We start from the raw sequence: 576,716 nt of genomic DNA, 5'->3' as shown, positions 1-576,716 counted from the left end.
ATATATTCATACAAAATGCTTCAGCACTATTAAATGTTACATAACTATTTCGATTTAACTGAATACTCATTACGTTTCAGATAAAAAAGTAAAGCGTGTACTTTCAAGTAAGATAAGAATCTTATAATAATACGTATAATTCGTCCAGTCGAAGTAGCTTTAAAATTAAATGGCAAATTTGATACATATTATATGCACTGCGCTTGCGCAAGCGGAAATCGACACGAGTTTTTACATGGAAATCTAAATAACTCGCTACTAATATGTGTTACAATAATTTTAATAGTATGTGTATCAAGTTTTAAATTGCTGTTATGACATTTATTTATTTTATTCGTTTTAGAAAAGTGGCTTAACAAGAAGATTTATTTAATTATTTAAAGTTATATGATTGCTTTTAATTAAATATATTATATAATAAAATGTTAATTGGATAATAAACAGATAAAATAATTAGCACCTTTATAAAAGTCAATAACATGACAGCGCTTAATATAACTTAAACTCTCTACATAGAGACTTGAAATTCGATAGAGAGGTGAAACCAAAAAGACGTAAGAAACGACTCAAAGATCAAGAAAGATAGAATGACTTAAAATTATTAAAGGATTGAATTCTATTTCAAGTTACCACCGGTTGTACTGAGAAGAAAACTCAGTAGTCAACATTTTTAAGCATCACGTTACATATCTAATAAAATACATATACATATACATATACATATGTATATAATGCAGATTAAAAAGAATAATTTAATTATTTTTAATCTGCATTATATCCGAAGTAATGCGTTAAGCTGAAAACTAGAGCGATTTCGACTCAACGATTCCGCATATGCCATGTGAAATTCGAATTGTTGTGATTTGTTGAGATCAGTATTCGAAATTCGAATTGTTGTGATTTGTAGCAATATTTTTTTTTAACATTTATTTGATATGTAGTATTTTTATAGTGTAGCAGCTTTCCCTTCGTCCAAAGTAAAATATTATCGCGTATCTAATATATGTGAGCAGACATAGCTATTAAGCGTTAATTTACTAATGGTGTTAGGCATTAAACGTTACACCGTTAGAGGTTTTTCGACACATCAAAGGGTTTTAACCGTTAAATTACGCACTCACAATAAACCTCGTTGGACGAAAGCCACATTAACGTGATCTCAGCCTGGACGCTGACGATACAGCGGCGACACATTTGAATAATCAACGATATTATTTTAAATCTTTATTTAGTTTTTCTTTCTAAAAACAAAAACAACAACCTGTAAATTTCCCACTGCTGGGCTAAGGCCTTTTTCCCATTGTGGAGAAGACGGTGGAACTTATTCCATCACGCTGTTTCAATGCGGGTTGGTAGAATTTCTATGAAATTAGACACATGCAGGTTTTCTCACGATGTTTTCCTTCACCGCCCAGCACGAGATGAATTATAAACACAAATTAAGTACAAGAATATTCAGTGGTACTTGCCGGGGTTTGAAAACGCGATCATCGGTTTAGAGGCACGCCTTCTAACCACTTCGCCATCTCGGTTCATTTCAAATACACAATAACATAATTAAAAACGTACGTATTACGTATCTTCAATATGTAAGCAGTTAAACCATAACTAAATGTAGAAATGCATTTTTTCTTAACGTCGGATTACGTTAATGTAACCACAGGCTTAAGTCATACATTTTGTTCAATAATTATGGCGCGGTTGGATTACAATAACGTCGACGCAGATGGATCACTATAAAAAGCATTATAAAAAAACTGCTGAAGTTATTCAGTTATTCGTTTTAGTATTACGTGTCGGATTATGTTAGTTTGTATACCAGGTATATACCAGGTATTTGCGATTAATATTCGCGAAAGATATATGTATGTAAACTTATGTATGTAAATTAATAAAAAAAAGCTCAGAAAATCCCTGAAATTTGACAGGTGGGTTCCTTATAGTCATCCGTAAAACGAGGGTTGGAAGTTTGTGCTTTTTAAATTTCCCGCAGGTGAAGCCGTAATCAAATCAAATCAAATCAAAATAAACTTTATTCAAGTAGGCTTTTACAAGCACTTTTGAATGGTCATTTTACAATTAAGTGAAGCTACCACCGGTTCGGAAAGTAGATTCTACCGAGAAGAACCGGCAAGGAACTCAGTAGTTACTCTTTTTTGACATTTTAAGTAAGTTCAACTAGTCCACAATAGACAAGAACAAAGGTCTACAGCATAGGTGTGCACTGTAATATTATCTCTTACGCAGGGAGCCGGTCTCGGTTAAGAATTTCCGCCGGAGTAAAATCTGAGAAGTTAAGGAATACTTTTTTTGAAGGGATCGTCTATAACGTCAGTTCGAAAAGGTGAAAGGAAAGAAACATTAAACAGAAGAAAATTGTAACCTCTTTGGTTTCAATTCTTGTGAAATTACCTTTATCTATAATGTTGTGTGAATACGTATTTAGATAAATATACATCTCGTAACGAAAGTTCTTTATTAAAATCATTAAATACGTTATTGTATTAAGGAAAACATTCCTACAAAGTTGCATATCTTACGAGATAACGAACGCATATACAGATAACAGCCGACGAAAGACATCTCTTGCTTTGTTGCATACTTATGTGTTATAAATGTGTGAGCCAGTGTGTGTGTCTCATCTTCTTTAACAAAGACTTATTTATTTATTTTTTAAAAAAAAGAATAACGCCACTGTCCGTTAAAGTAAGGCAAAGCAATATTGATGTTCTTATTTTTGGCTAAGATATTTGGTGGTCGCGAAAAACGACTTTGAAACTCTTTGTATCTTAATTATAAATTAATATTATAATTTATATATTTAAACTCAAATTCCGAATTTTTAGGGAATTAGTGAATTACAGTAAATATTTACTGACCTAAACTATTTGATTCCAGGACTATAAGGTAAATTATGAATGTAATATGAATACAAATTATGCACACGAAAAGTTGCGATACTTGCCCGGCATAAAACCTGCGGTCTAACGATACGGATCCACCTGCTACATGCTCAAGTTATTTACCATTCTTGTCACTTTCTTCGGATAAAACAACTTAACAAATTCTTCGCATTTAAAACATGTGAGGTGACGTCAACTCAGAGATGAAAGTTCGTTTCTCTCCTGACGACCCGCTTCTAAAATATACATAAACAGACAGACAGGATACGTTGGGCTGCTTGATTTGTATGCTATGGTCAAGGTCGAGATGTACGTGACTTGGGTGCTAGATGGACCGGACCAAATAATTGGGGTTAGGCGAAATATTTCCTGTCACTTGCAAATTTAATTATATCGGTTTTCGACCTGCAGTTGAAGTCAAAATCTTTATTTAAATAAGAACTGTTTCACTTGTATGTTAATTGTGAAGAATTATCTGTGTGAAAAGTATATATATCATACCTAACCAGAATCTAAAGATTTTGCTCAGTAAAAAGTCATTTTCTTTTTGGATACATAAAGCAATTTTTGGTTTGATGGTTTGGGCAATGCGCGTGTTGCCTTAATAGAACAAAGGCTCTGAACTGTTTTACCCACCATTCTACTCTATTGTGGGATACTTGTGTAAAATACTTGCTAGTAGCGCATTTGATTGATTGATGAAAAATTATAGTTAGAATTTAATCAACCTAACCGATTCAAGACTATTGGAACAGTTGATATTATAATTGGCAAAACAATTGCCATGGCATTTTGTGTTGTATGTACGTGTATGTTGCATATCATTTTTGCAAGTTCATAAATAAGCTGGCATTTTAAATTGTCATATAATACAACAGATTTATTATACGGGCTAATCGATACTTCTTTCTGTATCGCATTAAAATCATTTTCACGTGATTTAGATCACGTAGTTTAAATCACGGGCCGCAGACTCACTTGACTAACTCAGCAACCGGTGTAGCCTATTGATTTCTAAAGACGCGTTTCGGGCACTAAAATCCGCCTTTGTTTGTGTTTGCCATATCCGGGAGCAACGTCTGAACGAAAGCGTCAGTCTTTGTGGTGACACTAACAGTCATTTCTTGACAAATTGCTACATTTCTGAACATAAGAAGAATATGAACCGTCTGTTTTCCGTTATATGCGATCAATACCAAAACTAGTGGAATTTTTGGTACAGTAAACAATTAATTAATGATTTACATTATTGTACTATTACATAATACTTACATTGTAATGACCTAATAGGGTACTTATGGAATTTATGGGGGGTTTTTTAGTTTTTCGGTTGAATCTTAAACCAACTGGTAAGTTTAAATTAATTTTAATCGTTTAGAATTATTTAACTCACTTTTGGTGTCTATAGATAGCCAGGCTGGTAATTGAGCTACTGGTACTACTGTAACTGGTCACCACTGCCCATTGATATTGTATGCAATTTAAGAAAGTGGCACTGGCAATGTCCAGATTGCCTCTGCCCGGTTACACCCGAATGTCCACTAAAAAACCAGCTGTATCCTCTCCGTCTTTTCGGGGGTCGCCACAGGATCGCTTTCGCATGTTACTATATGTAGTTCTGGTTCTACGTAAAGTCATTTTACCACCCATAGCAAAATTATTACTATCATACTAATTTTGGTTCCACTTACATTATTTATTACATCGTTAATTTAGACGATCCGTTTTATTACGATAGGAACAAGTCTTGAACCATATCGGGCACTGCTCGGTATATAAACTCAATTAAACCGTATTAGGTAACCTCATAAATAATACTTTGTATCATTTTTTAAGCGACTTCTAAAAACGAAGGTTATCAGCTCGATATGTTTGCATATAAAATTGTTGGAAATTAATAATGTTTGAGTATGATGATCCATTTAGGCTTCCAAGCACGTGCGCCAAACTTCATAAGTGAATGTTTGTATGTTTGTCCACGAATTTCTCGAAAACTAAAAGTCACATTGATTTTTTTTAATATAAGTTATGTACATTTGGACTTACGGAACAGTGTAAGCTTCATTAAGATGTGATAAGAAGAAGTTTTATTTTTAGTTCACTAGCTGTTTCTGATTTTGAAGTCGGTTTAATTTATTTAACTATATTTCTTAAACGGAAGGCGTACTGACCCTGCTGATGGTAAATAGTCACCACCGTCCATAGCCATTAAATATTAATCATACCTTACATCTGCGATGCGCTACCACGCTTGTGTGTGCTTGTGGGATACAAGTGCCTTTCCAGATTCATTCTTCCCTCTTTTTCTATATCTAATTAGTAGGTGGTACTGACCAAGCCCCACCTCCAAGTAGCACTATTAAAATATAAGAGAGTAATATTGGAGTTGTGAATTAGTTTCGTAAAAATATTTTGATCAGCAATTATAAGTGTATCATAATTGTATCGCATATCAGTGTTGCATTGCGTTGCATTACGTTGTATCGGAGACATGACCATAACCTACCTCCCAGCTCTCGGAGGTCGTGTCGTCCACTTTCCCTCGATCGACAGCTTGATAATCCACATCTTCATTGATAACCCGCGCACGTCAAAGAATAACTACGCGAGATGTAAACATATGTACGTAACTTTGCTTGACAATGAAAATGACATTTAACAGAAAGTCTTATGATTATTAATTATTCGTATAATTTTAGCTATTACTCCATTAGTATTTTTAATTTTTTATAATTCAAAATTAAATATTTTATGTGCTGTCCATTAAGCCTAAGTATACAACAGTGAAATACATAAACTAATTTTATTGCGGTTTCGTTTAAAATAATAATTATACCAACATTTTTTTGGTTAAAGATTTTTATTTACATTGTATTATTACATAACAGACTAGCAGTTGCAGATATATTTTTTTGAATGAACGTACAAAAATCTATAAAAGTTTACAAATTAATTACGTTTTATTCATTAATACAGTAACATTTTTAATAAATACTGGTTTATTGAAATTTTATTCAGACAAATGTCATCAAAATGATTAGTGACCTACCAGTTCTGTATTAAACTAATCTCTGCAGCGTGTCCGCTTTCCACGCTGCGCCCGCGCCGGCCGCGACATAACGGGCCGGTGTGTTGACGCGTGCGCACGTTTAACGAGCGCTAGTGTTGTGATCACGTTGTAGTGTTGTGAATCGTGTTGCATATCCAGGATATATTCAGGTGATTTACGTGTTTAATCAATTATTATTAGGTTAGTTTTATTGTAATATATTTATTAGTTTTATTAAGGTTATTTGGGATAGTTTATGGGATTAGTTTCGTTTATTTGTAATGGAGGTAAAAGTTTTACCGTTTCGTTAATTTGCTTGATGGTAGTCTTTTTCGTTTTGTGTTATTTCTTCGTCAAAAAATAGACAATGGGATTAAAGAAATTATTAGAAAAAAAATTAAGGCTTAGTCTTAGGAAATCGGTAATTATTTTTTACAAAAAATAATTGTTTAGATGCGTCAGTATATAAATTAACGGGTGGCTTATTAATTATAAAAATTCCCTCTGCACGTTTGGTTTAGCTAAATTCAAGTTTGTAAACAATCCTTTAATTCTAGACACTTTAAACGGTTTCTTTATATTAGAGTTTTAATAGTCTTTGCAAATTGCTTAAAAAAGTTTGTTTACGATTTAATACCAATTACCCTCGTTCGATTAATGTAGGGTTCAACGACCGCTACCGACAAAGTGGCGCAGGCGCAGATTTAGAGTAACGAAGTTTTCTTGCTTTTACCTGAAACGTTTCTAATTACAATTAATACGATACACTCCATTGTTAATTTACGACGCTATAATAAAACTCAAGGTATCGATTACAGGTAATTCTGTTCTGATAAATACCTCTTTTGATGTAATTCTAATTTATAAGGATTATTTCGTGTGTACAAATTATTGTCAATTGTCAGCTGTTCACACACAGTAGCTATGTGGGCTGTTATCACACATCTGTGACTCACACACTAACGACATTATTTTAACTCAAATTAAAGAGGTAGTAAGTTCAATAAATATGTATAAAATTTGGTTGCACACAGTCATCTTAGCATATTTATCTTAACTAATCTGCTAGTAATTGGTCAGGACGCATGCACGCATAATGTATTAATAGTTTAGCTATAGCGTTTTTAAGATATTTTGAATACATCGTAACCATAAATAATTAATATACTTAACAAGTTAAAACTATGTAAAGTTCATTGTAAGTGTTTTTTAATTGGATTTTTCAAAATTGCTGAAATAAATTTCGAAATCAATTAATATTATGAGGTTTTATAAAAATAATAAAAATAATATTAAAAAAATTAAAAACTAAAATTCAGATACCAAATAATATGGATTATACTATGGAACGAGTGTTGAATTATTACTTTAATTTCATAAAGCAAGATTATCAAATTGTATGTTATATTTTCTGTATACACAGTTGTTATGCTAATTAAATAATAAAACTATTGTAATTGAATCTCAATTATATTAAATTTAAGGTTACGTGGGTTCGGTTATGTTTTATTAAATACGTATACATTAATCTTTATAAATATTCGCATCACAATGCGTTTAAGAGCTCTAAAACTTAATAGCTGTCTTAAGTAGCCTTTCAATATTTAAACTTTAAAGTTTTAATACTTCCTTTAGTAAATCATTATTGTATATTATGGTGATTATGTGGCTAAGAAACACTAGGAAGCACGTGTATTTACTATTTAAGTAGAGATCGCAGTCTCAAATCCATGCAAACATTTTATAACAGAGTTTGCACGGACGTTGTAAATTGTATATATAATTCTTGTCAAAATATATGCATGCTTTGAAATTTACGCATGTAAACAAGATGTTAATCCACTGACATACTGTTTGGTAGAATGTAGGTTCGCAATTTGTTCTCAGAAGAAGTTGAGGTCTTTGTCCAGACCAGATTATTGAATATTCTCTGTTCACATACGATGTGTTTTTATGCAGTTAAAGATACGTTTTACTATTTTAAAATAATTTAAATAACACAAGAGTAATTTAAATAGAGATATTCGTTTAAACAAACGCAATTACGTTTATAAGCAAGTTTCTATAATCTTGGTTCATATATGTACCTACTTCCCAATGTTAAAGACTAAGAACTAACTACAATTTATTTTATATGTTAAAAACTACGAGAAACTTATTTTCACAATTTGATACAAGACCTCCCGTATCTTAGGACGCTATTTTATTAAAAATCACTGTTTTTTTAACACATATCTTTTTCAGTATTTTTTTCTCCGAATCGATAATGTTTAATTTGTCTGTCAATAAATAAGTGTAATAAATATAATTTAATTTAGACGTTTAATTAAATCGTATATCATAGTAAAACCAAATCTAAATCAAGTCTTAAAAATATAACGATAATATTTTTGGAGAACATATAAAATATATTTCATATAATCATTCGACCAAATAAAATACACTTATCTCACTTAGTTAATCAAACTTAAGTCAGATTCAATCAATTATATTACAAAAAAATCTTATTTCTCTTTAAAGTTAATTATTTTATAATTTAAATTGTGATTGAAAATATTAAATAACAGACAAAAATGATTGTGGTAACTTCCTTTAATTATTATAAATGGAATAAAAAACTAAAATTAGTATCAAATACATTGAGAGTTTTTTAAATATTGAAACGTTTGTTCTTAAATCTGGAATAAGAAATAGTTACTTTGAAAATTAAAAAAATAGGGATCAAATATGTATCACAGAGTTAAATGGCCCTAACCGGTCCAGAAATACTGATACCGATATTGTCAACTAATGGCAATACTGATACTGCCAGCGAATGGCAGTTAAGAATAAAAACATACACAAATGATTTGCACAATCATTGAAAATTATTTAGTCACGTACGATTGCGTCGATAATTGTGTATCTTTTAATCTGCCATTTAACTTTATGGGCAATTAAGAGTCATTTTTTAAAGTCATTTATATAATCGATTAATATAATTATTATAGAACGATATACGAATAAACGAATATTGTCACTTTGCCTACTGACGATATCGTTAAACAAAAGCGGTGTTAGAAATCCTTTCGATAAATATTGAACGCGTTTTGCCGAAGCCCGCCGTATCTCCATAATCAGAGACCACGCGAACTCAGTTGCGGGCCGTTTGTAATACAAGCGTAGGCTACATTCAGATAATTCTATCGGTTACACAAGTAAATACGAAAATACTTGTAATACCACTAAGGGCTATTACGTGAAACGATCTGGTTACAAACTCGGATGCAATGCAATGGTTTGCGGCGCGTTCGCACCACTACTGACGCGAAACTGTCAATGATACCGGGGCACGTAACACAGATGTTGTTATGAAATTGATAATTTACGTAATATGTTTATGAGTAGGGTAATTATTGGAGTTCCGTTTTAAAACTAGAAAACTCAACTGGAGGTCGTTGAACCTCTGTTTGAGTTATACTTTTAGCACTCACTTATGTGTAATTAAGCTAGATGATTAGAACATCTAATATCAACAAATATCGCTCTGTTTGTATGTTCGTATATGTGTTATTTGTAACATTTATATATAAAAAAATCGAAGTTCGAACAAGTATAATTTTTATACAATATCTTTTCGTCATTATATTATATGCGAAAACTTTTCAATGGTTTATAGTGGAATTTTGTTATTATTTTACTTTATTCCTCAATATAACGTTTTTCATTATTATCTTAACGACGGGAATAAACTTAAAGTAAACCAACGAGAAAATCTGTAGTTACTTTTTTCCTGACAATTATTTAATTAAGTGAGTAAATATAATCAATTATTTATCCGGCATGAAAATCAACGATTTCTACAATCGATGATATATCGATTCCGATTTATAAAATAAATCGTTGCAGGAAGCGAATGGATTCAAGCATATAGCAATATAGTATATTCTGTAATATAATTGTTTTAATGATGAACAGAGGAAACAAATCATTGTTCCTTAAATGGTCTACGGAATGAAATATTGACCCTTTAAGGTATGTGCGTTTTCTTTAAATTAATCATTTCGGTACTAATCGTGGTGACTGGTGTATAGGTCAGCGAACTTATGTCGTAAGTCTAATTATTATAGAAGATCATTATTATTATTATTGTTTATACTTTATATGGGTATAAGGTAGAGAGTAGGCTTGTAATGTAATAATTATATTTATAAAAAGTAATATATTAATAGCAATTAATGTATAATTTCAAAAATTTATTAGTAGTATCAAATAATCGAAATAAGTATAATATTTGTAAGCAGAATTAATTTAATTCTTAGCTCGTTTTCAGTTACGAAAAAAAACATTTTTGACAGTTGAAATGTCATTGTCTCATAATGGCGCCATCAACGTCTAGTATAAAAACGGATGTAATTATACATGTTTGAGATTAATAAACTTCGACAACTTTTGACCAATTAACAGGAAATTGTGGTGGGCTATCCACTTTTTTAATTCGTAAATAGATTGCGCTGTAGCACGTCAAGTACCGTCTATGCTATTCAATCGCTTACAATGAAAAATATTCATATACACTTGAACACAGATAATATAAATCAAATCTAAAACAGATTAAAAATAAAGTAAAAAGGAGAAATTATAAGCACATTAGCTAATTTATTTCGAAGTAATATCAATATAGATGACTAGTAATCGCCCGCGGCTTCGCTCGCGTTTTAGGGCGATGTTTCTCGTGTGTTGGGCCTTTAGCCTATGTTTTTTCTTATAGTTCAAGTTTGCTTCATACCAAATTTTGACGGAATAAAATTTTTTTCACAGAGAAGTTTCCGACCGTAAAATCAATTAGGTTTTACTAGTTGTTACTCGCGGCTTCGCTCGCGTTTAGAAGCAAAAAGGAAATATCATCGAATTCGGTTTAGCGGTTTTTTCGTGAAAGAACGACAGACAGACAGACCGACATTCAAATTTACAGATATGTCGATTTTGGTCTTGATCAATTTTATATTCGAAAATATGTCTTATATAAAAAAGTTAAAGTTTCACTTTTATTGTTAATTGCTTAAAGTTGTCATCGCAATAGCCTGCTAGAGCGCGTTGCGCAAACATGCGAACTATAGCTAATCGTTGAGACAGACCGTGTGACGGAGCTCTGTGTACACTGGCACTGGTGCGCTACACACTCGGCTTACTAGAACGAGAGTTATCTCAACGATTAATCATTAACTTATTTACATATTTTATGTTAAAAATATAATAAAATTGTTCTAACTCAAATCTGATCTACGAATTGTCTAGTTTTGTATTTTTGTATTATATATGTTTAAACAATTACATTAATAACAAAATCGCAAGAAACGTTGATGTGAATTTGATTAGACTGTTTAATATACTTTTTATTCTTTTGTTCCAACTTTGTACTGAAGAATCCAACCACAAAGGGGGACCTATTTGGGTCCATGGATGGTTTAGATAGGGTTCATAAAACCTTATTTCACCCGGACGAATTGGTAGCCCAAGTAACGAACTAGTCAGTTTACATAAAAAACGTCTATATCCTTGATTTGTATATAAGTAGCAGAATAGAGAAGTTGATCTTTTTTATTCAATTAAAAAAGCCGCATCAACCACGAAGACCGCAGCAATACAAATGGTTACTTATTATGAACCTAAACAATGTCTGGTAAATCACAATTGAGCGAAACCGGGGTCGCTTATAACGAAATAAAAAAAAGATTAACTACGATCCGGTCGAGTGGGTAACAGTCCGTGTGAACGTGGAATCTCTTCGCCTGATACATGATCCGTCTTCCTCCTTAGATGCCTATCTCGATGCTCACAGATAAAGCAAAGTCGGAAATATAGAGTTCCAGCCTCGTCAACTTTGTATAAATATTTTTATTTTCTTGTCAAATGACATCCAAGGAGATATAGCTATTCTTTTCTCAACTACGAAAAAGCTATAGGGTTATTATTTGTTACCGTTAATTATCACCGCCTACATATGACTTCAAAGTATCACTTGTAAATTTCCCAATGGTTGGATAAGGATTCATCCCCCATTTCAGGTGAATTCCACCACGCTGCTCCAATGCGGGTTGATCGATGCGCGGGAGAATTTCATTGAAATAAGACACATGCAGGTTCCGATTGCAATCATTGGTTAAGATGTAATTGCGTTCTAAAAAATGTGCCCTTTCGGCACAATTTATTACAAAAAAATCATATTGGTTCGAACTACTTACTAGTCCAGCGATATTGCTTATAAAAAGTTTAACCACCGACTTCTTAGTAAATACTCAAAAAAATAAAATACATTATGATTGACATTGAGGTGATACATCTTTATAGGTATAAAAACAAATAGTTATTTAAAATGTCTGTTACAAGTTGTGTATAATCCTGACGGGTGGGTATAAAATTAAAAATGGATATGCACGATAAATGCTTCATGCAAATAAATACATATGTTAGTTCATATATCAAACAATTATTAGAATTAACATTTGATATGAATATTATATAATCTGCATTATACTATGCAAGACTAAGTTCATAGGTTTAACTCTTTATCAAACTAAAATTGTGCAATGTAACACGAACAGTTCGCGCGTGTTTCACTAAAGCTGAAGTAACAGTTGCAACAAATCTATATAAATTAACGTTTGTATGTCTGTTCTCTATGCGTTTCTAAACTCTTGATCCGATCCGATTATTTGGTGAGTCTTTCTATACGAATACACCGTGTCATATCAAGTAATGGTCTAAGAGCTAAGAAAATTTAGTATATATAAGATAAATTTGTCTGTTTTTCCATTACTTTAATGGATCCTTAGTGCTCTTGTGCCAAGAACCAGATTAATTATAATCATAAATTAATGAAAACTTGTTATTTAACTACGAATTTAAACCCACAATTATCCTTTAATATATCTGTCACTTGATCATATCGTCTCCAAACGCCAGTATTTTTTTAAAATGATATGACATGGAGTCGAGATGGCCCAATGGTTAGAACGCGTGCATCTTCACCGATGATTGCGGGTTCAAACCCAGGCAAGCACCGCTGATTCGTGTGCTTAATTTGTCTTTATAATTCATCGCGTGCTCAGCGGTGAATGAAAACATCGTGAGGAAACCTGCATGTGACAAATATCATAGAAATTCTGCCACATGTGTATTCCACCAACCCGCATTGGAACAGCGTGGTGTTGTTGATATGACATGCTTAATATTTACTAAAGTATAAAATTCTGTGCGTGCGCCAATATACATACAAATGTTAGTTTATTTTTATATAATGTTTGAATAAAACATAATTTAATTGGTCAATTTTGGTAACGATTTACTTAATCATGTTTGCGATTTGTGATATCTTATCACATGGGAAAAATGTATCGAACTTTTATGATTAGCTGTTGCCTGCAACTTCGCTCGCCTACTAGTTGTTGGTCCTCAGCTGTTAGGTATAAAAAGCCTATGTCCTTCCAAAAGGTTCAAGGCTGTTTCATACTAAATTGCATTAAATTCGGCTCAGTGGTATCTTTGTCAAAGAGCAACAGACAAACAGAATTACTTTCGAATATATAATATTATTATATACGGATATTTTCCTTCAAAATAATAATTAAAAAAAAAAAAAACAAATAAAAAATCACTGACCGAATTCGAACCCAATATCGTCTGGTAACATTCGTCATGTGTCATCTCGGTGAATTATATTGTAGTCTGTTGTAACATGGGTAATTCATGTTTACAAAAACATATGAGTGTCACGTTCGATGTCGACACCGTGCTATCACCGTGTCAATTAGTTTTATGCGTGTCGTAATTAGGCTCACTGTATGTTATTCTAAAACATTTGATTTTCGATGAATATAAAGAGATGGCAACATTTTAACTCAATTATGTTGATGTTAGATTGTTCCTTTTGTTAATAAAGTAAAAGATTAATTTATGTTAGCAGGTAGGTCGAGAAACAGGATAAAATTGATATCGTGGGATTGTACATCTACCGAGTACAACAAACAACAACAACAACAGCCTGTAAATTTCCTAACTAAGGCTAAGACCTAAGGCCTCCTCTCCCTATCAGGAGAAGGTTTTGAACATATTCCACCAAGTTGTTCCAATGCGGGTTGGTAGAATACACATGTCGTAGAATTTCTATGAAATTAGACACATGCAGGTTTAATTACGATGTTTTTCTTCACCGCCGAGCACGAGATGAATTATAAACATAAATATTTAGCGGTGCTTGCCTGGGTTTGAACCCGCAATCATCGGTTAAGATGCAATCGTTCTAACCACTGGGCCGTCTCGGCTATCTATCTACCAAGAACGGAGACAAGAAACTGAGCAATACTACTAACTACAATACATACATCTTATAAGTTATTTATTATTTACACATTGTATAATGGGCGCGATTGCTTAGTAGTTAAGTGATGTGTTCACCTGTTTTAACTACTAAGCAACTATGGTGTACTTGGGAGTTCAAACCCGGTCAAACAAATCGTATTCTCGTGAAAGAAGCATTGACAGGAAACTTAAATATCTGATTAAAATTTGCCACATCCATAACCACTTATCCACATTTGAGTAGCTTTATGGAATTGGCTACAAACCTCTTCAAGTATCCTGCCTTAGCCCAGCAGTGGGACATTGACAAGTGACCAAAATGTAATCACATTCATAACGATTACATAATGAGTGTTGTCACGCAAGGAGCCTAGTTCACACGTCGCTAAGCGATCTGTCAAATAACATCTTACGATTGCGCAGACAAGGTCTTCTTCGGATTACGATGCTGTCATTATATCAATTTAATTTATTATATTAATACATGTCTTAAATTGCTCATTGCTCTACTTTTGATTTGAAGTCATTTGATTGCCTCGTTTGTCTAATGGCTGGCTAATAGAGCTCCATATTTCTAGATACCGGGTTCATATTTCGAGTTAGAAAAACAAACAAAACTGTGACCCAAGTTTTACTCTCTTTTCCAATAGAAGCTGCGTCAAAATAAGGCTAGCATTCGTCCCGTTAAATAGCCTTCGAACGAGCCATCGATTTTTTAAAATGTATAAGACTGAGCTATAACAACCTTGAATTGATATGCTTATGTGTCTAATAGATCAGCGGTAATCGAGCGAACACTAATGTATTTACCTACCTCCTCAACTATTACAATAATAACAAAAATATATATATAAATAAATAAATTGTGTAAAAATAGTATAGTACGACACAACAAATGCTTTCTCGGGTTGAACTGACGTGAGAATCTATAGCGACGTATAGCGTCGAATGGCACGATAGGGAGCTATTTCTATTGATTGTGTAAATCGGCAGTAATCTTGTCGACGCTATAACTAAATTGTGTCGTACTAGACCTTTTACTTTTATAGTAAACGGACAGTTTTCTTTAAAATGTATCTTTTTTCATTTAAAAAAATTGTATTAATTGATTCTAAAATTAAAAAGACTGCTGTTATTTAAGAATATAACGCTATAAAAATCGCTTATGAAATAATAAATGTGAAGTTTCAATCACTTGTCAGTTTGGTAGACGAAGATACGAGGCCAGGTGTGTGAACTCTTAACAATGTAACATATACACACATAACATTATTTTTCTAACAATACATAATACATGAATTAAACTAACGCATTTTTTTGATTATGAACAAGTACTTATTATTTAATAAATCGTTTTATATAAATAAAAAAAAAAAAACTAGTAATATATTAGTGTTTATTTTCAATGTTGAAGAAAAAATGTTCTATTTCCCTTTATATATTACATTAAAGTTTGTAATGTTTTACATAAATTAAAGTAAAAAGTAAAGTAAAGTAACAGCCTGCACATTTCCTACTGCTGAGATAAGGCCTCTTCTTCCATTAAGGAGAGGGTTTGGAACATATTCCACCACGCTGTTCCAATGCGGGTTAAAATATTGCATGTATTGTTTTCGAATTTTTTTTTATTTTACTGTGCATAAATTTTATTTTTTCTATAATATTGGCTGCACTTGCGGCTTCACCCGCGCGAAACTTATAAAAAACAATCGAGAAACGCCCGTTTTACTCAACGGGTAGAATTATGTAAAATCCGATCTTAGCTGATGTCTATACAGGACATATCTACTAATTTGAACAAATTTCAGTGTTGATAGATGTTAAAGTTTCTGAGGTTTCGTGATTAATCATTGAGGGGTGTTTATCTTTTATATATGATCTATACATTATGCACATATATTATACCGTCAATGTAGCCTAGATTATATTTTTACCAAACCCAAAAATAAGCGTGCAATTTCAGTCTACCAACTAGGAGGACTGTTTTATTATTAAAGTAAATTGCGAGATTTCATCCACATATGGTAATTGTTAGCGGGTTTAACCGAAAAATGTGCATACAAAAATACAAATATCTACTACCTCAAATATGCCTCTCAAAGTGTTTAAACCTTACTAAACGGAAATTTTCTTTATAAAGTATGCTTTATGTTCCAACAGTCTTCAATCTAGTAGGTGTTTTTGCGTAGGAATTTATCAAAATAAATTGTGTTAGATAAACGAATGCTTTATCATCTCTAAACATATTAGTCAATTAACTTAACGATTTCAGTTCATAACAAGTGTTTTGTTCAATAAACGTTTTGATGGAATATAAGATTACCGTTAAAACGGTTACAACAGTTAAAAACAATAACTGCGTGAATGACAATGGGTTAAAATATCGCACCGAGTGTTATTCCGATACGGTTATAAAATAAGAAATTTCAATAGCATTTTCGTTTTTGTATCCGAGGTATAATGGTATCGCGTGCGCGGGCGCAACTTGCGTAAGGTGCAGGCTTCAACGTGTGGTACAAGTTACGAGCGATTTGATATTAAGAAAAATTATATATTTCAAAACGATTGCGTTTTATATTGATCTTATTTTAATTATATAATATATTTTGCTGTATGATATTGTTACATATGTTTTTTTTTTAAATTTCCACGTAAATGTGACCCAATGTCTGATTGAAATTCTTTTTAATTTTTATTTATCTTCTTCGCTGTTCTTATTACTATGGATTAAATTGTTTACAATATGTACTTATTAAAATAATAAGATGATATAAAAAAGAGGATTGTTAAAAAAATAAATGCAATCAGCTGATTAATGTAAGTAAAAACTGGCCAAATAATAATTCGACCGTATATACACAGAACATTTTTGATTACATTCAAAATTGTCATAATTTATTCTTGCAACGTGGGTCATCGACACTTTGTTTAATTAAGTATCACACGGTATAAAAATACCTAGAAATCTCTGACACATTATGCAATACTGGTATGTATGTAGGAAGCGATCATATGGTTTGGTCATATGTGTTTACATAGAAAACAAACGAAAGCATTTCGCTTGTAACTCGCGCGACCGTCGAAGCAAATATTCTCCCACGAATATAAAATGACCACGTCACCTTGGCCGGTTGCGATCGCCTTCTTCAATTAACAAAGTTTTGAAACCCCGATACAATGGTGATTGACTTCAAGGTACCGGCTGTAACATGTTTTATAACCTTGACTTAGCGCTAAAACAAAGAGTTTTAGGTAAACATTAAGTATTCACATCAGTAGGCGGTTTAGTTAAATTGCACTTGTGAAAAATTAAGGCAGAAATATGTATTTCTTTCATACTAGTACTTTGGTAGGGCTTATGCAAGCCTGTCTGTGTTGAAATGATTAAATATAGACCGAATAATGGTAAGGTTACCCTCTCATCATATATTCTATCACCAAGCAGGTTTGAAGGATTGGCCAGTGAGTGTATATGCCCAAGGGATCTTAGATTCCATGTTTATTGGCGTATTGTGATCTAAGGCATGGCTAAAAGTTCTTACAGCACTCCTGTCTGTGGGTAGTTGGACTTCCCTTTACTTGATGACGTAAACCAAATTTATAATATTTATTTGATGGAAAATAATTACTACTGGATTTTCTTGTTAAGTTTTGTTATTTGCAGAAAGTGTCATATATTGAATTTATCCTTTAAAATTATATTTTAGGAGTGCTTCAAAGAATATTAAGTATATTACAAAAGACAAATCTGATGGGACCGCAAATCCTTTAGGAATAGGTATTATCCTCTCGGGTTCGTACCCGAGACCTCGAGATCTTTGACCTTACGAAATATATAACGAGCATTACAATTAGACGTTAGCTGTCAGTGCACGCATCATTAAAGCGAATTCTTTACAGTTGATATTTAACTTATAGAATTATTAATAATATAGATTCCCATATAAACGTCTGACATATCAATGTCACGGCAATTACTTATGGAAAAATATATCAAAATGATATATTCCGAAACCCATTAATACCGTTCGTTATCTGCTTACAATTAATTCCCTACATCGTGCATTCGTTCGGGAGATCATTAGAGCTCCCCAGACCGAGTTCCTCATTACTAGAGCTGCTATTTGTCAATGACGTACAGTCAGCAACAGCACATTTTAACATTTTCTTATAACCTTTTTTTGCGCTTAGTATTGTTATCCAATTAATGTTACAGTGTTAAAACAATTTTCTTTATATTGTTTATATATTATTTTTTTAAATGTATTTTTAGGGTTTTTTTTTTAATAAAAAATGTCATTTATGTAATGACTGTATGCGTTCCATTCACACTGACTGTTGGAAAATTCGCATGCTATTTTATATACATACTAGTTGTCGCCCGCAGCTTCGGTAGCGTTTTAGGGCATAGATTGCCATGTGTTAGGCAAAAAAGTAGCCTGTGTGTTTCCTTGTAGTTCAAGTTTTCTTCATACCAAAGTTAATCAAATTCATTTCATTGGTTTGGTCGTGAAATAGCGATAGGCCAACAGACAGATAGAGTTACTTTCACATTATAATATTAGTATAAATAATTAATAGATATAGATTTCATAACCTCCACAGAAAAAAGTTACAAATTTATTCAAAATACCCGAACAAGTCGATAAAATACTCCGGATTTTCACGTAAATACTATTTTGAATGACCATAGTGACCTATTTCTATAAACCAGAAACTGAAAAACCTTTAAAGGTAAAATTAATTTGATTTTATGAATGAATACAAATCCCCATCACCATGGGCCGTGGGCCATGAGCAAGGACAATGTCTCCAATTACCTCAAGTTTCGTCACGGCCCACGCTCGTCCCGACTCATCCGATAAAGTGCTATCTGATAACAGGACATTAGCTTCGCAGACAGATTGTGCCGGAAAATGTTGCTTTACGGTTCAAGATTTAAGCTAGGACTTACCATTCATTACTTTATCTTCAAAATCTAGAATCTTATTAGAAACTAGTTGAAGAAATGTTTACTATTCAATTCAATTTAATACTGATAGTTTTATTGACAATAATTTAATTCGTAATACTTTTATGCTTAAAACGTATGAGATTTTTTGTCTATTAGGTAACAGGTGATTAACCGGATTATCCGGATATTAAAAGTCAATTGACCGATTCGTGCTAATGCATAGACAAGTTTACAATTTTTATTTGTTACATAAATTGAATGGGTCGACTTTTTTGGATAATAACTGTTCTTACAATATATTTGTCGTGAATACAAATATTTTGCAGTTTATTTCAACGAGAGGATAAAAACACAATAAACAATATTTGATAAAGAGAATTTGAATAATCAATGATATGATTTATGGATTAAAAAAAATATAAGTTTCGTGGGACAGTGTGATCTCATAAATATGATTTAATAATCAAGAATTTTTTAGTAGCTGGACCAATTTTGACGGCACTTGCTCTGGCAGAAAGATGATGTAGTAAGGAGTAACTTAGGCAACAACCAGTGGCGTAGCTATCGTAGGGCCAGGTCAGGCCACTGCACCAGGGCCCGGAGTTCAGGGGGCCCTCTAAACTAAACCTTATCTATAACTTTAAAGGGTAATTATTAGTTAAAGATGGCGTGAGGGCCCGATTCTTTTTCTATGCATCGGAGCCCTTCATCACCTAGCTACGCCATTGGCAACAACAACTTTTTTGTTCAATTCAATTGCGCACGAATTCGCCGGCAAAGCTAGTGAAGGATATGAATAAATAAAGGTGCTGCATTTATAAAATTTGCGTGAGCTTGTGTAAATCTTTTTCGGAACAAGATAAATAGAAACGATGACGTATATGCGAAGCGATAGCTGTCTGTCCGTCAACATTGTCAATAATAGAAACCTGTTTAATTATCGTGTTCACTTTCACTGGAGAAAGGTCGTTCGGCCCGCGTGTATTGGACACTCGTTGCGTAACCAGGGTCCGGCGAAGCCTGCGAATTGACCTTAGATTGTTAACAGATAACTTCGTTGATTTTTTTAAACTGTTCACGATTATTTTTTTCGATTATTGTTGAGAGTTTTTCTGCGTAAGTTCATTTTTTTATTTCTGAACCATTATATTAAACGGATGGGCCGTTTTATTAAAAATCAGTTTTATTGATATGAAGTATCGATACAGAAATATGCAAATTGTGTCTCTCATAAATCGTAAGCATCAAAAATGGATGTTAATACGTACAATATACTTGTGGGTTGTTCTGATTCCTAAAATACAAAAATAAAAAAAAGAAGTAGGTTTAAATAAAAAAAAGTAAATAGAAATATCTAGTTAAATTTAGTTAAAGAGTCGAATCACATTCAGTAATCTGTAATTTTATTTCTTACAAATATATATATTTTTGAGTTTTTTAAATATTTATATAGATATTTTATTTATACGTAATAAAGCGAATAGCAAGCTTTATAACAAGTGAAAGCATAATGCTTCAAAAAACAGAAGTACACTGTCATCATCGATCTTTATATCTCGTTACATAATAAAAGTATTCACACACAGCGGACACTATATTGATTGAAAGGCATTGTGTACAACAATATTCCGTGGCTTTTGTTGGCGTTGATGACTTCGGTGACGTGGGTATGATTACATCTATAAACATTTGTAAATAAGGAGCATTGTTGTTGAAAGTGTAATAAAAATATACTCAAAAAATCAAGATACAAAATTCGACAAGCAAAGTAATTAACTGTAAAAATGGTCCTGGCTTTCTTCCCTCTAGAAGGTATGGAGCTTATTGTTATCTACCGCTACGTAAAGGTAAAAATCATGCAAAGAGAACTGAATAGGTAGTTCTCCATTAATCTCTCTTTAAGGTAAAACTCTCAAAAATCCTTTCTTAAACGAAAGGAGTAACTATATTAAATTTTAAATCCACCGGACCATTACGGTTGCTTCGCGATATATTTCCTTACCGCCGCTCGTGAGATGAATGATTGGTACAAATTAAGCACATGAAATCATTGCTTTAATTGAACCAACACCTGTTTTACCCTTTTTGCCATTTTGGTTTCTGTAAAAAGTTCTAATAAGGAATATTTATATATAAACAATGTCTGTATCTATATCTACAGCAGGCTTTATCCATGAAGGGAGGGTGGCAGATGTTAGGTAATCTAACTCTTTTTCTAAACTTATGACATGTAAGAAAAATTATGCATAACAAATCCCTCAAGTTGTCAATATGAAAAATATCACATATCTTCCGACATGAAAAATAAAAATATACCTACCTAGTATAGGTAGGTATATTTTTATGCCGTGCATTTTTCCAGACTAAAAAGTAATCTATATACTGTTCTAGTGCAAAATTTCATTCAGATCGTTCAGCCGTTCTGGCGCGATTGAGTAACATCGATACATCCAAACTTTCGCATACATAATATTAGTAAGAAAAATCGAAAAAAAAAACACTCATTACTTCATTGTTTTGTTAACTTCACATTCCCAAGCATTTTTATTAATCACGATTGTTACACGCTAAAATGCTTTCTTATGTTGTAACGCTAACGATTAAAGCGTTTTGGTGTGAAGGGTTTCCTTAAGTGGTATTGATGTTATTAAAGAACGTTCTATCGAATGCTAGCCGCTGGTGAGCGGCGTAACAGTTAAATAATGTGCGAGTATATTTTATGTGGTCTTTTTGTTAGATATGCTAAATATACTACAGAGAGGTACGACTAGGCGAATGTTACTGCCATCGTTTTTGTACTTGAAGTATTGTTTACATTATGATAATGATTTAAAATACATACCGATTTTATATTTATTGGAAAAATCTTTGTCGCATTGGTAAATTTGGAAGGTGAAGGTTGTAAAGTTGTGGATTCAGCTCGTGATCCCGCTTCTCTCATATTGCCGAAGTGCGACTAAAGATTTAAGATTCTACTCATGGTCTGAAACACTGCAGTAATTATATAAAGAACAAAATACGTGAAGACTACAGTGAATGAACGCTGTAACCATTCCTTGTTGAATACAAATTCTGATTTCATTGCAAACTGAGTGTAAAATAAAAAAAAATTAATCTAATGAGCATTTGTATCAAAACAGATTATGTAAAATTATTTAAAAATATATTCGATCATTTATATACCCAGTATTGAAACAAAAGATTAGAATTGATAATGGTTAATATAAGATAAATGAAATTAGGCTGTTCATAGCTGGATCAGGTTGTAAATCAAGATAATCGTAGTTGTAGTTGACAGAACCGTGTTGTACGGCTCGGATCCCGCAATAAAACTGTGTCCGACGATGTAACATCGCTCTAATGGTCCTGGAATGTTGTCCCATTTCCGATGGATTCGCGTTTTGTGATTACACGCGTTGCGTTTGTAATCGGACGTGAATACATTCTAGTTTACGTTTTAAATGCTTTCTTGAACCTTATTTACCAAGCCTAGGAGTTCCAGTGGTGACATTGGGTGAATTAGGTAGATCGTAGGTTCAAATTCTCCCATTTTGGTGTGAAGAGTATCCTTAAGTAGTATTGATGTTATTTTAAACTAGCGACCCGCCCCGGCTTCGCACGGGTGCAATGCTGTTACTAAATATACTACAGAATTTGTTTATTGAAAATATCACATTAGAAACATCCAAAATTATCAGTGTTTCTTTACTAAGCTGTCCATGTATTATATACAAAATTATCGTCTCGAATCATTCTATCTATTAAAAAAAATCGCATCAAATCCATTGAGTGTTTCAAAGATCTACATAGGGACAGACATTGGTAGATTAGCTGAATAAGGTTCAACAGGGCTCTTGGCTCTAGCCCATTTTGTTGTGAAGAGTTTCCTTAAGCGGTATTGATAGTATTATACTTAATTTCTGATCGTTGTTTTGAAATGCTATCCGCTTGTGAACGGCGTAACACTTAAACGTTAGGTTTCTATGATAAATTTTCATGTGTATGTCATATTCTCCGAACCTTTTCTCAAAAACTATAGCAGGCATAATTACACAATTTAAAATAGATATTTGTGTTACATTATAATATTTAAAATAATTTTTAACCTCTACACAGCTTTTGAATCGCTAGACAAACTTAACAGATAAATTTTAATTACATCCGAATGGAAACTGACGAATGGCACAAAATGACGTAATGGGTACCAATGAGCGTTCAGTGTTGTCAGATTATTCAATTTGAATTTAAACAGAAACCCTTCTGAAACTTGAGGTAATATTTCGTGTTGGCCTGTTGAAATTGAGTATAAGAATAATCTAGTATACCTACCGATTTCCTGTTTAATTTTAAAAATCGAACCTGAAATATTAATAAAATAAATAGGATAATTGTTGAAGCTATACGTTGTCCATCAGTCAGTCACACAGTCAGCTGACGTTGAATCTTACATTATTTATGTTTGTGTCTGTCGTGAATCGTGTCGTGATTGAGATTTGTACTACAGTCGGGGTAAGAAAAGGTTCGTCACCTTAAGATCTGTTTTCGTGTGCTTAGTATGAGCGACAATCTGCTTTACTAATCGAGAATATATGACACTGATATATTTTGACAATTCAGTAGAAGATATCATGTCTTATTTAAATTTGGAATTACTAATTACGCCATTTAAAAGATTTCATGTTGATATGAAACTAGATGTAGTCCAGAGATGTTACACTATTTTGAACCAAGTTATCATACTATGTAAGCTTAATTTTATATGCAGTTGTCAGTTTTGTGCTTTAGTTTCAAAATGTACTAAGAGCTTACGACTTCATAAAGGAATTAACTTGGAAACTAGCGAAGGTTTTCTTACTCTGACTTTACATTTGTTGTTAATTCGTGAAGATTGACATAGTACCGTCAAATACATATTGCGCACGCGTCGCGCGTCGCTTCGGATAATTTAATTTTAATTATATTTATCTTTTGATTGCAGGTGCAATATAGCTGGTGGAAAGTGATTGGAATTTCTTGTAAGTGCTATAAATATATTTATCGAAATAGTTATATTATAGCTGTTATTTTATCTTATTCTTTCCTGTATTTATATAATTTTCTATTTATGTGATTTAGGTTTTTTGTTCTCTTTAACTTGAAGTAGCTCTTTGGTGCGAAAGCCATCACGCTTATTCACTCCAGGGGGGCAATTTTGGCAAAAAATGTCATTTTATCGCATTCGAATGGAAACTTTGTCTTTTAGCCGCTTTCCATACTGATTATCAGCGATTTTTTGGTTCAATTAAAGTAAGATCAGAATAGAATCAGAAATATATAATAAACATAAAGTAGTAGGTTGATTCTATTCAGCGGAGAATTATTTTTGCGAAGAATACTCGATGTTAAATCTGAATAGCACTGGAACAGTATTGGTTAAGCAGAGAGTATTCGTTAATTTGATGAACTGGAAAATGAGTTGAACAGTGTACTTAAACGAATCATTTTTTAATACTTCATTAAAAGAGTTATATATAATATAGACCCTTATGATATACAACAACAACAACAACAGCCTGTATATTCCCACTGCTGGGCTAAAGGCCTTCTCTCCCTTTGAGGAGAAAGTTTGGAACATATTCCACCACGCTGTTACAATGCGGGTTGGTGGAATACACATGTGGCAGAATTTCTATGAAATTTGTCACATGCAGGTTTCCTCACGATGTTTTCCTTCACCGCAGAGCACGAGATGAATTATAAAGACAAATTAAGTACATGAAACAGCGGTGCTTGCCTGGGTTTGAACCCGCAATCATCGGTTAAGATGCACGTGTTCTAACCAGTGGGCCATCTCGACTCTTCCTTATGATATATATAAAGTGAATTGCTCTAAAAAATGGAAGTCAACCACGCTGTTCCAATGAGTTTTAATGGACAATCATGGAGCATATGGATGATATTCATCTAGCACATACAGATCCAAGCGTTCAATCATCTTGGTATAATACACTATAAATATAATGCGTGTGTGAAACTATGTCAATGATTATACAGATCATCGCCTGATTGATGGATGCTGTGATCGCTTTTTACTCGTCTCTGGTCCAGATAGCTGGCACACTGGCATAAAATATATTATAAGTGTAAACTTGCCTCGTATACATATCTTTATTTTAAATTGCAGGCAATCGCATCTGTTATTCACATTCCGTTAATATTAAGTGATATTTGATAGTGATCGTGACAACAAGTGAAGTAATTCATAGTAGTTGTGTTTTAAATTTCACTGCGTAGTATAAAACAAAGTCGCTTTTTCTGTCCCTATATCCTTATGTATGCTCAAATCTTTAAAACTACGCAATGTATTTGGATGCGGTTTTATTTAATAGATAGAGTAATTCGAGAGGAAGGTTTTTGTATACATGGACAATATATTAAACACTGATTATTTTTAGAAGTTTCTAATGCGATGTCGTAAATAAACAAATTCCGTAGTAGATTTAGTATCAGTATTGCACCCGTGCGAAGACGGGACGGGTCGCTAGTGTATTATAAAAAATATGTTTGTTTTACAATTTTATCGAAGCAGTCGTACTACGTAACTAGTTATCATATACATCTAAATCATAGCCATTATGAACTTTGCAATATCTGACTCGTGAATACAAAGTGCATTTAAATAATAATAATAGCATTTAAAGTTTTACCGTTAACGAGATATTTTCTCTTAGCGAGTATCCGAGAGATTTATCATCGGAACGTTTAGATGCATCTATCGAAAACGAGTACTGCTCATTATCAGTTCTACAATGTTGTACTTTATTTTGAATCGATCGGTAGTTAGTATGAAAAGGCAGCTTACACGCGAAGCAATTACGGGATGAGGGAAATTTATTTTACAACTTTTTAAAATAAGGTAAGGTAAGATTACCTACAAAATACAACAACAAAACTCTTTAGAAGATGTCCTAATATTGGTAAGGATTCATACGCATAGCTTCACTGCCTTTTTGTGTTATCCGTGAAGTAAAGGTAAATATTTATACACACAGGTTTTTTATGTTGCCTTCACTGAATGTGAATACGTAGATTTGAAACTGCGATGTACATGTTAAAATCTATGTTTTCTATTTACTGATTTATAAATTACTTTATATTTAAGCCAATATTAAGAAAATTTAAAATAATATTGTCATTAATGGTAAAAAAAACATTGCCACAACATTTTTCACAAATCACAATTTATCATTAAAAAATTCACTTGTCGATAACAATTTGGATATAACAGAGAACTGTTTCGATCGATCTTACCAGTTTGAACTTCATCGTAACTTGTATCGAAATTGACGACCTCCGACTTCATGGGTATGCCACTCCGAGGTCTCGGGTTCGATTCCCGGCCAAGTCAATGTAGATTACCATTAGTTTTCCATGTTGTCTTGGGTCTGGGTGTTTGTGGTACCGTCGTTACTTCTGATTTCCATAACACAAGTGCTTCAGCTACTTACATTGGGATCAGAGTAATGTATGTGATGTTGTCTCATATTTATATTTATTTATATTTATCGAAATGTAGTTCGAGCAGGAGTTTTCCTAACGATACAATATGTTTGTGGGCGTCCTTAGTTCGTACAGATGATAGTAATTCGCCGACGACGGAATCGTCGCACGTACCTATTCCGGTCTCGAGTCTCGATACCAGATATAGGCTGATGTTCCCACGAAACCCTGGCATTGGTTATTTAACGTCACTAAATGCTTCTGCGTGATTCTATTTCAAACGCGGCTCATTTCAAATACATAACTCGAATAGTCGCTAATACTTTGTTTTTTCTGGTATTTTTTATTACCATCTCGGTTTATAGATCCCATCTATGTGCAGAAATAGATTTAATATCATAAGACAGGTGTGTCGTGTTAACCGATACGTAGTGATTATGGATCATAGTTTGTATATTTACACATTTATGGAAGGGATAAAGATAGCAGTTTGAACTCTTTGTAATTCATCTCATTTTCAATTCAAGTCAAGGTGAAATAAGTAATTCCAGGCACGAGAGACAATACATCTTAGTTCGCTTGTAAATTAAATGTCAATTTAAAGAATGATTATTTTTTCTCGAAGTACGAATTTCAACAGATTGTGCTATTAATATGTGACACGTTTAAACGCCTATCAATATATATGTTATATTCGACCATTCATTATAACATTTAAAATAAATATGGATCGACATAGAATAACTAAGTTTCAGTTATATTCCCATAAAATATTATGAAATTCTTCAAGAATGCAGTTGAATTTGCAATTGGAAAAACAAATAGGAATGCACACAGTATTGCTAGTTTTGTGTTTTTAGTTGTATGGATACCCTTGTTAAAAATCTTATACCTACTTATAGCTACGTCATTTAGCGTATACAGTTAAGCAGGTGCAATATATTTGCTAGATATTATACCGATTATAAATAATTTCCATTTTGTTTCGTTCTTCAGGATGAGTCAGTTAGGTAAAAGTGAGTGAGATGAATTATTACAGACCAGCAAACAACTTACCATAAGATGATTCCGTTACTTACCTTCTAATTTCGTTTTTTTTCTTCTATTTATAGATACGTACTTTTATACTTTTTTTATTAAACACCCAGTTCGCCCGCGTTTAAGGAGCTTTAAGACGTACAGTGTTGGTGATAAAATGTAATCTATATGCTTTTCCAGACTGTGATCTATATCTGTGCCACATTTCATTCAGATCCGTTCAGTCGTTGTGGTATAATTGACGAATGGCGTGATTGAGTAACATCAGTCCATCAAATCTATCGTATTTGTAATATCAGTAATATAACCTATCTAATTTTCAGTCAGTTAGAAACTGTTCCTCAGTAAATTTCTGCCCGGGACCCGATTAACGGTGTGCGATGTTTTATCAATATATGGGCTATGTAACATAAAAGTGTTTTCAAGCCTGTTTTAAAATTGATCCAAGATAAGCACTTTCGAACAAACAAATTGTATTATAAAATAACTAAGTTATTAGTAAAAGTACAATTTCTTTTTACCTTTATTATAATTTTCCATTACAGTTTTCAATTTGAAAGGTACAAACTATTATGTTTTTATTCTCAACGTGCAAATCTGCTGGAAACGCTGATACGGGAAATGAGATGACAAAGTGCTTGTCGGTCGAATATCACGCAGCTTCACATCCATGTTTAGCCTTTCCGTTGATATTAATCAGCAGATAGGGAACTCGCTGCATTAGACGTGACGGCTATTGGCCATAAATACGAGAGAACATTTTAATCCTTTACGATTTTAGATTAGAATTTGCATATCGTATCGTCGTATACTTTTCATAAATATCATACACCTGCATTGGGGAGGCGTGGTGGAATTAGCTCCAAACCTTCTCCGTAAACGGAGTGGAGACTATGGTCTAACATTTGGGCACTTAATGGCTGAAATAATACACCTTCCGTATTTTTAAGGAGGTTAAATACGTACCACATGTTAAATATAATCTTAAGCTTTTAAATACAATAAGCTCTTTCAATATTTTCCTCAATGGTTTAAACAGTTGACATTTTTCCTGTATCGTATTGCCAGTCTCGTCGTTGTATTGTTGTATTATCAATGGATTTTTTTGACAAGCTTCTAATTGTCCTTAACGGTGCCTAAAACAATTAATTTAATTACTAAATAAAGGAAGCAATTCAGTGTAATATTTGACAGAATTGAAACCTTATCGCACTACAAACGTCACACATAAAACGCTTCACTATTCGACCTTGGAATTTCACTCATCGCGTCCAAGAAGTTTCACTTTAACGAATTAGTATTATAATAATTTGAAGTCGGAAATTTTCGTAACCAATGTTCATGGCACATGCCATTTCCAGTAGCCAGTCGTCGGTTGGTGCCAACAGCACGCGTTGAGAGCTCACAGACGCCAGACGCAGCGAGCCGCAACAGATGCTGAGTCTTGCTCTATTTCCCCGCTCTCCGTTGCAAAACTATAACAATGTGAACAAGTAGCTCAGAGCTGTCCGCTAATTAATATGCAACACGTCTTGAGGATGTTGAGAACGCTGATTCCGAGCTGAGATTTGTGCCTGTTTGCTACTATGATATCTATGCGATTATATCAAGAACATTATACTTATCTTATTGGAGCCGTGTAGTTTCAGGGACAGTACAATAGTCACTGTCAAAGTCTCGATTTTAGCCGTAATTTTTTTTTTGAAAAACCCCTATTTGTATTTTCAACACTTAGTGCCTTAATAATTCTCATCAGGATTGATTGTGAAGGCCTAACACCAGGAAGTCGACTGGCCGTTAAAATCTGTCATTTTCTTCTACACTGTGCCTGTACTAAATTAAGAAGCTTTGATTAGAAATAAGGGGAGTGATTATGTGAATTGTCTCAAAACTGAAAGTTTCATATTATTTTGGATTTTTTGTACCGGCGCAAGAGACACAACATCTTTGCAACCGAGGTTGGTGTTGATAACAATGTGTGACAATGAGAAGTGCTTAAAATTATACTTTGGCAATATTCATAAGCAACTGTGAATCCGTCGTTCATCAGACCTTTGTAACTAAGTTTACTTTTACGTGTACTGAGTCTTTATATTTTTTATTTTAGTTTATGGTTTGGTTTGGAAAAAGAAAATACCCTGACCTGAAAAGAACCCACTAGAGAAAAAATTCAAAGTAATGAACCATGTTGAGAATTATTTATTAATTCGAATAGAAACATGTTTTAGATTAACGAGTAATATTTACAGAAAGCTGACGTCTCGTTTAAATTATAAGGATCTATTTGATAATGTATTCCGAGACTATTTTCTAATCATAAATATTCAAGTTCACGGCTAAGATTTGTTAAATTGGTATTTAACTTTCCTTTCTTCTAGAATACCTGTTTAGACCGACGTGCCACAATGCCGGAAGAAAGTAAAAGGTAACCGTTAATCAATCCCATAGTTGGGTTTTTGGAGCTGGAGCTTATTCTGCGTCATCTCATAATGGGATATTTTTCTTCACTTGAATTATAAACAAAAGTACTTTTCGCAAAAATTAGGAGGTAAACCTTTTCGGGTTTGTAATCGAATTTAGGATAAAGATTCACGTAGTCCAGTTAATCGATTATTTTGAAAAAAAACTTTTATCCCGATATTTTCTCATTAAACAATTTTAATATATGTATATCAATTTTGAAGGTAGATTATCATGTTAAACAAAGAATTGCCGTACCAATTTACGGACGAGTATCATGGTATCATAATTATTATGTACATACATATCAGTTCCTTTTTGAATGTTTTTATCTACTATTCGTAATAACTAAGTACTGAGAAGTAAATTAAAATAAAACATTTTTATGAATAAACATCAGGTACATATTAAATTATTACAAAAAATTATCTACGCCAAACTTTTCCGCTTAACGGCCAGACGCGCTCGTATTACAATCAAATATATGTATAACTATAGTCGAGATAGCCCAGAGGTTAGAACGCGTGCATCATAACCGATGATTGCGGGTTCAAACTCAGGCAGGCACCGCTGATTCATGTGCTTAATTTGTCTTTATAATTCATCTCGTGCTCAGCGGTGAAGGAAAACATCGTGAGGAAACCTGCATGTGACAAATTTCATAGAAATTCTGCCACATGTGTATTCCACCAACCCGCATTGGAACAGCGTGGTGGAATATGTTCCGAACCTTCTCCTCAAAGGGAGAGGAGGCCCTTATCTGGGAATTTACAGGCTGTTGTTGTTTGTTGTATATGTATAACTATATGTATATTTTATTGTATATATATGTATATACTTTAAGCAATATAGTTGAAATTAACTTGTTTTTCATCAAGTTCCATAAGGGAACTCGGGGAATGCTTTGACCGAGGACGACATGTTTTCTTTGAGAAACAAATCCAAATTTAGTATATATACAATTTCACACAGACAAAAAACACGTCTTGAAGTCTATTCCATATAATACAATCGACTTCTTTATTACATTCTTTATAATCTATTAAATTCGAAGAATTTGATTGAGCATTCAGTATTCCTCATATTTTATAAACAGTACGTGTTTATGGGCATTAAAATAAATCTAAGGCCTTTACCTCATTTTATTCCATGACAAATTTTACTTGGCGCAAGAGCTTTTTTCAAGTGTACGCCTGGTGTTGATCACTTACTTCCTTTGCTTATTAACTCGGTCCCATACTATACTAAAATAAATCAACGAAAGGTAGCCGAAGAATGAATTGCACTGGGACCATAACTCCCCACACTTGCGTGTTTGTACCCGGGTAAGTGTGTCTTAGTTTCCACGTGCTAAATGTCTGATGATAATTCATCTCATGCTCGATGATAAAGGTTAACATAGTGAGGAAAATGAAAAGATTCTACCACATGTGTATGAAGAGATTATTTCATATCAAACATTTCTCAAAGGAAAAGTATGGTGAAATGATTTCCAAATATCCTCTCTTGAAGCAAAGATCTGCTGGGAGACGGTTTTGGGTCATTTAACGGCTGTTCATTATTATTATACAAATGGTGCTCCGACCGCAACGAGAATTAAATCGCGATAGTTTAATTGCTAAGAAGTTCAATGCCACCGCTAGACTGTTCTGCTAGATTAGGCATTAATTTTTTAACATCAATCAATATTACCTTCACTAACCACGGTTTCGTGCATTTGTTCAGTATAACAATTTTTTTATGCCAAGTGTTTATTAGTTCAAATTTTTTACACTGTTGTTGGGGAGCACAGGAGCAAATCGGTTATCAGGTGGAAAATACACCATTGCTGATAACACTGGGTCCGTCAGATATAAACCATACATTACATAACATTACATTACAAAATTTTAAAATTGGAACATAATAATACAAATAATTGATGTTTTTTAAAAATGATAACACGACTACGTGCTTAGATAAAATGGTATAATTAAGGGAAGAAAGTAAACCTACCTTTCATATTGACTTAAGAGTAAGCGTATGTTGACGAATATTTAAGTGGTTTATGTTTGTTTCTGTATGTGTTAAAAACACTTAAGTCACCATTAGAACCGTAATAATATTAGTCATAAATGTAGTATGTATCCACTAAGACACAAATCCCAACCATAATCTAAACATCTGACTAGACAATAAAATTGATGAACGAAATTCAATTGACTAGCGACCAGCCTTAAAAGCCTTTAGTGATCCACGTCTGTTACGAATGTATATAATTATACAAAAATTTACGATAACCATTATAAGATTAATTGCTAAATATTTCTTAAGGAATTTCCGCGTTTGATTAAATTCTGCAGTCAATAAATGTTATAGACTTTAAAATGGTGAATTCCTGTAGCGAGGTCATATTTATAGCTTCCTCAATTAGAACACAACGTGGAAGCGTTAAGCCTTAGGAAGTTAAACTTATTTCAACGCACTTTAATTTTAAAATGATAACATGTTTCATAAAAAAATACTAAGTATGATTTGAGTGGTGAGAACACGTGCATCTTAATCGATGACTTCGGGTTCAAACCCAGCCAAGCACCACTATATATATATGTACTTAATTTGTGTTTATAATTCATCTCGTGCTCGGCGGTGAGGAAAACATCGTGAGGAAACCTGCATGAGGCTAATTTCATCGAACAACGTGGTGGAATATGTTCCAAATTCTTTCCTTATTGGGAAAGGAGGCCTTAGCCCAGCAGTGGGAAATTTACAGGCTGTTACTGTACTGTACTGGTATTATTTTATCTGTAAATACACCGGTTCAATGCAACACAGTGATATAATATTTTGATATCTGTCCGGTACAAGTGAGTGGGTGGTTACGAGTTTGAAAGCCCTACGGCCTACCAGCTGTAAAGTGGCGATAAACTCAAATTGATTTATAAATTAGTATTATAAACAGCGGTTTAAACAGTAGTTTAACTAGACCAGTGTTCCAGTGCAGTGGGACAACCTCAGCGGCTATTAGAGGCGGAAAGATTTTGATTATGCGCTCTGTTATTTTACCGAGTAGTACCCACCGTAATACCCGTTAATGTCACATTTGACTCGCCTCGCCGCTCCACTGAGAATACTGCTATTTTAAAAAGCCACTTCGTATTTCTTTAATTTTAATAATCGAATTACGGCGATATGCTTTATTCTTTAATTGTCATAACTTAATACTTCCTCCGTGAGATGGTCGAGTGGTTAGAATATGTACATCATAAATAATGATTGCGGGTTTAAACCCAGGCAAACACCACTAAATTTTTATGTGCTTACTTTGTTTATAATGCATCTTGTACTCGACGGTGAAGGAAAACATCGTGAGGAAACCTGCATGTTTCTAATTTAAAAGAAATTCTGTCACACGTGAATCTACCAACCCGTATTAGAGTAGCGTGGTGAAATATACTTTAAACCATCTTAAACGGAGAGGAGGCCTAAGCCAAGCAGTTGGAAATTGAAAGGCTGTTGTTGTTGTTATGGAAGTATAACCTCAAGGTCGACTATGAGCGAAACGTATTTTGCCGCGAAAATGATATGTATACGTGTTTCAATCTTTACTAATATTCCAAAGAGATAAATCTTTTTTCATGTATATGGTTGGCGAACTGAGCCACCTGATGTTAAGTGGTACCCACCTCACATAGACTATGGTGCTGTTAGAAATTTTAACCTCTTTCTTATATCTCCAATGCACTGTCTTAGGAACTAAGATGTTATGTCCCTTGTGTCGATAGTTACACTTTTTCACTCATCCTTCAAACCGGAATACAACATCGCTAAGTTTTACTGATAGGCGGTAGAAAACCCGATGAGTGGATTGTACCTACCCAGACAGTTTGCACAAAGACCTACCAAGAAAACCAGTGGTTCAGATTAAGACATATGGTATCAAACCAAACAACCTATCTGCCCCTCTGCCCTCACACGAACTGGTGTAAATGTTATGTAAACAAAATAATAAACTTTAACCTAAAATAGAGTAAGTACATAAGGAAAAAACGTTACATAGAAAGCGGAAACAATATTTGAAAGTGTTTCGTTTAATCAACTTATCAAAATCGAATATGTGGTACATTAACGGTAATTTAATTATTTGAACTAGAAAAGTTTGATTGATTTTTGACTTAATTTTCTAAGTAGTAAGATCTATTTTGCCAATTATCTTGATAGTGATAGTGAAAATATCGGGGCGCGGCTGTATCTGGTTTGATGAGATAATCATTATGTAGTTTTTGTAATAAGACTAATAAGTAACATACATATTAAGGCTCGGTTACACGCTAGAGTATCGCTTTGAGCACACTTGTACAGTCAGCCGCAGAAACTTTTTTAAATAAATAGTAATAATATTAACATTAAAAAAAATATTTTTATATAATGTTATCTGATAAATATAGTCTACTAACTGTACTTATTATGAGTGTTTGAATAGTATCAATAATCAATAATGTTTGCAGAATTTCTCTGCTTCTCTTGTCATCAGTCCAGTCAATATGACAAGCGAATATTTGACACGATTTCGGTTATTACTCAGAGGCGAATATTTGCCTTACACGTTCGCCTAGGCTCATATCCGAGAAACAATGTTACGAGCTGGTGCCGCTGCTGGGAAACCTGAAACAAAAAAGATCTAAATATTTATTTTATACCAAATTACTTTTTCACATTTTTTGTCAAAACGCGAAGTGTTTGGAATAGTGGTGCAAAAAGTTTAATCAAAAGTATAACAACTTGCCTTATTACCTCCACTGGTGGCAGGAGGGCTGGTTCGTTTTTAACTCAGAGCTGCTAGTATTCTTGCCAACATTCCACGCGTTCCAGATTTATACAGTAACTATTTTTAATTCATATTTGTATATATGTAATCACTTAATAGTATTCATTCTTATGTCCATTAAACGTCTCAGTTACTGTACAGAAAAGAAGCAGTTAAGTATTAGCGTGTACATGAACCAACGGTAGTTCGCGCAAACCGAACGTAATGCATGTTATTTGCTTATTAATTAATATACAACAAGTCGTAACATGTATCGATGTCACAGAATTCTTGGCATCCTGAAGCATCCAAGTTCTTAAAATAATTCTTCAATACTTTACTTTAGTTAAGTATCGGTACTTAACTAAGGGTCTACTGTATTTACCCAAATTTTATTATATTAGTTAGACGGATTGGCACGTAACTAAGACGTCATGTGTTGCTAGTAAATTTATTTTCTTAGACAACACAATCAACTTCTTATCTTCAGGTAAAAACTACAGTCTCAATAAAGAACCATGATCTAAGAACTGAAAAGAAATTCATGCGTTGTTTTTGTCTCGACTTCTTTTAATGGCCTAAGCCTGAGTGGAAGTTATCAAAAAGGTGATGAGTTATCCAGATGATTATAGATTTAGGATATGGGACGTGGATAGCTTAAGTGACCCAAAAGTTAAAATAAGTGAATCTTAATCGTTGATTACAGTTTCGAACTCGGGCCAGTAAAAATGTTCTACTTGCGTTACTATCACATTGGACACGTGCAACTTAGCCCAGCAGAGTTATTAACAGGCTTCACAAATAATCATTCGTACTTTACATTATAAGTTCTGCGAAATATGGCATTACAGTTGGCCTCACGTACGTAATTACACTGATTCCATACCATGATATATTTAGCGTACCAATTCAATAGTTGAAAAACTTGTGTTTTTTTCCGTACCTTAGGCGGCCGGTATTACACCACAATCCCAAACAAATTTGTGTCTAAACATACAAATATGGCTTTGTAGGTCAAAGCCTGAATCTCGTTTAATCTCAAGAATTTACGGTCAATTTGACCATTCTAGTGTAATTTGGTATTCAATTAATGAATTATTCTGTTCATTTTAAAAGTAATTAGTCAACAATTTAAATAACTTGGATTGATATACTTAGTTATGTTACAAGTTTTGTCCGTATTTATTACGTTCCTACTAATAGATACGTTAAAAGTAATTTATGGACTTGATATTTTCTGTGGATCATCTGACTGTCGATACTTTGTTAATGATCACACTGGAAAGATACCAACTCACCCTTATATACGAGTGAACTGGCGCACGACGCACCACAAATTCGTATGGCGAGCGTGCGTATAGTCTTACATTCTTACTAGGAACTTCGAAATTTTGGAGATTATTTTAGACAGATGAAGGAGACGTTTGCAGTTTAAGCGAAAGTATGGGTCAAACACACCACAAAATACACACTGAAGTTATAACTTCACCGCAATTGTTTTCATAATTCTTACAAAAACCAGCTTACCTCGTAATGTGAAAATTTCTCTCGACAATTTCGCGCTTTTAAATCTTGAATGACTTAAAGATTTTCACGGCTGCACATAACTTGCGTTCATTTACAATCGTACAAATCGTTTTCTAAACAGAATTACTATTTTCTTTGTATAAAGTTATTTTATAGATCGTTAAATAATAATGCAAATATAGTTATTAAAATTCTCATTTGATATTTATCTGTCATTCTGTACGTGTTAGATGATTTGAAAGAACACATTTATCGTGTAACGTTAATATATTTTGTGTAGTTTACGATGTGAAATGATTGTATTTTGTTTAGGCTTTCACTCTTGCAGTTTGTGCTAAGATTTCTCTTAGTGATATCGAGTGGAAATAATAATTAAATTACTCGTTAATAAGATAATTTTCTATTAAAGTACACACGTGATTGTAATCTAAATTTAGAATATACTTCATTATAAATAAATAAAATCTTCGTAACAGTATTTGTATAATTAGAATACCTAACAACGTTTGCAGTCGTTGTTAGCCAAATTAAAGTAAGACAAACTTCCTCATGTTAAGTAAAGTAGTACTTTACTTTTACTTTTTGTTTATATAGTCGCTGCATATATTTTTAGTGAATGTTTTGGTGGTAATATTTTGTACGAAACATTGTGTTCAAATAAGACAGTCCTACTTAGGAAAATATAGTTTCACCCTCAGTGGTGGAATATTTACTTAAAATAACACGTTTAGTGATGATAGATTACAATATACGTATGTATTTCAAATTTTCAAATAGATTGAATAACACAGTAAGGGACGAATCCTTTTATTTTCTATCAAACCTGATTTATTTATCAAACCTTATTTCCTTCAAAAGGTTGAAGTAAATAACCAATAGAGCATAAATTAAACTACTAACTTTTGACTGTGTCATTTACATTTAGAATAATTATAATTTCACGTAAAGAACAGAGTCTAAAGAGTTAGACTCATGAGTCATATTTTTTGATAGTATTAATACACACATATATCAAAGCTTAGTAAAGTCAGTACCCTCTTCAACGATGCTGGAATCGTGTATAATACATGATATAAATTAGCATAGCTTAATCGATCCCACGAGACCGGCTAAAAACTGTAGTTGTGTAGAAAGTAAGAGAGCACGCATCTTCCGCAAAGACAAATATTTCATTCATTCATTAACTTTCGCTGGCTGAGCTATCAGAAGTTTTTGTTTTAAGAAAGGGCCATTAAGGAATTTGCATCGCTCGATTGTTTTGTCACGAGTTCAATTGTTGATGGTATTTATATAATGACTGTTTGTTTTGTTACACTTGACTGTGCAAAATACGAAAAAAAATAATGTTAAAATATTTCAATTATCCAAATTAACAAGATACATTTTTGGATTAGGCTCCGGTTATTTATTGAGCTATAAGCTAGCGGTAAATATATAAGCTAGAGGTAGGCTGCTTAAAAAGCGGCTCGTCGTTCTTGATAAATAAGGATATGTCAAAGAGCTTAAACAGTGTGTTAAAAAAACGTGTCTGCGTAGTTTTGCTAGGATAAACGGGTGAAACAGTAGGCTTGATATCAGTAAACGATAAGACATAAATTGTTTTATTATATTTTAACAATATGTCTTTTATATACCAAATAGCAAAATTTCAAACGATATTCTAGTCTTTAATGTAACAAGCATACCGATCGTAACATTTTGAAATGATTTATTGCTTTACGTACTTCCGTTGTCCGTAAATGTGAAGGTCCGCACTTTACACGACTGAGCTCAAGTCACCACGCCCGGCCCAGCGCTATAACTGATATCCTAATATATACAAGTAAATTCCTTCGTGGATTAATGATATTAATTATTGCTTAATGTCAAACATTTGAAATTACAATCGTGTTCTAATTTTATTGCAAGAATATTTAAACGTTGATCATATTAATCAAAGATTTGGTGATTGAATCTCTAACGAAACACTTTGCTGAATCTCGCAAGCTTTTATAATTGGTCATAGCTGTTAAAATACAGTTTATTTTGTTATTATTTGAAAAGATGAGACGCGAACTTCTTATTAACAGTGTGATGAAGACATTTGGACGGAATCCGCATTAAACTAACTACAACCTAAGTATGTGCAGTTACGATTATTATCAATAAAAATATTGTCATAATATTTCAACGTTTCAGCGCTGCAATGCTTTCGGTTTTACTAGAAGCAAAGAGACATGGAAAATGTTTGACTGATCAGACATGAAACCGAAAAGTATATATTGATGAGAATTATATGTCCTGTGTAAATAGTTGTGTCCGGATAATTAATGCAAATAAGTACACGCTACGCCGAGCGATGTGACGCCGTTATGTGTTTTCGACATGAGTTTTCATGTCACTTGTCAATATAAATACAGTGATTTTACTGAGTTAGCTGTAAATTTTATTTATTAAGTGTCCCAACTCAGACTACTTGGCCCCTTAACTTATAAAGCTGACTATCTCGAAAAGGAGATCCTGGGTTCGAATCCCTGTAAGGCAAATCTATGTTAAAACCAGATTTTTCTTTGTATTTTTTCCTTCAAAATAAAAATTTGGTAAAGTCGGGGTAGTTTGTATACGTCTTAGTCATTTTGCAACCGGTGCTCGTCCAAACCACTAAATCCATCGTTATGACATTCGACATTGAAGTAGACTGGAACTTGGATGTGGGATACGGTTTTGTTGCGGGTAACAGTCACAACTATGAGGAAATAGGCCATATATTTTTGTGCCATCTCTAAGCTGTGCTCGTGCTCGTGCTCGCGGACTTATTAGCTACAACCAATTCGACAATTTCGTATATGTCAACAACAACAACAACAACAGCCTGTAAATTCCCACTGCTGGGCTAAAGGCCTCCTCTCCCTTTGAGGAGAAGGTTTGGAACATATTCCACGCTGTTCCAATGCGGGTTGGTGTAATACACATGTGGCAGAATTTCTATGAAATTTGACACATGCAGGTTACCTCACGATGTTTTCCTTCACCGCTGAGGACGAGATGAATTATAAAGACAAATTAAGCACATGAATCAGCGGTGCTTGCCTGGGTTTGAACCCGCAATCATCGGTTAAGATGCACGCGTTCTAATCACTGGGCCATCTCGACTCGTATATGTCAATATTTTTAATTTTAAATGTGCATTTGAATACATTTTAACTCCAATTGATATGGATCTTGTTATCGCTGTTTACTTATGAGAGTTATCTTCACAGTTCGTTCGTTCGTTGTTTGGTTAAGTTATCGATCGATGATAAAAGTTTTTAAATATTTGAACATTGATTTATTGAATGCGGTATGTTCTTTTCCTGTAAGTAATAAATATATATTATAACAAATGTGTTTGTTATTGCTCAAATTTATTTTGGTCACTGTAAACATTTTTTTTTTTGTTTGTGTTTTTTCTTTTCTACGAGACAAGTAATACTTTATAATTCAAACGTACACACGTTTGAATTATTAAGTATTGATGGAATCTGGTGCTGGTGGCTTTTTTAATGCTATCAATTTATCTTTCTAATTACTGATTTTTTACTACGGCTACCATTTTCAAGGATTAGCGAAATGTGTAAAATATATTAAAGTGTGTATGCAGGCAAACACATAAGTAGCTTCTATTCTCTCACTTTAAACATAAACAGAAATGCCTGGCAAGAGTTCATATCCAGGTGGAAAAACTGATAAATTTCTAGATTTTGTTATATTTTGCCAGTAAAGCTCAGTATTCAGGGGATAGCCCTCATACGGTAATTCCCCACTAGAGCAACCAAAAGAAGCGGCGTAGTTCTATCCTAAATATTTAATTATTACATTGCAACACCGTTTTCGTTTGCAATATATCAAATTTATGTGCGTAAAGTTTCGCACGTACTTAAGTGGCGTGAAAGTATACCTGTCCCTCTGTACTCCGCACCTCCACGTCTCCGAACCTTCGAAAGTAATTCCTAACTAGTTTTAATGAATCCGAACGTACATGGCTGACTCGTTTGCCCATTCATATGATTATAGTTAATAAAGTGACGAGATAGCTCAGAGGTTACACGTATATCTATCGTAGCCGTAAGACACTCCTTCGATTCCAAGTAAGTCGTGCCTTTTCCTTTTTTATGTAGAAGAAAAACCTTCTGAAAAGTAACCTAGCCTTTAAGGGTAAAAGTGACTGTAAATAATTTGAGAAATAATAGAAACTACTGAGTTTCTTGCCGGTTCTTCTCGGTAGAATCTACTTTCCGAACCGGTGGCAGCTTCACTTAATTGTAAAATGACGATTCAAAAGTGCTTATAAAAGCCTACTTGAATAAAGTTTATTTTGATTTTTTTTTTAAAGTAATCGCTTCAGTCGTTTTTTCTTGGTCTCTGAAACGAAGTCAACAACCACTAATTTCCCAAACAGTACAAAGTTTCAGGTTAATTGGATGATTGATATAAGAATGCGTTATGTACGATCTAAAATAAGCATTAACTTCTGTACATAAGGTTGTAATTTAGATGCGATTTATTGTTAATATCGACTGTTAGTTTATGACGTCATACAGTTATAATACGCTATTGGCTGCTTCGGGTTCATGTTTTTGTATGAATACGATATATTAGAAAATATATAGCAGAAAGAAACATATTCCACCAACCCGCATTGGAACAGCGTGGTGGAATATGTTCCAAAGCCTCTCCTTAATGAAAGAGGAGGCCTTATCGCAGTGGGAAATTTACAGGCTGTTACTTTACTTTTATAGCAGAAAGTAAGAGAATTAATACTGGAATTGATTTCGGATGTCATTTTCATTATATTTTATTCTAAGATCGTGAGAAGTGAATTATTTAGAGGCAATGATGCTTGACCCTGATCAAGGATGTGACCTTAGCGAGTTTGAACGGTTTAATCTAAAAAGGTGATATAATGGTCACGCCATTTCGTCACGCACATTGTATTACGAGTACAAGATCACTTTATTTATCACGAAGTATCTTGCTTAAAGTGCGATTTTTTCGATCGCTTTTCTTATATTATATAACTTTTGTTTCTTTAACTTTAACTTGATGACTGAGAACTAATAAACGCCACGTGATGTTGCTATTGGCATTGGTGTTTCATTACATAGTATAAAACAAAGTCCCGATGTCTGTCCCTATGTATGCTTAGATCTTTAAAATTACGCAACGGATTTTGATGCGGTTTTTTAATACATAGAGAGGAAGGTTTTGGTATTTAATACATGGACAATATATTTAGTAAAGGAACACTGATAATTTTAAAAGATTCTAAAGTGATGTCGTAAATAAATTCTGTAGTATATTTAGTATTACATCCGTGCGAAGCCGGGGTTGATCGATAGTTCGTATATAAGATCAAGCGTTGTACCAGCGGTTCGGAATATAATTCTACCGAGAAGAACCGGTCAGAAACTTAGTAGTTATCTGTTTCCAGCATTTGAAAAACAAAGTTATGTCAGATAATTACAAATAAATTCATGTAAGGCCATTGCAAATAATATATATTTATAGTCATTTTTGTACCGTGTGCTAAATTTTTGAATGAGAATTAGTCGACGGCTTACGACGCTTGGGAGCGCAGCAATAAGACACGGCTGGCGTATTTTATACTTGCTCGTCTAACTTTCTTGCTAACAACAACAAAAAATTCTATATTTTTTTCTAAATAAAAAAGACTAGAATTTATAATATATGAATTATTACTCATTTACTTTCGTATATCGTCTTGACTTTCACCGAATTATGAAACGTTTACAAATTAATTCAAAAATTAGAAATGTATCAATTTGTTTTTAACAATCCCACATATTTCACGTTTGTAATAATTTAATTATGAAAATAAAGTCAAAATAACACATCTGATAGGGCACAGTGCACTCACCATTGAATATAACAAAACAACAAAAACAGCCTATAAATTTCTAATGCTGGGCGGTTTGGTGAAATATACATGTGGCTATTATTTTATGAAAATAGAAAGACCATTTGGAATCAATTAAAAAATAAGTAATAATGTGTAGATGTCCTATTGTTTGACTAAGTACTGCAATACTTTCGTGGAGAATATTTGGCGCTTATTCACCATTCTGCTTTAAGGTTGCTTCAGGTTGGTAACACACATGTCGCATACTTTATTCAGAGTTTATAATTTATATTTTTCTTGTATGAATTTGATACAATGATTACCATCATATAAAGTACAAGTTGAGGTCTGCTATGTCCGTAATAAAACCCACTATCTTCGTTTAAGAACCACCAGTAACCTAGTGGAGGTTACATTGCTCTCGATTTACTAACAAATAACCGTGTTCCATTACGTAAACTTTAAAGTCAAAACCAACTAACGAAATAGTATTTGTTATTTCAAACGGCTGTCAATTCAACGTTTTAACACATAAAATAATACTAATTTGGTGTTTACATTTTAGCGAACAGTAGTATTTACATATTGTTGCATATCTTATGTTTAATATTCAATTACTTTTATTATTTTAATTTATTTTGTATTTAAATTATATTCAATTCAACAACAGGATGTTTTAAATATGTGTTTATAAACGCGTTTGTGTTTTCGTGTAATTGTTTTTATCAAAACATATTTTTTATTTCTCTGTAATATAAGTATGTAATTTGATATCGAGTCTTGAATATACATTACATAAATGCGTTCAGATCTTGAATACTTAAAGGTTGAGAAACGCTCATCCGCGTTAAGTAACTTCGTTCTTTAAAGTGTAGACTTTGGTATAATTTTGTAAATGGTACTCTACCATGGTTCCATTCATAACGGAGCCTTTCAAATGTTAACATATTTTGTATCTCGTTATTCACGGGCTTGGGTAATGCTTGGCTTAGTTTTAAGCTGACCGTTTATTTGTTTATGAGTACGCAATCGCTAGCATTGGTGATTTAACAGGATATCAAACATTTGTTTTAAAACCATAATCAATTTATATTTTCATTTACTTTTATAACCCACTTGTGACGTCAATTATTTGTTGTATTTTTTGTTTTTATCCAAAGTCCAAATAATAATTACTTTTAATTTATTCTATTTGTACATTCAAGGAACTATAGCTTAAAAAAATAATTACAGTACAATATTTTTTTTTGTAATAGATTATGTAATAAGTTACTTCGTATCTAACTCGTGTAACATTGACATCAATCATACGCCATTTTTATACGAGTATCGTATAAAGGAGAGCCAGGGGAAGCACTAAAATGTTGGAAAAGATTGGATAAGGTACACAGGTAAGGAAACCTCAACAAGTAAGGAAACTACTACCTACTGGAGGAGGCCTGTACTCAAGGGCCTTAACAAAAAAAATGGTAAATGTGTTGTTATGGTTTTATTTTATTAATTTCTATCGGTGTTAGGACATAAAAATCATTTCACGCAACTTTTCCGCGGTGAGTCTCTACTTTTTATTTATAGAAAACCTCTAGAAGTTGACTTAATTAAGTTAGGCAATGACATTCCATACACATGTGTATGAAATGTCATTGAAGTTAGGTAACTAATTTTCTGTACACCAACAAGAAAGTTTGTAATGTTTTACTCCGATTTGAATAGTGACTCAGCCTATTACAAGGGACAACTTCTTGGCTTCAAATGTTGATAGGGCTTGCTGTTATAAGATATAGTTAATTTTTTTTTTTTTTTTTTTTTTTTTTTTTTTTTTTTTTTTTTTTTTTATGGTATAGGTTGGCGGACGAGCATATGGGCCACCTGATGGTAAGTGGTCACCATCACCCATAGACAATGACGCTGTGAGAAATATTAACTATTCCTTACATCGTCACTGCGCCACTAACCTTGGGAACTAAGATGTTATGTCCCTTGTGCCTGTAGTTACACTGGCTCACTCACCCTTCAAACCGGAACACAACAATACTGACTACTGTTATTTGCCGGTAGAATAACTGATGAGTGGGTGGTACCTACCCAGACGGGCTCGCACAAAGCCCTACCACCACTTATATTAATGCTTCTTATATCGTCAGAGTCTAATAGCGAAGGTACCAAGTGACCCTTTTGCTCGTCTGCCTTTATAAAATAAATTAAATAAAACAGAACTTTCACATTACTCACGGTAGTTTATGTTTAATTCTTATAACTACACAGACGTACTCCCAAACACCAACGTAAAAAAAAAAACAGTCTGAATAGTGTTATCATGTGTGTGTGTTTATATCACGATCAATAAATACAAAATATAAAAAATAACTACAAAATTAAAATGATTAAAAAAATGAAATACTTCTTTAATTTGTTAAACGGTTGTTTAAAAGATTATAAGATTGAAGTTCAAAATTGTATATTTTGTATCGCAATATCGGATACATGAGCAAATTGGATTATCGATTTTATGTCGTTTATCGAAAAATAAAATTAATATAACGAGCTCTTATTTGCTTATAGATAATTTAACGACGGTATATACGAACATCAAGGTCTTATGTTACACATCTGTTTGTATAAGATTTTAATGCAAGGAAAATAAATAAAAAGGAGCGCCCAACGTGGGGCTCGAACCCACGACCCTGAGATTAAGAGTCTCATGCTCTACCGACTGAGCTAGCCGGGCTGATGGTTGACGTCCGAAAATGTAGTATGTATTATTCCAACCTCAAGAATTGTCATCACTTACTAATTCCAAACACCATTTGATGCCGTATTTACACGATATTATTGGTCGAGACCTTGAACAGCCTATATAGTAATAAGGAATGTGGCGATTTGAGTGTGAAGTAAAATAAATGTGAATAAATGTAATTAAGCGGATTAGTGTTGCATGGCTTTTTAAGATTTATTAATCAAGAAATGATTTTATGGTATTATATAGCGGAGTCATTTGCAAATATGTAAATGTAAGGTATGATTATTATTCTGCGATTGGAAGGGTTATAGGTCTATGAAAACGATAAAGAAATTATTATATTTAAGATTATACAAATAAAGTTTCCACTCGCGATTTTCACACATACTTATAATATCTAGCTATCTAGGCATCAGTAATACATGTGAACTGCACCACGCACGCGATGATTAGCGCCAATATATGTGTATATTTATATTGGTGCTTTATCATTTTTATTTAATATAATCATTTAGTGCAAGTCTCCATAGACCCGATCAAACCTATCGACATTTATAGATCGTAAAAAATTTTTTTAGTCGATAAAACATCCGCGAAATTTGTGTAATCTAGATATTTCGATAAAAAAAAACAGCCTGTAAATTTCCCACTGCTGGGCTAAGGCCTTCTCTCCCCCTTAAGGTTTGGAACACATTCCACCACGCTGCTCCAATGCGGGTTGGTGGAATTCACATGTGACAGAATTTCGATGAAATTAGACACATGCAGGTTTCCTCACGATGTTTTCCTTCAACGCCGAGCACGAGATGAATTATAAACACATATATTAAGCACATATATTATATAGTGGTACTTGCCTGGGTTTGAACCCGAAGTATTTCGGTTAAGATGCACGAGTTATTATCACTGGGCTATCTGAGCTCTTTCGATAATTTCGTGCGGTATAATAACAAAGGGCACGGTAGAGTCGCAACCAAGTTATATGTTGTACGAAAAGTAAATGATAAAACGTATTTTACGTTTATGTTTGTTTTTTTTTTTAAACTTTTCATCTTATGTGTATGTACCTACTTAATTTCCACAGGCTGTCGCGATGCGTAGTTATATCATATTTTTTACATTGGAAAGTTTTTTTGGTATACGTTTTTATACCGAGTGAAGTCGATTCTGGTAGCCAGTTATAAAATAACGGTATCATATTTTCAAATGCTTAGTTTTACTTAACAAACGCCTGCGGCGATCCCATTGAGTGGCTTTCCAAAGCTACGGATCTCGTAACTAAACAATTACAAATATTGTAATATTTGTCTAATCTGCTTGTTACTTTCTAAAATAATTTTATTATATAATAATTACGTTTATTTATACAACGGTGTGTGGGCTTTCGACTTCTATGAATACTGCGCACATAAGACAAAAGTTATAGTGCCCTTATAATGTAACATTAACAGCTTGTAAATTACCCACTGCTGGGATAAGGCTACTTCTCCCTTTGAGCAAAAGGCTAGAACCATATTCCACCATGCTGCTCCAAAGCAGGTTGGTGGATATACATGTGGCAGAATTTCGTTAAAAAGAGACACATGCAGTTATCCTCACAGTTTTCCTTCATCGCCGAACAAGAGATGAATTATAAACACAAATTAAGCATATGAAAATTCAGTGGTACTTGCCTGGGTTTGAACATGCAATCATCGGTCAAGAGGTACGCTCGCGTTCTAACCACTGCACCGCCTTGGATAGCTTGTAAATTACGTGAATATTAGTGCTGCCCAAGGTACATTTCATATTTCAACATAAGAAACTGCGTACTAAGTACTGCTGGGCGGTAGAATATATCATGATTGATGATCTTTTTCTATCAAGTGGCCTATTTATCCGTTAGCCTAACAATTTTATTAAAAAAATGTAATACTGGCCCATAATTGGAAAAGTCCTCTCTACTTAAATTTAGGTTAATGGATACACTTAGGGCAGAATTTCATTTTACACGTATCTCCACGTACTTCACAATATTTTACTTCACCGCGACGCTACAAGTTTCAGATAATTATCTCTTCGTGTCTGTCTTTTAGCTATTTGCAAAGATATTTTCCGCCGGACATGATGATTTCTCAATGGGATTGTGTGGAAAACGTCGTAAAATTAATTGATTTTCCGCCGGACATGATGATTTCTCAATGGGATTGTGTGGAAAACGTCGTAAAATTAATTTCTATCCGTTTGGCGATAAGAGCGGACCGGCCACTTGAAACACGTTCAAATCCGGCCATTTGAGTATCAAGTTCATTAAATTTCAATTCAAGAAGGTGAAAGTGGAGAATGCCCGTTCAGAAGATAAACTGGAATTCTTATCCATTATGAAGAAAAGCAGTATCAATGTCTATGAGGAGTGGTGACTTTCAATCAGATGATATTTATTTGGTGTCGTTTGATCCCGTTAATTCGATTTAGAATAAATTACAGGAATGTGATGTGAATTGTGATGAAATGTGTGATGAATTCATCATAATATAAATATGCAAAAAACTAACATCACAAGGTTTTGTTAGTGAATATATACCAAAATTTATCAATTTTTTTATTGTATCTTAGTTGTGAAAACTATTCGTGGATTAGAAAGGACATAAGGGAGTTTGAGCGTTACAATTGAAATTATAGGCTTAATTGAATTTTGAAAGGGTAATAATAGTAATTACAGAAATAAATAATTCGACAAATATAAATAAATGTCTTTATAGCACACTTGAACAATTACAAAACAAAATAAATATTTTTATACATTTGACAGTAATAATTTCAAAACATCAATTAAATCACCTCTACCCGTACCGTAATTATTCAGCCACGATAATAAACGGTTATTCTGAATTCAAGAATTATCACTTGAAATTTGAGAACTGTATGTCATATGCAAATTGCTTTCCACGAACGCAAATTGCCCAAGCCCACACTTCAGACGTCAGATGTTTAACTTTTGGCAATAATTTTGACGATTCAAAGCAATTGTTACCGATTCGACGAATTCCACGTGATTGGCAGTTAACTGTTTATATTTATGTAAGGTTCATACGAATTTAAGGTAGTAAGGTTTTATTATAAAGTTTCCTGTAACTAATATCTGATTATAAATTTACTTATACGGTTAGCTTATAAATACATAGTTAAAACAAAGTCGCTTAACGCTGTCCGTCCCTATGTATGCTTAGATCTTTAAAATTACACATTTTAATCCGTTTTTTTTTAATAGATAAAGTGCTTCGAGAGGATAGTTTATATATATAATACACATACAGTATAATAGAGAAACACTGATAATTTTAGAGGTTTCTGAAGTGTTGTAATAAGTAAACATTTTTTTGGGCCTAGGTACATTGCAATATATTTACTATCAACATTGCACCCGTGCGAAGGCGGGGCATGTCGCTAGTAACATATAAACAAATCTTATGTATTTTTGTCCTTTTCCGTACCATAAATATATGCATGATAATCGATGGAGTAGTTAAAACTTGAAGTGTGTGAGCTTTTTTATGCAGACGAAAGAGCAAATGGGCCATCTTATGACATGTGATCATCATCGCCCATAGACAATGGAGGTGTAAGAAGTATTAACCACACCTTACATCGGTAATACACCAACCTTGTGAACTAAGATGTTATTTCCCTTTGGCTGTAGTTACCACTGGCTCACTTATCCTTTGAACCGGAAAACAACAATATAGGGTATTGCTGTTTGGCGGCAGTATATCTGACAATGGGGAGATATTATAGAAGTTAATATTGACAAAATTTGACCGATCCCAATTAGGTATATGATCTTTTCGTCACGAAAAATCTTTAATAATATCCTGATATATGTGATAACATAGCAGAGATGGCTCAGGGGTCATAACGCGTGCCTCTTAAACAATTATTTCGGGTTTAAACACAAGCAAGTACCACTATATTTTTGTGTTTAATTTGAATTTAAAATTCGTCTCGTGGCCACCGGTGAAGGAAAACTTCGTAAGGAAACCTGCATGTGTCTAATTTCATCGAAATTCTGCCACATGTGCATTCCACCAACCTGCATTGGACAGCGTGGTGGAATACGTTCCAAAACCTCTCTTCTTAATGGATGAGGAGGCCTAACCCCAGCAGTGAGAAAATAACAGGCTGTTACTGTACTGTACTGTATACAACAACATAGGTAGAAAAATCTTTATGGTAGTTTTCTAAAAGGGGCTTTGTGTTTAGTATGTATAAGCACAGATACAAATAACTTTAAATACAATATCGTATACGATTCTCAAAACGCTTAACGGTTTTGAAGATAATTTTACAACAAACATTAAGATTATGTTTTAAATAACAAAAAACCTCTTTGTATCGAACAAAACGTATTAAAGAAAACTATGAATTGAACTCGTTTAACAATAAAATATTTTTCAACAGCAATAATTACTGTGAAGTTTATTTTGCTGCAAATAAATAACAATAGCATAAGTTCGATTTTAGCACTTAATAGCAGGAAGTAGGGATTATAATGGTGTGACGGGTGCAGAGAAAGAATAATAAACAAATCAATGAACGGTCTCACGAAGATCTAGAGTTGTTTGAAAGTTCTGACATGACCTTGATTGAATCTTGAATCTTCAGAAGTCAATTAAGATGGTAAGATATACGTGTGAAGAAAGATTTTTAATTCCCAATTATTTATTTATCGTGTGATACATTATGAGGCTTTGGCTGCGACTTGTGTTGTCTTGACCGTGAATTACGACTCAATTTTTTTTATAGATTGATTTTTTTTTATAAATTTCGAACAATAGCGATTTTTTAAATTATGAATGTTCTTTTTTTAAATTAATACAATCGATAAAGCCGGCTTGTGATTGATTTAGTGAGGATTGTATATCATGAGTATAATAAGATAAACTGAATTTCCAACAATAACTACAATATAAACTTTTAATTAAACGGATATCAGTAAAGCAACTGTCTGATAATGATCCACTGTTTGTCTAAGGCTTCTCTTTTTGTTATAAAATAGTAATTCCACCACGCACTTCCTGCACGGCATTGCTCCAAAGTGGGTTGGTGAATCATCGCGGTGGATTTTCACTGTTTTCTTTCAGTACAGGATGAGATAAATTATGAGTATAATTTTTGGTTGATATTTATGTCTTCCATTCACTGGGCCAAAGGGTTTCTCAAAGTAAAAGGAAGGACTAAAACGAAGGCATATTAATTAAAATTAAACGGAAGTAAAAAGTATTACGACAACGCGAAATAAATCTATATAAAACATAAAATGTAGCATTATTTTATTATGGGATTAGAAACTAAATTAAATATAAAAAAGATATAAGTAAACCAGAAACGATAGTATTGTTATATATGGTTATAATATATACATTACATTTTTGTATTTGAGAAATTTTAAGTAGGTTAGTTTATTTTGAATACCTACATTTTGCAAATGTGAAATTCTTTTATTAACATAAATAAATTAGCTCAAATATTTGCATTATATTAGAAAATAATAATTCCGAAGAGATATTCCATTATAAATACAATATGTAAACATATTGTTAATATTTAAATTATATGTCGTATTAATTCGTCTTTATTATAAATGATCACATTAGCAGTGACCTCAGTTTTCTACATGTATTATCACGCGGGTCATTGGCCGATCTATTACGTGCGGTTTCACTTTCGGTGCGCAGGCGCATCACGATGGTATGCCCGCTAATTAGGTTTCATTCAATATTTGCTTTCCAATATCGATGAAAGTTTCAATTATTTTGATTAAAATCTTCTTAATTTTTAAAGTCATTTATCAAATGATGTATGAAAAAAAAACTATATTATTAATGCGTCACTTGTTGTTTTGCTACCGGAGCTTGAAAATAAAATAAATTACCATCCCACTGCTGGGCTTAGCCCTTGTCCCTTTCATGAAGAAGGGTTAAAGCGTTTGTGTCTTCGTATATTAATTACTTACATACGACATCAGAAAAATTTGTCGCAATCTTTCATTCGATTGTCATCCTAATGAATTCGAGCAGGCGAGGCAGATTAAGCACGTGAAAATGCAGTAACTTGATCGATTTGAACTCAAAATCAATATCTTTAACTTTTAACATGTTTCACTTCTTAAATCACCTTTTTCTAATATATATATATATATATATATATATATATATATATATATATATATATATATATATATATATATATATATATATATATATATATATATATATATATATGTATCGAATATAAAACCTTCTTCTTTTTTTCAAGCCAGTGACGCATACACTAACTACCTAATTCGATAATAATAGCCGTCATCTTTGTCATCTCGCAACCAACCGTTTCATTTATATTATCAACTCCAATTTAACTGGCTCACTGATTATTAACAGTGGAAAATACTTCACGATTACACGTATATTTTATTTATTTATGCACGCATTAAATACATTACAAGCGAACATTAATGAACGCCTCGCTGTCCTAATTTTAAACTTAATCTTATATAATAACATACTCGTGTAACAAGTGCAATGAAAGTCGGCAGACAGACTGACTCCGACCGGTAATGACGGTTGTTATGTCAGGAAACGACGCGACCTTCTTATCCGACTGTGTCACTAAGAAGGGTTATGCTTTTGCAGATGTTTAAAGATTAGTCGCATATAGGAATTAATTATCATATATTTAATACTGGTAATCGCTTGTGGCTTTTCTCGTGTTTTAGGGTGTTGGTTGTCAAAAAAGGTATCTTTTCTTGGAATTCAAGTTTGCTGCATCCCAAGTTTTACCAAATTCGGTTCAGTGGTTTGGTTGTGAAAGTCAGACAGACAGACACACAGAGTTACTTTCAAATTTATAATATTAATCAACTAATATATCCTAATTTCATTATTCATTAATAATATTTACATAAATATATTTTTATATATTTTAATTTTAATTGATTTTTTATTCATTGAATGATTTCATTTATGATTCTAATAAATTAGAAAATCAACTAATGATCTAATTTAAATATGATTGCTTGTTCACAGGTATCAAATCATCTTTCACAAACGACAGTTACGAGGCATCTGAAATAATTTATCCAAGGTGATTTTGAATTAATAATCAATTGAAATAATGTAAATGTATAATTATTATCATAAATGAGAGTGTGGATGAGTAGAAAACGATGATCGTGAAATGTCATAAAGTCATTCTAAAAATTGACTATTAAGATACTAATACAATAATATATCATATATAATTCAGTTTTCACACTAGTGAAATACGTAATGAGCTCTTACAGAATAGTACCGCCGTGCGGTAATGTGCTTGTAAATTGCGCCTATTAATCATTTTAAGTGGTTGTATTGAATAAATATTTACTACATATAAGTTTTAGAGAGAAACCTATTTGTTTGCAAATATAGTTATAGTTACGTTTGTGTAACTAAGTTATCATATATGTGAACTTTCTATAGCTACAATGTTTTTGTCAGAAAATATATATTATAGTTACTAGGTCATTTTAAATTAGCCGCGGTCTAAGAAGCTACTTGGAAGTCAATATATTGACTAGGTACCTATCTAGGTATCTAGGTAGCTATCTAGGCACAGTTTAATGCTAAACTATATGATATAGAGATTTAAAGGTTGTATAAATCACGTTCTTTGTTCAGTAATAGTGTCACATACGAAATTTGGTGTTACTCTTTAACTCCGGAAAATTAAAATTTGGAACATATTTAGATTTGTGGAAATTTCATCCTTGAAATGAAGGTACTCAGGAACTTTCTATGAGAATTTCTGTTCTTTGAAGATCGCAATATAAAGATTTGAGTTCATAAATTTAGAGTACCAGTACTATATTATAGGTCTTAGATACATCCGTAACAGATATAAGAACAAATAGCTCGAAAATATGGTATGCTTCAGTGAAAAGTAGTGAATCATTTTGGTAATTATTTTAAAATGACTGTAAGACAACACTCTTAGAAACATGAGATTTCTTTTCCAACATTTCTATTACATGTGACCAAAAATTACTAATTTCGTCAAAGTAAAGGGTTTTAACTACCGCTATAAATTAAGAAAAGTTGATTATTAATATTATATGTGAAATTAATATTTACAATCTTATTAATTCTCAATAATTCATATTCTTGTCAGTGTCATATCAATATAAGATTTACGTCAATGATTAAATGGTTTAAAGGTTTTGCATCTAATATTGCTCAGAATCGTGAGAGTAACAGTTCACCATACATTCTAAATTATCAATAATATATTTAAAGAAATATAGCTCTTAATGAAATGGCGATTAAGTGTAAATTACGATCACATTCCTAAGCGTATTCCAGGTAATGGGAAAAAGTATTGTAACATTGTTGTATGCGTATTGCGTCGAACAAAATACGTAATATCTGTGGGAATTATGTTTCATAACGCACCAATTAAAACTAAGATAAAAATTGAAGAAAACAATACTCGTATTATTCTGTTTGAAGTTTAAACACACTTGCAAGTAAGTGAAATGAATACAACGCAGAATTATCCTATAAAGCTTTAGTAACGTATCAAGCTATTACTATCCTATTGTTGTTATTATAAAGTATAGTAATAGAAGGGCGACAGTAGTGTGTAGTTATTAGTTGTTTATGCCCTTTCGTGTCTGTGTAACTAGACCTTTATAGACGATTCTGTATTGGTTTACGTAACTTACATCACAATAAACGATTCCCGTGAAGCAATTGAATAAAGATTTTGCTTGTCGGATTTGAACTTGTAATCTTAATTATTAAATTATGCCGAGTCAAATATTAATCGCATTTGTACTTTATGATGAAACCTTGAAAATTTACCTGTATGTATTGGAATACAAATGTAACACACATTGCTCCAATAATTCGTATAATTATTTCACTGACATTTAAAATTATCGTATATTGTGAATGAAGACACGCCCTCACATTGAAAATGCCGAAATGAAAATTTATCTTGCACTTGAGATACGACTTTCACTCGCGTTAATTTTAATGGTAAAGGCGTTCCAAAAATATAATTATACCCACCTGTTATTAAAAAGGCATACGTGCCTTTATTTATGATCAAAATTACACTAAGACTTAATGTTTTAAAACTTTAAGTAATAAGGATATATAAGAAAGCTACAGGTCACAAAGGAACCGATTCCTTTGTTAAGTAACTGAAGTTTATTATCTTTTTTAATTATTACACCATTCTAGTAATATTAGGTTATATCGCTTTAAATGATTTAGTCGAGTCATTTTTCGTACAGAAAGCTTAATTTTCTGAAATAAAAACAATCTTACAAATTCGTGCATATACATAATATGTGACCATACTAAAGACACTTTTGGATTTTAGTGGTCCTGAATAGTAACTAGCGTTGGTGTTGTTTAATGAATGGTTTACGAGGCGCAAAGTGTTTTAATTCATCGTTGGTAATGCGTTTACACTAAATAGGAACCATTACTTTCATTAGTCATCTTGGTAGTTAGCTTCTAAGATAAGTAATTAGTTTCTATGATTGAAATAATTAAGAATTATTAGGTTTTTAAGTCTGAAAATAATTGTTCAGTAGCCGTCCAGGGTTTCAAATACAATCTCATCAGACTATGAGAGTAAGAATATTAAGAGTCCAATCGCATAAAAAATTACGCAAAAAATACTGTATATATTATAATTTCTTATCAACTATACAAACATCAGTAACAGGAATACTTAAAAGCATCGCAAATAGAGCAATCGAGTATTCGAGCTACATAAAAGTGACTGTCAGGCGAGAGATACGCTTCAAGTAAAATACTTATCCTAGATCATTAAACAGATACTAGACTCGCGTTTGAAGTCGATGGCACTAAGTTTTGATTTATTTTTTAATGTTAGCTTACCGCGAATCCAGAGTTTATCTGTAGATCTCTACCTCTCACTTACTCGTTCTCGTGAATATTAATAATGTTACGGATATACGGGCTAAGAGGTAGCGGAAATATAGCTAAAGATCATTTGTATGTCGAAAGAATAAAAGTGGACCTAAAATTCATCCTTGTGGAACTGTAATCCTTACTAATATTTCTATAGGTGAATTCATTCATTAAAGGTTGTGGAGTTGGCTTATGTGATTGATGGCCTCAAATCATTTCATTTTAATGTGCTTAAAATGTGTTCATAATTCATTTCGCAGTCATCGTTGAAGAAATATCGTGTAAAGAACTTTTATGCGTCAGATAAAAAATTGAAGCCCGTGTAAATATACAATGCATAATAGCAGCGCACTGGAAGAAGTACCAAGCCCTCTCAAAACACTGCTGCTTGTTCCTTAGTTAAACAGTGGAACATTAAAAAACAATAGATATAAATTATTGTACAGTTATTTATTGTACGTTAATGGCTACGCCGGAAACATTAATGTAAGATGCGACAATAACTGTACATTCGGATGGCCGTTGCGTAATTACTTATAATACAAGCGAAATAAGTATTTTGTTAAATATTTTATTAGGTAGACATGATTCTTTATAATATATTCGTTGATAATTTTACGAAACTGTTGACTTCGAAATTAAGTGGTTTTCACCATTTTAATGTCAGAGTATGTCTACTTACATTTGCAGACAAATACTTATTTGAGTTTCTTGCCGGTTCTTCTCTATAGAATCTACTATTCAAATGTGCTTTTATGAGCCTATTTGAATAAAGATAATTTGATTTTGATTTTTAGTTTGATAATTCAAACGAGACAAAGTTTGTTTCAGTGATGTTAAGGATTTTAATCGTTAATATAAGCACATAGAAATATATATAATTTACATTGCAATCTATTGAATGAATTTTAATCGATTTCGGTTAAGGGGGCTACCCTCAAGAGAGACTATCCAACTACGCAAGACTGATAAAATTATTTTGCGCAAATACAGGCACTGTCAAATCCGATGGGACAGTAAATATGACTCTACTGGAAAGAGTTTAGGACCAGAACCAACGGCCTTACGTGCTTTTCAAGCTTTACACGTATACACTAGTATACAATTCTAGACTTCGAGCCATTACTGAGTATGATTCATCGAAATACCTAGTGACATGTTCGCACGACCTGGGATTTGAACCCAGGATCTGCGGCTTAAATTTAGCCACTAGACGACCGAGGTTGATCAACTATCTTATTATAAAGAATTCTTAGATGCAAATTATATATCTTATTGTATACACAAATTTAAATCAAGATAAATTTAGATTAAATGCTTATGAATGTTGGTGGTTTTTTCAAAAAGCATATGAAAATCGCGATCGCCTCGCTCCGCTTATGTCTTGAGGCGTTTAAACCGTTGAGGTCTGCGCACGCGCGGCGTAATCTCCAACATCGATCCTTGTTAATTGATCGCGGGCGCACCTGTCCCGCCGGACGCATCTGGCCGCGTTCCACTCTCCCATCTCTCCCATCTCTATCCGCAAAGAGTTTTATAATGTATGCAATATCTATTCATTGTGTGATCATTATCATTTTACTAGAAAGTATTTTTTTAAGCATACTAGCATTCATTGAATATTATACGTTGCGATTTCATCTCCGATTCGAGTGGGAGCACGTTAATGTTAATAAACTTGCAACTATGTATAATGTATTTAGGGTTGCTACGTTCAGGGCGACAGATCAATGGGATGGTAAAAAAAGCTTTTCAATGACTTTTTTGTCGAACTGCTCACATACGAATGCAATGTGCCAGTATTAATTTCGTTGGCCAATATTGCTCAATACATTATGAACAAAAATCGATTGCTATGAAATCAGAACGCTTGACAACCCTAAAATCTAGGAATACCTGAGTCTAGTTAAAATGATTTATGCAAATAATTGTATACTCCCGAGAGAAAATTGAAATTCTATGGATATTTCAAATCATATATGAGTTATTTATACGTACACGTATATCACTATTAAGTTAATGGGTCCATTTTGTCCACTTTTACGAACAGATCGAGAGTGTAAAACTTTCTTATTCTATTTTAAATATGTATATTGTAAATATATGTCTGTCATAATTTAGTCACAAACGCTCTTCGTTCGTTTTGATGATATCAACTTTCGGCTATAAAGAGTAGAGTTGATTAAAATAATGATGAAATTTACTAAAACCACATAACTACTTGGTGGTAGGGCTTTATACACGTCTGGGTTGGTACCATCCATTAATCATATATTAATAATTTTGCACTAATTATATCTGTTTTTTATTATCTTTACAAAATAATCTAGTTTCATCAGCAAATAGTATTTTTGTTGGTCACTTTTGACAAATAAAAAAGATCATTTCTGTATAGAAATAATAAAAGAAGTCCTAAAATTCAACCATGTGGAACCATAATCCATAAGAAAAAAATTGTAGCATTCATTAATTGAAAGTTGTAGAATTGTTTCTCTCAATATGCACCGAAAAAAAAAAAATTACAGCATGTTTCGTAATGCTAATATTATGTAAGTGTGCTCTACACAACCAAAAGCTTTTGATAAATCACAGAATGCCTTTTACAGCATTATAGAATCATTTGTCGACCAACTCTATAATATATCTAAACTCTATAATATATACAAAAGACTCGTCTATAAAATATAACTGGGATATGCTTATGCTGAACCGATACTAAATATACTACAGGATGTCTTACAAAGTTCACAGTTTTTCATTCACTACACAAAACAAACCGCTTTGTCTTACAACATTACTTTAGAAACTAAAATTATATGTTTTTCTCTACTATATTGTGCATGTATTATACATAACATAAATCTTCCTCTTGAATCAATTAATATATTTTAAAAAACCGCATCAAAATCCGTTATGTAATTTTGAAGATCTAAGCATATATAGGGACAGACAGCGGTAAGCAGTGATGATATCAAGGTATTATTTAAAGAAACCCTTTCTTTAAATAATACCTTGATAGATATAGATATAGATATATCTATATATAGATATAGATAGATAGAGCCCATAATATCTCCAAATAAGTTAGAAATAGTACAAGGGAAAAATGACTTGCTTTTTACAGCAAACTGCCAGTCACTGGCAGAACAATGCTGCTCAACACGACTGCTGTTTGTTATTTAACTATTTAATTCTGATGAATTCAATCATTGGCAAAATAAACTAGCCTTAACCTTTTATTTTAATAAACTAGAAAATAAAAGGTTAATATTTTTCGTGCCTGTTTCGTAAAAGCTTTCCATTGAAATTACTTATGATTTTGTTTAAATTTATTTTTTATTTTGTCTTCGAAGAGAGATGACATTTCAATCCTATGATAGCGTATTGACTGTAATTTATACCATCTCTATGGCAAACATTACGACGCAGTATTGGCTAGCCCCGTCTTTTTCGAAGATAAAATTTATATAAATAAAGACCAATTTTTTATTTCAAAAGTATATAAAATTTCAACTTATTCAAATATTTACAAAATCGTAATGTTTACGATTATATTTATGGCAGTGTGCTGCAAAATTTGGAATGGTAGTAGTTACCGCAATACCGATGCCCATAACATCGCAGGCCGGCTATTACCCTCGAAGGCGAAATTGTTGAATGGCGTTATTATTTTCGCAATGTATCGGTATCGATTCTGTACAATTTTATAAAACACTCAAAATATAATACAGCGCTATTCAACGATCACAAAATAAGAAGATTATACTTTACCGTTATTAATTATCGAATAGAGCACCTCCATCGTGTTATAGTTTTTTTTGTGGACTTATGTGGATAACTTGATCACAATGTTTGACAGTATGAGTGATCACGGGAATGATACTGTAATAACGTATGTGTCTATCTGTACATTTTGTATCTTTATAATATAAATATTACTTGCTTGGTGAGCTCGTTTTGTGCCAGTTTCTCTCGATAGAATATTTATTCCGCAGTGGAGGAAGAGCAGCACTTGAAAATGAATTATAAAGTTCTTGTAAGTTACTCACAGATTACCTATTGTGTTTATCAATTGACTTACCTCATTGCAAATAACTTATCAATTTGACGATTTGTAATAAATGCCAAGATAGAAGATATTGACTAATTAAAAATATTTTTGCAGTTCTTCAAATTGCAGATATTTATATATACCAAAAACAGTAATATAAAAATGACGAATGATGATTGTCATAATTAGTAGGCGTCATAATTATTTGACATTTCACAAATGATTGTGAAATCCGTCGATATTCGAATTATTTGCAACGGAATAACCACAATTTCCGCACCCTTTACAAGCCAAAAAGTAACACATCGCTTAGGATAGATCTTCACATAATGCCCTAGAGTTACACCTCATAACAACATTGTAAAACAGATACACATCACGATTTATTATGTATATAGTTCGGGAAATGGTTGCATAATACAAATCAACTTGAATGCACCATTAGAAGTGGCGAAAATATTAACAATAGAAGTCTCATTGTGAGAGCAGGGATCGAACAATGAGCGGGCGACGCCGCGGGCTGAGATAGGTATACACTAGGCATTACGTTCATACAATAATGATCTTTGCTGCGATTGTATTGTGGCCGCTTGTTAAGTGGCGTTTTCGAGATAATTATGTTGTTCACAGTTCGCTAGGGTTAAAATCTTGTTGATTGTGTTACCTGTGCGTATGCGAAGAAAAATTAAATGCCGTTTGAAAGATAGTTCGTTACTTTTCTTCTAACGATTGAATGTTAATAATCCTCTCGCTTTAATCGTCGTTGAGTTTATTATGCACTTGGATAGTTAGCAGTTTATATATATATTTTTATTGTTCTAATCTCTTCGAAAGAGTATTTCCGATACACTGTTAAATAAATTGTGAATTGTGTTATATTGTCGAAATAAATAGATTTTCATGTCTTATTATATTGATTACTGATATCTGATTTTATGTTGAACATAAACCGTAATTCATAAATAAATAAATAAAATAAAAAGCCTTTCATTTCTTGTTACAAAAACAGATCTAAGTTAAATATAGGTTTACAAATTAAAAGAAATAGAAAATAATATATATACATAGAAAGAGTTGGCATGCATTAATTAATTATGTGCTTTATTATTTTAGTCGTTTTATATTTTATGGGTACAACCATAATTCATATTCAAATAAAATAAAAAATATTTATTACAAATCATAATACAATGTAACGTTTGTGAGTATTCTAGCACCATTTTCTTTCGACTTAAATTTACGATTGTTGCTAATTTTTTTCGAACATATTTATAAAAGTTATTCTGAACATAAATGGAGCGACATCTTATTTGGTAACTTGATTAAATTATTACCTTGACTATGCTTATGTGATCTTGAATGAATGTCATCTTAGGTGTAAGATTCATACTAAATAGAACTACAGAATAATCAGGTACATTTATTAATATGTATTATTTAACAGACTACTATTTTTAATATGGGCGGAGTATTATATTATATATAAACTATTTTTGTTATATTACTGGTTGGTCACTAAGTACGAAGTATTAATAGACTTTACTACACGTTTTATTCAAAATTAAAATCAAAATATTATTTATTTAATAAGACTCATAAAAACGCTCTTTAAAGTTGAATTAAACGTAAATCAGTTCGGAAGTAGAATCTATCGAGAAAAACCGCCAAAAAAGGTGAAATTTGTGACTACTGAGAATGTCAGTAAAGTCCTACAAATAATAATTAGAAATTCCACGCATTTTCATCTCCATAATTATCTTATATCAGCTTTTCATTCTCAATAGAACAAGTTATAAACAAGTAATAATATACATTAAACATCTTATTCCAAAACATGTATTTATTTATTACTATGCACCAGGCTTAATGCTAAAACCATTCTCTGCCGACAATCATTAGAAAGTTCACTTTCCTTCAGGAAAAACGTTTGTATATGTGCATAAAAAATATACGAGAATACAAATGAGATACGCAAACATAATATATATTTAATAATATTTCGTTACGTTCCTTCGGGTATCGTTTATGAAATAAAAATACGTAATTAGTTCCAAACCTGCCACCTCAACACAATCCAAGGCGAATCAGAACGACGACGAAGTGATTATACTCTCAACGCTTGATTTAGTTACTTTTCGTTGTATAATTTCGTGTCGAGTGGAGCGTGGTGCGGACCCCGCGTCCACGTAGACAATAGCCTAGATGTTAGATTACTCCTATTGTTCCTGGACCACACTCGATAGCCCGACATCACCCCTGGACATGAGTGTGTGTGGCTAAGCCGTTTATTGTTCCTGCCCATTGATTCGCCCACTGATTTTAAAATCGACGTCAAATTTGGCAAAAAATATATTGTTTTAAATACTATATTAATGCCGATGATATAACGACTACGTTACCATATATACACATATTGTTATCACAAGTCTCTGGAATTGCTTTCATTTTCCGAGGTTCTTGGTTTTACTAAGTCAGATTCAAGAACTTTACACGTGGCACATGCGCAGTGAACATCAGATTTTATTAATGTTTTTTATAGATGCAGTAACTCTCATAGATATTGAGGTGGTTACAATTTACATTAAAACTATATTTAGTAATGGCTTATAAAAAAAATTGTCGTAATGTATTAAATTGCTCAAACTTTAATTCTATGCTTTAATTAAGATATATAGTGTTAGCAGCATAATAAGGGGCCATCCATAAATTACGTCACACTAATTTCATTATTTTTGACCCCCCCCCTCGTCCTTGTCACAGCTAGTCACGTTTGTGAGACCCCCCCCACCTAGTGTGACGTCACATATTTTATACTTATTTTTAAATCTAGAAATAATTATTTAATTAAAACAGCAGTTCTGTATTTTTTTTTATTTAAATTATTTTTTAAAAATTAAGATCAAATCAAACATTTTAACGAATTAACAAAATAAATACGATTAATTATATTAATTAAAGAACAAACTTAATCATCTTGAGTCCATGGACACTTCTTTAAATTATTTATAACTGGCACAGCAGCCAATACATTCTCGTTAGGGTTGTTCTCGTCAGGAAGATTCGATGTGTCAACATCTTTTTTATCAAACCATACCGCATTATCGTCATTATCCATACAAAGAATTTCTCTGGCACATCTAGCAGCAATTCGTTGAGGACGAATCTTCGCGATGGGAAACATTTATTGTTGTTTCTTATGTAATTCCTTGCGTTGATTAGTGGCCCTAAACTACCCTACTGCAAAATATAGACCACAGGTGCCACATGATCGCTTAAACAAGTATGCCTCGACACTGAGGCAATACCTATCATACGGAACTTGCTTCAAACGTGATGATGCTCGAAGATCCAAAGCTAGCTGAAGTAACAGTGGAGCGAATTTACCCTCGGGGTTATCTTTTTCTATAGTTACATAACCGCTTGACGTCTGATTAATTAAAACAGGTGGTGATAAAAAGCCCTCTTGTAACAGTTATCAAAGGATAGATCGTCATACACCACAACACGAGACAACCTCGCATTTTACTATTTGTAATAAATATTGTGATTCACGTACATGATTTGCATATCATGTCGCATCATTCTTCAATTCCTTAGCCTGTATATTATTCAGTCCAGTATCTGTTGGCCCAATGTATTCGGCAACCACAGGAAAATCATCAATGACCAATTGGCTCCAAATATTAGCCAGCACAATGCCTGCACTCTCAAAGTTTCGTTTTTCTAACTCCAAATCAGTTGTTCTATTACTGGAATCGAGATGGGACCCAAAATGTCATATTTTAAAACAACACCAGTAAGTTCGCGACTAAGAGGCGCCATTCGTCGTTGCACTCTGTTGAAAGCACTTCTTCCTGGAGCATTTGTGGCAATGTAAATAGCATCCAAGTCAAAATCTTTATAATGTTTTATAGCTGAAACTTTAACACGCTCGTATTGTGGATTTTCGTCGGGACAACCATCACAAATAAAAATAAATACGGGTTTTATAAAACCTACGCGAGTTTTCATAAACTTTTCTAAAGCAGGCATTTCAGAAAGTTTATGAATGTCTGTGGCATGAGTCTCTGCATTAGAAGAAGAATGCTTTCCACTACGAATTGCCACGTATGTAGGCCCGGAGTGTGTCACAGCTTCAGGTTTCCCTTCACCGTCCTTCTTTATTACAATGTCTGCATAGACAGAGGGAATAAGTTTATGTTTTTCCGCGACCACAAAATCATGATCTGGTAATTTTACACGATAATCAAGGTGCATTAATATTAGTGCTTGAACGTTTCCTGCTGTAATACCCAATGGCACGCGTGCTTTGTCATCCATTGATAAAAAGAAAACTTAATCAGGACCTAAAATTGAAGCTAACGATTCAAGTTTTCTTATAGTAGCAGTACAGAATGTGCCATCTTTATGTTTCAAATGTAGCGTAGAATCTGGTTTACACAGTTTTACAGGAATAGTTACGACGTGTCTTTTTTCTTCCTCTGTATTGACTCGTCTGGGAAGAAGTCTCATGTATAACCCTGATCGCTTAGATTATAAAGAGTTTTAAAATGTGACGTCACCAAATTTAGGAGCCCTCCCTCCCCCTTGTCACACAATGTCACACTACGTCGACCCCCTCCCTCCCCCTTAACTTGTGACGTAATTTATGGATGGCCCCTAAAGGCATTTATTAATAGAGACAATTTAGTCTTCACTCGACACGACTGTCTTTTAATCGTGTGTCTAAGTACTTACAATGATCGTGTACACTTAATTGGTGAGCATGAATCAACCCCTCTATAATTTTTATAAGCCGTCCTCGCTTAGTCACGATTATTAAGTAGTTTTAGAATAATCAACCTTATTGCTAAGAAATATGGTTCAATTCTTTTTTAATTGTGTTCGTTTTGTTTTAATCCAGGATGAAATGACGATCCAAAGATGAGTAATCGTTTTCAAGTCTTTTGTATCTGAAATTGCAGGTCGATTTTAATTAACTTCATATCTCTCGAATAACGTAAATCTATATACATACCAATATTACAGAGAGGAACGATTTGTTTGTTTGTAATCGATTAATTCTTGACACCACTGAATCGATATTAATAATAATTTTAACATTACAAAGCAAAGTAATAAAGGCTACATTTCATTTTAAAAATAAGATTTGAATCTTTAATAAAGTCAAACGAAGAAGCGTATGTTTGTAAGAAAACTTAACTTATCACAGTTAGTGTAATATAAAACATTGTGATTTTCATTTGTTTCTATGTACTGTCTGATTTTAAGCGGTGACATATTTATATTTACCAGTTACATAATTTTTTTAATAATCAAATTGACCATTTCAGGCAGTGGACGTTTCGAAGAAGTTTCTAGTTTCTTTTTTTATGGTATATAGGTTGGCACCTGATGGTAAGTGGTCACTATCACCCATGGACAATGCCGCTGTAAGAAATATTAACTAATTATAACTATTCCTTACATCGTCAATGTGCCACCAGACTTGGGAACTAAGATGTTATGTCCCTTGTGCCTGTAGTTACACTGGCTCACTCACCCTTCAAACCGGAACATATATATAATATAGTATATGTTTATTATTATTGTATAAGAAGCTAAGATTCGAATTTCATCCGCTTTAAATTGAGTCTATAAATATGAGTAGTATGTATGTCACCTTACTGTAATTATATGGCAAATTACGAGCAATTTATCAACTTCGAAGTTAGAATTTCTTCCTTAATCACGTGAGCGCTTGAGAGAAAAAAAGTTCACCTTTTGTCAGCAAATTGTTCACATTTTCACAATGGCTATACGCAATGGATTCACACGAAATCTGCGATTACGAGTACGAGAGTATAATCGCTGTCTGTCCGTATGTAAACAGAGATAATAACGTCGTTTAAAGTTTTATAATCTCAATATTTTACCGTTTTTATATTCACTACTTTTCCTAATTATTTATGAAAGCAGATAAGCAATGTAGTCTACTTTTTAAACCCTCAATGAGCCATCTAATATGGTCCCTGTGTTTGGAAATTATTTTTTCTTACAGACATTTCGTGTAATTTCGCACTGGGATAATTTTAATATAAGAACATAATAATATAGCTTTATTTATTCCATAGTTGCTTGCATACATTACAAATAATAATAATAACAGAAATTAACAAATAGATCTTTAGTGGTAAAATCAACTATAAATACATTATAATATTAATTAAAGTGCATACAATAGACATTTGATTTGACCATCTATTATTAAAATAAAAAATAATAATTGATTGATAAACATTATAAAATATGAATTAATAAGCATTAAAATCATTATCAAATATTGAAATTCAATTATTGAACATTAAATTCAACGATTGATCACTAAAAATAAATTATTAAATATTAAAAAAATAAATATCCATTTCTCATGCGTTTGTAAGTATTATTAATGTCAATTAATATATATATAGTTGACGTATAAGAACATAACGTAAATATATTAACCAGTTTATTTGATGTTTTAATTATCAATAATACATAGGAGAGTTTCTTTTTGTGTTTGGATCTAAACTTATTGGTTTATGAAAGACGAAGAAACGTCAAATATAACTTTATAGAGCGTGTTTGTTTTATATCGAACACATTTAAATTTCGCTTAGGCTAATCGGTTATCTAAAAAATGAACAAGACGTCGTACACTTTATGTATTACTGTACCACTATTAATACGTCAAACTAGGTGTCCGGCCCACGCCGTGAATGCACTTTTAAGAACCCAACACACTGTATTAAGGACCTATTCACATCGTAGCAACGACTGTCTTAAGACATCTATTCAACTTACATGCAGGTTTATGTAAATCATTAATCAATGCATATAAAACAGTGATTACAGTGTTTCTTAATGAATACTTACATTTAAGTAACTTACTTATAAAATAGATACTCCAAAATCTTCTTGTATAAACTGTGCTTGCTTTTATATAATTTTTTTCAAAATCATCTTGAAAGTATACATCTATTAGTGAAATATTACAGCTACTAGTACCTAAAACAACTAACATTTATGAACCAAACTCTTTACACGATGTAGATATATTATTGATTGACAAATTCGTTCGGAAAGATAAATATCAAACCTAAGCCGACAAAATGAACTGAGCGAACTTAGGCTATAACAGACGAATAGACATTTCTGTCTTGATATTGTCACGTACTGGATCGTTGCATGTAAATTCCAATAGTTGTCTGCTATTTGCTTATCAGCGAGGAGCAAGGCGATCGCACGCTTCAAACATTGGGTGTAATCAGCTCTTTAATGCAACATCGCACCGGCCATACACTAGTGTGAAAATATTTGAAGGGAGAGCGATATGATCGAAGTTTTACGTCAATATATTTGATACTCTACTTATGTTTATTTATTTATTTAAAATTAAAAAACACAGCCTTAAGTACGTTGCATGTCTCTGTAAGTATGTTTGAAAAGTCCATTCATGCTAGTCAAATAAAGATCGAAGCTTAAGAATGCTGTAGACTTCTTTTAATTTATATTTTATTTGAGCGTTCGATTTGAAAAATATACTTTTGAATTTGGTAGCTCAATGCTTGAGGATATGTGCAATTTTAATTTTAATATTACGTTAAAAACCCTGAAATCATGAGTTCGTTTAATGAGGGCAAACTATACAACAAAAATATTAAGCGATTTTTATTTAGTTGATCTAAATTATATTAATTTTTTTAAAATTATTATAAAACCGGAATGATACAATTATTTACGCCTGGCTCTTAGTCGTAGCGTTTTGAACGTCGACGAAACTGTTATAAGAATTTTGGAAGGAAAATTAAAGTTAAAATTGTATAGATAGTTGTATAATGAATAGAGAGATATGAATCAAAAATACAGTTTATCAGTAGTGCACAATATAGCTGAATTATTTGCAAGTCTCATGAAATACGTAAATGGTTTGTTTACTTTCATTGGAATATATGTATTTATATTGAACAAAGGTCTCTGAGGTGCTTTGGCGCCGACGTCATTGTTACTACTATAATACAATAATATTAAGATATTTGCTCTTAGCATAAATCTATAGATTGATTTAAACACTGTTTTCTCTACCGGAAGCCACGGTTTTTTCGCAAACCATACAGCAGCGGGTTTTTAAATATATTTTTAATGAGAAATTAAGCATACCGTCTTATATGCAGATGGAATTCATCTCGACGAACGGTATATCGGCGCTATGAATATTATTTCGGAACACAATCGTTCGTTATTACTGGTGCAGTGACAGCGGTCATGGAGGCTTTGATTACAATTATTTGGACGCGCCGAAATTGCTCTACTGAGTGCCCAAATCACAGCGAGCACTCTTAAGGCGAAGCAATGTTTATTTAGGTAAAAATATATGATCAATCCACTCAGGTTTACATTTTAGTAGGTACGTATTGTTATATATATTTATAATAATAACGATTATCTACACATAAATCAAATCAAATCAATTTTATTCAAGTAAACTTCACAATGAAGCGTTTTTGAATCGTAAACAATTAAATACTACCACCGTTCCGGAAAGCAGCTTCTAGCGAGGAGAAGCGGCAATAAACTCGCATAGTTGCTCTTTTCAAATAAACAGATTGACAATGCTGCTATTTACAGTAATTAGTGTCCTATGATGGAACCCGAGCCTAACTCTAGGCGTTTCTTTCTAAAAAGTACTCTTTTAATGAATAATATGATTTATTTATAAATTTAGTCTTAAAATATATCATAGTATAATAATGTAGTATAATGAATGTATGTAATACAAAATACATACTTTTCCAAATATAGGGTACTAGGATATTTTTGAGTATATATTTTTATTATGCGTCAGATCATAACTCACACACTAAACCAGACCACAATAATATTAAGTTTTGCTGTTTGGCGGTAGAATATCTGTTGAGGGGATGATACCTGCCCAGATAGGTATTAAAACAACCCTAAAAAAATAATAATTATACATAATAATAATAGTCATCTGCTTTCGGTAACGGTAGCTATGATATGTTAATTATTTCTAAAATTTTTAAAAAAATTACGAATAACTAACAAGTTGCGTGTGTAAATTAATCATCGTTGACCCTATAAATCTTAATTGAATTTCAGATATATATTTTTAGATGCATTTGGCGACGAAATTAAAACTCCGAAGAGGAATCTCTAAATAAAAATATTCGGCTTAATTACCTAATACAGGGCATAAAATATTCAACATTAAAATAAAAGTGAAGACATTTAAAAATAAAACATATCATTACCGCACCTAACGTAAATAATTTAATATGATAATAAATAATTTGTTTCAACACCTTTAATATTAAGTTAGGAGTCTTAAGTGCGTTCCCTTAACATGCCTAGTTCTCAATTCCCACGCGCACATCAAAAGGCTGCGCGCGCGCCGGGCTGTGATCTGCGCTGACGCACAACGCCTAATTACGCTGTGGGAAGCTATCGGTAGCGTACCGGACATTGATTACAAATCAAAATTTGAAATACTTCTTTGAATTACTGCTGGTGATAGTTGTACTTTAATTTAAGTTTTATAAGATTAAATGAAATGTATTGAAATCGTAATGTAGACATAATTAAGAAGAGCCGGAAAACACCTAGTATTTCATTTGGACACTAGTATCAACCCGCAGCTTCCTTCGCGTTTGAGGGAAAAGGATATATTAGCTGTCCCTTTTTTGCTCTGTATCTGTGACAACGTATTATGCACGTGCTGACCAGTTAAGTAGTTAATATTTGAATGCTTAGCTAACAAAGTCATTTTCACATTTATATTATTAATAAGGGTTGATAATTTTAACATTGTCAATCATAAAAGTTCTAACAACTTTCAAGGTAATAAAATAGTTATTACCTTGAAAGTTGTTTTCAACGATCCCATTTTAATTCTGATTATTTAAAATAATAGTAATTTTGCAGTAACGTCAAAAATAAATTTAACGGAATCGATCGCAAACAAATGACTGCCTGGAATCCTGAAAACTATGTAATCCAAAACAATCTTACCAAATAAATTAGATTACGAAATAAATATATATTTTAAAGAGATGATTATATTATTAATATGTTAATTAGGTTAGTAAACTTTTAATTGATATATCATATGTTGTAACTCAATAAAATATATATATATTAATATAAATGTCTCATCCATATGGCGATGTTGATCGCCTTGACCAAATTAAAAGCACAAGGTGTGTTCTGATGTAAAAACGCTTAGTGCATTTCGTTGAGATATTTCACTGTAACCACAGTTTATGAATGAGCGGAATGAGCACTCAATTAATCTTAACCGAAGATTACAGGTTCAAGTCCGAACCTTTGACACGTGACAGGAAAACTGCATAATTTGTAGTTATAATTTTTTTACTCTGTGGTCAAAATATCGTAAGGTTGCAAATGAAGTAAGACTCAATTAGAATGCAATAATTTATATTAAATATGAATTATTGTTATCTGTATCAATTTGTCTAATGAACATTATATTTTTAATCTGTTATAATGAACATTGACAGATACTAGTAATGGCGCGAAAATTGATTCTGGTATATATAATTTTAGCTGCGTATCGAGTAAAACGTTATTCAAAATTCTTATCAAGTTATATAAGAAAATTTAGTATTGTCTTTTCTGAGTTGGGATAAGTTCTTAACATGTTGAATCAAAATCTCACATGGAACCTTGTCAAAGAGAACTCTTAGGACAACAGTCAGACATTCAGAGATTGTTGCCTTACTTTTCACTTTTCACGAACATAAAGCACATCTCGGAAGTGGTCACTTTCGCCAATTAATACTGACAACACAAGAATACATGAATTCCTAGCACCGTATGTCCTATTATGTCCCCTGTGCCTCAATGACACTGATGAATTAATGATCATCTTATTCATAATCAAATATCACGCCACCCTGACGACAATGACGCATAAAGGCGTGTCACACCTGCGGAGAAAGTTATCGCGTAACGCATTTCGGGGTTACTTTCCTACATTATTCAAGAAACCGGTGTCGTCTGAATCTGGGTTATGTCATCGTACCTCCGCATGATTTATTACTGCTTATTGAAAAAATATTACCTGTTTATAAAATTTCGTGTTTTGCGTTGATTTATGTAATTCTAGCTTTTACCAGCGCCGTAATAATACGCTTATTGCTTGAGTATGATGTATAATGTTATCAGTCGCGCGGTTGAGAGCGCTGGCATTAAAACGACTCCTAATGCTTCTCGATCAATGTCAAAATATCAATCATTAATATTAAGCTAGATCTTTTTTACTACCAAAGAAAAATACCTTCTAAAACATCAACTTAAAACTATTATAAATGTTAACGATTCCTTACATCGCCAATGCGCTACCAGCCTAGGACATAGATGTTATGTTCATTGTACGTACTACACTTGACTGTAGTTAAATAATCCAATATATGTTGACCTTTAACGGTAATACTAAAAAGATACTCCATCTATATGTACGATCCTGTCAAGAGTATCTTTACACGAAATTATGTTATCAATAATATTATAAACGAAAATGATATGTATTACACGACTGCCGATTTGGTGCGCGTGGTGTGGCCTTACCTTTCATGTGACTCTTGAAATTTCGTAATTAAAATACTTCGATGATCTTACAGTTTCGTAATATAATTAACATTTACCGAGTGTTCTTTATAAGTGAAAATAATTATATTTCTTGCTCTTACGTAATGTACATCTTACGCTAATTAATGATATTTTACATCGCTTTGCATTTTGTTACGTTTAAATATTTAATTGTTTGTATGAATTTCGATCCTCATTTAATTTTTGGTATTCGATTTCTTATATTCATTTTAACTTTTAAAGTACTTAATATTTCGATTTAAAAACATTTGTTATAACTATATATAAATTAAAACGAAACATTATACTAATCTAAAATTATATTATCAGGCAGTTATCGTCCCTGACATAAAATTCTTATATTCGGCTATTTTTTTTTCTTATTTTTCAAAATCTATCAATAGCTCTTAAATTTAAATATTAAATCTGTCTACGATAAATTATTAAGTAGATAAGGTAGCAGCAGGGTTTATGATAAAAAAAATACAGTCAATTCAAACAAAAACTATTAATCGTTAGAGATGAAACACAAAAACGTATACAAATTAGAAATAACTTGAATATCTAATGTCTTATGATTACCGGAAGTAAGATGGAAATCGCTTCGAATCGAATCGAATGCATTTGTCCAAGCTCGCTGAGATATGTATGTTCAATCGCACCGTCATCAAATACATTGTTTTGTATTCACAATGTGCTTTACACACAATTTCGTCTTTATGATAGAATATTTCAACCAGAGCTTCTGCATTTGAATTAAACGCTTATAAGCTAGTGTTATAAAAACGATCTTCATTCAAAGTATCAATCCATTCAATAAAGCTAAACCAATTTACATAATACATTAACAGATGAGAACAGATTCTTTCTCACAAGTGACCAAAAAGCTTTTATTCCGCGAAAACTTCTTAATTCCTGAACAGAATTATAAACGGCATTCACTTAGAATCCTTACATCTCGTGAGACGCCGGCTATATTTTTATCTCTTGTGTTACTTTTAATCTTTTTTGGCATAAAGATAATTGTTTCATTTTTGGAGCATTTATATTTCGTTTACAGATAAGGCACTATTTTATTATATGTATAGATTCCATATACATGCGACGCACCTATTTCTTGCTGTACCGTCGTTATAAAACACTCCACACAAGTCTATAATTATTTTTTCTGAGTCCCCTGAATACGTCTATCGTCAGTAAAATAAATCTGCAATTTATCTAACATTAGTAGGTTTTCTTGAGGTCTGCGATGTTTTGCGAGTAATAGCCGTAAACATTCGTGATTTCATCCGTCATCTTGATGTGGACTTGAATTTCGATTTGCTTCTTTAAAATAATATGAGAACTCTTAATCGAAACCCGCTCGCTCCTTTTGACGGTTATCTATGTACTCTTAGGTTTTCTATGCAAGGTGCAAGGAGTGTGAAAAGGCCCTTTTTCATTTAAATTTAGAATGCATGTGTATGCATGTGACCAAATGTCTACAAAAATGTTTCTAGCAAAAAGTTTAATCCTCCTAAAGCTCCTGATTCACTTTCGATAGTTTTGTATTTATTATTTTTGGTATATCATATTGCTATTCAATAAATTGCTTGACCAGTTATAGACTCACATGCATGCAATGTTGTTACATTCCTTCTAATGGTATAAGTAAAGTGGTAACTCTGTTTGCGTTTTATATGAAACCGTTTTATATGAATATTTGTATATAAATAGTTTGAGAACTCGGAAAGTAGTTGCGGGATTAAGGTAGATAATCAAAAAAATTAAAGTCATTTATTTATCTATATAGCGAGAATAAACTTAAGGAGTAAAGAATTGTGAAAAGGTCACTTGTAAAACCACCCTCGATATGTCCACCGGAATAATTTCGTTACGGAGAAAAAGATTTCCATCAACACTTTTATGAACTTGTTCCTAGGACTGGTCCACTAACCTTAGGTTTATACGTGAAATCTACAAATTTCGATCTAAGATCTTGTCATTTTAACAATAAAGTGTTCTGATTCAATGTGCTTGAGTTGCTCAGTGACTTTTCTCCTTGTCATTGAATAAATTATTAACTTAATTATAAAAACTGTGTCGACAATTATATGTTGATTTCAGGCTACCTAATCAAGTGACTTTTGCCACATACCTTACTACTTATACTTCTGCCTGCATAGACAGATAGATAGATAGACAATGTATTTTTAAGATTGTTAAATAAGATAAACCGAAGTAAATTCACTGGACAGTAAAGTAATGCTCGCGAAAGTGAATCGCGCAGTGACCACTTGATAATAAATAAAACCCGGTCTCGCTAATATTTTCCAAGCGCAGAAGAACAAAAGTCGAGTGAACAGGCTCGCGTAACAAAGCTCATTTCATAGATGACAACAAAAGATAATATGATAAATATTAGTAAGTATTTGTACAATGTCCATAGCCTGTAAATGACATTGGCATCGCGCGTGACATTTCTTTGATTCGCCGCTCGCTGCGCCCGCGCATGTCTCGTAACTGCAGAACATTATACCCGTCATTATACGGGACGCTTTTTTGTATATTAAAACGCGTTATCTTGTCCGTCTATCCGCCCATAATTTATCTTTGAGTGTTCATGCTTTTTACTCGTTGGAATATAGAATACTTTTCCTTCTTTATTTGTTAATATGTTTTTATTGTTGGTCTAGATTGCTGTTTCATTAAATATTTTATATTATACATTTAATTTACGTGCGTATAATAAATATAAAAACAAGGCTCCAGGGTTTTTTATTAAAAAAAATGTTAATGACACTATCAACCGATTTTTTGAAGGGATTAGTCCAAGGCATTATAATCATTCATAAACATTACAATAAGCTCTTTATTATGTGTTTTAGCTATCAGAAGTTATAGTAGATCCTTAACGTCTGAAAAGACTTAAGGCACAGGCTCAACGACTTTACAATGCATTAGTAAACATTACTGGCTTCCTTATTCCAGTCTACGATTGAGACTTTTATAAAATTAATTTCTTGCCCGGAAATTGAATTTAGGACCTCGGGATCTGCAGCCTAATAAGCTACCTAGTATGAACAAGACCTAAACAATTCCACGAACATTACTAAATATGTCGTAAATTTTTACAATCGGTACACTCCTGGGAACTTTGAGAAATTCATATCACAGAGTGCGAGGAAAATCCAGTCGTTTGGAATGCGTGATTCAGCGCGTTCCCAGGCGATGAAGATAGCGTTAACGCAGTTACGATGGCCAGCGAGAGACATGCGCGCACCAGATGCAAATAGCAGACGTCGAGGTATAATTGATCGTGTCCGAAGGCCGCGACCTCTGTCGAACTGCCCAGGTGCCGGTGCATTGTTTTGGTCTAGTTTGGAATGCTGGAATAGCTAAAGCGTCGGCATGATTAGAATTTTTACCGAAGTTAAGGGAATTCATTGGTATGCAATTGATTGTCTTCGATCCTAAATTGTTTTGTCTAACTTCTATTGGCTTTTAAAAAGAACCATATAAAGAATTAACTGCTTTTTATTTTCTCATAGTGTATGGCGGTAGCGTTCTTTGGATTTCAAATTATTTCTAAAGTTTAGAAGAACTAACTTTAAACCATCAACGTATCGCTATAATACTTGCTTTAAAAACTCTTACATACAATCTTTAAAAAATATATTGTTATTACCACTAATTGATCTAACTAGACCACTGTTCTATTCTAGCGTCATTAGTTTCGAAACACCGAGACCGGCGCAAGCGCAAGCGACACTTGGATCAATTTCTGCAAACTTCCAGTTACTACTGGGCGCGGCCTCTTTTGGCCCTTTCTGGTTTATTACAAAACTTGCTTCAAACTGGGCAAAGAATTCGAAAGGTTTTTATATAAAATATATAAATTAAAAGCTACTAAACTACACTACATATCGTAGAAAATAAATTGATATGCGCATTTCAAATATATACTGTTGTGACTTTAGGCGAAACGGTTTACGATTATTATAATTAAATTAATTGCATCAATTATATTTATTTAATTATAATTATTTATTTCCTATAAAAATAAGAACTGTTAACACTTAATACTTAATTAAGTAACGAATCCAAAACAATGGCGCCCCCTGAAATATGTATAATGAAAAAGTGAAAAGGAAGGAATTATACATATTCCACTGTTGAACTGAGGCCTCCTCCCTTATGTTATGATAATGTTTGGAGCTTACCACGCTCCTTTAATATTGGTGCAAACAAGTGGTAAAGTTTCGTTAGCCACATGCAGGTTCACAGTGATTTTATCCACCATCTTGTCCGAGATGAATTATAAACAAATTCAGTACATAAAAATTCAGTTATGATTGTCTGGATTTGAACTCGAAATAATTGGTTAAGATCCACGGCTTCTAACTACTGAGCTATAACGGTTATCTATTAATATAAACGCTAGTTTCTTTGAAGTCACAATTATGATTTAATATTTAAATCATAATTGTGACTTCACATAATTATTTTTAATAGATAAAATTTAAAATTATTTGTCTTTGTAATTTATATCTACAAGGATATGTAGCCTCAGGGATATTACTTAGTTATGTATTAGACTGTGGGAAAATTAACCAGTATCAAAACAAGTGCGCGTGAGTCTATTGTCCTTGCCGGCCTTCGAGTACCCTACCATGATTTCAAATTTTTGATAATTCTTAAACAATTTAATAAAATTTTCTTAACTTAATTATTATGATTTTTTTATTATATTATTAAATGAACTAACATTGGTGTTCCGCAAGGGTTTATTTAGCGACCACTTTGTTTCTCATCTATGTGTTTGCTGTAACCTTTATTAAGTGTTTTATTGTATCCCGTAATATCTAAAATTTTTTATTCATAACAATAACTACATTGTGAATTAAAAATTCAAATGCTTTCTTGGTACAGCAGTAAGATTTCTCGTGATATCGATAAGTTGTATAATTGCATACAATTAGTTAAATTCGTAAAGGTCAAGGATATGTATTAATAATGATTATCGTTGTTTCAGGTGGGTGTGGATCAGATAAGCACCATACAGCAAGTTAGTGAGAAGTAATTACTATAGACACAATCTCTAACAAACAAAAACTTTTCGAGGTCATAAAGTTGTATTGTTCCGCTTATGATTTCGCTAGCAGGCCTACTTTATTTACATTCGTCCATTGTAGTCGTTTCCTTATCAAGAATAAGCAGATTATGAGATACAATCACTTGGCGAATTCATATGATTTTAAGAAGGGCAGTGGGTTACTTAGTACTTAAAGGTACTGTTATCTTATTACAAACACTTACATTGATTTATTTATTTACACAACGAACACACACTTTAATATTGTTCACGCTTTACTTAAATCTGTTCTACTTCTGGTCAAAAACAATAGTTTGTTAACTCGGTTATCGCTCGGTGAATATTTATCGCCTTAGAATAAATGACTTAGGTTATTTGAGAACAGAAATTACAAATAATTGCTGTTATTGACCTCGTGGAATAGGCTAGTAGTGTGTAATTAAATAACCAAATCCTGACGAGGTCGATTAAATAATCGCAGTTCCAATTTTCTGTGCGAAAACTGAAAAAGCCCTCCTGTCACCAATATCGGCAATAAAATGGCTACAAAATCTTGATAATATAATTAAATAAAATAAAAAAAATCATCAATCACCGGAACATTAAGTTTCATGTCAGGTTTTAAGTTTGATGCTCTCCAAATAACCCTGAGGACTTGTTATTATAGTCACGTTTTATTCAGCTGTAACATCTAGTATAAATTAAACATAAATATAGAAGTATTTTTACTTTATTATTATAATAACTTCACCTTGAACTTAGTTCAAATCTTACAAAACAAATTATCCATCATTGATTTTAATTATGTAATGGGGGCGGCACACGCCACAGGGGTCATGACAGACGGACATTCTTTCCCAAACATGCTACTAATTTCGAGACATCACGCAAAGACTTCTAAATTACTGTGATCAGGCCCGAGGCGTACCTCCGACGTATGCGATGGTCAATCTGACATGATAATTTTTAAATTGACCAAGAATTATTCAATCACTATACAAACGTCTGTTTTTAATTCCTTAAATTCTGAAGTTTTTTTTTATCATATTAGTAGGTAGAAGAACCAATAAGCTTGATGGTAGGCGATTGCCACCTCCAATGGGGCTGTAAGAGATATTAACCATTCCTAACAACACCATTGCGCTACCAATCGTGGGAACTAAGATGTTATGCCCCTTGTGCCTGTAGTTACACCAGCTCACTCATCCTTGAAACAGGAGTACAACAATACTGTGTACAATTTTTTGGCGGTAGAATATCTGGTGAGTGGGTGGTGGTCGTGGTGGTACTCTGCTTGGAAGACGAATCCAAGACGAATGGAAAATAATTCAAGAGGAAGTACTTTAATTACATTCCCGATTCCGATTTTGCCAATCAGTGGATTGTCCCTACAAATATGAGGCGAATAAACCAACTCAACTAAGCTATTTCTAGCTTTATTTAAAATAACTATTATTTCAAACATCAAAGATTTGTTACACAAGTAATTATTAACAAAGAAACGATTAATCAAACAACGCTGATTGCTCTTTGTTTTGCTATACATTAATAAAGACAATGCCACGTAGGACAACTCCAATTTGCACAATATCTGAAACAAGAAAATAAATGTATTTATTTTTGAATAGTTTTCGCCCGCTACTTCGCTCGCGTTTGAGAATTTGGTCGTAAATCGTTTAAAAGTTTATCTATCTATAAGTAACTATCTAAGTCTATGTTCTACCTTGCAGTTCAAACTTGCGTCAAACCAAATTATATCAAATTAAAAAAAAGGGAAACAGATAGACAGGCAGTCCTTAATCCATAGCTACTTACTTGTATTTGCAAATTTTTATCGTTTTAATTTGGCATTCGTATTAACAGTAGTAAAGTAAAGTAAAGTAACAGCCTAGACATTTCCCAATGTTGAGATAAGGCCTCCTCTTCCCTTAAGTAGAGGGTTTGGAACATATTCCACCACGCTGTTCCAATGCGGGTTGGTGGAATGCACATTTAACAGAATTTCCATGAAATTGGAAACATGCAGGTTTCCTCACGATGTTTTCGTTCACCGCCGAGCACGAGATGAATTATAAACACAAATTAAGCACATATATATAGTGGTGCTCGCCTGGCTTTGAACCCGCAATCATTGGTAAAGATGCACTCGTTCTAACCACTGGGCCGCCTCAACAGTAGTGTCGTTTGTTAACATGACCTCTTGAAACAACAAAATTCAACAAGATCGTTAGTACAGAGTTATGATCATCAGATGGTTCATATGGCAGTCTGCTTACATATTTTAAAAATATATATAACTTATTACAGTATTAATCAATCTCCTATTTTTGTATTATATCGGGTTTGTAAGTATATTTATATCAGTCCAAGAGTAATGTAGTTTCAAGGTTGAGGTCCAGTACCCCGACCTTTGCCCGGTAGCGCTGTAAAGGCTAGTAGTTCCGACAGCATTTGCTCAACCAGAGGAAAGAGGGAAGCCAGTCGTTATTACACCGCTATCTAGTATAAGACATAGTCGCTTCACACCTTCTGTATGCTCAGAACTTTTAAACTACGCAACGATTTGTAATATTATTAGATTCAAAGGTGCTTGTAAAAGCCTACTTGAATAAAGTTTATTTTGATTTTGAATGCGGTTTTTATCAATGAACAGAGAGATTCAAGGAGAAAGTTTATGTATATATTACGTGAATAGTTGAGGAAGACTGAGAAATTAATTATTCCTGAAACAGAGATTTTTATTATATAAATATAATTTCAAAATCATAACAGGGTACCATAATAACTAAAATTATTTTTTTGTGGTTTTAGACTATATATACCCAGCAACTAAAAATTGCCTGCGCGATTTAGTAACTTGAATTTAAACAGTGCTATCTGTTACTACCAGTACCTACTAACATAGAGTTGTAACATACGAAACAAATCAAATAGACACTCATACATTGGTAACATAATTAACTGGTACAGATTTGTTTCTAAAAATATAATTAGCAATTTAAAGCCGGATAAATGATTTAAACTGCTTTTGTCATAGTCGAGAAAAAAATACGTGCATTCGATATTTAATTAGACTTCCAGTAAAGAAAATAGGATGTGAAATGCATCTTTGCACTTTCGTTCGAGTCTTATATGGCGTCGGGTATGTTATTCAATAAAACAGGAAATAGAGTCTTCGTAGAATCGTATTAAATGGGAAATTTATAATGATCTTCCGATGACAGTTCGCCTAAAGATGGTGATAAATGTAAAAAGCATTAGAAAACAGTGACTTCGATTATGGAAATTTATTCATTTGATTAACCTTTGAAAAAAACATTTTATCATCCAAAGCCAGGCAGAAACTTTGACTTATTCTAATAAAAAATAAAATATGAGACAAAATCACATACATAACTCTGATCCCAATATAAGTACCTAAAGCACTTGTGTTATGGAAAATAAGAAGTACCGACGGTACCAGAAACACTCAGACCCAAGACAACATAGAAAACTAAATGATAATCTATGCTGACTCGGCCGGGAATCGAACCCGGGACCTCGGAGTGGCGTACCCATGAAAACCGGTGTACACACCACTCGACCAGGGAGGTCGTCAAATCTGAATCGCGACAGTCTTAGAACTTGAGTTCAAAAAACTGATTCCTGAAGCTTTAAGTACCAAACAAAGGCACGTAGATCGTTTTAAAAAAGATAAACATTTTCATTAAAGTTCGCTGACACTAAAATTTACATTTTTACAAGATCTTAACGTAAATATGCGTTTAATAATAAAATCAACCGGTCAGTTTGTATGTCACAGGGCCGGGCGCAGTGCTAATGGGACCGGTCTTCTTTCCCTTGAAGTTTACTAAACGGTTTAGCGTTAAGTCTACAATAACAGATTTATGTGTTGACTAGTGATGTACCTTTGACTTTTTGTTATTCAGTATTTAGATAGCTAGTTTCTTTAAATATTTCACTCATTGAATTGGATTGATATGATCCGAAAATGAAAAATGTTATCGATTCATTTAAGAAATGTTCCTCCCGAGTAAGGGCAACCTCTACCGTTAAAATGATGACTCGGATTTCTTCACGCTTCCCAACTGCTAGTTGGTGGATAAATCTCTGTCTGACACATTTACTTCAAGCCATATTTCTTCCTCGTTCGTCGTAAAATAAGTTACAACTGTTGCTTTTCTATCCTCATTTAAATCCATTCTTTCCTGTATACTGTCTTCGCTTTTGAGTATAATAAAAAGAGCTTTCGAGTGACTTACCACGCATGGAATTTGTTATGTCTAATAAAAATGCAAATCCCTCTGTCCGTGCGCTTAAAGATGATCGGTTGAAAGATTGTGAGAAAGTTATATATTAACAAGAGTCACTTTCACAAATTTAATATTAGTATTGTTGAAAGTGTGTATTTGTTACCCGGTGACGTCATATCGACCTATTAACATACGGTATACAGTTAATAAATCGTAGATTTAGTTGCTGTGGATTTTCATCCAATCAATATATCTGTATATTAAATATACATTTCATTGTCAGGTTAGACATAAAAAAGTCCTTCCATGAAATTTAAGGTTGGTTCATGTTCAAATTCAATCCAAAATCCATCAACCCGCATTGGAACAGCGTGGTGCAATATGTTCTAAACCCTCTCCTTAATGGAAGAGGAGGCCTTATCCCAGCAGTGAGAAATTCACAGGCTGTTACTTTACTTTTTTTATTTTATATATCAAATTTTCTCAAATTCGTTTCAGAATTTTCCCGTGAGCAACAGTTAAACAGAGTTACTTTCACGTTTGTAATATTAGTATAAATTTCATCTAGTAAATTAACACAGACAAAGACGTAATCAAACGTATTAAAAAAGTCAATGAAAATGATCACAGATAAAAGTTTTGTTCACTGAACAAATAGCTGCCAATATAGCAACGCAGTACGCGATAGATTCTTAAGTCAGAAATTGTCGGGCCAGGTGTAAGAGATCTTACCTTTTCCAAATGTGCCCAATACAAACACGCCTCACTATTGACACTAATCGATGATATGTGATACGAGAACCAATATTTGACGATACATAGAGAACTTGAAGAAGAGCAAACACAGGAAAAGTGATCATTGTGTCGTGTCAGTGTGTCACGCGGATAATAAGTAATGTTACATTAAGACAAGGAATTAAGAAGGGCAACATACGGAGAATATGTTAGTTGTTGGTTACTGGTTTCTTGTGCTGTCTACGTTAAACTTAAAATTAGGTAATTGACTTTTTAATTAATGAGTCGAGATGGCCCAGTGATTAGAACGCGTGCATCTTAACCGATGATTGCGGGTTCAAACCCAGGCAAGCACCGCTGTTTCATGTGCTTAATTTGTCTTTATAATTCATCTCGTGCTCAGCGCTGAAGGAAAACATCGTGAGGAAACCTGCATGTGACAAATTTCATCGAAATTCTGCCACTTGTGCATTCCACCAACCTGCATTTGAAAAGCGTGGTGGAATGTGTTCCAAAACCTTCTCCTCAATGGGAGAGGAGCCCTTTAGCCCAGCAGTGGGAATTTACAGGCTGTTGTTGTTTGTGACTTTTTAATTATACTAGTAGTCGCCCGCGGCTATGCTCGCGTTTAAGGGTGTTGGTTGTCATTTGTCTGTGCATTTAAATGACAAATATCAAAGTGAATTGCCAAAACCAAATGTAACCAACACTCGGGTTTCCTAACGATGCTCGTTCGATGCTCGAAGGGCAGGAATATTTAAATGCCCCAATGCTCATGTCATAAAAATAACATAAACATATGTCCTTAAGTATGAGCTCTGCAGTACCAATAACCTTATCTTATATTTGTTTCGATAATACTTATCGGCCATCAAAGTAAACACGGAGCAGGATCCAATGATGTTCCTCAAACCGCAGGCTCGTGTGAGATTTCACAAGTTTCCGATGTTTGCTTCGGACCTTCAACTCGAGTCTCATGTTTATATTTGGAAATCCTTATATTTTTTTTTTATATATCTTTTGTTACATGACTTGAAATTACATGTATACAAATTTAAACTGGTGGTAGGACTTTGTGTAATCCTGTTTGGGTAGGTTATCCACATATCAGATATTCTACCCCCAAACAATAGTACTTAGAATTGTTGTGTTCCGATTTGAAGGATGAGTTAGCCTGTGTAATTAAAGGTAAAAGGGACATAACATCTAAATTCCCAATGTTGGTAGCGAATTGGCGATGTTAAGAACGATTAATGTTGCTTACAGCGCCATTGTCTATGGGCGGTGGTGACCACTTACCATCAGGTGGCCAATATGCTCGTTCGCCAACTCATAGCATAAAAATCTGCGTGTTTCCTGAATTTGAGCCATCACAGAAAGATATTTAAAGAATCGGTATTCAAACCTGGGACGTTTCTATTTAAATTGTAAATTCTAGCTATTATATATAAATCCTATCAAGAAATGACAGACGTTTTCATAGACCGGAATACTAAAGTTTTTTAATGTCCGTGTATTGTGAGACTCATATACGAGTATAATGGTGTTAGTATACGCTCTGATTGTCGATGACCGGTATAATATGCTAATGTATGAATAGCTGGATCAATAGTTTGCGTTGTAACAGATATGCAGACGAGCGTTTGACGTAATGGGAGCTCTCGCTGAAGATGGTCTTGCGTTTTACGTCCGCATGGATTTGTATATGATTAATATTTATTGGAATCAGCTGTTAACAATTATGGATAACGAATAACAACAACAACAGCCTGTAAATTTCCCACAGCTGGGCTAAGGCCTCCTCTCCCATTGAGGAGAAGATTTGGGACATATTCCACCACGCTATTCCATTGCGGGTAAGCATTCCACATATGTGGTAGAATTTTGATAAAATTAGACACATGCAAGTTTTTTCAACACCGCTGAGTACGAGATGAATTATAAACACAAATTGAGCACATGAATACTCAGTGGTGCTTGCTTGTGTTTGAACCCGCAACCATCGGTTTGGTTCGCGTTCTCACCACTGGTCGCCATTTGGTCGCCTTTTTTTTCGGTTTACCATTTCTTAAATTTGAAATGATTTATACTACGCTTATTTGGAACTGTAAACGACCACACAGCCGTCGATTTAACTAACGAATAATATTAATACATAGTTGGTCTCCAGCTACAAGAAAATATATACATTTCCTAATAAAAATGGTACTAATATTCTATTAAAAACTACTAAAACTACAATCGGCAATCATTCTTTACGTAAATAGCCCTATTCTTCTATAAATAACATAGGAAGCAATCGAAACATTTAAAATACCTAAGAAATATGTATACTACACAAATTGATACACAAATAACAGTACGGCGATATAAATTATACACATTCATAAACAATGTGAGTAATAATTAAAGGAAACTTCAAGGGAAGCATTCCATTGGGAACAGGTTGCCGATACAGACTCAGACGCTGCGGCGACTCTCGAACATTTCTCAGCTCATCGACTGCACAGAGTATTCACTAAACAGAGTCTGCAATTACAGCTTCATTTTTTTTCTCTTTCGCCCCGGTTCTTCTCAGGTCTGAGGTATTAAATTCCGAAACGGTGCACGGTGGTAGATTTTTGACTATCTATCTGTTTTTTTTTACTTTGAGTTATATTATAAATACTTACCTGCGGGTTTGCGGATATTAAAATAGATACTGTTAAACTAATATTACTGGAATTTATACAATTATTAAACACTTTAATCGTGATACAAAATCAGATTATTTTAAACACACCATTATGAAATATTTGTCCAAATAAGATCAAATATATATTTCTATGTGAAAGTATCTCTGTCTGTCTGTCTGTCGACCTTTAACGACTAAACCGCTGAACCGAATTTTATGAAATTTGGTATGTAGCAAATTCAACTTCAAGGATAGACAAAGGTTACTTTTTTGCCTAACACGTGACAACCAATACCCTTAAACGAAGCCACCGCGAAAGCAACTATTATACATTACTAGAACGTAAGACTGTTTATTTTAAACCAATGTTTGTTTCACCATATTACATGGAAAGTGAAAACTAGATTAACTGTTATGGTACTTAGAATACCCAAGTTTTATATTCTGTGGCAAATAATATTATATATCTTATTTTACTTTAAAAACCTGCACAAATTATTCCGCAGAGACTAAATATTTCAGTGCCTAAATAATAAAAATATTTACATATTTCAAATTTAACTTTTATATTGCCAAAATAAGGTCAATGACCTCAAAAGATATTTCTGAATATGCAAGTGTAATAAAGAAATGAATTTCATTTATATAATAAGTATGAGTGCCATGTGCACCTTTAATAACATGTATTATTTATGGTGATACATTTTTTGATTAATAATATAAGAAATGTCATAAATAAAAAGCGCTTTGTGATATTAAACGGAAATATAAATGTCTCTTAATATAACTTTATGTTTAAAAAGCGACATCGTTATTTATTGGTTTCATTTTCTCGTTAACTACTCAGCTGATTATCGTGAATTTTTGCATACGGAATGATATGGAAAGCGACAGAACACCTGCTGCAACAAAAGCAACCCACACGTGGACTAAGTAGCTGGCAGAAACCAGTAATTTATTATATTGGCAATCAAAATCAAAATCAAAACATACTTTATCCAAGTGGGCTTTTACGGCCACTTTTGAATCGTCATTTTCCAAATAAGTGAAGCTTCCATGGTTATTACTTTGCTCTTTTGGTAGGTACCACACATCCATCGTGTATTGTAACGCCAAGCAGGTCCCATGGTACCAAGTTAGGTGGCACGTTGGTGATGTATGATGATTACCACTTGCCATCAAGTGGCTCATTCGTCCGAATACCTATTTCATATAATAAATAAATTTCCAAGATTTTACACAAAGTCATTATTAACTAATAAAACTGACTTTCTCGATAAAAGTTTTCCTGTAAGCGCACATTAACCACAGATATTGTCTAAGTTCAAACCATTCTGATACTGTCAATGAGTCGCCAACTATGGTATCTGTGACGCGGGTAATGTCTATTTAACTATAATTACGCTAACTAAACCTTTAAAACGGAGCGGCACAAAGTACTGTTTGTCGGTAAGGTAGTTATTGAACTGTAATTGTCGTTGATCTTTTGAATGAAGCATTTGCGTTGTCTGCGTTTCAGTAGTCTGTTTAGGCGACTAACCGACTTTGAACTATTTATCCAGCTATTCAGCCGGAATCACATCTGCGATCCGTCGATGCGATGCCGGAAACCGGCGGGGAATGGTAATGAATGTGTATTTCATTCGTATGAAAATTATCCACACGGATAACGTTATGCTTGTGTTGTTTTGAATTAATATTATGGTTCAAATCGTTCAGTGAATGAAACTACATCTCAATCGCTAGGCTACTTTAACTTTTGCGAATGCTGTGTTTTGATTAGATATTATAATTCATATGATAAAATGCACGTACCTCAATATATTCTGATATACTCGTATAATCTATATTATATTGAAATGAATTATTCGTTTGCTAAAAAGGCCATATTTAATTATTGTGACGTAAGAGGTAATGTTCAACCGTTGATATTAAAGATATAGTCACTTACTTGGTAGTAGGGCTTTGTGCAAGCCCGTCTGGGCAGGTAACACCCACTCATCAGTTATTATACCGCCAAATAACAGTACTCAGTATTGTTGTGTTCCGGTCTGAAGGGTGAGTGAGCCGGTGTAACTACAGGCACAAGGGACATAACATCTTAGTTCCCAAGGTTGGTGGCACATTGACGATGTAAGAAATAGTTAATATTTCTTACAGCGTCATTGTCTATGGGCGATGGTGATGGTAAGTGACCATCAGGTGGCCTATATGCTCGTCCGCCAATCTATACCATAAAAAAAATAGTCAACATTTAGTAACACTGGGTCACTTTTTAGGCCGACGTTAAGAATGACTCTATCACCTTTGCAGATGATTTAAACAGAACCCGTGCGCAATCACAGATTGTTAGCTTTGACGTCTAAATTATTCACGAGAGCATATCGTTCACAGCACGTGTTCTTAATTTTATGTGTTTATTAAAATGTAATAAAGTTCAACGATACTACTGAAAAAGTGTACCAAGTCTCATAATATCACAGATTAAAAATATCTTGTTTTTTTTAATTCTTTTTCAGAACAACTAAATAAAATAATCTTTCGGCGACCCTATGAGGTTATATTTTTGTTGAGGCTATTTTTTGAGTTTGTTCTAGCTTTTGGAACTAATAACCATGTTTCGATTATTAGTTACGGTAGGGTAAGAGCAAGTCTTCTAAACCTACTGTGGTGGTTCTGATCATACGTTTTACGTTATACAAACAGTATAAAATAATTAACAGCTGAAGCATCTTGCTCCTAAATCAGTGTATGTTGGAGTTACAGTTACACGATGATCATCAGTTAGATGGTATTGTTACCATCTTGTAGGCATTTAGAACACGCATGATGGCAGCCATGGGACTTTCCCACCCTTTTTATGTTAGATTGAAATCGAAACTTTATGCAAATGATAGTTTAAATCTAGGTCACACGAGGCCAGTATGATTGTAAAACAAATTAGTAGAAATGACGATTCAAAAGTGCTTGTAAAAGCCTACTTGAATAAAGTTTATTTGAATTTTGATTTTTGATTTTGACAATCCATATATTTTTCGTTCACTATTATACTATGTAAATATGTATACTACTTGTTCCCGTGACTACTAAAATTGTATTGTTGTAGCCTAAGTTACTCCTTATTAAATCAGCTACATCTACCAGTGAAAGTCTTGTCAAAATCGTTATCCAGGTTTTCCAAAGATAAGCCGAACAAACAGACTGACAAAATTTAAAAAAAAAATTGGTTTATATACCATGTCTTATGACATATGGATTTAATAAAAAGTGGTTATGTTAGAATTACAAAGAGACACTCCAATTTTATTAAATGTACTATAGATAACGGAGCGGCATTGAATTAGTCATTTTATTCTTCAATTTGTTATGACGTTTTAAAATCGGTAATTGTCTAAGCAGCGGTGTCATTGACCTTTTGACAGTGTCACCAATTCGTGCGTATAAGGTCAAGTTAGTGTGCGTGAAGCGACTAAGAGCAAAGACGGCAAAAAATACAAATTAGATTATATTTGTTAAGGTTACTTTACAAAAACGCCGATAGTTTGACGGAGTTCGTGACTGAATATACATATAAACGACTAGTTCTCGCCCGTGGCTGCGCTCGCGTTTTACGGGTTGGTTTAAATGTGTTAGGGAAAAAAAGGAACCTATGTCTTTATTGGCGTTCAAGTATAGTACCAAATTTCATCAAATTCGGTTCACTTGGTTTCACAAACTTCACAAACTATATAACATTTTATATATCATAGATTCATTCTAAATTTGTTTAAATTAAATAGTTTCAGTCACAAAAATTATATATGTACATATTCATTTTTGCAACTTTATAAATGTCAAAGCTCAGCGTTTTCGCACAAATCGTCCAAGAATCAATCAATGGTTATTACCTGTCTTCTCGTGCAGCACTTAGCGCTTTAAGCTGATTGATTCTTGACATTTACTCAACAGATTTAGCGCTGAAGCGATGACTTTAAACATTATTGTGTTATATCAAGAAAATGAGATATGCCGTGCGTTGTCACGAATGAAGTTATATACGTTTTCATGATGTCGATTCTTAGGTGAGCTTGAAGTCCTGTTATTAACAATATTAACACTTTCCATATAAATTAAAACAAATTCATTCTCAGAATGTACAGTCGAAGTAAAAAAAACCTTCGTCATTTTTCAAATTAATTCTTTATCAAGTCTTAAACTCTTAGTACCTTTTGAATCTAAACATCAAATCATTGCAACCCAATATGTCATTCTCGATCGGTAAAGCAGATTATTACTCATACTGAGCACACGAAAATAGATTTTAAGGTGACGAACCTTTTCCTACCCCGACTATACATATATAATAAAAAGGTCATCATACTACACGTTCTAATATTCTCATTCACCCCGAACCAAGAAGCCGTGACGTTTGCAAAAACATTGACCAATATGCCAATACGATCGCAAGATGGCGCGCGGAAGCTCCGAGAGAATAATTTTCCGCGTCCGTGCGCCGGCGCATAACTGTTAACATCTTAATGACGCCCGCCGGCGATGCAGGAGCGAATTCATTTATTTGTAACGAACTGACTGTTGTTCCGCTAATGCCTCGGAAATTGTGTTACGCTCAATAATACAGCATCGGGTCAAGTAATAACTTCGCATTGGAACTTGCGCCGCGCAGCGTGTCATTTGATCGATGCATATTAATGTTATTGGTCACTCATTTAATGAAATTGGTTTATAAGTATGTAGGAAGTGTGTGTGGAGTTTATACAGTTAACCGACTACGCCGAGATAATTTATAACCATGTTTAAGACCACTGTGCGCAGCTAGATCAATCCACTTATATTGGTTGAAAATGTTTTGTCTCACAACTTGAGATATCAGAAATACATACGTTGAATGGTCCTTAAGTACGAGCTGCTAATCCTAGGGATTTAGGGGACACGGAATTTGGTAATGAAGAGGCTCTTCCTTCTGAGCCGTTAAAATAAGTTATAACCGATATTTGCTTAGGCATATTTTTCTAAAAAAAATCTTCTTGAAGTAAAAGTATTGTATATATTTATTTCAGATGTCATCCATTAAGGAACGGTATCAAATAAACAATTATAACGATATATATTGCTATTATTATAATAAATAAATATTGGACAACATAACATACATTACTCTGATCCCAATGTAAGTAGCTAAAGCACTTGTGTTATGAAAAATCAGAAGTACCACAAACACCCAAACACAAGACAACATAGAAACTAATAAAATTCTTCTACATCTACTCGGTGAAAATCGAACCGGTGTACCTTTGAAAACAGGAGTACACACTACAACCAGGGAGGTCTTCAAATGCTCAGTATTATTATTACTGAGCATTTTATCCATTGCATTGTAAATATTCCTACTTCTAACGATTGTGTCATAAATCCTTAAAAATAGTAGTCGTGACTAAAAGTGAAAGCGCTCATCTGCCTTCCTCCTTGACCCAGGGTCGGGATGTTTCATTCGCGATAACGATCAGCTATAGCAATAAAAGGTTGTCATTCAAATTGATATGAGTACTACAATGAAATTCGTGGAAAGTGAAATTTTACGCTTTTTAATTATGCGCAGCCTACTGACACTCAACGGAATCCAAACCATGATACAAAGTATCACTAAACATGATAATTGTAAAATTAGTAAAACAATATTGCAAAATATAAAAATAAATATTTAGATTATGTTAGTAGTAAATTTCGGAGTAATTTTCGGAGTAGGTTATCGAGCAAGCCCGTCTCGGTAGGTACTACCCACTCATCACATAATTTGCCAAAACGAAGGTTACTGAGCCAGTGAAGGCTTGAAGGAGAATCATTTACAGCTCTACTGTCTATGAGTGTAAGTGGTCAGTCACTCTTAGTTCGTCCAAATGTTTACAAAATGGAGTCCAAATGTCAAAAAAATAGTAACTACTGTATATAAAATGCAAAGGACTCCTCAACTAGTTGAGGAACGTTGGTGTGCAGAGAAGGAGTTACATTATCCAGTTTAATTGCAGGTGTAAGAAGTTATTAGTCAAGTGCCATATTCGCAAAACGAAGCTCACTTGAAATTGTAACATTAAAAGTGAATAAAAAAACCTGCTAATCATTCTGATCTGTTAAATTTCACAGAATAAAATCTTCTTCGTGACAAACAACCTCAAACCTGTTCTCCTTTTTAAAGTGAAACACTATAAATATTTAAATTAATCTCATCTTGAGTCGCGTGAAAAATGCCGAGCTATTTATAGTTAGTATTTTGTTTAAGCAGACGGCAATACATCAGCGACCCACAGGAGTCGCATAAACAGAAATTAAGATCACCAGACTGACTCGTTTCATTCTTACTGAGCGGGGCGACTTCGTCTATTCCAAAGAGAAGTTTTCTAGTGAATTTATTTTATATTTTGATCCTTATTCCTCTATCTTTCTGACTGTTGATCTTTCAAGACCAAACTACGAGACCGAATTTAATACAATTAGGTATAAATCAAACTTGAATTCCAAATTATAGGATACTTTCTATGACTAACAAATTACACCCAAACCCATTAAACGCGAACGAATGCGCGGGCGATAAGTTGTATTTTATTTCTTCGCAGACTTTGTGCTTTTTGTATTATAAATTGACCTTAAATGTTATAAACAAATATGCCTACCATTCAATTCAATAACAATTTAAAACCTCCTTGTAGTTCTACAGTACAATTTCCGTTCCGTTGGCGATGCTCACACAAAGAGTCATGGATTATAATAATATCATGATATTTGCGGATCACTTACATTTTAAAGTAAATGCGATAAATATAAATATTAAATAATATTTATAAAATCTCTTTTTTAATAAGTAACAAACAAAACAATATTAAGTTTAATTATGTATTTAGCTTTATTTATGTGAACTAATTTAAATATGTACATCTAAATAGGACAAGAACCGGTGACTTTGAGTACAGTCAGGCGAACGCGACCGTAACATATTGACCTATTGTAATAAAATCATATTGTAGTCATTTGTAGAACATCTTTTTTATCTTTAAATCTTACTAATCTTATAAATAATAAAGATTGAATGGATGTTTGTTATTCAATTACTCTAGAACGTCGGAATAGATCTGAATGAAATCTACACAATAGATAACTTTTATTAAATCAAATCAATTTAATAGTTATTATTCAAGTAAACTTCACAATGAAGCCTTTTTGAAACGTCGATATATTCAGGGAAGATGTACCTTTTCGACCATATAAAATCATATAAATCAAAAATTACGAGACATTGATAGTCGGAATACAACCACGTACGTATTGATATTAATTCTTAACAAGCTTTGTGTTTGACTGTACCTCTGTATGCCTCTTTTTATTGCCCACGCGTTATGATAATTGTTTGACGTTGTAGGTACTTTGCGCTGTGCTACTTGACTTGGGAACTATGTCTCGTATAGCAAATATTATTTTATAGCTATGTTGTGCCGAGTCCGTTCAGTGGACAGTTGATCTTATCCCAATTTAGTTTTCTATTAGGGAATATTCACAGCATTCTTAAAAAATATTAATCTCTAAATGAATAAAAAACCTTATCCGTATTCTGCATCTCTTTCCTTCAAATAGTTCCCAATTTTGACATTTACAATGACAGTTGCAGAGGTATCTTTAAAGCAAATAAATATTCAAAATATACTTTGTATATGCAGTTTTTAATCATCACTTTACAAGATAAGACGCTTTTAATGCTATCACGGGATCGTCAGCTTTCAAGATTTCATAAGTAAGATAAAATGTCAGTTTTAACAGAATAACACTGTCTTTGTATGGTCAAACATTAACACAATCTTTTAAATCTCTGTCACTCTCAGACATATAAACGAACAAACAAAAATAACCCTTAAATACATAAAAGCCACTAGTAATATGTATCAGTTACCCGCGACCGATTATTTATGGTACTAACGATCCTAGTGACAAATATGACTAAAGCACTAAGCAATAAAATCGCTTATCAAATTTTTTTTACAATTGGATGTTCAGATAAATGATTGGATATGACGATTTAAGAGTGCTTTTATGAGCTTGTTTGAATAAAGAACATATGATTTTGATTTTTTACATACAAAAAAAATACAGACGAATTCATAACCTCCTCCTATTTTAAGTCGGTTGATAAGCAATATCTTCCACTTTTTAATATTTGAATGCATATATGGAATATACATTAAAATAGATAAGAAATAGTTTCAGCCCAGGGTCTAAATCAAATTTCACTAGATAACTGCAGTGACTTAGTCTTTTGATAAGGAAACAGATAGTTACTTTCACATTTATAATATCAGTGACTGACTGCCAGTTTCGGAAACGTTGATCAAAGTCCGATTAACTGGCGCGACACTCATTTATCGCGTATTTCGTCATCATTGTCATCCAGTATTAATTGACAGAAAATTCTAATAGCTCAGCTGACTCAGCTGACTCAGCTGACCATCCACGTATCAGAATCTTGGGATGTTTTATTTTTATTTCATATAGGTTATATTTGTTGTCCGTGGGTATTAGGGGTCGTTATAAACTTGAAAGACTTAGTTTGGAGTTAGATGATCCAGATTATCATGTCTCAAGTCCAGTTTTCTGGTGAAGGAATACGTACAGAGTGCCTTAGTCATTTGTTTGACCAAGCTCTTTAAATAAGGAAAAAAATGGGGCATCTGTCTGTAAATGATCACCAAAGCGCCCCGAAACTTGGAAGTTAAGATGTTATACCACTGGCTCACTCACCCTTCAAACCGGAAAACAATAATACTAATTGTTATTGTTTGGTGATAGAATACTTAATGTGTGGATGGTACATTCTTGGGCTTGCACAAACCCACCTAGTGTTTAATAACATGTTGTAAGCCATTAATTCACATATTTGTACAAAACTTGTATCAGCTGTTATTAACTGACTTGTTTTAATTGTTAATTGACTAGTATTTATAGCTAATATAATTAGCCGCCAGTACGAATCCCAGTTACGGTAATGTTACGAAAGGCTTTCATAACATGCCGTGACCCGTAATTAATAGTGGTTATCAAATATTATATTCGTTATTGTTTAAAAGACTTACGTTAATCCGTCACGATCGTTTTGTTGTTAAATACGAACGCTTTCACAAATATGATTAACAGTGTTATCGCAAATAACTCAATTTATTGCAACTTGTTACCAAATTCTTCATTTTTTTTTATGGTATAGCTTAGCGGACGAGCATATGGGCCACCTGATGGTAAGTGGTCACCATTACCCATAGACAATGACGTTGTAAGAAATATTAACTATTCCTTAAATCGTCAATGCGCCACTAACCTTGGGAACTAAGATATTAGGTCCCTTGTGCCTGTAGTTACACTGGCTCACTCACCCTTCAAACCGGAACACAACAATACTAAGTACTGTTGTTTGCCGGTAGAATAAATGATGAGTGGGTGGTACCTACCCAGACGGGCTTGCACAAAACCCTACACCAAGTAAATTCATATATGGGGCTTCGTGTGAGATTACAGGAAAACTATTCTATGTGTTTTTCGATACTGTAAACTGTATCTATCAAATTTTCATTCAGATAAGTTCAGCTAAAATTTTGCATTTATAACTGACGTTACCATGATGGGCCAGTAATCAGAAGACTTGAATCTCAATCGATGACTCCACGTTCAAACCCGGGCAAACAACATTCATTTTTCAAGTGTTTGGTTTATAATTCATCTCGTGCTTGGAGGGGAAATTTAGTAACTACTTTTATTTTAAATAAGTAAGACATGGGACTACACTCGTATGGTGTGACGCTGTATTTCATGCTCTCAGCTCGCGTCATTTCCTGGTGTTAACACAAAGGAACAAAGGTACTCAACCAGTCCTACCCAGCTGATGCAATTTGAGACGACGTAGAATTTAGAATAATATTTATAATGATTCTAAATTTAATCTTACAATTTTCATTATAGATAAATTAGTAAAATCCGTCGCTCTCTAGTTATACCTAATAAATTTCTTAAAACTATGTTACTCGAAATCAACTCAAGTCAAGGCTTTTACAAGCACTTATGGTTTGTAAATTTACAGAATTATACTAAACGTAGTGCAACCGCCGGTTCCGGATGTAGATGTAGACCGAAAGGAATTGGAAAGAAACTCTTTACTCTTTTCCAACATTTGACAAAACTCCATCTATCCTATATTTTTAAATTAATTATCTGAAAACGACGAGTCTAGATGGCCCAGTGGTTAGAACGCGTGCATCTTAACCGATGATTGCGGGTTCAAACCCAGGCAAGCACCGCTGATTCATGTGCTTAATTTGTCTTTATAATTCATCTCGTGCTCAGCGGTGAAGGAAAACATCGTGAGTAAACCTGCATGTGACAAATTTCATAGAAATTCTGTCACATGTGTATTCCACCAACCCGCATTGGAACAGCGTGGTGGAATATGTTCCAAAACCTTCCCCTCAAAGGGAGAGGAGGCTTTTAGCCCAGCAGTGGGAAATTACAGGCTGTCGTTGTTGTTGTCGTTGTTGTATCTGAAAAAAAAATCAAACCCGTCACAAAAAAGCAATGTATTATATAATATATATAAAGCACATTTATTTTCAGTGAATATATTGCCATCGAACCTTGTTATTAAGACACGCATTATCACTGCGTTTAAATGCATATAAGGAAAGTGTCTCGCTTCGTGCGCGGGCGCAACGCGAAGACATTTCTCTGTGAATAGAGAAAATGCTCCATTGCTATGCACTTTTGCCTTCATTAGTTAGGGTTGCCTCACGATCATAACAAATTACAATAAAAACACATAGGGAAATCTTTCAAAGATCTTAAGGACTATCTCTTATCACGAGACCAAAAGGTACTAGAAAATGTTAATATTAAATGAAACCTTCATTCAGGTTGCAGGTTCAAATCCGAGAAAACACAATTGAATTTGAAGCAAAGGGTCGTAAAGAAACTTGCATGTGTTGGATGATAATCACCTTTGTTTCCACCAACGTATATTGGAACAGGGTGGAAGAATAAGCGGAAACAAACGTTCCTCAAGACCTTAGCCTGACCACAATAAATACTCAAATATGTTCCCAATACATACACAATAAATGAAAAATTAAGATGTTACTTCGTACTTTTATCCACCTATATATACATACTGTTATTTAGCCTGATTGTACTCATATTATGTGTCATGTGGCAACTAGTTAATATTGAACCCAACAATTCGGTACCTTATATATTCCATACACAAAGTCTGTATGAATAGTAAAATAATTAATTCGAATCCAAAAATAAGTATTCAAACAAAGAGAAGATTTTACAGAAAATCATAAAATCGTTGCGCGTATCAAATAAAATTAAATAAACGTCGTATGTCCAAGGCATCGTCATTCCATTGGAATTATACTACAGTATGACTACAGGCACAAGGGACGTAACACCTTACTTCCCAAGGTACACAGGTACAACTAAGTAGATACATATATGTACCTGTGTTTTATACTTACTATATATGCTTAGATCTTTAAAATTACGCAACGAATTTCGCTGCGTTTTTTTTAAATCGGTATAGTGATTCGAAGGGAAGGTTTTTGTAAATAATACATGAAAAATATACTAAAGAAACAAAAAATCTGTCGTATACTTAGCATTACATCCGTGCGAAGCCGGGGCGGGTCGCTAGTTAGGAATGATGATGATATATGATATTTGTAACTCTAACAATTCTGTGGGCAGTGGTGACAGTCAGGTAGGCTTCATTATGACGTTAAAATTAATTTAGTATATAAATATATAGACTTTTTGCAACTAGTATGGATGGTTGCTTTTTTAAATAATTAAGAATGGCATGAAGTCTCAAATGGAGGGACAGCGAATACATACAAATGTACGTCAAACATCGCTGGGCCGTCCCGATGAGTCTTTGTTAGTGATAGCAGATTAATATCTAGCATTCCTTTCACTGCAAATGGGTCACTCGCTATTTCTGAGACGTCATATCCGTTCTCTTCATGAATTTTGCTCAAAAGGTCTTCAAACCATAGAGCAATATAAAATAATGCTATTCGGAATACCTGATAGGTGCGCGGTAGCTACCTCTTATTCTCTATGGATGATAAATGTAAAATCTGTATAATAATATATATAATAATACTATATTCGATTACAGTATATTACAACAATGTTCATGGTATCAATAATTATTTTATTACAAAATTGTTATTAAATACGGGATATTTACCATTTATTTTATTTTTAATTGGTTGAGTTCGATATTTCATATACATATATATGAATTCGATATACATTATCTATGAATGTCTTGTTAACGAGGCAATACACGAGTAATAAAAATAACCATGTTAATTTAAAATCTTATATGGAATTCACAATATTTTTCACATACGTAACATTCAAAAGTATTTTCGTTTCTTTCGCACATTTCAGCAACCCTATTGACCACTGTAAGTCCGGGTATTTAAACTTTTACTCCATATGCTTTTCTCGCTTGCGCCGCTCGCCATTACCACTAATAATGACACTCGTCACTGTACGACACTTTGAGAGCCGTTCGAGCGATAGAATTTCACCGATTTCAATATTTCTATTCAATATGTTCAATAACTGAGCTGTGATGGCCCAGTGGTTAGAACGCGTGCATGTGTCTAATTTCATCAAAATTCTGCCACATGTGCATTCCACCAACCCGCATTGGAACAGAGTGGTCGGATATGTTCCAAACCCTGTCCTTAATGGCAGAGGAGGCCTTAGCCCAGCAGTGGGAAATTTACGGTCTGTTACTTGTTACTTTACGTTCCATCATAATGATATACCGGAATTAAAATTGGATGAAGTATATTCTCGTACATAATTTGAGACTTAAACCTTCACGTGTTTTAAATTGTAACTGTACTTCTTTTAATAGTTTTTCATTAAATCTTACCTAGTTAACAGTATTCTCCAGTAGCTTATGAGCAGCGTCGAGTAACCTAATATGTACAGTCGGGGTAACAAAAGCTTCGTCACCTTAAGATCTATTTTCGTGTGCCCTATATGAGCGATAATCTGCTTTACCGATCGAGAATGACATATTGCGTCGCTATGATTTGATGTTTAGATTCAAAAGGTACTAAGAGTTTAAGACTTGATAAAGGAATGAATTTGAAAACTGACGAAGGTTTTCTTACTTTGTACATTTTTCTTGAAGAATGTATTAGGTTACTCGACTAATGCATTTGTTTATAGTCAGTAAACTGGATTACTAACTTTGTTGTTCTGTGGTTACTTTTAAATATTCTCACCACGCAATTTAAATTTAAACCAATAATATATTACATTATAGACATAATCTATGCATATAAAAACAAAAAAAAATGGCATAGAATGGCGGTTGAAAATTCTGTCTTATAAATTTAGCGCTGGTAAAGCCGTAGGATCAACTATTATATGTATGGTATTTGTTTAGATGCTTACACACATGAATGATTATATGATAATACTTACATAACTAATAATCTATATCTCGGTAAATACATTTCCAATGTACAACAATACACCCATAGTTGTCAAAACAAGACCGCCATCATCTCATACATTATATTTAGCAATATTTTTTTCAAACGAACGTTACATTATTACGAATACATACAAACAATTGCGATACAGTGATTATCGCGTCAATCAGCTGTCGGCGCTGTTAATGGCTCTGTATGAAAGCACACGTCCCACTTAAACAACAATAATTAAAATAAAAAACAAAGCGTGTTTCACAATTAAAAATGAGTATAGTAACGTACTGTCTACGGGTATTCATTTGATAGTTTAATTTACATAGTTTATTAGTAGGCATATATGAACCGTCACTATAATAACTATAAATATGAAAGTAATATAAGAAACATAAAGACCAAAGTGAACCAAACATAGGTTTTTTATGCCTTAAACATCACTCAACCGCTTGAAAACAAAGCTGAGGGCTGCAATGAGTTTTTTTTATTAAGTTTAACAATTCATATAACATATAGATACATAGAAGGCAAGTAATAATTACTCTTAAACTACATAATAAATAGACCTAAATAGCTAAGAAACAAATATCAATAAATAACTTAGAATCGTCAGACCTTGAAATATATATAAAAATAACGTAATGATTAACTACCAGTTAGTAGTTATCCAATAAACAACATAACTGTGTCGCATATAAATGTTGATTTGTTTACAAACGATGCACTGCGCACCGGCGCGGGCGCACGTGACCTTGACACTACAACCTGCGCATTGCTAAGTTAGGTCACGCCGGGTGCGCGTACACGTTGTCATACGACACGATTAAATTACCTTAACTACTACTAATATATCTTAAGCTTTACAAATCAAATTGTCTATCATAATATGAAGAAGTATGAAGTCTCTTATTAATTACTAATCTCTGCCAATCTTAAGGCAGGAAATATTATGACGTCCTTCTGACTGATTTCTGTCAAACTATTCTTATTGGTGAAAAATCGAAACCGCCATCGATATTACTTAAATCTGAACCTTATAAAATAGCCTTTTAAAGCAGGAGTTTTCAAATTGCCTTATATCAATTAACTACATATACATACAAGTTAAAGTAATAATTTAATATTATATAATATCCTACAAGTTTCTAATACATTTAAATGTTACCTCATTAGCGCCTTGTGAACCCTTTCACTCATAAATCTGAGATTATTAAAATAATTATATCTTTATTAAGCCTCACATAACGTTTGACATAGTTGGGATGGATAATAAAATAAGTCGTTACTTTTTATTGGTTTTAGTTAGTTAGGATAGAATCATGGGTGGCCTTCGTCATACCAAATATTTTAGATCCTATTAAAAAAAAAAAGATTTTAAAATAAGAATGTTTGTGAGAGTACCTAATTCAGTATTTTGTTTTTTTTTTTTTATTTGCTATGTCTAAAGCATTGTAGTCATTAGTAATAGATTTATATTTTATGTAATTTACTATTTTTCATTATCTGACAAATTTCGGTACTTACTTATGAATATGTCCACAAAAATAATGACTTAATCGGCGCGTGATAACGTTTTATGAATACGATTATTTTTAAATATAACTTAATCCATAAAAGTCGATTTTTGATAGTTTTGTAACTTCGATACAACTCATCCGAAGAGAAAGTTAAGAATCAATTAATTATGATTTCTTAGATTTATTCCATAAATTATGACTCTCCGAAGGGACAGTAATCTTTAATGATAACCTCTTATCATGAATACTATCAAAGTTGAATTTTACTACCACCGTCCGACCGGCTTATTTTATAGTAATCCTATTTATTTAATTAAATATTTAAATTGAATAGTGCTAAGATGACGTAATGATTTGAAGATCTGAATCTTAAACAGACATTGAAGATTCTAAACCGGACAGTTACCAGTGAGATTTCATGTGCTTAATTTGCCTTTCAGATGAAGCCGTAGAAGGAAGCATAGTATGGGCCAGGCAGGCAGCCAGCCGGGCGCGGAGCAGCGCGCTCGACGAGCCCACACCCTGCCTCATGAGCCACTGCGACACGCGCCGAAGGTACCGTGTTTATATTCCTATTAAAATATCAGATGACCAGACCAGACCAGACCAGATGTGTGGGAGATTATTAAACTTATAATAATTTCGATAATTTTTTTAGTAACCAATACCCTCAACATTTTATGCACAGCAATAGATAAGCTTCATGCTTGACTATTTTCACACACACTAATGTAATACAGATGTGGCAGAATCTCATTTTTTCACCACCGAGCACAAGATGAATTATAGACATAAATTAAGCATTTTAATATTCAGCGGTGCTTGTCTGGGTTTGAACCCGCAATCATCGGTTAAGATGCATGCGTTCTAACCACTGGGCTATCTCGACTCTTTGACAATGCACACGGCTTGTAATTATTCTTATGTAAAATGTATAAATAAATATTCCAGGTATTACCGGTACTTACGGAGTCACCACGATTGCGGAGCACGGACAATGGAGCTATTTTACAGTCGGGTGGTACCATCAGTGGACGTAGACCTGGGTCACTGCTGCAAGAGACCTCCAGATTGCCTCACGGTCATGTGGTAAGTTAAACTACTTAATTTAAAACTAGCAATCCGCGATTGCCTGACAGATTAATAATTTTTAGGAGCTTAAACTAATTATGAAGGCATGAACTTCTATTTAATTGCGTGATTAGCACCGAATAATATTTAAAAAAAAAACAAGGGTTAGAATATTTTTTGATCACATTTTGTAATATCTTTAAGATTTTGAATGCCATAATACAATTGTGGCTTAATCAAAAATATTAAACAATCAAAAAGAAGCCCTTTTACTAAGCTTTTAAAATATTATTTACCAAATAGTATTTACATGCTCTTTGACTTCACTTTGAATCAATTGACTGTTTACTTCTGTAATGTCGGCATTACAATTGGCTAAGTGTGTTTGTGTAGCGATTTACGATCAAATATTTTCCAGCAAATATTACAAACACGTCATGCAAACATGGGATTTAACCTTTACATGACTAAAACATGCCAAAATATTTGTTGAACGCTATGATCACAAAAACTGAACGAAACACGAGGCCGACGCGAATATTTGCGAAGTTTAAGTCTTTAATGTAACAAAACAGTTTTGGCTATATTTGTACAAATTATAGTTTATTTTTATCTCAATAGTTCTGTAATAGAATCAAAATTTATTTTATTTGAGTAGGTAGATTTTATAATTGTAAATCGTCATTTAACAACTATATCAAGTGAAGCTACCACCGAAACGGAAAGTAGATTTTACCGATTTTAACCAGCATGAAACTCAATTGTTATAATTTTTCAATATTTAAAAATACAGTCATGTTAGTTAAATACAATTATATATGTATGTTATATATCCTACCTGGAAAACAACGAGTATTAATGAATTAACTAATCATTTCAACAAAATATAGCAAAAGTTCGCAACAGTAAAAAATAATTACGAAGCTTTTAAAGTAACTGATGTTTCGAGACGCACTTTATAACTCGCAAAGCTCCTTAGACAATAAGCTCGTAAACCCTTCAACGGTCGTTCTCAGCCCTTTCCGCTATGAAATGCTTTTAGTTAAAAGGATTTCATTTACCGTGACAGTGCTGTACAACTATTCTCTAGACAAACTTACTCACCGCAAAACACGATCGTGAAATGTCAGTAAGTGATTTGTGACATTGTCTATAATAAATAATTATAACATTTAAAGGATTCCTGAATCGAAATAGAGTATCGTAGTTCGGTTTTCAATATTTTATGAATGTGTTACGAGTACGAAGTGAATTAGTACAGAGTATGTTGATGTTAACGGTTGTACAGTCAGGTAGAAATATGTTAATTGAAAATATTTTACATGACAACGAATGTTAAGCACTGACAGTCTAACTTGTAATTTTTTTAATTTTAGTTAAAAGAGATCTTCATTCACGCGTTACTGTCACACTTGTTCAGATAGCTGCAATATAAATTTTCATACCAATATTTATTTAGAAATTAAAGTTAAATTATTGAACGCTTAAGTATATTATAGATACAAAATTTAGAAAGCATTTTTTCTTGTGGCTTATATCTCTTTTACATCTCCTTTTCGCTATTAAAGGAAAACATCGCAATGCAGGTTGCAACATGCGTATCCGTATTGGAACAGTGTGATCAAATATGCCTCAAATTTGCTTCTTGAGGAGAGAGAATACCTTGGCTCATCTTCTCAGATTTACCCTTAGTTTTTTGACAGTGACGCTGGTTATAAAATTTTAAATAATAAAATTAACGTTGAAACTACAAACTTGATATTTGCGAGTTAGCGAGAACAATTAGATATTTATTGTGTGATTTTTTTCATAGTTCCATTTTTATATACAAATATACACTGATATAGTTTTAAAAATATAAATAATCCTAGCTGTTTCACTAATATTTATGTATTTTACTGTTTACAGCATTCGAACGTGTACAGATCAAGGTCCGCTGGAGGTTCCGGTGAGAGTGACATCAGATCAAGAGAAAGAGATCCTCTTCATCGATCTCATACGAATCTCGACCTTAGGCATAATGAACGTAAGCTTCAATTCTTTTTCAAATTTGTTTAATCATGTCAATCAATGTATCAAAATATTTCAATATTATGTTTGTTTTAGCGAATAATTTAAATAAACGATTCGGATCTGAGCCAGACCTTAGGATAGAAGAAGAGCAACAGAAACCTAGGTGTAATAATAATAAAAACTTTCGTAAGAAATATCGAGCACCCCCACCACCGAGCAACGATGTAAGTATGGCTGTTTTGTAAGATTGTTTATTTAGAATCAATTATAAATATTATTTAAAAACAAAAAAAAAAATTCTTTTTATAGTATCGAGAAGGTTCTTCGCCAGATTCCAGCGCAGGGAACGCGAAAATCGAACCACAAAGAAAACTAAGGTTATTCAGAACTAGAAACGAGACCAAAAAACTTAATGGCCACATTGATTCAAAGATCCCGGTGTATAAAAACACGTATACTGACTTCAAATCTTTAGACTTTAACGACCACTTTGAAAGAAGGTATAAATCGCCTTTTAAAGACAAAGAGCCGTGTTTCAGTTACGTAGATAATAAGGACATGGTCCAAAGCACAACTTCACTTAAAAAAGAGGAACGATTACTTCAAACGAAACAGGACTATAGAAAAACAAGGACAGACAGAATAAGTGGATGTAGAGCAAAAACTTCGAAGACTAGTGAACAAAGTGAAGCGTGGAAAACACCTCTTTTGAACAGAAACTTCAGACATTCCGAGAGATTCAAGAAGGATAACAATGAACAACCTTTGTTAAGAAGAGAGAAGACTTTCGACGAAACTCTTACAATTAGTGAAAGAGAAAATGAGTCACCTAGAGCTTTACACGAAAAAAAAATTAAAGCTATAGGCGAAGAATTAAGTAACAAACTAAGCCCGTTGGGCCAAAGAAACATGCCTTTGAGGAAATCTCTTCCTTCATTACTAAGTAAAGGTAACGAAGAAAAAGATGAGTTTCAAGAAGAACTAAAGAAGGCGACCAGTAGGATAAGAAAAGAGTTAGGAAGTAAATTAACTGTAAGCGAAAATAAACCTAGTCAAAACGATAAAACGAGTACGCAGAAACCAAACCCAACGAAATCGGTAGCACAGAGCAAAGTCACAGAATCTAGTCTTAAAGCGTCAAGTAATAAACAAGATTCTAAACCCGCCATTAATAATGTCAATAGAAGGCCATTAAGTCGAATAAATGAAGCTAAACCTAAAGCGAGCCCACAAAATAAAATTAACAAGGTCAACGAAGTCAGTAAATATAAATTTGAAAGTAAAGAAAACATGAGTACAATGCCGGATAGGGGGCAAGCGTCTGGGAAGGAATCGACCCCTGAACATTCGCCCACAAGAAAGAGAGAGAACACAAATGTTGTCGTTCAAGAAAAGTACGTTTTAAACACTTATTGCTTTATTAGACACTTACGCCTTATTAACATTTTTATCGGAACTGTGAAATGGTCAGATTCTATATTTTCTTGAATCCAAGTCAAATCAAATTATTATACAAATTTTTTTTTTTGTATTAACATCATCGAAATTGTATCACTATTTATTTTGTTAACTTTTCAGACAAAGGCCAGCACCGTCCAAGCAATTTTACTTTGGCATGATTGAGAGTAAAAAAATGGAACCGCAAGACCACTTGAGAGACTTCCCTGGTCTTGGAAGCCCTATTATTGAAGAGCTAAGTAATTTCCATCTAATAGAGAAGAAGCTTTTAGGATACCACGAAGAAGATGAGATGGAGAAATTCAACGAAAAACTTAAAGAAGATTGTAAAAGAAATTGTAAGTGATATTTCAGTTTAACCGAAATAAATAATTACCATCATTAATAATTACTCATATAACAAATATATTGCACAGTATCATCAGAATCAGCTCTATCATCCGACGGGTCAGAAGCAGAGGGTTCAGACGGCTCTCTGGGCATTGCATTAAGGTTACGACCGACCTTGCCTAAGAAGCTACCCAACACATCGCGTTTTTCTCCAGCGGCTGCTTGGAGACAGCTCGCCAGCCTGGATGCACATCTTGCCGGTAAGATCCAAAGATCAATTCATAGATAAGCTTTTTAAAAATAAATACGAAATTGGCAAGTGAATTAGATAAGTTCCTTTTTTTAAATTATAACTTTTTTAACTTCCTTCATTTGATTTTTTTCCCTTATACCAATTCTATAATGACCATTTGTTTCGTATTGCACATATGCGTTTTTATTTCTGCATGAAATATACATTTCTTATTTATATAAAACTGAATTCTTATCGTTAATTGTTTCAGAAAGCCAACCATTAGCCGTAGAAACAAAGATGTCAGCCGACGTATCAGCAGAGTCATCACCTAGATCAGAGCAATCAGCCGACAAATCTGGTGACTCGGGAATATCTGGAGACCACGGTCACAGCGATCATAGGATAGACTCGCCTAGACATGTCAGTTTGGATATATTACATATTATAAGATAACCAATCAATAAAACTCATACTTTATTCAAATAGGCCTTTACCAATACTTTTGAATCGTAATTTCACACAACTGGACTAAACTTTAAGTTACCACCGGTTAGGAATTTAGAAGAATAGGCAAGTAACCCAATAATTAAAAGCACTAATTAAAATATGATTTTATTATACTTATAAATACATATGACTTTAAATGATAGTGTCAGGTTATAATGAATTAAACATACGTACTAATCCTACTCCGAGACTAATTAAATTTATTAAATGAATATATAGGCAGTTGATCAAGCAGCGACCTGGACGCCCCAGCAGGACTTGGGCGACAGCAGTTCGGACGGCGCGGGACATGAGCTGCCCGCCGTCCCGTTCAGCGCCGCGCAGACCTTCAGCCTCAGCCTGCCGCGGGACCAGGACAAAGTGAGCAGGGCGGGGGGTGTTGTACTCGGGATGTTAGGGATGTCTGAGATGATCATGGTGATGTTGTATCCTATCCTATCTTGACTATTATATGTAATAATAGGGATGTAATGTCGTTGAAACATAAACATCGCAGATACTTTAAAAAAATATAATTTGATATTATCAGTCCTATGTTCATTCTAATTGATGATTTAATCATACATCTTAAAATCAAGGATTTTTATTCGTCACTGTAACTGAATATTCATGAATTAGTTTTTAGCCAACAAATAATGCAAGTAAGCATTATTTGAACATAAAAGTAGAACACTAAAATTAAATTGGCAGATTCAAAATTTTATAGAATAATTGATTTTATTGATTTTATTTTGTTAACAGCAGTATAAAGCTTTACTATTATTTATAAAAAAAATCTTAAAAGAAATCTGTGTCTGGATGTTTGTCACTAATATTTAAAAAAAAAAATTAAATTTCTGCTTTAAACGTTAATATTTAAACTTCGTACATAGAGTCATTACGTTTTTTATACAGTACGTACAAGCAGTATTTACATTTGCGTTAAAGTGGGAGGCAGTTTAAAGCAATTTTCCCATAAATATAAGTTCGCTATCATCTTAGACATCAACAAACATTATACAATTGTACATCGTAGTGTCAATTCACTAGCAGTAGTTGTAACTAACAAACTAATCACCTAGCCTCCCGTGTACACCTCTGAGGAGGAATAATGATAAAATTGCACGCTTCTACTGTAATACAAATTACTAATATTCATATTCACATTTCATATTAGTATCACTTATTAATATTAATAATAACTTCATCATTTATCATCTCATTATTATATTCGTTTACTAAGTTTCTTTTCCAATGTTCTAATAACCTTTCAAATGAATTTATTTCGAAACCATACAATCTCTATTTTTAACTAGCTGTGCCCGCGACCTTTTACGCCTTATCGCCTTATGTTATCTGCCAGTGAAAGTGCCGTCAAAATTGGTCCAGCCGTTCCAGAGATTAGCTGGAACTAACAGACAGACCGACAAAAATTGTGAAAAAAATATATTTTAGTATATGTACCTTGTATAAATACAAATGCATTGACTAAAAAAGGGCTATTTGAATATTACAAACAGACACTCAAATTTTATTATATGTATAGATAAATATATGATTTCTCTATTACGATTGGTTGTAAAGTTTTGTTGGTTGGTCTAAGTTGGCCGATGGTATAACACGATCATCGAAAATTCTACAGCTAAACAGCAATGGTTGTTGTATTCCCGTTTGAAGTGAGTGTCACAGTGTCACTACAGCGACAGGAGACATAATATCTTGTTCCCAAGGTTGGTGACGCATTGGCGATGTGAAGATAAGTTAATATTTCTCACAATGCCAATGTTTTGGGCGGCGGGCGGACAACTTACCATCACGTGGCCCATTTGTCTCCTATCGATTTCATAAAATTGTGATTTCTGGTTTAGGAATGGTTTATCTGCTTTCTTACCTTTTATTTATTTAAATTTTATTTTATATCTATATGTATTTTGTATTTGTTTGCTTTTCTATTAACCGCACCGCATTCTAAGTGTTTTTATTGCATTGTACTTTTGTAGATTAGTACTGTTTCCCGTCCTCTTTTTCAAACCCTTACTTTACAAATGACTTACTCTTCTAGAAATCCCTTCTTAAGAAACATAGTATGGAGTACTAAATATCTATCTGCAGTAATTGTCTTTTTTATCCTTATTCCTCGTCAGTTAAACTCTTAGGAACTGCACAAATCCCTCATAGTTTAAAGGAGTTTCGTGCTTCTACGAATGCTTCCAGGGCAAACCGCTGCAGCAAGGCTTCAACAGTCTCCAGAAACTTCGGAAATCTGTGTCCGGTGCACTAGGCGCCGCGTTGGGATCCAGAAGATTCGATCTGGAACACGAGCCTATGCTAGAAGAACCAGAACAAAATTGGTTCCTTACAAAGTCCGCCCCGAATTCTTTAAGCAACCCGTTGCTATATCACCAACCGTTAAGAACTAAAATCGCTGAGGATAACGGAAAAGATGAGCCTGCTTTGTCTTCTGAAAAGGTAAAGTTTTGAAAGTTAAAAAAAATCACTAAAATATACATATATGAGCAAGATTATATGGCAAATGCCGAGCTGACACGGTGCTTAGAACACGTGGTCTTAATCAAAGATTGCGGATCGAAGCAAGCAAAGTATGACAGGAACATATCGTGTAACTTGCATTTGTCCCATAATAAGACAAATCCATCAATGATGTCTTAGCCAAGCATCTTTTACAGTCTAGGACACTTTTACATTTTCCTTATCATCGAATAAAACTAAAATAACCTTATAGTAACAGTATAATACGATTTAGCTATAAGGTAAATATGTACGCGTAACCTTCCCAGAGTAGTTTACCCCTAACAGTTTTGATGTGTATTCTCAGGGTCAAGAAGACGGAAACAGATGGCGAAACAGTTCCTACATGAATTGGGGCGGACATGTTATGTATCTGCCACCGGCACCTGGGCTCGACCAGCCACTGTCGTTACCGAACACGGAGAGGCCTATTAGGTAAAGCAGTATACACAAAAAATACAATACTAACCAATTCTCGAGCCGAGATGGCCCAGTGGTTAGAACGCGTGCGTCTTATCAGATGATTGCGGTTTCCAGGCTAGCACCATATTAATGTGCTTCATTTATGTTTATAATTCATCTCGTGCTCGGCGGTGAAGGAACATCGTAAGGAAACCTGCATGTGTCTAATTACATAGAAATTCTGCCATATGTGTATTCCACCAACCCGTATTGGAACAAGGTGGTGGAATATGTGCCAAAACTTCTCCTCAAAGGGAGAGAAGGCCTTAGCCCAGCATTGGGAAATTCACAGGCTGTTTTTGTTGTTGTAACCAATTCCCCTAAAGTTCCCGATCTTCAGATTCTGATGCTTCAAAGTTTACCTATCTGGTGGGCAATTTAAAATGATTGTATATTGAAACAGGAGTAAGTCGAGCGGCTGCCTCGAGGCGTCAGCGCGGGCGGCGCGCGCGGCGCTGGCGGGCGAGATGCGCGAGCGAGAGCGCTCCGCCTCACCCGACGTCGCGCGCGCCCTGCCCGCCCGCGTGGAGCCGGCGGTCGCGGTAAGTCTATACTTTAACTAGACTTTAGGAGTCATCTGCTATATGATATCAAGTGGACGGGCTCGAACTGTCTGTCTTGATCTTTAAGCCTGGAAGAGCCCACTGTCCATGATATAAATTCGGAAGTAGCTCTGCCTGATACCTCTTCACGCTTATCCGTTTTATATGAACTTTTGCATTACATGCGGTTAAAGCCGCAGCTTCAGCTTTTTAATTAAAATTTTTTTTTAATTATTTTAAAAAAAAATTATCTCCCAATTAACTACATAATTTTCTCAAAAGCCAAAGTAGAAGTACTGTACACGAATTATAAATTTAAGGTTGTCAATGAATTCCTTAGATACAACCTTATATATAGTATAAGGAACCAACCAACTTGACATTTATAAAGTGCCCTATTCTAAGATAAACATTACGCAAACGATTCGTCGCGCTGTTTTTGAAGTACAATATAGTATACAAGTGTTCATTTGCGTATTTTCAATGCCACGTCGTTACAACAAATTATTAAATACAGTCCAATGAATCGTTGTAAGCTAAGATCAGTAAATAGTTTAGAAATGTCACATGTATTTAACAACTTTAAAATTTAGATAAATATTACGATATATAGGAATTGTCGCATTGAACCTTTTCTGAAATATCTAAAATTTACCTTTTAATCTGCAAATTAATAACATTATATATTGTCAGTAATTTAATATATGATATAAGGAAATTTCTTCGGTACCATAATTCATATTCGAATAAAAGAAGGTAATCTTCTGCCACGGTAGAATCTACATTCTTTAGCAGCTTTAAAGTTAAATGATTCAATTCAATAAAAACCTACTTTAGTAAAAATATTTATTATTTATGATAAATTACTGCTCAAAATATATATATTTGCGTCATGAAATTTATAAACAAAATCGATTGAAACTGATATATTGTGCCAAATTTTGTACAGTCACTCATACCTCTTGTGTCGTACTCTATTCTGAGGTGACAACGATGTCACACTAATGTGTACGACACGTTCCGCGCTAAATCCGCGATAACACCACCAATGACATAAGTCACACTGTATAGATAAATTGCAACTATGAATAGTCTATATTCAATGACTGTCATTGTTGTATTCATAGTAAGGTCGTCACTACAATGATTGAGCTGCAAGCGTAATTAATCATTAACAAAGCGTTCTGCTGTCGTTCTAGTGAGGTTTTTTTTTTTATAAATTGTCATTTCATATTTCACTTCTTTTAAACTCGATGTCACAATATCACTTTTTTAAACTTTACCTACTCTGCGGTGAGATTCGGTTTTTGTAACAGAATAGTTCTACTGTATTGCTCAAATATAAACATGAAATGAACGCGTACTCTAACGTTCAGTCTCATCTCTTTTTAAAGAGAAAATGGAGTTCCCATAACGTTCCAATAATATTAATAAACTTTATTGGACTCTTACAGGTTTCCTTACGATATTCTTCACTGACCAGCACGATATAATTCCGATGCTTAATCATACACTCGAATCACAAAGGAATTAAATACTAATTTATTTAATATTCATGCCCGTCTGGTTCGGTACACCCACACATAAGCCTTCATCTTATTGGGAATTTAAAAATGTTACTAATTGTTGAATTATTTCAATATTAGTCACATGCACGTTTCCTCATGTTTTCCTTCACAAAACATTAATTAAAAGTTATGACCATAAATTAATTACATGAATATTTAGTTGTGTGCCTGGTTTTGTACCCGCAATCATTAAGATACATACTAATAATTGGACTATCTTCTCTTTTGGCAAATTTCTTGTCCCATCAAAATATATCCCATATAAATATACTGCTTAGCTATGCTATAAGATACTTAAGATAACTTTTATCTCGCCACAGTTTCACAATTTCATAACTTAACGGCGCCATTGTTGAGGCATATCTTGTAATGCTACTCCACATAACAAAAACATATAATATGACACAACGCGTACCTACCATACAAAATTATCTTAATTTTCTCACCTTCATAACACGGTTCCCACGCATCCGCCGTCTCAATTAACACAGTTTCCGGTATTTTTTGTTTAATTTTTGTATTGTAAACGTTATATTGATAGCTGAGATGGCACAGTGGATGGAAGAATACATAAATATAACACGTTCATCTTAACTGGAAACCGCCGTTTCAATTCCGTGGGTGAAAACAGGTCTTTCCGAACCGATACGACTTGGAAAACCTTCAGATAGGAGTGTACGCATTCCTTAAAGGCCGGCAACGCATATACAAGCCTCCCCGGGTGTTGCAGAGGTCCATGGGCGGTGGTAAGCACTATCCATCACGTGAGCCTCGTGCTCGTTTTTCGACTATAACATAAAAATAAAGGAATATTGACAGCTGCGTCATCCACCAATCCGTATTAAGCGAGTGTTGGAATACGCTTCAAATTGAAATACCGAGTAGAGGAGACCAGTTTTCTACGCGACATTTACAAAATATACATCTTTGTTATTTTACTTTCAAACCTTTTACTGGCATTAATATTAACATTAATATACTTCTTTATCTGAAATCTGGGAATGTGGGACTTGCTGGTGCCTAAACCACTATCTAGAATAGAAATAGAATACATATCTCGTAGGGGGGGCAACTCGGGATCCCTTGCTCATGGTACTGTGACGCCCTAACAACGGCTACCAACCAAACTTTTCTTTAAAATAATTCTCTTTCACTCAATTCAAATTATTGTCAATTTTGAGTAACGTTAAACAATTTAACTTTGTAACAATGAGTCTAACATATTTTGGTAATAATTTCCTTATATTTTGCCAAAATTGTGGTAATTGTATTATTTTATTAAGCGCTGTTTATTGCTGAGCGTGAGACCCTATTAAGTCACACCGCATAATATTACTCGAATTATATAAGAATTCGTTAATACTCACTTTATTGTGTTGTTTTTGTGGCCAAATAAAAGCATTTTCTTCATATTTTTTGTCGAACGGAGTGTTATACAATGATTATTTTTAAATTCTTAAATGTTATTTATTATCTTAATCAATGATTTCCTTGTTCCTGATGTCAAAATGGCGGAGTTTCATATAAACTTTTATCCCTAATCTTACTGTTGGGGTTTTGGTACCAGCCCATCTACGTAGCTACTCTGCACTTCTCACATATGCTACCGCGAAAAAGAAAAAAACTCGTACTGCAGTGTTTTGTCTCAAATATCCTGTATCTCTTGTGCCTGTTGATACACTGGCTTACTCACTCTTTAAATCGGAACACAACAGTACTAAGTATTGCTGATTAGTATTAGAATATGATGACTGGCTATACCTACCCATAAAAAGGAATATTGGAAGGGTGGTGTTACAACGCCAATGCACTTTTCACATAGGCAACGTCTTTGGGCGGTGTAAGAAGTAACTACTTATAGTGGTAACAGGCATATGGGCACCCTCGTAAGTTCGTCCGTCCAGAAAATTCGCGCTAACCAGTCGAACAGATATTGTAAATCAAAATAGAACGAGCGTAACCATCTGTCTGAATGGATTTTAATTAAGTTTTCAAAGAACGCATTTTCCCACGAAATAGTTTAATAATAGACATTATAATACAATGAAAAGATAAATTGATAGGAATAAATTTGTCAAGTTTGTGTCGACTTGCATGTGAAATGGTTCCGTATTTATGTGAAAGTTTATTTATGAAAACACATTAAGCAGATTACTTTAATGTATATTAGTTATGTCAAAAAAGTACAGATGGTAATGCGTTTTGTACATACACGGATAAAGTATAACAAATCTTCTACGTTTAAAAAGGTCATACCAAAATTAATTTGATTCGAGCTACTTTTTGACAGTAACATGATATATTGATTATGCCGCTCTTAAATAATATATTTTTATTTTTATGTTTAACTTTTTTAGTGATATGGTATATTCTCGTATTTTTATTTAATCGTTTTTATGACCTTATGCCCGGATTACTCTACTTAAGAAACGACTTGTTTTGCAAAACAAGTATGTACCTATTTAAAAAAAACCTTAGGGTACCTATAAAATATAGTGTTTTCTCAAATGAATAACCGGGAAGGTTTAATTATCAAAAGTAAAAAAAGACTATTTATCTAGAAATAATTAATCATCAAACAAGATAACGGTACCTGTAGCATAATTTTACTTAAAAATTAACATTTGCATGACCCGTGTCATGTGTCACGCCTGGCTTAAGTCATAATTAATTACTAGAATTCCAAGACAGATAATGTAAATTACTAGTTCTGCATATTAATACATTGATTAAGAGTACAATGATAAACGTCGTGTTTATTAATGTTAAAGTTTGAACTTCGATTTTAATGAAGGGTTTTGGAGATTTTTCAAACACGCTGCTAATTGCGAGTGCCCGTCATGTCATGTGACAAAAGCAGGTTTCGCGATATAATTTTTCGCCAATTATTATAACACTGAGCCAAACTGCTTTAGTTTAGCTGAGCTTTATACGTAGTAAAAATATCGAGTAAGAAAATATATGTTAGGTAGTCTTCTATTTCGTAACTTTGTTGAATTGTTGGAATTACGTAACTGTAATAGCCAAAACCTAACTTTAAATATCCCACTGTGGACTAAGCCCCAATTTCCCTTTGAAGGGTACATTCTACCATTCTGCAATGCAGTTGGCAAAAAATTATTGAAAAGGATACAAGTAAGTTACCTCACGATGTCATCCCTTTGAAAGATCGCAATTAATTTTAAACATAAGGATATAAAAGTTTAGTAGCACTAACTTGGGTTTGAACTCGCAGTTATCGATTAAGATGAGCATTTTATCGACTGGATTTAATCGATTATCAATTTATATACAATAATATGGAACCTCAGTAATTAATATTCAGCTGACAGAGTGCCTTGTCACTAATGTTTTGTTGGGTTCCATACCCGACGTGACGACGACCCCAAATCAATGTTTGACATAATCGTGACACTAAAACGTAGTTTAAAGTCTAGATCGATACACAGCGTGAATATTAATGCACCCATCCTTATTACTACTACGCGGTCAGAAAGGTCGCTGCATTTATGATAATATTCTCGTATATGTTTCGTAGTAAAAAAAATATACCTACATAATGTTTTTAATTGATTTTGTTGACGTCAGCGAACGATATGGATATTGAAATATTGAATATATAACCTTTCATAATTTACATAATATAACTATTAGTCCGCGGTTTCGCTCGTGTGTTGGTTGTCATGTGTTAGGCAAAGAAGTAACCTATGTCCGTTCTTGGAGTAAAAGTTTGCTTCTTACTTGTTAATAATATTAAGACGCGAATATAAAACTTTGTACTCATTATAAGATTTTAAATTAACATGGTTATTTTTATTATTAAAGTTATTGATTTCGGGATTTTTACCTGACTATGACCAGTCTCGTGAACAAGACATTCGTAGATAATGTCGAAATATCGAGCTCCACTGAACAAAAATAAAAAACATGGTAAATATCCGGAAATCAATAACTTTGTACTCCTTTTTACGAAAATAATGCAGACGGAGAAGTACGACTGGTCTGGACTGAAGTCCCTACTAATTTTCCGGGGAATATATAAGTACTGCGTACGTCCATTGGAAAGGAAATAAAAGCCTACCAAATTTCCGACGCCGATTTGGAAACTGAACATGTCTTTGAACTATACTGTCAGAACTATAATTTGTTTACTCTTGGTAGTTGGGCCTTGTGCAAGCCCAGTGCTGTTTAGATAGGTACCACTCATACTTTAGATATTCTACCTCCAAACAACTCATATCATACTCAAATTTGTTTCTGTTCCGAGTTGAGTTCCGGTTTGAAGAATAAGTGATCCAGTGTAAATACAGACACAAGGAACATACCATAACATCTTAGTTCCCAATGTTGGTAGCGTATTGGTGATATAAGGAATGGTTAATATTTCTTACTTAACGATTATATCTATAGGTGGTGACCACTTACCATAAGGTGGCCTATTTTCGTCCGCCTACCGATATCATAAAAAGTAATATATACGTATTTAATTATGAATTAATTTAACGTTAATGTTTTAGAATATATCATGAATTGTCATTTCTATGAGAACAATTAAATTATTCTCTAAACAATTAATAAAATTTTACCAACGTTTTGTTAAGTATTCATCAATTATTGGAAAGTTTTATTTATGAAATTTATTCTAGACTATTTCTTTCCACAAAAAAATGTGTAAATATGGCGCCGGAATTAAACCACAACGCTCGTAACATTAATTTTTAATCTTATTAGTATGCAAGTCAGTTACGCTATGAGGAATTTCCTCATGCCTCCTGGAAACGGGTCACATCGTTGGAATGTCTAATTTTGTTTCAAAAAACTTAATAATTTTATTTATTACAAATGACTATAATTTGTCTCTATCTATAAGCTATTTATTATCTGTTAAATAATAAAATGAAAAGAAGTTTCGAGAATAATGATTATAATATCACAATGATACTCGTAAAACTTGTTATAAAAGGCTAAGTCAATATGCACGGGATGATTTAATGATGAGCATAATGACGTCACTTCTCTGAATATAAAAACCGCTCAGATTAAAGACAAAAGAGAGATGGAGCGCGCGAAGCATTAAAGTGAAGCAAAGAAAGCGACTACAAAATCAAAAGCGAATGACAGTAAATATCATTACATCGTATAAAACAAAGTCACTTTCTCTGTCCCTACATCCATACGTATGCTTAAATCTTTAAAACTACGCAACGGATTTTGCAGCGGTTCTTTTGTTAAATAGACTGATTCAAGAAGAAGGTTTTTGTATATAATGCAAAGACAATATAATAAAGAAACACTGTTAATTTTAGAAGTTTCTAATAAGATGTCATATCATTGCACCCGTGCGAAGCCGGGGCAGGTCGCTAGTCGCAATCGAATTCATATTTGTTGAATTTTCAGACACCAAATATACATAAATGGAATTGTACTCAATTAACATATTTACGTTATTTAATTGGTAGAAAGGGTAGCTAGAGTTTCTCGTAGATTTTCTCGATATAATCTGCATCTATAATCTACATTGCAAACCGACGGTAGCTTTAAATTAAATAGGGTCTTGCTTATAACGATTCAATTGTTTCTAGAGACTACTTGAATAATGTAGTTTGCTTGATATCATAATCACCTCAGTACATGATGAACAAATAAGAAATACTGAGTATATAATGTATGTCGTAATTAACTATTACTATTTTGAGTTTCATCCAAATGGTTTGCATTAAGATAGACCTCAAAATGCTCAAAGTGTGGATAACATTTGTTCATCAGTTATTCAATCCTAACATCAATAATTCTAATTATAATAATTAACATTTGTATTTAAGCTGTTAAATGCCATTAATACAACCTAATAATCACTTTAAGTTATACTATATTTTTCATTAATTAATAATAAAAACAATACAATAAATTAATATAAGCATTTTAATTTAGCCGTATGTTACAACATACAACAAGGTACACCAAAATATATAATAATATAGAATTGTTAAAATTTTATTCTAAATATTTGAATAAAAACTCGGACATAGTTGCAAATCGGAGCTTGTTATGAAATCGTTGGTAAACAAACGTGGTTGCGCCGCGTGGTCTGCGCATCACTCGGGCTCGTCTGCGCGTGCGCACCTGTCCTCTTCGCGCGGTGCGATTCGAATTTCGTTTCATATTTATTTAAGTGTGTGTGTTTGTCTGAGGTATGTCTTATTTTTACATAGTTTTTTAAACGTCATACGAATTATGTTATAATTAAGTCTTTTCTTTATAATAGTTCCTGTTATTACGTGAATTAAACATTTTTTTTTATAATTTTTCCTCAAAAAAAAAACAAGAAAATAAGATTGTTTTTCTTATAATAAGTTTCATTTTCGACAGTAAACAAAATGAAGAGTCTGAGTATTTCAGTTTCTTAATTGTTAAGGTAGATTACTGTCATAAATATATTTAAAAAATTAAATAGTGTATGTATATCAATCACATCTACAGGTTATTTCAAATCTAATTGATAAGTGATATATTTTAATATAAAATAAAAGTGCTAACCAAATGTATGTAAAATTAATTTCATAAATTTACTGAACATCATAGATTCATATACGATAATCTACAATAATATATCGTTTCCTTAAAACCCATAACCCCTATTTACTACTTTGTAATCGAGTAAAATGCGTATTTCGCTTCCTTCTCGTTATGTAAGCAGAATAGCGTTACGGACAATAAAGATTGATCTATCATAATTACAAAAGTAATTGCTAATTTTAATAATTGCTCAGCATACTTTTCCACGCTGCTTCGCTTGGTCGCGGAAGGCTGTGTTTCCGTCTGATAAACGTACCCTAACTAATTCTTTATATGTACTTCTACATCTAAACTCTTATATAAAACTATATAAGACGTGTACAGTTGTAACAAGTGCATATATATTTTGTGCTTTTATATATATACTAAAGTTTAACAATATTTAATTTAAATTGACACTTCTGGTAATTTATAAACCTATACTTTTTACAATCATTGAATTACTTTTGTTTTGATGTGTTGCCAAAACTGAAAATGTTTCATTTTACGTATTATTTTACGCAGTCAAGGGAACTGTCCCTAATCGTTAAGTTTGGAAAAAGCGTTATGACCAGGTGATCTTATAATTTTCCTGTTTCTCTGTCTCTTTGTTTACTCGTTTATTTTTAATTTACATAAGATTTAATTTGAAAGATTGATGAAATGAATTTGATATTAAATTGTACTCAAATACTGTTCATTGATTTCATTGTGTCACAATATAAAGCGAAAGGAACTTCCCTCCAACCAAGTGCTCTACGCTTATTCTCGTTTTGAAATATGACTTATTCTAGAATATGTTACTCGAATAATTATCATTTATACTAATTACCAATAACGTATAACATTATGCGACACTTAAAAATATATTTATAATAAGTATAAAACAAAAAATACAGATTCGCAATTTGTTTTTTCAGTTTTAATACGATTTCTTCCAATTACAAGCGACGTGTTTCATCCACTGCACCATTTTAATTAACGAATTTAAATAAAAACATATGAAACGTTTTAATAATAGTATTAGTTACAAAATACGGATTATTTGATGATATAATATCTGCATAATTACAAAGCATCATGTTTTATTTCAAAAAAGTTACATAATTTTAACAATTAAAAGAATGTTGATTTTAGAGAATACTGAATATGTAAGTAATATACCTACATATTTTATTACATGTATGTATTTAACAAAAGATAAAAGAAAAACAGTAGATAAAAATAACATTTGCATTTACAAAGTGTACAAATTAAAGATCAAAGTTTTTCTTAAGAATAAAAATTATTAATTAAAAAACACGCGTGATTTTTTAACAACAGACATGTACATAATTCGCCTAATAATAAATAGTAATGAAATACATTAAGAATAGTACAATAAAAATAATGGAGGTACGAAGTCAGGATTGTCAGCTAGTTATAAATATAAAACATCAATATATGTCCTCAAACCGGCACTTATAATAGTTTTTATAGTGATACAAACAATTGCGACATCATGACCTTCGGACATGATGTCATGACAATGGTGTTACAGCTCGCTGATGATCGAGTGATCTGTAATAATTTAACTAATTCCAACTCAATTAATTTTATTTGTAATCGTAATTAGTTAACGCTTCAGACTGTGAGATGAACAGATTTTTTGTATTTGTAATTTAATTACCGATGAAATAAATGGGATACCGGGTATTCAGGCGTTACCACTGATCAAAGCCATAAAGAAACATTAACTAGCTACTAACTGCTCCGCGCGGTTTGACTCGTACAAGGCAAATTTAGCTGCTTTTTTATGTTTTGTTGTTTACCCCGATGGTTTTAGTTCTGGTAACTTGCAAATAATCGTTAATTAAAAAGATAGATACCTTAATTCTATGGATTTTTATAAATCATACCATCTCTACCTTCAACCTTCAAAATAAAACAGTAATATATAACCTCGTTTGGTGGCTGAATAGTTTTCGTTGTATTCCTTTCATAAATTACAGTATTAAAGGTGGAAATGGTATAGAGTAAAATAAAAAGAAGATCAGGTAACTAAAACAAAGATGATTTGCAAGCATAGATTAAGATCCATTTCGCGCTGTATCATGAAGAAAATTCCAAAACTAAAGTTACAAACTATGCATTTAATGAATATAAGTCTTTTAGAACAGATGAAGTTTAAATAAAATCCATATGTGATGCAAATGGTATATAAAGGTATATTACTTAATGTTTTCTCTGCAAGTTATGTTCTTAGTAAAACAAATACTCGTAGTCAACGAAACTTGTACAAATGTTTGCATCGAATGTATGTCACCGGCTCAGTTGTAGGCTGTCTAGTGGTTACACAAAGGCGCAATATCCTGGGTTCGAATCGCGAGTTTATTTGATCACAATCTTGAGCTCATTCAACATTCTGCTCAAATCCGTGACAGAAATCAGTAAAAGGGGAAATCATCATTAGCGAAAACAATTTTATGTACTGTCAGGGCAGAAAAGGTTCGTCACCTTAAGATCTAATTTCGTGTGCTCGGTATGAGCAATAATCTGCTTTACCGATCGAGAATGACATGTTGCGTCGCAATGATTTGATGTGTAGATTCAAAAGGTCCGAAGAACTTAAGACTTGATAAAGAAATGAATTCCAAAACTGACGAAGGTTTTCCTACTCTGACTGTACAACCAAACAAGAATTTAACGTGTGTCAGTATTTTTCCATTACATTTTGTTTTCAGTAATGTTCATGATCGTAATATTGGGTTATTTAGGATTTTCGAAAACATATCCACAGACTATAATACTGGTGGAAAATAAAGCCAGTCGGTAATCTGATGAGATATCCTTGCCAGACGTTTCCTGACACATAAATTATTCTATAATTAAACTACAACTTAATACACTGGACAGATAATGACGATGTTAATTAATGTTCGTCTGTTTGTTTGCAAATCAATTCAAATACATGTATTTTTATACAAAGGTTAAGTGTTAGAGTTAATAGTTCTTTGTCGGGTCAGACTTCCGCGACAATAAGGTAATAAGGCAGGATTTGTTTTCCGGCGTAAAAAAGCCAAAGAACAGCGCAATTTGTAAAACACAAATCAGTTAAGTGAGCGAACAATGCTTGCAATTATAATCTTGCAATTCGCAAAAAAATTAACTTAGAAAATTTGAAGAAGGAAACAGTATCTGCACAATAAAAGACTTGTTTTGTGATATTGTCGTGTTTCGGGTTTGCTCAGCTTGACCGGCCTTGTGCAGGTCACCATTACTGATGTCACAACTTAAAATAATCGATACCTGGTGCGAGAAATACGCCCAATCGATAATATTTAATCTCTAGAGATTCTTACATAAATATATTTATAAATGATGATAAGATCGATTTTCAAATGTGATACTAACTTGCGACAAAAAGACTAAATACGAAAAGTCATTCTTACTTAAAATTAATAAAATGCCGTAACAACCAATTTCGGTACCAACTGACGTTGGTAAGCAAGAACAATATGATATCCTCATTGACAATGAGTTGGTACCATTTTACGGCTAACTCTAGCACTGCGCGGTTTGGTCATTTCTCATAGCGCGTGTGCCCCAACCTTCCCTTTACCTACACCCTTTTAGCGAAATCATTCCTGCAGATTGTAGAAAATGAATACAGACTTTAATAACCATTATCCATCAAAATACTTGTCAATTTATGGCGAACAATGGTTATTTTTATATATTTATAACCATTTATATTTTATGATTTATATGTACACACGTGACAATGTTTATAAAGGTAAACAATACGATCACGATCAGTGTGAAGAGACACAAGGCTTCGGCTTTGTTATTTAAATCATTTGTTTCTGTTTCACGGCTATTCAATATTTTCTGTAACTAGGTTAGTGCATGAAATATTTCAATATTAAAATAGTCATAGAGACAATGAAATGAATATCGAAATAAGAAATACTCTTTCGTAACGCAAATTTTGAAATGAATTTCGTAAAAATTAAAAAATATAAATGTCATAAAGTAACCGCACCTTACTCTTTGCTAACTCCAATGCATTAGCCGAGACGTCAAATAAATTATATGTTTATCGATCGCTAGTTTCTTGTTTAATTTACATACGAATTTTTCAATCGATTACATTTCATTTTTAAGTTAAATGGGTTAATGTATGAAATTCGTTTTTATTACCAGAAATAATTTATTACGCTTCATTTGTGCAATATTTTCGTTAATATTGTTTATATTTTGAATAACATCGAATGAAATCATTTGAAATAATTTATAGTGATAAAATAAATATGAAAGTAACTCTGTCTGTCTGTCGTCTGTCAAGAACAAACTGCAAAAAATTTGCTACTTTTTTGTCTAATTCATGACCAACCAAATCAACATCATAAAACGTCAGCGAAGCCGCGGGCGACTGCTAGTTATCAATATAAAAGCAAGAGAAAATGTATATTTTTTTTTATTTATAATTTAAAAAGGTACATTTACAACACAAATATTTTACATAGACATTGGCGCTGCCAGAAATATTAAATATAATTTCGCCACTTCGCAACTAACTTAGGAGGCAGGAGCTGAAATGTTATTTCCTTTGCTACAATTACTCACAAACCCTTCAAATCAGAATACAATGTCACACAATATCTGAGGATTGAGGACAGACGGGATTCCACAAATCCATACAACCCAAAAAAACAATCACTTTCTAAAAAGTTTAATTGGAATAATGTTTAATCTAACTTTACATACCTACACTCACGAAATGCCACCTACTTCCAAATTCAAAATATTTTTAATCTTTGCAGATTAAAAAAAGTTTTATAATTCCATCACGTATTGAATTCCATATTTTCCATATAGTTATTCCAGCAGTTAGGCCCTAGTTACTTTACGTCTCTCCGTTATGTGAACTGTTGGATGCTATCTCGAATCTCACTTAACAGTCTGTCGATTATCGCGCTTACCGCCTATTTCTTAATTGCCACTAATTCGGTACTGTTATCATGTAAACGACGTTTACGAGACCGTATAGAATCAAAAATCAAAACATTCTTTGGTCATTTATATTTTATGCGCTTTTGAAACGTCATCACAAATAATTGTAGATTCTACTGAGAAGAACCGGCAAGAAAATTAGTACTCTATCTAATGCAATAACATCATCAATAGGATGTTAAATTAATATTTAATAACATTAATAAGGGGATGGACAAATTAGAGACTTCGTCGTAAGTGATCACCTTTACCCATAGATATAGGTGCTGTAAAATATATAAACTATTTCTAACATCATCAAAGCGCCACCAACATTGGTAGCTAAGACGTTATGACCTGCCTGTAGTTACACTGGCTCACTTATTTGCAATGACTGAAGACATCAATACTAATCATTGCGGCTTGACGAAATATTTGTGGAGAGTACCTACCCAGGTATTTGATACAATTAAAGAAACATAAATATTTTAATTAATCAAAGTATAAGTTATATATGGATTATAGCTAAATGTCTGTTTACTATATACTATGAGATCATAGGCTACCTATATATTATTAAATATTGGTCCTGGAAATTCGTAATTGAAATAATTACGATGGAAGTATTTTGGATTGATTGAAGATATAAATTATCTGTAAAATCATCTATTCACACTTCAGTACGGTCTCGTAGAACGCGTTATGTTGACAAGAGCGCCTCTTCGACCCACCTGTGCAAGCGTTGCTGTTTGTCCGCTGCTCCAAATATCGCTGACGCCTCCAACTTCATATGTTTGGTTAACGACTAACGGAATGTACACAGACTTGGCGTGTATTGATTGGCTTATATGCTTTGAGTCGCTTCGAGTAATTGAGCATATACTCATAAAATGGGAGGCCGATTTGTCTATTACTTCGCTTTCAATTAATTACCTGATGAAATACTTGTGTTGTGTGGATCACATCGCTATACAGATATTGGCAAATGGGAACTCTATGGTTAATTAACACCCCTGTAGAAATTGGCCCTGTAAAGCCAATGCTTCACCAACATTGGGAATCAACTGGCTATGTCTTTTGTTAATAATTTGGCTCAGTCACTTTTGAAATCGGAATAAAACAATACTCAGTAAATAATACGTTGGCCCAGTCACTTTTCAAATAGGAACACAGCAATACTAAATACTATTGCTGTTTGGTTGAAGAAAATATTATAAGATCTGACCTGCCGAGACAGGCTTCACAGGCACACCTTACTTAGAAAAGCTTTTAAAGTTATATAACACATTATTACATATAGTTGAGGCGCTTAATTGCTTGATTGTATTAGCAACTCTTGGCAAAACTCGTCTAGTACTTTCAAGTAATCTGTTTAAAATAAAGGATAATAATCTGCTGATTTAACGCTGATTATCGTCTTAATGTCTTCAAATTAAAATAAAACTATAGAGACTTGACCTGTATCAATTCAAAAACACTGAATAATAATGAGGCGTGCAGTTCAACAATTGAAATACCAATCTCTATATGGATCGGCCAATTGTTTTGAATACGCGTGGAATTATAATTGTTTATATTGCGCTATAATTTTACTCGTCTTTTCTTAAGGAAAATGTTATTGTAGCGCAGGTAAATAAAGATGGTAACATATGGACAATCTTATGATGATTATTCATGAAATTTACATTGGTACAATTATCAACTATGTCAATTGTGTATTATTTTATAATTCTTATGACAGTGCACATCTTATTATATCCAAGGCATATTACTCGATAAACGTTGCTAAAAATGATGGCGTCGGGTGGGGTTTTGAAGTCATTAAAATTCATGCAATATTAATAAGAAAAACAGTGTTTAATTATTACACCTAAATAAATTGCTCATGAGGAGTACTGGGCTTCTTACCTCTTATTTTCGTTGCAATACACATTCGGAACCGTTGATTTAGTAAAGTAACAGCCTGTTATTATCCTACTGTTGTGCTTAGGTTTACTTTTCCTTGAAATAGGTTTAGATTTTATTTCACACGTCGATCCAATACAAGTTGCTGAAAACATGTGGCAGATTTTCATTGAAATTAAATACATACAAGTTACGTTACGATGTTTTCCTTCACCGCAGACCACGAGATGAATCATAAAAATAAAGCACACGAAAATTCAGAGATGCTTATGGATCGAAACTACACTTGCCCGGGTTTACATCCGCAATCATAAGCGTGTTAAGATGCACTCATTCTATCGTACATCGTTCACTCGTTGGTTACGGTATGGTAGCTTTCAAATTTAAAACTGTAACTTTACAATTTAAAGGTACTAATAGTCGTTAAAGAATTATAGTTAGATTTTATGAAATATAATCTATAAATCTTAATTATTGAGCAACTAGCAACCCGCCCCGGCTTGACATCACTGTGGAAACTTCTAAAGTTATCACTGTTTCTTTGCTTAATTCTCCACTAATAAAAAAGCGCACCAAAATCCGTTGCGTAGTTTTAAAGATTTAAGCATACACAGGGATATTGGGACTTTGTTTTATACTACGTATTGATGAAGATGAAACTCAGATATGAAGTGTATTTAAAGCAGCTCGAAAACAAATAACAGAACCCAAGGCGATGTTTGTCAATATTTGTGTATTTTAATGCAGCGAGTTTGCTGTTAGGAAATGATTTCAAATGTTCAAACAACGGAGAATGTATCGAATTACAATTTGGTTATTTTATGATATGAATTTTTATTATTAGTTTTTTGTCCGCTAATCTTTTGTTATTTCTATAATTGAACTTGAAAGATCATCATAGCAACACACGTGTATTTAAATTATTTAAATATGAGTCAAAATTTAATATTATATGCAACTTTTTTTTGTATTAAATATGATTATTTTCATAATATATGTAGTTTTTATTGCGAATAAAAAATATGAAAGCTAAAACTACCATAACGCCGGTGCCTCATCCGTTTATAATGTATCTTAAAAGTAAAAATAATGACGGATTATACGAAAAAAACTTATTTTATATTCGTTGTAAACCACTCGGTTTTTGGACGAATCAGTGAATCGTCATTTTATAGAATAAAACGTAACGAAATAATCTGCTACTGCATTTTATTTGAAATTAGTAGTAGTATTGACTATCATTAAGATTAAAAAATATAATTTAAAATTATAATTAATCAATTAATTTATGGTAAATGATTGTGACTTGAATTACATTGGTATATTTCCATTTTTTTAAATTGATTTTAGTATATAGTATTGAAAATACTTGTTATTTTATTTCTCATCGAAGGTCTTTGTTTTTTTTTATAAATCAGTAATTATAAATATATAAATTAACTAGCAAAGTATCAATTACTGGTATAAAGTATGAGAAAATCTTTAGGACCAAACTGAATTAATGAGTAATAATTTCATATAATAAGATTTCTTATTTAATACATTATATGTTTATACATAAAATGATAAAAAATACTATATTTTGTAAATATGAAAATAACTGTCCGTTTGTTGGTTACGCTTTCACGGCTAAAATCTGAATCGAATTTGATGAAATTGACAAAAAGATTTCGCTACGATAATGGAGATAGGTATATAGGTATTTTATACCTAAAACCGTTACAAGTAGGCGAAACCAGGGGCGAAAAGTAGTTCAATATAATAGGTCGATCCACCAATCAGGTTATAACCGCTCGTATATTTGGTACATTTCAATGTGAGTTGAATTTAAAATGGCTGACAGAAAGCCGGCGCCGTGCCGTTTATGACACCTCGTTGTATGTCAATACGATTAAGGATCACACCTTTAAGGAATTCGATTTCAATTCATGTTTGTATGTCCTTCGTACTGTTTGCAAACATGAAAGTAAACACAAAATGTTTGAAGGCCTATATGAACTTACTTAAAATAGGTATGACTGCTTAAAATAATTTAAATAAACGTTTTTTTTTAATTTTATAGGATGTTATGTTGTGAGGAGAATAATTAATTATAAATATTTCAAATAGACTATAAAAAATATATATATTCAAATTCAATATTTGACGACCTCCGTGGTCGAGTAGTATGTACACCGGTTTTCATGGGTACGCTACTAATAGGTCCCGGTTTCGATTCCCGGCCGAGTCGATGTAGATTTCCATTAGTTTTCTATGTTGTCTTGGATCTGGGTATTTGTGGTACCGTCGTTACTTCTGATTTTCCATAATAGAAGTACTTTAGCTACTTAAATTGGGATCAGAGTAATGCATGTGTTGTTTTCTCATTTTTATTTATTTATTATTCAAAGCCCATGGGGCAGGACTTCTAACATCGATATCAATAAATTTGAGAGTTAACCTCTTTCGTAGGGTTGTCGAATAATAATGACCTTTACCCTGTTATTAAAAAAAGTAATGATAAGTAGGTACACGATTCTGTGACTATTCCTCGAGTTCTCATTGCGGCGACATTCGGCACGCAGCGCCATCACGCTATGGCCGATGGAGCATGACTTGCGCGTGACTGCTGTTATGCTGCTATCTGATGCACAGAACAGGATTCATTCAAAAGTGGTATCTTAGTATGAGACATTCAGTTGTAGTCATATGAACCAAACTCATACTCTTTATTCAATAGCAATACACTTACTTATTGATGGACAAATTATATACTACCACCAAAAATAGACACCATGACCTTAAAAGAACCGGTGAAAGAAACTCTTTATTTTTGTCAAATTAATTAATGAACAGAAACAATTTTCTGTTTTAACCGAATTGGGTAAAGAAAGGATGTTCTGATATCGATTATATTATTTTGTTTGTTACCTTAAAATTCTGACATATATGCAACGATTTGGAAAATTATTTCTTTTTTGTTTGCATTTAAATTTTAAGAAACAATAAATTTCACACAGGGTGCTCAACTTTTTACCATACATAATTTACTTTCTCAGAGATTTTTTACTTAAACCCTTATTTTTTTCGATGTGACTTAACAACACGCATTGGGCAATGAAAATGGCAATTTAAAATGAAGTTCAAACGTTAATAAAAAAAAAATATGAAAAAAATTAGACTCTTTCAATAGAGGCCTGTTAGCTGAATATTTTTGATACAACTTCCAGAATACTCTTCGATCCGTGCTCTCGACGCACGTGACTGTAATTGACGTGTAATCATGTACCAGAGATTATGATCTGTCGGTTAAGGTTTTATTGGTGTTAGTTGTTGCTCGCGACTCTACCCTTTTGCCCTTATTACTTTATTTACTTAAACACGAATTAGAAAATAAATATATAAGCTACATCTAACTAGTTCAATTAAGCTTTTAAATAGCCTGTATTTTCATGAAAGTACAGCAATTATTAAGCCTATTTTATGTATAGAAAATGTATGCATTGAAAACATTCAAATGCCTGAATAACAATTCAGGCAGGTTAGTAATAAGGGTAGGCTGTTAATTGCATGCCTAATTAATATAGTTAAATTAAACTCTTTGGTTGGTCTGGATAGTAAGTTTTTTAAAAAAATATTTTATAATTATGTAAATCTTTTCGTCGTGATGTTACGAGTACGACAGAGAAGAAAGATTAATCCCATTTTAAGCAGTAAGTTCTTAAGGGTGAAGTTAAGATTATACGTTAGACCTACCACTAAGAGCACTGGAAAAAAAACAACTGATGATACATTAATACGAATGCGAAAATATAATAATTATTCAATCAAATAATAATTGATTTCGGAAGTAATTAAATATATGTATTTTATAGAAATTCGATTACATTACATTATAATAGTTGTATTAACCAATCCAAAAAATATAATAACTATGCTACAATTATAACAAGTGAGGCCGTTTTGCGTAAAAAGGATGTTTAAGATAAAGATCTAAAATGAGCCTCGGCAATAAACAGTACGTGTTTACAGTATTAATTTTAAACAAGTATTAGACCGCGACCCGAAGCGACTATTTTGTAAGGCAAGTGATTTTACCTTCATGCTTCTTTTTATTTTTAACTAGCGACCGGCCCCGGCTTCGCATGGATGCAATGTTATGACATCACAGTGGAAACTTTTAAAATTATTAGTGTTTCTTTACTACATAGCCCACGTGTTATATATAAAAACCTTCTAGTTTAATCACTCTATCTCTTAAATAAAACCGCATTAAAATCCATTGCGTAGTTTTAAAGATTTAAGCATACATAGAAATAAAGGGTCAAAGTAAGCGACTTTGTTTTATACTATGTACCCTAAGACAGGGGGCGGGTCGGCCATATTTTATTTGATTAGATTTAATACCACAATAAACTTATAAGAAACTAAATAAATGAATAGAATAAATAAAATAATTTAAAAAAAAAAAGATTTATTCTGTCTTATTGGAAAACAGGTTGATTATATTTAAGAGTTCTCGAGTTATATCTAAAACTTACTTGCTGTCATTCAATTGTCTTGAGGCCTTTACGTAGAAAAAGTTCGACCAATCAGCGTCTCAAATAAATCCTCAATCAGAACTTTTATTAATAAAGATATTTTTTTTAATTTAAATATGGCACAAGGATGTGGATGATCTGAAGGGTGCCACTGTTCCCAGACTTTGGCATTACTTCTATTATTGCTTTAAGCATTTAAAAACCTATTCTGTTAAAAAAAAATTCATAACTTTCATTCATTCCATTCATGAATTATCATGGATAAGTTTTATGGAAAAAGATGTACTTAAATAAACCTTCATTGTGATGGTATCTAGTTAATTTTTCCTTGTATTATATATTGCTCATAATTATGTGTTATTAATAGAATCTCAATCTTAAATGTCTGATCAATCAGTTCATGGCTACATTATTAATAATTAATAGTCGCTATTGGCTCGAGACTGAGGCATGATTGCTAATGTCATACTGGATTTATGAAAAGCTGTTCCAATTTAATAAAAATCTGAAAGTTACTTTCGACAATACACAAACATAATAATGTGGTTTTTATATTGTGATAAATAATAATAATTACAGTAATGATGATTATTAATTGAAGTTCCGTGGTGGAATAAAAGGTGGTTTAAATACTGTCGACTTCTAATTTATACGATATTCTGCCAACCGCAATGGAACAGTGACCTTTATAGATTTACCTTCCTTTTTTTATTTATACTTTATGTTACATACAATAATGCAATATGTAAAATCACGCGATGTAAATAGCGTTGTTAGATCTTAGTTCTATTACTCTATAATAATTATTCATAAAATGCAGTTTTAATTCATTTAATCGTTGAAGGTTGAAGGAAAATATTGATATGAAATTATTGAGGATAAATAAACAACTACGTCATATGTTCTGTTATTGGTTTTAACTACACATATACATATATATTGAGTTAACCTTTTTCAATGAATAGAATCTTGGAATGCAGTTTCTGGGAAGATCCGTCAAAAACACATCAGTTGCTTTATTAGCTAGGTTGTTTTGTGTAAATTTCCGAGTAGGGACGACCCACTCATCAGCTAAACTGGCCGGCATATAGGCCAACTGATGCCATGTCATCTTCACGCCAATGCGCCATCAACCTTGCGAACTAAGATGTTAAATCCCTTGTGCCTGAACTTACACTGGCTCACTCACTCTTCAAATCGGAACAAAACAATACTAAACATTACCGTTTGGGTATATTACATGATGAGTGTGTTGTACCTAATCAGAAGGGCCTAAACAAAGTCCTACCACCAAGGCAAAGCCCTAATACCAAACATAAAACTTGTGGCATAGATATAATTACTTTACAGTGCAATATTTTGTATCTGTCACGATTAAGGGCAACGATTCTAACTGTTAATATATATTTAACTGCGTTCGTATTCGGATCTGATGCACAAGCGTTTTTAAATTATTTTCGAATTCAAGACGCCATAATTACCAACGCAGTATCCCGATTCGCACGCTCTGAAAACTACCGAACCAAATGTGCGGTTTCTGACAAAGAACCAGCTTTTACTTTCGCTACAATAACAACTAGGTCTGTAATTACCATTTACTGTACTATTGTGGTAAAACTTTTGTTATTCGACAAACTTCCATACAATATTGTACGGTTTCTTTAAGAGTCTCGCAGACTGGCGACTTTCTTTCGTCAATGTTCAATCAAAATACCTAAACGGTATTAGCCATAAACGATTCCAATGTTGCTTTTGTTTTTATGACGTCATTACGTGTTCCTTTTTTTCGAATATTATGAGTAAAATTTGAATATCGAATGACATGTCGCGTGAGAGGAGAGGTACGAGATGAATTATAAAAATTGATAAAGAAATCATTATGAATAATATTTTATTTGATGGTGTTAGTTTGATCTTGTCCAATGGTAAATCAATGCATATTAATGTCTAAACCTTATCTTTAGTTTATAACATTTGGTCTTTAGGATACCTTGTTTTGAATCGTTTTCTCAATTGCATTACATATATACGACAACATAAAACAATGAAAGCATAAACCTAATTAGCCTCGCCGTGCTTATATTGGAATAATCACATTGACATTTCTAGTTTTGTCTAGTAGACTAAAAACTGCACAGTTTACGACCTCTTTACTACAATGCAGTTGCATGCTTCAACGATCTAGGATTCTAGGTCAACCTTGTAATGGTCTCTTGTTATTTAGGTTTCATATGAATATTATTTTGGTTCATCCATCGTATGTCATGATTTCCAAAAACGAATACAGATTAGACAGAGTTCATAGAAATTATGTATCCAATTTGTATAATGTACCTAAACATTGTGAACATTGATCATTTCAATGATCACTACCTATCTATCTTGTGTACCTATGTATATTGTTAAAAAATAACCCAATTTAAATAAAAATTGCAGAAACTTACGACAGGAGTCGCTGAATTTTTTATTTTTGATTATACACATACAATTAAAGTTTCTTGTAGTCGTCGTTTTACAATAACCCTAGAATGCTCTCAACAAGACGTTACTAAGAATTAATATCGTATCAATTTAAATTTTACATTTACCCAAACGAGTAACCATATTCGAAAAATGCTAACGAAATATTTGAAAAATATGTTTTTTTATTCTTTACAGCGTAACGCAAACGCTAGCCGAGGCAAGCGGTTCACATTCCAGTCGACTGTCAGACAACTGGAGAGGCGACGTCTGGCTGAGAAGCTGTCTCGCGAGGCAGACCTCAAGGAGCAACAGAGGCGAACAGAGCTGGAGGCCATGAGGAGGTAGGAATTATAAACAAAATCGTTAAGGAAAATCATCAAACAAAATATCACATTTACAACATCAGTTAAGTATTTATTTAAAAAAAGAAGAATATTCTATTTTCTAATTAAGAAAAAATAATTAAGGGTGATATCGAATTTATGACAAAACTTAAAATCTTTAGGGCAATATAAATATACCTTTAATTGAAAATTAATCGCCGTATTAATAATGTTTTCAGAGTGGAAGAAGAGTTCCAGCGAAAGAGGGCGAGGGAAAAGGCGAATATTCGTCAGCAACTGCGATTAGTCAGCAGTGGAGCTAACAGCCTACCAGTAGCCACCAATCAAAATAAGGTATAGCTTTGAGTTTCGTCTTGCAAGAGACACACATCTCCTTCATATTACGCACGATGATATATCAAATCATTTGGACATAAAAGGTTTTTCTCAACAGCTGTGCTAGAAAATGTCAATTGTATCTTTTTGACTGTCAACTATTTTTTTGTAATAAAACGTCACATAACGTTTTAAGAAATTTCTTTATTGTTTTGTTTAAAAGTATATCTATGAAATTACGGATAAATATCTGTCATTGCGTTTTCTCTATCAGCGTTTCTGCATGCATAAAACATTCTGAATAATAGACATGACTCTTTTTTTGATTAATAAAACGAGTTTAATTGTGTTTAAGACGAGAGATGAGCCAGATGGCTCGTGTCGCGAATCACCGGCTCCCGAGCGAGCGCGCGATGGGAAACAGAGACACAGCAACGCGTCCTCTGAAGGCAGCGGGAGGAGCAAAAGTTCAACACCGGTGATTAATTACTATTTATTACTGTAAAAATATCAACAGAACATAAACTCTTAACAATTTTTGTGCGCAATACTCTGCAAAGAATACATGTTAAAGAGTAACCGCGAAAACTTTAAAACAATACGTGAGTTTGTTTTCTAAGTAAACATCGTGAGGAAACCTGCATGTGTCTAACTTCATAGAATTACTGCCATGTGTATATTCCACTAACTCACATTGCAACAGCGCGGTGGAATATATTCCAAACCTTCTCCTCAAAGGGAGAGCCAAGAAATGGAAAATTTACAGGCTTTTGTAGTGTTTTCTAAGCGATTCACTGTTATTTAAAGTAATGACTAAATATACTAATAATTATTATAATCTGTGGTATCTAGATTCGTTGCGTGGAGTTGTCGGAGTGGCGCACAGAGAACGGCACGCGCGTGTACCGCGACTGGGCCGTGCAGGCTGCGCTTGCGCACGCACACCCGCCCGCCTGCGCGCGCATGCCCTCCGCACACCACTACACCGGTACGTAGCTTACCACTTCCCGAATATTAACTACATATATACCTGTTACGCTTTCGTCGCGTTCGCTTAAGATTCTAATAAATTTCTAGAAATTTTTGAGGGTCGCTTATTCGCCAGAGCAAGTGTACATGCAAAGCTCAATTGTAAAGAGCCTTCCGCTGCAAAATTTTTATACAACTGAAAATAATATAAAATGTACATTTTGTTTCATTATCATCTTCCGAATTTATTTAAACATAATTACAAATTATGCCTATATTTTCCTGTGATTTGTAAATTGGTGATACACATTGTTATTATTAGTTCGATTTAGAAGCATTGCATCAAAAAAAAACAAATTACAAATGTATTAAGAAAATTAAAATTTCCTAGCAAATACCAATAGTTCTATTAAGTGCAATCTATTATTGAAAAATTTAACAAATTCTCGTTGATCTCTAAAACATGGAATACTAGTTACCGACCCTAAAGCAGCCGGGTCAAGTTACACAAGCTAAATGCTAACGATTCTCACCGGATGCACGTTACCACCGCGCCCACTCCGCGTCCTTGCCACCGTGACACACTTTGTGTACGATGATTTTTATAGATAGTGCTTTCAAAAGGTCACATGTACAAGTGAAATCAAAACATGTTCGACTTTTCTCGACCGTAAAGTAATGATAGTATATTGATCGGTAGAAATAATATGAGTGTTATGAAACTTGAACATTCGAGTATACTTTGTTGTTGATAAACATGTCAAGACAAGAGTTCTTTAAGCATCTAAAATTACAAATTAACTTCTTAACTTACAATGTATCGTATGTATGTATGTATGTAATCTATAATGTGTGATGATTAATCTTTTGTTGATAATATTTAACGAACATTTACTTATAAAACAGCAGTAGCAGACAGTATTATAGATAGGTTTTTGTTGTAGCCCAGTATACTTTTAAAAAAATATATATCGTTAATACTTAATCTTGCACGCCTGTAACTATACTTATAGGGCACGTAAAAACTATGTACGTGCGTAATATACGCCTATGGGCAATGGAATCCTTCAAATGATAAGTGACAGCCGTTTCTAGACTCTGTAAAATATGTACAAGTCAACCCTCCGCTACGCCGTCAACCAAGGGAAATCCTTTGCGCCTGTGACTGCATTGGGTCTTCGCTTCCTCCGCGTGTACATAATAATGAGCTTCCGGGGGCAGGCGGCGAGGGCGAGGCGTTCAGCGGCAGCCCGCGCTCCGACAACTACCGGCTGGAGTTCGCGCGCGGGCGCTCGCCGCGCACGCCGCGCGCGCCGCGCCTGCTGGCCGCGCGCTCGCCCGCCTCCTCCTCGTCCGGCTCCGACCTGTCGCTGCGGCAGCCCATCAAGATCAGGTACCCGGCGCCGCTGCTTGCCCATCCCGTACCTTTGATACACAACTACTAGATAAACTATGCAGAGAAATCGTACTTCCTGACAGTTGTCTCTGGGTTGCCTACTAAAAAAATATTATGAGGAATTAGTTTTTTGTTTGTCTTTCATATGGCAATATAATAAGAATGTGATTACTATATGACATCGTTTTGGGGCGTTGTCAGATAAGTCAAAGATTGAGCACATAAATACTATATTTATGTGCAAAATCTACTCGGATAAACCATATAAATGAAATATAAAATTGTAATCCAACTAGTTTCGCAAGTATTGACGTGTTTCTAAGTTATGATTCACGTCAGTAATTACTAAGAAATAAACCTTTGCTATTTATGATTGCGCTTAATTTAGTTGATAAGTGTATACTTAAAAAAATGACATATAACTATTTCTAATATTACCGCTACTTAATTATAATTAGATAATATCTAGACTAATTGCACGATATAGAACGCTTGCACTAATTTAAGTTATAATTATTTAAAATACAGAAAAACACAATAAATCTTATTTCAATATTTTCTAATATGATAACTGAAATAAAGCCTATAATACATAGAAGTACAGTTTTGTACATACAGTTACATATTTACAATACGTAACTATGAGATAAAATTTGTTGTGAGAAATGTAGTACTTAGTTTAACAGTTGATTTTTTCCCAAGGTGGTGATACCAGTAGCATGTATTAACTAGCCTTGCGCCATGAGAACGGTGAGTGCTTACTAAAGCTTATGTGTAAATAGATTAGATTAAAAAAAAGCTAATTTAAAAAAAAAGAATATTTTAAACATTAATCTAAAAAAAATTAAGTAATAAAAAATTAACCAAAATATATTTAGTCAGTATATTTTTGTCTTGAATAAATTTATATGATATATCTATTGAATGAAAAATAAATAGCTATACTATATACATGCTATTTCCGGTAGCTAGTAAATTGTATGAAAAGGTTATACTTAGTATTAATTCATCAACTTTAATAAATAAAACTTTCTTATATAAAACTAGTACAATATAATTTACTTTTGTACTTTATTAGAGTAGTTACCAATTTTGTTTACTTTTTTAGAGTGCATATGTTTTTTTTTTATTTATTTCCGCCTTGCATGACCGCTGAAAGAGAAAATTAATACCAAATAATTTAAATTTGCATGAAATGAAAAGGAAATTATTTTTATCAATCGACTAGGTGTAAAACTAGAATGCTTTTAACGTTGGTTTTGATTGAAATAGCTTATTGAAACTAACACAATCGAAACGTTCAATTGTGATTACTTAACGCAAATACAATGTTTGTATATTGTATGAAAAGTGAAAATGCTTCCTTACATAAATATAGCAACAGATTTTTATAACTTAAGTGTAATTTACAAATGACAATCGAAATTCAATAACAATTTTCAACTGAAATAACTTCAACTTCAAATGTATGAATGTAATTTTTTTTTTACTAATAATTAATATTTAAATTTTGGGTACGGTTAACAGAGAACCCACTAAAGAAGAAGATGCAGAGGAGCCAGCCATTGTTCCCACTCTCCGGCCTTCGGGCCCCTCACGCTCCGCCGTCGCCATTCGCTAACCAACAGCCGAGCAGAGCGGACGTGTCTCTCATATGAACAAAATATATCAAACTGTTTAAAAATTGGACAAAAATGACATTTCACCTTGGACCTCTCAGATCACAATACTTAGTGGTTTCTAAATTATGTCACCATTTAGTTTATCACTCGATTATAATGTAAATGTATCGTAAATCTTAGACTTCTAGGTTATGATCGTCAATGCAATAACCGTCTTCCGTTTATAAGCGAAATATTGAAGCTTTAATCTAGACTTAACTGTATTCTTACTAACTTCTAGAAATAAGGAAGGTGCTAAGTAAATTTAAATTATACGCTAAGTACTGTATATTTTCTGTCATGTTATGCAATATATTGAAGTATAGAGAATATTCAAATATAACTTTGCCCAATAAAGAAGATACAAGTCATCGTGAACACAAAGACCTGGGCGCAGTATAAAGTGGGTTAACAGCACTGAGCTACGCCTAATGATCGGTCACATCGATTTCCACTTTTGTATGTGAACACACCTTTAAATTGATACGAACGGAACCTGTCAAACATACATAAATAATGAAATACAGAGGAATTAGGCCTACGTTTAATGAAATATTGGAACTATTAGAAACGTTACAACCACTTCATACTGTGTGTCATGTCAAAAATATTTGAAAAAATAATTTAAAAAAATGGCCAAATCACATAACATGATCCAGATATGTAGTTGCATTATTTCTAGCATAAATAATTATTTGGTGCAATATTTGTACAATAAAAGCAATATTTTGTCAATATTTAATCCGTTTACAACACTTAAACTGGCCATATCATTCAGTGCTGCCTGTTAAAAATAATATTAAAAATGAAATATTTTATTGTGTAATGCTCAATTTAAATTTAATTATTTCTGTAATGAATTTTATATATATATAAATAATACAAAATTAATATATTATATACATATGATTTTAACAAGTGACGAGCATAAGCATTAGATAGACTTTAATTACAAAAAATAAGAACAAGAATTAAATATATTGGGATCTTTTAAGCAATAATGATAAATTTGACGTGTGATCAATGCCAGTTACACGAATTAAGATAAACTGTATAATTATATTTATTTGTGTCAAAGCACAGATAAAATAAAACAGCCTCATCTAATGTGGGTGCTCGTATTAACAGATAATATAATATTGAATAAGTATTATTTTAATATATTAATCATTAGGTACTAAAATTAATGGAACGCTATATTCATTAATATTAAGTTTTGTAAATAAACACGAATGGTGCATGTAAATTTGTGAAGATGTTGATTATTAAAATTGTAATAAACATTGGTATTTTAAAATGCTTTTTTTTTAATAACTATCTTAATTTTGAAATTAGAATAGTTTTTATAATAATTATTTCTGTCTCTTATTCACTATTTGACATAAAATTATCCTCATTAAAATATGTTCTAATATTAAAAAAAAATGATAAACGAAATAGTCTCTGAATATAGCCGTTCTTATTTTACACGATATATGTAAGTTATAATTATAACACAAGCAAATAATTTATTCACTTGAAGTAAATACATAGCGGCACTAAATTACTTTTTAATGCAAGGAATGGAAAAAATACTCACATGAACAAAGAAAAAGGGGGCAACGATCTAAAATTGCTTTGCACTATGAAATTATAAAAACAATCAAATAAAACAATTCTCTATCCAGAAACGTATAGATGGCTGCATATTTTTCGAATAAATTTTCTTTTACGTATACATTGACGTTTATTTTAGAAACGTATTCAAAATTCAAATCAAATCCCGCAATGTATTATGTTTTAGTAGTTTTTCGTAAGTTGTTAGTTAGAAGCATGCGCAAAGGAATCGGTTAAAGCCTAAGGGGTTTTACAGGCGCTCCACTCAGTACTTTCGTGAGCTCGCACTGTATAGCGCTTTACTAAGAGCCGGCGCAAAGTTACGAAGTTCAATTTTCGATAAAAAAAAATCATCCAGTAATTATAAATAAGGAAATACAAATAAAAACGATTCTTTAATCTTTTACTAATCAATAATAAAAAAAAAAACAATGTGAAAAAAGTTTACGTTTTAACATAAATCCTTCTTAGATACATTTAAAACTATTCGTATATAAAAGCTATCAAGCTGTTGGCCGAAATACCGGAACCGAACTCGGCTCCGCCGGTTCTGACACCGGTATCCTTTGCGGACAAGCACCGGGTCAGAGTGACCCCGCCAAGGATGAAGCCGGATAGCGGAGTCCGGGAAACGTTGGAAGATCGTGACCCCAACAAGCTGAACCAACATGTACAAGTAATTAAATACATTATCTTAATATTAATCAATAGAAGCAAATAATATTGAAGTATCTGTCTGTATTATTAAAAACCAAAATCAAAATAAATTTTATTCAAGTATGATCTTACAAACACTTTTGAATCGTCAATTATCAACTATTTTAAGTGAAGCTACTACCGGTTCGGAAAAAAGATTCTACCGAGAAGAATCAAGAAACTCAGTAGTTACCCTTTTCCTACACTTAAAAATACAGTCATTTTAGTATAATATCTTTTTCTATAGACGCAAATAAAATTGAAGTGTCTGTCTGTAATATCAAAATAACTGCCCCTAAATTCCAGCTATTTACGAACAACCGAAAGTAAAACAACCCTTTTGTATGTTTTATTGTTCGGGTTTTCAGTTCAAAACATAGCAAATGTAACCAATATTAAAAAGTATTACAAAATGAGACAAAGTCTAGGTATATTTCTGCCTGAATTCCTGGCAATTAATAATAATGTCAAATATATAAATAATTCTATACTTCTTTTTATTATTTTTATTCTTGAGTAAAGTTCATAATCTCACTAGGATAGGTTACTCAAACCTGTGAACAATATCAGCACCTAATTAGCCGTAACTTAGGCGTAACTTTTGTAAATTTCATTATGCTTTGGTAAAGTACATAAGAAACCCTTTCTTATTAGTCATTAATGACATAAATATTTAGAAGGATAGCTAGTTAGGTTTAAGTACAGTCAAACCTTTTTAATATTAGTATACATTACAGTTAGTATTACATTATGCTAACAGGAGGAATAATATACGATAACAACACTCAACTCATCAACAATTTCGATGTGGACAACATATATTCTTTATATATGTATATGTAGAATTTGATAAGTGAATAAATCAAACCATTACTTGAAAGGCCGTTTGTTTATTATCACTCGTATCGATTTTTAACGACAGCGACAGTTCGTTGATTTTGATAATGAATCTAATCATCGTTTATCAATAGGCGCCAACACCCTGATATTGTGGAATGGTAGCTGTGTGAAAGTTTATCAGTTCGTGTGTGCGTGCTGGTCTGCTGCATCTGAATTTCACTTAGCCAATATAGATATAAAAATAATGAATATTACTATAAAAACTCAAAAATGAACCAACTTTGGTTGGTAAGTAGGCAGCAGAAGAATAAGTTATGCGTGGTGTGTAGGTACCGTGAGTAGATATTTAAAACGAGAAGTCGTGTGAGAAAGAGAAGAAAAAGTAAGAGATATTCACACAAGCTTGCACATACAAAGAATATGTGTAACTGTTTTTCTTTCACTAAAAGCTCTATAATCGAGTCGCTCAACAAAGAGACCTATTTTGACATTTCTGCATTTTATCACATCACTGGTTAAACTGTATTGAAAATAAATATAATTATCTTTGCTTTCACCAAACTTCAACAAAAAAAAACCAACAATTTAAGACACACGTCTAATAAACACAACCAGTAACAATACACGTAAGTATGAAATACTTTCATAAAATTTATATCTAAGTGATAGAAATTTATTTATTTCAACAATTTATTTCAATCGTCCGAAGTAGCGTCAGCATGATAATGAAGTATTTACATTTCTTTAATGTGTACAGTAATAATAGTAAGTTATATAACTCAACCTTGACCAGCTATCCACTAACGATAGAATATTTACACTACAACGCGAGTGACTTAACTATAATAATAACTACACAGAAGGTCATGGGTATGGTGTGGATGTACAAGTAACACCTTGTATATAGCAAAATGTAATTTTTTTTTTTATATAATAGGTCGGCAGACGAGCGTATGGGCCACTGGATGGTAAGTGGTCACCATCACCAATGACAATGACGCTCTAAGATATATTGACTATTCCTTACATCTTCAATGGACCACCAACCTTGGGAACTAAGATCCCTTGCGCCTGAAGTTACACTGGCTCACTCACCCTTCAAACCGGAACACAACAATACTGCGTACTGATATTTAGCGGTAGAATATCTGATGAGTGGGTGATGGTACCCATGGGTGGGTGGATGGGTGGCTACCCAGGCGGGCTAGCACAAAGCCCTACCACCAAGTATATAGTTATGATAACGCCTTCATTTCACTCGAAAAAAAAGAGATTTGATGTTTATTTTATGTTATTATGTTATGCATTATGTTCCACCAATGCAGTTTAATCATTTCTATCTGAAAAATTCCACAAATATTTTTAACTTTGCCTATTCGTAAATTTAAATGGATTTATACAAAAACATGAATAAATATATCATACCACTAATTTTATATTGATTGTATAATATAATATAAAAATGGCTTTCAATAAGCATTTTATTCACTATAGTCAGAAATGGCTTATAATAATCAGATATATACATATTTTTGATACATACGTTTGACATTGATATTAAAATCTCAAAATCGATCGGAATAAAGTGACGCTATTTCTATACTTCATATAGGCAAGTTTGGTATAATATTAAAGCAATCAAAGTTATTTCCCTCACAAATCTTTGTTTAGTATGAACAGCTTTGTAAACGTTCCGCGTAAACAATAGCACTGTCAAGCGTAAATCGACATTTATATAATGGTTCCGTAGCTACAAAAAATGTTATTGTATTTGCTTTTATCCATATACTGATTATTATTTGAGTGTGAAATTTTAGACATTATATGATATGATATAACTCATGTAGATATCCAATACGTCTGAATTAATCTATACTAATATTATAAATGTGCACGTAAATCTGTCTGTCTGTCGCTTTTTCACAACTAAAGTACTGAACTGAATTTGATGAATTTTGTTATGAAACAAACTTAAACTCCAAGACAGGACATAGGCTACTTTTTTCTTCATGCAGGCGACGATTCGTTTTTAAGAAATGGTGATGCCTTTAACAAGTTATTTATATGCGATATAGATTAAATTATCGATATTCTCCGCGATCAAAAAAGTTACATATTAGAAAAGGTTATTTCTATTAAATATATGACTATTTCTATTTCTGAGTCGAGATGGCCCAGTTGTTAGAACGCGTTCATCTTAACCGATGATATCGGGTTTAAACCCAGGCAAGCACCGCTGATTCATGTGCTTAATTTGTCTTTATAATTCATCTCGTGCTTAGCGGAGAAGGAAAACATCCTGAGGACAACCTGCATGTGACAAATTACATAGAAATTCTGCCACATGTGTATTCCACAAACCCGCATTGGAACAGCGTGGTGGAATATGTTCCAAAAAACCTTCCCCTCGAAGGGAGAGGAGGCCTTTAGCCCAGCAGTGGGAATTCACAGGCTGTCGTTGTCGATATGGCTATTATTGATTGCTTAAAATAATCAATAAAATACGTTAAAGGATTTTATATTTTACCACAGTACCCGAATATGTAAAAGCATATAACGTAGAAAAGAAAATTAAATGAAATGTCATCGCGTGACCACTGGCCGGCGCCGGCGGGCTCTAGTTATTACGGCAGTCTTCGACGACGGGTGTGGCGGTAAATGAGCGAAATTGTTTTAGACGAATTTTATCAGATTTCCCTTCGTGTAAATGTCCTAAATACGAATTTATGAATACGAAATTATGTAAAATATTTACATGAAATTATGTTCTGGCAACACTAGGAAGTTATTTTTTAAACAAATTGTTAGGCACAAAATATCTACAGAAATAAAAAAAAACTAAGTATTTATGTCGTTCTTTCAAATATAAAACTCGAAATCAAAATGTACTTCATTCAACCAGGCTTTTACAAGCACTTTTGAAACGTTATATAACAAAAAAAATTATATTAAGTGAAGCTACCACCGCTTCGAAGCTTTACTTTCATAAATATTTTATAAAAAAAATATATATATTTTATCACAACAGATAGTATGGGACGACATAGTAGGAGAACCAGAGGGCGCCAGAAGTCCAGAATGTGCGTGGCGTCTTAGCAACATCTGTTTCAAGCATGCCAGGAACTGGTGCTACACTTTGCTAGCAGTTATTGCGGCTCCGCCATGCGCCTTACTGCTCGGCTGTGGCTTTGCTTGTCTTGCGTTTGAGGTATATTAAATTATAAAATAAACAACTCGTCATAAAATAAACATTACAGTCAAGATATAATTTGTCCAAAATTAATTATCCTACAAAACTAGGACAATATTCCCAAAATATATTGAAAAACACACTCAAATTATTAATCTATTTTTCTTTTTAAGCAAATCTGGTGCTCCACTCCATGTCTGAGATGTTTAAAGATCTACTGGGCATCTATACGGACGTTAGTACAGTCTTGCATGGCGGCAACTGTCGCGCCCGCTATGGAAGCAGTCGGCCATCTTTGCCGCCAAATTCGTATCAACGTACGACGAGACGCACCTGAGGATCGTGATTTGTTAATCATTTAGTGTGGATGTTGTTTAATAATATTCAAAATAAGTTTATAATATTATTAAATTCGTGTTATCACATAAATTAATTAGTTAATTAAAATATCATTATATTTTAATTACGTACGATACTAATATTCTATAAAAAAATATAATTGTTATAATACCTAAACTAAAATAAAAAAAACCGTAAGTGCCTTTGTGAGAATTTCGTAAAAATTAAATAATTTACCTTTTATTCCACGATATGTTTTATTTAATCATTAAAATGAACGCGTGTTTATTTTTTTTTACTTTACAATTTTAGGTTAAGTAAATTTGCTGTTAAAGTTCAACATTTCAATAATACATATTTAAAATTTAAATCATTGATTTTTTTTTTTTTAATATATTGATATTCTTATATCTAATTTACAAACTACAATTATTAAAAAAATAATCACACTTTTGATAATAAGTAATTATTTTTATTAATAAACTATAAATAATAAACTTTGCGATTGTTTTTACAGATAAAAATCTAATATTAGTATTAATTAAATGTTGTAAATTTTAGGTTATTTGTTACACAATACCGGCTGTAAAACTGTGATCTTTGTCTACGCTGTTTTTAAAAAGTCATGTAATCATTTTTGGCGGGAAACACTTCTTATAAATTTAGGAAGACAGCGTTGTTCAAATTAACTACTACTATTGTTAATCTCTATACTCTAAATACTAGTTATAATTAATAAAATGAGTGAAAACGGAGGAACATCTACATCGAATTTGAATACAGACGAGGGTACGTCCACGAGAACAAACGAAAATCATTTTGTTATTTCTAAATGCAAAAGGTATGTTTCAACAATATTTCTATTAACTAAAGTTACTTATTATAAAACTACAAAAATATTTACACCTTTGGGGTTTTAAATATTATAATATACTTAAATATAAATAATTAACTAGTATTAACACATTAACGATCTGTTACAATATCCTTATTTAAGTTCTTTGTAACAATTACAAAGGCACGTAAATTTAGTCACGATTTGTCCCTTGGTAATAATATCGGTCAGTTATAGAATATTTCTGAAGCGAGCGTGTTGAACACTTTTATTGTACCAAAGTCAAAACACGCAATATCGTACTTAATACTACATAGTACATTTTATTTTTATTTTCTAATATAATTAGGTTGTTAAATATTTTGTATATTCCTTCGTTATAGCTGCCTGTGTAACTTTTAAGTCGATATTTATATAGCTGTTAAGGCTACAGAAACAAAAGTTTTAGGTTCAAATCTCAAATCATACTATTAAAAAGTAATCGGGATTATACTTCGCGTTTATGAATACACCAGTAGAATAAATATTTTTTTATTATTTGTTTTATTTATGAAAATCTTCAATAGGCTATTTGACAATGCGAAAAATAAATTGTGAATTACTGTAATCAGTGTATATTATGAGTTTAAAAATGGTTATTTACTAACGAAACTTGAAAATAATACTTTATTTATTAAAAAATCAATAAATAAAAATGCATTTTTTCAAATGTTTTTCACGTGACACAAAACGCTCCTGATTGGCCGGGATTATGATGAAGTCACTTTCTTGTAAACCTTGCTTTTCTAATATATGTACCACAGATTAAAATACAGCAAAGTGACGTCACCGACCCCATTGCAGCGCCATATTGTCCAAGTATCGTTTTCGCGCGTTATTTAAATATGGAATTTTTAATATGATATTTTTCGGCAAATATGTACTAGAAATAAAAAAAACAACTTTTACTGGGTCCCTTAACCTCTACTAAATAATATAAAATGGACTTTACTTGCTTTACAATGGCCTTTTGTTATACATTAATTATTATTGTTAATTTTTCACCTGATACTTAAAAACGGATTAGATAATATGTTATTCTTAAAAATTAGTCCCATTTATCAATGGATACAGTAATAACAAACAATCAAAATAATTATTTTTAATTAATTGTATGACATATGTGTTCGTCGCACGGATCACGGTGAAGGTTGTTCCGTATTAATTAATTATTACCTACCGTATGATATATAAATCGAATTATAATTAGTGTGTGGGACTGGCAATGCTTTTTTTTATTTTCTATTTTTATTTATTATAAAAATTGACTTAAATATTACTTCTAGAAATCCGGTAGTCACTCCTTTAATAAATGGTAACGACAATGAAGATGAATTGGAAGACGAAGAGGTAATTAAGATTGAATGATTATTCATATATAATAAATTACATTAATTTTATTATTCTTTAACTCCATTTATTGTTTTGCTGTAAAACTATTTTATTATCATAACAAAACCGTTTGCGTAAAAACTATTAATTCTGTTCCTATGAATAAGTAGTTTATAACTAGAGATAGGCCGAATGCGAAGTTCTGCCGATCATTCGATACAATAAAAAAATCGGCCGAACTTCATTTCAATTTGGCCGCGATTACTCGAGAGCGACATGTAATACAATAGAATACAAGTGAGCCTTAACTTACAATAAAAAATAAATTATATTAAATCTCTCTTCTCCATGTAAACTCTAAAAGCTGATCTGTTATATTCTATGGACAAGTATAATTTTTTTTTTGAGATCACATTGTAAATTAATGTTTGTGTTTCTACTAAAATAAATGACCATAAGTAAGTATATAAAGGCCTTGGATGTATTTTACAATTACGATATTTAGAATGATTGATTTAGGTATTTCATTTTACTTTTTTCTTTTACCGAATATCAAAGTTCGGTTAAACTAAATTTAAAACGAATTTCGGCCCATCCCTATTAATGAACCTTTTGTTTCTATTCCTTGTGGCATTGTACGAAATGTTATTGCGGTCACGTGATCAATTATGTAGGTATGATTTCAGTGCTTTCTTTGTTAAATTGTAATGCCATTCATTCATATGGATTATTTAACTTATCAAGCTGTTTTATCAAATGAACCGTATATAAAGTCACGCACTTATAAACGTGACAGCTTTTAATTATTCGGTAATATTTTCGTAGTTTAGTTTAATTATAAGCTCGTAAGGCTTTATTAAAACTTCTGGTACCATTCAATCATCAGTAATTCTGTTGTCAATTGTTTTCCGATATCAAAAAAACTATTTTGCCGTCATAGAAAACAATGCAATCATCAATGTTCATTATAAATAATAATAGTATTTTATATATAGCGCGCATGCAAACAGACTGACGAAATATCTTCTGTGTTTTCAATAATGTATTTTTTTAATTACAATCGATAATTTACACAGAAATAAAATTACAAAAGTCGAAAGATAGAAATATTTTTGTCATACGAATAGCTTTACTATCAATAAAAACAACATAAGAATATTTGTGTATAGCGTCTTCTAACAGTCTGCTGCAGATCAGGAAGGCTTGGAGCAGCTTGTTACACGCTACAAACGGGCGAGGTAAGTGGTATACATAAAAACATGGACCGCCAAAATATTAAAGTTTAGCCGAATTATCTTATTTATCATTTATTACCCACCCTACCCGGCTTCACATGAATACAATAAATCTCTATTTAAGTATACTATATTACTCTGAGATAGACAAACATAAAAAGAAAATTCCTTTTTTTGCTAGGTTAGTTGAAATTGTGGCTTTTCTCTACTATAATATTATGCATATGTAAACGTATAAACCTTCCTATTAGTCAATCCGTTTAATGATAAAAACTAAAAATTAATAATATTTATAAAATTTTGACAGTTCATAAATAGCAGAAAATGCACTAAGAGTAATTAACCCAATTTCAAATAAGCTTTATTTACTTAATATTTAAAGATCTTTATATTGTTAATAAAAATAACCGCTATTATTCTGTTTGTAAAGAGGTACTTTAATTAATATAGTATGTGTTTTCATAGTTATTAATCTTGGAAGAAATAATAGACAGATCTCCGGAACACCAGATCTTTTTATCTCTGTTCAATCAAATCGAGCCCGTAAAGATTATAATGGATGGAAAATCTCAGGGTACCCTCATAAATGCTGTGAAGAAAATCGTCTTGACTGACACTAACGACGGGAAGTGTAAACTCATATTTGTATCCGCTAAAGACTATAGTATGTGCCTATATTTCTTGTTATAATAATAATTAAATTAAGAAAACATAAAATAAAAGTGCAAAATGAATCGTAACACTTTAATAATGAATTAGATAATAACCGAATTCATAAATAAAGCGTCACGAGTTATATAGTTCCACTCATTAATAGACGATGAGGGAAAATATCGTTAGGTAAACTGCATATCTGATAAGAATTTTCTATTCTAGTGAAATATCCGATCTTTCTCAAAACCAGAGTTACCCACTAATTATTTATTTTGAAAATGTTTTAATTCAATTTATAATACATATTTTATTCACATATGGCGTCGTCCTACTTTAACTAACGGTGGTCACTACCATATGTTTCATCTTATTTGACTGCAAATGACATGAAATGCATGTATTATTTAATAACTGCCCCTGCAGCCTTAACCTCGCGTTATTAATAAATTTAACTTAACCCCCTTCGAGTAGGAAACTCAATATATCTTCACAATAAATTTCTCCTATGTATATCGGTAAAACGGTTTAAGCATGAACCTTTCGTCTATTACCTCAATAGACCAAAGATACTTTTGCATTTGTAATATTTAGTAAGTATAACGAGATGAGAAATGGTTAAATACACCCAATATCATAATTATACAAATATTAATCTCACGCTATATCTTATTCTTGATGTGTATCAACGGATGATAAAAATAAATCGTAGCTCTATTTTAGAGTTATAAAATATTAAAAAAATACATGTACCCCAAGCTTTAACTATTTCGCCTTCAAGATTTCGAAGCATGTAAGCGTCGTATATACTCCCTGTGTCTGCCCAACGAACCCCCCCACTGCTCGGACGAGGAGCGCCTCGTGTTCCTCCGTACGGTCGTGGACTTCGCCCAGACGCAAACCGTGCACGCTCTGGGCGCCATGCTCAGATACCTAGACCTCAACTGGTCTAATCTCAGCTTGAATCTGCACGGAAAACCTGAGTTTTTAAGCTTAAAGAGAATATCCCTGTAAGTGTAATACAATAAAATCATTATTCGCTTTATATTGACGCCCTCCGTGGTCGACTAGTGTGTATAACGGTTTTCCTGGGTACGCCACTTCGAGGTCTTGGGTTCGATGCACAGCCGAGTCAATGCAGAAAAAAATCATTTGTTTTTCTATGTCGACTTGGATCTGGGTGATAGTAGTACCATCGTTACTTCTGATTTTCTATAACACAAGTGCTTTAGCCACTTAAATTGGAATCAGAGTAATGTATGTGATGTTGTCCAATATTTATTTATTTATATTCAAATATTAGGTGCCCACTCAATTGGAATAGTAACTATGATATGTGTTCCTTTATTCCTTAAATCATATCAACATCAACATGTTGATATGATTTAAAAATACTTTCATATAGTCGAAGTAAACAATGTACTATAGTATTATTCTTAAATCAAGTATTAACTAAGTCAGTGCTTGCCTTCAGCCATGACATAGTATCAATAGATGAGGACACGTACCGTGGCCTACAAATCTTCAGCTCCATGTCGCACCCGAGCGGGTTTAAGAAGGGCGTGCAAGGCAGCAACAAGGAGGGCCTGAGTCTCTTCCAGCTCTTTAGCAAATGCTCTTCGAAAGTCGGGCATAGGCGTATGAGGTAGCGTGATTTATTGTTCGATATTATAAATTAAACCAATACTGTTTATTATATTTATTTAATTCCTTAAAGATACTGGGTATGTGTGGTGATTTCTGAGGTGTATTATTATAGAACATTTTTGAAGTAAATCTACATATTAGGTAAGATAATGTCAATTTTATAACAATAGCATGTGACTTTCAGACCTGATAGCATTAAGTTCTGCCACTAATCCAAATCCAACTTTCTAAACAAAAAACACCAATTATATTTAGAAATGTAGCCTAATACTTTTTTAATAATTTAATATATTGTAAGAGTTAAAATATATTGTAAAGGATAATATATTTTAACTGAAATTGAAGCTGTAATTTAGGCAATTACTCCGACACCCAACGAACGACATCGAAACACTCAAACGAAGACAAGACGTCATAGCTTACTTCGTCCGACCGCAGAGCGACACCATCATGAGAAACATTTGCGCTTCTCTTAGATTTATAAAAAACGTTAATGTAAGTAAAATGATTCGGCAATTGAAATGATTTGAAAAGCTTTGAATAAAAATTGACACTCAGGTTTTGAGTTGAATAGAATAGAATAGAACGAACCTTCTCAACTCATGGATCAGGACTATAAAAGCTGACTTAAATAAATGTATAAACGACATTCAATGATCATGTAAATGCCTCAAATGCTCACAAGTGTGGTGGCCAATACGCCAACATAAACATAGCCAAGATTGGGAAAGGAAAGCAAACATTTTGCAAGAAACAACTCTTTCAAGTCCGTTTCATACTTTTTGGGCCATGACAATGAAGCAAAAATGTATTGTTAATAATTGAATATATATCTTATATATACATACTTGCCTTTTACCAACATATGTTCTTTTCACACGCAGGGTATACTTGCGAAGATCAAGGCTCTATCAGCAAAGGCTTATCAATGGAAATCACTTTACAATGTTAGTTTTGTCTAAAATAATATACAACTTATTATTTATTGAATAACTTCGTAATTATTTCTGGACATTGTTCGCAAGCTACAAAGTTGTCTAATATAACCCCACTGCAGGCTCTCTACAACGTCGTCCTCATTTGCGAAATGTGTGAATCTGTCGGACAAGATTGTGAATATTTGGAACAACTAGCTAATTACGACACTAACAAACTCTACGAGGTTGGGTCTAGATTTTTTATGCTCTTTGTACTTTTCATGTCATATAGCTATAATAATCGTACAGACAATTGTGCTATTTGATCGATAGATATATACCTACTATACTATCCCAAAAGTATCGCTAACTATGGGTGTGAAGATATGTACCCTGTCTTACTCTTCAAATCGGAACTCAAAAACATCTATATAAGTATTGTCATTCATTATGCAAATGCGCTTTCCGGAATATGATATTGTATTTTCACGTTGAAAAATTTAAAGGTTAATTTCGGTTGGTCACCTAAATGTTTTATAAGCATCATCTTTTTTAAATTTTTTTTATGAAATTAAAAAAAACCTTAGGTCTGCTGGTCAGCGTCAATAAATTTTACAACCCAAACACTAGATAAGAAAATAGTTAAATTTTTCTAAGTATGTACTCAAAGATAGCGATGTAATAAATAAGTAAACAGCAAGTATATACACACGTTAAATTGATTCATCTTTAGTTAATTAAATTAACAACAACTAGAATCAAATATGTACCTACTGTACTGTACTGTACAATACTGACCATACTCTTAGTCGCCTCACACACACTAAGAAATGTGTAAATACGAGCGTCGTAATGCACACCGATACTAATTTAACGTTGTGGGGGCGGACAATCATTCATAAATGACTAAAATTATACGCGGTACCTACAGGTAGTTTAATATATTTGATTTTATATTATGTACTGATGACACGTGTAACTTAAATAATGTTCGTAATAGATGGCACTCTACATGAACCGAATTATAGACTTCGATTTATCCAAATCCGAAGGGAAGTTCACCGTGAAAGCGGGAGTGGACCCCGACCTAGATATTAGTGAGTGATTCTAGTTTAATACTAGTATTTACATCAAAAAATGAAAATCAAAATATACTATATTCAAGTAGGCTTTTACAAGCACTTTTGAATCGTCATTTAACAACTATTTTAAGTGAGGCTACCACCGAGGGAAAATAAAAATAATTGAATTATTGGGCAAATTACAATATGAATGACCCAATGTAAGGGAACTCATTTATCAAGTCCCATTACACTTAAGTAGCCGAAAACAATTTGTAGAGAAACAAACGATGGCCAGCCTCCACGGGCTGATGTCTGAAACGGCCAAGGTCGAGCTGGAGCGTTTACCGACTTTCATAGAGGAGTGTACGATGTTGTACATGCCGCACTTAGGCTATCTACTGGGAGTCAAGGCCTGGAAAGACAAGTTAACGATGGAAGAGAAGGAACTGCCCGATATGAAGTTTATGGTAAGGATTTGTAAATCATAGTTTTTTTACTTTAAATATGTATGCCTTTACTATTATACATATACAATAAATCTACAATTTGAGCATATTTGACGTCATAAATTTAACAAATTACACATAGTAATGTCAAAAATGCCCGATAAATAAAGTTATGTGTACAAAATTATTACGTGAATTTATTGTTTTGCTAACTTTACTATGACGATTGATGATGAACCGACATTTTAGATTATGCTATCTAGTGACTCAAGCATATTTTTATTGTTAGTAATATAATAGAACCTACCATATTAGCTAATGAAATTTGAATATGAAATATTTATATGAAACAGTATACTAGATGGCAATGTTAAAGTAGGGCTGAAACAGGAGACTCACAGGGGGGTTATAGTGTAAAGAGTATCTAAAAAGTCTAAGAACTCAATAGTGATGATAAAGTAAAGTACTATTTACATATATGTGCTGTCAAAAAACCCGGTCATAGGATTCGACATTCTTAAATATTTTTTTTTAAAAAGCGGGGAAGACCCGCAAGTAATGAATAAAATATTTAAAAAAAATGTTAAAATATAGCTTACATTTTTTTAGTTTCAAAACAACGACTATATTCACTACAAGAGCAAAGGATGCGAAGGTAAGTAAATAATTAAGTAGTTAATTTTTAAAAAAGGGACTGAAAGAATTACGTTAATAAACTTAAAATTTTTAGAATTAGACGTGATGATAGGCGACACTTATCCGGAGATAGTGGCTCATGAGACGCGGATCATGATGCGGCTTACTTCTATCCTACTGGAAAATCTACATACACTTGCCACCGTCATAGATAAGTGTGCGGAGTTAGATTGGTAAGACGATTGGACAATATTCTATGAAATATCGACATTATTTTCATAATTATGACCTATTTATTTTAAAGTAAATCTTAATATAAGTGAGTGGAATGAGGTTAATATGGGATGATAATTGATTAATAAGGGTAACGTAATCTAAAATGCAGTTAAATCGAAGTAGGAATAAAGATAAATTAACCTTAATTTACGTATTTCATCCGCTTTGCTAATAAAACTCAGCTATATAGTGCACTACTAAGAATTTGTAATTAATATACCCACATTACATAGTACATATTTTATAATACAACACTCTATTTAACTAATTATATCCGCTTTGATTTTACTTCCTGTTAAAGCCTCACATTTTATGTAAATATTCATAAAATAATAAATAAGTTTAAAATAAAATATAATATAAAATAAGATAAAATGTATGAAATAAAATAGTATGTCACTAAACCAAGTCACCAGTCATCCTGAATCGCGCTAGCGAAGTTTTGAACTGAATCTTCATATAATATGTCATAGGCGGTAAGCAACGGCAGCTCTTTTCTGAATCGCGCAGGCATTGTGTTCGCGGGAAGGTATATAAGGGTCGCCTTGTTTACTTACGGTGCTTTTTCTTTCAAGTGTGAATAAAGTCAGTTCACCTTGCAACGGTTGTTTTACTGAGTGTAATCCCGTAGTTTAGGTGGCTTTTATTGGATGCGTGTCGGACATATTGGTCCTTCGAGCCGGATTGGGAAGACAGCATAACAGAGGTGCCCTCTGGTTGTTATATGGGCACCTCTCCAGGCGTATGGTTCTTGACACAGTGTTGGAAGACGCGGTGAGGCAGCAAATATATCACAAGAATCATCATCAATTCATCAGTACGGGAAAGCCAAGCGGATGAAAAGTCACAATAAAAGCAGCGAGCGGCTAAGCAGTAAAGGAACCCAAACATCAAAGGGAAGTGAGTAGTGAGTGAGCTCTTGGAAAATCGTGAGTACTATTGTTTCATTAATAACTTCGAGAAATAGTGCAGTGAGATTACCAATAAAGTGCAAATAGTAGTAAAGTTAACTCCGGACTTGTAAAATATTTCAAGATAGTTTAAGTAGTTTAGGACTTAGAATAATTCGTTAAAAAGTGATACTACGGGGAACCTATGCCGGATTTCCACTAGACATTACATGTAAAAACACTTAGAAAAATTTTGAAAAAAAAATTGGAGTTAGAAAAATTTTGTCACATTATATAAGGACTTTAAGTATTTCAATTGTTAAGTGTTAGTATAAGATTACATTAAGTTAAAAATACCTGATTTCATTGTAAAAATATATATTGATTTGGTTAAAATGGAAACATTAAGCAGAATTCAAAAAGACATTGCTTCTGCAATATCTAGAGGTAAAATTAATTTCAAGAAGTCGCCGAAAGAGCGTCTTACAGTATCTTATGTTGAAACTCGTCTTGAGAATTTAGAGACACAATGGATTTTATTTAAAGATAGTCACTTTAAAATGCTATCTGATTTTGATCAAGAAATTTTAGAGTCTTCGGATTATTTTCAGGAAGATACATTTGATATAACTGAGGAGGCTTATATGGAATATAAATCTATATTGAAAGATGTACTTAAAGACTTGCACATAAAAGATAAACGTAATATTGATCTACAAATAAATAACGGAATAAGTCAAAGTAATACCGTAAGTGTGCGATTGCCTAAGATTGTAATCCCTACTTTTTCTGGGAATTATACCGAATGGACTTCTTTCCGTGATTTATTTGTTTCCTTAATACATAGTAACGCTTCCTTAGATGATGTACAAAAGTTGCATTATTTAAAGTCACATTTGTCTGGAGAAGCAGAACAACTGCTTCGTCATATACCTATAACTAGTTCAAATTATAATTTATGTTGGAATCAGTTAGAGAATCGTTACAATAATAAAAGATATATAGTCAACTGCATTTTAAAGAGGTTTATGAGTCAGAAAAACATTGTGTCAGAATCTTCTCAGGCGTTAAGGGAATTATTAGATAATACTAACGAATGTATGAATGCTTTGAAAAAATTAGGGATAAACATAGATAACTGGGATATTTTAATTATATATATCTTATGTTTAAAATTAGATATAGAGTCTAGGAAGCAATGGGAAGCAAAGGTATGTAATTATACACAAGAATTGCCAAATATAGAGATGTTTAAAGAATTTTTAGAACAGAGATTCAGATCTTTAGAGTTTTGTGATAATAAAGTTTCTAAATTAGCTTATAATAAACAAGCCACTGTAAAGTCACGCCATGTTTCATCAATTGTTTGCCCTTTCTGTAATGAAAATCATAAGTTATGTTTTTGTAAAAAGTTTTCTAAGGAAGATACAGACACGCGACGTAATTTTGTCCAGTCCAAGGGTTTGTGTTTTAACTGCCTAGGATCCAATCATTCTGTTGTTTCCTGTCGCCAATTCACTCGCTGCAAGGTATGTAGAAAACGGCATCATTCTCTTTTACACCCTAAAAACGTCCAATATAATGTTGCAAACGAGAACTCGGATGCCAATGATGTTGCACCTGCGACTTCTTTACAAGGTGACTCAAACGTTGTTGCCTGTTTTGCGAATAGTCAAAGCCAAGTACTATTGGCCACTGCCTTAGTCAAGGTCGAGAGTAGAACAGGAGCAACTATGACACTAAGATCCTTGCTCGGTCAAGGGTCTCAGGCGTCATTCATTACCGAAGCTGCGGTTCAACTGTATGGGCTTACGAAAATCCCACATAAAGGTGTGATTTCAGGATTGGGAAGTGATCATAATGGATTGATAGAATGCAAGTATGTTGTTTATTTAACCATTAAGTCACTTCATTCCAATTTTATTTTGCGCGTTAAGGCTCACGTCATGCGTAATCTTACATCTTTCTTACCTGAAAGAAAGGTTTTTATCGAAATAGTAAAAGAACTGTCTAAGGCAGACTTAGCCGATCCCACATTCAATGTACCCAATAAAATCGATTTATTATTGGGTGCCGAGGTATATGCCCAGATATTGGAAGATGGTTTAATCAAAGGTCCACCTGGTTCTCCTATAGCTCAAAAAACCAAACTAGGTTGGATCTTATCTGGACATGTTTATTCAGGATGTGTGGATAATAGTGGTAATGGTCATCGTTCTAATGTTATTAACCTACATACTCAGCTTGATGATAATGAATTGCTTCGCAAATTTTGGGAGCTGGAATCAGAAGATGACATGAATAAGAAAATACTTACTGAAGAAGAAGTAAGATGTGAAGAGATCTTTGCTGCCACGACTAAACGAGATTCAACTGGCAGGTATGTTGTGAAACTCCCTTTCCGAGATTCAGATCCTACTTGCAAGTACTGAAATTCAAAGGATATCGCTACTAAACGATTTTTATTGTTAGAAAAAAGATTATTAAAAAATTCAAACCTAAAATCACAATATGTAAGTGTAATTAAGGAGTATCTGGATCTCGGACACATGGAGCGTGTGCCAAATGATGAAATTGACAAAAAAGATGCCGTTTATCTTCCTCACCATGCTGTAATTAGAGAGGACAAAACCACAACCAAGGTGAGGGTAGTGTTCGATGCGTCTTGTCCGGGCACTAATGGAAAATCACTGAACAGTGACTTGTTGGTTGGTCCCAATCTTCAATCGGACTTGAGACATATTATTATGTGTTGGAGAACTCATCCCATATGTATCGTAGCGGACATTATTAAAATGTATCGCCAAGTTAAGGTTTATCCAGAAAATACAGACTTCCAAAGAATTATATGGCGTAACCCAGATGATCCTGAAAGCAACTTAGAAAATTTAAGATTATTAACTGTAACATTCGGCACGGCTTCCGCGCCTTATTTAGCTGTAAAGGCATTACAACAAGTTGCTCTTGACGATGGTTGTAATATGCCGTATGTTTCACAAAGAGTCTTACAGGATTTCTACATGGATGATCTAATGACTGGATGCCAGAATGTTGCGGAAGGAAGAAAAATATGCAAAGAAATGAAGATTTTACTAAAGGGAGCGGGTTTTGAAATGCAGAAATGGTGTATTAATAATGATGAATTATTAAAACATTTACAAAATGAAAATGTACAAACAAACTGTAATGAGGAATTTTTAAAATTAAAATCAGATGAAATAAGAAAAATACTAGGACTTACCTGGAACCGAAGATCAGACGATTTTGAGTACTCCGTGCAGCTGCCACCGTTGAATCACCCTGTAACTAAAAGAAAAGTAGTGTCAGATATTGCTCGTTTATTCGATCCGTTGGGTTGGATCATACCAACTATAATTGTTGCTAAAATATTCATCCAAAAATTGTGGATATCTGGAATAAATTGGGATGAACCACTTCCACCACAATTATTGGATGAATGGATTTCATATAGAAATAATTTAAATTTACTTACCGGATTTCAAATTCCTAGATGGATACATACCAGAGATAATGATTCCTTGCTTGAACTTCACGGCTTCAGCGATGCTTCGAATGATGCATATGCGGCAGTTGTATACGCTCGAGTTATTAGTAAGTCAGGTGAAGTAATCGTGTTTCTCATTACGTCAAAAACGCGGGTAGCTCCAGTGAAAAAGGTCACTATTCCGCGTCTGGAGTTGTGCGGTGCTGTCCTGTTAACAAAATTGCTTCGAGAAGTAGCGGAAATTTACAATGTTTCAAAACATAATGTTCATGCGTGGACTGACTCTACGGTTGTGCTGGCTTGGATAAATAGCCATCCAAGTAGGTGGAAATGTTTCATTGCGAATCGAACATCAGAGATTCTTAGCTATATGAATGGAACACAATGGGCATATGTAAAGTCTGCAGATAACCCAGCAGATTGTGCATCTAGAGGTGTACAAGGTTTAAATTACCCTGAGAATAATTTATGGAAGGTAGGTCCAAAATGGCTGAAAGATAAAGAAATAATTTATAAAAAGGGAGACTATTTACTAGAAACAAATTTAGAAGAAAAGATCAAGACACATCATTAAGTTACTCAGGATACATTTCATTTGTGGGAAAGATTTTCGTCGATAAATAAACTTTTGAAAATAATAGCTATTTGTAGAAGATTTTTTAAGAACTGTTTACATAATAAACCTAGATTATCTTATGGCAAAACATTTGCTTCTGAAGAACTAACCGAAGCATTAAACATATGTATTCGTCAATGTCAAGGACAACATTTTTATTCTGAATTAGAGAGCTTAGAGAAATCAGGAACTGTAAATAATAAAAGCAAACTCACCTCACTGAATCCATTTCTGGATAAAGTTGGAATTCTACGTGTTGGTGGGCGGTTGCAGTTATCTGATATCGCGGATAATATGAAACATCCGGTTATTATTCCTCGAAAATCACCGTTAACTACTCTGTTAATAGCCGATGCCCACGAAAGAACTATGCACGGCGGTCCACAAATAATGATAACTTTTTTAAGAACTAAATATTGGATTATCGATTGTAAAAATCTAACCAAATATTATGTCCGTAAATGTGTAATATGTCTTCGCAACAATGCTCGTACGTCTCATCAATTAATGGGTCAACTACCAGCAGCTAGACTTAGTGCTTGTCGACCTTTCATTCAGAGCGGTGTTGATTACGCAGGGCCTATCTCGCTACTTACTACAAAAGGTAGAGGTCATCGCTCATATAAAGGCTATATATGTTTGTTTATATGTATGGCTACCCGTGCAATTCATATAGAAGTTGTGAGTGACATGACATCTCATGGTTTTCTTTCAGCCTTTAAACGATTCGTAGCAAGACGTGGTCATTACACTGACCTCTGGAGTGACAATGGTACAAACTTTGTCGGTGCATCTCGAGAGTTAAAAACTCTCTTCACTGATGAAAAGTCCGGTATAGCAGACGAAATAGCTAATTGTCTGGCAACAAATAATACTCGTTGGCACTTTATTCCTCCACACGCTCCTAATTTCGGAGGACTTTGGGAGGCAGGGATAAAGTCAGCCAAGTACCACATGAAAAGAGTAATTGGTGATTCGACACTTACCTTTGAAGAAATTACTACCGTTTTATCTCAAATCGAAGCTTGTCTTAACTCTAGGCCATTATCCAAAGTCAGTTCTAATGCTGAGGATCCCTTTCCACTTACACCTGGACATTTTTTGATAGGCGAACCTTTAGTGCTTGTGCCAGACTCGAATTACGAAAGTAGCAACATAAGTAATCTTCGACGATGGCAATTAACTCAGCGTATGGTGCAGCATTTTTGGCGCCGATGGCAACAAGAGTATTTAACTCAATTTTTCCATAGATACAAATGGGCACATCAGATTTCAGAGCCTAAAGTTGGGGATGTAGTACTAGTAAAGGAGAATGATTTACCTCCAGCTAAGTGGTTATTTGGTTTAGTCGTGGATAAGCATCCTGGGGTGGATAATATTACTCGCGTAGTTAGTTTGCGTTGTAAAGGTTATATAATTAAAAGACCAACGTCAAGGCTGTGTATTCTGCCAATAACAGAATAAAGAGTTATGTTAGAATAAATTTAGTCATTTAAGTGTTTTCATTGTTTAATTTAGTGCTTTGATCTTGTTTATTGTTTTCATTACTCATGTTTAATGGACATTCTGTCCATGGTGGGCGGAATGTTAAAGCCTCACATTTTATGTAAATATTCATAAAATAATAAATAAGTTTAAAATAAAATATAATATAAAATAAGATAAAATGTATGAAATAAAATAGTATGTCACTAAACCAAGTCACCAGTCATCCTGAATCGCGCTAGCGAAGTTTTGAACTGAATCTTCATATATGTCATAGGCGGTAAGCAACGGCAGCTCTTTTCTGAATCGCGCAGGCATTGTGTTCGCGGGAAGGTATATAAGGGTCGCCTTGTTTACATACGGTGCTTTTTCTTTCAAGTGTGAATAAAGTCAGTTCACCTTGCAACGGTTGTTTTACTGAGTGTAATCCCGTAGTTTAGGTGGCTTTTATTGGATGCGTGTCGAACACTTCCAAAGTTCAGATAATAGTTTTGTCTACGTTCGAAACGCCATTTTTTCGCAAATCCGTAGTGAATATCATAGCCGAATCTCAACCAATGATGTGACGTCAATTTGCTGGCAAATTTTGATTATTTGGATTTTTCACTGTTTTTGTTAGAAGAGTATAAGAAGGTGTGCCCACCTACGTTAAATTATAGGCGTTTGTCTGAAGATGTCTTAATATGTGTGAGTTAACTAATAAAAAGAAATTATGTTATACTATTGGCAATACATGTCCATACTTAAATGTGGTGGTGTGAGGAGTGTGACTGCGTTCATGAAAAAAACTTTGCGTCTCTCAAATCAATGATGAAAAAAAGAAAATTTTGTGCAATCAATGTTAGGAATTATTTAATCAAGAAAAATGTTATGCAATAAATTACAGCCTCATAACAATATCCAAAGTATGCAAAGAGTACAACTACATCCGCCCGACGCTCACCGCGGACAAAGTCATAGACATCAAGCAGGGCAAGCACCCGCTGTACCTCGCCAGCTGCGACAACTTCGTGCCCAACGACGTCACCTGCAGCCGGGAGGAGGGCTACGCCAAGGTCCTAACCGGACCCAACTCCAGCGGGAAGTCCGTGTACATGAAGCAGATTGGTTTGATATCGATTGGTTTTATATATATACTTTTAAATATAAGACTAAACGGATAGAAGCAACCGGACCACCACAAGGTTCCTTCTTCCCCATAGACATTCTGCAATTGCCTATTATCGAATACTTAGCATAATGTGTTCCTATTTCAAAGTACACTGGTGTAATAATAGATACGATATAAGTATAGTCATAGTCTGTACGGGCGCGGCGCAGGGCTGATCGCGTTCCTGGCGCACGTGGGCAGCTGGGTGCCGGCGGCGGCGGCGCGGCTGGGCGCGCTGCGCCGCCTGCACTCGCGCCTGCGCTGCGCCGAGCCCGTGGCCGCGCACATGTCCGCCTTCCTCGTCGACCTGCGCCAGGTGAGCCGCCCTGCGCGAGCCCGTGGCCGCGCACATGTCCGCCTTCCTCGTCGACCTGCGCCAGGTGAGCCGCCCTGCGCGAGCCCGTGGCCGCGCACATGTCCGCCTTCCTCGTCGACCTGCGCCAGGTGAGCCGCCCTGCGCGAGCCCGTGGCCGCGCACATGTCCGCCTTCCTCGTCGACCTGCGCCAGGTGAGCCGCCCTGCGCGAGCCCGTGGCCGCGCACATGTCCGCCTTCCTCGTCGACCTGCGCCAGGTGAGCCGCCCTGCGCGAGCCCGTGGCCGCGCACATGTCCGCCTTCCTCGTCGACCTGCGCCAGGTGAGCCGCCCTGCGCGAGCCCGTGGCCGCGCACATGTCCGCCTTCCTCGTCGACCTGCGCCAGGTGAGCCGCCCTGCGCGAGCCCGTGGCCGCGCACATGTCCGCCTTCCTCGTCGACCTGCGCCAGGTGAGCCGCCCTGCGCGAGCCCGTGGCCGCGCACATGTCCGCCTTCCTCGTCGACCTGCGCCAGGTGAGCCGCCCTGCGCGAGCCCGTGGCCGCGCACATGTCCGCCTTCCTCGTCGACCTGCGCCAGGTGAGCGCCGCACTCACTCCCCTGATATCTAACGCGACCGCCACTGTCATCGTCACCTAACTTCAGCTATATTTCGGTGGTGAAGATAAATATCGAATTTATGTTCCAAACAAAAAAATTCAAAATCACATACATTACTCTGATCCCAATGTAAGTAGCTAAAGCACTTGTGTTATGGAAAATCAGAAGTAACGACGGCACCACAAATGCCCAGACCCAAGGTGACGTAGAAAACCAACTTTCCTACATCGGCTCGGCCGGAATTCCAGCCCGGGACCTCCGAGCATTCCAATGAATACCGGTGTAAACACTGCTCGACCACAAAGGTTGTCACTATATATGGAACATAACATCTTAGTTCCCAATGTCGAAGACGCATTGGCGATCTAAGGACTGGTTTATATTACTTAAAGCACCAATGTATATGGACAGTGGTGATCACGAACCATCAGTTGGCTTATATATTAATCCGCCAGCTCGTACAATACAAAGACCTCTCAGTAAAAATAAATTTGTAAGCAACCAATCTTATAAATTCAAGATGTCTCTCGCTCTGCAAGAGTCCACCTCCGACTCTCTGATCATCATCGACGAATTCGGCAAGGGCACGTCGGAGACGGACGGGCTCGCCCTGCTCGCAGCCTGCCTGAACACTTACCTGTTCCGGGAGGAAAATTGCCCGCACTTACTGCTTTCGACACACTTCTTAAATCTCAAGGAATTCATCGTGGACTCGCCCATCGTCAAGTTTCTGGTACGTTCAGTTACCAAAATTGTTCCTCTGATATCGTTTTTAAATTCTCAAATAAATTAGACAATTTTAATAAAAGGGTCGTCAGCGACGTTGACTGAGAGATACTACTCGGGTTTTGTATCGACAGCAACAGTACTCACATTTAATTTTACATACTATTGCAAAGTTTAATTCGGTTCGATAACCCAACGGGTCGTCAAACGTGACACGAAACGTTCCAATAGAAGAGCCGTCGGCAACACGTCTTCCCTGAGGCTCCGGGCCGCTACTGAGAATTTTCGACTGAAAATTTAATCAGTTCATATCAGACTGACGCGGAGTTGAACCCGTGGGGGCACTCAAGCCGAATGTCGTGCGCGCAGAGGTTCGAGCCCGTGTGGCACGCGGGCGAGCCCGTGTTTGTGTTCCGCGCCGCGCCCGGCGTCGCGCGCACCAGCCTCGCGCTGCGCGTGGCCGCACACAGCGGCATCGATAGCCACGTGGTCGGCCGCGCCGCGCACGTGCTGGACGCCATGAAGGTAGCCTAACCGATTCGATGGTAACACACGACAGGAATGGAAAACTATTATCAAATGTCGTACTAAGTATTCTTCGCCAATTCTTCTATGGGCTTAGGTGTGTTCAAAAAGTATCGCGAATTTTGAATTTTCGCGGGTTAAGTATATTCGAATTTCGATCTTTTTGTGGCTTTATGTTGGTACTCATGTCTCACGCTTATTTTGCGGTCATTTTGAATGTTCACTTAATTGTTGACAGCTGCTTTGCTTGCACGTGTTATGGATCGTCTTAAATTTTTACCCATTAAAAGAATGGATCAAAGAACCTGTATCAAATTTTATGTGAAAAACGAAATTAAGTGCGCGGATGCATTCCAAATGTTGACCGTGGCAAACGGAAAAACTACCTTGGACTGAAGCAACGTTTATCGACAGAATAACATGTTCTCAGAAGGCCGAGATGATCCGAACGACGAAGAGTGTGCCGAACGCCCGAGCTCTTCAACAACAGACAAAAAAATAATGAATTGAAAAAGTTAGAGAAGTTGCTCCAGAGGGTCATAACTGGTGACGAGTCGTGAGTTTATGGTTATGACGTGGAAACCAAAGCTCAATCATCTCAATGGAAGCTGCCGCACGAACCAAGACCGAAAAAAGCGCGCCAAGTTCGGCCAAATGTGAAAGTTTTGCTGACAGTTTTTTTCGATTGCAGGGGCATGGTGCATCATGAGTTCTTGCCACAAAGTAGAACGGTCAATAGGGAATATTACCTACAAGTTATGCGAAATTTGCGCGAAGCAATCCGCCAGAAACGACCGGATTTGTGGAAGAACAAAAATTGGCTTTTTCACCACGATAACGCCCCTGCTTACAGATCGCGACTTTTTGGCCAAAAACAACACACTAATGATGCCCCAGCCACCGTATTTCCAAGATCTGGCCCCGTGTGACTTATGTTGTTGTTGTTGTCTAAGCTGAATAGACCCATGAAAGGACGACGTTACTCTACGCTTGACGAGATAAAGACGGCATCGAAGGAGCTGAAAAAGAAAAAAAAAAATATTTTTGAAGTGCTTCGAAGATTGGAAAAACCGTTGGCATAAGTGTATAATATTTCATAGTGATTACTTTGAAGGGGACAAAATAGGTATTCATGAAACGAATAATTTTTAAAAAAACACAAAATTCGTGATACTTTTTGAACACACCTCGTCTAACTAGGATCGAATAAAGTAAAAATTAGTCTCTGATTGACCGTTGACGTTAATATATAGACTTTATATCTGTTTGCTGTAGGCAACAAACTATTTGTATTACAATTTAGCAAAAGCATCAGAAAAGAATATTTTTATGGCGTATACTTTCTTTATCTTTGGCGACGCTGCCATAATTATAAACCGCGAATCAAGAAACTTAATTAAACAGTGTTTTTGGAAGCTCGCCAATAGTTATCTAGAAACCTACCAAACACAGATGCGTTTGGCAGGTTTCTAGCAGGAGGAAAATTCCTCAAATAAACGTCATAATAGTTAAACAAACACCATTGTAACTGTTAGTTACTGGTAGCTTATACAGAATGACTAAACTTTATTTTATTTATTTACCAAATTTCAAACAGCATCATAAATCAGATACTCTTTCAGACAAACACTTTGCCACCCGCGAATGAGAAGATCAAAGAAAAACTAAAAACTATGATAGAAATGATGAAGACCGAAATGCTCGCTGAAGACATTTAATTATATTATAAAAATCATTTAATATTAAACAAAATGATATCCATTCGCTTAGCGCTAGCAACAATACAATAAATACGTTATAAAATTTAAAACATGTAAAAATATAATTAAATCTTACGAACTATCGCTCAGGTGAAACTTTTAAACAATAAATTTCATCGGAATGTTCTTTGTCATGAATTTATACAATTATCATTAAAATATGCGTTGTGACGTTTTAATCTTAAACTAAGATCGACGCTCCGTTTGGGTTCCATCTAGGCTAGTAACCTCACGTCACTAAATGCACATATCATTAATATGTTTATATTCGAAAAATGTAACAGAACATAGTAAGAAAACATCGGTTTCGAAAAGCCCATATTTTGTGACACATATTTTACGAAAAACAGTCTCCCTCTTTAGTCACTAAATGAATTTACAATACATACAAAAAATACAATTCACTAATAAATAATATGTTCTTATAAATACTTAGCATTTGATTATCGTATTATTTTTTTTCCAATTTTGTTAACAATTTTGACTCATAAATAAATATTAGCACCATCGCCAAAATACAAAATGCATCATTTAAAATACACAATGTATTTTATAAAAAAAATTTTCAATGTAATTTATAACAACAAAATAAATAAAATAAGAAGTGTTTTTTTTTTAATTTCCTTTATAACCAATATAAAATTTTAAACGCGTCCGTTTCTTACTAAATTAATTTGCTTTTATGGTAACCCAACCCTTGAGAAGTTAAGGTGAAGCCTTAGCTAAATTCCAAATCATCTTTTGAAAATTATAAAGATTACTCAAAGTTTTACTGCCATAGTACATTTTCAGCAAGCTCGTGACGTCATCAGATACGCTTATGTAGTTTATATTGGAATATTAAGCTTTCAGAGGACAGCAAAAAATATATTCATCACATCCTAAACTTAAGCAACAGACTTCTTGAACAATTCAATAATTCAATAATATGTTGCTGTAAAATAAATATAAAATGTAAATGGGCGATATGTACTAAATAATGAATTTTATATACTGTACATATTTATATAAATCTTTCAAACTAGACTTTCAGACATACACCGATGAAGCACGCGAGTTTAGCTAAATCGGATTTACAGATTAATTTAATTTGGCTATATATTTAAATTATTATATATTTATTTAAGGTTACCCCACATTTAAGGTTAACTGATAAATTTGAACATTAAATATAAAATTACAACATCGCTGACAACATTACTGAATTCGATATATATATTTGAATCACATCGGCGTAGCCAGGGGCCATGAGGTCGCATCATTCTCCCCCTTAAAAACCATTTCAATGAAAAATTTATTGATAATTTTATCATAATTAAAATTACACACACTCATTATTTATAATTGAAAAAACAATTACTTTTGTTTTATAAGTATTGCACGTGATATGTCCCTCAAACTCACAATAGTAGAATAATTCCTGGCTACGCAGATGTCTATGGTCTGCCATAAAGCAAAACACTAACTCCTACGGCGATATGGCTATCCCTCTATACAAGCACACCGAGCGTTCACATAGACTTCATCTGCTGCATCAGCTCTTCCAGGGACAGCTCGGAGGCGGCCACGGCTCCCCCAGAGCTGGTCTCCGGCGTGCTGTTGTCCACAGGTATGCTGTAAGCTACCTGCAAAATAAAAAGCAAAATACTAATTTCAAATTGTTCTTAATGGCATACTCTGCTCTTTTAGTGATGAAAGTTTTCTTTCCTATAATAGGCTATTTGACTGGTTTTTAAAATCCATTTTAAATTATTTAGTAGAGGTTAAGGAACCCAGTAAAAGTTGTTTTTTTTATTTCTAGTAAATATTTGCCGAAAAATATCCTATTAAAAATTCCATATTTAAATAACGCGCGAAAACGCTACTTGGACAATATGGCGCTGCAATGGTCGGTGACGTCACTTTGCTGTATTTTAATCTGTGGTACGTATAGTAGAAAAGCAAGGTTTACAACAAAATGATTTCATCATAGGCCCGGCCAATCAGGAGCTTTTCGTGTCACGTGACAAACGTTTGAAAAAATGCATTTTTATTTATTGATTTTTGAATAAATTCAGTATTATTTTCAAGTTTCATTAGTAAATAACCAGTCTTAAACTCATAATATACACTGATTACAATAATTCACAATTTATTTTTCGCATTATCAAATAGCCTATTGGATTTTTTTTTTTATCATTTAGAATGCCGCCTTAAGAAATATTACTTATTCCTTAAAAGCGCCACCGTTAGAAATATTTTTAACGACATTTTGTGAAGACTATTTTTATCAAATATATTTACGTAGACACTGTTATTTTTCACAAACAAGTACAAACCTGAACACCATCGACGAGCTTTAAATTAGACGTTTCTTCTTCAGGAGTGTTCTCATCGACCAGGCTTATACCTGGAATAAATACAATACAGTAAGTCCTAGCGTCTCTAGTCAACGAAACTACATATATATTTTTGTCATATAGGTAGACAGGCACACTTGATTATAAGTACTCAATACTTACCCACTGACATATATATAGTAAATAATAAAGTACCACCAAACTTGAGAACTAAGCTGTTATGTCCCTGTTGTCTGCAGTAACACTGACTTACTCAAAACAACAATATATGATTAATAGGTACCTAAGCAGAAAGCTCTACTACCAAGTATATTATATTAGCAAATTGCTTGGATTATGTAAAAATAAGCTTTGTTTAGTTTTATTTCGTTTTCGATTCGATTTCGAATAGGCTATAAGAACTTAATTATGAAAACTTTAAATGTAAAAATAATAATCATACCCCACTCGTTCTCTGCGTGGATCGGAGTAGAGTCCTCTTTAACTTCGGTGGCCAGCTCTACTACGGGCTTAGCTTTAAACTCAGACTGACGCTGGCGACAGAAGGAGTCGTCACACTGCGGGTTTGGCTGAAAAGTTACAAATAACGATTAATATATAATACCTAAAGTTCTTTACTATTAGTTTCTTATATATTATATGTTAGCACAATCCAATTTAATTCATAATTATTATGTTTTTACCTTATTGAAACTAAGACCACATTTAAATAAGAGAAATATTTGTTTTAACAATTTCACTAGAAATAAATTTCAAAACCTTAATTTCCCATAGTTTTGATTTTTCTAAGATTATACAAGGCCTTTTGGTATTTGCCTAGATGGAAAGTACGGCAACTATACAAATAAAAATCGGGTAAAATATATTTAATTCATTCTTTATATATTAATTTGATGTTAAAACTGTCTACCACAAAATACAAGAACTAACACAAAAATATTATTTACATATGTATTTTTTTATACAATTCAATTGGAAAGAACGAAACATTTTCTCCAAAGATTTAAATCATTAGATGCGCCCCTGCCATAGTATAACCGCTATAAAATGTGTCATACTCAAATGAGTCAGCTCACTCATTCGCAATCAGTGTTCATTTATACGTAGTGACAGTCAGACGTCATCCATTGTAATTAATGCGCTAATTATAACCCAAAAAAAAGTCGCAAAATGCCGTCATGTGCCTTTCGAAAGTGCAATCACAACTCAAGAAATACTAATAAAGCCCAGGGTGTAACATTTCACTCGTAATTATTTATATTTATTTCAATATTGAATTTATTTTATTCCGATGTCCGACAAGACCACGAAATGAAAGAAATTGTGCGACAGAGAAAGTAGTATGGCATAATTTATGTAATTAACAGAGATGAAACTATTGTCTCAGTACTATTCTATTAACTAATATAACTAGATACACGGAAGTACTACGGAAGCGGCTTGGAAAAGGATCATCTATAAATGGACATTAACAGCGGCAATCCTGTGGTAGCGTCGGCATTTTATGTTTTATAAATATTATATTACAAAAAATGTTTTAAATTGCACCGTAATATATTTTGTAATATTAACCCGTCAAAATATATTTTTGCTCTTTGAAATCTAGTAGCTTCGTAAATTATGGATGTTTTATTAAAAATGGTTCAGTTGTTCAATCAAGAGTAACTTATTTGGTGCTGGAATAAAATTTAAATAATTGAAAATACCTTTCTCAAATTACGTTTTTATTATTTAGATTTCCGCAAGACACACGAACGTTACCTACGAAATTTAGTCAAGTTTGTTCTGGCTAGAACAACCAGCAACTTGGAACCATAAAATACAATTAATAATGTCTAATTAAATGCTACGCTGATGTACGCCTTCATCATATTCATAAAAATGTTAAGAGAACAAACAGTCAAAAGTATAATAAATTGATTTTATTTCATGGAGAATAAATATTATGCAATAACAATAAAATTTTAATACATTTTTTTATAGTACAATAAAATTATATTTTTTTTTGTTAAAATGAAAAGTGTTTCTTAATAACGTCTAAAAATTGCAAAAAATACACTTTTGTATTTTTTACAAATTATTTCCTTTAACAACCTAATTTCTTACATTTTACAATTTGATGAATTTGTTGACCGTACTTCGCACGCATTCGTGTGAGTGCGTAAGGCATCGTAAGCGACTTGTCAACACACGCATTGTAAAAATTATTCCACAGTTTTTTAAGGTGAGGGCGTATCTAACGATTTAAATCTTTGATTTTCTCACCTTTAAAGCCATTGTAGGGAAGAAATCAGTCAGTGCTGAGTATCCCAAATAATGACTGACATTTCCAAAATTTAACAAGTACTTCAATGTATTTTGAACTGAAAAGGAAAAAAACGTCAAATATCAACAATAATTTTGCACTCTTTGTCATAAAAATTGCCTAATTGCTGTATAATTACTATCAAAGTCTTTAAATTTATTTTAATTAATAATTAGTTTATACTTTACATTAATTAAAAATTTATTACCTAGAAAGCCTGCCACAATACCCATTGTGGTTGGCAAGCTCGCTGCACAGACACCTTCCCTCTTCAGTGTCTTTTCATCAATCTTAGAAGCTACCACAAGTGGTGGAGCACACTGGAACAAGTAGGTGAATAAAATGAAAAGCACTTTCAATTATAATATATATCTTATATCACTTGGATAAAATAAATAGAATAAAAGACACAATAACTTATGTAACATTGATATGACTTGATTATAATCCATTGTAATGGAAAATATTATAGAACATAACAAGTATCATATTTTTATTTAAAATAATAATTAATGTTTATTTTAATTATATACTATGAGTTTATTCAGTTACTTACAGCAAAGCATGCAGTTTCTCCAGGTATGATGAACTGTATGTGACCTGAGACAGCATTTTCACTAACACCAGATTCAAACCAGCGCTGATTTAATTCATTGCATGCTGTGTTGATGGCCATACGAGCCTCAAAGTTGTCAACACAGCTCAGAACCAAGTCTACAGGGCCTCCGGTTAAGCTGCCTGTACTATACAACAACAAAAAAGTTTTAATTAATTAATGGACAACATTTTTTTAAATGTAAGATTTATAGGAAAGCCATTAAAGTAATTACAAATTTAAAAGTGATAATATTGAAAACTAAACCGATAATGTTTCCAGATTGCCTTCTTTCATATTACCCACTACATAATTTACAATATTTTAATAATTCCTACTTAAATTTTATGGTTATTTAAAAAATAACAATGCTTTTTCTATATTATTTATACTATGAAAATGAAATGACTAATGGACCATCTGGAATTGAACATATAGTCTACAGTCTCCTGGATTTACATGAAGGAATACCTTTTTGGTAAATTAATTAGACACATAAGAATGACCATAAAATTCTAACCAACATGAACATTTCAATAAAGCAGGATGCTATATAATATACATAATAAATGTAGGGCTTTGTGCAAGCCCGTCTAGGTAGGTACCACCTACTCATCAGCTATTCTACCACCAAATAACAGTAGTCAGTATTGTTGTGTTCCAGTTTGAAGGGTGAGTGAGCCAGTGTAACTACAGGCACAGGGGACATAACATCTTAGTTCCCTAGTTTGGTGACACATTGACGATGTAAGGAATAGTTAATATTTCTTACAGCGTCATTGTACATGGGTGATGGTGACCACTTACCATCAGGTGGCCCATATGCACGACCGCCAACCTAAACCATAAAAAAAAATACTACATGTTTACAAAATAAATAATAATCAAATAAACTTACCTGATAGTGTCACAGAACTTTTGGAAGTTGTCGACTGTTGTTATGTTATAGTTATATGCATCAATGGCTACATCTGGATTGATTGATTGAAGAGTTCCAGCAGCAGCATCTACTTTGCTGAGCCCAGCTTGGTGGGGCTGGAAAAACAGGCGGTTCATATTCGCCAGTTCTACTTTGTCATAGTCAAACAGTATTAACTGAAAGAAATGTAGACTTGTTATTAAAACAAATTAAATTGATATCAACATATAAGTAGGTTTTGTATCACTTTCTACAAATTTTTTATATTTTAAATCCAGTATACAACATACAGTTTTTTTTATGTAATACAGCTTGTTATTTGAAAATATAATAATCCATCTTATAACTGATATTCTTACTACTATATTTCATTAAAGGATAGAATAAATCAAATTAAAAAAATCATTATATCAGGATAAATGAAAAGTAATAAGTTTTATGTAATTTTCATACCTTGCCAATACCACACCTAGTTAACATCTCTGCTGTGACACTGCCAACACCTCCCACACCGACCACCGCTACTGATAGCTCCCTGATCTTTTCATAGTTATCAACTATACCCATTCGCTTGAGGGCCATAAGACGACTAAAAAAATATATTTAACATATTAAATTTCAAAATTATAATAATGTAATTAATATGTACTCAAAGACAATACATGACGGCAATAAAGATGAGACTAACAATAACAATGTCTATAAATAGGTTTAACTACTACTGATCAAAGTTACTAATAATAAATTTATACTATTAAACACAAACTCTTATAATTTTATTATTGGTCACGGATTAGCATTGAATTTAAGATAGATTCTTCTTCAGTTTAAATATATCTTTTATTTTTTTACATAGGAATCATTAACATTAATTCTCAAAAATATACAAATATGAATTAAAAATAGTAACTGTACAAATCTTGACTACTGTATATATTCTTATAATACATATTCTGCAGTTTTATTTAATACTTTCAAATCTGCATTCATACTTAATTACTTAATTCTAGGTAATTAACATTTAAATCGTATTTTTGAGCTCTTAAGACGAAGTCTTTTTCGCATTTTGTAAAAAACCTTTATTTATAATGAAACGTGGTTTGTAAAGTAGACAAAAATAAATCAATTTAATACACATTACGAATTTCATATTAATATCATACACAGAATTTTAATAACATATGTTACGATATAAACAATACCTGTAAGGATTAGAGTCGACCACTTCCGATGACATTACTTCGATTTTCTCTCGGACTGGTCCTACATTTCCTTGAGCTACCTTCAATTTTGCCTCCAATTCAATGATTTTCTTCTTCAATTCTTCTATATTTGCCATTTTTAATACAATATGTTCAATTATCCACCTATTCGAGAAAGTGGTCAATTTTCTGACTACTGTAACTGGCGACGAATGTCGAGTATTGACTTTATATGTCATCCAACGTCACGTCACCATGACATTTGGAACTCGTTTGCAAAATACTAAAAAGTCACTTTACCAAGAAACGTTCATTTTATTATAAAATAGGGGTGAACTATCGAGTGTTATTTTCTAAACGATTTACACAGTGAAGTCGCAATTAAGATTTAAAATGATTATTTAAATGATTGAAGTCAACATTTATACAAATTAATAACAGAATTATTACTTTAAAATATTTTAAATTATAGTAGTGTCGCTTATTAATATTGTTAGCTAATAATCAAGGTTTATATTTTTTACAAAATCCTGCATTTAATGTAGTATCTTTTTTATTCATACATATATATCACAATATATATCACAATATATATCACAAATCAGAATATACTACATTCAAGTAACAAGGCAACAAGCACGATTAAATCGTTATGTCACAAGATTAAAATGAATTTAAAACTAAAACCGGCTTGAATTATAAATTCTACTAAAGATAACTAGCAATAAAATTAATAGCAATCTTTTTTTCACAAATGAAAAAAATAAATACATCATAAAATTTATAAGTATATTATCCTCTATTGGCGACTATTATAAAGTGTTGAGAATTACTGACCTAAGTAAAAGAAAGGAAAAAGATATGATGAATTAATTAATAAGATTTACTCGAAGCATACAAAGGATACATATACTTGGTGGTAGGGCTTTGTGCAAGCCCGTTTGGGTAGGTACCACCCATTAATCAGTTCTTCTCAAATAACAGTACTCAGTACTGTTATGTTCCGGTTTGAAGGGTGAGTGAGCCAGTGTAACTACGGGCAAAAAGGACATAACATCTTAGTTCCCAAGGTTGGTGGCACATTGACAATGTAAGGAATACTTAATATTTCTTACAGCGTCATTGTCTATGGGTGATGGTGACCACTTACCATCAGGTGGCCCATATGCTCGTCCACCAACCTATACCATAAAAAAATACAATTAAAACAAAGCACCTGTATTAATCACCAAACCTTCGTATAACCATGATCAGCTATAATATATTTTTTTACAAAAAAAAATGAATTGAATTATCATATACAAAACGAGATGTCTGTTTTTATAAGTACTATACTTAACTAGGGATATATATAAGGACTCGAAGATAAAAAATGACTTCATAGTGGTTCACCTGGAGAATTTTATTTTGTTACCACTACATAAAATACTATAAATGCGATTTGTGAGTGTCAAATAAAGTTAAGAAATCTTTATTATGTTTAATTGTATGTTCTACATACCATTGTGATTATTGATACGAAATTAAAAGATGACAATGATCTTGTACTTTTTTATTTATAAAAAAAGCTGATATTAATACTTTATTTATTTAAACTATATCTTTTGACCTATATAATTTTATTAATATCTATAACTCTGTTTGGAGTATGTGTTTTTTTGTTATTGAATAACATAGAGTAAAGTGAAACAAGATTTCCGTTTTCATTAGGAAATAAGTTAAAATTATCGTTTAGGAACTCCTCTGAAATATTATACTTAAAGTTCAATCAATAAATTAAACTTATAGGCCTGGGTGGAAAATTATGAAAATGTAGATACAATTTTATTAAAGACATTGAAAATTTAAAGTAGTTTGTATTAATATATTTTTTAAATTATAGGTTCAATCGTTTCAAAACCAGACTTTGCTTATTGCTATATTGCTTCACCGGAATATTAATGAGTACTTAGGTTCTGTTATAGTTTGATATATTCTAAAAAATAGGTTGTGACCATCCAACAGACAGCCACAAGAGTGATCTTATAGGGTTATCGTTTTCATCGTATGAACAAAACACTGGTTTCCAAGTAAATGGGATAAAATGTAAGCGAATAATGATGGTATGAATGGTATCGCTATCGTGGTAGTAGTGTGACTCGCCTGTGACAGAGTAGTCGTCGTGAGCGCGCGGCACCAAGCACAGCTTTGTGTTAAAACTTATAAACAACGTGAAGTGGGTTCATTGTATTATGATATAATTTTTTGAGGCTTTTTATAGAGACAAGGTAAGTTTAATGACTTTTTAATTTTTTTTATAATTAAAAAAAATAGCAATATTATTTATCTCAAATATTTAAGATTTATTAAATCATTAATGACTATATATGTCAATAAATGCAAACATACTAATTAGATTGTGAAATTTTTATTAATAAATTATTCAAAAGAAAGTTATTTGAATTTCGCAAAAATACAATTTTGAAATATGTATCAGAAAAAACTCCCTTTTTTAATTTGATGTTCTATTACCACATTGTTAGACACGTCTGTCCTAACTAGAACGACTTCGAGAGCATACCGGATTGCTTATATCAAAAAAAGATTCAGTTGAGTACAAATAAAAATATCAACATTTTGTTGCTATGCCGAATAAAATATTGAACAAAAATTTAAAAAGTATTTTGAACCGAAAAACTAACAAAATGCATTCAATGTTGTAAAATAATCAAGATCAGGGTAATATAAAGCTTTGCGCTTTTCTCGCCGGCTTTGTAGCTGACAAACTTTTGCAGCCGATTGCGATGTTTTAAAATATCATTTTTACTCGTCGCTCTGTCCTTTTTTATATTTGAATCCAAAGAGTAATAAAAAAAAAAATATTAATATATTAAATACTTACTATACTTAATGTTAATATTCTTCATTGGAATGATCGTATCCAAATTGTAGCTCTATATTGCGAAAAAAATAAATAATTACGTACGTTTCCTTTATAAAATCTACGATATTATTATTTTTTAATATATTTTTCTCTTGCATACCTGTTTGCCATGCCATGCCTTTGGTGTGTTTTATCTTTTACTTTTAGAGTGGTTGCTATTTTTTACATATTACGTAATAAATATATACCTTTATTAAAAGGGCTTAAGTACATATTGTTTTTAACACAAAATTACGATTACATCAAATCAAGTCAAATTACCCTTTATTGTACATCAATAAATAAATAATTTAAACACGATTGAGAAGAATGCACAAGAGGCGGCCTTATCGCTAAAATAGCGATCTCTTCCAGGCAACCTTAAGGTAGAGAAGAGAAACAAATATATAAAGAGGAAGGGGTGTACAAAACCGATATACCTAATCATAATTAATGAATACAGTGAAATATTGATATATTTAAAAATAAAATAAAATAATGTAAAGTACCTGATATCGAAAATGCATACATATATGTATGAACTTATCTTATTAGATAAAAATTATATATATATAAAAAAAAAATCTAAATTAATGTCTCGCGAACAACAAAAATGTAATTAATTACAAGCAGTATTAGATGTTATTTTTATATTAATTGTAAGAATATCTAAATATATATAAATATAGAGATACCCGAGTGAACCTAGAACCAGTATAATTGTTTTTGAGTAAAACTGAAACCTTATAATTGTATAAACAATACTTTGATTTCCTTGTTTATAAATATGTGATAAAGCATTACGTAAGTACGTTATTAATACACCTATCAGATTTTAAATGTATTCACAAAATACGTATAAATTACAGATTACTCTATGAATGTGGTGATGTACCTACTTGTCATTTAACTTTATTGCGTAATGTTATGTATGTACGCAAAAACAAATGATTTTTCCAAAAATTGTGACGTACATTCCATTAATACTAGGCACAAGATTAAACTTGTTACGGCTAGTACCCGATTACACAGGGTTAGTTACTCTTTTTTGGGGCAATGTATACGTTTTTACAACAGAATCCCAGATATCGTTCAAGAATATTCAATTATAAAATTCAAAAGAATTGCTAAAGAGGGTTTGTGTGCCAAAGGATATTACAGCACTAATGACTTTCTAGTTGACTGAATACCTTGGTAATGAGATGATCGCCTCTAGGCTGTTTCAAATAACAAAAATATGTTTATTATTGTATATTGTTAATTGATAATATATAAAAAAAGATTCCGCTGAGTTTCTTTCGCCGGTTCTTCTCAGGTCTGAGCTATTATCCGAACCGGTGGTAGATTTTCGAATATCAATAAGAAAGTGTAAAAGACTTCCATTTTGAGTAAAGGTTTTTGACTTTGACGTTGACTTTAAATATTGGACATTAATTTATAGTAAGGTATCAATTCATTTAATTCAAAAAGGCTTAGCTTGTTATAGGAAATTTTATGGAAGCTTCGAGGGAGCAACAGAAGCAATCAGCAGCATTCATCTAATGTCTAAACTATTACGAATTAACTACATAAATAAATTAACAGTACCGAATTTTATAATTATAAATAATATTATTCTATACATGATTATAAAAAGCTTGCTATTCGTTGATTTGAGACCACCAAAAAAAGTTGAACTAAATTAAATTTAAAAATAGGTATGTCTAACTGGTTAAAGCTAGTAATTTAAACAATCAAATTTATTCTAATGGAATAAGTTTGAAAGCTAACCAGTTCTAAAATTAAAATAAAAGGCACAAAAAGGCGGATTTTTAAAAAACTTCTTACGTAATTCCTATTTATTTATAAACTGGTCAAAAATAATATTACCATAATTACTTTCAAAATAATTCTATTCATAGATTAAAAAAAAAACTAATTAGTTTTTCGAACGCAATGTTAAAGTAGAGCTAAAACGATGGAGTAGGAAGCTAGTAATGAAATCGTAAGGATTCAGTCAATGGTACCGAAGCGGATAGACCTCAATTTACGCCGACTTGAACCAATTAATGCGTTCATAGAAACCTTAAGCCATTACTAATCAACATATCGATTCGTAAAACTTATTATGAGAAGGTTTTAAAATTATCTTTTGCGCATTCACTCAAGAACTCTTGCAAAATTAAAATGCAAATCTTTATTCTGTAACCTACTACAGGTTCGCAATAACGCGATTGAAGAAATACTAAAGAAGTTCTTAAGTCGGTCTCTGAATTCACTAATAGTGAAACAAAATATTAATTTGCAAACAGACGTTGCTATACAAACGATTTTTTAATTAGGCAACATTTGCAGTTTGAACTAGTTTGAATACGTGAACCGAAAAACCGGCTAATGACAGAAAGATACAGAGACAAATACATATATATTTATATGATATAAATAATATTAGTAATGATATATTATCGGATTACAAACTTCAAGTTCGATGAACTAAAGCTATGAACCGGTTATATACTTTAACTTACATAAAGTATTTTTTAGACTAACTAAACCCTGACAGGGCTTAAGGTGCCTTCTACATCATGTAGTGTAATACCCATCTGCCGGCTAAATAATACTGGAAGTTTGTCGGACAAAAATCATATGTGAATAATATTGAAGCGATCATATACGCTGCGTTAAACGGGATTCTTGTTTAACCTTGCAAAAGGAATGTCCACTGACGTCCTTTAGCCGTAGCTATCCCTATTATACATCTTCTTTTAGCTGAAACTGATAAATCAATTAATAACTGGACAATTTATTTAGCAATATTATATAACATTACTAAATAAAATCTTTAGCCTGTCTGTGAATTTTGAAAAATGACAGTTTTAATCTTCCCAATTCGTCTCGCGTTTGAACTCTACGGTCACGTGACCCGGCTACAATCTGCTACTAAGAGTGAGAGTATTACTGAATTAACTGCAGGTCTTGTGGGCACACTTGAGCCTTAAAATATATCATGCGGAGTTGGCTGTACTACGTTGTTATAAGCCCTGATGACCGGTTTCGGTCGTGACGACACAAGCACCATCTACATATCTAACAGGACATTAATTGTCCTGTTCTTGAGCGAAACGCAAACTTTATTTAGTTTTAGCTGACCACTACGTGCCCCTAATGCGATGACACTGGGATTTTGAACACGTTGTTCGATTTTTCGTTCTATTTTTAGCAACATTAAAAATTCCCCACGGAAACGACATCTGCAATTTTAAGACAAGCGTTTGTATTTGCAATAAAGAAGTTATTATTTTTTCACGACACATGTATAGTTATTAATTAATGTATTGAATAAAACGCGATAAGTACATAGATGCTGTTTGTTAGTGACCTCCTACGTTATGTATATTGATGAGACTTCTTTGTTTCATTATTTATGGAGGTAAAGGAATAGGTAACTATCATAATATGTTATGCTGCAATGGCACTGGATTCAAAATATTTGTGACACCATGAAAGTATTGCTATTTTACTATGTAATATCTTTAAATACTTACTTTAGGTAAGTCAAAATCGGTTTTGAGTTTTAAAAATATTAAACAATTATAACGTTATATTTTAAGGTTATGTTCAATCACAATTTCTAGTAATCTAGATTTATTTATACAAGAACTATTTAATCTTAAGGAAAAGCTCCACGCATTTTTTTTAATTAAGCGCAGAGAGTACTTAAATTATATTTCGTACATTTCAACTGACCTTAATTAAAGTATATTAAGTATAAATAAGTAATTGATTAATATGATCTGCTGACATTATGGAGGACACATAAGTCATGGAATTTAATATTCTCGTCTAATCACAGACGTTTATTAATTATAGACGATGATTGTCTGTTTAAGTCATTTCAATATACATAAAATAGATAAAACATCATAGCTTTTAGTTAAATATTTATATTCAGTCTTGATGTTGCTGAAAAAGGATGCTCGAACTTTCACTGATATGAGTTCCATTTAATAAAAAGCTCATATCTTTCATTAAACTTTAAGGTCTGTCATTATCAAAATACGAACAATATTAGCATGCGCCATAAAAACCTATCATCAGGAAATCAACGATTTAAAGTCAGCGCATTTGGAACATTTAGACCAACCTTTACTTTGCTAAAATAATTTCCGAAGCAGTCTAGATACTTTTCAATTGCATAATAATAAATCTATGTCATTAAGTCACTATTTATTGATCATAAACAATATTTCAGATCAATACCTTCTTTTTTTTTTGTTTTGTTGACTTGTATTCCATTATTACATTACAATAAAGCCAAAAGCTATCTTTTGTCCATTTACTTATCTTAATCAAGATACGTTATATATTTTATCACTCGTAAATGTGTGTTTTTATATTGCATTTTATTTGTTAATCTCTTGCAATATCCCTTTTAAGGTAAATGAACTTAGTAAAATAAAATAAATGCCATAAAGACAAATACTTACAGTATCTAAACTGTGAATATTAATTTGATTTGTAGTAGATTTAATTATTACAATTTATTTTTAATTTTTTTATTATTATTTTTCCATTTTGTGACAGAATCAGTCATTGAGAAATTGGCATTCTTTTCTAAATTCCCTTTCAATAAATAAATGCTAACAGTTGTATCTTTATAATTCACATTTATTAAATAGAAGGGAATCTCCTCTTCTCTTAGGGAAGGGAATCTTATTAATAACAAAATAATATTCCGTTCTATTGCTGTGGGTTCTTGCTGTGGGTTTCAGGTATTTTGTCTCCAGAAACGAGAAACTCACCACAATACAAGTGTGAAATGTCCGAATGCGATATGCGATATTGATTATAATAATTATGTAATGTATTATTATATAAATTTAATGTCAAATACGTGATACGCCAATTTGATACATGGCGTATCATCGCAAATCTTTTATCAAAATTTCACGGGTGACACACGAGGTGAATTACAGACTCGCTATGCTGTCCGAATTTAGGTTATAATGGCGGCCAATTTCAAGGACTCAATAGCTGTGCGAATTTTAAAATTGTATCTATACTTGGTATATTATTTTCAATTTCACTATATTTAGTATATACGCAGTAGTGACACTTTGGTAACTGTATGAGCTGAAGTTGCTCCAACACTTATCCGATTTATATGATGAGATTATCAAAAGATTTATCCTTTCACTTGTATCGATATACTAAATTCTTTATTTCTGCGATGCTAATAATTTTGAGATTTCAAATTTAATAAATGATATTATCACATATAAAAAGTGATAAGTAAAAGTAACAGCCTGTAAATTACCCACTGCTTGGATAAGGCTTCCTCTTCCATTAAGGAGAGAGTTTGGAACATATTCCACCACGCTGTTCCAATGCGGGTTGCTGGAATGCACATGTGGTAGAATTTCGATGAAATTAGACACATGCAGGTTTCCTCACGATATTTTCCTTCACCGCCGAGCACGAGATGAATTAGAAACACAAATTAAGCACATATAGTGGTGCGTGGGTTTTAACCCGCAATCATCGGTTAGGATGCACGCGCTCTAACCTCAGGGCCATCTCAGCTCGATTACATATAAGTACACTTATTTAAGTTAGAATTTTAGTATATCCTTGTATACATAAACATATATAGTAAAATAGTACAACAAAACTGTTAAATAAGTGTTCTCGTTCTTAAAAGAGCCAGTGTCGTAGAATAGCGTGATAGACGTCTGTTTTTTGTTATCAAAGGATTAAAGAGAGAAGCCAGAGTACACTAAAACTGTTGTAACGACGTTCAAATACACGTTTTACGAAATACGTATGTGACGGGAGATAAGCGGACAAACCGAACTCCATTAGCTGTGATATTCTGGTAAAAAATCACATCGAATCTCACTCTTGAAATGTTGATAACTGACTAATAGTGATAAGCCATTTTGATACGTATATCTTATAAGTTTTAAAATCAATTTCACATTTAGTATTCTTATATTTTAAGCTCATGTTCTGTGATGGAATTCGAGATTCTTGTTACAGAATACCCCTAAAGAACAGCAACGATCAGCGACTAGTGTTGTGTAGATAATACTCTATTTATTTAGACGATTGAAAATGTATCATTATTCATTGTATAAGTATATCTCGACAACTTGTTTCGAAAAATATCTAAGAACTCGTTCTCAATCGTAGCCGGGCCCGGAACCAGTCAAGGTCGAGGATAATTTGAATTTTTCGAGACGTTAATACGAGATATCGATTTGCAGTTTTCGAAAATCGATAACCGTTATATCGTCTCGTAGAAATCTTAATATGAATATGTTAAGGATGAGAGGTTTCCTTTTCGTATCGGAATATTGTTTTCGACCAGCTATGTGACATACATACAGAATATTCTAATCAGACGACTCAAAGCTTTGAGATTCACACAAAAAAATCTTAAAATCGGCAAATTTTTTTACAAACCAGTTAAAAGAGATAAAAATAAAATATATCTGAATAATAAACCAATTTTATTTATACCTATATATTTTTTGAACTTAATTTAGAAATGACCCAACTGCAAATGTATGATTCTTTTTCTTTTTAGGTAAATCAAGATGCAGAGACCTCAGACCAGCTCGGAGAGAACTCCGCTGGTGCCTCCCACTTATATGTTCGAATCCAGCATATCGAGGACCTATCAGAAAAGGCTTCGGAGTTTTCAATGTGCCATCTGCGTGTTACTAATGTACGTATGTTCAACGTTTATTTGTAATAAAAACGTACAAAATTCTTAATATGTTTAGCAAAAAATCTATTTAAATTTTCTTAAAAAATATTACTGACGACAACAGACAGACTCTACCCCATAACAGCTGTATTATGTATCATTTGAATGGAACTATTTTCTTCCAACTTGTATGACTATTGAATTACCCCTATAAAACCCCGAATTTAATTACTATAAAACTATTTTTTTAACACCAAATTCTGCAAGGATCATGATCTCATAAATATTTTATTTAGTTTCTAATAGTCATAATATTCTTTCGATCTATAATATATACGTATATATTTAAATGTCGAACACGTTTCATACTAAAATATATTCGAAAACTGCCATCAAAATTGCAAATTTAAGTAAAAATTTATCTTTATTGGATATTTTATTATAGCCTTTTTTTAAACCCAAAACGCCCCAGAAGGCGTCACGTGACTCGTAGTCAAAGATCGCGTGCAAATTCAATCAACTGAGTTTTTTGGATTAAATTTTGAACAGTTTGATGGACAATGGACGCGAGAGTAGAGTAGCCACTTTTCCTATTAAATTTTATAAGTGTTTTATATGTGTCTTCTCATTCTAAAATGAGAACAAAGTAAATGATTTGATTACACCATATTAACAATACTATTTAATTATAATAATATATACAAGAATTACCATAATAAAGTAATATTCAATTCCTAAATATATTATACATAAAAGCGAACGTGACAATCTTGTGTTATTTTTAGCATACAGCGTGTGCTAAAAGACAGAATCTCGATACTCTGATTATTGTCACAATTTACACTATTATTGGTAAAAAAATCTGATAACGCGTTCACTTAGAATCGAGAATACATAAATATAATGTAACGTCATTTGTGTGTTTGAAATTTGCTAAATTTTTTGCACATATTTATTTCTAAGTGATCCACATAGTGTATCGGTAATGCTTGAAACTAAATGAAAAAGTATGATATTTCATTTCAAATAAATCGATTAATATTATGTAATAACCAAAATAATTTAATAATGTAAATCACTTTTGCCTTGGTTCTATTGAAATTTTAGAACGTATACAATATATATTAAATTTAATCTCATCAAATCACATATAAATAAGGAATACTGTAATCATACTCTAGTCCTCGTAGTATATACATAATGTAGTTTTAATTAATAATGTGACTGCTTCAATGTATGTATAAAAAACAAAGATTAATTATTATATGTTTGTCCGCTATAAAATGACATTTCAACACAACTATTCCATTCATCGTAGCGCATAAATTCAAAAAACAAATATTGATGTATTCCATTATCAAAGTCAAATGAATCGAGATTTATACCGCCGAAAAACATCAATGATATTCGAATACATTTTCCATTAGAGGATTGCCTCGTTAGTAAAGCGTACTACAGCGTCCCTAACTTAGGAGGACAGGTTTTTGGGATGCGATTTTGGATTCGTTACTTTTTTGTTTGAGTCTGCACACTAAAGTCGCTTAAAATTCAAAGTTTTAAAGTTGGTTGATAAAGAAAGTTGTGTTTTTCGAAGATCTGTTTTATTATTCGGAGTTAGATTTATTTTTAAAATCAATGTTACTTAAAGATTAAAGTTTTTTTATATATATTATATTATCTAAATAATTTCAAAACAGAAATCAACTCTTGCAACACAGACTTACACAATTATATATACGTATATGTTTCATATTAATTTACTATTAAAGATTACTCTCGATTTCAATTTCAAAATCTATCAAAAATTCTTGTTATTTTGGATTTATTTATTTTTTTCCTTCATTAACGACCACTCGAGAATTTCAATACATTTTCGCAATATCCAATTAATACTAATTAGCCGTTCGTAAAGTATAATAAAGAGCTTATAGTTGCAAAAACTCTCTTCAGCAACAAATTGCATAACTATAAAACCTTTAAAATCGAAATTTTTATATTATACTGCATTAAAACTAAATCATCTAAATTTATGAAATACCTTAAGTAAATATCTTAATGCCACTTTAATATAGTAGTGTCCTACTTACGATCTCGCTGTTGGTGACCATATCGTACAACCTCGGCCTGGGCACGGACGACAGCAAACCTGAGACAGTCAACCTGACGATGAGCTACACCCTGAATGACGACCTGAAGCCGTTGCTAAACAAGACCTGGCCCTTGAAAGGTAAGACACAAGTTATCTTAAAGATAGTAGACATTTTCTTCGTTTAATTCTAGAATTTGTAATTTAAAATGCTTATTGCAAGGAACTAGTATAAACTTATAACCTGTGTTACGTTATAAAATAGGCCAAAATTTTCTCTTATTTATAAAGTAATAATAAGTAATTTATAGTTAGTTATTGAATTGACACAATGACCCACCTTAATTTGAAAAACGCTGGAGCGACAGTTATTTTCGAAAGTTTTCTCATGTCTTTTTGAAATCGAAATCAAAATGAGCCAGTCTGTGCTCTTTCAGCCGAAACCACTAAACCTAATAGATGAAATTCCTTACGAAGCTTGAACCCCAAGGATATAAGCTACCTTTTATACCTAATACCTGACGAATCACTAAAACCAGTGCAAAGCCGGGAAGACTAGCCTATACATATAATAAGATGGATTGTTTGTTTGTAATATTAAAATAACCACTTTTTTTTAAATGCATGCAAAAATAATATGTTTGTACTGTACGTATAAAAATCATTTTTTACCATTTTTGTGTGTGTGTTTGCCTGTTTGTTCTGGCTAATCTCTAGAACAACTGGACTGATTTTGACGGACTGACTTTGAATACTAACAAAATCCTCTCGTTAAGACATATACTTTATTTCATATATATTTAAAGTATTCTAATCAATTAACATCAGTCGTATTCAAAATCATTTATCCGTCTATGCTGCAGACTTGAGATTGCCTTACGCAACGTAAATGAGAATTTTACCACATTTTCATATATCGACGATTATAATAAACCATTTTAATTAGGAAGATGACATTTCAGATTAAAAAAAAAAAGAAAAATATCTAAAACATTTTTAATCACGCGATTAGTGTCAGGTTTTTGACATACGTATCCTATTCATAAAAACCTATATGATCCGTATTTAAAAAGACATATATTTTAAATTAATATTTATTACATATATTTTATATTAATTGCATTAATGTTACAACATAATTTTCTAAATTAATTATTCACAAATATTGCAATAAATACTCACAACTACGGGATTAATTAAATACTTCTTATATAATAAGACCTTTGTGTGTTGCAACTATTTTCAGAAAATTATTAGATCTTTCATTTGTGAGCGGGTCATTTACCTCCTTGTTTTTAGAGACAAACATATCATACAGTATGGATGAGGCCTTGAATTCGCTTGAATCAATTATTATATTCTGAACTATTATATTTTTCGATGCGCATGTGTTGCTAGTCGACAAAATCTTTTTCGATTTAAAAAATAAATAAACTAACATCTTTATAATGATACAATCTGTGCATTGATACAAAATCTGTGATAATACATTCGGTAGTTTTTGAATGTGCCGCACTGAAATAATCAGACGGACAGGTGATGGGGGACTATGTTTTATAACACATAATTATATTGAAATTATGGACTAAACTCTTACTAGTCATAAACGAAAATTTAAGGATTAAATGTTCATGTATGTCAATCCATCATAATATTTAATATATTTTTATACGTATGTAAGATAGAAATACTACTATATGATGATTCGTTTTACTATAAGCAAAGAGAAACAAAGTTGTTTAACCATCTCATTCTTACGTTATCTATACTAATACTATAGAGGTAAAGTTTGTTTGTTTGTATGTAGGATGTAATCTCCGAAGCTAATGATACAATCCTAAAAAATATAGAAAACGACTTTATTCTATGTGATATAGAGTATAAATTTGATTGCGTACACACAAGCCAATCCGGGTTGAGCCGCTTGTTAATAAATACATGAAGAATATGTGTATATTTTTGTTCTGTAATTTGATAATTTAAGCCTATATTGGATTAATTATAAATTCTATTTCCATAAATGTAGTTAAGATTAAATGGAAAGAGCTTTTAACAAAATTTTTATTTTGTTTATATTTGAATGTAAAAAATATAAATTATGATCTAGAAATGAAGAGATATCTTGTAATACTAGCCATAAATTAAATAAGGCTATCTATGATGTGTATGATAAATACCCTGCCAACCTTAATTTTACTATGATCTTCTTATATAGAATTCCAAGATCTTTTTTACTGACATCGAACGTTTTTTGCTGATATCAAATAAATTATTTTAATATATAAGAAGTTTCCGTCGTATGATTCTCAACACGCAGACTCTACCGAGTAGAAATAATTTTTTTTAATATTTTAATGATGATAATTCCGGTTCTAGATGGATGTAAATATTTGATTGAAAATATTATTGAAATACGCATTGATTGTGAAAGATCAGCATAAATATTTGAAGATCTAGATTAATATCGATTTATAAAATGTTAATTCAATTTAAATAAATCAGATAATCTGAGGTATTAAATTTCCTCAGGATTTCTGTTTTTTTTTTATTGTTGACTAAGAGCTAGATTAGATTAGTCACATCTGAATGAGATTTAAAAGAAATAAACATTTATTTAATATCTTAAGCTTAATTTGTTTTTTATATATACATATATATTCTATTAGCATCAATATAAATCTTATCAGAACAACTTTTATGTGTTAGGAAGTACTTTTGTTAATCTCCTCACGATTCGCGCGTGCCTTTAAATACCGGTTAACCTTCTGTATAGAACCGATTCATTAATATATTTGTGTGTTATTGAAAGATGATAATAAGGCTCTATGAAATAGTTTACGTGTATAATATGACGACCTCCTCCGTCGAGTGGTGTGTGCACCGGTTTTCATGGGTACGCCACTCCGAGGTCCCGGGTTGAATTCCCGGCCGAGTCAATGTAGATTATCATTACTTTTCTATGTTGTCTTGGGTCTGGGGGTTTGTGGTACCGTCGTTACTTCTGATTTTCCATAACACAAATGCTTTAGCTACTAAAATTGGGATCAGAGTAATGTATGTGATGTTGTCTCATATTTTTTTTTATATAATATACTGATTATTACTGCACAACCCCCTACAGGTATTAACCCTTCTGTATGCTATATATCATTCAGATATCAGTGAAAATAATTCTATGTACAAAACATTTGGCACATTATTGTTTTTTCTTGTGTTCATTATTCCGAAAGAAAAATAAATGATTTATAATACAGTGGCAGGTTTTGCGTTATAATTCGAAAATACCTAACAAGTTTCATTTTGGAATAGATTTAGACTCTAAAAACTGTCAATTTATTTTCTGCGGGATGAGACTTGATACTCATGATTAAATTATAACTATACATTTATATGTATAGTTATAATTTACACATATAAGCTACTATGTTAGCGAATATTTTTTAAGTTATTTATATGTAATTTTTATTCTGATGTATTTAAATTTTTGGTGCTTTAAATAATTAGTAGCTGATAACACAAAATCAAATTTGGAAGTTACCTGTTTGTACCTCAGGTAGGCAGACGATATTTGAAAAACGTTATAAGTAAAAGAACGTATACCTATAACCGTATACCTATATATTTTATTTGAAAGTCCTTTTTGAATTATTAAATGAACGATTATAGTGGTTTTAGGCTAAAGAGGCGACGGAAAGGAAATCTTTCGTGCATATATTTATATCTTATTAGTTGTCGCCCGCGGCTTTGCTTGGGGTTGGTTGTCAAGTTTTAGTCAAAAAAGGAGTCTATGTCCTTTCTTAGAGTTCAAGTTTGCAAAGTAAAGTAAAGTAAAGTAACAGTCTGCACATTTCCTACTGCTGAGATAAGGCCTCCTCTTCCATTAAGGAGAGGGTTTGGAACATATTCCACCACGCTGTTCCAATGCGGGTTGGTGGAATGCACGTGTGGCAGAATTTCTATGCAATTAGACACATGTAGGTTACCTCACGATGTTTTCCTTCACTACCGAGCACGAGATGAATTATAAACACAAATTAAGCACATATATATAGTGGTGCTTGCCTGGGTTTGAACCCGCAATCATCGGTTAAGATGCATGCGTTCTAACCACTGGGTCATCTCAGCCCATGAGGAGTAACTTAGGCTATCACATTTTTTTTATTAATATAAATAGCCCTCGCAATATGCAAAAAATCACGAAAATTTCAATTACAAGAATGTGTTATTAACGTATTTACGACACACATACGAAGACATTATTTTTTATTGATTAAGAATATTTTAAGAGGTCGGTATATTAAAATCCATTACGTCATCAAAACATAGAAAAACTTTATGCCTTAATTATACATAATATAGACTCAGATTTCTTAGAAGTACATTTCACACTAGTTGTTTCTTTTGGCTACGCTGTCATTTTTAGAGGATTTTCGTATTTTAAAATTTCTTAAAGAAAATAGTCCATCCTTGGGTTTCACGCTTTAACGATATTTGGAGCACATACGAAGTTTAATCAAATTCGATACATTAATATGTCCTTGGAGTAGCAACAGATAGACAGAAAGAGTTTCTTTCGCATTCATATAATTATTTTCCGCTTAGTTTTTTGTAGTATTGAGTAGGTATGCATGTTCTGATGCGAGGAACATATTAATATTATCTATGACGCGTGTCAGTTTTTTGACATGTCCTGCGGGGAGTTAGAGTTTGTTACAGAACAGCTTTATCAGTGATTCCGCATGAACCCTCCTCTTTTAATTGAGGCGTCCTCAATGTCTAAAACCTAAAAATTTAATGTAACACACATATTTGTGGCTAATTGAATGATACGTAATAAGGATTCGCTTTAAAAGAAATTCAGTCATCATAAATTTCATAAGCTAATGTTTTATAGCTTTTTTTATGGGATAGGTTGGTGGACTAGCAGATGGGCCACCTGACGGTAAGTGGTCACTATCACCCATAGACAATGACGCTGTAAGAAATATTAACTATCCTTACATCGTCAATGTGCCATCAACCTTGGGAACTAAGTTGTTATGTCCCTTGTGCCTGCAGTTACACTGGCTCACTCACCCTTCAAACCGGAACACAACAATACTGACTACTGTTATTTGGCAGTAAAATAACTGATGAGTGGGTGGTACCTACCCAGACGGGCTTGCACAAAGCCCTACCAACAAGTAAATATTGTAATACCAAGAATAGTACTTTAATTTTGCTATGTTTACACATATACTACATTAAATGGATTGAAGCCTTAAATATAGTGGCTCGAATTTCCTTCCCCTGAACCTTAATACCTACCTGATATAAAATATTTAATTACGACAATAATATTTATCTTTTACTAGATCACCCGCCCAGAGCATGGGTAGGGAGTACGCTGACAAAGGAAAAATTAGAAACTGCGGTTCTAACAGGACAAGATGCCTTACAAAAACGGAAGTCGATAGAAAAAACTCTGAAGCCCCTTGACAATGATTCTCCAGCACTGAGGGCACAGCGAGCGGCAGCCACTGCGTCCAGAGTGAAGCCGCTAGCTGAGTCGGCTTTCGCAGCTGAAGAGGCAACAAGGACACTAGTCAATGAGTAAGTTAATACAGATAATATTCGTTTGTTTATTGTAATTTTTTATGTTGTCAAACATTAGGCAACGGAGCAACTCATTCAGATTATTAAACAAGGATCCACAGATTAAAAAAAAAAACAAATAATGATTTGTGAATTTCTATTGAATGCTGTTACACTAGCAAATACCCCATTGCGTAATATAATTTCCAAAACAAAAAACAATTACTTAGAAATTATATAACCAATGGGTAAATATGTTTGATTTCTTTTTCACGAATTATTATTAAAGGAAGACAATTTCAAATCAATAGCTAAGTCCAAAACAAAAATTCACTCTGAGAGAATTAGGATTTCTACGTTTTAATACTACTCGTAGTACTAAAGCCAATAAATTTATAGCAGCCTTTTGAAACGAGTATTTAGGGTACGTACTGTAGACTGTATCGGGGAATACGCGTCACCGAACGTGGTTAGACCACTTCGGACCGATGACCCGCGCACGTGACCATCGCAAAAAGAACTCTACTAAATGCAATAATTGTCTTATCAATAACTAGCGACATAGTACACCGGTCGGATATACTACAGATTTTGTTAATTTACGACATCACATTAGAAAACAGTATTCATTACTATATTGTCCATGTATTATATACAAAAACCTTCCTCTCGAATCAGATTTGTTAAAAAAAAGTAATTTTAAAGATCTAAGCATACATTAAGACAGATTAAGCGACTTTGTTTTTTACTATGTAGTGATGACTACATATGATCCTTAGCAGGACAAATCCAAATGAAAATTGGCGTAAAAGATTTTATCTCAAAACATTAATATATTTTTTGCAGATATACACACAGATATTAACCAAATTAATGTCCATATTTTAGCGAAAAAAATAAAAATGCAGATTATCATGTTTTTTTTCTGATTCGATTAGCGATTAACGCCAAGATTTGGATTAGTATTATTATTATCTTAATTTCGAAAACAAGTTTTCCATGTGAAAACGACGCAAATAAAGCATTAAAACAAGAATTTTAAAAATCACATTTTAATGTATTGACATTTTGAATACGTAGAAAATCGTTAATCCAGTCTAATCTCGTGAATTTTAATTACTTTTTTTTGCGTCTAGGAATTAAAATTTTAACGTTAATGCGAAATTATCTAAGCATTCTTTTATTTTATTATCTATGAATAAGACAATAGAGCCTCTGACTGTCAGATTCTTGGATGCTTGTTTCCTTTCTCTAATTTGTTATGATTTTAAACCAAATCATTTATTGGTAAACAGCATAGGTCTGTCTGCATGTTCTCGAATACCTTTGAAAGGCTACACGTCAGATATATTATTCAATATATCATATACTTAACAGCCTCTTTGCTCTAATCTAGCCTAATTAGGGTCGCATGCCTTAAGGTCCAAGTTTAGTTTTTCCGTTTAGAAATTCTTAATAGCAGTCCAACACATAGACGGTACAGTATTTGTTGGCTTAATCTGAAATAAAATAAAAAATATTTTCGCTTTTATTTTGGATATTTTTAACCTACGTTATGTAAGTACCCATATAATGAAGTTTAAAAATAATCGAATTGATACACATTTAATTTGTACAAAGATTAAAGCATGTAAAAAGGCTTAAAACCAGATTAAATTTCTCACTCAATATTACTTTATAATTAAATGGTTATAACAGTACCCAGTGGTTATAAAATGCGATCAACTCGTTTATCGAGACATATTAAACAATACACGTACTGAATATTGGACCAATTGCCTTTCATTAAAGATAATCTCCTAAATATGACATTTAACTAGTCGACGTCGTCAACATCTAACTGGGTAACTGTCTAGGATAATGTACATAATCGTTATAACTTTATGCAAATATAAAACTTACATAATAAAGAACTAAATATACTTTATTATGTTGTAATGCAGAATTAAATTAAATTTAAATCTAACACCGGTTTTTGAATATACATTCGAACAAGAATAGACTATCGCACGTGACATTGGCGAAATAATCTGTGCGCTCTGGGCACAAATATGGCCCATATTATAAAAAAAATAATAAATTAAAAAAATAAAATCAAAGATGCTTTCAATATGCATAAGGTAAACGATGTGAATGTATTAGCTGAGTGGATGAAGCTTGAGGGCAATATTACATGAATAAAAAAAATAGCATAATTAAAAGATTAAAAAATAAGGACAAAAGTTTAACATTATTCATCCAAAGCTAATAAGTGTTCTCTGAACAAATTCTTCTTCCTAAAAATTGAAACAAAAAATCGACACAGTAATCAATCATGCACGATTTTAATCAGTAATTATTTAATTTTTTATCTATATAAATTCAATATAAATTTTTGAGAAATATAATTATACCAGGTGTTTCTCTATTCAATCTCCTCAGTGAACAAAAAAAAATACTGTGATCCATGCGAATTTCACACAGTCATAATCTGTGTTTTGTTATTTAAATCATTTTCGTATTAAAAAAAATTAAAAATAAACCGTTACAGCCAAAAGGATGTAACAAAAAAATCACTTAAATACGTTAATCGATAAAAATGTTAATTTAATTATCTAAACGCCTCACCTCATTTTGCGAAATAAGATAACACTAACAGGTAAGACGTGACGCAAGTTTCAAGAACAGCCATAACCACACAAAAACAAACATGTTATGCCTAGGTCGCATTCGCGATCGTTTTCGTATGAGAAAATTTCGCATGGTTCAAAGTGTGTCACATTACATCTTCGTGTACTTAATTTATCTGAATGCTGCGAGTATTATCAATACATATAATAAAATTAGAGACTGTTTGTAATATTATTTGGGCTTCCTCAAAACCTTTGTATTATTTTATAACTAAATGCATTTGTATGTATATACGGTACATACATCAAAATAACGTTTTTTACAATTTTTTATCTGGATCAGCAGGATCCATTTTGACAGGACCTTCACTGGCAGATAGCTGATGTAATAAGAAGTAACTTAGGCCACTTTTATTTTAGTATGATATGTCAAATAATAATAAAGTAATGCTGAAATTTTCAAAATCATACCTTTCAGTATTATTAGCAAAGCCGAGTATACCACCACTCAAACTAAATTCAAAGGCGCGCGAAGTCACGGGCACAGTTAGTTGCTAATACAATCGTTGACTTGGATAACGATAGATCATAGTTATAGTTTATATGTAATAGAAATGTGGCCGGCCAAGCGAAGGCAACGAATCACGACCATTTGATGAGAACTTAAAGTACGGAAGCCTTCGCTAAAGTTTAGCTCCACGCATCGCGATACCGTAAATATTCGTATGGTAATAAGTCGCCATACTGTTTTAGTGACCACGAAACCAGTTTTAGGTGTTTGTCACGCCATGACTATCTGTTGTTATTCAAAAATAAAATTTCTACAAAAAAATATTAATCGAACATGCCTATGAATTAAACAAAAAAGAACCATATTATTTTTTGGTCGTATCATTTATAAACATTATGCGTAAAAAGCCTGTTTGTACATCGTTACACAAAACTATTATTATTACAATATAAACGCGTGCCACACTGACCGAAACTAAATGTGACCCTAATAGTTTCTCAAACTTTAGTTTATTTTTAAATACAAGCAAGTTTTCTATGAATATTTTGAATCATATTAACACATGGGGAGTTTTCACGACGACATTGATAACGGTATTTTAGTCACTAATTATTTTTTCTCGATAGGCAAAAGCACATCCTACTTGTCCTACTAATCCTATCCCACTAATATTATAAATGCGAAAGATTGTAAGGATGGATGTATGTATGATTGTAACTCTTTCGCGAAAAAACAGCAAAACCGATTTGGATGAAATTCTACAGTTATATAAGTTATACGTCAGAATAACACATAGACTACAATTTATAAGAAGTGTATGTAATTTAGTCATAATATAACGATACATATCAAGTACACATGTGTAGCCAGGTCGCTAGTTGATTATATATGTCTAGACAGATTGACAAAGATGTTCACACACACGAGTAAAGTACAGTAACCGTAACGTCACGCACACCAAGGTAATAAAGTTGAGTCGTTTTTTGTAGCAAAAGCCCTGTTACAGAAGATGACAGATACAATGCTTAATCCAAAAACAACCTTCAGCACCTTTTTCTATTATTTTTATCAATCAGTTTTATTTCGGAAGGTGTCATTTGAGCGTTATCAATAAAAAAAAAAGAGTAACCAAATTCGAAATAAGCAAACTATTATAATATGTAGACACCTAACATATAAAGTTCATTATTTAATTTTAACACGCGCATTTTATAAAGATTTTAGGTTGTTTGAATTTTATGGGAACTTTTTACTCTAATCTTAAGATTCGTAGAATGGATCAACATGACTAAATGATATTTTTTTACACTTTATGTTAACATAGATCGAATATACTTAAAACACACTAATACATATGTCCCCATAACTATTACAACCCCTATTTTTATGCAATTTAAAAGTGGTACCTTTTAGACCAGAGTGTATGGTACCATCACCTCTGGTCTTTGCTGGAACGCAAAACTTGACGATGGGATATTTCATATGAATATATGTATAATTATAACATATATTTAATGTCATCTTATGGTTTCCTGTACACTTTTTGTTGGCTTGACTTCGGTTTTCTGCCATAGATTAAATTATTTATGTAAATAATTAAAAGGACCTTGGTGTTTTGTTATAAATTACATAATTAACTTAAATATACAACATAATATTAAGATATTATATTAAATAATGTATATAATATTTAAATACAAGTTGCCACGCGCCGTCTTTGCTATATATTTGTTAATTGTAATAATGACTTTTTAAAGAAAAGTTGTCACTAAAAATCGACTTCTATGTTGAGTCGTACTCGAATCATTCAAGCCAATCATTGCACCAAATTGTCCGAAGCATTTTTTCCAATATTTGATGTTCTTTTGGTTTTTTTTTCATTAGCCAATTCGTTCCAAATACACAAAACGCTGTAACGGTCGCACCTACATAGCTTATCGCTTGACTTTTCTTATAGTCAATTGCTAGTATTCTTTACTGCGTGTAGTGACTTGAGTGTTATTCAAAATTTTTCTCTTTATATCTGACTTTTTGTCACCAAAATCAAAACATACTTGATTCAAATAGGCTTTTACAAGCACTTTTGAATCGTCATTTAACTAACTATGTTAAATCGTGGCTCCACTCGCGTTAAAGGGGATTGTCTCCATTAGCCATGTAAAAAAGGCGGTGTTTTTCCTTATAATTCAAACTTGCTTCTTGCCACATTTCATCAAATTCGGTTCAGCCGTTTTCCCGTGAAAGACTCCATGGATTGTCTCCATTAGCCATGTAAAAAAGGCTGTGTTTTTCCTTATAATTCAAACTTGCTTCTTGCCACATTTCATCAAATTCGGTTCAGCCGTTTTCCCGTGAAAGACTCCATGGATTGTCTCCATTAGCCATGTAAAAAAGGCTGTGTTTTTCCTTATAATTCAAACTTGCTTCTTGCCACATTTCATCAAATTCGGTTCAGCCGTTTTCCCGTGAAAGACTCCATGGATTGTCTCCATTAGCCATGTAAAAAAGGCTGTGTTTTTCCTTATAATTCAAACTTGCTTCTTGCCACATTTCATCAAATTCGGTTCAGCCGTTTTCCCGTGAAAGACCATCACATAGACATAAAGAGTTACTTTCAAATTTGTAATACAAGTTTGTAATATTGCGTTACAAAGTATGGTACGACACAACTTTGATGTAGCATCGGCAAATATCGTAAAACATCCGAATTAAGAACGCTATCCGAAATTATCAATATTTATTTCTTATGTGAATATGATCTTTACACACACATAATAACTTTTACCTAATATATTCGTCAAGTCAATTTGACACGTCGATTTAAATGCACTTGCTTTCTCGGGTTGAACTGACGCGAGAATCTATACGACGAATAGCGTCGAATGGCGCTTTTTCTATTGACTGTATAAATCGGCAGTAATCGGTTTCATTGAATTTGCCGATGCTACATCTATGTTGTGTCGTACTATACTTACTTATATAGTGCGTATCTCGTGTTGAGCAAGGACTTGATCTGCAAATAAGCGTTAGTCGTTTGCAAGCTTTCCAAAATTCATTCTTTGTAGCCAATATTCTCGTTTCTAAATTATTCGTCGTCAAAACAAGTCCGTAAACTTGATTTCACCCGCGTCAGTGGGAGATTGAAGATGTTAGCGAACAGAGAAAAATAATCATAATTTTTGAGACAAAAAATCTAACTCATAATTAAATATGTTTCAATAATTTACGTATTATATAATAACCAGTCTTATAAAAATGTAGTAAAAATAATAAGTAGCTCATGAATTTAACAAAAGTCTTAACCAATTCACAAATATATTTTTCTATCACATTTGTGGGTTGTCTCTGGGTAATTAGTGTAAACGTTGCAACTACATTTTGCATTAAGAACTAGCGCGCACTGGTAACTTTTGTCACGGTGACTGTCTCGTTACTCTTGTTGAGTCCGTGATATGTAAGAAGGTGCGCGCACGTTACGACGTGACAATTGGGTGAAATTTGTGTCTGCATCTGTACATATTCACGGATTTGACAAGAGTGACAAAACAGTCACCGTGACAAAAGTTACCAGTGCGCGCTAGTTCTTAATCGATTGCAGTACAACCGGGTTCGTCTACGTCGCCATTTTATATCCCGTCCACAATACCGGTGCAACCTGATTTGCTGTTTAATATTTAACTATAATCTACCTTTATTTTTTTATTAGCAAAAGTCTTACGAAAATTTCCATTTTTTTTTATATGATATTTAGGTGGTCATGCAAAAGGGCTTGGCAAATAAGATTATACGCCAAACAGCAATATTAGTATAAGTATTATATGTCCCTTTAAAGAAGACTGAAGATTTTTTTTATGCTTTTTATGCCTTTACTTTCTTTCTAGTATTTTTATACTTAACTACAACACTTTTAGCAAAATTATTAATTTAAGTAACATAATATATTGTAAAATTTTATCACGTAGTTTTCGAACAACAGTTATTTAAGGTGTAAAAGGTGTTTCGTCTCTAAAAAAAGTTATTCATGTTGACTTTTACAAGCCCTTTTGAATTGTCATTTAACAAAATATATTAAGTCAAGCTGTCTTGATACTAGAATAGATAGATACTAGAATTCAACTACATATATTGTGATGTTGACAACTTGCAACATCTTAATGTTAATGATGCAATCACCGCTTCATTATCATTACATTGTATAAAATAAAGTCTCTTACGACTGTCTGTCCCTAAGTATGCTTAGATCTTTAAAAATAAACAACGGATTTTGATGCGGTTCTTTTCAATTGATAGATTGATTCAAGAGGAAGGTTTATATGTAAAATACATGCATATATAATTATATAGTATATCTCTGATACTAATATCAGCACTGCACCCATGTGTAGCCGCTATAGGTAGCTAGTTTAGATTAAAAATTAATACGTATTTTATTCTATTCTAGTGCGATGCCATTTTATAAATAGGCCCTTTTATTATGTATGATTTGCTCCTCCCAGTTCCAAACGCTTCCATCATAGTTTAGTCTCTGCCGAATATAGTTTTACTATAGTGTAATGACCTCATACAATCGTAGGCTTAATTTATTTTAAAATCAAGTCATAAGTATATTTGATTAGTGGATCGATTACTCATTGCGGTAACGCTCGCTTATACGCAATATACAAAACGTATCGAATACCTTGATCTAAGTTATACACAAAAGGTGTTTTCACACAAAACCAATCACAGCGATTACTAAATATATTCAATAGGTTTATATATTTTGTAAGTTCGTTATGGCTGTTTTTGCAATATTGAACAAACACCTTTTAATTCCCATCACTAAGCGTTCTGATACCACCATCATTACTTGTACTTTGGTTTTGAAGTATGCCCAAAGAAGTCTGCTAACTACACTCTTTCAAACCGTGATCGTGCTAGGAAGGCATAGTATTCTATGTTTTATCTATTTAATGAACTGATGCGGTCATAGCTTGGCCGTGGGACTCATTAAAGCTTTCTCAAAATACCGCTTGAACAATTCTTTGAGATATTTGTTCTAGAAAACCCGTCTAATTGATAAAGCTTTGCGCGCAAAAGAAAAGTTGCAATCATCGTCGGCAGTATCGTTAAAATACTACCTTCCTATTTAAGTTCATATTGCTCTCAAATAGACTTTGCCATATAAAAATAAAATTATTGATTTTTACATTTATTTTAAATATATTATCGATTAAGAGTACCTTTAACGATCAAGTGGTCTTAATCAGATATTATTATATTAAACACATACAGTTTAAATAAACCGCTGCGTTTTATTTTATCGTCTGGCAATGACTTAACCGCGAAATACTATCCAGCCTACTTTGGCTTCTCGCTTGACCGAACTGACACAAGATCCTAATACTGGCTTTTGTGTTACGTAATACTAGATACAAAATATACCCACTAAGCGGTATAATGTATCGAATTTTAATTACCTTCGAAATTTATATTCTTATAGAAAATAGGGGTGCTTAATTGTCATAGAGCACGTATTTAAATTAAAAATGTTTTATTGAAAACGTGTAAGAAATAATATCTAGTATTATGGACGCCCAGTATTTACATATCCCTATGTAATTCGTTCAAAATTAAAAATCAAAATATACTTTATTCAATTAGACTTTTACAAGCACTTGTGAATACTTATTTACCAACTATATTAAGTGAAGCTTCGGTTCGGAAAATAGATGAACCGCCAAGTGACTTTGTAGTTACTCTTTTTCAATATTTAAGAATACAGCCATGTTATTTAAATACAATTATATAGGTATATAATATATCCTTATGTACTATGTATCAATGTATGTATGTAATCGTTGAATCAAATGACTTATAAACCATATAATTTCTTCAAGTTAAAAACCAACTTTTTTTTTCAGTTCATTTCAGTTCTCTGAAATGGAAAAAACTACTTGCAATACAAATTTATTGTAAAAAAAAAAAGTACAGTAACAGCCTGTAAATTTCCCACTGCTGGGATAAGGCCTCCTCTTCCATTAAGGAGAGGGTTTTGAACATATTCCACACGCTGTTCCACTGTGGGTTTGTGGAATGCACATGTGACAGAATTTCAATGAAATTAGTCACATGCAGGTTTCCTCACGATGTTTTCCTTCACCGCCAAGCCCGAGATGAATTATAAACACATATTAAGCACATATATATATAGTGGTGCTTGCCTGGATTTGAACCCGCAATCATCGATTAAGATACACGCGTTCTAACCACAGGGCCTTCTCAGCTCTCATAAATATATTGTGATAAATCATAAAATAATAAAACATGTAACTCTAATTTCAGAACCGATGATACCATGGTTGAAGCTGGTGTCGGCATTGGTCCACAAACCAACAACTCCTTCCAAGAACCAGCCTACTGCCGTCCACTCGCAACCCCTTGCGTGCTTTCGAAATATAGAACACAAGACGGCAGCTGCAATAACTTGAACAACCCCCTCTTGTGGGGAGTGTCTAACACACCCTTCAGAAGAGTAATACCACCGGATTACGGTGACGGTAAGTGAATTTATTTCATTGCGGTTTTAGAAGCTTGCATTCCTGCTATAAATATTTTGACGCAAAAACGAGATACAATTTTATGTCACAAAAAAATAAAATATAAAACTTACGAGAGATTTGTATTCCAATGATGAATCGACAACTGCTTAAAATCAACAAATAAGTCCATTAAAAAACAATTTATTGAAATTTAGATGATGTTTAAATTATTAAACATAAAAAATATAAATAGCATAAAACAGAGGAAATGCATATTAAAACCATAAGTCATAACAAATCATGTAAATAAGTTGCCTGTTTAAAATTAATAGCAATTATTTATTTAAACAAAATTGCTAAGCCTATTTTAAGTATATTAAAATTGATAAAACTATGCTTAATTCTTCCACAATTTTAAATGCTGTAGATATCAAACTGTAGAAAATGACAACAGTACAGATATATATATGTATGTCTGCTTTATTATTAGGTATCAGCTCACCACGTCAAGGCAACAACGGCACAAATTTACCGAGCGCTCGTGACGTGAGCGTTACAGTACATCGGCCGAGCTATGCCCATGACTCTTCCTTCACGGTTATGCTGGCTGTTTGGGGACAGTTCATAGATCATGACATCACCGCTACAGCTTTGAGCAAGGGTAAGAATAGAAAATGAAATTGACTACCATTTTGTGTGAAACTTTATCTGAATATAAGAAATTTTTACTTCGATAGCCTATTAGTACCTATACTATTTATCATTCAATAATATAATTTAATAAAAGTGTGAGAACAGCTTAGAAAAATTGAAAATTACGAATCTAACGCGATTAATCTCTATGCATATTTTCTTAAAATGTAGTTAATTATTATTGTTATTTTAATGTAATAACAAACTCTGAAGAATGTAAACATATCCTATATCTAGCTTATAGATTAGTCACTAGTTATTGCACGCATTATATCGAGAGGTCGTAGGTTATAGTAGTAATTAAAAATAGCCTATGTCCTTCCTTACAAATTTTGGAATTGGAATTGGGTTACAAAATTTGCTTCATAACAAATTCTATTAAGTGCTTTGACCGTGAAAGAACGTCAGACAAAGTTGCTGTCGCATTTGTAATATTACTTTATATTGACAATGAATCTACTTGAAATTGTAACACAATATTCTTATAAAATCATCAGCCATTAGGAATTCCTAATGCAATTACATTAATATTATCGATGCGTCACGGCAGAAGTAACTACTTAAACGTTTTAACACTTGAAGTAACAGCTTAGATTATATATAGATTACTCGGAATCATATGACTTTATAATATCATTATATTTGTAAAAATGACACTGAATATAGCAATAGACCAGACTTTATAATACTACATTTCCCTAAATAAATTGAAGGTTGAAAACTAACACACAAGTACGTTTTATGAAGTGCACAGACATAACAGTTCCCTGATGATAATCAGACAGAGCAACTATTTGACTTATATTGATATTTAAATATCTCGTATATAGATATTATACGAGATTTATATTGCCCTGTAAAATTTTGATTTAAATATCATTATTTCGATGTTCGTCTCAATTGAAGGACTATAAGCTTTTCAACCAAGAGATAAATAAACTCTTGCTTACATATTAAAAAGAGCTGTAAAGTGTTGAGGTTCCTCTGTTTGAAAGCTTGTTTATCAGTAGCAGTAGCCTGGGAAAAATGGGTAAAGCTAATTTTCATTACTTTACCTGTTTAAATATAATACTTATACCAATCGAATATATACATAATATTTTTAATAATAAAATAAATAAAATCTAGGGCTAAAATCGTTTAAAAATATCATCCAAACAATTATGAGCCGTTTCATTTCATAACACTATTAATTTTAGGTGAAAACAGCAGTTCCATCTCTTGCTGCAATGCAGACGAGCCAGTACACCCCGAATGTTTTCCCGTCAAGCTTGATCCTGAGGATCCCTTTTACCAAGACTACAATTTGACATGCATGGAGTTTGTGAGGTCCGCTCCTGCACCCACATGCCGATTCGGTTAGTCTCATAAACTATTTACTAATTAATCATCATTTTAATATAAATATACCTATCACAAATTAAGAAATTAAAATATCAGCTTAATAAAGTTTATAAGTGTATAACAAGCAGCTCGGTTTCTTTTGGACACAATTCACGGATAGTCACAAAGTCACTAAACATTTTCTTTCCAGGACAACGCGAACAACTGAACCAAGCCTCAGCTTTCCTGGACGGTTCGACAGTGTACAGCTTTTCCGAAGCCAAGACGAACCAGCTACGCGCTGGCTTGGATGGTCAGCTACGGATGTTGAAGCTTGGACCTTGGGACCTACTGCCTCCATCCATGGACCCTAATGACGGTTGCAACACTGTGGAGATGAATGCGAAGGGACGTTATTGTTTCGAATCGGGTAAGTTTGTTAGAGCCGTAGGTAGTAGAAAAAATTTTCGAAAATTCAAAATATAACCTAGATCTGTTAAAAAATTAGGTAAAATGGGGCGGTACTGTTCATGAGTTATGGTCTAAGAATGGTTCACTGCTCAAAGCAATTGCTTATATTTCGATTTTACTAAATACGTTTTATAGTCCTAACAAAACACTTCTTCAAAATAAATACAACTATTCGATGTATATACATATGACTTCTGAACTGTACTTTGTACTAAAAGAACTGCAGCTAGCGATGTAGCGCATAAACTTCATATTTAAGCGCACAACTCTTGAGTCTTGTATGGTTTTGCTTTAATAAGTTCATACAAATCAATGGGACAAGCAAAACTTGTCTGAGCAATTAATGCAAAGTTTTGCATTTGAAGACATTTGAAGATATCAAAGACAAATGTGTTCTTCTAGGTGATGATCGAGCCAATGAAAACCTTCACTTGACAACCATGCATCTAATCTGGGCTCGCCAGCACAACCGACTAGCCTTTATATTGAAGAAAATGAACCCCCACTGGGACGATGAAATAGTATTCCAGGAGGCACGTAGAATACTAGGAGCACAAATGCAGCACATCACATACGCTGAGTTCCTGCCCGCAATTCTTGGTGATTAATTACTTTTAACATATGAAAAATCCATTAGCTTTTTATGATAGTAAAATGAGAAAAACACTAAAAAATAACTGTGATACTTACATTTTTAAAAATAAATAAAATATTTGATATTTTATCTTTCTCCTGCACAATTATTGCACATAATAAATAACAGAAAACTTACGGAATCACACAAGCAGGATCTTGTCAGATTTAATATAAATTTGACCTGTACTCCTAATGCTTCCAACTATTGTACTTTATTCCAATGTTAGTTATATGAGCCTGTCGAATTACATTCACAAGACAGTTAACATTAATACCAATCGGAGACAATAAAATGCTCCCTTAATAGAGATATATGATCTCTAATTTAGTTGTTTAATTTAATAGTTAGTGATTGATTGACAATATACATTGGTTTATACATATATGTTATATCATCTACAGGCGAAGCCACTGTGCTATTTTCAAGCGTGTTTTTTTCCCCACAATTCTCACGAGATAAATGAAGTAAACAGAAGCTGTTATAAAAACTATATTTATTTCAGGTCAGGACGTGATGTGGGCCCTGAACTTAACGTTGCAGGAGGAAGGCTATGCGGACGTGTATGACCCCACTGTGAACCCGAGTGTTGCCAACCACTTCTCATCAGCTGCCTTCAGATTTGCTCACACTTTGCTCCCGGTATTTCTTTATCCAACTTTCTTTAAATGTCATTGATTTTGCTAAAAAATAATAAAAAATATGCCCAACTCATGTAACAACATTTCGTTACCTTGAACTTACTATAAACATTTTTAAAACTTATAAATTTTTTTTATGAAAATAAACATTGATAACAGAATATTGCTGACAAAATACTACATGATAAGATTAATAGATCTCGACATCTCTCTCTATAAATCCCGTTTAAATTATTGATTTCTTAGTAGGATCCTCAAACCTCAAACCCGGAATGCTTACGAATTTAGAAAACCCTGATTAAATCCATTGATTTAATTTTATATTAATTTCCAGGGTTTGATCCACAACGTAGACTCCAATACAGGAACGATAAGCTACACTCACTTGCACGAAATCCTGTTCAACCCCTACGAGCTGTATCAGGATAAGGGCCCCAAATACGCCGTGAGGTCCGCTCTTAACACGCCCGTACATTCAGTGGATCCTCATATCACGACTGAGGTAAAAACTGAATTAGAGTAAAGAATCAATTAACTAAGATTGGTTCTTGACTGTAAATATACATTTACAGAGACGGGTATTGTTTTTATAGACGAAAAATTTAAAGAACTAACCTACATATGTATTTAATATTTATTACATATTTTACTAGCATCTCTCCTCTATGTAGTGTAGAGCTAATGATTGACAGACCTGCCATTGTGTCCTTTTTTTTAAACGAAGCCTTCTCAGTGTTATTTTCTAAATTAGTGTGTCATGTATACAATAATATCATACTTTATTATTTTTCTTCTTATTTTTTTATTGTGAGACTGACTCGTATATCGTGGTGTCAAAGGTCACGTTGCCCTTGTCCCTGCCGATCTGACCCCTGATGACCGAGCGCGTATACTATTCAATACTAACAGCCTGTAAGCTTTTAGATGCTGGACTAAGAGCTAACCTTATTTTCTCCCTTTGAAATTAAGCTTAGGAGCTTATTAAACCACACTCCTTTAATATAACTTGGTGGATTGACATGTGGCAGAATTTCGTTGAAATGAGACAAGTACAGGTTTCCTCATGACGTTCTCCTTCACTGACAAGCTCGATATGAATTAAAAACACAATTTAGCACATTATCATTCAGTAGTGCTTGCCTGGGTTTGAACCCACAATCATGGGTTACGATGTACGCGATCTAACCACTGGCCCATCTCTGCCCGGCCATCTATTCAACAACAACAACAACAACAACAACAGCCGGTAAATTCCCACTGCTGGGCTAAAGGCCTCCTCTCCCTTTGAGGAGAAGGTTTGGAACATATTCCACCACGCTGTTCCAATGCGGGTTGGTGGAATACACATGTGGCAGAATTTCTATGAAATTTATCACATGCAGGTTTCCTCACGATGTTTTCCTTCACCGCTGAGTACGAGATGAATTATAAACACAATTTAGCACATTACAATTTAGTAGTGCTTGCCTGGGTTTGAACCCACAGTTCTAACCACTGGTCCATAGCCCGGCCATATTATTCGCTCGTCGCTATACGATCACATCTTGATGCGTAACTCTCCGCCGCAGCTGAGCGACCACCTGTTCGAGCGGCGCGCCACGTTCAACGGCTCGGCGAGCGCGCAGGCGTCGCCGCTGCCCTGCGGACTGGACCTCGTGTCGCTGAACATCCAGCGCGGGCGCGACCACGGCCTGCCCGCCTACCCCGCGTGGCGCCAGCACTGCGGCTACTCCCGCCCGCGCACCTTCGACGAGCTGGCGGAGATCTTCGACGAGTCCTCCATGAGCCGCATCGGAAAAATCTACAAGTGAGTTGGACGAGATTCAATTGCCTACTATTCACTAATAACAAACGGGTAGCATAGGGCCAATTAATTGTAGTATCTAATAAATATTCGTAATAAAAAAACTCGGATTATCTATAGAGTAGTAGAGTAGTAAGTAGTTGTAGTAGTTAGTAGTTTAAGATTACATAATGGTCATTCTTCTTTTAATAAAAAGTCTCACTTTTTATTTTCCACATGTCAATAATCAGAAATCTCGTTCTTCGTCAAATAAAAGACTTCATATTTAATCTCATTTTATTAAATTACAGGAGCGTTGATGATATAGATCTCTACACTGGAGCCTTAGCCGAGAAACCCAATGGCCGGCTCCTAGGCCCGACTCTCACTTGCCTCATCGCCGATCAGTTCCTAAGACTAAAGGTCGGCGACAGGTTCTGGTACGAAACCCCTGATGAAACTGTTGGCTTTACAGAAGGTAAATACAAATTAAATAATAAGTATAGTGGTCTGAAATATGAAATTACTAAAAAAATGTATATACACATGTCAATATCTAAATACTATGTTACATTTGATTTTATGTGGTACATTATACGCGTAATCTTCTATTTCGTTAATTTTCTTTCTTACTTTTCATGAACTTTACATATAAACAAAAATATAGAAACGCATAAAAAATAACCCCTCTCTAAGGGCCATCATAGTTTTATCGTGCTGTTCTTACCATAAAATATCTCTTCTTATAGAACAATTAGTGGAAATACGTAAAACAACGTTAGCTGGCGTGATCTGCGCCAACGAAGACCTTCTGGATCAAGCCCAACCCAGAGTGATGGAAGGCCTCAGCGCTACCAACCCGCTTGTCGACTGCATGGAGCTCCCTCAGCCAAACCTAAAGCCCTGGAAAGAAATCCCACCTACTCCTATGCCTGAAAACAAGCCTAAGAAATCTGGTAAATCGATGAGCAAAAAAGATAAAAAACCTTAAATTGAACTCAGGTTAGGTAGGCTATTACGTTACAAAACAACAAAGATTGAAAACTAAACGTTATCTGAATCTCATGGCTGTTTTAATAGTTATAATCTTTCCTATAAGTCCGTCTCGCTTTTGTAAACTACCCTCATAATAATATACTGAGTGAAACAAAAGATATTTTCTTGAAGGTAAAGCGAGATAGAACATAATTATTATTTGACGTCAAACAATTTTGTCTACATTGAAATAAATGTTCAAATGTATATTTTATATGATCACATTTATTTACTCTCATAATAGTAACTTAATTATATGTGACGTATTAACATAATTGTTTTTCATTTTAAGTTTTTATATGTTTATTAGAATTGTTTTTTTTTTAGTATGTAGTTTATGTTTTTACGAATATATACTAAATAAACGATTATAGCTTTCGAACATAATTAATATAACCTAAATATTTCGAAATAAAATTAATTTCCGTACGTTCTATTTTGCGTTGAAATATTTAGCCTAATAGCGTCAATGAATATTTTTATTTAGCGAGTATTATTTATAAGAAATTATAAAAGAATACCAAACGCTTGTCATGTAAAGTATAGGGTTATGTTTTACCTCCTTGAACATTAAATTACCTTTACATAGTTACCGCTTTCCTGAATTTTCATTAAGGATAGAAGTACTAAGTAATGCAAAATTAAAGAAAAAAAAACATAAAATTCTAGTATAGAGAATCAAATCGGCCTGTATAATCGTTTAAAAGTACATAAATAATATTATTATAATAAAGAATAATAAATATTTTCTGTATATAATATGTTTGGACTGTGAATAAAGCTGTGCCAAAACTTTATATAATATGCCATGTGTTCGTTTATATGTAAGAAATAGTTAATTTTATAAAGCTACTCTCTACATCAGGGTAAAAATTAATGTCAATGATACATATGCAATGAAAGTATTATCATTGTTATTTACTTAAAAATAAGGTAAAATATGATTGATAATCTTTTAATAAGTTTTTCTAATGAAATAAGTACAACATACATTGTTAATAGTCATAATCTAGTAAGTCGCCTGATTCCTCCGTTTCAATAAACCTAAGTAAAACAGGATAATTTATTATGACAATTTGTTTGTTAAATCGCTGTGTATCGAAATAAATGTTTGTGTTTTTTTAAATTAAATAGTTGTTATTTATTCGAACGCAATATTTCGCTCGACATTAAAACAATAATTTTGGCTCTTGCTAAACATATTATATATATTTTTATTAAAATTGGCGAAATTCAATATATTTTTTATTCAAATTTAGTTTTTTTTTAATTAAAAAAAGAATTAACCTTTATTTTACTCTCTGCATAGTTTTTAAAAATTAAATATATATTATTCGTAAGAATAAAAAAAATGTATCCTGCGTTACAACTTAATATTAAATTGTTTTTTTACAATATAAAAAAGTAAAACCGAACAAACTTTTTCATAGAGCAATGAAGAACAATGGAAAAAAAAATTCTTTCCCGCCAACGTAAGTAGACTATTTTATTTTGACAATTTGACAAACTAGTTTCGCAAAGTTCAATGTCAATGACAAATGCTTAAGGTTTAAGCTTCATAACTCATTTATAACACGTGGTTGTGGCATTGTTGCTTGTACGCTCGACGAATACTTATTTATAAAGTACTAGCGACACGCCCCGGCTTCGCACGGGTGCAATGCCGATACTAAAAACACTACAGAATTAGTTTATTTACGACATAATATTACAACAACAACAACAACCACAGCCTGTAAATTCCCACTCCTGGGCTAAAGGCCTCCTCTCCCTTTAAGGAGAAGGTTCGGAACATGTTCCACCACGCTGTTCCAATGCGGGTTGGTGGAATACAGGTTTCCTCACGATGTTTTCCTTCATCGCTGAGCACGAGATGAATTATAAAGACAAATTAAGCACATGAATCAGCGGTGCTTGCCTGGGTTTGAACCCGCAATCATCGGTTAAGATGAACGCGTTCTAACCACTGGGCCATCTCTGCTCTTATCAATATTACAAATGTCTTAAATTATCATTGTTACTTTACTACATTATCCATGTATTATATACAAAAACCTTCCTCTCAAATCACTTTATGTATTAAAAAACCGCATCAAAATCCGTTGCATAGTTTTAAATTAAGAATTAAGCATACAAAGGGTTATAGGGACAGAGAAATCGACTTTGTTTTATACTATTTAACGATGCTACAAAGTCGCAAAATGCTTCACCGTTCTTTTACATCACGCGACAGATTGTAAAATTTCTAACGAAATCACAAAATAATGGTATCCGTATGAGGAATGTTTGTAAGGTAAAATGTAAATTGAGTTTTTTTAAGCTCCGAAGTTCCTTGTTAGTGATCCGCCTATACGCCGCTTAAAAAGGAAACACGGGTTTTGGAAAATCTAATCATGTAAATCGATTACTTGTATTTATTATAAAAAGTGTGGAGTTTCTATCAATTGTTTTTGTGTGGGATAAATAATAATTCAACTACTAATTAGTAAATTGATTTAAAACTAGATTTTTTGGCGGGTCTTCTCGGTAGAATCTACATTGCGAAAAAGTGAAAATGACGATTCAAATATGCTTGCAAACGCCTACTTACTACTAATATTAAAGCTCAAGACTTTCGGAATGTTTTTGACAGTGATAAATTTAATAATATTATATACATTGAACAAAAATCAGATCTCTCTCTTTTGGATTTTATTTTGGAATAAATCTCTTATGACATTTTCTTAAGAACAGAACACAGTTGTCTATATTATATACTTTTTGAAAAATATATTATTTATATTATAATATGTCTTTATTAGGTAGGCGGAACGGGAAATGGGCCACCTGATGGTAAGCGGTCACTAGCTCATAGACATTGGCGCGCTGACCCTTCCTTACGTACTTAACAAGCGACAAACCTTGGAAACTATGTTATGTCACTTGTACCTGAAGCAACACTGGCTCACTCAGATTTCAAAGCGGAAACATAACAATCTATACTTTTATAATAATATTATAAATTTGAAAGTAACTCTGTCTGTCTGTAGCTCTTTAACTGCCAAAGCAATTAACCGAATTTGACGAAATATATTATGAATCAAGCTTGAATTCCCAGACATGGGGTACTTTTTTGCCAAACACATGACAACCAACCCCCCCAAAATGCGAGCGAAGTCGCAGACGATACCTAGTATTAAATATTACTAGCGGTAGAATATCTTATGAGTGACAAATACCTACTAAGTAGTTCAAAAATACAAACTTATAGATACTTTTTTGACGTTTTTAAGGAATATTTATAGCATTGGAGATGGCGATTTTATACATATGTGATTTAAATAATCAAACAGTTGGGCCAACTGTATACATTATATCAAGTTCTCATAAAACTGGCTTATTATTAAAAGTCCTGATGACTCACAGATCCTTAGCATTGTTATTTGGCTTACCGTAGGAAGGTGTTAGCCTTGTTACTACAAAAATAAGCAATCATAATGGCAAAGAAAAATAAACCTTACACCGTGGTAACAAGAAACATAAACAATATATTACTAGCAAAAAAATGGTAAATCCTAGCTAGGCTAGATTGACTATGACATAACGACTACGGTGTTGCAAGGTCGCTATTTTTTTTCTTCAGTTATTTTTTTTTCTTGATTTAGTCTTTTATTATAAAATTAACAGGCAATAAATATGTTTAATTATTTCTTTTTATTGAACATTTTATTTAAACAATGAAATGCTTATTTTGATAGTTTATTCAAATTTTACCGTTTGTCACGATTTCATTCAAAAAACCTTTTCTTTCTTAAACCTTGTCTTCAATTTCACTAAAAAAAATGTCAGCCTCGAAATCGTAACTTGGCAGAGATTTACCCTACTCCCGTCTCCTGTATGCACGGTATGGATAAAAAACGATATATAAAAATTACAGCACACATGTTTACTTGGATAAATTCAGGTACAAAATTAATTATCAAAACATTGCTACTATGATAGTCTCGTTCATGATATATGTGAACCAAAGCGAACAATCTAAACGAGCCATTCCATTAAGCGCCTTGGCATTGAGATGTAAATAAAACTGAATTGGCATTAACAGAATGAGATTGGCATCTATTGGCATTTGGCACAGTGAAATGCATTCGTTATGTCATAACGCCAACGTACTGCGTGGCGTATTTTGATGTGGATGCTTTTAATTGCCTCATACCATTCTTTATGTTTTGTTTCATTTATAACCATGCTATATTTATAAATCAAAGATGCAACATATTAACATCGTATTAAAAAACGTGTTTTTTTTTAATGATTATACGATTTAACCCACAAATCTTTATTACTAGGCTGAATAGTCAGATTCCAGAAAGTATACGAACTATAGTGTTGTTGTCAAATGAAATAAAATGTTAGGTAGAATTTGCAAAAGCTTATTATATTAAATAATGAGTACCTTGGGAATGAAAGGATTGCTTACCGATTATAACTTTTTAATATTAAGAAATGTAATCAGTTAAAATTTTAGATTAAAAACTCATTGATTTTCTTTTGTCGTTCTTCTCAGTTCTAGGAATTTTCTTTACTGTCGATGGCGGTCTTACATTTGGATTTTGAACGAAATGAAAATGAACTTAGGACTAATCCTACTTATATATTACTTACCAAACGATCCTGATTATATTCTGCTTCCATTTTAACCGTGCCGGAACTGAATCGTTGACTAAACAAAGTAAGGAGTAGTAACTTAAGTACCTCCCGTGGTTTCATTAAATTATTATAGACATATATATATGTATTGTAGGTTATATTAAAATCTACATTTTTTACTCTTCACTTCTCGAGTGAGCAAATTGGTGGTTACGGTTTACGTAGGTACTATAGGTAAACTTTTTAAAATGTCAGAGGGTAAAGCCGCAGGCTAAAAAGCACTGATAAAAAAAGAGTTTAAAAAGTTATTGTTTTTTGTTTAACTTGAGATTCATTGTTTATATCAATTATATTATTATATTTAATAAAATTATTAACCTTATTACATATATACTATTATTACATATATATATACATTAAAGTTTTTTTTTAAAGTCTCTCAATTCAATCTTTTGAAGCCCTTACTAATAATTTAAGCCATAACTCATGTGCTTAATTTACCTTTCCTAAATATTGTATATAAAATGTAGGTTTAGCAGGAATACTGATAATTGCTTATCTATAAAGAAATTAAATATTTCTTAAACAATCAATAAAATTACAATTTTATACATTAATCAAAATAGAAGGTAAGATTATTTTTAAAAATCATTTGCATATTTAATTAGTAATAATATTAAAACACTTCTGTATGAAATAATTAATATTACCTATTTAGAACGTTAGCTAGAGTAAGCAACTGGACGGGCAATATTATAATGTGCTTATTGTTGAACGAAGGCCTCGCTTTTTATGGAGACGATGTTCTATTGCGATTACGCAAACGCACGGCTTCTTCATGTTTTTCTCATCATCAATCATAGATCTAAATAAGAATAGAGAAGCACTGCAAGAGGTCTAATCAAATCAAATCAAATCAAAATAAACTTTATTCAAGTGGTCTTTTACAAACACTTTTGAATCGTCATTTAACAATTAATTCAAGTCGATTTAGATGTTAATTCAACTTCATTTTAACAGTAATAATCAGAATTTTTGTAAATATTTGAAGAGTTAGCTAGTGTAACTCTACGAATTTCAAAATATCTTAGTTCACAGATTCGGTATATACATATTTTGAATGGTACCAATTTCCATGGACGATGATGACAATTAACCAACGAAAGACCATCTACTAGTACCAAATAAATATATTCACTCCTGGCCAGGTATTGAAAGAATCATTTGCATCAGTTTCGTTTAATATATTAAAAACTAACATTCACAAAAGAAATACTTTATCATATATATCATATTCATTTATTAAAATTTACGAGTGGTCTAATATTTAAAAGCTCATTTAGGTCAGTTCAGTATATCACGCGGAATTCGGCTGTCTGAAATATGAAAATATGTATATGTGAAATGTTCATAAAATATCCTACGATTAGTTTTGTTACATTTTTTCTATGTACGTGGAAGCGTCGAAATGAATGGCACTTTGTTTGTTTTTCATATTAATGACAAGTGGACTGAACTTATATATTTGACAATGTTCGTGCTTTAATATATCTGGGCAAAATTTATGCATAAAATCTTTGGTTGTACGAGTATGCACATTATAGATCTCTTTAAATGTTTCTTAAATTTTGGTAATAGTAATTATTACTTTACAAATGGCCCTGACATACAGCAAACGATCTGGAATTTTAAAGATAAGCAAGAGAAGGCTACAGAAATATAGGATCTTATTCAGCTTTTGTCGTAGTTTTGACGATCAGCGCTTTGTCACCTCACCACTTCAGTTACTAACAATACCAATTCTTCTAGGTAGAATCTACTTTCCGAACCGTACCTTGATAAAATAATATTTGTATTTTATTTTGTGTTTTAACTTAAATCTCCTTCATTAAAATATATTCTTCTACAACTGTTTTTAAGCTTTGTTAATTGTCTCACTTTCTTTTATTCTTTTTGACGTCAGTGACGTATATTCTTATATATACTGCTTTTTTATAAAACAAAAATCAACCACCACGTTTTACCGGAACACTATTGTGATTACCAGCATGTCCGTCATTAAGTCTGCTGGTTGCATGCACTTGAAGAGCCCCGGTCTATCCTTATGCGGTAAAGGCTGCACGTCATCACTTATGTTTTCCTTATATGATTATATTCTTCGTTGTACACCTCTTGCGTCACGGTTACGTCAATTGTATCTCGGCCATTTATTTTCACCGTATAATTACATATTATAATATTTCCCTTTAGACATTGACACATCTTATTCCTTTATTTACATATATGATCTTTTCTGTACCACAACTATTTTATGTTTGACTGTTTGATTTATGATGAATAACTGTTTGGTTAGGTTCGTAAATTTAGTTTAATTGAGTAAAAATAAATTTCTAACCGCTTTGATTAGTCAAAATTAAAAATTGTTTCAACTTAGAAGTGTTACACATGATTATTGATAGTCAAAAATCTACCACCTGTTCCGAAATACAAAATACATAATAATAATGTGGACCTAAATAGAACCGGCGAAAAGAACTCATCCATCCTCTTGCCCTTATGTCATTTTTATTTGGGGTCAGTGCAGCATGTCGCCTTCTCTCTGACGTCTTCTCACAAATAACATTATTTCACAGCCAATTCGTCTGTTACACAATCCATCTATAGTTTATTTCGTCGTCCCCTTTCTCTTGATCTACCTATGTCTATGCTCAAGCCCTTCTTCACAATATGGTCCTCATTCCTCTGGATAACAAGCTCATACCATGACAGCCGGCATCCACATAACTTCTCGATTATCGCTTCTGGAGGCTCTTATTCCTATTACTCATTAGTTGATCGTATGCGATAACGCTATGTAATAGTAGCGTCTAAACCGAAAAACTCTATTAGTTAAATGAAGAATTAATGCGTAAAAATATTAAATAGAGGAATTTGTATATTATTTACATACAACACATAAAATGGGCTTGACCGACTGATGTCACTCACAAAATATTTGTTTTATCGACACGACGGTTCATAGTTATATTTGCATCTGAGATCGCGCTATAGTCAAGTGACCAGTAATTATAACAATTTTTTATTATCTAATAAGAACACAGCACAGCGTCACATAATCTGAACCCATCAAATAAACCACCGTAATATATATATGATTATAAATAATATATAGACGTATTCGTCATTCGTGTGTAGGTATTTCAAATACTTTATTAATTCACTATATTATACATAATATAAGCTTATGTTATAAAACAAAACGTAACGCGGAAAATTACAGTCGAGTAACAGTGATAACTAAATCAGAATCGGAATGCAAATTCCTGGTTGTGTTTATTATAATTATTGGATGATTCCAAATGTAATTCAATATTGGTATAGGAGTTACACTTTGAAACAGAATACCATATCGGCTAAAGCGTGTATAGCAGGAAGTCGCGAGTTCATTGCAGCGCGAGATAAACAGTCGGTTCACACATTTTTTATGTAGGAGGAGCATTTCATAGTTCATTTAAATTATGATTATAAACCGATTCGAATTTTAAGTATTTTTTTTTGTTCAGTAATAATATTTATATTTGTAATTCGATTTTGATGATAATAAAAATATAAGTGATCCCATCTCTATTTCATTCGATTTATCGTATTGAAAACAGTGCCCGATTATCCGTTAAGCATTTTACGCAAATTAAAAATTGATACAGTATTAAATTAATTTTTAGTAAATTTTTCAAAGAAAATATTTGTCGTGTTTGAATAGAAATATGGCATACCCTGATCATATATTAAAATCATCGTAATTTTACATAATATCGCATTGTGAAAATATAGCAATCTTATTGAAAGTTAGGAAAAGGGCAAAGATGGTTCGGCCCACTCTTATTCGTGCGACTAATAGTTAAATTTATATTTGAAGCGGATAAAATTAAAATAGACCTAATACCTGACACACTAAATACACCTGAGTCGAGATGGCCTAGTGGTTGGAACGCGTGCATCTTAACCGATGATTGCGGGTTAAAACCCAGGCAAGCACAGCTGTTTCATGTGCTTAATTTGTCTTTATAATTTATCTCGTGCTCAGCGGTGAAGGAAAACATCGTGAGGAAAACTGCATGTGACAAATTTCATAGAAAGTCAGCTACATATTCATTCCACCAACCCGCATTGGAACAGCGTGGTGAAATATGTTCCAAACCTTCTAAATGGAAGAGGAGGCCTTATCTCAGCAGTAGGAAATGTACAGGCTGTTACTTTACTTTTTTTACTTTTACACCTAATATTTATATGTATGTATATGTTGAATGGACTTTTATTTACTCCAAGCTGCTGCCCTACCCTTGACTTCATTAGCAGTGACCCAATTAGGAAGTAATGAACCCTCCTCAGAACACACCCTGGACGAAATGTATCACGAACTGGGTTAGTTATAGAATCACCTGGCCTTTTTTTAATTTAGCCTAAAGTTTTCCGAGCATAAATATATTGTGGTTTCATAGAATGGAAGAAGAGAAGAAACCCAGTATTCTGATAATACCTGTAATAATTCTCCATTATTAATTATAAAATATCATGTTTCATATTATCCACGAAAATCAACAAGTAGTCGTTGATTCCATTTTATCATTTATATAATATCTTATCTATGCAATCCATTATCTATGACAACAATTTTGAATAACTTTTGACATTGGAAAATCTCCGTGCGTTTGGCTCGAACGCCTTGTCGTCGTCGACGATATTTCAATCTTGTAAAATAAAAATAACGATGAAATATGTGCACCATAATATTGGCATTAAGTATAAGATCTTCGTCCATAAAAAAAAAAAGAAAAAAAAAACAAAACAAAATAAGAACAATGTTTAACATTCAAATAAAAATAAATGTTTATTTACAGGCGCAACGTTATGCTCGTTTATTTATATTTGAGCTGTCTTATGCGAAATAAATAAAAGTATAAAAGAACAACGTACAATTTAATCACATTACGCAAACAGTTATCATATAATTTCAATATACCTAATTATACCTTAATGACGTGCCCAGGCGTATCTTCATTCTTCGCGTAACCGCACGTGCCGGGTCTACACGTGGAATGATAAGGCAACCAAGTTCTAGAAGATTCGACTATATAACATACAATAGCACACGTGAGATGCTATCTTTTTAATATTTACCAACACTAAAAAAGATATGATTTTTACTAGGTATAAATTATTAATCGCTGTTGCTAATTTGAGAATTAAAAATAAATATTTCGGAACGTAGATAAAAAATATTTTACATTTTGAGGATTAATAAGATAATACACGATATATTTTAATTGTATTCGAAATTTAAAATACTTATGTACACTTCGAATATCAAAACATCTGCACTAATAATGTACCGTATTTTAATTACAAGCCCTGCACTAATTAAATATTTACTTAGCACGCGGAGAGGTCGCAAGGTTTAGATTACGATAGTCACAATAATGTATCAAGGTGAAAATTATACAGTATAATAATTGTGACTATATCCAATAAATACATCTGTAGAATATTGTTAAATATTTTTAATATTTTTAACTCCTAATTATTTAATCGAAATATTTTCCGGATGTCACGAAATGATTATCCTAATATATAATACTATTTTTTGTTAATAAACCTTGTCATAAACAAAGTCTTCCTGATTTAATTTCGGGCATAGAGGTCAAACTGCTGAACTAGATCTGCGATTTACGCTACAGAGCTGCTTTGGAAGGAACGGCAATCCACTATAGCTGATAAGAGATAATGTTTTATTTTGAGGATACTGGCAGAATCTCGTGCTCTCTTGACAACTACCGCTCACAGACTTTGAAGCCCTAAAAAATATTAACCATTCCTTACACCACCCATGCACCTACCTTGGGAACTAAGATGTGGTTTCCGAAACTCATAAGTCTTACCGTATCTTCCTATAACTGATACTTGTACCTGGGCTAAGTATTGTATACAAAACCTTATAAATATTATAACAATTTGGATGGACGGATAATTGTTACTCAAGCGAAACGACTTAACGGATTCGAATGAAATTTGGCACAGAGATAGTTTATATGTATATTTTTATCCCCACTACTTGCACAACCCATCTCTAACTAATATTAGTATATGTTATAAACTTTATTTATATATCAATGGAATTAATCAATTATAAAGTTACAAATGATTTATTATAAAATTAATTGAATACGGTTCAATATGACGCAAAAGTTTCACCCATGAGTATTTATTTTATAGGGATTAATTGTCATATAGAAATGAAAAATATTTAAAATTTTCGTGTTTCATTTAGTTCAACGTTGTAAGCAATATCTTTTCATGAGCGTTTCTCTAATAGATTTTTTTACTTACCTATATAATCATTGATTACGTTTTTGGATCGTCATTCGTAATTTTATTAATAACCAGAACTTACAAATATAATATATTTCTATAACTGTATAGAGAAATTAAGAACCTTTACACCTTTAATTCATTATAATAATTATAATTGTCTTACTGTAAACAAGTAGAGCAGATTGTGTAGCGATAACACACTCGAAATGCAAATATCAAATGATTTCACTTCCGTCTTTAACGACGTGCGAGGTTTTATTTTGAAACTCGAGGGGACTCAAGATTTCAGTCGAACATAGAACAGTTGACGACATCAATTTACGCATTACACAAAACGCGCGACCAGACGGTTCCCGCGCGGGAGATTTCCGATCGCTGTCAATTTTTGCGACGACAAATTTATATCATAGACAATTTAAATTACGAATTATTTTTTTTTAAACATTAACGTCCTAGCCTAAGACTAAGAAAATTTACTGTGTATCATTTTTTTTTCTATATTACTTACTTTTAGCTGTCATTCAAATGTCATACTTATCAGTGAGCATTTATTTATTATTTTTTATAGTTTTGTTTTATTTTATTTATTTCACATTTCAGGTAGGTAATTATAATATTATTTAATATCTTGCTTTGTATAATACAAGCATCTTCTTTACGCGGTAATTTGATTGGTTATGAATAACATAAACTTATGATAATATAATGACAATCAACGCGGCAAGAATTATAATATTGTTTGTTTCCTTAATGAGAAATTTATTCATTTATCTTTATATGTATATAATTCCGGTGTGTCGTTTGTATCTCTTCTTCTACCGTCTTGACCACCTATGAAACATTTATTTATTTATTTCTTTGTAATTATGGCATACATCTTAAATTCTTATCTATTAAGGACCTTTTAGGCGGCGCTGTCATCATTAAAGGTACTGAAAGTTATAAAACAAAGTTTTTTTTTTATAACTTTCAGTACCTTTAATATTGAATGATTGCCTAATTATCTAAAATAATGAATTAAGGTGAATGACTTTTAACGTGCAAAAGCCGAGGCGGTAGATATATTAAATTGATTAAATGAATTCCGTTTTTAGAAAAAAATAAAAATAAGATTTAAAAGTAAGCAACTACAATTTCCATTTCCTTGCTTATGTTCTCGAACTCAATAGAATCATTGAACTATATATACATTATACATATATAAATATAAGTTTACATTTTTATAATGTTGTAGCTTAACGTCGCTTGTATAATTAAGGATATAACTTCTAGATTGAAGTACAAACTTAGATAAAAAAAATTATGTTATTTTTTATAATTATATAACTCTTGTAAATATATAAAAATAATCATTGTTTGTTGACGAAAATCGCAATAAAGTCCGTTGCATAATTTAAGTAACAAGTAATACATTATATATAGAAAATGTACTGCACATTTATAATATACGCTGTTAAGTGTCATAAAATTATCGGATGTTCGCTGTTGTTTTTTTCTTTCTAGAACCACGTACACTTTATTATATTTTCCTATTCATACTGATTGATTACGCTTCGAGTAAACTCAGTAATTACGTAGAGTATAAACTTGTTTAGCAATTTTAAACCTTATCACTATTATGGAAAGATTAATTATGCGTGTACGTAAATGACTGCACTGCATATATAATGCCTTAGTGGTATAGGTAAGTACCGTAAACAAAAGAAAATTCTAGAAAATTAAACTTAAAAGGTATGGCGTGATATAGAAAATTGTAAATATTTTGGGCAAAATTTTTTTTTGGACATGTACATCATTAATAGTAAGAGGGTCTTGACCAAACAACCAACCTAAAATCTATCAGATAATACATCTGTGGACAAACAGCGATAGAAAAAAAAAAGCCTATTTTTAAAATTGTTTAATATAATAAAGTCTCTTAAACGTGGCAAACTCAATCTCTTTAACTTTACAGTAGTGTGAACTACTTTCGCATTCCAAGTACTACGCGTACAGCCCAAGCATAATCTGAATAAGTTGAGAAGACATACAATAACTAGTTTTCACACTAAAGACAAAGACTTCTTAAAGTTGTTAAGTTATAGTTAGTGAAATAACGCTCGCGTGTCTTTGCAAGTCACGTTTTTAAAACACGTGACACGAAATGAGCACGTGTATATTCTTTTTTATTAACGCTCGGATAAACCTATCAGAAATATTCCCAAATTTTAGGGAAAAATTAATTGTTATTCCAACATCTAATATTATCAAAGTAACAAAAATCATTACATTGCATTAAATAAACTTGCCATTACATTCGTTCCATATATTGAAAATATTTTAAATGGGTATTGTAATAATAATAAATAGCAAAATAATACTGGCAGTAAAAATAATTTCAGATTTTTTTTTTAATTGTTATTTTAAAAGCTGTTTGTGCAATCATAATAAACCAACTGTGCACATATATATTTTTCTTACGCATATAAACTGAAAAATGTTATGGGTAAGTACTACATAAGTAAAGAATACTTATTTATTACGCGAAATTGAGTAACGTAAAATATAGTTAAAAATTAACAAAAAATACATTACGAAAAATAAACATAGATAATAGTCATAGCAAAATACATTAACTACAATTGATCTAAAAGCATCGTAAAATATATAACAACCATGTGGCAACACCGATTAAAGAGCAACATAATATTATATAAATAATACAATTTATATCTGTTGCACAGCAGATACCGGTTCGACTTGATTAGACCGCACCGCGTCGCACGGACGAAGTTCTTTCTCGAATGAACTACGAAGAGAATTGTTCGAGTATGTTCGGTTGCTTTCGAGTAGAATCGGTCGCGTTCGGAAGTCGGAACCCAGGCGCCATAACATAATATCGACTTACTGCATTGTCCGATTCAGCCGTTTTATTTCAAGCGTATAATAAAAGCTGTAATAACGACATAAAATTTTATGACACTATTTTTGTTTGTGTAAATAAAATCGTGATAAAAACTGATTATTGTTACGATGTATACAATCGGTATCAGTGTAATTTTAATTAATATAAACATTGAATTATAAAAGAAATATAGGTATAAATAATGCGCGCATCCATGCTATAGTTATAAAATACTATATTCATTAATATAAACTCACATATTTTAAATATATTTTAAATACCCTTGTGCTTTAACCAGCATAATAGTTAAATTTAAAATAATAGTTAAATGATATGATTTACCCCGTAAGACGTCGTTATATTTTTTTAATAACGTTCTTGTCATTTTTTGATTACACATCAAAAAAATATAAAAAAATATATATTATTTTATATATATTGGAATTAATCAGAATCAGCAGGTATGAAAAGGTGCTAAAAACTTTAACAAGATGTTTTAGTTGTAAACTTTTCTTTATATATTTTATTTATAACATGATTTTTATTACTATTGTACACATATATTGTATTTGATTTGGAAAATAATGTATAACAAAAAAATAATTTAAAGTGTTTTTTTTATGTGTCACTGATTATGCGGATATTCAGCCAAGCGAAATTGCTTACAGAGAATAAAAGCAATACAATCGCGGTAAAATTTAATTTAAATGTCATCTCACCTAGAGATCATACGTCACAGACGAATTATTGGTACTTAATAAGTGAAAGCTGAACACTCACTTCAATGTCACTACACCTACGCTTGCGTTTACTTCCGAGAAAATAATAACATACAATAAACTAGTGCTCAGAATAAGGACACAGTGTTCGTAATACTTCAACGAACCTTTAGAATTATCTTTGATTTACTTTCAAATATATTTTTTCTGTCTAATGTTTTGTTTTGGTTTATAATAATTAATTAATTACTTACGGTAATTTTTTGTAATAATTTTGGGCCGGTTCAGCTCTTGTATGTAGTGGATGTATACCAGGTAGTGTGTCCAACCTCAATTGCAAAAGTAATATCTACATAATTATTTAATATTCTTACATAATCAAAATTTTATTGGATGATTGACAGTATTTGTATTTGAAGTATTATTTAAATTTTAATTAATTAAACTTTTAGTTTGCTAATCGTGAAAAAGAACACACTTGTTCTGAAGAAAAGAATTTATTTGACTAAAAATTATTTGAATGAAAATATTTTAATATGAGTAATAACTGCTTCACGCTATACGTCTGATAACGTATTTTTTTTAAACAAATGAATGTGATATAACGATAACATGTAAGCCTACTCCACTCATGATAAGATTTGGAGCTTATTCCTCTGATAAAAGATAGAAATAACCCGTTTCCTTTATTTATAGTATTGAGTTATTATTAGATTGTTGGATACATAAGGAATAGTTTCATAAGAAATTAGCGGATGGAACTAGAAAATGGTGAAAAAGAGTAACTACTGTGTTTCTTGCCGGTTCTACTCGGTGGAACCTACTTTCCGAACCGGTGGTAGCTTCACTTAAAATACTTGTTAAATGACGATTCAAAAGTGCTTGTCAAAGGCCTATTTTACTTTTTAAAAGTATATTTTACTTTTGAACCGCCCTGGCTTCGCACGACTGCGACGCTGATATTTAATATACTATAGAATGTCTTTATATACAATGTTCACAGATAAATAAAATTTATTGGCTAAAATCGCTTCTTAAAGAAGCCACAATTTCTCATAAAAAGGATAAAAAACGGTTATGGTGCGTTTTAGCCCTAAGAGACAGATATATAATGTCGCGGACTTTTTTGTAGACCTTTTTAAAGTGTACATGTACTTATATTATTTTTATCTATCTAATATGTGTCAGCCAGCGTTTGCAATGTAAGCGCAAAAATGTGTGTTTATTTACTATATCATTATACAAACCTCTAAAATTGATAGTGTTTCGCTACAATATTGTACGTGTTCAAGAAGAAGGATTATATGTATCAACAACAAACAAAATTATTGTTGTTGTTGTTGAATGCTAAGTTATTCCCTATTATATCACTTATTTGCCAGTTAAACTCCCGTCAAAATCGGTCCAGCCGTTCCAGAGATTAGCAGGAGCAAACAGACAGCCGGACAGACAGACCGACAAAAATTGTAAAAAATGTTATTTTTGTATATGTACCGTATATTATACATACGCATTGAGTAAAACAGGGCACTCCAATTTTATTATATATATGTTATAGATATAATTCTTTTCCTTGAATGCATTTAAAAAAACGCATCGAAATCCGTTGCGTAGTTCTAAAGATCTATGTATACGTAGACGTACAGACTTGGCCTCAACCAAGCTCTTTTGTTTATATTCACATTTTCTAACCAAGTAATGCCTCCATCTCGGCACTTTAAATTAATTCAATTTATTAATTCAATCGGACTTTCTCTCAATTAAAATATAGACATTGCGCTTTCATTACAAGTCTTATATAGTATATGACCTTTATTAAAGTAGGTAGGTCTTACATGAATTGGAATTATTAAATTAAATTTAATATACTTCAGATACGTTCGATTTTACCGAGATGGTCGTGTACTCTTTTCCACAAATTTAATTATATAAACATGACAATTAAATACAATTAAATTAATATTTATAGTAAATAAACATCAATGTAAACAAACTGTTTTTTTATTATCTCTTATTTTATCGAGTAAAACGCTTTATTTATTTCAGCTTGAGATTTAAATTTATTAGTTCACAATGTTGACAATACACGAGCGCACTACTACGACATTGTATGGAGTTGATTCAATATATACCCAAGACGGTCAGTATAAATATGACAAGATATTTCATAGCCAATAAAGAAATCCGTTCGAATTCCAAAAAAAACAATCTCCATATGACAGGACAGGAGGGCCTAAAAGTAAGATAATATTTTTAGCTATCATTTCATTAATACTGTGATATGAAAATGTATTTATCCATGTCCCGTAGGAAAATTCTTCTGGCGCAGTTACCTCAATATTGAAAATAACTGGAACTCTACTTGCGTCAAAAATTCGGTTACGGTGTCGCTGTCAATGACCTATTCTAGTTTATATAAATCAAGAAATATGAACATGATATGTATCTCGACATTATAATGAATTTAACTTTCAAGGAAATGCAATATCAGAATGATGCAAATAATATTCTGATCAACGACACCAATTACAATATATTAGGTAATTCTTTTAATTATTTATTTATTAAAGTGACTATTCATTGATTTTATTTGATTGTTTCACATTTAATAAATAAAGACAATATCAAAATAATCGTGTAAGTATTAAATTATTTGTTTACATTAGTGTAATTTTATAAATTAGATATTTTATTGAAATATGTCTCGAGATAAAAAAGATAGAATAATCAGTTATAATCAAAATTAATTCAGTCGAACGCGGAGGCGGGCGCCGCGGATATTTTTACTAGTGACGCGAGAGCTCTTCAATGCCCGCACATGTCTGAATGCGGCTTGCAGCCACGAAAAATGTTTTTATTCTAAATATATAAAGACGTATTTAAAATTCAATTTTAATGAAATCGTTTAACTATGATAATGAAATATGTTTAATATAAATGTGATAGGCTCTTTCTATTTATTATCGTACAATGGACCCAAATTTGATTAAGCTTGTACTGAAAATGCAATTATGCATACAGGTCATTAAATTTTATGAGAAGTAAATAATTAATTTTGTTACATAATCAAATACTTGGAAGTTAAGTAAGTAACTTACTTAACTTCCAAGTATTAAATGTTAAATCATTTTGATTTGAATAACAGCGACAACATTGAAATCGCGAAACGAATCCGCCATTTCTGTGGCCGCACTCTTCCAGCTCTCGCCAAGGCCCTCTCCCCGTGCCAACTGGTGATGACGTCACCTAATTCCTTTACAGCTGTTTATACACTATACTTAATGCAGAGTGCCACTATATTATGTCCCACAGTTATTTTCAGTTTATTTGCAATAACCACATCTAAAATTATTCTAGCTTCAAAATTATTTTAAGAATGTTGTTAACATAGGGATGTGAAAATAAATTAAATAGAAATATGTAAAATCAAAAGCCATAGATAATTTAAATATTTTATTACCATTTCAACAGTAATTATAAGTGATAAGTTTATATTTGTCAATCAAACAATGAATAGAGGATTACAGTCTTTAAAATACTACTACTTATACAACTTTTGCAATTAGCTATTTGAATCAATGTTAATTGGAAACTACAATTGTCAGTTTTATTTCAGTATGAAATATTGAACCTAAAACTTACAATCACTGCCCTAATCAAAATATTTACACAACTTAAATATTTACATCTTACAAAATTAAATAATACACTCGGAATAAACTTTCACAACCATTCCACTTTTCATCCTAAAACGCATGAAAAATCCCAGACACACAAGATTAGCTAATTCTGTTAACTATCATAAACAGACAATATTTGTCAATAAATTATCTTTTTTCTATTATGCAGAGCATATGACTCACAAAATAGAATCTGTATGTTAATAGTCAAAGAGTAATTTATGCAGAGGATAACGAGCATTTTATATGAGTGTACTCATTACCAGAATGTAGTTCCTGCAACAACTCTTGACTTACTCGTGTTCTCCCAAACATAAAATGAGTAAGTTTTATATTGAAAACCTAATAGGAATGTCCCATTGTAACAGTTGAGCTTTAAAGTGCAGTCCCCATGATCAAATGGGCTACAATACTCTTAAGTCGTTAATGAGATTTCCAAGTCTTCAATATTTTAATTTGGTAATGTATCCATGAGGATTTCTTTCACTCCTGAACTTAGACGGTCCGGGAATTTGATGTCAAATGCAACAAGCAGATCACCTTTCCTTGTAGGTTCCTTAGGGAATGGGAGTCCATAGCCAGGGAATCGCTTCACAGTGTACGGCTTCACCACTTCACCTTGAAGGTTGACAGTCAGTTTTTCTCCAGACATGGTTGGCACTTCAATTATTGTCCCACAAAGAGCCTGCAGAAAAAAAAAGATATTGTTAACAATACTGATACATGAGTATTATGCAAATGTTTGTTTATAATTTATAATAATAGTATCACATTTACTGAGTCATAGTTCATTAAATGCTAATACTTGATATTATGCGAATCAACAAACTCATTGATGTTCCAATGGGATTCCCATAGACATAAAGGATTGAATAACAAAAATAAAATAAATTAATAGGGGATTCTTACCTGTTTGAGTGAAACTTTGGCTGTATATCTGATGTCACTGCCCTCTCGCTTGAACAATGGATTAGGTTTGTCTCTGATGTAAAACACAATATCAGCTGGGATTTTGTTTCTTCCTTGGTCACCCTCTTTCTGGAACGTTATTTTTGTACCGGCTTTCCAACCAGGTTTTACATGGATGGTCAACACCTTGTCTTCCTTTTTCGATGTACCATCTGGTTGGATGACACGACGTGATATCTTCATTTTCTTAACGCAACCACGGGAAATATCCTCAAGCGACACGTATAAGTCGTGTTCTATTGGCGGATCCTGAGTCTTCTCTTTCCTGTTAGGAGACCCGTGGAAATTGAAACTGTGACTTCTGAAGGCTCCGCCGGGACCACCTTGCCTTGCTTGTCCCATGCCCATGTTGGCGAACGGGTCCATGTCGACGTCCATGTCGCGATCGAAAAACATGGTCGTACCACCTGTGCCGTTCAGATCGAAGAATGCTTGGAAGGGGCTCGCCGAACCGAAGAACTGTGCAAAGGTCGCTCTGGGGTCACCATGGAAAGTGTACGAGAACGACTGGCCACCTCCAGGTCCATTCTGTCCACCCATTCCTCCCTTGAGTCCTTCCTCCCCATGAGCATCATAGATTTCACGCTTCTTCTTGTCCGAAAGTACTTCGTAGGCTTCCGCTACTTCTTTAAACCTTTCCTCAGCTCCGGGGGCTTTATTTTTATCCGGATGGTATTTTAGTGCTAATTTTCTGTAAGCTTTTTTGATCTCGTCATCCGTCGCACCTTTCGCAAGACCCAATATTTTGTAATAATCCTTTCCCATTTTGATGATTTATCCTGAAACAAAGAAACGATTCCTTTTAGTTTTCGCTGACACCATTTTTGGAGACTTATGAACCGCGCAATTCTACACTACTTCCAGAATTGTAGTCTTGATTAATATTTTTTGTACTATAATAAAACAATTCAATGCATAAAAAATAATCCAGATATACTTACAATAGTAGGTTTAATTAGAAATCCACTAATAACTAGATGAAAGTCTTAAAATATCCACACACAACACAACTCACAAGTTCACACTATCTACTTCACAAATGAATGAAACGTAGCGCTGTCGTCGCGCCAAAATATATACATTAAAACGTCTAGAACATTCTAGGGCCTTCACTTGATGAGTAAAAGAGACACAACATGAAAATTATTCCGTTAGCACACGTGTTAGAAAGAGATAAATATAATTTTAGGACTTCAATTTGAACCGAGCACCGAGTGCAGACTTGACGTCGCTTTTGTATTTAGTTAGTTTTCATTTGCAAGCTACTAACTGTGACGTTATGTTTGTGTTATTTCTAACCAATGAAAGACGTCTTTTTAAATACTAACCAATAGGAATACAGTTCAACAAGATTGGAAAAATCAAATAAATTGTTATGAAAATTAATGTAATGTCTAAATTCTCATTGAAAACTGCCTTATTTATTGTGACGTCGCTTTTCCTACGTAAGAAAGAGATAGAAAAAAGAATAAAGGTTATGATTGAGTCAGTGCAAAAAATATATATATTTTGGTTTTTATAGTCATTGCAGTATGGTTTACTTTATTTTATTATACAAAAGGGGTTTTTACGACTAAGATCGTTTGGCAAATCAAAACTAGGTACTCATACAAAACAATTTTAATGTGAAATATATATTAGAATACAATGTTAATATTGTTTATACCTTTAAATTATTCCGAAACTTTTGAATTTTATGTTTTAAAACAATATAAGGTATCGTTTTAAGATTTTATGAGCATCAAAAACGTGAGAGATAAAAGAGAATGTGGGTCAAGAAACAGGCAACGGTTCACGTGTACGCGTTTAATATTCATCAAGTCAAGCCAAATTTAATTTAGTAATTTTGATTTATTTGTAACTCATATCCATTTTGCCATTTCCTGTCATAAACATCTTGTATTACACAAAATAGGTAATCAATATCAGTTAAAGAAAGTAAGTAAATATGCCCAGAACAGTCTAGAATTTTCTGTGTTTTTCTATGTCGCAAGTATCTTTGAAGCGCTAAGCGATATGCGTAAGAAAAACGGTAATTATCAGACAGTACACATTTTATACACATTTAATAAACTAATAGTGATATATTATATATTAAAAATATTTATTTTCAACCTCACTTTAAACGTTACACGTTTACGCTCAAAATAATTTCCTAAATGTAATGAATATTAAACTTATTTTTTTAAGTATTGTTGCGAAGCATGAATCATATGACTTTTTTAATATTCATTTTATTTGGGACATTATTTTGAAAAATAATTAATTTACATTTTTTTGTGCATTTATTTTATATAATTATATTGGATGTGTAACGGAAGTTTTGTCCTAATCTTGTTATAATGTATGCTATGCAAAACATTACAGCACAGGCGATTTTAAGTCACCAAACTTATAATAGCTACAGCCTACAACAGCCTAAGGAATTACCTACTGTATTGTAGTTGACCATACCTATACTTTTTCTTTGTTTAGTTTTATTAATTAATAATTTATTTATTCGAACAGTCGGCATCCAAGTTGTAATATAAATAAACAATGCATGTAGGGTTTAATAACATGTTGACACTTTAATATGATTACATTATACCAATTACCAATATAATATCGTAAACAGAAATCGAATCTAGGAACATGACGTAAAGGTTGTTAGTGGACTTCTCCACCGCGGGAGGTCATCGGTTATCATGTTTGCACTATATTTAGGTAGAAAGTCCTATTCATAGACACTTAAGAAATATATATGTCTTAATTTTGCTATTTGATCTCAAATGGTTATATATTAATGCAAGAGGAAGTAAAGAAAGAAATAAATGTAAAGAAAACCGAATTAGTATCAACTGTTTTGTTTTTTGATTCGCTCTAACATTTCTCGTCTTATGAACTTTTATATTCTATTTTTTATTAAAGGCTGGCGTATCATAATTTTAGTTATAAGGTTAGTTTATAAATAAATTGAGACTATATAAAAAATACTCAACACCTAGTCACCAATAATCACAACAGTGACACTTCTGTATCCGGGATTCTAGCAAATCGTCTTATTAGCCCAAATGTGTAAGAAGGTGGAGGCATAAAATATACTTTATTTTTATAAATTGGTCAGCGTGGTTGAAACTTAAGAAATTATTATTTGTTGGCTTTTTTGTAGAGATAAATGTAGTTTGTTTTATTTTATGTTTAGTACCAATTGGTATGTCAATCGAGTGTAAATCAATGCCCATTTTTTATTATATTAATCATCGTAAAAACTATAAAATCCACTTTATTAGACATGTGTCTTCTCTAGATCTTCCTAATGTACACAAAATAAATGTAATCTATATAAATGTTCATTACTTGTTATATTAAAAAAAAAAACAAGATAACTGTAGTTTCAAAAATTATCATTCATTTTTTGTCTGAGAACAAAAAAATCCATTTTTTGGATGTTATATACGGTAAAAGGCTATTTGACAATGCGAAAAATAAATTGTGAATTATTGTAATCAGTGAATGAATGAATATTATGAGTTTAAAAATGGTTATTTACTAACGAAACTTGAAAATAATACTTAATTTATTCATAAATCAATAAATAAAAATGCTATTTTTCAAACGTTTGTCACGTGATACAAAACGCTCCTGATTGGCCGGGCTTATGATGAAGTCACTTTCTTGTAAACCTTGTTTTTCTACTATATGTACCACAGATTAAAATACAGCAAAGTGACGTCACCGACCCCATTGCAGCGCCATATTGTCCAAGTAGCGTTTTCGCGCGTTATTTAAATATGGAATTTCTAATATGATATTTTTCGGCAAACATGTACTAGAAATAACAAAATCAACTTTTACTGGGTTCCTTAACCTCTACTAAATAATATAAAATGGATTTTAAAAACCAGTCAAATAGCCTATACTAAATTACGATATATTTCTTGTTTTTTAAATAAGTATAGGACAAATTATTTATTGTTATGAAGTAATATCATCCCGAAAGTTACTTATATAATCAATAATTCCTTAATCCAAATATTATCACAATTATTATTTATTCATTATTTACAAGTATAATGTTTTTTACTTTTTATGTCCATATAGTTTTCAGGTAGCGTTTATTTGAACGCTACGCTTTTGACAAGTTTACATTGACAATTTGACTTTGTCATAATTGACAGTTGACAATGTTGAATGCATGAAGGGAACAATATCAAAACTGAGTATGAATTAAAATAACAAGTTTATATCGTTAGGAAAGCATTGTAAATGAAAGAGAATATAATCACAAAACAGTTTATTTAATCATCGAACTAATCTCAAGAACAGCGCGTGCCGACAGCCTTTATAATCGATGTCGTAGTATTTTTCGTAGAAATCCTGTATCAACTCCTCAACCTGTGAATGATAATGGCTAATGATATATTGCAAGTAAAATGTGATATTTGTGCGGAAATTGCCCATGAACCTTACATTGAATGTTGTGAATGTGAAACAAATTTATGTAGCTCTTGTTTCGCGTCAGGGAAAGAGAAGGGCGGTCATAAAAATGACCATAAATATGCGGTAAGGAGAAATGACTTCCCGCTTTTCGAAAATTGTAATTGGTCCGCGAAAGAGGAATGTAAGCTGCTATCGGCGCTCTCGACGTACGGTTACGGCAATTGGGAGGAAATATCGAAAAGTGTACACACGCGATCGAAACTCGAATGTCAAGAGCATTACAAAAAATATTATATAGAGAAAGTTCAGTATTCTGAATTGAAACTAATACCGGAAACGGAGCAGTCTTTATTTTTGAAGCCCTTGACACCATATTTATTCAACACAGAACTGAGTACAAATCCGCCTAGAAATAATCAATCAGACCAACTCTTAGCAGGCTACAATGCATATAGATCAGAATTTGAACTGAGCTATGATCACAATGCAGAAAACATATTTAACATAGAAGATGGTTATTCTGACGATGACGATGATTGTATGGATGCTTTAAAAGTTAGCTTAGTGAGTGCTCTGAACACAAGACTGAAAGAGAGGCAAAGACGATACAAAATAATTCAAAATCATGGCCTTATCATGCCCAATAAACTTTTATCTTGGCTAAAAAGGTTTGATAGTACATTATCGCGGCCAAAATCTGAACGTCTTCTACCATTTATGCAATTCATGACAGGCATGCAGTTTGATGCATTTATGGAGTCCCTTAATTTAGAAGAAGATTTAATAAATAGGATTGTTCGACTATGTGAATATCGTAGAAATGGTATGAGAACTTTATACTCGGCAAGATTGTATATGCAGTTAAAGAAAGACAATGATGTGGCTTATAAGGAACAGAGATATGCTACATCTATTATGATGAAGAAATTTGACAGCCAGTCACCAGTTAAGCATAAGTTTTATTTCGGAAATGCAATCGGCAAGAGGTATAGGAAAGCATCATTGCCATTAGACATCATCGATCTGCCAGGTTTTCACCTGTTATCAGAAAGTGAAAAGAGTTTGTGTTCCAACATAAGATTAATACCTAGAAATTATTTAGAAATTAAAAAGATACTCATAACTGAAAACAATAAGCTGGGCTTTTTGCGTTTGTTAGATGCAAGGAGAATTGTTAAAATTGATGTAAATAAAACGAGGAAGATTTATGACTATCTTCTATCTGAAGGATTTGTATCAAAGCCTTAAAATAAATATTGTTGAGTTAATTTTTATTTTTTATTTTGAGGTATTAAGGTTATTGCATTTTTAAATTACTTAAAAATACAATTCAACTGAGCAAATTCACTGTACATTTTTTTGGACCCAATACTCTAACAATTTTTTTGTCTGTTTGATATTTCACAATAAATTACGGAAATGATTATGTGTCTGGAAACCTGGGGTTGTCAGAAGGAAGTCTAAAATCACAAAAAGTAATCATTTCCTTGCTTCAATTTAAAATAAAAGTAACTGCTGGATTAAGACCTTTCTATTCCTTTCAGAAGAATTGAATTGAAAATACAATGCTAAATTTGTTTACCTTATAAAATACTTACTTTGAAACCAAACTTTTGATACAAAAATATGGCTGGATTGGTAGGCGATACATGCAGAGTTACATCCTTATCTGTGCAGGTCTGAAAAAAATACTCATATTAATAGAAAACTCGTTCTTAATATACAGAATACATATAGTCAGAGGTTATGCATAGCGTACATAATACATGAGAGACAGGATCAAATAAATAATCCTGAAATTTATAGGGCAGAAGACCGAAAATAAAAAAAATAAAAATTTTAGAGAATTGTTTATATGAAACTTGCTGTACATATGTATCTCGCCAGTCTCAATATATGAGCCGAATTTGACATATTTATGTAAAATAGTTTTTGAGTTATGAGGGGGCCAAAAGTGGCTCGAAATGGTTCGGGTAATATTACACACGGTGCTGCACGCCAGTACTGTTATAAGTACTTGGCTTTGACACGCTGGCGCGTGTCTAGATTCAAAACTAGGTTTGACTTCTTTTAATAATCTATCTTGAGAATTTGAGGCTAAATGAGCCACAGTTGGTGTAAGGGTCAGCAAGGCGTCGGTCGCCTTTTTGTGTATTACCTGCAGCAGATGGTACAGCATGAAGGCGGCGAGGCCGTGGCGCCTCCACTCGGGCCTCGTCAGCACGAAGGACACGTAGGCCTGCCCGCCGGCGTCCGGCACCAGGAAGGCGCAGCCCACCACCAGGCGCCCGTACGTCACCACGCAGCTGAACTCCGGGTACTGCAGCGCCTCTGTCACTGGGCGCCGGCACGATACGTACACGTTAACGAAATTAGTTTCTAAAATCTCATATATTAACATCAGCTTGTAAATTTCCCACGGCTGGGCTAAGGCCTCCTCTCCATTTGAGGAATGCAGGTCGGTGGAATACACATGTGGCAGAATTTCTATGAAATCTCATTTCCTAAGCCTTAATCAAGGTTCCAGCGTTCGTTAAACATGTTTCATTTCTATGTAGTTGTTTACAATCATACAAATAATTGCGTGGAAAATTGTTTAGTATAAAAGTACTTAGTTTTCGATGTTTAACTATTCAATATTATTTTAGTTGGGCATATATGTATGTGTCGCAGCCAAATGGTTAAATCAGCCAGCTAATTAAGCAGCTAGCCGCTTGATTAAACGCCGGCTCTTAGTAAAGGGCTAAACTTCAGTCAGCCATTTTGTTGAACACAACGTCCAACCACTTGGCTGAACGTTATATCGCATATAATGTTTAACTTTAACTGCACGGTCGTATTGTTCCGGCTCGGTACAGTGGCGCACTCACAGTCGATGCCGGGCCAGAAGTACTGCGCGCACAGGCTGTTGACGGCCGCGATGTGCTGCGGCCGCACGTACGAGAAGTCCAGCGGCGCGCGCGCCGGCGGCTCGTAGCCCTCGACGTGTCTGAGAGGTTCATTATGCCACGTCAGGGTTGTCTCGCAACTTCTTCTTTTCTTGGTGGTAGGGCTTTGTGCAAGCCCGTCTGGGTAGGTACCACCCACTCATCAGTTATTCTACCGCCAAATAACAATACTCAGTATTGTTGTGTTCCGGTTTGAAGGGTGAGTGAGCCAGTGTAACTACAGCACAAGGGACATAACATCTTAGTTCCCAAGGTTGGTGGCCCATTGACGATGTAAGGTAATATATCTTACAGTGTCATTGTCTATGGGTGATGGTGACCACTTTCCATCAGGTGGCCCATATGCTCGTCCGCCAACCTATAACATAAAAAAAAAACCACGGTAGCATGCGTAAGTGATCCCGTGGCGTCCATCGAAAGACGGAGAGGGTACCGCTGGTTTTTTAGTGGGTAAACCCGGCGTACTTGGGCGCACTCGGCGTCCAGGGCTCCGGGGAGTGCCACCCCCCCCCCCCACTTTCTATCACGTGGGGGAAGCGCGTAATGCGTTTTTCCAGCAAGAAAAAAAGGGTTGTCTCTCAACGAGTTTAACAAATAAGTGAGTCATAAGTGACGTAATATACGCTGGTAAAAAGGCATTAAACCTACCCAAGGTTACATATCAAAACAGCAATACACTGTCTTTCATTAAAAGTATGAAAACTCCTTACTTGGTTTTGCATGAACAATGACTGGTTATTATTTTTCCTGTGCATGTCTCAATATAATAAAATCAATTTTAGTCAAGTAAAATTCACAACGAAACGTATTTGAATCGTAGATGATTAATTAAATACGTACCATTAGAACACTTTAAAGTCAAAAAAATATATATCCAGAAAAAATTAACCATTATTTCATTAGAGGAAATATATGGCAAGTTATCAAAATTCGAATTGTAAGAAGCTTCGATTCATATTACCTATGGGTTCTCCTTAAAAGCTCGTCTCTGAGCTTCAGCCAAGGCGGCATGGTGGTGGTGTCCCTTCGGATGTAGGGTTTGAGGATAGTCCCGGAGTAGGGCGAACGGAACACAGTGGGCTCGATGTGTGACAACAGAAGTGTGCCGTAGTTAGTACTGGATATCGTTCCGCAGAGATTGTCTATCAGGTACTGAAGAAAGGTTTGTTTTTATATAAATGTATGACCCACGATCGGACGAAGGCTTTCTATTCCCGAAAATGAGGTTTTGTGTCACTTAATCTACTTTTGAGTAAATATAATCATACTGTCTTATGTTTTTAACTTTTTTTTTATAAATATGTGACTAAACGACAAAAGTCGCCTATCTAAATAAAAAACCTTATGCATTTATTTTCAATTCCTGCAAACTTGTTAAATATGTATTTATATGTTACGGTGCATCTAGACAGCGATTATTTTATGACATTCTGCCCACATTCAGTAGAAACCTCTTAAATTATCAAAACTTCTCTTCATATTATGCAAATAAAACTGTTGAATCACTTTATATACTTAACGTACTATGTAAAAAAGAACCGCAACAAAATCCATTGCGTATTACATACTATAAATTTTGTTACATATTTGAAGTTTAAGTTGATCTAATACTTACAAAAATCTACCAATTTTAAAACTATATGTTAGTTTAATTTGAATAATCTTACCGATCTCTGGAACCTGTCCAGAACACGTTCAGCGTTCATCACCACCCTCGGGTCCTCTGTCACGTAGCCACCCAAAAGTTTTACCGTCCTACAGGAAACAGTGTATTTCTAAATAAGATACATGGATCTGTATCCTTATCGACTTATTGTGATCCGAACATATTTTACAAATACATTTTATAATAATTACATTTGTACAATAAAGCAGCCAAATCGCTTAGAAGCGCTATCTTCCTGACAATATAAAAGATGTAAAAGATTTCCAGCAATTTCAGATCGCGAATTCGTGCGAGTTATAATTTAACAAAAATGTTATTGTTCAGTTCTTTGATGTGACTATAACTTATTATTTCTATATTAGGCAGCTTTTGTGACATTAATTCGTTGGTGACCGACCCGACGTGCCGGCAGAGTGACTGTATTTGGCCGTTCCAGTGTGACTTTATTATTATTTTAGACATGATTTTAAAATAAAAATAGCCTACGTTCCTGCTTATTAAGTCAGTTATCTGCCAGTGTAAAGTCCCATCAAAATCGGTCCAGTCTTTTCAGAGATTAACCAGAACAATAAGACACAAAAAAAAATTGTAAAATGTGTTATTTTGGTATATACGGTAAACATATATGTATAGTAAGACACAAATTAGATGTAGCATCGGAAAATGCAATAGAATGAAAATAAAACCGATTACTGCCGATTTACACAACCAATAGAAATAGCTCCCTATCGCGCCATTTGACGCTATTCTTCGCTATAGATTCACGCGTCAGAGAAAGCAAGTGCATGTAAATCGACGCGTCAAATTGACGAATATATTGGGTCATATGACATTACAAGTTATTACGTTTGTGTAAAGATCATATTCACATCTGAAATAAATATTGATAATTTGGGATAGCGTACTCAATTCGGATGTGATCGGTTTTACGAATTTTGCCGACGCGACATCTAAGTTGTGTCGTACTATACAATTATACATATATATACATTGAAATTACTTAACTATCGCTACTTACTTGTCCAAATCAAACATGGGCAAGTGGTGATGTCGCTTCAGTCGCCGCAAAGCCAACTTCGCCTTGAGTCTGTGCAGATCCGCTTTCTTATTGGAATCCTTCACTTTGGGTATGAGATTCTCCACTGTCTTCAAAAGCTGTACCTCCTCGTATTCTGTCATCCTGACCAAGTCCTTCTTTTTGTCCTCCGGTTCCTTTTCCACCCAGGGCATGTCTGTGGAGTTGGGGAGCGAGGAAAACAGGGAGTACGCTCTGACGACCGGTTTTTCTTCTACTTTTTTGGTTCTCGCTTCACTTCTCTTCGCTTCGCGGCATTTTTCGTCGTCCGATTGGAACTCCGTGTGGTTCAGTGAGCTGTGCGAATCCGAGTCGTAGTGCAGTGAGGGTTTGTTTGAGTGCAAGCTGGACGTATCGCTCTGTGAAAAAAAAGTTTTATATATTTATTTATTTGTAAATAAATAAAAATTTTAACAAAAAGAAAAACCGACTTCAAGCAAAACACTAAAACAAATGAATATGCACTAAAAAGTAACAAAATGATTGCGTATTCAACATATTTTTTAGAATCCTCCTAAGTAAGATGAAATGAAAAATATTACTACTACTTAAAAGTCGATTTACGATTATATAACGTCATTATAGTTATTGTTATATTTGGAGCCGGTGTCGACGAATTGATAACCTCCTCCTTTTTGAAGTCGGTTGAAAACAAACTTATATGTAACATTACAGTAACCCAATACGTTAGTTAAGTTGACTACGAAAACGTTATTAATAATTCCTCTTTGAATTTCTTTCGCGTGTTCCTCTCAGGTCAGGGTGTTCTGTAAACCGCTAGTAGTAGTCTTCAATTTGACTATCAATAAGTAAATTTAATGCTTCCATCTATATTGATATTATAAATATGAAAGTAACTTTGTCTTTACGTATGTGTTACGCTCTTTCACGACCAAAATAAACCGAATTTGATGAAATTTGGAATTCGAAGCAAACTTTAACTCCAAAAAGGGACATGGGCTACTTTTTGCCTAACACATGATAACCAGCTATTAAACGCGAGCGAAGGGCGACAACTAGAATTGAATAAAGGAAGTCTTACAAGAACTACGCTCTTCTCAAACAGGACCGTGCGGAATCACATAAATACGGCAGAACGCTTAGTAACGGTTTAATGTTCGGTTGACTGTCGGTCGATTTGGTTCGAGTCTGTTTGTATCGGTCGTGGTATTTACTGTTCTTACATACATATAGTACAACGCAACTTAGATGTCGCATCGGCAAAATTCGTAAAACCGATCACATCCGAATTGAGTACGCTATCCCAAATTATCAATATTTATTTTTCATGCGAATACGATCTTTGCACAAACGTAATAACTTGTAATATCACATGACCTAATATATTCGTCAATTTGACGCGTCGATTTACATGCACTTGCTTTCTCTGACGCGAGAATCTATAGCGACGAATAGCGTCGAATGGCGCGATAGGGAGCTATTTCTATTGGTTGTGTAAATCGGCAGTAATCGGTTTTATTTTCATTCCATTGCATTTTCCGATGCTACATCTAATTTGTGTCGTACTATACGTACTAATTAACTGTATATGTATTGAAATATTCTTGTAATTAAAGTTATGTCGTGATGGTAATTGTGTTCAATTATAAATAAATAAAGATCTGTAAAGTATAGGTTAGTCATTCGTGTTATATTTTTTTTTTATTTAATTAATCATAGGGTTTTTTAGAGAAGTAAAATTCAGTGCCCTAAGAATGAGTTTAGGTAATGTATGGATCCAACTTATTGTTCTTTAAACGGTTAGTGTATCAATATATATGCGGTGGACGATTGCAAATGAGAGCGGTACACTCACCCTTGCTGCCTGGCTGGCGGGGGTGAACTGGAACCCTCTGAAGATGCTTTCGACATCCGTGAAGTTGTCTTTTGCGGTCACGAACGTCATGTTCTGATTTTCTCTATCCATTGCATCGTCGAGATAATCCTTCCTGTATTAAAAAAAAAAACAAATCAATTAAAGTATATGTATATGAGTGACTATATTTATTTATTTATTTGAAACACCATCGGCATATTCACAATAACACTCATATAATAAAAGTACACGGACCAGTGCAGTGTGCTACATATATTAAAGTAGGTTGATTTCTTAAGCGCTTTATGACAGCGCTGTGTCTCTGGATAGTTTGTAGATGATTGTCATTTTTGACTAGACATCCCTTAGGGATGTAGCGGATACATAGTTTTTCACATCCGCGGATGTGGCATTTGGATAGGATTTGTTTTTGTTCACGTGTGGACTAAAAATTAAACCTTCGACATTTATGAGTACGCACCGATCGCATGCCACACGAAATTCGTCTTGTAACAACTTTTGCCACATCCGCATAAAGTCCGCATTGATTATGTCTAAATTGATGAGGAAGAAGATGAGTCGAGATGGCCCAGTGGTCAGAACGCGTGCATCTTAACCGATGATTGCGGATTCAAACCCAGGCAAGCACCGCTGATTCATGTGCCTAATTTGTCTTTATAATTCATCTCGTGCTCAGCGGTGAAGGAAAACATCGTGAGGAAACCTGCATGTGACAAATTTCATACAAATTCTGCCACATGTGTATTCCACCAACCCGCATTGGAACAGCGTGGTGGAATATGTTCCAAACCTTCTCCTCAAAGGAAGAGGTGGCCTTTAGCCCAGCAGTGGGAATTTACAGGCTGTTGTTGTTGTTTATCTAAATTGACGCGGAAGTTCCGCATTTGACAATGCTGATGCGAATATTCGCAACATCCCTAAAACATATCTCCCATTCAACAAATGAAGGCCAAACCAAGTAATAATTTTCTGTAATTGCTATAATACTCACCTCATGTCAGAATCAAATGGCTCACTGAACGAGGAAGTTGATACTCCGCTGTGCTCATCCGTGTCCAAGCGACGTTTCTTAGGAGGCCCTTCGTCAGCTTGCCCCAGTGGACGATCTGGTTTATGATTGAGATAATCTTGGTAACCTAAAAATGAAATAAATACTAAATTGATGAAGTAAAGCCCAGCCGTGGGAAATTTACAGGCTGTTGTTGTGTTGTTCACTTGGTGGCAGGGCAAGCCCGTCTGGGTAGGTATCACCCACTCATCAGTTATTCTACCGCCAAATAACAGTACTCAGTATTGTTGTGTTCCGGTTTGAAGGGTGAGTGAGCCAGTGTAACTACAGGCACACGGGACGTAACATCTTAGTTCCCAAGGTTGGCACATTGACGAGTTAATATTTCTTACAGCGTCATTGTCTATGGGTGATGGCGACCACTTACCATCAGGTGGCCCATATGTTCATCCGCCAACCTACACCACAAAAGAAAATAAAAAATAAATATAACTAAAAGTGATGTATAGTTATAGATAGATAACATTTATCTATATTTTGATTATAGTCTAAAGTAATTATTTTTATAAAAGTCTATATAAAAAAAAACAAAATACTTACCCATTTCAGTCACTTTAGCAATGAATATAGTTTTATCCAAGGACATATGATTTCGCGTGCGACCGCCTTTCGGTCTGTCGCGGGCCAGCTCTTGTACTAGAAATATTAAATACATTCTTAGGGTTGCATATATTTAAAAATTTCAAATAATCAGTATGAAATGTGAAAACAATACTCGATAAATGAGGCATATAATGTTATTTAAATTATAAGGATAAATAAGAGTTAGGGTGGTAAAATGATTAGGTATAAAAGTTTTAACTAAATATTGTAGGCCTGTGTTTGTGCTTATTTACATATGCTTATTTATAACTCATCTTGTGCTTTGTTTTAAAGAATAACTTTGAGAATTTAACATAATAAAATTTTATACATATGTGTAGTGTTTATAGATTTGTTTAAATCACCAGTTTGTCACCAACCTTGGGAATTAAGATGTTATGACTCCTTGACTTAGTTACACTGGTTCACTCAACCCATTAAATCTCAGTTACCAAGTTGGTGGCGAAAATATGATGTAAATATCTGATTTGATTAATATATATAATAAACAAATTGATCAACCATATTTATGTTGATTAACATCTGGTATTCAATGCACTTTAAATAAATAAATAATATATCTTTTACAAAACATGTACATGAATTCTGGTAGAAAAATGAATTCCTATCTCCTTATTAAGGAATTAGGAACAACTACTGAGATCAGAATTTGTAATTGTAATTTTGTATATCATCTTTATTTATAAACAGTTGCAAATATTATATTTACATATGTGTGCAGCAACAGCTGGGGAGAAATAGTGTTGCAATTGCCACCATCCCGACTCCCCAAGTGCAATAGATCCTGATCGGAAGAATAGATTACTATGCACTGACAGTACACCAGCTATTGTTCCAACCCAGTTTTTCTTTTGTTTACTGAAATGAAGTTCAACAAATTTAAGATGGTTAAATATGTAGCCTTTTGAATGCTTCATACAATGATTTTTATACCATTATAATTTGAGTATTTTCATTATTTTTTAATTAACACTTTTTTATTACATTTTATAATATCACCTTAACCATAATAAGACTTAGTTTGTCTATATAAATTAGGTGTTTAATTAATTTAATTAACATTGCACTTTTAACAAAATTTAATTAAATCACTATTAAAGCTAAAATATCACCTTTTGTACATACTTATGGAATAATTATCTATTTTGGTTATTTTATATTTTTACAATAAAGTATATTTGTATTGGTGAACTTACAATTGTTCTCCAAACAGTTGTACCCAATATCTATCAACGAAAGAACATATATGGGTTTTATAATGAAAGAACCCATGATTACTGATGCCTTGCATCTGTATACTGAGATGGTTCAATGTCAACAGGAGGACATTCACCCTGGAATAGAAAAATAATATTGCAGTTAATATCAAGATTTTTTATCAATACAAGTAAATACTGTAATAAGATAACACTGTATAAATGGTTTCATTCTACATAAAATAAGTACATAATCTTAGTGTGACATAATGACATTAGTTATAAAATAATATAAAATAAAAAGGTTCAATATTAATACATATACATTTTTTATGTCATTAGAATAAAACTATTACTATTAGAATATACAACAAAATAATAATTTGTATAAATGGTATAATTTTGTTTGCACTAGTATTAATATTGTATGTATAATTTGAATATTATACACTGAAAAACCGGCAATTATATATCAAATGTATTTAATAAATCACAATTAAAGTACTACGAAATCCATATTATATGGCTTACCAAGTGAATCTATTACGCCAAAACTGTTCTTCAGAATCCGTAGAACAGTCTGCACACGTAAAATCAAAGAATACATCGCAAACGAAGTCGCCAGGAGTACCTTGCCTTCGTAAACAACTTAAATGCACAAAACATATACAGGTGTCGCAAATAAGCCCTGGACGATCCTGTTTATTCTCAGGCTCATTACAATACTTGCATGTTGTACTCATTTTATCTTATATTTCATATAATATGTTATAATAAATTATCGCTATATTTGTTTTTGTTTTATTTTGACAAACATAACCTTAAAATATTTAAATTACGCAAATGTCAGTGTCAAAAATTTAAGTAAAATGTTGCCATATTAGTTTTGATAAGAAATAGGTGTAGTTTAAGGAACTAATCTGCCTAACTTCTGATGATAATAACATTAAAAAAAAGCAATTCTTCATTCATTCATTCATCATAAGCCCATATTTGTTCAGTGCTGAACATAGGCATCTCCAAATGTGGTCTTTCTTTCACATTGAAACTGAGTTTCACTCCACCATGCCAGGGACGTCTTAACCTACGTTTGTCAAGAAATACAAAAAAAAACAGAAACAATTTACTTCTGTTTTATTTAATTAACTTGAAGAATCATTGGTTCAGTATCTGACGGTATTTTCTGTTACATAACAGGAGATACAAAGAAAATTAATAGCAAATATCATATTTTAACCTATAAATGTTTAATTTGAAACGGGTACATTAATAAAATGTTGATAATTTAATGATTCTTGAAATTTCTATGGTAAAAAAATAAAACAAATAAACGTATAAATCTTTATTGATGTCTTAACATATATCACTGTTTTGCAGACTGTTCTTCGCGGAACTGTCTTATCCACTTGTCTATATTTTGTCTATGGATGTTTCTTGCCATCTTTACAGACGCAGGGTCATAAGGACTAGAAGGCATCAGGTCGAGGTGATGGGCAGCGTCTATTATAACTACTGCAGTCACTGAACTGCTGATGCTATTGAGAATTCCACCTAAAAAGAAACATTTTAAACTGTAGTTATTGCTAGAATGAAATAATTTAAATATGCCCCTTTTTAATTATTTCCTTGAACAGATGGTCTCTCTTATATATTAATGAAAATAAGTAGTATAGTGTTATGCTCTTCAATGATAAAATTTTGGGATCTAATTCCATCATTCTGCTTTAGTGCGTTTGACACAAAAGTTTACTCATATAGATTTTCGGCGGAATAAAAAATATAGAATTTGACGGCTCAAAAATGCATACGGTGACCAAATAACCCACTCAAATATTCCCTAAAATAATTAACTCGTCTAACAGACGTTTGAAAGTTTTGAGTCTGAAAAAGTCAGCAAAATGAATTTTCATATATTTTTTTACACAGTGAAACAATCACAAAAATGAGATAAAGGAATACTGATTATGATTATCTGTTAATACCTCCAGCCCAAGGATCTAACAATCCGTTACTGAAGACAATATTGGAAGCAGCTTGTAGTTTCGCGCCACCGTACTCCACGCGGGCTCCCTGCGGGCGCGGATACACGTTGTACTTCTTGTGACAATCCTCGGCGAAAAGCGTGAAGTTCCAGGGCTTTGGTTCGAACATGTCGTTCGTACCGGTTGTGCACATCGGCATCACCATTTCTGTGCAGACCTGTAATTGCCCAAATTTTTTTAACTTAGACTTTTGTAATAGGTGAATGGAGTACTATTTTAACTACTAAATTTAAATATCTTTTTATTTTCATACGGTTATAGGCAATCAGTGAACTGAAAAACTAATTCAGATTCAAGAAAAAGAAAATATAAATGTTTGACAATGCAGGCTAATTCAAAACCCTCCCAATGTTTTAATTTTTTTTATCATACATAAACTATTACAACTAAAAAAACCCAGAGTATTCAGATGCCAAAACAAATACACCAAAATAAATAACAAGATAAAAAAGTCCCAGTTTAATATGATTCATTGACGAACCCTGATCCCGCTTGTTTGTTTAAAATAATTTTAACGTATTTATAACCAAGATAATAGTTTTGTTTTCGCTAAGCGCTTTGAGATTTTTTCGATAAATTAATATCAATTTATCTAAAACTTTTACTTATTAATATTCATAATAGTAGTAGTAGTTACTCGTCTTATTGTTTAATGTATAATGGGGCAAACATATTGTTCATAAATTTAACATACAAAAAGGGAAATGAAACTGTTTCTTAATACGGATTATTATATAATCTAGCTAAGGAGTATAGTATTTTATTCACGATTAGTGCATCGTACAAACCTATTTTGTACGTATTATTTAGTTAAATCTCTTTACTTTGAATAAAGGTTATTATTATTATACATTTAGGATTACAAATAATTACAATATAATAAAATGTTAGTTTAATCAAATCAAATAAAAATAAACTTTATTCAAGTAGGCTTTTATAAGCACTTTTGAATCGTCATTTTACAATTAAGTGAACCTACCACACACAGTACAGTAAGTTACTCTTTTTTAACATTAAAAAACATACAAAGTCATGTTCCTGCTTGGAAGTCAACAGGTATTAACTCCACGCTTTTTTATTATCTATAAAATCTTGTATCGAATAATATGCTTTTTCTACCAATGTATTTTTTTACAAACGATTTGAACTTACTAAACGGCAAAGTTAAAAATGTCTGCGGAATTTTATTATAGAAACGGATACCTTGCCCTAAGAAGGATTTATTGACTTTGCGGAGTCGGAAACTTGGCGTTATAAGCTTATCCTTACTCCAAGTGCATATACAATGATTATCACTGATTTTATCAAAGTGATCAATGTTACTGTGAATATACATATCTAATATTGTTGTAAATATATTGCGACGCAACAGTGAGTATTCCCACTTTGTTAAAAACATCCCGAAGAGAGTCTCTAGCTCCAAGATTATAAATAAACCGGATGGCTCTCTTTTGTATTAAAGTGTCTCTTTCTATACCTGATAATCCCAACCGTTTGCTTGAACATTGCCATATCCTTCATCCCTATAATCGAGACAGCCCGCCTTGCCCGTGTAATTTGCGAACGTTTTCAATACTTTCCCAATACCCTGAAAAAAGTGAATAAAAATGTTATTTAACTCAAAATGATAAAAACTGTTATAAAAGATTGACAATTACAACAAACGCACTCAGACCACAGTGTCAAAGTCAATTGACAAACTCACAAGCAAAACAACCAACGCACAGCAAGAAAGAAGACATACAAAATTTTTTATTTTAAACTTTGATTGTGGTGCTGTATTCAAAAGACATTTTTTTTTTAACAAAAATAAAAACTAACTTTAAACAAAACTATTTCATAGCAAATTAATGTGCAGTAAAAAGTAAAAAAAATAATAATTACGAATTTAGAATAGTTTTTAGAGTTCTAATTAAAATAAAATGAAGAATATCAGACAAATTAAAAGTGAATTTACGATTATATAATGCAGTTATAATAATTGTTATACTTGTATGTTTAAAGGAGACTAGCCGTGTGCAAGTGCACATGATTGCACAAGCAAGGTTTCCATTACATTCATCGATGGAACAACAACGAAACAACGCTTCCAATGAGCAGAATTGGTACCTAATAAAACATAATTTTGGCGCAACTTGAAATATGAACCTAAGAAATTTAATTAATTATCAAATGCAAATCATTTGAGACTAAATTTATTATAAAAAAATCAGGTTTAATATTTATGAGTAACGGGGTGCAAAAGTTTGCAGTTATGTTTAACAATACAATAAAACGTAAGAAAAACAATACAAATTGATATTATATACCAATCGCATTACTCGTGACAGTTGCAAGCTCATATCAGCACTATATCCGGTCTAAATTAACTTTGATAATAATATTAATAATTCTATGACCTTCAATAGTACAAATATATATTTATTCATATTGTTTACATACTTGTTACCTTATTTCTATTAGTATTTTTATGTCAATCAATCAAAATCAATTACTTATCAGAGCGTAAAAAAACATGTTGCACTGCGAATAAATTATGGTAATTTTTATCTCTACGCGAATCAAGATAAAATTTAAGAATTGAATCTGAATTAAGAAAAGTAAAGCGATACTTCGTATAAGACTATAGGATTAAAGTATAATAAAAAAAACCAAAATTCGACATGACACTCCAAAATAATAAATTTTTCTCAATCCAAATATGTCTATAAAGTAAAGTAACAGTCTGTACATTTCCCACTGCTGAGATAAGGCCTCCTCTTCCATTAAGGAGAGGGTTTGGAACATATTCCACCAACAAACAACAATAAACAATCCAATGCGGGTTGGTGGAATGCACTATGGCAGAATTTTTATGAAATTTCACGATGACTTCCTTCACCGCCGAGCACGAGATGAATTATAAACACAAATTAAGCATTATATATAGCGGTGCTTGGCTGGGTTTGAACCCGCAATCATCGGTTAAGATGCACGCGTTCTAACCACTGGGTCATCTCAGCTCTACTGTATGTAATATGTCTATGTCTAATGGAAAAGTTTTGGGAACTTTTAAAAATTCCTAGCAACATAAATTATATAACTTTGTATTTACCTCAAGTAGTTCTTTTTCTTTCAATGTTTCGTTCAAATACTGGCACACGACTCTAACGGGCTGCGCTGGTAGCGGCATAATGAAATCAGTTTCAAACGGATAGTTGACCATCGCCAAGGTCTCGTACATTGACTGAAGATAATCTACAAGTGCCTGAACATCTGAAGAGTTCTTGACAGGGTTACACAGATGCCATTCGTTCTGTAACCATTCGCTGTTGTTTTGTAACTTTACGAAATTCCTAAAATAAACAAAATAAAGCATTATTAATAAATATTTTAAATAATAATATTTTTTGTTAAGTACTAAGTTGAGGAAAGCCTTCCAAAATTCTTAAACAATTATCATATTATTACCTCAAGGTACTCCAAGAATTTTTGATATTGGTAACACAATTCTGATTAGCAATCTTAAAGCTCGAAGTCACAATTCTGTCGTATACTTCGCAAGGCACCATGCCGGGGTACATGTGAATGGGGGCGGAGGCAGCGATGGCTCCGTTCACCAAATGCGGGTACTTTATACGAATGTAGGCCGCTAGCATTCCTCCATATGAACCTGGAAAAGAATTAAAATAAAAACAATCCTTGGTGGTAGGGCTTTGTGCAAGCCCGTCTGGGTAGGTACCACCCACTCATCAGTTGTTCTACCGCCAAATAACAGCACTCAGTATTGTTGTGTTCCGATTTGAAGGGTGCGTGAGCCAGTGTAACTACAGGCACAAGGGACATAACGTCTTAGTTAATATTTCTTGCAGCTTCATTGTCTATGGGTGATGGTGACCACTTACCATCAGGTGGCCTATATGCTCGTCCGTCAACCTATACGGAAGCTTATAAAGCGGCTAAATAGAAGTGTGTATGGTGTGTATGTGTGTATGTAAAAACATAAATACAATTCCTTCCCTTTTCTAATTATTTGAGGAGACCATTCGAATGTATCGCGGCACCAATCGTTTTAGTATATTTTTAAGATATAAGGGAAACTTCTGGACGGCTACTGAAAATTTCTTTAAAGAAAACCTCTTAATTGACTCTATTCGGGTTCTTTTCGGGTTTGAAGTCTTAGGCTTAAATAGTTGCTGAAAATAATCTACAAGTGCTTTGGTTGATTCATTTAATTAACTTCGGATTGGAAAATTTGTATTAAAAATTGAATGTGCGTTCTGTGTCAAAATTGGAAAGCGCCGTGGCCAATAAAATTACCAATGGATTTGCTCTAATATACGCTAATCAAAAGATAAGAAATTTATCGAGAAAAAATATTTAGTATTGGTAAAATGTTTTTCAATTTGTAAAGGTACACAAATAGGGTTTTATTTCAAAACATTGTCAGTGTTGTTTTAAAAGAAAAAACTTCGTCTATTCGAAAATAATTTTTAACACTAACAATTTTTAAATGGTATAGCTATGTATATTTAATAATGCGACGTAATTACATCGAGGTTTGAAGAATGCCACCGTTGCTAAATTTGATCCATGATGGAACATTAATTGTTTTTACAGTTCATATATTAATTAACTATGTCTTAGCTGCTTTAATTACTTTATTTTTTTATTTTTGCTAGTCATTTAAATAGCGTGGTCAAATTCGACTGTCATTTTTTTTGGTCATAATTCGACATTTTATATTTAGCGATGTTTTGAATAATTTCAGTTTTATTCCTTTCCTTTAATATATAGCTATTGCCCGCGGCTTTGCTCGGGTAGAAATTGAATATATTTACAGAGTTACTTAAAATACTACGTTAATTTAAGACCTCTTTCCATAATCTAATGGTGTGATAATAATATATCTATATCTATATCTTCTAATTTTGAATCAGTAGCCCAAAACTAAATGTTCATGCTTCTGACTTAAAAATAATAGACTTGGATACAAACTTTCAATCCCTATTTCACCCTTAAGAGGAAGAATTTCCAAAATTCCTTCCTTCCTAACCTAACCTAACTGAAATAGTTTTCGCTTGGCCCTGATGAATCTGTCAGGACTTAGGACATGGAATTCTATAAGTATAGGTATATCCTTGCCAATAAGTATATTTATAACGGTATGTACTTACGATATAAATGTACATAATATGTCTTCTTCTCTTTCTTTCTTCTTGTAAAGAAAGAAAGGGATAATATGGGATTATTTTAGCTTACCTCCAAACGCAATGACAGGGTATCGCGGTTCTATCTTGTCGCCCTGCAGGTAGTTGATGAGGTCAGCGTAGTCCGCCAATGCCTGCGCAGCCGTCAAATATCCAACGTTTTCGTTTTCTAAGGACTTGTTGCCAAAGGGCAATGATTGACCATAGTACCTAATGTACAAATAATGAGGATTAGTTATTAAAGTAATTGACATTTATTAACGTAGGTTGTTGTAACTGCATGCAATATACAATATACGCAAAGTTCTTTTTACTATATAACTAGTAATAAGTACTTTGCATATGATGATGCTCATTTATGATTTATTTTTATATGGGGCAAAATGAGACAGTTTTATTTACCTATATATCGTAAATACAATTACAAAGTGTCAAGAGTTCTTCATTTTCTATAAGGTTATACATTTTTCTTAAAGTTTATATTTACAAAAACACCAAAACATTAAATATGTAATATGAAAGAGTTACCTATGTTCTGCGAAGACTAACTTCGCTTTGTATTCAGACGCAATCTCCCACATGAAACCAGTGTGTTGAGCGAACGCTTCGATCTGACCCTGGCGAAAAACATTGTTGTTGAAATACTGGTCCAGCGGTTAGAGCTCATACATCTTAAACCGATGATTGTGGGTTCAAACCCAGGCAAGCATCCGGAGCCCGGGTAATCGGATACAAGACATATGACCACCCCGGTCTCACGGTTGTTAGCCCTGCTGTTGCGGCGCATTATGGGCCTTTCAAAGACCTACCATAACGTTGACCATCTGCTAGATTTTTAAGTGTGAAAGTTCTACAATTAATTATGCTTGAACTTAAAACGATGTTTGTAGAAATATTGTTCTATAAAATGATTTACGTTTCATTTCACGCAGTTAAGTTATTAAATGTTAAAATTAAATTAATGTGGTAACTAAAGTTGCAATAAACGATCAGTAATCACATTTATTTATGTGTATTTTAAGCGAACAGCGACTTTGGAGATACGTTTATTTTAATATCAAATGAGAAATTTTCAATCGATTTAATTTATTCGTACAGAGGAAATCAACTATAACCAATAACTACAACGCTGAACAAATGCGAGAGCTATTACTCGATATGTTTGAGATATAATAAGATGAAATAGATAACAATATTAGAAAATATTTTAATATCGCTGTGAAATTTATCGACAATATAGAAAGATAAATCTTGGTTTGTTTTTGAATCATTTATCGTGTGTTACCAATTTTATAGCATTATCAAGTATTGTCATTCATACTACTTGAAATTGTTATAAAATTGCTAATGAAAACATACATGATATCTTGTTAATTGTATAAGTAAATAGCCAAGTCTAATTTCTAATATGTACATTGATATAATTTGTTTGTTTTTATTATTTCGAACAATATTGCTTTGTATGTATTTTGCCCGATTAATTGAATCCTGTTTTATTATCCTTATCAGTAAAAACTATTTATAGTAATTATATAAGTAAACTTTTTTGTCATAATAAAAAAAAGTAACCATAGATAAGGGATATATGAACAGAAATGATAGTAAAAGGAAAAATAAATATATATGAGCTTTGAAATGTTCGTAGTATAAATATTATTGTATATGTAATTGTAATAATATATCTACCTCGTTTCCCGTGTAGAAAAATATCGGGCCGTGTCCATCGTCCCAGTGTTCACTGTTTTCTAAATATCTAATCTTGAAAGTTTCGTTTCTCTGGAAACCGAAGTGATCTAAGGGAACTGTGAACCATTTTGTCTGATATTTGTATTCACAACTTGCTAATACTAAAACCGACACTAGAAATATAAATATTAGCTTTGCCGACATTATGCGTCGTGCTGTCCGCACAGAGTTTGATACAATAATAACTAATAACCGCGGTAGCGCGGTGATTGTGACGTCACGTGTACTGTGATCAACTCAAGTGTCATGTAATAGGAAACAAGGATTTGTTATAAAGCAACTCATCGTATTTCTAGCGTCCTTATAAACATTGTTTAGCGGGTAATTAGTTTAACATTTATCTATCTCTTTCTGTCATTCGTGATTCGACATTTGAAAGAAAAGGCCGCTGTGATGAACTGTACACCCTTTAAAACACTTTTATAATTCATAATAAAATGTGGCTTTGCGGGTTGTTATAACATATCATTTTTCAAAGGTAATGTTATGTACTTGATATTTATTTATTTTATAATTACATTTAATAAAACAAATACACGTTCTAGTTATAACGACTTAAACCTAAAGTTTGCAAGTAATGTATAGGTGTATAATGTATTTTGAGAGATTCGGTAAAATATACTCATGTATACCTATATTGAAATACAAAATAAATAATAAATAAGCTGTAATATTATACATTATATCCGTGAATAATATTTGTCTATGTTTTTTTTATTTACAGTCAATAATAATATTGGGGATTCACAAAAACAATATTCTTTATTTATTTATTTTATTTATTGACAAAATATAACCACTTTAAGAATTATAACATTAACATTAATTTTATTACTTTAATATTATGTCTGTATAAAACTTTTTTTTTAAGTAAATAAGAGTGTCTTCTCCATCGCACGTACAACAACAACAACAACAGCCTGAAATTCCCACTGAGCACGAGATGAATTATAAATACAAATTAAGCACATGAATCAACGGTGCTTGCCTGGGGTCATCGGTTAAGATGCACGCGTTCTAACCACTGGGCCATCTCGACTCAATGTTAGAGTAAATATATATGAATATGATATATTTATCTTGTCAACCGATTTTTTCATATTTGATACTTATCGGCGAGCATATTTGTGTAAAATCAAAAAATGTTCGAATTATGTTGTTCATAATATTAACATATTGTTCCGATGATTATGTAATTATTACAGAATCTGTGTGTTACACTTAACAAATAAAATCACTATACAATATACATAGGTTATGTTACAAAGCGGCTTTATTTATAAATAGTGATCTCTTACAGGCAACCTACAAGTTTTCTAAGATACGTGTAACATTGGTATACTGCAATATAAATACACAGAGACATACAGACGTTCTTATATTTAAGTGTATATGTGTGTATGCCATATTAATCGGCTTTTTAACGTACGCATACGAAATGTAAAGCGAATGATTTTATCAAAACAAAAGCGAGTCGCCAGTTCCAGAACACTTCGCATAGTAATGTTTTATACGAATACTAAAATACAAAAGAATTGTCTTGTATTAGTTGTAATCACAGATAATGTATTTGCTCCATTGTCAGCCTTCCGCTTGTCGTTTAGATTATAGCAAAAGATGCTATCGTTTGCGGATTTTAAATAAATAAACTTTCAAGTAATTCGAGTTGGTTTTACTAGCGTTTTCAATAGTAAAACAAACATTTAATTAATTATTACATTATTAATATTTTTTTCGTTTGTTAGGCATCATCTGTGCAATATCATTAAGGTTTCTTACCGTTATAGTATACAATATAACTTAAATCAGTCGAATTAATAGAGGAAAACCCCAATATTTTCCGAAGGGGAGGTGACGGAAATAAGGGTAAATTTAAAATGCTTCTTAATCCGAAAGTGGAACTTACTACAGACTCTTTATAGACCAAGCCTTTATGAAGCATCTCGAAGCCATTAAATAGCGATAAGAATCCTTGTCCACCTGTGACCTGTAATTATCATAAATTTCATAACTTATACATTTGTCAGCAGTTATGTACACATATTAACCAAAGGGTCGTAACATATGCGCTAATATAAAGCTAAAGTAAGTAATAGTACTAATTTATACTTGTGGCTAATGATAAGAAGTTATACCTTGATTACAAAGATGCAATCCATTATTAATAGTAAAGGTAAATAATATTTTTATATGTTATTTCTTGCAGTTTCTTCTAGTTAGAATCTGCATCCCGAACCGGTGGTAGCTTCACTTGATATAATTTGTTAAATGACGATGCAAAAGTTCTTGTAAAAGTCTATTAAAGTATATTTTGATATTTATAAATGTATATCAATACTAATGTAACGGAGATATGACAGATCAAACTAACATAGGCAAAAAATTCACGAAAACGAAAGTATTTTGAGATAAAAAGTAAATGTGCGTTCGTCTTTGTTTTTACAACAAATAATAAGATTATTTTCAGATTTTTGTGGGAATCCATTTTATTATAAAAAAAGAATATACATATATCTAAAGTAACTTATTTGTGTGTTGATGTTTTTATCGATATTTAAATATTATTCTAAAACTAAAGTAGTCCGTCTTGAGTGTACTTCGGTTATCTCCATTTGACCTCTGTCTCTAACGACTCTCGATTAAGGTTTTAGTCCTATAATATTGACGATATTTTGTTCAAATAATTTTACTTTCGTTTTGAATACTTTGTTCTTAGAAATATATTGTAATTTATATTATAAGTTGTATCTTAAGTTTCTGACTGACTGACTGACTGATTGATGTATCATATTTATGTGTTTATGAGCCCATATATAAGTATGTTAATGTAACTTGGTTAACATTAGGTTCCTGCGTTAAAGTAAATATTAGCTTATTCTCGCGGGTTGAATGACCGCATTATATTTTTTATTTAAATATTTTTTTATTAGAAAATTTTTTTTTTTAAATTTCACTAAATATCAAACCTTAAGCTGGGTCTACATGTTTGCTATTATTTATAGATTATGAATTTAGCGCATGTGTTAATCAGACAGATTTTGCAACAGATTGGACTAAAAATGAATCGTATTCAATTCCATTAATTAAATAATATTCTCAGGAAGTTCTTATAGTGAATAGAAGTGTTAATTTTCTTATATCGTGTACATCACTAGACAGTCTGTTCTTTTCCGTACAGAAATGGCATTGAAATACAAAGTAATTTTTGGCAGTTGAATAACTGGTGTGTACTTACCTACTCTTAAATGGAAATACTGAGAATGGTATAAAGGAGGAACTAGCCATTTTGAATATACTATAATTTTATAATTTGGAAACTCGAAATGAAACGACTAATATACTTCGAAAACTTATTCATATATTAATATTAATATTGTTATATCAGGTAGAAATCTTAAGAAACATCCAATATTATCAATCTATAAAATAAAGCAACATTTTGCAGTAGAGATTTAATCACTGTCAATTTGTAATAATATTAGTCAAAAGTTATTATCAATTGTTGAGTATGCTTCATTCAGAACCACCAGTCAAGTCATCTCCAGATCCTGCAGGTGTTGTCTTTAGAGGCGGTGATGATGGCGTCTCCTGCGTAGGAATAAGCGCAGGAGAATATCTCGCCCTGATGACCGGATAACACCTAGTAAACAGGTTTGGCGGAGAAAATACATAATTATATATATATATATAACACACAAAGTCACAAGAAAAGGCATGATGATAGTAATTGAAAATCACTAAACAAATGCATTTATTTAACGAAACTTGTATTATGGAATACTAAACACCTATTTATCGTTTCATTAATAGCGGGATTGATAATTATTTCGATAAAGTTAAACTACGAATTTCTGATGTCATCATAATATGTTAAACACCAGTCACAGCGAATGACGTCATCTTTGAGTACAAGTGTATTCTGTGGCATAGATAATACACTTATACTAGCTACTGCACTACTCAACTGTGACGTCACTAGCGCCGCCATGACACTGGCTTGCGATTTGGAGCGAATTTTAAATCTAAAAACTAAAATGTCCTCTTTTTCCTACTAAAAATTAACTGAAACCAAAAATATGACATGGATTGTAAATGATGTATGTTTTAGAACATTATAAGATAGTTTTTCAAAATGTGTCATCATGCCTATTGATTGTAATTGAAAAATAATACAACAACAACAGCCTGTAAATTTCCCACCAATGCGGGTCGATAGAATACACATGTGGCAGAATTTCTATGAAATTAGACACATGCAGGTTTCCTCATGATGTTTTTCTTCACCGCCGAGCACGAGATGAAGTATAAACACAGATAAAGCACATGAATATTCAGTGATGCTTGACTGATAATAATTAAATTAAAAACACATTAATCAAACAAATTTGTAAATAATAAAAACGTAATTTGAAACGGTAATATTTATAATTTGCTGTTTCAATTTGATTATAAGGCGTTCAAACGTGTCAAATTGATTTGGATTTATCAGATAGTTGAGCGACTTAATCACCTCGAAAAAACGCGCATTAGGCTCTTAGTAAAAGGATATAGTGATTATATATAGGGCTTCTTTGAGAATTCATTATTTAAAATTGTCGGGAAATACCCTTTTAGCAAATTTTGGATGATGATGATTGACTTTTAATATAAGTGCTGACGTTCCTCACGATGTTTTAATTAATAATATAATAATAATAAGAATCTCCTTTATTCATAAAAAAATATTTACAGATAAAAACGAGTGCCTGGTTCTTGTGATAAGCCTGTGCAACAACGGACCAGTGTGCTCTTCCATTATTTACTTCTTAAAACTTAATTATACATAATTATAAATTGACTACAGGGCGCGAGATAAATTGTTAACGCAAATTAAATACATTAAGACTCAATAGTGTAAGAATGAGCTGAAATGGCCCAGTGGTCAGAACGCATGCATCTTCAAATCAAATCAAATCAAATCAATTTTATTCAAGTAAACTTCACAATGAAGCGTTTTTGAATCGTCAATAATCAAATACTACCACCGTTTCGGAAAGCAGCTTCTAGCGAGAAGAAACGGCAAGAAACTCGCATAGTTGCTCTTAACCGATGATTGCGGGTTTAAACCCAGGCAAGCACCGCTGAATCATGTGCTTAATTTGTCTTTATAATTCATCTCGTGCTCAGCGGTGAAGGAAAACATCCTGAGGAAACCTGCATGCGACAAATTTCATAGAAATTCTGCCAAATGTGTATTCCACCAACCCGCATTGGAACAGCGTGGTGGAATATGTTCTAAACCTTCTTCTCAAAGGGAGAGGAGGCCTTTAGCCCAGCAGTGGGAATTTACAGGCTGTTGTTGTTGTTTAGTGTTAGAATCCACCTTTTGGATCTACTGGATCAGTTTGTATGTGGTGGCCGATATTCTGACAAATGTTTATCCACCAATACGCAGTGAAACAAACACCTTTGTGTTGTGTGTGTGTGCAACAACCTGTGCCCCAAAGTCTGGCAGATGAAGGTACCTGTACGCAGTTGCCCGTGGTCGTGTTCCAAACTCGAGCGCTTCGATCAGCTGAGGCAGTCAACAAACAGCCGCCTGCTGGACTGAAGCAAACCTACACGACAATATCTATTTTAATAATACAATAGATTGAGAATTTTTAAATGTTGACTATACTTATAACAACACTCTTTTTTGTTTTATTTCAAAACGTCGTCAAGTTTAAAAGGGAACAATCGCGGATAAATCTTGGATAAAATATGACTAAATATTATTGATATTTTTCAGCTAAACTTAAACGTGAAAACAAAACTTAATAGTGTTGTGTTCCATTTTGAATGGTGAATGAGGAGTGAACCTAGGAATGACATACCTATGCCATTGTCAAATCAAAAATAATACCTAGGGTTGTTTAAAAAGCGTATTTAACTCGTTTTGAAAATGTCAAAATTTCACGCTTTCAATCCTTTGTTTTACAACGTGGATGGGATGACATTTGACATAAAAATTAGGAAAAAATAATATATAATGTTTTTTATGTGATTCTTAAATTATATTGATGATTTTTAGAGTTACATTTATACAAAAAGTGTTCGGGTTTATATTACGTTAAAAAATGACCTTTAATTAATTTAAATAATTATGAGCAAACATTTAAAAGAAATAAAAACTTGAAAGGTTTTTTAAATAATATCAATATGTGCCATAATTAACATTATATCTGGCAAAAAATAACGATTAACTATGATTCAGACTCTATTTTGAATGAGTATGAGTAGTCTTGTTTCGAGTCATTGTTTAATTAGCGATTACCATCTGATTAAATAAAAGTTCGTCAACCCATAGTTCTTATTCATTAACTGCATACGTTCACACTGTTTCCAAATGGTGCTAGAGATGTGCAAAAACTATTCACAAATACATAACCACTTTTACGATTATATTATTAAGATGACATACCAAATACCACTTGAAAATTTCTGTCATTATTAACAGCGTATTTATATGTAATGATAAATAATATACCCAATCAAGCCATTCGATATAAAACATCTAGATGCTAATTTATTACATTATTTATTATAGAATAAATAATGTACATACGGATATAAAAAAATACGGTTTTACGGTTCTTCTGATTTCTTTACTAATATTAGTGTAAAAATTTTGCCGTCGAAACTTTTAGTTTTTCAAATCCAGCTGTCTCTCGTCACTCACTGGCGTTATGACATCGGCATATATCATAATGCCAGTGAGTGTCTGAGTGTGAATCAGCCATGAATGCATGCCGAGTCATCTAGTACTATATTGAATAGGAACGGGCTAAGAGCCGAGTCCTGGTGGATCCCTACAGTGATCGGATAAGGCTCAGTATCAGCAACAACATATCCTAACCACGGAAATGGAACTGCAGTACATGTCTTTGATAATATCGATAATGGCTTCAGGCACAAATCCCAGCTCTCCAGTTGCATTGACGAGGCAAACAGTCAAAACCCTTCTTCTTTTATCATTGGCAGACTCGATCAAAGTTCTAAGGATAAAAATTGCCTCCGTGGTGCTCAATTCTGGCTGTCTGTATCCAGAGAATACACACTCGAAAGAAGTTGACCATGCGTTCAAAGAGCTTCATGATGTGATAAATGATCCCTCTATAACTATCGCAATCCTGAACACTGTCTCTGCTCACAACACACAACCAGAAACATAATCAAATTATAAACGAGTCGGGTTACAAAAATCAGACTATAGACTAGAGATGAATATAGACGTCATCTGCTAGAAGTCAAAGGGAATCTAGTAAAAAAAAAAAATACACATAATTTAATAATCAGTAATATAATGAAACTAATCACTTCGAAAACTCTTACTTTCTTACCGGTTCCCTAGTAAAATTTAAATTCCGGAATGTGACCGAAGGCAATATGTTTAAAAAATAGTGATGAAAAGTAATAAAATATTTATTTTCCGATTTAAATCTTATGCTATAAATGCGAAAGTCTAGTCTGTCTACCTGTCTCTTCATCAAGACTACCTTAAGACTAAGCCATTGAACCGATCGTAATGAAATTTGACACAGAGAACCTGGAGCAGACATAAGCATGTCAGCTAATGGTTTGGAAAAATAAATTTGATACGGATGGTGACTCAGCATGCATCAGCTTGCATTAATTTAAATTTCAAGCTGCTTTGGTAGATAGATGAAATACTATTTACTATGATTCGTTTCTCGAAGTGACATTTCTTGGTTCGGTATGACGGTAAAATATCATAGTAGTTCTATTTTTTTTTAATTTAATTTTGGGAGACAATTGAGCCACTATAGTTAATAAATTATTGAGTTACCTTGGAAAACTATTGGCATTTTTAATCATAAACAGAAATATTTTTCTTTAAGTAAGCTTTGAGCACTTTTCAAAAGATTAAACTGAATGTAAGAAATTTATTAGAGTCCCTTTTAACATTTTAAATGCACCGTCAAATAACAACACAAAAAACATGATCCTTTTGCCTATAATTACACTCGCGATTCGCTTGTAAACTTGCTTATAAACAACAAAATATACACCACCTACTAAGGGTACGGTAGTATTAGAAGGTACTTCTACTAATAATATACACATAGATATCTCTAGCTAACCACATACGCACGTGTTAACTATGTCCTGTATTCTATTATAATGATTACGTGCATTAGCTCCATGGTCGAGTGGTGTGTACACCGGTTTTCATGGGTATGCCACTCTGAGGTCCGGGGTTCGATTCCCCGCCGAGTCGATGTAGATTACCATTAGTTTTCTATGTTGTCTTGGGTCTGTGTGTTTGTGGTACCGTCGTTACTTCTGATTTCCATAACACAAGTGCTTCAGCTACTTACATTGGGATCAGAGTAATGTTTGTGATGTTGTCTCATATTTATTTATTATTACCTTCGAGACTTCCTCCCTGTGTCCGCGCATCACGGCGAGCTCCTTGAAGTCGGAGCGCACGTCGTACACGCGCGCCGAGCAGTCGCTGGAAGACGTAGCCATGCGCTGACCCGCCCAGTCGAAGCAGATGTCTAATACCTTGACAAGCAAACAACAACAACAGCCTGTAAATTCCCACTGCTGGGCTAAAGGCCTCCTCTCCCTTTGAGGAGAAGGTTTGGAACATATTCGCCCACGCTGTTCCAATGCGGGTTGGTGGAATGCACATGTGGCAGAATTTCTATGGAATTTGCCACATGCAGGTTTCCTCACGATGTTTTCCTTCACCGCTGAGCTCGAGATTAATTATATTAGACAAAATTAAGCGCATGAAACAGCGGTGCTTGCCTGGGTTTGAACCCGCAATCATTGGTTAAGATGCACGCGTTCTAACCACTGGGCCATCTCGACTCAATACCTAACCAATATTTAAATAAAACTAGTTATTACGGATTTTAATCACGAACGCTGTAAAGTGCTCGGAACGTCGGGATGTCCAAAATAATTAATATACGCGATTAAAATCCGTAATAACTAGTTTTATTTAAATGTGTAATAATCGCGAAAATTTAAGACAACACTACCTAACCAATACCTTGACAAATAGGCTCTATTGTAACGAGATTAAATATATGTCTTACATATATGTTTTATAAAAAAACAAGCTTTTATTTCACTTCACCTGTTAATATCCGTGCTTCAAGCGTTGCAACAGATTATTTAAACAATTTCATACAAATAAAAGGCCATCCATGTATGTAACATGGATTCTAATAATATATATATATATATATTTTAATATTTACAGGTAGCGAATTTATAATTGGTAATAAGGAAACATTTATTTATAACATAAGACTATTTTTGCTAGATTTTAATTCCCCGCCCCTAATATAAGTAAAAATAAGAAGCGACCGACTCCCTGCCCTTGTTTAATATTTATTACGTAAGAATCAAAAGGGTAAAATTAATTCACGTTTATTTTAATGTTTATTTTTCAAAGCATTTTGCAAATTATTTTGATCTTACGTTAGAACTATCGAAACTTCTTTGCCCATCACTAATTTATTCCAGTAATTGATGGTAAGTCAGCGTACCTCGTCGGTGTGCGACGCGACGGTAGCGAGGCAGGTGCTGTTGCGGGCGTCCCAGAGGCGAGCGCTGCCGTCCAGGGACGCAGAGCCGACCAGCGAACTATCCCAATTGAACTGCACGTTCGAAATTTCACCCTCGTGACCGCGTAACACCGAGACGCGTCTGTTTGAAATAGTAAACAACTTTTCTCTTAGAATTGTTTCTAAGAGAACTATCATTTAATCAGACTGGTCTATCCTGAGATTTACAAACAGACCAAGTTTTCTATTAGGATGATATTTATATTTATTTTAAGAGGTAAACGTTTTCGAACGAAATGGCTGACCTGATGATAATTATATTGTTTTAACCCAAATTTAACGTAAGCTGAGTAAACAGTTATTACACAATCCAGTGCACTTTATTTATGAGTAAAGTGATGCCAGACTTAAACTAGGAACGAATAGAACATAAACATTTCGCTCAGTAAAAATTGAAAAAATAACACGATTGAAATAATTTGGCTACGATAATTAGTCGTCGAGCGTGTAAGTTCTGGTAAATTATAAGTTTGGGCTAGATAAAAGAAAATCTATGACATACTCCTGGACTCTCGTATCCCACAGTGATATTGTTCCGTCAAAGGAACCAGTTATGAGCCGCTGGCCCTCATTTGGGTCAAACTGCAATGCGATCACCTCTGCTGTATGACCCGTGTAAGTTTTCACTTCAGCGCCTGGATAGTAAATAATAGACAAGGTAAACCGTTTCTTAAACAAGTAGTCATGAGTGGATGAGCCAGAGAACTAAAGAATGGTTCCAAAATATTCTCCAATAATTGTATAAAATTTTATACTGAATGTGAAAATTTATTTGTCTATATTTTATTAGACAAAAACAAAAGTAAGTAATTTGTATAGACTTAAATAATATATTGGTTCTTAATTAGTAGTAAAATGCAAGAAAAATGACTTGGTAGTAATACAGTCATTCAACTAGGCGAATAACTTCTTGGGTATTAATTTTGTGGTTGGCTCTTGTCAGGGAATTTATAAGGTTGAAATAGGTTGATGGTGTTGTTAGATACACGCATAGTCATCCAAAGCTTAAGTTTGTCGCATCCTACTCTAGCAAAATGATTGAAATAGGAATAATTTTTCAGATGCGAATTTATATATTCACTCATATATATAAGACTATGATTCTTAGTTTAATGGAAATAAAAAATATTTTCAATTGTGCCTGATAGAAAATAAGAGCAATGTTGTATATGATAAAATTTATTGTTTAAAAATTTTCAAGTTTTATGCAAACAACACTAATCTATAGGGTTGGCAACTAAGTCATTGCCGATTTTGTGGGTAGATGGACTTAACACTTTCTTTTGTTTAGTTAAAGTTGTCAAAGCATCTAACATTTATTTTTTTTCTAATTGTTTAGACTTCTTACTTTAATTAAGTAAAAAAAATATATCGACATGTGCTTTAGTTTCGTTTTTATCCCAATTAAAAAATGCTATAAATGGAAATTAATTTAAATTTACTAATTGTTTAGTGTCGAATATTCTTAAACACACTTACCAGTTTCAGCATCATACAACTTAGCGAGGTGGTCCATGGAACCGGTAGCGACATGCTCCCCCTTGGGGCTGAACTGAGCGGCCACTACCTCTCCACTGTGCCCCCAAAGGGTAGCAAGACATTCACCTGTCTCCGGGTCCCAGATCTTCGCTGTCTTGTCGAAGGAACCAGTTAGCACTCTATTGCTGGATGAATACATAAAATGAATAATCTGTTGATTTAGTAATTCATTCGATATCATATTACTAGTATGCGCCCGCGGCTTCGCTCGTTTTAGGGTTTTGGTTGTCATGTATTAGGCAAAAAAGTAGTCTATGTCCCTTCTTGGGGTTCAAGTTTGCTTCATATGAAATTTCGTCAAATTCAGTTCAGCGGTTTTGCAGTGACAGAGCGTCAGACAAACAGACAGACAGGGTTACTTTCACATTTATAATATTAATATAGATTAATAGTCTAATATTAATGATTAAACTATTACATTAAAATGTATTTACAAAAGTCGTTATGTCATCATGCTAAGTGGTAATAAAATAACTACTTAAAGAGTCATGCAATGTATACCATAACCTAGTGCGTTGCAAATAAAGCATATTTTTAATAACAAGAACAATAACATCCTGTAATTTTCTAACTGCTAAGGCATCCTCTCCCTTTAAGAAGAAGGTTTGAAGCATATTCCGCACGCTGTTCCAATGCGGGTTGATGGGTTTCACATGTGGCAGGATTTCTATTAAATTAGACACGTGAAGTTTCCTCACGATGTTTTTCTTCCCCGCCGAGCAACGAGCCCGCAATCATCGGTTAAGATGCACGCGTTCTAACCACTGGGCCAGTGATATTAATTTTCAACTAAATAATTTTTAAGTAAATTAAATAAATCTCGTTTGATATACCACGCTGGAAAATTGAAGCCGACCGAGTACACCACGTTTTGATGGCCCGTCAGAGACCTCAACTCCTTGCCGATCTCCACGTCCCATATCTTACAAGTCCTGTCGTAGCTGCCGGAAAGACATCTGTAACGGACAAATGTATTCCAATAAATTAAAAAATAATGAGTTATCAAGAGAATTCCGGCTGATGAAAAACGTCAAATTTAATGGTTATTGAAAGAATTTCTAAGCAATTTTATTCAAGTAAACTTTACAATGAAGCGTTTTTGAAGCGTCGACAATTAAATACTACGAGAAGAAACAAGAAATTCGCATTGTTGCTCATTTCAAATACACAGATTTACAGTGCTGTTCATTACAACAATTAGTGTCCTGTGATGGAACCCGAGCCTAACTCCAGGTTTTTTTTCTCATAAGTACTCTTTTAATGAATTTGTAATGTATAACCAATATAGTTTACGTGAAATAAATATGACTTATCGTTGGGAAAATAAATCTAACTCATTTATAAAAATATTATATGTATAATTATCAACAAAGAATATAATCGACGTATATGCGTATACGCATGGAGTATGGAGCGACGGCAAAGTATGCATGATAGCTTCCGACACGGTCCTACCCAATAGATGATGAGCTTAGAAAGTGAGCCTAATATAACAACTCATGTTGCAATACGTAATAGTTATTTATATCTTAGCGACGCATCCGTCATCTGTCATGAGCATAATATTTGATTCGCGACGGTGACGCTGATTGCAGGTTCAATTTCGAATCAAGACATTTTCTCATCGTTGGTCTGTAATGTTTATAGAATATCATAGAAACCATGAATATGTACCAGATAATATTAGATTATATAGTTAATGTGGAGAGCAAGGTTGCTTTATCAATTGAAGTAATTTTTGTTATTAGGAAATTTATATACCTTCTTGTATACTATTTCCTGGTTCTTAATCTTACGGATGAGCATAAACCAAGAGTTAGTTAGGTAATATCATCAAAATCAAAATAATCTTTATTCAAGTGGGCTTTTACAAGCACTTTTGAATCGTCAATTAACAATTAAGTGAAGCTACCACCGGTTCGGAAACTCAAACTCAAACTCAAACTCAAATATCTTTATTCAATATAGAAGCATTACACTTTCTTATTGATGGTCAATTGAAACACTACCACCGGTTCGGAAAGAAAATACCCTGACCTGAGAAGAACCGGCGAAAGAAACTCAGCGGGTTTTTTTTTTTGTTTGTCTTATGTATTATATAAATAAACAATTTAATATGAGATGAAATAGCCAGGAGGCGATCGTATCATTCCCAAGGTGTGCTATCGATCATAAACTCATTAATTGTATAATAACCTTTTGCACACAAGCGTTCCTTAATAATTTTTTTAAATTTGGCAACAGAGGCATTTTGAACGCTTTCTGGGATCCTGTTGTAAAACCGTATACATTGCCCCACAAAGGAGTTACTGACTCTACGCAGTCGAGTAACAGGAGTAACAAGTTTGTGTTTGTTCCTTGTACCAATGTTATGAGTATCACATTTTCTCATGAAATCATAAATATTTTTTCGTACATACATAACATTAGAGAATATATATTGAGAAGCAACAGTCAATATCTTGATTTCTTTAAATTTATTCCTTAGCTCCTAGGTTGTAGATTGCGCGAATAGCCCTCTTCTGTAGCACAAATATGGTATGGATAGCGGCTGCATTGCCCCACAGCACAATACCGTATGACATTATACTATGAAAGTAGCTGAAATATACTAAGCGAGCCGTATCAACATCGGTACATAATCTAATTTTTTTGACCGCGAATGCCGCAGAACTCAGTCTACTCGCCAATCCGTCAATATGGGGGCCCCATTGCAACTTGGCATCAACAGTAAGGCCAAGAAACTCAGCAGAATCAATTGGATCCATCGATTCCCCATTGATGAGTACATCGGCTTTTACATTTTGTACATTTGGCGTACTAAATTTCACAATTTTAGTTTTATTATTATTTAGTTTAAGATTATTTACGCTAAACCAATGTACTATATCAGCTATAGCATTGTTTACGTCTTCGTACTGTACCTGTTTTCTATTAATTTTAAAAACTAAGGAGGTGTCATCAGCAAACAATACTATATCATGTTTGTTCCCAACAAGAAAGGGCAAGTCATTTATATATGTGAGAAACAGAAAAGGTCCAAGAATTGATCCCTGAGGGACCCCCATACCAACTGAGACCCCAGGAGACCTTTTTCCTTTAACGTCAACCCTCTGAATTCTATTGTTAAGATAGGAAGTCAGAAGGTCGAGCGCACATTCTCTAATTCCTTAGTGATAAAGTTTCCTGACCAGAGTCTCATGTTGAACACAATCAATGGCTTTGGATAAGTCACAGAAAATCCCTAAGGCATCCCGTGACTCTTCCCAGGCTTCATAGATATTCTTAATAAGCTCGATACCAGCGTCTGTAGTCGAGCGACCCCTCGTGAAGCCAAATTGTTTACTATGAAGCAGATTATGTTTGTTAAAGTGTTCTAATAATTGATTTAGAATTATTTTCTCAAATATTTTGCTCAGGGTAGGTAGAATTGAAATTGGCCTATAGTTGTTGGGGTCTGAAGAACTACCAGATTTAAATATTGGAATAACTTTACTATGTTTCATCAGGTCAGGAAATATACCACGTTGGACACAACTGTTAAATATTAAAGCAAGATAAGGTGCAATCACATCAATAATCGAATTTATCACCTTTAGAGAAATACCCCATAAATCAGCCGTTTTCTTGATGTCTAATGACTTAAAGGCGCGTATTATGTCGTTGGGGTTTACAAGGGTAAAATTAAAGTTAGATTTGCAAGCTCTTACATTTTCTTTCATCAATGACTCGGCAACATCAGGAGAAGAAATAAGTAACTTAGTCGTGAAAACTGGTATGTCAGCAAAAAATTTTTCAAAAACTGTAGCAACTTCCTTTTGACTATTTACTACTTTACTATTATAATTCAGGCTCAATTCGGAGTTGCAACTGCCAACTCTACCAGTTTCACAATTAATAATTTTCCAGGTCATTTTTATCTTGTCATGTGCATTCTTAATTTTATTTTTTATAGTTAAAGATTTTGCCAAAAAGCACACTTTTTTAAATAATTTTGAATAGTTACTTACATAATTGGCAAAAGTGGCACTATGATTGTATGTCCTTTCATTGTAAAGCTCATACATTCGTTGCCTACTTTTATAAATTCCAATTGTCGCCCAATCATTGAATTTTAAAAAGTTTTTTGTATTAACTGTTTTAGAAGTGAATATGGATTTAAAATTGTTTCTAATTAATTTGAATAAATTGTTATAGTAGACATTGGAATTGTCACTAAAAGATAGGTGAGGGAGATTAGCCATAATATTACTTCTAAACTTCTCAATACGACTTGTGGTCAAAGGAACAAACATTATCTTTTCAGAAGGACTTACTTTTTTAATATGAAAATTAAAACTTAACTTAATATATAATTAAAAATTAACTTAAGTTATTAATAATAATTTTGTGTTGTGGAATGTATGTAGCAAATATATTATCTATGCAAGTTGCTGTGGAATCTATTATTCTAGTTGGCTCTAAGAACAGATTTACCAGATTATATGAACTTAACAAAGATCTGAATCTAATACTTGTGGTTGAATTATGCAATAAATTTATATTAAAATCTCCACAAACTATAATTTCTTTATTAGATACAGATAATTTCGATAAAACATTGTCCAACATATTTTCAAATAATTCATATAATCCACTAGGGGGCCTGTATACGCATACAACAATGACACGCTCAAGCTCTGCACAGGCTATTTCAATAGTTTGCTCAATAGAAAGGCTCACAATATCTTTACGTTCTTTATATTTAATATTTTTACTCATAAGTATTAAAGAGCCACCACGTATAGCTTTATTTCTACTGAAGAACTGGAAAGTAGATTATACCGAGAAGAACCGGCAAGAAACTCAGTAGTTATTCTTTTTCAACATTTAAAAAATACAAAGTCATGTTAGTTAATACAATTATTAAAATTAGTAGTAATAAGTAGACTACATTAATCTTATATCATAAATTTGATGTATTGGTTTTATACCTGGTACCATTTTTGTCAAAACAGACATTTGTCAGTGGTAGTACATGAGTCTGCAAGGTTTTGTAGATGTAGAACCGCTTGCCCGTCGGCCCTTCGTGCTCAATCCTCTTCTTCAGCGTATCTAGGCACTGTTCCAGCTGTTCGCACACATCCTCCGTGATCAGACGCTCTCGTTTGTAAAGATTTCTCGCGATTTCTTTTGTATCCGAACTGAAAATTATATTACTAAAGTTATTAATTTCGGTATATTTACCATGTTTTTTATTTTTATTCGGTGGAGCTCGATATTTCGATATTTCAGTCTCGTGAACAAGACATTCGTAGTGTATTAGCAATAAAAATAGCCATGTTAATTTAAAATCTTGGGGTCGGCATTAGAAATTCGCATCCCGAATTTGATGATAGTAGGGGTTGTTTCTTAAAGGGGTTGTTCCCCTCTCTCGAAATTTACCACTCCCAACCCGCGGAAACCCATAGTTTTTTTTTAATTTGCGTTTAAAGTTACGTGTAACGGATCGATATTTTACATTATATTTAACCTTAAATCATTATTTTTATGTTTATTAGCTTTTTTTCTGTATTATATTTTAACAAATACTATATTAATTTATAGTAAAAAAAACGTGTAAAAGTTTAATTTAATTTTGTAGTGAAGCGATTCTTTTGTAAAGAAAATAATAATCACCCAGAATATTTTACGAACATGATAATAGAATACAATATAACATAAAATATAAAAAAGATCCATTTATCGCATTATTAAATTTAGTCAAGTATATATAAAGATAAATGGTTCTTATAAATTTCTAAAATATACCTATTGTTGTTTCTATTTTTCACCCAAAATTAACAGCTGTGAGGGGCACAGGAGTGGCGAAGCCACTCCGGCAACAAAAATAGTAGATAGTTATAGTAGCTAAGGATAGGTTAGTTTAGGTTAGATTTTATGACCAAACGCAAGCCGAGCGAGCGAAGCGAGCGTGCCGCGGCAGCGGCCGGCGCAGCGCCAGAAATCACATTGTATACCAATAATTGGAATTTTATATCTCTCCCCTTCCAAATTTGAAAAAAAAATTGAAAAAAAAAAACTAATGATTTCCGCGCGGGGGGAGTGGTGGTGTAGGTACTACACCACCCCCCCTTACCCCTTCCCCAACCTTAAATTCGGGATGCGAATTTCTAATGCAATCCCAAATCTTGTATATGAAAATAATATATTCAATTAACATGGTTATTTTTATTACTACAGCTATGTAATACGGGATATTTACTATTTTATGTATGAGACCACAGATCACAAGAGAGAGACGTAATGTCGAAATATTGAGCTTCACCAAATAAAAATATGGTAAATATCTCGTATTACATAACTATAATAATGAGAATAATATCGTTCAAATTATTATTTCAAACAAAAAAATATTATTAGAAAAATTATATCAATAAATGGAACTAACATTGTAAAAAGTCCAAAATATCAATGAAATATATAGTTAATTTTTTATTACAAATGAAAAGCTGAACTCAACTGGTTTGATACCAGAAACATTAACTGTACATTGCATGTTTTTGCATTACGAGAATTTTATATCTGTATTAGTTGATTTGAAACCTGTAACTAGAAATCTTTTGCCGGTTTTTCTAGAGATAATCTACTTTCTCAAGCTTCACTACAAACATATCTATATAGTGCCATCGTATATGTGTCATGTAAACGTAACAGAGTGAAAATTCTAAATCATTAGGAAAAGTCAATTTGTATAAAATAAAATATGATTTTGATGAAAATGTTGAGGATTTAAAACTTACTTGCAGTTTAAGTCGAGCAGATCGATGTCCTTGTTTTTAAGGATACCTTTCTGCAAGTACTCCAGAACTATACCCGGAGGGTAGTATCTGAGGTGAAACTTTAACAGCTTCATTGTTCCCTTTTTTTTAAATTAATATAGCATTTTTGCTATTGACTGTGTAGAAATTTAAAAAATGACATTTTATAAATAACGCGGTCGCCTTGGTGAAGGGTAAGTCGAAGGAGTTTCAGCTGCGACTTCCTGAATAACGATACAACCTTTCCGTTGCTTAGCAATGATAATATTAACCAATGTGTTTGACCTATACGCCAATAGTTGACCTATATAAATAATGTTTTAATTAACAACCATTGAGTTTTAATGTCAATACGCTAATTTCTAACTATACAGTATTATTTGTACTCATATCATAAAAAAAACTTCAAAATTTTAAACAAGTATTTCCTTTCCCTTATAAAATATTATGAGAAATACTTATTTACATAGCTTCGTAAATATTAATGTATATGCATCTCTTGTTATTGGATGCGATTAATGTCTAATAAAAGTACGTGTAATTGATTTCCGAACATTCAACGAATTGCTTTACGATAAAAGATTTTCCCGCATTTAATGAGAATCAGAATAATTGTCATAGAATGACATGTCAATTATGATACATTTTTTCAATTGATTTATTCCGAACTAAGAATGGTAATGTTAAACTAAACAAATAACAAAAAAGAAATACCAATAAATAATATGAACGTGAAAGTGACTCTGCCAGTCTATCGCTGTTTCACGACCAAACCGCTGAACCGAATTTGATGAAATTTGTTATGAAGCAAAATTGAACTCCAAGAAAAAACATTGGCTACTTCTTGCCTTATACATAACAACCAACACGCTTAAACACGAGCGAAGCCGCGGGCGATTAGTAGAAGGAAATAATCATTAATTTATTTTAAGTGCTCTGTAATATTTCTTTAGTATACGTATGTACACATTTACGCTTAAATGTTTAACGTTTTGAGTCATTAATTCCAGCTTAGGTAATTTATCGTGCTAAACGATTGCATGTGTTTTGTCCGTTGTACAACAGCGGATGTACCTACCGGATATTGGTATGCAATCGGAATTAATAGACAAACGGCAAAATATGTTTTTTGTGCCATTTCATTTCAAAGTCTAAGTCAAAATCTTTATTCAATATTTTAGAAGCTTCATACTTGTTTATTGAACATCAAAAACCTGGCACCGGTTTACAAATGTACCTTCAACAACCTGAGAAGAAACGCCGATAGAAAATTAGCGGGATTTTAGAAATATTAATAATAACAACATAGGTTAATTATTAAATATATCCTGAAGAATTATTAGCTGAAAACGAATCCTAATTAATTTAAAAAGTCCGTTATTTTCGAATATCGTTTAAGTAGTATATAAAACTTCATTAAAGATTCTTTCAAATTATATTTATGGGTACTATTGGATACGTTTGAATATGTACTGCGGTTTTGTAAAAGCATATGTAGTTACATTCTTGGCACACCTTTGAAAAATAAATATTCAAAAACTTTGAAAATATTAATGAAGAGCAAGGAATAAAATGATCTTGTTACTCTTTTACCGATTCTTCTCTGGCTTAAGCAGTATGCATCAATTAATTGTTAATGCTTATAACTACATGGTGTTAGGGTTTTGTGCCAGCTAGTCTAGGTATATACCAACCACTTATCAGGTATTCTACACACACAATACCTAGTATACGTCACACAGCAATACCTAGTATTTTTGTGTTCCCGTTTGAAGAATGGATGATAGTTACCACTTACCATTAGCCTGACGTCCTAGCTTTAGTATAAAAAATAATTAAATTTAATTACGATATGTATACTCTGAATATTATCAATAATAAATTGCAGTATGTGCACGTTTAATTAATAGTCTGAACTGGTATCCATCGTGAGATTATAAATAAAAAGTTAAAACCATATATTAGACCTCTTTCTACGGTCTATAAATATCTACAGCCTAAACCTGTTCCTATAAGGCCTAGTGCCTTCAAGATTGTCTAGAAACAATGAAGTGTCCCAGTTCTTGTAACCCGCGGCGTGTACTCTGTGGTGGAATGGTGCCGCACCACGGATCTGAAAAGTATGGAAATGGTATCAGATGCAATCGAACTACAAGGGACCAAGAGTGACCTGAGGTAAAGGTGTTTAAAACTCGTTCTAGATGCTCGACATCATTGGGGCATTATTGATTATGTAACAATTAAAACATCTTATTTAAATTAAATAGACTGTTCAAAATACGTTTTTTTATAGTCTATAGTTAAATCACACTTTTAGGAAACTTAGTTATTATTTAATTTAAAGCAAATTTTATTTATTTATGTAGTCTCTTTTTTTCATCTTCTTCACTGACTCATCTCTTCTTCTACTTCACTGATGAAGTAATTTGTATAGAGTAGCTAAGAAGTGTAGTTAAATAGTTCTTGACAGAAAAATCCAGTAGGATATGGGTAACTGTAGATTTCTAAACCGTTATCAACGAAGTTAGTAGAAGTTCTTTATTAGATAATCATGGTGGTAGGACTTTTGTGCTAGTTGGGTTGAAGAGTGATTGAACCGACGCGACGTTATAACAGGCAATAGAGATAACATTGTAGCTCCTGTCATCGTTATCGGTAATGTAGCATTGGCGGTATGTGGAATGTGACATTTAGGACAATAATGAAATTATACATGCCACTTCTATTTTGTCTCTATTCTAAGATTACATAGCGCCTTTCAGCTCATGGACCATTTATGCACGTTTTGTTTTTGCTTCGGCGAATTGAAGCATGTAGTAAAAATATACATACTATATGCGTTGTATAAAGAACTAAAAAGAAATTTATCGAGCAACATCTATCAAACAGGCTGGCGCTGTCTAGAACGTATTTTAGCTTTTATTTCAACCTTTTATGTAATGGGCTAAGGCCTCTCCCTTAGAGGATGAGCATGTGTAAAGTAAGTTAAATATTTCAGTTGACTGACCTCGTCTGTATTAATAAGGCCGGGTTAATATGCAAAAGTTATGTTATTATTTAGTGCGTCACAGCTAAAGCAAATGCATAATTCAATGAGTACAAACATGATGTATTAATTTGATTATTGTTGATTATGCTGGTGAATTTAAATCTGTAACAATTTATTTTTATAAGTTTAGTTTGTTTAGTACAACTGTCACTTCAAATATTCTACCTCGCACAACCGCTCTGTGGAACCAGATTTATCCGGCGGTTTTTCCGAACCGATACGATTTGGTAATCTTCAAAAAAGAGAGCACTCCTTCCTTAAAGGCTGGCATCGCACCTGCAAGCCCCCCGATGTTGCAGATGTCCATGGCGGTGGTGATCGCTTTCCATCAGGTGAGCCTCCTGCTCTTTTGCATAAAAAAAAATTATTTAGGTCAATTCTTCCGAGTTGTTTTCGAACCACTACAGACTTGTGGTACATATAGATACAGTTGCGATCACAATGCACTTTTGTGATTTAACTAGGTATGATTTGATTCTACGGCCAGAATATTCCAGATAATTAAACTCAACTAGCAACAGCATAGGTATTAAATTTAATACATAAAAGCTTCTTGTAAGATTTTTTTTTTAAATGTACACGTAAATCAATATTCGACGCTAAAATCTTTCGCATTGTTCGCGTCTCGATGAGACTTCGTAATAACACATATTTACGAGACTGTTACCTTGCATTGTGTGTAAAAATTAACAAAATTGTGACTATCATTTGCAATGGACACGATGAGATATTCTGTTTAAGTGGGTAATTCTAATTTTAAAACTTGAATATGTCATATAATTATCTGTGGGGTTTTGTCTTAGCACGTATGGTTAAATAAGAACGAAATCATTATCTTGGGTAAGACAATATAATTACATACACATAAGACAATATGTTGGATTCCACGGTTAGCGACTCAGTGATGGCATGAGAAATAAATGTGGAAGTTTACGGAGCTGCCAATGATATTCTAATAAACAGATATGTTATACCCATACTAAACAACAGAAAAAGGTGTGCCGCACCGGGGACCGTTTATTTTAAATTTCGTTACAAGTAAAAAGGATAGCTTGATAAAAACAATAAGTAAAAGGGATTACTAGATGTTTTAATTACGCAAAACGTATTACTACATAATTATGATGTATTATAACGTATTATAACTGGCATAATTATGATGAAAACGACTAAAGGCAAACGTCCCAATTAGGACGTTTTCTAGTCTTCACTTTTTGCGCGTTAATGACATATCTGTTTACTAGAACATCATTGGGAGCTGCACATTTATTTCAATACAAAAATTATTTACAATACAAAAATTAAAAGCATTATTGGCAATTGAATCTCCGTGATTTTAAGCTAAAACAGGTATCTTATGAATATTATAAATTGACAAATCTACTTTGATAAAGCATACTAACTATATAATCAGACTAAATCGATAATATGTGTGTACATGTGTACAAAAAAACTGTACTGTGTTGTAAGCAACGAAGACTTAAAAAATTACTTACGAAGCCCAGCGCACAAAGCTCCTTAATCGTCACACATCAAAAATGTTGCGATGTATCCGATAGGGCTTCAATACGGTTTTATATGTAAGGATAATTAATTATTGTGTTTAGTTTTTAATTATTTTATTTTTAAAATTGTAAAATTATTGATTATAAGTCACTGGATTTACTTTATAATTCAAAAATATTATTATTTATATTTATGTTATTAATCTAAATCATAATAGAATGGTTTTAATTACTTTATATATTAAACTTTAATGGTTTAACACTTTAGCAGTCGCTGGTAACACTGCCGTCGCATTTTAATTGAAAAAAAAAAAACAAAATTTGAAATGTGGAATTGTTTAATTAAAAATTATTATTTTTTAATATTGAAATTTAAGAAAAGCTTTTACTGTTTATTTATGTATGGTAAGTTGGAGAAAACACTAGTATTCTATGTCATATAAAGCTTTAAATAGCTACGATTTATTATAGTAAATATGGAAGTTTGTTTTTTGGGTAATTATTTGATAATTACGATTTATTCCATTAAAAAGTTGTTAATTTATGTGACTAATTAAACCGTCACTGACATTTAATTTGTACATTCTTAGCAGGTAAGTTTCGTATGAAAAACTGCCATCAAAACCGCATGTAAAAAGCCCCGAGGGAACGTTAGTCATTTTATATAATGGTGAAAGTATAATTAAAATCGGTTTAGCAGTGAAAGGATTCGAAATCGTTATCATAACGTTGCTCCATATATGTACAGCTTGCGGTATCTATTAGTAATATATTCAACAGAGTAGTTATATTTAAAATTAAACATTAGGTATACATTTGGTAGTTTTGATTAATGAGGTGAAAGAATCATAATCTAAGTTCGCTCGTTGATACAGAATAAGCTCTAGATTTGTCTTTATAATTTATCTTATCAAAGTTAGGTTATAAAAAATAATATCATACTATATGTATTTTTATTTATTTAGTAATAATTAAAATACAAACACAGAAACCTTGATCCTTAGACACACAAATTACGCAGAGTTTATCGCCCTATGGATTATGTATGGTAATACTTTACTTGCTTTTTTTCTTTATATTGTATTCATAAAATGCCAAAATACATATTTTACGCAGACGAGGCCAATGACGTCATGCTATTTTATTATAAAAACGTACTAATTATAACTCGCTCACTCATAATAATGGAATTAAAAAAATAATAATCAGTCAAGTGTAAAAATCCATAGTTTCCATACACATTCTGCCACCCTACATTTCCGGTCAAACAGGTTGCCACGCGGTCCTTGACCAGGTAAGGGATACCTTTTTTACTATTATTATCGATGTTTTTCTTATCGACAGTCGATAATTAATAATACAGCAAGTCATATATATATATTTATTTGAGTAGCAACCCAAGTTTTTCTTTATCAATTATGTTTTTAGGTCTTTTTATAGTTGTTATATATCTTCTACATATATAAAAATGTAATACCTCTCGCTTGAAAGTTGAAATTTGGCAGATAGGTTCTTTATAGGGTTTAGACGTCCACTAATTTTATGAAATTACAATCCAAAAACGTAAATCGGGACTGCGAGGTTATATGAGAGACCTACATTTTTGAAGTGAAAGACTTGATATTTAAAAAGTATTCTCTATATATGGTTTGGAGGTGTAATATTAATGTATCTTAGAAATCAATTCCCCTTTGGAATTAAATCAGTAGATTGTTGAATATGAAAGTCCAATATTATTTAAGTATAAGTAATTATAGCTGAATGACATTTAAGTATAACAATTATTGAGAGCAACTATTTACTATTATATTATAACACTAAAATTTATTTTAGCTAGAACCGTGCGGACCGAGTTGTACTTATGAATAAAATAAGTTTGTTTGCAATAGATAAAATCTGAATGTCAGTATTATAATCTTAGAGTTAAAAACTGAAATAACAGCGGATTAATCCACAGCTAGTATTGATATAAGTTAGAAAACACGAAACGTTCAGTCTGTTTAATTTTTGTCAGCAAAACATCTGAATGAGTAATGTTTTAACTGTATCGTTTTATGTAATGAATGTGTTAATTGCTGTAACATTGTCATCAATTGATATAAGATTGACATAAACACACACGTTATCAATATAACGTCTTAATGAGCTGTAAATAACTGGCATCTATCAAACTGTGACACTTGCATTATATTTTTTAACATACAAGTTATTGACTTTGTATTGATAAATGAAATACTTAGATTTGACAGCAAATGTACCACAAAAATTGGAATTTTTATCTTAATTCCGAGTAGTAGAATGAAATCTTTTTTAAATTATGACTAAAATTAATTTTACTTATGTGAATATTTTACATTGTTGTTGAGAGAAGACTGACTTAGGAAGCGTAAATACAGACAAAATATTTAATAACTAATTAGATTAGATGGTTTAATTAACACTAGCCCGTCCTTAATAATAATAAGTAGCGCAAAAAAAATATTATAACACGATTTCAAATTCATATTTAATGAAGAAAAATATTAATTAATGATAACAAAGGTATTATCGACATTAAGTTTGCTTTTCTGTTACAGCACTAGCGGCGCGCGCGCCGCACAGTCAGCTTCGCGACAGGTGAAACGGTGCACGCTTCGCGCGTAAAACACAGTTCAAAATTCGAACCACGTCTTGCGCACCGCAATTCACTTTTACTTTTTCCGCTCTTATATAATATTCAATTTGTTATCTGTGCTGCGTTTTGATCTTTTTAATTGTGAATATAATATTTTGAAAAAAGTTAGAATTATATTCATTTTATGGTTGAAGTGGTTATAGTGTTGTGCTAATGATTACAGTGTGATACCATAGGGATGCGAGTTTTTAACTCGTTCAGACTCGTCAGCTGATCTTTGTTTGTCAGCAGGTTCTGCGCGCGACAAAACAGGTGTTTAGATCAAATTTCTCTGTTATAAGTATAGTTAGAATAATCATAGTTGTAGTCAGATATATTGTGTAACTTACGCGAACAAAACTTTTTATATATGGATTACATTATTTATTTACCTAGTTAATTTCAATAATAAAAACACGTGTTTATAGAACTGTAAAAAAATATTATTTTTTTAATCTTGCTATAATTGTGTGAGTGATTATAAACATTAATTTTTATTAAAAATAAAATAAAAATGTATAAAAGTTAATTATGTATACATTATAGACTAATTTAAATTTCAAATAAGAGCTGGCCGGCCATTTTTAATTACGACTTTTTCGAATAAATAACTATCTACTCCTTGGTAACTAAGGTTACATACTGAGTGATTACACCTGAAAAGGATACATTAATCATTAATAGCTATGTGAGGTTTTTATATAAAAACCAGTAATGGGCTTATTTAACTTACGTACGTAAGCTTTACATCAGAACTAGTTTCATGTTTGTTAATTTTGTTAAGGATAAATGATATGGCCTAATGAATATACGTGATTATAGAATTTTAAAGTTATAACATTAAATAATAGTGTACGAATGCGTAATCATTTAATAACATTTTACAATACACTCTTGTTTTATATTCACTCAAAAACATCACTCGTCGCGGCCCGCAGAAAGTCAACAAACAACAAAGTACCTATCTCGTATATTTTATGTATTGAAACCAGCCGAAATATTTTGCTAATAACATATTTAAGTACAAATAGTACCTGATTAATATAACTTCATTAATAATATATAACACTACGCCACTATAGTTTGACATTCGAACGATAACAGCTCTGTCGATATTTGAAAAGCAATTTTTGGCGAAACCGTAATGAATATCATATATTGATTTTATTCTTTCGTACAATGCTATAACACTATTTCAATGTCACATGTTGTTTATTTATCTTTATTAATAACTACATCAAGAGTTGCAATTTGCTATAATTGCTACTAGAATACTCGTTTAATTCAATTCCAATAACATTATAATAATCATATTAATCTAGTGCTGTGCTTTACTTCGAACAACTTGATTAGGTATCATAATAATTATTATTTACGCAGCTCTCTACGCCTTTTTTTTGTTAGTGCGCCTCTTTACAGTGCTGCTTAATTGTGAATTTCAACTCTCTATGTCCTATAGTTAATTTACGCTATGTAAATATTGTATTAATATTAATTGACCCATACACCATTCCATCGAAGAAGTAGATAAACAAATCTCAGATCTACATATTCCATTTGATTTGCTTTAAGCTACTTTATTACAACAAATACTGCTAGAAACGTTTTTGAATAACTTTATATACCAGCTGGACTTGTGGCTTTACCACTTAACCAACACGCCGTTTTAACCTTCAAAATAAACTTCAAAACACCGCGCCGAGCCAATCTCCTTAGTGGTGGAGTTCTACGCCCTATAAAGAACTTACCAGTCAAATTACAAATTTGTAGGCGTTATAGATTCTGAGATTTTGTTTTTATTCAGTAGCATTCATAATAATAGATTTATTATTTATATTTAAGATCTCAACGAGCAGTGGTCGTCAATTCAATGTCAAAGATGTTGATGTGTCTATCTCTTCCTGTGATTGGATGTAATATACGTCAGGACCTTTAAACCTTCATGTGAGAGAAGGCGAATAAATCAATAAGTTTAATGTCCCAATAACACTTATATTATAACAAAATCAATCAAAATTATATCATCCTCGTTCATTAGAGTTTGCTATATAATTCATATAATCTACATAATTTTACATATTTGAAGATTTTAGAAAATATATCACTTGCTGTCGAGTATAACGGTTACTGTTATACATAATAATTAATCATAATTAATTATATGATTATTATGTATAACATTAATGAATTTGTAAAAGTAAGTGTATATTAAAGAGCTAAGTGATGAAAACGCTTGCGTTTTAACCGACAACTGCGGGGTCGAAACCCAAACGGGGCTGGATTTCTATGTGCTAAAATTGTGTTTATAATTTCATCTTGGCAGTGAAGGAAACATCCTGAGATATCAGCACGTATCTTCTTTCAATGAAATCCTGCCACATGTGTATCCATCAACCCACATTGGAGCAGGCTGGCACAATTAACGTCTAACCTTCCCAAATGGAGACCTTAGTCCAGCAACGTGACGTTAATAGACTGTTTCGTAAAAGACTATACGAATAATAAAGTCAAAAAAGTTAACCAAAATTCAGACCAAGTCATCAGTAAATCTTTATTTATAATTCCCTGTTGATTCAATATAAAACTTATTCTATAAATTAATTGTGTGAGTTTTTGTCGGCAAGATATGAGGTGAATAGTAGAATGTATTGATTTAATACACTTGCATTAGCGTAATTTTGAACTCACGAGTTGACCTTCTTTACCCTGTTATCTATTCACGAGCATGGAAGAGACTGCTTATTACTTTTATCTACAGCTCATAGGAGACCTCACTGTTGAAATAGAATCTAACAACAGCAGATCAACATTGTAAACAAATAGTTCATAAGATCTTGAATAAAGAGGGTTGTGAAGAATAATAAAATTAGAAATTTTCCTTGATGAATAAAAAGTAAAATATATTTATTGTAGACAAAAATTTACACGTCCGTTCAAATGTGACACGATAAAAAGTTTATAAATACAGAATTGCAGTTCTTATTTTTTCATACATTTACGAGGATATGAATTACAACATACTTAAGTCAAAGAGTCTAATAAGGTTTCATTTATGGAATAGTCTTCTGGATCTACATTAAAAATTGATGTTCCACAAGTATTAATTTTGGGTCCTTTTCTATTCCTAGTATATATAAATGATTTTCCTTTCTATGTTAAAGGTTCTAGCGACGCATCGTTGTTTGCTGCCAATACTTCATTGATTTTAGGGTCAAAAGAACACTGATTATGAATATGTGAGCAGTGCATTATCATAGACACCAACGATTGATTAACAATAAACTAAATAGTTTTGAATACACAAAAAAAAACAAATGTAGTTTTTACCCTATCCTGTCATATCTGTCATGATGTAGGCGATGGTACGATGTTTTTAGGAATATCATTGGAAATTCCAATCCAAACTTCAGTGGAATCCTCGTTTATCATCCCTGTTAACGTTAGACAACTAGCTGACTTTGATACCTTTATTTGATATGTCTATTTATAATCTTGAAATTAGAGACTCCCTTCCATTTGTTTTAACAAATATGAATAATTACTGTTAGGTCACCATATATTTATGACGATATTATATATATTTACAGTACGTTGATAATTTTAAATAAAATAGACTCAGTGATAATCATTTTACGTGTACGAGACGTAAGGATAAGCTTATAACGCCAAATTTCCGACTCAGTAAAGTCGGAAAACATCCGAACTATTGCTAGCTTCACTTAATATACTTTGTTAAATGACGATACACAAGTGCTTGTAAAACCCTACTCGAATACTATTATTAAGCGGGATTAACAGTGACTTCGGATGATTTACATGGTTTCTAGGACTTTATATGAATTTAAATAGCTGTTTTTATTTCAGTCTCACAGAACATAATAAAGATATCCAACTCTTTTTGACTTTGTCTCGGTAGTAAAGTCAAAACCGTTTACAAACGCAGGTACACTTTTTGCACTCTCACAATCATATGGGACGGCAACACTACATAATTGGAGAGACATCAGTTCCAGAACCTTTACTTTCCACTTCTACTACTTTTCAAGTTTGCAGGTTTTTAATGAGATTTTTTGATTAGATTCGTTGCGTATCAAAAATAGTTCTGTAATCAAAATAGTTGATTGGTGTGGAGGCAGAACTATTATTGTTTCTTAAGTTTAATTACGTCCTAGATGTGGAATTTGATATATATAATAACTAGTTTTCGGCTGCGGCTTCGTTCGCGTTTTATTGGGTTGATTGTTAGGTGTTAGGCATAAAAAGTAGCTTATGTCCTTCTTTGGAGCTTATGTCCTTTTCATCAAATTCGGTTCATTGGTTTGGTTGACAGACAGACAGTCAGAGTTACTTTCACATTTATAAATGTAAACATCATTGTCCAGTATGGTATTCATTATAACATTTAAAGGGTACACACATCAAGACGTATAACTGTTAGTCGATTCGGAAACATTGCAAGAGTGAGAAGCGAAGTGAGAATTTTTCGTATAGATTCTTAATTATTTTTCTTCAAATTTTTTCTCACAAATGTTAAGCTATCAAATCCGCTCCCGAGTCACGTTACAATGTAAGAAAAAAGTAAAGTAAATTTCCCACTGCTGGGCTAAGGCCTCCTCTTCCATTAAGGAGAGGGTTTGGAACATATTCCACCACGCTGTTCCAGTGCGGGTTGTTCGAATGCACATGTGGCAGAGTTTTGATGAAATTAGACACATGCAGGTTTCCTCACGATGTTTTCCTTCACCGCCGAGTACGAGATGAATTGTAAACATAAATTAAGCACATATATATAGTTATGCTTGCCTGGATTTGAACCCGAAATCTTCGGTTTATATACACGTGTTCTAACCACTGGGCCATTTCTGCTCTTTACGTTACAAACTGAAATATTATTACAATGTTTTAATTATTAACGTCCGATTGGTACACGTGCATTATATTAAGATAAATGGCGATTTCCGTTAGTAAGTGATTACAATATGTTAGTTATATTAATAAATCCACTCGTACGTTGCGGGTCACAACATAACGGAACATTTCTCGATAAGTAACGTATGACACTTGAATGGTTCATGATAATTATTATATTACTAACTTTGCACCGTGTCTGTATCCATCGGCGCTGGGACATAGGTTTCCAATTGAAAAAAAAATGTTATAAAATAAAAGCGTTTTTTTTTAATTATTTTTTTATTCTTTATTTAAGTAAGGGACTTTTATTTATAAAAAATATGTCAGTCCCATTGTTCTCTTACAATTTTTCTTATCAACACAACAATGTAAATACAACTTATATCTAAAAATTACATGACTGTTGATTAAATTAATCTTAAATTATCTTTTAGAGAGGCTGCATGTGTGCCAGAACTATATCATAAATATATTTAGCCGATAATGTCGTTGGTTCTGCTAGGATACTTATACTGTAAATAAATTAGTTAAACACGTTGTCAGTTTCTTTTGAGCCGGTTCTTCTCGGTATAATCTACTTCCCGAACCGGTGGTAGCTTCATAAAATATAGTCTTTGTAGTAGTAAAAGCCTACTTTAATAAAGAGTATACTTATTTCTTTTGTCAATATTTTCAGTGTGATCCGCTACCATCTTCCTCCCTTTTTTGAGCATAGACTTACCTTCAGGTTTCTTGGCAGTTCGTATCGTTTTATTTGCATACTATATACGTACCATATATAATTTATTAATAGCTAGATATCGCAATCTACCGCTTCTTCATCGGAACAATCCTGCCGGTCTTCATGACCGCTTCATTTTTTTCATATCAATCGAATTATTATGTATGTATGTATCCAATAGGTATGTATCCAGTTTCAAAATTACTTCTCTGTCTAATTCCATTACGATTTCATCAGCATTTACAAAATCCTTTTGAACGCCCTAAATAATAATCAACACAAAATAATTTAGTGGTGAGACTTTATTATTTTGAAAAATGTAATGACGCTACAAAGTATTTGCCCATGTTTCTAGTCTAGGGCATATGATAAGCTGTTTGAATTGCGAGTTATTAACTTTATGACATAATTATATCGTCTCATGTATCTCCTATTACAATGAATTGCTCACAATCACGATTACGATAACATACACATATACATACAGTTTATTTCAAATGAATTTAAACATTACTCTAACGAAATAAAAAAAATCAACTCCTGTAACTTTGCCACTAACAAGAGTTAGTTCCACAAACCTTAGTCCACAACGCTGTCAATATGAATCTATAATAATTATAACATTCAAAAGATACTCACGACTAAATTTCATATAATAATAAATCGTTTTTCAAGTTTTCACGCATGATAAACGAAGTGAGTTCGTACGGAATGAGACAAATCTGCATGTTAAATTGCCATGAAAGAATAAAATTGTTTTTAATAAATGATTATTTTCATAGAACATCCAAAACTGTACTCATATGTAATCCGAATATGTACTCATTATAACAGTTCTGAGGCCTTTTCAACTCTTTATTAACTATATAATACTAGTTGCCGCCCGCGCCTTCGTTCGCTTTTTTTACCTTTTATCCCTTGAAGTTCCATATCAAAATTCGTCAAATTAATTTTAGTAGTTTGGCTGTTAAAGAGCGAATATAATTAAATTGTATTATTAATGCAAAGTCCTCCAGCACAGACTCAACTTTACCAGCCTCCTCACTCCTGGGGTACCTATAGTCAAATCTATATCTACATTAATATTATAAATGCGATAAAACTCTAGTTTATAACTTCACACGTTTAAACCGCTGAACTTTTTAGATTGAATTTGTAATGGAGATAATTTGAGTTTTTTCATTCTTTCCTTTCAAGCGAGGGGTGACGATTTGTATGCTAAAGGTAAAGTTTTAGAAAATTGAGCTGCAGTTTAGTATTGTTATAAATAAAATATAATCAAGATTCGTATTTGAGACGCACAATTTTGATACTTTTTAAAAATATTCATAACACAAATGCTTTGTGCAAGCCCGCCTGGGTAGGTACCACTCACTCATCAGATATTCTACCGCTAAACAACAGTACGCAGTATTGTTGTGTTTGAAGGGTGAGTGAGCCAGTGTAACTACAGGCACAAGCGACATAGCATCTAAGTTCCCGAGTTCGGTGGCGCATTGACGATGTAAAGAATAGTAATATTTCTTACAGCGTCATTGTCTATGGGTGATGTAGCCCATATGCTCGTCCGCCAACCTATTTCATAAAAAAAAGACTTTGTCATGTCACATATATGGTTTGAATATATTTTAAAATGTTAAATTTTCAATCAAATTTCTCATAAAGCATCGTCCACAATCGCTCACACAATACTCATGGGAACTAGTACGGGCGGCGCACACGCCTTTCTATTTAATTAGTGACGTCACTGCACCAATGTAATCATACGATTCGCGTCACTGAGCAAACGGTTTTATATTGAATGTCGAATACATAAAATATTATGTGTAACCTTAACAATGTAGTTTTTTTTTAATTATATTAAAATTATAGCATAGAATACTGATGTTGCTAGATTTTAATTTATATTTTGGATTATTTAAGCCTGTAAAGTTAGGTATCATATCTTATAATATTAAATGGGAAAGCTTCTATACTAATAGTAAGCGGAAGTAAATCTATCTGTCCATCTGTTTGTCTGTTACGGCCAAAGGCCAATGAAGCGAATTTAGTGAAATTTAGTGCGAAGCAAACTTAAACTTCAAGGAAGGAAAGAGGCTAATATTTAAATTACACCCGATAAACAACTTTTAAAACCCAAGTGAAGCCACGGGCATTATCTATTATAAAATATGATAATATTTTTTCTGTATCTTGGAATCAGCGCTAACGATACGACTAATATTAGTAGCTAATTCCTTAGGTTTATATTATTTTCGCCAAAAAAAAAATTCAAGAAAAAAATATAACTAATTACTATTATAGCCAGCCGAAGCTCTTTCGCTTAAGTAGGTATTCTTCATTTACAAGTTACAGGCTTGAATGCCCACAGAGCATAACATTAGCGAATATAACAAATAACATCTTGAGCAAAAATTAGCTACAAAAAACTAAAAAGATTAATTGAACGTGCTAATTCCGCGCTCATTTTTACAGTAATTATAAACTGTATAATCAGAAATCTATGCAATATTTTAAAATAAATGATTTATTTTAGGTGCGTTCTATATATCCTTAAAAAAACTGAATTTATGTTTTCAATACTAATTTTAGTTTTTCTGGCTGAATGTTTGGTTTTAATAGCCTATAATAGTTTTTATAATGTTACGCGTCAAATAAAGTTATTTTCATTAATATAATAAGCCTTAACTGACTTTAAACGTATAATAATTTCAATAGAAATAACATTTTGTTGCCATATTTGGAGTGTTCAATAAAATTCAAAATGGCGGTTTTTGATGCTTATTGACTTAGTAGTCAAAATGGCGATTGTCCACAAGTGATGCTTATTAACTTAAGTAATTATATGAATTTTTTTTTAAATATGAATGCTTGCAATTATTGCGTGCATAATATTTCAGTTTATTAATGTAATTATGTAAACAAAAGGCGAATTACAACTTTTGAAATACCTATATATATTGTTCATCGGTTTAGTAATCGTCTAAGACTTATATGCAACGTAACATATTGTGTCTTTTTTACTGCATTTACGTAAAGAGTAGACGCAGTCATGTCAGTTGCGTAGACAGGTTTTATTACGAGCTCGTTATAATACATTTCTTATCAGCGTTTAATTTAGAGTAGAAGGTTATTAGGAAAAAAATGTTTTACTTGATTACAGAGTAATGTATGCATGGAGTGCGGATGACATGCATATATTCATGATCCTAACGAGATGTGTTCATCGCTTATACGATGTTTGTAAAGTAGTAAACAATGTCACGTTTTTAGTAAAACTTGCAACTAGTTAATTTGTATTCGTTTGCGTTAATGAGGTTACTCTGAAACCACAATGTAGATTAGGCATGAAAGAAAATCGGAAAAAAAGTAAAAGTTCCAATTTCAAAATTGAACTAATTAGAACAATAAAAATAAAGGAGACTGCAGGATAAAGCAGTTGCCCCATTTGGAGTTAAGTTCAGCTGGATCGTACCCCCGGTTTCTACAATTACATAAATTAACTTGACTATAAAGGACGAATTAAGAAAAAAATAAGAGGAGTGACTCCTGGATTGGGAAAAACGGGTCGAGCTAGTAAAAGTTATTAAAATATTTTTTTTAAAGAAGTCTTTGAAAAAAGAACACTGTATGTTTTCCAGTCTTTTCTCGCAAGTGCGAAAGGTCTTTGATCCTGTATTATTTCTTGGTGCTGTTGACCAGCCCATCGGCTTATGAGACTAGTAGTATAGGAGTAGGTACAACTGTACGTTCTTTTATGCGACAGTAGGCTTACAGTGAACTGGCCGAAAACATCACGTAAGGAAAAAGACGCCTTCAGGCAATCGTTCCCTTTCTTTAACTCTATCTATTTCTTTCTATTATATATTATATAGACTTATTTTTCTTATTGTTTTTTATTGATAGTGGATTAATAAACGGGAATACTGGAATGATAATAAGAATTTTATTCCTTGTCGTAAAGATAATTCAAAATGTTCGGAGCATATTCTACCACGCTGTTCTAATGCGAGTTGGTGTATTCACATGTGGAAAAATTTCGTTGAAATTAGACATATGCAGGTTTTATCACGACTGAGATGAATTATAAACAATAATTATACCTATAAACAATCAGAGTTGCTTGCTTGGTTTTGAACCCGCAATGATAAGTTAAGATACGCGTTCTAACCACTGCCATCTCGGCTATATACATTCTCAAACGTTGTTAATTAATTTCATGTGTCTGTTATTTAATACATAATATAGTACAGCGAAAGATACTTCGTCTTTCTTCGTCGACTTCCAAACGAGTGTTCCACGACACATCTTTTTAACATATAATTTGTTTACATGTTATATAAACTTTTTAAAGAAGTCTATTTAAAATCTTGTTTGTTTGTCAACAGTGTACAATGCTGCCTGAAAATGCAGGTGGCTGCATCAACAAGGCTTTCGAGAACGTAGACGATGGCTTCCAGACCATCGACCTGCGCATCAGGCGAGAGGACGGGGACAGGGTAACTTGATATATTGTCTTTATATTCACGTAACTGCACGAATTCCGGATCCGCCATTCAATAAATCCTTTCTGGAAGATTCGCAGGTTCACTTTGCCAATTACTTTAAATATCGTTTAAAAATCATTACTACAAAGTATAAAACAAAGTGGCTTTCTCTATCCCTATATCCCTATGTATGCTTTAATCTTTAAAACTACACAACGGATTTCGATGCAGTTTTTTTTTAATAGATGGAGTGATTCGAGAGGAAGGTTTTTGTAAATAATACATGGACAATATAGGAAAGAAACACTGATTATTTTAGAAGTTTCTGTCATATCATTGCACCCGTGCGAATCCGGGGCGGGTCGCTAGTTAGGTAATAATGCATTATATCGAAATACGAGATTATCTATACAAAATTGGAGTGTTTTTTTTTAAATATCAAAATAGCCCAAACCAAAATAAAATTCCGCAGACATTTTTAACTTTGCCTCTTCGTAAATTCAAATCGTTTATAAAAAATACATTGGTAAAAAAGGCGTATTACTTGATACAAGATTTTGTAGATGTTACAAAAGCGTGGAATTAATACCTTTTAACTTCTACGCAGGATATGTTAATTTAAATAATTGTATAACTAATAGGACTTTGTATTTTTTAAATGTTGAAAAAGAGTAACTACTGAGTTTCATGCCGGTTCTTCTCGGTAGAATCTACTTTCCGAACCGGTGGTAGCTTCACTTAATTGTTAATTGACGATTCAAAAGTGCTTGTAAAAGCCCACTCGAATAAAGTTTATTTTGATTTAGATTTTTTGATTTTGCGGTATCACGGTACATATACTATAATATCATTTGTTAAAAAATGTTGTCTATCTCTGGAACGACTGGACCGATTTTGACGGGACTCTCACTGGCAGATAACTGATTTAATAAGGAGTAATTTAGGCTACAGTAATATATTTTATTTTGTTAAATTTAAATGCGTACATGGTCGCGGGCACAGCTAGTAAATAAATATAAAATATTGTGTAGTTAGTATTTATGTTTTTGAAGCATACGTCATATCGTACAAAATAATGTGTTATTTAATTGGTGAAAAAGAGCTAATAAATGTCTTTCTCGCAGGTGTTCTTGGTATAACCTTCATTTTGAAACAGCTGTGTGATTGTGTGAATTGTTACAGAATTCGTATGTCATCCGTGGAATGTTGAAAACTGACTTACAGCGTGTCACGCTATTTTGATCTGTGTGCCCCTATCAATTGTATAATTATTTTAGTCAATGTCGCATATCATATAACTTGCAAATTCACCATTTGAAGTTTTGACTCAGAATACCCTTACATTTCATATAACCTTGTATAGTACGACACAACTTAGATGTCGCATCGGCAAAATTCGTAAAACCGATCACATCCGATTTGAGTACGCTATCCCAAATTATCAATATTTATTTCTCACGCGAATATGATCTTTGCACAAACGTAATAACTTGTAATATCATATGACCTAATATATTCGTCAATTTGACGCGTCGATTTACATGCACTTGCTTTCTCTGTCGCTTGAATCTATAGCGACGAATAGCGTCGAATGGCGCGATAGGGAGCTATTTTTGGTGGTTGTGTAAATCGGCAGTAATCGGTTTTATTTTCATTCCATTGCATTTTCCGATGCTACATCTAATTTGTGTCTTACTATACAATAATTAAAGGTTCAAAGGTATTTACCTCAGTATAATTTAATTTTTATATAACAGTATGCGATGATACTCGTGTACGGTAACAGTAAGGTGTTTTATTTTCCGAATTGAAAACATAGTTAATCGTCTTAACGACCAGCGAAAATTCGGCTAAGAAATTAGGCATCAATTTCTATATTTTTTTGTAATATTTTCTGATCGCTTGTCATTTTGATTATTATAATAAATGTGTCGTATTTATAGGTTGATTAATGATATAATAATTAATATAGACAACGATAATACTAGTTTTCTTTTACTTTTAATGTTTGTGTTTCATTGCTTTCTGTTATAAATCTCTAGATAAACATTATTCAACTAAATATGCATATACATCTTACATTAAACAAACTTATTAACATATGTGAAAACTAATTCAAGTTAGTAATACAGCAGCCTAAGATCGCTCTAAGAAATTTATACAAACAAAAAATAAAAGCTATACATGATATTCTTACTTTCCTGTTTTGAACTAAAAAGAAAATATATTATGCAGGCCAGTTTCCCTCCAAAACACATAAATATGGCGCTTTTAATTTAGTTTCAAAATCAGATTAAACTCACGTCAAGTAAGCCGCACGTGCGCAGTGAGTGCGCATAGACTAATGAACGAACAGAGAATACATTACAAATGCCGCGCAAAATTTACAAAACATTTCAATTTAATCTGTATCAATAATAACATTTCAAAATGTCTTAAGTTATTTTTATTAATTTAATATCGAATCCAATGTATTGTATTGTTACAATACCTAAAATAAAAATATTGTTTCGCTGTTAAGAAAGTAATTGATTAAATAAACAGTGTTAATTACATACCGTCGTAATTAGGAACGAATACGTTTAAAAGTAACATGTCGGAACTGATCGGATTATTGACTTTAGTTACCTTTAAGCTATTTATTTGCAGGAAACAGTTATATTTTTTTACACATAAAGCATGTTTCATAATTCAGTATTTTTAACGGGCAAAAGTAGTTGTGATTTTTTTTAAAGCATCTATTGCTTTTTGCTTATCTGTGACCCGGTTGTTTATATACAGTAACGGGCTCCGGGAACCCTCAGTTTCCCGCGTGGGGTTGGGTTGGTAGCGTGGTTATACGCCGGTCGTCGTTCGACTCGAAACTTTTCACGTTAAGTTTGCAACACGAATAGCTTGTGCGAAAAGTATGTTTTAAATACGTGTTTTTTATTGTGTACGAGTATCAATTGGATGTGCTGAAATGGTATTAGTTACTTTTATTTAATATTTATTGAAAGATGATAAAATAAATTATTTCGATAATATTTCTTCCCATTTAAAGTCTTAGGAATTCTAATCATAGTGAAAACTTTAAAATATTTAATGTAATTTAAAGCAAAACAACAAGGACTAAGTGTAACAAAATTAAATTAAAACTATAAAAATATGTATAATTATCATTATTAAAATACATAAATTGAAAGTAATTACATTTAACAAGAATACTCAATTTAAGAATTAGTAATTATTAAGTATAATATTGCGATGAATTCTTTGTAAAAAAAATTAATATTAATATCTACAAATATTACAAAAAAAAATTAAAAATGGTTTGTTTGTGTGTTTATGTGTATAGAAAGTTTTTTTATAAAATAATATAAAAATATAAATATAAAATATGTCTATATACAAACATTTTCTTATTTTGTTCGTAAAATATTATAATATATTTTTTGTTTTATTAAAAATATACAATTAGAAAGGTATTTTGCAATCACAATTTCAATTATGAATTTACAAATATATGTTAAATCAATGTAACGCTCCAATCGTTATCGCCAGTTACTTTTTTATACTCCTTTAATCACATTAACATTTAAATTTACAATTAAAATTACGTACAAATCAACAAAGTAAAAAAAAAACTAAGGTTAAAAATTTACAACAATAAAAATGCTTATATAAAGTAAGTATAAATACATAAGTAATAAGTATCAATTCTTTTTTCTCATATTTTTTTTTTAATTGGGAAGATAATAAAGATACCTTCATATAATTAACTAAAAAAAAAAACGTAAACGTACGAATTTGCACTCGCTTCAATATTATTTAGTAGTATTTAATTTGTATGGTTTTGTTTTAGTGTAATTGAATAGTGTAACCTTTTTAGTGTACAGAGTAAAATATTTAAAACTGTACATTACTTCTACATATCAAAGTTATGTATAGATTGCGTATGTTATTGCTCAAGTAAGTGAAACTTAATTTAATTCCTCAGTAATAAATATCTTTAACCATAAAGAAACTAATTCTACATCTAAATAAAACTAATTATAACGGATGAATCGCGTATATTAATTATTTTTAAAACATCCCGACGTTTCGAACACTATTCATTCTATTTAAATCATCTATTAAAATCATTTTATTTAAATGTGTAATAATCGCGATAATTCTACATCGTATCGTTACAGAAATCAAAATTCCAACTTAGGTGATTGATTAATAAATAATTTGTTTTAAGATTTTATCTGTAGAGATATTCTGTTAGAACAAATACGAGACTCACAACACAACACACATTAATTAGAGTCATCGTAGTTCGTAATGATCGAAGTAAAAATGTACTTTATGCAAGGCTGCAGTGGTATGCCACGGTAGCATGTGTAAGCGATCCCGTGGCGCCCGCTGAGAGACGGTGAGGGTACCGCTGGTTTTTTAGTTTGTAAACCCGGTGGACCTGGGCGCAATCGGCGTCCAGGAAACCGGGGTGTCCCCCCACTTTCCATCACGTGGGGGAAGCGCGAAAAGCGTTTTTCCAGCGAAAAAAAAGGCTGCAGTGTTATAACTAAGATGTCATAACTTCCAACTCTTGATCGCATATTAATAAGAAAAAATATCTATCCTCATATATTTGCCATTTTTTGATATCTTGATTTAGTTTTGGAAATAATTTTATGGTCTTATTATCGATAAGTTACTTACATGTTGAATTTTTTTGCTCATTTTTGGCTCATACATCATAATTGTGTTAAGGTAACGGCATTATATATATACCACGGCAGAAGCTCTCTTACAAGAAACTTTGCATCATAATTTAAAAAGAATTAAATTAAAAAGAACGTAATAAATCATTGAATTATTAAACAATACATCAAAATAAATGACACGAGATACCGATAAAGTTATTAACAGGATAATATCAATAAAATCTATAAAAAAGAAAACAGTAATGAATTATTGATATAAAACCTTAATCATATACAAAATAAAAAATTTATATCGTGCGTGTCAACCCTACAGTCAGCGTTAAAGAATTAAACTATAATAAGACAAACCTTACATTTCGGATATAGATATAATAGATAGAACTACCATTTTATTAAAAAAAAATTAAAAAGGTTCCAATAGGGATTCATCTTTACAATTCGAACCTCTTCATAATTATTAACTTTTTTTTAACGTAGTATAAAACAAAAATCTTCCTTCTTCTTCCTTTACTTCCCGTAATCTGTACGCTTAGATCTTTGAAATTACACCATTGATTTTGATGTACTCTTTATTAATAAAAAGAGTGTTCGAGAGTATATGTATAATACAGGCATATACTATATGTACAATGGAAATATACATTATAGTGGATTAATGCTGGGAATTTCAACTTACCTACGCGGTACCTTATTAGTAACTAATTCTTTAATTCTGGTTAAAGAAGATATAATGTCAGCCAGTTTCCTGCTACGTCCTGATTGGTATTTATTAGTGTTCCTTTTAAATCAAAATCAGTCTGGAGTCAGCAGCGAGGTATGTCAGGATGTGGTGGGCGAGTCAGATTACTGATCGTAATCATAGTGATTCATGTGGATATTTTTCACCATTCATAGGTGGACCAAAATGTTCATGATGTCTTGATAGTCTTTGGAATTTTTCGTAATTAATTTATTTTAAATCTATTTAAAAAAAAAAACAAAAAACATTTCAGTTGGTTTTTACACTTCATTTATCAACCATTTGGGAGTTAATAGTTTCGGTGTTAATTGGTTGCAATAAAAATAAGAAATTGTCGTATTTATTTTCTAAAATTATCAATGATAATGATTGTGCTAGAACTTTGAACTGAAAAATCGTTATGTACATATATTTATCAAGTATACTTACACTAAATAATTGATAAATCAAGTATTTTTTAGTATATTATTATATTATAATAAAAAGCTACAAAAGCAGTTCTATTATATTTTTTATTTTTATTATATTTATAGGATATTTTAATTTGTTACATAAAAAACCTATTAAAATGATATAAGATTATTCAAGTGACATCTTTATCTGAATGTATAAGAAATGTAATCAGAAGAAATAGATCTTTAATGAAAAATAAAACATATATAAATGGCTCACAAAACACACGGACAATATATCTATAGCTTTACGAATATATGATATATTTGTATCATAGCTGCCGTCCCGACTTCGTCCGGGCGTCACGTATCGAGTCCAATCTAATACAGGAATCAAATCAAATACAAGCAAAAACTTGATCGAAATCGATCACCATTTTAGGACTAGTTCAGTTACATACTCACGTACAGAAGATTTGTACAAATAAATATACATATTTTAATAAGGCTTCCTTTTTATACAGGCCATATTATGTATCTAGAATCAGCTTTGTTACAGGATCGGTCGAGTTAGTTGGATCTCGTTTCGTTCAAGCCTTGTAGTTTTTACTGAAATTAAACTATTAATATTATTTCATTTATGTACTGCAAGGTAAAGGTCACAATATGTCGTCCACCCCTGATATAAATCTTATAATAATTGAAAGTTCTCGCTTGGAATATTATCGTAATCATACGTAACTTAGTTCTTGTTATATTAAAGGTCAGATAGCCATCGCCTTGCGTAAAACCTGTGCATAAAATTAATATTGATTAAACAGAAATGTGAAATAAAAATAGAAATATTTAAATACCAAATCTCAGATATTTTTCAAAATCTTGAAAAAATTACTAAACCGATTATCATGGAAATTTGGTAATGGGATAGATTATTATTATTGGTGCTAGGACCTTGTGCATTATCCCTGTAGGGTAGCACTGACTTATTATATATTCTACCGTCAATTGTATGTTCTAATTTGAAGATGTGACTCGATGTAACTACAGGCACAAGGGACATCACCTACGAGATGTGATAAGGTTCCCAAATTGGGTGGCGCTTTGGTTATCTAGGAAAATTGTTAAAATTTATATACTTTGTGAGATCTATTAATATATGCAAAGATGTTTTCAACCTACTTTACTTTTTTAAATGAATTTTATTTAATTAAATATTATTCTTCGTTTGTGTACAGTCATATTACTAATATTGAGTCTTTATGTTTGAATTAAATTAAACGTAAGCAACCGGTTTGGAATGTAGATTCTAGAAAAACTGTCTAGAAACTCAGTAGTCATTCTTTGCCATCAATTAACAAACAGCTCAATGATTTTTATTATCGATATCGGCAATAATTTCGTACAAATATTCATACATGATTTTTAACATTAAATATTCCAAGTTATTATTTTCTAATTATTTCCACAAATTATGCAAAGATCCATCTTCACAATGCCAAAAGTTATTATTCTCCAGTAAATTCTAAACAAAAAATAAATTATGACAATAATACTCATCATTTAAATTCAGTTTGTATTTATCTAACAATATATTATACACATATTTTAGTGCATAACTTTAATCGTGTGTAAGTGACCTTAGTCTGTTCTTGTGGCTGTACAATTTAAGTTAGTGAACTACGTGAGAGCTACTTCAATTCTTATAGCGGACCCCTAACATTAGGCTTATTAAGCTCGGCATTAAATCTTGAACCAAATAGAATGTGACAAAATTATTGGTTCCGGTGCTTTGTTAGTTTAATCCACTTTAGATCGGTGTCTCTTGTTAACGACGGTGTTTCTGAACGTGTAGGATGTCCTGTGTGGTAAGAATAAGATTTTAATATAAATTTTATTACCAAATATAAGTTTAAATTACTAATAACTCCTGAATATTTACGTTTGGAGATTATTCACCATGCTGTTCTCATGCCTCTCAATGGCGGAGGTTTCCTTTCAATATTTTCTTTTTTATTTTATTTAATAATTTGAAAACTGAACGATATTTGAATCTGAATACTATTAATAATATCGGCTCTCGAAAATTAGGCCTGTTAATTAATTTCTTCTTCTTAACTTTTTTTAAACTCTAAAATGAATTAAATATAATTTATCCATTAATTAGATATTATACAACCCGCATCGTAATCAATTAATGCTAACTCTAAATAATCTTTTATAGCAATACTATACAGGCAATAATGTGTAATAAAGTTATCACTATTATTATAGATATACATAATAGTGTTGACAAATTATACTGATACTACTGTAAGTATTCCAACTGTTAAAATCATCCTAGAGGTAACATCGAGCTCTGAGATAGTAAATAGTCCTAAGAGCTCTTTTGACGAATTAATTCAATTCCAAGTAAATCTGACTCTTCGTGATCTCTCTTATTACTTCCTTCAAATCTGCACCTATGTTATCGAGTAGTATAATTTATCGAGTAGTATATTTAGTATAAATGTTCGCAATAATCTCAGGATTAATTAGTTCGACAGCCCAATTATTCAGATCACCATAACGTTAATCATAGGGGTAGAGCAGTAACTATATTAAAAATAATGCTTCTGCAAAATACTAGTAGCTCATCTTTGTCAATTGACAAGTGTAAAATTTGCCTTATTTTATTACTAATTTCTATTTTTTTGTAATCTTTTCAATAACTTTAGTATTTGTTTGGTATGCTAATATATTGCTGTTAGATCAACAGTGATAATAGGAATATGAGTTTTCTATTTAATAAAAATAATATGGTACTATTATATCTACGGGTTAATGTGTAATTATTTGAAGCTTTTATATAAACATGTTTTTGTTAAGGTTAGTTTACTCATTTTGTTATTATTACGATAAAAATGTAATAAAGAACATTGATAAATAAAGCCACACTAAATATCATATTATATTTATGATAAAAGAGCGGGTACTTAGTACTTATTAACTTCTAGGCAGTATACGTAAAAAAATAATAGTTGTTTACTGATATACTCTGTAATTAAAATAGTGGAAAATATTAACTACTGAGTTTCTTGCCGCTTGTTCTCGGTAGAATCTAGTTTCTGAACCGGTGGTAGCGTTAAATTTACTTCAACATTGTAACTTGGCTATCTGAAACTGCTTTTATGACTCTACTTTAATAAAGATGATTTTTATTCATATAGCCGAGATGGCCCAGTGGTTAGAACACGTGCATCTTAACCGATGATTTCGGGTTCAAACCCAGGCAAGCACCACTATACATATGTGCTTAATTTGTGTTGATAATTCATCTCGTGCTCGGCGGTGAAGGAAAACATCGTGAGGAAACCTGCATGTGTCTAATTTCATTGAAATTCTGCCACATGTGCATTCCACCAACCCGCATTGGAACAGCGTGGTGGAATATGTTCCAAACCCTCTTCTTAATGGAAGAGGAGGCCATTAGCCCTGCAGTGGGAAATTTTCAGGCTGTTACTTTACTTTTTTACTTTTTTATTCATATTCTAATTTTGAAAATTGTTGAGCTTACTTCGTAATTTTTAATGTAAGTATGTTGTTATCAGAATGACAGAGATGGAGAATGGTCAGCGGAGCGCGACCTCCGCTGCGGTTGGGGAGCGCTGCGACCAGCGTGGCTGCAGCGCTTCCGCACCGCTAAATGGGCGCTGTTCTGGCTGTGCTGGGCTGGAGCTATACAGGGTGAGTACTAACTAGTAACATTGGCTCGTTGAAATTAGCTAGGTACCATTCAGTCGGTCAGAAGCTTTGGTGAAACAAACCTATATCTAAAGATGTAGGTATAACGGTTGCCTTATTTAATAAATTTAAATATTAAACTAACACGACTCTCAACGTAAAAATTTACAGACCGTGAAAATGGTATTTTTTTATTGTCATTTGCACGACTTAAACATATATAAAAAAAAAACTAAAATAAATAATAAATTAATAAAATAATTTAAAAAAAAATGTTTTCAAAGCAGGCGATTAAATTTGCCTGATGGTAGTTGTCACGTTTGTTTGCTTGTCCCATACACTGGCATTACATTCACAAGCCACTCCTTATAATGTACTCGTTGCCGCCAACAATGACATCTAAAATTATTGTGTATTTTGGGTATTGTTGAATTAAATAAACCTTATTGTACTCTGCGTACAATCCTGAATACACCGTTTAGCGGTAGGATATCTGTGGTACCACCCATATGGGTCTGTACTTATCAAGGGACCATAAATGCACGTAAAAGATGTTTATGGTCTCATTTTGAAGAGCTCTAGCAAAGTTAAAAAATTAACTGGCCGCTTATAGAATGGTACTGCGGCTGTATAAGAAAAAAAAAAGAAAAATTTAACCAAAATTAAAAATGTTATCGACAAGCTCCTATTCTTTTGAATAAGCGCGAAGTTTCGCAGAAGATCCACTCCTCATTATCAAGTTACATATAAGTTTAAAAAAAACAAAACGATATAATATATACATATACTACATATTTAATTATAAATAATCAGCGCAGCGATGTGTAAAGAGCTAACAGGCAGAGTTGCCTTCGCATTTATAAGATGAGTATACATTGATATTCTTGTAATATTATTTAAAGTTGTTAAAAGTTTTATTATTAAAACAGGCTTAAAATTAGCCGAAATCTCTGCGATTTATAACACGTGAATCTTGAACACATATTATGGTTCAAAATCTGAAAAATGTAAACCTTACTAACTACCTAGCACAGAGAATAACACAGGATATGGATTTGTTTGCTCACGATACATTATCATTACATAGTATAAAACAAAGTCGCTTGCCGCTGTCTGTCCCTATAGAATGAGTGATTTGAGAGCTATGTTTTCGTATATAATACATGGACAATATAGTAAAGATACAGTGATAATTTTTGAAGTATCTAATGTGATGTCGTAAATAGTGGCGGATTTACCAATAGGCTAAGTAGGATTTAGAGGGGCGGCAAATTTAGCCCAAATTTGTTATTATCTTACAGAAATTAAAAAAAAAAACTTAAAAAAATAATTATATGTATACACATTACGTCCGTAATCCATATACTCGTCACTATATAGCGGGTTGGAAGAATAATCTAGTAATTAACAGAAATATCACCGAGTTTATAATCATACTAATAACGAGAAAAAACCGATGTAATGATGACTGAGAATGAGAATATGATGTAATCATAAATGTTGCAAAAAAAGTAGGGGCGGAAAAAATTGATAGCCTACTAGCGGCAAATTTTTAAATCCGCCTCTGATCGTAAATAAGCAAATTCTGTAGTAGTATTTAGTATAGTAGCCAATATTTCAATCCTTTGTTGTTTATGCAAAATATAATTGGGGCATTAATTTTTTTCACCTACATTATTGAAATCAATAGTTTTTATTCGCTTTACGCGTAGATAACTTCGTTATAATTGATAGTCACGGAACCCCTCGCTATATTAAGACTATTTCACTTTATTCCGCACGACAGCATGTTTTGCATACGTGCTAGATAAAAATAGTCTTACATAGCAGTCAAAACACGTACACCGTAACGTATATTGTTACTATTATTATATTTAATTTTCTAAAATGACCTAGTGCAGCGTTTCTCAAACTTTTTTGCCCCAGTTCCATAACGGTTGTTCTTCTCTTATTTTACATACAAGATTTAGATATTGAATGAAAAGTAAATTCCGGATTACGATTTAGGAGTATGGGGAAACTGTTAGTACCGGTATTTTTTTTTAATTTTTGTGTGAAAATCTTCACAGAATACATCTACTTACCAAGTTTCAACAGTATAGTTCTTATAGTTTCGTTAATTAATATTTTACTTATATTGGGATCAGAGTAATGTATATGATGTTGTCCAATGTTTATTTATATTCATTGATTTAATATGTTTGTTATGGATTTAACAGGGATATATATAGATAGCCACAAGAGCAGACAGTCAAACATTTAATATATAATATGTAGTAATCTCTATATATGTTGTTGTTATACTTTGTAGATTTAGTTTTTTCTTTCTTCTGTCTAGTAATTGCAAAATTTGTGTTACATTACTAGAGATACCGGCTTCTTGCGTGAATTGCGTGAGTACAAGCTCGCGTAAGTGATTACAAAACTGCATACACCTGTCCTGTTACCGGTTCAATAAGGATTACATTTCGTGCTTTATTTTGGACAGTTTGAAAATTGAGAATCATTTGATGAAACTGATCTACTACACTACATATACAACTTTGTCTATATATACATGTATTTAAAATTGTTGATTCGATATTATTTAGTAAAGTAATAAAGTAAAGTAACAGCCAGTAAATTTCCCACTGCTGGGCTAAGGCCTCCTCTTCCATTAAAGAGAGGGTTTGGAACATATTCCACCACGCTGTTCCTATGCGGGATGGTACAATGCACATGTGGCAGAATTTCGATGACATTAGACACATTTCCTCACGATGTTTTCCTTCACCGCCGAGCACGGGATGAATTATAGACACAAAGTAAGCACATATATACAGTGGTGTTTGCCTGGGTTTAAACCCGAAATCATCGGTTAAAATGCACACGTTCTAACTACTGGGCCATCACAATATTGTCTATATTATTTAGTAGTGTATATCATTTACTTAACTTCCATATATACCATTACTTTTTTATCATCTACTTTCAATGGTATTCTATATTTGTAGCAATTCTCTATTTACATAAATACAATATTGAATATAATTAAATTTAAGAACAATAAAAAAAAACTTAGATTAACGCTAAAAGTTGTTACACGATGCAATTTGTGAAATAATAATACGTAAAAAAACCATCTGCAACCCGAGCTGTCCTCCCCTCGGCATAAAACGTTTACCGTAACAACAAAATACGGTAATTGTTGAATAAAAACGCGAACTACGCCGTGGGGCGACTAACGAGATTTACAAGGTGATTTCCTCACCGAATTAACAAACAATGCAACTGTCAGGCGATGGCGGTTTTCACATTTCACTTATTCCTATTTCTGATATCATTATCATTACATAGTGTAATTAAATATAATAAATTCAATTCAATAGCTCCTGCTATATTACTGATATGCAATAATAAAGTGATATAAATTATGATATAGAATCAAATGTCATAAAACCATATTGAAGGCTAAGGTTACTCTCGTAACAATAGTGTAAAACAAAGTCGCTCACCGATGTCTGTCTCTATGTATTGTTAGATCTTTCAAATTACACAACGGATTTTGATGCGGTTTTTTTAATAGAGAGAGTCATTTGAGAGGATGGTTTTTGTTTTATAATATGTGGACAATATAGTAAAGAAACAAGAAAAAATCTGTAGTATTATGTCAGCATTACACCTGTGCTAGGCGTTGTCGTTGTTCGTCGTCGTTAGCACTTTATAACAATGTAAAGTTCTGTGCTGTTTTGTATAAATTATCAATATGAGTTAGGGGTAACCTGAAGAGACAATGGTTTATGGTACTTACACTATAACCTCCTATAAACAAACATCAAATAAAAGTTGTATTTAAGCTATTTTGTAAATAAAAAATTTCAATAAGCGAGAGATCTCTTGTTACAATATTCTACAATTCTACTCCTTATAAGTATCACTTTCTAAATTATATATTACTAATTAATCTTTAAAAACCGCCAATCTATAATTGTAGATGTGTTTATCTTTTGAGCTTCTACCAAAGCAAGCTTCTTCAAATAGAAACATTTTCTATAAAAAAACTACCAACAAAAACTTAAGTGTAACCTGTTTTGTTGCATCGTAATTATTCATCCATATGATATACAGAGTAATAAATATAGATAGCGCTTCGACCGTGAAGTATAAATAAATATTTTAAAAAGATATTAACTGCGTCAATTAAAGTAATTGGCAATTAGTTACAATATTAACGTAACGTTATATCCCAAGTACAAACGAAATTTTTTGCGAAGTTTTCTTTGAAAATGATAAAGTAGGTGTATTAATGTAATCGTTAAAGCTTATGAATTGTACCTCATTAATAAAAGCATGGTGTTAAACCAACGTAATCCCAGACAAAGTGATATTTACTTTTTTGTTATTATTTTTGCTTATTTATACACATTTTAAACACCGTTCAAAATATAATCTTATGTCATTATTTAGTGTGTTTATTTCGAATATAAGTAGTAATTGTATGTGGCCCAACGCTGGGCTAAAGTTTGAGGAGTGTAGTACTTCAGTGCGAGTTGGTGGATAGTGGATACGTTTATGGCAGAATTTTATTTGCCTGGAACAGATCGCTGTTTTAGCAATAAAGCCGAATGATGCTCGCCCCCAACTTCTGTTTAATCCATATGTAAAATATAGTTTTATATCTTTTATGCAATACAGAATAAAGAATATCAATAAATAAAAACGCAGACATCGAGTGATCCTTAAATATTCATCTATAAATAGATAAACTGTTTTTGATTAATACTTTCAATTTTACAAAAATAAATTAAGTCTTAAGATACGATTTTACTTTAAGTCTAATTAAAATTCCATTTCGATGAAGAACTGAGATGGCCCAGTGGCTAGAACGTGTGCATCTTAACCGATGATTGATTGACGGGTTCAAACCCAGGCAACCACCACTATATATGTGCTTAATTTCTGTTTATAATTCACATCGTGCTCGGTGGTGAAGAAAAAAAAATTTTGTGAGGAAACCTGCATGTGTTTAATTTCATCGAAATTCTGCCACATGTGCATTCCACCAACCCGCATTGGAATAGCATGGTGGAATATGTTTCAAACCTTCTATGGAAGAGGAGGCCTTATCCCAGCAGTGGGAAATTTACAGGCTGTTACTTTACTTCGATGAAGAAGCATCACACCTTATTAATCGCGAAATCTTACCATCGTTTATACCCAAAAGAACAGTCATGTGCATTGTGTAATGCATTCCCTTCGACTAGGATGAATTTTCTTATCTATTAATCTAAATTCATTCATTAATTGAATTCAAATAATAATTAACCGTAGTCCAACGAATAAACACGGTACACTTAATGTTGTGTTCAGTGTAATTTCCCTGGAGGTTGAGTAACGAGTGCTGTGAACGCAAGCTGTTCGCAACGAAATAATCCCGATTATCGTTTATTAAAAATCACGTTTCGAAAAAGGATCAAGATTTACGACTCCCTCTTGTTTCCGGGTTTCAAAATGTCTTATAACCCGCCGTCTAACATCTAAATGTTTTCAATATAAATTTAAATTAGTATATAATAAATATTTAATAAATTTAAATAATTGTTGTAAAATTAAACATAAAACTGTTCTTTTAAATGTGTTATTTAATCATTTTTTAATAATCTACTATTAACAGCCCAAAACAATTATTGAATACATTTAATACTTACATTGTTTTGGTTGTAAGCCGGTATGTCCTTACCGGTTCTCGTAACTATTTCCATTGCAAATTTCATGTAAAGAGTTAATTTCGCATTTTTTTAATATTAGTACAACTTTTGATATTGTGATCGTAATAAATCTTAACGTAATGTTCTATACGTGTTATCTAGTTGTTTTACTTGTACTGTCACAATCTAATACTCTCATTAAAATTTAACATACGCCAAAAAATTACAAATTAGTCTGAACCATAACAAAAAATTGTATGAAAGATGTAAACGTAAAATGCTTTATTCTATGAGAAGACTGCGTCCACAGCATACTTTGTAGTACCTAATAATTTCCCGCGGGATATCCTGGAATCTAGGCTTTACGGTAAAGCGGCTTTAATTTTACAATCTGTCCCAGAGTTCGCGAAAATTATGACAAAAGTAAAAAGTAAAATAAATTTCGTGCTCGTAATTACATTACAAAGAAGTAGGTTTAAACTAGATCGAAAATGATCCACTGCTCTCCTGATGTGATTTTCTGATTAGAGACATTCAAAGAGTAATTCTCCTCGTTACTGAAAGATGGCGGACGCATCTTCAAATCACCCAACATACACGAGATTTATGATAATATCCTTAACTGCAGCTTTGATAATGAATTGCATATGCAAGTAAATCAAGTATTTTATTATTTTGTTTATATATTTGTTTAAAATAATAATAAATAATAACAATATGTCGTATATTGTTAATGAACAAAAATGGTTTTAGAGAGTTTTATTTACATTAATGATAAAATAATTTTATGATTTTTACAGCCTACATATAAAGTTTTTATCTTAAACGAAATTCAACGTTTGTGAAGTCGCGGCTAAGTTAGTTTTAATTTGATAGAATTCTTGTCCTTAAAATGTTTACCTTGCGATTAATATTTCTAACTCATTGTAAAAAAAACCCAAACTAGGGAATTGTTTCATTAATTTTTGTATAGTATTTGGATATACGAAAAATTTTTTTAGACAATTAGCCTTTAATAAAAGGAGTCAAATATCTTCAGTTTTGGTTATATACGAATCTGCAACATAGTAGAAAGACAATTTGTTATATTAGTAGATATTACCATAACAAATGAACAAAGAAGTATCCGCATAGTATATAGATATAGTAGTGTCTTAATTTCACATTTCAAGCATGAAAAATAATTTTACAAATAAGTAAATTTATAGTTACAATATAAAAGATAGTTTAACCATGTCGAAATATCTGGTAATGCAGCTTCCTCATATGAAATTATAACTTGATATTTCTATAATATCTATAACACTGTGGTAAAGTCGCCATAAATCTTGCTTAACTTGGAACAGAGTTATGGCCGCCAACAGGTGTAGGCGACTTGTCCCATTGTTCCATCGCTGCACTGACATTTCGCTTGCTATTTGTTACTGAATCTGGATTAGAAACTCACACGAAACGCACAATTTCTATATTATTATAATCAGAAAGACAATCTCACTCGAAATAGGAGGAAACATCGAAAACGGAATAAGTCTTATTCGAATACTTACAGGCACATTTACAAAATTTAATCAAATATATTGTACGTAATCGCCAAGAAATTCTGTAGCTATTCATATCCACTAATTAAATCACGTAAGTAGATAATTATGTTATTACAGTTAAATTTATATAAGTTGCATGAAGACTTATATTATTTAAAGCATCCGCATGGTTCCTCATATAAAAACTCAGTCTTTTGCGTTACTTGTTATAACTATGAACAACAACCCAATCACAAAAAGGTTACAACTAAATTATAGTTGTAGTTGCACTATCTAACTCGTGGCATGATTAGCGCATGATTTTCAACCGACTTCAAAAAGGTTGTCAATTCGTCTGTATTTTTTTTATGTTTGTATAAAGGCTCCAAATGTAACAATAACTATAAATACGTTATGTAATCGTAAAACGACTTTTAAGTAGTCTAATATTTTTCAATTCATTTTACATAGGATGACTCCTATGTAAAATGAATTGAAAAATATTCTGAAAAATCACACACTCTAAAAAATATGTTGAATATGCAACTTTTCTTATTACTTTTTAGTGCATATTTATTTGTTTTAAAATTGTGTTTTGTTTGAAGTAGGTTTTTCTTTTCGTAAAATAATTTATTTATATAGTACCAAGTAGATAGAATCTGAATTATGCTATTATTATATGATGTTTGTAATGAACATGACACTAGTAGGAATAACTTATTTCGTCTTACTTGGTAACATTGGTTGATTATAAGAAGTCGAGAATGAAACGTTAAATATCTGAACTATCGCTTTATATCCTATAAATATATACAGGGAATTCAAATGTCTGTATTCAACTCTATAGACTCACTCTCTTTGCACGTGCACAATTTATTAATAAAAAACACGATGGTATACCTTATACTAATACAATCAGAAAAAAATGGATCGTTTCTACAGTTCCAAAGATTACCTCTACATACAAACAAACAATATTTCACTCTTTATAATATTAAATTTTTTTAATTCTACCACGAGTTCTGAAACAAACTCGTCGGAAGTAAGAAGACCAGGCGAAATAAAGTCAGCGAGTTAATTTTGGTGACGAAAATGTTTACAGTATAAATTCAATTCTTGGTTTAATGGTTTTTAGTCGTGCGTCACGTAGGACGGAGAAGATACCGCGTCAAATATACGTTGTCAAATTTTGTTTGACGTTTAGCACAAATGGCAGTTGCTATTTTTTTAATTTTATAACAGAAAAAAACTTAGTGTTCCGGAAAATAATAGAAAATCGCTTGGACATTTTATTGTATTTGCCAAAAATCGGTTGGTTTTCTATTCATTTTTTAAGAAAATTTTCCAAAAAAAATATTATATACAATATAGGACTACAATAAGCAGTTCTAATGGTACAAAGTAAAAATAAGCTATTTTTACTTTGTACCATTAGAACTTCAAAGTATACAGCAAATAATGAGAAAAACACTGCATCCAAGATTACTTCCCAAATGTAGGTCACTTTTAAAAGCAGACAAGAAATATGTCACGCAAAAATATCTGCAGCTATACTTGATACTTTATTGGAAACGAACACAAAATTACTGTTGAACAAGGACATGTTACAACTTTTAATTATTACTAAATATATAACTAAACTTATGTAGATTTAATACGTAGTAAATAATATATGTAGAGTATCATCAATCAGCTATACTTAGTGTTGTTACTACAGGCACAAGAACCATATAGTTACTGATTTGGGTGGCGCATTGGCGATTTGAGCAATGATTAAAATACTTTACGATGGCAGTGTAGTTATTGACAACCAGGAGGCTTCTTTGCCTAACCCCTTATTATATTAAAGAGAATGACGTATATTCAATTATTTGTACATTTTAGTAGTTGGTATTTCCTGATGCAAAATCTATTAAAATTATTGTAGAATATTCGTATAGTTTTGACTTTTGGTTCGGCTATGGTATTGGTCATACGACTCTTTATGCTTTATATCTCCTATGTATATTTATACATATGTATATTAATGTACTTACAATTTCATACAAGGTGCGCATTAATTTCATTTAGGTTTTGTTACCTATTGTGTGCCTAAAATTGTTACGTGCAAAATTGTATGTAGATAATTTATAATTAGAAAAACCTACAGAGACGAATTCTTTTTTTATCTAAGTATTTAATATGGCAACATTATTCATATCGGTTCGAATTTCGAAAATATTTAGTCAAAATAACTTCGTATGAGGTCCTTTAAATCTAAAAATGTTTGCTAGAAATAAAATAAGTTGTATATAAATTTGCTAAAGCATTTTAAAGGGTGCGAGGACAATAAATATCCTAGACGACGGAACATGTACAAGGCAATTGAGCAAAAATGAAATTTCGGTCCCACCGCGCCACAAATCATCAGCTTATAAAATTAAACGCAGCTCGCGCCACCGAATGATAGCTCAGTTAAGCTTACCACCCAGACTATGCTATGCTACGCTTTTAAAGTGCTACTTCCTTCAGAACAGTGAGTGTATTACTAATTACTGTACTTTCATAGTCGATTTGACTGCAATAAAAGTAAATTGTTTTGTAATCATTTTTATACTCATGTATTATATGTAGTTATGTAAAAGGTTTGCAAAAATATTAATCTCTCGTACAAATTATGACGAACCTACTAATAGTACTTGGAACAATAATAAATTGGTCGATTTGATGGTAATGAAAGGACAATACCCAAAAAAAAATATTTGAACATAGAATACATGCGATATCGTTTATCGAGAACTAGAATAATGTATGGTTATTGGAACTTAGGAATTAAAATTAAAGTGCTTATAAGCAGTTTAGATTTATAAATTTGTTAATCAAGAACTGCTAGTAGTGCACAATATATTAAGCTATTCGAAAATCACGTGGCATACATATATATTTAAGGTTTGTTTGTCTATGTATTCATTATTCAACTGGAATTGGTTATACAAATGGTTAATTATTCTTTCATTGGTCATTGTGTTTACGCTCTTGATCAATAACAGGATCCTAATATATAAATACTAACGAGATTTTATTTGGAAAATGGTTATATAGTTTGAATATTTTTTTAAGAAAATTTCGCTGTTTTCATAATGAAGTAAAAAGTAAAAGTAAAGTAACAGCCTGTAAATTTCCCACTGCTGGGTTAATGGCCTCCTCTCCCATTAAGGAGAGGGCTTGGAACAGATTCCACTACGCTGTTCCAATGCGGGTTGGTAGAATGCACTTGTGGCAGAATTTCTATGAAATTAGTCACATGCGGGTTTTATCACGATGTTTTCCTTCACCGCCGAGCACGAGATGAATTATAAACACAAATTAAGCACACACATATATATAGTGGTGCTTGTCTGGGTTTGAACCAGAAATCATCGATTAAGATGCACGTGTTCTAACCCCTGGGCCATCTCGGCATAGTGAAGTGTGACAATAATTATTTAATGTAAAGCTATCGCGTCGCTTGCAAGAGGCGATGGAACAACAGTTGTTTATGGGCCAGGGTTGGTAAATTTACATTTATTACTCGCTGTTATAATGAGGTGGTGTATTATGACGTGAATTTTTTATCCTTATTAATTGTGTTTATATTTACGCTGTCTTTATTTTATTTATAATCTTAGTATGTCAAATATTTTTTTTTCTTTTATGGATAACTTTATTTGATCTACCATTGAAATATTGACGTTCAAGATAAGATTAAGGTTTTCTTGTTTACAAGTATCTACTTCAGAAAGTGATTGACGGTACCACGCGTACTTACTCAATGCAAAAGTAGAAAACGTATTATAATAATAGTGAAATAAAAATCATTATATAATTATAAAAAAAGGGATCAAAAGAAACGTGGCGGAATAATGGCGTTTATTGCACTTATCCCGAACCGGAAGCGTCGCCATGTTTGTCGCTGCTTCCGGGGCATTCAGTTGCTTATCGTTAATTCAGTTGATGACTCTTGACGACGTTTTAATTCCAGTTTAATGACTTTCTTAGAAAACATAAAAACATTGCGATTTTTTTTTTGAATGATTATTATGTATAACATATATAATCATAGTCAATATTATAAATTCGAATGTCTGTAAGTACTGTCTGTAAGTCAGTAAATCCTTCTTGGGACAAGGTATCCGTTTATATAAGAAAAATCCGCAGATATTTTTTACTTTGCCCATTCATAAATTCAATTTATTTGTAAAAAAAAAATAATAAAAAATTTATATATTCAATACAAGATAACATAGATTATAAAAAAGCGTGGAGGATACTAGTTGATTTCCAGGCCGGATATATTACATACATATATAGGACAAGGGACAAGGTATCCATTTATATAATAAAAATCCACAGATATTTTTTACTTTGCCGATTCATAAATTCAATTTATTTGTATAAATTAATATGAAGTGTATATCTTCAATACAAGATTATATAGATTAAAAAAGGCGTGGAAGTAATATTATATACATATAAGTATAAGTATTTAACTAACACTAACGGCGACGTTTTCTAGATTCAAGATCTTTTAGCCGTATGTAGGTTTTATTATTTATTTTCCTTCCTTATACTTTTGTCGGATTGCATTATAACAGCTAAGCCTAGAACAATAGCACGGCGGTATCAACAGGGCCACGAATCTAGTCCGCTTGTAAAATCTCTTAGAGATAAGTGATAAGTCAATATTTAATTGCTAATGGAATAATACAATGTTATATGAAACTTAAGAGCTTAGGTAGCATATTGTATCTACATGAGCTGAATAGATAACTGAAACCATCAAAGTCCATCGAACACAAGTTTGGACCAAATCAGTTTTGGCAATTGGCATATTGGGTCAAACCTATCAAAATCCAGAGCGCTTGACAAAAGAAATATAAATCTATTTGAGTCACATCTTGTATATACGTTGTATCTTACAAATTTTTCAATATTTATGACCAAAAATAAAATAAAATCAAAAATTAAGTCTTAAATTTTTTAACTTTTTCGATTGATATTTTGATTACGATGCATGATACGCTAAAATGGTTAAGACTTAATTGTAACGCATAAATAAAGCTACAATAAAGTTTTTCGTAAAAATTTTCGAGTCTCGTCAGATAGCAGAGTTATTTCCAAGAACCAGATTTTAACCCCCTTTTTTCAAGATGACTATTGGTCGATAATTTCAAGAAAAGCTTTTCTAGGTATCCTCTACAAAATATAAATATATTAGATTTTTAATTTCATTTTCATTCATTTACCTTTTTCTGACGAAATGACTGGACTAAAAATAACATAACTGCAAACAAAAACATTCATATATATATATATATAACTATCATTTTAACTCAAGTTTTACCTACTCCAATGTCATGCGATCCTGGTACTTACTAACTACAACTAACGCTTTAAAAAAACTCTCGTTAATATTGAGAGGCTTCGTGAATCTTGAAAGGATAAACAAACTTTTATAATATGAATTTCAGGTTTCAGGTGTACTAAGAATTGTCTTTCAAACTGTAAGTTATATTTTCTCGTTCAAAGTAAGGCTATAAAAATGTCGGAAGTTTAATAGGGCGAGAGCACACCTGCTCTTTCCTGAGTGCTAGCTTGGCGTAAGGCTTACGACATGATGGAGATGAATATTTAATGAGATTTTACTTAGTACATTAGTGAAAATTACGAAATAAATATATATTTTCAAATCATATTTTTTTATATACTTTAATATCAATTTATTTTACATTGTTATTATGAAATTGCACAATAGTTAATTTTAACGTTACTGCAAACTCTACAAGCCATTTTCAAAAAGATTAAGCGTAGAAGTGTAAAATTCGAATAAAATCTTAAAATAAATATATGTTAATAATAATAACATGTATTTTTATGTATTATATATTTAATATATGTAATCATGCACGCATTACGTTTGTAAAAATAAGTTAAACAATCATATATCATTTTTAGATGGTTTAGTGTTGATTTGTTCTGGTTTGTAGAGTGAGTGAGCCAGTGTAACTACAGGGATAAGAGACACAACAATCTCGTTGGCGGCGTTTTGCCAATGTAATGGCTACTATTTCTCACTACAGTTGGTATATTTGTCTAACACTTATCTAAATGGAATATTACGAAACTATATGTGTTGTATCTGTTATAAATACAAACATACAGCAAACCACAAATATCATAGTTCAATTTCCTCAGCTTGTTCATCACTGACAATATATATTTCTTAGATAACTTAATCAAATAAATTTCTTAATATTTAAAAATATTGTCTTGAAAATTCTCGTGTCGCATTTCATTTTTTTTATATAAGTAACGAAAACATTATACGTAAACCGTCATCTTCGCACAATGACGGTCGGGTCGGACATTCAAAACTTTTTACATTGAAAAATTAATTAAACTTCAAACCCCTAATCTGGTTCAAGTTGCTGACATCTGGGAGGGAACTTTTTAATGAAGCCGGAGGTGTTAAATTAATAAACGTGTGTTAAATAAACACTTACAAGTTTTGATTAAAACAAGGAATATTTATTTCAAATTAACATCGAATCGGGTTCATACTTTTGAATATTATTTAAACAAAACGAAATTGACATTAACACCAGTTTTTAATTTAAGGCAAAGTTTTAAAATACCTTGACGAAATCAAAATATACTTTATTCGAGTAGGCTTTTACAAGCACTTTTAAACGTGATTTATCAATTTATTTTGAGTGACTCTACCACCGGTTCGGAATGTAAATTCTACCGAGGAAGGAGGCATGAAAATAAGTAATTACTCTTTTTCAATGTTTAAAAGAAATCAACACCGAAAAGTAAATTTGCCCGAGTTACAGAAACGTCGGTCATCGTCAAAATAGATTATCTAATTGCAAATATTACAGTTATCACTGTTGTCACTGTTGCGCGTAAATAGTCCCCAACCCAAAAGAACGGCATATCGCAACTTGACCGGAAACAATTCAGTCTGTTTTAAGAGACACGGTTGATAAAATACTGACTTGATAATGTAGATACACTATTCTATATATTATAGTTGTCGTTTTGATATACAACCTAAAAATACCTTTTGTTAAAACTCTTCCTAGTTCTTTTGAAAGGTATCGATACCACTACTTAAAAGTTGGTACCTAGGTCAAAAAATTTGTTCGCAAAGGTATTGCTGTGAACATAGATGCTTAGAAACCATATACTGAATTTAAGTGAAAAAGGTTTTACCTAAATTCTTCGGCGGCGATTTTACTGTAAAGTCTCTAAAATGAATGTTTTTTTTTTAATGATAGATCTCTACGAAACTATGGGTCAGTTTTGAGCAGTTACTTTACTTATTACGAATCATTATGAATACAGTACAGACGTTAAGCTATTCTTCTTTTGACAGAAACATTAATCGAACTCCGTCGAGTCCAATTAACTCTTTAAACGTTAAACTTCGAAGTGCTCAGCTCAAAAATACTCTATTAACTTTTTCAAAATATACCGTTTTGCGTCGAAATTACAAGTTATGAATATATTCAGATACTTTGGAGAGGTAGTCTGCAAAGTTGTCGTTTTGCCAAACACTCTTGAAATTAAAATAAAATATATATTATTATGTATTCATATAAATAATAGACCGGAATCTCAGAATTGTGTGAAAGACGATATGGTTAGAAAAAGTCAACTTGTCTGATGACGTCCGACAGACAAGCATGGAAGAAGAAGACCTGCTGCGCCGACCCCAACTAAAATTGGAATAAGGCCGGGAGGATGATGATGAATAGATCTGAATCTCGTTTTCAAGAAGATTCAAGATTCCATATGAATAAATCGGCGTGGTAAATTTGACGCACTCACTACTTGATGATAAAGCGTAAATCTATGGATGTCAAAATGTTGAATGTCCTATAATTGCGACAAATGAAATCGAAAAAAAAAACAATATCATGAAACCTTGAGTTTCTTTTATGGTAAAAGTATTCTGGTTATTTTTGGCATGAAATACTAGTTCTGTCCACAGTTTCAGCTCCTTAAAGGGGGAACATTTTTAAATCTTAATTGTATTTTTCCCTGATAACGTTTATGTAAAACAAGTTGTCGCACGCGGCTTCGCACACTTTTTAGGAGGTTGATTATCATGTGTTAGGCAAAAATGTCTTTTCTTGAAGTTCAAGTTTGCTCTGCGTCGAATTTCATCAAAATATTTTTATTTTAGGTGGTTATTATTTCAGGTATATTGGTTTGGTGAAAGAGCGACAAATATATCGACAGAGTTACTTTATATTTATAACATTTTATAGGTTTCACGATGATAGGTTGAGGAGTTACTACGCAAAAGTGTACCAAACAAACTGACATTCACAAATGTAATATTGCACTATACATTTATTTAGAAATTGTTATTTCTGTGATTTTACCGGTTCTTCAGTGTTGAATCGTTTCAAACCGATGTGTGTTCCACATTCAATTTAATTGTGCGATAAAATTCATAAGGTGTTTTTAATGAATATAAAAATTAAGTGTTGCATATATTTATAACTCTTGTATGTGTGTGTTCATCACGTGTTTTGAATGTTGATGTATTTAAATGAATATAATAACATTAGTACATACAAGCTGCGTATAAATTGGCTCGGATTGTTTTAAAGCTATATTACAACCCCCGAACTCTTCAACCCACGCATGGCTTAACTAAAGAGTTAAGGATTTAACGAATTTACTGCATGATATTATTCGGAAGGGTAACCGTGATAACGGAATATTCCTGGATAAAGTAGAAATTTATATTTGCATTTACCTCATTGAGAGTAATTTTATAATAATAATAATAATAATTTATTTCAAGTATCAATGACTCATAGTGTTAGTTACAAATTTTTCTTAATAACTATGTTAGTGTTATAAAAATAATTTAACTATAATTTTAATACATATTAAATAGGCATAATGCTCCTTATCAAAATCAAAAATCAAAATCAAAATAAACTTTATTCAAGTAGGCTTTTATAAGCACTTTTGAGTCGTCATTTTACAATTAAGTGAAGCTACCATCACAACTACTAGCTGTAGACAACAGGTCCAGCCGAGATCTTACAACAATTGTTGATAAATGTACAGTCTAGTCTACCAGCTATCATGCGCAGGATACTGTTGGAGCTAGCACGCACCCTGCGAACCAAGGATGCACATCGCTTTCGCATGACAGCATAAAAGCAGTCCGTGCGAGCTTCTGCAAACATCCCAGACGCGCTGCAGTAGCGGGGCAACCCCATGAAAATTCTAAATGCGTTATTGTATTGGATGCGAAGAGCGTTGTAAGCTTTTTGAGTAAAATGAGCCCACAGACTACACGTGTAGAAAGAGGTGCAGTATGCTTTAAATAGGGTAAGCTTGACCTTCCTCGAGGCACGTGCAAATCTACGATCTAATCTACTTATAAGATGTCTGTAATTAAAATCAAGGAATTTTAAATAAAAAAAAAATATTTCTATTGGATAATCAACGGATACGAACTCCATGTTTTTATCGTTTACTTTATTTTTGTCCAAGAAATATTGTTAACAATAACGATAATCATTTAGTTGTAAGACCTTCTGTACGGCCGTCTAGGTAACACACATATATTCAACCGCCAAACAGCGTTGCGACGTTCTATTTTGAAGGGTGAGTGAGCCAGTGTAACAACGAACACAAGAGGCTTATTTACCTATTTGTTTCCGTACTTAACTTTATAAAAGCAGCACAACAAACTTCGTATCCCTCTTGAAACTGACGTAACCTCCTTTAAATGTTATAATAATAATTGTGAAGCTACTTCTTGATATATATTAATGTTCTTTATGGTTTTCATATGATAATTAGTTAATAAATATATAAATGAAAGCCGAGATGGCCCAGTGGTTTGAACACGTGCATCTCAACCGATGATTGCGGGTTCAAACCCAGGCAAGCACCGCTGTTTCATGTGCTTAATTTGTCTTTATAATTCATCTCGTGCTTTGCGGTGAAGGAAAACATCGTGAGGAAACCTGCATGTGACAAATTTCATAGAAATTCTGCCACATGTGTATTCCACCAACCCGCATTGGAACAGCGTGGTGGAATATGTTCCAAGCCCTCTCCTCAAAAAGGGAGAGGAGGCCTTTGGCCCAGCAGTGGGAAATTTACAGGCTGCTACTTTTATATATAAATGAACAAAATTCAACTATCATCAAATAATTAAAAGTCCTGAATGAATAGTTATCATGGTTGTCCCCGTGCCAAGTCTACAGGTAGCAAGTGCCAGCGATCCAATAACGCAGTCGCGAGCTGAGAACGACGCGTGTAATCATATCCAGCGAACCGGCTAACTGACTGAACGTGAGCACGTAATATTGCATTTTTCAAATGATATAATAAAAGATTAATCCAATATACGACACGGGGGTGCCTTCGAATTTGCGACTACATTCGTGCGGATTAGATAAGAGCTTATTTGTTTAAACTGGTTCTTAGTTTTATTTGTCGTGTTACAATATAATATATAAAATAATTGTCCATAGGCTATTTGACAATGCGAAAAATAAATTGTGAATTATTGTAATCAGGGTATTTTGTGAGTTTCAAAATGGTTATTTACTAACGAATGTTGAAAATAATACTTAATTTATTCAAAAATATATAAATAAAAATTATTTTTTTCAAATTTTTGTCACGTGACACAAATTTGATGACGTTAATTTATCTCGAGGTCTGCGATGAAGTCAAATCGTATGCAAAACTGTTAATTATCATATAGTAATTAAAAAAAAGCAACGTGACAACGTACAGTATCATTATTTTTTTATATAAATATTACCTCGATATAATATATTACGTAATTCATAAGGGTTATCAAATTGATCACAATTTTAATTATCCTAAAGTTATTAATTCTTACTTAAACATGATCTGAAAGAAATCACTTACATAATTATATAAACTTGATTTGAAAATAAACATGCTTAGTCCTCTTATGAAAATATCAATATCGTAAAATGTATATAAAATTTTAACAGTATTTTTGGGTGGGTTCTATATTTTGTCAAATCAAAAATCAAAAGATACTTTATTCATGTAGGCTTTTACAAGCACTTTTGAATCGTCCTGTAACAACTATATTAAGTGAAGCTCCCACCGGTTCGGAAAGTAGATTCTACCGAGAAGAACCAGCAAGAAATTCAGTATTTACTCTTTCTTAACATTCGAAAATACAGTCATATTAGTGACTTACAATTATATATGTATGTAATATATCCTGCTTGGAAGTCAACAAGTAATAAATCCACGCTTTTTTTTTAAAATAACACGGTGAATTTATTTTAATTTAATCAAAACGTTTCAAACCTAAGCGAACTACTCCTTAACGTTTTAAGATAATATCTGCATCTAATAAACGTCGAGTTCCTACGTTAAACGTATCCTCTTAATACAGTCAATAGTCAATTAACGAGTAACGGTAATCAAGTTAGCGCACTCGAGACGGACTGCCTCTCAACCGTGAACACTTAATGATTGCTACTCAGTATTTGCTAAAATACTCGGATTAACTTCGTTACATCCTGTAATTTATTAATTATTAAATCAAATATTCAAGAAGACCCAATGAACTGTTCGAATGTATGTAATAAAAATATATATTATATCCCGCTGAGTTTCTTTCGCCGATTCTTATCGTGTTAAATTCTGAACCGGTGTCTGACTGACTGTCAATAAGAAAGTGTAATCACTTCTATATTGAATAAGGATTGACTTTGTACATAAGGTAATGTATATGTAATTTGGTTATAACATAACGATAACGATCAAGTACCAGTGTGAAGCCGGGGCGGATCGCTTGTCTTCAATGTGATCAAAGGTCTTTAAAATAATACGATGGATTCTGATACGATTTTTTTCACTAGATAGATTGATTTAATAGGATGGTTTATATGTATAATACGTGCACAATATAGTAAGAGAAACACTAATAATTTTAGAGATTTCTAATGTGGTGTCCTAAACACAATGTCAGCATTGCACCCGTGCGCAGTCGGGACGGGTCGCTAGTAAGCTAAAAAATCATCAGTGTGTACACGAGTAAAGACTTATAATAAACACTTTTGATATAAGCATTCAAACAATTAAATATGTTCAATGTATCTCTTCAAATGTAGAAACAAACATAAGTCTGTTATTAAAAATATATTTGTTTATTTTCTAAAGCAATTGAAAAGTTAATTATGAGAAAAACTGTATAACTTTTTCAACTCGTAGAAGTTCTCTGCCTATGTAGATTTTGTCTTGTTTTTAAACTTACCTATGAACGTGATAAGATTAGTCAATGTGTATTTTTACTAGCATTTATTTAACTTGCATTGTTTGTTAGTGATCTTTCAAGCTGATTATCACTGTCTCATCTAATGGAGTTGAAATTGTACATGGTGCTTATATTCCGTAGACAAAGGTAATATGATTTCACAGGATTGGGTCCAAACCAGATAGTTCTTCATATAAAGCTTTTTTTATTGAGCTAGGTACTAACATACTCGTAAATGATAATATATTAGTACATTTGTATTTGTTGTAGTTACGTTCATATGTCTGAATACATATATGTTCATAGTAAAATAATAAAAGAAAAAGACATCAGAAATGAATCGTTGACTTAGAATTTAATTTATTGCTCTCTCAATAAAAAATGTTCAATAATCAATTAAGATTTTGACTATATTGTGAACCATGTCATGAGATTGTGCTTTTAGTAACATCGGATAAAACCCTTTTTTCATTTAAGCTGTGAAAATGTTTTAAACGGGAAACATAAAAAAGTGTATAAAATTAAAACAATACTTTATTATAAAAATAATAGGTATATGAAGTCAAAAACAACTTTTTTATTCAAGTAGGCATTTACAAGCACTTTTTAAACGTCATTTAACAATTAAGTGAAGCTACCACCGGTTCGGAAAGTAGATTCCACCGTGAAAAACCCACAAGAAACTCAGTAGTTACTCTTTTTCAACATTTACGAAATACAGTTATAATAGTTAATTACAATTCTATATGAATGTAATGTATCCTGCCTGGAAGTAAATGTATTTTTTACAAACGATTTGAATTTACGAAACGGCAAAGTTAAAAATGTTTACGGAATTTTATTATGTTATTGAAAAATAAAAATACACAAAGACAGATAAATCTAGAAGAGCATTACTTAAATCACCTAACAATAATTGAACAATAATAACAATCTACAGGCAATTAGACAGTGTGATGGAAACTGCAAACCTTTCAAGGAGAGAAGAGAAGTCTTATTCCTGATAGAGGCAGTTGAAACATTTACGTGCTATTGCTTACTTATTGGTGAAGAGCTGAGATGGCCCAGTTGTTAGAACGCGTGCATCTAAGCCGCATTGAAACAGCGTGGTGGAATATGCTCCAAACCCTCTCCTTAATGGAAGAGGAGGTGTTAGATGACGAATGAAAGTACTATTGATCCAGGAAACTCAAATTTTATTTGGAACATTGCTTTACATATTGTAACAAAAAGAAAACATCTATAGCGCGATTTAAAATCCTACTAATGCCATCTATTAATGACAACTAATAAAATAAGTTGATAAATTTAAACATGAACATGCCGCCCGCCAAAAGGCGTTAGGCCTTTTAACTAATAACTATTAAAAAAACAAAAAAAGAAACTAGTTACATTATACTATAAACTTTAACTAATACATAAAATATTTTACTAATCCTCAATTGGTAATAAACACAGCTTGTGAATAGGACGTTTAACGATAGTGTTCTTACATTTTACACTAACAACACGGACATAGCCATCTGCCCCAGGATGTGTGGCAACTACACGACCCAATAACCACTTAGACGGTGGAAGTCTATCATCTTTAATAAGAACAATATTGTCAACCCCTATGTTAGTTTGAGATCTCATCCATTTATGACGGTTTTGTAACTCAGTTAAATATTCTTGACTCCATTTACGCCAAAAATATTGTAGTTTTTGTTGTAAATAAGTCCATCTATTATTGTAAGAATATACAACATTTTCATTGCAAGTTTCGTCAGGAATTGTAATTAGTGGCTCACCGATTAAGAAATGTCCCGGTGTTAATGCAAATAATTCATCATTATCATTTACAGTAGTTAATGGACGAGAATTCAAACAACTCTCTATTTGATATAATAAAGTAACATATTCTTCATAGGTAAGTTTAGTCTCACAAAGTGTTCTTTGTAAATGAAATTTTACAGACTTAACTGTAGCTTCCCATAACCCTCCCATATGGGGTGCTCCGGGTGGATTAAATTTCCATTCAGTTGAATCTTTAGCCAACAATTCAGCTATTTCGGGTGATAAATTAATCATACTTTGTTCAAACATCTTTTTTAATTCTTTACTAGCACCTATAAAATTAGTACCACAATCGCTTATAAGTTTTTTACAGTGTCCTCTTCGAGAGGTAAATCGCCTAAAGGCAGCTATAAAGCTTCCACTTGTTAGACTTGTGACTAATTCTAAATGAACTGCCTTAACTGCTGTGCATACAAAAACAGCAATATATGACTTTTGAACTCTATTTGACCCTCGACCACTAAAAAGTTTAAGCAAGACAGGGCCTGCGAAATCTACACCGCTTATACTGAAAGGTCTTTGTTGAGTAATTCGTTCTTTAGGTAAATTACCCATTAACTGACTAGCTAACTTAGGTGAATGTCTACTGCACGTAACACATTTATGAATTACACTTTTTATAATATTTCTAACGCTAAATATATAATATTTACTTCTTATATAATTGATCATCAACTGACAACCTCCATGCATAGTTTTATAATGTGCATCAAGAACAATTAAGTATGAAAGTTTACATTTTTTATCTAGTATAATAGGATGCTTAATAGAATCAGAAAGATTAGAGTTTTGTAAGCGACCTCCAACTTTTAACAAATTATTATTTATAAACGGATTAAGCTTTGTTAATTTATTACTTTTACTTAAACCTTGATTATATTTAATTGCTGGATTGTTGCCTTTAAGTATACTTATTTCATTACTAAAACTCCTTTCTTGTGATATTCTAATCAAAGAATACAATGAATTCTGTAATTCATAAGTTGTTAGGTAATTGAAATGTGTACATTTTTCTATTTTCTTAACTTTATATTGACATTTATAAAAAAATTTAAAACAATATGCAATTACTCTAACTAGTTTTTGTAAAGTTGAATATTTATCAAAAATATCAAAACAATTATTAATTAGATTACTATGAACTAAAACTTTTATAGGTACACGAGTTTCTAACTCTGTGACTGGAATGTCCACTTGCTGTTTGATAAAGTTTTTATCACTATGCAACCATGAAGGTCCATTCCACCATAAATAGTGATTTGGAAGATCTAACGGGGAAATGCCACGAGAAGCAACATCAGCAGGATTCTCGTGAGAAACAACATGGTTCCATTTCTCCTTTTCTATAACATTTATAATTTCAGTCACACGATTCGCAACGAATGTACTCCAGTGTCTAGGAGGTTTTTGTAACCAGGCTAAAACAATTGTGGCATCTGTCCATGCGTATACGTTATTCGAATCAATATTTAGAGTAGCCTTCACCCTCTTTATTAATTTAGCTAACAGTACAGCACCACATAACTCTAACCTGGGTATTGATATCTTTTTCACGGGAGCTACCCTTGTCTTACTCTCTATCATAGTAATTTTAATGTTTGTAGATGTTATTATTCGACTGTAAATTACAGCTGAATAAGCTATATCAGAGGCATCAGAAAATCCATGCAATTCGACTTTCAGTATTTTATCTGACATGCCAATCCATCTATCTAGTTCTATCATAGGCATTTCTTTCAATTCTTGTCTAAACTTAACCCATTCTTGATTTAATGGTTGTGGAATAATATCATCCCAATCGAGTTTATTTATCCATAACTGTTGCAGCATATTTTTAGCCTTTACAACAATAGGAGCTAACCACCCGCTAGGATCATAAATTTGAGCTATGTCACATAAAACAGAACGTTTGGTTATTTTGTCTCCTTTATGTTTAAGATCTATTTTTAACTCAAATTTATCACTGATACTATTAAACCAAATGCCTAGTATCTGTCTAGTATTTATTGTTGTTGATTCTATTTTTGGGTGATTAGACGTGATTTTGTGTAAAGTAAACCCTCCTTTTTTAAGAACTTTAATAATATCTTCTTTGAGTGCAATTGCAGCTTCAATGTCAGTTGCTCCGGTTAGTAAGTCATAAGTCGTTCATTATAGCTTTAATTACTTCAGGTCTATAGTTACTGTTTTCATCTTGAGCAACTTGTTTAAGAGTTTTTATAGCGAGATATGGTGCACATGACGTGCCGTATGTTACTGTTGTTAAACGATAATGTTGTATTGGATTGTCGACAGTAGGTCTCCACAAAATTCTTTGATAATTCACATCTTGTTGATCTATCCAAATTTGTCGATACATCTGTCGAATATCTCCCAGAAAGACTATAGCATGACATCTCCATCGTAACGTAACATTGCGAATATCACTTTGAAGCGGTGGTCCAATTAATAAGTTATCGTTTAATGACTTACCGTTGCTAGTTTTAGCAGAACCATTGAATACCACACGTAGCTTAGTTGTAGTATGCTGTTCGTTTATGACAGCATGGTGTGGCAAATAATATACCTGTTCACTATTGTCATCATGTGGCACAAGTTCCATATGGTTTTGGTCTAAATAATCAGCCATGAATTCCGTATATCTTTCCTTTAATTTTGGTTGTTTATCAAACCGTTTCTCTAAGATTGAAAATGATTTTAATGCTGTTGTTAATGAGTCTCCTAAGTTTGGTGGTTGAGTTATGAATGGTAATCTAACTTGATAATGCCCATCTTCTCTTTTAATATGAGTTGAATCAAAATATGCTTCACATTTCATTTCTTCATTTGTCATTACCTTTTTATTATAAATCGGTTCCTCTAGTTCCCAGAAACGACGAAGCTCTTTTTCTATATCAGTTTTTAAATGATAATTATGAACATAATTATATGAGTTATTGCTTTTATTTATGCTTTTTCCTGATATCAACCATCCAAGTGTAGATTGCTGAGCAACAAGTGTGTTATTTTCGTTTTTATGAACTATAATACCTTGCTGAAGAATATCTGGATAAACATCTGCTCCTAAAATAAGGTCTATTTTGCCTGGCCGTTGAAACGATGAATCAGCTAATTTCAAACTATTAAGTTGCGGCCAAACAACCTTGTGCTCGCATTGTGGCAAATATGATGTTAGAGACTTTAAAATATATGCCATAATCTTAACTTTAAAGCTTGGATTTTGAATTGATATTATCTCAAACTCGACGAAAGCCTTGGTTACAGTTCTATTAGAATCAACTCCTACTATATTTCCTATTATAGGTGTTCTTTCGAGTCCTAAACATTGGCAAGTTGATTCAGCTACTAGTGAGGCTTGCGAACCAGGGTCTACAAGTGCACGTAATACATGTAAACTATTATCTCGTTTTGACTGCACAGATACCATTGCCGTAGCTAGTATAACAGGACAACTATCTATGGAATTTCCCAGTGTGGTAACGTCATTTGTCATCTGAGTCGGTTGTAAATTATTCGCAGTGGATGGTGCCACCGAATAACCATGCAATAATGAGTGGTGTTTTTTGCCACATTTACGACATGAAGTGGACTGTTTACAAGTTTTGACTGAGTGGCCTTTTATCAAGCAATTGAAACAAAGATTGTTCTTTTGAACAAATTCTTGTTTTGAATTCGCACTCAATTTCGCAAAGTCTTGGCATCTATATATATAATGATCTTGCTTGCAATAGGAACACGATAAGTTTGATGATATGTTTGTGGCAAAACTTTTAGTAGTAGGCATTACTTTATATTGTATGTGTTCTCTGGATTTAATGGCTTCTAAAGTTCTAAATCTAAACTCTAAAAATTCAGACATATCTTTCCAGGTTGATAAATTGGAATTAGATTCAATTCTTTGTTCAAATAATTTATGAGATTCTGGGTCCAATTTTTGTATTGTAATATATACCACTATGTCATCCCAACTTTCTGTCGGTATGTTTAAACTCTTCAAAGTGACCAAACATTCAGAGGTGACATCTAATAACTCTTTAATAGCCTTTGCAGATTCTATGTTAATTTTTCTTTGACTGAGTAATTTTCCAATAAAAGCATTAACTATACTTCTTCGATTATCATATCTTTTGTTTAAAATTTCCCACATAATATCGTAATTATTATCAGATACTTGTATCTGCTTGACAAGACTTTCTGCCTCTCCAAATAAACTTGACTTCAAATATTGGCATTTGTTCACTTTATTTATTTGCTTATTTTCGTGAACTAAAGATAAGAACAAATCACGAAAAGATAACCATTCTTTATAATCTCCAGAAAATTTTGGTAAGTGAATCGGTGGTAACTTCGCAACAACTGAGGTATTTTCTTCCAAATCTATATGAGTTCTAGAAGTTGTCAGCACTTTTAACTCTATCTCATTCAACCGCTCTTTTAGACGTGTTTTAAAGTCTAAGAAAACGTCTAATGTTGTGTCATAAATGTTTTCAATAAAATATGCCAACTTTTTTCTATCATCTGTTGAAACTGATGTCAAATTTGAATGTCGTTTTTGAAATTCGTCCCAATAATCTGTCAACATTTCTAGCCTCGTCTCTAAAAATGCTTTTGTTATTCGCTCCTTTGGAGATTTTTTAAAATTATCTAACATTTTTTTCATTTGCATAGAAATATCTATTTGGGTTCTCTGTAATGCTTCCATTTTAAAGTTATATCAACTAATCACTTAGCACGAAAAGTAATGGTCACAATTTAGGCTACCAATTTTAAGTATTTTAATAGAATAACAGTTAATGTCAATGTGTTTTATGAATTTTTACAAGTCCAAATATTGAAATTATTTTAAGTCTATATCACTTTTTTTCACCAATTGTCTATGTCCTTATTCTAGTACTTACGGTTACCAGTCCACCACCACTAGTCCGTTTGTATGCACTGTAATCCCGTTTTACACACACTTGCCACACAAATCACTTCCTTTAACTTCACTATTCCTCTCACTCACTTCTATACCGTAATTCCATGGCAGCTAAGTACCATTATATACTCCGCACAATTTGCACTTTTCACACTGCACTTCGCGGACCGACTCGAATTTTCACTATTATTTAATCCGGAACGATAGGACCAATGTTAGATGACGAATGAAAGTACTATTGATCCAGGAAACTCAAATTTTATTTGGAACATTGCTTTACATATTGTAACAAAAAGAAAACATCTATAGCGCGATTTAAAATCCTACTAATGCCATCTATTAATGACAACTAATAAAATAAGTTGATAAATTTAAACATGAACAGGAGGCCTTATCTCCGCAGTGGGAAATGTACAGGCTGTTACTTTACTTTTACTTTACTGCTAGCTTATTGGTATTAATAAATTCTTCCATTACAGTAAACAAGCATCTAGATATAGACTGTGATTGCTATAAATATATGTTGCCGATCAATATAAATGCGTTTCTAACACTGACCTTATTTGAGTTAAGCTACAGATTACCGAGCTGAGCTTGATTGAAACATATTACAGAAGATGACCAGACCCTTTATAGTTTTCCCGGATCAGTGCTAACGCTGAACATTTGTTTGGACCCAAACTTCCGTACAAACGCTTATTAATGGACCCATCTGTGTTAATAATCGTTCGCCTTTTCTGTAGATCGGCGAACTTGGATTTAAAAATTGCTCGTGTTCGTTCAATGAATGGTGAGATTTCGGTTATTAACGTCCGCCATTCTATTGATGTAACGGTAAACAGATGTATGTGACGGTACTCCTTGATATTCTAGTTGTTGTAATTAGCCAGTGTAACTACAGGCACAAGGGACATAAGATCTAAGTTCCCGAGGTTGGTGGCACGTTGACGATGTAAAGAATGGTTAATATTTCTTACAACGTCATTGTCTTTGGGTGATGGTGACCACTTACCATCAGGTGGCCCATATGCTCTTCCGTCAAGCTATGTGTATATGTGAATTTTTTAAAGCGTACAATACTGTAATACATTATTTTGATCTGTCTCGTAGGGTTCAGCCAGCGTTTGCAATGTAGGTAAGCGCAAAAAAATATTTATTTACGACATCACTTTTGAAACCACAAAATTATCAGTGTTTCCCTACTATATTTTATTATACACATAAACTTTCCTCTTGAATCAATATATCTATCAAACTTCATCAAATTCCTCTATTTAACTTTAAATATCTAAGCATACATAGGCATATACAACGGTAAGCGACTTTGTTTTATATTATGTAGATAATGTCATAGTCGCCGGGTTCTATGCAAGCTCGTAAGGGTTGATACCCACTTACCACAAATTCTACTCCAAAAAGCAACACCTAATACTAGCCGACGCTAGTGAGAGAGCTTGTTATTTCTATATCAGAAATATAAAAATCAAAGGGAATAACAACAAAGCTTGTTCGCGGAACAATAATTTAAATGCATAGAGTTTCATCAATTCCAGCTCGTTGGAACATGACATGCGGTACGATCGGATTACAGGATTAAAGGACAATACACCATGAATTTTGTTATTAAATATTAAGCGGATTGATGTCATATTGAGCTAATGCTGTATTCGATCACGTTTTCGTGATGAAATACTTTCGTTAAGGCTTCCATATCACCTATTAACTAACACGATGTGATATAATCTGTCAATCTTACCAAATTATGAGAAACTATTTTATGTATTGGACTGTGATGGCAAAGCTGTATCGAAAAGCAAAAACTGACTTTAGAATAAAGCAGATAAGGTTACAATAATATACATGAAAAATCAAAAGGGTTATTGACACTAAAAATAGTTTGCTCTATAAATCTTAACAATTTTACTTAACTTTTGTAATTTCAATAGTTCAGGCTGGCCAAAATAATATTATCGTTTTACAACGATTCTCCAATCTCTCTATCTTTTGTTAGAATGCCCCGCTATCGTCCAATTGTTTTCTAATGACAGCTCAATCATATTTAAAATAAGAAATAATAATACTGGCATGTAGCACACATGCCAGTATTAAATGCTATGCCATATAAAATCATATTAATTACAAATTACTGATAAATTAATTACAATAATAATTGTATATAATAAAGTAAATTCAATAGCCCCTGCTATATCCATAATATGCAATAATAATGTGATATAGAATCAAATGTCATAACACCATGTTTAAGGCTAAGGTTACTCTTGTAACACTTTATAGTTCAGATGCGTTAGTACATTTTTGCACCACACAATTCGATTGAAATTATCCTTCAGAGGTTATATACACAGGTATAGTACACAGGTGTATGTACAGTCCGAGTAAAAAACCTTCGTCAATTTTGTTAGTACCTTTTGAATCTAAACATCAAATAATTGCGAAGCAATATGTTATTCTCAATCGGTAAAGCAAATTATCGCTCATATTTAGCACACGAAAATAGATCTTAAGGTGACACCATTTCTTACGGAATTACATCAAATAGATGACATTCGAGGAACTTCTTAAACTTTTTCCCTCGCCCTAAAAAAATACCAAACTCTTTCGTAAATATAGTTTATTACGTTCATGTAATTCACAAGCTAATGTTCAAGAATTTTATTAAATTACACACACACACACACATGACACAAGGATTCAGTTCCTTTCACGACTCTGTTTCTCGAGCACTTCCTTTTTTTTGTTTGTATTGTAACTATCGACGAAAAAATTGGAAATTACAAATATTTCAATATTATAAATAAAATTTTAGCTAATTTAAAAAAAGTATATATCACTTCGAAATAACTTTCGAAACCCTGCAAATAAAATAAATACATCATAGTGTTCCGCACTCTTTGGCTTATGGATGCCTAATTGTAGATTAATAAAATAATAACAGAATTATCAATAACTGAAATTATACGCAAAAATAAAAAAAAACACTATTTAACATTATGTGAGAGCAATATGGCCAAATGGGGGCCAAATTTATGTATTGAATTTTAATTCAATTTAACAGCAAAAATCACATATATAATATTCACCTTCAGGTCATAAGCCCAAAACTTGCAAGATTGGCACTAGATATAATAGAAAAAGATGCCAAAACATATGCTGCCTTACACATACGATCACATCTTCGTATTGAGGGTTAAAAATGCCATTATCTGATCTAAAATTCATACGAAACGCTCTCAATAGTTTTTTTCTGAAACGTGATCCTATCAAGCGGGGATTGCTTTTGGTTTGAACGATGATTCCTTCATATCTTCATATGCAGTTATATCGATGTAATATCATTCTATCAATATTATTAATTTATATATAACTAAATTAAATCTAAAATTTAAATCTTATAATGTTTTTTATTGATTTGATTTAATGAAGAAAAGTATCTATATAGGTACACCAAGCAGTATGTAGCAAGGTTATTCGTTTTTGAAAGAAAAAATACATAAGTAATACTTTTTAAAATATTCTGGACTATCTGTGCCCGCGACTTTGTGTGTTTTTGAATCAGACTGAAATTCTATATATAATTCTAATAAAAAATAGCCTAAGTTATTCCTTAATAGGCACATTAGGTTTTTTTCATTACATTAGCTATTTCCAGTGAAATACCTGTCAAAATTGGTCCAACCGTTTCAGAGATTAGCCGAAACAGACATATAGACTGAAAAAAAAATGTATACATACATATGAATTTAGTAAAAAACTGTAATTTTAATATTACAAACTACAACTCTACACCAATTATATTATATTTATAGACTAGAATTTGATTGCTGACACAGGTTGCCATATGGGTAATCAAATGTGTGCTTAAAAACCAATTATAACTCATATACAGTGTATATATTTAAATGTCTGCACGATGCACGATTACACCAGCAATTTGCACGTACGAAGCATTTATTTTATTTATCGGTTCAAAGAAAGTTCATGGGTATATCCACAAAGAAACAAAAACAATATAATAGTGAGCTAGAACAGTGTGATACGCCTTTACAAAAACACAGTTAAAAATAACACTTAAATTATGCTAATGAAGAGAGAATGAAAAAAATATAAATATAGAACTCGAAAAACCGTTCGCTTAAATGTATTTTTGCAATATCATACCGACACGGCCGACAATTTAATGTTTATATTGCAAACAAAACCCTCTGTATAAATCTGTTGGAAGCTTGGACATAGAGTCAATGTTATGCCCAGGCACGTTCGCCCAAAAATATTGTTTAAGGGCCGGGCGCACTGATGGATATGTTTTGTAGATCGTCACATGTTTTAGAAGTGCGATACATCAAATAGTCTAGTTTAGTCAATAATTATAATAATAAATAATAATAATAAATAAATATGAGACAACATCACATACATTACTCTGATCCCAATGTAAGTAGCTGAAGCACTTGTGTTATGGAAATCAGAAGTAACGACGGTACCACAAACACCCAGACCCAAGACAACATAGAAAACTAATGGTAATCTACATCGACTCGGCTGGGAATCGAACCCGGGACCTCAGAGTGGCGTACCCATGAAAACCGGTGTACACACCACTCGACCATGGAGGTCGTCAAAAGTAAATATAAGAATTGCTGCCGTATATCTATATGCTGTTGACAAGCATCTGATGGATTTTCACTCTTGATGGCATATTAATAAGAAAAACAATCGCGTACATATATACGCGGTTTTTTGACATATTGATTAGGTTTGAAAATAATTTAAATGTCTTATCATCACTACGACAACAACAACAACAGCCTGTAAATTCTTACTGCTGGGCTAAAGGCCTCTTCTCCCTTTAAGGAGAAGGTTTGGAACATATTCCACCACGCTGTTCCAATGCGGGTTGGTGGAATACACATGTGGCAGAATTTCTATGAAATTTGTCACATGTAGGTTTCCTCACGATGTTTTCCTTCACCGCTGAGCACGAGATGAATTATAAAGACAAATTAAGCACACGAATCAGCGGTGCTTGCCTGGGTTTGAACTCGCAATCATCGGTTAAGATGCACGCGTTCTAACCACTGGGCCATCTCTGCTCTATATCATCACTAAGTTATATAGATTTACATACTATTAACTCTCGATTAAATTAAGCTACAGGTATACCACGGCAGATTTATATATTTCGTAGATATAGTTTAGGAACAAGTCTTAGTTTTTAATTTGCATTAAAAAAGGAACTAATTAATAAGATTACAAACTTATTACTAAATATAATCAGATATAGTTTTAAATTGTAGATGATTAATGATCATTTCAAAATTCAGCCTTGTTAGCAAAGATGGCGTAATATAGGATTTAAATTTTTGTTACTAAATAATAAGTATTTTCACCAGTATTAAATGTAGATTTTACCAGTTAGAACTCGTTTATAGTTTAGCCTCTTAATAAATACCGATTTTTATGGTCTGGTATTTTTATGGTAAGGTAGGTTTGCGGACGAGCATATGGGCCACCTGATGGTAAGTGGTCACCAGACAATGTAAGGAATATTAACAATTTCTTAAATTTCGCCAATGCGCCAACAACCTTGGGAACTAAGTGTATGTATGATGTACCCCTTGTACTTACACCGGCTCATTACTGGTAAAGCTGATTTTAAGATATTGTCGACCATGATTTCGATGACAATTTCAAGTCAATGTTTGAAAAGCTTAAATATGACAACAACAACAACAACAGCCTGTAAATTTCCACTGCTGGGCTAAAGGCCTCCTCTCCCTTTGAGGAGAAGAATGCAACATATTCCGCCACGCTGTTCCAATGCGGGTTGGTGGAATACACATGTGGCAGAATTTCTATGAAATTTATCACTTGCAGGTTTCCTCACGATGTTTTCCTTCACTGCTGAGCACGAGATGAATTATAAAGACAAATTAAGCACATGAAACAGCGGTGCTTTCCCGGGTTTGAACCAGCAATCATCGGTTAAGATGCACACGTTCTAACCATTGGGCCATCTCGAGTCACTGGGACATCTCGACTCAATATGACACTTCCTACCATAACCAGCTAACCAGCCCCTTCAATCCACCTGCATTTTAAATGTACCATTCAAAGACTAGACGAATATTTTTTCGTACAAAATAATTATAACCATTAATGAATACAAATTGTATAAACATTACTTAAATTATATTTCGCTGTTAATTTTACTTGTTAATATTAGCAAGTATGCTCGTTTGTATGTGTTGTAGTTACTTTACAATGTGCGTGTAATGTATTCCAATAATAATTTATGTTAATTAAAGGACCGTTATTTTACCAACTTTTCTACGAGTAACTGTAAGTCGGGAGCAACGAGCGAGGTCAAAAACATTTCATAATCATAACTTAATAAAAATCATATTTTAGATGCTGAATTAATTCTAACTTTTACATTCATTAACATATTATTTTTTTACAGCATACTAGCGTACCCGCCCCGACTCCGCATGGGTATTACTGATACTAAATATACTACGGAATTTGTTTATTTGCGACAGCTTCTGAAATTATCAGTGGTTCTATACTCTATTGTCCATGTATTATATACAAAGCCTTCCTCTCGAATCACTTTATTAAAAAAGCCGCATCAAAATCCGTTGCGTGATTTTATTTAGATCTAAGCATACATAGGGGCAGACAGTAAGCGACTTTGTTTTATACTATGTTAAGATGATGATTATGATAATGATAGTTTTTAAATATAACTATAATGAAATAACGTTATATGTAACAGCCTATTAAAGTCTCTATGCTAGAACCTCCTCTCCTTTATCCAGAGAAGTTTTTGTGTTCATATCAGTACTTCGCTCCAAAGTGGCTAATATTTATCAGAATTTTATCCGATACAAGCAGGTTACCTCACGAGGTTTTTCTCCAATTCTAAGCACAAGACTATTCTATACCAAACAAAATTCAGTGGTTACCAGGCCTTGGGTTCGCAACCGTCATCGTTACTAGTATACCACAGCTATTTAAAATCAGTAGAAATAAAGGTCAGTAGCTTATGCGTGTGTATAAATATTTTGAAAAAAAAAGTTATCATTTTATTTCGTAAACAAATATACATTTTAACAACAATCACGATGACGCAGCGTTAGCTTGTAAATCCCTTTAGTTAATGCGTCGCCAGCTTTAGAAACACTTTCAAAAGATTTACCGAACGACAGAATTTTACTGAACCTGCGGGAACAGGGATGATAGATTAGTTGCACACGTTTCCGCTTGTCATCATGTATTAATAAAATAACGCCTTAATGATACATTTTGTGAAGATTTAACCCATTCAATGAATGGTAATATGGGTCATTTAGAAAATGTTTTCATCTGATTTCTCTATAGAGGCTTATTGATAAAAAAACCAAGCTAACGCAACTAAGTTTCTGTATATAGAAGCTTGGAACCTTCTCCAAGGGGGAAGAGACCTGTGACTAGCGTTATAACACAGCAGAGATACGGCTGCTGTTTGATAACACATTTGAATTTTTTAAGGGTAATTGACGTAGGATCAACGTTAGCATAGAAGTTAAGCATTGACCGATTACTGATGATTGGTGGCTAGCTATAACTGATTTAAATTTGCATCTAAGTTCTAACATTCATTTCGACTGAAAATGTGTTCATTTACTGCCATCAAAAAGATAATTGTATTCGAAATTTCCAGCCTTCTAGAATTGATTGTGGTCTGATCAAGATCAAATGATGTTTCCGTAAAAATTAAACGACGATCTTTCGTATTAATGTGACATAAATACCATGTAAAAAGGTCATACAATCTCACATTCACATTTATTATATTCTTTGGATCATTCGTAAGGAATCATTGCATTACTGTCTCCGCTCACTTAACCCAAATACATTTGTTTATACATAACCTCACGTGCTCCGCTAGTATTATGCGCTGTCACGTAACCGGAGACGATGGGTACAAGGGCACTTTTACGTGTTTTTTTATTTATTTGTTTATCTTAAGCAGGGCTGTATTGTTTACATCTATTCGCTTCGGTCTTAATGTATATTTTATGCGTATCTAGGCGTCGATAGCTGTGCTAAATATTCAGTTTTGTAATGTTGATTACATAGGTAGTCAAGCTATATTGTGGCTTATGTACGTATTCTTTAACATTATGTAACATTTTGTTTAAAGTTACTGGTTAAGGTATGTTTTTGTAAATTACATTTTTAGTTAAAACAACAGAAAAACAACAGAAGAAATACTTATAAATGTATCGTACCTTAGATAGAGGTAGTTATCGGTGCTTTTTCAAATTCCATATTTGTTACACGTTTATCCGTATGTGTCTTTTTATGGATACATATTGCACATATTGCAAACGTACATACAACGCACACAGGTCATAACATTTTCTTTCATCGTCGCTTGAGTGCCATGCTTAATTCTGTGCAAATGTATCTGCAATGTTTTCCTTTATCGTCATTAGAGTGCTTAATTTGCTGTCGAGATCAAAATCAAAGTTAACTTTATTCAAATTGGCTTTTACAAGCACTTTTGAATCGTCATTTAACAATTAAGTGAAGCTACCACTATATCTACTTCTAACATTTTTAAGGTTTCTTTGACCTTTGATGAATTAAATACGAGATATCCAAAACGGAGGTGTAAATAAAAATGGAATAAACTATATGAGCAAAATTATTTGAAATATAAAACGTTGTTCATCTAAAATCATAAAATATTATTGATCTGAAATCATGTTTTCATATTTATAATAATATATGTTAAGATATTTATAAATAAATAATTCTAAGCCTAAAAAATAATCAATGTATTAGCCGTTTATTTCATTTTTAATATTTATTATTAGAATTTGCGTAACGGCCTCTATTGTGCCCCATTGGAATCTCTTCCTGGCATATTGTCCAGGTGTGCCCGTTGCCGAATCGCTGCCGTCTTTCATACAAGCCTTTGGGGCTAATACGCAGACAGTTATTTTCGTGTCATCAATGAAGTACAAAAAATCATGGACATGGACAAATATATAAATGTTTTGTTCATAAGGTTATAATCTCGGTGACAAAAGTAAACTATTTTATATGTTAGTCCGTCCCTGAACATAAGTAACATCAAAATTATTCGTAGCTAGTGACCGCCCATATCTTTGCATTCAATTAGCTTGATCTTTATTTTCTTAAAGACAATTTTATAATTAAATTGACATAGAAAAAGGGGAAGGACTCATTTATTAAAAAACTATAAGTGATAACTAAAACATTACTGGTAATATTTGTCATTTATTGAAACTATCGGTTACACTAATACATACATAATATACATATAGTCATTTAACGTAACCAAAGAAAATATATTCATATATTCACTTACTTTTTTATAAATTTTCGGTACTCGAAAAGAGCAACTCTATTGAAAACACATCGAATTATACTCTCATGGAAAAATATTTGTATTTTCTACCGTTTTTTTTATTAATTGAAAAAGTGTTCCAGCCTAATTTCTACCTTACCTTCTCAAGGAGAGGACGCTTCACACATTACAAAGTGGAGGCTTGATACTTCTTGAAAGCCTTGTCTTATAATAAATTTGAATTCATATAAAACAATAATGATAAAAAAATAATCTATATTAATAATCTCGTGTAGATCTACGACAGACCCGATCAGTCTATATAGGTACAATTATAGATCGTTAAAAATAATGCATTTTTATGGACATCCTTAAAATTCGTTTAATCAAGATATTTCGATATTTAATATATATTTAATGAAAATTCAATGAAATAACAGTTCAACGGGCTTCCATGTTTAACGTTCACGGGGGCGTTCGAAACGTTTCTTTAAAATATGTGTATTTATTATTATTATTTATTATAACAGCTTTTTTTAATATCACACAAAATTATAATTCAAAAATTCAACATAATATATGTAATACATAACATGCAAATTAACCAAATATAAAAAAAAAACTGATTTAATTATTGAGCATTTTGGGTGCTATTGTATTGTAGTGTGGGTATGTGGTGTGTGTGCCCTAGGGGTAAAAGCCTCCTCCAAGGAATTCCATCTTTCTCTATCCCTGGCTGCAACCATCCATTCCTGGCCAGCCGCTGTCGTTAGATCATCTGCCCATCTTGAATATGGCCGGCCTCTTGCTCTTGTGCCTTTTAGACCCAACCAGTTTAGTATCCTAAAGGTCCATCTGTTGTCCCTGTACAACATGACTAGCGACATGACCCGTCCACTTCCATTTTCTTTGCAAGGCAAAAGTTAGAGCATAAAAATATGTGTATACTTAACTACAATTATTATAAATCAACATTTATGAAAAAGTTATGTATTATAGAAAAAGAAAAGCATAAATCGTATATGTTAAGTTTTATTTTTATTACTCGAGCGAAACCGGGTTTTCTATCTTGTAAATAATATTTACATAAGTTAGTCAAGCGGTAAGTTAAAATAATTTCGAAAAGTTACATTTTAATCTTGTATTTTTCTTTCTGCAACCTTGAAGCGTTAGGTTCAATGTAACTATAAATTTACGTAGCGATTTTATTAAAATAAAAAACAGTTATAATGTATAAAGACTGTATAAAGATGTTTATCTGATATTTTCAGCTGACCGTGAACGTTTTTCTTGCTTCAAATTATGCCTTCAAATCCAAAGTACATTGACCGGCAAAAATGTTTCGGTGAAAGTATTATTATATTACTTAATATTTACACCAGAAACTTCATTTCACTTGATAGTAGGGCCTTGTGAAAGTTCGTCTGGGTTGGTACCAAACTCTTATCAGATATTCAACCGCCAAACAGCAGTGCTAAGTATTGTTGTAATTAGGTTTGACAACTGAGTGAGCCAGTGTAACTACAGGGATAGGAACATTAAATCGTAGTTTATCTAACAGTGCTATTGTTTAACAGTGGTGGTGACTACTTATCGTCAGGCGGCCATTTTTCTGTTCACCCACTTATGTCATAAACAAATAAATTTTCGTAGAGAAAAAATGGACGGCTCGTCCAAATGAAGCTACTTCTGAAGTTCAGCTTGGTATTAGGAATTAAGAAAATAGAGGTGGGCTAGTATTTAGTGGGTGGTACCTATCTAGACGATCTTGCATAAAGCCCTAGCACCAAGTAATAATCATTGTTTGCAAGTAACAATAATTGATTTTAGTTTTTATAACTTACTCGCTAGTATGTTAGCGATTGGGCTTTAAGTAGTTAAAACCCCTACCTCCATTCTTCATCATCTTCTTCATATTTTCTTGCAATTCAAACCTTACTTCATACCCAATTTCCTCAAATCCAGTTCAAAAATTCAAAACAGACAGATATACAGAGTTTGTACCCATTTATATTATTTATACACGTGGTGGTTTATTGTTATCAGTTCAGTTTATTAATTCCCGCTTATTTTAACTTAATTATACTAAAATAAACATACAGAATATAGTTCTTTTAAAATTCATTTAGTTTGTTTGATATAAATGATTACAGAATAATGGTAGCCGACGTATGCCAGTCTATTTCAGCGTTCTGTCGTCCTGTCCGTCGAAATTGAAATATTAATAGCTCCGGAAATATTTTTGTTCGTTGAAGCCTTCCGATATGTCAGCGGAATTGATTTGTTAAAATACACTCAGAGCGAACGGGCTGAATGCATTTCTATTGTAGGAATGTCAATCTATGGGGATGCATAATATATGGCTTTTTAGATAGAATCGGACCCGGTTGGACAGGTAACAGTATATCAGCATTGGTGTACATGCTGTTTTTGTGTGCGGGTTTCGATAACACAAATTACAATAAGATGCACACATACATACTTAATATGTATGTACATTCTGTCTATAAGCACCTTTGATTTGCTACGCTTTGAATCCTGCAAATAGTACAAATGCGAAAGTTTTTGAGGATGGATGTATGTATGTTTGTTTTCTCTTTCACGTAAAATCTACTGAACGGATGTGGCTGAAATATTACAGTAATATAGGTTGTACATCAGAATAACACATAGGCTACAATTTATAAATATAATGATGCATATCAAGTAGTTAAGTAAGTATACAGCCGGTCCGGAATGTAGGCCAAAAATACCCGATAAAAAGCTCACTCGTTTCCACCTATTTAATTGAATATGTTTGTTTGTTTGTTCATTTACGCATAGTGAATCACATCGTGTAATATTAAATGATACTATCTTGTAATTCCAATTCGGTCTGTGCGCTGTCACCCATTAAATGTTTCTGCTCCGCCCTGTGTAACGAAGCGCGATGTTACGATATTATATGGTGTTTAACTCTTCTCCACAATGCTATCTAGACAACACTTATTTTTTAAATTAGATTGATAGATTTTATGGTAAGCGCATTCACGCTTCCCGCATCGAGTATTAATTTGATTTTTATAATAAAAACCTTCTTCGAAATTAAATTAAATTCTGTATTTTCTAAAATAGGTTTTGTGATTATTGGTTTATTTATGGTAAAGATTACAAAAAAAACGCATGTTATTTCTTTAATATCGATATAGACAGCCCTGTCCTCGGTACCACAAGCTCCGTGCGATGTTCTTTCCCCCAAATATATTTAAAGATCTTTATGGAGTCTCTCGATCCTGGATTGAGACGGGCCTGCGAAATTGACATCTTAATATACATGTCCAAAATTATCTGACTATCGTCTTCTAGAGTTGACTTCTTTATGATTATAAATGATAATATTTGTTCGCAGGAATGGTCGTGAATGGCTTCGTGAATGTGGTGATTACCACCATAGAGAGGAGGTTCGGTCTCCGGTCGATGCAGACTGGGGTTATCGCTGGCGGGTAAGTGCACATTTGGTCTCACCCAAATCTTATAACTATATGACTAATATAAATTTCTATGTGAACGCTTCAAATCGAATTTTTCAAATATTAAAGTTGTCTGTTATATGTAGAAGTTCATCATTTTTTATGCAATAAAAAATAGGGAGTCACTGATAACATCTTAGAATGTGAATATATAAATTTGAAGTAAAGTAAAGTAACAGTCCGTAAATTTCCCACTGCTGGGCTAAGGCCTCGTCTATTAATAAGGGTTTGGAACATATTCCACCACGCTGTTCCAATGCTGGTTGGTGTAATGCACATGTGGCAGAATTTCGATGAAATTAGACACATACAGGTTTCCTCACGATGTTTGTTCCTCATCATGACCGTTGTGCTTGTAATTATACAGACTCACTTACTCTTCAAACTGGAACACAATACCAAGTATTGCTCTTCGGTGGCAGAATATCTGATGAGTGGATGATACCTACCCAGAAGGGCTAGCAGAAAGCTTTACTACCCAGTGAAATAGTAGTCTTTTAAAATTTATGTAGGCTTAATTCTTTTTTCAAATGTTTTTCATTGAATCAGGTACGACATGGCATCCTTCGCTTGCCTGGCGCCAGTCACATACCTTGGAGGCAGAAGCAGTGCCTCGAAGCCGAGATGGCTGGGCTGGGGCGTGCTGCTCATGGGCATAGGGTCCCTACTCTTCGCCTTACCACACTTCCTGATACCACCGTACAAAGTGGCGGGCGAGGAACCGGACGACCTCTGTATTGTCAATCAAACTGCGGTACGTTATTTCGAATTATACAATCATCTAACGAGAGAAATAATGGCATAATGATACGTCAAGCAAAGTGCATGTCATGCGATTTCATTTGTTTTCAATCTTGGAATTCATTGTTTTATTTTTAACCAATTTTAAAAAGTTATCAATTCGGTTATATTCGTATTACATTTTTCACCTTTGTTACCTCATAACTCCGATAGTCATGTCCGAGCCGATTTCAAAATCATTTTTCTTCAGGAGCATACTTTCATTCAATCTCAATTTTTCTTATTAAATGAGAGAGTAATTGAGAAAAAAAAAGAAGTCAGTATTTTTGTTGTTGGAATGACTTAAAGCTGTAATTCGTCCTCAAGATCGACGATCTACACTAGACTGCAAGAACACAGTTAGATAAGTATCACTTAAAATTTGCCGCGTTTCTTTTGCCAGTTCTTCTAAGTACATAATTAATTTGTCAATCAACAAGTAACAAGTCATACATATTCATGAGCAGTAAGTAGGAATTTGATTTGATTAAAAATAAATGAAAATTATACACAAACGTTTAGCTTTAAAAAACTGTTCTCTCTAAGCTATTAAAGCACTTTGAATGACTATAAATAGAGTTCACAAAGTAAAGACACAAAGAATAGCCAGACAGCAGATTTCCTTCCATCGTATAATAAAGTGCTTAGCGACGCAGGCGCATTCAAACGACTTAATACGTTCACAAAGGCACAACACGGCCGATCTTGAATGAGATCATCATTCACCGTCCACAATGGACCAATGGAAGGCTCCAGACGTAGGGTCTATTCTAGATCAATCAACCAGAATGATTTGATAAAGTCTTCGAATGAACAATTAATACATTTTGTTTACATAGTAATAAATAATGTAAAATGTAATATAGAATGTGTCATAATTATATGTAGGTACGTATACATTCGTTTTGATTTACCATTTTTATAAGAATAGTTTTTTTTTTAATATTCCTAACAATATTTAAGGCATTGATTGTATTTTAAGTCACTAAAAGTTAGTCTAATCATCATCATCATTATTATTTATTTATCACAGTATACAACGAAGTCGCCTACTGCTGTATGTCCCTATGTACGCTTAGATCTTTAAAATTGTACAACGGATTTTGATGCGGTTTTTTTAACAGATAGAGTTATTCCAAAGGAAGGTTTTTTTAAATAACACATGAACAATATGGTAAAGAAATACTGTAAATTTTAGATAATGTCTAAATAACAAGCTCCACCGAATAAAAATAAAAAATATGCTACATAAATATCCCGTATTTAATAACTGTATTAATAAAAATAACCATGTTAATTTAAAATCTTATATAAAAAAACCTATGTTTACTAATGTCTAATGTAATGTCATAAATGAACAAATTCCATAAAACATTTAGTATCACAATTGCAGCCGTGAGAAGCCGGAGCGTTTCACTAGTATTTTATAAGAAAACTTTTTATAAGAAAAGATAATACTCACAAAAAATCATCAACTTTAAAATAAATTGTAATGCAGCCTAGTAATAAATGTAGACAACAAATATAATACAAATTTAAAATAAGCAACATGAAAGGCAAGCGATATGTACGAGATTAAAATTGAACAACAAAAAAAATCAAACAGTCCAACCAACAACCATAATCATTATGGTCAAAATTGCGACTTCCTAGCCTGATGAGCCAAGTGCCGTTGAACTCTTGGGTATTTTTTATATGAAACTACTTATTAATAGAATAAGTTTGTATTAATATAAAGTGGTTTTGAATATAATTAATGTCTAATATAAGTTACAGTTGTGATGACGACACTTGGATGCAATCCGTCACAGATAATGTATGTTCGTCTAAGTATTGCAACAAATACACCAAACCTTTCTTTGTTTTGTAATCGAATAACTATTATCTACAGTGTAAACAAACGAAGAACAAATGTTGCATTAGATATGATTGTGTGATTTCTTTGGAAAACGTATATTTTGGTTCGTAGTTTTTTTATTATTACATAGGCATGTGCACGAGCAAATGGTATATATTAAGTATCACATCTTTATGGTAAATGGCAATGATATTCTAATAAACAGATATGTTATATCCATACTAAACAACAGAAAAAAGTGTGCCGCGCCGGGGACCGTTTATTTAAGTTTATTTTTACATATCGTTAAAAGTAAAAAGGTTAGCTTGATAAAAAAAAATTAGTAAAAGGGATAACTAGATGTTTTAATTACGCAAAACGTATTACTACGTAATTATGATGTATTATAACGTATTACTTCGTAAAACAATTAAAGGCAAACGTCCCAATTAGGACGTTTTCTAGTCTTCACTTTTTGCGCGTTAATAACATATCTGTTTACTAGAACATCATTGGTAAATGGTATATATTAAGTATCACATCGCCAATGTGCCACCAACCTTGTGTACCATGCCTGTAGTTACAATGACTCACTCTTCAAACCGGAACACAACAATATACTCACTGGAGGTATTATATCTGATGATTGGGTGATACCTTCCCAGACGAAGGCTACTATATATTTTTTATTTATTTAATAAGTACACTAACAATATACATATTAATCAAAATCATCAAAAAAGAAAAACAACTTCTGATATGTACATCGATTACAAGTGTACATAACATGCACAGTGTATCGTGTCGACATAATTGTTTAAAGTTGAAATTAAAATATATTATACAATTTAAAAAAAATTGACCTATGCTATCGTCGTTTATAAACATAGTAACTAAATAATATAACAGAAAAACAAAAAATAAAGAAAACAAAAAACAACAAGAATTTAACGCACTATTTAGCTAACAAAAAGTAATCCATGAGCTTTTTTTTAAAAGTAATGAAGCTATCATGAAAGATATTTTTGTTCAATCAATAATGTGCAATTTCGTGTTTTAGTCCAGCTCCTGGAAGGACGCGCCTGGAGAGGGCGGCGCGTGGGCGGTCGCCGTGTTCGTAGTGGCGCAGCTGTTGCACGGCGCGGGCGCAACGCCGCTGTTCACACTTGGCGTTACGTACATCGACGAGAACGTGTCTAAGAAAATGTCCTCTGTTTATCTAGGTGAGTTAAACTCGTATTAGTATATCTTGTGCAGTCTCTAAACGATTCCAGTTTGACGGAAATGAGAATGTTTCCATCTCTTTCTAATGTGTTGTTGTATTTGGCAAACTTCAATTTATTGTTATGAAACGTATGTATAGATTATTTCGATTTCGTGTCAATGTAAAAATAAATTTTTGGCCCATAGGTATATTACCTATGGGCCAAAAATATTTTTTCTTTTTTTTCTCATATGAAAATATTTATGATCCTTTTAAAAAAAAACTTTTATTCCTGCTTAAACTCCCTAATTTAGCTTAAAGCTTGGAGTAGAGACGACAATAGATCAAAGGTCAGGATCGAACCGGCGAATTTTTACATCGCTAAGGCCGCCTAGTAAACCATTCTACTTAAAATATTATATGAGTATTATTTAGTCATTTTGGAAGTGCTTAGTTTGATTACCTACTTTTATTTATGAAAAAAGTTTTGAGCTTACCTCACACAGCTGTTCTAGTGGTAATATGAGGAGCCTTTGGCAGATTTCTACCTGAAGATTTCGTCGTGTTTTTTCCATTTCCTTGCGTGAAGAATAAATGCAAATTAACTACATAAAAATTCAGTAAAGATTGGCTGATTATGTAAAAAAGCTTTAAAAACCCTGACATACAATTCGAAATAAACCTTAGTACCCTTAGTACCATATAATATGAACGCCGTTCAACCACATAAGTGGTAATACGTGAGTGCCTTCCTATGTCGAGGCTATAACCATTCCTAATAATATTATGATATTGTTCCTAAAAGCTAATGGAACATTTTGTGGTAAATCTTATAGGTTATATAATGAGCGCGGTCTTTATAACCACTCTACTGCATTTTATAGTCCAACATAACGCACGTGGCTACGAAGTCAATGCCAATCTTAGTGCCGTCGCTAGGTACTGTAAAAAATGTGCCCATATATAACTAATTATATTTTTATTATTTAAAAATTATAAAGATAATTATAATAAACAAAACGTTGGTAGCGACATCATTTTGTTTAAATATCATCGATCCCTGTGTTACGGAGTTTTTAAGACCTCGTTTGAGAACTATCATAATTGTGATACGGGGTTTATTAGACCCCGTAACGCTTAAGAAACTAAAACTCGATGTTATGTGATCGAATTTTATTTCTTCAGCGCGGTAGGTGGTCAAAGAGATCCCGTATGTAGGTATGTAAGTACACTATAGTATACTGTTTTCAATAGGCATCATATAAATATATTTATTACTTTGCTACTATTTTAGGAATATTGGTATTTTTCTAAAATACATGTTACAGCCTCCACAAGACTGAGAAATCTATGTTTTTCTTAGCCACATACGAGGCGTATTAGACTTCGCTCCACATTAAGTATATAACTTAATTCTAAATTTAAAAATATCTGCATTTTCCATATATTTTCATCTTGTAATTAATTTACTCATACAAATCAATCAACATTCACTAACCGCTGTTACCTTTCTGGTGGTGTGGGTATAAAGAAACAATATTAGGTTATAAAATTTTTAATGCACAGTAACATAGTATTATAAACAACCAATTACTTAATTTACTAGTTACTTATGTTACTTCTTATAATGACTATTATATAAAAATTATGCCAGCTAGACTCAGCGTGGGTCACTTGGGATAAAAGGCAAGTTTGAAAATTCAATATTAACTAATCCAAAATTTAAGTTTGAAAATTAGGCGCCACTGACGAATAAATTAGTTGTTGTGGTTCGAAGGATTACACCGTTCGCCAGACCGGTGTAAACGAAATTTATAATATAATTGTAAGGGGGTACATCACCAAAGTTTCCAGCTACACGTGGATACCGACAACTTAGGGAACAGGCCTGCCGTCCTTGGAGTTGCACCAGCTGCTATCTGGGCACACTCAACCAGGAACCTGGAGCTGTTCACTCTTAATATTTTCATTCAAGAAGTCCACGTGGTGGGTAAATCCGATTAAAAAAAAAAAACCTCCTGTAATACGAAATATACAGGTTCAATAAGATAAGCCAATAAGCAAATGATAAATACCTTTACGAGAGATGTAAGCACGAATTTACCTTCTGGAGGTTCAAAGTCCTGCTTACACAAATTGACGATCTCAACTCCGGAGAACCATTTCAAAGGGTCACTGGAAACCACAATTTACACATGACTACGACTTTTCGAATTGCAAACCAATGCATTTAATCAAAAACAAGAATTAAAGACTTACAATTTCTTACGAGTCGGTAAACATGATATAAAGTTCTGTCAAACTTCAAAACTTCATTGTTAATATAAATTCTGAAAAGATAACTGCTATTAAAGCACTGAATACTAAACAACCACAAATTAAGAAACTCAATTATTAAGACAACTCACCGATATATTAAGTATATCGAATTAAAAGTTTGGATTCGGTGTGAAGCCGATAGTTCCAAAATTCAAAAAGCACGAAATCGAAAGTTCACGAACCTTTGAAAGGTTAGCGAGTGTGACCAGTATCACTACCAAAATACCCTTAATGAAAAAAGGAAATATATCCATAATTAAATCAAGGAAATAATTATGGAATAATTATTAAAATTAAGAAAAGCCAAATATGAGGCAAAGTAAATTTATCATAATTAGACTCCGACACCTACATCGAAGAACTAACCTTTAAACTGGAAGACAGCTATTAAATTAATCTGAAACGATGTGAAATGACATCTAATCAAATTCAACAAACGAATTAGATGATTAAAATCTTATTTTAATAATTGTTTTAATGCACCTTTAAAATAAATGTAATTTATTTTATTAATTAAAATTTTAGAAAATGCCAAGTTGAAGCGGTAAGCTAGCAACACCGACATAAATTAAGTGGGAAATGGGTCAATGGCACGGAATTTAGCGAATTGACACTTTTTTGACGTTTTATATAATTTTAAAAAAAAGTTAAAATTATGAAAATAATTTTTAATGTAACAGTACCTCCCCTCCCGGAAGAATTTTGCGAGGATAAACGAGAAAAATTCGAGCTGGCCCTCCAGCTCAGAACCTCGAACCACACAAATAATTAATTTAAATAACATTTCAAATGTGAAATATAAAATGACAAAAAAAAGTGGAAAATCCAACTTAAGAAAACTACTACTCACCACAACTCATTTATTTGGCTACAACCAAATAAAACAAACAGAGCTCCCACCATATGTGCAGGACAAACTCCACCAAAGCTTAAGCTCAACAAAAGCTTCGCTGCATGCAATACCAGGCGCATGAACAAAACTAATATCTGCCCTAACACAGATAATATAAAAATAATGCTTCTCATAAGCAATCTTAAAAAAAAATTACTAGTAGTCTATGCCACTAAATAGAGAATATAATTAACCTCTATAAAATAGTATCACGACACCAAAATTCGCGAAAACAATATAACTAATTAACTATTCGAACCCACGAGAAGTTAACAGTCGTAACCTTAACACACTATACAAAAAAAGAAAATATACAAACCAACAGACATAACAATCCTTAATAAAACCAACCGTCAGGACTGATGGTACTCACACATAAGACTCTCTACTGACCAGACGAACAACAACACTTGTTAGGTAATATGGGATGGGAAAGGAATATTAGGAAACCAAACAGATACCACGCCAACATAGAAGTGGACACTGGAAGGTGACAAAATGTCAAGGAATAGTATTAAGGCTTATTTTTACAGAGTCACAAACCGCTCTGAGTCGTAAGGCTTATTTTTACAGAGTTACAATCCGCTCTGAGTCGTAAGGCTTATTTTTACAGAGTTACAATCCGCTCTGAGTATTAAGGCTTATTTAAGGAGTTACCAACCGCTCCATAAGGATTTTAGGGTGAGGAAAAGGGATAAAAGGATGCCTAACGAACGCAAACGGAACCTAAAGACAATGCTATCCATACCATAATAAACCAACTGTCAGGACTGATGTTTCATACCTCTCCTCTCTGCTGTCCGGACGTTCACACTTTGCAATACCTAACGACACTATCATACCGTAATAAACCAACCGTCAGGACTGATGTTTCACACCCCTCTCCTCTCTGCTGTCCGGACGTTCACACTTTGCAATACCTAACGACACTATCATACCTTAATAAACCAACTGTCAGGACTGATGTTACACCCCTCTCCTCCCTGCTGTCCGGACGTTCACACTTAGCAATACCTAACGACACTATCATACCTTAATAAACCAACTGTCAGGACTGATGTTTCACACCTCTCCTCTCTGCTGTCCGGACGTTCATTAATAAATAAGTTACTTTTTAAGGTTTCTAATATGCCAACTACCTAAATGTTTGCCACTATTAAAATCTTCTAATTCGTAAACCAATGGGCTTAGTTTACGTACCACCCGACACTTTTCGAATTTCGGAGCCAGCTTAGCTGTAAAAAATTTTGTAGCGTCACTAAGAGGAAAGGTTTTCTTCCAAACAATGTCTCCAACGTTGAACTCTAAATGTCGCCGAGATTTATTGTAATAAATTCTGCTTCTATGATGGGCCTTAGAGAGTGCTGTCTTAACCTTAGAAAAAATACCTTCTAACGCACCTAATCCACTACCATAAGCCTCCAAAGAAGGAGTACCCTGTTTAGAAGGACAACCTCTGTTATAAAGGCTTCCGCAAGAGACGGGTTCCCTACCGTGTACCAAGAAAAACGGAGAAAAGCGGGTGGCTTCGTTGACCGCAGAATTCATTGCAAACACTACCTTAGGCACGAAAGAATCCCAAGAGCGATGATCATCTTTAACAAGCGTAGAAATGGCCGTAATGATAGTACGGTTATACCGCTCCACAGTATTTACTTGGGGGCAATATTTAGGTGTAAAGTGAATTTCTGGAATCTGATATTTTTTGAACAAGGATTTCATCTCGCTACCCGTGAATTGAGTACCGTTATCTACAATCACTGTACGCGGGATACCATGTACCAAAAATACACCTTCCTCCAGTCGAGACACAATAGACTTAGCGACAGCCCTACGCAAAGGAAAAGCGAGACAATACTTACTGAAACAGCAAACTATCACCAGTAAAAATGTATAACCAGCTCTGGAACGTGGTAGTGGACCAACTAGATCTATGCTGATGGTTTCAAAAGGACGGGAACAATTCTTTTCACTACCCATTAACCCAGGAACCGAGGTCTGTGGATGCTTGCGTGCAGAACAAACATCACAATTACTAACAAATTTAATAACGTCCTAATACATATTCGGCCAATAGTAACGAAGAGATAAGCGTTTATACGTTTTAAAAATACCGAAGTGGGGGGAAGTCTCACTACAATGATTGGACTTTAGCAGATGTTCACGTTGCTTCAAAGGTACAACTTCCTTCCAATCAAATTCACTTGTAAACCCGAATTTGTTTTTGGAATATTTAAAGAGCTTATCTCCCTCAACGACGTAGTTAGGGCAAGAACGAGGAAATTGGTTACACTTAGTATAAAGTCTGTTAAACCAGGGATCTGATAGGTCAGACTTTATTTCAGAAACCACCGGAACCGAGCGTGACAAAGCATCCGGAATTACGTTGTCTTTACCCTTACGGTGTTCGATGATAAAATCAAACGGAGATAACCTGCACCCCCATCGTGCTAAACGACCGGTAGGATTGGACAAATTAAAAAACCACTTCAAACTAGAATGATCAGTTATGATCTTGAATTGCGGGCCCCCCTCCAGATAAGCACGAAAGTGTTCAACCGCGAAAACGACAGCGAGGGCTTCTCGTTCCGTAGCGGAATAATTTCGTTCAGCTCTGATAAGCGAACGGCTAGCAAAAGCAACGGGATGCTCTTGACCGTCATCATTTAATTGGGTAAGAGTTCCAGCAATCCCATAGCTAGAAGCATCGCAATGGACAGAGAACGGCTTTGAAAAGTCGGGGCATGCCAAAACAGGAGCCGACACCAAACAGGATTTAAGTTCTAAAAAAGCTTTTTCAGCTTCCTCTGACCAGGAAAACGCAGGAGCATCTTTACGGGTACTAGTCAAAGCATTTAAAGGAGCTGCGATTGAACTAAAGTCTTTAATGAACCTGCGATAGTAGGATGCAGTACCTAAAAACATTTTAACTTCCTTGCGATTAGTGGGAGTAGGATATTCAACTATAGCTTTAATTTTAGCGGGATCTGTATGTAAGCCCCTTTGATCTACAATGTAGCCAAGATATTTAAGTTCTTTTCTAAAGAAGTGAGATTTATCCAAATTAATAGTCAGACTAGCTGACTTAAGCCGATCCAGGACCTTATCAAGTAAAGAAATATGTTCATCAAAGGTAGAACTAACAATAATTATATCATCAAGATATACAAAAACTCGATTACCAAATTCTGGGCCAAATAACTTATCCATCAAACGTTGTTGGGTAGCTGGTGCACCTTTCAGACCAAAGCACATAACAGCAAACTGGAAAAGACCTCGTCCAGGGACAGTGAACGCAGTTTTTTCTCGAGATTTTGGATCTAGAGGAATTTGCCAAAACGCAGCTTTAAGGTCAATAGAAGACAAATACTTAGCTTCCTTAAGCTGGTCTAAAATCTGTGAAATATAGGGGAGTGGATATGCATCTCCTTTGCTAATTGCATTGAGTTTGCGACTATCAAGGCAGAATCGAAACTCTCCATTAGATTTAGGAGCCAATAGCACTGGATTAATCCAAGCGCTTGTACTGGGTTCCACCACACCTAATTCTAACATTTCGTCAAGCTGACGATTTAATTCTTTTAAACGTTCGGGAGACAAGCAATAATAACGTTGCTTAATGGGTGCCGTATCACCCGTATCGATCGAATGTGTTATAACATCCGTTCGACCTAAGCCCTTCCTTTCGAAGGAAACCTCTTCAAACTTACTAATCACCTCCTTCGCAATTACGCTTTGCGAAGAAGATAAATCCTCAAGGGGATGTAAGAACTTCACTCCCGAAACTACATTCGTTTCGGACGAATCAAAGCTTACATCAAAAAATAAGTTTGGTGCTAAACCAAACCTACGCCAAAAATTAACCCCAAAAATTAAGGGTGTTGTCACACTAGGGACAACATAAAATTTGATTACTTTAGTCTTAGACTTCAGCGTAACCGGTAAAAATAAATAACCTGACACACGGGATCGTGCATCATTAGCCGTAGCTATATAAGAAATATCAGATGTGTCATACATCTGAACACCCTGACCGACAAAATATTGACCTAAATTTGACCCTAATATAGATATAGATGAACCGGAATCTAATAAACCACAAAACTGTTCATCAAAAATAGAAACCGACAAATAAGGACGAATGTCATCCGGAGGACGCTGCATAGCCGCTACACTATGAGTAAAGAAAAGTGAGATTCGTTTTAAATACTTCCGCCAATCGTCAGGATCAAAGTTAGCGGAACGACTTGACGGAAGGCTTATCCGTTTTTTCGGATCAGCAGATTTACAATTAAGACAGGACTTAACGGTGATGCCCTTAGTACCACAACGAAAACAGACTATATCCTTAGACTTACAAGTACTCAAATCATGTCCCTTAACCCTACAACGAAAACAAAACAAACCAGGTTTACTCTTGCCGCGAATCAACTCGACTTTAAAAGATTTACTATACTTGAAACCTAAATCAGGAGCTAAAGTATCAGCATCAATCTTTGGTGGATCCCTAAAATCTTTTACTTGTTTAAAAGTAAATTCTAAAATTTTACATTTATCCCGAAGTTGCTGCAAGTTATCAATATTCTCCAGCGCTAGCGCTTGCGTAAAACACGGACGTAGGTTTTTACGTATAATCTTTAATTTATCCCTTTCTGGCAGTGAATATGAAAGTCTCGAAAAATAATTAATCATGACCGCAATAAAAATTAAACAAGATTCTGACTGACCCTGCGTTCGACGACGAATCTCAGATAACAGCTGCTCATCATAGTCCAAAGGTGAAAAATCTTCAATCAGCCTCTTCTTTAAACTCTGCCAGTCTGCGACTTCCGAACGAACGCTGCGGTACCATGTTAAAACTTCATCCGAAAAAAGTTCAACAGCTGACTGAAATAAAATGTCCTCAGAAATACCTCGAGCTAGACAAAGTTCTTCAAGCCTAAGAATAAAGAAACGGACACATGATTTGCCATTAAATTTTAAATTTAAACGAGCAATAGACTTATCAGACGAACAAGAAATATTAGAAATATGCAAAGGATTAATCAAAGCAGGTGAATGATCAGTAGATTGATCGTTAGCAGCTTCTTCAAAAGTTTTCCTAAAAGATTGAAACAAACTATCCACTTTCGAAAGACAATCCTTAAGTTTCACATTCAATTCTTCCTTTTTATAAAATAAATTAACATCCACTTCAATCCTACTAAATCGATGGAAAAGGTGATGTGCTATAGCTCTTAACCGGTTAAAACTTTTAAATTGAGGCTTAGATGACAAGGTGAGTAAGACTTCATCCAGTTTAGAATCAATAATTTCAAACTCGCTGGCTGGATCCAAAGATGTTTCTAAAATCTCATCAGCAGGAATTGAATTCACTAAGTCCCGAATCTGAATCCTCAACTTCATAAATAAGTTCATCCTTCCTAAGTAAGTGATAAGCTATAGGCCTTTCCATGATGTAAAAAAAAAATATTTCCCAAAAAAAAAATATTCTAAGTGTAAGCTATGAATGTGACAACTGGTTTTATATAGATATAAAACAAAATTAAAAAACTATTTAAAAAAAAGTTCAGTAAAAAAAAATTGTATTGAACCTGTATAAAAATTTGCAGAACCCTAAAAGTTGTAATACTAAAGAACCACACAAACAATATGAATAAGGTTCAAAAACAAATAAATTTAAATCAAAGTTCAAATAGAACTAAATGTGCAAAAGTCCAAAGTGCAAGTAGAATTAATTGTCATATTAAATGCTGATAATAAGAAGTTAAGTCGAGCTGGCTTCACAATATAATAATCTGTAAGTCACTTAATACTAAACCTGTTTAAAATATAATTGCATCAATAATTTAAATTAATCCTCTTAAAGTAATAATTATTATATAATTAAAGTAATATCACAGTATGATAATTTACTTAAAATTTACTACCAATGCAATATGAAATGTTGTAAAGTTAATTTGAAACACATAATAAAGGACATAATTATTAAAATAGTACTTGTAAAATCTTTATAATAGTTTTTATACAATAACAATATTAAACATTGATTTTCAAACGCCTTATTTCAATATAGCAAATACAGACATACTGACTATCCCAAGTCACGCCCCACGTTGGGCGCCACTGTTACTGGTGGTGTGGGTATAAAGAAACAATATTAGGTTATAAAATTTTTAATGCACAGTAACATAGTATTATAAACAACCAATTACTTAATTTACTAGTTACTTATGTTACTTCTTATAATGACTATTATATAAAAATTATGCCAGCTAGACTCAGCGTGGGTCACTTGGGATAAAAGGCAAGTTTGAAAATTCAATATTAACTAATCCAAAATTTAAGTTTGAAAATTAGGCGCCACTGACGAATAAATTAGTTGTTGTGGTTCGAAGGATTACACCGTTCGCCAGACCGGTGTAAACGAAATTTATAATATAATTGAAAGGGGGTACATCACCAAAGTTTCCAGCTACACGTGGATACCGACAACTTAGGGAACAGGCCTGCCGTCCTTGGAGTTGCACCAGCTGCTATCTGGGCACACTCAACCAGGAACCTGGAGCTGTTCACTCTTAATATTTTCATTCAAGAAGTCCACGTGGTGGGTAAATCCGATTAAAAAAAAAAAAACCTCCTGTAATACGAAATATACAGGTTCAATAAGATAAGCCAATAAGCAAATGATAAATACCTTTACGAGAGATGTAAGCACGAATTTACCTTCTGGAGGTTCAAAGTCCTGCTTACACAAATTGACGATCTCAACTCCGGAGAACCATTTCAAAGGGTCACTGGAAACCACAATTTACACATGACTACGACTTTTCGAATTGCAAACCAATGCATTTAATCAAAAACAAGAATTAAAGACTTACAATTTCTTACGAGTCGGTAAACATGATATAAAGTTCTGTCAAACTTCAAAACTTCATTGTTAATATAAATTCTGAAAAGATAACTGCTATTAAAGCACTGAATACTAAACAACCACAAATTAAGAAACTCAATTATTAAGACAACTCACCGATATATTAAGTATATCGAATTAAAAGTTTGGATTCGGTGTGAAGCCGATAGTTCCAAAATTCAAAAAGCACGAAATCGAAAGTTCACGAACCTTTGAAAGGTTAGCGAGTGTGACCAGTATCACTACCAAAATACCCTTAATGAAAAAAGGAAATATATCCATAATTAAATCAAGGAAATAATTATGGAATAATTATTAAAATTAAGAAAAGCCAAATATGAGGCAAAGTAAATTTATCATAATTAGACTCCGACACCTACATCGAAGAACTAACCTTTAAACTGGAAGACAGCTATTAAATTAATCTGAAACGATGTGAAATGACATCTAATCAAATTCAACAAACGAATTAGATGATTAAAATCTTATTTTAATAATTGTTTTAATGCACCTTTAAAATAAATGTAATTTATTTTATTAATTAAAATTTTAGAAAATGCCAAGTTGAAGCGGTAAGCTAGCAACACCGACATAAATTAAGTGGGAAATGGGTCAATGGCACGGAATTTAGCGAATTGACACTTTTTTGACGTTTTATATAATTTTAAAAAAAAGTTAAAATTATGAAAATAATTTTTAATGTAACACCGCATAATACCGCACAATATATGAATGTGTATATTACATCAATACAAAGCTTCAAACGTTTGAAGAGTAATCGAAAACAGTTTCTTCCGACAGCTTAATTAGGTTCTAACACATACATAGCAACGTGACAGCTCGTAGCGCGAAGCCTTAAGGTCAGAATGCTTGTTACGATACCGGCCTACACTTGACGTGCAATTAATCGTGTCACCGTAGTCTCACCGCTAAATTTAACGATACTATTATATAGGGCTGCCAGATACCTCGGAAAATAAACTGGATTTAATTTGTATTTATTTGTTTAATGTAATTAATCCGGATTAGTAAGCTGAAGTGGCAGTGGGCTGGTCATATTTGTCGTAGAACCGACAACCGTTGGGGAAAACGTGTTCTAGACTGGAGACCGCGTCTCGGCAAACGTAGTGTAGGACGTCCTCAGGCACGGTGGAGTGACGATATACGCAAGGCAGGCAGGAGCTGGATGCGAGTAGCCGGAGAAAGACCACAGTGGCGTGCATTTGGAGAGGTCTATGTCCAGCAGTGGACAAAAACCGGCTGATGATGTGATGTGATGTGTGTTTAATGTTTTGGTAATCTTCAAAATCAAAATCTAATATTCTGATAATCTCCAAAAAAAATGATACACCATATATTAACATTTAAGAATATGTACTTCCACTGGTGACTGGTGACTGTGAGGGCTGGTACGTTTACAATGATGCTTCAATCTCTTTATATTTTGTTAGAATGCCACGCTATCGCTACGCTATCCAATTAAATAATTGGATAGCGTAGCGATAGCGAAGCGAGCTAATGACAGCTCAATTATTTTTAAAATAAAAAATAATGTTACATGCCAGTATTAAATTCTATGCCATATAAAATAATATAAATTACAATTTTACAAATTATTGATTAATTAATTACAATAATAATTGTATATAATGAAGTAAATTCAATAGCCCCTGCTATATTTATAATATGCAATAATAATGTGATATACATTATGATTTAGAATCAAATGTCATACATAACACCATATTGAATGCTAAGAGTACTCTTGTAACACTAATTTTAGTTCATATTTGTATATATTTAAGCATCATAATAAAAATAATGTTATTAACTCTTTTGTACTAAGTAAAACAATATAAGTGTTACAAGTTGTGTGCTCCCGCAAGTATAGAAAACCACAGCATACTCTATTAAGCAAAATATATATAAATACAATTAAGATAAAAAAGTAAAAAAATAATACATAGCAATACAAATACAAATAGGGAACTTAAAATTGACTTATTAATTAATTTTTTTTTTAATTATTATATAAGCACTAGTTTAAAAGTTTAATGAAACATGTACATATTTGCTATGGTAACGAACTGGTTGGGGAATAAATAAGAACAGCAATCGATATCTACATATATAATATGTATGACCAAATTATTTATTTAAAAGAGTTATTAATTCATAGTTGTAATTAGGATAATTTTTTTTTTCAAAAGTAAAATCCCTGTGACTCTATTGGTAGATATGGATTAATCTGTTCTCTACTTACCTCAAGATTGGAAGATTTATTATCAAACCTCGGTACCAGTGATAACTCCAGACGAGATTAGACTACTACATTTGGCAAAACGTACTGATTCTAATATGAGATTGTTGCAAAATATTTTATATCAAACATGTGTATTTTTAACCGACTTCAAAAAAAGGAGGAGGTTCTCAATTCGTCGGGGCCTTTTTTTTTATTTTTTTTATTTTTTATGTATGTTACCGAATTACTCGAAGATGGCTGGGCCGATTTTGACAATTCTTTTTTTGTTTGAAAGGGCATGTTTTACAGGTGGTCCCATTGTCAGGAGATCAGGATCTGATGATGGGATCCTGGAGAAATCGAGGGAACTCCTCAAATTTTATAGGCACACCTATAGTGATTTCGGTTTTATTCAAAGTGCCTTGGTCATATGCTCACGAAAAATGACATTTGATGAAGTAGAACTGTTGATGAAGACCACAACTGGTAATCAGAACCTATTAGTAAGTAACTATTTTACGGGTTTAGTTCTATTTCTTTAAGATAGTCGTCAAGCAATTGATGTTAGTAAACATGCCTATGATGAAGTCTAGCTGATGGTGGACTACCAGGAGAATTCCTCAATGATTAACGGTATTGCATCGGGAAAAATGGTATTGTCTAATTGGCGATGAGCAGTTAACATTAGGCTATTGTAACTTAGGTAACGCTTAATTTGAGTTGCAGTCCACATCGTATTGAAAAGGCGTTGAGTTATGTTTAGAGTCGAAAGCCGAAATGTACTGAGTATAATAAAATGAATGACAAACAATATCAATTGTAATTATAAATAACAAAACAACACTGAAAAGCAGTAAATAAATTTTTATAAATAAAAAAAAACCGCCTTCAAAAATGAACTAAAAAGAAAAAAATAATCAGTTACATCCATATCCAATTTACGATTTTTAATCACCTTTTGAAGTCGGTGCCAACAAAGTAAATAAATTCCTATATTGAAATCATTTAATTTGTATCGATAGTAAGGTTTGTCTAATGATGTCATCTTTACAATAAATAGATTTAGGTTTGTATGTATGTATTATGTATTATGTACCTATATTAGCAATTTTGGCACCGACTTTGAGAGGTGATTAAAAAATCGTAAATTGGATATGGATGTAACTGATTATTTTTTTCTTTTTAGTTCATTTTTGAAGGCGGTTTTTTTTTATTTATAAAAATTTATACATATATTATTTTATTATAAGATTAATACTATATTCTTCCTTAATATGGCTTTGGGTGGTTTGTATAAGTATATAATATAATTTCTAATAGTAACAGCCCTAGCCTCCTCTCCCTTTTTCAGGAGAAGGTTAGAAGCATATTCCACCTCTCTGTTCCAATAAGGGTTGGTGGAATGTACATATGGCACAATTTCCTTGAAGTTACACATATGCAGGTTTCCTCGCGATGTTATTCTCCACCACTAGGCACAAGATGAATGATTAAGCACATGAAAACGCAGCGATACTTGTCTGTCGGCTAATATGTGCGAGTTCTAACCACTGGGCAATCTCGGGTGTAAATTGTATGAGTATAATTATATTAAATGAATAACATATTCTGGGAAAAAAGCCTTTCTTAATACGACTAGTACAGCCAATTTTATTGGGAATTTTCATCTATTATAAATAGTTTTCAAAATGTTTTCTTTCATGAGATTAATGAATTATAAAAAATAATACGTGCTTGGATTTGAAACAGTCACATTGCAATCGGTATTCACATTTCCGATCCATTGGGACACGTCTCATTATTGAATGATACATCATTTTTAATAGAATTGTAGTTAAGTAAAAGAGAGTTGATCCGTGTTAAGATAAGCAAATACGTAAACATGTTTGTATCACTATAAGTTATGATGTTGTGTTATCTCATCTAGACGAAGTTTAAACAGGTAATATAAATAGGATAACAATTAATATGACTTATGATAAAGTCTATCGTCTATTTGCTTACATGTGTGAAATTTACTGTTTGTGTCCAATAATTCTTATTAACAGTTCGAAGTCTAAGTAATAAGTCTAACACATACATCGGAAAGTACAGTCAGAGTAAGAAAAGGTTCGTCGGTTGTCAAATTGATTCCTTTATCAAGTTATAAACTCTTAGTACCTTTTGAAACTAAACATCAAATAATTGCGACACAATATGTCATTCTCGATCGGTAAAAGCAGATTGTCGCTCATACTGAGCACACAAAAATAGATCTTAAGGTGACTAACCTTTTCTTACCCCGACTGTACATACAGCCTTGATCTTGCGATTTGATTTTTTTTCCGGTCGTGTTGTATTTGTTGATAAATGCTACAGAATATCACTACAGAAATATTTTTCTTTTAATGCAACAACAATAACAACAACAGCCTGTAAATTTCCCTGCTGGGCTAAAGGCATCTTCGCTCTTTGATGAGAGGGTTTGGAACACATTCCACCACGCTGTTCCAATGCGGGTTGGTGAAATACACATGTGGCAAAATTCCTTTGAAATTTGACAAGAGCAGTTTTCCTCACGATATTTTCCTTCACCGGCGAGAACTAGATGAATTATAAACAAATTAAGCACATGAATAACAGTGGTGCTTCCCGCAATCATTGGTTAAGATGCACGCGTTCTAACCACTGGTTCATATCGCCTCAGTAATCTTATAATTAATCGTGCATTGAAGTTAAAATAAGTCACAGTCTGTAAGTGTTCTACGGTTGGACTAAGATCAACCCTGTCAGTTTGAGATTAGGAGCTTAGCAACAATGACAAAATAAATTTCTAATATATGTCGGGCTTTAGAACATAAGCTACTTTTATGCCTGAATGAAAAATATCCCTTAAATTATAACAAAAAAAACTTCGAATAGAAAAACAAATAGATGGAGAAACAAACATAAAACATCAATTCGATAAGCACGTACATGCAATGCTCAAGAGTCTTAGTAAAATCGTATTCAATATACAACTGTTGAGAGTACCAAAGGTATCGTTAAATGCGTGCTAAGCGTTCAAAAGCCGATCACATCTTAAACGCGCATGAGGCGCGAATCGAAATGCCATTACCCGAGAGGTTTCACTTCCGGCCATGAGAGGGCAGGAGTGGGTACGAGAGGGCAGAGGCACAAGAAGGCAGGGCGGAGGCCTCTTCAGATATCGAGATGCGGGTAGTGGATGCAGTCGATTTGAGAATCTGTGGACTGGTAGATAAGTGACAACTTTTTTTAAAACTATACTTAATATGGTGGAATGACTTTAAGCCATAATCACAAAAAAATACGTCGTGATTTTAACTAAGTAAATATACTATATTATACTACTAGTAGTCGCCCGCAGGTTCGCTCGCGTTTTAGAGTGTTGGTTGTCATATTTCAGGCAAAAATACTCTATGTCCATTCTTGTAGTTCAAGTTTGCTTCATACCAAATTTCATCAAATTCGGTTCAGCGGTTTAGTCGTGAAAGAGCGACAAACAAACAGACAGAGCTACTTTCACATTTATAATATAAACAATATAGATTAAATAATAAAATGCAACCTGACTTTGCGCGGGATAAATTAATAGAATTGTTCCTTCTTATCCTTCCTGCAAAAAGAAATTTCCAAAAATCCTTTCTTACGTGAACGTCGCAAAAGGAGTATCTGTACTTAATTTAAAATCAATTGTATATTGGAGATATTTGAGTAAATAGATTAATATTCATTAATAAATAAGACTATTTCAATAGCTGATATATAAATATGTTAAGACTGTTTAATTAAGATTTTTTACAAAATATTACTTCAGGTAATAATCTTGGTAGTGCAAAAAGCCCAAGGAAAATAGTCGCTAACAAAAGAAAGAATTTATAAAGTCTAGTTTCAAAGGTAGGTCATCTTTCACTGTGCGGTTGCGCTTACATTATTCTCAGCGGCTTTTAGCTGAGAAAACATGGGGTGTGAAAGGGTCGCTAGAAATGGGATACGTTGTACCTCGGAGCGTTACGGTTTACACTAGCCCAGAACAATGACGAACCGCGTCAGAGTAGCCTAATACATATGACACAAATTGAGGCCAACAAAAAAAAAAAATTAAATGAATAAAAGACTAAAAAATATTAACCTAAAAATTGTAAATATTTGGCTGAATAATAATTACCGTGTGATACGAATAGAACTATGTTTTTTTTTTTGGATTTCGAATAACTTTTCAAATTACAATGAATTCGTTTTTGGAATCCAAGATATTTTTGTAATAATAATAAGAAGATATTTTTAACGTCAAAAAAGTTATTTGGCATACGATTTTCATACAGGATATGATTTAATTTTACTTATACCCGTCATTTGAAAGTTTGCAAACACCCAAAAAACCTTATACTTTTTAATATTACAGTTATAGGCACTACATACATTCGAAAAAGGTACTATATCTATTGCCTTGAATCGGCTTATTAATAAAAAGCCTAAAAGTAGGCCTTAACCAATACCAAAGTCCTCGTTTTAAATAGCGGATGGGAAAGAGGGGTCGGCTGTAGAACAGTTACGAGATGAATTATTCTGTAATAGAAAATAGCCCAACTGTAATTCAATTTCATAAAATTATTAGAAATAATTTACTGATTGAAATCTTTAAATGTGCTATTCATAGATATAAAAGATAACATCTAATGCATAGTTTTTATTCTTTTCCAGGTGTCTATTACACAATGGCGGTGGTTGGCCCGGCACTGGGTTACGTGGTGGGCGGTCAGATGCTCAAAATATACACAGATTTTGCAACCGTCGATTCTGAAACGTAAGTACACTATATTTTTCACAATACCTTTTCGGTATATTGACTAATAACGGACACCGTTAATAGTCAATCTTTTGTAGGCAAAGGCAAGACAGCTTCATTATCTTATTGTCATCTGTTTCTTATAATTTCGTGATTAAAATACAATATTGAGTATTGGCAAGCTTAATGCGTTATTAAAGTTTTTCAAATAACTTGTGTAAAAAATATTTCTGACATTTATGTAACAAATTCTATTACGTTTTAATTTTATATCTTATTTTAAATTTTTTAAATAATTTAACCAAACGGCGAAACTAAATCAATTGTCAATGTAAATTCATTATGTTGCGACATTTTACACATACTTATTAATTGAAAATTCTCGTTTTCATTTTAAGTTACCATTTTGACATTGCTTTAAAGGCAGATTTGTTTCTTTAGAGTGCGGCCGATTACTTGTAATTTGATTGATTCCAATAGGTAAGATACTTCTGGGGCCACACGTGGGTAATATGTACGAATACGCGAAATACAGCTTTTAATTATATCTGTGGCTGCGTCTTGTTCGCGTTTTTTAATATTTCAACTCGGCAGCGACACGGCTTCATTCAGCCAACTTGCCCTCTCGCTTTCATCTCATTGTGCGTCGCTCAAGCAACTTTTCAGCCAAATTAATTCCAACGTTTTATACTTTCATGGCTTCCGTAACGAAATATCATTTTCCGCGAAACGAGTTTTTGAACGATCTCTTTGATACGGTTTCACTTTTAAATTAACTACGGACGGCTAAATAAAAATTACGACGTTTGAGATTTTGGCCTTGAATTGACATTTTTAATAATCTTATATTAATTAGAAATATTTTTGAGACAGAAACATTATCGGTTATCTTAGACCAGGGACTGCCAAACTCCCTGTATAACTCTAAACAGTATAAAACAGTCACTTTTCGCGTGAAAACATGGACAACCGTTTGTTTCCTTACTTCTACGCAACTACACGTAAAGTATACTCGAACTAATAAATTAAAACCTCGACGACGTATAAATAAATTAAAACCTTTGACGACCTCCATGGTCGAGTGGTGTGTACACCGGTTTTCATGGGTACGCCACTCCGAGATCCCGGGTTCGATTCCCGGCCAAGTCGATGTACCATTAGTTTTCTATGTTGTCTTGGGTCTGGGTGTTTGTGGTACAATCATTACTTCTGATTTCCATAACACAAGTGCTTTAGCTACTTACATTGGGATCAGAGTAATGTATGTGATGTTGTCTCATATTTATTATATTATTATTATTGTATATGTATTTAAATAGACAGCTTATGTTTCAGATTATTGTAAATATTATATCAAAATATTGTTCTAATATTGAATTTGTGTCGTTAAAATATCGGTTTACCTTTGCTGTTTACATAATGAGATAGAATAGCATAATAAAAACAGCAGTTTAAGAAACCTATAGAAGTGATAAATGCCCATCATTTAGGTATAAATAAGCAAATGCACAGTTGTGTTCAGAAAATAAAAAAAAAAACGACAATTATAACCTTTATCAAAAAACATTAATTAAATAATATTAGTTTAAACATTTTTTAATTAATAAAACTCCCTCAAAAAGATACTATTATAAGAATCATATTAGAAATACTCTTAGGAAACAACTTAAAATAAATACAAGTATCACAAAGCATTTGTATTCAGTGACAATACTTTACATAAAGCGCTGAATATCTTCAACCCAGACCGCTAAGAACTAAAGAACGTTGCTTAAGACGATCCGGCGATAGAAGAATCTTTTGTAGTTTCACTCGATGTAAACGCGTTAGTGGTAGTTCTTGTGAAATACTTTTGCATCAAATAGAATCGGAGTTGAACCGAAATTGTTATGGTATTCGCTTTAAGTATTTTGTTTGTTGAAGCTGAAAATTTACTCCTTATATAAATTAAGACTTCTCACAGCTTTGCCCTTTATAATAAAATAAACTATGATTTATAATTTATTTTAATTTAATATCTGGTTTATAGTTATAAAATGATTTCATATATGTTTATTACAACAGCCTCGCTTTTATAGTTACAATACTCGGCTGAATTTCGAGGGTCCATTTTTAAATCTAGAGTCAGTAAATGTTATTAGGTATTAACTTCATCCTTTTTTCTCGTCTATACACACACGAGAACATCACTAATCGTCAGTATTATAAATAGCAAATAGTACTTAATAGAATTATTTATTTATTTTATTGTTTTTTTCGCGAGACATTAATTTAATTTTTAATATAACTTGATAGATACATATATGTATGCATTTTAGATATCAGGTACTGTACATTATTTTTTTTAATATATTAATATTACACTGTATTTATTTATTATGTTTATATCTGCTCTGTACACCCCTACCTCTTTCTATATCTGTTTTCCTCTACCTTAAGGTTGCCTGGAAGAGATCGCTGTGTTAGCGATAAGGCCGCCTCTTGTACATCTTTCGTCTAACCGTGAAAAATATGTGATTTATTTACTGGTGTACAATAAAGAGTATTTTAATTTGATTTGATTTAATAATACATATTATTATCACACTGAGACTCTTATCTCAACTACCTCTTAATATACCTACTGGGGTATTTTACTGAATGGGTATCCGACGAAAACTGTCGAACTAAAATTACCAGTTACACTATCCAATCAAAGTCATTTAAATGCACAACACGTTCCATAAAAAAATGTTATGAGTCGATAGTGTTATTAGTCCTTGCATATAAGATACTCACACATACAAACATACATCCTGTTACACAAATACAATCGATATCGGACTCAGACAGCAGTTGTAGCTTAAATTTAACGAGAATCGTTTACCATGTAAATTCTACTTGCATAATATTAAAACGGTTCTATTATTCTTATTCATTAGAAGCCCACAGCAGGCCACTTCATTTTGTGAGGAGCCCGTTAATACGTACACGTTTCCCCAACCGAGATTCAGCTGTCGAATTTGCATATGAAAACAATTTAGAAAACGCCAATATTACAATGGATGCGAATTTCCACTGTTTTAGTAATGAATGTTATCTTTAGATCGTATTTATGTATATGTATTAACGAAATGTTTGATGAAAAATTTGTAGATAGATTTGTTGATAAGCTTAAAAGTGGAATTTCGGAATTAATTTTTAAGAATGTCTAACGAAAATAAAGCATTTGATAAAACAAAATTTTATTTCAAAATTAAATATTAAGGAGTCGACTATTTTACACATCGATGAGTTATATTATTTAAATGTCAAAACATACAAATAGGAAATAAAAAAAGTACAGAAGAATGTATCAGTTCGAGGAATCGAAGGACGATTGCGTATTATACATCATGACAGCTAAGCTTTTTAAACACGCCTTAGAACTTTTTATACTTTATAATTTCATAAATATATGTATTTTTCCCATTATAATTAGTTTTTCTTTAGTGTCTAATTCTTTACTGATATATGCTAGTAAAGGGCAAACACTCTAACAATGTAGAATCGTCCAATTAAGTTCCTTGGTTTAACAATAATAGGAATATTATCTTATGTGATGACCATACGACAATAAGAATACATATCTCAACCAGAAAAAAGTTATGAATCTTATTATATTTTTCGACTTAATCACTCATTCAATCAATTTTCATGCTTGGATATTGTAATTCACGTGATTTACCTTTTCTTATTCTAGGTTAGGTATAACCCCCTTAAGTTCGTCTTGGATTGGCGCCTGGTGGGTCGGCTTCATATTCTCAGCGGTGCTCTGTTTGGTTGTTGCCTTACCATTACTTGCCTTCCCATACGAGCTCCCAGGTTTGATTATTATAATTAATGTACAGTCAGAATAAGAAAACCTTCGTCAGTTTTCAAATTAATTCCTTTATCAAGTCTTAATCTCTAAGTACCTTTTGAATCTAAACATCAAATCTTTACAACTCAATATGTCATTTTCAATCGGTAAAGCAGATTATCGCTTATACTGAGCACACAAAAATAGATCTTTAGATGACGAACTTTTCTTACCCCGACTGTACATAACGATAATAAAAATGATGCTGCAAATATTAACTACGCTAAAAATGCATATTGATTATTTTTTTCTGTAGGTGCTGCTGAAATACGAGCGTCGAAAATATCTGAAGCACACGAAGGTGCAGCTACAAAAACAGCAGCTTTCAGCGCTCTACGTGAACTACCGAAAGCGACTGCAGCGCTGTTTAAAAATCCTACATTTATGTTTTTGAATCTCGCTGGAGCGAGCGAAGGGATGCTTATATCAGGTTTCGCGGCGTTCCTACCTAAACTAATTGAAAATCAATTTGCTGTGAATGCATCGCAAGCTGCAATGTTATTGGGTAAGTGAAAATAATACATTATACCACAACAATTATATATTAGTGTAGTTAAAACGGTCTAGTCCTTTGGAATAAAACAATCTTTAATGTACTGGTTATTGGAAACATTAGTTAATTTATGTTTGCAATGCTATAGAACTTGTTTTCGCCAGGTGTCATAACAGTGCCGGCGGGGGGAGGCGGGACTTTTCTCGGAGGCTGGCTGGTAAAGCGTTGGAGATTGACGTGTGCGGGCATCATCAAGTTATGCGTGGTCGCTACATTACTGGCTGTAGTTTTTTCATTTTCATTCGTACTCAGCTGTGATAACTATCCGTTTGCCGGTGTCACCATACCATACAACAGTCCGAGCGTTTCAGGGTAAGAATAATTTCAGTTACACATACTTTATATAAATTGTAGAGAGATCATTCAATAGCAATTTAGAAGCCGCAAAATATCAAAAAATAAACAAACTTATTTTAAATCAAATCATATTTTAACCAGCGCTAAAAAAGCTATATTAAGTATTGATAGAAATTGTAGCCGAATCAGCAAAACCTACACTCTGATAGATTAATGTGGAAAAGGAAACAAAATGTACCTAACGATGTCAAAGGATTTTATTGTCGTACTAACTTATTCGAGACCATTCTAAATAGAAGTAAACTCGTTTGACACACATACGAAAAAAGAACAAAAAACTATATAGCCAATAAACATTAATAAAGACCTATTTATCGATAAGTCACTTTGTAAGACCCAATGCCATTGTTTATTAGACGGCTCATACATTCTCAATACATTCATCGACTTGTACAAGTGTACGATCCGATTTACGGCGAAAAGTACAGCGGTGTAATAAGAAGCGGGTAACGGGTTCGAATGTAAGGCGGTAGTTGACGATGCGCTCCCGCAGCGGCGACCGTCTGGCGGCGGAGTGCAACGCGGGGTGCGCGTGCGGCGCGCGCGCGGCGGCCGTGTGCGGCGCCGACGCGCGCGCCTACGCGTCGCCGTGCCGCGCCGGCTGCGCGCGCGCGCTGGCCCGCGGCGCGCACACGCTGTACCAGCGCTGCGCCTGCGTGGCGCCCGTCGCGCCGCTGCCGCTCTACTACGACGCAGGTACCGAGACTTACCTTTGAGTCTTCTCGAAGAGATTTCGTGCTTCATTCGATGCCGAGTTTCAGGTAGTGGATACGTAAGTCAACGAAGCATACGTAACCTGATATTTTAAGACTACTGTTTAGATTATTTTTAAAACATTCTTTTTTACGTATAGTGTATCTTAATTAAATTAATGTGTATCTTAATATAATTAACTAAAATTCATCATCAGTACCTAGTAAATATTTCATTTCACATGTTATTGTGATGTGATGTTGATTTAATAAATTGAAAGATTCGTTTAAAACCGTGTGACCCTCGTTTCAGAAACGAACACCTCGATACCGTACGAAGCCATAAACAGCACCTGCAGCTCCGAGTGTCCCTATCTCTGGCTCTTCGTATTCCTGTCGTTCTGCCTCATGCTGTTCACGTTCGTCGCGACCATGCCCGCACTCTCCGCCACCTTAAGGTAAACACGCACACGAACCTATTTATAGTCCATTCCAATGACAAAAGGAAACATTCAAAACATACCGTATTTTTCAATATCACAAGTGTTTTGTTGATAATTCCACTATAAGATTAACTACAAACAGTTCTTGATAAATATATCTTCATTTGTAATACAACAATATTTCACTAAACTACATAGATCCACTTTAATTTCACTTCCAAAGTAACGAAAACAGTTTTGTCGACATTCAAGACGCCATTTCTCGATGACGAACATTAAAAATAGAGGCCTCAACTAGGCATGTGCGCTAAACGAATGTAGACGAATGAATTTATACAGATAAAAAATATATTATTTTAGTTTTAAAATTCATTATTTTTTTTTAAACATATTTATTTAATTGGTTGTAATATATAATATGAATTATTTATTAGAAACTTAAAAAGTTACCTAACGATAGATAAAAAAGTTATTTTTATACAGTAAGGTTTTTACATAAAAATAATATTTTTACCAAAAATGTTAAAAGAATTATTTTACTTAAAAATAATGTCTTATCTCGAAATGTAGATCAGTTTTGTGCATAGCAATTTTATAGTTTTGAAAATAATACAATGTTAAGAAAGACATTCGTCTCTCATCTTTCGTATCATGTGCACGGATGCATATTCGGAATTCTCTGAAGTTTTTATTACGACCTGACTTTGTTTAAACGGAAAATTACTTTTAAAATCAAAAAAAATATATCGTTCTTTAGCATTAATTACCCATTCATTCAATTATTTTCACCTCACTAGTCGAACGCAAATGACATATCAATTCAAGGTCAAAGTTGTTTATTTACCTTTTCTCTTCTTCCCATTGGAATAGACTATAAAAGATTATTTCGATCATTACTAATGCCTTTACTATAGTATCAAAAGGTAATATCAATGACGAGTGGATGTATGTGTGCCGGCAGGTGCGTGCGCGAGGAGCAGCGCTCGTTCGCGCTGGGGCTGCAGTGGATCGTGGTGCGGCTGCTGGGCACCATCCCCGCGCCGCTGCTTTTCGGCTTCCTCATCGACCGCGCGTGCCGCCTGTGGGCCGCCGGCGCCTGCGCGCTCTACGACAACGTGCACATGAGCAGGTACCCCCCCCCCCCCCCCAAACCCCGTCACCCAACCGCCTCCCCGCGACGCCGCTCGTCCTCGTGTCATACAGATGTGTCTCCATGAGCAGGTACCCCCCCCCCCCTCCTCTTCACCCGACCGACTCCCCGCGACACCTCTCGTCCTCGTGTCATACAGATATGTCTCCTTCCCAGGTACATGCTAGCACTCGCTCTAGTTGGTAAGTTGTGCTCGCTGCTTTTCTTCTTCTTCGCGTGGTGGTTCTACCGGCCGCCCGGCGGCAAGAGCGAGAACGCCGTCGCGCCCGCCGCCGACGCGCCGCCGCGCGACAAGACCAACGGCAGCCTGCCGACGGTCACCACCATAGCCAACGGTACTCTGGACAGAAGTAACGGTTACTGCAACGCGGCACTCGAGTGTAGTGACCATTTGTGAATGTGTCACGTTTAATTTAGTCCGAGTGCGTTGTGACCCATAGTTTGAAGTGTCGGTGATATTGAATGAGGCGGCGTGGTCTGACCTTGTTGATGGTTTTGGAACTGTGTCACTCTGAGAAACGAGAACACTGCGACTGATCATTCTCCCTACTGCTGCTGCTGAATACTGCGAGACTCAGATTGTTATCCAAAATCGATAATGCAAACACAATTTAATCGAAATTGATTGTTCAATTCACAAAACAAATCGGTAACGGTTGTGATATATTGATTTTTCATCGTTATATTCAAATGCATTCATGATTTTCATAATGACTCTGATCTTGAAATCTTTGGGAATAATTACAAAATCACTATAGGATATATGTAATTTAGTGTGAACGTTTTTTATTGTACTATTTTATGAACACTTGGACATTCCAAAGAGTTATAAGAACCAAAAGTTTAATGATTCCACAACCCAGCATCGAAACTTCACAGTTTTTACAGACTAAATAAATATATGTGTAGGTAGATAATATATCTAAATAGTCTCTGTAATTATTTATAACCAACATTGAAACTGAATTGTTTTCAATTTCACTTAGATTTAGAGTTAGTATTAATTTATTGTTACATAGGTATCTGTGATGTGGTAGTTTTACAATTGTATAATATATATCGTATCTTGTATTTACATATTTATTTCATTTACGACTTATAAACAAAGTTTTCGATTCCCGAACGTATAAAGCAAAGTTCACACAGGTCGGAACATGACTGTTTCAACTTCGGAGGATATAAATATTGTTTTTTTTTTGTTTACAATTTTGTGTTGAGTAAGAACTGTTTATCAACTCAAATTAAACCGCGCGAGTTAGGTTTAATCATAATCGATCAATTCCTTGATTAAAGAATAACTATTACTTGTATAAAAATTGTATATAATTTAATAGTTGATATCGATGTTTGAACTCAAAAGGATAATATAATACATTACTTTGGTAACCTCGTATTCAAGTAACGCTTTAAAATAGAACACGTATGTATATTTGTATATTTATCAATATATTATTTTCTTCATATAAAGCAGCTCCTGTACAGCTCTCTTAATCTGGTGTGGGTATATTGTGAGGGGATATTTTTTTAATTACATCGGTCAAATATATTATACATTCAGCATTGAAGTTCTGTTGACAAACGATTAATTAAGTTAAAAAACTAAATTTCTAAACAACTGAAGGTAAAAATTATTTTACATTTATTAAAAATAAAAAACAACAAACGATTTTTTTTTTTCTTTTTAAATCGAATATTAAACTCGATTTATAAAAAAAATCAATATTAACTTTCCACACCAGGTTGAGGGAGCTCCTAAGAACCTGACATTAAATAAATGTATATGTCAGTAAAACAGCCATTTTGTTTTTGTATACAAGTAAAATTTTAAACACAACAAAAATGTAATTATTTTAATACATCACAAAATTAGACTTCACCTACTTAATAAGTATTTTCATGAGTTTTTCTTTTATAATTCTTTTTTGTCATGCCGTAGTAAAGTTTTAAAACACGATTAATTATTATCATACTTACTAATCAATAATTAAAAAGTGAAAGTAGGGTGAGGTAGGTAAACCACATTATCTACATTTTTAAAAATTAGAATGGACCATAAACCATTATACTAATGTACTAGTAATAGAATTTGTAAAATATATAGTACAATAATAAGCACAATTTTACCAATATTTTTTTCTAATATACTTAAGTACACTGTACCAACATCTAAATTATTTGTTATTTTTTATATAAATAAAGACTGATTGTTCGCTTAGTTTTAACTAGAAATAACGCTTTTGTTATTATTTTTAATAATATAAAGATTTGCACTTTGAGGTTTAATAGGCTTAGGAACTGTAATCATTGCGTATAATCTTTCATTATAATTTAAAAAAAACTACGTCGAGCCATTTTCGATCGGAGTTAATTGACAGTTTAATTGGGTTTTTTAGCAGTTGAATTGAATTGTTACGAATATATAGTAGTAGAGTTTATGGGCAAAATGTATTTATTGTAGTTTATTTATATTGCAAAACTGTTAGGCATAGAATACCGCACAATGTACCTATATCCAAAAAAAGACAGCTAAAGAGACGGATGATCAGGTATATATTTTTTGCGTAAAATGTCTTTCATATCTAACTATTTATAAGATAATTTCAACTTTACATCACCTTTACATGTAAATCGAAGTGGCTCGAGTTATAATGGCGAAAATTTAAATCATTACATATTTACATTTGATAAATTACAATGTATATATTTCGTATTGGTTTAGATTATAATGCTTTGTTCGTATTCTATAACGTATGTGGGAATACAAAATGAGAAAAGATGTTTGTGGTTTTAAGAGATGTAAAAGAGCCGGTCTTTCTTACTCTTAAATTGTACTATCTACATGTTATAAGTAAATATAGTTTATGCGTCTTGTGCAAGGTTTATCTATTTGCGAGAATACTTAAACAAAAAATATATATCAATAAAAAAAATATATGTCACATTGACACCCCGATATGGCTAATGGCACAATTATTACTTCAAAAAAAAATGAAAATCGATTTTCATATGAAAACATTTCATAATTAAGCATAGGAATCAAAGGAACGTTGATAATATTCAAAGTTTAATATTTTGCATCTATTAATCCCATCGTGACATCAATGCGACAAGCCATCTTCTAAATAAAAAAGGTAATTTTAAATTTGGCTTTTAATATCTGTAGGGCCTACAGATTAAGTATAAATATTATGATTTATTTTTAAAGAGTAAATTTTTATTTCATGTAGTTGTGTTTTAGAAATATTTCTTGTGTAAATAATATTAATTTAATTAAAATTTCGATTTATTAAAATTAGATACACTATAGGGATCAGAACAGTTTTAGACTATATCTACTAATATACAAACTATGTCTTATTCTTTAGCTTGAAAATAATTTGTAATTTACATCAATACTCTTTCGTGTAATTATGTACCTACTCAAATATATGCTTGTTACAACGTTTAAATTAAAACATGTTAAAATACAATTTCCAATGTATTGATATTTAATTTGTTTACAAACATTGTAAAGTTTGAAATTCTTTACTCGTATTTTCAGTACAGTGTGTAATATATGTGTACCTGTAGTTATAAATTATTACATTAAGGTCAATTTTGAAATTGTACAATTTTACACGTATTGACTTGATTGGAATTAAAAAAAATTAAATAATAACTTTTGTTTTACGATCCTTATCTTTTAGTGAAGAATATTTACTTACGTTTAGAACTTTTATAAAAATTTTGGACCACATTTGGGCTGCAGCCCTTATTCGTCACATATACCGATTTGCAAAAAAAAAAAATATGGGCTTTTTTATAGGGTTCCATGGCATTCCTAAATAAATTTACATGGGACACCAATAATTGGGATCACTTTTGGGCTGCAGCCCTGATTCGACATATTTACCCTTTTATGTATACTGAAGGGTTAATCACTGTAACTGCTTGCCCAAAGGATATAACATCTTAGTTCTCAAGGCGCCAACCCTAAGAATCATTGGTGATGTCAGAAATGACTGTTTGTTAAGGCACCAATACCTATAGTCAGTGGTGACCACGTACCATCAAGTGGTCTATTCCGCTAACCTGTGTCATAAGAAAATATTGGCAAACTTTGCAGGAGATATCACAGCGCAGGCCTGTGTGAATAGACACGTTTTAGTTCCTTATTTCGTATAGCCAGACGCTTTATGTATCGTCACGGTAGCATGCGAAAGCGATCCCGTGGCGCCCGCTGAAACGACAGAAAGGATACCGCTGGTTTCTTAGTGGGTATTTCGGTGTTTTGTTCCAGCGAGCGAGTCTCACAAACCTCTTCTTCCACTTACACATGTAGGAAACACGTCGCGCCTTCATTTTGCCCCATACTATCTATTAGGTTATAGTAATCCTTAATTTCGATTTTCATATCTGAATGTCGTTCCGTGACGCCAATTTTATTTGGTTCTATTCAAGGTAACAAGGCAGTGTTAATAGATTGGCATCGAATTTGCGCTTTATTTTGATAGGATTTGTACAAAAAAAACAACAATGTATTAAATATCAAGCAATATATTCCAACATTACAAAATAGTTATAACTTAACAAAATGCGTTCAACATTTAATATATAAATGTTCTATGGACTCAACAATCTCACAGACAGTTCAGAAAAACTTGACACCTTGACTCTCATCGAATTCCATCAGTTCACACTTGCCCTTCACTTCAAGTGTTTTCAATGCTTTAACTAAAATATTCATATCCAGTCCATGAAATTCTGAAAAGTAAATATTACAGACCTATTTGTTACAGGCAGTAACTGACCGATTGGTGATCAGTGTAATTTAATGGCTACACTGCATTAGCAATCAGAGTATATTTCTTACAATTGGTGGTGACCATTTACCATCAGGCACACAAGTACAGAATTAGCAGAATATCTCTTAACTCATGCAGCTTTACTTGAAAAACGAGCATGAAATATTTATAAATAAAAATTATTTGAGAAACATCAATGACTCCATAAATCTGAGTTAGTTCATGCTACTGGACTTTCACAGCTCATTCAATTCATATCTATATTCATTTATAAAGTTGTGGCTTTATCTTTTGTTTAAACAAACAACTCTATGCCTAACAATTTTCTTAAGAATGACTGTTATATTTCATATTGCAAAAGGTGAGATAATCAACATATTTACAACTACCAGCCATAGTAGTCATATATATTCACATATATATAAACTGCAAAAGTTATGAATATGAAATAAAAATATAAACCAAACAAATTATCTCTAACCTACTCTAGGTAGAAACTCATATATAATATAACACATACCTTCATCAACAGTATTGTCACCTTCCCGCAACTCGAATAGGGTACACACAGAATTATTTAAGCCATTAGAGCTTGCCCAGTTATATATCATATTACCCCATTCATCTAAAGAATGCCAATACACTTCCCAGACATTTTTACTTTTATCTACTGGCGCAGCTTTGCCTGATTTTGCCATGTCTTCTAGAATAGTCAATAGAGACTCTGAGGACAGTTTTCTATTAATGGAGGCATTGTTAAATAAGGGGCTGTTTTGTGTTTCTCTAATGTCCACTGTTGATTGCTTTGTGACTTTTAAATATTCTGCTATCAATTGCTGCCAAGCTTCTAACTGCTTTGATCTGGTTTCTGAATGTGGTTGAATTCTGGAACAATTTAAAGAAGAAAATATACATATAAATACTATGTTGTTAACAAGGAAAAGTTTTGGTCGAGTTGTTATAATTCAATTTATTTACTGTACAGTTACAAATTACTATTTTATGTAAATAATTAAATCATAATAATTATAATATTTGGTAGAATTTATTTTTAATTCTAAATGTGAATAAACTCAAACAATATTTCATGATCAGTATTTTTATACAAAAATGTCAAAATTGAGCAAAAGTTGTAAAACAAATAACCATTTCATATATGTAGATTTTCGATAGCAAATTGTTTATTCAATCATTACAATAAATAAAAATGTAACAAAAAGTTCAAAGAACATGCTTCATATTGTTTTTATAAGTTACTTTTTGTTTAAAATATACTTACACACTACTTTTTTTCATATAATTCTATAAGCTTTTTTTCAGTAGTTTTTCTTTTGGTCAGTGACTTTATTGATTTTGGTTCCAAATCAGTTACAGATATTTTATATGACAAACTTTTATTGTTAATTGTTATAGATGGGTATAAGTCATGAGTTTGAGGTGACATACATATCATAATAGAGCAATCTTTAGCTACAGCAGATATCATGGCTAAGTAAAGCGGATCCATTGTTTCTAAGAACTTTTTCCGATCATCCATATTTATTAAGTTAATATTTAACTCCCTCATATCATTCAATAATTTGAAAACATATTGAAAATCATCATTTTTTGTTGCTGAATCTAAGTCTATGTTTTCAGACAATTTTTGCAAAGTTAGTAGTTGATTTAGAAAACAGTTAGCAGGGAGTTTGTGTCTATCATTATTACATTTCTCAGTATTATGATTTATGTCAATTTCTTCACTTGATTCTTTAATAACAATATCAGAAATTCCATCGCTCAATAATATTTTTATTATTAAATCCAAAAATACATTCAAGGAATTATAAGGGGCTATATTTCTTAATAACATTTCAAAATTATTCACATTAGATGTTTCATTATAAACAATGTTTCCATCTTTGAATAGCTTTAAGTTATTTTGTGGATTTTTAATCAAGTTCAATATTGCTTTCCTCATTCTTTTTCTTTCTCCGGAAAATAGGTCTAAAGGACAATAGCCACTTATGTTTTCAACTTCATTTTCTTGTAATTTTAAAACTTGCTTTAAACAATAGTAACATTTTGAGTATTTATTAAAATTACTTGCCAAAAAACCTTCTTTTGGCTTAATTTCTAAGCAATAGTTTTCACTGTTGTATGATATTATTGTCAAATTGGGCGCTTTAATCGCAATTTGACTAAAGGTCGATTTTACCCGTCTATGTTTCGGTCGAACATTGAATAGGCTTTCGGAAAGTCTCAATATATCTTCTGAAGACAATTTAATAATTTCTTCTTTGTACTGATAGTAACCAAATAATAAAGGTATCATAACAAGATTTACGAAACTCACAGAATTGCGAATAATTTCCATATCTTTTACCGTCTTCCCATCTTCTTTGATAAGTCTTATGACATAGTCTGTATTTAAAATGCATATAACGACGTGAACATTTCCCTCGTTTAAATATTTCACCGCTTTACCAAATACACTCATTGTGAATTAAAATGATATTTCTTATGATATATTTACAAGAAATTAGTTTACTTACGTAAAGAAAGGCGGAAAGTTATACTGCCAGGGCCACGATATTTCTGCCATTACTTGTAAAAGTTACTAGCTTTATGTTATTATATCTAAAAACAAAATAAGTATTTTGTTCCGTCGAATGAAATCACTGTTTAAGTGTTTTTCATTCCTTTTTATAATTAATGTTACAAATACATACAAATTTCAAGAAAATGATTCACTTGACAAATTAACCAATACATAATTAATGTATGTCATGTCAAAATGTAAACAAACAAAGATATAAAACTATCTTTAAATATCTATCTATATACTTATTTAAAAATTTGATTATTTATTTAAAAAGCGCGTAGACTAATTTGAATAAGTTAAGATAAATTTAACACGAAATATGCATATTTATAAACACTGAAAATAAAACAGATGTATTCTATCTAGATAATTTTATTTTGAGTCTGTACTCTGTCCAACTGATTGCAGAGCAGGGCGATTTGTTTTGACAGCTAAAAAATTTTTGGTACAACTTTAGTTTCTTGCTGCAATAATTCTGAAAACTAGTCAGTTTAGTGTTATTTATGTTTTAAAGACACGAACCATTTTATTATTTTTAAGAATATTTAGTTAGCATACAATGATAACGCTTAATAGAAAGTTAAAAAAAGAACATACGGAGACGACCAACGGGGTTAAAATTGAACCTATAAAAAGAATATCGGTTAGGGACAAGTTATTGGTGAAAGAAGTGCAAGAAATGAACGAGAATCTTCCTGCAACGTGTTCTGTAAATTTTGAGGATCCTAATGTTTTAAACGAATTTATTTTAACTGTAGCCCCTGATGAGGGATATTGGTCTGGAGGCAAATTTAAATTTAGTGTATTTGTTACAGAAGATTATAATATGGCTGTAAGTTTTACAATTTAACACAATTCTTTTTCACTTTGATAAGAATCTAAAATATAATTTTCTTTCATATAATTTTGTATGTATTTTTCAGCCACCAAAAGTAAAATGTTTGACTAGATTGTGGCATCCAAATATTAATTTGGATGGAGAAATATGTTTATCATTACTTCGTCAAACCTCTATAGATGAACATGGCTGGGCACCAACGAGACGGCTCAAGGATGTTGTATGGGGTCTCAATTCATTATTTACTGTAAGTATAATATTAAGTAAATACTTATTATGTTGCTGAATATTTGATTTAGCAGCTAGCCAGCTCAGTAAGATTATGATCTTTGTGGAGATAGGAAAAATTTATGGCAATGTCATTGACATTATAATTTGTTTTTGATATGTCTTATCTAGTGCTATATTTCATTAGCCTCTACTATACTTAAACATATACTGTAATATCTGAGACAAGATACTAGTTAGATGCCATTGACCCTGTATAGTAATTTAAAAAACAGGTCAATAAAAGTCAATGATTAATGTTAAGGGTGAGTGATTGAGTTCTTAGAGACACGAAAGACACTGTATATTACAACCGTAAGTATATATAAATCATTAGTCAAGAGCAAACTCTCAAGAACAATCTTCGATACTCATTAGGGTTTTGCAAAAAATATATTTTTAATGTGAACAAAGCTGTTATTGGTACTACAATTTTGAAATTAAAGTGAAATAGGATTGATTTAAAAATAGAAATCATCTATACCATAACTGTTAGTAATGTACAATTTAGCTGTGCTATACGAAATAACATGAAAGGTGTAGATCTAAGGCTTGTTTATCCTTATACCTTCTCTGATTGCTATACCTTGTATGATTGTTAGCAAGGCTTAAAATTGCATTAAATGTTAAGAGAACTACAATGAACTCTTATCAAATATCTTCAAGTGACTATTTCTTTGTTTTTATTATCAGTAAACCATTTACAACAAATGATTAATGTATTTTTTATATAATGAATCAGATCATATTTACAATTAGTGCAGTCTCTGGCCCATAAGTTTGCAGTTAACCAGTGTTACAGAAGACAGTTTTGTTAATTTTGTTGAAAAAAATGAATGATAGAAGTTAAAAATGTATTGTTTTGAGTCTATGTAGTTACATGTCTAACTGTCAAACTGTCTATGTAGCAATATTATGTGACCTCATAAGTTTAAATTTCTTAATGATTGCTTAATAGATATTTTACACATTTAAACTCTGCTGTGTAAACAATGAATATGAAATGATATATAACATAATTATATAAAAAAAATATTTCCCAAGATGCTTTTGTAATTAATTTAATAATAATTAATTAATTTGTATCCTTATTCCAGGACTTATTAAATTTCGAAGATCCATTAAACATAGAGGCGGCAGAAATGTACAAAGTGAATAAAATCGAGTTTCAATCGAAGGTCGTAGAGTATATTGCAGTGTCGAAAGGCAAGAGATGAGAAATGTTCTTCCCCGTCAATGTTAATAACAATCTTTAGCTATTATAGAGGACTTACTACATCCACAGATTTTAACGTATATTGTTAGGCATAGTGTAATTAATACTCCAAAACAGTGATAACTTTAAACTATGTAAAATTATAAATAATAACTATTGACCTGTACATAATATTTGTTGGTGTTCTTTGTATTTCCATCGAGAACTGACTAGTTAATAAAGTAAATTATAAATCTAAATGTTTGATGTAATGTTTCACTCGTACAAGAGCATAGCAATGATATTATGCAACAGAGATAGATTAAATCTGAAGCAATTCGCTCAATCAATTATAACTGTAGATAGGGAAAACTTCCATTAACATTGCTGTATTGCAAGTTAATTTGTCTATTTCTTTCAATTTGCATCTAAAGCAAATGTGTGTTTAAATCAACGTAATTAATTGTTATAATTATTTATGGTGATGATGATATTATAATTTTTTATAAAGAACTGTAATGGAGTATAATGGTTAATGCTTAGTTACGCTATTGGAATGCTGTTTAGAACCCTGCAAGTGTTTTGGTTTTATTTATATTTTCGACGAATATTAATTTGTCTGGTGGATATTACTAAATTTAATAGTTTAAAACAATTCATGCCCATAAAAACGTTTCAATTAGTAACAGTCTCCACATAATAATAGTAACAATTAAATGTATAACATGAAAATATACAGATTATATGGGCCATAGTCTAAACAATTTAAAACTTTCATCTTATCACTTGCACAGAGCCATGTGTACTCTTATATGCCGTCTATATGTTTTGGCTTGAAAAAACAATGTTTGATAAAGAGTTTGTGTCATGGCGGAAAGTTTTTCCGCAGTTTAAAAAATACTTGTCCTTCTGGCTCAAAGTAACCTTTTTATTTTTGGGGTCTGATGAATGGAAGTATGAAGTCTGGTGGCAACAGAAAGTACTTCTAGTTTAGTTATTTAAATTCTGCAGTTCTAAGGCGTAATTTATTAGTTTTCCGAATTTTTTTCCCCCGATAATTTATTACATAATATGCAGGTTTTTTAAGCCCATTCTAATAGCGCAAAGGTAATTTTGTTTTCTAAAAATGTAACTATTGTCGGTCCGCAAATATTTTATTATTTATTTATCAATAATGTAATTCAAAATCCTACTGACTAAGGAAAGCTTATGTTATTTCTAGAATTTCTTTCAGCCAACATAGAGTGTGAGTAATAACAAAATTGTAAAATATAATATCTAATAACTTATACTATCATAATAATATTTTGGGTCAATGTTGTCGAAATAAATAGTATTTATTAGATCCGCTCAAATTCCAGAGCATTTACGATGTTCCTGTTTTAGTGTATAAAAGGCGAAAGGGTGGCACAAGTGAGTCAACTGGTGGCCCTTTGCCTGTACATACTATAATTTTATGAATCTGAATAATTTTTAATTGTTTCCTCTTATAAATTCTTCGGAAATTATATTTCATTTTATTTATTTAAATATTGTATTAAAGCAAACAAATGAATTGATATCAAATATTTTGTATATTTTAAATTATTTTTTATTTTCAAAACAATTCGATAATTTTATTAAATCATAATGTACAGGATGTATGTATAATATAAAATGTATTTGAATTATATTCATATAAAGCATCAATTTGTATGATTGTTAATATAATGAGAAAACAAAGCAATAAACAGATCTATATTATGGTAATTAAACAGCTGAAGTAAAGTTCTTTGATATCAATAATGTAGTTTTAATTTCTGCATATAAATTTGTCCTAACCGATTCAAGAGCTTTTGGGCTGAATATCAATTTCATAGTAACTTTTGAGCATATTTTGATGGCATTATAAGGACTTATTTTATATTTCTGTCAAAATTTGCATGAAATGTCAGTTTATTGTTTGTCAAAAAAGATACCACCCGTTCGAAAATTACTACCTTGGAGATAGGTCTAGGTATAACGGGTTTCCCATTAATTCGAAAAACTATGAATATTAATCTAAATATAAAGATAAAAATTGGAAAGGGGTCAGGCTCAGAGAAAATAAAAAAATGCAGTGAATTTGCAGTCTTTTCTATCATTTATCTAGTCAAGTGTAAAGATCTGTTTCAAATGTTTGTTCTATGTACTCATTTTCTATATTATAAGTAGGTCTTGAGTAAATTACATTAGTTTTTTTTTAATCCTTTAAATTTAAACAAAATACTAATTACCTCGTTAATAGCGTGCTACGGCTGAAAACTATGAGGGTCAGGTTTTAAATAGCGGTTTGCATAAATTAAAGTTTGTAGAGCTTTGTAAACCTGTCTGAATTCATTTAAATACAAAGAAAGGAGGAAAGGTCGGTGGCCCAACAACAATGTAAGGAATTGTTAATATTTCTTACAGCAGCAATATCTATGCAGTGCTGTTACCATGAAGTAGCTCTTTTGTACTTTAAAAATCTGTTAAGAAATATTGATTAGTAAGAAATAAGAATCAAGTGCAAAGAATATCTAAATAGGTAAATAAATATGAGACAACATAATATATAATACTCTGATCCCAATGTAAGCGGCTTAAGCACTTGTGTTATGGAAAATCAGAAATAACGACGGTACCACAAACACCCGGACCCAAGATAACATAGAAAACTAATCGTAAGCTATATAGTATATAGTATCTGTACACTAATTTGTATGTCTTTTTGGCTAATCTTAGACATCAGCTGGAACTATGGATAAGATTAATCTACTAAATTACGGACAGTTAAATAATACTGCACTTTGAGAAAATTTACTTTATTCACCTCAATAATACTGAAGCAAAATCAATCGTATAAATAAATAATAAAAGTTTTTAAAAATACACTTAACAATAACAAGATTCGAAATATATTATCTATCAATTGACTAGAATAATTTAGTGTGATGGCGGCTAAACGGCGATTGACAGATTAAATTATTTTTAAAAGCAGTCACTTTTTTAATAGTTAATAATAGTGGTGTAACTTATGATTATTGTAGATAGGAAATATGAGCTTCAATTTGTTAATTTTTAGTTAGCTGAGTCATTTGCTATATTAGTTAACAAAATGAATCATCTATTTACAACGAATAAATAATTTTATATAATTAATGAAAAATTTAATAGATAATAGAAATTAATTTTATGCTTATGTCTAAAACATATGTAAATAAATATATATAAAAAAGTTTTTATTTTACATCTAAACAACGATATTTAAATGATAATTAACCCGGGAACATTTTAACAGATTAAAAATTATTCGATAAATAATTTAACCGTATATTAATTAATTGGTCCTAAGCCCCGCATGAGGATGTCAGTGGTCAGCGGCTGGAGGAGGTGGTGAGCAACTCGTCAGTGATGCTGTTGGACCTGGTGAGGATGCGCGGTGACCCGAACGAGGCGAGCGTGTCGGCTTGTGACGCTTCTTTGGATTTGCGTTCGTGGTATTCGTCAGAGAATTCCTGAATAAATACATTTAAAACTTTGTAAAAAATTCAAAACAAGTAAAAAAACAATAAAAAATAAATTAACCTTTTTTTAGGACGTAAGTTAATTTTATTTGAAGTTTGAAGAAAGAAAGACAGAACTTCAAATAAAATTATTTAAAATTACAAATAACAAGGATTTAATGCATAGCTCGAGTTATGTTAGTCTAAATATAGCTAGAGAGAAACCTTTAGTCTGTTGGAGAGGAAGACTGCTCTCTCTCGCTTGCGTTGCGTGAAGTCTGAATGTGCGAGCCAGCGGTGTTCATGGCACTCCTCCGCTGTCGGCCGCTTCAGTGGAACCTTCTTGAACACCAACATCAGGAAGCGCGTCGCCTCCTAGAGACACACATTCAGTATACATTTAAATTCAGATTAACCAACTCCACCTAGCAAAATTGTTTCATCCAGCAGACAATCATGAATAAACAGTTCATAGGATTTTCAAATAACTTTGTTTTCACGAAATACTTTAAGGCAACTTAATGCATATAAAATCATGTAAAGATAGGCAAATAGAATCACAAAATTAACGTTTTTCGGTGATTTCCAATTTCTACGAACCTGCGTAATCTCCTTGTATAGGTGTTCAAAGCGATACCGAACGAAAGAGATGTTCTGCTTGGTCTCCGCGTCATCGGTTCCGCGGAAGGGGGAGACTCCAGACAGAAGGATGTAGGCCAGCACGCCCAGTGACCAGATATCGGTTTGTGGGTACGCCGCCTCGTCGTTTATGATCTCCGGTGCTGAAAAGGAGGAATTCTATCTTAGTTAATCCTTATCGTATGTACATATTAGTTAAAAAAAGTCAGTTTAAGAAAAATAATTGTAACAATGCCAAATTATAAGGAATTACTAATATTCATATCCACTCCACCTAAAGCTTGTGTTAATAGTATTGAGGACAAAGCCCAATGGATCAGGGTCGATTCTAATCTTTTTTACATATCTAAGCGGCTCCGAAACCATTGAACTATTGACGCTTCCGATTTATATTAATATATTGCTTTTTTACCTTTGTATTCCAGTTCACCGACTTGTGGTACACTGGTTCCTAGCTTGGTGACTCTGTGAGCTGACCCGAAGTCTATCAGCTTAACTTGGATGGACCGGACGGAAGCCATTACCACGTTATCGGGCTGCAAGTCTAGATGGCAGTACCCTCGCCAGTGGAGGTATTGCAGACCGTCTAAAGCTTGCGTTATTATCGTAGCTACCATCTGCTCAGAATAGTCGTGGCGGCTCGAGAGGTAAGTTAAAACATCTGCACCCTGCAGTTTTTCTAGAATCAAGGCCGCAACAGGAGAGCCAGGGATCTGATAAGCTCCTAATAAATTCGATATTCTTTCGTGCCTCAGTTTTCTTAGGCAACTGAACTCCCTCTGCACTTGGATCTCGGTCTCCGGCCTGACCTCCAGGATCTTCGCTACAACTACGTTGTCGGTCGTCTTATCAACGCCTTTCACGACAATCGAGAACTTTCCTCGCCAAAGTTCTGATATAAAACTGTAACGTTCTGAAAAGTTCTGTGTCGCGTCCCAGTCGATTGGGTTATCTTCCGTCGCATAGTCTAATTTCGGTCGGTCTTCGTGTAATACGATCTCTTGTCCTGACTCTGTTATTTGCTGCAGATGCCTCATCGCTTTTGTGACTTCGATTTTCGGAGCTCCGGCCTCCTTCGTCTTGATTAGAGCCGTTGGTATTCCCTTGTCGCTCCATCCAATTCTGTTGCGAGAAGACAATCTGAACTGGTAACTTGTATCCGGCTCGAGGTCTCTAACGACGAAGAACTCATGGTCGATGTTTTCGGCCACTGTATTCCATTCTACACTGTCACCCTTCTTGTACTGAAGGCTGTAGCAAACTACAGGGGAGTTGCCATCATATTTTGGTTGCTTCCAACGCAAGAGTACTTCCCTATCTGATACTTCTGTAGCTGTTGGACTGTCCGGTGCATCTGGGTTGGTGGCCTCTACGATTCTTGTTCTTGCGACCGTTTGTCCAACCTTATTCCGAGCTACGACCTTATAGAAACCTATATCATGGTGCATAGCGGGGTCGAACCTGAGGGTAGATCTTCCTTCCTCGTCTTCGATAATCTTGATGCGCTGTCCTTCTGCTATGACCATGTCGTTTTTGAACCATTGGATGACTGGCTTGGGGTCACCAACAGCATAGCAAGAGAGTTGCGTCTGTTCGCCCTCCTGCACCGGAAGTACTTGTGGCTTCTCTCTGAAGAATGGCAGTTGACCATCCTTCTTGGATTCCATGAATGCCTGCGCCTCTGCGTAGCTGTCGAGTCTCGTGCCGAGTTCGTGTCGGAGTCGTCGGATGGTGTAGCTCTCGGAGCCGTAGTTGTTGATTCTCTCGCGCCTTTCATCGTCGATTTCCTCGTCCATAATATCGGTGAAACGTCTTCGTTCGCGGATAATCGGAGTCTGAAACAAAATACATAAGTTAAATTATTGTGAATTATAAAAGAAAAACAACCGAGGTAATATACTTTTGTTGGATTTGTTCGATGTTTCCTTTCATTGATTAATTTGTATACAATGAATATGTAATGTGTTTTTGATTTGACTTTGATTTAAATCTTACTCGAGGGTCGTATGCGTCCTGTATGCTGAGGCTGTACCCTGGCGAGCGGTGGCAGGCCACTTTCATGTACTCGCGAAGCCGTACTGGGAACTGAGTGTCTCTCAGTTGCAACAGATACGTGTCTGGGCCGTTTTGGTAACTGAAAATCAATAAATATAAGTAACTTTTCTAATAAAACGTTTTTTGAAGTAGATTTTTACATCGTTAATGTTAACTACTTAAGAAGAAGGTGATTAAGACTACGGGAAATTATTATTTAAAATTTATGGCAAAATAAGAATCTTAACCTCTCAACGATCTCAATGATTTTTCACGTGCTTAATTTGTGCTTAATTAATCTATGCTTGAAGAATCACCTAAACTTCGTCCCGTAGGGAGGGGAGACCTTAGTCCAGCTGCAAATTATTTGCAGAGTGTCTCATTCTTTTTTATTTTTTTATAATAATAGAAAAACTTACACGTATAATCAGAAAAAAGTAGTAGTAGTAGTATTAAAAAAATAACGATAAATATTTGTCGATAGAATATAATACTTACTGGCTCTCCGACTTAGCAGATACCTCCCAGTCGGGATGCTCCCATTGCTTGAATTTGATGTCCCAATCACCTGGTTTCCTTTCGTGAGATGCGCGGTCACGGTCTGGGGTTCCTATAAGTTGAAATATTTTATGTAATCAAACATTGATAAATAAAAATGTCAAGTACAAAAATAATATTCATTATTTTATTATTTGCAACGTCCTAAACGTTGCAAATAACTTTTAAAAACAATTTTATAAAGTCTTATATGTAGTATTGGTCTTATGTGTAGTTTTACGTCGAATTATTATTTAACAAAAATATTGCATTATTTTATTGTCACTTATTTTGATAATGTTATGATTACTGCGTCAGTATTATGTTACATACCTTCGGGAGTGTAAATTTCGCCGGGTGGGTAGACCATTTTGGACGGATGGTCAAAGGCACCACTCAACGGCCGGCGACGGAACCACGTGCGGCACTGCGCGTTACTTGTCCAGTCTCTGTAGGCAGAGCATTGTAATCGTAAAATAAATCAGGAAGACAATGGAATCCCGATAAGAGGAATTCCATACAAAAGAGTAACAAATGACCAACCTGTAGAGGTTATAGTAGTTCCTGAGCCTGTCCGTAGTGATGACGTATTCGTCGTCGTAGATCCTGTCGGCGCGCAGCAGCCACGGGTGCGCCAGCGCCGCGTCCACGTCGAGGCGGTCGTGCCAGCGCACCTGCAGCAGGCGCGTGATGAAGTCCCGGCTCTCGGCGCTGAAGCGAGACCACCAGTCCTCGTCGTGCCACGACCACGAGCCCGCGCGCACGTTGGTCAGCGTCTCGCGGTCGTTCGCTCCGCGGAACGGCGAGTGGCCGCTGAGCAGGATGTACGTGATGATGCCCACACTCCACATGTCGGACGCGAAGGACACGCCCTCGCCGTTGGCCACTTCGGGCGACACGAACTCGGGCATGCCGTAGTCCAGGGACGCGTACTTGTTCATCTGTATGCGGCGGGACAGGCCGAAGTCGCAAATCTTCAGCAGATCGCTGCCTGCGTGTGACAGGAGCAGCTCGCCGATCTACAGATAAGTATATATAAATGTTAAAACTTAACTTTTTTAAATAACTTTAGCAGCGACAAGGTTTACTATGTGATAAGGCATTTTAATGAATGGTTTATTTTGTGAAAAATTACATCCCTGTATTTCATTTAGAAGCATTGCTTTATAAATCGTCGTTCTACTTACAGTTAGACCGAGATGGGCGACACTGTTGTCGTGCATGTGCTTGAGTCCTCTCAGCAGCTGCCGCACGTAGCCCGCAACCTCACGTTCCGTGTATCCTTGACTGCGAAGCAAGCGGTCTCTGCGGGAAGACAAGTTTACATGAATAGAATTGAAGTTCTAATAGTGATAGCGGGGCGAGTGTGGTGATGTGGCGTTGTGGGCGCTCACCGGACGAGCTCCCCGCCCGCCGCCAGCTCGGACACGAGCGCCAGCGTGTGGTCGTGCTCGTAGGCGTCGTACAGCCGCACGAGGTGGCGGTCGTTCAGTATGTTCATGATGTCCAGCTCGTTCTTCATGAAAGGCTTCAGCTCCGAGTGACCGTGCATTATCTTCGCGGCGTAGTTGCGACCTGTCCATTTATACGAAAGAGGGTGTGAGCCTATTCAGTTAATTTAAATAAAAAATATTATTGTTAATATTATTTTGTACATTTACTGTGAACTTATTGTGCCGTTTACACATTTTAATAGCTCTGTTGATTGTAAACAGTTTGATGATCCAATAATTATAAATAATGGTACCTAATTTATATTAAATTATTTTTATCATCGGGATTTTTAATGTACTACAATCTCTCTTTTCCTTAATGGAGATATGTCCTATTAAGGATGGTGGTTGCTTACCGCTCGTGCGTTCCGCGGCGTGGTAGACGACGCCCTGCACTCCGCGGCCGAGCTCGTCGCCCAGGTCGTAGTAGTCGCCGAAGGGTTTCGAGCTCGCCTTAATGCGGGGTGGATATTCGCGAGTCCTACAACACATTTCTTGATGGTAGGGCTTTGTGCAATCCCGTCTGGGTAGGTACCACCCACTCATTAGTTATTCTACCGCCAAATAACAGTACTCAGTATTGATGTGTTCCGGTTTGAAGGGTGAGTGAGCCAGTGTAACTACAGGCACAAGGGACATAACATCTTAGTTCCCAAGGTTGGTGGCGCATTGACGATGTAAGGAATAGTTAATATTTCTTACAGCGTGATTGTCTATGGGTGATGGTGACCACTTACCATCAGGTGGCCCATATGCTCGTCCGCCAACCTATACCATAAAAAAACACAATGTTCACATCACCACGGGTGACTCGAAATGACCGAAAATTGAGATCGACTGTACCAGTACTTTGAGTCCTACCTGGCGGAGTATTCGTGCTCGTTCTCCTCAACGTACAGCATGGCGGAGGCGCTGACCGCGCCCGCCACGTTACGCGCCGACACGGAGTACAGACCCTCGTCCTTCAGCATCACGTCGCTGATAGTCAGCACCACCGTGTCCGGTTCGATGAAGTGCATCTGAAATAAGTCAATCTCATTGGTTATTTATGATAAATATTACAAACTAATGTGAAGTTATAAAACAAGTATGTATGACGACCTCCGTGGTCGAGTGGTGTTTACCCTGGTTTTCATGGGTACGCCACTCTGAGGTCCCGGGTTCGATTCCCGGCCGAGTCGATGTAGATTACCATTAGTTTTCTATGTTGTCTTGGGTCTGGGTGTTTGTGGTACCGTCGTTACTTCTGATTTTCCATAACACAAGTGCTTCAGCTACTTACATTGGGATCAGAGTAATGTATGTGATGTTGTCTCATATTTTTTTATTTATTTTATAAGTGCAAAAGAATAAAGTGCCAAATTCATCATGTGAAAAAGCGATTTGAAAGCAATAAGACTAGCATTTAACACTCGCCTTGATCCTAGAGCTCTGCGCCAGCGGCTGCCAGTCCTTGTACCACTTGATGTCGGGGAAGGGAACCCCGGCCACGCGCGCCTCGATGCGCGCCAGGCGCCGCTGCAGCACCACGCACTCCTCGGGGCGCTTCAGGAACGTGGGGTACTCGGCCAGCTGCAGCCGCACTCGCTGGCGCGCCTGTCCGTGCTCGTTGCTGGCCACTGCCTCGTACCAGCCCACGTCACGCTCCAGCATCCTTTTTCATGGAATATCATTAATAAAATTAATATATTCTTAAGATTTAACTAAGTTTAGTCGTTTATCCAAAAATACGAATTAACTTTTAATACAAAAAAGATAACTATTTGTCTTAAATAAGAAATTCGAGACAATTTTAATACTAGAAAATACAAACGTAAACCCATAATATTATGAACTAAAAAGAGCATTTTGTTAAAATAACACAATAAACGTTTCAATGACTTGTCGTAGTATAAAATTAATAAAACGCTTCAACGTTGTACTCACTTATTGATAAACAGTGTAGCCTGGCCGTTTCTGGTGTAACTCCAATCGTATCGACCGCCAATCTCGATCGGTTCGTCGTTGAAGTAGTACGTCATCTTGGGTTTCGGGTAGCCGTAGACGAACCAGAACAAGTTGACATTGTGACCCTTCACGCCGTACTGCGAGTCGTATTCTTGACGGAGGAACTTGGGGGCTTGAGCGTAGCCGTCGTGAGGAGGTCGCTCGATGTCGAAGTCCCGGGGGAAGTAGGGCGATGTCTCGGGCCTGAAGTCGATGCCCGGTTCGAGGTAGGGCACGAATTTGGGCGGGTCGGGCTCGAGCTTGGCGCGATGGGTGTTGGCGTAGGGCGAGGGGTCGCTTACGCCATACTTGTTCTCGACACGCACGCGGAACTTATAGTCGCGGAAGGGCTCCAGGTTGCGTATGTCACACACGCAGGACCGCAGCCCTGTGCGCGCCGTGAACCAGTCGCCGTCCGGTACCTCGCACATCTCTACCTGCATGTGTCACAACATGTTCAATAATAAGATTCTATAATTTACACATATTCCTAGCTTACATTACAAAACACAAAGGGTAAAATTAACATAACAAAAGAAGCATTTCTGCTATTCTCTTAAAAAAATAGTTGATTGTTTACAATACGTGATGTTTTTGTAGCTAAAAATTTAATATAAACTGACCTGGTAAGTAACGGGGAATCTCGGCTGATGCGGGATAGATGGCTTCCAGGACAAAGTGAGATGACGGTCAGCCATACGTGAGATGATCGGTTTGTCCGTGAGTGGCATTGGCACGCCAGTTTTCTTCATTTTATCAAAATCACTGTATTGTTCTGACATAGGCTTCTTTCCAGTTTGAGGCTCCAAAGCTGTAAAAATAAAAAACCGATAGAATCCTGAATATTTTATACTGTTTTTAAATTATAATTTTCCAATAAAAGTAATTTTTACATCTTAGTTTTCCGAGATGTTGTTAATTCAAGAAGATAAATAAAACAAAATAAATAAAATAAAGAACTGGCTGACTTACTATTTTTGTTACCATTTCAATTTATTTCTTAGTCATTCCTTATGATTGATTGATTAATTTGACTATTAAAAAAAACGAGAAAAGTAGTTTTATGTACAGTTGAGGTAAGAGAAGGCTCGTCACCTTAAGATTTATTTTCGTGTGCTCAGTATGAGCGATAATCTGCTTTACCGATCGATAATGACATATCGGTCACAATGGTTTGATGTTTAGATTCAAAAGGTACTAAGAGTTAAGTCTTAATGTTGTCTTAAATTTTCGCGATTATTACACATTTAAATAAAACTAGTTATAACGGATTTTAATCGCGTATATTAATTATTTTGGACATCCCGACGTTTCGAGCACTTTACAGCGTTCGTGGTCACGGGTAGACTAAGGTGTCATTTGTCTATTTGAAGAACGGGATGTCCAAAATAATTAATATACGCGATTAAAATCCATTATAACTAGTTCAAGACTTGATACAGGAATGAATTTGAAAACTGACGAAGGTTTTCTTACTCTAACTATACATTCAAAGTTTAATCTAAAAGGATATCACACATTTTTAATAGCCTACGCTACGGTACGGTATGCTCCTACTCACTGTCGTAAATAAGCTGCGCGGTACACGAGTCCTCTCCGTGTGGGTTGTAGATCCTACAGCGGTAAGTGGCCACGTCTTCAGGCACCACGCCGCTGATGGTCAGCCGTAGAAGACCAGTAGTCTCCTGCTCTATGCGTATGCGTTCGCTGGGGAACAGCTTGACGTCGTTGCGGAACCTTAATGAAATATTACTAATATAGTTACAGAAGAATATGTCACAAAATTATTTGCACCAAATTTAATTCTGTATAGAGACAAAAGATCAACTTCTTTCACTTATCTTTTAAAATGTAAGATAAATGTTCATTAGAGGCAATGGTGAATCTATTCATCATGCAAATAATCGAAAGGAATAGTCGGCCTTGTGAATAAAATCGTGTGCGTTTTACCGTACTCGAAAATTAATTATAATATATTGTAAAATGAGGACCGCAATACTTGCTATGTCTTAAGTACATAAGTAGCGTGTATGTTTAATAAGGAGACGTCAATCGCTTACCACTCCACTTCCGGGTCAGGGGTTCCCGTGGCGCAGGCTGTGAACTTGGCGCTGAGACCGCGGATCACTTCTGCGTCGCCGATCTTCTTCAGGAACGATGGCGGCTCCACCTTTTGTTTACGTCCGCTACAAAGTTGGTCACAAATATTATACTTGTGGCACAAACTTAAGATAAACATAAAAAATATATGAAATGTCCATTTGATATATGATCTATTTCATTGTAACCAATGATATTCTAATAAACAGATATGTTATATCCATACTAAAGAACACAAAAAAGTGTGCCGCGCCGGTGACCGTTTATTTTAGTTTATTTTTACATTTCGTTAAAAGTAAATAGGATAGCTTGATAAAAACAATAAGTAAAGGGGATAACTAGATGTTTTAATTACGCAAAACGTATTACTACGTAATTATGATGTATTATAACGTATTACTACGTAAAACAACTAAAGGCAAACGTCCCAATTAGGACGTTTTCTAGTCTTCACTTTTTGCGAGTTAATAACATATCTGTTTACTACAACATCATTGATTGTAACCTATAAGTTATTCGCTCTTTTCACTGTTTTAACTTTCTTCCTTCCACTTACATTTTATCCACAACTTCCAGCACCGCCTCACAGCTGTCCTCTCCTTCCTTGTTCTTCGCCACACACTTGTACTGTCCCGCGTCTTCCTGAGTGATGTCCCGCACGTACAGGCAGCACGCGTCGCCGTCCCGCTTTATAGAGTACTTATCGGAAGCCTTGAGGGGACTGCCGTTCTTGTACCACGTGATTTCGGGTGTTGGGAGTCCAATAACACGCGCTGGGAACTTGGCGTCGAATGTTGGAAGCTGGTCGAGGAAACATTATTATTATTATGTAGTAATAACAATAAGATGCTATATATATCTCTAAACATATTGGTATAGTACGACACAACTTAGATTTAGCATCAAATAGCAGCAGAAAATTCGTAAAACCGATCACGATCCGAATTAAGTACGCTATCCCAAATTATCAATATTGATTTCTTATGTGAATACGATCTTCAAATGTAATAACTTGTAATATCATATGTCCGAATATATTCGTCAATTTGACACGTAGATTTACATGAACTTGCTTTCTCAGGCTGAACTGACGCGAAAATCTATAGCGACGAATAGCGTCAAATCGCGCGATAGGGAACTTTTTCTATTTGTTGTATAAATCGGCAATAATCGCTTTTATTGAATTTGCCAATACTACATCTTAGTTGCGTTGTACTAAATATAGGTAATTAAACATAATAGGTAACAACAATAGAAGTGTTGTGGACATTATCTCACTTGTTGCAAGTCGGTGAACTTCTGAGTGAAGCGCGGCGGCTGGAACACCTTGCGAACGTTGATCTTGCCTTCGGTGGAGTCTTCTCCCAAGGGATTCACTAATTTCACGGAGTATACACCAGCGTCGGGTAGTTCGAGAGAATTGATTTCCAAGCTAACCTGGAAATCAATGTTATAATATAGTTAAAAAAATAGAATCGTTTGGCGTTGAAAATACACGTCTAGTTTAGTATCAATGTCACTATGTAACCGACCTTCTTTCCATCACAATTGAGAAAGACCCTTTCATTAGGTTTAAGCGGCTGTCCATCCTTCGTCCAAGTGACTTGGGGCACTGGATTACCAGTGAACGGCGCGCTGATGCTCAACGGCTTGCCCTCCTCACCAGTCACCTCACGCAGACCGTGGATAAATTGTGGTCGCTCCTGCGGTACTGATGCGTCTTCGCGACCTGTTGAATATGAATTATATATATTAGACTCCAAGAATTCTGGTCGAACATAATATTTGTCATATGTAGTGTAATAAGGTATCCTTTTTGACAGGAATTACAAGTAAATAGTGTTTGTACTGACTGGCCACAGTGACGTCGGCCTCGCAGGCGCTCTGGCCCTTGTCGTTGAGCGCGATCACGCCGTAGCGGCCCGCGTCGGGCGCGCCGGCCTCGCTCAGCAGCAGCGCGTGCGAGCCGTCCGGCTGGCTGACCACGCGCACGCGCTGCCCGTCCGGCACCACCTCCTTGCCGTTGTGCGTCCTGAGGGCAAAGACATTCATACATATGTAGGGCATGTAGCAAAAGTTTTACTACGAATATAATATTTGATCATATCGTGTTATGTATTGATATGTTCATTGAAAGTAATACTGTTTTCATAGTTATAAATATTAATTTAAATAATTGTATTTAATTAGCATGACGTTGCATTTTTTAAATGTTAAAAAAGAGTAACTACTGAGTTTCTTGCCGGTTCTTCTCGGTAGAATCTACTTTCCGAACCGGTGGTAACTTCACTTAATTGTAAAATGACGATTCAAAAGTGCTTATAAAAGTCTACTTGAATAAAGTTTATTTTGATTTTGATAGTAATAATAATTGATATCATTAATATTTGAAGATTACGTTTATACGTCGATCCCATTGAATTAATTATTTACACCAAACCTCGCTTAGATTGTTTTAATATATATAAAATTTCACAATGTCATTCAATAAGTGAGAAATGGTTTTATATCCTTACCATTTGATGGTGGGCGGTGGATGTCCGATCACTTTGACTTCAAGCTTTACAGGAAAACCTTCTATGACTTTAGCAGGCTGCAGCTCTGCAATGAATGCTGGCTTACGTTCTTTTTGACCCACCTAGAATATACAAAACGTTACAATGTATTTAATAATAACAGCAGGAAACTTATCCACAATCCTATTAGAATAAATCTGAGGTATTTTGCAAAAGATCCTTGGTCGTTATTGATAAAAAATATGGCGTGACCATGTTACAAGATCATCAATATGTTATTAAAGTCTTCTATTCAATTCTGTAAAATTTTCATGCGCTGTTCAATAACTGTCACAATTGTTGCCAAAATATTTAAGAACGATGGAGTTACCTCGACTTTAGCCTTGGAAGCGACCTCGCCCAGTCTGTTAGTGACGACGAGTGAGTAGACTCCAGCATCTTCGGGACGGCAGCTGTCGATGCTGAGTCCCACCACGCCGCCTGGCTGATTGATGAAGTTAACCGCCTGGCTCGGCCGAACAGGGACACCTTGGAAGTTAACAAATACAATTACCACTTATTTTACGAGCTTAGTTTCTATATATAAATTACGAATTCTCAGTTATATTAGCACAAACATAGACACGAAGAAATCGATAATAGTTTAATAAGAAGAGCCGAGATGGCCCATTGGTTAGAACTTAGAACGCGTGCATCTTAACCGATGATTTCGTGTTTAAACCCAGGCAAGCACCACTATATATATATGTGCTTAATTTGTATTCATCTCATGCTTAGCGGTGAAGGAAAACATCGTGAGAAAACCTGCATGTGTCTAATTTCATCGAAATTCTGTCACATGTGCATTCCACCAACCCACATTGGAACAGCTTGGTGGAATATGTTCCAAACCCTCTCCTTAATGGGAGAGGAGGCCTTAGCCCAGCAGTAAGTAATTTACAGGCTTGTTACTTTACTTTACTAGTTCAAAGAAATGGAGCTAGATGATTCTGTAACGCAAAAAATATTTGAATTCATAGTAACTAGTTTGTAGTAATAGGTAATATATCATTAATTTGTTCTTTTAGTACCTAAACAAATTATTATGAAGAAAATCTCTGGTTCGTTTGACGATACCATAAGTTACATATTTCTTAATTGTGTTGTTTAACTTTATTTTCAACTACCTAAAGAGTACTTACCGTCCTTGAACCACTTGACCTCAGGTGCTGGGAATGCCATGACTCTGGCTTCAAGCTGCACAGGTTGCCCTACGACCACTTTAACATCCTCCAATTCTTGACTGAATGAAGGTTTACGAGGTGTCGCTGGAAATCAAAGGCGTATTTATAGGCAACATACAAAATACTTTTGTATACTCATATCTAGGTTCTTATATTTTGTTTTATTGAATGTATTGGTAAAAATGGGTTTCAAGATTTAAGAAACACAATTTTAATTGAGTTTTAATTAGCTGGCTAAAATATTGCACATTTTACTTCACTGGTAACAAAGACAGATTGAATCTTGTTTTCAAAACATTTTCTTGATTGATTTAACTTATATTTCTCATTTCTTATTGTTGTAGTATTCATCAACTCACGGTTTACGGCTACAGCGCAAATGGCCATATGCTCTCCACTGGGGTTGTTGATGACCAGCTTGTAGGCGCCGCAGTCCGCAGGGGTAACGTGGTCGATGGTTAGCTTCACAGTACCGTCGGGCAGTGCCGTTTGTTTCACGTGTGGGTCGTCAGGTGAAAGCTCGACGCCATCCTTTAACCTATAGACCAGTTTCAAGTTGAAATATAATTCTATTATTTAAACAAAATATTAGGATATACATATTGCTAGTTGTAGAGTGTATCAGTATCATCTTCTTTAACAACAACAGCCTGTAAATTTCTCACTGCTGGGCTAAGGTCTCTTCTCCATTTGAGGAGAAGGTTTAGAACATATTCCACCCCATTGATCCAATGCGGGTTAATGGAATACACAAGGGACAAAATTTCTATGCATGTTTACTCATGATTTCCTTCGCCGCCGAGCACGAGATGAATCATATACACAAATTAAGCACATGAATATTCAGTGGTGCTTGCCTGGGTTTACACCCTCAATCATCGGTTAAGATGCACGCCTTCTAACCGTTGGGCCATCTTGGCTCACAACACACTCCTTTAACAAGATCTTTAGTAAGTAATAAGGACGTACCATTTCGCAGTAGGTATGGGACTACCATCGACCTTGGCCTTCAGTTCCAAAGGCTCCCCTTCGTCCACGTCCTTTTGCCGGTCCAGCTTGTGTGAGAAGCCCGGTGGGATCTGAGCGAGGGAGATCATCGCCTCGCACTCCGCCTCACCAGACACACTCATTGCACGGACAGTGTACTGTAAAAAAAAAAGTTTATTGCCAATTTTATGAACCAATATTGATTAATTATTTTTATTTATTTATTTAGGGTTATCAAATAAATCAGTTACACTATGTAAAATATAATATAAAACAATAAAGAGAAAAAAATATAGGGAAAAAGAACAATCACCTTAAATAACGGAGACCTTACTTAATTAAAAAAAAAAACGAAAAAACTACATATACTAAACAAACCAAAAAATCTATACGATACAAAAATCTGAACTACTATTAATATTTGCTTAGGGTAGTTTTGGTATCTTTTAAATTTTTTTGTGAAATTGAATTAATGAGTCATTAATGAGTCTATTATTGTTGTGTATTATTGTATAATTGTTGTGAAATTATCTATTATTGTTGTGTAACTTCAATTTTAAACGATATTAACCTTGCCAGCGTCACTAGCTCCAAAGTGCTTTATTTCCAGTTCGCTGTCCACCTGACCGCCAACCTCAGTGGTGATGGTGTGCCGGTCGTCGTTGACCACCTCCTTGCCGTTGAGGAACCACTTCACCTGGGGCTTGGGTACGCCATCGCATCGCACTCTCAGCGTACAGTCATCGTAATCCTTCACGATCTGCTTCTGGATTGGACGCACGAATGCTGGCTTGTCAGCTGTAATAAAAGTTACAATATATATAATACAAGTAATTTTAAAAATCACGTCGTAACAATATTAAATCTATACTAATATTATAAATGTGAAAATAACACTGTTTGTCAGTTGCTCTTTTATGATCAAGCCATTAAACCGAATTACATGAAATTAAGTATGAAGCATGCTTGAATGCATTCATGCAATCATTTTTATTTCGTCAGGTATAACGACCATCCCCTATAATGCAAGCAGAGCCGCAGGTTATAATTTTTTAATAATATTCTAAATGTAGGTTCGATGAAAGTGATTAAAATTTATATATATTACATTAGCGATCCGCTCCAGCTTATTATATTAGGTGCAATACTAATACTAAATATTCTATAGAATTTGTTTATTTATCACATTACAAACATCTAACGTTATCAGTGTTTTTTGCTATATTGTCTACTTATTTAATACTTCGTATTACATACAAAAACCTTGCTCGAATCACTCTATCTTTTAAAAAAACCGCATCAAAATCCGTTGCGTAATTTTAAAGATCTAAGCCTTCATAGGGACAGGCAGCGGTAAGCGACTTTGTTTTAAACTATGTAATGATGAAAATCTACAAAAAATGATTGCTATGATTACTAACTGTGAACATTAAGTTTAGCCTGCTGGGTGGTTTCTCCGATTTCGTTGGTGGCGGTGACGGAGTATTGACCAGCGTCCTCCAATCCCACGTTCTTTATCACCAGTTTGAAAGTTTCTGCCTCGCGGTCTTCAATGATTTCGTGACGTGCTGACGGTTGAATGACATACCCATCTTTACTCCTGAAATAGCAAGGAAGACACATTTAATACCGTAATATACTAGAAATTGTTAATCAACCTCTGATACTGAAACAAAGTCATCATTCTTGTTCACTATAAGTTTTTAAATAGAGCTATCAAATGATGAACTAAGTAGCTAAATTGCAACAAAAAATTAAGCAGTTGTTAACAATTAAAAATAGTACACCTCATATAGGAATCTCTCTTTGAAATTGGTTAAAATTCGAACTAGAATCGAAGCGATGAAGTGTCATACATCAAATCACTCACCACTTGACCTCAGCGATGGGATTGGCCCTAATTTTGGTGATGAAAGTAATCTCCTCGAAGGGCACAATGGTGATATCCTTCAGTGGTTCAACTTCAGGTCGTAAGAGAATATCCAGGCGTGCGGAACTCTCGCCAATACCGTACTTGTTTTTAGCTTGTACGGTGTATATACCCGTATCTGTGTGGCGACCTGGAAGCATAAAATATTATATTTAAAGTATTAATATACATTATGTATATTAATATCATAAATGTGAAAGTAACTCTGACTGTTTGTCTGTCTGTTACTCTTTCACGACCCAACCACTGAACCTAATTCGATGATATTTGGCTGACACATGACTACCAACACCCTAAAACGCGAATGAAGACGCGGGCGACTACTAGTTATTATATAATACAAGTTTTAATTAAGCTGAGTTATATAACGTGAGATTAGTTACCGTTTATTGTAACAAGGATTTAAAAATAAGTATTTTAAGTCTTTGATTTTTTCACCATGAAAAGTATAATATTGATGAAACTTATTTCGAACACTCGAGTATAGTCGATACGTATGATATCAGATTAAGGACGCTGTTCATTGTAAGTTTATTTTCATCCATTGACTTAAGAGCTTACCGGTAGGTATGTGCAGTGTGAAGGTGCACTCCTTTATGCCATGTTCGAGCTCCTTACTCTCCTCATTGACAACGAGGGTCGCATCCGGAGTCAGTTCCTTGCCGTTAAGCAGCCAGGCCACGTGCGGTAGTGGATCCGCCGTGCACACTGCCTTCAGCGTGACGGGTTCTCGTTGCATCACGCGTTGTGCCTCCAAGGGAGCGGTGAAGATGGGCTTGCGGAGGTCCGCCACGGCTGTGTAGGTTACATCATTTTCAATGTCTTGGCGTTTATAATAATTGTGAACAGAAAACTTATAGTTCTATACACTTAAGACCATGATGCACTCCACAAAATAAGATTTTTATTTAGCCATATTGTATAAAAGTGATCATGTAAAAAAAAACCTGGTGTTCGAAATAGTAGTTTGCAATACTTGAACATTGTTTGAAGTTGTTTGAATTTGTACTTGAACATTGCACATTTTATCTGGACTTTATGGGTATTTTTAAAAATATCTTCAAATACGAATAAACTCCAGATAAAATTTGTTTTAAAATATTTCAATACTCACGCGAAACTTTTAGCTCAGCCTGTAGTGTCTGCTTGCCAAGATCATTAATGACTTCGCACTGCCAATTGCCTGCATCTTTCAAATCAACAGTGTCGATCTCGAGTTTATAGAGATCACCAATATTTGTGATGTGCACTCTACCATCGGGCTTCACTTCCTGACCATCATGAAGCCAGCGGATAGTTGGCTTCGGGGTACCAGAGGCTTCGACCGTGTACACCATGGGGAGAGATTCGTAAGTGTGACCATCTTTCATGCTGCTCTCTTTGAGTTTAGGGGGTGCTGTAAGATAATATGTTCAGTAAGATTGCTAGAATTAATGGTACTTCAATATTTGATTTTTATGAGCTGTATTATTTGTAAAATAGAGCGGAATTAAGGATTTCATTTTTTATTTTGATTTGGTATTTATTAGTTAGTCTGTGGAAAATTGGAATGGAAATATTTTATATCAAAATTGCGGAAATCTTTGGGATATTTGGTTATAATAATTATTTGGGGGTAAAAATAATATAAATTTACAATACAATACAATCATAAAATATAAGAAAATAACGCTAATTTACATAGTATATAGAAGCCTTAAGAATAACTCAAAATATATATACAATTTTAATAATAGTTTCGGCGGTATATGTACAGCAGCTTAATATAACGGCTTAAACTTACCTGTGAGTAAATTGTTTTGTTTTATTTGAATCGTGTGATGTATTGTGTGATTACGTACCATTTTTGTTGCCAGGGCACTTTGATCTTTACACTAAGACTCACAAAAGCGTAAATGCCATGCACGCAAACTATCGTTTATAATATAGTGTGTACCTTAATTTTGTTGTCGCTGTAGTTTAACATCTTCGACGGAGTGGGACCCAAGTATTAGTATGCCAGAAGGAAATGTTATTACGCATGCGTTCTAAAACAAACATACGACAGAACATTAGTACAGACAAAGTAGAGATTTGCTACGGTAACATTGAAAAATCGGATATTTTCTTGTGAAACAGATTGCCAAACTTGTTGATTTTAATGGAAATTTGACTACAAAATTCCTTTGAAATGATGTTAGGGCAAATTATGGAAGAAAATATCAGATAGACAAAGAAAGCAGTTGCTTTGATTTTAAGTCAATATTTAATTAAAAGCAACATGTAGAAGATGTTATGTTTCCGGACGAACACAGCGTAGCGTTACTTTAATTATGGTTTCAGCCGCGCGCGTCAATATTTCCTCTCATAGTAAATTGTATTGACTTGACTATTACCTTTTTCATCTTCCCTGTTAATAATATCGTCTAAAATGCTCCTTTGTCTCTGGCTGCGTCTTAAAAGCTCTTCAATGTCACCGTCGGCTTCCTCTTCGACACTAAATAAACCAGCGCTAGTTTTTTTCCTTCTTTCTACTGTTGTTTCCGCCTCATTTTTAGTTATATTATCAAAACATTTACTAGGGCCTAAAACTAGTTCCTCTATGATGCGATTTTTAACATCGTTTATTTTGTTTTCGACTTGTTTAAATTCGTTTTCGTCAAATTCTTTCGAAATGTGAATGAGTTTCTCTGTGATATCGTTTTCAAAAATTTTATGGCTTTTTTCTTTCAATATGACGGTTTCCTCGTCACCTTTATCTGTTAAGTAATCTTCTTTGAAAGAAGATTGCCGTACATACGAGTCTTTGCTAAAAACTTTTCTAGTCTCGTCAATATCAAAGATAGATTTTGAGAGATCTTCTATAGATATTTCGCGTGAGAGTGAGCCGTTATGCCAGCTCATTTCATCCTCGGACATCGACATAATAGATACTGTTCTGTTGCCTAATGGTCTACCATGCCTGGAGTTGGTTTCTGCATCGGAATCAGTCTGTGGTTCCTCGATAATACCATACGTACCTCTTCTAATATGCTCTGGTATTGTATAATGTCCTATTTCAGACAGATAGTAACTGTGACTAGCAATTTCCTCAACTTCTAAGGAAGTTGTATGTGGCGTGTTAGGTTTGATAATTTTTCTATCACATTCGTCATCCTCATCATAATACACGGCACTCGAAGTCATTTTGTGTATAGTGCGCGTTTCGGCTGGACCTACCAGTTAAAATATTATTACATCGAAATTTCGAAACAGATCTTTGTTTAGATTGTATCGATCATGCAATGACTTACGCATGGTTACGTTTATATTTTTAAAATAAATATAGCAATTTAGTAGGAATGTTAGAAATTCTACTGACAGAGAAGTTAAAAATGGGAAGAAAAGGTGGTAAGCTTCGTACTGACCTGTGATAATAGCGCCCTGAGATCGAGAACTGCTCACTTTAGACACAATAATTGAACCATCGTCGCCTGACTTGAACGTTGTTACCGTTTCAAAAACTCGGCCTAAACATGACAAATCACACTTGGATGTTAAAAAAAACACAAGGGCATGCAACACTGTGAAAAACGTGAGTTTGCGTCTAGAAGCTGTTTGCGAGTCGAGAAGCTCAAAGCGCGTTTTTTACCTTCACTTTCAGCACTCAAAGGCTCTTCACTAACTGATTGTTTTTTAATGGACTTGCGTTTCGAGGATTTCAAATCATCGGCGATTATTACTTCTTCAATTACTTCCGGTTTAGTTGTGTCTTTGTTACCCTTTTGTGTCTCAGCCTGAACCTCTTCAACGACGGGCTTTTTAAGTTGCTCGTTATGGTTTTCATCCCAAACTTTGGCCTCAGCAGTTTCTGGCTCTGTTACGGATTTATCTGCTTTTTTTGATTTTGTTTCAATATCATCTGTTTTTACAGATTTGCTCTTTCCATCGTCGTTTGCGTCATCCCAGAACGACTTTTCTTCTTGTTCTTCGGGTTGGGGTTTTGCTTTCTTCGGTGTGGTTTTAACGTCATCTGTTTTGACAGATTTATTTTTTTCATCATCGTTTTCATCATCCCAGAATGACTTTTCTTCTATTTTTTCAGGTTCAGTGAGAGACTTCTCTGGTTTATCAGGAGATGATTGTTCTACCTGTTCAAACGTTACAGTTTTGACTGTAGCATCGATTTCATCAACTAAAGATTTCTCTTCCACTGTTTCTGGTTTTGTTTTTTCTTTTTTAGCCGTTTTCTTTGTATCTTCTACATCGTCTATTTGCTGTTTCTTTACCTTGCTTTCATCCTCGATTTCATTTTCAACTAAGCTTTCTTTTTTGAATCTCGAATGAACTTCTTTAGCTATCGAACACAATGAAAAATGATGACAATAAGGATTAATCAAAGTGACGTCACAAAGGTAGGATTAAAAATAAGTGCTTGGATGCTTTGTGCAAAAAGTGGTTCACACGAGAACATTCAGGTCCAGTGAATGTTTCGATGGATTATAAGTCTATTCTACGTAATTCCCGTTAAAAGGGGACATAATAAAGTATGTAAATATAAAACGTGCAATGCAGTAGTCATCTAATTTACCAATTAACTACGTTAATAGTAACTACTACTGTACCTATTTCTCTAATTCGTGGCTATCACGAGCCGCATCATTTGATTGGTCGATTGGATGATGGGCGTGTAACTTATACATTACCAGACTGTTGGTGTGTTTGTGTGAAAAGTTTTATGAAAGCTGGAACTGTGACTACATAATATATACTATTATATCTAGGAATGCTAGTATAATTACAAGTTCGGCTTCTGAATTTACTATAACATTATCCAAATAAATAATCATTTAAATTGAAGAACTTTAAATTGATCTGAATGAACATCATAAGCATGTCTTTACGCCAAAGTATTTTTATTTAAAATTCTGAGGCTTCTTTTAAACATTTTTCATTTGTCAAGAGTGGCGATTGTGTCATTGTGGTACTTACTATGCACAGTGACGGTGCTCTTGCAGGCCACGCTGCCCATTTCGTTGTCAGCACGCACCTCGTATTCACCACCATCTTCTTCCTTTACCAATGTCACCGTCAGGAAGTAATTCTCTAGCCTAAGAATACCAATATAATACCAATAAATTAAATTATTTAAAATGACATATTCATGGGCGAAAGTTTGTGCTTGTTTCCTTCTATTATTCTCTTGATCATCATAATCGGAGAGTATCAAACAAATATAATTAAACTTATTATGAACTTATAAACTATTATAATGATCTTCCTTTAAAGTTTATATGTATGAGAATTCGTTCAAAACTTAATGTTACGTAAACTTAAACTATAAGAACATATCGCTATTCATAGAAATTCCTGCTAACCTTTGGGTATCCCTCTCAATCTTAATCCTGGCATCTGTAGTCACCTCCTTTCCGTCCTTGTACCACTTGATCTTGGGTTCGGGACAGCCTTCCACTTCGACTTCTAACTTCAGTGTCTGTCCGACGTCCACAGTCATGTCTACCAAACTCTTGGTAATGCGAGGCTTTCCTAATTAAAAAAATCGAAGTGTTTTACATTATGCTTCTTTATTAAGATAAATTATTTGGACAAACAAATTAGTCTAGTGGTCATACACGGGTCCCGATCGAACATTACTTGTTTGAAATATAACTTAAAAAGTTCAATGTTTTTTTTTTTAATATCATATGATAAATTATTTCATATAAGAGAAGAATACGTTGTTACTGGCAAACATTTACTCTTAAAGATATAAAATAAATTTACAAAATTATTTGGGTTTTTTAGTTGGTTTCCTGATCTGACCAAAGAATGTAACAACCAAGAAAAATAATAAAGACTCACTATTGACAGTGAATGTAGCCTGACAGGAGTCCTCTCCCAATTCGTTGGAAACTTTGCAGGTGTACTGCCCGGACAATTCAGATGTGACTTCTTTGAGGATCAGCTTGTGTGTGCTGCCGTTGTCCAAACGCGTGTACACAGACTTCTTTTCCGTAATTTCCACATCGCCTAAGTACCTGTTTACAAATGTGTTAATAGCAACATGGATATCGGGTATTTACTTTCAGTCTGATTTAAAACAATAAATATAATTTAACTCAATGATAATTCAAGTCCTTGAAAAATTACTAAAATTTTATATAAATCAAAACACACAATTATTTTAATCTAAAATCGAAACAAAATATAGGAGCTGAGCAAAATATTATTTGAATGCTTTCATGATCGAAATGCTATATGAAGGGGGCGAGAAAAGTCACCATTTGACGTTGGGTTGTGGGTACGCGTCGACGTCGACGGTGAACTCGACGTTGACGTCGCCCTCGGCGGCGGTGGTGTCGCGCAGGCGCTGCGTGAAGCTGGGCGCGCGCCGCACGTTCAGCACGCACGAGTCGCTCGCGCTACCGTGCACGTTGCGGATCTAACGCCGTATATTCAGTTTATAAACGGTACTTTATCATATTTACATATTTGAAATGTTATAAGTTTCTTTATTTTTAATCTTTAATCAGTTTTATTTTCACAATGACGTATATTAGATTTCAAAATATTAACTGCACATCAAAATATATTTGAAAAAATACTTTTAACACTTATTACAACGGTACTAAGTGCAATGATCGATTGTTATCCGAATATTTATAATTTACCATCAGTAAAATATTGTCCGTTTAAACTAAACGAAATTAAAACAGGATAGTTACAGTCTGAACCGAGAAGCAATGCTTCTGCGAAGACACAGCGAAACTGAAGAACTGTGCACGATCATGATGATGAACAATATGGAGTGTGATAGTAGTCTATTAATTATTAGTACTAATACTTGTGTCACAAACCTCGCAAGAGTATTCCCCTGAATCAGCGCGCGCAGCTGAAGTAATAACCAGCTTATGAGCTTCGCCAGATGACGTGATCTTGATTGCCGAGGACTCCTTTAGCTCGGTCTTGTTTTTGTACCTGAAATTATTTTAATTAATCTACTAGTCAGATACCCTTCTTGAAATAAATAAAATAATGGTATAGTAATAACTATCAATTGAGACTGGATAACCAAAAAAACTTTATCTTAGCATTTCTTAGGGATATCGCTGATTCCACTCATTATTGAGGTACAGATTATTTATACTAGATATAATAATTTTTAAAGTGTTCATTTAGATTACACGATCAGATTTCCATTTTACTTATATCTTTATTTTTTTTATCTTTGTGGGAGCAGTTCCAGTGTAGTACTTACCAAGTGACGGTGGGAGCGGGGTCGCCCTCAGCGCGCACCTCGAAGGTGACGGTGTCGTTCTCCCCACATGAGCGCTCCCCGCCGAGCATCTGCAGTATCTTGGGTGGTGACGTCACATGCCACTGCCAGAAGTCCGAGCACTGGTTCACCTCATTCCTGGTGACGTTTGAATTGTGCTTAGGATTTTGTTGTATAACTTTGTTCTATTCTTTGGAAGAATTGACTTGAATTAAAGGAATTTTTCAATTTGATGTGTTGAAAGAATTAACCAAATGTATTACATCACTATTGTCATCGGAAACATCATATAAACATACAGTTTTTCTAATTTTAATCATCAAAAATATTGGCAAAAGAGTTTATTTTTATATACATTTTCAAGTACTTAGTTTTGCAATTTTTGAAGGAAATCCACTTTCACATATTATGGGTAAAGGGTAATGACTTCCAACTCACTTAGCAACCACAGAATAAGATCCAGTATCGGTCAACTTGGCGTCCTTAATGATGATTTTATAGATCTCCTCGGATTCTTTTACGATGGTGATCCTCTCGGAGGATTTGATCTCCACGCCATCCTTGTAGAAGCTGACGTCTGGTGACGGGGAGCCCTCTACTTCGATAATTACTTCATGAGTGGATCCGGCCTAAGGGTAATATTTTTCGTTATTAGAAAGGGTCACCAATTATTTTAAGATACATTTTGCTCGACTGTGTATTTTTATTTATTTATAAATATTAACGCAAAAATAATTTGCAATTTTAACGCAAAAATAATTTAAAAAATACAGTCACTTAAATTGTCATGACGCTTTGATAATTAATTTCTACTTTAGTAGAAACACTTTAAGTAGTAGTAGAAGTAGTAGACGTACTTTTAATATTAACATGTAACTGAAGGGTGATTGAAGAAATGACTATAAAACACTCTTAACAGATCTTCATTTACCATGCAGGTCTGGTTCTCTATCTTCTTCTTGATTTTCGGTGGAGCCTTGACAATGAGGTTCATGACGGTAGTATCCTCGCCAAGATCGTTAGATGCGGTTACGTGATACTCGCCAGCGTCCGCTGATGTCACGTTCTTGATAACCAGCGACATGCTTTCGTCGTCTTCGTGGAGGAATCTGGGAAGAAACAGTTCTTGTTATTTTTCTTGATTTTTTCACCTATTTTTACAAATTTCTGTGCGTATGTGATATTCTTATCAGAATTCATAAGAACACTTAAGAACATTCATAAACACTATCAAAAAACAAATCATCTCAAAACCATCTGTACCTATCGTTTTTGGTTAGTGAAATTAATAAAATGAAAAATTATATATAATCAAAAAGAAAAATATTAATATTATAAATGTGAAAGTAACTTTATCTATCTGTTTGTCGCTATTTCACGACCAAATGAATTTGATGAAATTTGGTATGAAGCGAACTTGAACTCCAAGAACGGACATCGGCCACATTTTTGCCTAATACTTGACAATTAGCACTCAAAACGCGAGCGTAGCCGCGGTCGACTACTAGTTATGTATGTATATATATATAACTAACTTACTTATGTCTAGTGTCTGCTTCCACCACCTTGCCATCGTGTTTGAAGACGACGGTAGGCTTGGGGTAGCCCTTGCAAACGAGCTCTAGCATTGCTGAACCTCCACTAGAAACGATAGCCTCGCGATGTTCGATCACCAGTTGAGGCTTTGTGGGTTCACGGTGTAAGAAGTTCACAGCTCCTGAAGTGTAAAGGTGTATAAAGTTGTTGAATTTAGTAAACAGAATTACTGTGAAAAGCATGAGCGCAAATGTCCCATTAGACATAAACCAAAGGAGGTTTCTCCTCTGAAGGAGGAGATTACGGGCCTATTTCACGATGCTGTTCCGCTATTTGGATGTTGGATGATGTTTTCCTTTCACGTTGAGCTCGATATGAATTACAAATACTGATTAATTTATAAAAACAATATTATAAATGCTTGCTTGGTTTTGTTTCTTTGTTAAGATTCATGTGTTGTAAGCACTAGGAACTCTTAGTAATCTAAAAATCTGAATTATATTTGTTTACACGACTACAAAATATTATAAAGTAAATAATATGTTTAAGCACCTTGTACAGTGAGCTCGGCGGAGCAGGATATGTTTCCGGTGCTAGTTTTGGCCACACACGTGTAGAGGCCGGCATCCTCCGGTTTAACATGTTGGAACACCAGTGCCAACGAGTCCTCATCATCTTCAAGCAGCACCTGATATAAGATATTAAGCGTTTCATAGTATTTAATGTGAAGACTTGGTACGAAATATTGTATTTTATCACTTAGATAATATTGTGGAAAATCTTAAATAAAGATTCCATAATAAGTACAAGGACGTAGAGAAAGTACGTTTCAATATTTAAAAAAATAACATTACTGTCACATTTTCCAGCAAACAGTGCTTTTTTAGACATTAACAAATATCACTTTTTTTTCATAACATTGTAACCTAGCCCAGGCCATGACGTGACTTGTCAATGCTGCGCGTCCGGAACGCGCAGTTACACAATTCGCGAGCGCAAGAACAGTCAAGTATAATTATAAATTTATGTCATTGTTGTGAAGAACAATTTGCCTGATAATAATTGAATAACTTTAATAAATGGATTATTTATAAGATAATATTTTCACACAAAGGTACGTTCAATTTCTATTTATGAAAGCCTTTATTGAAATGACAATCCTAGCTTGAAAGACGATTTGACGTTTAATGACTTACAAAATGATGTCTAGTAGTATGTACTGAAATTTATTCGAATGAGATGTTTTAGAATGTATACAAACCTTGAACCTCTCCTCAGGGTCGAAATCCACCCCATCTTTTTTCCAAACGAAGGTAGCCTTCTCTCCCTTCGCCAGTAGCCCTTCTCCGCCCGGGGGCAATTCACCGAATATATTCTTATCGTCTGAAACAGACGTCATTTTTAAACAAATAAAGTTTAGTAGTTTAAAACAACTCGTATAACCGCATCACATTCGCAGATAACAAAATAACATTTAAATCATCCCGTGCGGCACCAATTTAGCCGCAATTATATATAGATCGTAACTATCTCATAAACAAACATTGGATACGGTCCAAACATCCTTGCAAGATCTGTGTTACGAGACATATGTATGTCAGTCATGTAATAACGGGCGCCTACGAATATTATCAAATTATTTTGATATAGCGACAACTTTCGAACGACAGATTGTTCGTGTAATCTGTGTGTTGCTGTAGACGGCTGTTTGAGCTTTGCAAACAACTTTTAAGGTCAAGGTTTAACTATGAAGGCTAAAGTAACCTAAGGACTTATTTATTTGCAAGAAAACAGTTAATGCTATGACTTTACAATGTTGAGATACATAAGTTTTTGGTTCACAGATTTGACAGTGATGTGGTTTACAAAAAAACATGTATTTCTTCCGAAATAATACTCTTACGTAAGATATTATTGTATAGATATTAGTTAGGTTAGGTTAGTTACTAATTGAACGAGTAATTCCATCAAATTATTTTTACTGTACCAAAATTTGTCTGCGATTTCGATTTAGGAATGTAACTATGCTGTTAAATTTGGAATAAATTGCGAGACAATAGTAAAATGTGTGACGATAATGCTACCTGGTCCTTTAAGAACTTACCGACAACAGTAACGAGAGCCTCGGAGGTGACGTCACCGTATTCGTTAATGGCTCGGCACGAGTACCGGCCAGCGTCTTGAGCGAGCACGTCGGCGATCACCAGCTCGTAGCAGCCTCGCTCGGCGCGCGTACGCACGATGTTCACCCGCTCTTCAGTCGACGACGTCACGATTTCTTTACCATCACGGTAGCTGAATAAATTAGGAAAAAAATTGTAAATTTCAACTCATTTTTTTTACTCTGTTTAACCGCAAACAACAATGTAAATTTTCCATAGCTGGGCTAAGGCCTCCTATCCCTTTGCGGAGACGGTTTTTGGAACATATTCGACCAGACTGTTCCAATGCGGGTTGGTGGCATGCACATGTGGCAGAATATCTATGAAATTAGACTCATGCAGTTTTCCCGATGTTTTCCTTCGCCGTCGAGCACGAGATGAATTATAAACAAAAATCTATTTAATCTCAGTGAGATAATTTAAATAATGATCTACACAACTGTACGTACATATGTAAGTGTATGTAAGGACGTAATAATGGTGTACTTACAATTTCACCTCAGGATTAGGGTTGCCCTTGACTTTGACCATAAAGCGAAGGTAGGTGTTCATCATTATTTCAGTATCCTTGAGCGCTACTATAAAGTAAGGCGCATTTTGGGCATTCCTTTGTTTTCTTTCCTCTGGAGTCACTATATAATATCGAAAAAAATGCATTAACAGGTAATATAGAATAGTTAAATTCCCTGCACAAAATTTTCCCTTCAGTTATATGTAATTATTATAACAAAAGTACGTCACAATTACATGCATACTTCTAAACAGATACGCTAGCTAGTTCAGCGGCGAAAACAGGAAAATTATACAGAGAGATAGAGCCTAATTTGTTATACGCTTTACGATGATTTAATTGATGGTAGCCGGAGTCATGCGTTATTGTGATCAAATCTAAGTATTGCGATCTAAACACGAATATTTCATTTAAATTTTTATTTAAATATGTGGGTGTTGATTTTAATTGCGTTTGGTTATATTACTAGTTACAATAAATAATGTATGAAAACATAATGATAAATAACTTTGTATATAAACTTTTAGCGTCGGGTCACGAGAATATAGACGAGATATTTGGAACCAAACGCAATTTAAAATCAAGGCACCAAATTAATCATGAAAGAGAACTTACACTCGTGGACCACTAACTGGGCGGTGCAATGTGCGTTGCCCGTTACGTTTTCCGCCCTAGCGGTATACAGGCCCGAGTCATCCTCCCTGCAGTGCAGCACTTCAAGGCGGTACCGGCCTTCCCTCTGCTCCATCACAACTCGATCCATGAGTCTGTCGCTGAATGGCTTATTGTCTTTCAGCCACGTCACTTTAGCTTCTGCTTCCTGCAGCGCGCATTCGAAGATTGCGTTTTCTCCAGCTGGGAATCCAAACTACTGTTACGCGGAGAATTCTTACGAGACGAATTCGACATTTTTGTGGAATTTATGTCCGTAAAAATTCTTAAGCGGGAACATAGAAGCGTTAGCACGATGTGAGTGTGTGTGTATGTTATTACTAAAAGCATATATACAAGCACTAGAGTGTGTCTACTTCTAACGTGAAGTGTTCGATTTTATTATTGACTTACGCTCGATGTTCTGGCCTTCGATGGTCTTCACGAATATGGGTTTGCCATCGGATGATTCCGATTTCGAAATCGATTTTGACGATTCGCGTTCTTCCGTAACTGAACCATTAGAAATGGATGTTTTTGAGTACTTTTTCTGGGATACCGTATCACCGTTCTTTATTTTCGTATAACTCGATTCGATTTTTGATTCCCCATTGACATCTCCATCGTAACTGGTCTCAATGTTTAATTTAGTGGAACGACTTTCGATTTTGGCGCTGTCGGTAATCGAGTTACGTCCGTATTTAGACGCAATGCTATCGATCTTGCTGGTTGCATCTACAGAGTTGCCATCGTAGCTGGCTTCCATGCTGTACTTGCTGGATCGACCTTCGATTTGCATTTCGGTATTTGTACCCAAACCATATTTAGAGGCGATACTATCAATCTTGCTGGCTGTATCAGTAGAATTTCCATCGTAACTAGAATCGATGCTATATTTGCTGGTCCTTCCTTCGACTTGAGTCTCAGTGCTGGAACCGAGGCCGTACTTAGACGCGATACTGTCCAACTTGCTTTCGGATTCTATAGCATACTTGGAGCCGTTCTTAGTATCGTAGCTCGACTCGATTCCGTATTTCGAACCGCCTTCGGTTTTACTAGAGTACTTGGACTCGTACCTCGATGAAGCCGAACCCTCTAAAACACTTCCAGCTTCGTACTTTGCACTTTCAATGCGTGAGCCACTCTCGCGGCGGTAAGAAGAAGCACCGGTGCTGTCGTAGGAAGATGACTCGTAACGACCACCGGTTGATAGCTTACGACTGCTACTGGAGTACTCTGTGAATATAGTTTATTTTTTATTATTTTAATATTGGTCATAGCAAAATAATAACGGAGGAAATACAAGCTTTGGGGGTTATTCAACAACAACAACAACAACAACAACAACAGCCTGTAAATTCCCAGTGCTGGGCTAAAGGCTCTCCCTTAGAGAAGAAGGTTTGGAACATATTCCACCACGCTGTTCCAATGCGGGTTGGTGGAACACACATGTGGCAGAATTTCTATGAAATTTGTCACATGCAGGTTTCCTCACGATGTTTTCCTTCACCGCCGAGTACGAGATGAATTATAAAGACAAATTAAGCACTTGAATCAGCGGTGCTTGCCTGGGTTTGAATCCGCAATCATCGGTTAAAATGCACGTTTTCTAACCTCTGGGCCATCTCGACTCAATTTCGACTCGGGGGTTATTCACCCAAACTTGAATTATTCCACAAAAAAATATAACATTAACCTAACCTGCAATCCGGTTTTAAAAATTTTTAAAATTCACCAATTAGTCAAAACTCAAATTTCTTTATTCAGTATAGTTAGAAGCATTAAACTTATTGTCTGATAGCCAAATTAAACACTACCATCGATTCGGAAAAGAAAATACCCTGACATAAGAAGAACCGGCGAAAGTAACTCAGCGGGTCTTTTTATTGCTGTCAATTTTATTATTTACATATATTCAATGTGAAAATAAATAGTCAGGAGGCGATCGTTTAATTCTCAAGGTATGCACTAATTGTATAAGCTTTCGCACACAAGTCTTTAAACATTCTTTGATTTGGTAACAGAGTCATTTTGAAAGCTTTCTGGGATCCTGTTGTAGAACCGTATAAATTGCCCCACAAAAGAGTTATTCACTCTATGTTGGCGAGTTACAGGAATAACAAGTTTGTATTTATTCCTTTTCCCATTATATGCATATCGCGTTTTTTTATTTATTTTTTTACATTCAAAACGTTACAGAATATATATTAAGAAGCAACAATATATATTTTAATGTCTTTTATTTTTATTTATTTTATATTATATATAACTCAGTGATGTTTTAGGTTATATGTTATACGAATAGCCCTCTTCTGTCGCACAAATATAGTACGGATAGCGGCTGCGATACCCCAAAGCATAATAGCGTAGACATTTCAAAATCAAAATCAAAATAAACTTTATTCAAGTAGGCTTCTACAAGCACCTTTGAATCGTCATTTTAAAATTAAGTGAAGCTACCGATTAGTATGGGGTGTCATATTTGTTAGTAAATTTTAAACAAGGTTCCCATTTTTTTGTAAATTTATTGCAGCTGTGACAAGGTAGACTGGTTTTCGTTGTTGTATTAACGCTTGTTTTTAAAGATTATTTTTTAAATGTACATATTTTGTTACTTTTCTTTCAAATTTAAAAATCAAATTTAAAAATAATATGATAGTTATTCATGTCACTAAAAATGTATCATAATAAAAAAGGTTTTACACACTAATTGTGCTTTTGAAATCGGAACTATAATTTACACACTGTTATTCATATCCGATATGGTCTAGTGGCTAGGATACCTGGCTCTCACCCAGGAGGCTCGGGTTCGATTCCCGGTATCGGAATGATGAGATAATATTTTTTGTTTTGTTTAGAAATTGAAATTACATTATACAAGTATTATGCTTTTTGATACGTGCTACCTATACGATTTATTTATGCAGATATTTCGGTCTTACTTTATTTTTTTATTTTGTTTATTTTTTAATAATATGTTTTAAATATTTGAAGCACCCGGAAGACAAATGCTTGTTTGCAACAAAAAGTATAATTTTTAATAGTTCGTAATACTCCTGCGTTAGAATTGTTTCTGATCTCTAAGAATTAAGGCTTGTAATTTGTCATTTCATTTGAATGCGCTCTTTAACTTGAAATTGATTATAACATAAAAATTAAAATGTTGGTAATGCTTACCTCCAGATAGCCGCGAACTGCGGCTGTATCTAGACATCTCTCCGTCTGCTTCCTCTGTGGTTACAGCTTGATCCTCCGCAGAAACTCTCTCGACTGATTCTCCTGTTGTTACAGTTTGATTGATCTCTTCAACTTTTTGTGACAGAGATACCTCTGCAGTTTGATCGACTTCTGTTATCTGTTTAGATTCAAGTTTCTTTGATTTAACACTTGAACGAGTTTCAGTGGTTTTACCGTTTTCTATAACTTCGACTTTAGTTTCTTCAACAGTTTTGTCAGTTATATCGGCAGAGCTAGTTTTTGTATCATTAGACTCGTTTGATGTTACGACAGATTCTTCTTTCGAAGGTTGAACGCTTTCTTGAACTTCCTGTGTTTTTTCTTCTATTACGCTTTGTTGTGATGTTAATGAAACTTTAGACTCGAGCGATGATTGAAAAGCTGATTGGGTCTCACTATCTTCTATTCTTGTACTTTTTACCTCTTTTTCCTCTGTACTTTGTTCGACTGAAACTTTGGAAGTTTGGCGACTGTAGGAAATAGTTTCTTGAGTTTTGTCAGATGTTTCTTGTGCTGTCTTGGTGTTTATATTTAATACTTGTTCAGCTTTTTCCTCAACAACTGATTCTTTTTTGGCAGATATGCTCTTTGTTTTTTCGTTTTCAGATGCTGTTGTAACTACGTTTTCTTCTTTTATAGTTTGAACTGTCTCTGTACAAGATGATTCAGAAGACTTCACATCTGCATTTATAGATGTAGTTTGGAGTATTTCTTGAGAAGTTTCACTTAATTCTTTTTGATTAACCAAACTTACAGCTTCTTGGGCTTCGCTTAGTTCAACAGTTTCACTTACTTGGCGACTGTAAGAAACAGATTCTGAGTCTTTTACTGACGTTTCAGCGACTTTACTTTCAACTATTAACTCTTCTTTAGACTTTGTTTCGATTGAGGAGCTATCAAGAGTTGCGCTAGATGTTTGTTCCGATAAAGTCTTTGAAGAAACTTTACCTTCCGCTTTGGTGTTAACTTCTGTTTTTACCGCACTATCTGCGATTATTTCACTTGTATTAATCCCAGATTGTACAATTTCTGTTTGCACAGTTTCAATTGACGATGCTGCAGTTTGTTCTTGAGATATTATGTTTTCATTTGTTTGAACGATTGTTTGCTGACTAACTTGAGACTGAGATGTAACCGATTCTACTTCACTAACTTGTGTCGTAAATGATGCAGACTCTAAATTTTCTGTGACTTGACTTTCAACTGTGCTTACGCTACTATGCACTTCTTGAACTTCAGTAATAGAAGATACCTCAGTTGCTTCAGCTTTTGAGATTTTGCTCGTGTGCTCACTTTCAAACGACGCTTTTCGCTTAGTTTTAATGACTTGTTGCGATTCTTCTTTAGAAGAACGTTCAGTGACTTCAAGTTCTTCGACTCGAGATTTTTTCTCTTGCCTCTCTTCTTGTTGGTCTTCTAGTTCCCTTTTTCTTCTCTCCTCTGGTTGTTGTTCTATAATTTCCTGGGGTAGTATTTGTAAGTCATCAGCGGCGTGTTCTGCTAATGCAACTGAAATACATAAATAAATTCTTACTTACATTTAACATATATCTAAAAAAAATTCGAAAAATAAATTGACATTATTTTAAATTTTTAATAGTAATATTATGATGACTAGACTTACCAAGATCACTGGCGTATTGTCTGATTTCTCGCAGCCAAGCAGTCTTTACAGATTCCTTATGCGCTTTAAAGTTAAAAACAAGTTGGGGCTCTTTTTGATGAAGTTCAAACTTGGTACTTTCTGGATGATCTTTGATTTCTACTTCAGGAAGCTGGAGATGAAAATGTAATTCTTAATTAATTTCTTACTAAGAAAATTTGTTAATATGACATTATAAATATGATAAGGCTTTTTCAAAATAATAAATTAAAATAATTTAGGATCACGTTACATACCTTAATGATATGCCTAAGTACAAAGACTGATCTATCTTCTCCAACTCTCTGGACCTCGCAAAGCAAAATTCTCGCTTTGAAAAGAAATACGTAATGATTCCTGGGTTCTCCGTCGTAATCGACTGTGAACCAGTCGTGAGTCAGCAATCTACCAAGCTTGTAGATATTCCCGCGATATCCTTCGATACTATCGATGAAGATGTTATTTGTGGCGCGGTTGGGGACGCCGAGGAATAACTCTAAAGCTTTCTGGAGGTCGGAGCAATCGTCGCCGAGACGCTTTGAGTATTTAACCAATTCCTGCAGAGAAAACATTACATCAAAAAACGAACCAGAATTTCATATTTATTTTCACGTATAACGCAAGTAATATTCGTTTACGTTATTTGGTTGTTTATGAATGAAACGAAGTTATACAATTCATGAATCAAGAGCAGTTAAATTTAACTGGTTACACTTAAATCAAGTACAAAACGTAACGTGACGCTAAAACTCGCAGTTTCCCACACGCTAATAAGCGAAAGTTATTTCGGGATCATTGTTCACCAGCGCGGCCATAAACAACGTCGTTGAAAGGGTTATTTGTTCAGCTCAATTAAATACATCGAAGATTAACTTGCTATGCTCAAGATCTAGATTTAAAATTTTTGGCAAGACACTCAACTACAGTGAAATATCAATAAATTAGCTTTTTATGGATGTGATTGATGATCACAGCGATCTGATGACTCTAATTACCTTTAAAAGAAGTTGGTAATCGTTGATCCTTTGGATGGGTAGTTTGAGGTGCTCGGTAAGACCTTTATCGTCTCCGAGTTTGTCTGCCAATGCCTGCAAAGATCAAAAACAAACATTAGCAAGCTGTTGTTCTAAAAACAATATCCCTACTTTGAATCCCTACTTTGAAACTATCAGTTTCAAAGTAGGGATTCAAATTTGCAAATAACTGAGTAATCAACAGTTTATTAGATGTAGGGCTTAGAGTATTTTAATTACTTATTTTGACAACTTATAATTTAGGTACAATACGTGAAACGATATATTATTGGAAGTCTTAAAAAATATCACACTAAAATACATACAACTAAAAAAAATTTTTTTTCTTCTTTTTAAGACATCTGACATACGATAGTAACAGTTTTAGTCCGCATAATTGCGTCACTTTTGCTCGTTAAACATTTAAACAAAGCTGGCTAGAATAAGAAAATCGGTTGTCAACTCGAGATCATAAGTTGCTTGCAACCAGTTGAGCTAAGAAATGTTGACAAGAAATCGTTCAGATTCGGTGGATACCAGATCGGTTGGAATATTTTCAGTTGGAAATGTCAAGCAGAGAACCGGAGAAAATGGAAACAAAGCACATTTTATCTATAGTATACAAGATAATAAACCCGTATATCTTATCAATACGGTTAATTTTATGATTTCAGGAAACAACGTCGAACCAAATAGCTGTCCGAGCAGTATTACAATAACAACGGCCTGTAAATTTCCCACCGCTGGGCTAAGGTCTCCGCTTAATAATATTTTGTAGTCGTGTTAACAAATATAATTCAGATTTTTAGATTCTATGAAATGAGAAACATGCAAGTTTCCTCACGATGTGTTGCTTCACCTCGAATTATAAACACAATTAATTGTGTTTATAATTCATCTAGTGCTCGGACATGAATACACATGAATATTCAGTGGTGCTTGCCTGGGCTTAAACCCGCAGCCATCGGTTAAGACGCAGGCGTTCTAACCACTCCGAAACCTCGGCTCATAGCAATATTAAGCAAACACAAATTAACCTAAAACATTTAATGTAAAGCTATGTACCTAAAGTAATACATAATGATTGCAATCGAAACGATAGCAAAAGTGTTTCATCATGACCGCCGATATAATTCAATACCACTTGGCAGTGGATCAAATGAATACAATGATACACTATGAATGGTCTTCCTAAACATAAATTCTGTTAATTTCTCGTCGATTAGTATATTACTCATACGTATAAAAGTAAAGATATTATGTTCTGCACCTAAATAATATGGGTATATGTGGCATTTTTCTTTTTCATCATAAAAAAATTTGGTTGAATTTATCTGATTGTCAATCAAAATATACTTTATTCAAGTAGACTTTTACAGTTGCAATTTTGAATCGTCATTTAATAATTATATTAAGTGAAGCTAGGTTAGGTTAAGCTAAGCTTAGGTTCGGAAAGTAGATTCTACCGAGAAGAACCGGGCAAGAAACTCAGTAGTTACTCTTTTTCAACATTCAATCATCCATCATTTCATCAATTCATCATATATTTTCTCACTAAAAAGCAACACTCTACTCTGTATTGGTGTTTGGCGAAATACAGCAAGCCTTTACTGATTTTCGTTTAGAGTCTTAGCGTTACTCTAAACACTGGAGATATAACATCTTAGTTTCTAAAGTTGTGTCGCACTGTAGATATATTTTTTTACAGTGCATTGTCTGTGGGCTGTGGGCGGGCGTGATTACTTCCCATAAGGTAGGTAGGGTAGGGATACAGTACCAACATTAAATAAAAAATGACAAAATAATTACTATCTCTTCATTTTCATCTTTCTTATTCGATAAAATTTATTACAGTGATATAGCTAACCGCATGAATTTAAAGATACACTACGTCATCTAACGAGATTAACTGTGGAGCTGGCTCCTAAGGGGGATTCGACAGATGAATTGGCAAGAAACTCTGTAGCTAATCTGCTTCTCAAATTACGGAATTGTAAAATCAAAGATACACAATTATACGCACTATATGACCTATCTAAAATCTTTGTAAAATAGAGTTTAATCTCAAATAATTTTTATTATATACTGATAAAATTTATATATATCCTTTCCAATCAGCGAACTAACTTTAGTATACTTGTTTTTTTTTTTTTTTAACTAAATTAGCTTTACAAATGATGTACGTTTTAAAATTTTTACTAATAAACTTTATAAGCTTGATGAATGAGTTGAACATCGATTATACACTACTACACTACACTACACTAGGCAAGACGATAAAGTCACATTCTTTCACTGTAATATAATCGGAAAACAACGAGTAGTAGGTCAAGTTGTATATGTATGTATATGTATGTTGTATATGTATGTATATGTATGCATCTTCTTATTTGTTTTTTTATAAAGTTTAAAGAAGTACTCACATATGAAAGGCATATTATCAATTTAGTACGGCTGTTGTGATTGTGATGTGTGACTAAAATGAATTAAACAAAGTTGCACGATTTGCTTTCAACGTCAATCACGAGATCAATTATACACAAAAACATATGAAAATATAGTGATCTTGCCTGAGCTTGAATCCGCTATCTTCGGTTAGATTTCACACGTTTTAATATCGGGTCTTCGAGTCAGTAGGTCGCTTGGCTAAAGTTCAAAAACAAGCTGTTATTTGTTTAACGTATGTACTAAAGCGTATACAGTTTTGTTTAACTTAACTTTATTGCCTCGTACGCGTAAAGTGTTTGCGAAATTATCGCGCAAATAGTTTAGCGGAACGAAAGCAATATTCGACCCACACATTGTAACCGGAAGTTGCGTAAAAGCTCATACTAAAATATACCTTCAACGCAATTTCGTTAATAATTCCATATTATAAAACAAAGTCGCTTACCGCTGTCTGACCGTCTGTATGCGTCGATAACTAACTTTAAAATGACATAACGGATATTCATACTTTATTAACATAATAATTAATAACATTAAATGCTTAAACATATACAAATATGAACTAAAACTAGTTACTGTGTAAATCTTGATATGGAATGGTGCAAGAATGCTAGCAGCATTTTTTCTCTGGGCAAAATGCGAACCAGCCCTCCTTTCACCAGTGGAGGCAATGAGGTGAGGTGTTATATTTTTGATGAAGCTTTTTGCGGATATTGATACGGTTTTTCTTCGATAGATTCATTGATTCAAGAGGGAGATTTATATGTATAATACATACGCAATATAGTGTAGAAACGCTTCTTATTTTAGAGGTTTCTAAAATGATGTCGTAAATAAACGATTTTTTTGCGCTTACATTGAAAACGCTAGCTGAACCTTACGAGATAATGTGCTACAGATATTACAGATTTAAACCGCAGAGACATAGCAGAAACATACAGTTTGTATCGTCTAATGATTGAAAAACTGAAGGGCACTGTAACGGAAACTGTAGGGCATTCAGTAGTATATTCAACCGACTTCAAATAGGAGGAGGTCATCAATTCGTCTGTATTTTTTTTAATATAAGCATTGCACCCTTGCGAAGAACGGCCGGACCCAAGTTTCACAATAAAATTAAAATTACATTTTTTTTTATCGCCAATGCGCTACCAACTGAAATTTACCTGATAGCGGCTTTCTTACTCATCCTTCAGACCGAAACACAAAATTACTAAGCATTGCAGTTTGGAGCTAGGATATCTGATACGTGAATGGTAGCTATCCAGACAAATAACAAAGTTCTGCAAGTAAATGAAAGTAAGCTATTCCACCGCATTTTAAGTGGCGTTAGATCTATCATAATTCGGATTCATCTGTTGAATGTGGGATATATTTAGACCACCTTGACATATTACGTTAGCGGGCTGTTGACGCTGCCATGAAATATTTCGAGGAAACATTTATCAGAGAAATCTTCTCTAATTTCGTTACGAATTATCGAATTTAAGAAAATTCTTATCAAGTGGCTAATTTATGGCCATTACTATTGAAATGACATCTTGAATAGTACAATTAAACTGCCGTTATACATCAGTAGAAGTATTATTATTTGACCAATTAAGTTACATACTAGGTCTACGTATTTTATATAATATATTTAATTTATTTATTTGATGAAATCATATAGAAGAATAAAATAATAGTTATTGGTCAATCACATAAAGTAGAGAGAGCCAGGTATCCTGAGTATGAGTATGAGTAGTAGTATGAGTCGAGATGGCCCAGTGGTTAGAACGCGTGCATCTTAACCGATGATTGCGGGTTCAAACCCAGGCAAGCACCGCTTTTTCATGTGCTTAATTTGACTTTATAATTCATCTCGTGCTCAGCGGTGAAGGAAAACATCATGACTAATTTCATAGAAATTCTGCCACATGTACATTCCGCCAACCCGCATTGGAACAGCGTGGTGGAATATGTTCCAAAACCTTCTCCTCAAAGTGAGAGGAGACCTTTAGCCCATATGTGGGAATTTACAGGCTGTTGTTTACATAAAGTAGTAATTACAATGATGAGATTGAGATTAAAAAAAAGCAATTATAAATCAATGTAATGATTATTTTTATTAGTGCAATATTTAGTTACTGTAGGTAGGATAGGAATTGGGGTCTGGAGCGATTTGCGCAATGTATCTGTCTAGTTTAACAATTATATTGTTAGGTATATAATATTATAAATACATTGTACCCAATACTCTACCAATATTGTACCAGAGACGATATTATGACTTTACAGAGCTTAAGACTTAGGGTTACAAGTTTTCTTTACTTCTCGTATCGCTGACATTGTGTTATTTTCTATCAAATTAAACTGTCTTGGTACATATACTAAATGTATAGTGCAGCAATTGTAAGTAGCACAAGTTTATGAAAACCTACCTAGAAACAAATGACTGCATATAGCCTTTTTCAGCTAATAGCCTTGGCAACAAAATTTTTGATCATTGAATAAAATATATTTTTCTCAAACGTAATCCCAAAGTAATACACCTAAATAATAGTCAATAGGTCATATAATACTTGTATGGAAAATATTTTTATTTGTTTATATATAATTCTAATAGAATTATGTACATAACAAATTCAACTTCTGTTCATAGGTTTTGCCCCTCTTAAATCCAAAAAGGAGAAAAATTTAGCATGATAAATCTAAAAATTAAAACTTATAGCATTACAGATTGATTGTTTAGATTGTTTATCGAAAAACCTACTGCTGGTTTTGAGCGGAAAAAACCTACGTATTTATTTTTATAAATATATGGGTATATAATAATACTTTAATAAAATGTTTAATGTTGTTGTTCACATGTAGTAAATATAGTACATTGAAAGTAATTGATATATTTTTGGCATAAACAGATCGAACTTCGATGAGAATGTCTGAGCATAACACTTGTATTTAAAAACAGAATGTGTGTGTAGAAATGGGATTTTAAGAATTCCAAACGAGTCATATTAATAAATACTATTTTTGTTTGTGAGCAAACTTCATAAATATTTTGGTGGTGATGAGCATTTTATTTCACTTGGTGGGTTGGACTTTGTGTAAGCCCGTCAATAGATACAACCCACATCACATGTAGATGTTTTGTGAGCAGGAGACTCGCATGATGGAAAGTAACCACCGCACATGAACATCTGTAACATCGGCAGGTGTATTTCCAGCCTTTGAGGAAAGTGTACGTGTATGTGTACTTTTCTTGGTTCTCAAGTAGTATGGGTTCGGAAAAACCGCTGGCGAAAGATAATTGCCATAGAGTGGTTGCGCGAGGCAACAAATGTAAAAATTGCGCTGATGTGGATTTTCGGACATCTAGGTGGTGCAAAATAGAAATTCTCCGACCAAATAGGAATTCTTCGAATTGTTTTAGTGCATTTGGAAGGGTGAATGAGCTAGTATGACTAAAAGTAAAAAGGACATAACATATAAGTCCCGAAGACTGGAAATGCAGGAAATTACCATTTTTACAATACGCCAGATAAAATGAGAAACAGTGGAAGTCGTTATAACTGGGCAAAACTACATCCACAACTTTAGTGTACGTTTCATGAATCTTGTAATGTATATAAATGTCACTTTATTTATTTTTTCATGCATAAAAGTCTCAGCTATTTACAATGGATTAATATTTACTTCAATTTTCGCTCCTACAAAACGCTCCTGCTCTGATTTGGGAGTAAAGCACGATAATACCCAATATTGAACTTCCAATCTCCAACTTTCGCGTTGCTTACCTAATGTTGAGCTATTGAGCCCAAAAGTTAGTTCCAAACTAATGGAGTTAAGTTTATTTTGATTTTAATTATGGAATATAATAATATTTACTTGCATTTACAAATATTATTAGTTTAGGTAGGATTTAAATGTTTGTTTACCATAACAAATCAATTAATATTTGAAGTATGATTTTATGAGTGAATTTAAATCATTGAGAATATCGAATTGAAGTTCAATTAAGATTGTGTTATGCGTTTAGATCCAAGTAAAAGGATCATTAATAATAACAACCCGACTAAGTTCAAGTTTGACTTATCCATCAAGGATTCTTATATCCTTTTGTTGTTATTACTATTTTCCAAAATATTGTCCATTGTCGTTTGCATTCTTCTAAAGAACTCCGTATTACACTTACGGCAAGTCGACGAAGATATTATCAGGGAAGAGATTATACTGAAATTGACATATTTAACAAAGTGGGTATAGTTTTTTTATTATAAGTTACTGTTGTTAAATAAAACGCCATTTTATGTCGGAGAAGTTTCTCTCAAACGTTACAAATTTCTAGGTGCACTCTAATTTAGCCTTGATTTTTTTCCGTCATCGACGGGAATCGCGTAACAGCTACAAACTAAAATATTTATGTTCTTAACAATGTATTTTCAAACTCGACTCTAGTCCTCCTATCTCGGAGAGTCATCTCTTCTAGAAGTTTTATACCTCACCAGTTATCACGCAGTCGTGAACTTGTGTGTTGTTTTACTATTGATGACAGTTAAAATATAATTTAAAATCACATATACTCTATATATGATTTTAATTTTTGTGTTCTTGGCTTAAAGATAGGAGAGACGTTTTGCTTGGATGCATGTTTTTGTGATATTATGAATAAACAATTTTGTCCATAAAAAATAGTTTTTGTTTATTTTTGTTTATTACTTATTGTACCCTGATCATCGAAATAGGTGAATCATAAAGAAACCAAATACTATAAGGCACTCACATACTATTTAAAACACATTAAAGATGTTTTGGTATCAAATTAAAATAGTTTCAAGAACATAAGCTGACATTGATACGGAATTAGTCGTGTGATCCTTAAAAAATATACTCTGTAAATGGGTCAAGGTCATTTGACGATTCCAACAAAGCTATGCAAAGGTTTACCAACGGATACTGCGGAGTTCGAGCGTCAGACAGCGAACATCCACCCACGCCGAACGCCTCAAAATAAACCAGACGTGATGCTTGAAACACTACACCCGTAGCGTGAATGTTGAGAAAAATACAGTTTCGCAACTGCTCGGCTAAATATATAACACGTATTGAACGAACGTAGATGTACTCCTACCTGAGTGGGGAGACGTTGGAACAGGAGGTCCAGAAACAAGAGAACACAATCACAGTCACACACTTCACTCGGACGAGTGGTCGAAGGTCGGTAACGCTGGAGCTAGCGAGGTGTTCGCGGCCGCGGCTTCCAAGCGACTGGTCAATTCCATACCCCTGCTCGATACACCGCTAAACATAGATCAGCACCGTCGACGATTTTTAGAGGATAAAGCCATTTCTCCGGTGACGTGTTTGTTATCAGAGAATGCCCAGGGTCGTTTCAGCAAGGTCACAAAACAAACGGGCTTTCCTTGCTCAAGTCGAAGCAGCTACAAGATAATCATACAAAGTATTTATGAAACAGTTACTTCCAGCTGTTAAGTCATTGTTTTATTCAGGAATAATTGTAAAAACTATATGGATCATGTCCCTATAAATATTCTTTGAACTGAAACATTAATAATTAAATTGTTGTCGAGGTCTACAATCTCATGATTCCAAATAAGGATATCATTAGATGGGCAAAGACCTTCTCTGTTCTTAAAGGTTTTTTTTTTTAGGTTTTGTCTATAGTAGAGACAAAAACTGCATGATGCAATTCATCATCCCACGGAATATTCAGATTTCCTCATGATGTTTCTAAGATACGCATTATAGCTGTTAGTTTACTTGGTCAATACAGAAAAATACGGGCAGTTTTGGGCCGTATTCCTTGAAAAACAGCGTTGCATTAGCATTTGTAGCAATGTTGTTACTTTATTATATCCCACTAGTGTGCAAAGATTCTTCTCCTTGAAAGATGATTTTGAAGCCTTAATATTTCACCATGTTGTTCCGATATGGTTTGATGGAGAACTACGAAACTAGCTTTATAATAGCAAGGTAGATGTTTTTTTTGGGTATATTGGATAAAAGTGTTGATTTGAAATTATTTTATGTCATTGTATGTACGCATCTTAGTAGATTTAATGTTGCCTTGACAGATTATATAAATATCTCGAAACATTGAGAATAATGTTCATGGAATATAAATGTGAAGAATTATTTATACTTGGGACTGAGTCAGGTGGTCCGGAGACCAGGGATGCGTAGGATTGGTTATTTCGTACGTTACTTAAATAAAGCGCGGAATAGTCATTCAGTTTCCGTTCAATGTCCGCCATTATTCGAAAATATCTTCATTTATAAATAATAAGACTTTATATAAATGTATATATATTAATCTTCCAATATCTTTATTATCAAAATCAAAAATGTATTTTTTAAAGTTGCGAATTACTTATGTTTAGTGAGTGTTTTTAAACTGAGCAATTCTTAATGATTACTTCAATAGGCTAGGTACTACATTTTCTATTCAAACTCCTGCTTCAAACAATTACATACGCCTAAATTATTTCAGTTCGTACCGGATTGCTGTCCTATCTGATTGAGAGAATGATTAATCGAGAATATACCTAATATAAATGTATATATATTAATGTTATAGTATTTAGTGATGATGCAGATTTTTGGAAACTCTTCTAAAATAATTATTATCGAAATCAAAAATGTGTTTTTTAAAGTTGCTAATTAACTTATGTTTATTGAGTGTTTTTAAACTGAGCAATTCTTAATGACTACTTCAATAAGCTACTACATTTCCGATTCAAACTCCTCCTACAGAAAATCTCATAAAATCAAAGAGTCGCCTAAATTATTTTAGTTCGTACCAGATTGCTGTCCTATTATATTAAGAGAATGATTAATCGAGAATATACCTACGGAATTTTTTATGGTAGCTCGAGTTTTTCGAATACCTATGAGACATATTGTATTGACTTTTTGGAACCGTTAACTTGGTGTTTGTTTTTTTTTTCAAACACCAAGTTTGAAAAAAACTTGGTGTTGAGTCGAGATGGCCCAGTGGTTAGAACGCGTGCATCTTAACCGATGGTTGCGGGTTCAAACCCAGGCAAGCACCGCTGATTCATGTGCTTAATTTGTCTTTATAATTCATCTCGTGCTCAGCGGTGAAGGAAAACATCGTGAGGAAACCTGCATGTGACATATTTCAAAGAAATTCTGCCACGTGTGTATTCCACCAACCCGCATTGGAACAGCGTGGTGGAATATGTTACAAACCTTCTCCTCAAAGGGAGAGGAGGCCTTTAGCCCAGCAGTGGCAATTTACAGGCTGTTGTTGTTGTTTTTGTTGTTAAACTTGGTGTTACAAGTTTACCTTTACTTCTCGGATTTACACAATTTTCAGCGAACTGTTGATTTAAATATTATATCCACTTAACTATTTCGGCACTACACATATTATATAATGATATACTGACGCTATTTTGAGTGGCGCTGGCTTTATAATATCTTTAACAGTAAATAATCGCCGCTAGTGCGATCTAAGGCTCTTAAGTTGGTTTACGACGACGAAATTCTTCCATAGCTTCGAAATCCTAGTTAATTTTATAGTATTTTCTGTAAACGAGTAATAATATAAATTGGCATTATTCCATATGTTTTAGGTAAACAGATTACGAATGACTTTACATACTTATACGTACGTAGACATATTAGTTTGGCTCGGCGTTCGTTGTTACAGATCACCAACCCAATGATTTATAAACCTACATATTTTCACTGACCTAGTACACGACGATTGATGATTTATACGACACGGTTTAAGCATCAAGATCAATATCATTATCAAAAGTTCTTGAATATATTATTCCTTTTCTGATAAATAGCCTGCTATCAAACTAGTTGTTGGCAGTTAAATAAAAAATGTTATAAAATTATAACAGATGCACATCAAAATAAATAACATCATCAATACATATGCAAAATCTGTATAGTGAGAATGGAACAGCAGCAAGTTTAGTTAATTTTTTTTTAAGGTTGGCGGACGAGCATGTAGGCCACCATCACCTAAAGACAATGACGCTGTAAGAAATATTAACTATTCCTTACATCGTCAATGTGCCACCAACCTTGGGAACTAAGATGTTATGTTACACTGGCTCACTCACCCTTCAAACCGGAACACAACAATACTGAGTACCTACTGTTATTTAGCGGTAGAATAACTGATGAGTGGGTGCTACCGACCCAGACGGGCTTGCAGCCCTTACACCAAGTAAAATAGTAATAAATAATAGAGTAATTCAAAAGGAAGGTTTTTGTATATAATACAAGGACAATATATTAAAGATATACTAATATTAGAAGTTTTCTAATGTCATATCGTAAATAAATTCTGTAGTATATTTAGTATATGCGTATATAGTATTGCACCAGAGCGAAGAGCTGGTTGCTAGTTGTTTTTAATACAGACCACAAAGAGTATAGTCTTCACAAAGACTACATATTCCGGAACACAACAATACTTTATACTGAGTACTGTTATTTGGCTAACTACAACTAAAATAACTCATGAGTGGGTCGTACTTACACAGACGGGCTTGCATAAAGCCCTACCACTATAAAGTAATTCATTGTTTAATAAAAATATAAAACTATTATATTTTTTTACTTTTCTAGAATCCACAATGTTAAGTAAAACTGTTAGTTATTACACTGCTAGACACGTTTTTCCAAATGTACTTTCTTTTTTGAAGCTGTTAATGCTTCTGACATAGTAAATCATAACATATAGTCTTTATTGTGATTATTAATAAATCGCTACACGTCTAGGCTTTATATATGTGTAGTCTATACACAAAAGCAAATTTAAAACAAACACAAAAAGAGCTTTACAGTTTGGAAAGTTAAACCGACTTTTCTCTATGACAAATTATATATATCCATTCTTATTCTCAAATCACTCTGTGTATCATTATCATTATATAGTATAAAACATAGTCGCTTGCCGCTGTCTGTCAGAGACATGGTTTATATGCTAAAATATTGCGTTTAACACACTTGCAGACTCTACAGCTGAGTAATATGCTTTAAGTACGTTCAGTGGCGGATTTACCAATAGGCTAAGTAGGCTGGAGCCTAGGGCGGCAGATTTAGAGGGGCGGCAAATTTGTCTTGCAGAAATTAAAAAACAAAAAACTTATAATTATATGTAAACAAATTACGTCCGTAATCCGTATACTCGTCACTACATAAGCGGGTTGGAAAAATAATCTAGTAATTGACATAAATTTAAATATAAAGTTTATAATCATACTAATTACGGATAAAAACCGATGTAATGAGGACGATAGAACACGAATCATAAATGTTGCAAAAAAATGTAGAGGCCGCAAAAATTGAATAGCCTACTAGCCTACTAGCGGCAGATTTGTAAATCCGCCACTGAGTACGTTTTTTTTGTGATACGAATCGATACGGCATGAGACAATATGGAAAATATATTTTAAATAAGAAATAGTAAAAATGACGTCGATACATTGACACTTTAAATCATTCTTAATTTAAATCTTCATAAAGATCTCTGATTTACATCAACTAAGCTGTTAGAGATTTATTATGTGCTAATAACAAATGATACGAGGTACAAAACTAATTTATATTATTCAATATGTCAATGATTTAGTTAAAATTATTTCATGATATATAGATTGATGGAAAATATTTACATATGACCAAAAACAGTTTTTTCCGCATCAAAATCCGTTGGGTAATTTTAAAGATCTAAGCATACATAGTGACAGACAGCGGTAAGCGACTTTGTTTTATACTGTGTAATGATATTAAATAATCTCATAATCGTTTCTCTTATTGTTTTTATTTTTTGGGTATTACATATTTTTCTATTTCTTATATATATGCTGTATTATTATATAATTAGATATGGATCGTAGAATATACTCCGAGCTCCGGTTAATAACATGAAACCGCAACACAGGCTTGCCTAGTGCGGGACCACTGGATGTTTTGCGACTATATTAACTTTTCATGTCAATAAATTTATTAATTTGACCGAGTGCCACTCATCGTCGCCCCGAGTATTGTAAAATTTACTGTGCGTGTCTCGGCGGATGTTTATGACTGTCACGCGAAGTTAGCGTGAAGGTTACGTTCCTTCACAGTTTCAATCGTCAAACTCATCCATGGACGATTATGTTATGGGTATTGTATCAATTAGATTCTGTGCTATCTGCTATAAATATTTAGGCTATGGCTATTTGACAAATAATTAAAAAAAACATTATGCTTTATCAGAAGCTTTATATCTGCAACCATACCAACCTTTTAATTAGATCAACAAGGTAGAAGATCGTTACATAAATACTAGAATTCAAAAGTTCACAAGTTTCAAACCCTATAAAAAGTAAAATAAAAGTAATATAAAAAATATACTTTTTCCTAAAGTATATTATATAATTCGGCATATTATTCGATACAAGATTTTATAGATGATAAAAAAGCGTGGACTTAACACCTGTTGACTTCCAAGCACGATATATTAATTTAAATAATTGTATTAAACTAACCTGAAAAAGAGTAACTACTGAGTTCCTTGCCGGTTCTTCTCGGTAGAATCTACTTCACTTAATTGTAAAATGACGATTCAAAAGTGCTTATAAAAGCCTACTTGAATAAAGTTTATTTTGATTTGATTTGATTTAAAAAAGTCTCATGAAATTGCTATACCTGTTTAGAAAGTGCGAGTTAATTTTAATAAACATGCAATCATAACTCAATATAAACGAGCAATTGATCGAGTACACTCTAGTGCCGAAACGATAGAATAGAATACGTAGATTGTTTTCTATTTTAAGACTACCATCGCCTGTAAAAATGAATACTGACCTCGTTTTCTTGCAGAATGTTTAAGATGCTCTGCAAGAAAACGATCGTGAAATATCCAAAATTAATATGCAACATTAACTACTATAATTATAAAATAAAATATACCTACTAGCAACAAAATAACGTATACACAATTTGCAAATTAGATACGTAAATTCTAAGCAATCTGATTGGATTTACAACCATATGCATGTATAGCATACATAGCATACCCATTTATATCACGAAGAGCACGCCTATAGCTTTCAACTTTAATATTGACTATCACTAGCCTTTTGATAAAATTTGCCTTTTGATAAATTTGTAAGGGAAATTGTTGGGTCTTCGGGGCTCGCTTAGAATGAGATCCTGGAAATGTGCCCTCATCATCATTTCATTCTCCTGCCCTTATCCCAATTTTATTTGGGGTCGGCACAGCATGTCTTCTCCTTCCATACTTCTCTGTCAGACGTCATCTCACAAGTAACATTCTTTCTAGCCATATCGTCTTTCACACAATCCATCCATCGTTTCTTTGGTCGTCCTCTACCTCTATATCCATCCACATCCATGCTCAAGGCCTTCCTCACAATGTGGTTTTACTATGGTAAAGATGGTAAACGTTACAAGGATATAATTTAAAAATGCATAGAACGTAATAATACTCGTTATACATAATACTAATATAAGCTTCACAGAGCTAATATTTTCCATGCAATCTTTTAGAGGAATCAATGATTTGGTGTTGGCACTCACATTGACGTACAACATTTATATTTTGCAAGGAAAACATGAAATACAAATGGATCATGACTTAAGTTCAAATATGTGACCAATTTTAGCCAAAAATCCGTTGTCCATACAGTGAATGAAAATCCAACGAGGTATTCCTTGGATTACTTAAAATATTATTGACCAAGATTCAATTCAATTATATTTGTCCGATATCTTGAACGAGGTGCATTATATATTTTTACAATAATCAGCTATGAGATTCTGTAAAAACCACGATCGGATTCGAAAATTTCGAAATTCGGATTCTAATTTTTTTTGTGGTGTCGTTTTTGCAAGCCCATGTAGATACAAACCATCCTGTCACCAAATATTCTACCACTAAAGAGTAATTATTATGTTCCGGTATGAAGGGTAACTGATCCTATGTAACTAAAGGCATAACATCTTAGATACCAAAATTGGTGCATCAGCGATGTAAGCGTTAATGTCGCGTGCAGCGAAAATGTCTTCGGCTAGTGGTGACCACTAACTATAATAAGAATACAATGAAACTTTACAACAAGGGCGTGTTCCATGGCAATTTGACAGTGAGATGAGGGCGATTTCACATTTCACGGCGCCTTGTACGAGTATATTGGTTCGATACTGTAAGATCTGCGGTGGCATCACGCCAGCTCTAGAATAGTTCGCGTTCCGAACGGCTATCGCGAGCCGTCAATTCGACGTCGGGAGGAATCGCCTCTTGTCAACAATATGCTTCAGAAAATTAGCAAAGAGATATGCTCTCGTAAACGATAATTGGAATTCTTTAAGACGTTTTACATTATTAGCAGAATGAGGTTGCTGTTATAGAGAGGACGATGATACAGAACGGGAATAGACTGAGTTATTTATAATTGTTTTTGATTAGTGTTTTTTTATAGTACTATTAATGAAATGTACTTGTATTTCATGAAATATACTTTTATATATCAATCTTTCAGAAAGAGGGGCAACGACCCGAAGAATTTAGATTGTGAAGAAAGTTTTTCAAGAACTTGCATACAACTAATTTACAACTATATTCCTTTGAAAGATAAAGAAGTAGCCTTTGTCCATCTTTATAATTTAAGATTACTAAGTACATACCAAATTTAATAAAACATGAGTGATTTAGCCGGCAAAACGTAACAGATATACAAACAGACTAAATAATTATAACATTAGTAGGTACACAACTTCTGATGGATGTAAAGATAATTGCAAACTGTGATGCAATGTGAACGTTTCAGGCTGATGCCTGTAAACATTCTTACTTAGTCTACCCTATGTTTCAAATATAATAAAGTTTTTTTAAATAAATAGTAACAAATCATGTTACGTTTATTTAACCTTATTAAATTATGTTTATGATATAAACAAAAAAAATCTTGTTGATCTAATTAAATTTCAAAAATATGTATTGTATAAATCGCGAAATTATTTGTTTTCCTTTCTTTAGTTGATTCATTTTAATCAAATAATCATAGATATTTCATAAAGAACCAATCGGATGAAAATAATTTAAAAAAGACAAGTTACTCCATCTATACTCTATCCGACAAAAGCACTCAAAATTTGTTACAAATGTGGCAGAGCCATCTATCGGCAATTCTCATAACGACGAAGCGGGCGAAACGTCTTAAAAGTTTCAATTAGTTAATTAGTATAGTTACATTTTCATACCACTAGATGGCGTAAGTCCTTCAAGAAAAAAGAAGTATTGTACTCAAGCAAAGATGTCAATTTATATTCCAATCAAAGAAAGATTAAAGGTAAACAAGAATTAAATTTAAATATTGTAATAATTAATTGTATTACCTTAAAATATTTAGAGACTACTGGATCGTTCTTGAGCAAGTGTTGGGCAATTGGTTCATCGCGACAGTATGCGACATGCTTGTCGAATTCTCGTTCCATTCGGAGTAAACTTCGACCAAGCATCCGAGGTTCTCCAGCGTAGTATTTGATGCCTTCCAGTAATGTCCTGAAAATTGTATACTGATCAAATATCAGAATTATTACTAAGAGTACAACGCTAACAGTTTTGAAGTGATTTTATCTTCATTTTAATGAAATACGATGATTACATTGAATATCTGGTTGGATTTTTTCGTAGCAGTTAAGTTATGATTAAACGTGGTCTGTTTTTGTGGTAGACTGGAAGAATACTTCTATTAGTTTTACTATATAAGTGAAAGAACAACATTAAGCAATGTTTATGTCAGAAAAATGCTAAATTCAGAAAGCTTTTGAGTATTACGTTATGAAGGATATATTATGTCATTTTAACATTACATTTTGGGTGTATTTTCTTGGTGATCTAATAAATTATGAACAAAATAATAACAGCTGTGTAAGCTGTGTTAAACTCACGTATTGTGAAACTCGCAAATTTGCTTGAAGTTTGAGAACAGAAGCTCCCTGTTGTCGAATACTATTTTGGGTGTGGTAGCCTTGTCCATTGGACGCATGTAGCGGCTTACCACCTGCTGCATGTCGCGCCCGAACTCCTCCTCTGTTTCGATCAGTTCACGAACCACTGCCCTGGTAAAGAATATTTAGTGAAGTATAGGAAATATATTAAGATTCTGAAGCCTAAACAACTGTTTCCTTCTCGTTAGCAGATACATTGAGATAGATACATCTTAATCGTCTCAACTACTAACGATATTTTTTTTTCTCTCGAGATCCTTAAATACAGAACTTTAATAAACGATATACACACAATATAATTAGTGATGTAAATAATGGGAACTCGTGTCATTTGATTTAGATTCAATTCATCTTTTTGGTGTGACATCGACTCTTTGAATTATTTATTCAGTGTCTTTTTAGACGAATTATTTAATAAAATCTGAAGAACCTTTATGTCATTATCAGAACGATGTACGTTTTAATTATATTATGGACCTGTATAAGTATATATTATATGCGGGATGCTTAGATGCTAAATGTGTCAATCAGAAAGAAGTGTTTGTTTTCTTCCCCGAACCGGTTATTAAAGACAAGATTAATTATACACGAATTAGAATAATCATAACATTACACTGCCCTGAGATAAATAATCTTATCATATCAATTATAAGTAACATATGATAATTTGACATTTGCATAATTACGAAAAGTAGGTAATTAAGTGTTATGCCCGACAAATCGCAGCCTCTTGACGTTCTAAGTCATATATTAAGACCCTGGCAGAGTCACCGAACAGGTAATGAGACGGGCGGTGAGTAATTGAGTATGAAGTTGATTTATTACGCCTAAGATGGTTCAACGATGTACATAACGCCCTGCGTAAAATGTTTTGGCTGCGGTTTTTGCAGGAATTTTCTTAAACCGATGTATAACTTATAGTTATATTTTAATAAATAATTATGTACCTATAACTGACCTGATTTTATTTCAATTTTGTGTAGTGTTATTTGTTATGATATCTTCTAGTGTTTGACTGATTGACATATTATGGAACCTTCATATTACGTTTTTGTCAAATGAAGATATTTAGGTGACGATTCAAGAACCAAGTATAATTTAGATATTAAAAGTAAAACAGTTAACTAAAGATATACAAACTTTAAGGCATTCGTTATATATACATACAAGACATCAAGCCTTGGTTTATGCTCTGCAAGCATAAACTTGAATATATCCTTTGCTAAAAGACAGTAATTATGTTTAAGTATTTTATGGAGTCAAAGAAGCTAATGTAGTCAAGTGGTAAGAGAACGTGAACCTTGACCGAAGATAGTGAGTTCAAACCAGACAAGAGCTACTGTATCTAAGCTACGAGGAGCTGAGTATGATAAGTTCTAAATTTATTTAATAAGATTAGGAAGCTCAGAATGCCTTCAGTCTTATGTAGGATTTTATTTAATTGTTATAAAGTAATCAAATACAAATAAACATTTTGGCGTTATAACAGATGTGGAAGTGGCGACAAAGTTGCAAGAAATAGATGCGCAAACCGCTACGTTAGGTGGGAAAATATTAATACATTATCTAAATATATCGATCTAACATTCTGAACACATGCCATTTCAGTGAGCTGTGGATCCAATTTGAGAGAACCATTGACAAGTCGAATACTTGCATCATTTGGCTTTATTAAAGGGAATGTAATTTATGGTTTGCACGTTTCATATCGTAACACGAGTAATTATCAAATAAGACACGAAATATTAATTATTGTTCATGCATTTGTCATATGACTAAAATAATTTGACTTGGCAATCCAAATACTGATAAATATGTTGGGAATTTTTTTTCACAGATTTCAAACGTTTTGATTTGAATTTTTTTAAAGACCGACTTGTATGCCGTGATTGTAAAAGACATGAGTATTTTATAGTAAATTCTAATGAAATAATACGATAATGACCACTTTTGTTATTAATAAGTAGAAATGCATTTATGAATTTTTGAGTTCGTTCAGTGTTTCTAATGCTACAAAATTGCCGTATAAGTACATTGATTGTTCCATTATCGTATATTTGCGAATAATACTGTCTCATTTCTGATTCCTCTAGATAGGTACCATCAACCGATCAGTTTGCCCATGGGTAGATACAACTAATTCATCCTGTAATTCAATTGATTTCAGCAGCTTAGTATTTTTGTGTTCCGGCAGTACATAATATCTTACTTCCCAGTTGGTAATACGAAGTTTTTTTGTGTGGTTGTGTTTGACGGTTGAGTCAAAGGTATTATATAATATGGTTAAACAATGGAAAGACATGTATGTACTTATTTAAGTGTTAAAGTAGCTTAAGACCAGAAGATTACCATCAGCAAGGCCTGTTGTCTACTAGCCCTTTTAAAATGTAATGGAAAATTGAGTCACAGTGAGGATTCAGGAAATTAATTTAATATTTATCACCAAAATGAAAGTAATTTAGCATTGAGATTGCACTTTCCAAATTCAGCACGAAAAAGTCCTCGAAGCGATACTGCGGTGACAGGAGTAAGACGTGACCAAATATAATGGGAATTTATGGCTCTGGATGTCGACAGCGCTCGACGCTTCCGACTTTTAGCGTCACTAATTGGACCTACATTTGGCGATATATTTTTCAATAAAAATAAATTGTTCTTTGTAAGGATCATTGCTCCTTGACCCAATATATTATGACTTATAACTCTGTATATATACTTATATTTAGAGTAATTTTAATACCTCATTAAGGATTTTTTATTTTTATGATTTGTAATTTTGACTTCCTTATTTGTTAATGTGTGTGATTATGTGATGACTCATTAATAAAATAAGCATTTTCATTGCATAAAGCATTGATAACTTGAATATATTAATGAAAAATAGAAAAGTTAAGAAAGTCTTCAATATCGTATAGGTTTTTCCGGTATTTTAGGTATTTGCGTTCTAGTGTTCAGTCAGTAGTCATCAACACATTTATAAGGATTAAAATAGTTGTTATTGGATCCTGTAGAGACTTTTAGATTTCTTTTGGCCATTGATTTCCACTTACTGTCTCCTCGCAGCCAGCGCCGTCTGGTCTCTTTCCGGCACCTTCTCCTTGAGCACGTGGGCGGGCACGTAGCCCTGCCGCGTGCACAGCTCTCCACCTTGCACATCTTCCACCACACGCACCAGCCACCTGAAGAAAAAAAATAGCATCATGTTAATAAAGAAAAGTAATTCATATTGGTTATAAGTTGAGATCAAATAGATAACATAAATTAAAGAATCAATTCGTAATTTTTGTAACAATTGTACGTATTTTTCCGTTGTTTTCTTATATTATAGAATTGATTTTTGTGACTTTGCTTTAATTTATTATGTTAGGCATATCTAACATATGAATCATCAAACAATTTGTTTATATTTTTCCGAAAGACATAAGTAATGTCGATGTTTATAAGAAGGTCATAAGTTCCAATACCATGTCAGGCCGTAAAAAGTTATTGAATAGTTTTATCGAAATATTTTCAGTAACAGTCGGCTCTCCAACTTCTAGGAAAGCTTAAAGCTGTCGGTCCTGAACCAACTCAAGAAGAACTCCATCCCATCGGATTATAAGAGTGGGAGACAAATACCTGAGAAAGTGTACCTGTGTTTCCCCACTAATTGTATATTAGTGTACTGTAATATGTATGGTTTTTGATGCAAACGTTATTTTTTTACTGTCAGTCAGTTAAAGTCAGGAAGACATCATCCTTATTTATTACATGGTTCAGGATAATTATCTTTGAGCAAGTTTGTATAATTGTGTTATATACTTAACAAAGTATGTTGTCGGAGGTCTAGTGTTTAAATAAGAAGTTCATATGAACAAAAAACACCAAGACCTAATTTCTGCAATAGTTTTATTGCCAGATGCGAAGTCTCAGTCTGACTTTGATTGTTCTAAAAAAATTCTGATGCTATCTAGTCTTTGCAGTGGGCTAATGAACTAGTGGGCGATGACCTCGTGTGTCCGCGTTAATCTGTACACTAGCCTAGCGGAAATATGAGAAAAATATATGTCTATCAAATATGAGAATAACTTGTAGTATATGGGTTTATTCAACTACGACGTAAGCAAATAAGTGAAGGCGTGTTCCTAAGAGAAGTTATTATAAATTAAATTAAAGCAAAAATGTACTTTTTAAATCGTTTATTGTACCAGCGCAAACGCATCCGTCATCATCGATCAACATAATGAAATAAAAATCATGGTACGAATATGAAATGCTCCAGTTTCAGAGTTATTAATTACGATCTATATTTGCGTTCTATACGATCCAAGACAAACTAACATACACATGCGTGCGTAAATGCAATATGGATTAATCCATTGCGCAAGCGCAGTAAACCATACAGTTTGTTGACGCTCTGATGAAAGAGAGGAAGCTCCAGCTGTTATAACATTAAACTATGTTAAAAATATACGAATTTGATATGCGACTTTTTCAATATAATCCAAAATCTTCTTGGGTTAATGTGCGATCTAGAATAAGTTTATTTTTATTGTTACCGACATACACAAACGTATGCAATACGTTAAAAGATTTGTTCGGGTAAATATTTATACAACACAAAAAATATTATAAAATATTTAATGAAGAAAAAAGTATAAAATAATCTATTAAAATGGTGAGATCTCTTGTAAGGAAGCTAACATTATTGCTATAAAGTTATTGTTCAAATGCCTTTTTATGAGCTAAAATAGACTCGTCAAGAAAAGTAATGCTTTTAGTTAATGAAAATTTTGTCCTAAATGGATAAATAAATTTACTTAATGCTAATGCCACTCGAGGTGACGCAATAATTCTAACGAAGAGTAATGGTGGAATAAGGAAATTCACAAACACATATACAGACCTTGTAAACATAACAAAACTGTTTTTCATAAATAAATGCATATACAAGAGGTCAGAAAATGCAAAACATAATTCGAACAAAGGCTGACACTACACGTGTAAATCAAGCTGTACTTTATGTCGTTACGACAAACGAAATCTTGCGTTTTAAGGACAAATAAATCATAACGATAATATTCACTGAAATATCATTTTCATTTTCGAATATTAAGACGCGATGAAATCAGAAGTGGATATAAAAGAGCAAAGCAAACATAATGGAAAGTGACTGGAATAAATTGTAAACACATGTTTTTTTCATTATTCAACACGATTCCGAAAACTTCTTATCTGGGCTAAGTGCCGCTGCCTCTAGATGGATGATATTAAGATTTGCGTTTCGTTACGATAGTGTTTTAAAAAAATATAATTTTATTTCTATCTGTTTGTTATTTGTTTTTTTTTTTTTTAGTAATAAAATAAAAGCCCGTCAATAGAGGCTTTAATTTTATAAAGAAATAAAGTACGTGAACGTATAAATGTAGCGCGTGAGAAGTTATTCTTCCTCAACGTAATTACGCTGAATTAATAACTTCTCATTTTTAATTAAAAATAATATAAACTTGCAAATTTCCCACTGAGCCTAGCAAAGGCCTCCTCTCCCGAAGAACAGAATTGAAACTTATTCCAATACTCTGCTCCAATGAGGCTAGGTGGATACATATGTAGCAGAATTTAATTGAAATTAGATACATGTATGTTTCCTCACGATGTTTTCCTTAATCACAAAAAATCTTAAAAATTCTAATAGTAAAATAAGAGTAGGTCTAAAAATTTTTAACTTGAGCCGATTGACACTTAGCGTTCAAATTAATTGAGTTTAACTACATCCCTAAAATCATACCTCGCAAAGGTTTACTTAAAACTTTAAGCAATCAAGTCGTCGTCGTCTCTCTTTAATAATGACAATGAAGTGCTACACTACACTACACTTGTACCATTAGCGTACAATATGTGGCTCATTTATGGTACAATAAAACGCCCTAAAATGCGTAGAACGTTCGTAGCAGTGACACTTTAAAGTGTGGAATTTGTGAAATAATGCCCGATAATCTCGTAGTCATTGTGTTTATTTCTACTTGTTTGGCCTTATTTTGTTATAGCTTTATATTCAATTTGTATATAATATCACTTTGTATTCTATGTTTTTTTTTTAATTTAAATCTTGTGTACGGTTAAATAAATTTCTGCTGAACGGTTGCACCGCTTTCAATGAAACTTTTTTGTGTTTCTCTCCCGTAGTTAGTTTAATAACAGGCTTTGCATTGTGTCCGATAAACTCGTTCCGACTTTGTCCGGTTGAAATTATAATTTTGTTTAGTTATAGTACTATCTAATTATCTTTAATCAGTAGCCCAAAAATAAGTTTAACGTTTGTAACTTTTAAAATAGCGGACAATACAAACTTTCAACCCTCATTTCTGGTGGCAGGAATTATAAAATTCCTTCCATAGCCCAATTTAATGACTTGTATACAAGTATGTCTAAATGAATGCTTAGGAGTAATACACGTGTATGATTAAAATAAATATATATAATAGTTTCATAAAAAGAATTAACTAACGCAGAATATCAGAAAGTTATTATTCAAAAATGACATTAATAGACCATCACTTCGTGCCTATATTCATATAATTTACGAGAGACAATCAAATCTTAGTTTAGCTCCGTGTCGCTCCGCCAGAAATAATTGTAATGACGGAAGACATACCGGTATGACCAAAGAAACGGGTCGTGAGATAAATAGAATTAAAAAACATGTGATCTCTATTGTGGAGAACATATTGGCTTGTCTGAACGGTACAAATAGGTTGTCAAAACATTTACTTCGGTCGTTTGTACATATGAGATATATATGGACTCTTTTTTATGAAGCATTACTAGTTTAAAAAAAAAAAACTGTACGTTTGTAATAAAACCTTTTTAGATCAAATGTTAAACATAGAAATACAGCAAGAATTCGACCATTAAATTATTTTCTCAGCACTATAAAGATTATTGCTTTAATAATTTGTTATTGTAAGCACACTACGAGCTTTAATTTAAGTAATTTTGGATCTTGAAATATAAACGCCCATCATGATATTTAAAATTGTTCTAAATTAAAAACTCATTGCAAATATAAACATCGAAACAATGGCTTCTTGGTGATTGATGGCTCTTTAACTTTAACGAATTAATAGAGCGCGGCTCGCGGAAGATTGTTTAGTCTCTGAGTTCATAAATCGAGCAGGCTGACATTTCGTGTCAACAAACTGAGTGGATGTCTGAAGACTTCCTGTTGCGCGCCTTTATAATGTGGCGCACGAAAATTCTCATTTGCACCCTAATTATGTGACTTAATTAATGCGTTCTTGATTCTGTTTCAAGACAAGCGTTCTGTATCGCTAGCTGTTTCATCCTGTACAAAAACGTAAGCGTCGTTTTAATGCGTCGTTAATAAAGATAAACATGTTTGCTTTTGTTTATTTTCTTTGTTTTTATCGTAACTTTTACGCAAATAATTAATACATATTTTTTAGGTATAATATAAAATTAGTTTATTTTGGTATAGAGGAATAATACCTGTTGATTGTAAATAGGTCACCTTTTCTTGTACCAATTGGCAAAATCGGCGAAAAACTACGTATTTTTTCAAACGGTCAGGAAAAAAGAATCTGTTAGTAGTGGGTGATACACAAGGATCAATTTTAGGTCCTTATCTATTTCTAGTGTATATAAATGACGTTCCTTTTCATGCTAAGTGTATTCGTGATATTGCATTATTTGCTGACGATACTGACACAGTAGTGCATTGTCACATATATAACACAGCTTTATTCTATAAACAGTATTATATTCGTTGTCTTAATATAAGTATATTGGCTACGGTTTGACTATGATAATATATTGGCTGTGCCCGCGACTTAGAATTTGACAAAAAGTTATCCTATGGCCTAAGTTACTACTTTTTTCACCAGCTTTCTGCCCGTGTACGTCACGTCGGTATTCAAGATCCAGCTGTACCAGAGATTAGCCGGCACAAACAGACAGACGGACAAAAAATAATAATAAAACTGTTTTGGTATATGTATGTACCGTTGGTATACATATACATACATATCCATTTAGTTAAAAGCGGTTATTTTAATATTACAAACAGGCATTCCAATTTTATTATACGTGTAGATACGTATTGCTTAAGAACAAAATAATTTATTTATTTTTATATTACTCCGTTAGTCTAACTAACATATTTTAAAAAAAAAACTATTGTTTTAGTAGAACACATACTTTTAAAATTCGAATGTTTATTACAATTTCGTTTCGTATCATATTTGTATACATAGAAAATGAACGACTAATGGTTCGTCGATGGTCTAACACGGATACCAGAATCAAACCATTAACCCCATATTGCTTGCCATCGTGATGTCATACCGCCAAGTTTATACAGCATCCGTTCTACATCTTACACTCCAATTCGAGTTCATGGCGCAGGGTTAAACGCGCCGCTCATGACGAAATTGAATCAATCAAAACATCAAAATATACTTCATCCAATAGGCTCAATGTTAAAACTAATGTACTATGACTAGTTCTGTATGTTAATACAACCGAGAGGAATTGACAAGAAATTAGTAGCTAACCTTTTTATTAATCATACATACGTAGTAAACTATTTCTGTGAATCATTACATACAACATATCCACTAGGCTTCGCACCGATGATTACAAAAGAAAATTATATTATATAACAATCATTTATATTATATATTTCACAAAATAATTAACAACTAATGTATCTGTATCTTAGAATAAGATGATTAGTCCCGGAGATCCCCTCCTAACAAATATACCTGAATACAAATTTGTACGCCATCGAAATGTAATTATTATCATGTATTAAATTGTACAGTAAATGCTTTTTATGAATACTCTAAAGGATTATATACTAATTTATAGATTGTTATTCAAAAATGGCTTTCGCATGTAGATTTAAAAAAGGAATACAAGTATACTACTGTTTACTTTACTGGCAGTTCTGTAAACATATACACCTAGACGCAGCCCTTTACTAGAGTTTCATGAATGTAGGTTAGTATCTCCGAAAGCAATTAAATCATTCGTTCTATAAAGCAAGTTAACGATTCTGCCCACCGACGTAAAACTGCACGTCGGCCAATAAACTTCGACTATTTTTAAACGTATATTTTTAATACAACAGGCATTGCCACTAAATAGCTCGTAATGTTTTATGAGCTATCTACGATCAATATAATGCTCATAATTTAAAGAGGTTTCCTGTTAGAAAAATTATATATTCGAAAAGTGCTTGGTTAGGACTGAAGTATGTCTATGGTCGTATTTTGACTAATATATACAGAGGGAGACCGTTAGCGAGTTGTATATTAACTTTAGTAAAGTTTTTCTGTAATTGAATGGACTCTGTACAATAATGTACACATTATTCTATCTATTGCAAATGCAAAAATCGACAGCTATTTAACCGAAAAATATTTTATTAAACAAAGCACTCGCGTTTTTCTGTTATCTTCTATTTTGATTAAAATAAGAAAATCTTGGTCACTTTTTGAAAATTTTCCTTTTAAGAGAAAATACTTGTTTTTTAGGTTTTAATAGATGAAAAAATATACGGACGATTTATTAGACTACACATTTTTATTATGAAAACGAAGGTTGTCTGACATTGACCATGATTATATTTGAGTAAAAAAATGTGTAATTTTACGATTAAATTAAATTTTTTTAAACCTATTATATTTCAATTTTTGTTTTGCTTTGTTATTTATTAAAATAAATATATACACGTATCATTACTGATAAATAATTCAACTATATTTGAAACTATAATAATTGTTATTTATTTGTAAGATTTACAGCCTGTCAAAAAATTGGATTAAACAATTATTTCGTAATCGTTTGGCACAATAATAATATCGTCTGATCCAAGAGCTGGAGTGGATTTATCTCGTAAATATTGAGCATAGATCATAAACTTTATGTATTTGTACTTGTCCTCGTATTATGGACATATATAATACTTGACGCATATAATTTAACAATAATTATGAACGGATGCTACTATTGTCTTTTGCATACATTGTCATGTATGTGTAATCCTATCTGGATCCAATATGTCTCATCGTAGTCGCCCACGAACGATCCACACATTCGGCCCGTGTATCCGTCAGGTGTTTATCTTACAAATTATTACTGAGCCCAAACATAAATGAATCCCTTTTACGTTTGGATTGATGATATCCACATCGATATTTATGCGATATTAGAGTCGATGGTATATTCAGAAAACGTATCAAAAGTCGAGTCTCTAACTTGTTCTTACATATAGTAGCACTACCTTACATAAGTCCGAAAACATTACTTTTTATAAACTAATAGTGTTTACCTATAGATCCATAATATTCTTTAATTAAATTTTTTGTTTTGTAAGAAATGATTGAAGGGATGGGAAAGAAAAACAGTGTTACACACATATATTTGTGTAGATATCGAAATTTGTTTGTTATTTACTGGAGCAATATATTTTGTTTAATGTAAGTAACTATTAATATATAGTTAAAATCGTTAATTGCCATATTGTATAAAATCAAAGGTCTCGGCTGAATGCTATATAACTGTATTATCAAAAATGTTGCATTTACGACATTGCTTACTACGCAATACCGCATTAAACGACCACATTTGGCTAAAGTTTTCGGAGAATTATATCTATAGAACAATCAGATGAGGAAAATGTCATTTGATGTCATGTTTTGATTGAAATAATCGAAATATAATTTAATTTAATACATTAATATATTTTGCCTATTAATATCTATGACTTACACATTCAATATTAAATACCATTTCATAAAAAAATTAGCATCACTGATTATTACAACTATCGTTTTTTTCGGGAAAATTTGAGTAGTCCCTTCAATGTTGTTCGCTATGTAATGAACTATAATTAGCACACAAAAGGTACAGCTCGTTATTTTTGTAAGGTATAGTTTGTTATTTTCGTGAATTTGCTTTTATTTGACCAGCGTACATTGAACTTCCTCTGAAACTCAGAAATAGGTTGTACGACTTGATTAAGTTGTGAATCTAATATATTGTGTTGGTAACATTTTTGAAATAAATTTATTCATACATAATCCCCAGAAACAATTTATATTTCTATCATATAAACTCATAGGTATCCATCCAAGTCTCTTAACACGGTTTCTTCTTGCAAATATTTTTATTACACATTATATTAAGATTTATTCATATGTGCTAAATATTGAAAATGATAGGTAATTTATTTCATTTCTCTCTTCATTTTAGAACGACATAATTTTACAACGCCCTGCACCTTTAAAGAAGCTGATTAAAAAAATGTTGAAAAGCAATGTTAGTATACCAAAATATTTTCTTAATTTAAAAATTTGCAAATATATTTTTTTTCAATATTCAAGGTACAATCAACAACACCTGTAAATTTTCCACTGCTTGACTAAGGATTCCCCTCATTTTGATGAGAAGGTTTAGAAAATATTCCACCACACTGTTTCATTGCGGGTTGGTGGAATACGAATTTGGCAGAATTTATATAAAATTAGACACATGCACCGCCGAGCACGAGATGAATTATAATCACAAATTAAGCTCATGAATATTCAGTGGTGATTGATTGGATTTGAACCCGCAATCATCGGTTAAGATACACGCGTTCTAATCACTGGGCCATCTAGGCATTAAACGTGCAAAATAATCCACAAATGTCTCATATGATCATTTCTCTATTCATCTAGACTATATAAATATTTCAGAACAAATCAAAGAAAAACATTCATTAAAAATATTTCCAGAAACTTTACACTAATAGAATTATTGTTGCCATTATAATAAATTCTAAGTGGGGCAAATATGCCATCATAACACCGGAATATGAACGTTCAAAATTTTACAGCGAACCTATTCATTTTATTAGAAAAGATTAATATCACTGAATCCGACAATTCCCGGATGAGATGCCAGATTCTTCAACCTGAACGGAACGTGAATGCGTGGGAAATTTTGCTTAAAAAACTAATAGTAGTTATTTATAATCTTCGTTCAGTGTTAAGACAATCTCACGATCTCTTTTTTCTATGAATAAGTCGCAAATATTCGATTTGTAGATGAAGATTAAAGTCAAAGAAACGAGGTTTAATATATTGCAAACTTCTTTGTCCTTATATAGGCAGAGTCAGTATTTAGTGAAATTTCAAGGTAAAATATTATTGTTATTTTTGTCATGACTTCACACGAGTACAAGAAGGACATACATGGAAATAACGAGAAAAAGTTCCAGCTAGTACAGCTGATATTATATTATGACGACCTCCGTGGTAGAGTAGTTCGATTATCGGCCGAGTCGATGTAGAAAATTCATTAGTTGAACTTAGAAGTTGTCTTGGGTCTGGGTGTTTATGGTAGCTACTTACATTGGGATCAGAGTAATGTATGTGATATTGTCCCATATTTATTTATTATTATTATTTATTATAATATGCATGTATCATGCATATAAGCCTTCCTTTTGAATCACTCTATTTATTTATGAAAACCTCATTAAAATCCGTTACAAAATTTAAAAGATCTAAATGTACAGACATTGAGTAAAGACTTTTAGAGAAATTGTGAATTCATAACTTATTGATTATAAATCTACCGCTAACCTAACCAACCGAGGTAAAAATGAGACGTTACGTTTCATTAATTTAAAATACAATATTTGTTCTGACGTGAAGTATGGAGCACTTTTTCCGCGTCCAGACAAATTAAGGTTAGTAAGATCGCAAAGTGTACATCGCAGCGACGAAGGAAAGGATTATATTTAAACATTATCTCGTTTTGTAATATTCGCAACGGGGTCACCTAAAAAACGACAAGTCAAAATTACGCAACGCTATAAATATATTTAGTATTACACGAACCAATTACCATTGTGAAATCTATATTTTTTTGTGGATCAACAGACATATCTGAGCAGTTCGTATTCGTCGAATTTCATACAGAATTTTATTATGGAATATTGGTGCAGAAGTTTGATATTCCATCGTCAGAAAAAATTGACTGCAAAAATTCTTATTGGATATTCTCTACAGAAACTACGTTCAGAATCGTTGGTCAGTTTTAAAATTACTTACATTGGAACAGCGTGGTGGAATATGTTCCAAACCTTCTCCTCAATAGGAGAGAAGGCCTTAGCCCAGCAGTAAGAAATTTACAGGCGGTTACTATACAATTATATTATATGCATTGGTACAGCGTGATGGACATTCAAACCTCACCTTCTCCTCAATGCGAGAGGAGGCCGTAACCCAGTAGTGGGTAATTTACAGGCTGTTACTATATAAGCATATATTGATTTGGTTATGTAAGATTACCTCTCGGTGACTTGACTTTTCTTCGTCTGTTTCTTTGGGTGATTTTTCTTCGGTCGAACAGCCAATTTGTGTTTTGCCGCTGATGCGTCAAGGAGTTCGGCTTCCACGTTCAGACTGGGGTCGATTTGAGGATTCCTGGGAGATGGGAGAGTGTTAATACACATATGAGGGAACTATAACTATGAGAACTTGGAGATTTACGAATTATTAATAAGGGCTTAATAAGTCATGCTTTGATTTTGATAATTGATGTATCAGTTTCAAATGTGAAATGATCAATGCTACTAAGGCTAGTTTCTGACTAGACAGACAAATAAATATTTAATTAAATAGTATATCTTAGTGTAAACCCCCTTTAAAAGGTATCCACTAATTAATTATTCCAAAGTAAAAAAAATATATTATATTGAATTTTTCTTCAGTAAAGGTATTAAACCAATTGCATATAGTCTTATGTAATTTAGTTAGGGATAGTTGGTGATGAATATTCGCCAGCAGATGTTACCAATTCTGTATCACCATTTAAAAAATTTTTACATGAGCTTTCCTACTTTAAGCAAAAAATTCGCTACATAAATAACTTCTGATGTCAAATTATATTACATAAATAACATTAAGCAGTACAATGCATTTAGTACACATAAAATGGCATGCAATTAAATAGAACGGCAAAGTTTAATATTTTGATTATCTAAAATATTATTAAATAAACGTGTTTGTATGAAACAGCTGGAAATCGTTGCTAGATAAAAAAGTGAATGTTTTTTTGGATTATAATAATTTATATAATTAATGAGTTCATTGATAGCAGTTCTTGCGACTGAAAAATTCCACTGTTTCTATCGCCGGTTCTAATTCCTCTTTCCATGTGTGAACCAGTGGTAGTTTTTAATTTTACAATCAATTACCAATTATTATTTTTATTAATCACACTTTTTTATTTCATAGGTGGACAGTGGTACGGCCATATTTAGAGGAAGGCAACCGGGGCAACTGCCCCGGGGCCTCCACATTAGTGGGGGCCACAGTTTTCAGCAAGTTAACAAATATCTATAGTCAAATTATAATAATGTTATTATTTAATATTTTAATAGTTACCGACGCAAGTAAATAAATCATAGCTTACTGATTGAAATAAAAAAGTAATGAATTCTTGATAATATAATTATTAGGTTGTTCACGCTTCTGTTTGTCTAGGGCCCCCACTGCTTTGTGGCCCGGGGGCCTCCAGACCTTTAAATCCGACTCTGGACAGTGGTCTTAAATGGCTTGGCAAATGGTACCTCTGGCAACCACTTCAAATATATATTGGTGCATAGTTTATTGGTACTTTGTCATTGCAAGAAATTCTAATAATTCGTATCACCAATGCACTACTAGCTTTAGGAACTAAGATGTTATATCCTTGTTGTTACACTGACTCACGCAATCTTCAAACTGAAGTACAAGAATACCTACTAAGTTTTGGTATTTAGCGGTAGAATATATGAATGTATTTAACGAACTTAGACATTGTCAAGTAAAATGATATTGATATAAAACAGTGGTTTAACTGTAACGAATAATTTCATTCTTGTTTTCTCCATCCTGCCCTGTCGGCATCCCTGCCATTAACCTTTAATTCAATTGAATTCAACTTATCTTATGTATACTCTACTCATATATATAATAAAATTGAAGTGTCTGTTTGTAATATTAAAAGAGCCCTTTTTACTCGATGCATATGTATATATACACGGTACATATACCAAAATAACATTTTTACAATTTATCTGTCTATCTGTTTGTTCCAGCTAATCTGTGGAACGGCTGGACCGATTCTGACGGGACTTTCACTGGAAGATGACTGATATAAAAAGGAGTGACTTATGCTATAATAATAGAATTTTTGTTAAATTCAAACGTGTACAAGGTCGCGGGCACTTTTTTACATAACTGATGACCTTTTATAACAGGGTAAGAGCTTTTGTAGCAGTGATTGCAATAAAGTACAATTTAATTAGGAAATCAACGAAAACTTCCTTCAGGTTTTTTTATGATCTACATAGTCTCATATTAAGTATACGTAATTTATATTGCTTTTACCCAAAAAGGACAAAAAAATTTAAAAAAAAAAAGCTTAATTATATTGAATCAGTTGTGGTCCGCGTTTCCGCTTGCATTTGCAGGATTGATTGTCATGTATAAGACAAAAGATAAGGTAAGTCTTAATACCTTAAGCCTTTCTCAAATTCCATTTATTTATTTGGCCGTGAAAGACCAACACACACGAATAGACCGATAAAGGTACGTTCCCGTATATAATATTACTAAAATTGAGCACTGAGACGTAGATAACGTTGGGTACGTTACCTACGTGTTAAAACCTGCAAACGCCATTGTCTTGCCATTTACGAATATTGCTTGAAAATTCAAAATAGGATTGCTTAGAACATCATTGACTTAAAAATTGACCTTTTTATGTAATAGGGCTGATGGACGAGCAAATGAACTGTGATTGTAAGTGGTCACCACCACCCATAGATATTTTCTCCCTAATAAATAAAAACCATTTCACCAACAACCTTGGAAACTAAGATGACTCTCATTCCTGTGGTAATAGCAACTCACTCACTCTTCAAACCGAAACTCAACAATACTAAGTACTCCTATTCAGTGCTAGAACATCTGATGAGTATGTGGTTAGTATCCAGGGTTGCATAAAGACCAATTACTAAGCCAAATTATATAAAAGTAAAGTAAAGTAACAGCCTGTAAATTTCCCACTACTGGGATAAGGCCTCCTCTTCCATTAAGGAGAGGGCTGATTTGGTTTTCTTGCTGTTCCAATGCGGGTTGGTGGAATTCACGTGTGGCAGAATATCGATGAAATTAGACACATGCAGGTTTCCTTACGACGTTTTCCTTCACCGCCGAGTACAAGATAAATTATAAACACAAATTAAGCACATATATGTTGTGCTTGCCTGGGTTTGAACCCGCAATCATCGGTTAAGATGCACGCTTTCTAACCACTGGGCTATCTCGGCTCCAAATTATATGCTTGTAAATTAATGTGAAAGCTTGTTTAACTGTACTTTATTCGTCCGTTTTTATCCTTACACATCCATCAGCTTTTTGAGATAGTTTAGTAATACCGTCCCAGACATCTAACCAGCTACAGTTACGACTAATTTTAAGTAATTAAAAATAGAAGAGAGTGACATTTGAGACGAGTTTCCTGCTCATGATATATTTTGTTAACATCAATCACAGTCCGAGGCGGCACGTGACGCCTCAATGTCAGGGCCTGCTAGTTATTGAATTACAAGAATAACTGTTTGACATTAAAACTACTTGGCCTAAGTACTATTTTCCTTTCCATTAAAAATCAAAGCTTGTCTATTAACGAATTTACTATTGTTGTAACGTTTTGTAGGGTGAATAAACCCATAAAAAATGTATTTCTGTGCCTATAATAAAATTCCACATACATTTTTAACTTTGCCGTTTCATAAATTGAAATCATTTGTAAAAAATGTAATCGTAAAGAAGGCATAGTAATTAGTACGAGATTATGTAGACGATAAAAAATGTTGGAATTAATACTTATAGACTTCCAGGCAGGATTAATTTCATACATTTATAATTGTCTACTAACATGACTGTATTTGTATGTATTTATATGTATACTAACCTGTGGTAGCTTCACTTAAAATAGTTGTTAAATGACGATTCAAAAGTGCTTGTGTACTCGTAAAAGCCTTCTTGAATAAAGTATATTTTGATTTTGATTCTGATATTCTAAAGAAGAATACAATGTTTGTCATTAAGGAGGTATAGTACGACACAGCTTAGATGTACCATCGGCAAAATTCGTAAAATCGATCTATTTGTAATTTCAAATGACCTATAATATATTTGTCAGTTTGACACGTCGATTTACATGCACTTGCATTCTCGGGTTGAACTGACGCGAGAATCTATAGCGATGAATAGCGTCGAATGGCGCGATAGGGCTACTTCTATTGGTTGTATAAATCGGCAGTAATCGGTTTTATTGAATTTACCGATGCTACATCTGGGTTGTGTCGTTCTATACTTGTTTAAGATGCTAAATTTAACAATAGTTTCGAGGAGAGTCGTTAGTGTGACGTCACTATGACGTATTACAATAGTAGGTTATAAAATTACGGTTCAGAGTTTCATTATATGTAACTTAACTATTTTCTCATTTTTGTTTTGATACTTAAGGATAAAATTCTGTTCTTATCCGAAGATAAGTTTTACAAACGAAACCATGCATGTAAGAAACCAAATTTTGAACAAAAAAAGCCGACTTCAAACAAAACACAATTTCCAAACAAATAATAATAATACACAAAAAAGTAATAAAAATAATTGCGTATACTTCTACTATTTAATAACCAAATTTTCTACTGATTAACATATTTATCAACTTTAAATCTAATCGGTTCATCCACTTCAAAGTTATGGGTAGCAAACATTAACAAAAAAAAAATACAGTTGATTTGATAACCTCCTTTTTTTGAAGTCGTTTAAAAAAGCTTAAGTTCCTAGGCGTGTATTTTGTTTATCACATTTATTTAGGTTACTTAAGTATATATAACTTCCTATTTGTATAGTTGCAATAGTTTCTTAATTTAATATATCTGTACATTGGTCACAGTGCGTAACTTAGGAGCTGAAGAATCATTGAGGCATTAATTTAATTAAGCTATTTTTTTATCGCCTGTAATATTATGATAGAAATGATTTTCTGAGACACATAAATACAAAATAATTATTCCCGTTATTTGTTTGCATATCAATAACTCTTTTGTGGGGCAATATATGTATATGCGTTCACAACAGGATCCCAGAAGACATTCAAACTGGCTGTTTATTATAATTGAATAAGGCCAGACTTGCATCAGCTCCTAAATAATTTGGCAGCAAAATCGCGGATATTGGACGATAACTAATGACATTTTAAGATGCTGTTGACTGAAATCGCATTTTTTGGAGCGTCATTCCTGTTCTATATTAACATATAATGTACATAAATACATCGTTATATGTAGGTACTATATATTCTACTTATGTCATGTACGTATGCCATATAGGTTTACTAGCGACCGCCCCATCTTCGCACGGGTGCAATACTGATACTAAATATAGTACAGAATTTGTTTATTTATGACGTAACGTTACACACTTCTAAAATTATCACTGTTTCTTTGCTATATTGTCCATGTATTATACATAAAAACCTTACTCTCGAATTACTTTATCTATTAAAAAAGCACATTAAAATCCGTTGTGTAGTTTTAAAGATTTAAGCATACATAGGGATATAGGGACAGAGAAAGCGACTTTGTTTTATAACAAAAACAAACAATATTTGTGTGTGTCTCAATAATGTATTTATTTAACATTATTTTAAAAAAAGAACTTAATTTTTATGGTTTCAAATACCTTTAACAATATAGTCAATAAAAAAACACAACTGTCAAGTTTACAGCCCAAGTTTCATCAGTGTGCTATTTCAAGCTGGCCCAGAAACGATGTGACGTCGGTAGCGACACAGATTCACTCCAGCGACTCGTCCGACTTACCTATATGTCTACATGATTTTTATGTACGTATTCTATTTATCAAAACAAAAGAACGTGAAAATCACGCTTGTCACCTCATTAACTGAGGGACTATTCTGTAACAAGAAACTCGAATCTCACCGCAGAACACGAGTTTAACATGTCAGAATGTTAAATTAGAAATTTACTATAAAATTTATATAATAAGATACTATCGATCGGCCCCGGCTTCGCGCGGATGCAATTATGAGACATCACAGTGGAAATTTCTAAAATTATCAGTGTTTCTTTACTGAATTATCCATTATCATATATAAAAAACTTCCTCTCAAATCACACTATCTATTAAAAAATAATGCATCAAAATCTGTTGCGTAGTTTTAAAGATTTAAGCATACATAAGGATATAGGGACAGAGAAAGCAACTTTGTTTTATACTATGTAGTGATACATTCCAAAATGGCGTATCACTTTAAGTCAGTTGTCAGCATTTCAGAATCTCATTACTGAAATTTGTGAAGTGGGTGAAACTGAGAGGTGTCTACTTATACAAGAATATACAGAAAAGTTCTAAGTATTGCGCAGCTTATTTTTTTATAAGTTTAATGTAAGTATATTGAAAAAAACTATTCATTTATAAAAACAGATGATGCTATTGATGCTGCCATACAGGAGGCTAAAATTAGGTATAATATATAAACTTATTTACTTACTGGTACATAATAGACATGTCGCCTATTATTTATTTGAAATGTTATATTTATTATGTTGTTGAATTAATTTTTTTATCTAAGATTGTTTTTCGATTTATTAAAAGTATACTTATAATATGATAATAGTAAAATAATTATCTTAAATTTTATTTTTGTGCCAAATATTGGTAATGGTAAGTAAATGTTTTAGTAATGTACAATTAGATTAATACATGTGTGTTTTGTTGATAAATTGATTTATTGAAATGTATATAACCATGGGATAGTGAATCATCAATGAGATCTGAAGTACCTGCGGTCATCTTATTAATGTTTCTTAGAACTTAGTCTCAACAACTTTGGCAGAGCGCCAACACCGGCGATGTGCCATTTTATATTTCACGGGATTTTCCTTTTTGCACTACGATATTATATTCCTAAATAAAATTTGCTAATAAACCTAACAGTCGTATTTTAAAGTGTCTGTATTGAAGTAATTGCATAAATTCTCATTACATAAATTATATCATTATAATTAAAAAAAGAAACAATGCATTCTTCTTTAAACAGTTCGGTAATATGTCTTACGAAGCTTTTTCTAAGACAAGGGTCACTTATTTATTGGGACTAGAGGATGTAAGAGTTTTCATAAATATTTTTTTTTATTAATATAATAAAATAAAAATGACAAAAAGGCTGCCTATACATTTTATAATTTTAGAATTAATAATTTTAGTATTAACCACCTGAAGATAACCTCCTTCGATAATCTACTACACACAGTTGTGTTGTCTGTGTCGTTACTGTATCTTAACTGTGGATATTCCTGCCTGAATGTTTTATTAGTCTACCTCACGACCTAAATTTAAGGACAATTTATGGTAACACTGCGTGAATACACACAAGAAATATGTAAGTACAAGTTCCTATTAGACTCTACAGCTTTCTTCTTTCTAACACCAAGATTGATTCTTACTTCTACATCGATTTATTCTTAATATTTATTATATATTTATTCCTAATTTGCTTCTATTTTGTTTTTAGGAAATATGTAGGTTTTATTTTGCCTTAATAATTTAACATACCATCTATTGAAACATTGATATTCATGTTTTTTTTGCGTTTACAATGCGTTTGAAGACGTTACAAAAAATGGGAAGTGTTCTGTAAAGATAAATTCTAAACCTCCAGAAGAATACAAGCTTTAAATGTTATAATTTGATATGCGACATTGATCATCATAATTATGAAATTTATAGGATACACGTATCAAAATCGAGTGTCGTTATAAGTCGGTTGTCGACATTTCAACGAGATATGAAGTTTGTTCTAACAGAATAGCACAGCTGCTGATCGCTGTCGTTATGGGTAGTATTATTTAGGTATTAATTTCGTTGAATGTTGTATGTCACTTGTTTGGTATTCATAATTTAAAATGAAATCAAGTACCTAATAAATTGTAAAAACTATTCCTTATTTTTGATTTCGACAAACATGTTTATAGGTTAAATAAATATGTAAAAAAAACTATCAAATCTTATTTGCAATATGAATTGTAATCCCGCGCTATATCTCTTGGAAATGATTCATAAAGAAATGTTTTTCGTATTATTCAACTAAAAAGAAACTCCAAAACTTTAATTGTCTTTATTAGATACATAGCTTTGCGACTTCATTAATGTTATACAATGTGTTTGAATAATTATGATAAAGCATGTAATATTTATAATATCTTAATGATACATAATGATAGTTATCACAAGGTAAATATTGATCACAACACTTATATGATGAACACAACTTAAATTTAACATTTTCTTGCCAGAAAGCGGTATATACAATGTTAGCATGACTCTTCCTCCGTCTTCCTGCGCTGTCATTATATCTTCTTATATAATTATAATGATCAGTAATAATACATTTTGTAGGTAGGTACACTAAAAACATAGTCCAGTGAGGAACCTCTGGACTGGAAGAAATGATTCTCGTATCTATATACACGGCCTCTGTACCTGCATCAATAATTATTCTCTCATTACGTCATCTGATGATTATGGAGAATCATTATACTGATATGGGATGATATTATAATGATAAAGATGATATTTTATTACTGAGTAATGATTGATCAATTTTTTGTTAAGCGATATGAAAGTTGTACGATGTATATTGATTAGGACTAACTACTACAATCGTAGGTTATGGAATCAAACGTAGTATTCGGTGCTAAGCGAGACCATGTGATTACGCTTATGTTTAGAAAATGATCTGAATGTTACGTAACGGAGTGCATCGACCCCGTCTAAATTTATATAGTATCGTTGTCCGGCGCGTTGGTGTGTTAATAAAATGCATTTCCAGTATTTTCTATTTGCATCTGGGTCAGGTGGAATTCATAAAGTCTTGTCATTTGCTATTTTAGCTCGCTGTTTTGCGTTGCGGATAATTGATGCCTTTCATAACCAAATGTCGGTTTTAATATAAGTTTATGACAAATGAAAAAAAGATTAATCAATTTTTGATGATGCTAATTATACTTTTAAAACGTAAAGAAAATAATCTACAAATGATGATTCCTAATTAATTAAAATAAAACTCATGTTTATAGTTTTAGAATTCATTCGAAAATGTATACTTACTTTTGAGAATATATGTAAATAGTTGAAGAAATTTTCTTTATAATAAAATCGATTATTTACGATATGGTTTCGAAATAGATTCGTGTATTAAATAATTGTTATAATGAATGAATTATTGTGTAAGGCCATGTGAGTTATTCTCGGTGTGCAGTTAAAAAGTGTAAGTAACTCCAGCTTCAAAAGACGCACGAACGTTTGGTTAAATATATATTAATGAACTATACATCAAAATCAATGAGAACACAGTTGTGCAAGTCTTATTTAAACTGTAATCTCATTTACCAAGAAACCTTTCTCATATAATAGTATGTTACAGCTGTGTGAAAGGATGTGTTCAATATAGATATGTGACTCACTTTGATCCAAGGGCAGCTTTCGTGTCGAGAACCTCTACAATATCTCCAGCCTTTAAAGAGACCTCGTCGTCACCCGCCGCTGTGTAGTCGGCTGTTGCCACGACTACATCGTCGACCTACAACAACAGAAAAAAAAACACTTTTAATTTCGATATTGTAACACTATAAAACCCTATATTGTAGCAATAGGTTTTTAATTGTTTTGTATACATTTTATTCGCAATTTTCGGTGTCTGAAATCTTCTAAATTACCTTAGATGGACTCCTGCTACAAGTAGATCTAGATCTTGTCAATGACCTAGAATTATATCTTTCATAGCTCGGTGTATTTTTGAGACTTGCCATTCTAGATCGAGTGTTTTCTCTATCAAGAAGTACACCATTATATTTTTTATTAAAGCCACCGTATTTTGTAATTCTTTGATTTTGACTTATGTTACAGTATCCGGTAAAACTTTGAAGGTCTTCATCATTATCGTCTAGCACAGGACAGCTGTACATACTAAATCTATGAGCTGTAGGTTGACTTAAGTTAAGAGCCGAGAAAACATGTAAAGGTTCAAAATGTCTAATGCCATTTTCATCAAGTACTGTATAAGCCACTTGACCAGTCAATACAGCCCGACTGGCCTCTCGTGGAACAACTGCTTGTAAACCTTTTTTCATGATTAGCAAAGCACCCGGATGTTTCTTTCGTTGAAACAGAAAATCTTCCATTGCAAGACTATTTTCAGGTTGAAGTAAGCTCAATGGAACGTCTTCTGATGTTAATAATGGCGGTTCTTCTGGAACGATCATAAGCGCAGCGCTTTCTCGTACCAAATCTCTGAGTTTGGGATCTGTGCGAGCAAGCTCTGCATCTGTTTCTAATTTTCGTATCGCTGAATGCAAACTCGGGTTCTCTTCTGCTAGTTTTCTCATAACAGTCAATCTTCTTAGTATAGTCATGCTTTCATCATCACTTTCAATTTTCCTTAAGCCTTGCTCGTTATCAATTACAGACAATAGTCTTTTCGCAACATTACTTAATCCTAGCACTCTTGCGAGACCAGCAGATTGAATAATTGTTTCCTTTAACAACTCTTTATTAGAACCATCTAACACATTCTCCAGTGATTTGTTACTACTTTCTTGTACAGCTGCAACTATTATTTTTTGTAAAGCTTCGGTAGCATCATGATCGGTTTTGACAAACGATATTGAGTCAGAAATATTATTGATTATTTGATGAAGCAATATTGGATCATTTTTCGAAATATTTTTAAATGCAGGACCAATAACTTCATTTTCTTGACTTAAAAACTCACTGAATTTATCAATCATTTGTTCTTGGGTAAGGGAATTTTTATCTAAGGCATTGTTTATAGCGATTTTAATTAACTCCATTTTGGGAATTGTGGAGTTTTCTACAATTGCCTCGCCGAGTAGCTCTTTGTCTTCTTCTCTTTGAAGAACTTTGAACATAGCAGATACGAAGTCCTCATCAATTGCTTTTCCCAAAATCGTATCAATCGATTTTAAGATATGATGATATTTTTCCTTTCCATTATTATTGTTTACTTCTTCATATTGCTCCGCTGTAACTAAAGCTGCAAGAACGGCGGCTGCTATCGAATTTTTCACTTTCTCTTGACGCGTATTTTGTTCTTGATCTTCAGTATTATCTATACGATTGATCTCATCCATTCTTTTTTTGTTTGCTCTACTCTTCTTTCCATCGACAATTAGTCCGTTTTCTTTATGATTAACACTAATTTCAGACTTCAAATGAACGCTCATTTCTATAATAGATTTAATAACATCCATTAACTGATTTGCTACTTCATCTTTTAAACCAAAGTCAGTAACGAAAGCTTTTAAAGTTTCTGCATTTTTAGTTTGGTTTAAAATCACATTAATTGCTGGTAAATCTGCAGGCACTTGTCTTCCAATCGACATACCTGCTTCAGATAATTGTCTTAACATTTTTGTATCAATGGTTAACTCTCCTTTAGTGGACGTAGTATCGTTCGGGTTAGTTTTCACTTTTAATAATTTTAATTCTTCTGGCGTTACAACAAAACTCTGTACTGAGAATTCCAAACCTTCCTCGCCTTCGATTAAGTCAGGAGCGACAAATTTAAGACCTTCTGGTGTTTGCACTATTTGACCAGGAACAAAAGTAACTCCTTGATCATCTGTTTCTATAACTCTACCCGGAACAAATCTTGGTCCTTCATCAGTATCTACGACTTGACCTGGGACAAATCTTGAGCCTTCATCTTCAGTAGATATTACTTGACCGGGTATAAAAGTAGGTCCAGCTTTTGTATCAATAATTTGCCCCGGCACGAACCTAGGACCATCTATTGTATGAATAGTTTGTCCAGGAACAAATTTGGGTCCACTTTTTGTATTTACTACTTGACCAGGAACAAATTTGGGACCGTCAATTGTATCTACAACTTGACCAGGAACAAACTGTTCGCCATTTTCTGTGAATACAATTTGTCCTGGAACGAATATACCTTCAACCATCATCCCAGGGACGAAACGAGATTGATTTGCTTCATTTTTAACGAGTCGCCCAGGAACAACTTTACCATCTAACTTTGGTATTCTAGGTCCAGGATAAAATTCTATACCATTCGAAGTTTGAACCATATGACCGAAGACATATAAAGATTCCTCGGATAAGGAACAGGTTTTAATGTCAATTGGCAACCCTGTTGGGGTGCTTTCTGTGAATGTTATATCTTCGATCGACTTTGCGACTGAAAAGTCGACATGTCCATTTGATTGCACAATTGTTTTACCAGGTAAAAACTTTTCACTGTGTCCTGATGTTACGATTTGTCCTTCAATGAATTTCGGACCGTCAATAGTATCAACTGTAGTTCCGGGAACGAATTCTAAGTCATTTTCTCCCATTTTCGTTATACCTGGGACAAACAATGTTTCTCCATTTGTGGTAACTGTTTGCCCCGGTATAAATTTAAGACCATTTGGTGTAGCTAATGTAGCCCCAGGAATAAAATGTAATTCATCGTCTTGATGTACAACTTGCCCTGGAATAAACTGCCACTCATTATTTATTTTGGCATTTTGTCCTGGGGTAAAAATAACATTGCCTTTTTCTACAATCGTTTGGCCGGGAATAAACTGTACACCATCGGGTGTCATTATAGTTTGACCCGGAACAAATACATCTTCTGATCCATTATTAATAGATTTTCCTGGTACGAATTTGACACCTTCTTCTGACAATACAGTTTGTCCTTCTATAAAACGATAGGTTTCGTCTTTATTTTTAACAGTCTGCCCACAAACAAATTCATCTCCATTCGTTGTCTGTAATACTTGCCCGACGAGGAAAAACGGCTCGTTGGTAGTTTCATTATTTATGAAATGTCCAGGAATTAGGCCTGGTCCGGCAGGGGTATTTACACTTAACCCAGGGACAAACAAAGGACCAGCAGGTGTTTCTACTGTCTGTCCAGGTATAAAAATAGTACCCTGAGGTGTAGTTACATGTTGACCAGGAATAAATTTCTTTGCTTTATCTATATCTAACGTCAGACCAGATATTTTACCAATCTTCTCTTTTTTTCCCTTTTTAATGTTTTTGATGACATCAGGTAAATTTTCTATTGCTGGTAACATATCAATTTTATTGCATTCCAATAACTTTTCAGTCACATTTGAAGTTTCCACGAGACGTTCTTGAGATAAATTAGTTACAGCGGATAAAACTTCTTCGGATGGACGCGATTTTATAGGTTTCAAGGGGTTAACACAGGGAACACTCTCAAGGGTAATGGACACATCACAAATATTTCGATCCACTTCATAAATTTCTGTTTCACAATGATAGGGTGTTATTTTGATAGGAGATGGTAAACTGGTTACTTTAGGAGTGAAAGATTCGTTCTTAATTTCCTTTTCAAATAAATCCCAGTCCCAATTTTCAATAAGAGGATGCATTTGGTCCTTCCAGTCTCCACTACACCTAATAATACTCGATTTTGAACGCATATGATTAAGATCAAAATTATTACACGAAAAACTTTTTGTATCATGTTTTTCATGTTTAACTTCTTCCATCTTGGCTTTCTTTGCTAAGCGATCTTGACGTAATTTTTCTTCTTCTAATTCTTGCACTTCAGCCAATTTTTCTTTATTTTCAAATATTTTTTTCATCGACGATAATCCTGCTGCACGTTTCCTTTTCTTCTTTCTTTCTTCTAATTCTTCAGCTTCTCTTTGTCTTAATACCTCAGCATTTGGTCCCTCTCCTTCAAAAATATCCACTTCCTCCGTGAAGTCTTTAAAGTCCATAGACACACTACGACCTTGTTTCGTTTTAATAAGAACAGTATCCGAATCCTTAGCGAGCATAACGTCACGAACATCACCATCGCGCACTGCAGCTTCCATACGAGCGGAAAATACTAAACTACATCTTCTTTCTTGAACGGTATACACATATCTTTTGTCGTCAGCGACTTGTTTTGTCAAAAGCATTTCCATCAAAGCTCTTTGAGCGTCAGTTGATCCATCCAAAATCGGAAATATATATCTATAATCCGGAAGAATTTCATGTTTCCTGTTTCCATAATTAATTTCGGGCGAGTAATGATGAGGACCGAGTTCTCCCGACACGTTAGTTATTTTACATTTCGTCTTAGCGGAGTTCGCTGTGAGTAAAACTGGAATGTAATGATGTGAAGGTAATCCATAAGATTTCCCTGTGATCCTGCAACATCTTTTCGCATCAGCGGGCGAGATTGGCGCAAGAAGCGGAAAGTAATTCGGCTTAGGCAGCCCTCGGCTGCGGCCGGTTATCCTACAGAACGACATCGCGAATCCGATTACGTTTTCATAATATTATTTGTTTACAAACTTTATCGAAGCAGGTTTTAAAAATACAATCGTTTTAATATATAATCGTGGTTATCGCGGCGGAAAAGGTGCGCGTGCGTCTGTGGCGGAGGTTACGAAGTGACTGCGGGAGCGTCGCCTCGGCGCAGGGCTTTACAGTTCGCGTCGGTTTGCACCTTCGCCGCGCGAGACGGTGTGCCGTATATTGTTCCGGTTAGGAGTTATTTATAATCATAAAGGGAGACGTATTTATTTACGCAGAATATATGACACGATTTCACGATAAAAAACAACCAAAATATTCACTTACTGTCTTTCATCGGGAGTGAATGTAAAAGTAAAATAAATTCGTTGTGTTGTTAAAATATTATGAAATCAAAGCGTTTGCGTCTTTCAACGTGCCCGTGGAACGTAAACATTTGTATACAAACGTAGCCAGGCATATTTCGAAAAGAAAGATATTTCTATCTTATTTATGATAATTTATATACTGGAAAAAGAAACATTTTCAAATCTTGAAATTTATGTACTTACAAAGCATCAAAACATTTAGCAAAATAATACTCTGTTTAAAGTAATCAAAATCATCAGAAATAGTATTTGACAAGACACACGTAGATTCTGTGTCTAAACGTGATTCCGAAATCGATTTAATAAACAATGAACCATCGAGTTAAAATTAAATCGAATCAACGCACTATAAAATTTTACAGTAACAGCCCAAAGCAGTCACGACGAGTATAAAATTTATGAAAAAATCTTGCAATTATAGCTTAAACTTTTGTTAAATGTTTTCGCCTGTATACTTCATTAATATGATATATAGTTTTACGTGTAATTTAAATGGAAAGTTTTCTTCATTCGTTATGAAAAACTCGTAAACTCGTTGAAAACTAGTGCTTTGAGCAACTTAGCTAAACTGAGCTAGCTGGCTGAACTGGTTTTTATTGCCAAACATCCATTAATCAGATAATAAAATTCGTCGTTTAGTTTTGTAGTATGTGGCGGCCAATAAGACAGGTTATTTCTCTCTCTGTCTCTCTTTCTACAATAATTATATTTAATATTTATATTATATAATTATTATTCCATATTATATTGACTATTACAAGCTTTTAATCTTTTAATTTTGCCGATTCATAGATTCAAGCAGCAAAAAACAATAATACCAAAGCGTGCTATCCCATTCAAGATTATATAGACGATATAACAGCGTGGCTCTAATGCTTGTTGAGTTTCAGACATGGATATTTTAAATTTAACAGATATAATTGTTTCAAATGTTGGAAAAGAATAAGTAAAGTTTCTTGCAGATTCTGCTCGGTAGAATATACATTTTAAACCGGTGGAATCTTTACGTTTTATACAGTTCTGTAAAACAACGATTCAAAAGTTCTCATAGCATACTTGGCGTAGGACTACTACGTAAGCCTACATGAATCAAAACTTATTTTGATTTGACGTACAGCTTACTAGATATAGAAACTTTCGAACAAATCATGCTTACCAACATTACGATAAATGTTCCCAGTTACTCTTAGTCACACGAAGCACAATGAAAACATTGGCTTTTGATAATAGATAATAGTTCTAATAAGTAGTAATAGATAATAGTTCGCTGTAATTTCTCTTAGTTATGGAATATGGTAGAAGTTATGTTAGTGATAGAATTTTTTATTTCAAATAATATAAGATTGAGCTGAGATGGCCCAGTGGTTAGAACGCGTGCATCTTAACCGATGATTGCGGGTTCAAACCTAGACAAGCACCACTATATATATGTGCTTAATTTGCGTTAATAATTCATCTCGTGCTCGGCGGTGAAGGAAAACATCGTGAGGAAGCCTGCATTTCTAATTTCATTGAAATTCAGCCATCTATGCATTCCACCAACCCGCATTGGAACAGCGTGGTGGAATATGTTCGAAACCTTCTCTTTAATGGGAGAGGAGGCCGTAGCCCAGTAGTTGGAAATTTACCAGATTGTTTCTTTACTTTAGTAAAATAAGTTTTGAATGCGACAAAACATAGTGTTTATAGTAAAACAAAAGATTCGAAGAAATTTAGATAGGTGAGAGGAAAAGTAATCTATCGTTGGTTAGTGATAGAACGAATCCTTAATTGTGAAAAGAAAATTCAAGATAGATAAGCTGTAACTGATAATAAAATCGGAGCTATCTATTCAACAGGGAAATGCGACTAACACTCTTGCCACCATTCCAAACGGTCAAGATTAATAAAGAAACTATTTCAAATTCATATTTGTATTTAAGAACTTAATTTAAATAGTTATTTTTTATTAAATAACTATGCAAAGTTAAACTATTCATCAAATAAATATTTTGACGACCTCCTTGGTTGAGTTTTGTGTACACTGGTTCTCATGAGTACGCCACTCCTAGGCCCCAGGTTCGATTCGAGTCGATTTAGAAAAAGTTCTTTAGTTTTCTATGTCGTCTTTGGTCTGGGTATTCGTGGTACTGTCGTTACTTCTGATTTTCCACAAAAATCGGCTTTAGCTACTTACATTGGGATCAGCGTAATGCAGCTGATGTTGTCAAATATTTATTTGGCAACAAACTATAACCTTTGTATAAATAAGGGTCAACAACCGTATCTGCAAGTTACAACTCATGGGCGAGAAGTGCGAGAAAACATTATATATTATATAAATATTTATGTATTCGTGACGCTTGACGGCTCGGACGGCTAACCTCGCGTCGGTTAACCGTCGTGTATTTACGAATCTCAAACACCGGACCTTCAAGTTTAAGCGAGCGAGAGGCTATTTCTGTCCGCCCAATGTTTTACCTGTTCGTCGAGAAAGTTCGCAAACATTTCAGTGTTTTGTGCGAAATATTTAGAAACGAGGTGACTTCGTTATATTTTTCAGTGGCGAAATATTATTTATGGATCATTGACTATAAATAAAATACTAGTATTTGCCTATGGCTCCGCTCGCGTTATAGGATATTGGTTGTCGTTTCAGGCAAAAAAAGTATCTAATAGCCTTTCTTTTTCAAAGGTTCAAGTTTGCTTCATACCAAATTTCATCAATTCGGTTCAGCGGTTTGGTCGTGAAAGAGCGACAAACAGACAAACAGAGTTACTTTCACAATTATAATATTAATATAGATATAATACTACTTCAACCTACTGCTTCAGAAGTACAAAATTCAAACTCCCATTTTACTTAGTTAAAGTCAGAAACTATAACACCTATAAAGTTTTAATTAAATAGGTGTTACAGAGAGATTTCATATATATAATAAAATTGGAGTGTCTGGTTGCAATTTTAAAATAGCCCTTTTTTACTCAATACATATGTATGTACAACAACAACAACAACAACAACCTGTAAAATTCTCACTGCTGGGCCAAGGCCTCCTCTCCCTTTTTGAGGAGAAGGTATGGAACATATTCCACCATGCTGTTCCAGTGCGGGTTGATGGAATATACGTGTGGCAGAATTTTTATGAAATTAGACACATGCAGGTTTCCTCACAATGTTTACCTTCACGGCCGAGCACGAGATGAACTATTAATACAAATTAAGCACATGAAAATTCAGCGATGCTTGCCTGGGTTTGAACCCGCAATCATCGGTCAAGATGCACGAATTCTAACCACTAGGCCATCTATGCTCTAATGTCTAATCTAACGATACATGTACCAAAATAACCTTTTTTACAATTTTTGTTAAAGTAACTGTCTGTCTGTCTCTCTGTCGCTCTTTCACGACCAAACCGCCCAACCGAATTAGATGAAATTTGGTATGAAGCAAACTTGAACTAGAAGAAAAGACAGGCTACTTTTCTTGCCTAACGCGTGACAACGAACACCCTAAAACGGAAGCGTAGACGCAGTGACTATTTGCTCTTACCAGTTACGTAACATCTACGTCTAAAATCTTTGACAAACGGATACACCAAATCTTGACCTTGGCAGAGTACGGAGGATATTTTCTAAATAGATAACATCTCACCTTCACTTTGTCATCGCGAGATCAAAATCTCATATATCACTTTTATTTGCTCGCAGACTGTGACTCACGCTACGGTTTGAGAAATCAATGACAATTTAAATATACAATATACAATTTCATGCTCTTATTATATTATTAATTGCTTGTGACTCCTTCCACATCGAACGTCACCGCTGTATCCGTTGGTAATTCTACCACTCTCAATAAATGGGATAATTAACGTCAATATAATATATAATATTCCCAATAATATAGCACTTTTAGAAAGAGACGGTGTAAATCATTGTTTAGAAAGGCAAACAAATAAAGTTTCCGACTTCGCAAAGTTAATACATTTGTCCTAGGACACTGCTTATTAACTTGGCCTATTAAAAAAATAAGGTCAAGTCAAAAAACATTAATAATTATGGCATATTATTCAATATAAGATTATATTAGACATAAAAAGTGTGGTAAAATGGCGGAAAAGAGTAGCTACTGAGTTTTTGCGGTTTTTTTTGGTAGAATATATATTTCTTTCCGAAAAATTTAATTAATTTTGTAATTTAATTTTACTCTATAATTGTTTTTATGAGAAAATGTGATTCTCATAACATTGGTACAAGGAAAAAAACACAATCTTGTTACTCCTGTTACTCGACTGCATAGAGTCAGTAACTCTTTTGTGGGGCAATGTATACGCTTCTACAACAGGATCCCAGAAAGCGTTCAAAATGCTTCTGTTGCCAAATTTAAAAAAATTGTTAAGGAACGCTTGTGTGCAAAAGGTTACTATACAATTAGCGAGTTTATGTTTGATAGCACACCTTGGGAATGAAACGATCGCCTCCTGGCTATTTCTAATCATATACTATTATGTACCTTATTAATTTGACAAAAAAAAAATAACAAAAAAAAGACCCGCTGAGTTTCTTTCGCCGGTTCAGTTCAGGTCAGGGTGTTCCATTTTCCGAAACGGTGGTAGTGTTTATTTGACAATCAATAAGTAAGTGTAATGCTTCTAATATTGAATAAAGGAATTTGAGTTTGAGTTTGAGTTTGAAATATGAAAAATATAAAACATAGGACAAAAAACTTTGTACGATGAAATAAAGTTGCTATTATTATTAGCGGTACCCGTTATTATAATCCACAACAAAAGAAAATCGCAAAATATATCTAAGCCATGAACAAATATCCATTCTATATTTAATGTATCTGTGTTATTTCTTAAAGCTACGCGATTATTATCAGTCAGTAGCGACGTTGCTATATCACTTACGAGTGATGGATGTAGATTTTAATACCTCACAGCAGTGAACAAAAGCGTTCATTTTATTCTACATAACATAATTTTAAATCTTAACAAATGAAGTATCTTTCAGTAATTGTAAACATCAGCACAAGAGCTCAACTATTCGAAACATTTCCGGTTAGACAGAATTTTCAGAAGGAAAACAGCACAACGTATTAAAAATAGGAATTGTTTATCAATTTCTGAGGTATTTACATTAACAGTATCCTATAATTAATTTGTAATAATAATCAATTTACGAAATTTTATTCTTCTACAATTACCTAGAAATCATTTAATTAATTGTAGATTAAGTCATTATTTTACTCAAATTTTTGAAAAAGGATTTAATGATTATTTTGTTGTAAATAGATTTTTTTAAGTTATACAATAAACTCTATAAGAGACCTAATTGTGTTATATTGAAAGCCAGCCAATCTATACGTTGGAGTAGCTTGTAAATTAATTAAGTTAATGTTAAAAAACTATTTAAAAAAACTCAAGTCATATCAAAATACCCGTTATTGTACACAAATAAATCCTATAGAAATTAAAAAAGATGAGGAAAGAAACAAATATAGAGAGAAAGAGGTAGGGGTTTACATAAAATATTCACTTTTCCAGCAACTTGTACACAAGGACACATATCTCCAATTTCAAATTCATTCTAAACTGCTCTACCAATTCACTATTTTTCCAGGGAAATACCAATTTCGTGGATCACCCGAGGAAAGTTTTCATATATTTTCATTAGTACCGATATTCCGAGTAAGCAAAAATAAATGATTCACCCCAAAACCATTACCTGATAACGCGGTCAAATTGTTTTTCCCGCAACAGACATCACAGATATTTTTCTAAAAATCATCCCACGAACGAGATATTAATTTCCTACGGTCAAGGAAAACGAAAAGAAAATATGATTCTTATATTATAAAATCATAATAAAATGTGAACAATAGTTTTTAGTATTTTTATTGAATATAGGAAGCCAGCATAGATCACTTGTTTCCACTGTAAACTAAGATAGTATGCCCATTTTTAAAATACCTGCCGTGAGTCTTGTTTTAAGTCAATTAGAAGTCAAAAAATCTTTTTAAAATAAACTTTGCGTGTGTTTGCGTGTTCTTTGTGTATTGGCAACGGTCGTTTGGAAAGTTCCACCTGAATTGGCATTAGCTTTATCTCGAATTATATGCAATATAAGACATACTCGTCTATACCTATAACTTGGTACTTCTCGAAGAATATATCCTCACAGCATTGTGGTTAAATACGGAGTACTAAAATAGTTTTGGGACTTTCGTAACTAGGACATTTAGTTAGGAAGTAGACAGTTTGACGCTCTCTTGCCCAGAAAAACGTGTCAAGCTGTCTGCGCCTAAACTCGAGTGCACCTGTGTATTTTTGAGAACTTGTCCTTAACTACTACTCAAAGTTTACTACCCAAAACTCGGTAAAGATATTTCTTAAATTTTTATTCATTTTTTATTTGCACATAATACAATAGCTTAGTTTTATTCTTTTTGTCTATTATATTCATGAGTAGAAAAGTAAAGATTATTGGCACCGGTTGGATAAAATTTCCTGGATCTCAATTAAGAATAGTTTATTATGTCTATTCGTTTGTTATATTTTTATAATATGACAACGTTGCCTAGCACAAAAAGAAAATAGTGGTGCGAATATTTACGGACATTAAAAAAAATATATTCGTTTCATACTTTAAGAAATATTTATTTATCTATATAAAAAAAAACAACCATACTTCAAATAATAAATTCAATAAAATATATTTTTATTTTTGTTAGTTTAATAATTAATTCCATTTTTAAATGTATAATTTTCACTTGTGCCAAGAAACGCTTAAAAAATATTCCCGAATAGGAGTAGCGACGTCAATTTGACACCTGTCAATTATAATAATGGCGGCAAAAATGACAACTAATACTCTAAATAAGAGATGAAAGTAAACTCGTCCAAAATCAAAAATGAGATGTCAAAAATAATATTTTGTATTAAAGCGGCTTTAAATTATAGTCTCCTTTGAACGAGATTGTCTATCAAATTGGAGGCGTTTCAAAGAGAGGCGACCTAGTTGTGAATAACAGGCTTAAATGTAGTGCATCTATTTAGAGTTTTCCTAGAATAACTAAAATATCAACTTTTTTTTTCAGAGTGTTTTGTTTGCAAACGTGTCTCGTAGAAATTTTAAGATAGATTTATATAATTTATACTTGCCGCTTAGATAAAAAGCTTCAATTATCTCGACATAAATAAAACAAAAAATATAATGAGAAAATAAATTATTTGTATTACTTTGTTTTATTCAAATTATATTTAATTTATTTTAATCTCATTATTTCTTGGGCAGTTTTCGTCACTCCTATTTCTCAGTTTAAAAGTAAAAATATTTCATGCAGGCATGTAGCATTGAAATCTCTAAAAGTTACATACATTAAAAAAAGTGTCATTTGAGTGATTTTTTTTTATGCATTTGCTATACTTAGCCGTTACTATATCAAATTTAGTTCTGGCAAGATCTGACTTAAAAAAAAAAGCATTTTTTGGCTAGCATTGGTGACATAATGCGATGCAGAAGTGGGGTAATGCTTATGTATCTAACAGTTACATAAAATATACGTATATTGACCACCTTTGTGGTCGTGTGGTGTGTACAACGGTTTTCATGGGTACGCCACTCTGAGGTGCCGGATTCGATTTCCGGCCGAGTCGATGTAGATTATCATTTCTTTTCTATGCTGTCTTGGGTCTGGGTGTTTGTGGTACCGTAGTTACTTCTGATTCATAACACAAGTGCTTTAGCTTACATTGGGGTCAGAGCAATGTATGTGATGATGTCTCATATTAAAGTCAATGTCAATGTTGATGAAGTCAATGTTATCCATTTTATTTGACCCCCTAACTTTAGATAACAAGAATTAGCACTTTGATAAATGTAATAATAGATTGTGGACAGCGATTAGCTTTCAAGTTATCTGCAGCATCAATAAATCATTTCGTATGAGCCGATACGTGAAGTAGCACTGCGTCGAATTGGGTCGAATCCAAACTAATTATATGAACGTAAATCCATCTCGGAGCGCTACAACCCTTTGAGTGTGCGCCATTAATCCAGAGACGACGTTACAAGGAAACCGAGCGATAAATGTGACGGATTGTTGGTAATAGACCAGACATTGAATATATATATCTATAAATATATGCAAACGAGCAGGAGGCTCACCTGATGGAAAGTGACTACCACCGCCCATGGACATCTGCAACACCAGGGGGCTTGCAGGTGCGTTGCCGGCCTTTAAGAAAGGAGTACGCTTTTTTTTTTAAGGTTCCCATGTCGTATCGGTTCGGAAAAACCGCCTATTAATTCATTTTGTTGCACTTATCCTCAATATTCCTTTAAAGTAATGATTAAATTAATCCCTTACCCCTATGAAAGCTAGTTAAAGCATAATTTGAAATAATAGAACAGTATTATGATCGATAATAAATACTATGAGATCAATTATTATTTCTAGTTCGAAAAAGATACAAGTGAAAGTCAGTGAATGCATGCATGAATTAGACAAATATATTTTAATCTCTTCTATCTTAATCAAAGTGGACGTTTGAAATTCAGCCATCATAACGTCACATTGACAGAACATGTAAAGTACAACAGCTTGGCGCAGATGCATTTTATTTTCGAAGAAGGCCAACAACCCGTGCTGACAATAAGTCATTCATATATAATGAAGTGAAATAAATTTATTTATTGACAAAGCATTTTTATATAATAGTTAATAAATATATTATATTATGCATCGGTATTGAGTAACACCAAACATCCCTGATGCATTAATTATATGACTAATGTAAGTGACATTTATAATTTTTAACATAAAATTATAAATATATGTGTCGTTAAAATTGAACTGCAATCCGCCACGACTGGGGAGATATTGGACCAGGACTAATTTACGTGTTATCTGAGGGGCAGAAGTCTAATGCTTTCTTGAAAAATAAAAGTAAAGTTTCTATTTAGATCAATATTTTAACCCTTTATTGACTAGCCTGACTTTCATAAGCGATCCCGTGACGCCTGCTAAAACGACGGAAAGGGTACCGCTGGTTTTTTAATGGGTATTCCGGTGTTTTGGTCATCTTGTTTACCCACGAGTCCCACACATCCCCCACTTTACGCACGTTTCTCCAGCGAAAAAAAGCCTGACATTCATAAGAGTAACAATAAGTCAATAGTTTTTGCCGTTATTTTCTGCCAAAAACGTCTTTTAACGACACAATCGAAATCAACCAAATCATATTTAAATTTAGAAAATGCAAAGAGAATTCGTTTATTAAACATATGTGATCGAGGTTTTCAAGTCCTAAAATACAGCAATCAAGGACACAGTACCCGAAACATCGTTCAGGTGTGCGATTTCAAAGAAACCAACCAAAATAATCTGAACTTCACTTTGGACCGTCAGATTGTATTTTAGGAATATTTTAATACGACAGAAGTAAACGATGTTCTCTTTAAAAATTTGTGGTCGCATTTCTCTTTATTTCTTTATGGATTTATTGCCCGCCCTAAATTTGCTCCGCGATAAAATATTCGGGAGGTGTCCACTTTGATGGATATCTTGGTTGTAAATAATTTAGCTGGTGAAAGGGGTCAGCAGGGGTGATGTTTTCTTGGATTTTTTTCTTTACATTATAATGTTGTAGTTTAAGAGGTTCACTCTTATTTGAACTACATAGAGCGATAACATTTCGTACATAATTAAAGCTATTAGTAAAATTTTAATATTCACATTTTAAGATAAAATTTAAGTAATCAAAATAATTTTTAAGTACATTTTCAAAGTTGAAACATACAATATATTGGCAATTCTACATGAGTAAGAGTCTTCTATGAGTAAAAATTAAGAACTTGATAAATAAAATTTAAAAATAAATCCCTGTATTTAAAACATATTGTTGCTAGGTTTTGCCTTCGTCGTTTTCGTCGTCATTTGTAAAGATTCAAAGTGATAGCGGTAAATTAAACTATATTGATATAATTTAACATAATAAATAAATATGAGACAACATCACATACATTGCTCTGATCCCAATGTAAGTAGCTAAAGCACTTGTGTTATGGAAAATCAGAAGTAACGACGGTACCACAAACACCCATGCCCAAGACAACATCACCCAATCGAACCCAGAACCTCGAAGTGGCGTACCAATGAAAACCGGTGTACACACCACTCGACCACGGAGGTCGTCGCATGACTATGGTCCAGAATGGCTAACAGTAACTGCTCCATGACCAAATCAGTGACTATTTAACTATTTTCCAGTTGAAATAGGTTATTCTCAATGTTTACCAATATTAAATCAACCTTTATAAAGTTGTTAACTGTCATTGAACTTCAGAATTTATTAAATTTGTGTATTTCATTTAACATTATATTTAATTATGCGTGATTCTGTTGTTTTATATCTATAGGTACATGTTTATATTATGTACAAAAATATTCATTGTGTGTGTCTGGGATAGACTTGAAAAATATGTTTGTGTTAAAATTGTACATGTACATGTGTAGATACATATATACATTTCAGGTACTTTATACATGTCTAAAGCAATTACACTATCCTATACTCCTTACTAATGATATATCTGGAAGGTTTTCTGCTAGAGATTGGTTAGACAATCAGCATCGTTTTTACTATAAATTCATGAAAATTACGCATGATATGTCTCGTATTTGTTCTATAAATAAAATTTAACGACATTATTTTTTTAATTTTTGACTTCATAAATATAAAATGAAACAATCGCAATTTTAACTTCCAGACATAAACTATTAATAAAAAGGTCAATAAGTTACAAAATATCACTATTCCGAGCACATATTTATTATTAGTTAACTAGTTCAGGGTCGACGGACGGTTCTCAGTTGAAATAATACGTGATTTCTGGGAAAATTATATGTAACACTAATTCTTGACGCGTACGCGATACGAGTTGAAATTATAATTGGATTTCATTTGTTTTGAAACAGGCGCTTCGGTGTTTGAAATGTAAAGGATTGTTATTCAAACAGCTGGAAACATGCGTCGGTAACAACATCGATAAAGGAATTGGTAGGTCACTGTATATCGACACCTCAAATACCAAAGAGCGTAAAAACCAATGTAGCAACAAACGATATTAATACTTTTAAAGTAGGTTTATTTTAATATAGGTACGCAAATGTATATATTAATTTAAATAATTCTATTAACTAACATGACTTTGTATTTTTTAAAAGTTGAAAAAGCGTAACTACTGAGTTTCTCGTCGTTTCTTCTTGATAGAATCTACTTTCCGAACCGGTGGTAGCTTCATTTAATTGTAAAATGACGATTCAAAAGTGCTTGTAAAAGCCTAATTGAATAAAGTTTATTTTGATTTTGATTTATTCGGCAAAGGTAATTAAGAAGTCTATTAGATACTGATCTAATCTAACTTATAACTATGTACGAATTCAAATTAATTGAATTGCATCTAATCTAATTGGTCTATGGCTAAAAGCACTCAATGATGCAATACACGACCAATGGATGTTTAGATAATACCAAATGTGTTTGATGTAGATGTGTGTCTGATGAATAGTTTCGCAGATGTCTTGTGTGATATATGATTGTCTCAATTACGTCTTAGAAGGTCATTATCTCAGACAATCGAAAAAAATTGGTCGAGATAACCAACCTGGTTTCTTATGAGACCGGGTAAAATACTTGGATATACCTATTTTATAAAACCCTTTGCTTTATTACTCCAAGCGTTTCAACTACAGTACATCATCTGCCTTGTGTTGACCGCAGCATTTACCGCAGCGATTATGGCCTTTGAGATTATGTCCTTAGTATTTTTTAACGCAATAGGGCTCATAACGGTTCCCAGCGAAGCAGTGATGGCTCATCAGGTCTTTTGCCGTTATATCGAATAATTCCAGAGGAAATTATTAAAGTAGAAACGTCGATACTGTAACGAGTTATTTTTAGTCCATCTTCAATTCCTATGGCGGGAAACCAGATCATATAATTATATCTATCTATGTATCTATTAGTCATAGATTACTGTTCTAATTGATTTTATTCATGAAATCATTGAGTCGAAATAATAATATCTTCAGATTTATCTATTTTGATATATTCCTATTACATAAAGTCACAAGAGCGCCGGCGCTTTGCCACTTATGCTCATTAGAACACTGACTGCCGGCTGGCAATAATAATTGTTTAAGAAAATATTCCAAAAGTTGGCAGCTGATTGGCAGCCTTTATTATTAGTTTAAAATATAACGCAAAGCAACAAGGAAAAAAACCGCGACCAGATTTTTTTTTTAATTAGATTGGTTAATGCTATTTATACAAAAAATATCTTTCTCGTAAAATTTTGTCCCGATATTTTGGTTTTCCCAGCAAATGGGCCACCGGATGTTAAGTGGTCACCGCTGCCCATAGACAATGGCACTGTAACATATATTATTATTTATTTATTTTTTTTTTATGGCATAGGTGGCAAACGAGCAGGAGGCTCACCTGATGGAAAGTGACTACCACCGCCCATGGACATCTGCAACACCAGGGGGCTTGCAGGTGCGTTGCCGGCCTTTAAGAAAGGAGTACGCTCTTTTCTTGAAGGTTCCCATGTCGTATCGGTTCGGAAAAACCGCCGGCGATCTATATATCTATATCTATGCATATAATAAAATTGGAGTGTCTGTTTGTAATATTAAAATAGGCCGTTTTTACTCAATGCATTATATTATATTATCGTTAACCATCAACTTTAGCAACTAGATAACGAATTTTGCAAGCAATTAAAGTTGTAATTTTATGGGCCCGATGGGCTTAACCAAGCATGGATTCAAATTCTGGTGAATTTTCGTGTAGGTTTACATTTTTACAGTTATTAACTACGGGATATTTACCATGTTTTCACGAGACTCTCGTGAACAAGACATTCGTAGATAATGTCGAAATATCGAGCTCCCGTTGATAAAAATACGAAACATGGTAAATACCACGTAGTTAATAACTATAATAATAATAAAAAGCATATTAATTTAAAATCTTATAGGTTTATATTTGTGTATAATTCATCGCGTGATCGATGGTGAAGTAAAACATGGCGAGGCAGCCTGTATGTGTTGTATGAAAATCTTTACACAAATAAGATCCATACCTTCTGCTCATCACGGAAAATAATTATAAGTATTATTACCATTGGCAAATTTTGAGTAAATAGAATAAAGAAAAATTTTTAATGGAAAATAAATAATTAAAAAAACAATGTTGCCAGTACATTTATTCCCATTGATTTCAGATTTATTTTCTTGAATCTGATACTATCACTAATAATAAATATTTTAAAAACACCCAAAAAACATCCACGAGTATTCATAATACTTTAAAATAAATGATTTAAAGAGAATTTCTATAACGATAGAAGAGGTCTGTTTTTTTTAAATAAACCGGTATGCGATGGTTTAAAAATAATACTATGTTTGCTAAATTTAGCTCAACCCACGTAAGATATAGGTACAAACGTCTCGGATGGTCTTAGGATTTGAAACAAATTATCTTTTGCTTAAATTTTATTGCATAATTGTTTATAATAGAAAGATAATTAATATTGGACAATCATCACATACATTAGTCTAATCCTAATGTAAGTAGCTAAAGTACTTGTGTTATGGAAAATCAGAAGTAACGACGGTACCACAAACATCCAGACCAAGACAACATAGAAAATTAAATAACTTTTTCCACATCGACTCGGAGTAAGACCCATGAAAACCGGTGTACACACTACTGGCTCACGGAGGCCGTCATATAATCCTTAAATTACTTCATGAGCCTTACCATGACTAAAGAGCTAACATGGTACATTGTCTTAGCCAATATCAGTCGGAAAATGCTAGTCTAATCCCACGTCAATTTTCATGTGGTTAATTTTATTTTATTACTCATATCGTGCTCGATAGTGAAAGAAAACCCCGTGAAGAAAGCTACATATATAGTCGGATGTAACTCTGCCTCATATCTATCAATTTCCTCGTCACGTTTCCACACCGCCGAACAAGATAATTTAAATTATAAACAAAATTCAAGCACATAAAATGTCATTCTAGCCGGCTTATCTCGAGTCTTTCTAAAAAATAGTATTTCTCTTTCGTCATATAAAATGTTTAGTCATTAAGGTTTTTATTTCTTTTAAGGATTACATGTGTGTAAGGTTTTGATCCAGCCCGTCTGTGTAGGTACCACTCATCATATATACTACCGCTTAGCAGCAAGAATTAGTATTGATGTGTTTCGGTTTAAGGGTGAGTGAGCCAATGTAACTACTACAGGCACAAGGGTCATCATGAACATCTTAGCGCCTATGTTTGGTTACGCATTGAGGATGTAAGGTATGGTTAATATTTCTATGCCTATGGGCAGTGGTGGCCGCATCCCTCAGATGGATCATTTGCCCGGTCGCCAACCTATATCACAATTTTTTTTATCTTGTTTTCAACAGCGTTTGGTAATTTTAATTAAGGTAATAGAATAAAAAGTAAGTAGATAGGCATATCAAATTAAGTTCTATTCAGTATGAACTTCTGCCTAACACGTGAGCCTTCGAAAATAGGCTTAAGGTAGCAATCATGTTTTCCTACCTGACCTTGGTTAGGCTGTTACCCTACCTACTGACTGAAGTATTATAGCTAACTGTGAATTCATGGTTTCATATCCCTAAAAGTCGGACTTCCAGTGAAATAAATATTTGATTTGCTTATCTTTCATTTGAATATTATTTACAGAGAATTGAAGCAAATGTCATTGCTCTTTTAACAGGAAAAATAGTTATAATAAGAGTAGCCAGTAACTATTGTAAATACATTTTACGAATGTTCTTGATCACACAGAGATGTTTTTACGATGACATATCTTAAGTTTACGAACTTTCTGATGAAAGTACGTGTCACTCGTCTTACATTTTAATGGCTGTGTCTTAATAAAAACATTCATAAAATCACTTTATATTCAAATCTTCTGTAAATATATTTCACACGCGTTACTCTTTTATGATGCCGGTAAGATCATTTGTAACAATACTTCTTGGACAATATTAGAAGTGAATCAGGTTGGATCGCCTGCTATAAATTTTTCAACGGTTTAATTTTTAAATTCTGGTTCGTTATATTTTTATATTGATATTTGTTATTTTTTTGTCAGCAACAAATTTCATACAAAATACTTAGGTATAGTAAAGAATTACACAAATTAAATAATTTTAATAAAGTGATCCTGCCTTTGAAAATTTTGAATAGTTTGATTATAAAATCAAAACGACAAGTTTTTCAAATTTTGACCTGCTCATCTCCCTGTCTCGTCTCGATTCCCATCGTAAATTATCGCTATGAAAATTTACCTCAGTTCAAAAGTTACTAAATTCTAAACTTTAATTTTTTTTCTTTACTATGTTCTGTATAAATAGTAATTAAAAGTACAATGAGTATAAATGATATCTCAGATAACGTGGGATAAACGCTTTAGGGTGTTTAGATAGAGTGATCAGCGCGAATTCTCCTAAAAATTAAGCCGTCCTCATATTCTACTGAAACAACGATCTAGTTACGATTATTTCAAAGTTGGATCAGAATATAATCGGAATAATAGAATTGTCTCTTAGATAATAATGAGTTTCATTTTTGTAAGCAGTATTCAGCAGTTGAAACAGAATGAAAACGAGTTGTACCTATGGTAGCTTCACTTAATAGAGTTTATCAAATGACATGATGATTCAAAAGTGTTTATAAAAACTTCTTGATTAAAACATATTTTAATTTCGATTTTGAAACTTTATAAGCTAGAAGAAGCTCCAGATACACTAACGGACTAAGAAGTACTAGTGTCTACGACTCATGGTGACTTATCTTGATCTATTCGTTACAAGCACAATCGGACAAAAAAATGCTATTTTTAATGACCTTAGTTTTATATTGAAATGAAAAATAACTTCACTATTCCAATGAAATATTTTCAAACGTTCAAATTAAAAATAAAATCAGTTTGAACAAGAACTAATTACATACACGTCCGTCAAACTAGACTAGACGTCGGGGGTTTGTCAAAAATACCACTTGCTCGAGTAATGTACACACAAATTACCCTAAGTACATCGGGATAACAGCGCATTTAGCTTGCACGGCTCGAATGGCGAAAATAGATCACAGTGGGAGAAAAATCAGGAGCATTTAAGAGAGTGTATGACATTTCGTTGGTGAAAATATGATTTGTGTATTGGTGTAAAATTAAAATATACTTTATTTAAGTAGGCTGTTAAGTTGTTAGAGACACTTTTGAATCGTTACATTACAGGACTAGCAGTCACCTGCGGCTTTGCTCGCCTTTTAGTGTGGTTGTCATGTGTCAGGCAAAAAAGTAGCCTATGTCCAATCTTGGAGTTTAAGTTTGCTTCATACCATATTTCATAAAATTCATTTCAGCGGTTTGGTCGTGAAAACGTGACAGACAGATACCCAGACATAGTTACTTTCACATTTATAATATTAATGTAATAATAATATAGACTATATTGAACGAATAAGAAACGCAATAGTACTTTTTCTCTGACAATGGTAGGCAGACGACAAATGTACTATCTAAATCATGGTCATCACAGTCCTGAGGTATTAGTACTATTAGAAATATTACCCATATCTCATATCAGCAATACGCGACCTACCTTAAGAACTAATAGGTTATGTCCCTTGTGCGTGTAGTTACACTGACTCACTCGCCCTATAAACCGGAACACAATAATACTAAGCATTGCTGATAGACGGTTGATTTGATGTTTCCTACCCTGAGGTGCTTGCGAAAGTGAAAGCGGGTATGTTATAAAAGGAAATAAACTAAACCTATCAATGTACCATTGATCGGCAGAAGCCCGATATCCTCTTGAGGAGTTAGTAACCGATTCTACCTTGCTGCTCTAATGCTGATTTGTAGATTTAATCGAAATAATCCGATATAGGCCGCTTTCCTAACGACGTGTTAGTTCACCTTCGAGCACGAGATGACTTTATAAACACAGTGATACTGATTCGTATCGGCAACCATCGGCTAAGATTTACGTGTTCTAACCACAGGGACAAATGCTAATTCTTCTCCAGCGAAAAAGCAGACCATATCTAAGCTATGGAACTTAAGAAAAAACATTAAAAGAAGAATAAGTATTTTTTTAATTTCAATAAAAATTTAATCTTTTACAATATCTATAATTTTTAAGTTCAAGTACTTATGATGGTAATTCATTTAATTATATACAAACTAAAATTCCATCCCGTGCCGCCTTGGCTATGCTGATTTAGAGCTAAATTATTTATAAATCCTGATTCCTGCATTTGAGTATGTTAATGCAATTTTTACAGGAGAATCTTATTTTGTACAAGTATCCAAATAATATTAGGGAATATTGGAGAAATCCGTATGTTTTATCTAGATCAGCCTCCACACTGCGGAACTAAGAACCTAAATTAATATCAATAAATGTGTTGATATTAATTTAGGTTCTTATAGGAATTGTTTCTATAGGAAAGTAAATTAAAACGATCGCCTCGTGGCAACTTAAAGAAAAGCGATATATGAAAAATAGAATTTCGATAATTAAATACATATATTTCAAATAAAAATATATACAAATAAAATAAACGTTCCAAATAAGAGAGCTACTCCATCTCCAAGATAGAATAAGTGTAGATCTTACAAGGCTCCAGGGCCGTATTTAGGGGAGGGCAACCGGGGCAACTGCCCTGGGGCCTCCACATTAGTGGGGGCCACAGTTTTCAGCAAGTTAACAAATACCGAGATATAGTCAAATAATAATAATGTTATTATTTAATATTTTAAAAGTTACCGATACAAGTAAATAAATCATAGCTTACTGATTAAAATAAAAAAGTAATTAATACATGATAATATAATTATTAGGTTGTTCACGCTTCTGTTTGTCTAGGGCCCCTACTGCTTTGTGGCCCGGGGGCCTCCAGACCTTTAAATCCGACTCTGCAAGGCTCAGAAGAGATTTCACATGACACATCAAAAAGCAATTCACACTACGATTTATCGTAGATCTCCAATAAAATGGTGCCGTACAGCACTGTTTCTGCGAATATAAAGGCGCCCATAAAGATTCTATATTTGATTAGTAATAAAGTAATTCCTTTGATGTCAATGCACTGCAGTTTGCAAGCTACGTGGCGTGTGTTGCTATGTCCATTGTAACTATAAATAGGCAAGCTCTTAATCTTATTTTAACTATAACACATAGGACGCTTGGCGAAAATATTATCCAATAGTTTTCCTCCGCGGTTTTCCCACGTAAAGAGGTCGGAGGTTGTATTCGTAGGTATTACGCATAAAAAGCCATATTCCATGTCGACCCTTTATAAGGATTCACATTTACAATATTAGTAGAGATATCCAAAACTATAAGATAACCATACTATCCAAACAATCATACTAAATAAATCTGACTTACAAATCAAATACATTTTATTTACGTTAATGTCCAAAAACCTTTTCAATACTATTGTGTTCGTCTTCTAAGTTATAAAGCGTCATCTGTTTTTAAAACTTGTATTTAAACATTTGTCTTGTGAACTTCTTTAGTAGCGCCATCTGTTGAAACAAGTTGAAACTACAATGAAACTCCAAAGCATTCCATGTTTTCGAACAACGTTCTCAGTATTTAAATAGCAATATATACACTAGATGGCGCTGTTAACAAAGCGCATATATAAATGGTATTTAAGTCAAATATGCTACTAAAAATAAAACTTTTTGATTTGGCAATTGAATACATTTGAAGATTATAAATGCAATGATATGAGTAACGAAATATTTGTAGACTGTTGACAGAGTGGTCGACATTAATAGATCATTATGGATGTATTGGTATTTTATTTTTATCGTTGATATTATATATACATTGTCTGTGGTACACATACAATGTGGTATAACATTTTGAAAACATTAAAACTGAGCTTTCATTATTATCTAATCTATTTTATGAAAAGTGACGACGAATATCCAAATACATTCACTTATTTATTTTTACTGAAAGAATCATACACAAACAATTTAGTACGTAAGTACACTAAGTACCTATTTATAGAGTAAAATCTATTTATTAGAATTGGCGAGGAAAATTTGTATATGATTCACTCATGAGGCAGACCTTGTTTATTGTTATAATATTACTGTACAACAAAACATTGAAACTCTTAGCGAGATCTTAAGATTTAAAAAAATTCGAATTTTTTATAAAATTTCCGTCTATCCTTACAAATAAAAGTTACTGTTATTAAACTATTTACAATCAGAATTAAGTGTTGTTCCAAAAGTAATGCTAATAAAATATTTGATATAAAATGAAACAGGCGGATAATTTAGTCAGTACCTGTAGCAGCAAAGAAGCCGCTCTTCTCTCTTTTTGTTATTCATTCAAAGGTTTTTAACTAACACTCCATGTCAATCGAATAATTAAAAATACGTCTAGCTAACTTAAATTACATAGCAACTATATAACCTTTTTTTGATTGATTTGATTTTGTAGATTATCATTCAGATTTAGTAGCTTATATAAGCGTGAATTTTGAAGAAATTTCCCGTGGCTTCAATAAATTTGTGGGTCTCTGAGGGACTATTTTTGGGACCATTTCTTTTCCTCAATTATACAAATGACGTATTACTTGATTTGCCTATATCAGATTAAATGTAGATATATTATAATATGTTTGCTAATGATGTATATTTAATTTTTATAATTAAAACATTTCGACTTATACACGACAATGTATTAGATTTATAGGAATTAATTAAGGTAACTATTTATATCTCATTCAGAGTAAGTACTATGTATTATTATTATTTTATAAATTTATAATATCTAATAATATATTTATATATGTAATAAAAAATAATCTGACTGAAAAAGACTGGTCACGGTAAATAATTTTTTAATGGAAAAGTACACTTACACAAACCTTTTTTCAAAACTGTAATATTCTTATTAAGGCTATAATACCTATATATGAATATACTACAATCTTCATCGCCGTATTATAAAAGAAAGGCAAGCATACAAATTAGAAACGTATATAATATCCCGGAAGTGTGAAATGATGTGTATTTTTGTTAATAGGTCTTCGCGTTTTAACCGCCGAACTGATTTTATATCACTACATATAAAACAAAGTCGCTTTCTTTGTCCCTATATCCCTTTGTATGCTTAATTCTTTAACACTACGCAATGGATTTTGATGTGGTTTTTTTTAAAGATAGAGTGATTCGAGAAGAAGGTTTTTATGTTTGTATAATACATGGATAATTTACTAAAAAAGACTGATAATTTTAGAAGATTTCACTGTGATGTCAAATCATTGCACCCGTGGGAAGCCGGGGCGGATCGCTAGTATACTCTATTATAATGAAAAAGGAAAAAACCAAAACAAACCGTACTTTTCAATATCACAAGTGTTTGGTTGATAAGTCTGCTATTTGATTAATATATTCAATTTGTAATACAAAAATATTTCACTCAATTCCCATTAATTTTACTTCCAATTCCCATTAGTTTTACATAACGTCATAATTTATTTATTACATAAATCAAATTTTTGATTTTGATTTATGAAAGATGTTACGTCATTATTAAATCATGCTGTTCCGTAATTAAGATTGATCAAGTGCGAGACGTTGAGAATACCTTTGCTGACCGATGACCCAGTGGTTAGAGCACGTGTATCTTAACCGATGATTGTGGGATCAAACACAGGCAGTAATTTGATGTGCTTAATTAATATTATAATTCATCTCGCAAGAAAATAAGTAACGAAAATAGTATTATAAATAAAATTATTTTAGAAAGTTTGAGTTCCGGGGAAGGACCTAGACTATATTTTTTAAATTTACCCTTTTAGGGTTACGATAGGGGTTGACGATTTGTGTGCAATTAGGTTCTGCAGGTTAAACTAGGTATTAATATAAAGACCGTCAGAGCGTCACGGTAGCATGCGTAAGCGATCCCGTGGCATCCGCCGATAGACGGAGAGGGTACCGCTGGTTTTTGAGTGGGTAAACCGGGGAGTACCATTCCCCCCCCCCATCCCACTTTGCATCACGTGGGGGAACAACGTAACACGTTTTTCCAGAAAAAAAAGGAATTAATATAACAGTTTTGTTCCTTCACTTGGATATTCCGTGTATTCTGTCTTTTGTTTTACAAACGGAGTCTATAACAATGTTTTAATATCTTTTAGCCACATGAAACGATGTTAAGCAACATCGCCCGCCACAAACAGTCGCATAAAAACGGGTAGTAAAAAAATTCTAAGATAGCTGCTTCAATAAAATATCACAACTACAAGGCATAAACATTTTCATTCTTAAAGAAAAAAAAATGTAAAAACTGTGTGAACATAATCTATATTGTTTAGAGCTGTCAAATTTTGCGCCAAAATTTTGGCATAATAACCGCCTTTGTTAATAAATGTATATGTATGTATGCATTTAATAAATGCATATGTATGTACACACGGTGTATATAACGAAACTAAATATTTTTTTTACAATTTTTGTGTGCCTTTTTGATCCGACTTGTCTTTGGAACGGTTAGACCGATTTTGTCGGAACTTTCACAGGCAGTTAGGTAATGTATAAGCAACATAGGCTACAACATTTTTTTACTATAATTGTAGAAGTGGTTTACTTTTTAGACCATAGACAATATTATGGTGTTATAAGAAATATAACAAATTCAAAAATACATCAATCATTGCAGCAGTAAATAACAGACTGATAATATGTATATATCATAGTTCATAATTATGTTCTCAGAGTAATATATAACACTGTGTATTTCGGTATCAATATTTTACATAACGTCATAATTTATTTATTACATAAATCAAATTTTTGATTTTGATTTATGAAAGATGTTACGTCATTATTAAATCATGCTGTTCCGTAATTAAGATTGATCAAGTGCGAGACGTTGAGAATACCTTTGCTGACCGATGACCCAGTGGTTAGAGCACGTGTATCTTAACCGATGATTGTGGGATCAAACACAACATGTGCTTAATTAATATTTATAATTCATATTGCATGTCAATAATTTCAATGAAATTCTGTAACATGTCCATATACAAAACCATATTGGATCAGCGCGGCGGAGAACAAACTTTATCTACAAAGGGATAGAAATCCTTGGCCCGGCAATGGCACTTCTTTGTACGATTACTCTTTATTTTTGTTGGCAAGTTACTTAATAGAACTATTAAGGCAGCTGAAGGGATTTCAATCTTGACAATGTAACAGCTTACGCAATTTTAGCGAGAAAGTTTGATAAATAAGATATAATGCCTTTTGTGTCTGTGATTTCCCTGGCCACGAACTCTTAACACAGGAACAAACAATACTTAATATTCCTGATTGGAGGTAGATATGTGATGAATAGATTCTACAGCTCTAGAGAGATAAATCACAGTGGTCTATGATCTCTAACAAAATCAAAAATCAATCAAAACCATAAATTTCAAACAAACGTCATGTTTGGGTGTTCAAATAAATGTAAAGCTACCACCAGTTCGGAAAGTAGATTCTACAGAGAAGAACCGACAAAAAACTCAATAGTTACTCTTTCAGTCAGTTAATAGTAGTCAGTAATTATAACAACGATTATATATTAATTAATTATATATTAATTATTATATATTATTAGTAGGATTATAACAACGCGTACCGCTAATAACAAAAATAATTAGCTTTATTTTGTCGTAGAGCTCGTGGAAACGCTTTTCTGTGCTATTTATTATCTGTTACATATTTATGTCAAAATCGATATATGCTTTATTGAGCTAGGTTCTCCAAAGCACTTTTGATTCATCTTGCAGTACAAAATCAAATTTAAAACCTACCATCGGTTCTATAAGTATATTCAACCAAAAACAATCGTCAAAAAACTCAGTAGTTACTCTTTTCGACAATTTTAAATAAAAAATATGTCAGTGATGAACAATTAAATTAAACATCCTGTCTAAAAATCAACAAAAAATAAGTCTACCCTTTTTATTCTTAAAATTCCTTATTTATCTATGCTTTTTTGACGAGACCTTTAAACTTTTGAAAGGTCAAGTTAATGTATATAACTTAGAACAACTGCGTCCACAAATTTAGCTCTAATGCGGGTTGCACGTGTTTTACGTCATTATCTGATTTACTCGCGATCTCCGAGCTGTCTATTAGGAGTTAAATATGGTTTGTTTGTGCATCAAAATAACATTGTAAATAATAGTCGGTAATACAAATTATGGAGATGAGCCGAAATTTCGTCCCATCGGGATATGATTGTGAACAACGAGTCCGTTTCCACGACCCACGTAAACTTGGCCACAATCCTCAGCGCGGTCGACTAAGTCCTTCAGAAATTCAATATTATACTGAAAACTCTCTAATACTTCAACTATGAATATGTCATTTGCGTAGTTCTTTATCATGGGGAGCCCCTCGAAGGTCCATTTATATGCTTTTTATGCTTTATGCTTGCCTTTCTTTTATAATAAATAGCATGGTAGCATTTAGCTATTTATTATAAAGCATAAGCATTTAAGAAATTAACCACAATTTCGTGTTTTATATACGGTTTTAATTGTTTTAGCTTTATATTTTCTTTGAAGTCAGAATTTTATATCTAATTATTATCTGTAATTTTTTCGTTTGCAGATGTAGACGATGCAAAAGTACGTTATCAGATAATCACTTTTGGGTGCAACAAATATCGAAGTAAAATTTGAATATAATCGATAATTTGGATCATTATTAATGTTGTTTATGGTCTGGTTCTACGTTGAAAGTTCTACTCGCATACTAGTCTTAAGGTACGTTTTGATAGAAGCTAAACTCTACAAAAGACCCTTTGCAATAGCAACCTACAATAGTAGGTTTTGTGTTTTAAATGGGATTTTAAATGAACTTACTTCCATGTTGCTCCTTAGAGTCGCCGCCCTGGCTCGCTGCTCGCTGAGTCTCCTCGAGCGCAGCGCCGGCACCGCCACTCGGCTCACCCACTCGCCGAATTCTACAACACCGCACTCGTCACTGCACTTGCCGGTAACACTGCGCACCGATGAACAATGGCCTAAGGCCGCAGCTAAGAATCAACTAACTTACTTTCTAGTAACGCCAGCCTCTACACTACTTATATCCGGTTAATGTATTCAAAAAACTGTACAATAACAACAACAGCCTGTAAATTTCCCGCTGCTGGGTTAAGGCCTCCTCTCCGTTTGAGGAGAAGGTTTTGAACATATTTCTCAACATGCAGGTTTCGCGATGTTTTCCTTCACCGCCGAGCATGAAATGAATTATAAACACAAGCTAAGCACATGTATATTCAAGGGTCCTGCATGGGTTTGAACCAGCAATCATCGGTTAAGATGCGTTCTAGCCATTGGCCATCTCGGCTCCAAAAACTCTAGTATTGCTAAAATCCGTAATTTCAGTAGAAGTGTCTACGAGATGTAATTCGTAGACACTCGTAAAATTCGTTAAAGCTCGTAACTTTTGAAGTCGCATATCTCAAATGACTTAAAAACTTATATTACTTACTGACGTACAGTAACGATATATCAAATACACAAACCGGACATACAGTATAGGAAACTATTTAAAAATACAAATGGCCATACTAACACGACCGAAAATATTCTTAGCTACGCCTTATGGGAGGAGAAATGGAGATCTAAGCAGTGTCGAAAATGCATTTGGGGGAAATATTATTTCAACAGAGGAAAGGACAGATGTTGTTGCTTAATTAGACGCTATTTTAGCTAAGTGTATATGATATTTAGTATGCGATTAGTTAACATATAAGGGAATTTGTGCTATTGGATTTGGGAGTGGTTATTGAATTAATATATGTATGTATGTATATAATATAATACGGAACGGGGAAATAGGATTTGTTCAGTCTTCTGTGTAAATAATATAAAGCACTGTTTATATAACTACGTAAGCATTAGGAACGCTACATAATAATATATATAATAATACTGTATATTAGTGTTTATAGGTGTTTCTACTATTTTACTTCCGTTGTATAGCGAAGTAATATGTTTTTAGTGTAATCAAAATCTACTGAAATAATCGATTTAGTATCAGGAGTTTTTGTTACGCCAAATTCCACACTGCCAGCTGTCAAATATATAAGAACTACTTAATTTACGTATAATTTAACAGATTCATAAATAAGTATTTAAAAAAACAAAACAATTTTAAACACTGCTCAGTTTAAATTTGAAATATCAAAAAAGTAAGATTGAGCTTTCTTGTCAGAAAAAAAATATTCTAATTTATTTAAGCATTACTTTTTTTATACTTGTAACATTTACTACAAATTTATTGTTTATAAATTTAGCGCACTGACCTATCGCTTCTTTGCTCATGATGTCACGTGTATTGTGTTGGGTGTCCATGATGTGTGTGTGTTTGTGTGTATGTGTGGGTTAATGAGTGTTTAATTATAATTAGTTGTGTTTTATCGTTCCTTCGATCAATTTTAAATTCACTTTAAATTATATCATCGTCTTGACATTTCACTTCACAGATAACTTACGGATTATTGGTAATTGTTTTACGGACCGTTATTATAATTGTTATTGTTTAAATATATTTAAATCCAATCTTAATACTAATATCAAAATGAATCTCGTGACCTGTGAAATACCTAAAAAGTTTTGGATTATAAGTTTTTATTTTCACTCATCAATTTATTAAAGTTTATAGTTAATCACGTTTAAAATATAATAAAACTCGTATCAAGAGCGGAATGCAGCCGCTCTGTCAACTTTGCCAAAGACTCATCGGGCACCTGCACGTAAATAATTCCTCTAAGAATTATTTAACGGTTTGGTATGGACTGCTTTTACAATAGGAATTCAAATCAACCAATTGCCAACTAAATCATGCCAAATAAACTGTAGCTATACTTAAAATTATTATTTAAATTAACATATTATTATTGCAACAAATCGAATTTAATTTAAGCAAGTAAGAATAATTCCCAATTTCATTTAATACGAAACCAGAGTAACCTTTTTGTAGAATAACGCATGCGTTATATTACTAGTGCAACTGCAAATCAATGGTACTTAGCCAAGGTATAGTACTCAAGAAAAAACAAGAACGTTTTGTAAATAATACCTGTTATACGTATACGTAAAAAGGAAATGCTAAGGGCTCCTTACATTACCAATCCTGTGCAGTAAGATGTTATGTCTCTTGTACTTACATTGGCCCAATGGGTAGCGGAAAAGGATTATACCAAGAACTGCTTTTTGACCGTACAATATATAATGGGCGGGTGGTAAATATCCAAACGGACTTGCACAAACGTTTAGCCCTAAGTGCTTTCCTGCCTATTACAAAATATTGAGCTTGCTAGTCTGATGAAGCATTACGAGGAAATATGGCCGAGTTTGTGAAAAAAATAAACACAGGTCAGTAGGATTGTAGGGTTATTATGTAAAAATAAAAGAAAGATATTTAAAAATCGAAGCGAAATTTTCGCGCATGAAAGAATCTGTCAATAAAAGAAAGGACGTCCGACGCTCTGTTTTAAAGTATTTCGTTCAATGACATCCGAAATCTGTTTACATAAATAGGAATGCGGTGTTATTGACGTTGACATTCACGAGAACTATAAATCTTAGCGTTAAGTGAGTTCGGCTACACAAACCGCTCGTTTTCTTAAAGACTAGCTTCTGGATTTATGACAGGATTGCGTATCTCAAAAGCTTTTTTATACCTTGCGTCCGAAAATCCCAAAAATCTTAGGGGGCCCTATTTTTTGCATAATTAAATTTAACCTATGTTACTCGTGGGTAATATAGCTTTCAAATTGTGAAAGATTATTGTAAATCTAGTAGTTTTGGAACCTATTCATCACAACCAAACAAACAATTTTTTCCTCTTTATAATATTTGTAAAGATTTACATAATAATTGGTTACATCGTCAATTTTCTGTAACTGTTACTCTCGTCATGCGGAATAATGGTCATGAACTAAAATAATATCAAGGTCTCTGTTTGGATCAGGATCGGCTCTGGAATATTTGGCACATTTGACATCCTGTTATAATCACACTTCAAATAAAATAAACAAAATTTGAATAATCGACTGTCTGTGACAGAAATATCAGTACTTCTTATAGTATTTTAGAATATTATATTTCTACATAAGATGCTAAATCTTATTCGATACTGATTTCTATTTAAAAAAACTCTAACTAAACCACAAGAAAGGAACGAGACAAATATATTTCTTGACTACTGTGAAGAAATTTACTTGTAACTTATCTAATAATAGTTGAAGAATAAACAACAGGTAAAGAAAGGGAAATGTACCATCGTGAGTACAGATATGCTGATTTGAAAAACATAGCTGAAGAGCAAACGACGGGTAAAGAAAGGGAATCGTGAGTACATACGATTTGGTTGCATGGAAAGCTACTGTCTATAATTATTGATGGTAGAGTGATGAAGGAAGTGTCTTAATGGCTTCTAATAAATTAGTCGAGTGAATCACAAACCGATATAACGTTGGAGACGACAAATCAAATAGAACAAACTGTAATATTGATAAAATTAGAGCCGACAATGTTGATAATGATGTAATTTAGGCCATTTTAGATTTAATGGGTCTTGCACAAATGTAAATATATTTTGGATTAATTTTCATTCTCAAGAGGTTGAATGGATTTCGAAAATAGATGTGTGGGCAATATCCGCTTTATGACGAGTATTACGCGTGGCCACTGTTATAGTTCGTGTAATAGCGGAATTAAGGTTTATGACCCCCTGGATTAAAACAGCGTTTTTCATTTCGACTTCCAATCAATTAAAAAGTCAGAGCTATGAATCACTGTTGCCATAAAAAAAAACAACATTTGTAACTGACACTAAAATAACAAATGAAATATTTTTTCCGTATTCAAATGTCAGTGCACGATGGCGAAGATACGTTTGAAATGCGTAACTCTTCACTCTCATATGCCACGCTTAATACAAGAGCAATAAAGCTCACAATCCCTTGAAGAAAATGCACGAAAGTTTCAAGGGATCGAAAATTACAAGCTACGTATTTAGCATTTATCACCTTAACGATAAGACAATTAGGTTGTTAATCGATTGATAGGTTGAGGAAGAAAGTTTAAAACATTTCAGAGCGGATAGACTGGGCTAAATGCGTCCGCGTCTTTGGCACGTCACTGGGGCAAGGACGCCTAGCGCCGATGCACGCAGATTGATTGATCGATTAATCTTAGCTAAGTCCAGACTTCTTTATCTTTGTGCTTGACATTTGGATGATCAAGAAGCCGTTGCTTTTTTGTAATTCTGTTTGCTTTCAATACATATTTATACTTAATGTATAAGACCAAGATAAATAAAAACACGAGATTCGGTAATAAAACTAAGCTCCTGAATTTTATGTTTCACAAATGAATACGTGAGTACTTTTGACCGAACACTTGTAAACAAATTCGTTTTTTGCGAATACTTGTTGATCACAACAAATTAAATTTACAATTGACTCGTAGGAATCTTTTTTTCTTATTATAGACATTACATTATAGGATTTTTATGTGGGTAGTCATAGACTATTATTATTATAAAACACTTTTTGTAATTTACTTATAATTTTCAGATTATTGTTTATAATTATTTTATTCACTTTATTTTTATTCGCTTATTAACCTTCATCATCGTCTATTTCTTCGTCTAAATCGGTTTCGTTATCAATTTTGAGTTAGTAAACAAAAATTTAGTTACAAATTTATTTAGTGTTGCGATATTATTCCGAATTTTGTTTGGAACGTAACGTCACTCGCGGTGAGTGTAAACAATGTTCACGTGTAGGGGTGGGTTAAGGTGACGGGGTTCGGGGTAACGAAACTTGTATTACGAAACGGTTCCGAGTCGTTCGTGAGGTTCGGTCGCGTTAGCGCGTCCGTCGCACGCCGTCACACCACTATGACTGACTCTGACACTGCATTAATCGCTACGATGGATTTCATAGCGTTCTTGAATGTGTTTCAGATATTTTAGCAGCCCTGTTTTGAATTTTTATAGTATTTTTTTTCTTAATATTATTTTAGTTCGGTCGGTGATCGTAAATTAACTTATCATCATCAGCCATTCGTTATCGTATGCTGGAATGAGACCTCTTTCAAAGTGCTCGAAACTTTCGGTTCTTTGACACTCCATGTACTGTCAGAATAAACTACGTTCATCAGGTCAACAATGCACCTCCCTGGTTGAGTGCTTTTAACTCTAGGAGAGTCAGCCCCAAGGGCTATCGATCCTTCAGCTTACATGCTCAGCCCACAGCAATCTGCTAAATTTGCAAGTTATCCGATTTTTGGACAAATGAGCCAACCAATGGTAAGAATTACAGATGGGCATTGTTAGAAATCATTAAACCATTTTTTCTTTGAGAGACGTCACATCTATGGAACTAAGATTTTATACTCATGTTTCTGTAGTTTCACTGGATCACTCACTATTTAAACAGGAACTCCATACTATTAAGTATTACAGTTTGGCGGTAGTTTTAGTGATGAGTAGGTTAACCTATCAAGGAATTGCATGAAACCACGTTAATCGTGTCGTGTCGTGTAATGACCTTAAATTTATGGACTAGTCAAGCAGTTGTCTACGTTACAATTACTGATTTATTTTTTCAAAACCCCGATCGGAGGAAACAAACTGGAAATAGCTAATACATCATCATGGCATGACAATCCAGACTCCTGTAATCCTGCAAATCCTGCCAAACTCAGCGAGAAATGCATAAATATTTTTTCTCCAGTAAAATAATATGTTTTCAAGTCCAGGAGACGCAGAGGAATTGTACCTTCAACAATAATTTAATTACCATAATTCATTTAATCGTTGAAGGGCAGACCTGACCAAGAGTTTATTGGTCGGCCATTTTCGGATTTCGATTCTAAAGTAGAAATTTAAATTTAATTTAATCTTATCATCCCATGACAAAATAAGATATGTAAATCCTGTAACATCTTAAATATAAATGAAGTAAATTTTTGTTATTTAAATAATTGTATTAACTAACATGAATTTGTATTTTTTAAATGTTGAAAAAGAATAACTATTGAGTTACTACTATAGAATATACTTTCCGAACCGGTGGTAGCTTCATTTAATTGTTAAATGACGATTCAAAAGTGCTTGTAAAAGCCCACTTGAATAAAGTTTATTTTGATTTTAATTTTGTTATTAAAAAATGTTTAATGATCCGTTTAATAAATAAACGGAATGCCACCAACCTAAGTCCGAGTGGATCAAAATTTGGTCTATAATTTTGAAATTAAAATAGACTGGTCTATTTTAGGTGCGCGGTTACTTTGGTTTATAATGTCTCAAAATAAATCCACCAATCGATCACTCGAAAATAGTTGTATGATCTTTGCCAAATGTTAAGTGTGTCGAGACAATAAATACTTTACATTTTAATCGCGAATGATATGTGACAATAATTTTAATTAAATTATCACCTTCAATGCGAAACGAAACATCTTAACTGCCTTTCGCATTCAATTTGAATTAAGAACAAATATGGACTCAGATAATTAAAAAAAAAGTATATTAAAATTGCACAATTTTTTTTTCACTGTGATAATAAAAGGAATACTTACTAAGCAAAGGGCAAAATAAATATGCTATTTTATATTTACCAAGTATGTAATGCTGTTTATACCATTAAAAATCTAAGTGCTGGTAACCACCGCTTGTAGATTTAAGTTTAGTCTAACGCACATCAGAATAGTTTGTACGAAAAAGAGATTTATTTTAGAGTCACTATAAAACAGTATGACATTTATCATTCAGCGTGGACTGTTGGCATTTTTTTATTTTGATAATCTGTGCCTTTATCGTATCAGCAGTAAATAAAACAAGATTGAAAATGTATTTAATTTACCAATTTTTATTTAACACAAGTACTATTAGAACTATAAATATATAGCACGAAATATTATACTAATATTTAAATATAATATTGCATACCTTAAGAAATAATCAGAAACACTTAAAACTGGAAAACTTAACACAACCATTAAATTCATTTCAAAGATTGAACCGTCGAATAAGGACTAGCTAGATGGTGACGTCACGAAATGACGATGGTTATGTTACTATCACATTTAAAAGAAACTCGTGTCATAGTTCCACATACCTTGATGACCAGGATTCCTATTGTAGATTTTAAAGGCATTAATTGCTTTACACGACCACTTAGTGAAACTCGCAGTTTTTCAGAACTGCCATGACATGAATATTTTCAAGAAAAAAGCATACTCGTTCCTTAAAGACCGACAACGTACGCACAAGATCAGTTTAGTTGCAGATCATGGGCCATAGTTGTAATTTTTCAAGTCCTGTCGACTTTGTAAAAAAAAAAAAACAAAATAGCGCATCACCGTATTTTCAACATTTCACAAATTGGGTTCTGCTGACCATACACACAAAACGGTCATATTTTGCAACATACAAATGACCTTAATAATAACAATAACTGTGGGCCATTTCTAACTTATAAAAGTAATAATATAATATGTTACTGATTCTATTCAGATCCAACGTATAATATTTTTCAGAAAAATTTACCTCTGCTTAATGGTAACTGTACTGCGGACCTATTCTACTTCATTACATAGTATAAAACAATGTCTATTTCCAGTCCCCTCTGTATGCTTAGATCTTTAATTTACGAATTTGAATGAATATTACCAATAGCACCATTATAGTCAAAATATGGCTTATTTAATACTTAACTTAAATTTAATTCAAAGTGAGTGATACTTAATTCTACGGTCTCATGTGGATGTCACATTATTTTATATAATAATTGTAATCGAAACTATTTATTTTACGTGAATATGTGCTTTTTTAAATTAATGGTGTAATTTGTTGTTTAATAATTTGCTGGACTTCAATTAATATTATTTTACGTGGCATGAATACAGATGTTTCTTTTTTTTTTTAAACATTGAGCTGTTACTAAAAATAATTAAATTTATACATCTATGTCGGAGCCTTATTGACTTTATTTTGTCATCTTAAAATTACTGAAATTGCATGTATTAATAAAACAATTATAAATAAATGAGAAAGTCTGCTTGTGTGTTTCCGCCTTGGAATTGTTGAGGAAGACATACCTGCCATCTCTTTCGCATTTACTTAATATCAAGTATTAGTAGCTGAAGATGAGGTATCTATATATACAATAAAATACCGAGTACAGTTATCGCCGCCAAATTATTATTTGTTTTGATTACAACAAAACTAATACTTAACTTAGGAGGGCTGGTTCGTTTTTTGCCCAGAGGATCGGAATGCAATTCAACGGGGAAATTCTGCTAGCATTCTTGCCACCATTCGACGCGGTCAAGATTTATACAGTAACTGGTTTTAGTTCATATTTGTATATATATATTTAAGATTTAATGTTGTTAATTCTTATGTTAATAAATTATTTTTACTTAAAAAAAAATTACAACAATATGTTTTTTTAAATACCAACACCCGTGAAGTTACGGGCACAGCTAGTCTTACAATATAATCGTAATTTAATTGAAGATATGATATAGATAAACTAATGTTCGATTTCCATATGCGAATAGCTTGCTGGGTTTGTACTCAGCAATGGCGATCAGTATCTCGGCTATATTATACCGCAGTGGTTGACTCATATAACTTTATTTATAATACAACATTATTGCACTGAGCAGCTTGTATTCTATTCTTAGTGGAATTTGTATTTAATTATACAATCAATTTGGGAGATACAAAACAAATGTAACAACCTAAACAAAACAATATTTATTAAATAGTAACACTTACATCATTCTGAAGCATACGTGGAATGGAAAACAGTGGTCTATTATACTTATATGATACGTAATCAAAGATTGTCTTATTAAATTATAGTACTCTCGTTTCTAACAAATGTATAGTTCGACACGACTTAGATGTCGCATCGGCAAAATTCGTAAAACCGATCACATCCGAATTGAGTACGCTATCCCAAATTATCAAAATTTATTTCTCATGCGAATATGATCTTTACACAAACGTAATATCATATCACCTAATATATTCGTCAATTTGACGCGTCGATTTACATGCACTTGCTTTGTCTGACGCGCGAATCTATAGCGACGAATAGCGTCGAATGGCGCGATAGGGAGCTATTTCTATTGGTTGTGTAAATCGGCAGTAATCGGTTTTATTTTCATTCCATTGCATTTTCCGATGCTACATTTAATTTGTGTCGTACTATACATGTTTTCAAATTAAAGGCAGCGTGTAGTTATAGGGGTATCCGTGCGCGCGCGAGTGTGTCCGCAGCATGCGCCTGCAGCGCCGCACCTCCGCGCCCGCCGCGCGCAGAGCTTCCTGCGCGGAACAATCGTCCCTGGAAGGACACATAAATTGCCATTTATATGCAATCATGACAAAACTAGTCAAAACATAACTAAACGCAACAATATTCATCATAATAAAGTCTGGACTACATTCAATAAAATGATAATAAAATTGTATCGCATGACGAACATACAATATTAATTTGTGTTTAATATCTTTAAGATTAGGAAAATCATTGATGTATATGAAAAAGAGAATCGGACCAAAAATTGATCTCTGCGGGCACTCCTTTTCTTATTGGAGCCCTATTTTCGTTTCTATCAGAAAAGCGCGATTAAGCTAATGTCAGCGAGTATTCTAGCAATTTTTGAGTCGAGATGGCCCAGTGGTTAAAACGCGTGCATCTTAATCGATGATTGCGGGTTCAAAACCCAGACAAGCACCGCTGTTGCATTTGTCTTTATAATTCATCTCGTGCTCAGCGGTGAAAGAAAACATCGTAAGGAAACCTACATGTGACAAATTTCATAGAAATTCTGCCACATGTGTATTCTACCAACCCGCATTGGAACAGCGTGGTGGAATATGTTCCAAACCTTCTCCTCAAAGAGAGAGGAGGCCAGCAGTGGGAATTTACAGGCTGTTGTTGTATTCTAGCAATTTTTGCAGAAAGGAAATTAATTAAGAATGTTTGAGATGTATTAATATATACTCACCCAATAAAATCAATTTTCTTCTTCTTATCAACTTCATCAAACGACGACTTGGAAACTGTAAAACGAACTAACACATTAATACTTTACAATTTAAGGGTAGGACTAGGTCGAGTTTTGTGTAAGTCCGCTATAGTGGAAACCTTAATCATTATTCAATCATATCTATAATACTATGAGCTAATGAAGATTTAAAAATTGCATAGATCGGAGTCATAAGTGTATCTGTTGTTGAAACATCTCACGTGGTGTGTAAACGTCTTTATATGTGTACGTGTGTGTATGTGTACCTGGACAAAGCTCCCCCTCACTCAACGAAGTGTCAGACGAGAGATATTGACTCGTGCTGCCGCGCTGCTCGCCAGGAGACATGTAGTTGAAAGGACTTTTATCTGGAACGTGAATGTGAAAGTATCGTACATGTGATAGTAACTCTGTTTGTCACTCTTTCAAGACGAAACCGCTGACTGAATTTTATGAAACTTATTATGAAGCAAACTTAAACCCTAAGAAAGGACATAGACTAATTTTTGACACGCGACAACCAACACTTTAAAACGAGTGAAGTGACTCTTGATTAATATATAAATGATAATTTTAATTCCCACTAGTAGCTACATAAAATCCTAGTTACTTTTAGAGGTGACGAATTTGGCGTCACATTTGTGCACACATAAGATGTCCCGCCTAAATGGCTGGTAACCCTTGAGGATGTCCGTCGTGACAGAAATGCAATATTCATATAACCTTTTTGAACCTATTCACATTTCACGAAAAATGTCGTAAAATAATCCAGAAATGTCATTATTCATTAATGATTAATAAATTGAGGCATTACGTTTGGTATCTCAAGCTAAATTAGTTTCATGTATAAGTTTTAAGATCAAAAATATTGGTAGTTTTAGATTTAACGATAGAAATGACAAATGATGGGTTACAATTGCGAAGTAAAACTAGTCGTATTATCATATAGTACGATACAACTTAAATGTAGCATCGGCAAATTCAATAAAACCGATTACTGCCGACTCACACAACCAATAGAAACAGCCTCCTATCGCGTCATTCGACGCTATTCGTCGCTATAGATTCTCGCGTCACTTCAACGTCGTGTCAAATTGACGAATTTATTAGGACATATGATTGTACACGTTATTACGTTTGTGTAAAGATCATATTCGCATAACGAATAAATATTGATAATTTGAGATAGCGTACTCAATTCGGATGAGATCGGTTTTACGAATTTTGCCGATGGTACATCCAAGTTGCGTCGTACTATAAGAGATTTGGTAACTTTTGTAATGTGACAGTGTATATATCTTGGAATTCCATACCGTCGGTTTCATCAGGCAGGTCTGTGAGGGAAGATATTTCGCACTCAGTGCTGTCGGGGGACAAGGCTCTCACTTTAGCGGAGCCACGTCGGTAGGTTCTCTGCTGAGGACTGGAGGTGGCCAGGGGAGCCGGCTTTTTGGGTCCGATTGAGTAAGTTCTTGACCCTAAAATATTAGGTGACATGTTTTATTTATCTTATTCAAACGTTAAATAAAAAAACAAATGATACATAACCATATATTTCTGGGGCAATAAATTTATTACTTTATATTTTATTATAATCACTAAAATATCTTGGTGGTAGGGCTTTGTGCAAGCCCGTCTGGCTAGGTACCACCCACTCATCAGTTATTCTACCGCCAAATAACAGTATTCAGTATTGTTGTGTTCCGGTCTGAAGGGTGAGTGAGCCAGTGTAACTACAGGCACAAGGGACATAACATCTTAGTTCCCAAAGTTGGTAGCACATTGACGATTTAAGGAATAGTTAATATTTCTTACAGCGTCATTGTCTATGGGCGATGGTGACCACTTACCATCAGGTGGCCCATATGCTCGTCCGCCAAACTATACCATAAAATAAAAAATAAATATTGCCAGTTTAAACAAATTTGTATACTAGGAATTATGTGAACAAAATATTTACCAAGATTATCATCACTTGCGACTTTTTTCAATCTATCTTTATCTGGTTTAGCTTCGATAACATATGACATTCTTCTCTTAGCGTGACTGGCATTCCTCTGTACTTTATTGCTTAGAACGGTTTCATCAATGGGTATGAGATTTACGTCCGATTGTAGATTGTTTCTTGATTTTGGAGATTCAACTTTAATATTATCAACATAAGATTCATTAGCATTTATCGAACTTACATTAGTTACTTGATCTTTACTATTGTCTCGTAAAGCATTTTCTTTTCTAATATTTGACGGATTTTCGCTCATTGCCGTTTGCGCGATAGTTCTGCTTTTACTACAATCTGCCCCTTGTGATAATTGCTTATTGGATATTGTAGAGGCCTTAATGTCATGATCATTATTTTGTTTTATCTCTGAATTGCAAATATCAAGATTAGTCTGTCTATTATTAACGACTTCACTGTAAACTTCATCGCTATCTCCGATGTTACTGTCATCACTTTTATTTATTTTATTCTTAGCTAAATCATCGTTTGGTAACGTTATTGTTTCTTCATTATCAACTGTGTTGCTATCCGAAATCTTATTTTTATATTGTTCATTATTTTTTAGCTCAGTTAAAGCACTTCTAATAAGTTGTTTTAACCGAGGTATTCTTGAAACATTGCTATTTAAAGCTAGTATTTGATCTTTTGGATTGTGTGCATCTGTTTCTTTTTGGCTTTCTTTATTGAAACCATCCTTTGTGTCTCCGTTCCGTTCTCGCGATACAGACAGCAATCTACGTAAAAAAACCTTTTTGTATAATATATTTGGCACAAAAGGTATTAATTATGTTTGTCATAAAATAAAAATCTGGTTTTATTCACGATTGCACTTTCGATCGTTTAATGCTTAAATATAATTAAATAGAATTAAGCTTAAATAGAACGTTAAAAAAGTAAAAAACGTAAAAAAAGTTTAAATAGAACGTTGACAAAATAGACTCGGTATTCGAGTACGAAAGGCGTGTTGGGCGTCAGCTCGTAGTTATAAATCATGATTGCGGTTAAAACTCCAATTGTATGTATGAAATGGATAACACATGGCTTAATTTTTAGGTGTGATTATATGAAATACTTACGCCGTGGCACTTCCAATATCTCTAGCATGAGAAGCAAAGCCATCGTTAGCTAATTCTGAACTTTCCCCATTATTTGATATCTGTTGCAAGAAGTTATCGATGTTTAATGAGCGTTCCAGTTGAGAGGATTCTTTATGATTTTTCTGAAATTATCATAACCAGATGTGATTTTCAGAAACAATGAAAAGTTAGAGTGTACTGAATAGTGTTAATACAATTTATGTAGACTTTACTTACGAAAGAGTGCTTCAAGCTGACCAATTCCGCTTGGAGGCTGGCTATTTGATCTAAGATATCTCGATTATCTTTTTGTCCTGTGAACGAATCCTGAAAGTCCGAAAAGCCTCAGTTACTATTGGTTGTCCGCGGCTGGTCGTCAAGTTTTTAAAATTTCATTAAATACAGTAGTTCGACCGCATAAGAATAACATAAAATAAATATTAGATAATAATAACGCTTTCTATTCGCATTTATAATATTAGTACTGATGTAGAGAAAGTAGCTGAGCAAGACTTTTGGGACACCGTAACCGCTTCGGTTCGAACGGAAGTGAAAAATGTAAGTTTAATAGATATGACATCTAAAATGTCCGCCCACTGAGAAACCCTGACATCTGTCAATTGGCCATGCCTGTTGTGCTGAGTACCTAATACACGATAAACTTTTCTTATGTAATAAAGTATTCTTTAAAGGTGTAAATAGAAAAACTTACCGATTGGATAGACGAATAGATTTATCACTGAAAAAATCTGACTGACACTGATAAAATCCCTCGTCTAATTTAAATTTTGGAATTGAATAAGTTTGTTACTGAGGTACTACTGAATTTAATATTGCTTCTGACTTCTGTTATCTCCACATAAAAGTTTATAATGTGTTTTATATATGTATGACGTATGTATATTTTGATATGTCAAATAAACGATGGTGGTGTTTTCTATCGTAAATCCTTCGAGAATTCATCATCATCATCTTTTCAAATAAATACTTATCGAATACGCATTCTGTGAGCGGGCGGACATTGAATGCGATAATTGTACCTACTGATTTATTTATTATTAACAATTCCTGACTCATTTCTCAAACTGACTCACAACAATACTGAGTATTTTCGTTTGGCAGAATACGATGAGTACTACCCACCTTGCTTTGGACTCTACGACCAAGAATTTAAAATACAAATACATCACCTTATTCCCACTCTCTCGACTCTTATCTTGGCTCGTGTCAGTGTAACCGGAATCGTCGTTCGCTTTGTATGGACTTCCTTTACTCATCGATAATGAAGGACTGTTGGGTTTCAGTACCTTAGAAAAATAAATCATTAATTATTTCAAATACCCAATGTGTGTAGTGATGAATTATAAAGAGGTAATTTGTGCTAGTTTTTTTATAAGGGTAAGCCCTGGACCTTAGTTTGTCGAAATGTAAGAACAAGATGAGACGTAGGCGTCTTAAATAAAACCTGATCTTGGTATATTATAATGTCATTATATATTGTCATTTATATCTGTACTTTACGCCATCCTATTCTCTTCTTTAAGAATCTGTTCTAGTCATTCTTTTGTTTTGTTTAGTTTGTTTTCTACGAGTAAATATATTTTATTGTAAATTAAGCGTGACCGCTCCCCGAAACGACACTCGGTCCTAACTGCAAGTGGCAAAAGTTTCGCAGACTTATTCTTATTATTGCTGCAAATCTTGCACGGTCTTGGTCTTGTTCTTGGTCTTGCAAAACTACATGAACAAGACCAAGATCGATATTGGACACTTTTTTTACTATTAGAAAACTACATTATTGCCTATTGCAGGCAATAAAACCATGCATAGGTACCTGTATAAGTCTGATAAAATTATTTCACATGTGTATGCAATTCGCATTGGAGCAGCGTGATGGGATAAGCTCCAAGGTTCCTCGAATAAACAACAACAACAGCCTGTAAATTCCCACTGCTGGGCTAAAGGCCTCCTCTCCCTTTGAGAAGAAGGTTTGGAACATATTCCACCACGCTGTTCCAATGCGGGTTGGTGGAATACACATGTGGCAGAATTTCTATGAAATTTGTCACATGCAGGTTTCCTCACGATGTTTTCCTTCACCGCTGAGCACGAGATGAATTATAAAGACAAATTAAGCACATGCATCAGCGGTGCTTGCCTGGGTTTGAACCCGCAATCATCGGTTAAGATGCACGCGTTCTAACCACTGGGCCATCTCGACTCGAATAAAGCCTTAACCTAACAGTTCGATATTATAACTGTTATATTTGTGACGTTGTCAATGTACTTACGATGGAACTTGTGTATTGTTTCTCTAGAGTCTTAGCGACGTGCCTGGACAACTCTGCCGCCTTCAATCGCATCTCCAACTCGGAGACTTTGCCCTTTTCCATCATCAACTGAGCCTTTAAGTCACCTGGAAGTATTTGTGTAAGGGGTGTAATAAAGGGTACCATTGAAAACCAGCATTAAGTCTACGCCTTTTAATCGCTGAATGGTACACCTATTTGGGACACGTCATATCTGTTTATTGTAATATAGTATATATATATTTTTTTTTGTTTCTTTTAACCCTTTTTTTGTATCAATTCTTTTTTTATTGTTAATTTTTTAATGATTTTTCGTGTAAATGTTAATAGTAATTTAAGTTTTGAAGTAACTTATATATATTTTTATATTTTTTGTAAGGTCCCAAATAAAAGTGTTCTTTCTTTCTAATATATGCCGTTCAGTTATATCAACGGTCCTCAATAGATGGCGCTGGTTAGAGAAGCATCTCAGAATAACGTTTATGTGATCTACCAATTAAATGGAATGTTTGACGGTTGCTAAGGAAATAAAGAGTTTTAAAAGCAAGATCGGGGGTTGCCATATCTAATTCAAAGAGGTTTCACTGCGCTTCCCAATTAATTAATCGTTATTATAGAAGACGTTGACAGAGCAATTTACATCTGAAGGTCTGATGACGACAAAGATTGCTCAACTGGACGCCATCTCTACCGCTCTTCAACATATATATAAAATATATACCTTTCTAATAGAATAGGCTATTTGACAATGCGAAAAATAAATTGTGAATTATTGTAATCAGTGTAGATTATGAGTTTAAAAATGGTTATTTACTAACGAAACTTGAAAATAATACTTAATTTATTCAAAATAAAAATGCATTTTTTCAAACGTTTGTCACGTGACACAAAACGCTCCTGATTGGCCGGGCTTATGATGAAGTCACTTTCTAGTAAACCTTGCTTTTCTACCATATGTACCACAGATTAAAATACAGCAAAGTTACGTCACCGACCCCATTGCAGCGCCATACTGTCCAAGTAGCGTTTTCTCGCTATTTAAATATGTAATTTTTAACATGACATTTTTCGGCAAATATGTACTAGAATTAAAAAAAAATCAACTTTTACTGGGTTCCTTAACCTCTACTAAATAATATAAAATGTATTTTAAACACCTGTCAAATTGCCTATTATAGTCGGCAAAGAGTTTAAGTGTCCATTTGTATGTAACTCCTGGAAATGTGAATCGGACTTAGACATAGGTCACGATAGCCTGTCAGTGTTTGCCAAAAAATGTGAGAATTGTTACAGTACGTTATAATATTTGTAGTAAATTGTGTGTTTATCCTTAAGTTTTATTTTTATAATTATTACTATTAAAAATGTTATGTAAAGTCTTCAATATCTGTAGTATAATGTCTGTCTAGTCTTAAGATATTTTTATAAAATACGAAGCATGTCGTGTTCTCCTATAATTGTGAGTGCGTAGGTATAGGTTAAGTTTTGTGAATGTATTAGTTTAAATAAAACAAATTATAACGGATGAATCGCGTATATTAATTATTTTTTTTAAACATCCCGACGTTTCGAGCACTTTGCAGTGTTCGTGGTCACGGGTTTAAAAAAAAAAAAAAAATTAATATACGCGATTCATCCGTTATAATTAGTTTTATTTAAATGTGTAATAATCGCAAGAATGTATTAGTGTAAGTTTTTTTTGTACTAACGTTGGAGATCCTTATAAAAAAAAAAAAAATGTGAATAATTGTCACTCACAACACTTCTCCTCCTCTACCCTCAGCTGTTCCATCAGGTCGCTGTGCTGAGAGTGAAGGTGCTGTTCCAAAGCCATGCGATCAGTTCTGGCTCGACTGGCCTCGTTCCTGAGTAAGGCGACCTCTTCGATCGATTCATTCAATCGCTCCGAGTATTGCTCGTGTGTTTTGACCAACTCCTGATGATAAATCGGCAAAGACCAGGTTGCTCAATACATTTGACGACGACGTCGAGTGGTAGGTACACCGGTTTTCATGTGTACGCCACTCTGAGGTCCCGGGTTCGATTCCCGGTCGAGTCGATGTAGATTACCATTAGTTTTCTATGTTGTCTTGGGTCTGGGTGTTTGTGGTACCGTCGTTACTTCTGATTTCCATAACACAAGTGCGTCAGCTACTTACATTGGGATCAGAGTAATGTATGTGATGTTGTCTCATATTTATTTATTTTATTTACATATACGAGTATATACTAAATGAGCAAGTTTCTTCATTATAATCGACCTCACCATCAAGCACGAGTGTCTCTAAAGCGTTTTGTAATGAAATTCAAAAAAAAAAAGTTAAGTAACAGCCTGTAAATTTCCCACTGCTGAGATAAGGCCTCCTCTTCCATTAAGGAGAGTGATTGGAACATATTCCACCACGCTGTTCCAATGCGGGTTGGTGGAATGCACATGTGACAGAATTTCGATGAAATTTGACACATGCAGGTTTCCTCACGATGTTTTCCTTCACCGCCGAGCACGAGATGAATTATAAACACAATTAAGCACATATTTATAGTGGTGCTTGCCTGGGTTTGAACCCGCAATCATCGGTTAAGATGCACGCGTTCTAACCACTGGGCCATCTCAGCTCATCTCAGCTGAAATTCAAAGACTCATCTTAATATGAATGCCTTTGGTCAGCAGAGACACATTTAGTGACTATTCTTTTTTTTTAATTTAAATATTTAATCCTTTACATACATTATATTAGTCATAAATTTAAAATTTTCAAGGTCGAATTTGTATTAATTGTCTGTACGTATGATTTCAAAAACAAAAGGATTCGCCTCGGTACGCTGCTTTAGGTTACTATTTTACTAATACATACTATGATGTACTTTACCGTACCTCTTCCAAAACAGAAATCTTTTCTTTCAACTCGCCTATCATAGTTCGACACTTGTTTTGCTGACAGTCTTCGTCTCCGGCTGATTTACTATTTTAAAAAAAATTAGATTAATTTTGCTATTAATCGAATTCACCCAAGTTTCCGGAAAGCTATACATACTTCTTAGTGCAAGAATTATTGATTTTGACAAAAATAAATATTAAATAAGTTTACAAAGTATAATGTAGACTAAAAATAAGGTCATGTGTACACAATGGAAAGAACACTGACACAGCAATAAACCATGTATACGGGATAGTAATATTTATCGGTTTCAGAATTCTTCGAAAGCAAAGACTGTCACAATTACAGAGCATAGATAAGTGAAATTTTTTATAGAGTCTACATCAACCATAACCACTGAAACTTACATATCATTTTGAGCGGTAACTTTTTCTGTCGACGGTACCGGTATATTTTCTCTAAAATAAAAAAAATATCATCATTCCTCTCAACCTACTCGATTACTCCTTCATTTTGATAAAACATTAAAACAATACAAACTTGTCTAAAAAGTCACACGACGTGGCTTCGATACCGACATTGGCTACACTCCTCTTGGTATAGAGCGCGCTCATGGATGAGTTCCTGTAAAATGCTCCTAGTTATTAATTATCTTTCTTTGTGAATATTTCATTTACGAGGTGTGTTCAAAAAGTATCGCGAATTTTGAATTTTGAATTTTCGCGGGTTACGTATATTCGAATTTCGATCTTTTTGTGGCTTTATGTTGGTACTCATGCCTCTCACTTATGCCGACAAGCTCGACCATTTTGAATGTTCACCTCGTATGTTGACCATACATTCGGTTTTTGGGACAGTCTCGCTTTAATATGTCAAAAATGTAGAAAGCCGAAACTGTACAAATAATAATAATAATAAATTTGATAATCATACATTTTATTTTTTATTTATTGCTAAGTTAGTACCATCTGCAAAATCTGCAAAATTAGATATGAATACGATTTACAAAACGCCTGCTGAAATTACAATAGCAAACTCGTCAGATCTTATGCGTATTGCGTCGTAAAAATCTTCAATCTTTGTGTTCAATTAACTTCCATTCTTAGCATCGTCATTGTAAATTATAAACATAAATTCAATAGAAATTCAGGGTTGTTAGGAGAATTATTTAGATGAAAAAACTAATAATTCGCATTTGGACTTTGGGGTCTGCTAACGCCCAAATTAGCCACTAGACCACTTTGAAATAGAATATATTAAATAAAAATAATATGCACATGCACATACATATTACTCCACTCATTACCATGTACATGTCTAATGCAATTATAATCGATTGTAATATAATCAAAATAATACCACAATATTCCATTTTCAAATTTAAAGAATTAGTAATGAGTTTTCAATTTTTTTTATGTAATTTAATATTTGTATTATTTTAGAAAAGGTTGTTTCATCTAAGCCTGTACCAATATAAAAAAAAAAAAACAATAAATAACTATAATATCATACTTAATTGATGTATTGAAAGCTAGACAAGATTTGGAACAACGTGAGGTCGATTGAGCTGTGCCGCGCCTTAAAAACTGCTTTGCGGAACAAAGTCTCATATTGAGAAGACGAATTCTCTCTGATAGTTGCTCATTAGTCTTCTTTAGGTCTGCTATTCTGAAAAACATAAGTTTTATTTATTCTACTAAAGTAAATAACTTTTATGATTAAGACACCAACTATCAAAGAATCTAAAACATTATATTTCTAACGCCTGTTAATGTAATTTTGTAGTGATGCTTCACTTTTAATTAGAACACGGTAATTATAATCTAACTGTATTAGAAGAACTGTACAGTGGCTGAAACCCTAAAATAAGGCATAATTCACTACCATCTGTAAGATATAGATAAAAAAAAAATTGCCTTTGTTTTATAGTAGTTATAAGTTTTAGTTATAAAAATGTAGTTCCTCTTTGGGGGTTTGAGCTTACTTCAACGCAAAATTCGTCAAATTCGGCTCATTGGCATAGCTGGGAAATTGTTACCAAAAGACATTTTAACTTTTACAATTATAATATTATTATAAATAAATTCAATGGTATGTTAATGGATTTTTTTACTCTCTTGTGCCTTTTCAAATAAATAACACAAACTTAGCAGGCAATTATTTGATAAACAGTAATATAGGCTAAAGGCAACAAACAACGAGTTAAATCTCGTGGCTGATGGTAAATCTGTTCATATTCCTTACAGCTAATCTTTTGGTCGATTTAGGTCACTTACCGTCAGACTGTATAGTTTTAGTGTGTTTTCAAGTTACAAATATAAAAAACAAATTGGGATTTTGACTTTAATTATTTATAGAGAAAACAGAACTGTGGATAAATATTTTTACATAAAACAATTTATTATAACCACCATATGCAACAAGACTTCACCAAATAGCATTTCTCCTTACTAGTATTCAGTCGGTATTTATTTAAATATACATACTTTCCTAGACATCTATAAATAACAATACTTACAATTCTTTTTGTTCATTTATAACAGCTGAACTTTTAGCACAACAAGCCTGGTTACGATTTCCTAATGCTGTCAGCCTTTGCACTTTCGTTGTTAGCACTTTGATTTCATCTCTCTGTCCATTCAAAGTTTTTTTCAGTTGTATATTGCTCTCGAATAGTGCAAAGTATAAATCCTCTAACTCCTGTTTATTTAATTTTGATGGACATATTTTGTATAAATCTGTTAATTGTAATAATTATCAATTAGTGATTTAACAAACTACTTTTTACACTTTAACAGTATAATAATGTGAATATAATAGTAGTATAATAATATAATATAACATTGTAAATGTTATAATGGTGTAATTAGACTTTTAATGTATGTAATTCCATTATTTTTATTGGTTTAAATCTATCTTAATAAAACAACACTCACCATTTTCTGATCTGTTTATATGACTCTTACATGTACCATATATAATATTTTTGTCATCTTTAACACGACTCATTATAATAATTTATCTATTAAATATTTTTAGTACTAGTATAAAAATATATGCCATTTAGTTATGCATTTAATATATTTTTATATTTCACACATTGAAGAATAGATAACTATATAAATCAGGCTACATATTAATCACATAAGCTTTATTTACAATCACAAATATAAATTCCAAGTAATATTCAACTTGGAATAAATATTCAACACAGAATACAAATATGCCGCCATAGCAACAACATTGACGTATTGTCAACAAAAACAAACAAAAACCATAAACGTTCCTTTAATTCTAGGTATGCAAGGACAAAAGTCATACAGCTTAGTTAAAGAATAAAAACCTTTATATGCTGAAAAAAACGTTTAACTACTGATATTCAAAATGTAACTTATTTTATTTTAATTTAATATAAATGTTTCACTTGTTGGTTTATAACTTCGTGCAAGTTTCCCTTCACATATCGTATTATGTTCTACCGTGAAATTGCCACATATTTTTGTTGTGGTTTGAAAAGTAAGTGGCTCTGTATCTATAATCCCCAAGGATGGTGACCCATTGATGATGTGAGAAACTGTGAAGAAAGCCAGTATTTAGCACTTGACAATCAGAAAGTAGCTCTGTTTTCACGGATACGCCATTAAACCGAATTTGATAACATTTAGTATGAATAAAACTTTATTTTGTTCTTAAACCTGTTAATTAATAAACAAATATAACTTATTTTGTAAAATACACATACATACATCAAACAAATAAATTATTGTAATTGACATCGATATGACATCTTTGGTCGAAAACTTAAATAGTATATGATTTTAACCATGTGTTTGTATAAAAATAGAATTTTTGCTTTGGATGTAATATTTAAGTGGATGAAAATTATATTAATCACGAACTAAAAATCTACGGTTTTATTTTTTTTCTTTCTTCAATTGGAATAGTCTAGGGCTACGTATGGGTATGGGTAGGAAGGTAAAGTAGGTAACCATTGAAAAAAAAAACTGAATTGTACACATCAACATTTATTAAACAACTTCATTTAACAGAGTTCTTAAACACTACTACTAATATCGATTTTTTAAATAGGCATGGATAATAATTGTAGCTTTAAATGCTGATGTTTCTTCAACTCCCAAAACATTGTATTCGATACATTTAAATTACATTATTAATAATTACCAACATACATTATGTTATTGTCTTAAAGCGGTAAGTCCATCTTTATTAATAGAATGTCCATATTTTTAAAAATATTACACTTGATTTCATTTAAATGTATAAATGTTTGAAATAATTAAAGAACTAAATTTACTTTTATGATTTTGATACAAAAATTTCATGTATTAAAGTGTAAATAGGCCAAATATTGAATTTAATTTTTTAATTTGAAAAGATTGATTTTCAGTTTAAATTACTATTACACATTCTAGATACAATACACAAAAATCGTGAATTTTGTTTCAATACCATAGACAAGAAATATTACAAAACAAAATCGTGCTCTTTGATTCTGAAAAAGAGTTTCATTACACATTAATAATAAAGCAAGTTTCACATTTATGATTAATTCGCAAATATTATTGTTAACACAACCATAACACCGTTTCGAAAAAACATATCGTGTACACATAAAATCTTATCAACTATCAAAACACACAATAAATATAATAATACTGGTTCATATTAAAACTCACAGCAAATTTTGTAATTTCATTTAGTACTAAATCACAAGCCTTTGCTAACAGAAAAAATGTAAATTGTAACAAAAAAAAAAAACAAAACATTAAATAATTTTACAGTGAAAAAAAAACTACAATAATTATCTTAATTACACATCAAGCAATGGTAATACACACCTAGAAACTACAATCTTTATTGGATTTCATCAACACGTATATCACTTTATTAATATTGTCGTACATATAAGAAGCATTGTCATACCATGAACATGCAGGCTCTAATAAATATAACTAGCCTTATTAAAAAAAAAAAAACCCTAATAATAAAACCTATTTGGGATCAAAGTTTGTGTAGCCAGCTCTATTTCTTTTATAATTCATAAAAATACGATTTACTTATCAATTTTAAATTTCGAATCGGTTAAAATACGAATATGTATTAAACATTTTTGTCAAAACGCTAAATGCCCTTCACAATTTCTATACGAAAAATATCTATTCTATCACACAGGAATCCTACAGCCTATACCTTGGAATGTCAGGTAATTAGTACCCACTTATTTGTTGTGGTCACACAATTATTGTCACATTTTACAGAACATCTCACGTTTTTAAAGGATTTAAAAGTTTTTTATTTACTATCGAATCTAGGCCTTTATTTGGTAAAATTCCTACAAAAACATCTAATATATAATGTATATGTATGTATATTTTTTTAAAATATGCATTGTTATTATTAATATATACGTTGTAAATTATTTGTATCTTTAGGCTAAATATCGATAAAAACTTAATATAAAGTACGATTATATATATTAACGCAAATAAGACTTTTATAATATTAAAAATAACCTAAACATAAAATATAAGTTAACAAATTTTTAATCTGTGCTAATAATTGTCTATGGACAGTAAAATAATATTTATGGAGAGACAAATAAGGTAAAATTCTCTGAACTAACAAACGCCGTTACTTTTACAATAATCAATTATACTAAAAAAAATTTATAAGTAATAACAGATAAAAAATAATATCAGTTTTATTCGCTGGTTTTTTGAAAACCGTTTTAATTAGTAATGTAGAATTTAACTTGCATGAACTCTGTTGAGAATTTTCATTTCCATAAAGTATTCTTGTACGGGCTTAACCACAATAGTAGTATCAATTAAAAATGGCGCCAAAAATCCGCCATTACGCTTTAGCTGTCATTTTGAATGAAATTTTTCGTCCAGTATTTCGTCGGTTATTTTTAATGACATAAGGTTTTGTAAATAGAATTTTATAAAAGACCTCACTGTTTTTACCGCGTCATTGATATTTTTGAAATTGAATCATTGTTTCACAGCGATTTAGTGCGCATATAATAAGTATTATTGCATTGGGGGCGCAATAATTTACGATTTTTTTTTACGTAGTGGTTAAGGAACTAAATATTCTTCGAATCTGATTATTCATCCGACTCCAAGCACATTATTAAATATGTGTCATACATTTAATTGCGAATATATTCAAATTGTTATTTTTTTTCTAAAAAAAATATTAAATAGAGTAATTCCAAAAACTTTTAATAAATCTATAATATTATATAAATAGGCATACTTACATTCGTTAGCTTGCATTCGTTTTAAAAAATAATATTCTATGTTAATAATGGATTTCGTCAAACTATCTTTCGGCGCAGCTTCATCTTTAGTTAGTCCCCGATTTCAATAAAATCATATCAATTATTCTGTTCCCGTCAAACTTCGTTAAATTACTCGAATAAAATATTTGGTATGTGAATATGAATACGAACGAGCAAAAATAGAAATAACACAAGAGTCAGCGTGGCAAGCCTAGGCCTTGTTCTGCGCGGCCTAGGCCTTGTTCTGCGCGGCCTAGGCCTTGTTCTGCGCGGCCTGGCGGCGCAGGTCGGAGCGGATGGCGGCGGTGACGGCCGTGCCGAGCGCCAGCAGCGCGCACAGCGCCAGGTTGGCCCAGCGGTCGCCCGCCGCGCCCAGCATCCACTCGAACAGCAGCGTCAGCACGATGCCGAATATCTGGCCCACGCGTTACGTAGCATGCGTCACAACTTTGTTATGGGAGACTTTTACGGAACAGTATCGAATAAAACTATGATCGATTTGTAGATTCCGATAATGAGAATCAGAAGATACTGACACCGCGCTTGTAAATCTATATATATAATAAAATTGGAGTGTCTGTTTGTAATATTAAATAGCCCTTTTTTAATCAATGCATATAAATGTTTACACGATACATATGTATACGAAAATAACATTTTTTACAATTTTGTCGGTCTGTCTGTAAGTTCCGGCTAATCAATGGAACAGCTGGACCGATTTTGACGGGACTTTCACTGGTAGATAATTTATATAATAGGGAGTAACTTAGGCTACAATAATATATTTTTTTGTTAAATTCAAAATCGCACAGTTAGTCATCAAATAATAAGTTTCTAATTTATGGGAATATGCCTTTTCAATGAAACTAAATATAATACCTGAACGCAAGCGTTGAGAATGCCCGAGGTGGTTCCTTCGGGTTCCGGATAGGTAACTTCGGATGCGAACTCGAAACCGACGGGCAAGTAGCCGGCCATGAAGAATCTGAAAATATGAGATACTTGTGTAGTTTGTATTCGATTACCTCAAGACAGTTTAACAAAACCAAACAAATTGACAGAATATGTGTTAAATATATAGTAGACAGCCTGTAAATGTCACTGCTGAGAAAAGTGAGAAAAAAGGTTTCGTATATTACATAATGACACTCCAATGTGTTCTGCACTTAGGCTCATAAGCTCAAACCTTTTCTTTAAATAAATCAAATAATTAAGATAGCCTATGCCTAGTGTTTACACAAACAAACAAAATCTCTAAGCAACGTAAACTCTTCTGAGGACGACATCGTGTGACTTGGCTATTATTTGTCGCTCTTTTTTTAAAGGCGACTTAATATAAATTTATTATACAGTAGCCAAAAATTAGATTAAGTACCAATAAGTCTAAAAATTGCTAGTATCAATAAAGAAAACCTCAATCAGTATCAAAAACCAACGCAACTTACCCTAGAATAATACTGCTGAAGTAAACAACAGCAATGTAACCGCAGTCCAGGGTAAAGGTGAAGATGATCATTCCCACCACCGAGGCGGCGTACACGACCAGCGTGGTCTCCTTGAAACGGTGGGTCTTGTCGAGGATGAGACCGCAGACCACTGAGCCAATCATACCAGCCACCACAATCACTAGACCGATTCGACCTGCGTCTTCGTTTGCACCCTGTGTAAAAGAAGGTAGGGGGACAGTTAAAGTAAAACTCTTTAACCTTGACTGAAATACATGTATAGATAGCATCCATTTATGTATGCATAGAATTGCATTATTATATTGTAAGGAGTGTCAGCCCTGCCACACCATCCTACCTGCTACAGGCTATATAACGTGTGCCATTCCAAAACTAGAGCCCACTTATCATCTCGCGCTAGACGGTCGTCATGCCGTCGGCACTAGAGATAATTAGTATTTCGCAAAATGTTATTATTGTCAGCCATTTAATGTAATAGAAGTTATGGTTAAATTTTTTATTTCGATTAAACATAAAATAAGCGTGTTTTGTCGGTAGATTGTTTTTTTTTTAATAAATGATTCCTTACTGATTCCACTACTGATACTTACAATATTGTAATATTGGTTTAGGATTCAGTTTAATATTGCCTAGGATAGTCTATCACTAAGAGCTTCTATTCGCCATGTAACAGTATAAGATTCAATTTTGAGCATTACGATACTGTCTCACTTAATTGACGCGCCTGCAGTTGAGTCAGTTGTTCTGAAGTTTAACTTCAAATCAAGTATATCATTGCAGGTTGCCCGATGTAATACTCATAATACTCAATGCTTTTTAGTGACATATGGGAAGCTCGAAACAAATTGTTACAATACAGGTAACTGCTCAGGTAATGGGCCGCATTAAGGGTTCCGGGTTGAAAATACTACTCTGATATCGTTGAGATGTTTAAGCTTTTATATTGTATGATGGAGAAGAGCATCTTGAGGATCTGGAGCATATTTAAACATACATATAGAGAATCATAAAATACGTTACCGGATAGTAAGTAAGGACGAGTTCATTGAGAAGTGTCGAGATCGCGTAGAAGACGCCGACGTTGAGACCGTACGAGATGAGTAGCAGGATGTAGTTCCGGTTGGTGAGCAGTTTCTGAATCGACTTGAGGAAGTTCGAGTCAAGGCTGGAACCGAAGTCCGCAGCAGCTGACGGTGGACTCGGTGGAGCCGCTTTAAAGACTATAGAAACAATGCACATATTTCACAAATGTTGGAAAATAATTACTTTCTTAACAGTTCTTCTCGATAGAATCTACATCCTACGAAAGCCTACATGAATAATACAAATTATTAAAAAAAATGTACGATCACAATTTCAGTTAGAATAAACCGTAGTAAACGAACGATTCATATTTTCAACAGACTTTAGTTATTGAAAAAAGTTATCACTTCGATTGTTGTTTATTTTTGTTTAACCTCCGAATTCTATATTTTTTTAAACGATTTGGAAAACCAAAGTTTTTGTTTTAAATGTTGTACAATTTATAATTTTAATTTTGACCGGCATGCTCAGGCATGTAATGCGGAGGAATGAGGGACATATTGTGAGGAAGGCCTTGAGCATGAATGTGGATGGATATAGAGGTAGAGGACGACCAAGAAAACGATGGATGGACTGTGTGAAAGACGATATGGTTAGAAAAAATGTTACTTGTGAGATGACGTCTGACTAAGAAGTATGGAAGGAGAAAACATGCTGCGCCGACCCCAAATAAAATTGGGAAAAGGGCAGGAGGATGATGATGACAGGCATGCTCATAAATCGAGCCATTTAAATCTGGTTTATTGACATCGTTTTTCGTCACTGCCGAGCACGAGATGAATTATAAATACTCGTACTAATGATTAAGCAAATAAAAACTCAAACGTTGCTTGTTGACAGGAACGTTATAATACTGAACGGATCGACTTATAATTGTGTAATTTGAGCATAAACATTAAAATATTCATATTCTATACACAACTGTTTTTTAATATTTTTGCATAAGTCTGATATACTTACATAGTAGAATAAAAACAAAAAGCACGCTCGTGATTCCAGCCACGAGATAGAACATGAATTGTAGATCTGCGCCGATCTCTTCCACGGTACCCTGCGCTCGTACTATCATCGGAGGCAGCAGGAACCCAAGAGCTACGCCGAGCTGGAAATTTTACAATCACAATTAGGATAATGGCATCTTCTCTAGGTCGGACAGCAAGAAGTCTATAATTGTCACACTCTGTAACCCTGAACATCTCGTATCCATCCCAAAATTTCAAGTCGACAAAACTTTAAACCCAATTATATAGCGACATCTTTATTATTATTAATAATGTATTTTTTGCCGAGCTATTGACAAGGAATAGGAAGTTTTACTAGATTTTGTTACATAAACATTTATATTTTCAGGTGTGTTAATTTATTGTGATCATATTAGGTTAGAATAGTAAATAATCCTGGACCAAATATGTACGTAGTGAGAATCATTGAAATACGATCGTTAATTTTTATTACACATCTCAGCTCATCCGCGTTTTCACACAATGGGTATTATTCAAAAAAGGCATCCGTGAAATTGACAAAACAAATAGTTTGAATAGCTCCACAAGTGATGTTATGTAATGGATTCAAACGTTCGTGCTTCTAATATCAGAACTGTACAGCTGTTCCACGAACAAACCCGAAACTTACCGCAGATACACGACCGAAGTGTCGAAATGTTAGATGTAACACTGAATATAAAAATAAAATTATTTAAAGACATAATAAAATAACTAAATATCAATATCCTTGAATAAAGAAATTAGTTTTAAACATTTCACGAATTGTTTGTGTCCAAAATGTCTTAAGTCCTTGCTTGTAGAATAAATGATTATTATTTACAATTTAGTTTCAGTTTTAAATTATTTATCTTGGAACATTTGGATCACGTCGCCAGCTAGTCTAACAATTAAAATTATGACTATAAATGAGTCACCACACTAAGTAATAATTAGATATTTTTGCACAAATTAACAGAAAGACGAAGATAAATATGTACCTATACACGACATGTTATATACCAAGTTGTGACCTTGTTTTACCTTGACAGTGTCACTTGGAGATTGGTGATAAGTACTGGAATTAAAGTTGAATGTTGGGTATTAATTTAAGGCTCAAAATACGCCCTAAGGTCGTACGTCTAGCTTTTAGCTTAGAGCACTGTCAACATCGGGAGGGAGGAAAAGAGTGTATTTTCCTTGCATTTGCGTATTACGTCGTCATACCCCTGGGAGTCTACGGGTCATACTAGACGAGGAAGTAACAGTTACGTTGTATGTACAAAGGGAACTTTTCATCAAAACCTTTTGAAAAAAAATCTTTTGGAAGGCAATATTAATCAATAAAATACTTGGGAAAAATTAATCTGCTCATCAAAAACTCATTTAAATCTGAATTTGATTCAAACATCGATAGTAATATTTTATAAATGTGAAAGTAACTCTGTCTGTCTGTGTGTGGTGCTCTTTCAATACCAAATCAATGAATTGAATTTGATGAAATTTTATATGAAGCAAACTTGAGCTCCAAGCAAGGACATAGGTTACTTTACCCCCTAAAACGCGAGCGAAGCCGAGGGCGACATCTAGTATTATATAAAGCTGATGTGACCAGATTTAATTAAAATCCAACCGATTATAGTTGAATTTTAATATGCGTATAAATACACGATGCTGTTCAAATATCAGATTTGTATCGATAATAATAAATAATTATTAAATAATTACTTTTTTTATGGTACGGGTTGGCGGCACGAGCATATTGGCCACCTGATGGTAAGTGGTCACCATTACCCATACACAATGACGCTGTCAGAAATATTAACTATTCCTTAAATCTTCAATGCGCCACTAACCTTGGGAACTAAGATATTATGTCCCTTGTGCCTGTAGTTACACTGGCTCACTCAACCTTCAAACCCGAACACAACAATACTGGATACTGTTGTTTGGCGGTAGAATAACTGATGAGTGGGTGGTACCTACCCAGACGGGCTTGCACAAATCCCTACCACCAAGTAAAGACTGCGATTATATTTCCAAAAGTTATCTAGTTGATACACTACTATACGCTCTGAAGTAGGATCTAAAAAGTATAATAGGTAGAAAGATGAGAAATGAGTAATAAGAAAAATATAATATATACAAAGCCAGACCGGAATTAAAGAGTTCGAATTCTAATAATAATAGTAATTAGGAACGCAAATCTTATACACTGCCCGTGAAAAACTGTGACTAACGACAGCTACATGGACTAAATCGTTTCATTTTTTTTACAACAATTTATGTATATTAGTCGTGAGGTCGTTTGTTCGCCGTTGTTGTCGTATGTTTGTTCTATTAATAGATCTAGGTTTCTCTTAGTGCCTAACGGCCATATGTTATCAGACAAACACATCCATGTATGGATGTTTAAACCAGGGACGTTTTAGTAGCATATCAACATTTGAAACTAATTTTAAATCTTTCTATATAATATCACAAAGCAAAAGTATGGTGTTTATTAAAATACGTAAAACTTAATTTAAATATTAATTAATACAAAAACAAAAAAAAAGTAAGCAAATATTAGTAGTCACTATAACCAATATTTTAAGTCATAAATTATTTCATTAATCAAAATTAAAATATTACTCAAAATATATCATGTTTAACGATTTATTTAATACTTTATATATATATGTATATATATATATATATATATATATATATATATATATATATATATATATATAAACGTATTATTATTACTTATTATTATATATATAAACTTCATAATTGTAAATACCTACTTTTGTTATCACTAATCTATTTTATTTTTAGCGTACATAATGAAAAACAGTATAGTACAGTTATATAAATGTTAAATAATATATAGACATTACATAGTATTATTAATTAAATTACCAAGAATGCTAACATAGTAATGAAACACACAAACGTGGAGATTTATGCCTTTAATATTTGTTTATTTATGATAATTTTCAACGGATTATTTTCGTTCACAAATGTAACTTTTTACCGTACTAAACTGGTGCACATATTTCTTCTTTTCCTAACTTACAAAGTAAAGCTATAGTGAGTCAAAATAACATCAAAATGTTTTTGATAGTTGTGCATTGGTAAGTATAATTTTGAATTCAATACAAATTAAAACAAAAACTGAATCAATTTCACGTCTTGCAAAATTATTTTCAATGTCAAATATCAAAACGATCCGACTTTTCAAGTAAAATGTGAATAGAAATAAGTTGGTCAATGTTCACATACTTTTCTTCCTGAGAACCGTCATACCTAAAACTATCATAATTCGAAAACAATTAAATGCTTGCGGTTGTAAATCCGAGCACAAGACGGACAGACAAATCCCTACTAAGTCATATATTGTGTTATGTAATATGTTTTTTAATTTCGCAGTAAATGTCAAGTTAAAGTAAGCAAGAAACGTTAAAATTAGATAAAAATGATCATTTAAGACATCTGTGAAAATCACGGCTCGAGATTATCACAAGTGATTAGCGTGATAGTAATCACTGGTTTCAACAAAATTGCATTACACATGTTTGTTATGTATACATATACTTGTGTCTGTTTGTGTAGGGGATTATTAAATATTTATATTTTATATCTTGGAGATATTGAACCTGATATATATAGTAACGCATTTATTTATATGTTTTTTTTTTTTTCATTAAATTCAAACTCAAATAACTTTATTCGATATAGAAGTATTACACTATCTTATTGATGGTCAATTGAAACAGTACCACCGGTTCGGAAAATAAAATATCCTGACCCGAGAAGAACCGGCGAAAGAAACTCAGCGGGATTTTTTTGTCTCATATGTTATATAAACAATTTAATATGAAATGAAAAAAAACAGGAGGTGATCGTTTCATTCCCAAGGTGTGCTATCGATCAGAAACTCATTAATTGTATAGTAACCTTTTACACACAAGCGTTTCGTAATTTTTTTTTTTATTTGGCAACAGAGGCATTTTGAACGCTTTCTGGGATCGTGTTGTAAAACCGTATACATTGCCCCACAAAGGAGTTACTGACTCTATGCAGTCGAGTAACAAGTTTGTGTTTGTTCCTTGTACATTAAAATAATGGAGTTGCAATATAGGACGTACAAATAGTGCGATAAATAAGTTAAGATTGCGTGTCTATGATGACTTAGTGATATAATTTACTCGCTACTATAGGTAGATCAGGTTTCAATCCATATTTTAGAATAATTAATAAAATATTTAGATATGCATTTACATAAGAAATTATGAATCATAAACCCAAGCTTTCTTCATTAATCGCTCTTTCCTTTCGTGAAAATCGTATAAAATATTGCTGATTTTTTTTTCGGGTGTGGGAATGTAAGGGCCTTATTTATATCTGATTATCTATTTCAAGTTGTGTATTTGTATATCATTGGTATGGATCTGTTAGGATGAATGAGATGAACTAAATCACACCAGGCCAGACCCCTCTACTCAAAACAATTGAATAAACGCTTCCGAGTCAGCAATCGGAGTCGAGATCCATCTGCACTGGAATAATACTACGGTCTGTTCGTTGATAAATCGTATTTCGTATTCGTAGAAACAAAACTCTATTCTATAGAGCTTCAAAGGATTATATAGGATTTAGTATTGTTGATTAATTGATTTAAATATTGATTAATAAGGCGTGTTACTCGATAAAGGATTCTATAGATAATAAAAAGGGGAAGTCAGTAATTGCTGATTTTCATTCATATGTTCTTGCTTGAGTAAAGTTGGTCCTAGTTATCCTGGTCGAGTTCAAGAGGTTTGACTTTAATAAATTTGTATCAATTTTGTATTACACGAATGATATGAATACTGTGTGACATGACAGGCAAAGTATTTGCTTCACAAACTCAAACACAAATAATCAATAAGTAAGTATAAAATCTTCTTGTTCTTATTGAATAAATGGAGTGCATTGTGGTTTGATTCAAAGACATTAAAATGTTTAAAACGTTTAAAAGGAAAAATAATAAAGTGGAACTTTCATTAAACTGTATCTATATACTTATTTTTGGCAGAACGATAATTAATGTCATGAAAATTATAAGAGTTTTCAAAAAGGAAAATCTTTGGAGCCATCGTCTTAGCCTTGTTAAGCATTTATACAGTACTTGAGAAGTGGAAAATTTCTGTTTGTAGCTTATCACAGACATTCAGTCCTTGCAGAATATATATTAAAAATTATGTTATGTACTATTTAAGTTGTTTTTTATTTTTATTTTATAACACAATACTAAAGAACATTATGTGTAGAGTTGACATTATAGATACATTATGGATATGTGAAAATGATCTTTATTCTTTAATCAGTGACCTTAACTGCTCATTATTTACATACACATACCTAATATTATTCTTATGGTTCACACCATTCCCTACTTGGTAAACACGTTATCAGTCATCTGCTTTAAATGTACCAACACCAAACTGTTTAATTTTTATATAACAATGTTTCCTGCTTTTTGTGTAGTAAGTATATACATACATAATATATTAAATGTTCGGCCTCATAAGGATACAATGAGGTCCTATATAATTTTTTTTATAAAAATACACATCTCCATTTGTCGGCACGACTTTTTCCGACGACTTCAACAGTCATCATCACATAAAAAGCAATTTACACAAAATCTTAATGAATTATACACCTAAAGTTTTCTCATGAAATTATTAGAAAATATCAAAATAACGTAGTCTTTAAATTTATCACGTATAGGTTAGTGGACTTTATTCTGTAATATGTTGTGATTATAATAATTTAGATGTAAATATGATTACAAGTTTTCACTTAACTTACCTGGTTACCAAAAACACCAATACTGCAGGCTGATGATACTTGATCAGCTCCGAACCAGACCGCGGCCAGGCGCGGTGGCACGTTCAAGATAAAAACTTGGGATATGGCCACCACTGTCTGTCCAGTGAACCCAAGCCAGAACAGATCCTGTGGCACCGAGAACACCTTCAGCCATGCGCCCGCACATGTTCCAAATGACCCGATGATGGTCGTTATTCGAAGACCCTGAAAAATAAGATAAATATAAATAACAAATATATTTATAATTAGAACAACATTATGCTAGCCTATTAACATCAACATAATTAACGTAGGCTCTTACAAGCACTTTAACATAACTTTGTTAAGTATATTAAATGTAAGGCTACTATCGGAATATAGATTATAAAAGTACAGGCAGAAGTCAGTAGTAACACTTTTCAAGATTTTAATTACAGAGTTTTACCAATCAAAGACAGTATTCAATTAATTTGAAAATTGTAAATCATCAAATCCGTTATCATATCTTTATTAAGTACCAATTATTGTCGAGACCCATTCGAGGGAACTAAACAAATAAGAATAGTAATATTTTCGAATTACCAATGAATACGCGTTGCTTAGACTAATATTAAGGAAACCAGCTACCAATGAATGTGGTTACTTCAAAATGTACTTAAAATTAGCTATACCGAGGGCTACAATCCTTTGTACCCAATATTACACCCGGTAATAGGCTTAGACTCAAAAAACAGACATCCCCTTATCCGGGAAAACATTATAGACAGAGAGACAGACAAACAAACTTACTCTCATATTAATAATATAAACATGGAATTTTGAACACAACCTAAAATGCCGAAAACCTTTCCACATCATTTGAAATGTACATTACCTCATCGAGCCCAGACATCTAACATTTATATAATTTCTGGAAATTATGGTCTTACCACATTTAGGTGACTAATTAAAATTTCATACTCAATTATTTTTTCACATTTTTTATAGTAAAATACGCCTTGACCTGAGATAAATATAGACACTAGTAAGCATTACTTATTTTAAGAAGGTCAATGGTCATATTTAGTCATCTAGAAATCAACCCGGAAAAGAGCAATACAGAATGTTTATGTTTGACGGTGGAATGATTGGTGAGTGGGTGGTTCGTACACTGCACATAGCTCCGTCACCGTCCTTTTTATTCTTAGCTCAGATCGGTTATTATAAATTGACCTTTCACATCCATCAATTCCTACTGGGATAATTTAACTCGAGAGGATTACGGGCGCATTAACTTTGTCATTGTAATGGTTGGTCACAATACACTAGTCTATTATTAGTACGTTCATTGCTGGAAAATTGGAAAATAACGATAATATACATTTAATAAACAGCTATGAAATAAAAATTAGAACAATCCTCCTCCAACAACAACAACAACGACAGCCTGTAAATTCCCACTGCTGGACTAAAGGCCTCCACTCCCTTTGAGGAGAAGATTTGGAACATATTCCACCACGCTGTTTCAATGCGGGTTGGTGGAATACACATGTGGCAGAATTTCTATGAATTTTGTCACATGTAGGTTTCCTCACGATGTTTTCATTCACCGCTGAGCACGAGATGAATTATAAAGACAAATTAAGCACATGAATCAGCGGTGCTTGTCTGGGTTTGAACCCGCAATCATCGGTTAAGATGCACGCGTTCGAACCACGCAGCCATCTCGACTCTTACAACAATCCTCCATGTGCATTTATTTATATATGTACTTGTAGTCGCCCGTGGCTTTGCTAGCATTTTAGGGTGTTGGTTGTCATGTGTTAGGCAAAAAAGTAGCCTATGTCCCTTCTTGGAGTTCAAGTTTGATTTATACCGAATTTCATCAAACTCGGTTCAGCGGTTTGGTCGTGAAAGAGCGACAGAGTTACTTTCACATTTATAATATTAATAGACATTTATTAATGATGCCTTAAAAATGTATAAAATTTATTCCAAAACATCTTATTATGTAAGTAATATTAGTACTGCAACTATGTATGTAATATATCATTAGTTTTAAAGTTGTCGTACAAAACGAACCGAGGGTTGTTCAACAAAAACACTATCACCCTATTATGACAAACACACTCATAGCCATACACATATTTTACAGTGGGAAATGAAACAACAAAAGGAATGGAGTCCTAATTATCACTGATATACTTATTCTGCATTTCTTGCATGTATATTTGTGTATGAAATATCTTTAGAAGCTTAATACGTCATAAGTACGGTACGTCATAAAATTTTCCTTGGTAGGGACGTGACTGTAAATCGGATGATAATTCCAAATTATTTCACGTAAAGTCGTAAAATGAGAACGTATTTGACCAAGGACAATGATTGATGCGTTTAATAAAAAATAGAGGAAGATTTCGTTAAAAGATAAACAAACAGATAATTCCAGTGAAATATATAGGTATATCTTTTCATAATATTATTTCTTCTGCAGCGCAACCTAAATCCAGAGATGTTCCATATAAACTCACGTATATTGTTAATTAAGGCAATTAACAAAAAATGCAACTTAAAGATACTTAAAAACGTGCGGACTTGTTAGTATTCAATCAATAACAAAAAAGCCCGAACAATTCGGACACGTGGGTTCAGAGTTAGAAAGAAAAATGTAAAGATTTTTCAAGAAAAAGTAAAGTAAAATAACAGCCTTACTTTACTTTACTGAGTTAAGGCCTCCTCTTCCATTTAGGAGAGGGTTTGGAACATATTCCACCACGCTGTTCCAATGGGGGTTGATGGAATGCACATGTGGCAGAATTTCGATGAAAATAGACACATGCAGGTTTCCTCACGATGTTTTCCTTCACCGCCGAGCACGAGATGAATTATAAACACAACAATTAAGCACATATATATAGCGGAGCTTGCCTGGTTTTGAACCCGAAATCATCGGTTAAGATGCACGCGTTCTAACCACTGGGCCATCTCAGCTCTCAAGAAAAAGTAAATTAATTTAAAAATAATCTTAGCTGGAATTAGATTAAATTATAGTTACAAGGTTTAATATAAAAACAAAAGGTGAATTTAAATAAAAGCATGGATATGTAACAAAGCTAGAAATAGAAAATGTTTTGTCCGGTATTTAATTGTTTAAGTTTCTAAAGGTTTTACTCGTCGAAAATTAAAAAGAAATATAAAAACTTTTACATTTTATAACACTATTCCGTTGCGCTTGTAGGCGACTACAGTACCCACTAGACCAATTGAAGTTGTGTTTCGCTGAAATTTTGTGTTACATTTTATGTAAATTTAAACTCCATAAGAATTTGTCACAATTTTTTTCTATTTCTTTGACGGTAAGTCTATAATTCACAGGGGAACATATCTTGGGAATTTTCTATATCTAGTTAATTATTTTTATATCCTAATACAATTTTCTACCGTCCAAATTTTTTTATTTTGCTTTTCGTTATTGGGTAATTAAAACGATAGATTCGAAAACAACACGGTCGGTTCAAAAGGCTGCTCGAGAGACAAATTGGCTCGAGAGTCACATAAGACTCTTGATACGTCATCGAACCAGACAATCGCGCTGGAGACATCGCAGTGCGAAAACAAAGGTGCACTTTGAAAATCCAATGAAAGGAAACCGATAAAAAAAAATGTTTCACCGTTTTCGGAGTTACGGTAAACTTGCAATATCCTAAAGAATTTCTGGAGAAAATAACTCAACAAACAACAACAGCCTGAAAATTTTCCACTGCTGGGCTAAGGCCTTCTGTCCCTTTGAAGAGAAATTTCGGAACATATTTCACCACGCTGTTCCAATGCGGGTTGGTTGACTACACATATGGCAGAATTTTTATGAGATTAGCACATGCAAGTTACACGATGTTTTCCTTCACCGATAAGCGCGAGATTAATTATAAACACAAATGAAGCACATGCATATAAAGTGGTGCTTGCCTGGGTTGGAACCCGCAATCATCAGTTAAGATGTCCTTGTTCTAACCACTGGGCCATCTCCGCCCTCGAAAATAACTCATTACTCATGAATCACAATTATAAGACAATTGAACTTAAGACTTATCTTAATTATAAGCTATGTACTAGATCAGCGAGGAATAGCACGTGAATGTGCTGCACGTATAGAAACGAATTGGTTGTTACAAAGTTGTTGACATTATCGAGGCACGGGACGATTTCATGACGATGACGATGACAATAGCTATAATCATAAAACGTTGCAAAGTTAAGGTCAGCAGTCAACGAGTCGTGTATCATTATTCGATAACAGTAACTACTTTTCAAGTGTTATCCTTAAGGCGTAATCAAATATTTAATGTCAAACGGAACATTTTTCCATTAAAATTTCACATATAAATGTTTCTTTTTTTCGTACCAATGTGCCTTACCGGCAATTATAAAGTAATAAGTGAGTAAATATCCCACTTCTGGGAAAGTGTACTCCCAAGGAAAAGACACTAAATCTACAAACAATTTAGACCATCGATCACACGACATCGGCTTAAAGTTGACGAACTAAATCTCAAGGAAAGCTTTATAATAGATTGATACTCACTCGCAAAAAAATATCAATCACTATTTATTTTGTGTTAATTATCAACTAGTAATCGCCCCGTAAAGCGTTTTAGCGTGTTGTGATGTGTTAAGCAAAAAAGTGTGTCCTTTCTTGGAGTTCCAGTTAGCTTCATAACAAATTTCATCAAATTCGGTTCAGCGGTTTCAGTCGTGAAAGAGCAACAGACAGACAGACTGACAGACAAAGCTACTTTCACATTTATAATATTAATATAGGATTAGTAGGATTGTTAGCAATAATGTCATCATGTCATCAAGAAATCCTCGAGAATTGTTTGATAAAGTTTTATCTTCCGAAATGCAAGTTGAATGTTTTAAGTAAAAGTACGTTAACACAACGCAAAAACGTCATTCGAAGAACCAATTTCCTAAACCATTAGAGTTTTCTACAACTGTCGTTAAACGGGATTCAGAACAATCTTTAACAGAAACTTGAAAGCTTTAGAATTACAGCTATTACGTAAGAATCCAAAATGTCATCGCTTTAAATTAAGAGAAAAAATGCAATGAGATATTTGAACGTCTACAAAAGTTTAGAAAATGTATTCTATGTACACACGATTAGCTGTCTGAAAACCGAGACTGTAATACAAAATTTGAGAACTGAATCTCTGCACTTTAAATCCTGCAAATATTCATTATCTGTCATTAGGGGTATTTTTGAACTATTTCTTAAATCTTTATGGGGTATTTAATAATGGCATTCACTAGTTCGAAGACCCACAAACTTAATGCGGGGTTAGCTTCACTTAATTGTAAAATGACGATTCAAAAGTGCTTATAAAAGCCTACTTGAATAAAGTTTATTTTGATTTGATTTGATTTGATTTGAATCCAAGGATTAAAATCCGGGCAAGCTCCAATAAGTTTCGAATGCTTAATTTTTACTCATCATTTCATTCCTTTCGTTCTCGGCGCTGAAAGAAGAAATTATAAATAAACATAAGTGTTGCAGAATACATTTTTGGAGTTACGTATTTAAATCGTCAAAGCAATCTCGGTGGGGACGATGAAAGCGAAAACGTCGTCTTGGTCCTCTCAAAATTCAGAAGCTTGAGGCTTCAAATATCGGCTGTAACGAGCTGCCAATTAGGAGAATATACGAATGCGCTCCACCAAACTAAGAACACAGAAAAGTAAGTCAGACTTACTAGGACTAAGTATTGTCTCAGTTGTTCCACGTACAACGTGAAAAATAACCGGAAAAACCAAAACGCTGGACATTATAATCAATGTCACCGAGTTGACTGCTATGTGATTAATATGAATAAAATTGGTCCCAAAACACTTCCCTGTTGAATGACATATGTGTTATTCGATCGCTTTTATTTTCATCTATAACATTTTTAAAATAAAATTGTCTATAATTTATAAATAGTACAAAACAATGTCTGTTTCTGTCTCTACTTCTGGTCTCTTGTTTTAACTACTCAATGGCGTATAATGCGGTTGTCACAATCATGTCATCAGAACTATTGTATATATAGTAGGTTCATCTGTGTTTTGTCATAGAAAACAGTTCTTATGCTATGATGATGTATGATACATCTAATGCTGGCAAAGCGTAAGAAGATACATCAAAACAATAGAGAAGAAAATTGTAGGTCTTATAAAGCCAATTGCATAAGTCTATCTTCTGGGGTACCCTCTTTCTAATCATTTTTAAAAATGTAACTTTCTTTTTTCGAAGTCGTTTTCTCTAATTAATAAAGTAATAATATAAATCAAAATAGTCTTTTACACTATTCCATTCGAAATTTACACATATTTATACACAAAAATATTTCATTGTATACAAATTGTGTCCAAGAAAAAACTGCGATGTCATAATAAAATATAATCAAATCTCTCATTTATGAGATACTGTTATCAACCAAAAAATAAATTAACTTTAATAATCTAATGTACCTTATTATTATTCTCTTCCTAAATGTATTTCTCAGTTTATATCAATTATTATATTATAATATTTTAAGTATTTATAATTAATTCTATATATAATGATTTGACACGGCCAAACCAAAAATAATAAATTAATATTGACTTAAAGAGAATTTAATGAAATTTACAACCCCGAGCCCAAATTTTTAACCCCTGCCTATACCTGAACAAAGCCACGAGTAAAAACTAGTATTAAATAAATTTGCGTCGTAACAAAACACGGAATCTAATTAATACACAGTTGTTTCCGCGTTAACGGACAGATGTAGAACTATACTTTCGGTTTCCGTTGTGACAAGACGCGCTATATAATAAAAATACCGTTCCAATCAATCGTTACATGTTGAATTATTGCACTGCACTGCACTAATCTCAATCAAAGAACTTCCACTTTCAAATGTCATGATATCCTGCATCATACATATGTAAGTATAAAACAAAGTCGCTAACCGCTGTCCCTACGTATGCTTAGATCTTTAAAATTATACAACGGATTTTGATTGCCGTTTTTTAATACATGGACAATATAGTAAAGGAACACTGATAATTTGGTATCTGTTATTGTACCCGTGTGAAGCCGGGGCGGGTTGCTAGGTATACATATAAAAATGTTGCAGAAAACAGAGCTTCGTAGTGGGTAATCATTTTGAACATTTCCAGCGCTGATTGCGCTTAAAAAATTACGTTTTAAAAATTTCAAGCGAAATAACGTAAAAAGCACGGGCAGTGGAGTCGTAAACGTGCTCGAGCGTCAGCCGAACCGGCAATTATACTAATTCCGGCTACTTTGTTCACATGCTGACTCTTGTAAAAAAAACAGCCCTTTTAATCAAATTTACTTGCGACACTTTCAAAATTTTTACATTTTACAGCAACTCATTTTTCAGTTTGGTCTTCTATGAGATTTATACTTTTAAAATATATCGAAACCTGACTAAGTAATTACAATGAGTACAATAGTTATATTTTAAGCGGACAAGGAAAGGTTCCATTCGATGGCAAGTGAGTGAGTGAGAATTCTTCCCGCTAACCCTTAGGGTGAGCCGGGTACGGACCTCGAAGTTACCCTCCCTACCCGGGCTGTTCCTGTCCAGTAGCCTCAGCTATTGCGTCATCTCATTCTGGTGGCAAGTGGTCAACACCTCCGAATAACATTGGCGCTGTAAGTAATATTAACCATTCGTTTGATCACTAATGTGCTACCAATCATGGAAGCTAAGTTATAAGCTCGTGGCTGTAGTTACCCTTAAAACCAGTACACAATAATACTAAGTAGCGGTAGTTTAGCGGTAGAATATCTGATTAGTGAGTGATTGCACAAAGCCATACCACCAAATGAACAATGCGTTTATCAATCATATTTGTAAATTGTTGACGTCAACATATTTGTAACACGGATAAGGTCTATATGCAAATTGGAAAACACTTAAAATTTCAAAGAGGATTGCTTAGAAGGAACAGGACACCTCAAAACCTCGTAATCTAGATCATTGCAATGCTTAGACAGAATTTTTTTAAAGAATTTTTTTTACGTTTTTGTAATAAAAACGTAATTCTTATTCTTGATCGGGTGTATCAATTCATTTTTAATTGAGGAAAATAACTTAATATATACAATCAATGGGTTTTTACTAATCGTTATAGGATTCCACATCCATTAATACGGAATCAAAACTAATACGGAACCAACGGTTGCAAGTTTGTCTCCATCTTTAAGCCAAAACAACTAGCACACTACGCAACTAGCATGCTCTACAAGTAGCAACTACGTCCATGAAGACATATACAAGAATAGACATAGACAATAAATACCATCAGTGTGGAACATTTATAATGAATAGGATATGATATTCGCGACTATATACATTGTGCTTATTTATTAGGAATCCGGATATGCTAATTTTAGGCTAATCGATACGAAATATAAAACGACATAATAAAATTTATTATAATATACAAAATAGTTACATAATTATAACATAACGTTTACATAAACGTTGTCTAAAGTTATTTATATTAATAAAAATATATTTATGATCTTTTCGAATGTTTCTCAGAAAGCTAAACAAAAAAAATAGGGAGCGAAACAGTCTCTCCTTTGCATTTTTGGTTTCTTTTTTTGTTTAGCTACTGAGGAACTTTCGAGAAATCAATAAAAATTATAAAGAATATAAGCGTTCGAAATATGCGAATACATATGCATAATTATGTTTGACTACAATTTTCAATAATGAGTTCGGTCGACCACAATTTCAACCACTGAGCGTACTGTAGTCATTAAAATCAGCTGATTGAGGGCACTTTAATGACTTAGTAGTCAAATGTTATTATTTTAGAAAACCATTAACGAATCGGTGATTTAAATAATTCGAGACTATCGTGGTTATTCCAAATAAGTATTTGGGTTTGTCCAGTTCATATTAAAAACCGAAGACAAGTAAGCCTAAACTCGATTGCGACGTTGTGTTAAACGATACATTATTTTATTATAAAGGTTTTTTAAGCAAAGTCAACGGAAGTACATCACTAGATATACACTGCCTTTAATTCCTTGGCAAAAAATATATATTGTACAAATTTAAAATATATTTACTGGTGGAAGGATTCAGTCCGTTATTGTAAGTACCTTCGAATGACCCATTTGGCAAAAGTTTTACTTTTTGTTAAAGATAAAGATTTGGTTAGCTGGGACTTATACGTTGATTGATTAGTGATGCTGCTTGTGTGCGCTGTGATTGCTTTTTCATTATATGCAAGTTTACTTATGTCTAAGATACAAGAGAGCAGCAGTTTATATTTTATTCCCTACTAGCTTGAATTTGGTTTCGAATTTCCTATTGTAACATTCGGACCGAGGAAATAAATGGATCTTGAAGAACAGCTTATGATGAACGATATATCTATTGATGATTTATGAAAACGCAACACGTCAAATATTATTGAGCAGGGTAAGCACAAACATAAGGGCCACACTCGTAATCAAAGGGAAACACAACCTGACGACACCGCAGAGGTCATGAGAGGACTAACGGCTTTTCGAGGTACGAGAGATTAACATTACTGACATACTAAGCTATTTTCTTGACAGATAAACTGAATAAACCTAAACATCTCCGTCCCAAATCAGCCTGACCTGAAAATGACCCTGGAGTATGCAGGCCTAACTACGCACTGTGCTAACTCAACGAATAAGGCAGTCAAGTCAATGACAATGTAAAAACGCGTAATCAACGCGTTATCTGTGGATAAATCTTTGCTAAGAGAAATAACTTGTAAACAGATTTTTTGTTACACATACCGAAACTTTTAGACAATGTTTCGCTGACAAACTTCTTTTTCAAACCGGTGCTTTGAGAATGGTTTTTCTATAAAAAACTTTTTGTCCTTGTTTTGACGATGACAGTCATTCTCCATTGTATTTGAGTCCAGCGTGAAGTTAACAAAACATCGACAGCGGAAAAACATCGTACCCTGTTAGTTTTTGTATTCTTATATGTGTCCTTTTAATTCGGGTTGGATTATATTACCATAAATAGTAACAAAATTGAGCTGCATTTTCACCGACTATCCGTACCGGCTGTGCATTTATTAATTAGGTTAGTGATATTCTTATAAAATATGTAATAAAAACCCATCAGCAAAGCTGTTACAGCTGCAATTACAGCTGCAATTTCACTACATACACATACAAGAATTTTATACATAGATAACACATTATAAACATAAAGTGTAAAATAACTGCAAAACAAATTCATTTCATGTGATTTTAAAGTTCTATGAAAGATTACTTTCGAAGGACTTTTTTATGTTATAGGTGGCACACGAGCTGGAGGCTCATCAGTCATCTGATAGAAAGTGATTACCACCGCACATGGGCCTCATGATAGGCTTACAAGTGCGTTGCCGGCCTTTTTGGAATAATTCTACATATCATTGTTTATTAGAGTGCTTTTGCAGATTGAATAATATTACATAATCCTTCTTTGAAACGAATAAAAAATATAAAACAAAATATTCTTTATCAAAGTAGTCTCATAAAGCACTTTAGAATTAGTTGTTAAAGTATTTAATTAATTGTAAAGTTACGAATTTAAAATTTCTCTAGACTTATCTTAATTTAAACGTAAAATTTTAGAGTTCAAACAAGAAACTCAATTATGTTATAAAATACAAGACAGATCATTAATTAAGATACAACCCCTGAGCTTGTTATTTCTAATTCTTTCTAGTTTCTAGTTACTTCTAATTCAGGCAACAGTATTCGCAAAATAAAAATCTATTTTGTAAAAATCAATTAATCTATTTACTGTGTTTAATTTTTAAAAATTAGAATACATAAAAGTACTTTACTTTTTACTTACTTTACTTTATGGAATTTAAATTGTAAAATATAAATAAATATACAATATTAACGTAATTAAGGTAATAATGACACATGATATCAAATGCTATAGTGTTAGTTATTAAGTTTGCTCGTAAAAAATCTAATTTGTGTTATTCGATGTGAAACAAAAACTAATAAAACGAATATTATTAGCTTTAATAAGATTACCGTGCATTCAAATCTATTTCCTTTAATAAGATTTCCAAGCATACCGTTATACCAATGAAGGTATGCCAATGATATTCTAATAAACAGATATGTTATACCCATACTAAACAACAGAAAAAAGTGCGCCGCGCCGGGGACCGCTTATTTTACATTTCGTTACAAGAAAAAGTGGATAGCTTGATAAAAACTATAAGTAAAAGGGATAACTAGAAGTTTTAATTACGCAAAACGTATTACTTAATGATGTATTATAACGTATTACTGGCATAATCCCAATTAGGACGTTTTCTAGTATTCACTTTTTGCGCGTTAATGACATATCTGTTTACTAGAACATCATTGAGGTATGCTAATTCTCTGTGTAAAAGAAAAATGGAACACGAATTTTTATTAAAAGCATAAATATATTTTACTTGCCCCCTTCGTCAGTCTAATGGCTAAGGCATATTCCGAGGTCTATGGTTTCAACCCCGTATGAGCCGATGAAGAGGTATAGGATTTTTCTCATGAAAAATTCGTAACAGTCTCGATATTTGTGCATCGTACCAAGGAAAGCACGTAAAACCTTTAGTCCAGCGCCTGAACTTTTTGCAGTCGGTGGGATTCGTCGTCCAATCGGATTACGAGATTGCACCTTCGTTTGGGCACAAACTTTTACAAGCCCGTCTGGCTAAGTGCCTTCTAATCATGATATATTCTACTACTTAACAGCAATACTTAATATTATTTAATTTCTATTGGAAAGGTGACTGGGCCATGTTACTACAGTCTCAAGTGGCATAATCCCATTCGACTTTAAGGAAAAGAAAATAATTAATGTTGAAATGAAAAGTTCATATTTCTCACGTACCTAGATAACAAGTATCTTCAGTTTGTGCTCACTGTTTAGTCCTATAGATACAATACTTGGCTCATCATCATTAAGCCTAGACTAATTAAAGGAATAAATATAAAAGGTCTCCCTTATAAATTACCTTCTTATAATATAAGATAAAACACAGGCTTACAATTAATGTAACTAATTTAAAAGAACTAATTAGAATCACTAAGAATTAAAAAAACATTTATACTCAGCTATGTGACAATGAGCCAGTTAATCACTGTTTATGAGCGCAAATTCAGTATCTAATTATATAAACGCAAAATATATTTGAGTTCAAATAATAAAGTACATTGCTGGGATTAGTGAATAAAATTTCCGCTATTCAACGCAAACATCGTTCGCATAATCCATATTTATATCTCACGCCGAATTTTATAACACCTTGTAAACTTGTATAACATTCTAATTACTACGTAGAGTCAACATTATGTCACTCTGTGTGATTTTGTTTTCGATTCGAAATCTTTACAATTGTTATAACGTGCGTATATAGAATGGACTTATGGCTTATTTGATACTAATCTTTTAAACAAACTTTGTATGAATAAGTCCTTGAGGTCTACACAATATCTGGAGAGCTGATTTTTTTAGTGATATATTCATTGGATATTTATGTCAGAACCGAGATGGCCCTGCGGTTAGAACGCGTGCATCTTAACCGATGATTGCCCGTTCAAACCCAGGCAAGCACCATTGAATATTCAGTGTGCTTCATTTGTTTTTATAATTCATCTCGTGCTCGGCGGTGAAGAAAAACATCGCAAGGAAACCTGCATGTGTCTAATTTCATCGAAATTATATCATATGTGCATTCTACCAAACCGCATTGGACCGGCGGTGGAATATGTTCCAAAACCTTATCCTTAAAGGGAGAGGAGGCCTTAGCACAGTAGTGGGAAATTTACAGGCTGATGTTGTTATAAGTTGAGAATTAAATTTATATGGTTCGAGAGAATTATGAAATGATCATGCACGAAAAATATGGTCGTTTCTAATTGAATATAAGGCCGAATTCTGAACACATTCGATTTAAGAATATTCATATATGTACTTACGTATAATATTTACATAATAAGTAAGAAGCTAATTCGAATAGTTTTTTAAGATATGTATATAGGCCAGACTTAAGCTAAAAATAGATAATCTACTTATACAATTATATAAAAGGAAAAAATGTTAAATAAAATAATATCTGTAAGTACCTAACAATGTTTGGTGAACCTTGGATTTAAATCAGTATTGATTATAGTCTGTATTATCTATCTTCAAAGTAAATACTGATTTATAAATAGAAACACAACAATATCGATGTAACGAAAATAACTAAACCTGAGACATGCACACTTTTCACAAACAATGGAAGAATCTAACAAGCAATGCTCAAGATCGCAAAGTGCTCTACACAAGTATTGTACGAACGTGACATACACGCTATTGGACTGTTCCTAACTAGATTTGTCCTGCAAAGATCGACTTCAAATAATAGTTGACTAGTTCAACGATTGACTGTTTCTCGAGTCATATTCAAATCAAATCAAATCAAAATAAACTTTATTCAAGTGGAATTTTACAAGCACTTTTGAATCGTCAATTAACAATTAAGTGAAGCTACCGCTGATTCGGAAAGTAGATTCTACCGAGAAGAACCGACAAGAAACTCAGTAGATACTCTTTTCAACATTTAAAAAATACAAAGTCATGTTAGTTAATACATAGGTACTATATTTAATATAATACAACAATATCCTGACGATTTCACCTTTAAATTCTACATAAAATATAGATCACGTGAGCAACTAGAACACTTATGCTCATTATAATGTAAGTACATATTTTATATTATCATACTTTGAAGAAATCTTTTAAATACTAGCGACCAGCCCCGACTTCGCACGGGTGCAATGCTGATACTAAATACACTAAAGAATCTCTTACGTTCACAGTTTTTCAGTCATTAGACAATAAAAACGGCTACGTCTTACGACACTACTTTAAAAACTAAAATAATCTGTGTTTTTTTACTATATTGTGTATGTAATATACAAATAAACCTTCCCCGTGAAACAATCTATCAATTAAAGAAAAGCGCAACAAAATCCGTTGTGTAATTTTAAAGATCTAAACATCACAACAGACAGCGGAAAGCGACTTTGTTTTATACTATGCAATGACAATGAATCATATCAATACTTCAAAACGAACAATAATTTCTTAGACATATGAAACGGATTTAGGAATCAACTTACAATATTGGATTTTCGATTTGAGCCTTCTGTGTGTCCTATCAAGCACAAGTTATCAATCCTGCCTGAACAATAGGAAACGCTGAACAACAATCGGATTTGTAACTTGGAAATAGATATCAGCCGTTAATCAATACGGGACTAATACATTTCCTACAAAGGTATAATATACTTCATTGAGCGTTCTAAGTAACGAATTTGCTTATTTAATGTTGCCTTAAAAGAAATTACCGTTCGTTTTTAAGTATAAATCAAGTCAAAAATCTACCACTATTTAAATATACCTGACAAAAAGTCGTTAGGTCAACTCTACATATACTATAATATAATATGCCCTAAGGCTGGAAGTTCTCACTTCATATCTACCTTAGTGGAATTAAAACTTTATTTGTTTAATAGGTCAGCTATGCTGTCACATATTCCTAGAACTTTGCTAATCTAAACCCAAGGTATATATTATAAAGGTCCAAAACGACGACGAATGATTAATGTATTAATATCACCTGATCACGATCTAATTATATGATTCAGTAAATGATAAATATTTTCGAATAACAATGTTACTTATTCCAATTAATAAAACAATAAGAATAACACAAATTTCATTTAAATAACTTAAATCTTTAGTAACAAGAAAATGATCAAGATTTGTTAATTTTGCTGAGAACAATTAAATGTTTTGAGGAATCTTTTTGTAATAAGTAACAAAGGCGAATTTATTGCGTAAATAGATATTTTGATAACAATTTTGCTTAACGTCCTTACAAACGGTTTTTAACATAATTAATATATAAACATATACCTTTTTTATATTAAGATATAAGAAATAAGACGATGCAGGTTTTTTTTTATGTAAATTATTTTCTACTAAGTAATATTAATTTGTATTTTCGAGTAATACCAAATATTAGATAGTTTACATATTAAACGCATATGTTCTTTTGGGCATTCCTAATCATAAAAAAAGACTATATTAAAAGACTATATTTTAATAGTATTTAAAGAGGATAACAATGTATAAGACCGGTTATATAATTATCAACTAACATAAATATAACATTGATAAGTCTGTTTTTAAACGAAATATTTTTATTAGAAAAACATAACAGCTTTATTATAATTCAGTAAGTAATCTGTATAATATTTATCTTTAAATACATATACAGTTAATGTGTAATGCACTTGCACCCGTGTCTTCGCTTGCCAATATTTCGTCAAGTGTTAGGCAAAGAAAAACCTACGTCCTTCCTATAGGTTTAAGCTTGCTTCATATCATCATATCCAATTTAGCTCAGCTCAGATAGCGTTAATTTTGCATATCATCATATTATTATCATTATTATTATTGCATCATGACATCCGTCCATTAAGAAAAAAACATACATTCTATTATAAATGATACATAACATTCAATTCAATACAAGCCGAGCTGTCCATACAAAGCTTCATTAAACACACGTCATAGAAGAAGACATATCCGGATTATCCAGCTCTTGCAACGATATACTTAACAGGTAAGAAACAAGAGCATCTCGTTGGCCTGTGACGGTGGACAATATTGGATATCGTGGAAGAAATCCCGTTCCATTAGTGTAACTATAATTCACTAATTCCAATCAAAGCAAGGAAAAACTTTTTCCACAAGGGAAAACTAGTCTGAATACATTATGCTAACGAGGTAATCCATATTAACGTAGATATACGTCTCTGAGGCGCTGAAATTGGAATACGCAAATAATGGGGTTTACCTAACTTCGTCGCCCCCACTTAACGAATAGGGTCAACATTGATCCTACGAAAGCTATTTGTTTTTTGCACGTGAAGCTGCGCTCTATAGACGGCATAACTGCATCACACACATATACACATTTCATAGTATAAAAAAAAGTCGCTTTCTCTGTGTCGTGTCCCTATGTATGCTTTGATTTTTAAAACTACGCAAAGGATTTTTAGACGATTTTTTTCAATAGATAGAGTGAATCGAGAGGAAGGTTTTTGTATATAATACATGGACAATATAGTAAGGAAACACTGATAATTTTAGAAGTTTGTAATGCGATGTCGTAAATAAACAAATTCTGTAGTATATTTAGAATCAGCATTGCACCCGTGCGAAGCCGGGGCGAGTTGCTAGTTTTTATTATAACACGTTTCAAAAGTTCCAATGGAATAATATGATCAAAATTTTTACAATATATAATATATTTTTTTCACATTATTTATGAATACACAGTACATATATAACCTACCTACTAGAACTATACAGATAAGCCGAGATATTCTTTATTTTTTTACGGTTCTAGTTCGTTCGAATGAACGAGTTTAATTACTGGTAAGATACTCTTAGACCTCAAGGTTGACAGCGCTTTAAAATCTAAAAAAAAACACAACATACACTGAAAACGTAGAGAAATTCTTGCATCACGAACTACCTATATTTTTGTTAGAAATCTATAATTTAATTTAAAAAATACTGTACCCATTATTAGATGGAGAGATGAGATAAATGTATAGTTAGTTGATGATGAATAAGTAGGTAACTAATATAATACTTACTACTAGTACAACCATATTAATCAGCTGTCGGCCAGTAAAGTAGTTCCCAGGAGTTTTGTCCAGGTTTTATCCATAGCACTACAAAATTTAGAGGTTATCTCCAAAAGTACTATCTCTGTGGAGTATCGGAATGGTTTCTGATCGGATAAGGAATAGGAATTATGTATACTATAATATCAACTATTTTTGGCTAGTCTTGAGAATGGTCAATGACGACTTCGTATTTGGAATGGGAAAAAGGTCATATCTATATGTATCTATATCTATCATCACTATAGACAGCAAAATATAATATTAGTACCCAGAATATTAGAACAAATTATGTGAATATTTGGTAGATTTCGATTTTGATACACCGTCCTTCTTACACTCAGCCAAGCCAAATCTATGAAACAAAAGGGGATACGAATTCTTTTATTATAAAATAAAATCAGTAAACAGAGTCACAGCTGATAACTTGTATAAGATAATCCGCATACAATGTAGGTTATATATTATGTGCAATTGTATTATGTGATGACTTATATCATTATCTATTACGAAATAATGACAAACAATCACGTTATCAGTAACTGAGCCGTGTCATTAATAGTGTCAGCTTTTCGTATTTCTCATAATTAATAAATATCGGAAAAGAATCCGCGCGACGTTTGCGACGGTGTCATTCTCAAATCTCGTTTCTAATTTCCGTTTCTTTGATTATATTTTTTAAACAAATACAAAATCTTATTATACAATTTGATCTCTAAATAAACAAATAATTTATTCAAAAATACACGTATAATTTGATAAAGTTATCACAGCAAACAATCTAGCGTGATTAGCATCCACAACTTCTTCGGTTGTTGGAGACTGCACCGTATCGGAACTTGCAGTATTGAGGGTACACCTACATACGGGATAATTGTTGCGTTATAACTTGTTGTAACATTGCGTTTTGCGTTCGTACTTTAAGATGACAATTCATCCTATGATCGTGAACCTCGCTGGACGTATGGTCCTATCTGCAATGGCTTTTACAACCATAATTTCTTTTGCATTGTTATTAATAGAACATTGCAAAAGCCATTTTTGGATGCATATTGCTATATTATCTGTAAATATATTCTATGAAATCGTCTATCATTACAAACCCGTGTACGATCAGACGTCGAAACATAACAACCCTAATATCATAACTTTGTCAGCCAATGTGACGTCACAATGGCTGACAAAGTTAAAGTATTTTGGTAGCTCTTTGCAGGTACTAGCAACGTGTTGCACGGATAGCATCGCTGACTTTAGCGGCACGACGCGATGTGTGCACACCCTTAGATTAGATGCTTCGAACCTTGCAACCGAAGCATCTGTAGGGGAATCTTTAAGGAATCTCTGAATAAGCAATGTTATCTCACGTTGCTGAGCTAATTCTCAACTAATGCAGCTTAGTTTCAACTTATCTTGACGTACTTTGTATTAATTAATTCAGTGGATCGATGACGTTCAACGACGGGTCAAGTGCTGGTATTGAACTCTCAGCGCGATAACATATGCAAAGGTGAAGAGGCCAGGTTGATTTTCCTGGTAATTTATCATATTATCTATCTACGATAATAAGTTCCTTTAAAATGGATAATGGATGAATTATCTTAACGTTTTTAAGGTTCGCCAAAGGGTTATACGTGGCCCTCTAAGACTCCACTGTCCGTCCGTCTGTCTGTCCATCACTAGGCTGTATGTCATGAATCGTGAGAGACAATTAAGAAATTTTCACTGAACACACTTTACTTGGTGGTAGAACTTTGTGCAAGCAGGTCTGGGTAAGTACCACCCACTCATCAGTTATTCTACCGCCAAATAACAGTACTCAGTATTGTTGTGTTACGGTTTGAAGGGTGAGTGAGCCATTGTAACTAAAGGCACAAGGGACATTAAATCTTAGTTTCTAAGGTTGGTGGCACATTGACGATGTAAGGAATAGTTAATATTTCTTACAGCATCATTGTCTATGGGTGATGGTGATCACTTATCATCAGGTGGCCCATATGTTTGTCCGCCAACCTATACAATGAATAAAAGCCGCTACTAAAACAAATACTAAAAAACAGAATAAAAATATATTTAAGGGGGCCCCTTTTTAACTGACTCGATTTTTTACCGTTATTATAGATGTGCACGAAACACGTGAAAATCGCACTTGGCCGGTTTTTTAATTAAAATTAATTTTAAAAGGCAAGCAGACTATTGAATGTACAACCTCACGGAATGTGCCAAAACTCGAGTAAACCTAGAGAGTGTCAAATTTTAATTATTAACTAATAGCTGATATTTGCTTACAACGTTAAAGGATCGCTATTCTCCCTATCTAAGATGTTATACGGTCTTTAATTATAATTAAACTGACTCTCTTACCTTCGTATTGAAATACAATATAGAGATCGTTTTAGCGATAATTAGAAAGCACTCAATAACTAAGCAGCAAGCTCACAAGGAGCTGGTAGAGCTTTGTGTGAGCACTTTACTAAGCACACAAACTCAAAAGGAATTTAACTTGATACTTGCTGTTCTTGTTATGCTTATATATCTTTAGAATTGTTATGTTACAATTTGTGAAATTGAGTGAGTGCTTAGTGTTAGGGATTTAATTCCTTAAACTGTCTTGCACGAATCCCTAGCACCACCACCACTTAAGATTCTCATATTGTGCCACCAAACACCAATATTTTAGTATCGTTGCGTTGAAGACTGTAAATACTATCTGTATAAATCAGTGTCACTAAAGCAAATTTTAGCTTCCATGGTTGGCGGTGCATTGGCGAATCAAGGATTGAGGAAGAGAGAGAGAGATAGACAAGGAATGCCATTAACTATGGATTGTGATTTCTTCTTACAAACAGGTTTAACATTTGACTGCTCGGCTCAAATACCAAATCAAAATTATTATAAAAAAAACAGCCAATCATACATTGTATTTGATTAATGTAATGCATAAGGATTACACTTTTTAAGTCGAAAATTCACGTGATGAATCTTGTACGCGTTTTTTTTTTAATTTTCCGAATACTATGTAAATATAGATTAAAAATTTGATAAAATTTGCTTTATTTACAAAAGTCTTCTTTACGGTTACGCTACAAATATCAAAAATGTTTTCATTCTACAAAAAAAGATATCCGTTTCATTATAATTTTGGAACTAAAAGGTCCCTTCAGGCAGTTTTTAATGAAGTAGGTATATTTACAGATGCTTCACAATATTACTCGTTTACAATAATATGATATATATTAACAAAAATATGAACCATTTTGAAAAAAGCAGTGAAAATCATTGTATAGAAACGAATAGGAAAGATATCAAAATCAAAATAAACTTTATGCAAGCTTTTACAAGCACTTTAGAATCGTCATTTTACAATTGAATATAGCTACCACCGGTTCGAAAAGTAGATTCTACCGAGAAGAACCGCAAGAATAACTAACAACACCTTGTTTCCGGCTTCGCGAAGTCAATACATCCTTCCTGGGGTATCCATGGGTATTTCTTTCTAATAAGATTCATCAGTTATATCAATCCTATTAATAAATTGAAATCACATATCAAAAAATGATAAAATGCTTATGACTTAGTATTTGTTGATTCCCAGACAAGATATATATAAATTTAATTGTACTTTATTGACATAAACTCTTATTAAATCGATGAAATAAGATAGTAGTTATGAGTTGTTATTCTAGCCGTTTCTTTTCCATAAAATCTATTTAAAAGTTACATTTAATTCAATACTGAAACATGATGATTCAAAATGTTTCTTATGTATAAGCCGACTTGAATAAATAATATTTTGATTTTATAATTAATCAGTTGTTTCAATATTATCAGTGTAGAGAGGCTTGTTGTTAAAGAACGATGACCCCATTTTGTGAGAGCAATTAAAGTATCGAGTCAAAGCGTTCTACTAAGCAGCTATTTAAGACACATGACTATTACGTGTTCGCTCATTAATAAGAAAAACTTAAGCCGGAGTTTCTTAAAGAAAATTAATTAAGAAAAAACCTGTAACTTAACTCAATGTGATACGCACGTTGATAGTTTCAAAAGGGGATTTAGTATTAATCATTGTTTACCTATTCTTTAAGGTGTTGGTCGTGATCAGTTGTTTGTATCCGGTCTGATAAATAATCATTGTGATTTTTGTGACAGCAAATTTATTTGTAATTGAATTTACTTGGTGGTAGAGTTTTTTACAAGCCCACCTGGGTAAGTATCACCCAATCATTAGATATTCTACCGCTAAACAACAGTACGCAATTGTTGTGTTCCGGTTTGAAGGGTGAGTGAGCCAGTGTAACCACAGGCACAAGGGACATAGCATCTTAGTTTTCAAGGTTGGTGGCGCATTGACGATTTAAGGAATAGTTAATATTTCTTCCAATGTTATTGTCTATGGGTGATAGTGACCACTTACCATCAGGTGGCCCATATGCATATACCATAAAAAAAGGAAATTTATGTCAAGAGCGGGTAGTCCCGAATAGGGCAGTGCCATAACGTGCTGACAGCTGACTCATTCAACTTGTCACCGTCACACGAGTCAGACACTTTCGTACCTATTAGTATTTTTAGGAGTCAACTACAAGCACAAGGCGCATAACATCTTAACCCTCAAGGTCGGTGGTGCCTTGGCGATGTAAGGAACGAGGGGAATCATACAGCATCAATACTTATCAGCTGTGATGACGACTAATCGTCGGGGAAAATTATGAGCAGAAGCATATACAAGCAAAGGTGCACTCTTATTCTCTTATTATTAAAATCCATAGGATACTGTGGTATTCTGACACAACGATGAATAACCATCGCAACAAAGACGACGCTTTGGTCTTGAACTACACCAACAAAAGAAGTAGATAAATTAGAAAAGCAGTTTCGATTAATCATTATCAAAACTTCTTTGATACCACATACATGAAACAATAGTTATTTTCGAAACGGAAACGAATAAGCCGTCTGTGTCGCTTTGAGCCATAAATCCATCCAAGATGCGTCATAAGACAACCGTAAGGGATTTGGAAAATCGTTTGAATGGGATTAGTGGGTCATGAATATTCGGTAGCCACCTGCGTTTATGGTATCATGCTAATCTACGCTCGAGAACCACTAAATCGACTCACACTATGATCTGTAAGAGAATATATTTACTTTTAAATATTAGTGTTTAGTTATGCAATACTATTATTATATTTAAAATACTTAAAATTTTATATAAACATACATAGATTATACATACTATATATGTTTAAATTTTTAAATGTTGGAGAAGAGTAACTACTGAGTAAGAGTAACTTTCTTGAGACTAACATTCCGACTGGGTGGTAGCTGCACTTAATGTACTTTAGTAAATGACGATTGAAAAGTGCTTGTAAAAAGCCTACTTGAATAAAGTATATTTCGACTTTGATTTTGACAATTCTTCTATGTATCGCCAAAGTCAATACAAGAAGTATAAACATGTTACTTTAAGTGAGAATATTGTATTCTTTTTGCCTAGAATTACAATTTATTACAGCAATTTTGGAACCTACCAGGACAGATCAGAAGTTCGAAGGTTTTACATATTAATACAAATTCATAACTGTCAAAAGTTAATATTTTGTTTATTCTATTTGAAATATGAATAAAACACCTGCGACCAGACACGTTTAAAGCTCAACTGAATTTATTGCGAAGTATTATCGAAAAAACATTTACTCCAGTTTATTTATTACGATCAATCGAAGAATGCAGTCGCTTTTGGAAACTTTTTAAAACTGGAAACAGAAGCGATCCCGGTGATTACAGGCCTATTTCAATACTCCCATCCTTAAGTAAAATTTTCGAAAAAAATATTTTAAATCAACTTCTCGTCCATTTCGGTACAAATGCTATTTTTCATGGTGAGCAATTCGGTTTTAGAAGAAGTCGCTCGACAACTGATGCGGGAATTGCGCTTCTCAAACATATTTACGATGCTTGGGAGAAATCACAGAACGCTATTGGAGTATTCTGTGATTTATCTAAAGCATTCGATTGTGTAGAACACGAAACGCTTCTTTACAAGCTCAAATATTACGGTGTTAAAGGTAAAGCTCTTGATCTCATCGCTTCATATTTAAGTCAAAGAATCCAGCAAGTTTTCATTAATGCAATAAAGTCTTCTGGATCTACGTTAAAAATGGGAGTTCCACAAGGTTCAATTTTGGGTCCCTTTCTATTCCTAGTTTATATAAATGATCTTCCTTTCTATGTTAAGAGTATTTGTGATATAGTGTTGTTTGCTGACGATACTTCGCTGATTTTTAAGGTAGACAGGAAAAAAAATGACTATGACGATGTGAACGGTGCATTATCACAGATACACAATTGGTTTACGGTAAATAATTTAGTTTTGAATGCTCAAAAAACAAAATGTGTAGTTTTTACCCTACCTAATGTTAGTAAGCAAAATTAAAATATATCTTTAAATGGTGACCGTCTTGAAGTAGCTGATACTACGGTGTTTTTAGGAATAGAATTGGATTCCAGACTTCAGTGGACTTCTCATTTATCATCCTTAATCTTAATGACTGACTCATCTTAATGACTCAGCTCCGCAACATACGCGGTTAGAAAAGTTAGACAACTAACTGATATTGATACCGCTCGTTTAGTTTATTTTGGTTATTTTCACAGTATTATGTCATATGGCATATTACTTTGGGGTAACGCTGCAGATATTGAATCTGTCTTTATTTTACAAAAGAGAGCAATTCGGTTTATTTATAATCTTGGAGCTAGAGACTCTCTTCGGGATGTTTTTAACAGAGTAGGAATACTTACTGTTGCGTCGCAATATATTTACAACAATATCATGTATATTCACAGTAACATTGATCACTTTGATAAAATCAGTGATAATCATTGTATATGCACTAGAAGTAAGGATAAACTTATAACGCCAAGTTTCCGACTCCGCAAAGTCAATAGATCCTTCTTGGGGCAAGGTATCCGTTTCTATAATAAAATTCCGCAGAAATTTTTAACTTTGCCGTTTAGTAAATTCAAATCGTTTGTTAAAAATACATTGGTAGAAAAAGCATACTATTCGATACAAGATTTTGTAGATGATAAAAAAGCGTGGAGTTAATACCTGTTGACTTCCAAGCAGGATACATTAATTGAAATAATTGTATTTAATTAACATGACGTTGTATTTTTTAAATGTTAAAAAAGAGTAACTACTGAGTTTCTTGCCGGTTCTTCTCGGTAGAATCTACTTTCCGAACCGGTGGTAGCTTCACTTAATTGTAAAATGACGATTCAAAAGTGCTTATAAAAGCCTACTTGAATAAAGTTTATTTTGATTTGATTGATTTTGATTTTGATTGACTGAATTGATATTCAAGACTGAATTTTATTTAAATAACATACTAATGCTACCAAACTAGTATTGCATATTTTAAACAAATCAAAATATGCTTTATTCAAGACATTTGCAAATACTTTTAAATAGTTTTTTTATGGATGGAGAGGTTTTCGCTTCATAGGTTGAATCATTAAAAAGACTTCGTTAATTTCTAATAGTAAAGGTACGAATGTCAAATGGGCCGCCTGATGGTAAGTCAATAACGCATTTTAGCTGTAAGAAATATATAACCTTACTAAGATATTTGGAGTGTGAAAGAGCCAATACTAAGTATTAAATAAGTATTGCTGTTTGACGGTATAATATCTGAAGAGTGGGTGTTACCTGATTGATGGCACCAGACGGGCTTACACAAAGACTTACCACAAGGTATCAATAATTCAGTCATTGCACTACACCCTTTTTTAACGCATATTATAAGTAGTTACATACATCCGATTAGGCAAGGCCCAGTCTTTCCAAAATTACATTAATAATAGATTTCTAAATAATTATTTTTTTTATGGGTTTTAAATGGGCTTCGAATCTGAAGATCTTCGCTCAAAATATATGACGAATTTAATGAATATTTAAGTTTGTTCTTTAATATCATATCGAGTTATATCTCCAATAGCTAGAGTAGAGTTATAAACATCAAACCTTTTCCTCAAAGGGAGAGGAGGCCTTAGCCCAGCAGTGGGAAATTTACTAGCTGTTGTTGTTGTCCTGGATGTGATGATTTGAAGCTCTACCACAAAGTGACAAGCAGACAGACAAGTGACAGAGGTTATGTGGAATCCTTACTATCATATCATTTATATTAAACTTTAAAGACAATAATCATAAACAACCGTATTACCTACTTATTGTCAAAAAATTTTCTTTAAAAAATCAGTTTATCTTATCTTATGGTCCCTTTAATTTTAACCGAGTCTATGTTTAAATACCGATAATCATTGATAATAACAAACTATTTTAAAGATACTTGTTACGTTACAAGTAATATAAACCGTTGTAACACTATGTTATTGTGTTGTTTTTTTTTTAAAGTAATAATACGTGTTCAATGTGTTGGTACTCTCGTCATTTTTATGTACCTGTATAGCAACTAAATATTTACAAATAAATAAATATACATTGCTATAACATCCAAGTATCAAAACATATTGTACCGCCTAGATTTAATTTATTTTTTATTTCTATGAACTACTTGATTGAATGATTAGTAAAATAGTCATCAAAAGACAATTCGGGCGAAAATTAGTGGGATTTGTATTATAAATGCTAAGAGCATAGTATTTTCAATATAATGAAGAGATCGTTATTCGCATTTTCTATTTTTCAATTTCAATTTCAATAGTTTATTCAATAAAAATTGTTGACACAATATCGATGATCCATTACAGTAAAGGTACATTGCTTAGTGATACTTTATACAGTAAATTTTAATATACAAGTAATATATTCATATACATTTACACAAACAGTTGGGTATAGTTTTGGTATTAACAAAAGTGTAATTAATCTTGGTCGTTGACGTTGACATTGTAAGGAATCCAACACGTAATTTGGCTCCATAGATTTGAGAACAGAATAGATCTATAGAAACATTTAGAATGTATCAATCATTTGTCATGGATTAGTTTACTTAGTAGAATTACTATTTAATATTCCAAGAGGAAAGCTTGATTTAATTTTATTTTAATTAAAATGCGTCGATCGATAATAATAATTAGGCGTTGATACTGTAATTCTAGCCCAATCAAATCAATATAACGGGTTAAATACAAATCTATAAAAGGTAACCAAAACGTAGTGAGTTACTAGTTATGACTAGTATTTTTCATATGGCCCTACTATTCCATATCAAAGAAACAATTAATGTTTTTACAAGCAGAAAAGAAAGACACAACTTAAACGTGGCATCGGTAAAACTCGTAAATCCATCGTAAATAAATAGTAAATACATCAGAATTAAGTACGCTATCCCAAATTATCAAGATATATTCTTATGCGAATATGATCTTTACACAAACGTAATAACTCGTAATATCATATGACGTAATATATTCGTCAATTTGACACGACGATATACATGCACTTGCTTTCTCGGGTTGAACTGACGCGAGAATCTATGTATAGCGACGAATAGCGTCGAATGGCGCGATAGTGAGTTGTTTCTATAGGTTGTGTGAATCGGCAGTAATCGGTTTTATTGAATTTGCCGATGCTACATCTAAGTTGTGTCGTACTATAACTATTTGTTTGCGTGTCTGTACATGTGTGTGTGTGTGTGAGAGTTAATAATCAAATCAAGTCCCTTTAATCAATCTGGAATCACTACACTTACTTATTGATTGTCATATTAAAGTAACTGCTAGTTAAAAGAAAATACCAGAACGGAGAAGAACTGGCGAAACAAACTCATTAGATAAAACCTCATTTAATATCTTCAATACGTCAACAAATTTGCGAACTAAGATGTCCCTCATCTCTCACAAACAAGATTACTAAATATTGTTGCTTGACGAGTATATGTGATGAGACTTACACAAAATAAAGCAAACCTGTTTCGGGAATACTCGTACAAGTATAACAATAGTGTAAGTATAACCGGAAAATATTTATTTTGAACACTTTTGGCTCGTTAATATCGAGTGAAGAAATGATTCGTTTTGCTCACGGATGGTTGAATTGTAATTCAAAATCATCTTTAAGACGCTAACGTTAGTTTTACAGATGTCAAACAAAAGATTATGATGAAGACTAAGCCTTAAACTTAGTTCTCTTTCTATCTTGATATTTATTTTGTAACTGTTTTATTTAACACAATATAAGCCTGTAAATTTAACACTGCTGGACTAAGGCCTTCCTTTGAGGAGAAGGTTTGGAGAATAAACCGACATATTTTATATATTTCTTCAATGGATATTTTTATTTCTAGTACCTATTATATATTAGTTATAAATAAATAAATTACGATTTACACATAACACGTGTCTTATTATTTTAACTATACTTCAAGAATACAAACGCAATATTATTTTCACATTTATTATTTTTTTCATACATATAGGTACTCAATGATGTTTTAGTAAACAGATTTGTTATTAACGTGCAAAAAGTGAAGACTAGAAAACATCCTAATTGGGACGTTTGCCTTTAGTCGTTTTACGTAGTAATACGTTATAATACATCATAATTACGTAGTAATACGTTTTGCGCAATTAAAATATCTAGTTATCTCTTTTACTTATTGTTTTTATCAAGCTATCCTTTTTACTTTTAACGAAATGTAAAAATAAACTAAAATAAACGGTCCCCGGCGCGGCACACTTTTTTCTTTTGTTTAGTATGGATATAACATATCTGTTTATTAGAATACTATTGAGGAAATTGTTTTATAATACATACAGTAAACGTATATATGTACGTACAGGTCTTATGTTTAGCTCTACATGTCACGAGTTCACCTGCGCATGCGCAACAAGCGATCGGCGCCAACACCTCTGTGTCTGCCGAGTGTGCACCGGCAGGCTTTCATTCATCTTACATTGCGCAAGAGTGACCATGGACGCGTTGTAAGAAATACATATGTTATCCATAATCCATATCCAATTTACGATTTTTTAATCACCTCTCAAAGTCGGTGCCATCATTGCTAATATAGGTACATAATACATACATACAAAAACTAAATATATTTATTGTATAGATGACACCATTAGACAAACCATCGATATCGATACAAATTAAATGATTTCAATATAGATTTCAATATTTATTTACTTTGTTGGCACCGACTTCAAAAGGTGATTAAAATATCGTAAATTGGATATGGATGTAACTGATTATTTTTTTCTTTTTAGTTCCTTTTTGACGGCGGTTTTTTTTATTTATAAAAAATTATTTAATGCTTTTCAGTGTTGTTTTGTTATTTATAATTACAATTGGTAGTGTTTGTCATTCACTTTATTATACTCAGTACATTTCGGCTTTCGACATATCTGTTTATTAGAATGTCATTGCATATAATAAATAGCACTAAATAAATAAAATAAATAGTATTTCAAGGTTTTAATTGAATATACTTAAAAAGATTAAATAATCTTCAACTTTTGAAATATATCGATTTATTTCTATTAACAACCCTTACTCGACTTTCGAATTCGTCGACTGAAACTTGCGAAGTTAATTAAATTTTTCTCGGGGGAACTTCCCGAGTGGTTAAATGATTGCTATTGCAGTTTGTTTGAAATTCACGTTTTCAACAATCGTTTACTTCGACTTGCGAACTGAAATACTCGAAAGTCCATTTCAAATTGTTCTCGCTGCAAACAACTATTAAGTTAATAAAAAGTGTACTATTTACAAGTGATGATATTCACAATATTTTCTTTAATAGTTGTAAATCTATGTCTGCTTGGCATCACCACATACATACAGCCGTCCATAATGATGTGTGAACATCTGTTAAGGAGCTGAGATGGTCCAGGGGTTAGAACGCGTGCATCTTAGCCGATGATTGCGAGTTCAAAGGCAAGCACCACTGAATATTCATGTGCTTAATTTATATTCATAATTCATCTCATGCTCGGCGGTGGAGGAAAACATCGTGAGGAAACCTTCATGTTTATAATTTCATGTTCCAAACCTTCTCCTCACAGGGAGAGGAGACCTTAGCCCAGTAGTGGGAAATTTACAGGCTATTGTTGTTGTTATGAACATCACAAGAATTGAATGCATTTTTCGAGCAGTATTATTTAACAAACAATTCACGTTTATTAATAACTTTAAGATCAGTAATAAAATGCATTGAAGACTGAAAAATGTGTGAAAAATATAAAATGATTCAAATTTATTAAATACATGTTAGTTTAGTTATGTATGTCTTTCGATAGTACCGTCTTTGCTATGAGACTACACAGGGCGCGAATGCAAAAACCATCTCTTAACGCTCAAGAGTATTACTGTTAATTATCAACTTTTAGGAACAAAATGCAATTAAAATATTCAATGCGTTTATTTGTTTCAAGGCAACGTCATCATTATCCGTCTATCAACGTCACTGATCAGGGAAAATCCTCTTAACAAAATAAATTTTACGTCTGATTGTTGTCCTTTAATGGTTTTCCTATTCCACTTACATAACGAACAGACTCAGTTCGGTCGAAGTTGCATCGGTATAGATTCAGGAACGTAACGTAATAGTTATAACTTAGAATTGGTCTCAAGCGCGCGAGTGACTTACTTACATATAGTACGACACAACTTAGATTTAGCATCGGAAAATGCAATGAAACCTGCCGATTCACACAACCAATAGAAATAGCTTCCTATCGTGCTATTCGACGCTATTTGGCGCTATAGATTCTTGCGTCAGTTCAATCGATGTGTCAAATTGACGAATATATTAGGTCATATAATATTACAAGTTATTACGTTTGTGTAAGTATCACATTCATGTAAGGAATAAATATTGATAATTTGATATAGCGTACATAATTCGGATTTGATAAAACCGATTTTTACGAATTTTGCCGATGCTACATCTAAGTTGTGTCGTACTACCTATACTTGGTCAGAATTTTACTTTGTAACATATTCTCGTGCCCTAGGGCTTATGAATGGACTAAGTCGGTCCTGTATATAAATATTTGTATTTATTATATCAAATCAAATCAAATCAAATCAAATCAATTCAAATCAATTTTATTCAAGTAAACTTCACAATGAAGCGTTTTTGAATCGTCAATAATCAAATACTACCACCGTTTCGGAAAGCAGCTTCTAGCGAGAAGAAACGGCAAGAAACTCGCATAGTAGCTCTTTTCAAATAAACACATTTACAATGCTGTTATTGACAGTAATTAGCGTCCTATGATGGAACCCGAGCCTAACTCCAGGCGTTTCTTTCTAAAAAGTACTCTTTTAATGAATAGTATGATTTATTTATTAATTTAGTCTTAATAATATTTTTAAATTTTGAAAATGGTAAATTGATTATATTTTCCGGTATCTTATTATATATGCGTATACCATTGCCCAAAAACGTTCTATTTACCGTATGCAAACGGAAACTGGGGGTTACAAGTTTATTCTTATTTCTTGTATTAATAGTATGTACATCAGCATTGATAGAATAATTTTTAATATTCTTTTGTATAAAGATTATATTATCATAAATATATTGTGAAACAGCCGTTAATACACCTATTTCTTTAAATTTTTCGCGTAATGATGTCCTGGAGCTAATATTGTAAATAGATCGGATAGCTCTTTTCTGTAGAATAAAAACAACTTCAATCTCTGCTGCATTACCCCATAACAACATTCCATATGACATAATACTGTGAAAATTACTAAAATAAACTAGTCTAGCAGTACTTATGTCCGTAAGTTTTCTAATTATTTTTATTGCATAAATGGCACTACTTAGTTTACTTGCCAGGGCATACAAATGGGTGCCCCACTGCAGTTTGGAGTCAAGGGTTATCCCTAAAAAGACCGTCGACTCAACAAACTCAAGCCTTTCATTTTTCAAAGTTATTGCAGAAGGATTTGATTTGACATTTGGCAAGGAAAACAAAACACATTTAGTCTTTTTAGCATTTAGTACTAAATTATTTATGTCAAACCAACCAAGAACCCGCGACAGAGCACTGCTTACAACGTCATAGTTGTTTATTTTCCTATCAAGTTTAAAAATGAGGGATTTATCATCTGCAAACAGTACAATATCGCAAGTATTTTTTACGAAATAAGGTAAATCATTTATATATATTAAGAACAAGAGAGGTCCCAAAATTGAACCCTGTGGTACACCCATTTGCGCCACAGCGCCATTTGATTTTGCACCATTAACCACAACCTTCAAAACTCTTTCACTAAGGTAGGAGGAAATTAATTTCAATGCAGGGCCCCTGATACCATAATATTTAAGCTTTTCTAGGAGAATATCATGCCTAACGCAATCGAAAGCTTTTGATAAATCACAAAAAACTCCAATAGCGTTTTGTGACTTTTCCCATGCATCATAAATGTGCTTAACAAATGCTACACCCGCATCAGCAGTCGAGCGACCCTTAGTAAAACCAAACTGTTGAGAATGCAATAGCTTATTCGAGTTAAAGTATAATAGCAATTGATTAAGCATGACTTTCTCAAAAATTTTACTTAATACTGGCAAAATAGAGATCGGTCTGTAATTGTTTGGATCATTTTTATCACCGGACTTAAATAATGGGATTACTTTACTTAATTTCAACATGTCAGGAAAAATACCAGATTGTACACATTTATTAAAGATGATAGCTAAATAAGGAGCCAAGTCAACAATTACATTGTTAATAATTGTGACTGATAAATCCCATAGATCACTGGTTTTTTTCAGATTTAATGTTTTAAATATTTTTAATATTTCGTACGGAGTTATATTCTCAAAAGAAAATTCTAACTCATTCTGGGGAACATAACATTTGAGTAGGTCTAAAGCGTCATTAGGAGACGCATTAAGTCCTTTAGTAATATTCAGAGGAATATTAGAGAAATATTCTTCGAATTCATTGGCCACATCTAGATCTTTGCCTACAATTTTGCCTTTTATACTAAGAGATAACTGCCCTGCATCAAACTTCAACCTACCTGTTTCCGAATTTATAATATCCCAAGTAGTTTTCATTTTATTATTAGATTTTAAGATTTTATTTTTAATATGCAACGAACGAGCTGTTTGACAAACTTGTTTAAATAACTTGGAATATTTTTTAACAAAATTGATAAATTTACAATCACGATTATATTTCTTAAGTTCATATAGCTCATACAATTTATTTCGACTTATATAGATACCGGTAGTGGCCCAGTCTGAGAACAGCATTTCATTGTTTTGATAAAAGGTTTTTAACTGAAATATTTTATTGAATTCGTTATTAATTACTTGTAAAAGAGAATTATATAAAGAGTTGGGATCATTTGAGCTAAGATTCAATTTTGGAAGGCTACAGTGTAAAGCATTATTGAAGTTGATTAAACCTTTTACAGTAATTGGCCTACAAGTGATTTTTCGTTTCTTATATGACGAGGATATTTACATGACTGCCTCTTTATTTGATCATGTCAGCAATGTTCTCTCTCTACTCAGATTGTTCGGTAGACATTATTTCTCAGCAATAAGACCGCTATTTGTACAGCTGTTTCAAAATTGCGTAATGTGTTACATTTTGGATTTAGTTACAGTTAAATATTTTATTGCGTGTGACAATTTTTTCCTGTTGAAAAAAGTCATATTTTTATACCAAGAAATATCGTTTAGAAACGAGGAAAAATAAAAAAATTATATGATACAATTCATCCTCATTTACACCAATTCCTATTTCCCAATGAAAATCGATTACTTCCATAATATTACTTTAGAGATAAATAAAAGATACAAATCTTTATAAATTAGATACAGCTTGTTCTATTCATTATTCACAACGAAAACCAATAATCGCTAAATCTTTTCTCAGACATGGTGTAATAAGGTTACTCAGAAACAAAATACAGTTTCAAGTAAATTCTATATGCACTATCGAATCGGCATTTTTAGGGTTTTATACTTAAAGGGTAAACATAATATGGTCCCGTATTATTAAGAGTCCGCAGTCTGTCCTTCCTTCCTATAAACCGTGATAGTTAGACAATTGAATTTTCTACAATATTTTATATTGATATAGGTTTTTCTATGATTAAAGAAAAGATGGATGGATTGTGTGAAAGACGATATGGTTAGAAAGAATGTTACTTGTGAGATGACGTCTGACAGAGAAGTATCGAAGGAGAAGACATGTTGCGCCGACCCCGAATAATATTGGGATAAGGGCAGGAGGATGATGAGGATGATGATGAAATATTTCTGTTGCCACTATAACAACTCATACTAAAACAGGAAAGGAAAATAAATATGGCTACAATACAATAGACATGATTTTTAAATTGAAATAGGTATTGGTACGGAACCCTACGCACGCCAGTTCAATTCGTACTTTTTAATAATTTTAACATTTATTACAACAACAGCCCGTAAATTCCCACTGGTGGGCTAAAGGCTTCCTCTCCCTTTGAGGAGAAGGTTTGGAACATATTCCACCACGCTTTTCCAATGCGGGTTGGTGGAATACATATGTGGCAGAATTTCTATGAAATTTGTCATATGCAGGTTTCCTCACGATGTTTTCCTTCACCGCTGAGCACGAGATGAATTATAAAGACAAATTAAGCACATGAATCAGCGGTGCTTGCCTGGGTTTGAACCCGCAATCATCGGTTAAGATGCACGGGTTCTAACCACTGGGCCATCTCGACTCTAACATTTATTAAATAATAAATTAGAATTAAATAATAAATGTTTAATAATAATAATAATAATAAACATTTATTATTTAATTCTTAAATGTAAACTACACCGGTTCGGATTTTAGATCTCTTAGTACATGTTCTTACGAGATTAGCTTTTAATGACCTTAGTATGTGTGGGACTAATTATGGAAATGAATATTCAACCAGTCCACTTAGTTGATTGAGCAAAAATTTTGCATACACTCTGAGATAATATTAAGAGGCTGAACATAGAGGCTGTGGTGTTTATTAAAAGTGTGTTTGTTTACTTTGTGAAATATTTATTATGATTATAATAAATAGTTCTCTGTTGCTATTTGCCTTTTTTGGTAAATACCCTTATTTTACTAATAAGTATAAATAAGTCTAATTCAATCATATGTATTTTTATGGATGAACCTAATGACATAAGAAAAATAACTGAAATTACTTTGGTATTTTTACAAGTAGAATTCTAGATCAATTCATCTTTAAAAAAACATTATTTGAGACGCGTTACAATCGTAAAGTACTTTTATATAATCTCAAAGATATAAAAGCGTTATTTACCTCAATGCAATTTTCCTTAAGTGGGTAACAATCGAACATTATGTCTCAGACCTTGGAGTCAGGAATTGATAATTTAAAAATAATGTAGGTGTACTAAAATACACGTATCGTTATAATCATATTGTTATCGTATCAGGTGGAAGTAGCCAGAAGAGGAGGTGACAGTTGTATGCTGCTTTTATCGCAGTAATGTATGTATTCTTTTTTTTTATGGTACAACCGTCAACCTATAAGGACCATATGGGCCATATGGGCCACCTGATGGTAAGTGGTCACCATTACCCATAGACAATGACGCTGTAAGAAATATTAGCTATTCCTTAAATCGACCTATGGATCCACCAACCTTGGGAACTAAGATATTATGTCCCTTGTGCCTGTAGTTGCACTGGCTCACTCACCCTTCAAACCGGAACACAACAATACTGAGTACTGTTGTTTGGCGGTAGAATAACTGATGAGTGGGTGGTACCTACCCAGACGGGCTTGCACAAAGCCCCACCACCAAGAAATTCCTTCTAAACAAGAGGTACATACTCGTAGACCTCTTCACCTGGATGCCTTGACTCTACTTGATAGTCTCAAGTAAAATTCTAAAATTAATATATGATACCATATATACTGTAATTTCAGTTTATCCATACTAATATCATAAATAGACTTAAAGTAACTCTGCCTGCTGGTCTGTCTGTCTCGTTTTCACACCAAAACTACTGGATCAATTTAAGTGAAATTTGTTACACACATAGTTTAGAGCCTGAGAAAGGACATAGACATTTTGGAAACTTAGAGGTAATACCTATTTGTATACCAATCATCAACGTAATATATTAAGTTAATTTGTAAATATATATTCATATTCTACGCAAGCAAACAGCTAGTAGTACATAAAGCTAGTAATACATATGTAGTAGCCTTTGATCATCATGTTATAATACGTTTTGTTCCGATATATGATCATAAGCTATTCTGATAGTATGAATGTATCGAAGGAAATGAACGGTCATGATATATGACGCGATCATACGTTTCTCGTTGAGTTTCCGGTGCTCGAAAACGTTATCAGTGTTTGATACGCCACCTGTATCTGACTTACTTAAAAAAGTTTTTAGTCGTTCGAGTATTTTATTTCGCTCCTACGCTTCCGTAAAGCGTCAAAAATAATGAGTTTGAAGTTACTGTCTTGCCGAAATACTGAATTCTTCTTTTTGAAATCTATTTTCAGCTTCTTATTATTAAGGCACGATGTCAGGAGTTATGAGCAGTATAGTACACTTTTAATAATTATAATTGGTAACAAACCTCTACAAAAGTCAACTAGTCTTGAGACTTGTGACATGTACCTTTCATGACAAATCATAATAAAAATCTTCTTGCCACGATAACTGACGTCTTGATGAAACGACACACATTATACGCAATTATAAAATATAATACGTGGGTATGACAGATTTACATCCGACCTAGCATCACGCTGTTCATCCTTTAGCGTCGAGTACACAAATTTGTACTTGACTGCTTTGGTTAAGGTTCATTTCTACATATGTATGTTTAAACCACAGTACAACCAATGACACCAGCAATGACATATCAAAAGCACTTCTTACATTGGCAATGCGCAACAAACTGACAGGTCTACGATGAATCCATTAGGGCAATAATTAGACTATTTGAACCAAAACTAGGTAAAGGTAATAACAACTATTGATGATGTATAATTGCCGTATTGCTATTAAGTAGTTTTTCAAAGACGTCACCATACCCATATCCCAATTTTATTTGGGGTCGGCGCAACATGTCTTCTCCTTCGATACTTCTCTGTCAGACATCATCTCAAAAGTAACATTCTTTCTTACCATATCGTCTTCCACTCAATCTATCCATCCTTTCCTTGGTCGTCCTCTATCCCTATATCTATCCACATCCAAATTTTTTAAAGACGTATAACTCATAATTCTTCAGTTCGCTTGATTCTTCTTTTTTTTCGTTGTATATACTTTATACTACGACATATGTGTACCTTTACTTATAAGGCTGATTTTACATTTGAAATTTCGATTGACCGACATTACCGTTATTAAAATACATATTTATTGCCTCTATGTAAATTTAACTTGTATTGTAGATATAATAATGTCCTGTAGAACGATTTCGTTCTTAGCGGCAACGTTCAACGAATTCTAGTCCGCTAAACTATTACAACTTATTTTACAAGCACCGGAAGAGATAACTGCGAGTATAACTAGCACGAAAGAAGAACAAGTATAGTCCATTCAATTGAAAAGGAATAAACTATCTGATAACTAACAGCCTATCTAAATAGTACACATTTACGTATTTCATGGGATATACTAACAGCCCAACTATATAGTACACTACTAAAAGTTAATGATTAATATATCTTTATTCATAATGCAACACTATTAAACTTAATTACTTATCCACTTTATTTTTACTTCCGATATTCCGATCTCAGTTTCGTCGACATTTAAAACGTCATTTTCTCGCAAATCCATTGAGAATATCATAGATTAATCAAGCTCACGACCAATGATATCGCGTCAATGCTGCCAAAAAAACATCATTTGAATGTTTGCTTTTTAGCTTTTTCTTCTTATGATTGGAATAGAGTATACACAACGCCCTACCATCGCTACTTATACTGGATCGAAGATCCTTCGTACTCAGTGTAATTATTTTAAATCAGTTTTGAAATTTTATTCATTTATTTTCTTCCTCATCAAACTTCTCATTGCACTTGAAAACATTAAGTTATTTTGATGTTAATATTCCTAAATTTCAAAAAGAGCTTATCTACACATACAATAAAATTGGATTATCTGTTTGTAACATTAAAATAGCACTTTTTACTCAATGCAATATGTATGCAATTACACACGATACATATATAAAAATAAAATTTTTTGCAACTTTTGTCTGTCTGTTTGTTCCGGCTAATCTGGGACGGCTGGATCGATTTTGACGGCACTTTCACAGGCAGATAACTGATATAATAAGGAGTAACTTAGGCTACAATAATATATTTATTTTGTTGAATTCAAACGCGTACACGGCCGCGGGGCAAGCTTGTAATTAATAAGATATCTTTAAAAAAATTATCTTAATGAATACGTATAATTTCCAGCAATTATGTTTTGTTTCTAGTTGACTCTTGTAACGGAACAAGAATAGTACTCGTTTCCGATAACAGCAGGTATTTGTTTCGCATCCAATGTCACCGGCGGATCTCTCACGGTCCATTTCATTCGTTTGCATAGAATTTATATGATAATAAAAAAAATATAATTTAAACGAACGAAAAAAAATATGTCTTTTTATAGATTTTTTTTCTGTCCTTAACGAGAAGGTCACTTCGAGTTACGTTACGATATATGTCTGTTTACGTTTTTTAATTAACGTCACTACGAAATGGGTATATTTTTAATAGTGCAAATTTATTTTCCGTTTGAAATTGAACTCTAATAATAAAACTATAAGAGCTATTTTATGACAAAATTTGCTGTAATATTTTGATGAAGATTATTAAGATATTACGGAATCATCAAATTTTAGCTACTGTTTTCCTTCTATTGTTAAAACAATGATTTATATCAACAATGTAACAAATCTTGTATCCGGTGGCAGGGACTTTTGCAAGCCCCTCTGAGTAGGCACCGTCATCATATATTCTAATAAACAATTCCAACAAACAGCAATATTTAGAACCTACTAGATCGGTTTTTAGGGGTTTTTTTTCATGTGCTAGGCAAAAAAGGTCTATGTCCTGCCTTGGAATTCAAATTTGCTTCAAATTTCATCAAATTCGGTTCAGCGGTTTGGTAGTGAAAGAGCGACACACAGACAGAAAGAGTTATTTTTTAAATTTGCAATATTAGTACAGATTGTTGTGTCCCAGTTTAATTATAGAGCCACCCTTTGGGTGTATATCCGCAGATACAAGGGATGTCTTAGCTCCCAACTTTGGTGGCGCAATAGTGAAAGAATAATTCTTACAGCGACAATATATACGGGAAGTAATGAGCACCTACTATCAAGTTACTCATTTGCCCACCTACCTATAAAATAAAAACAATATAAAGTTAAATGTGTGCAAACTAATAATTACCGATACAACCAGAAAGATTTGTAACAATGTATTACACTTTATCAAAATAAATAAACATATTACAGTTACTTAATCAACGTTTGTATTTAAACATAATTAACGTTTTACTTTGTAATGTAAAATACCTATATATATACTGAATACGTTACTAAGACGTTAAAACAAAATAGACATAACACATAAGAAATTATGCGTTATGTCTGTGTTATCATTGACGACCTCCGTGGTCGAGTGGTGTGTACACCGGTTTTCACGGGCCACTCCGAGGTCCCGGGTTCGATTCCCGGCCGAGTCGATGTAGATTATCATTAATTTTCTATGTTTACTTGAGTCTGAGTGTTTGTGGTGCCGTCGTTACTTCTGATTCATAACACAAGTGCTTCAGCTACTTACTTTGAGATCAGAGTAATGTATGTGATGTTGTCTCATATTATTTATTTATTATTATCAAACTTAAAACACACAGTTGAGGAAGGCACCTATTTGAGGAGATCACAGCGCTACTCTTATTTGGATTGGTGGTGGATGTCGGACACGGATATAAACAGATTTTCATCCTTTACATGTGAATAACGGCGAGATAAAGTATAAGGACGTGTTAATTCAATAGAGCTTTCTCGGAACTAAGCCCACAATCATCGGTTAAGATCGCTTCCCTAACTAGCTTTTATCTGAACAAATCAGATACAAAGTCTTACCCGCACGAACTAAGAGAGGTTGTTAATTAAGAGAATGAATAAGACACAACATCAAAATAAAAATGTTTTTTTTTAAAGGATCATAAAACAAGAACAAAAAGAAAATAAAAATGAATTTGTCAAAAATATAAATAAATTTGATAATTCAAGCAACTTACAGTTTTGTCTAGAAGATAGCTCGCTGGGAAAATCAACGGGATATAAGTGATCATGTAAACCATCGAGGTCCAGTAGACCGTGATACTCGTTACCCCGTAGTACTTCACCACAGCGTCCTGAATTATGCTGTATTGCAACCATTGCATCGAATTAGTGGCCGAGTACAGAACGAATATGAACAAAACCAGCCATCTAATAGGAAAAACGTTATATTCCACCGTCGGCTTCTTGGTCGGCGAATCTAGAACACCCCCCTTTTCTGCCACACCGTCCATCACGCTCCCGCATACTTCAAGATTCTTTGAATCCGTCATCTTTGTAAATATTTCTATATTATTGTCGCTTGGAAGAATAAATTTCTACTATGGCACATAAATTTACTAAATCTACAAAAATACGTTATTATTTTTAAATATAACTTTATTCTATATACGCTATGCGTTGTTAGTTTAATAAATATTATTGTCAATTTTCCGCGCGTGTTTTCAATGCGCGGGGCTTGGTATGTAGGCGTGAGAGACGCGCGGCGGCCCGCAGTCGACTGTTTTCAATTTTCCTCAATCACGGCCCGAAGAGCTCCTTCGCACCCTCCGTGAATGATACTCTGATAAGCGATGAGACTAGACCAGTTGGTTTAATGCTATTAGTCATCGAGTTATTTACTTTGCTATTATACAAAAATATATCATTTGATTTACAAATAATAATAAATATCTGGTAACTACTTTTAATATTAACCTAACGAATCCTTTGTAAAAAAAACTTATTTCAATTTTCAAATTAAAATGCAGATTTTGCGTAGTTTTATAAACATTCAGCTTTATCAACTCGTGGCAATTATCAGACGAACCTTATAAATTTTCTTAAGAAACATATTCAAGAGCGAAAATTACCGTTAACTACTAATCCGCACAAACACATATGCACATGTGTATAGACAACTTTACATGCATACATAGGTAACTATGTTCAGGTAAAGTTACGCGGAGCCTATTGTTGAATTTTGCACACAGTGATTGAATTTGAAACACGTGACGTCACATCCGATACACTCCCCCGGTCCATCGAACAATTACAAAACAATGTTGGAACAAAATTTACATCGGCCATTTATCAAATAAAAATTCATTTTTCATATTCACGCTACGTACAAAAGTGAGATGTTATTTATTTAGAAGAATAGAGAAGAAAAATGTACGAGGCACATATGTATGTGTGCGTATCTGTACAATTGACTATATTAAGATATAAGTATGTGAAGCCCTAAAATTCGTCTTTTGTGTATTTTTTAACATTCTAGACTTTAGAGAAAAGGCAAAGTTCGTTTCTATATATATGTCATTTTGTATGTATATACGATTAAGAAAATTGTTAAGGAGCCTTTCCACCTTAATTATTGATTTTTTTTCGAAGTATCCTTGATCAATTCGAAGTAACCCTAACAATGGGTTGCGATTGGCTGATTGATTGTGCATATTGTGCAGAAATTAAACATGAAAATTCTGTGATGCTTGCACAACATAGATTCTAGCGACAATTCCATCGCTACTTTTCAAAACAAGACTTTCAGCGTTTCAATATATACTTTGTACAATTTTCAACAAGCCCTGTTTTACTTAAACTGACACTTACGTACCTATCACACTCCAAGTGATATGTTTGCAAGTGGTTCAAGTTCATGTAACTTGACAAATGCCTTGAAGTAGCTTGATAGTAAGTACCAAGGCGCTTCAAGAGGCTTAAACATGTGGATATAAAAATACAAACAAATTGAATTACTTTTATAAACGTTGATCACGTTTAGGTGAAAAGGAAAAAATAATGGAATGCACTGGAATTAGTACTGTTTAAAAAAAAATAAAAATATTAATGTTATTCAATGAAATTAATCTACGAGGTATGTGCTAATTTCAAAGATTTCAAAAACCTTTCCACGGGTGCAATGATGATATAACGTCACAGAGGAAACTTCTAAAATGATCAGTGTTTTTTTACTAAATTGTCCAGAGAAAGTGACTTTGTTTTATAGGTGATATATTGATGGTACTATGTGGTGATGGTGAAATAAATTCCAATTGAACCGAGCACTGTCTATATGCTATAGTTTATAGAGAAACTATTACTTTATTTAAATACATACTACAAAATGGGTACAATAAGCAGTTTACATTTTAATGAATAACATCAATCATGTTAAAATGTAAGGCTTATTAATGAAATAATAACAAATATGAAACAAAGCCATTTTTAATATTTATTTATATTTTATAAAAAAAACTTTAAATAGTATACATTGTCTAATAATGTTGTCTTAAATTTTCGCGATTATTACACAAACATTATTACAAAACGTCGGGATGTCCAAAATAATTAATATACGCGATTAATATCCGTAATAACTAGTTTTATTTAAATACATTGTCTAATTTTTTACTATAACAAATTCAATATATTATAAACATAGGTAAAAAATAAATAAATAAATAAAAAAATTATACTATGCATTAAAAAATTAAGTGCTTGACTTGAGAAATTGGAAGGAATTGTACCTATAGGCGGAACGATAATCGATTCGTTGTAAGATAATTAAAAATTGTAAAAGTAAATGTATAATATATGTTAACAGTAAGTTGTAGTGATACGATATAAACCGATATCAGTACCTCATGGCAGGCATTGGCTGATTTTTTTTAAAATAATCTGCCTTCCAAAAGTGCCTTAATCCACATTATTTTGTATGTTTTAATAATACAAATTAAGACAGTAAGTAGTAACTAAAACACCACTCCTAACCAAAACACCACTTTTAATATAATTATTATAACAAAAGAAAATCACTTAAGTTATTGATGGAAAATAATAACAACCTCAGAAACCTTTTCAACTTTATAACGAGATAATATTTCAATAAATCTTTTATATAAATTCAAATAATACATCAGAATCCTTAGAAAAGCTATTGATTGTAATACAATCAAAATCGATATCGAAATATTCTTTATTCACATACCTACGTTTTAACAAGTGTACAATATACAATTTATAGGAATTCTACTAAACGTAAATCCAACGGAATGTAGATTATACTGAAAAGAACTAGCAATAAATTAATTAGTTACTCTTTCTCCAACATTTGAGATACAATGTTATGAGAGTTCAATACAATAATTTTATACCATCCTGTTTGAAAGTCAATAGGCACCATGCACCCCGCTTTTTTATCATCTACATAATCTTGTTAAATAATATGCCTTAATTTGTTTATGAATCGGCATCTACGTAGCGTTATACAAAATGTTAAAAATAAGTGTAGTCTAGTATACACCGTCATGAAATCTATTCAATGCGATAGGCGTTTCAGCTTCAGTCTTTTGGGAACTTATTTCACGTCAGATACTAAAAAATGCAATACGAGCGGGCACGAACTGCGTCGTATTTTGCTCGCTGAAAGCATCGCCAATCGAGATAATTAACAGATGTTTGCATAACTCTTGTATAAGTTATGGACAGAGAAATTACAAGTACTATCTACCTTTTATTTCATGCTTTCTGAAATTCACAAATATACGTTAAAATGAATTTGAAGTTGTATTCAAAATTATTATAGAAACAGAACGATTACTACAATAATATAATCATGTTCCGGTTCCACTATTTATATATATTAGTCATTAACCGAGAAATGCTGTTATGTATTTTATTATACTAATAGTACCTACCTCATTTTTACATAATAATATTTTCAGCAATATTATTATTATTAACCAATTTTTTGATGTACTGATGAGCCACCTATTGGTAAGTGGTATTTATATTCATTGACATTATTTCTGTAACTTCTTACGGTTATAACATCTTAGTGGGATTAAGATATTATGTTACTAGAGCCTGTATTAACACTGGCTAACGGACCATTCAAATCGGAACACAGCGTTACTCTATTGTATAGCATTGTATAGTATGGTAGTGTATTGTGAGATTTGTGGTAGTTGCTAACTCATGAACCAAGAAGGATTTATATAAATCGATATTTTAATTCGTTTTACAAATTACTTCCATAACGGATTAAAAACAAATATCTCGCAAATATGTCATGCGTATACACGTACAGCATCTCTGAATATCATCTTGCTTTCGCTTCCGTCTAATTTAGATAAATTATAGGGGAAGTACAGACATTAGACATTTTGAAAACAGTATACAAAGGAAAACATAAATGCAATATATTCTATGATGTGAATATTATGATAATTTCATTGCTAAGAATAGTACTTCTCGCTTATTCTCATTGCTATAAAATTAACACATAATATACGAAACGTATTACAGCTTCTACGCGAACTTAGTTACTTTTGAAAAAATAATATTCTATTTCATTGACGGTTAAGGAATTATCAGGTCTAAGTTTCTTAACTTAGTAAAATAGTCATCAACACTTTAAGTATTTTTTATATATAGCAGTAGTTTTACATCTATGCTACATTCAATGTCTTATTTATATTGAATGAATGAATGAAATAAAATGCAATAAAACACGCCTGTTATTATAATGTATAATAAAAGAATGTTTTGTGTACATCACGTGCTCAATGGTAAAGGAAAATCGTGAGGAAATCTGCATGTAATAATTCTATCACTTGTAAATAAATTTCTCCTTGCGAGAAAGAGAGGTCTTTGTACATTGGGACATTGATATTAATTTCTATTTATGATATTTGTGTGATTAATGAGCTCGGCAAGAAAACAGTCTTATGTTTGAACTAGCCGAGAGACACGTAATTAAACTCTATGAAAAGTGGATAGCGGCGTTTTCAGCAAATTGCTGAGGTCGTTAGCTGAACAGCTGCCACAGAACTTATGCCTCCATATAATTACGTGAATATATTGGAGACAGAGGGGAGCAAACCAAGGGGATGATATTGTTGGCATGTGAACGTGAACAAAGGTGATGTTAATTTATTATCAACACGTTACGGGATTTTAGCTTTGTCTAAATTTTGATCAACAGATAAATTTTATCAACACTAAATTGCCCGTAATTCAACTTTTCTACTATCTCGATAATAACCTTATCAATTACCATACTTAGTTAAGGAAATATTAAAAGTGCCTGATAAAAAAATCATAGCAAAGTCACACAAACAGATTATTGCTAAATTTATATTTATTTTGTCGATATGTTCAATTACATCTGTACATTAGTTTATGTCAAATAAATCAGTATTTCCCCGCACTACTCAAGCTTCGGTGCTTGGAATATTTGGTAGTAAATTCGAAGACACAGTACCTTTAGCTGACAGCTGGCAGGCTCTAAATCATTAAATAAGTTCGGAGCATTACAAACATATTACGACACGTAGTGAATACTAAGTCAGTGTGAAATAAAGTTTTTGAAAGTTGACGGGGAAATTGGATAGGAAAAGTCGTAAATACACACTTAGATTTAGGTTACATAAAGGGGTTTCCGCTGTATATTTCTATATGTACACCTCTTTACTCAACTTTATCAATCTCGAGTCCTTTACCCAAAGGCTGTCTGGGGAGAGAGCTTTTTAACGATAAGACCGCCCTTTTGAGCATAAATTAATTTATTCTTTGCGATAGCGGTACCTGTTGTGTTAGTGGAATTTCTAGTATTTCTGTTTGGGTTTATAACATATTTTTATGTTATTTACAATCATATAGCACTTTTACATATCTACATAGTTACGGCCTGTAAATTTCCCACTGCTGGGAATTATTTTAAGGATTAAATAAGGGAAGACATTAAGGAGAGGGCTTGGAACATATTCTACTACGTTCTTCAAATGCGGGTTGGTAGAATGCACATGTGTCAGAATTTCTATGAAATTAGTCACATGCGCGTTTCCTCACGATGTTTTTCTTCACCGCCGAGCACGAGATGAATTATAAACACAAATTAAGCACTTATATATAGTGGTGCTTGCCCGGGTTTAAGCCTGAAATCCTTGGTTAAGATGCAGGCGTTCTAACCACTAGGCCATTTCATCTCCATATCTATTAATGCGCTGGCATTAACAATATTTTCATTTATCAATCATACTCAATTATATGTTTATATATACCTATATATAAGATACTAATAACAAGTAACTTCTTAACAAAACTAGTAGTCGCCAGCGGCTTCGCCCGCGCTTTTGGGTGTTGGTTGTCCTTTCTCGGAGTTCAAGTTTGCTTCATACCAAATTTACCTAATCGAATACGATTCAGCGATTTGGTCGTGAAAGAGCGGCAGACAGACAGAGTTACTTTCACATTTATAATATTATACTATAGATCACAAGAAAGTCTAAAAAAATATGTTTCGATGTCTATAAATCTCTATTTTCAATGACACATGCACAAAAGAGCTGACACAGAATTTCACACGAGGCTTCAAATTGTACCACGTTGGCACTTTGAGAGCAATATATCATTTCTCTAACCATTGTCCCGACCCATACACGCACAATCTTCGCATTACCAGACAATGGTTTTCATAAAACATTACTGTATTAAAATATATATAATTAATATGTGTACGCCGAGATGACCCAGCCTTTAGGAAACGTGAATCTTGTGTCATGAATACAGGAATTTAAATTGTTTTAACAAAACAATCCAGATACATATTTCACATACAGACAACACTTTATATACATAATTGTTAATAATATCAGAATATACTTTATTCAAGTAGGCTCATCATTTAAAAAATATATTAAGTAAAGCTACCTCCAGTTCGGAATGTATACTCTACCGACAAGATCCAGCAAAAAAATCAGAAGTTACTCTTTCTCAAAATTTTAAAATACAGTCATGTAACTTAATTACAATTATATATGTATGAAATATATTGCCCGAAATTCATCAAGTATTAATTTCACCCTGATTGATCGTCTGTATAATCTTGTATTGAATAATATGCCTTATTTACCGATATATTTTGTTATAATTCATTATATTGTTTTTTTTACAAATGATTTGAATTTATGAAACGGCAAAGTTAATATTGTATTTATTTATGTTTGACAATTCAAACTAAGCGAATAAGAAAGCCGACGAGCCGAGGCAAAAACCCCTGAATGTGCTTAGTTTGAGTTTTTAATCTAAGTCATGCAGGTCACCGCTTTAGATCAGCGGGGTGTAAATAACCCATGTCCTAAAAAAAGTGATGAATTTAGGCCAGCAGAGGATTCGCTGTTATACAATATCCTGTTATACAATAAATTCGTACCAAACACGCTTTTATCTAAGCAACACTATTTGGTTTAATTTAGTATAAAACAACAACAACAGCCTGCAAATTTCCCACTGCTGGTCTCCTATTACATATTCCACCACGCTGTTCCAATGAGGGTTGGTGGAATACACATATGGCAGTTTTCCTTCACCGCTGAGCACGAGACGAATTAAACACATGAATATTAAGTGGTGCTTGCCTGGCTTTGAACCCGCAATCATCGGTTAAGATGCACGCGTTCTAACCACGGGTATTTTAATTTAGCACATCTATTTTAAAGATTTCTACAACGTTTAACATTTAGATCGCAGGCAAGTGGAGGACAATGGTATAAAATATGTATATTTGCAGGCAGTGAATGAAATCAAGTCTATAAACGGAACATTCACGGAAAACGGGAAATGGAGTTATCCAACTGTAGCCGGGATAGAGGCCGCTGCGTTAAGTTTCCGTTCTCGCGCTTAGCGGTTCGACTACGCTTTTGCATGTGCTGAAATTTGCAAGTTTACTTTTAAAACTATCTACGTATTTGAGTTAAATGCGTTATTATATTAAAAAAATTGCTCATAATAATTTGGTTGTTTGGGAGGGGCTTGATGTTGAACACATTGATTAAAATAATTACATTTTAGAGGATTAATTATTCTATTGCTTACTAAACAAAACGTGTATCAATGAATCTAGTCCTCTTAGAGATTAAGAAAACATCGTAGAAAACTTTTTTTTTATGTTATAGGTTGGCGGACGAGCATATGGGCCACCTGATAGTAAGTGGTCACCATCATCCATGGGCAATAACGCTGTAAAAAAATATTAACTATTCCTCACATCGTCAATGTGCCACCAACCTAGGGAACTAAGATGTTATGTCCCATGTGCCTGTAGTTACACTGGCTCACTCACCCTTCAAACTTGCATGTGTTGAATTACATGCTATCATTAAATGTTGTTTAAAAGTTGAAAAAGAGTAACTACTGAGTTTCTTGCCGGTTTTTCTCGGTAGAATCTACTCTTCGAACCGATGATAGCTACCTATCTGTAAAAGCCTACTTGAATAAAGTTTACTTTGATTTTGATTTTACATGTGTACCAGTGTAGCATCGTTAGATAAACCCTACACATCCCTCTTTAAGTGGAGATGTAGGTCTTATAAATCACAGCCAAAATAGGAGAGTAGTGCAGGTTTGTGCTGCATCGTTAATAACAACTTATTCCACTTTTAAGGAAAACGAATCGACGATTAATTCACGACGCTCCTCATTTGCGGTCGAACGGAAGAGACGGTTCTCGAATGATTTAAATATTATAAAACGAACTGCTTTGCGGATCGTTTGGATTCAAGATCTTTTCACAGTACTGTCTATCATATGGGTAATATTACACCAAATATACTTTATACGTGAAAACTCAACTAATATTAAATAGAAAATGCAATCGGTAGTACCATTTGTACTAAACGTAGATCAACCGATTAGAACAAGTAAAACAAATATAGTCGTTTTTTTACACACATTAAAGTATGTCATACTATTTTTAAAGTATAGGTAGATATATGAGCCACCTGACTTGTCTTAAATTGGCGCTGTAATATTAACCATTCCTTACATCAATGTGCAACCAACTTTGGGACGAAAGCTATGATGTGCCTTGTGCCTGTTTCACTGGCTCAACTTTTAACCGGAACATAACAACTGGCGGTCGTATATCTGCTGAGTGGTATCTATCTAAACAGACTTGCATAAATTTCTACCACATTACCACTACGATTATCCGCAGTATCTATATATCTATCTATTTATATAAATTTATCTACACTCATATCGTACGAATATAAGATTACCAACTAATGGTTAAAGTTATAACAACTCCAATTAATCTAATTTAATCTAATCATCTATGAGCAATTTCTCATATGTCATACAAATATGCATAGACAATATTTTAGAAAAGGAGTCTTTGGTATAAGAATATATATTGTAGCTAAGCTATTACACTGTAATAAATCTATATAATGTAGAATTTATAGCCGTCCTGTTACAAGTTTAAAACATAAATAAAAATATACGCGTTGATATATTATTCACATTTTACATTCACCATAGGGTTAACGATATATAAAATTTTCGACCATCTCTTTACTAACGGAAATATGAAAGATGTCAAAGCCGTTTTAGTTTGGAATTTATGATATACTCGATCCAACCAACGCTCGAAGTAAACTTGGATTATACGTGTTTGCTATATTGATGATGAAACGTTCACAGCATTTATTCATTATTGTAGTCCTTTAAGAGTGAAGACACTCGATAGCGTGGCTTTAGTATTTATTTGTAGACAGGAAATTTATAAGTTTAAATTTACGTTATTGACATACTCTATTAACAAGATTGTAGACAAGAGTAACTCCTGAGTTTCCTGTCGGATCCTCTATCTGACCCGTGGGTAGCTTTACATTTACTTCAACACTATTAGATGACGATTTAAAATATTATGTTTTTATGAGCGTAGTTGGATAAGTACTACACAAGTTAGTATACTTCAATGAACAATCTGAGATGTGTATAGCCGTATCACAGTGTCCGACAAATTGTACAAATAAGGATTATGCATTGTAATGCTGTAACGCCCATGTAGTCCTCAAATCTCGTCTGTCAATGAGGCTGTACCGTAATGCTCGTGTAACGTTATGCTCACAATCGAATCTTAAACATTTACATTATAGGCAAATGCCTTGTGAGAGTAATCATATGTTATATCTTCCTCAATAAACGGATCGCTTTAACTAACTGACAATAATTACATTAATCGATACCGATTAGTATTACCGCGTTCAATCATACTAACTTTTCTGCTCCGTGTGTGACAGCTGCTCAACGTACCTACACCTAAAGCAGGATTATATATTTTTAAATTTTAATGGGGGGCAAACGGAGGCTCACCTGCTGGAAAGTGTCTAACACTGCCTATGAACATCTGCAACACCAGGGGCTTGCAGGTGCGTCGTCGGCCTTTAAGAAAGGAAGGGCCTTAAGGCCTTTGTTGTGGATATTTGGATATCTAGGTGGTGAGGGTGAAATTTAGAATTATGACGAGACATCCGAAGGTGAAATTCAGGTGCTGAGTTTAATCCTAAAATTTCCTCGAAACATTCCCGGTGAAAGTTCTCTAGACAGTATATAACAAAATAAAATATATTACAATATCAAGGAACGTGATGTTACAGATCCTGATATGGGACGTGTAGTGCTTTTCTTTGGAAATTTTCTAATTATCTTGAAATGTATCGACTAACGATGATACGATTTTTCGTAACGTGTAATACACTTTTACTCGCATACCACTTTCTGACCTTTCATGATTGCCTTCTGAAGTGACTGTTCATTCGAAATTTGTTCTTAAAGAATAATCGTACGGATTAAATAATCTATAAGTTATTTCTTATCAAATACAACGCCTTCTTTAATATAATTCAGGCCTACATGACATTCGCCTATCAAGATAATATGATAAAAATTAGAATGCATCGAAGATAAAGTTATCTTAGAACAAGTAATTTACAAAAGACAGGTGGCGAGTTATCTCCTTAAACCTATGGCGGCAGTAAGTCCTTGTATATTATGTATAGAAATGTTTAGTTTTCCTTATAAATGGTTGGGTTTTGGTATTAGAAGGTCATTTTATGGTTAAGGGACGGGTAGAGTGACCTCGAAAACTATTTAACAAAGGAATATAATTTGAAACTTTGTCTAGAATAATTTAAATTATCTAGCCAGTATAGTGATTGATTACTCTCTATAAACAACTGACAATGACAAAATAATGATCAGAATAACTCAGCAGTAATTAGAAAACTTATTACTGAACTTAAATGAATAATCTGGTCATCAAGCAGATAATCTAAATTCATTTGTACTTACCTAATTTGAACTTGGCAACCCAAAAAAAGTCGGCGTAAAATTGAGTGTTTACTAAAAGCTAAAAATAGATTTAAAAAAAAGCTATATAATTTTTTACCAGACGAAAATCATAAAGGTTACCAAAAAAAAACGACAACTTTTAGAAAAAAAACCCGTTGATTTTCTTGCGCCAGTTCTTCTCGGGTCAGGGTATTTTCATTTCCGAACCGATGGTTAAGCTTAATTAGATAATCAACAATTAAATTTATTGCTTCTTTGACAAAAAAATTAAAATTATTTGATTAACTTATTCATACTTTAATATATCAATTTTTGTGTAATAGTTTTTATTCATTTATTACATATAGTACGCGCAGAGGTCTTCTAGGAATAAGTGGTCATCGCAATTCCATACGCCTAAGATACACCTAAGACTTCGACCGTAGGAATTAAAATATTTGCCTAACACAACAATAAATATTATTTCTATTTGGCGCTTATTTATTTATCCAAGTGGATTCCAAAGCGTTACCACTGAATAAAAGATGGATCAAAGGAAGGAGAATACCAAACTTGTGGCAAATTGTCATAAGTGTCAATTTATAAGACAAAAACTGATAATAAATATTAACACAATGAAACGAGTCACAAAAGTATTTTGATAATAACAACAAATATTTTTAAACAACAATGACCGTTAATGGAAACAACAGTGTAACGAAACAAAGTGAAATGATTAATTTCGCGGACATTCTGCGAGGTCCGGTGACCCGGAATTTGATGAATTCCCTTTGTTATTAAAACAGTATTGATATAAGCTGATTAATACGTTTTCTATGCAAAATAATAATAATTCAACCCTTATTCAAACATAACGTAAAAATATTGCGTCGTATTGGCAAATATAATCCTAAAATTTTACGCGAATTTGGAAGCGGAACTTGTGCATTACGCGAATATTTTTGTGTTTCTTTATTTGCATTGATTCTATTATGTACTCAGTCGTTATGTTACTTGGTGCATGCTCCTTGAATGCCTGTCTGGGTAGGTACCCATTTCCTTTACATATTCATAAGCAATATTTCGATGACTTACATATACCTACCTATATTAGAGCATTTAATTTATACAAAACATCATCCATTTACAATGTTGAATTTAATAAAAACTACTGGAAAGGTAAGAACTTAGTAGCGAAAATCCTCCTGGAACCTCATTTAAATAAGTAGCAAAGCGAGCAGTTACCAACTATTTGTAACATTTTACAAAAAAATTGATTTAAAAAATTAACAGTCTGTATATATAACACAGCTTTTTCTCTTCCTTAGCAGAGAGGATTTGGAACTTATTCTTATTAAGTAATTAATATTTCAATGTAAAATAGTTAGACAATAATTACATAGTTTTCGATATCATGATATTTACGATTCTTTAATGTTGTACGTAGGTCGATACCTATCAGTATCGTTCCACGGCTTAAAATAAAGAGTTATCCGAGTATAACTAGAAAATGCAGTTTTGTAAAAAAAATACATTGAATTTGTTACATTATTATGAAGGAAATTCAACTAAAACGTACATATTTCCAATAACAAGATTTATAAAGAGGGTCCGAAGCGAGCTCCCGACGACGATTTAGCGAAAATACTTTCCCATTTTATCTTTTCAATTTAAGTAACTCGATTTCAGTTGTATGAACATATCGGATAAAGGCAATAGTCGAAGTTTCTTTGAATATTCATAGAATCAGGCTTTTATAAAGCATTTATTTTTGATCTTCTGTTCTAGTATGCCGTCAATCCGTAAGCCTGGATAAGTTACATCGATTTTAGAAATCTTTTCAAGTTTATTTGAAACGACTTCAGAACTGTGTGTGAATGTACGATTTCAACAAAACATATCATCTCAATATTTATGAAGATTTCGTCGTAATCGATTTCCTTCACGTCAGCGATACAGTGTACTCAAATTCTTGTGCACTCTTTATTCCTTTAATCTCATTTTCTGATAGGACGTGGTAAGTCCAACACGACCGGAAAAAGTGACAAGAAAATCTCAGCCTTACACACTGCCCGAGGCAAGGGAGAATTTTCATACTTTTAACTCCCTGACTCCAAATTATTATTGAGAATTTTTGGTCAGAAAAACCCAAAAATGTATATATCTGCTCAACCTGTATTTAAGCCCAAGACTCCGGAACTGTGGCCTTGTATGGTAGTAAGCATAAAAGCAGGTATGAAATAATATTTATTTATTTAAGTACTTTATTCACCACCATAAAGTAAATAGGACAAAAGGTGGCCTTAATGCCTGAAGGCATTCTCTGCCAGTCAACCTTTAGGTCAATCAGAAAACCATGAAGGTGGTAATTAGTGTTGTTATTATTATTGGTCATTGAAATAGATCAGATTCAACTTCTTGTCGATCTTGACTCATAAAAATTTTAAGAGCTTACTAGCTTTTAGTAATATTACATTGGCTAATCATATAATTTAAGTAAAATATTATATTTTTTAAGTCGAAAATACGGATTTAACATTTTATTTTATTTTTGTGTTATTAAAATACGGGAACTCAAACACGTCCTACCGAAACCAATCATAATCAAAGAGGGACGCCCTCAAATAAAAAATATATTGATGGCCAAGCATTTATATTAAATGAATAAATGATATAATTTATCTGTAGGTATCTGTCGGATTAGGAGCAAAAAAAAGAGGTTCTATATAATAATACAAATCGACAAAAAAGAGGTTTAAAGCATTCCTGTCTTAAATCTGGTCTTACTATAATATGTTTCAATTATTTACTGTTTTCATAAACCACCACATTAAAGGAATAGACATTAAGTCAACAAGATTCTATGCTTGTTGTTATAATTTCTGTTCTGCGATTGAAGCACAATAATTATTACCAAATCAGGTACAGAGGGCGTGTATTTACAATATTTATCTTAGTTATTCATGCGCCTATATTAAAGATTAAAGATAAATCTACACGACTGATTTAAACGTCCGATAAGGATCATGCGATATTACGACCGCGAAGCAACAGATGATCATATCAGCGAGCATCGCTAAGTATTCTTTAATTTATTTTAATTTTATAACAAACACTGGTGTACCTACTGTTTCTAAGGGGACCAAATAAGTATTGGAAAAAAATAACTGCTGCCAACATTACTCCAAAGACCCTCAATCTAATATAATCAAAACCTTAACAAATATAATAAGAGTACGTTTTGTAAATTTTCTTAGTTAGGCTTTTTTGCCCTTTCTATTTGAGATTTTATTTTATTTTCATTAGGACAACCAACAATAGATACAATATCACACACAAAAAGTAAATTACATTTCAAAATTATCAAGGTAAAAGTTCTACTATTTACAGTCAGTCTCATCGTGCATTAGAATAATATTGAAAATATAAATTAAACATTTTTTAAACTAAAATTATATAATAAATAAAAAAACATACGAATAAAATTGAGCACAAATAAAATTCTTTATTTTTTTGATTGTCTTGAGGTCGACTGGCATTACATATGTCTAAATTTACTTTCATACTGATCGTAATCGTAATGTATAACAACGATAATCTGGTATAAAAGAAACACAGTAATTTATGTGTATTATGGGTCGTAATAAATCATAAATTCACTCACCGTTTTATCCAGAAGCCAGCTAGCTGGAAATATCAGGGGCACGTACGTTAGCATGTACACCATTGAAGTCCAAGACACAACATTGCTCGTAACACCATAGTACTTCACTATAACATCCGATATTATCGTAAACTGAGTCCACTGCAGGGAATTCGATGATGAGTACAGCACGAACAAGGCCAGCATCACCCATCGTGTCCTGAACACCGTGTAGGAATCCTTCACCTCCATTATGAGACCGTCCAAAACACTCCCGGACACCTCATGCTTCACCGGGTCCTCCTCCGAGAGGAACAGCTTCGAACTGATCGGCTCCGATGGATTACGGATCCCATTTGTTACGTTATCAGTCTTAGCTGTCATTTGTAAAACTTTGAAATCCTCGATAATATTAATTTTATCACAAACGTTATCTACCGCCGCTTAAGTTTTATTGTTGCAATAAGACACTTGGTTCCTATAATCTATTTTAATCACTTTTATGTCTGTATTGGTCCCCTGTTCACTTCGTTCGATTTAATACGTTTTAAATTACTTGTGACATTAACTATTATTATCAGTCTTTTATTAGGTTTGTTTTGTGAGATTGCGAGGAACTTCAGTTTGAACTATAAATACGTAATTTGAATTATGCTAAGGCTTTCGACTTGCCCCAGACGTTATTGTTTTCTCGACTTGTCCGAATCTGCAAGTTCACGGCCATACATACCCACGAAACAGTCATCATTGCGTGATTTATTTTCACAAAGATGATATAGAAATATGTCTGTCTCTTTCTCGCTTCAAGCAACACGTTGAACCGCGTCACCATTTAACGGTAGATACAAATGAAATGAGTTACTCTATAAAATACATTACTGGAACACGTGGAAAGGTACGTGAATAATTAACGATTGATTTACCGGAGCTACCTCTATAAGTAGGTCGGGTTACGTCAGCAAACTAATGTGATAAGGAAGATAATTACAACATTGTCTCGAGAAAGATTTTGCAAAGAATCGAAGTATCAGAAATGTAGCTTGTTTTATAAGTAATCTGAGAAACACTTATAAAATTAGCCATTAAACCGATTTTACAAAAGCGTTTAAATGTTCCTAAAAATAGTCTAAAACGAAACTCCTGTTCAAATGAATAATTATCTGAACTGACTTGAATTCACTGAACAATGGTTCACTTAAAAGTACCGTCAACCAAATAATTTGAGTCATTTTATAATTAAAAAAGAAAATCTACCTACTAACTTCTCAAATTATTTCATTGTGTGAGATTTTTTTACGATTTCGGATGACTTATGATACGATATAACTAGAACGATGGTCATACTGCATTATGTACTTCGACATATTAATGACTGTACATACGTTATACTACATTACTGTATATTAATAACTTACAACTGCACAATACAGACAGACAATTAGATTATTTTTTTTGTAATATATCTTAATAATAAAATAACCACACATGTATTAAATTGTTCGCATTCCATTTTAAAAATTAATAATACAAAGTTGTGCCAAATCCATGGATGTTCAGATAAAAAAAGTCGTTTAAAACGAAAAATTTAAAAACAGAACAACAATTGACATTTGATAAATCAATATAATATAGTAATTATTTATTTTGGAATATAAAAAATATATATTGGAAGAGTCGAGATGGCCCAGTGGTTAGAACGCGTGCATCTTAACCGATAATTGCAGGTTCAAACCCAGGCAAGCACCGCTGATTCATGTGCTTAATTTGTCTTTATAATTCATCTCGTGCTCAGCGGTGAAGGAAAACATCGTGAGGAAACCTGCATGTGACAAAATTCATAGAAATTCTGCCAGCGTTGGAACAGCGTAGTGGAATATGTTTAGCCCAGCAGTGGGAATTTACAGGCTGTTGTTGTAGTTTTGTTATTTATTTTGGAAACAATAATCAATGAAATAATTAATGATTATTCCTCATAAGAACCTCAACCTCAAGTGATATTATATTATAAGGAGGTTGTTACAAATTTGTTGTTTTGTTTGTAAGAAACTAATAACAAATGGTCCTATTCGATTTTTTTCACTTATACAAATAAATTTCTGAGTGCTATAAATTTAATTTATATCATTTTTTTTTTATTAAATAATTTTACCCGTGCCAACTTGGGGCGGGAGGCTAGTCGTGGCATTAAATGAAAAGTAGACGACTGGTATTTTTGCAATCCCTCCCTGTAATATTCCCGCTTAATGCTCGAATTTAATCAATAACAAATCCGGCTAAGGTGTTTGAAAAAGGCATATTAAAGTTTTTATTATTTAACATTTGCCCAATGGCAACCATCTTTGAAATTATCAATGTGCATATTATCTAAAATGTAATCTTTGTCTTCATTGATAACAGATGAGAGTATAATCTCGTTCTAAGGGGGTCATTGAAGTATTACGTGAACATCAAAGGGTGTCGGGGTCTTTGCTTTGCTTATTTTTGATGACGCCAGAGAAGGGGGAACTTGACAGTGATTACGTCAACATATATATTTCTACTGAAGGAATAATAATATCACATACATACTCTGATCCCGGTGTAAGTAGCTAAAGCACTTGAGTAATGAAAATTTAGAAGTAACGAAGGTACCACCAACACCCAGAACTAAGACAACATAGAAAATTAATGAACATTCTACATCTACTCAGCCGGGATTCAAACCTGGGACCTCAGAGTGGCGTACCCATGAATGACCGGTATACCACGGAGGTCGATAAAATAATAAATATGCATTAAATTTTCTCATTCACAATACATCAAAATACATTAAAATATATGTACTGTTCATGTTAGCATATAACGGTTAGTTATAGCATTGGTTACTTTTGCTCACTAGGGCATTAACACCTAATAAAATTTTGATTGAGTAATACTTGAATATTCCTTTTTTAAAGCACGTATTACCTATTTAATCACAGTTAGCAAGATATACGGCGTGTATTATTATGTCAACGGTACTTCTGTTAGCTTGGTTGGAAGCGATGGATTCGATGGAATATTAGACGTCCGTAAAATGAAATGGCGCGATGCTAAGCGACTAATCTTTCCACTCTATTGCATTTAGAATAATGAAACAAAAACTATGGAAAATATATATTTCGTTACGCTGAATTGTCAATTATTTGTGAAAGATTCAAAAAAATAAAAAAAAAAGTATAGGATCAACACTGTATGAGACCAATGCTATTATTATTTTGAGCGATAGCAACATAGACTGCTGAGTTAATCGTTATCAAGAATATAAGTATATAATCTAGAATAACACAGATGAGGTTAAAAGGGAATTTCTATAAGTATTGTTTAGCCATAATGATGTATGATGAGTAAATGCGCGTTTTACGATTTTTTTTTTTTTTTAATTGTGTAATTATTTCCTTTGTCACACATTGCCAGCCGGAAAAAATTTAGTGACATGTATGACGCGACCTTTTCTAGACAATCACTCAACCGAAAATTTGTTCTTTAAAAGTTACTGACATATAAAATCTTCGACTATCACAAAAAGTGTATTGAATTCATACAAATTTCATCTACGAAATAAATTCACTGTTTGTAAATTTACCGTAATTTGATATTAACTTAATGATAATAACGGTAGTGGGACTTTTTGCGTATATTTTTTGCTCCTTTTGACCGACTAGAAGTAGCAACCGCGTAAATAATAATCAACGATTTCATTTTTGTAACAAGTCAGTTTGGACCGGTGACCATAATGGCTTGTTACAGAAATAAATCGCTACTGCCTGATTTGAATAAAGGTTATTTTAGCATATCAAAGAAAAGATTAATTTTAATAATTTTGCAAGGGGATAGCGGAATGTCGCCGACCCCATTAATATTCTCAGTCAAAGGACTCTAAGTCGACCTTAAGAATGGGGCAACTCGATAGACGTGGGATTTTTGTAGCTAAATAATAATTATTATTGCTTTGGGTGTTCAATTACAGTGAGTTTAGGAGGTGCAGGCAAGTTGTTTAATACATTTACTAAGTTTTTGTTTTAAATCTATTGTTTGTTTGTCGCTCTTTCACGACCAAACCGCTGAACCGAATTTGATTAAATTTGGTATGAAGCAAACTTGAACTCCAAAGAAGGACATAGGCTTTTTTGCCTGTCACATCACACCCTAAAACTTCTTACTTAGCGGAAAGCAATTTTGCTATCAATACGAACGTTTCAATGAGCAAAGATCTTCACTTCTTCTAATTTTCTTGAGCTGCTTCAATACTAGCTGCCGGATATACATTTTATCTGATGCAGCTCTCCTTATAAAATTCCCTTCAACGCCGCGCTCATGGAAATACAGTGATAATGGCCGGGTTTAAACCCTTATCAATTGAGATTCATTGGGCCATCCCGTTGTATAATTAGTGATAGGAAAATCGTTTTACATTCGACTTAAACGAATTTCGGCAGTTGGAGACGACCATATGAATTCAGTCAAAATTGCCGTGTAGTAGATAGTAGTATCTACTGGCGCTATCTTGGCTAAAATCATTATTATCAATAACGGTGAATGATAAAAATCTTTAATACATTGTCATTTATTTTAATAAATAAGGAACATGTAATAAACTTTAACTGGTATGCGAAATAAAAAAAAAAAACAAAATATTTACATTGGGATCAGAGAGTAATGTATGTGATGTTGTCTCATTGTCTCATACTTTATTCAAGTATTTTTGTTCGTTAATCAAGTGAAGCTACCGCCGGTTCAGTAAGTGGATTATACTGAGAAGAACAGGTAATAAACTCAATAATTAATCTATTATTAGCTATAAAATTATATTGAATTTGTTTAACTTATTTGCCCGAACTTTTCAAATAAACATCAAAATACAGTTAACAAAAATGAAATAAAATACGGGAGAGTAATTTTATAAAAATGTCACGACTTTACGAATTATGTAAACACTTACAAAGTGCGGCAACATTGGACATAATTTCGGTCCATATTTAGCCGTATTTTACATTTTTTCGCACTTCGAATTCAGATCAAACAATATTCAGCCGAACACTAATAAATATTTATATTAAGTATATAAAAGTTATTCCTGTACTTATTATAACTATTCTTCTTGTAATCTGTATTATTTTACAGAAGGCAATAAAGATAGTATATTACAAACAGTTTATAAAAAAGCGGGAAGTTAATATACATTAATTTAAATGTAAAATACATTAATTTAATCGTAAAATACAATTATATAATTAAAGTAATTATAATTGCTGATGTAATTAATTAGTGAATAGCTACTGAATTTCTGTCGTTTTGAGAATCTACATTCCAGAATAGCATAGCGTTACATTTCATAATGTAATATTGGTATTTTAGTAGGTGGATCAACTAATACTTAATGTATACTAATATTACTAATGTCAAAGTAACCCTCGCTCTTTCATGATCAAACCGGTGAACCGAATTTGGTGAAATTTGTTATGAAACATACCTACTTGAACTCCGAGGAAGGACATGGGCCAACTTTTTTGTCTAACACGTGACAACCAATACCTAAAAAGCGAGCGAAGTCGCGGGCAACAACTGGTATAGTATGAAATCGTTTATCCTCAAAATCGAAGCACATCCAGTACTACTGAGTCTAGAAATTTGAAATTTAGACATACGTTTATTTGCGCTAAGAAAGAAGTTTTTGAAATTACTAGAGATGGGCCGAAAGTGGATTGAACGGAATACGAAGTTTGGCCGAAAAGTCGGTGAAAATAAAAAGCCAGCCGACTGCTAGTAGTTTAAAGAAGAAACGGGAAGTGTATATTGTAGGAGTTCGACGCGTATGAAGTCTGAAAGGACAGGTCGTTATAAATATTTATTTTCGGCCTACGTTATACTTTTATCGCGTACTTGGAGATAAATTAGTTGATTTGAATTTCTAATAAGCGGAACATGTTTACGTCATCGTCAATCATCAGGCGATTAAGATATTGCGATCACATACAGATAATAACAGACATTGTTAAATTATTTTAATTTACTAAATCCAGTGTATATATTACTTCGGTATTGAGTGTAATCGTTCAATAATTTAGACTTATACATTGTAATAATTTTTATTATGAAGAATAAACGTTGCATTGTGTTGTAGTTCTAGATGTATTACAAAAAACCTATGCCTTAATAAGAAAAAAAATTACTATCAACCTCTACTAAATACGATGTTTAGAACCCCTATTTATATTTATTTCCAATGGCAGTAGTCAAATAAAAAACTTGACCTTGAAATGACAAAAAATAATTGCTCGAGTTCTTAATAAGCTGTAATTAATTATGGATTCTTTGAAATACATCTTTGTTAAATTAAATAATGTTGTGCAGAGCAGCTGTTATCAGAACTTTGGAACAAGTGGATATCAGTTAATTGGATTAGTGATATCATCATATCATTATGTCATTCAGCGCACATTAATCCACTAAAAGACATAGGCTTCCTTTATTTGATAATAACGATTTATGAAAATAAATATATGTTAATGTCTTTAGTAGTACTACTAATATTAACATATTAACTACAGTCTACGTAGGTATGTAGCTATAACAGAGTTATTAGAAAATCGCATGGAAATGTAGGTAGTATATATTGAAGGTTTGTTGTTACTTTTACTACCGTACCGGAGTACGCTGTTAAGAATATATTACATTCTTAGGTATTAAATGATTCAATGAGATGATTTATTTTGTAAGAGAACCATTTTTGGTAAGATATTCTAACGCCAAACTGCAATACTCAGTATTATTGTGTTTCGGGTTTGAGAGTGGATGAGCCACTGTGACAACAGGCAAAGGGACGTAAAAATCTTTGTTTCGAAAGCTGGTGGCACATTAGTGTTGCATCTTTCTTACAGTACCAACGTCTATGAACGACGATGGCACTTTCCATCAGATGGACCATTTATCACTCATTCATATACGACTATTTGCTGCTGTGCTGACTGCGACCAGTAAAATATTTAAAAAAAGAAATTGTCTCCATATCGATTTTGTCTTAAAATAATCCATGACGCAACATTAAACCACACGAGCTCATTCATAATCGAGCAAACTAAGCAACTCTGCAACTTCGATGTTGGTCACGTGACCACACCACCTCACATTCATCACACAGCGTGATTGTGCTAAGCCGGTCTTCCATCACTAACTTTTTTTTATTTTTGACTGGCTGAATGCTGTCCGTCCTTTGACCGTTTTTACTTTTTTAAATATTAAATGCCTATAATATCCTCAGATGTTAAAAAGTACACTGAGTTCCTAATGATTACTCAGTATTTTAGTTATTACGTATTTTATCAGTCGTTTACTAATGCAATTAACAAATAAATAGTTCTTTAATTTCTTTGATAATTACGTTATTTAATACTTTTATTTTTATCTTACTTTGCCTTAATTCAAATAAGTGGGTAAGCATATTGTTTTCACCATAACAATTCCTCAAGGTTATAATCAGTGATAGGTTGTTTAATAAAATACAAACAATATAACATTATAAGACTTAAATTATAAAGTTAAACGCATGAATTCAATAGAAACATGTGAAAAACTGTCCGTTGTTTTCAATTCACTGTATTACGCTATCGATATTTTTCAAGACAAACGACCCATTGTTTCAAGGACAATTCAATTTTTTTAAGTAATTTTATATTAATCCATAAAAAAAAATTAATGACATGGTTGATTCGTTATTTAAATTTTACTGAAGTAAATTATTGTTTAGGTATAATAGTTTGTTGTGGTTCCCAAAATTTGTATTTTCTAATTGCATTTTTCGAGAAAGAGACAGATACTGAGCTATATATGTATCTTTATCTAACCTGTAACAGCTGTTGAATTCCCGGCATTCAAAATAACACTTTTTTTTAATGCTATTTCTATGTCAAATATAATAAACACATCCAAATATTTACTGTTGTATCATTATCAATAGAAAAATCACATTCAAAACACACAGTTCACGTAAAACATTATAAAATCACGATGGTTAACGTTTTATTGATTCCCCTTTCAATGATAGACACAAATTGAAATGATTTAAAGTAGTCTCCAATTTAAAACATGGTTCGATCCATCGACCAATTGAAGGACAGGCTATTTATGCACGTATATTTTTTATTGTTTGGGTTCGGTATTTTATAGGTTATGTTAGCTACGCGATTGACAGCCCCGTGAGAAACGACCGCACTGCGCGCATGCGTAACATTCTTTTATTATTTTTAATTTTACGTTCAGAAATGAGGGAAAGATTTTGGCGCCATTATTCACAATATTATTGCTACTAAATTAAACTAAAATTTAACATTTACAAATGTGTTCACTGTTCTAGCAACAAAGCATTACTAAAACGGGTGCCTACAGACGCTAAGGTAGATTATTTTTATTATTCCCTGGCGCAGTAGACTGGAATCTCGAAATATGAGGAAGTGAACAAGTGATGAGGAGCGATTTCAATTATTATAATAGATGACCGTCACCATATCGTATTCCATGCAGGTTTAACTTCTAAGTATTTTTATGTTAGTAAAAAAGGAATTTAGCAAACTATAATACTCATAATATTTAAATAGGACAATATGTAGATAATCAGTTAATATAGTTTATTATAATTGACTTACTAAAGTGCGGTGCCAAAACTAAAAGAAATTACACTAACCTTTATTTACCGGCCCTTGTAATTAGAAATTATAATCTAGTCACATCATTGAATATAGGCATTTTATTATTTTAGACGCTAGAATTGCTGATTATCTCAGAAATGATGATTCTTGGGAAGATTTTCTAAGTATCTGTCAATCAATCTATTCATATGTTTACTCGCATTGTTTACGAGAAAAATGGTGATCCTCTTGACGTTTGACCTTGATTGTTTTTTATGGAAACATTGGGATACGACAATTTTCATTTCTAATATTTCATCTATAAGAGAACCTTTTTTGGGAAAAATTATAAGCTTGCCACAATTTTGTTGTTTATTCTGACAAAAATATTAACTATAAAACATTCAAGAACCACGTTAAGCCATTGACTACTAATTTCAAAACGCCTGTGTAATATTTATAGCAAAATCTATAATCAACTGTTTTATATTTTTAAAGTATAAGGATTAATAACAAAAATAAATTGAAATTATAAAAATAATTGTGTAAAATAATCTATAGTATGTACGAGTGTTACAGTTTCTAAAACGATTTATATAATTACAATGTCACTCAGTTCAATCGATTACTGTACATATCGATTTAAATAAATCCACCGGACCGAGCGTGGAATTGGGTCAGGATTAGAAAGACATGGGTTCCGGTAAATTGGATTTTGTTTTATTTCATGTGTTCAGTGCTTCTACAAATATAATTACAGCATATTTTTAGTTTGAATGCAGACTTTATCGAACACTTCGTATGTTATTTTGGATTGTAATATTTTATTACCCGATTGGATGACAATTTTGACTCGATTGAAAAGTATCGACAGAAAAACGCAATAACATTTTAATGGCCTAAGCTGGGTTTGAAGGTAAGTCGGCGGGATAGCCGGTCCTTTAGCTAGCTACTAAACAATATTATTGTCTAAGGGTGAGTGGCTTAGTAAGCTGATGAGTGGTTAATACAACATGAGTGTCCCTTTTCTTCCTTACAATTAAAATTGTTCAGACTCTTAAAATAAACTAAAAAGAGCGGAAAATAAATTATTACTTTTTGTATAGTTTTTCAATGACATAAATAAAGTAGAAAATAAAAATTAAAAAATGGTTATTATTTACTAAAAACGATAATTTTTTTCTAATTTAAAAAATTACACACAAAATCCATAATATTTATGTATGTACGTGTATTTCTATATAATCTTCTACCTTCAATGAATTTTCCGAATACTTTCAATTAAAGTTCACTAAATTTTACTTTTTTTTTACCTTATTGGACACTCGCCTAACGCTCGGAGCAGAAAATGTTGAATACGTGAACGAGAATCCAATAAAAAAAAATTGAAACAGCCGTATAGCATCTGTGCGAGACACAAAAAGTGTACGCGCTTAAATGAAAACCCTTTACTTAGCAACCCTCGTAAATTTGAATAAGTTACGTGTGCAAGAAATATTATGATACAGCCAATTAAAAATAGTTTAGATTTAATTCAAGAGAGTATGTGTTAGAGTTATTTTTTTACATATTACCTATAACTATAAATTTATTTGAATAATTTAATTAATATTATGTCGATTGACTATTTTTAGAATTTATTTTTCACGACCAGTACCTATGTCTGATACTGGCAAGAAAAATAATATCAAGAAATCGAACGCGGCGGCAGTCTTTTGTTTATTGTTATAATTCTAAAATAATTAGAATTATAGACCAGATTTGGATAAAAATACGAATTTATTGTGAAATACGAACTAATGAGTAAAATAAATTTGAAAATAGTGTTAATAAAAGAATCTGTTTAAAAAACGATATGCAATTAATTTTGAATTGTTTGCTCATCTTTTTACTCTTGACAGTGAATCCTAACGATTAAGGAAATCATTATTCATTATCATTATTTTTGGCGTAAGCAATCTAAATAAATAATGTCTCACTGTATAAAACATCATGCCAAGATAGAGTAATATCTAAATCGGAACTTCATTTACGGATATCCGGACAGACTGACCCATTTCCATGTCTGCTGAGGCTCTAATCAGACAGTGTAGATGTTTGATTAATACCTACGTATATGACTGGATTTAAAGGTGGTTTAGTTTTAGCCCGTATCAGTACAAAAATGAAAGAAAACTTGTGTTTGAAATTGTCTTATAAAATAAAAATAAATATTTTTATACGTTTTATTCAGAAGTCTAGGGAAGACATCACATAAAAGTAAAAATCAATAGTGGGAGTCACAAAAAACGTAATAACTTATTATATATTTTTTTATTATAAATAGTTATTCGATATTATATTTCATGGGATATATTTTTCCTGACCCGAAATGTACAATTTATTTGAATCCTAAATTTATTGCTGCCATTCTTTTTTCAACATTCGGGCTTTTCATTGTAATTAAAAGTTCAAATATATTCCTAAAATATTTTAATTACATTTTTAGACTTATTATACTTAATCATCTATATACAAAATTGAAATACCACTGACTGCTTCATTTCGAAATCTCAGAAATTACAGTTCGGTTTTATTTCAAAACCGTAGTAACCCTAGTAGAACCTTCTAATTAAAAGTCGTATAGATGTAAAAGTCTGCTAAAATTGAGGGACACAGGTATTTTTTTCAATCAGGGGGAATCAGGTGGTAAAACAAGCAGGAGGTTCACCTGATGGAATGTGACTATCGCCGCCCATGGCCTAACGAAAGCTAGATGTTACCTAGACATAATTACCTCGTATTCCACTAAAAATTGAAACAAATGAGGAATTAAAAATAAAATAGCTAAGACGATTTACTGGACTCTTTTATCAACGAACGCCGCTCTTTATATGGCCATATTGCTGATTGTCGATTCTAAAGGGTTACATAACATCCACAGAACCTCATAAATATAACATATAAATTAGTTCCTAGATTGACCACGTATTGACGGGGTAAGTTGTTTATGTAATATGTGGAGGAAGAACTACCTTAAAAGAACCTTAACACAATGTAGTCATACATTTACAAATACGATACCTACAGGTTAATTTTCAAGTCATTTTAAAACAAAGTAACTTCGTAATTTGGTATATTCAAACACCACATTACCGTAAATGTAGTGTACAAAAAAACATAGGTTACGTTAAATGTAACTCTCATTGTACTAAGTCACGAAGTTCATTAAGTTGTTTTGTTTTTAATGAATTATTACAATGTGTTGCACAAAGACTGCAAATATTATGGCAGTTAATATTGAAAATGCATGCGCATGTTGCTTTTTGGACGTAGCATCCGTATGACGTCATTTTTTTCTTCGAAATAAGTTATGAGGCTTTTATTTCAGAAAAAAATATGAATAACAGTAGAAATTATGATCTTTATAGTATTACAGGGTTTCTAATATATATCCATAAAAAACCTTTTCTCGGGAAGGAAAGGAGGTATAATATAACCAAATACGGCCTCTTGAAGATCTGAAAAATAAATTCGCAAATAAAAGATATTCCCGTACATGCAAGAGGAATTAAAATCTATACGGTACGTCCTGTTATCCTCGTATGTCTTTTTATGTTTTATAGTATGGAACACGCAGCGAGAGAGTGTGAATCGCACTTTTCGCGTTTCCGGTTTTATAAATTTATTTGGTGGCATGTCTTTGTGCAAGCCCGACTGGGTAGGTACCAACCTCTCATCAGATTTTATACCGCCAAACAGCAGCACTTAGTATTGTTGTGTTCCGGTTTGAAGGTTGAGTGAGCCAGTGTAACTACAGGCACAAGGGACATAACAACTTAGTTCCCATGGTTTGTGGCACATTGGCGATGTAAGGAATGCTGAAATATTTCTTACAGTGTCACTTTCTATTACCGTTGGTGACTACTTATCCATCAGGTGGCACATATGCTTTTCTGCCAATCTATAGCATAAAAATTTAATAAATAGACCGCCAGAACACTGTGCTTGTATCCGGGCGGCTGATATTCGGAAGACAGCGTTGACAACGAGGGCTAGAGACTTTCAGTATTCTAAATACCTACTTATTTAATTGAAATTATTTAATATGACCTACAGATCTTTTACGTTACGGAAGTGCACGAAATATAATGTGATATAATACATTAAACAATCTAGTTTCGTAATAAATAGTGTTTAGGTCTTCCCGCGCTCAGAATATTCTGGGTCAACTCGTCTCTCCACGATTGAGCAAGAATAATAATTTTGTAATTAAAGTGTATTTTTTTATATTTAACTAACGACCCGCTCAGACTTCACGCGGGTGCAATACTGATACTAAATATACTACATAATATGTTTAATTAAGACATCACATTAGAAACTTCTAAAACTATCAGTGTTTCTTTACTATATTGTCCATGTATTATATATAAAAACCTTCCTCTCGCGTCACTCTATCTATTAAAAACCGCATCAAAAACCGTTGTGTAATTTTAAAGATCTAAGCATACATAGGGACAGACAGCTGTAAGCAACTTTGTTTTATACTATCAACTATGTAATGATAATAAGTTAATTCTAGAGCTGGGCTTACTCATGAAAGTAGGATGTAATAATGTAATATTTTAATTTGTGATTGTTCTTCTTTTTAGGTATTTTAAAACCGACTTCAAAACTCTTTCTACTGTTTTTTTTTTAAATTTATGACTTCGTACTCTGGACGTGTGTTAAGTAAAAATTAAAAGTTACAGCCAATTATGTTGTAGTAAACAGATATGTTATTAACGCGCAAAAAGTGAAGACTAGAAAACGTCCTAATTGGGACGTTTGCCTTCAGTTGTTTTACGTAGTAACACATTTTACGTTATAATACATCATAATTACGTAGTAATACGTTTTGCTTAATTAAAATATCTAGTTATCCCTTTTACTTATTGTTTTTATCAAGCTATCCTTTTTTCTTTTAACGAAATGTAAAAATAAACTAAAATATACGGTCCCCGGCGCGGCACACTTTTTTCTGTTGTTTAGTATGGATATAACATATCTGTTTATTAGAATATCATTGGTTACAGCCTGTAAATGTGCCACTTCTGAGAAAAGACGTTTCTCACTGAGGAAAGCTTGGAGCTCCTTCTCCAATGGATTAGTGGATGTATATGTGGCAGAATTTTATTTAAATTAGACACATGCTATTATAAAGGATATTAGGATAGGGTGTTTTGCTATTGTTAAGGATCAACAATTATTAATACTGTTTAATAAAAAAGAAATGCAGTGGTGCTGCCTGGGTTTGAACTTGAAATCAGTTATGATGTACTATTACACGCGTTCTTATCACTAGCCCATCTCAGAGAATCACTTCGGTATTCGATATGGGTTTGTGATAAATGGCCATTTGAAGTCGGAATAGGCTTTTATTTATTACTCCGGTCCGTGAAGAGGACGGTTTCAGTGGTTTTCGTGGGTAGAAATCCCATATAACCCTGTTTCTAAGGGCCGGGTGCCTTTCTGAAGGTTTCCACTGCGTTAAAAATGTTTTAGTATCAAGTGTATGCAAATCTTAGTTCAGTCCTCACCACAAATGGTTAAATAAAGGCGTAAGAAGTGGAGTTTTGAAATAGATGAATGTTGTGATTGAAACCTCACTAAATGTTTAGTAAATTAGTGTCGTTAAATTAAATTGTGTTCTTTTGTAAATATTTTGTAATAAAGTAATGTAACCTATTAAAATGTAATGCAATAGTGTAGACATTTGTTGTATAACCAATTTTTCGTTCTTTATATTTTATATTAGTTTATACTATGATTGGAACCGTAAAAATCGATCTATTTTATTATGTTTATTAAAATAAAACAAATTTCAAATACGGACATGTATTACAGGGTTTTCAGCTTACTACGTGATTATTATTTACTAGTTTTTGCCCGCGACTTCGTTCGCGTGGACTTCAGGTTCGTCCCGTCTGGTCTAGTAATCGCTTAAAATCGCTTCGTAAATAAGCCATTATTTCTCGTACAAAGTAAAGGATAAAAAATGGTTATTGTGGGTTATTCCTAAGAGATAAACATATACCATCACGGACTTTTTTGTAGACCTTTTTAAGTTGTACAATACTGTAGTACATTGTTTTGATTTATCTTGTAGGATTCAGTCAGCGTTTGCAATATAAGCGCAATAAATGTGTTTTTTTACGACCTCACATTAGAAACCTCAAAAATTGTAGCCTATGTGTTATTCTGATGTATAAGCTATATTGTGGTAAAGTTTCATTCAAATCCATTCAGTAGTTTTTACGTGAAAGAGTAACAAACATCCATACATCCATACATACAAACTTTCGCCTTTATAATAGTAGTAGGATTCGCTTATAAACGAAGCCTGTAATAATAAAATATGTAAATGGAAATTGTTTCATAACATACAAGCATACAGTAAACGTATATATGTACGTACAGGTCTTATGTTTGGCTCTACATGTCACGAGTTCACCTGCGCATGCGCAACAAGCGATCGGCGTCAACACCTCGGTGTCTGCCGAGCGTGCACCGGCAGGCTTTCATTCATCTTACATTGCGCAAGAGTGACCATGGACGCGTTGTAAGAAATACATATGTTAAGGAATATTTAAATAAAATACATAACTTTGTATTTACACGTTTAAACTTTATTAACGTGTAGATTTTATATTTCTTTATGTTTTATATACAATAATTTTAGTAAAATTATAAATGGCAATTAACTTTAAATAGAATACAATGATCGGTGGCGGATTTACCAATAGGCTAAGTAGGCTGGAGCCTAGGGCGGCAAATTTAGCCCAAATTTATTATTATCTTAGAGAAATAAAAACTTATATCATATCACCTAAATTATAATCATACTAACAACGGGAAAAGCCGATGTAATGAGGACGATAGAACACAAATCATAAAGTTGCAATTTCAGAGAAAATGTAATTAATCTGATTGTGAACTAAACTAACGTATTGAATTTCAAATGTCAGTAGGGGCGGCAAAAATTTAATAGCCTACTAGCCGGCAAATTTGTAAATCCGCCACTGACAATGATGTCATTGAAAAAAGACTTAACAGTGACTTAGTTGCTATACAATTATAAACAGCTATAGCGAAAGTATATTTACTAACAGAGATAACATAAACTGAATAATTAGGTTCACTTATCACATCGTCATATACATATGCCCATAAAATTATGTCAATTATAAATATACCACAAAAGAAATGTTTTACAATGGCTGTACATTATTATAGAAAATATCCACTGAGTTATGTTATGTGTCGGTTTGAAGTGAGGATGAGACGAATTAAGAAAGAAGAAGAAGAAGAACTTCCGTCATAGGTAACCTTTCGAATATATACCTATAGTTAGTATTTGATCGAGTTAATTTCAAAATCAAGGGTAACAAAGGATATGTTTGAATTTTTTCAAGATAACAATTCTAGCAGTACTAGACGAACTTTAAACTTTTTGAAAGCCATTTTTAATCATATAAAAATAAATATATTTCTCGTTTCTTTTTTTTAAATAAAGATATTTCAAACGAAAACTCACAATTTTATATTGGGTGATCTTA

General features: G+C 33.1%; 19 protein-coding genes, 1 long non-coding RNA gene and 2 other non-coding genes across 38 annotated transcripts; 8 read left to right on the top strand and 14 right to left on the bottom strand.

Moving 5' to 3' along the window:
- The first annotated feature begins 6,014 nt into the window (after positions 1–6,014).
- Positions 6,015–135,698, top strand: LOC124543958. 4 transcript variants are annotated; one of them, XM_047122309.1, is made up of 22 exons: positions 6,030–6,122; positions 24,225–24,261; positions 52,216–52,273; positions 99,045–99,159; positions 99,556–99,693; positions 101,584–101,701; positions 101,782–101,912; positions 101,998–103,082; positions 103,267–103,484; positions 103,563–103,736; positions 103,980–104,131; positions 104,438–104,578; positions 106,376–106,666; positions 107,034–107,161; positions 107,592–107,730; positions 129,911–130,056; positions 130,278–130,392; positions 130,730–130,852; positions 131,227–131,362; positions 132,565–132,736; positions 133,442–133,489; positions 134,267–135,698. In XM_047122309.1, exons 4-21 carry the CDS (start codon positions 99,070–99,072, stop codon positions 133,446–133,448), a joined length of 3,504 nt encoding a protein of 1,167 aa, XP_046978265.1. In that variant the 5' UTR covers positions 6,030–6,122; positions 24,225–24,261; positions 52,216–52,273; positions 99,045–99,069; the 3' UTR covers positions 133,449–133,489; positions 134,267–135,698. The 4 variants fall into 4 exon arrangements, with proteins under 4 accessions (XP_046978256.1, XP_046978260.1, XP_046978265.1 ...); XM_047122300.1 differs by lacking the exon at positions 133,442–133,489 and having other exon boundaries at positions 6,015–6,122; XM_047122304.1 differs by lacking the exon at positions 133,442–133,489 and having other exon boundaries at positions 6,024–6,153.
- Positions 45,070–45,142, bottom strand: Trnak-cuu. The gene has a single exon. It is a non-coding gene; the product is annotated as a tRNA-Lys (tRNA).
- Positions 135,699–136,289: 591 nt separating the features above from the next.
- LOC124532821 (caveolin-3-like) lies at positions 136,290–141,309 on the top strand. Its single transcript, XM_047107910.1, has 3 exons — positions 136,290–136,672; positions 140,561–140,740; positions 140,896–141,309. The coding sequence occupies exons 1-3, from the start codon at positions 136,601–136,603 to the stop codon at positions 141,082–141,084; spliced, it is 441 nt and encodes a 146-aa protein (XP_046963866.1). The 5' UTR covers positions 136,290–136,600; the 3' UTR covers positions 141,085–141,309.
- A 492-nt stretch (positions 141,310–141,801) lies between these two features.
- On the top strand, positions 141,802–159,958 carry LOC124543781 (mutS protein homolog 5-like). The gene is made up of 17 exons (XM_047122089.1): positions 141,802–141,902; positions 143,222–143,285; positions 144,437–144,505; positions 144,968–145,166; positions 145,935–146,163; positions 146,628–146,798; positions 147,157–147,295; positions 147,685–147,747; positions 147,858–147,962; positions 148,718–148,814; positions 149,058–149,248; positions 149,837–149,882; positions 149,958–150,096; positions 157,522–157,742; positions 157,956–158,101; positions 159,219–159,431; positions 159,740–159,958. Exons 1-17 carry the CDS (start codon positions 141,802–141,804, stop codon positions 159,956–159,958), a joined length of 2,412 nt encoding a protein of 803 aa, XP_046978045.1.
- Positions 159,959–162,438: 2,480 nt separating this feature from the next.
- LOC124531357 (ubiquitin-like modifier-activating enzyme 5) lies at positions 162,439–169,311 on the bottom strand. Its single transcript, XM_047105904.1, has 9 exons — positions 169,070–169,311; positions 168,321–168,456; positions 167,847–168,043; positions 166,910–167,096; positions 166,562–166,673; positions 166,314–166,411; positions 164,491–164,617; positions 164,028–164,098; positions 162,439–163,334 (listed from the first exon to the last, which is right to left on the bottom strand). Exons 1-9 carry the CDS (start codon positions 169,306–169,308, stop codon positions 163,221–163,223), a joined length of 1,281 nt encoding a protein of 426 aa, XP_046961860.1. The 5' UTR covers positions 169,309–169,311; the 3' UTR covers positions 162,439–163,220.
- A 1,675-nt stretch (positions 169,312–170,986) lies between these two features.
- Positions 170,987–203,725, top strand: LOC124532547 (chorion peroxidase). 2 transcript variants are annotated; one of them, XM_047107510.1, is made up of 14 exons: positions 170,987–171,336; positions 178,540–178,680; positions 180,738–180,889; positions 186,103–186,340; positions 195,767–195,981; positions 196,454–196,624; positions 197,856–198,014; positions 198,191–198,409; positions 198,853–199,050; positions 199,590–199,726; positions 200,060–200,227; positions 201,294–201,532; positions 201,820–201,986; positions 202,258–203,725. In XM_047107510.1, exons 2-14 carry the CDS (start codon positions 178,550–178,552, stop codon positions 202,497–202,499), a joined length of 2,436 nt encoding a protein of 811 aa, XP_046963466.1. In that variant the 5' UTR covers positions 170,987–171,336; positions 178,540–178,549; the 3' UTR covers positions 202,500–203,725. The 2 variants fall into 2 exon arrangements, with proteins under 2 accessions (XP_046963466.1, XP_046963458.1); XM_047107502.1 differs by having other exon boundaries at positions 180,735–180,889.
- Positions 203,726–220,584: 16,859 nt separating this feature from the next.
- LOC124529901 (dnaJ protein homolog 1) lies at positions 220,585–222,886 on the bottom strand. Its single transcript, XM_047103842.1, has 3 exons — positions 222,735–222,886; positions 221,734–222,572; positions 220,585–221,509 (listed from the first exon to the last, which is right to left on the bottom strand). Exons 2-3 carry the CDS (start codon positions 222,556–222,558, stop codon positions 221,276–221,278), a joined length of 1,059 nt encoding a protein of 352 aa, XP_046959798.1. The 5' UTR covers positions 222,559–222,572; positions 222,735–222,886; the 3' UTR covers positions 220,585–221,275.
- Positions 222,887–226,054: 3,168 nt separating this feature from the next.
- On the bottom strand, positions 226,055–237,448 carry LOC124543773 (cysteine-rich protein 2-binding protein). The gene is made up of 13 exons (XM_047122077.1): positions 237,141–237,448; positions 236,610–236,747; positions 236,123–236,271; positions 235,351–235,446; positions 234,733–234,877; positions 233,721–233,853; positions 231,848–232,263; positions 230,831–230,918; positions 230,125–230,315; positions 229,086–229,204; positions 228,374–228,552; positions 227,814–227,894; positions 226,055–226,170 (listed from the first exon to the last, which is right to left on the bottom strand). Exons 1-13 carry the CDS (start codon positions 237,350–237,352, stop codon positions 226,078–226,080), a joined length of 2,040 nt encoding a protein of 679 aa, XP_046978033.1. The 5' UTR covers positions 237,353–237,448; the 3' UTR covers positions 226,055–226,077.
- On the top strand, positions 226,168–227,480 carry LOC124530680 (transcriptional adapter 2A). The gene has a single exon (XM_047104936.1). It carries the CDS (start codon positions 226,177–226,179, stop codon positions 227,461–227,463), a length of 1,287 nt encoding a protein of 428 aa, XP_046960892.1. The 5' UTR covers positions 226,168–226,176; the 3' UTR covers positions 227,464–227,480.
- A 488-nt stretch (positions 237,449–237,936) lies between the features above and the next one.
- LOC124533158 (lysosomal Pro-X carboxypeptidase) lies at positions 237,937–245,775 on the bottom strand. Its single transcript, XM_047108328.1, has 8 exons — positions 245,527–245,775; positions 244,369–244,457; positions 243,893–244,050; positions 242,102–242,303; positions 241,746–241,986; positions 240,129–240,239; positions 238,592–238,808; positions 237,937–238,160 (listed from the first exon to the last, which is right to left on the bottom strand). The coding sequence occupies exons 1-8, from the start codon at positions 245,728–245,730 to the stop codon at positions 237,973–237,975; spliced, it is 1,410 nt and encodes a 469-aa protein (XP_046964284.1). The 5' UTR covers positions 245,731–245,775; the 3' UTR covers positions 237,937–237,972.
- A 3,212-nt stretch (positions 245,776–248,987) lies between these two features.
- LOC124532443 (dynein assembly factor with WDR repeat domains 1) lies at positions 248,988–263,688 on the bottom strand. The gene is made up of 9 exons (XM_047107350.1): positions 263,534–263,688; positions 261,725–261,934; positions 257,585–257,707; positions 256,692–256,876; positions 255,715–255,847; positions 255,135–255,294; positions 253,999–254,136; positions 251,091–251,183; positions 248,988–249,226 (listed from the first exon to the last, which is right to left on the bottom strand). The coding sequence occupies exons 1-9, from the start codon at positions 263,644–263,646 to the stop codon at positions 249,122–249,124; spliced, it is 1,260 nt and encodes a 419-aa protein (XP_046963306.1). The 5' UTR covers positions 263,647–263,688; the 3' UTR covers positions 248,988–249,121.
- Positions 263,689–270,693: 7,005 nt separating this feature from the next.
- On the top strand, positions 270,694–359,060 carry LOC124543731 (solute carrier organic anion transporter family member 4A1). Of its 3 annotated transcripts, XM_047122010.1 has the most exons (14): positions 270,694–271,029; positions 280,775–280,889; positions 290,287–290,422; positions 329,464–329,557; positions 330,134–330,338; positions 333,262–333,424; positions 350,476–350,578; positions 354,282–354,403; positions 354,697–354,945; positions 355,098–355,305; positions 355,844–356,046; positions 356,356–356,500; positions 357,447–357,614; positions 357,792–359,060. In XM_047122010.1, the coding sequence occupies exons 2-14, from the start codon at positions 280,785–280,787 to the stop codon at positions 358,030–358,032; spliced, it is 2,142 nt and encodes a 713-aa protein (XP_046977966.1). In that variant the 5' UTR covers positions 270,694–271,029; positions 280,775–280,784; the 3' UTR covers positions 358,033–359,060. The 3 variants fall into 3 exon arrangements, with proteins under 3 accessions (XP_046977966.1, XP_046977984.1, XP_046977974.1); XM_047122028.1 differs by lacking the exon at positions 355,844–356,046 and having other exon boundaries at positions 357,792–357,968; XM_047122018.1 differs by lacking the exons at positions 270,694–271,029; positions 280,775–280,889 and adding an exon at positions 283,685–283,842.
- A 3,093-nt stretch (positions 359,061–362,153) lies between these two features.
- Positions 362,154–365,184, bottom strand: LOC124530275 (vacuolar protein-sorting-associated protein 25). Its single transcript, XM_047104353.1, has 3 exons — positions 364,954–365,184; positions 362,940–363,304; positions 362,154–362,378 (listed from the first exon to the last, which is right to left on the bottom strand). The coding sequence occupies exons 1-3, from the start codon at positions 365,001–365,003 to the stop codon at positions 362,266–362,268; spliced, it is 528 nt and encodes a 175-aa protein (XP_046960309.1). The 5' UTR covers positions 365,004–365,184; the 3' UTR covers positions 362,154–362,265.
- Positions 363,644–364,947, bottom strand: LOC124530260 (inositol-pentakisphosphate 2-kinase). The gene has a single exon (XM_047104329.1). The coding sequence runs from the start codon at positions 364,896–364,898 to the stop codon at positions 363,702–363,704; it is 1,197 nt and encodes a 398-aa protein (XP_046960285.1). The 5' UTR covers positions 364,899–364,947; the 3' UTR covers positions 363,644–363,701.
- Positions 365,185–365,407: 223 nt separating the features above from the next.
- LOC124530266 (NEDD8-conjugating enzyme UBE2F-like) lies at positions 365,408–368,282 on the top strand. The gene is made up of 3 exons (XM_047104341.1): positions 365,408–365,835; positions 365,927–366,088; positions 367,206–368,282. Exons 1-3 carry the CDS (start codon positions 365,563–365,565, stop codon positions 367,323–367,325), a joined length of 555 nt encoding a protein of 184 aa, XP_046960297.1. The 5' UTR covers positions 365,408–365,562; the 3' UTR covers positions 367,326–368,282.
- A 1,827-nt stretch (positions 368,283–370,109) lies between these two features.
- Positions 370,110–477,547, bottom strand: LOC124531960 (obscurin). 9 transcript variants are annotated; one of them, XM_047106611.1, is made up of 60 exons: positions 477,481–477,547; positions 472,496–472,596; positions 443,299–443,414; positions 434,036–434,170; positions 423,743–423,871; positions 420,633–420,803; positions 420,078–420,243; positions 404,220–404,312; positions 403,482–403,781; positions 403,207–403,357; positions 401,523–403,091; positions 398,760–399,581; positions 398,310–398,549; positions 397,674–397,815; positions 397,126–397,316; positions 396,283–396,404; positions 395,574–395,709; positions 395,025–395,202; positions 394,417–394,594; positions 393,924–394,114; positions 393,468–393,623; positions 393,067–393,187; positions 392,491–392,651; positions 392,072–392,247; positions 391,588–391,756; positions 391,202–391,320; positions 389,862–390,566; positions 389,638–389,739; positions 388,627–389,445; positions 387,366–387,647; positions 386,813–387,046; positions 386,192–386,381; positions 385,743–385,921; positions 384,893–385,119; positions 384,304–384,479; positions 383,694–383,872; positions 383,293–383,418; positions 382,482–382,639; positions 382,112–382,233; positions 381,449–381,627; positions 381,128–381,324; positions 380,874–381,032; positions 380,152–380,396; positions 379,556–379,681; positions 379,057–379,232; positions 378,119–378,306; positions 377,436–377,932; positions 376,926–377,163; positions 376,371–376,528; positions 375,866–375,990; positions 375,411–375,591; positions 375,204–375,321; positions 374,560–375,035; positions 374,350–374,465; positions 373,978–374,089; positions 373,441–373,579; positions 371,858–373,280; positions 371,407–371,588; positions 371,032–371,181; positions 370,110–370,818 (listed from the first exon to the last, which is right to left on the bottom strand). In XM_047106611.1, exons 2-60 carry the CDS (start codon positions 472,499–472,501, stop codon positions 370,678–370,680), a joined length of 14,763 nt encoding a protein of 4,920 aa, XP_046962567.1. In that variant the 5' UTR covers positions 472,502–472,596; positions 477,481–477,547; the 3' UTR covers positions 370,110–370,677. The 9 variants fall into 9 exon arrangements, with proteins under 9 accessions (XP_046962567.1, XP_046962575.1, XP_046962560.1 ...); XM_047106619.1 differs by having other exon boundaries at positions 477,486–477,503; XM_047106604.1 differs by lacking the exon at positions 477,481–477,547 and adding an exon at positions 473,944–474,205.
- On the top strand, positions 401,102–401,173 carry Trnae-cuc. Its single transcript has one exon. It is a non-coding gene; the product is annotated as a tRNA-Glu (tRNA).
- A 4,211-nt stretch (positions 477,548–481,758) lies between the features above and the next one.
- On the bottom strand, positions 481,759–484,962 carry LOC124543763. Its single transcript, XM_047122065.1, has 5 exons — positions 484,662–484,962; positions 484,015–484,179; positions 482,968–483,069; positions 482,681–482,735; positions 481,759–482,013 (listed from the first exon to the last, which is right to left on the bottom strand). Exons 1-5 carry the CDS (start codon positions 484,960–484,962, stop codon positions 481,887–481,889), a joined length of 750 nt encoding a protein of 249 aa, XP_046978021.1. The 3' UTR covers positions 481,759–481,886.
- Positions 484,963–485,950: 988 nt separating this feature from the next.
- LOC124543755 lies at positions 485,951–488,268 on the bottom strand. The gene is made up of 3 exons (XM_047122053.1): positions 488,071–488,268; positions 486,970–487,086; positions 485,951–486,106 (listed from the first exon to the last, which is right to left on the bottom strand). The coding sequence occupies exons 1-3, from the start codon at positions 488,233–488,235 to the stop codon at positions 485,951–485,953; spliced, it is 438 nt and encodes a 145-aa protein (XP_046978009.1). The 5' UTR covers positions 488,236–488,268.
- A 1,579-nt stretch (positions 488,269–489,847) lies between these two features.
- On the bottom strand, positions 489,848–491,423 carry LOC124533505. The gene is made up of 3 exons (XR_006966698.1): positions 491,375–491,423; positions 490,964–491,051; positions 489,848–490,024 (listed from the first exon to the last, which is right to left on the bottom strand). It is a non-coding gene; the product is annotated as an uncharacterized LOC124533505 (long non-coding RNA).
- Positions 491,424–491,491: 68 nt separating this feature from the next.
- LOC124543746 lies at positions 491,492–494,241 on the bottom strand. Its single transcript, XM_047122041.1, has 4 exons — positions 493,904–494,241; positions 493,486–493,705; positions 492,480–492,635; positions 491,492–491,591 (listed from the first exon to the last, which is right to left on the bottom strand). Exons 1-4 carry the CDS (start codon positions 493,974–493,976, stop codon positions 491,492–491,494), a joined length of 549 nt encoding a protein of 182 aa, XP_046977997.1. The 5' UTR covers positions 493,977–494,241.
- A 2,414-nt stretch (positions 494,242–496,655) lies between these two features.
- LOC124531057 (uncharacterized MFS-type transporter C09D4.1) lies at positions 496,656–568,701 on the bottom strand. Of its 3 annotated transcripts, none has more exons than XM_047105505.1 (8): positions 568,357–568,701; positions 560,516–561,200; positions 506,648–506,872; positions 500,784–500,925; positions 499,761–499,960; positions 498,720–498,934; positions 498,154–498,259; positions 496,656–497,689 (listed from the first exon to the last, which is right to left on the bottom strand). In XM_047105505.1, the coding sequence occupies exons 2-8, from the start codon at positions 560,876–560,878 to the stop codon at positions 497,528–497,530; spliced, it is 1,413 nt and encodes a 470-aa protein (XP_046961461.1). In that variant the 5' UTR covers positions 560,879–561,200; positions 568,357–568,701; the 3' UTR covers positions 496,656–497,527. The 3 variants fall into 3 exon arrangements, with proteins under 3 accessions (XP_046961461.1, XP_046961470.1, XP_046961478.1); XM_047105514.1 differs by having other exon boundaries at positions 560,516–561,123; XM_047105522.1 differs by lacking the exons at positions 560,516–561,200; positions 568,357–568,701 and adding an exon at positions 545,712–546,269 and having other exon boundaries at positions 496,657–497,689.
- Between the last annotated feature and the right edge of the window lie 8,015 nt (positions 568,702–576,716).

Source organism: Vanessa cardui, chromosome 1 (assembly GCF_905220365.1).
Source record: "Vanessa cardui chromosome 1, ilVanCard2.1, whole genome shotgun sequence".
NCBI lineage: Eukaryota > Metazoa > Arthropoda > Insecta > Lepidoptera > Nymphalidae > Vanessa > Vanessa cardui.
This window is presented reverse-complemented; position numbering and strand designations above follow the sequence as displayed.

What these genes read in the sequence shown, in the direction of transcription:
- LOC124543781 (XM_047122089.1), top strand. Translation starts at nt 141,802, where the DNA reads ATGAGTGAAAACGGAGGAACATCTACATCGAATTTGAATACAGACGAG. An exon ending in TGTATCCGCTAAAGACTATA is followed by an intron (nt 145,167 to 145,934) that starts GTATGTGCCTAT and finishes TTCGCCTTCAAG; the next exon opens with ATTTCGAAGCATGTAAGCGT. An exon ending in TGCCCGATATGAAGTTTATG is followed by an intron (nt 149,249 to 149,836) that starts GTAAGGATTTGT and finishes ACATTTTTTTAG; the next exon opens with TTTCAAAACAACGACTATAT.
- LOC124543773 (XM_047122077.1), bottom strand. Translation starts at nt 237,352, where the DNA reads ATGAGTACAACATGCAAGTATTGTAATGAGCCTGAGAATAAACAGGAT. An exon ending in CAACTGTTTGGAGAACAATT is followed by an intron (nt 236,272 to 236,609) that starts GTAAGTTCACCA and finishes ACTTCATTTCAG; the next exon opens with TAAACAAAAGAAAAACTGGG. An exon ending in CCCATGTTTGATTTGGACAA is followed by an intron (nt 230,919 to 231,847) that starts GTAAGTAGCGAT and finishes TGTTTCCTGTAG; the next exon opens with GACGGTAAAACTTTTGGGTG.
- LOC124543731 (XM_047122010.1), top strand. Translation starts at nt 280,785, where the DNA reads ATGCTGCCTGAAAATGCAGGTGGCTGCATCAACAAGGCTTTCGAGAAC. An exon ending in GCAACCGTCGATTCTGAAAC is followed by an intron (nt 350,579 to 354,281) that starts GTAAGTACACTA and finishes TTCTTATTCTAG; the next exon opens with GTTAGGTATAACCCCCTTAA. An exon ending in GACAACGTGCACATGAGCAG is followed by an intron (nt 357,615 to 357,791) that starts GTACCCCCCCCC and finishes TCTCCTTCCCAG; the next exon opens with GTACATGCTAGCACTCGCTC.
- LOC124533158 (XM_047108328.1), bottom strand. Translation starts at nt 245,730, where the DNA reads ATGTCGGCAAAGCTAATATTTATATTTCTAGTGTCGGTTTTAGTATTA. An exon ending in AAGAAAAAGAACTACTTGAG is followed by an intron (nt 240,240 to 241,745) that starts GTAAATACAAAG and finishes CACTTTTTTCAG; the next exon opens with GGTATTGGGAAAGTATTGAA. An exon ending in GTTAGATCCTTGGGCTGGAG is followed by an intron (nt 238,161 to 238,591) that starts GTATTAACAGAT and finishes GTTTCTTTTTAG; the next exon opens with GTGGAATTCTCAATAGCATC.
- LOC124529901 (XM_047103842.1), bottom strand. Translation starts at nt 222,558, where the DNA reads ATGGGAAAGGATTATTACAAAATATTGGGTCTTGCGAAAGGTGCGACG. An exon ending in CCAAAGTTTCACTCAAACAG is followed by an intron (nt 221,510 to 221,733) that starts GTAAGAATCCCC and finishes TTTTTTCTGCAG; the next exon opens with GCTCTTTGTGGGACAATAAT.
- LOC124532821 (XM_047107910.1), top strand. Translation starts at nt 136,601, where the DNA reads ATGAAGCCGGATAGCGGAGTCCGGGAAACGTTGGAAGATCGTGACCCC. An exon ending in AGCTGAACCAACATGTACAA is followed by an intron (nt 136,673 to 140,560) that starts GTAATTAAATAC and finishes TTATCACAACAG; the next exon opens with ATAGTATGGGACGACATAGT. An exon ending in TTGCTTGTCTTGCGTTTGAG is followed by an intron (nt 140,741 to 140,895) that starts GTATATTAAATT and finishes TTTCTTTTTAAG; the next exon opens with CAAATCTGGTGCTCCACTCC.
- LOC124532443 (XM_047107350.1), bottom strand. Translation starts at nt 263,646, where the DNA reads ATGAAGCTGTTAAAGTTTCACCTCAGATACTACCCTCCGGGTATAGTT. An exon ending in TTTGACAAAAATGGTACCAG is followed by an intron (nt 257,708 to 261,724) that starts GTATAAAACCAA and finishes TGTCCGTTACAG; the next exon opens with ATGTCTTTCCGGCAGCTACG. An exon ending in GTTGTATGATGCTGAAACTG is followed by an intron (nt 255,848 to 256,691) that starts GTAAGTGTGTTT and finishes TTTACTATCCAG; the next exon opens with GCGCTGAAGTGAAAACTTAC.
- LOC124543763 (XM_047122065.1), bottom strand. Translation starts at nt 484,962, where the DNA reads ATGAGCGAAAATCCGTCAAATATTAGAAAAGAAAATGCTTTACGAGAC. An exon ending in TGAGGGGGAGCTTTGTCCAG is followed by an intron (nt 482,736 to 482,967) that starts GTACACATACAC and finishes TTCGTTTTACAG; the next exon opens with TTTCCAAGTCGTCGTTTGAT. An exon ending in AAGAAAATTGATTTTATTGG is followed by an intron (nt 482,014 to 482,680) that starts GTGAGTATATAT and finishes GTGTCCTTCCAG; the next exon opens with GGACGATTGTTCCGCGCAGG.
- LOC124530266 (XM_047104341.1), top strand. Translation starts at nt 365,563, where the DNA reads ATGATAACGCTTAATAGAAAGTTAAAAAAAGAACATACGGAGACGACC. An exon ending in CAGAAGATTATAATATGGCT is followed by an intron (nt 365,836 to 365,926) that starts GTAAGTTTTACA and finishes TGTATTTTTCAG; the next exon opens with CCACCAAAAGTAAAATGTTT. An exon ending in GTCTCAATTCATTATTTACT is followed by an intron (nt 366,089 to 367,205) that starts GTAAGTATAATA and finishes TCCTTATTCCAG; the next exon opens with GACTTATTAAATTTCGAAGA.
- LOC124531960 (XM_047106554.1), bottom strand. Translation starts at nt 448,137, where the DNA reads ATGTCGTTCTGTAGGATAACCGGCCGCAGCCGAGGGCTGCCTAAGCCG. An exon ending in AAAAGTCAAGTCACCGAGAG is followed by an intron (nt 423,872 to 434,035) that starts GTAATCTTACAT and finishes TTTTTTCTTCAG; the next exon opens with GTGGCTGGTGCGTGTGGTGG. An exon ending in CCCATCGCTGAGGTCAAGTG is followed by an intron (nt 385,922 to 386,191) that starts GTGAGTGATTTG and finishes TTGCTATTTCAG; the next exon opens with GAGTAAAGATGGGTATGTCA.
- LOC124530680 (XM_047104936.1), top strand. Translation starts at nt 226,177, where the DNA reads ATGATAATGGCTAATGATATATTGCAAGTAAAATGTGATATTTGTGCG.
- LOC124543958 (XM_047122300.1), top strand. Translation starts at nt 99,070, where the DNA reads ATGGGCCAGGCAGGCAGCCAGCCGGGCGCGGAGCAGCGCGCTCGACGA. An exon ending in TGCCGCGGGACCAGGACAAA is followed by an intron (nt 104,579 to 106,375) that starts GTGAGCAGGGCG and finishes AATCCCTCATAG; the next exon opens with TTTAAAGGAGTTTCGTGCTT. An exon ending in TAGCCACCAATCAAAATAAG is followed by an intron (nt 130,393 to 130,729) that starts GTATAGCTTTGA and finishes ATTGTGTTTAAG; the next exon opens with ACGAGAGATGAGCCAGATGG.
- LOC124530260 (XM_047104329.1), bottom strand. Translation starts at nt 364,898, where the DNA reads ATGAGTGTATTTGGTAAAGCGGTGAAATATTTAAACGAGGGAAATGTT.
- LOC124531057 (XM_047105505.1), bottom strand. Translation starts at nt 560,878, where the DNA reads ATGACAGCTAAGACTGATAACGTAACAAATGGGATCCGTAATCCATCG. An exon ending in TTGGTGTTTTTGGTAACCAG is followed by an intron (nt 500,926 to 506,647) that starts GTAAGTTAAGTG and finishes TAAAATTTCCAG; the next exon opens with CTCGGCGTAGCTCTTGGGTT. An exon ending in TCGTCCTTACTTACTATCCG is followed by an intron (nt 498,935 to 499,760) that starts GTAACGTATTTT and finishes TCTTTTACACAG; the next exon opens with GGTGCAAACGAAGACGCAGG.
- LOC124543755 (XM_047122053.1), bottom strand. Translation starts at nt 488,235, where the DNA reads ATGGTACCCTTTATTACACCCCTTACACAAATACTTCCAGGTGACTTA. An exon ending in AACAATACACAAGTTCCATC is followed by an intron (nt 487,087 to 488,070) that starts GTAAGTACATTG and finishes TATTTTTCTAAG; the next exon opens with GTACTGAAACCCAACAGTCC. An exon ending in GTCGAGAGAGTGGGAATAAG is followed by an intron (nt 486,107 to 486,969) that starts GTGATGTATTTG and finishes TCGGACTTTCAG; the next exon opens with GATTCGTTCACAGGACAAAA.
- LOC124532547 (XM_047107502.1), top strand. Translation starts at nt 178,550, where the DNA reads ATGCAGAGACCTCAGACCAGCTCGGAGAGAACTCCGCTGGTGCCTCCC. An exon ending in ACCACCGGATTACGGTGACG is followed by an intron (nt 195,982 to 196,453) that starts GTAAGTGAATTT and finishes CTTTATTATTAG; the next exon opens with GTATCAGCTCACCACGTCAA. An exon ending in GTTCCTGCCCGCAATTCTTG is followed by an intron (nt 199,051 to 199,589) that starts GTGATTAATTAC and finishes TATTTATTTCAG; the next exon opens with GTCAGGACGTGATGTGGGCC.
- LOC124530275 (XM_047104353.1), bottom strand. Translation starts at nt 365,003, where the DNA reads ATGGCAGAAATATCGTGGCCCTGGCAGTATAACTTTCCGCCTTTCTTT. An exon ending in AACTTTCCGCCTTTCTTTAC is followed by an intron (nt 363,305 to 364,953) that starts GTAAGTAAACTA and finishes AAATTGTTCCAG; the next exon opens with AATTCAACCACATTCAGAAA. An exon ending in TGACAATACTGTTGATGAAG is followed by an intron (nt 362,379 to 362,939) that starts GTATGTGTTATA and finishes TTTACTTTTCAG; the next exon opens with AATTTCATGGACTGGATATG.
- LOC124531357 (XM_047105904.1), bottom strand. Translation starts at nt 169,308, where the DNA reads ATGACATATAAAGTCAATACTCGACATTCGTCGCCAGTTACAGTAGTC. An exon ending in TATTGTGGCAGGCTTTCTAG is followed by an intron (nt 166,412 to 166,561) that starts GTAATAAATTTT and finishes TTTCCTTTTCAG; the next exon opens with TTCAAAATACATTGAAGTAC. An exon ending in AGCTCGTCGATGGTGTTCAG is followed by an intron (nt 163,335 to 164,027) that starts GTTTGTACTTGT and finishes TTTATTTTGCAG; the next exon opens with GTAGCTTACAGCATACCTGT.
- LOC124543746 (XM_047122041.1), bottom strand. Translation starts at nt 493,976, where the DNA reads ATGAGTCGTGTTAAAGATGACAAAAATATTATATATGGTACATGTAAG. An exon ending in TATAAACAGATCAGAAAATG is followed by an intron (nt 493,706 to 493,903) that starts GTGAGTGTTGTT and finishes TACAATTAACAG; the next exon opens with ATTTATACAAAATATGTCCA. An exon ending in ATAAATGAACAAAAAGAATT is followed by an intron (nt 492,636 to 493,485) that starts GTAAGTATTGTT and finishes TATGTTTTTCAG; the next exon opens with AATAGCAGACCTAAAGAAGA.